Source organism: Apostichopus japonicus, chromosome 20, assembly GCF_037975245.1.
Source record: "Apostichopus japonicus isolate 1M-3 chromosome 20, ASM3797524v1, whole genome shotgun sequence".
Classification (NCBI taxonomy): domain Eukaryota; kingdom Metazoa; phylum Echinodermata; class Holothuroidea; order Aspidochirotida; family Stichopodidae; genus Apostichopus; species Apostichopus japonicus.
This window is the reverse complement of record NC_092580.1, coordinates 14,383,691-14,960,406: the sequence shown is the minus strand read 5'-3', so window position 1 is coordinate 14,960,406 and position 576,716 is coordinate 14,383,691. Positions and strand designations below refer to the sequence as shown.

General features: G+C 37.5%; 18 protein-coding genes, 3 long non-coding RNA genes and 3 pseudogenes across 55 annotated transcripts; 15 read left to right on the top strand and 9 right to left on the bottom strand.

Annotated features, from left to right (window-relative positions):
* The first annotated feature begins 1,258 nt into the window (after nt 1-1,258).
* On the top strand, nt 1,259-41,106 carry LOC139961143 (nuclear protein MDM1-like). Its single transcript, XM_071960063.1, has 15 exons — nt 1,259-1,420; nt 15,613-15,727; nt 16,681-16,876; nt 23,375-23,636; nt 25,272-25,403; nt 27,220-27,393; nt 27,698-27,840; nt 28,315-28,498; nt 29,058-29,227; nt 29,859-30,017; nt 30,280-30,440; nt 31,447-31,644; nt 32,218-32,393; nt 34,552-34,801; nt 35,234-41,106. The coding sequence occupies exons 1-15, from the start codon at nt 1,403-1,405 to the stop codon at nt 35,569-35,571; spliced, it is 2,676 nt and encodes an 891-aa protein (XP_071816164.1). The 5' UTR covers nt 1,259-1,402; the 3' UTR covers nt 35,572-41,106.
* Nucleotides 41,107-53,917: 12,811 nt separating this feature from the next.
* LOC139962255 (U2 spliceosomal RNA) lies at nt 53,918-54,097 on the top strand (annotated as a pseudogene).
* A 2,292-nt stretch (nt 54,098-56,389) lies between these two features.
* Nucleotides 56,390-74,021, bottom strand: LOC139961215 (uncharacterized). Of its 6 annotated transcripts, XM_071960269.1 has the most exons (9): nt 73,858-74,021; nt 72,878-73,064; nt 71,704-71,780; nt 70,637-70,702; nt 63,172-65,417; nt 62,126-62,220; nt 60,987-61,178; nt 59,912-60,062; nt 56,390-58,684 (listed from the first exon to the last, which is right to left on the bottom strand). In XM_071960269.1, exons 5-9 carry the CDS (start codon nt 65,383-65,385, stop codon nt 58,547-58,549), a joined length of 2,790 nt encoding a protein of 929 aa, XP_071816370.1. In that variant the 5' UTR covers nt 65,386-65,417; nt 70,637-70,702; nt 71,704-71,780; nt 72,878-73,064; nt 73,858-74,021; the 3' UTR covers nt 56,390-58,546. The 6 variants fall into 6 exon arrangements, with proteins under 6 accessions (XP_071816370.1, XP_071816369.1, XP_071816372.1 ...); XM_071960268.1 differs by lacking the exons at nt 71,704-71,780; nt 72,878-73,064; nt 73,858-74,021 and having other exon boundaries at nt 70,637-71,064; XM_071960271.1 differs by lacking the exons at nt 70,637-70,702; nt 71,704-71,780; nt 72,878-73,064; nt 73,858-74,021 and adding an exon at nt 68,386-69,398.
* Nucleotides 74,022-74,301: 280 nt separating this feature from the next.
* On the top strand, nt 74,302-99,788 carry LOC139961214 (F-box DNA helicase 1-like). Of its 5 annotated transcripts, none has more exons than XM_071960263.1 (22): nt 74,302-74,441; nt 75,594-77,992; nt 80,113-80,219; nt 80,956-81,079; nt 82,392-82,517; nt 83,980-84,041; nt 84,604-84,717; nt 85,535-85,635; nt 86,005-86,083; nt 86,547-86,636; nt 87,495-87,729; nt 88,900-88,978; nt 89,701-89,787; nt 90,646-90,782; nt 92,084-92,183; nt 93,000-93,127; nt 93,708-93,759; nt 94,997-95,182; nt 95,674-95,793; nt 96,314-96,429; nt 97,118-97,249; nt 97,934-99,788. In XM_071960263.1, the coding sequence occupies exons 2-22, from the start codon at nt 75,620-75,622 to the stop codon at nt 98,087-98,089; spliced, it is 4,704 nt and encodes a 1,567-aa protein (XP_071816364.1). In that variant the 5' UTR covers nt 74,302-74,441; nt 75,594-75,619; the 3' UTR covers nt 98,090-99,788. The 5 variants fall into 5 exon arrangements, with proteins under 5 accessions (XP_071816364.1, XP_071816367.1, XP_071816365.1 ...); XM_071960266.1 differs by lacking the exon at nt 83,980-84,041 and adding an exon at nt 83,046-83,107; XM_071960264.1 differs by lacking the exon at nt 83,980-84,041 and adding an exon at nt 82,650-82,711.
* A 4,282-nt stretch (nt 99,789-104,070) lies between these two features.
* On the top strand, nt 104,071-237,088 carry LOC139962107 (neural cell adhesion molecule L1-like). Of its 11 annotated transcripts, none has more exons than XM_071961993.1 (26): nt 104,071-104,394; nt 140,953-141,020; nt 172,796-172,899; nt 173,706-173,756; nt 179,612-179,744; nt 180,377-180,549; nt 181,534-181,824; nt 183,015-183,117; nt 184,324-184,514; nt 185,090-185,227; nt 186,836-186,976; nt 187,674-187,804; nt 188,610-188,796; nt 194,610-194,894; nt 195,653-196,044; nt 196,583-196,808; nt 204,602-204,717; nt 209,313-209,342; nt 222,186-222,369; nt 226,193-226,312; nt 227,705-227,884; nt 229,298-229,423; nt 230,736-230,903; nt 231,883-232,008; nt 232,858-232,939; nt 233,195-237,088. In XM_071961993.1, exons 3-26 carry the CDS (start codon nt 172,836-172,838, stop codon nt 233,397-233,399), a joined length of 3,843 nt encoding a protein of 1,280 aa, XP_071818094.1. In that variant the 5' UTR covers nt 104,071-104,394; nt 140,953-141,020; nt 172,796-172,835; the 3' UTR covers nt 233,400-237,088. The 11 variants fall into 11 exon arrangements, with proteins under 11 accessions (XP_071818094.1, XP_071818095.1, XP_071818100.1 ...); XM_071961994.1 differs by having other exon boundaries at nt 104,071-104,426; XM_071961999.1 differs by lacking the exon at nt 173,706-173,756 and adding an exon at nt 175,225-175,254 and having other exon boundaries at nt 104,072-104,394.
* Nucleotides 237,089-240,938: 3,850 nt separating this feature from the next.
* Nucleotides 240,939-249,883, top strand: LOC139961666 (uncharacterized). Of its 8 annotated transcripts, XR_011790956.1 has the most exons (6): nt 240,983-241,144; nt 243,319-243,460; nt 244,310-244,390; nt 245,031-245,151; nt 246,503-246,645; nt 247,594-249,883. XR_011790956.1 is itself a non-coding variant. In XM_071961046.1 (5 exons), the coding sequence occupies exons 3-5, from the start codon at nt 244,343-244,345 to the stop codon at nt 247,822-247,824; spliced, it is 432 nt and encodes a 143-aa protein (XP_071817147.1). In that variant the 5' UTR covers nt 240,939-241,080; nt 243,319-243,460; nt 244,310-244,342; the 3' UTR covers nt 247,825-249,883. The 8 variants fall into 8 exon arrangements, 7 of the variants coding, with proteins under 7 accessions (XP_071817147.1, XP_071817149.1, XP_071817150.1 ...); XM_071961046.1 differs by lacking the exon at nt 246,503-246,645 and having other exon boundaries at nt 240,939-241,080; nt 245,031-245,183; XM_071961048.1 differs by lacking the exon at nt 246,503-246,645 and having other exon boundaries at nt 240,972-241,144; nt 243,319-243,464; nt 245,031-245,183.
* Nucleotides 249,884-256,811: 6,928 nt separating this feature from the next.
* LOC139961920 (uncharacterized) lies at nt 256,812-262,723 on the bottom strand. The gene is made up of 5 exons (XR_011791083.1): nt 262,482-262,723; nt 261,024-261,267; nt 258,354-258,522; nt 257,596-257,724; nt 256,812-257,182 (listed from the first exon to the last, which is right to left on the bottom strand). It is a non-coding gene; the product is annotated as an uncharacterized lncRNA (long non-coding RNA).
* A 2,742-nt stretch (nt 262,724-265,465) lies between these two features.
* Nucleotides 265,466-270,613, top strand: LOC139961628 (crystal protein-like). The gene is made up of 4 exons (XM_071960962.1): nt 265,466-266,004; nt 267,338-267,530; nt 268,269-268,417; nt 268,752-270,613. Exons 1-4 carry the CDS (start codon nt 265,705-265,707, stop codon nt 269,793-269,795), a joined length of 1,686 nt encoding a protein of 561 aa, XP_071817063.1. The 5' UTR covers nt 265,466-265,704; the 3' UTR covers nt 269,796-270,613.
* Nucleotides 270,614-271,236: 623 nt separating this feature from the next.
* LOC139961663 (uncharacterized) lies at nt 271,237-273,710 on the top strand. The gene has a single exon (XM_071961039.1). The coding sequence runs from the start codon at nt 273,222-273,224 to the stop codon at nt 273,675-273,677; it is 456 nt and encodes a 151-aa protein (XP_071817140.1). The 5' UTR covers nt 271,237-273,221; the 3' UTR covers nt 273,678-273,710.
* A 213-nt stretch (nt 273,711-273,923) lies between these two features.
* On the bottom strand, nt 273,924-307,433 carry LOC139960798 (protein arginine N-methyltransferase 6-like). The gene is made up of 14 exons (XM_071959362.1): nt 306,747-307,433; nt 306,514-306,570; nt 305,585-305,650; nt 304,303-304,370; nt 302,508-302,549; nt 301,743-301,843; nt 300,712-300,759; nt 296,150-296,218; nt 294,408-294,481; nt 289,239-289,321; nt 283,137-283,246; nt 280,274-280,401; nt 278,102-278,212; nt 273,924-277,217 (listed from the first exon to the last, which is right to left on the bottom strand). Exons 1-14 carry the CDS (start codon nt 306,824-306,826, stop codon nt 277,133-277,135), a joined length of 1,122 nt encoding a protein of 373 aa, XP_071815463.1. The 5' UTR covers nt 306,827-307,433; the 3' UTR covers nt 273,924-277,132.
* On the top strand, nt 278,163-318,269 carry LOC139960797 (contactin-5-like). Of its 3 annotated transcripts, none has more exons than XM_071959360.1 (11): nt 278,163-278,301; nt 309,481-309,573; nt 309,953-310,246; nt 310,347-310,445; nt 310,991-311,203; nt 311,932-312,031; nt 312,532-312,710; nt 313,074-313,261; nt 313,960-314,053; nt 315,023-315,055; nt 317,043-318,269. In XM_071959360.1, the coding sequence occupies exons 2-11, from the start codon at nt 309,495-309,497 to the stop codon at nt 317,135-317,137; spliced, it is 1,374 nt and encodes a 457-aa protein (XP_071815461.1). In that variant the 5' UTR covers nt 278,163-278,301; nt 309,481-309,494; the 3' UTR covers nt 317,138-318,269. The 3 variants fall into 3 exon arrangements, with proteins under 3 accessions (XP_071815461.1, XP_071815462.1, XP_071815460.1); XM_071959359.1 differs by having other exon boundaries at nt 278,166-278,301; nt 315,014-315,055; XM_071959361.1 differs by lacking the exon at nt 315,023-315,055.
* Nucleotides 286,024-289,208, bottom strand: LOC139960804 (uncharacterized). The gene is made up of 2 exons (XR_011790596.1): nt 287,477-289,208; nt 286,024-287,027 (listed from the first exon to the last, which is right to left on the bottom strand). It is a non-coding gene; the product is annotated as an uncharacterized lncRNA (long non-coding RNA).
* Nucleotides 318,270-318,279: 10 nt separating the features above from the next.
* Nucleotides 318,280-321,765, top strand: LOC139960802 (uncharacterized). Its single transcript, XM_071959368.1, has 3 exons — nt 318,280-319,030; nt 319,512-319,568; nt 321,132-321,765. The coding sequence occupies exons 1-3, from the start codon at nt 318,676-318,678 to the stop codon at nt 321,515-321,517; spliced, it is 798 nt and encodes a 265-aa protein (XP_071815469.1). The 5' UTR covers nt 318,280-318,675; the 3' UTR covers nt 321,518-321,765.
* Nucleotides 321,766-322,225: 460 nt separating this feature from the next.
* On the bottom strand, nt 322,226-336,954 carry LOC139960801 (uncharacterized). 3 transcript variants are annotated; one of them, XM_071959365.1, is made up of 6 exons: nt 336,794-336,954; nt 335,136-335,326; nt 334,347-334,497; nt 332,846-332,980; nt 331,797-331,994; nt 322,226-330,745 (listed from the first exon to the last, which is right to left on the bottom strand). In XM_071959365.1, the coding sequence occupies exons 1-6, from the start codon at nt 336,828-336,830 to the stop codon at nt 330,612-330,614; spliced, it is 846 nt and encodes a 281-aa protein (XP_071815466.1). In that variant the 5' UTR covers nt 336,831-336,954; the 3' UTR covers nt 322,226-330,611. The 3 variants fall into 3 exon arrangements, with proteins under 3 accessions (XP_071815466.1, XP_071815465.1, XP_071815468.1); XM_071959364.1 differs by lacking the exon at nt 336,794-336,954 and adding an exon at nt 336,572-336,750; XM_071959367.1 differs by lacking the exon at nt 336,794-336,954 and adding an exon at nt 336,061-336,216.
* A 1,050-nt stretch (nt 336,955-338,004) lies between these two features.
* Nucleotides 338,005-345,490, top strand: LOC139960803 (large ribosomal subunit protein mL42-like). Its single transcript, XM_071959369.1, has 6 exons — nt 338,005-338,169; nt 340,096-340,162; nt 340,386-340,470; nt 341,442-341,474; nt 342,302-342,426; nt 343,889-345,490. The coding sequence occupies exons 1-6, from the start codon at nt 338,121-338,123 to the stop codon at nt 343,947-343,949; spliced, it is 420 nt and encodes a 139-aa protein (XP_071815470.1). The 5' UTR covers nt 338,005-338,120; the 3' UTR covers nt 343,950-345,490.
* A 14-nt stretch (nt 345,491-345,504) lies between these two features.
* On the bottom strand, nt 345,505-357,372 carry LOC139960800 (protein FAM50A-like). Its single transcript, XM_071959363.1, has 13 exons — nt 357,155-357,372; nt 355,910-355,997; nt 355,038-355,125; nt 353,459-353,622; nt 351,852-351,922; nt 351,258-351,324; nt 350,301-350,362; nt 349,815-349,891; nt 348,784-348,838; nt 348,519-348,567; nt 347,934-348,004; nt 347,337-347,447; nt 345,505-346,322 (listed from the first exon to the last, which is right to left on the bottom strand). Exons 1-13 carry the CDS (start codon nt 357,263-357,265, stop codon nt 346,314-346,316), a joined length of 1,023 nt encoding a protein of 340 aa, XP_071815464.1. The 5' UTR covers nt 357,266-357,372; the 3' UTR covers nt 345,505-346,313.
* LOC139962272 (U2 spliceosomal RNA) lies at nt 347,065-347,137 on the bottom strand (annotated as a pseudogene).
* Nucleotides 357,373-362,772: 5,400 nt separating the features above from the next.
* On the top strand, nt 362,773-428,816 carry LOC139961040 (uncharacterized). Of its 2 annotated transcripts, none has more exons than XM_071959866.1 (19): nt 362,773-362,809; nt 406,555-408,439; nt 420,022-420,253; nt 420,856-421,004; nt 421,390-421,546; nt 421,682-421,769; nt 421,920-421,970; nt 422,439-422,497; nt 422,746-422,817; nt 423,116-423,184; nt 423,412-423,492; nt 423,904-423,986; nt 424,310-424,403; nt 425,027-425,176; nt 425,707-425,800; nt 426,042-426,130; nt 426,773-426,952; nt 427,218-427,288; nt 428,028-428,816. In XM_071959866.1, exons 1-19 carry the CDS (start codon nt 362,788-362,790, stop codon nt 428,065-428,067), a joined length of 3,666 nt encoding a protein of 1,221 aa, XP_071815967.1. In that variant the 5' UTR covers nt 362,773-362,787; the 3' UTR covers nt 428,068-428,816. The 2 variants fall into 2 exon arrangements, with proteins under 2 accessions (XP_071815967.1, XP_071815968.1); XM_071959867.1 differs by lacking the exon at nt 362,773-362,809 and adding an exon at nt 365,469-366,573.
* Nucleotides 428,817-428,957: 141 nt separating this feature from the next.
* LOC139961041 (uncharacterized) lies at nt 428,958-438,892 on the top strand. Its single transcript, XM_071959869.1, has 14 exons — nt 428,958-435,403; nt 435,534-435,608; nt 435,692-435,796; nt 435,927-436,001; nt 436,085-436,189; nt 436,320-436,394; nt 436,886-436,960; nt 437,068-437,142; nt 437,250-437,324; nt 437,438-437,512; nt 437,626-437,700; nt 437,814-437,888; nt 438,002-438,076; nt 438,190-438,892. Exons 1-14 carry the CDS (start codon nt 435,304-435,306, stop codon nt 438,276-438,278), a joined length of 1,149 nt encoding a protein of 382 aa, XP_071815970.1. The 5' UTR covers nt 428,958-435,303; the 3' UTR covers nt 438,279-438,892.
* Nucleotides 438,893-439,253: 361 nt separating this feature from the next.
* On the top strand, nt 439,254-446,487 carry LOC139961042 (uncharacterized). Of its 2 annotated transcripts, XM_071959870.1 has the most exons (9): nt 439,254-439,362; nt 439,475-439,549; nt 439,663-439,737; nt 439,851-439,925; nt 440,039-440,113; nt 442,649-442,843; nt 443,809-443,925; nt 444,589-444,680; nt 445,320-446,487. In XM_071959870.1, the coding sequence occupies exons 1-9, from the start codon at nt 439,269-439,271 to the stop codon at nt 445,371-445,373; spliced, it is 852 nt and encodes a 283-aa protein (XP_071815971.1). In that variant the 5' UTR covers nt 439,254-439,268; the 3' UTR covers nt 445,374-446,487. The 2 variants fall into 2 exon arrangements, with proteins under 2 accessions (XP_071815971.1, XP_071815972.1); XM_071959871.1 differs by lacking the exons at nt 439,475-439,549; nt 439,663-439,737.
* A 1,753-nt stretch (nt 446,488-448,240) lies between these two features.
* Nucleotides 448,241-483,305, top strand: LOC139961630 (uncharacterized). 3 transcript variants are annotated; one of them, XM_071960964.1, is made up of 26 exons: nt 448,241-448,551; nt 450,474-450,705; nt 451,667-451,731; nt 452,496-452,606; nt 453,291-453,524; nt 454,077-454,223; nt 454,785-455,018; nt 455,790-455,909; nt 459,214-459,447; nt 459,997-460,110; nt 460,654-460,761; nt 461,072-461,320; nt 462,870-462,986; nt 463,442-463,567; nt 463,831-463,950; nt 464,923-465,036; nt 466,128-466,244; nt 470,315-470,437; nt 470,932-471,042; nt 472,023-472,142; nt 473,101-473,241; nt 474,391-474,516; nt 474,890-474,994; nt 476,523-476,633; nt 478,504-478,611; nt 479,742-483,305. In XM_071960964.1, the coding sequence occupies exons 1-26, from the start codon at nt 448,314-448,316 to the stop codon at nt 479,840-479,842; spliced, it is 3,726 nt and encodes a 1,241-aa protein (XP_071817065.1). In that variant the 5' UTR covers nt 448,241-448,313; the 3' UTR covers nt 479,843-483,305. The 3 variants fall into 3 exon arrangements, with proteins under 3 accessions (XP_071817065.1, XP_071817064.1, XP_071817066.1); XM_071960963.1 differs by having other exon boundaries at nt 448,242-448,551; nt 455,787-455,909; XM_071960965.1 differs by having other exon boundaries at nt 448,245-448,551; nt 454,098-454,223; nt 455,787-455,909.
* A 2,673-nt stretch (nt 483,306-485,978) lies between these two features.
* On the bottom strand, nt 485,979-518,251 carry LOC139961632 (3-sulfolactaldehyde dehydrogenase-like). The gene is made up of 11 exons (XM_071960969.1): nt 518,095-518,251; nt 510,978-511,290; nt 509,134-509,217; nt 507,014-507,184; nt 505,487-505,603; nt 502,890-503,033; nt 500,229-500,372; nt 498,816-498,971; nt 494,475-494,644; nt 488,839-491,300; nt 485,979-486,271 (listed from the first exon to the last, which is right to left on the bottom strand). The coding sequence occupies exons 2-10, from the start codon at nt 511,239-511,241 to the stop codon at nt 491,039-491,041; spliced, it is 1,512 nt and encodes a 503-aa protein (XP_071817070.1). The 5' UTR covers nt 511,242-511,290; nt 518,095-518,251; the 3' UTR covers nt 485,979-486,271; nt 488,839-491,038.
* A 21,628-nt stretch (nt 518,252-539,879) lies between these two features.
* LOC139961337 (tyrosine-protein kinase Fer-like) lies at nt 539,880-560,673 on the bottom strand (annotated as a pseudogene).
* Nucleotides 543,512-548,971, top strand: LOC139961636 (uncharacterized). Its single transcript, XR_011790949.1, has 2 exons — nt 543,512-545,197; nt 545,790-548,971. It is a non-coding gene; the product is annotated as an uncharacterized lncRNA (long non-coding RNA).
* Nucleotides 560,674-576,716: the final 16,043 nt, after the last annotated feature.

The following is a 576,716-nucleotide window of genomic DNA, read 5'->3' as shown; positions in this document are numbered from 1 at the left end:
ACATTGTGGTTTCCATTTTGTTTTGACTATGTTTTCATTTGGGTTTTACATGAGCTCTAAATATATCAACTTAAAATGTGTGGGTGTCACTTATCAAAACAAGCAACAATGCTTGGCCCTTTCACAACTGAATTTATGCTGTTTTGCATATAATTATCGGGGCTAAAAAGAAATATGCCATCAATTGCTTTATGTGGAAAATTTGCAGTTAATAATCATGTTCACAGATATAAAATCTTTGGGAAGGAAATTGTAATGAAGTTAAAACAGCACAATCAATTGGGGTGATACATTTGGCAATGACATATATTAGGGAAAAAATGGTCGTCATAGGTATTAAACGAACAAAGGAGAGGAAAGCGAAAAGGGACGCTAAACGCCAATAGGTGAAGCGTGGGTCCGTCAAAGTCATTGGTCTCCAGGAAAATATAGACCGAATTAACCATAGTACTTTCAATATGCATCGAACTGAAATAATAGAGGGCGTCCTATAAAATACTCGTCTTGACCACAAAGCTATATTCGCTTCGTTTAAACCGATACCCGGTTCCTTATTATAGGAAACAGAAAGGCTCTCCGACAAACGGAAGCTGAGGTAGTCATATTTTCAACTTTCGTAATGAAACAATTACCACGAGATTATTACATTCCGTCCAAACAAAAATTAATTGGGGTAATATGGGACGTGGTGGCCTTTTAAGTGGTCATCTCTTCATTGTTAGTAATTTTAGGAGCTGGTTACGTTTTTTCATGCAGAATTCTAAAAAGGAGAAGATCCTCCTTGGAGGTATTATTATGGCCAACTGGGGCAAATATTAAAAAAAAAAAACTTACTCCTTTCAGGGGAATGGACATTTATTGCTCAAACTATAAGGGCTTCTTTCTGTACGTGGTTCAGTCCTAAGATTAGGCCAGTGAATGCATAGACTCGTAATGATTGGGTTACCCGAGGTTCCAAGAAGAAGACTGAGTTCATATTTCCAACCCCATCATTATTCTCCACTTATACAGAAGTTCTTTTCAAACCTTTCACTGTTCTACTACATGAAAGTATCCTCCAATTCCCTCATTTGAAGGTCACAACTCATACTCCCACGCACTTCCATTCACTCGTTTTCGAGTGGAAATTGCAATACAGAACAGCAGTTTCAAACAATTTATCAATGGGATGTCAATCATTTAAATACCAGTGTATATTACCGTTAATTACGCATGCGCGCTGCTTAGGACGCCCGTTACTCTACACACTACACACACTCGATCCGATAAACATCAAAACACAAAAGTGAGGATGAAGGATCTGAGTCTTTGAATCTATAAATTAAGAAGTGATTGCAAAATCAGCGGTGAATTAGAATCAAAGTAATCTAGTATGTTGGAAGGATCTCCATGAGAGGCGAAGATGCCCGGTAAAGCGAAGGTCAGTTTCTCTAAGGTTGTAAAAACGGTTCTTTTTGTGACGTTATCCGCAGTTGATGAGGTCGAGTTGGCTCGAACTGTTACTTCGTGTTACACTACAGCCAGTCCCATAACGCAGACAGCTCAACTTCACGTACGTGAATGCTGATCTGAAGTTTGAATAGCCTAACCTAGTACTATGTTAGTCTGTGCACAATGTACATTGACACATGTTATTTTAAGACCTTGTTGTCGGTGTTACAGATGCTACATAGCTAAGCTTTGACGTTCTTAATCTTAGCAGAGGTTAGCACTAGTCCATGGTCCCAGGGTAATTTAATGACACCTATTCTTGGCCTCTAGCCAATAACTACCTTTAGTACCCAAAGGCATTTACAAGTTCCTAACAGTAGCCAGCTAGGCCTGACGTTAGGCCTAGGCTAAGTTAGGCTAGGGCCTGGGAGTAGGTCCTTCGTTAGGCTTAGATTAAGTACCAACCTAGTAGGCCTAATGTAACTTTGTAAGGCATAAAGTATGGCCTATGCCTACAGGTGAATGTGGCTGCAGTGCTACGCTATACCCAGGCTAGACAAATACCAAATATGCCTAGCCTAATTAGGCTTTGTAACTTTTTCTGCTATCTTCAGTCTCAATTCTCATTACAGTAAGTCCACTGTAAATTTAACTAGGCTGGTGGGCCTTGTCAATATTTGGCAACTGTAGCTTGATAGATCTCATAAAATGAAGGAAACAAATTCTGCAACTTGCTTGATGTATTTTGGCTTCAGACTTGAAACCTTTATACAACTAGGCCTAGCGTAACTTTAATCATGCTTGTAAGTTAGTGTCCCATGGTTAGATTTTTATGAGCGAAATTTCTGGAAATGTTGTAGGCCTAAGCAATATCTTTATTGTGGTTTATATAGGTGGCATTTTATGCAAACCCACTTGGTGATACTTAAAATGACCTCAGCATAGCGCCTTGTGACAAGTTAACATTCTTAAACAAGGCTGACTTTTTCATTAATGTCTGGTGCTCTGGTTAATAAAGTGAAAGCATACTGAACACTATTTTGTCTTACTTGTAATTGCTACAAGTCATACATGCACAACCAGAACTACACTTTAAAGTAACACTGAGCTTAATCATGTCAGATAACTTAGGCCTCAATCTATAGTAGGAATATCCGTTCAGCTTGTGTGCAAAACCTTTCAGCATGTAGAATTTTTTTTGGCTTAAGCTGTGAATGATTAGTTATGGTAATTGTCCCGATTTCAATACATCCGTAAATAGCCTAGCATCTAGACTAGAGCTACGTAGTAGACTGTCATATGTGAAGATCAATGTAAGTTTAATACACATATCACACTTTGACAACTTACCGGTTTCATCAGCAGAATATTGTGTCTGAATAACAAAACAGTGTGGAGATGGTTTGTAGCACTGGTTAGCTAAATGGAGTCATCGTGGTGCATTCCATTATAAACATGCCAAACCGATGTAATATATCTAGAAGGCCAGTTTTGGCATCAAAATGTAATTATGAATAATCGCACAATCATAATGCTCAGTATAACTCTTTTGTAAAAGTTTGGCCCATGTCTAGAGATCAAACGATTGCAATATCTAAATGTGTTATGTTATACCCATCATCAATACATGTATGACATCACAAAGACATGCAAAATGTATTTATCCACATAAAATGAATACAGTTTAAAAAAAATTATATCTTGTCTATGGAACTTTGCTATCAAGATGGGAGTTGAAACAGTGTGATTCTTTAAACTTGCTCTACAATACATCCCATTTTTTTCACATAATTGTACATACTAGAGTTCATTAGCCCTATAAAGATAAGGAAGAAGCTAAATGTAGTAGCTTAATATCGTACATGTTTATTTTGATTTGGGATGATTGCTCACTTTCTGTGGGCTGGTATGTTATGATAAATGCACACCTGTCGGTTTCTGTTTGTGAATATGATACCAGGAAATTCCCTTGCAGAGCTGGTTGTTGTTCTTTGGCTTTTCTATATAATGAGTGTACGGATGAAAGGAAGATGAAATCGCAATATTTACAACTGCCCGCACTATTATCGTTTACGTTTAAATTCGCACCTGGCAATTATGATTGTGAGAACCTCAGAGTATTCTTGGAGGATCATAACAGTCATTTGAGGGAAGCAGGAGTGAAAAGTAAAAATCTAAAATGCAAAAAAACTTCTGATGTTCCAAGTATTAAATCTAGATGTAATAGTGTGTATGGTCAGAGGTCATATGAAGTCAGAGGAGGTTAAAAGATGAAAATCTTGTAAATATTCATGGTTTGGTAACAAGCATTACCAGCAAAATGTGGAGTTGCATCTCACTGCTTTTGTGCAGTGGATCAAGAGGCCTGTTTTGGTCTGTAGCTGTGGTCAAAATGTGAAATTAATACTATTTCAGTCTTTCAAAAATAAGGCAAATTTACAGTATATCAACAAACAGACCCCCACCCCTCCCTCCCCCCCCCTATGATGATCTCCTGATAAATACTCTGTACGTCTTTGACCATTTGGCAATTCTGTTGTGCAATGACGTACAGTCCCTGATAGTCTTACAATTGCAGCTATGAACACTTTGATTACACAGCTGTGTCTTTTTCCAAGTGGGGACATTACAATCATTCCATACAGCATGATGCATAATAAACTCCAAGTTTATCATTTTATTATGTATGTACAGAATGCAATCTATTATACAGTATAATAAGCAGGCCACGTTATTTGGTATAGAAAGTACTTACTTCTTTCTGTTACTGTCCTAGAGATTGCCATTTGCCAAACCAAAAAGACCTGGCAATATTTAGACTGCCAGAATACAATTAAGAACCTCAACACATGGTAAGTCAGTTAAAAATTGTCAACATAAAGCCCTGTAACAAGTATATACTGCTTACTATCAGCAATATTATTGGACTTAACTGACAAGTTATGTAGTACATTTCAGGCAAAATGTCAGGGACAACTTAATCTTAGTCACTGGATTTTTCTTTATCAAGTGGCTAAACTTGTGAAATTCTAGGCCCGACAGCATCGTTTATTTGATCCCAAACATGCAGAACTATTAAGAGGCAGTTATACTCCTGGGCAATGTAATCTCTCCAAAGACTGCTGCTGGTAGGTCCAATGCTTTCCTTTCTCAAGAGGATGGAGTATCAGATCATACTTCAGGACAGGTCTACAAGGCCTGGTGCCTGTGAAAATCATTATGGAAGCAATGTAATCTCTCCAAAGACTGCTGCTGGTAGGTCCAATGCTTTCCTTTCTCAAGAGGATGGAGTATCAGATCATACTTCAGGACAGGTCTCCAAGGCCTGGTGCCTGTGAAAATCATTATGGAAGCAATGTAATCTCTCCAAAGACTGCTGCTGGTAGGTCCAATGCTTTCCTTTCTCAAGAGGATGGAGTATCAGAGCATACTTCAGGACCTCCAAGGCCTGGTGCCTTTGAAATCCTTATAGATTTACCCAAAGAGTATTTGACTTCAACCAACTGTCTGGTCAAGGTCATGTTTTTGACTTGGAAATAACTGGAGTTGTCATTTTTGTATCCTAAGACATGCTGTCGAATCTCCAACCCCTCTCCTTCTACTTCCAACCCATTTGATATAAAAGATGGGGAATTAGACCCATTTACAGAAGGTTGTCCCAAGCTACTATATATGTTACTATTTGTTGTGGACAGGCTCTAGCATTCCCTTCATATTCCTGTTTCCTTCATGTAGAACCTGTTCAATTTTTGCCTCCTTCCTTTCAAACTTTACCATCAACCCTTTCACATCAAGCAATTTGTTTCTGCTCACATGTCATGTACATTTCTGTCCCCCCCCCAGCCCCCATTTTGTTTACACACTTAACTTTGAAACTGTACCATTACAAACTCTGCATGAACATCCTGTGTATTTGTTATTTCGTACATAGATGTTGTTCACCAAAAAGAAATAAGTGGAAGCTTAACATATATACCTAATCAAAGCCTGTGGTAAGAGCAAAAGCTCAAGTTTTGTTTAAGTTAAAAAGCATAGGTTGCGCCACAACACATTTTAAACAGAGATCAGATCAAATATCGGTCTGGATACTTGTTTTCCGAACAAAGAGCCATGAATTTAAATTTGAACATGTGCGTGTGCTACACTCACTGTTACTTCTACACAGTAAAAGTAAACGTTGTCAAGGGACAGAGTTTCACAGAGAGCTTTGTGGTGGCTTAGTATGGAAATGCCCGAGGATTTACAGATAAGTGGGTATATGGACTTTACAGTAGGGCGATCAATTCATTGGAAATGATCAGTTGATTATTTACCGACAGGTTCCTGAAACTGGAATGAAATGTGTGCATACCTTTACACCTTAACAGAAATCACTGGGTATAGGGCTTATTCATTGCATAATTGACGCTTCACGTTACGGTGCTCTTGAAAGCAATATGTACATATTTGAAGGTGATTTGGAGATTTTATCTCACTATCTGTTCGTGTATATTGCACAATTATGCACACTAATGAAACCCCTGAGGTCAGTTCTAGAGCTTGTGTGAAAAGGAGTCAAAGTAGTGTATCATATCGACTGTTCTGTGCCTCTCAATAGTAATGTGCACAGGTTAGACACATTTTGTGATACCTAATACTTATTCCTGCTCTTTTGGAATTTGACAGTATTTGGAAGCACGTAATATCTTTGATCGTTGTAAAAGGTATATAAGGAATACTTATAATAATACTAATAATACAAATACAGATGGACTGTACACGTCTTTAATTCTGAGTGGGATCAGCCCTGCTTGCTACAAGTATTGTACACCATAAGCAACTCTCTACTTGATAAAAATGCATGCCTGTTACTGGTGTTGTTGTTCAACAGTTGACAGTGTAAAATCCCTTTGTGTACACTGTACACTAAGGGACTACAAACCATATATCAATTGATATAAAACCAAGGAGGTTCTACAAGGACCTTGTAGAACCTCCTTGCTCTAATAGAGTCCAAATGTTTTCAGAGTCGTAAGAGCTGTGAGCAGTAGATTTCCAAACAGGTACAGTGTATGATGTAGTGCACTCTCTTCTGGTGTCATATTATGGCCTTCCATGTTTGCAAGTGATACAGTATGTACAGTATGTACTGTATACCTGATCCATTGCAAAGTCTTTTAAAACAAGTTGAAATGGTTGTGCTTAAAAAGGATGACTATAGGCACAAACATATGCAGATCATTGAAACACTGCTTTAAGTCTAGGTTGTATCTCTATAACAGTTTAAATTTTTTGAGAAATGACCCTTGAAACAGCTGAAGTTAATCAGTTAAAGTGACTGGACCATGTAGTCTAGTACATACATGCTTTATATAAATCAGTGGTTCCTTTAGTACAGTAGATGCAACACAAAAGTCAATCGGAAAACATTGTCAGACCTTCTGGCCTCAAATGGCGCATGAATGTGTTACAACTTTTTCAAGTACAAATGGTGTTGAAATGTCACCCAATGGTGATCTGTTGCTTACATGAAGTTAATAGAACCTGTTTTAATTGAGTTCTTAGAATTTATAAAACAATGGCTTAACATTATAAAGGCCAAACTTTGCTACGAAATTAGCCAACCAATTGGAGTATTCCAGAGATAAAGCATACTGTATTTTAAAGGTGAATATTTTGAAAACTGGAAAAAAGCTATAGAAGCACTCAGTCCTAGCACTAAATAATGTTCTTTGTTCTTGAACTATAACATGCATCAAGGTTACAGTTTTGCTGTAAGTCTTTCTCAAATGTTGTTTCAAAGATGGGTGACTGGGTGACTACAGCTGTCGTTAGTAGAATTTGTCCATTTATCCACAGGTATCACAAAGTGATTCTTTAGTAATCAAATATGAGCTGAGACTCCAAGATGTCATTTTCACTGGCAATTTTTATCAATCATGATGCAGATTAATGTAGGTTGGTTCATTTGAAACACTTGAACCAATCTGGGTAGAGTACGGAGGACCTCTCGGCTGTCAGGCAACATGTACATATTAAATAAAAAAATATGACTAAATCACATACGCGCTGTCATCATCGACAGGTAACCAGAGCCGCGAGCAAAATATCTCTTGAGATTGTGGTAAAGAAATAATTTATGGAGACTGATAAATGACAATTTTTTCTTCTTCTCTTGATCATTATAGTTATAGGGTATACCTGCACTTTTCTTTTCCTGTCTGCCTTTGTTTACTTAAAAAATACCCCATGAATATTTGATTCATTCTGTTCATAATAGAAAGTCTGTTGTGTGACATGAACAACCTGTTCTACAGGAAAGAGAATTGCTGAGTTAGACTCCTCATGATGCAGTTCATGGCATTGTTTGCCTAGGTTGTGTTTAATCAAAGCAGCTCTGTTAAGTTGATGTGGTAAATAAATTCTATTTAATTCTATTTAATACTCATATCCATTAATAATGCAAAAATAGAAAAAAAAATAATGTAGAATAAGTTAAAAATGTCATATTTGACCCTTTGCATATACACACTGTCTTGTGATTATGAGCTCACTATTTTGAGAAAATGTATCCAAATTAGGTGACAAATTTCTGAACATGAAAGTCATCATTTAATGTACAATTGGCTGGATGATACAATTTACTTCGCTCCTCGCTTACCTGTCTCCTCACAACCTTAGCACCTCATTCTACCGTGCCTATAAAGTCCTGGTAAATAAATAACACTGTGCGCCCTCTATGACCGGACCCCCCTTCCGGTCCCTCCTCCTTTTTCATTCTACCATTCCAAGTGCCTACACGCATATTTTTCTTGTGGATAGTTTCCTTGGAAAATTGTCTTGGTTTTCTTCGACGATCGCCGGAAGTTTTTTAGCTTCGGATCTTTAGAAGTTTGACAGTCCTTTCCTGACCGATAAGTATCCTTTTTATCAAAAAGGGAGGGTTTTGGGGACTGTTTTCGTAGTGCGTTTCCTCCTCGGGTTGGTTTGCGGCGGGGTTAGCAGTTCCGCGAAACTGCCTAGGTTCCCGCCCTATTCCTCCCCACGCTATAGCGTGTTGTTGTTTCCTCCTCAAATGGTTGACTGTCATACATGTCTGAGCTTTGGTGAAATTGGCAACCAAATGCAGAATGCTGAAATTGAAAGCATGAGTTAGTACGCTGACATGTACAAAAATCAATATCATTGTCTCTCCAATTGTTACTTAAAAATAAGGAAAGGTTTTTATCCATGTTCTATTTCAGTTCTTAAACTTACGTTGCACATTAAAATTCATCATTTCATTCATCATTTACGTCTATAGAAATCACAAGTTACTATGTAAGTCAGATGAAGAACTATCAGCATAGGTTATATAATACCGTTTTGACTACAAACAGATTTTATGCTATGTACAGTATTAACAACAATTCAATAAACAGCTGTAGCTTTATTTGGGTCATGGCACCTTGACTATTCAGTAACAGTTTAATTGGCTCTGGTACCATAGTTTTAGGCAATTCACTGACATGTTACCATGTCAACAGCATACTGTGAAGTGTTAACTGTGCACATGAAAATGCAAAAGAAAAGTGTAACACTCTTCTAAGTAGCAGTTTTGTATGTGTAGTGCTTTGTAGTTGACATGAATTGGCATTGCTGGGGGGGGGGTGAAGGGGGGAGGTCCCAAATGAAATTTGTTACTCTCAAAAGAAAAACTCTGGTTTTTTCTACCTATAATATACTTGTAAGCCTTATCCCACAACTATGCTGTTTTGAAACTGATATGCCCTGCTATTGAAAACCACAAAGCTGATGTAAGAAGAAAAACCATGTTGGTTAACCACCTGCAGCCATATTATGTTAAAAACCACCACGCTGATATAACATGAAAACCACAGCTTCACCCACTTAGGAGCTGATGAAGGTTATATAGTGATGAGCGCCTCACCCCCACCAAGGGCCTTATGGTGGATCCCTTTACGCCATGCTAACATGGCTTCATGCTCTAGCTGGTTCCTCTAGTGGAAGCCTACATTACTAGCATTCTCTGTCACCCCCCCCCCCCCTTAAAAGTTGCTCTCATTTTGTTGTATTCCCTTCCCTACACCACAATGCCAGACCTGCATTACTAGCATTCGCTGTCACCCCCCCCCCCCCCTTAAAAGTTGCTCTCATTTTGTTGTATTCCCTTCCCTACACCACAATGCCAGACCTGCATTACTAGCATTCGCTGTCACCCCCCCCCCCCCCTTAAAAGTTGCTCTCATTTTGTTGTATCCCCTTCTCTACACCACAATGCCAGACCTGCATTACTAGCATTCGCTGTCACCCCCCCCCCCCCTTAAAAGTTGCTCTCATTTTGTTGTATCCCCTTCTCTACACCACAATGCCAGACCTGCATTACTAGCATTCGCTGTCACCCCCCCCCCCCCTTAAAAGTTGCTCTCATTTTGTTGTATCCCCTTCCCTACACCACAATGCCAGACCTGCATTACTAGCATTCTCTGTCCCACCCCCCCCCCAATGCTGCGCTCATTTTGTTGTCCCCCCCCATTCCAACACCACCAACCTCCAAATATATGCCTGGGCAGCCGCTGTTGACATAAGGTGTGGTTTATAGTCAAGTTGGTTACTGTACATGTATGCTAACACATTTTTGCCTCGTAGTGTACATAGAGCTTCATGTCATATTTGAAGCAGGACAGATTTAAGAATGTTCACTGGATTGGTGCCTTCAGGTGGTAACATAATCTGCATTATACACTCACAATTTAGATGTATTCCATACATATATATTTAACCTATGAGTGCATGCAGATATATATCGATATATATGCAGTACATATCAACAAGTGATTTATGCTGCATTTTAGTACAGTTGTTGTTTGTACTGTGTTGTGCATACTGCACACTGTGGCTTTGTGTCCTTATTTCACTCTGGAAGAGATGGTCAAATGAACCTATGCACAAATTTTGAAAAGGAAATGCAAGCCAACATTGATGCCAACTAGAGATATTGTTGAGATTAACCTTGAATTTGATAGACTCAGTGTATAACATATAGTAGACTTGATTAGACTGGACAGAAAATAGCAATAAATGTCTGTACTTTAGCCTGGGTAAGCTTACATGTTCAGTATGCTGACCAGTATGGTATGTCATCAGATAGGCCATTGTTGAGCTTGGTTAAATCATGGTGGTCTGTTTTTACCTCCATGGTTAAATTGGGAGTCATTCTGTGCATACCGAAAAGGGCTGAAAACAAGGGATAATGTTTGACCTTAAATGTTTTCTTTATGCTTCAATGTACCACCGGTGTTGTTCATGGATGAAATATATGTCATTTAATGACTGCAAATGGTGTTGATAAGTGTTAAAACTAATGTAAACGGTGTACGTAAAAACTAGTAAAAACAGTAAATTTTGAAAGCATCTTTGAAGAGAACGGTTGTCACTATAAGAACTAGACCACACCTAGATGTGAGTTTATTAATGAATATATGCAACACTAAACAGTGACAGTGTCACCTGTGTAACAAATGCATACTACTCGTAGTTTTTAGATTCCAAATTGGAGTTAAAAGGTTGAATTGAGAGCCACCCGACGTGAAGTCGTAATCCATAAACCCTTGCAGGCTTCATCCGAATTAGAGGTCGTAAGAATAACTGCCTCATGGCCTGTATTTATTTGGCTCCATGGTCAAGTCAGCATGGTAATGCTTTGGTATTCAGTATACAGGCATACTGTACACTACACTAATCCTGTTAGATAGTAGGCTGTACTAGTAGAGATACCAGTTGTTTTCATCTCGATTTAATTATTCCTCTTATATGACTGTTGTCAGGTCATAGGACTAACTGTCAGAGCCTAGGTCTTAGTATAATAATGGGAGCCTAGTCAGAGACCTAGTTGGAATAAAGTTATGCTATTAGGCCTAGTCAAAAGAGAGATTCTGAAGATGATCTGTGGTGAAGATCATCGAAGGTCTGTGATACCAAGTGTGGCCATAGGCTAGGTTTGCACAATTATTACTGTTGTCACTAGTCTGCTAGTCACAAGCCGTATATTAATTGTAGATCTTTATAAGCAAATTGGTACAGCACATACATGGTACAGTCTGTTTGCAAGCCTCAGAAGAGAATATATGTTTCCTTGTTCAAAGAGAAAATCGTTAGCTGGCAGGAAATTAGCCTGACTAGTTTTTTTTACCACATGTGGCAACTCCAGAAAATTTTACAAATTTTCACTGAGAGGCTTTTCGTATAGCTACAATCCCTATAGAGTCTACCTTGAAACTATCTGGCTTTGGCTATTGATTGTGTTGATGTTTCAAATGACAAATTTGTGCCATTATTCTTGGAGCTTCTTAGGCCATGTTCACACTGGAGAATGAACAGAGGATCAGATCCATATATTGGATCCTCTGCTCAAGATCAACTTCCAACAGTGTCCACACGCTGGGTAGTTAGGATGGAACAGATGTACCATTTGCAAAGTAAAGAAGCCCAATTCTTGTGACAAAAAAGCGTTGCTAGGAATCACGCTTGTTTGACTGTTCTCAGCTGTGTTTTGGACCCTATCATCATCACGGACAGTGGAGTGCTGTAGTACTCAAATATTACCAGTTAAAAGGCTAGGGAGATGGGAAAGGCTTAGTAGAGATGAGACGTGAAGTATTTACTTCACGTCTCACTTACCTGTCTCCCCACAACCTTAGCACTCTGGTTCTACCATGCCTAGAATGACAATGTGCGCCCTCAATGTCCAGACCACTCCGGTCAATGCCCTTCCTTCTCATTCTACCACCCAAAAATAGTGCCACGGCGACGTCCCTTTTGTGTGTGGAATCGTTCGGAACTGTGTGTTTTGAAGGGGAGGTTGTATCCATTGTGGGCATCGCCATATAGGTGCATCAGTTATTACACAGTTGACATACAGTAGCAGTGATAGTAAAGGTCTATAATTTGGGAAGGGCAATGTTAAATAATTACAAACATCCAGACATTTTCACATTTCTTTTATCCAATTGCTGATGGTACAGAAGGTTAGGCTGCTGGGATTCAATGTCTTTTTCATCTTGTCTTGCACTGTATTCCACATATAGATCTGCCAATGTTCCTGTAATATAAACTTGTTATGCATGTATCTGTATATGTAAACATTACAGGTAAAGTATTGTATCACTTGGAATGCTGTTTATATTGTTTAAAACTGCACTCAGTCTGTAGAGTTGGCTGGTTACATCGATTGATCTTCTTCAGGTCAGCAAATGTTAGTAATTAGGGATTTTTGATGATAATTGCAGATTTCAAGTCAAAGAGTGCAAATGTAAAGATAGAATAATGTGCTGAGTGGGTGGGATGAAAAGTTATTTTAAGACTACAACAGGCTGTCATTCATTCTGCAGAGTCCAGACTGTATTCATAGTCACCTATATATACAGTGTACAGCAGTACCCAACATTAAAGATCACCAGGGTGCATGGCAACTGTTTTAGGACAAGTTAGCAATAATTGCCTTGGAATTTCATTTGATGAGTAGACTGGAATCCATGAGCTTCTCCAAATTGTGAAAGATGAAAAAAAATATGATCAGCTGTGTTAGCTACATGCATGCAACAGTTAATTTGAATGAGCATACTGGTTGCATGAGTCCCCAAGAAAGGTTTTCTAATTTAAGCTCCCCCTGAGCCTCTCCATTACCCTTTGCCTCCTGCACTGGCTACTGGAATATTTTAACTCGTTCCACTGCTTAATCAGAACAGATCATGGAAGTCTCCTTTGTGATTGGCTTGCAGTGGAATAAATTTCAAAGCCCAATTACAGAACAGATCTGTTTATATACTCATGGTGAACTTTACAGGGAGTCCAGAACAGTATCCTGTAAGGTACTCTATGCTTGCCTCTGTTCTAAGTTTCCCATTTATTTATAACCCTCTGCGTGGGATGCCAGAATGAAGGGTGAGGAGGAGGGGGGGGGGCATTTACTAAGCAGAGTATTTAAAAAAAAAAAATAGCTGAAAACCTTTCTTCCTTGTTCTTTTGCAGAAAAGGGGATGGTTGGGGCATTTCATGAATTAATTTTGAATTAATATGTAGTCTCGTACATACACAGCCAGCTCTTATAATGTTTGCCACAACCTATTTTGTGGTTGTAAAGTTCTTGTAAAAAGAAAAAACTATGGGATATAAGTTTTTATGGCACAAATTGTATGGCAGTCACAGCTGAGTACTAATCCTTAGCCTAAGTACACAAGGTACTATATATAGTTCCCTGGCTTTAAAATAACCAGCAATAACCCTAGACACAACCATAGCTGTGGAGTGCCAGACAAGTTTACATTCTGAGCAGTTAGATCTCCTGGCTAATTTCCAACTTAAAAAGTACATATTTTTTAATGCCTATCGGATACAGGAGATACGGTACATGTTGCATACAGTACAGCACTGTGTCAGTTCATACAGTACATCTATATATGTGTCAGTGACCATCATTTTTCTTGCACTGCTTTGTCCATTGCCATATCAGTTATGAAAGTTAGTAATATATATAACACAGTACATCAATATGATCATATTGAAGGTCAGACCACACAACAATGGTGAAACTGGTTTCTTTTTCAACTTTAGCTCTTTGCTAGAGCCTATTCATCATTGCAATGTTTTGCCTCTATCAATTTTCAAGTTATCAAGAAGAATATTTTCTAGTGCAGCTGAAATATCAAACAAAAGATTGTCAATTTTTCCTCCCTATTGTACAGTAGTAGTAGTAGTGGTAGTAGTGGAAGTAGTAGTAGTACTAGTAGTAGTAGAAGAGTGAGTGTAGCAAAGACTGAGGTATAGTTAGTGTCACCTATTGTATGGTGTTGCTAAATTTACGTGTGAAACATTCACCAGCAACATTGAAATCTCAACTTTTTCCACTTTTAAATTGGCCTTGCATTTGAAGTTTCGTAATGAATGCCCCTTGTAGGATGAAAAACAAATGTTTGACAAATTTTTTTGGTCGTAAAGTATGGTAATAAAATATTGCTAAAACTCACACAGTTCTTCTGCGTGAAATGTGCGTGCTCCAGGCCTGTATGTGTTTGAGAAATGTGTCAAACTCAGAAAGTATATTTGGGAATCACGCCTCTCTTTAATCATTTGTACAGGTGAGCAAGCACTAGTTAAATCCCTTATCACCACTTACTGTACCTTCAGGATCAGGGGAACAACCACATAAACATTTTTTTGGGGGGGCAGGGGGTAGGTGGTTGGTACATTTTAAACAGTTGAAAATTCTTCAACAAGGAGGTGCAAATATATAGCACCATGCATAATTTTGCATCTTACATGCATCCTTCATTTCAACCCTGGTATCCACATGCCTTATACTATCAAAATTCATCCCCCTAAATATATGAAAAAAATATATGAAAAAATAAAAAAAATCACCACAGTGCAGTCGACTCTGCTGTACAAATCATTTCTGCAAGGAACATAGAATAATGCTTGAAACATATACCTATTTCTGTCCATGCAAACTTCACTTCGGCAGGAAGTTTCATCAAATCTCTGTCGTCTTTTTCTTACGTTTTACGTGGGAGGTAAATTCTGTAAGGTATCAAAGTTTCCAGTTTGTTTACTAGCTTCATACAGAATATTTGTCTCATTCAATTTACGTCACAAGCCATCCTTAGTAAAGCAACAAATTCAAGTTTACATTTCTCAGGTCATTTCCCAGAATTTGCATTTAGTTCTTTAAACTTGAAGTTGAAAGTAAGAGACATGGATAGTGGATAAATTGTAGAACATACATTTTAATTTGAAAGACTGACATTAAAAGCTCACATTTATTATGACGGTATCGGAAATTTGTCTTGGTTTGTTTTAGCATCGTAACATGTTACATCTCAGTCACGATTTGCACCGACATATAAGTAGGGAAAAAATGTGTATGGATATATATATGTACATTTCAACTACAGTAAAGAGACAGGTACAGTACGGTGGCCTTGACCACTGTAATGTTAAGCATTTGCCATAATGTTAGAACAAAGTGATATGTTAAGGTTATTAATTAACAATGGCTACCCTTTTGGTTGGCCTAGAGACCGTCAACCAGCTCATTGTGTATGGTTCTCTCTGAAGTAGTGTTGTATTACATAGAAAGTGCATGGTCGATGGATTTCACTTTTAACAATACTTGTTTTATTTTGATTTCATTTCCTTCTTCAGCCTGCATCTGAATATAAGAAGCGGTTTCGGTGGCATGAGTCATATCGGTCAACCTCTTTCAAACCATCCTCAGATCAGACAATGCCATCAGCTGGGCTGCCATCATCCACAATAGGTATGTACATACAGTTAACGTTAATATATAACAGTTTAAATTCATGGAGTTACGGTATGGTCACGTATCGTCGAAGCCGTTCACACAGTAAATATTTTTTTGAAGTGTTACCACGCAAAGCTGGCATCGTCATCGTCTGTACACATCCAAGCTGAAACTGCCCTTTTCTTGTGAAGCATACTTGATTTGCCCTAAATTTGGATTTTTTTTTCGTTCAGCAATTAGCTCTCTCTATAGAAGCAGTTTTGGTGGACTCTGCTTAGATAAAAATACGAATTTGAAGTATTAAAAACTGGAGAAACAGATGTTGTTTTTTACATGACATAGATCTATAGTCATTGGAAGTTAAAAGTCCACACAATCCTCTTTTGTAAAATAATGTATACATGTGATTCCCTACCCTGCTTACAAAGACATTTGTATAGTTTGCTCAAAACAACGATGCCACAATGAAAAAGCTCTGAGATGTTATCATTCCCCAAGTGAAATGATTGGTTGTAGAGCTATCAAAATTCAGTACACCAACTTCAGTAAGAAATACATACATATGCTTCTAATTACCACCAATGTGATTCTTTTATCATCTTCATCAACTTTGTCTCCGTCTACTTGTTTGTTGTCAACTCTGTCGTTGTGATTCTTTGCTGTCGTTGAGAGGATAGGAAGACCCTTTGGAATAGATTACACATAAAAATAATGACTGTAATTCTTTGTTTACCTGTCTCCTGACAACCCTAGCAACCACGGTAAATTTGAGCACTCTGCACCCATTTGGCATTTCCACGATATCCTTTCCTTTAGCTGTATGTATGCTTATTGATCTGTTGGCAATCTCAAATCATACTAGAGCTGTAAAAATCAATCGTAGAACTTTGTATGACGTATACTGTAGATCTTAGTCTGTTCAAATTTGTTTGTAGAAATTAGGTATAACTTTTCTTTTTGATGGGCAGGTCAAGTGAAAAAAGAAGTGATAGAACCTCCCCTCCAGCATCGGCGCAAACCTTTGGACAACACCGTGAAGAGGACGTATACCACAAGTCAGTTCTACAACCCGACACTGTCTTCTTCAGAGGATGGCAGTATTCCGCAACGCAAACCACCAACTAAGAAACATACGAAAAGACATCGTAACAGTCCGAAACAAAGGTATGGGTATAACTTCAAGTTGTTGTCATGTGCATCCATCCTACCATCCATCAAAGCGTATCAGTATGGCGAAGGCAGATGGTGGTGTTTACAATCTCACAAAGATCAGTTGAAAGTTGAATGAACTCACGTGTGACAGAAACCTTTGGAGAATGTTGCCAGATATCATGTAATTGACATGTGACTCTCCCAATATGAACACAAGAATCCTTTTATTTTTTTGTGGGTTCAAAGTTCAGTTGAGGTCAACAGAGTTCAACAGTGCAAAAAGAAAATGGCATAGAAATTACTACCTGGGGAGATCCATAATTTGGATCCCCAGTGTCTGTTTTTAGGACAGAAAACCCCACCCCCATCTTCCTCTTCCTCTCTCTTTAATCAGTAGGGGTAAAGCCTGAGAAAAAAATCTTGGGAGACTGGCCTTCCTTTCATTTCCAGAAGTACATAATTGCTATTATGTGACTTGATTCTGTGTCTAGCCTCCTTGGTAAAACTTGTATAACATGCTAGCAGTGTACTACATAGATGGTGAGCTATGTGAATGTTGGTGTGCCATATCTGTTAACAGTCAGTAGACACTGGTAGGGGTCATCTCTCTGTGTTAACTTTCACAATCAGATGCTTTATAGAGAAACATGGCTGCTACTTGTAAATTATGACTCATTGTTATCGATCTAGCTGACCAGAAACTGTCCAGCTCGGTAATTATCTGTCTTGATTACATTCCTATGGAAAGACGGCCTTCTCTCCCAATCATTATACCGACATTGGAGAAGTATAGCATTATTTTCCAAGTCTCTGTTATTTTCCTTCTTTCTTTGGTAACTGTCAATGATTTTCAGTATGCCAGCCTCATCATGTGTGTACAGTCATCCTTTAAAATTACTCGGATTTAGTTCTTGTGGATTCTTCTTGTTCTTAAGGCTGTTGTCGTCATGTCGAAGAAGAAGTCATCAAAATTTGTGAACTGCTTTTACTTCCCTTGACTTTGACCCTGCCCCGGTGTTTCATAGCATGTTCAAAGGGCTTTGATACTTGTAATATGCCAGTGTGACATAACATAACAGAGCATAGCTCTTGCATAGTTTCTATTGACTTGGGTCTAATGCTACACACTCAAGAAGGTAGTCAGTCGTTTCCACACTGGCAGAGTAGTATTGCTAATGTCAGTTTTGTATAATGGTTTGAAGAACAATTAGGTTTTGACTTGGAATACACTTACTTTAAATATAGCTGAGCTTAAAACTACAGAATGATACATCGTATTCAGATGAGAAACGATTCCCAATCCAAACAAAACATAGCAGGTTATATCCTGGCATGAATCCTTTTTAAAATAAACATGAAATAATACATGACAGTTGAAGAAAATGGAGAGGGTACAGTAAAGCCATACCGAGAAATAACAACGTTAAATTTTCCAAGATAGCAAAATAGACGAAAGATTTTACCAGTGAGGTTACTAAATGCAATTTTATCATTCTTGTCTAGCAACTTGAGAAACAGACTATAATTTGTAAGGTAAAATTGTTGTTAAATAACAGTTTTATTTTGCTATTTTAAGCAGCTTTGCAGCTTGCATTATTTTTTTTAAAATATGGATAACTATGTCCCTACTAACCACCACATTCACAAATTGTCAGTGCACAGTGTTTTGTACAAATGTGGTTACAATGTACATTAATGGGTTGCACTTATTTGTCTTCCTAACAGGAGTTACTGTAGAGCTACAAGTATTACTATATATACAAGCTGATAATTGATGGCATATGGGCGAAATTGTGAACCTGTCCCAGTTTTTAACGTCCCACTAACCACCACCTTCACAAGTTGTTGATGCTATGCTTTGTGTATCAATGGAAAATGGGCTAAATTGTGAACTTGTCCCAGTTTTTAACGTCCCACTAACCACCACCTTCACAAGTTTTTGATGCTATGCTTTGTGTATCAATGGCAAATGGCCTAACATGTTACAAAACCTATGAGTGGTTTCCTATTTACTGTAGTTCTTTTGCCAATCGCCCATGGAGTGGCTGGCAGCATCACTAACTAAGCCCTTGTTGTATCATGCTGTATAGTATTTCAACCTTATTATAAGGTCTATCTATCTCTAGAGGCTAATTTCATATTCTTCATAGATCTGCGGTACATACTTTTGAGGAATTATGCAAGTGCACGTATATATCTATGTAGTATGCATTTCAGGAAACAATATTGTACCATGACATAAAATAGGCATATTAATATACTTCAGGTACACTTGTGGATCATTAACTGCATGTAAAAGCAGCAAATTACTTATTGTTTACAACCAGGTATACACAATAGTGTTGACTCTATTTATAGAGTGCACTTGGTTAATTGATACAATTGCAATCGTTCTTAAATATTGCCATAAAAAGTCTTAATTATTAGATTGGAAATTAGATTGCATTAATACACAAACTGATCCCGATTTTTGCCATGTTTGTTCGCGATTGATATAAAATGAGACTGAAGTGTATTTGGGTTAAGGTTTACCATTGGTTAATCCACTACCTTTTGTAAAGACACTGCATAACCTTCTCTACATGTACTTACAAGATGTACACGAATAAATTATTATCATATCTTGTGTTCTATGATTAATAGCTTCCTCCATACTTTATCTTAAGTTCACAGAACAAATCGCAGAACCTATCAGATATCTACATATTCTTCCCATTACTGTACATTATGACTTTTAATTTGCTAATTGTTTTGAAATCATTTACTCCATACATGGTCCACGGACATCAGTGTCAACTTCCAGATTAATTATAGAGGAGTCTTCATTTACTTTAATATTGAAAGAAAATTTTGCCTCACAAAAGTGGAGAGTACGACATTCAAATGCGACATTGAAATGTTTTTCATGAACATTTCTAACTGTTAAAGTTCCAATTCACTCTCAAAAGGACTTTGTTACCCTCATCAGTTAATTAACAGTGTGTGACTGGTATGCCACACCTTACTTTTTCATTTCTTGTTTCACTTAAAATAGTGGCTGACAGTGCTGTTTAGTCGTTATTTTGTCGCTATTTTCTTTGTGTGAATCATTTACACATTGAATGGTGTGTGCTATATTTAGCTGTTATTATTCTCCTATTGGTTCCCACTATTAATCAAGATGCCAAAACGTGTCTTCATGCCCGCATGCATGTATTGCCCCTTGCAGTGCTACTGTATACTGTAGGCCTAATACATATATAGTGTTCTGTGTTTGTACATGGATTTACTGTAGTACTACTCTGCTACCCTATACCCTCTATGATCATGTACACAGACACTTACACTTGCCAGAAAAAGGAATTTGTTTGCAGTTTGATTTGGGTGTCAAAACATGTTGATACAATATATATACCTCTCCATTGAATGATGACAAAAGCTGCTTATTGCTAACTACACATATAACCTAGATGTTGCAGATCATCTGCATGGTGTCAATCACAAAAGGTGGTAGGATTGAAAGTCATCACAAAAGTTGAACAAAGTGACTATATATATATATATATATATATATAGTAATGCCATCCTAGTTCCCGGGATGCATGAATATGGAATTAAACAAATCACGCAAACCCCCCTTAATGTGCTCCCCCCCATTAATGTGCTTAATTAAAGTGCTAATGTCACTTTTATACATTACTGTATAATGGAATGGTATTCATCAATGTCACTGACAAATTCCTTAGGTTGGTTTTAAGTCATTTACTAATGTTTTAACTCGTTGGAAAGCTGAATGTGTCCCATTCTATCCACGACCATACAGTAGTTTGCCATGTCAATGTTGCAATTTGTGTGATTGCCCTTTTGTGTTGCAGTTCAACGAAACTCTCTGTGAAGGATCCTAGAAGCCAAACCTTCAGCAAATGTTGTCCTTTTCATCCCTGTAGTGATTGTTCGATGTTCTGCAAAAAATTAGGACTATAAAATTAACAGGCCGATACCTGTTGCAGTTTAAATGCTTAATTTCTCATGAAATACTGAAACTGGCATTCTGATGTACTAACCTATGTACAGTATAGATTTGCATTTTGGGAGCAGTCTCATCCTTTTTTGTGAATAGCATCTTTCATGGCATTTTGCATATATGTGATACTGGGACAAAGTAGTCCTTGTGTTATGAAATAAAAAAAAATTATACATGTATGTACTAATGTTTGTCAATAAATATGACAACAAAAACAAACATGTGATCAGTTTTGTCCCATCTACCTGTATACAGAAAGAACGCTTTCTTTTGCTGGTATCGGGAGTCCCCTCCCCTTCCTTATTCAGATCACAGTCCTACAGTTTATCATTCATTCTAGTTTCAACCCACAAAAGTTGTAGGAATACATAGTTTAATACCATAGCCTGCCTGTACTGTATTACATATAAACTGTACTATGTATGTATGCAGTCTCTAAAGTATTGTACATTGTACTGAGAAGTCCAATACCATTACGAGTTGCTCTGTAAATTACTGCACAGCTTTGTGCCTAGACTTTTCAAGCTTGTTGCCTGTAAGGAAATGTGTGAGAGATTTCAAGATAATTGTTAATAACATCCTGCTATATGATCATGTGTGTGTTAATAAGTGATAGCTTAGAGAAACAGGTTATCATATTAAGTGTCTCAGATACCATAAACAAACGGAAAAGAAATATAAAAAATTTATGATCAATAACTGTTATTTTTCGTTAAGAAAGTTTGCTGTTATGAAAGTTTCATTATTGTGATCGTCATTCATAAGCAAAGGAAATTCTTGCACCAAAAATATATTTTTGGGCCAACAGTTTGTACGGTATGTTGTAAATTAACTATAGATGACGTATCATATTATCGAGAACGGTTAAAAAAAAAAAATTGCATTCTCTGCATGATCATGATTCATTTGATGAATTAATCGCAAAAATTGTCAGAGTACATTGAGTGGTGTACCATACAAATTTATCGTAAATAAGGGAATCCAATCAGTTTAGTAGTAACTCGGTAACCACTTTAAAAGCTCAATATATGTACATATACAGTATATATACTTCATTCAGTGTAAAGGTTATTTTTCCCATTTGATAGTTGGCTGAGACAACCGGTTTCAGTAGTTTAAATAATAACATGTGTATTTAATTTAAGGGTGTCCACGTGTGTACTTTGGTCGGAGAGCATCCCATCTGGAGTTATTGAAATAACAAAATCGAGCAGTGATAAAATGATTGATCCCGTGAGCCATTCATAGAAAGATGAAAGAGAGAAAATACCCAGGGTATAAAATCAGCCTGACATTTAAAGCAACTACAAGTTATATTGGTCGATCTATTGCTTTGGATTCTTGCTTTTGTTTAATTTTTTTTTTTAAAGAAGATAACTGTCCCTTCTACCTCTCCACTCCTCCACCTTCTCCTTTCATGTCCATCATCCCTGTTAGAAATCCCTGTCCCCCCCTCCCCCAGTTCTCTTAAAAGTATTTGCCCTACCACTCGGGGCAAAACCATTGCCTCTGCAATTTGTTTGTAGCAATTATCATTGACTGCAACATAGGTGTGAGATGATTGAAGAGGGAGGGGGTAGGGGGTGGGGGCGGAGGGAGGGAGGGAGCATCGGCCAGAAGTCAGACCAATGCTCAGTGATGCATTGTTGTTATTGACAATGACTAACTTGAAACTTTAATCAAAACGATGTTCAAGGCAAGAAAGCTTAAAATGATGAAACAGTGGCAACTCCTATTTATAATATATCGATTCCATAGGTTTTCTAGGAAGCAAGAGAAAATATGAATTCAGACTGATTAACTGTTGCGATACCTTCAAATCATAAATAACTATGTGAAAGAGTACATTTTAGTGTACATTAACCTCTGTGCATTGCTTAAATTCAGACTTTTCTTATCAATTAAGTGGGCACAGTATTATGTATACATGTGATTATGTGTGCATTTGTATCACAAACAATATTTTATCTCATGGAACAAATCTGTAGCGCTCTCCTTATCATACTGTGTGGTTTTGTCTGTTTTCGCTACAGTGCACAGCCTAGATTGGTTACAGCTTGGTGCCTGCACTCTTTCAGATCATATGTAGTGCATGTCTAACCCTGCAGTGTGAGGTGGATAGCCACAAAATTAAACCATGGAAAGTTTTACAACTACTGTATATAGTCTCCAGCAACCGCCCCTAAATTGGGTTTGGGTAGAAGCCAAGATGCTTTGGAGTAAATGATATCCCATGGCTATGTTGCTGATTGAGTAATATCAAGAAACTCTATTATCATTGCAAATGAAGCCATGTATGTATACCCTAGATTTTTCCCAGGGTACTTTATTATAATGACACAACTAACTAAGATTTACTTCAGTGCGCTGTGTGGTCATTGTGGTTTGGTTGTGTAATTATGGGTAGCTGCCATTGGGATATTAGAGGGAGAAGTTAAAAAAAAAAACGATTGAAACTTAACTATTCCTTATCCTTTCTGTTGTTGGTTTTATCACCTCCCTTTCAGGTCACCTCCACAGAATCATGACAGGCCCAACTCATCACCACCAGAGGCACAACTTGCTGCTACTAGGATTTTGTCCAAGAACGACCAAAATAAGAATAAGATGTCTGGTGCCAAGGACGACAAACATAAGACTTATCTCAAATTAACAAACGGACATCATTCGTCAGGGGCAGCCAACGGTGGTTCTTCGGGAGGCAGTAAGTCTAAAGATGGCCATCGTAGCTCGAACGATTCTGGAAAATCTAGCAAGAAACCGCATGATGTGAGTACAAAGATGAAGAGATTGTGATTCTTTGTCACATTTGATTGCATCTTATGTAATATTTTAAGGACAATTTAGTGCCTCGTCATTACACTGTGTAGTCTACCTCTTCTGACTAATGTGTTGGAAAGTTGATGGCATCCCTCAAAAGAGCCAACAAACTCCATTCCCTTACCCCTCCCTCCCCCTCCCCCCTCCCCACCCAATACTCAAACAGAAAACGCCAAGGTCGAAAGAAGACCCCACCCGTTAAGACTGCAGTTACAAGCCATGGTGAGAGAATTGTGTTTTTACTGATGCATTTTTGATTGGGAACCTGATGTAGGTGCAACAAGACAGTCTATATCACAGTCTAAGCACTATGTAGAAAGTTTACAGCAAATATTCTCTCTTTCTCTCTTTCACTGTTTTGAGCCTTGGATCTTCTTAAGTATATGAAGATATAAAAAATAAAAAAATGGCATATATTCTTCATGGAATGGTTATGAATTTGTGACAGAATTGTCAGGAACACTGTCCAATATTTTTTCAGTTCAATATATATGCCTAAGCAATCCACGGTGCAATTTTGGCAGCAGTTGGGGTTCCGCCTTGATTTCTGTTTATCGTAACCTGTTTTAATTAAACCTATTGAATCCCTCACTGCCTAAGTGCCTGTGGTGGTGATGCATGGCTTGTTACCATAGTTATATGATTTTGTCGTATTCCCAGGCACAATCCTTTTGTGTTTGCTTTTGGTTTTGTCCAAGAATTTATATCAGATAAGGAGTTTCAGTTTTGCATGTTTTTTGTTATGGCAGGGCCAGAAGTAGTGTTATGTAAACTTCAATGCATTGTTTTTGTAGTTAAATGAAGAGAATGAGACCACAGTCCTGAAGGCAGACCACGATACTTGTCTATATTTAGTTCAATTGGCATCACGATGTACATAGTGACATTGTACTGTAGCAATCACACATGTTGTATACATATCCATCAATAAACAGTCATGTACATGTCTTAGGCCTATAATTTTGAGAGGCCAGTCTGTCGGTCATTCAAACTAGTTTACTTTCGCCATAAGTTGTATGTAATTTAGAAAGTCAATCAATGTTTCCAGGGGCAGAGGAGTGCCAGCAGGGTATCATATAGATGGTCAGAGATTTAAAATTGTGCAAGGGAGGCAAACATCTTTTCTTTTGTTTTTGGTGGTGACTTTTGTTTTATTCTATTCTTGAGTTTCATTATATCACTATCACAGAATGTATATAGTCCATTCATTCGATTTCACATTTAATTAGAAGCATATCTAAGTTCATAACTACATAATTAATTAATATCAAAGGAAATGAAATGAAACCTTGTAAGCTTGCAAACTCAATTCTATGATGAATGTATTTTCTGTGTCACTAACTGTCATATGTTTAGACCTTTCCTCTTGTAAGTCAAAGTGGCTGAGAGGGTTTTCCACTCTCACTAATGACTGTTATCCTTCATCAACATTCAGAAGTGTAATACCTTTGCAATGATCAAGTTATCTGGTATTTGACTTCACGACACATTTTCCTCGGTTTGCTCTATCAGTCAGGTGATTGCATATATTTACAATTTTAATTTAAAAGGCTTTTTGGTTCGTCAATCAATTTGTTTACACAGGTCGATGCAGCATTGCAGTACCAAGCAGGTATACGAGCCCGCCCTCTAGGCCCGAGATACTTATCAGAATATCAACGTCAATTTGCCTGGAAGCAAGCCAATAAGGAGTCACCAATGCTTGCTGCTGATGAGGTAGGTAAAATCACTATATAGCGAGATGATAACTCCAGTTTACATTGCTCCTTGCTCACCTGTCTCCTCACAACCTCAGCACACTCCTTCTGCAGTGTCTAGTGATCCGGTAACCTTTCAATACCGTGTGCTCTCTGCAGCCGGACCCAAAAGATCAAAAGCTGATCATAATGAGAAAAGTTAATAGGCACAATAAATAACGTTCTAAAAAATGAAGTAAATTTGGTGGTAACTAGGCCATTAGGTCCAGCTTGCAAGCTTCATAGTTTGTTCAATTGATGTGCTCATAAAACATCACATATTTTAAATATTGACATTAAATAACTATTTTAGCATTTTAAATATATTAATTATATTGCCTAATAGTCAGCATATTGAATTACATTGTTGTGTGCTAGCATTTAAATAATATATTATTCCATTTGGAAATTATAAAAAACTACAGCAAAGGTATTCCAGTGTTCACAGTTGGTAGTCAGCCTGTACGAACATTTATACTCTTCTAGCAGAATTTCTGTTAGTCTCTGATTTAAATGTTAGAGACTATTTCTTATTCGGAAGTTTAGTAGTGTATGCAAGTCCTCAATCTTCTGCTCTCTTGGGTCCAACCTTTTTTTCTTGTTTTGTGGCAGAATTGAAAAAATTTGTAATTGGGAATGACAAAATCCTCTTTTTGTCTGTTTAATATCAAAGTAGTTTGGTCAATACCGGAATTTCATGTTAATCTTCCTAATAACTTTCCACATAACAGTGAACGCCCTAACTGTTTTGTCCATGTCTAGAATGAGGAGCACGATAGACACACCTATTGTATCACTGTAGGAATTCCTTATAAATCTGTGAAAGATTGCTAGCATTGCCTGTATGTACATGCTAGGGTAATCCATTCCCAGTGTGTCCAAAGGTCATATCATCCTCCTGTTATGATAGTAGGTAATAGTTTGTGGTAATTTAGTCTTTTTAATCCATAATTTTACAACAACTTCCTTTAGCTCCATGCTTTCTGCAGGTAGGTGTGTATTATAACCTTGTTTTGATAAGTGGCATAATATTCTCTCTATGGCTGTGCCTCTGCTAGGTTAGACGTTGTGGTTTGAAAAGCAAACATGTCATAACATGAGTAACTAACAGGTCTGTGAATTTACTGGTTGTTTTTTCCTGGCAATTTTAAAAGGGTACATTTTGTTTGTCAAACTTTCCAAGATAAATGACCAGTAGGCATTAGTCAGAAATTTTCCTGCTTTTGATTTTTTTTCTTATTCAATACATTAAGTTAACATATCCATGTTAGGAAGCTGTTGCAGTCAAAGCACAGTTACCCCATCCAATAAAGCCAGGAACCCAGTCTGCCTTCATCCCAAATAGATGTTTTGAAGGAATGCCAAATTAAACAACATAATGTTTGTTTCAGGATATGTCAAATCATAATAATTTGGTATCTTACTTTTAGAAACAAGTTTCATTGGGTAACTTCAACTTTATGTTGTGTTTCAATTGAGCAAGAGGATCTACCAATTACTTTGTCTTGCATTTATAATGACCGACACATTACACGGTGACCCCATCCCCCTCCCTCCCCCCTCTGATTGAGTACTGAAACCATTCAAGTCTCTGAAACAGTGAGGCACGCAAAGGTGCAGGGATAACCTCTTCTTCGTGACCATCTTGCTTCATGATCACTACACTTGATTTGGTTACAGTATAACAATGTTCTACAGTGTGATGTCTACACCCACCAGATCGCAATATTTAGATTACAAGGCTGTGTAACAGACGTTGTCAATTTTTGTTCTTCTTTCTATTTCCCCGTCCGTAGCTCGTTCACAAATCCAGCACCAACCTCGCACCTTTTGACCCATCCAAGATCCCCAAGAAGACAGAGTACAACACTCAGTTTAAGGCTTACTATCCCCCAGCCCCTTCTCTCCAACAACAGCTGCAGGAAAATGTGGACAGAGAGATGAAAGCAAAATACAAAGTCAAAACTAAAGTAAGTCTGAAATACCAAAGACTTTTGGGAGACCTCAGAGAGGTGCTATGGCAGATCTGTAATGAGGCTGTATTCAGGCTAGTCTTTAACAATAACTGCCTGATCTAGTACTCGCCCTCATTGACTTGTACTCATACTTTGAGTCTACTTACTTTTACTCACACTAGAGGAACTTCTCCTTGTACTCGTGTTCATGCTCTGGTGCTAATTTCGTAGTAATATATGTCAGTTTTTACATCAACTCATTCATTTTGCCACTGTGTTCATGCAAATAGTATTTTCTTTTCCATGCCATTTTCTACAGAGCAAAAAGAACAAGAAAGTCCATCTAAGTCCAGAACTACTGAAAACAGCCGGCATGCCTTCTGTTGTCGTCCATGAAGATGCTAAATTACTTGAAGCTGCACAGAATCCACAGAAACCATTTTTTCCCCATGCAGCAGTTAGGTAAGAAGAGAGAATTTGTTTGTACTTTTATTTTACCTTGCGGAGAAGGGAACGAGACAGAGGGGGGGGGGTCGGTGTGTCGCGAATAAAGTGGTTAAATGATGCTTGTCAGTCTCGTCAAGCACCATTCACCACTATACTGCATACAGGGTTTTTCTGTTGATTCAATAGCAAACTGGGGCTATGGTAGTTACAAATAGTAACAAATATTTTCACTCTGTCAGCAATTATTAATGTTTTCAGACCAGTACTTTTTGAACTCTTTAAGCTGCAGTCAACTGGTTGTAACTCAATAGATCTCTAAGTTTAGATCGAGCGGTAATATCCATTTATTTGTGAACATTACATGACCTTATCAGAACGAACCAAAGTTACAACACGACATGCCACATTAATTTAGTCCTATTAGCATGATAGCATGATAGCATGATTTTCAATTTTGATTTTTTTTTGTGATCATTTCATTAATATTAGGAAGTGGAGGTCCGAATATCATTCCAACTTTAAGCCTCCGTCGCTCTTCAGCTACGAGGATGGAGTTTGGAAAGGTGCCAACCCTCCTCACATACAGCCTCAAGATAGTAGCTCCGAGCCTGACAGACAGAATAAACTTAGACATGCCAAATCAGAGGGGGATATACCAAGCTGGTTTGCTGAAGTAAGTCAGAGATTCATTCAATGAAAAGTGTTTAATTACAACTTTTTTTTTTTAAATTTAAATTGTTTTGTCCTTGAGTTGAATCTTGGAATCTTACAATGAAATGTAAAATCTGTGCCAAAAGTGAATGCTACAAATATACCTTTAAATAGTGTTTGTGGAGGGAAATCAATGAGGACCGTGAATCCAGAGTACACATAGATATGTGTTCATATTGCTAGTATAACCAGCACAGAATTAAACAAATCTAATACCTGCTATCAAGTAGCACAATGCAAGACAAAGTGGCAGTTGTTATTGCTAATTGTTATGGCCATTAAGTGTTATGGCCATTAAGTGTTATGGCCAATTATCGGTTAATTGGTCCTTTGTAGGAGAAAAGAAACATGTTGTAGCATTTGTATTGAACATTGCACTAGTACCATAACCGGATCTGTTTATTAGTAGAATATAACAGTTATGTAATCTCTTTCAGTGATGCCCAGTCGAGTACTTTCAGGGTACGGGCTGCTTCTGTTGATTACATAAATCACACACGTTGCCTTTGCTCTTCTTCCAGGTATTAGAACTCAGGAATCGTGCTCAGGAGTACCAGAAGAGGGCCCATGGGACGCATTTCTCAAGGGAACGCCTGGTCCAACTGTTAACAGGAGCTAAGGCTACAGGGGAGTCTAGCACAGCAGTCAGTAGCAGTTCATTAACTACCTCACTCTCTGATATACATGAGGGGTAAGTTCCTGGTTGTACATGGAACATCAGTAGCAGTTCATTAACTACCTCACTCTCTGATATGCATGAGTGGTGAGTGCCTGATTGTACATTGAACATCAGTAGCAGTTCATTAACTACCTCACTCTCTGATATGCATGAGGGGTGAGTGCCTGATTGTACATGGAACATCAGTAGCAGTTCATTAACTACGTAAACAATAAAGGCATGAGTGATAGTACAGGTTATTAAGTGTTACCGGTGCTGTGGCCGAGTGGATGAAGGCGTGGCATTTGAAGCAATGAGGCTTAGCAATAGGGAGGTTCTGGGTTTGATACCCGGCCGGGTCATAGTAAGGTGGGTTCTTCATCCAAGAGCAATCTACAGTTTTCACATGTGAAATGACTTTCTAAATTGAAAAGATTTCAAATTAGAGTTAAACATGTTGAATTCGAAGCCACCTGACATGTTAGTTGTAATCCATAAGCCCTTGTGGGTTTTGACCACATTTGTGGTCGCTGAAGCGTCGTAACAATAACGGCTGATTATTTCTATTATTGTTACTATTTGGTAGGAGGTGGATGGGAGAAGGCAGGGGTATGTCCCCTTAATTTTTCAAATAGTGATGCACTCTTTTTTTTTAATTCAACAGAGCTCAACAGATTACCAAAACTATAAATGAAAAAGTGCCTGAGAGTAATAAGCAGCAAAGTGAGGAGAGAAGCAGGAAAGAGCCTTCTCCTGTGAGGAGAAAGTTAGCATGGGGAGAGAATGAGAAGAAAGAAGAAGTGTCACGTGACAGGAGCTCAAGGTATGTCACTAAAACTCTGATCACCGGATCTGCACTCAAAGAAAAGTAGTGTCGTATAGACAAAAAAGTCACATTCTTACATATAATTGTTTGAAAACAAACATAGACATTGAAAGATAACCTGCACTCATTATTCTATCCCTGTGAAAAAGTATTGCATGTCCAGACTAAAATTGTCTCTAATCTTATCATTTAAGAACTTACTAAAATATCTGAGTTTTACCTCATTTACATCCCTCACCTTGGATTTTTCATTGTGTAGCTATGGAAGTATTCCAACACCAGATGGTTACAGAGGCTCTGTTTCGGATACCTCCGAAGATGCCAGCGTCTTGTCGGAGGAAGGGAGATTACCGACACCTAGATTGGAGACAGGAGGTCAGAGACAGCGACATCATCTCGACAAGACCACTCCCGCATCAGGTGGGTGTAGAGGAACAAAAACTTGTCTGACTTTGGCTGGGTTGAACTACATATTCAACAAAATATGATGATTGATACTAAACTCTGGATTTACTTCTTGCCGGAGACAGAAGGAATCAATGCGATGGTGATGGCATGTGTTCCATGGGTGTGTGGGTGTGTCTATGTATGTGACACTTGCTTGTAGACATGGTAACTGAAAAATTTAACGGTGGATTTACTTCATACTTGTTATGTGCATTTGTCTTATTGAGTACAAGAAGCCTATTGTTTCTGTTAAGTTCCATGGTCGTTTGGGGTCGTTTGGGGTCAACAGAGGTCAAAGTCTGAAAAATTCATGAATACGATAACTCAAAAAGAACATCTTTGTTGAACTTGATACATGGTATGCAGATTCAGCTTGTTGAGTACAAGAACCCTATTGGAATTTGTGGAGGTCAACATTTAAGTGAAAAGTCTGAAAATCCTGTTAGCACAAAAAGAAGTACATCTTTCTTAAACTTCATACTTAGTATATAGATCCAGCGTGGTGAGTGCAAGAATCCTATTTAAACTTTTAGAGGTCAATGCTCACATTAGGTCAACAGGCATCAATGTTGTATTAATGTCAGACAAAAGTAAATTTCAGTAAAGGATTGGGCATGATAAAAAATGTTGACAATATGTGGGTTTAAGAGAGAGATGTATTATGGTATTGTAAATATTGCATGTTTTGGTTATAAGTTGTTTATGCAAGTTGATAAGAACTGTTGATGCGAAGAGTGGATGAACAAAGAGAGATTAATGAAGATCTGAGGGAGAACAAATAGAAAAAAATTAAATGGAAGAAAGATGCAACCAACTCTGCACAATTTGTGGGCTTTTTATCCCCTACACTGTTGTGTAAAATTGATTTTTTTTTTTTAATGTTTATTTTTATATTATAATGAAGTGTATTTTTAAGAGATAGAAAAAAAAAAGTAAAAGTGACTTGACAATGAAGAATCAATTTTCTCTTTTCTCTTAGGTGGTGCAATTTTAACTTCACCACCAAGGAGGAAAGATGTTCGACCCAGACCAAGGACTGCACCCAGTGGAGCGATGTCATCTCACCGTACCAATGCAGCACTCAGACCCCAGACAAGGCCCTCAGCTGAGGTGGTAAATGGGTCTGGCATGTCAACCTCACTAGGGCTGGAAAGAAATGGTATCAAAAATCGTCAAGGTGAGTTGAGAGGCCTCCAGGCTGATTGGAATCGATGGTGGAAGGAGCTGCAAATAACAGGTGAAGCTGTTTTATGCTAGACAAGATATTGTCACTACTGCAGCAGGGGTCATTGGAAATGCAGCAATTGAATAAATTGATTTGTAACGGCCTTTATACACTCTTACCAGAGGTGTAGTAATAGGGACTTTAAGAAGGTTCATTGGCCCTGGGACCCCAATTTCTTGGGGCCCCCAAGGGTTGGTTCTGACACTTTGGGCCAACGGATCACAAGTAAGATGATCAGTGAGAGCGTTGTGGGTTAATTTATATTTATGACTCTGTGTCAAGTTTAGTTTAGATAATCGATGATTGAAGTATCGCAGTTCTCACTCTTGAGGTTGGGGGGTGGGGTCCGTTAAACCCAAGCTATGCCACCAGCACTTACCAATTACTAACACTTGATCAGTTGCCCTGTGGCATTGATTGTTGTAAATCTGTAGAGACTTTCCTGGAAAGTATTCTTCAATGCGAACAAAAAATTGTGACACCATGGTCCATTTCGGTCATTTTGTGTTTTTCGTATTTTTCTAGAGAGAGCAAAAGCCATTTTACCGGGAGGAATCTCAGGAGCATTTGACTATGACAGTGATGAGGATGATGACGATGATAATGATAACAGCCTTAGCAGTAAAGAGGAGGGTGTGTCACCGGACCGAACTTTGACCCCACCCAGAACCCCTCCTAAGGATCCAACAGAGGTTAACAAGGTGAGTCTCTGTGCTTGTGATTTGGATATGTTGTATGGTGGACAGTTTACTCGTAAGCACTAATCCCATTCTGTGACTGAAGTCCAATTGATGATGCAATCCAAAGAGCTATAAATGTTTCTGGATTTCTCTAGACTAGATCGCTGATGAATACCAATGGATTGGAATACTAGATTACTAGCTGGAAATATAAATACAACTGGTTACATACTCATGATGCGTATGAAACCCATCGTAAGTGAATTGTGATGATAGAGTTCATTTTCATTTTGCTTGTTATGTTATGTGTTAAAAAGGCACAATTCTATACTAGGGAAAACACCTTGTACATGTCCGTACACATCATTGCACCAGTGACATGTCTATGATCTGGTAGGGGAAGTTTACTATACATCATGGTAGCAGTGCAAAGAACATGTCTGTCTGCTTTTGTGACAAATTTGTGCAGAACAAAACAGACAAAGGAAGCCCAGCTACAGCTACTTAGTGTTGTTGAGCTGTCTCTTCTGTGATGTTACAAGTTATATATGTATATATATTCACCACAACTATTATAATGAAACATTCTCATTGCATTGAATGTCCAAGCTCAACTCCGTTTAGGACGACTGTAGTCACCCATTTCATGTTCAACTTCATGATAGATTAATAGATAGGGGCATTGGTAGACTAAGACTTCCTCAACTGAAGACTAACCGGCACCGCAATTCATTTATCCCTCGTGCAATAAAACTTTACAACAGCAATTTGAGTCGTTAGGCGGTTTCCTAGTCCTTGGATGGGTAGGCTCTCTGTCTTTAACTATTTAACTTGATCTTACCTTCCTTAGTTATTAATTGTAAATATGAATATAGTTATATATATATTTTTGTATTTCTTATAATGTGCGAGTATCAAAATTCCGATTTTATGGAGCAATAAAGTTTTACTTACTTACTTACTAACTTATCTATATGGTCTACATTGTTGGATTTTAAAGGTACTTCTAGTGGATCTCTGATCACATCATCTGTAATACTCTTGCCTGTTATGCTGTCAATGCGTATGAAACCTCACAGTACATGAGGGAAGAAGGCAATCTTTGCAATGTAGATGTAAAACATATTGCAACCCACTATGATATCAGTATTAAACCACATGTAACTAACAATGTCGACAATTTCAATATATTTGAAGTTTTGTTGTTGTTAGCATTTCAAATGAAACTTGACCAGTTAGCTATATTCTCTTACTGCATTGATACAGTGTTTTATTTAATATAGAACAGTATTGAAATGATATCAGAATGACACACTTATAGTGTGTCCATACTTATAGTGTGTCCATACTTATAGTGTGTCCATACGTGTAGTGTGTCCATACTTGTAGTGTGTCCATACTTGTGTTGTGTTCATACCTGTAGTGTGTCCATACCTGTAGTGTGTTCATACCTGTAGTGTGTCCATACTTATAGTGTGTCCATACATGTAGTGTGTTCATACCTGTAGTGTGTTCATACCTGTAGTGTGTTCATACTTGTAGTGTGTTCATACCTGTAGTGTGTCCATACTTATAGTGTGTCCATACGTGTAGTGTGTCCATACTTATAGTGTGTCCATACGTGTAGTGTGTCCATACTTGTAGTGTGTCCATACTTGTGTTGTGTTCATACCTGTAGTGTGTCCATACTTATAGTGTGTCCATACTTGTAGTGTGTCCATACCTGTAGTGTGTCCATACCCATAGTGTGTCCTTCCTTGTAGTGTGTCCATACTATTTGTGTGGCGATATTATAAACAAAATTACCACTTTGCATACTCACTCTTGTGGATTTTTACTCGCAGTCATTCTCGAGGCATTTTAATCTTGTAAAATCTTGTATAGATACAAGTGCAAACTTACACAGTTGTACTCAGGGCCCAGCACTAGTACTTGTACTCAGACCAAATGGAGCTCCACTTGTACTCTGGCTGTTGTACTCATATGACAAGTCTGCAGAACCTACCTATATAGTTGCTTTAATAATAAAACAGTTTAGTTTCTCGCTAAGAAACTGAGAGCTTCTATTCCCAACAGTTGGTATTTCACTTGTAACTTATGTATAACCCGTGAGCTGCTTAGTCGAGTTTGCTGTGAGCAGAGCGTTTGATCGTAATCTCAACCTTTCATTATCTTCCAGGGCGCACAGATACAGTCTTCTCCGGCAGCAGGGAGGAAGACCAATGACCCTGACCCACTGAGTCCTGACCATCGTCCAGTGCCGACATTCCAGAGACATTCCAATCATTATTTTGAAACCAGCCCTGCTATGCCAGTCATGCCAACAAAGGTGGAACCACCAAAGACCTTGGCAGGGCCTAGAGGTCCACCACCTGCAGCTGATGACAAGATGAACCCAAAGAATGGGAAAACCTACAGCCTTAAAGATGGTACGTCTGCGTGTGTATCTAAGACAGATTGGGTTTGAGGCGAAAATCAGAATAAGAAGTTAAATTTGTGTCTGTACAATATTTTGTCCATGATTTTGTGGTATTGCTATAGAACCCATACATCCACATTGGCACACATACACACACATATTACTAATACTGTTGTACATGTCTCCTTTTCTTGAAATTGAATTATTTGTATCTCAAAACGTGCAATTTCCATTACCCCTGAGGATATATGAATCAAACTAAAGTCACTTTATTTGGTTGCATTGAAACATAGTAGGACTTTGAAGAGAGATCGTTACTTTTGAGGTGGAACCAAAGCTGCTTGTGTGGTGGTTGTATTGTGATATAGTAATTATGCTTGCAAAGGGAAGAGACAGGTTGTAAGAAATACCATCATATCTCTGCACCCTGTCCTTTACACAGGTCCTTTGAACCGTCCAAGCTCTGGTAACATGTATGGCAGACCACAGACCGCTTATCCTCAGACCAGGGAACATGCCGCCGAAGTTGCATCTCACCGGGTCGACGCAGAGGACAGACCGAATTCGTTCATCTTCGGCGACCTCCCCGACAAGACTCCGCGTAAGCAGAACGGTCGGAGCTCACAGACGTGGAGTCCTCAGAAGCACCACGAAGACAGAGACAGTGACGAGCTCTCCCTGTCGACGCTCTCCTCGCATTCGAGCGTCTCGCTGGCTTCGGAGGTGTTAGAGAGAGCAAAGAAGAGACGGGATGACTTTTGGGGGAAGAAGATGCGATGAAGTAGAACCACGGTGGTGTAGATCTCAGTGAGTGGTGTTAGGATGGAGAGGTACGGAGGTTTACTCGTGGTTCCATCACCTGATATATATCTGATCTGAGAGTACTAAACAGATTACGATTCTCTAGAGTAAATAGCAACCGTCTCCTCCAGTGATGTCAGTTCGATAACGATTTACATTGTGATATTATTATTTCTTCTTGAAAGGCATTTTGCAGGAGGTCTTTCTTGACCATCTTTAAATGTACAAGTGATATAGATTGTGACCGTTGGAGTCATATCAAGTCATAAGTCATATCTGATCCCTGCGTGACAAGATCCTTGTTGGTTAACATCTGTTAATCCATGCATTGTCAGAGCCGAGTGGATCCTGTTTGGATCACTCGTATCAGTTACATCGTGATCAGAACATCACAAGATCCCCCCCCCCCCCTATGGATCTTGGTTGATTCCTAGAAAACCTATGGTGGGATAATGTTTTAGTCAAAAGTTCAATTTTTTTATTTGGAAATTCACTCCTTTTTCAAGCATTTTAATTATAATGTAATACTTGCTGATTTGATAGATTTTGAGATTGTTATTGGTGACGATGTGCAATTTGACAAAAGTAGTCAAAGTTGTTAGAATTATCAGTAATGAGTGGGTTTTTACCCATCGAGAAACTCTTCTGGCATTTCCCTCAAGCAGGGAAATGGTCAGGATAAGAGGAGTAAACAGCAGTCGGGACGTGAGGCTTGGCATTAACAAAGGACAAGTTTTCCTGGACGAAGTGAATCCTAATGCCATAAGTATAAATATGTAACATTTATGAGTAAACTACGTTTGCATAAAAGGTGTCTTAACTTGAGACATTTTAAGAATTTACATAAAAATTTAAACGAAAAAAACAAAAACAATAAAGATGTAATCTTCACGGTATAGCCGATACTTAAAGGGGTAGAGTTTTACAAATTTTTAAAAATTAGAAGTACAGATTTTTAATGTGTAGAAGATTGTCATCAGTACTTTTCATACTTTTTAAAACAAAGAACATTTTCATTGTTCTAAAGACTTAATTTCTATTGAAAGTGTTTATTCACCACGTGCATTTCTGTATTGAGCAGGATGCCGTTAAGGTGGGAGCTGGGTCGGGCTTATGTGAGAAAGCCCCCTTTCTTCAGATGATTGATGTAGTTTCTTCTAAATATGTGTGGCATTCTCATTTTTTGTCTATATATTTATAGATTGCCAGCACAATAGAATGGACATTTGATGGCATATGTCCCGGTTGCTCACTCGAGCCATTTTGCCTTTTTAATCGTCCTCATATTTGATTTTTTTTCGATTCTTTAAAAGATGAGGGGGGGGGCATGTTTGAGCTAGATTCTTGTCCTACTATGCTGTTATGTATGGTTATTACTTTTTTTTAGATTGTGACAGTTTGAACTTTTTTAGAATTTGCTCATAGAAGTTTGCAAAAAAACAAAACCTGCCCATTTTACATCTTTTTTTTTATGATCATTATTATTATTATTATTATATTGTGGTGCAACTTTCTTTTTACAAATGTGTACATAATTGTCAATGCAATTGAAGGTAATATTGATATAATGATAGGTATTGGTATTGTAGCTTTCAAAGTAGAGTCATTCCCAAGTTTGTTGCCAAACTTACTTTTTTTTTTTTTTTTAGACGTGTAGATAATTTTACAACCTACTTAGCTAGCTATGTTTAATTTCCCATTTTTAAAATGTTTTCGTTTCGTGACAATGTACTTTGTCCCTTGTTGATTTCATCAAAGTAGAAAGAAAAAATACATGGGTTGAGAAAAAGGATGGGTTGGAGAACTAGGGGGCATGGAGTACACTGGTATTGGGAGTGATTTGTGTCGGTGCACGATAATGTCACATGTAGACTTTATTTACATTGACAGTGTCTGGAGGTTTTAAGTGTATCCAATGGGTGTGACTCATTTTGGTTTGTCTATAGTGTGATGATTTAGTGAAGAACTATAACGATATAGCTATATATGTTTGGTTGAATCTTACATGTAGAGTTTAAAACTCTTGGGCCAAAACAGATTCATGTTTTCTGAATCAGTTAGTTGTCTCTCATGCCAGCCTAACAGAGAAGGTATTTCAAAGAAAAATATCAGCCAGGCAGATAACTTTTGTTTTCCATAAACGTAGAAGCCTAGATGATCGAAATTGGTGAGTTGGTGACATGAAATGCAGATGTTAGGGATGAAACACATCACCTAATATTCTCTCAGTTTTACACATGTCATATCCTATAAAGATGCTGTTTCTTCAACTGGCTGGAGTGATAGACGGTGTTGTGTTAACCGCACTTGGGGATACACAGTCCAAAGTGGGTTTGCCTCATGTTTTTTCGCATAATGTGTGTGGATGGGTTTTCATGAGTCTAATGCTATGATGAACCCCCCTTGTAGTTGTTGAATCGTAACCATTGGAGCCCAAAATTGGGATATACAAAAATTGTCTCAGCTTAACGTTAATGCTGCAATGCCTAGTCTACCTGTCACAAAGTGCTACCGTTTTCTCCGACATTTGTAGGCCTAGCAGTGTTTGCCTAGAGCAAGTTTTGACTCTATGCATTGTGAAAGTGAAAGGGACTAATCTACAAGTAGAAAAATCTCACTGATAGGCAATATTCAGACACGATTCATTAAATATGCGTGGACACAACGTATCATTCGCTGCGACCTTACCTAGGGTCGCGCAAAAACCTAGACGTTTACATGTATGACAGTACTCGATAGAACAATTCCACAATTATAAACTGAAGTTACCAAACATAAATTCTTTTGCAATGAATAACCAATCCCCCTCACCCTTCCCCCTCCCCCACCCACCCATACTGATCTTTTATTATCACAAAGCCCAAATCAGTAAGGTCATGTGGTTTCATTGTCAGGCTGCTTTTATTTTCAATTATTTCTTCTTTTTTTTTCTTATTATTATTTCTTAGTCCACTTTTAAGGCATGAACTAGTTTGGCAATTTGTATCATATTTTTAGTGTGTAGTAGCAACAACCATTCCACAATTTTTTTTAATTTTGGTCCTCTTTTTCTAGTAGTTCAAAAATTACAATGTACTATAGTTATGTATATTTTGTACATTTGATGAATTTTGTATATACAAGACTTTGTCCAGGCCCAGCGTGAGGTCAAAAAAGTGGTAAAAGTTTCAATTTTTCAGCAGTTTGTAAATTTGGTAGATTTTAATGACCACTTTCAAAATATTTCAGAATAACAAACAAACAGTAATTTTCCCAGTTGGCCTAGATTTAATGAGGCATTTGTAGTCTTGTTTTTTGTAGAATTTCAGTGTTTTCTAAACAATTTGTAAGACGCCTTGTGGCACTGGTTTAATGCCATACGGTTGATTAGTTCAAACAGAGAGGGCGAGAGAGGGAAATGGAATGTCTTTTATTTTCAGTGAAGTTCCAGTAATCCTTTCTTTGCCCCTCCTCGATCCCCTTTTGGTATCCTCAACCTCTCATTTCTTGATATATCATCGGATACTACTACAAAATATAGAACCGAATGTAATCAATTATTATGATCACCTCCCCTGTTTATCAATCAGATCTCTCGTGTTTTCCTCCTTTTAATTCTCGTGCATGATTCTCTGGGATTCGATACTCGTGCGTGAGATTATTCCTCTGATCGTTACTTCAACAGGTATTTTGACACATTTTGAATAATTTTCATCTTTTTTTAAAACTTTTTTCTTCATTACTGTCAGAACTGAAGGAAAAAATCAGAGGGGTTCATTTCTTTTTAAGGGTCAGTCAAAGAATTACATACAGCACACCAAATAAGAACCTCTTCTGTAATCCAGGAGGGGGTGGGGGGTCGGGATGGGGGTGGGGGATCTGGTGGTGAAACAAATATGAAATAAAACTGTATGTCATGATGTCAGTTATATTTAATAGTTGGCAACATTGTAAGTTGGCCGACTGCTGCCACGAAGGGAATACAACATTGTAGAAGTTATATTGGATATTAATGGAAATGAAAAAGCATTGCTCAAAAGTCATTACTTGTGGAGCATGAATTAATTTGTTAGTAGCTGTGATAATGTTATGTTTTATATAAGGAGGACAGTTTCTCAGGTCCTCACTGGTATAGCTCTAAAAATAAATCGAAATGATTTTCTAGTTCAAGCTGATATTTATGCAAAGGTTATTTCTTCTGAATGTATGAACAGATGTTTAATTTGAATCTATGACAGGGAAAGGCTTCTGCTTACAGTAATCTTGAGCAGGGTTTATGTGAGGTTGCCAGCTGTAAACCTTTTGAAGCCAACAACAATGGTCTTTATGATGACCTGTGAGCCCTCTATTCACAGAAGTATATAACACGATGTGAATGCTTTGCTTTCGTGAATCGAAACCGTTTTGTATGAAGTATAGAGTCAATGCCCTTGTGTTAGTATCCTGCAGACACATAGAAAGATATTGCAGAACTGCATTAACGATCCCACAATGTACTTAACATACACATATGTATTAAGCAGCCGCGGTCGAAGGCGAGGCGCCATTCTTGTCGGTCAATAATGGTACGTCTGAAACAAACCATGTGGGTCCTTGGATAAGAGACGTGTGGCTACTGACCTTATTAAAGTTTTCTTGCTATGTATATGAATGTTCATTTCCATTTTTTTCATTTCCTATAATTAATACATATATATGTTTAACTATGCTCAATCAAAGTGTGCAGTGTTAACCAAACATAAATAATTAAAACGGCTTCTCTGCATGCTTGAACAATATTCACATAATTTGCCTGTAGAATTAAGTCTTGAGTTGTTTTTGTCTCTTAATCACTGAGATTGTAAATGCCTTGCACAAGGCAGAGGTAATGTTGTAAAAGGGGTATGTTTGGAAGGTCAAGTGTGGGAACTGTAATCTGCAGTGTACTACCACAGGGAAGAATTTGACAAGGAAGTCAAGGACAGAGGTTACCGTATAGAGGAAGGGCATAAAGCCATATTTGTGTGACTGAAATATGACTTAATATTAAAACCCCTGAGAATTAAATTTGAAGCAGGGTAGTAGGAATATTGATGTTAATGTAATGTTTAAAGTTTGAAAACACGCATTTGCATGAAATTGGTCTGTTGGTTAACATTTAATGAAGGTAACGGGTGTGGGGGGAGGGTGGGGTTGTTCCAATAAAGGGGAGGTGGAGGGGGGTCTTCATGTTAGCACAGATGCTTTCATGCTCTTGTTGGTTGGCAGATGCCATCTGTAGGCATTTTTTTTTTTTCATATTAAGTGAGGTTTATCACTAATGGATTGCCTAAGCACAAGTATTAGTACACTTAATTAATAAGGAACAGTACAGGAATTAGAATAAGATGAGATGAGAAGTTAAAAGAACTGCCTATGGAATAAGTGTAAAATTAATACTTTACTACACTCAAAGGGTAAGACTGGTAAATTTTCTGATGTCATGGTGATGTGATGAATGCAAATTTAGAACAGAACGTTTCTCGATGATAAAACAATATGGATTGTGGAAATGAATTTTATATTTGCCATGTTATCATTTGTGTGATTTTTTGAAGGTGTCAATGGTTTACTGGTTTCTTCGATTTATTGGTTTTCATTATGATAGTGGTGAAGTGCAAAGCTGGCCGCAAACTACCAGACTGAACAGGACCCTAATACAAGCCCACTGCCTGTGACCTTGTTATCTTGTGTGTCAATACCGGTGGTCTAACCTGTACACTGAGAGATCGATGAGCACACACACGACAACTAGTTTATGTTTATGAGCAGTACTCCTTTCAGTCACATGCACATTTACTTCATAGGGATTGGTTACATTTGTTGAAACTGGATAATTTGTAGTTGTTACCCAGTGTGTGCACTCCACTGCCAGCTAAAATCCTGCCTGAGTCTTAGTCTTAGGCACACACACTAAAGGACTGTACTCTATTTCCCACAATACAACAGTTGAGTCAAGTTGTGTTCATTCAAACATTGTAGAGCCGAGCTTGTACATTGACAGTCATGAAAATATTTGAGGTATGAATCTCTAAACTAGATGCTCCAGATAGCAATTAAAAGGTATGCTATATATGAACTGCCAACTCAGTGTAGGTCTCAATTAGTGGATGGTACCCACCATGGCATAGCTGATAACTAAAGGTACCCACCATGTCATAACTGATAACTAACCGGTGGATGGTACCCACCATGTAATAGCTGATATTATTTGTTGGATGGTACCCACCATGCCATAGCTGATAACTAACTGTTTGATGGTACCCACCATAATATAGCTGATAACTAAGTGGTTGATGGTACCCACCAAGTCAAACTGATAACTAACTGGTGGATGATCCCCACCATGTCATAGCTGATAACTAACTGGTGGATGGTACCCACCATGGTAAACTGATAACTAAAGGTACCCACCATGTCATAACTGATAACTAACCGGTGGATGGTACCCACCATGTAATAGCTGATATTATTTGTTGGATGGTACCCACCATGCCATAGCTGATAACTAACTGTTTGATGGTACCCACCATATTATAGCTGATAACTAAGTGGTTGATGGTACCCACCAAGTCAAACTGATAACTAACTGGTGGATGATCCCCACCATGTCATAGCTGATAACTAACTGGTGGATGGTACCCACCATGGCATAACTGATAACTAAAGGTACCCACCATGTCATAGCTGATAACTAATTGGTTGATGGTACCCACCAAGTCAAACTGATAACTAACTGGTGGATGATACCCACCATGTCATAGCTGATAACTAACTGGTGGATGGTACCCACCATGGCATAACTGATAACTAAAGGTACCCACCATGTCATAGCTGATAACTAATTGGTTGATGGTACCCACCAAGTCAAACTGATAACTAACTGGTGGATGATCCCCACCATTTCATAGCTGATAACTAACTGGTGGATGGTACCTACCATGTCATAGCTGATAAATAACTGGTTGATGGGTCCCACCATGTCATAGCTGATAAAAAAATTCTGTACCACTAGACCATGAGGTGGGACACTGAAATTGGAAGCTTTTCAAATACTTAAAGATCCAGTTGTTTTTCAAAACTTTCTCTTCCCTGAACCTTGTCAGGGAGAGGGGAGACCTCTCCGCTGAACCTTGTCAGGGAGAGGGGTAGTGGCCAACTCGCTTGGGAATCTTGTTGGGGGAGGGGACCGTGCATCCCACTTTGGCCACTTGGTGACCTTGTCAGGCAGCTCACATAGGCCACTTCGGATTGCCAGCGAACTCCTTTTACAGAATTCACTGACCCACCCAAGGATTGAACCGTGCTGATCAGTAAGTAGCAACACACAGAACTACCAATGACAGCAGTTTGGTTCCCAAGGAAATAAACTTCGTTTCTTACCTTTACACTTCTGCTTGTCCCAAAGAACAAAAAAGTAAAAGGCTCTGGTGGGGTCTTGAACTCATGACAGTGTGTTTGTTCTGTCTCTCTCAGTCCAGAGCACTAACCACTGCACCACAGCAACTGTTGAGAAATAATTCTCGTTTCTAATATTTAAGGTTCATAATGGAAGGAAAGAGGTATAAGAATAGTAAAAGGAAAACTGCCTTAACTGGGGTTCAAACCCTAGACAAGGAGTTAGTCTTTCTCTCCAGGTACAGGCACTACCCACTGTGCCACTGTAACTGTTGAGAAATATAGCTCATTTCTAATATTTGAACTTCAGAATGGAAGGAAAGAGGTATAAGAATAGTAAAAGGAAAACTGCCTTAACTGGGGTTTGAACCCTAGACATTGAGTTTGTCTTGCACTCCAGGTACAGGCACTACCCATTGCGCCACAGCAACTGTTGAGAAATAATACTCGTTTTCTAATATTTCTACTTCAGAATGGAAGGAGGAAATGGCAAAAGATCAAAATGCGTCGAGCGCCCTCTCCTAACACTTCTTTTGCTCAGTTTGCAACTTCAAAGGAACCCCCCCCCCCCAAAAAAAAAAAGGAATCATATAGACAAAAAGCCTTTCCCGGTCAAATAATTACACGAAATTGGTGTATAACATAGACAATAGTGTCTTCTACTTCACGTCTAATTTTAATGTACTTTGTCTTGTACTTTGGGACCACGTATCTCCCGAACGGAAGCAGATATGGACCTAGGAGTTGCAGATTTGGGCTCCTGAGCATCGATTACTCCCTGTTACGTCTTTTGGGCTAAATCGATTTGGGGTCAATTTTTGGCAATTTTTATTTGCGCCAAAAATAGGTTTTTTGTCTGAAAAGTTAAAAAAGTACCTCTTTTTGGTACCCAATTCCAAAATAAACTTCAGATTCGTAATCAGCGTGTCGCGAACTACCAGAAAAGATACACATTTATCGATTTTGCGACAACAATTTTTTTCACCTCAAACTTGAAAAAGTAAGACCGAAAAACTTTTACGACGAACAAAGGTTTAAAATCTTTTGTTGCCCCTAAAAGTTTTCTATTGTTCCTCTGAAGTTGCAAACTGAGCGAAAGAAGTGTCATCATCAGAGTGCGCTCGACGCATCTTTCCCGGTCAGATAATTACACGAAATTGGTGTATAACAAAGACAAGGGTGTCTTCTACTTCACGTCTAATTTTAATGTCGATGGGTGTTTCAGAGAGGGCAAGAGAGGGGGCTGAAAAGAGGGGGTTTTCCAAATTTTGCACTTATAAAGAACACGTATTTCTATCTTGTACTTTAGGACCACGTATCTCCCGAACGGAAGCAGATATGGACCTAGGAGTTGCAGATTTGGACTCCTGAGCATCGATTACTCCCTGTTACGTCTTTTGGGCTAAATCGATTTGGGGTCAATTTTTGGCAATTTTTATTTGCGCCAAAAATAGGTTTTTTGTCTGAAAAGTTAAAAAAGTACCTCTTTTTGGTACCCAATTCCAAAATAAACTTCAGATTCGTAATCAGCGTGTCGCGAACTACCAGAAAAGATACACATTTATCGATTTTGCGACAACAACTTTTTTCACCTCAAACTTGAAAAAGTAAGACCGAAAAACTTTTACGACGAACAAAGGTTTACAATCTTTTGTTGCCCCTAAAAGTTTTCTATTGTTCCTCTGAAGTTGCAAACTGAGCGAAAGAAGTGTCATCATCAGAGTGCGCTCGACGCATCTTTCCCGGTCAGATAATTACACGAAATTGGTGTATAACAAAGACAAGGGTGTCTTCTACTTCACGTCTAATTTTAATGTCGATGGGTGTTTCAGAGAGGGCAAGAGAGGGGGCTGAAAAGAGGGGGTTTTCCAAATTTTGCACTTATAAAGAACACGTATTTCTATCTTGTACTTTAGGACCACGTATCTCCCGAACGGAAGCAGATATGGACCTAGGAGTTGCAGATTTGGACTCCTGAGCATCGATTACTCCCTGTTACGTCTTTTGGGCTAAATCGATTTGGGGTCAATTTTTGGCAATTTTTATTTGCGCCAAAAATAGGTTTTTTGTCTGAAAAGTTAAAAAAGTACCTCTTTTTGGTACCCAATTCCAAAATAAACTTCAGATTCGTAATCAGCGTGTCGCGAACTACCAGAAAAGATACACATTTATCGATTTTGCGACAACAATTTTTTTCACCTCAAACTTGAAAAAGTAAGACCGAAAAACTTTTACGACGAACAAAGGTTTAAAATCTTTTGTTGCCCCTAAAAGTTTTCTATTGTTCCTCTGAAGTTGCAAACTGAGCGAAAGAAGTGTCATCATCAGAGTGGGCTCGACGCATCTTTCCCGGTCAGATAATTACACGAAATTGGTGTATAACAAAGACAAGGGTGTCTTCTACTTCACGTCTAATTTTAATGTCGATGGGTGTTTCAGAGAGGGCAAGAGAGGGGCTGAAAGGAGGGGGTTTTCCAAATTTTGCACTTATAAAGAACACGTATTTCTATCTTGTACTTTAGGACCACGTATCTCCCGAACGGAAGCAGATATGGACCTAGGAGTTGCAGATTTGGACTCCTGAGCATCGATTACTCCCTGTTACGTCTTTTGGGCTAAATCGATTTTGGGTCAACTTTTGGCAATTTTTATTTGCGCCAAAAATAGGTTTTTTGTCTGAAAAGTTAAAAAAGTACCTCTTTTTGGTACCCAATTCCAAAATAAACTTCAGATTCGTAATCAGCGTGTCGCGAACTACCAGAAAAGATACACATTTATCGATTTTGCGACAACAATTTTTTTCACATCAAACTTGAAAAAGTAAGACCGAAAAACTTTTACGACGAACAAAGGTTTAAAATCTTTTGTTGCCCCTAAAAGTTTTCTATTGTTCCTCTGAAGTTGCAAACTGAGCGAAAGAAGTGTCATCATCAGAGTGCGCTCGACGCATCTTTCCCGGTCAGATAATTACACGAAATTGGTGTATAACAAAGACAAGGGTGTCTTCTAATTCACGTCTAATTTTAATGTCGATGGGTGTTTCAGAGAGGGCAAGAGAGGGGGCTGAAAAGAGGGGGTTTTCCAAATTTTGCACTTATAAAGAACACGTATTTCTATCTTGTACTTTAGGACCACGTATCTCCCGAACGGAAGCAGATATGGACCTAGGAGTTGCAGATTTGGGCTCCTGAGCATCGATTACTCCCTGTTACGTTTTTTGGGCTAAATCGATTTGGGGTCAATTTTTGGCAATTTTTATTTGCGCCAAAAATAGGTTTTTTGTCTGAAAAGTTAAAAAAGTACCTCTTTTTGGTACCCAATTCCAAAATAAACTTCAGATTCGTAATCAGCGTGTCGCGAACTACCAGAAAAGATACACATTTATCGATTTTGCGACAACAATTTTTTTCACCTCAAACTTGAAAAAGTAAGACCGAAAAACTTTTACGACGAACAAAGGTTTAAAATCTTTTGTTGCCCCTAAAAGTTTTCTATTGTTCCTCTGAAGTTGCAAACTGAGCGAAAGAAGTGTCATCATCAGAGTGCGCTCGACGCATCTTTCCCGGTCAGATAATTACACGAAATTGGTGTATAACAAAGACAAGGGTGTCTTCTACTTCACGTCTAATTTTAATGTCGATGGGTGTTTCAGAGAGGGCAAGAGAGGGGGCTGAAAAGAGGGGGTTTTCCAAATTTTGCACTTATAAAGAACACGTATTTCTATCTTGTACTTTAGGACCACGTATCTCCCGAACGGAAGCAGATATGGACCTAGGAGTTGCAGATTTGGACTCCTGAGCATCGATTACTCCCTGTTACGTCTTTTGGGCTAAATCGATTTGGGGTCAATTTTTGGCAATTTTTATTTGCGCCAAAAATAGGTTTTTTGTCTGAAAAGTTAAAAAAGTACCTCTTTTTGGTACCCAATTCCAAAATAAACTTCAGATTCGTAATCAGCGTGTCGCGAACTACCAGAAAAGATACACATTTATCGATTTTGCGACAACAATTTTTTTCACCTCAAACTTGAAAAAGTAAGACCGAAAAACTTTTACGACGAACAAAGGTTTAAAATCTTTTGTTGCCCCTAAAAGTTTTCTATTGTTCCTCTGAAGTTGCAAACTGAGCGAAAGAAGTGTCATCATCAGAGTGCGCTCGACGCATCTTTCCCGGTCAGATAATTACACGAAATTGGTGTATAACAAAGACAAGGGTGTCTTCTACTTCACGTCTAATTTTAATGTCGATGGGTGTTTCAGAGAGGGCAAGAGAGGGGGCTGAAAAGAGGGGGTTTTCCAAATTTTGCACTTATAAAGAACACGTATTTCTATCTTGTACTTTAGGACCACGTATCTCCCGAACGGAAGCAGATATGGACCTAGGAGTTGCAGATTTGGACTCCTGAGCATCGATTACTCCCTGTTACGTCTTTTGGGCTAAATCGATTTGGGGTCAATTTTTGGCAATTTTTATTTGCGCCAAAAATAGGTTTTTTGTCTGAAAAGTTAAAAAAGTACCTCTTTTTGGTACCCAATTCCAAAATAAACTTCAGATTCGTAATCAGCGTGTCGCGAACTACCAGAAAAGATACACATTTATCGATTTTGCGACAACAATTTTTTTCACCTCAAACTTGAAAAAGTAAGACCGAAAAACTTTTACGACGAACAAAGGTTTACAATCTTTTGTTGCCCCTAAAAGTTTTCTATTGTTCCTCTGAAGTTGCAAACTGAGCGAAAGAAGTGTCATCATCAGAGTGCGCTCGACGCATCTTTCCCGGTCAGATAATTACACGAAATTGGTGTATAACAAAGACAAGGGTGTCTTCTACTTCACGTCTAATTTTAATGTCGATGGGTGTTTCAGAGAGGGCAAGAGAGGGGGCTGAAAAGAGGGGGTTTTCCAAATTTTGCACTTATAAAGAACACGTATTTCTATCTTGTACTTTAGGACCACGTATCTCCCGAACGAAAGCAGATATGGACCTAGGAGTTGCAGATTTGGGCTCCTGAGCATCGATTACTCCCTGTTACGTCTTTTGAGCTAAATCGATTTGGGGTCAATTTTTGGCAATTTTTATTTGCGCCAAAAATAGGTTTTTTGTCTGAAAAGTTAAAAAAGTACCTCTTTTTGGTACCCAATTCCAAAATAAACTTCAGATTCGTAATCAGCGTGTCGCGAACTACCAGAAAAGATACACATTTATCGATTTTGCGACAACAATTTTTTTCACCTCAAACTTGAAAAAGTAAGACCGAAAAACTTTTACGACGAACAAAGGTTTAAAATCTTTTGTTGCCCCTAAAAGTTTTCTATTGTTCCTCTGAAGTTGCAAACTGAGCGAAAGAAGTGTCATCATCAGAGTGCGCTCGACGCATCTTTCCCGGTCAGATAATTACACGAAATTGGTGTATAACAAAGACAAGGGTGTCTTCTACTTCACGTCTAATTTTAATGTCGATGGGTGTTTCAGAGAGGGCAAGAGAGGGGGCTGAAAAGAGGGGGTTTTCCAAATTTTGCACTTATAAAGAACACGTATTTCTATCTTGTACTTTAGGACCACGTATCTCCCGAACGGAAGCAGATATGGACCTAGGAGTTGCAGATTTGGACTCCTGAGCATCGATTACTCCCTGTTACGTCTTTTGGGCTAAATCGATTTGGGGTCAATTTTTGGCAATTTTTATTTGCGCCAAAAATAGGTTTTTTGTCTGAAAAGTTAAAAAAGTACCTCTTTTTGGTACCCAATTCCAAAATAAACTTCAGATTCGTAATCAGCGTGTCGCGAACTACCAGAAAAGATACACATTTATCGATTTTGCGACAACAATTTTTTTCACCTCAAACTTGAAAAAGTAAGACCGAAAAACTTTTACGACGAACAAAGGTTTAAAATCTTTTGTTGCCCCTAAAAGTTTTCTATTGTTCCTCTGAAGTTGCAAACTGAGCGAAAGAAGTGTCATCATCAGAGTGCGCTCGACGCATCTTTCCCGGTCAGATAATTACACGAAATTGGTGTATAACAAAGACAAGGGTGTCTTCTACTTCACGTCTAATTTTAATGTCGATGGGTGTTTCAGAGAGGGCAAGAGAGGGGGCTGAAAAGAGGGGGTTTTCCAAATTTTGCACTTATAAAGAACACGTATTTCTATCTTGTACTTTAGGACCACGTATCTCCCGAACGGAAGCAGATATGGACCTAGGAGTTGCAGATTTGGACTCCTGAGCATCGATTACTCCCTGTTACGTCTTTTGGGCTAAATCGATTTGGGGTCAATTTTTGGCAATTTTTATTTGCGCCAAAAATAGGTTTTTTGTCTGAAAAGTTAAAAAAGTACCTCTTTTTGGTACCCAATTCCAAAATAAACTTCAGATTCGTAATCAGCGTGTCGCGAACTACCAGAAAAGATACACATTTATCGATTTTGCGACAACAATTTTTTTCACCTCAAACTTGAAAAAGTAAGACCGAAAAACTTTTACGACGAACAAAGGTTTACAATCTTTTGTTGCCCCTAAAAGTTTTCTATTGTTCCTCTGAAGTTGCAAACTGAGCGAAAGAAGTGTCATCATCAGAGTGCGCTCGACGCATCTTTCCCGGTCAGATAATTACACGAAATTGGTGTATAACAAAGACAAGGGTGTCTTCTACTTCACGTCTAATTTTAATGTCGATGGGTGTTTCAGAGAGGGCAAGAGAGGGGGCTGAAAAGAGGGGGTTTTCCAAATTTTGCACTTATAAAGAACACGTATTTCTATCTTGTACTTTAGGACCACGTATCTCCCGAACGAAAGCAGATATGGACCTAGGAGTTGCAGATTTGGGCTCCTGAGCATCGATTACTCCCTGTTACGTCTTTTGAGCTAAATCGATTTGGGGTCAATTTTTGGCAATTTTTATTTGCGCCAAAAATAGGTTTTTTGTCTGAAAAGTTAAAAAAGTACCTCTTTTTGGTACCCAAATCCAAAATAAACTTCAGATTCGTAATCAGCGTGTCGCGAACTACCAGAAAAGATACACATTTATCGATTTTGCGACAACAATTTTTTTCACCTCAAACTTGAAAAAGTAAGACCGAAAAACTTTTACGACGAACAAAGGTTTAAAATCTTTTGTTGCCCCTAAAAGTTTTCTATTGTTCCTCTGAAGTTGCAAACTGAGCGAAAGAAGTGTCATCATCAGAGTGCGCTCGACGCATCTTTCCCGGTCAGATAATTACACGAAATTGGTGTATAACAAAGACAAGGGTGTCTTCTACTTCACGTCTAATTTTAATGTCGATGGGTGTTTCAGAGAGGGCAAGAGAGGGGCTGAAAAGAGGGGGTTTTCCAAATTTTGCACTTATAAAGAACACGTATTTCTATCTTGTACTTTAGGACCACGTATCTCCCGAACGGAAGCAGATATGGACCTAGGAGTTGCAGATTTGGACTCCTGAGCATCGATTACTCCCTGTTACGTCTTTTGGGCTAAATCGATTTGGGGTCAATTTTTGGCAATTTTTATTTGCGCCAAAAATAGGTTTTTTGTCTGAAAAGTTAAAAAAGTACCTCTTTTTGGTACCCAATTCCAAAATAAACTTCAGATTCGTAATCAGCGTGTCGCGAACTACCAGAAAAGATACACATTTATCGATTTTGCGACAACAATTTTTTTCACCTCAAACTTGAAAAAGTAAGACCGAAAAACTTTTACGACGAACAAAGGTTTAAAATCTTTTGTTGCCCCTAAAAGTTTTCTATTGTTCCTCTGAAGTTGCAAACTGAGCGAAAGAAGTGTCATCATCAGAGTGGGCTCGACGCATCTTTCCCGGTCAGATAATTACACGAAATTGGTGTATAACAAAGACAAGGGTGTCTTCTACTTCACGTCTAATTTTAATGTCGATGGGTGTTTCAGAGAGGGCAAGAGAGGGGCTGAAAGGAGGGGGTTTTCCAAATTTTGCACTTATAAAGAACACGTATTTCTATCTTGTACTTTAGGACCACGTATCTCCCGAACGGAAGCAGATATGGACCTAGGAGTTGCAGATTTGGACTCCTGAGCATCGATTACTCCCTGTTACGTCTTTTGGGCTAAATCGATTTTGGGTCAACTTTTGGCAATTTTTATTTGCGCCAAAAATAGGTTTTTTGTCTGAAAAGTTAAAAAAGTACCTCTTTTTGGTACCCAATTCCAAAATAAACTTCAGATTCGTAATCAGCGTGTCGCGAACTACCAGAAAAGATACACATTTATCGATTTTGCGACAACAATTTTTTTCACCTCAAACTTGAAAAAGTAAGACCGAAAAACTTTTACGACGAACAAAGGTTTAAAATCTTTTGTTGCCCCTAAAAGTTTTCTATTGTTCCTCTGAAGTTGCAAACTGAGCGAAAGAAGTGTCATCATCAGAGTGCGCTCGACGCATCTTTCCCGGTCAGATAATTACACGAAATTGGTGTATAACAAAGACAAGGGTGTCTTCTACTTCACGTCTAATTTTAATGTCGATGGGTGTTTCAGAGAGGGCAAGAGAGGGGGCTGAAAAGAGGGGGTTTTCCAAATTTTGCACTTATAAAGAACACGTATTTCTATCTTGTACTTTAGGACCACGTATCTCCCGAACGGAAGCAGATATGGACCTAGGAGTTGCAGATTTGGGCTCCTGAGCATCGATTACTCCCTGTTACGTTTTTTGGGCTAAATCGATTTGGGGTCAATTTTTGGCAATTTTTATTTGCGCCAAAAATAGGTTTTTTGTCTGAAAAGTTAAAAAAGTACCTCTTTTTGGTACCCAATTCCAAAATAAACTTCAGATTCGTAATCAGCGTGTCGCGAACTACCAGAAAAGATACACATTTATCGATTTTGCGACAACAATTTTTTTCACCTCAAACTTGAAAAAGTAAGACCGAAAAACTTTTACGACGAACAAAGGTTTAAAATCTTTTGTTGCCCCTAAAAGTTTTCTATTGTTCCTCTGAAGTTGCAAACTGAGCGAAAGAAGTGTCATCATCAGAGTGGGCTCGACGCATCTTTCCCGGTCAGATAATTACACGAAATTGGTGTATAACAAAGACAAGGGTGTCTTCTACTTCACGTCTAATTTTAATGTCGATGGGTGTTTCAGAGAGGGCAAGAGAGGGGCTGAAAGGAGGGGGTTTTCCAAATTTTGCACTTATAAAGAACACGTATTTCTATCTTGTACTTAAGGACCACGTATCTCCCGAACGGAAGCAGATATGGACCTAGGAGTTGCAGATTTGGACTCCTGAGCATCGATTACTCCCTGTTACGTCTTTTGGGCTAAATCGATTTGGGGTCAATTTTTGGCAATTTTTATTTGCGCCAAAAATAGGTTTTTTGTCTGAAAAGTTAAAAAAGTACCTCTTTTTGGTACCCAATTCCAAAATAAACTTCAGATTCGTAATCAGCGTGTCGCGAACTACCAGAAAAGATACACATTTATCGATTTTGCGACAACAATTTTTTTCACCTCAAACTTGAAAAAGTAAGACCGAAAAACTTTTACGACGAACAAAGGTTTAAAATCTTTTGTTGCCCCTAAAAGTTTTCTATTGTTCCTCTGAAGTTGCAAACTGAGCGAAAGAAGTGTCATCATCAGAGTGCGCTCGACGCATCTTTCCCGGTCAGATAATTACACGAAATTGGTGTATAACAAAGACAAGGGTGTCTTCTACTTCACGTCTAATTTTAATGTCGATGGGTGTTTCAGAGAGGGCAAGAGAGGGGCTGAAAAGAGGGGGTTTTCCAAATTTTGCACTTATAAAGAACACGTATTTCTATCTTGTACTTTAGGACCACGTATCTCCCGAACGGAAGCAGATATGGACCTAGGAGTTGCAGATTTGGGCTCCTGAGCATCGATTACTCCCTGTTACGTCTTTTGGGCTAAATCGATTTTGGGTCAACTTTTGGCAATTTTTATTTGCGCCAAAAATAGGTTTTTTGTCTGAAAAGTTAAAAAAGTACCTCTTTTGGTACCCAATTCCAAAATAAACTTCAGATTCGTAATCAGCGTGTCGCGAACTACCATAAAAGATACATATTTATCGCCTTTGCGACAACAAGTTTTTTCACCTCAAAAAAAGTACGACCGAAAAACTTTTACGACGAACAAAGGTTTAAAACCTTTTGTTGTCCCTAAAAGTTTTTCTGATTTCTATGTTCCTCTGAAAAGTTGCAAACTGAGCGAAAGAAAAGGGCGCTCGGCGCATCTTGCCAGTGATACGTGATTTCAAAGCAGTCAAATCAAACCTTTGTTTGACATCTTGAGTTTTATCTTGACATTTATCAATAAATGGGTCAAATTTTGGCAAAAATTTTGGCAAAAACTGCTTACGGTTTCTTTTAGGTGAAAAAACTTTTTGTCGCAAAGGCGATAAATGTGTATCTTTTCTGGTAGTTCGCGACACGCTGATTACGTGACACCTATTTCTAATGTTAACATCTGTTAACGTTAGTTATGCATTTGTTGTTCATGCTTTTGTTAGACTAGTTCAGGTAATTTTCAAACCAGTTTTATCTGCCAAAATGGTAGCTAGATTGGATTTTTTTATTTGATGTATATTTATTTATGCTAGTTATCATTCTAAAGATAAAAGTTGAATATATTGTCCATGAATTTCCTTGTTCAATGAATTATTAGTCAATTATTTCACGTAAGGGCGTGGCTTAAACTTTAGCACAGCGATAATAAGTTGTTGTTCTATGCAACGCTCGAAACTAAACGTTAAATCGGTATGACTTTCGGCCTTTTGGCTAAGATCGCTACTCGGCCTTTTGTCAAAGATCATGTGTAGTATCTGTTCCTTTTCGAGGGGAATGGTGATGCACACCTGACGATGATCACACAGTCCCGATGCAAGGAGTCTGGGGTTAGAAGCGCATCAGTCGTTCAGTTCTTTGGTTTACATGCCCAGGTTCTTTCCTAGGCGACTTTTTCTTAAAAAGTATCTGTTCTTTTCAGCATAATATCTGAATCGCGACTCATGGAGTCGCTTGTATGACTTATTTTTGCACATGGGCTATGGAATAGAAGCTTGCTCCGTCCTAGCCACGGGTTGGTCCGGTCTTGCACTACCCCCGGGATTCGGCCCACTCCCTCCGGGGAACAAAAATCAATGTAAAAATATGCTATCAATAGCCCTTTGAAATAGATTTGAAGATGAAGGTATTTTGTAAAATAATTGAATTGTCAAGGACTATTCGCGCAAAATATTGCTAACACTACATTTGGTTCAGACAATTGGGACCTAGATATGGACGGTTGGGGCTTAAAATTGGACAGTCGGGACCTAGAAGTTCCCAATCGGTACTTGAAAGTGTCCAATTGCGACCTGTAAGTGGACAATCGGGAACTAATGAAATGGAGTCGGGAACTGACAAAACAAAACTAGAGCACCAATGGTGCAGAGCTCATACCGAGCTCAAAAATGTAGGGCCCACAAAAATTTATGGTCCACCAAATTTCAGGCCATTTTTCAGATTCCACCAATTTTGGGCCCATGAGGTCAAACATTTTAGGTACAAAGACAAATTTATACCCCTAGCTCAAAACGGCGATAACCCCCCCCCCCCCCCCCACACTCAGTTAGTAGAATCCTGGCCACACCACTGGCTATAATTCCTATTTTCCCCCTTTAAATCCTATTTTACCCACTCTCAAACAATACCACTGACCTACCCTATTAAACTTTCTCCCCTCCACCTGAGCAGACATTACTTCATAAGCACACCTTCCCAAAATTTTGGCTGGCTGCTTACATACCTCAGGCTCAAAGACTTCTAAGAATCGGCAAGTGCTGATTGGCTATAGGGCTCTCATGCTTACAGTTCAATAGTTAATAACAACTCCCAATCCTGCTTTAATTCAACTAACAGCCTCTGTAGAGCTTAACCACAAATGTGAACAAACACTACAGAGACTTGGAGACAAATTAAAGGAGCTTTGGCAAAAGGTGAAGGCTCAGATTTTTTTAAACAATGGAGATTAATTGTAATTAACTTTTGACCAAAAATTATTAGGCATCAACTTATTCATACACAATCCAACAATCATCAGTTCAACTTTGAATGTGATCCATCAAAATCTTGAGGAGATTGAGATATTTGAAAATATTACAAAGAATGACCCCCGATGACCCCCTAAATGACATTTGACCTCAATTTTCTGAACACCCCTCGTAACCCTCATCCCGAGGAACGTTGTGACCAAGATTCATTATAACTGGCCATACACTGTACGAACGGAAGCAACTTGAAAATATAGGGCCGCGGCCTTTGACCCCAAATTTCGGACCATCTCTGATGGCCCTATACCCAATGGTCTTTGTGTCCAAGTTTCATGAAATTCCATTGTGCGAGTGGGAGTGGTTTTTCTAATTGTTGACGGATAGAGTGATAGAATGATAGACGCCGCACTGTAACAATAGCTCACACCAGCATGCTGGTATGAGCTAAAGAGAGACTTTCCCCAGGGGTGGGGGATCGAAATTGATATTGTTTGATACACCGGTACTACTTCGACAACTTGGTGCCATGTTGGTGAAAATGGGGGTTGAATTTTGGGAGTGGGAACCCCCTCCCCAAAGAAAATCTTGGGGGGCTTCTTCAAACTTTTTTTCCCTGGTGCTTTACATCATATTGATGACATCATATCAATTTCAGTACATTTGCATATTCGTTAAATTAATGAAAATTCATTAACCTACACTTAATTACTATATATGGGGAAATACCGACTTTTATACTATTGGCCTTTACCATGGTTACGATTTCTCCCATCTACTCATGGCACCACGGCTAGTATGTCTGCTTTCCAAAATAAAATAATCTCAGATTGGTAATCAGCGCCCCAAGGAGTACCACATGAGGTGTAATTTGATTGTTTTTGGAGACACCCCCGTTGGGGACCTTGCCCCCTCCTTAGGTTTTTGCCCCTCACGCCACCACGCAACACCAATTAAAAAACAAACCAGGTCCATACCGGATTCCATTTGGAAGATACAGGGTCCCAAAGGCCCAGTAGAAATACATGCTCTTAAGCCATGCCTCCCCTCCCCCCTGTCGCCTCTGAAAGACCCATTGACATCACAAAGCAATTTAAAGATAAAGAAGGGGGAGGCAGAGATCAAAAAATATAAATCAGTACTAGATTCTGAACTTCCAGTTAAACTCAGCTGCCAAACAAAAAGAATTCCTTCACCTGGTTTCCTTAGATTTACAGCAATGGGGGATTGGGTAACTTGTGGAAGGGCAGGTGTATCAAACTTCAACAAGGTTAAAGGGCCAAACCCCCAGTCACATCTTGAGTCATTTTGTACATATGTTTTGTTGGTTGGTAGGTTATCATGCTGGCACTTAAAAATAAAAAAATAAAAACAAGCACAATAATCATACCAATTCGAGATTTGTAATGTATTAATGCAAAAGCAAAACTCATTGAAATGGATGGAATTTAGATAAACAGTGATGCAATTTTGGATGGAGGCCAAATATTGGCCATTTGCTACATGCAAAAGTCCTGGTGAAATCTTTTACATGTCTTTTATAGTCATTTGCTGTCAGTGTTCACACAATGTGCCCTATTTTCCTATTTATAGATAAGTGAAAAACATGAATAAAGGTGAAACAAGAAGAAATGTGACTTGAAGATACTATTTTCTTAATTAGAATAGAAATGAGATCGAATGTAATAGAAATAGAGAGGATATAGAATGAAATAGAAATAGAATGAAATAGATATAGAAAGGATATAGAATGAAATAGAAATGATACTGATTACTAATGATATAGTAATTTACTGTCAGTGTTAACACATTGTGCCCTATTTTCCTATTTATAGCTTAGTGAAAAACATGAATAAAGGTGAAACATGAAGAAAAGTGACTTGAAGATACTATTTTCTTAATTAGAATAGAAATGAATAGAATGTAATTGAAATAGAAAGGATATAGAATGAAATAGAAATAGAATGAAATAGATTTAGAAATATAATGAAATAGAAATGATATAGAAATAGGAAGGATATAGTATGAGATAAAAATGACATAGAAATAGATTCCTGATATCTATTGTAAATAAACATTAAACAAGGAGTATATATAGGAGATGATATCACAAACAACTCACTGGCAAGATATAAAATGCTGCCTCTTCATTCAGCATTTTTAGGTCAAAACAGCCATATACAATAGTGAATTTGTAGTTAACATTTCAACAACAGTCAAATTGTAGAATGTACTCACAGACCTCCTTAGAAAACAGTATACCGAGTTAAGGCATCCTCCATCCTTCCCTTCCCTTCAAATCCGTACATTTCTCAAGTATTCTCTCTCACCGCCAAAAAAACACTCATCAGTTGTAATCTAAACTTAATATATAACAGAATTTCTAGTAAATTTTATGTCCTACCAACAGTTAATCGTATAATCTAAACTTAATATGTACTGAAACTTACTTCAAAGTTATACCACAATTAAAGCATCCTTCCTGTCCTTCAATCTAATTCAAATACCATACATATCTCTAGTACTCTTTCTCACCACAGTAAATAACTATGTCTGTTGTAATGCCTTTCAGTTGAAAAATATTTTTTTAATGAAAAACACCTAGTTGAATTTCTAGTAAGCATCATGTCCTACTAACAGTTAATCGTAGAATCTTAGAAACTTAATGATTACCCAAATTTACTTCAAAGTTATACCACAATTAAAGCATCCTTTCTGTCCTTCCATCTAATTCAAATACCTATCTCTAGTATTCTTTCTTACCACAGTCATAGCTTCGTCAGTTGTGATGCCTTTCAGATAAGCAAGTTTTCATTAGTTGGCATTTTACAGAACAAATATCCCGAGAAACCAGCCAAAGAATTTCTAGTTAATATTATGTTCTTACAACAGGTAATCATAGAACCTTTATTTTACCTTTACTTTATAGAACCTTAACTTTTCCTCAGTTATACCAATTGAAGCATCCTAAACTTAATATATAACAGAATTTCTAGTAAAATTTGTGTCCTACCAACAGTTTATCATGTCATCTAAACTTAATATATACCTAAACTTACTTCAAAGTTATACCACAATTAAAGCATCCTTCCTGTCCTTTCCATCTAATTCAAATACCATACATATCTCTAGTATTCTTTCTCACCACAGTAAATAACTGTGTCTGTTGTAATGCCTTTCAGTTGAACATTTTTTTACCTCCGAAAAACACATAGTTGAATTTCTAGTAAGCATTATGTCCTACCAACAGTTAGTCCTAGAATCTAAACTAAATATATACCCACATGAACATCAAAGTTAAAGCACAGTAATAACTTTGTCTGTTGTGATGCCTTTCAGTTGAGCAAGTTTTCAGTAGTTGGCATTTACGGTACAAATATCCTGTGAAACCAGCCAGTGAATTTCTAGTTAACATTATGTCCTAACAACAGGTAGTAATAGAACATTTACTTTACCTTTACTTTAGAACCTTTACCTTTACATAGAACCTTAACTTTTCCTCAGTTATAACAATTAAAGCATCCTTCCTGTCCTTCCATCTAAGTCATATACCGTACATTTCTCGAGTATTCTTTCTCACTGCCGTCAGAACTTTGTTGATTGTGATGCCTTTCAGTCGAGCAATTTTCTCAGCAACAAAGACTGCCATGGCTGGATGGGACCACCGGATCTCTCTTGGACACTAGAATAAAGCAAGCAGTCATATCAGAAACACATTACACAGTCCACCAATATCACATGCACTACAGAACATGTGTTTTATACATGTGTATTACATCAAAGCACTGACTTGCCAACACAACAGCAATTAGCGACGGTGGTGCCACAGAAAAAATAATTACAAACATCATAATATAGCTGTTCAATCTGACTAATCACACGCAGGAATTGGTAATGATGCTACGTCATGGAATAAACATGCATTGCCACTTTCAGATTTCAGAATGTTTGTCAAACAATTTCTAAGAAAAAAAAAAATCTCTGCACTCATCTAAATATAAGTTCGTTCTGTGTCATGATAAAGGAAACATTAATGTGACTTTACTGCTGAGATGTGTTCATGTACAGCATCTTATGACAACCTAGCAGAGTTAGAAAATGACACTATGGTAGGTAACAAGAATATGGCAATAGCACCAACTGCACAGTGCACTCTCCTCCACCTGGCTTCACCAAGCAACCTACATCAGATATTTACGGAATCCTTCAGCTAAACGTTTTCAAATCTACTTTATATGTGTATTCACATAAGTATCTACCACTGCTCAAACAAGTACAATTTCATAACATTTAGATAGTATAAACAACTTTATTTCATTTTATGTCCTCCATTATGATGTGATGTCACCTGCCACCCTAAACTATCGTCTGAAGACAGCTCATGATGTTACACAAACAAAACTGATGTTTAGCAGCTTTTGTACATATAGGACTCATAGTATTGTGTAACAGGAATGATAGGACTCATAGTATTTTGTAACAGGAATGATAGGACTCATAGTATTTTGTAACAGGAATGATAGGACTCATAGTATTTTGTAACAGGAATGATAGGACTCATAGTATTTTGTAACAGGAATGATAGGACTCATAGTATTTTGTAACAGGAATGATAGGACTCATAGTATTTTGTAACAGGAATGATAGGACTCATAGTATTTTGTAACAGGAATGATAGGACTCATAGTATTTTGTAACAGGAATGATAGGACTCATAGTATTTTGTAACAGGAATGATAGGACTCATAGTATTGTGTAACAGGAATGATAGGACTCATAGTATTGTGTAACAGGAATGATAGAACTCATAGTATTTTGTAAGAGAGAGAGAGACTACTAGCCTTCAAAGCTGCTACACAACATTTGAACACTGTATTTGACAGATGGAACATATCCTAGAGGATCTTACCTGTCGAGGTAAGAAGTATGGAGCATCGGTCTCTAATAGCAGTTTATCCAGTGGTATGGCCTGGGCGGTACGATGAGTTTCCAATGCACTTGGGAAAGTTACCAGGTTCGTGATGCCAATGAAAGAATTTGGGAAAGCCTTCATAAATGTTCTGAAAATGAGACAAAATTTGGTAAGCCAATACTCTGTTCTCAGCCCCTCAGAATACCTGGTCTAAAAATGAAAAAGTCTGCTGTAGAATTCAACTCGCAAAAAGGGCAGGAATAATTTTTTGGGGAGACTTGCAGAATTTTTTTAATTCTTCTGCTTTTAATGACTTAATCCTTACTCTTTGGTTGTCATCAAAACCCAAAGTCAGGTGCAATCCAGTTTTTGTATTGGTTTTGTTATGTTTCAGATTTCATACAATACTCAAATATTGTCAGAATGCAGCTATTTTGAGTTACTAGTTTCAAATATTAGCTTCAAAAGTTAATGTTGACTTCTTATTCAAATTAGCTATAGTTGCCTGGGTTGGAGGGGGATGGCAGGTGTTTCCCCCTTCACTTTCTTTTCTCCCAATTGAATTTTAATGGTACCGACATATAAATGGAACCAGATTAGTAGTTACAAAGCTTCTTTTCAGTGTAAGATCTGAACAGTCGATACAATTGACAATTTGACTTTCTGTTCATAAATCAGTGTACATAAAAATCAGTTGACAAAACCAACCTCTTAAATGTTTTTTTCACCGCATTTGTTAAACTTCATTACAATCCAGACATGTTTTTGTTTTAAGTATGTGAATATACCTCTGTGCTCACATAAGGATGTCTAGAGAAATCCAGATATATAAGTTGAGTTAAATTGCATAGTCAAGTTTGACTCCAAAACATCCTGGACGTTTTGTCAGTTTGATTATTAGCAATTTCTGAATGTTGAAAAGAAACAGGCTGAGAGAAACAACTCTTGAAAGGAACATCTCTATTCAAATGATCAAAGAAAAAAAATTCATATTAAGATAATTTGTAGACAATATGAAATTTGTCACCTCTTTCTGGAAAAGATAGTTTTGATGACTTTCGTGTGGACTTACCTGGCATCTTCAGGAGGTCCTGTGAAGCAGTGACGATGTATTTTGTAATCTTTCGGCACCATGCTGACCATTATATCCAGAGTATCAGACTCAGCCTCCCGACTGTGAATCACCAGTGGCTTCTGTAGCTGAAGAGCAAGAGCTAACTGACGTCTAAAGACCATGTGCTGGAGAACATGATCCGAACTATTTCTGGTGAAGAGTCAAATCAAAAGGTAACTTATGAGTAATTAGGTTAAATGAGGTTATGAAGATGTCGTAACTTATGCTGGACACTTTTAAGAATCAAAATTAATTGATTTAATTGATAAATTAATTTGAAAGTTCTTACAAAAGTTAAGAGAAGAACAAAGAAAGAGAGACCTGCAATTACACTGAAGTTTGTATCAGCCATAACCTGCAGCATACCAACAGCCTTGAGTTACCTTCAGCACATATATTGTAAGAAGCTTGACAGACAGAAGTCAAACCCTAACTCTCATCTCACAAACTGACTTTTCAAAAGCTTATGTGGTTATTGATCAAATAGAACCAGTCTCAAAGCTCTGTTGCATGAGACAAATGAACACAGTAGCTTTACAGTAATCCCGCCACCAGCCTCTTTTCTTTGCACAACAAAGTTCTTCATAATACTTAAAGTAACTCTTTCCAATACTGCCTGGACCATTGCAAATTACAAAGATCTGATTGAGCTTTTGACATTGTTACAATATGGTCTCCTTGCAACAACAACAAGAAAAGAAGCTTTTTTTATCATGAAATAGAACCATTAACAATTGTTTTACAAATGAAGTCGGTTCTACCTGGCTAATTTCTGATAATGGATTGTTGGTCGAGCTGAAAACCAAGTATGTTACCAACAAACTCACCCTACCCTTGAGAGATTTTGCCAGGTACTTCCACATAGGTCATACAGTTTTACAATTTACACTACCAGTTAACAGAATTCAAGCTCACTTCCCATTACATTTGGCTATAAGTCGGTTGTCATGCCCTGATTTTGTTATGATGTTATATCAAGTTGACATCTTACAAGCCAGAGCAAGGCACACCTACTTAGAGATGCCTCCAGCTGCTACCTATAGCAGTGATCTGTAAAGTGTTTGATGGACAGGGATTGACTACATTGAAATGAGTACCTGTTAGAATAATCGAGGCCAATTTCTCCAAAGGCCACAGCTTTGTTGTGCATCATCCCCTTTAAGATGTGAGTTTCTACATTACCATCATAGTTCTAGATGATGAGACAATGAAAAGGAGAGAATATGAATATCACAAAAAAAAAATCAAAAGGAACAGTAAATTAAAATATTCCCCTAAAATATGTCTACAGTTCTAACCGAAGGTATATCAATTCTTTACATTAATAGGTGTGCGCATTGAAGCCCAAACTTTTGTACAGGAACTGAGTGTTGCATTCTGGCAGTCTAGTGATTCCCATAATACACCATGCATTGTCAAGTAGTTTCATTAAGTGGCAAGTGCCAGCAGCAACATTTGCATTGCTCAAAACATTGTACACAATGGAAGATACCATTCAAAGAAATACACACAAAGACAGGAGTGTCTATGAACGTGAAATCCTGATAAACTTCAATAAATTCATCAACAATCTGTGTAGCATGTGACATGCATGACAAGTCCTTGATTTACAACTTTCTTTGGGATAATTACCTAAGTTTAAAACAGGAGATGAAGATGGCTCTACTCAAATGTTGCCCAAATTTGTGATTTTTAAGGAATTGTTACCCTTTACATGATGAGGAAGACACCCAAATTCAAAGTTTCTATGGGATAGTTACAGTTACTTGAGGAAGATTTCACTCAAATGCTGCCTAAATGTTCCATGGGATAGTTACTGTTCCTAAGTAACACATAATGAGAATAATAATCACTTGTGCTGCTCAAATTTTCCATGGGATAGGTACTTAAGTAACACGTAATGAGAATAATAATCACATGCTGCCCAAATTTTCCATGGGATAGTTACTTAAGTAACATGTAATGAGAATAATAATCACATGCTGCCCAAATTCTCCATGGGATAGTTACTTAAGTAACATGTAATGAGAATAATAATCACATAATGCCCAAATTTTCCATGGGATAGTTACTTAAGTAACATGTAATGAGAATGATAATCACATGCTGCCCAAATTCAGAATTGTTTTAACCAGATAGTTACCTTTACATGATGAGGATGACACCCAAATGCTGCCCAAATCTTGTCTTCCTTCAAAAGATTTTGCCAGAGTTCATTGGTTGGATGGAAGGATTCAGGCGTACAGAAGATAGCCACACAGCCACCGTAATTGTCGGGGAAGCCTCTCATCCGTCCAAACTTCTCGAAGGTGCCATTACAACCCAGACGCTGGTACAGGAAGTCAATGTGGCAGTGAGTGTCGACATACTCTACGTTGCTCCACGGATACACCACGTCTGCTTCTAGTGTCTCAGATGAAGATGCAGGAACACCAAACTGCTGATGGAATGACTTGGGCGTGGAAGTCATCATGACTTCCTCCTGCAGGGTCAGACGCCGACGGGGCTGAATCCTGGCAACGAGCTGAGCCCTGGGTGTATTTGCCCAGCTACTACCAGGGGTTACCGCATTGTTCCTAGAAGTCTCCCACTGAGTGCTCCCTCTCAGACAGTCAGAAAACGAAGCTGGATTGCTCCGTTTTGCGGTCGATATAGCTGGTGGTGCAGAAGACTGAACTGCCCTCAACATAGCCGGACCTCCTCTCCAAGACCTCTGCCATGGAAGGCTATCCTTCTCATCAATGACCTGGTCTTTTGAATTCCGAGGACTGCCTCTGTCATCGTTTAGAGACGACTTTGGACATTTTTCTGTTGTTGGTGAGTAAAGGCTTACTGACGATTCTTGGTTCATCAAACTAATATAAGAGTTTGACTCTCCCTTCTTTCCTGTCACATCTTCCTCTTTCAGGGATCTGGAGAAGTCACATTTTCTATCTTTCATCTGCGTGATCTTCCCTGGTACGTATACCTTCCTCCTTGAGGGCGGCTGGGAGGGAGTCTCTGGGAGAGTGGTATTGTTCTGTCTTCTCTCTCCTGTGACTTCCTCCACTCCTTCGGCATCTGAAAGAGATTGATGTTGCCAGGCAGTGACATCTATTGGTGATCTTTCACTTATTGAAAAATTTAGCACTTTGGAGGAATTAGAATGACAATACCCAGGTGTAGTGGCAATGGTTTTACATTCACTATTGTCTGTACGAGGTGCCTGAGCATTAGAGAGTTCACCAGGAGAGGCACTACAGGAGGGAGGTAATTGCATACCAGGGGGTACTGGAACTGCTACTGGTACTGGAACTGGTTGTGCATACGGATAGAATACAGGTGGCTGAATCCAGCATGGGGGGCAAGGACTATAAGGCCCTATGGGTCTGAACGGAAACAGTCCCCAAGGGTGCATGAATACCGGCTGATCCTGGAGAGATCCTGTTGGTGGGCTGCAAATACTTTGCTTGAGTTGATTGTTCAGTGATTGCACAGGTTCTAACTCTCCTACATTAGTCGTCAGACTCTCTACTACTTTCTTCCAATTCTCCTTTTCTTCTTCCGATTCTTCAGTGGAATCTGTGTCTCCTTCTTGTATCTTTCCTACGCCATCTAATGGCCTTGGAATTTGCATCTTATCAGCCACTTGTTTCTTTAGAGCCATGTGGATTCTGATCTCCTGTGCTCTTGGGTTTATTTTCCCTTGCTCACAATCATTCTCGACCTCACTCGCTTTCTCTTGGCAACCTACGGTGGTGTTCTCTCTCCCTGTAGATTCTCCTCCCTTTGAGGGATCCTGATTGGTTGAACTCATCCCTGCTTTCTTTGACAGAGTTCTCTCTTTGCGATCACTGGAACCAGAGTTGGTAGATTTCTCATTTCTCTCAATGCTGTCCTGAATGTTTAAGTCCCCATCTTCACCTTCCATTCTGGTTCTCTTCAACTGGTTAGCGGTATCCTCTTCCAAGCCACCTTCCATCTCCTCTCTGCTTCTCTTGGAAGAGCTGCTGTCCTCGTCAGACTCGGAAGCCCTTTCCCCATCACCTTCATCATCGCGTGATCTCAGGGCATCTCGATTAAGTTCGACCCTGCCGTCAGTACTGGTTTTGTCTTTCAGGGATTCATCTTGTAAAGCTCCAAATATATCTGAGAAACTCTTTGCATTTTCTTTTTGAACATTTGCTCCTTTACACAATCCATCTGTCTGGTCATCTGACGACCAATCAACCAACGGCGGAGGAACTGTTGATAACTTCTGGACTCTTGGACCCCATCGTCTGTTACGGCTCTCGGGATGCAGCCTGATGTTAATTCTTCTCTTTGGTCCCGGTCTTGGAGTGTCAACATGAACAACGGTGTTTGGATAATCTGCCATCGTAGATGCTTATTTGCCACTCAATGCCTGGACTGATGGGGGAAAAAAGGGGAAAAACTATTATTATTACACAATGAATAAAAGGTATTTCCAAAATGTACTGTATACATCCTTTGCGTAGCTAGTTAAACATTTTCTAAATAAGATCACTACTGTATGATAAATTAACACACAAGTGACGAAGATGTTGATATTTCACAGTAGGCAGGACTTGTCCTAGCCAAATTCTCTGCAATTTTTCTTTTCATGAAAATTTTCAACATTTCAGAATTACATGAATGCTTCTGAAATCAGCATTTAAATACCCCAAAAGGAAACTCCTTGCATGTTATGACAGTCTGAGCCCAAATATATTGAGCTTTAATGGATAAGTAGCAATTACACTTTTCCCAGCAAGATGTTTTGAAACAGCTCAAGATATAGATATTGTTTATTTGTACTTAGTTTCCTGCAAGCAATTTTGATATTGCTTAAATTTCTGCTATGTCCTATTTAATTTAACTGATGGATGATAAATCACCCTGTAGTGATTTTTACCTAATCTATATTTATGGAGTCAACTTTTAAAGGTACTATTTGTGATACAGAAAGTAGTCCAATAAAAACCTGCATTTCAGTCATCTGTTTTGGTATAATAATTTCAAAGGCTGGAACAAGGGTATTAAAAACAACTACATTTTAAGGATGAAGTTAACAGGAACATATCTTCTATCACTAAGTTTTCTTTTTCTTCACTATTTAAAATCCCTGAGGTAGACCAAGTGAATGGAAGTAGACCTGATCCATCCTGCTGCATGATACATTCTAATCTGTACAACACTTGCAGTAAAGACAAAAGTATGCTTTCTGAGGCATTAAACACCCACTTCTATCCCCATCCAGATCATTAAAAGTGCTTTCTGAGGGATTTAACAACCACTTCTATCCCCATCCTGATCATTAAAAGTGATTTCTGAGGGATTAAACACCCACTCCTATCCCCATCCAGATCAATAAAAGTTCTTTCTGAGGCATTAAACACCCATTTCTATCCCAATCCAGATCATTATAAGTGCTTTCTGAGGGATTAAACACCCACTTCTATCCCCATCCAGATCATTTTAAGTGCTTTCTGAGGGATTAAACACCCACTTCTATCCCCATCCAGATCACTAAAAGTGCTTTTCTGAGGGATTAAACAACCACTTCTATCCCCATCCAGATCATATAAGTATGCTTTCTGTGGCATTAAACTGCCACTGCTATCTCCATCAAGTTCATTAAGTATGCTTTCTGATGCATTAAACAGCATTTAACAAACTTAAACTTGCTTGAAGTTTGCCAAGGTACTGCCTTTCATCATACTGTGACATGTTCACCACAAATTTTTGTGTAGCAGTTGGAATTTTTTTTAGAGTGGAGGTCAATATGTTTGGTTGGCTGGGGGACTCTTACACCCTTGTGGAGAACATTGGTTATCTTTCCGTGTCCATTAGAACAGATGAAGCAATATATCCCTCATTTAATATTTCTATTCCTTTCCCCATATTTGGATAGTATTTTTGGACAGTAGGCCAATAATACTTGTAATTTCTATAAGGCATGAAAATGTCAACTGCATTCCACTCAATGCAGATAATAAGCATCTTTTTTTTGGCTGTTGTGGCAGGGATAGCCGATGGGCCTAGGCTCAAGAGGTGTAATTCATCAGAATCTGATGCAATTTTGACCAAACTTAATTCAATGTTTTTGGTTACTAAGGTCAAGCCTAACTATGTTTATTTCCTTTGCACTATTCATCCCCTACGCTCTTGTTATTAAGGCTGGCCTACGGTAGCAGGGTAGGTTTGGCGAACCAGAATTGACGTCACCGAACTTTGCCACGAATCAATGCCACCCTTTTTTGCTGCACATGGTGGGTTAGATCTTTACTATACATGCAGATATTGTTGTAATTTTACATAATCAGTAATTTTGAAGTAGTTTGAATAATGCCAACATTTAACCATTTGCTAAAAGATCAGCCAAAAGTATTATGTGGTTAGATTCTTGTCATATCGGGATATGTATTTCCTTCCATATGTCTTAAAAATGGGAGTATTTATCTTTACTTTACAGAAAAGAGAGTGATTGCACATGCAGTGTCATTTCTCCTATCAACAAACGTGAGCATCAGTATAACTAAACCTAGTAGTTTATTTTATAGCATGCCACAAAGACACCTTCATGCATGAAAATTTAATGTTTTGTAATTTATTTCCATTCACTTTTTGGAGAAATATGGGGTTGGATTTGAGGTGGTACAGTCTACACAATAATCACAAATAAGAGTTGAAGTGTCTCTTAGTCTTGGTTTACTGAAATCTTGTTTGCATTGTTTAAGGCTTTTGACCACCAGTCAGAATGGTTTGCAGTTTAAATTATGGTATATGCACTGATTAAGGCACTAAGTAAGGGAAATGACGATCTTGCTGTTAATTTTATTCTCAGTGGTTTAGTTCCAACTTGAACAGCTATGTGATTTCATCAATGGCATGACCAAACTCTGCCATAAATAGAAAGAATAATACTTGTCAGTCTTGTGTAAAACTGCTTGAAGGCAGAAAAACGTGCAGTTTACACAAATTACAGTATAATTGGGGTTTAAATAGTGTAAATAATTTACGAAAATGACTCAATATATACAAAACTGATCATTCCCTATTTCACTGTGGCAATTTCGGCCAATTCCGTTACACTTTGAAAATTTTGAAGATTTGATTATAATGTGACTAAGATACGGACAAAGTTCATGATCAGGAGAATTTGACTAAAACGAATATTGTGGTCTTGAGTTAACTAACGAAAGTTAGACTAGGCGTACAGTAGGCTACCAAAAGTTAACATTAGGCCTACCGTGCACAAACGGGTAGGGTCATAGCCCTATCCTAACGTTAGCACACAGCCTAACTTGGATTTAGCATACAGTAATATACATAAAGCAAACCCTTAGCTCGACTAGCAACAACATTTAGTATTTACAATGGGGCCACCGCTATGCAAAAGTTTATGCCTACATACTGCACATACAATCGACGAACAAATTTAACGTTTTCGTCCCTCAGTCTGGTGTGAGTTCTTCGTTCGAGGTAGCTTGTGTGTTCGAACTGCACTGACTGCCGCTAACTGCGTAATGTGGCACATCGAGTACTTTCTATAGTACGCATTATCCAAATAATAAACGCCCTCATTCCGGAGACTCGACATTCTTGTTACTTTCGACTTGCAAACAAGAATAGCTGTGCGCTACCTTTAGATGAAATTCGAGAGAACGTCTAAGAAAAGGGCAGCCATTTGGGTCATTTTGTTTGAAAGTTGATAAATGCTACACTTTACTTTTTCCATTTGAAAATACCCTTATCATTACATATATGTAATGACTTTAGCAGAGCTCCCAACTGACCCGCAATTCGGGGGTTAGACCCGCATTCTAACACCCAAACCCACTGACCCGCACAAGCGTCCGAAAAACCCGCATTGTAGTTGTCAAGTATACATAAAAAAAATTGCATCAAGTTTTGACTAAGCTACCATCATTTCTTTAGCATTTAGCATAAAAGAGTATAAAACCACCTTTATAGCATCATTTGAACCTCAAATTAGCCTATATTTCTTTTCATTGGGGCGAGCAGCGAATATTTTCATGCCATGCAACACACAAAAAAAATGCATATTTCTCAGAAAATTTTGGGTGAAAAAAGCCTTTCTAAGTGCCACCATTTTACATGTAGGCATCACCAGGATTGAAAACAAAATCAAAAGGGGAAAATAACACAAAATTCTGTATAAAAAGTTGACATAAAACCCACCACATAAAATATTAACTGTTGAAATATGTGGAGTATTTGAACAAGTAAGGGTCTTGGTTATGCATTACATAGATACATTGCATAATAGAGTCAACAGCTTTTCAGCATGTGAAAGAGCCATTTTGTACTGAATTACTTTTTACTGCACAGCACACAAATTAAGTAGCTGATGAAGGCAAATCATGAAAGTTGTTGTCTTCAGATTAATGACAGGGGAGGGGTAAGGGGGAGGGGTAAAGGGGAGGGGCAGTCAATGAAACATAATAATTAAGTAGACTAGTATATGATAGAGGATCGAGTAGGAAAAAAGAAGCTGAGGAAATAATTTTTCAGACAAGTGTAAACAAAAAATAGACATATATGTATAACTAGTGCCAGTTAGAGAAAGGGGCGGCTGACTTCACTGGAATGCTGTCCCAGCCCTGACATTACCACTGGCAATACCAATCAAATGGGGAAAATCCCTTCCCAGTGGCTGGACTGATTCCTGAAAAGTAAACATTGCTTTCGGAGTTTGACTAACAAGCCCTCTAGCCACCAGGTTCCTAAACTGTCTTCAGATATCACTTCATTGTTGGTTGTATAAACTGTGCTGTTTACTTCTGTATTACTTAGTTAAATGAGAAGTGGACTAGGGATTATGAAGACTTTAACTGGGATTATCCATAGGCTTATTGTTACAGCTTTACCACACCTCTCAATACTGGAGGTCTAGTTTATGATAATATGGAAATATGTTTCTTTAATAAGTCCACATTGTTGGTCTACCTAAAGTTGCTTTAAATAATAACATTTAAAATAGATATTTAGTAAAGAAAATAAAAATTTATATTCAGTAGCAGAAGGACATTTTCATTGGCTGATCTATCATATATCACAGAAATGGTTGACAAAACATGTAAAAAAAAAAAATCAGCAATCAGTTTTCCATGACCTACACTCTCACCTAACAGGAATGTATGCCATTTTTACATTTTTTTAATGTTTTAATATTATGTTTTAATAGAAGAACTATGATTACTACTTAATCCTAATTTTTGGTACCAAAATGCTTACAAAGATTAATTTAATTAAGATATATATATTTCTTAATGAAATGATATCTTAATGAAATGAAATTTGTTTCAAACAAATCTGAAACCAAATTTGTTTTAGTTGCATGCATTTAAAGGTTTTGGAGCTATGTCCACTTTTGTTCAGAATTGCCCCAATGTAAACCCTGTTAATCCCACAATGTAACATGTTTCTCACAAAATTCACACCAGTTACATAATCAATATTGTTCACAGTTTGTTGCTCTTATTCCACTACAAATTAAATCATAGAGTAAAAGGACAATGAGAAAATAATAGATGCTACGTAGGGATAATAAAATACAATAATTCATCCTAATTATGTATTAATCTGTAGATCATAAAGCTTACTGAAGAAAATATTAGAAAACTTCCATGGAAGTACTCTGCTGTCACCGTGGAACAGGGTCTATTGCACTGTAATGAAAAAATTCCATACATTATTATTTTGAGTACACATGAAGACATATTCACCAACAAAGTCTTAAGGAGAATAAGCTTGACTCTAATATTTACTTGTAAATGAATTTAATATTTCGGAAACCTTTCAGACAACCTTGTCAAACATCAGTTCTCCAATTCTTTATCTAGAGTGTGTTCAAGTGTAAAGTAGAGTTAACTACTCCTGAATAATTCAAATTATCTTTCCAAAGCATTTCTATGACAATAAACAGTACAATATTGTTGTAAACTGTAGTAGTAAAATACTTCCAATTATTAATCCAGAGATCCCTTATGACACAGTGAATGATATCTGATTAAACTGCTAGATGTTTAAGTCAACACATAATTTCACCTCAACAAGCAGTACTACATGTGTCTCTATGCCACATTGCCATTGTAGCCTTTAACTAATAAATCGTAAATAGGTCATACACTCTCCCGGCCCCCAGAGCCAGAGTTCATTTTTTTGTGGGGGGGGGTGCACAAATAATAGCTGAAGACCTTTGGAGGACAGTCATCAGATGCAAATTGCTATCACTTTCACTGCAATCGTGTGAACTAGGCACACACACTGTAAGCATGTTATTAAAATGATAACACACTCACAGCACCGATGTAAAATGGGAAACACAGCATCACATGCATTGAAACAATCGAAAAGCCATCTACAGTCATCTCTTGTTGAGATTTTGACAAGGCATTCATATTTGAACTTGCTTGACCTACATAAAAACATTTACGGTTTGAAAACTTGGTATTGGAAATCTATCAATATTATTGAGATTTGTCAATGGTACCCTACAGAAGAGTTTTAAAAGTGCTCAGTACTTACCTTTGTTTGTGTAAGGGGGCTAAAGGACTTTTAATGCAGTATGCAGAGGGTGGCTGTCATGCTTTAAGGATCTTCCTTTTGTAACATATCTTTTAGTACTCACTGAAATTTTGCCAAGATACTTTTTCAGGTTTTCATTTACCATCAAACTCTTCTTCGCTCTGGTTACAGCAATGTAAATTAAATTCTTCTCATCCTCTGGTAGATTGATATCTTCAGCTGACATAAAACAAAAATGAAAATAATTCCAATTAACTTTTGTTTTTTATTTGTTTAGGAAATACTGGAAAACTACAAAATAACAAAGAACTCTTGTTTTTCAATCTGAAAATAAAATTGATCATAACCTGCATCTTTGCAGTCTAAAGAAAAGAATATTATTAAAATAGTCAACATCATATTAATATTGATCATAATTGATAGCAGCAAACATAAAAACTGTTTATAGTTCACTTGGAAGCTAATACTCAAGAACATTAATGGTCAATGTTAAATCTATGATTTCAAAGAGAAACACATCATTTAAATAATATATAATTAAACATCATAAAACTGTGCTACGTAGTCCCCCTAGAATACACACACAAAGTTAACAGTATCTGTTTAAGGACAACAGACATATATAAATGATACTTCAAAGGACAAGAAAAATAATGATAAAGAGAAGGGGGAAAAACTTAATACTTATAATATCTCCTCCTTCAACTGGTACAACATTTAGAGAGAAGCTTAAGTCAGTTGCTAATTGCACAGTGTAAAACTCCAGTGCCTTGGCTTTGTGTGCTGTGGGTAAGACAATAGCTGTAAAGAAAGTACACTGTAAGGAAATTTAGGACACATCCAACACTAATCTTGATCCATTTCTCTTAAGATGTACTGCATGATCATTTTCAAAGTTTGACCTCTGCTGACCTTTGATCACCACCAAAAACAATAGGGATCTTGTTCTGTTGATCCAGATATGAGACAGTATTCTCGGCTGGATTCAAAAGGACATGGCATTTGTTTTGCCCTGTAGTGTCCAAATTCTATGGCAGGCCAGCTATGACAAAAGGGCATGGCTCTACATATACACCTTCATTTCAAGCTCCTCAAGCTCTAGTTCCGTTTTGCAATCCATTGAATAACATTGACACAAGCTATCAATTGGAGGCCTTATGAGAGGTTTGCCTCAATCAAGAACTTTGTTCAGAATAATCCACTTTGAAAACGTTGAACCAAGCTAACTTGACACTGTCTGTTTCAAGTTTTGTGACTCTCCTGATCTTTAACCCTACAACGATATTAAAGAAATATGGCTTTGGAAATATTCTTACTCGCAGACTGGAGATTTGACCACTGTTTCTTTCTTGAATTTCTCGATAACTTCTGGAAGACGATGATTGTAGACTCTCACGATTTGTATCAATCCTTGAAGTTCCACATCGTCTGCATTACGAGCATAGACTTCCAGATTCGAGAAGGACTGCATCTTTCTGAAGAAGTCATTCCCGATGCTACGGGCTGATAGGAACGAGACAAATCCTTCCATTCAATGTTCTCTATGTACATATGGTTACTTCATGATTTTAAGGGGAGTTTAGGAAGAAGATCAAGTGCAGTCATTTTATATAAATCTATTCATCTGAAGATATGGACATAAATTGCTTTGTAGCAATACCTTCTACAGAGGTTGTATTGTCTCTGTAGTGATCGCGGTAATGTTGCTGTACAGTGGAGTACCTCTTAAAAATTTGAGGATGTATTTGTCTTTCAGACAGGACATTATAACAGCCTAAATATAATCTTTAGAATGACATAGGCCTACATGCTACAAATATTGTTTTGTCTATACTTATACCCATAGAATATGTTGCAAATGGATGATGTGTTTGAAAATTTGTACAATTCTAGATAAATTAAATACTGAAATTTTCTAGGCTTAAGGCTAACCTAAGTAAGAACAAGGGCAAGGCTGTTCAATCATACCAGGCTAGGCCTAAGTTTAGCTAAGCCTATTTTTCTAATATTGAATTGTTAGAGTAAGCCCAGGACATCATGACAGTCATCCCATGCTATTCTGTCAAGTAGATATATCGTTACGGATACAGTTTTAAGGAAAATGAGGTGGAGATAATATATGTCTTTAGGCCTTAGTCATATCGCATTCGAAAGGACAGCCGCAGCCGGTTTAGGGGCCTAGGCTAGCCTAACTATGTACAAGTTCAGTGCATAACAATACAGCAGCTGAGCAGACGACACTAGTAAAGTTATTATTCCTATGTAATTGCCTATACTATCGCTTCCTAAGAATGACCTGTGAAACTGCAGTCCACTGCCAACTTTGTACGACTTTGGCACACAAATGGGGCACACGATATCACCATTTCGAGTGATTTATGTCAACTTTATTACTTTAGTTATGCCAAGACGTAGTTTTTGTATTACGCTCCGGTACTTTCTTGCCGTCAGAGCCGTATATCTAAATATACGGCTCTGCTTGCCGTACAAGCAAAGCGCCACCAGTTATATGAGTGACTTCTGTGAAGTTCTGTCGCATGACGTCATTCTCCCTACTTCAATTTCTATGAGTACAATACAAATGTTACAATTGATGTGTCATATGATCAAACGGACGTTAAAACTTTGCATATAATATGAACGTTCTGTAGTGCCATATCGATCCTTTCAAACGCCATGTTTGCTATAAGTATCCTTATTTAATATTACTTCACTGTACCTATGTACTAGGGTGTAATGTATTAACTGTATGCACCCTAATTTCGCAAAACTATCTCCGTAACTCACTCACTGTGATCTCCGTGTGACGCTGTTTATGTTTTGCTCCAATATTGTCTCACATTTCCATCTCTGAATCTCAATGAAACTCGCTGAAATCTGGTATGAGCACCCATTTGTATATATAGTAAGCAATTAGTTATTTCATATTGATCGGATTTATTTCCGTGTTGCTTTGTGGATAGCCAACCTGTTAATCAAGTGCATGAGTCTTCAAAGATGAAGTTAGCACTAGTATACTGGGAGAAGACGATATCGTGAGCCAATTAATAACTAACGTTAGGCCTAAGAAAAAGTGTGTTAGTTCAGTTCCTTTCAGTTTCCCTTCAGTACAAAGTTTGATGTACTGTTATTGTTAACATAACCTTAATAGAAAAATCTTAACATAACCATTGTGTGATCATTAGTTTCACAATCACAGTACACAATTATAGTACCAACAAATAGTGTACAGGTAGGGATCAGTTTTGTTTGTGTTTATAATTGAATACATAATGAGGTTTAGTTATAACATTAATTTAATTATGCCCTTGGGTGCATCGGTTTATCTTTATGCCAGGTATACCTGGTATTTCATTCATACCCATACTGACAGTGACAGTATTGAAATTTGTCATCAACGAACATACCGAAAATACCAGGTATATCGGAAACAAACCTTGAATACTTGGTAAAAATAATATCAAGAACCAAATCCCCAGTACAGCCATAAATGGTACTTTTGACGTCACTTCTCTTTACACTAACATCCCTCATGCTGCACATCTTGCTTGTACTGTACCAGACAAAAGGTCAATGAAGGGACACACTGATATGTTTCTTGCGCTTTCACCTTCAAAAATGGTTTAAGCCTAATCGGCTAATCACAAGCACGGATGGGTTACATTTTCACAGGATAATTTGGAACAGTCCACTTACAAATGGTTGGGGGGGTACAGTATATAGCACAGCACTTGTTGGAGCTTTTGAAACACATGCTTTGGTACGCAAGGAAAAGGCTTGGATAGCATGTGTGTGTACATTAATAACAAAACATATATGCATATTAGTCTAGCATGGCAAGTAATCTGTAGTTTCTGTTAGCCATGCAATGTGGTCTAACTAAGAGAAACCAGCGCTGGTAAAACATGCTTGATGTAGGTCTAAGACACACAAGTAAAAGACTCTTGTTTGCATGCCCAACAATATGCAATTCTTCATACTATTGAACTTTTAATGAACTAGATGAGTAACTTTGCTAATTATGCTTCACAGATTATCATCACGATGCCAGAATCAGGATGACTGAGGATAATTCCCGAAAAGACCAGTTTAAAAGAGACATTGATTCTTCGGACCCATCTTCCAAGAGACGTAAGATATGGATGGGTCCTCGGGAATGTCTTCATTATTCAAATACGCCAGAAGGCGCTGCATCTCTCACCAATCCACAGTTATTTCAAAGGTCAACAACTCGTGAGAAAAATGTTAATATAAGTTCAGCTCAAAGAGGGCGCTCTCAGGGCTCATGCTTCCTTCCAGAGGCAAGGCCAGAACTTAAACATGGTGGCCCATCAACTGTCACAAAATCAGTCAGTAATCCTAAGAGACAGTACATCTCACCCAGCAAAGGTACAAAAGCTCAACCTATACAAGCGAGTGTTTACAATGCAAGTGGTTTTGCTCAAATTGGAAGTCCCAAACGGAAGTCGATGGAATTTCCAACAAGTAAAATGAAACATTTTCAGTCCAGCTCTCAAATGCTGTCGAACAGACCAACAACAACCAACAATTTTAAAAAGAGAACTGATGAGACAAAGCCATCACCAGTTAAAAGAAGTGATGGAAAATCTTCCAGTTCATCCAAAGTCAGTAACCTTCAGATGGCATCAAACTGTCCGCCCACTACTGGAGATTCCTTACAAAGGAATGTTAAACCAATGGTTAACACCTCAAAAAGGTCACCATGGCGTGGAGTTCACACACATTCCAAAAGCAGGAGCGAGTATGAGCCTCATACAGGTCAAAGGTATTCTACTCCAAATAAAATCTCTCAAGGAACCTCCACTGTAATACCTAATCAGTCACCAGAGAAGCTTACTGTTTTCCAAAGGTCTCAGGGTGTGTCTCCCAATAAAGGAAATCTAAGCAATACACAAGATCTCTCTAGCCATGAAACACCGAAGAAAGCAGTCGCATCACGATCCATTTGTACCCTTGGTTCCCCACAGAAAGCAAGTGAGACAAGTAAACTGTCACAGTTTCAGAAATACGTACCGCCAAGTTCATCCCCTTCAAAGAGTACACCACAGTTTCAGAAGTATGCACCTCCAAGTTCATCTCCTTCAAGGACGCCCTCTCCTCCGAAAAGTAAACTTCCAAAGTTTCAGAAGTATGTACCTCAAAGTTCATCTCCTTCAAAAACGCCCTCTCCTTCGAATAGTAAACTTCCAAAGTTTCAGAAGTATGTACCTCCAAGTTCATCTCCTTCAAAGACGCCCTCTCCTTCGAATAGTAAACTTCCAAAGTTTCAGAAGTATGTACCACCGAGTTCACCTCCTTCAAAGACACCCTCTCCTCTGAAACAGACATCGTTGACAAAGTATTTTGTAAAATCTCCCCCTAAAGATGTTGGAAACTCTGGAGGTTGTCAACCTGAGGAAGATTCTCAACGGAAGTCAGTGAAGAAAAATTTGAACGAAACATGGAATCTGAACCTGAAGAACCCCAAGTCAGTTACTGATCAAAGGAGGACAGATTTTAGTCACAGACCAGGGACCTCTCTTACACCAGCAGGAGAGAGTATTACTGGTTCCTCAACAGATTCAGGAGACAAACAAGAGGTGATCTGCAAATCTAAGGATGATTTAACGAGTAGTCTTGAGGCTTTTGAAAATGACTCCATTGAAGATATCTTCGATGAATACGATATTTCAGATGATGGAACTCTGATTTCTTCACAGCCGTCTCAAGAAAAGACCAAAGAATTAGAGGATGCATTCGATAACGATTCTCTAGATGAATGGATGGAAGATTATGACATAGATGAAGATGGTAAACTGACTGCGTCTCAGTCATCCGGGAGAAGAAAAGCATATTTGCCGGAGGAACCCGGCGAAGATGATGATGACTCAAAGCTCTCTTCTTGTAGTGAGGAGAGTTTGTCCCTTTTGGATTGCCTCGGTGAAGGTGACGACGACACTTATCAATTTGGTGCTGATCGAAAGCTGATCAATCAACCCGTAGTGAAGAAAGGAAATGGAAAGTGCAAAAAGATCTGTCCTTCAAGCAGTGAATTGTCAGGAAATACTTCAATGGTGACAAGTTGGTGTGAAACTAACAGAGATGGAAACATGGCGGGTAATCAGAAGTCATCTAATGATGATGAATACTTTGATGATGTGTTAGATGGAGATGAAATCCCTGATGAGATTTTGTATGAAGTGGAAGAATTGGGGCCTGATGCTGCAACCCCACTGAAGGCCCGAACATTTGGGTTGGTGAGCGACGGACAGGATGATGAAGAAGAAGAAGATGATGATAATCGTGATTACTTTGCCAATTTGCCTCTAGAAATATTGGAAAACATCTTCTGTAGAATTTCAGTCCTCGATCTGCTGCAAAGCTGCTCTTTGGTTTGTCATCGCTGGTGGAACGTCATTGCTAATGATTCGGTGAGTGATATTGAACATGATCAGATAGAAAGAGCTAGAGACTAAATATGAAAAGTGTACAACTAATCGGTGGGTAATGTTGTACATCAGACAGTCAAGTGTACATGTTGTTAAAGTGAAATCTATATACTTTTATGTTTCTCTTTTGGAAAGTACCAGACTCTCTGAAAAGAACTTTTGCCCAAAGAATTTTCAAAATATTACAAACTTAAAGCAGCATTTTGCGTTGGGTCGCCTTTTTACACCTTTTTAACATGTGCATCGATTTTTTTAGATGTTTCAATCATAAAACAGCAAACTAAGATACCATCCAAGTTTCACCCTTCCAAGAGCGTTAATTAGCGAGTAATTAACGATTTATGTCGATAACGAGTAAAAGTGTCCTCGACAAAGTTTTCATATCTCCAAATCCACTAGTTCGAATTCCACCAATCAGTGAATAGTATGTTTATTCATGAGCATTTTGCATTTGGTTGCCGTTTTCTACTTTTTGACATGTCCATCAAGTTTTTTTACATACATCAAACAGCAAATTAAGATATTAGCCAAGTTTTTCCCTGCCAAAAACGTTAATTGGCGAGTATTCCACATAAAAAATTAATCGCATTCAGTTCCCAAACCCACTAGTTTGAATTCAACCAATCAGAGATGCAGGTTTAGTTATGAGCCGTTGCTAAAAATAGATTCAAGACTTTGCGTTGGTACAACCAGTGAGTTGTTATGCAACTCTCTGGTACAACTGCCATATAGACTGTACACAAATCAAGCATGGTGTTATATTACGTATCTGTCAATGACGTTCGTAGTGTTTAAATATTCATATTATGGGCGAGGTTTATTGGGTTCCCAACGAAAAATATCTTGGAGAACAACAAAGTTGAAAGTTGCAATTTTTTCAACTTTTATGCCACCATTTGAAGTAAAATATAAATAGATAAGCTAGTTATGTATGTCGTTATGGCATAGTAGAGTCAGTGAGGTTGAGAAAAATCATAGAAAAGGACGCAAAATGCTGCTTTAACATTGAAGCTACTCATTCTTCTATGAGATTCACAGGGAATGTTAGGCCTACTGCTCAAATAAAACCACCTCATTTGAACGATAATAAATATTGGTTTCCACACAGGCACAAACATGGCTGTTTATTAAACCCCAAAAACCTTTTTTGTAATATTCTAAAATTTGGAAGACCCACATCAGAATGGATTCATTTAGTTTGCACCAATTTAATAGTTTTTGATAGATAATCCAACCTCAGCATACAGATGTTGTTTTTATGTCGTTGTCTCTCAGTAAACTTCACTTCAGTGTGCAAAAAGTGTACAGGATGCTTGAGGTGATTTGTAATGAATGTAACAGCTTCTACATCTAGCAGTGTTGTAATCGAGTCCCTTATTTTTGAGTCTTGGTCGGAGTCTTTTGAATACTAGCTACATTTCACATATCAAGTCGTGTCCAGTATTCTGCTTAGCACATTGCGAGTCAGCGTCAAGCTTCTTTTGTCCGTTCAAGTCACATTGAGTCCTTGATTACTTAGGTCGAGTCACCACGAGTCCCTGTTGATATCTAAGTTAATATCTAAGTTGAGTCAATTTAAGTCCCTAATTATAACAAGTCTCTCAAATGCAACTGCATACATTATGTAACTGGACCTACAGATATTGTTTCTTTTCAGTCTCATGTTTGTTTGTATGCTTAATGGTTCATATACTTGTTATGAAAAGTCACTCAAGATAGTCGAGTCACCAAAGCTAGAGACTTGAATCGAGTTGAGTCACAGTGAATTGAGACTCGAGTTGAGTACAGTTTTTTCGCCTGTACCAGTGCAACCAGAGACTAGAATCAATTCTAATCTTTTGCAAACAAAGAATCAAGTCTAGAGGCCCTTAAATCGGGACTCAAGTCTGACTCGAGTTGAGGCACTGGCTCGAGGCGTTACAACACCTAGATGATCGGATAAGTTCTCTGATGGAGTCTGACGGTAGAAATGTTTGTAAACTAAAGTCATAACGTATATGTGAGATTCATGCAGATGTAAAGTAACTATTTCTAGTTATCTGTTAATACATACTAAGGCACTCACAATGTTCTTCTGATTCGTGCAATTTTCTTATTTTCAGTTTATCACTTGGAAGAAGGCTTACAGGAGATGTAAGGGGAATGCAAGGGCGTGGTCCTCACCGCTAAAAGACTCATCAGAGGAGTCAGGTCTGTTGGATGTTATCAGGTAAATGACGCTGAATCTGCATGCAATACAGTATGAACCAAATATTCATGACAAACTTGTACTCCAAGCTAAAAGCTGCAGTATACACAATGAATATCTTAGTCCTTTTAAGTTTAATTAATGGAAGGAAACATTTCATTACCAAATCAGTTCCATGATGGAAGGCACATTACTGGGTTTTAAATGTGGTCACCGTGTGGTGCTATTATAATGGCAATTACAGTTACTGAACACCACATAGCCATATTGTATGTATGTAAAGTGTGATGGCCAGTTGTTGCCGATAGTACTGGTAATGTGAAAGTGGACACTGGTATTCCTTACTTTGGGTATTAGAACCCTTTACAGGAGATATGTCAATATATCCAATCATACCTTGTTATTCTCCACTTCAGTGCAATGTTGAGCTAACAGGTAGCAGATGCCACAAGTTCATTGATGTTATTATCTCTTCAATCCATGTCGGCTCACATGTTGGCCTAATTATTTTTTTTTCTGCTTTATTTGCTTAATAATTGCTGTCTTATGTCATGACTTATAAATTTATGTTTTCAATTCTGTTTTGTCATCTATTCATGTTCAATTGTTAGTCAGCTTAGCTCTTCATTACATGCTAATCAAACCAGTAGTCAGCTATTAACAGCATCATTGGTGTTCTCAAGTCAACAAACTTGTGAAACATTTGTGGAAAAGCTATAAAATATTTCCCTAATATATATTTCAACCTACATTTCAGATATTTGTCGACAATAAACAGACTGCCAGGGGAATCAACTATTGCAGACTTAGAGAAACATTCCAATTACAGTTTTGCCAAAGATTTAATCGCTGAAAACTTGCCAGATTTGATGAAAGATGAGGTAACAATTCCAAGGAATTTTTCAGCTTAAATCTGCTATCAGGTTTTGACAATAAGAATAACGCTAAGAAGAATATGAATATGTTAATATGAACAAAGTGCAAGATAACATATCACTCTTTAACAATTTGATACCAGTTCAGTACTGACCTTTAAACCAGTCTAAAAAAAAAACACAAATATGTTATATAATATATATATAGGGAATTTACTGTCTTGGATCGGGAATTGGCTTGGTAATAGGGAACAGAGGGTGGTAATTAAAGGCTGTGCTTCTTCTTGGCAGAACGTTACTAGTGGGGTTCCACAAGGGTCTGTATTAGGTCCCTTGTTGTTTGTTGCCTATATAAATGACATTGACGGAGATATTTTTTGTAAAGCTAAGAAGTTTGCTGATGACACCAAATTGTATTCTGAGGTCTCTTCCAAAAGCGATTCCAAGAAATTTCAAGCGGATTTGGATAAGATTTTTTCCTGGTCTCAGGGGTGGCAAATGCTTTTTAATATTGTTAAATGTAAGGTAATGCACATTTGTAGTAGTAACCAAAAGTTTACATACAATCTTAATGGTGTGGAGTTACAGGAAGTCTCTGTTGAAAGAGACCTAGGTATCTACATTGACTCATCTCTGCAACCTTCTAAACATTGTGTTGAAGCTGCTAAAAGAGGTAATAGGGTTTTAGGTATGATCAAGAGGAACTTCAGTTTTCTGAAAGAGGACATCGTAGTTAGGCTTGGTTAGGCCTCATCTGGAGTATGCTGTGCAGGCTTGGAACCCTTACTTTGCTAAGGATAAGGAAGTACTTGAAAAGGTCCAGAGGAGGGCTACTAGGATGATTAGTTCCTTAAAGAGGGTTCCTTATTATAGGCGGTTACAACTGTTAAATCTCACCACACTGGAGCTTAGGAGATTAGGTGGGGACTTGATCCAGGTTTTCAAGATTGTGTATGGTTTTGACAATTTATCCTTTACCAACTATTTCTTGTTTGCTAACAGAAGTCGTACTAGAGGTCATTGTCTTAAACTCCAAAAGTCGCATAGTAGGATTAATATTCGGCATAACTTTTTTTCTAATAGGGTTGTGAATGAGTGGAATGGTTTGCCTGAGAAAGTTGTACTTGCAAGTAGTGTCAATGGGTTTAAGAATGCTTTGGACAAGCACTTTAAGCATTGTAATCGGGTCTGAGTGTTTGTGTCTTCAGTTTTTTTCCCTCTCTCTATAGGATCTTTGATGGAGACTTAAGTGTCCCTCCTGATCCTTTTTTCTACTAAACTAAACTAACTATATATATTCATATCTTTCATTTATTAGCATCCTCATCCTTGGTCAGTTGTGGCAGCTCTTGTCATTCTTGCTGAAATGGTCAAAGATGTCAGAGAAATCCTGGATTGCTTACTCCATCCTGGCTCAACAAACTCAACAATGACTGTGACAGAGGTACTCTACTGTATATCAACATTACTGCTATCACTACAGAGACAACACAACCTCTGTAGAAGGTATGTCATTATAAAGTATGTTAAATAATGTCCTGCCTGAAAGAAAAATACATCCTCAAATATGACAGAGGTACTCTACTGTATAACAACATTACTGCTATCACTGCAGAGACAACACAACCTCTGTAGAAGGTATATCATTATAAAGTATGTTAAATAATGTCCTGCCTGAAAGAAAAATACATCCTCAAATATGACAGAGGTACTCTACTGTATAACAACATTACTGCTATCACTGCAGAGACAACACAACCTCTGTAGAAGGTATATCATTATAAAGTATGTTAAATAATGTCCTGCCTGAAAGAAAAATACATCCTCAAATATGACAGAGGTACTCTACTGTATAACAACATTACTGCTATCACTGCAGAGACAACACAACCTCTGTAGAAGGTATATCATTATAAAGTATGTTAAATAATGTCCTGCCTGAAAGAAAAATACATCCTCAAATATGACAGAGGTACTCTACTGTATATCAACATTACTGCTATCACTGCAGAGACAACACAACCTCTGTAGAAGGTATGTCATTATAAAGTATGTTAAATAATGTCCTGCCTGAAAGAAAAATACATCCTCAAATATGACAGAGGTACTCTACTGTATAACAACATTACTGCTATCACTGCAGAGACAACACAACCTCTGTAGAAGGTATATCATTATAAAGTATGTTAAATAATGTCCTGCCTGAAAGAAAAATACATCCTCAAATATGACAGAGGTACTCTACTGTATAACAACATTACTGCTATCACTGCAGAGACAACACAACCTCTGTAGAAGGTATATCATTATAAAGTATGTTAAATAATGTCCTGCCTGAAAGAAAAATACATCCTCAAATATGACAGAGGTACTCTACTGTATAACAACATTACTGCTATCACTGCAGAGACAACACAACCTCTGTAGAAGGTATGTCATTATAAAGTATGTTAAATAATGTCCTGCCTGAAAGAAAAATACATCCTCAAATATGACAGAGGTACTCTACTGTACAGCAACATTACTGCTATCACTGCAGAGACAACACAACCTCTGTAGAAGGTATGTCATTATAAAGATTCTAAAGTCTGTTAAATAATGTCCTGCTTGATAGAAAAATACATCCTCAAATATGACAAGAGGTACTCCACTGTATGGCAACATTACTGCTATCACTGCAGAGACAACACAACCTCTGTAGAAGGTATGTCATTCTAAAGTCTGTTAAATAATGTCCTGCTTGAAAGAAAACTACATCAACAACTATGACAGAGATACCCTTTTGTATAGCAACATTACTGCTATCACTGCAGAGTCAACACAACCTCTGTAGAAGGTATGTCATTATAAAGTATGTTAAATAATGTCCTGCCTGAAAGAAAAATACATCCTCAAATATGACAGAGGTACTCTACTGTACAGCAACATTACTGCTATCACTGCAGAGACAACACAACCTCTGTAGAAGGTATGTCATTATAAAGTCTGTTAAATAATGTCCTGCTTGAAAGAAAAATACATCCTCAAATATGACAGAGGTACTCTACTGTATTGCAACATTACTGCTATCACTGTAGAGTCAACACAACCTCTGTAGAAGGTATGTCATTCTAAAGTCTGTTAAATAATTTCCTGCCTGAAAGAAAAATACATCCTCAAATATGACAGAGGTACTCTACTGTACAGCAACATTACTGCTATCACTGCAGAGACAACACAACCTCTGAAGAACTTGTTGAAAAGAATATATGAAAGATGGATATGAAAGACCACCAGGAAATGATTTCATTAAAAGTGGATGATAATCAATTTTCTTTATACATTCTTAGAGCTACAGCTTCATTAGCAAATTTTTAATTTCTAATGGACAGTGTCTTTGTTCTTTCTTTTTCACGACTTTTATTTGTGATCCACTTAATACTGAGAATGAATACTGCTTGTGGTTGCAAGGGAGTGTTTGGTATTATCTAATTATCTATTGCAGGGAGACATGTCAACAACCTATTTTGATTTTATCCTTATTCCTTTAGGTTACATTTCCGTGTTTTTTACGCTTTATTCCTGTTTGAAAACGATGTCAGACCTTCCTCTGTTCAAGTCATAGACAGCACACCAGATGTTCAGTGGAAGAAGGCCTTAGCAGGGTATGTCAGCTCAAACAATTGCTCTTTTAATATGTATGTTTTATTCTTGAGGCTGGGGGAGGGGGTGGGGGAGGGAAAAAAGAAGGAAGGAAGGAACAAAGGTGAATACATTTTGTCAATGTTAACCATGAAAATTGTTCAGTTCATTAATACATTGTGAATTAATATTTGATTGTATTATGGAGGATATGAAACCTTTTCAATTTACTGGTAATAAAAATTATTATTCTACACCTCTAGTTGGTCTGATTGAGTAAACCTGCTCCCTGGACTATATAGTGAAAATATCAGTATTGTTAATAATATCTACTAGAAATATCCTGACCTGAAATGAATTTGCAGATCTGCATGCAGATTTTATCAGTTCTTAATAAACCAGTTTTAACCTTCAAGAACACTATTTCTACCCAGTCTATAAAATGAAATTCAGTCACCGAAGCAATTCCATGTTTGGTGATGCATTAATGGAACATGGCATGTGGTCGATGTGTGATACTGTTACAACAGGTTTACTAATTCATTCTTGTTGATGTTTTCTGCAGTAGTATTTTCTTCAGTATGTTTGCTAATATCGATAAATCCATGATCATCATCTCTGTTTTATTTCCAAACCAAACCAAAATTAACACTTCCATTCAGATCAGTATAGTTCTCAGTGCGATCAGTACAATAGCCTTTATCTCTGAGATTATAACTTCCATACCTCTACACATCTGCTCAATCCTTCCACTCTCTACCCCCCCCCCCCCCTCTTCCCAGCTCCTCTGCACTCCCCACAACCACTTTTAGTTACCTCAAGTGTTCTGTATCTTCTCAGGAAATCAAAGTTTCCTCTTACTCAAGAGCAGCTTCGTATTGTTAACCATCGAATAGGTATCAACCGGCGTGATGAAGTGGTGAAGGTGATCGCCTTTGCAGGTAATGAAAATCCTTTGTCAATTATGATAAATGTTAACATATTACTCATTGTTTTGTCTAGTCATACTATATGTGCATTAAATATGTCATTGTGTTCTTGTAGTTGTAAACAGGGAAAAAATTCTTCTTTGCATGATTACTTGAAGTGTAAACAAGAATTCAAAAGTCTGCTAAAATTTAAGCACCTTTAATACAATGTATTAGTAACGTTAGACTGCAGCAAGAATTCCCCCAAGAAATGTTCCATATCCCAACTAAGCCATCCATAAAATCTTAGTAAACCTCTTTAAGATTTGCGGGTAAAGATGACCTGTGTGGGTACCGTAACAGACATGTAACTACTTTTCCATGGATATATATATATTGTAGGCACTGGGAAGACCACTACTCTCATCAAATTTGCAGAGGCCAACCGATATCTTCATTTGTTGTATGTGGCTTTCAACAAGTAAGTACTGGTGGTCAAAGTTAGTGTACCATCTATTTGCTATATGTTTAGGGGAAGACAGTGGCCTCCATTGATTGATGCCACCTTTTTCATAATGGGATGAGGGGGGGTGGGTGGTCACACCCGGGAATCAAGTATTGCTAGACATCGCAAGTACTATCCAAGTAACGGTGTATGAGAAAACATTGGTGAACTGTAAGAAATGAATGAATGCATGCATCTGTCTACTATGTACCTTATTATGATACCCTTGTCAGGAATATTTTGAACCATGTTCAGTTCTTCAGTACTAAAAACCATCATTAAAAGATTTAAAACCACTCAGCAGTCCACTGGCAAATGTCAACCAGAACACCCTGTACTGCCATAGCACCTCCACTTGACTCAAATTGCCCATCAAATGTGATTGACCCATTTACAAAGCCAAAGCATTTTCTCTTCTTGCTGTTTGTTTTAATTTTAGGACAGTACAGGTGGAGGCATCCAGAACATTTCCGGGAAACACAGAATGTCGAACAACTCATTCACTCGCCTTTGAGAAGGTTAAGAATAGGTAATATTTAACTAGTGTCATGTACAACTGTGCACAAATTTAACATGTACAAATGTAACTGTGTCATGTCCAAATTGAAAGCAACATTTTGCAATGGGTTTGGTAATTGTCATATGCTGTTCAGAACTAAAGTGCATAAATCAATGCACCTTTTAGCTTCATGTCTCAAGTTTTGTGTCTAATTATGAACATAAACCTCAAAATTTAAACATTTTTTTGCCCTCCCAATTTGCTTTGGTATGAGACTAGTGCTGGGACGACAAAGTTTCTTGGCAGCAACATTTGTCATGATTGACTAGCATTGGTAATTATTAGGTAGTTTACATTCACTTGATGAAAGGTCTAGTTGGGTGTCTATGGGCCTTGGAATTCAAAGGTTCTTACTTGGGGACCTATCTTTGGACCTTCATCATCTTGGTGGACCTCCAGTGGGGGTTGTTGTGGCTTTGTGAAGGTGTCTATGGGGAGGAGGTATGCCCATCCCCTTTTGGAAAGTTTTATTTGATTTTGGCTGCTTAGTTGCAAAATGGGGCTCAATTTTTAAGACTTTTGAAGTAATTTACTTTTCAATATATTTCCACGTTTCTTTGCACAATATCACCAAAATTGTCTTTCTCCCGATTTTTGACTGACCCTAACAAGGGTTGCGACTCCCACTTTGAATACCAGGGCCATAGAGTATAGGGTTGGTTAAATTTATAGAAGTTATCAACCTGAGGAAATATGCAGTTAGTAGGTATTGTAACTAATAATAGTAAATATCAAATTAATATCCATGTAAGTGTCACAGTCATCCATCCAACTCAAAAGTCTCTCAATTTTTGTCTGCTTTTCATATCTTGTAATTGATTCTTCCAGGTATGGTCATAAGTTGACCTTTGACCTGAAACCATACACTATCAAGGATCTTCTTCCAGAGAGACCTAAGGGTGAGAGGTCAAAGCTGCAATGGGCGTTGTACGCGAGACTCGTCGGCAACACCATCAAGAGTTATGTGTCATCAGCAGACAACATCATTACAACAAGACACGTACCAGAGACATATACTACTGCAGGCTCCCCTAGAGCAGTGTTGACACATCACGATAGAATGGTATGGTTTCCTCATCAGTTATGTAGAAAAGCGGGTTAATTCAGAGTGTTTAGTTTAGTGACAGACTTCATTTTTAATATTTTAGAGGAAGTATATTTAGGTAGAGTGGAATGACCTTCGGTTCATTTGTCTATTCCCCCAAAATAGGGAGATTAGGGACAAAATTGGGAGAGTGAAATCCAAGTGAAATAAGATAAAAATATGAAAAATAATGTTTAACCTTATTACAAAGTTTGTTATGAATAGGTATCTTATACTTTTACAACTTTTATACTTCACTATTCCAAAAATATATAGGTTACATATAGGTAACATATAGGTTACCTAAAAGATTGTGTACTAAAGGTAACACTAGAACCGAATGGCACTCCCTCCCCCCTCCCCCCCCCAAAGAAAAACTGATTTTCTCCACATTCTTAACACAGGTAAAAACATGACAAGCTGCCCTTATGTCACAGATTTAGAGCAGATGCTATGATGCAGAGGGCAACTTAAAATATAATTTGTAGTTTAGAGAGTCTCTGGGTCAAATGTCAACTCATTTTTTACAGATATAGAACATATCAGGATTCATTTATGCCAAGTCTAGGGTTTAGAAATTGCACATCTATGGATTTAAATGTCTTAATTGTTACAGACACTTGACCAGATAGTTGAGAGTTTAACATATAAAGCTCTTTCTGAAATTAGTAGCTAAGAGGGTCCCTGGATTAAATGTGAATCCTTTTACGTAAGGAAGTAAGTATATTGTGTATAAACATATATGATGTTTCATTTGATCCTGATTGGATCAAATGACACCTTATGGGGGATGTGTAGGGGAGGGGGGGAGTTATGCTAGAGATTGGTATATTAACATTGGTAAAAAGGTCCTATTGTATGCAGTGGCTTAATTGTTTCCAGCGGCTAAATTATACATCTGCAGTATAATTTCTCTGATATAACGTCAAATATGCTTGAAGATACAATATAACATTTGCTATCATTCATTGCATGAGATTGCAGATGCTTGAAGTTTTGAGAAGGTTGTGTTCCATTGGTAATATAAACATATTCAATGAGTACAACCATATCCACATGAGGAACATTATTAATATGCACAATTAAACAAATGTTTCATTTGTTAGTTCAATCATTTTACCATTTTTTTAATCAAAATTCTGTTTACAGGCGATTCTGAAGGACGCAGAGTATCTTTGGGGGAGGATGATTGATGAAGATGACAGAGAAGCCCAGATTACTCATGATGGTAAGTGATCTACATCCGCTGCTCAGATTGAAAGTCTTGAGTGTTATTAGAGTGTGTAAGACTTGGAACTATCAAATGGTTATCATAATACAGAGAAATGTTTTGGGGGCATTGTGGTTTGTCTCCTATAAAATGCTATGGTTCCTGTTTACAGGAACCATAAGAGACAACACAGGACTTGGAACTATCAAATGGTCAACATAATACAGTGAAATGAGTTTTGAGTGCTCCGTAGTTTTGTCTCTTATAAAATGCTATGGTTCCTGCTTACAAAACCTGCTACAGGAATCTTTGTACTTGGATAGCAATTTGCCCATTTTGGATAGCAATTTGGGAAGGCGATAACAGATAATTGATTCCCTGATAATAGCTTAAAGCAATATCATGGCAGCAGTATGACAGTTGGTAACATTCTCTGCAATCAGAATTATAAAATATAAATATCAACTAAGCTCGAGCTAACAACATGTTCATGGCATGTTTACAAAGGACTAGTTTTGTTTTGCCTACAAGACACAGGCTGGTAGTCATTTGTGTTGAAGCTACTTACTAAATAATTGCACAAGTTGCTTTTATAGGCATTTGAATAAAATCTTTTGGGACTTTCAACATTTTAATGAAGATATGAAATGTAGCCAGCTGCTGAATAGTTTAACTTTGATGGTCAATGTGCTGCCATCTATTAGTAACTGTCTCTCTATCTTTTGTCTTCGTCTGGACAGGTTACTTAAAAGTTTATCAGTTAAGTAAACCGATCATCTCTGATGTACAGTGTCTGCTGATCGATGAAGCCCAGGATCTCACTCCTGGTAAGAAAAGATCTCAAATGAAAAGAGTTTTAAAGATGTAATATTTACCAGTAAATGAAAACATGACAAGATATTTCTGGAAAAACAATCCAGAATTTTGAGCTGTTAAATGGGCATCATTAATTATTCATGTTAAATGACAGTTTTTGCTGCGATGATGTCACAGCCAGGAATTTCTTTGCCTTACATGTTTGCTTTCACATTATCTTGTATTGAAAAATCCTCTATTTGATGGGGAGTCTATTCTTTTTCTATATTTCATCAAAACATTCTTAATTGTATTCTGGAATCTCTGTCAGATGGCCAGTGTAACATATCATAGGTTAATTTATTATGATTGTTGTTGTATGGAATATTCTTTTGTAGTTACTATTTTTGTATATTTATATACATATTATAAATTATGGTTTAGGTTCCAATTGCAAAACACAATTTCCTATCTTGTTGAGTTAAATGAATAATACCAGTGCAGACAGACAGAGACAGTATGGCCGCTTAATTTGTCAAAACCCAGTCTACAGAGGTTGAAGGTCATAAGACTTTAGTCTTAGCTACCTCCTGGTTTCTTGTTGCCTGCAGTTACTGTGATGTGAGGGGGGGGGGAAGGGGAGGGCAAAGATCACAGGGAATATACAACCGCCCAGGCTTTGAGTCAAATTGTGCCCTTGGAAACATGAGATAAAGATTTGTGTGTTTTCTCATTTTCGTAGTATGCTTTAATCACATGCAAATGAAGACTTAGAAAGGCAGCAATTTAAGTAACATAATTGCTCCCTGGGTGTCGGCCTGCCTCTCAATGATTTCAAAACCTTTTAGTACCCTTTGTGTGAATTTTCCAATTTATCATTCTCCACTCAGCTCAGCAGGATGTTCTTCTAAACCAGCCAATTCCAAAGATATTGGTAGGAGACCCACATCAACAGATCTACAGCTTTAGAGGAGCAAGGAATGCCATGGATAACATCCAAGCTGACACAGTTTATCATCTTACACAGGTATGAGCCATTGATGATAAGATACCTCATCATAGCCAGTATGGCCTTTGTATTCATGCTGGTTACAGTGGAACCACTCTCAATATGTGAATAGTACAAAGGTTCAGAAATTTAACCTGTACTTTTCCTTTATTGTTTGGTTCTTACTTTTTCTGAGCATGATTTGTCAGACTTGTGGGAAGTTTAAATAAACTTTGTTTCTTTTTCTGTAAGACTTTTTTGTATACTTTGAAGTTATACCCAAATTCATGATAAGTTAAAGTTGCGGATTGTGTATGTGTCTGGTAAAATATCCTGCCATGCACACTATTCTTAAAAAGATAGCTTTAGTATTGTCACATCAAGTGTGTAAAACCATTTTAGGTTATAATGCTACTTTTCAAAGTTAGAATAAAAACACCTAGTTTAGCTTACTTTCAACATAAGAGAGCATTGTGGCCAACTGTGTTGTTGTTATTATTATTAGGCAATAACCTTGTGATGTGGTCAGTTTCAATGTGATTAAGTGTGTTGTAGTTATAAGGCAATAATCTTGTGATGTGGTCACGTGTGTTGCGATCAAGTGTGTAATGGTCAAGTGGTTGTTAGGCAATGGTCTTGGATCTAAGGATTGCAGGTTCAAGTCCTGTCAGATCCAGTCCATAAGCTATTGAGGTTATTGTCGTTCTTCATGCAGATGTATAAATGAGAACCAGTGTAGTAAATTGTATCAAATATAGTGTGTATCCAGGATTGTGACTACACTCTATAGGATATCCCCAGGCATGTGTAGATGTGGTGAACTTTACAACATTGTGCATGACTGTTTGAATTAAATTAAATCAAATACGCCCTGATGATACAATATGGCATTTGCTGTTATTCATTGCATGAGATATAAAAACAGATGCTTGAAGTTTTGAAAAGAGTGCACTTTACAACATTGTGCATGACTGTTTGAATTGTGCACACTTTGGCGTGTGGGTGTGACCAGTGTCTGACAAGTAGCCAGTGACCAGAGGGTGCCAAATGGTTAATTGTGCGAGAGGACCTTTATTGTGATGTACAAGACTGTAAACTTTCAGTTCTTCAAGTTGTAGATATGTGGAATAAAGTTGTTGTCATCCAATTGGCTAGCCTAATTACCTCCTAAAGAGCATCGTGTTTGTGCAAGAATAAGTCATTCATATTGCTTTTTTTCTGAGCCTTGCCTTAGTCATTTCAGAGAATCTGATTGGTTGCAAGTTGAATTTGTTTAATATGCAGTATTTGCAACAAACCTGAATCAGCTTTTGAAAGTACCTGTAATCTGGTTTCTTCAGTCCTTCAGATTTGGTTCGGAGATAGCTTACATGGCCAACTGCATATTGGATGTATTCAAACACATGACAGAGCAGACCATAGTTGGTACAGAGGAAGATGGTAAGGAGATCAAGGTTCTACATTACATTTATTCTAAACATTGCTCATGAGATCTAACAAGTGCAGAGTACTAACATGATGCTATTGTTTAATTCGCAGATACAGGTTTAGGTGGTTTTTGAGTAGCTTCCATCAATTACAGAGAACATTGTTAAGAGTCCCAATGCACAGTTAACGTACCTTAAGTATATGTTTGTGAGGAGGAACATTGCCATCAGTTGCATATTTGTAAAATGAAATTCTCATAAATAACCATTATAGAGGGTTGATATATTGCAATGCATATTTCTCTTATGTAAGTTGTACAGAAAGTATGAATTCATAAATGTGCAGCACATATCATATGAAGGACACTATAAAGACATATATTTGCAACAATGCTTGTGACCTTTCATGCTAGTGAACTTCCATGCGAGTGACCTTGTGACCTTCCATGCTAGTGACCTCCCACGCTAGTGACCTTGTGACCTTCCATGCTAGTAACCTTCTATGCTAGTGACCTTGTGACCTTCCATGCAAGTGACCTTGTGACCTATGCTAGTGACCTTTTATGGTAGTGACCTCCCATGCTAGTGACCTCCCATACTAGTGACCTTGTGACCTTCCATGCTAGTGACCTTCCATGCTAGTGACCTTGTGACCTTCCATGCTAGTGACCTTGCAATGCTGAATTTACATACCACTTTAGAATTGCTTTTCTTATTTAAAACTTTTATTAATCCTCATGTTCAGTAAAGATGTCTGTTTTTGCAAAGGTATATTCTTAACATCTATCAGTGATCACTGATACTTTCCTTCCTTCTTGTTTCTATCTAGGTTCTCTGTGCGGGCAGCAGGTCGGCCAGAAGGCCATCGTTTGTAGAGGAAACACAACAATCTTCAAGGAGGCTGTCCGGCTCACCACCATGGAAAATCATTCCCATCGTAGACTTGCCTTTACAGGAGTAAGTATATCCATGAGTCTTGTCTGTTGTTTAGTTCTTTATGCTACTTTCCTGCCTGTTCTCCAAAATATACAATCAGTAGATATTGTGAAGATTTAGGTGTATTTATGCCTAGTATTTTCCAACTTTGTGAATTTGGTATTTTTTGTAAGCCAGCCGTGCACTGCCCACTATTTTAGAGATAAGCTAATTGCATTGTTTTAACAGAGACACCATGTTAGTTACTAGATTGAATCTGCTGGGTAGTGAAATAAGGCCATTTTTTTTCATAGTTTTGAGTAATACTAACAAAACAATACAGTGATTCTTATGAAAGCTTAAAAAAGCTTTTGACTTTATAGTCTTTTTACAAATTTGGGTTAAGGCTTCTTCTATGGGCATTATGCAATAACTTGAAAAAAACACAACAGCCTATATGCCACTGTTTCTCAGGGCTGTCCATGGCAGTCATGTCCACCAGAAGCTGCTGCAAATATTGATAATTAATACACATGTAATTTTCTCATCTCCATTTTGCCTCTAATATTTTCACCCTCTTGACAAACCTTCCTTTTGATTTCCTGCTTTTCATCTCCTACAGGGTTTCAACTTTGATAAATTAATGGATCTCTACAAGCTGAGCACTGGCTCCAGTAAGTAATAGACAACTTATGGAATTCAGTTCTCTATTTGATGATCTCACTTTGAGAGGCATGATATGAAAGAAAAGCTTTATCCTGTTTCAAAGTAAACTAAAACTATATCATACAGGTTACAGTAAAACTGTGTCCTACAGGTTATAGTAACACTGTTTTCTACAGGTTATAGTAAAACTGTTTCCTACAGGTTATAGTAAAACTGTTTCCTACAGGTTATAGTAAACACTGTTTCCTACAGGTTATGGTAAAACTGTTCCCTACAGGTTACAGTAAAACTGTGTCCTACAGGTTATAGTAACACTGTTTCCTACAGGTTATGGTAAAACTGTTCCCTACAGGTTATAGTAAAACTGTTTCTACAGGTTATGGTAAAACTGTTCCCTACAGGTTATAGTAAAACTGTTTCTACAGGTTATAGTAAAACTGTTTCCTACAGGTTATAGTTAAACTGTTTCCTACAGGTTATGGTAAAACTGTTCCCTACAGGTTATAGTAAAACTGTTTCCAACAGGTTATAGTAAAACTGTTTCCTACAGGTTATAGTAAAACTGTTTTCTACAGGTTATAGTGAAACTGTTTCCTACAGGTTATAGTAAAACTGTTTCCTACAGGTTATAGTAAAACTGTTTCCTACAGGTTATAGTAAAACTGTTTCCTACAGGTTATAGTAAAACTGTTTCCTACAGGTTATAGTGAAACTGTTTCCTGCAGGTTATATTAATGATATATGCCACACGTTATAGTTTAGCTATATGTATCCTACAAGTTATAATAAAACTTGATCGTACAGGTTATATAAATAATATATCTTACAGGTTTTGGTAAACCTGTATCCTACAGGTTATAGTAAAATTATATGAATCCTACAGGTTATAGTCAAATTTTATCTTACAGGTTATAGTAAAACTTTATGTATCCCATATATATAGTAAATCTATATGTATCCTACAGGTTATAATAACACTATATCCTACAGATTATGGTAAAACTCTATCCTACAGGTTAGAGAAAAAAATATATCTATAACTGTAACTATTTCCTGTTTTGTCAGGAGACAGGCAATTTAATAAACTTTTCTTGCTACCAAGCAATTAATGTCCATATCTTCAGATGAATATATTTATATAAAATGACTCGCCTTGATCTTCTTGCTAAATATCCCTTAAAATTATGAAGTAACCATATGTACATAAAGAACATGAATGGATTGGTTTTGTCTCGCTCCTTTCAGCCTGTAGCATCCGGAATGACTTCTACAGAAAGATGCAGTCCTTCTCAAATCTGGAAGTCTATGCTCGTAATGCAGACGATGTGGAACTTCAAGGATTGATACAAATCGTGAGAGTCTTCAATCATCGTCTTCCAGAACTTATCGAGAAAATCAAGAAAGAAACAGTGGAGAATCTCCAGTCTGCGAGTAAGAATATTTCCAAAGCCATATTTCTTTAATATCGTTGTAGGGTTAAAGATCAGGAGAGTCATAAAACTTGAAACAGACAGTGTCAAGTTAGCTTGGTTCAACGTTTTCAAAGTGGATTATCCTGAACAAAGTTCTTGATTGAGGCAAACCTCTCATAAGGCCTCCAATTGATGGCTTGTGTCAATGTTATTCAATTGATTGCAAAACGGAACTAGAGCAATGTAGAGCCATGCCCTTTTGTCATAGCTGGCCTGCCATAGAATTCGGACACTACAGGGCAAAACAAATGCCATGCCCTTTTGAATCCAACCAAGAATACTGTCTCATATCTGGATCAACAGAACGAGATCCCTGTTGTTTTTGGTGGTGATCAAAGGTCAGCAGAGGTCAAACTGTGAAAATGTTACAAGCAGTATATCTTAAGAGAAATGGAACAAGATTAGTGTTGGATGTGTCCTAAATTTCCTTACATTATACTTTCTTTACAGCTATTGTCTTAACCACAGCACACAAAGCCAAGGGACTGGAGTTTGATACTGTGCAATTAGCAACTGACTTTAGCATCTTCTCTCTAAATGTTGTACCAGTTGAAGGAGGAGATGTTATAAGTATGAACTTTGCTTTTTTTCCCTTTTCTTTCTCACTATTTTTCTTGTCCTTAAAAGTGTCATTTAAAATATGTGTGTTGTCCTTAAACAGATACTGTTTACCGTGTGTGTGCTTTCTTTGGGGATGTGGGGGGTGGATAATTTTAGCAAAGTTTTATGATGTTGAATTATATATTATTTAAAACAATGTTTCACTCTCTGAAATCATAGATTTAACATTGACCTTTCTTGTTCTTGAGTATTTGCTTCCAGGTGAACTATAAATGGTTGTTATGTTTGCGGCTCAAAATTATGATCAATTTTATTCTGATGATAACTATTTTAGTTCAATTATTCTTCTGGCCATTCTGCAAAGATGTTGATTGGGATTGATGTTTATTTTCACATTGAATAAAACAAATATTTTCTTTGTTATTTTAGTAATTTTCCAATATTTGGTTTGTTCCACTTCAAAAAAGTTCATAAACAACTGAAAAACAAAGGCTAATTGTAATTAATTTTTATTTTTGTTTTATTGCAGCTGAAGATATCAATCTACCAGAGGATGAAAAGAATTTAATTTACGTTGCTGTAACCAGAGCGAAGAAGAGTTTGATGCTAAATGAAAACCTGAAAAAGTGTCTTGGCAAAATTTCAGTGAGTACTAAAAGATATGTTACAGAAGGAAGATCCTTAAAACATGACAGCCACCCTCTGCATACTGCATTAAAAGTCCTTTATCCTCCCCCTCCCCCCCCCCCCCCTTACACAAGCAAAGGTCATAAAATTCTACCATTAATTGGTTACTCGCTGAAAGGCAAAGCATTCAGGTTTGTGTGTGTGTGTTTGCATGTGTGTGATACCAGTCTGAAAGCATGATATCTCACGTAGGGTACCATTGACATCTCATAATCTCGTAACATATCTCATATTATATATCTCGTAATATATAGATAGATATCTGATACCGAGTTTTCAAACCCTATATTTTTTTATGTAAGAGCAAGTTCAAATCTGAATGCCTTGTCAAAATTTTAAGAAGGGGTGACCCTTACGGGGCTCATACTTAAAATGTTATTGCATAAATCAACATGGACATTACTTGAGGCCACCTCCCAACATCAGTCTGGGGGAAAATGTATTGCATTCGGCAGCGGAAGAAAATAGACCACTGTTACGAGTGTACACCCCCCCCCCACCACCAATCACCATTTATTTTTCAATCCCTCACAAAGTATTTATTAGCACAACCTTGCCTTTAGAGCCACTACTTATAAAGTCCTTATTTATAGTCTAAATGTGCCCCAGAAAGCACCATTTCATGTGTATTATTATTTTTTTACAGGAACACTTTAAGTTTCCTTTGTCAACAAAGCTTTTCCTCGATTCAGAGAGTAACGGCCAGTGCTTAGACTGTGGCCAGGCAATTGCATCACAACAGAGGGTTGCTATGGCAAAAGTGTGGTCTGTCAAGATTGTGAGTAAATTGGACAATAATATTCATGTTTCTTTTTTTTCCCCTTGAGAATGTTCTAGTGCATGTACATCCAACATTTTGGATGTAAATTTGATATTATTAGTCAACATGGAAAATCAAGCTTTCCAATATAACTAATAACTATAGACAAAATACTGAAACATAAAACTTGTTTGACGACCAAGCAAAGAGGAAGTGATGTATTCGGTTTCTTAAGTGTTGCAAGAAAATGTGAATAAACTCATATGCAACTTTTGGAAGAACAATCTGGAGGAACCTACTTTGACTAATTATCTTGGACTTTGGCTTACTGGATGCACCCCTATGAGAGGTTCATATAAACTGTTTATTTATCTTCCCCCTCCCCCTCCCCCATGTCACCCTTTCCTCTCCAGGAGGGTACTAATCAGTCTGCATAATGGCAGCTGTTAGTTGTAGACTTTTATCTTGTTTTATTTTTCTTGCTTTGTTTTTCCCAATAGTGTTCAGACACTTCATCATACCCCCCCCCCTCATCGTTGCCCCATCTTCCCTCCCAACATCTTCCCTTTCCATTTTTCTGTCCCCATATTTCCTCTCCCACCCCCACCCCCTGCCTACCCTCCTGTTATAACGTTGCCTAACTCTCCCTCTTTCTCTGTCATTAATTCTATTCAATTCTGTTGGTTTGTTTTCTTCTATCAGGGCAAGGTGGGCTCCTCTCTCTTCCACCAGCACCCCACTAGTGATGGAGGATTTATCTGCAGTAGCTGTGCCCACCACCACCTTCCAGGCTTCCAGAAAATATTCCTTGGAGACAAACAAGCACCTAGGGTAGCCCAAATTGAAGAACTCTTTTGAATTTAATAATTTAACATAAGAGCTTTACCATTGAATCAATGGGTAATATATTCAAGAGACTAAACTAAATTGTAGTATGTGTTATCAAAGCAATAAACACTTTTTTATTTCTTTATTTTTTCTTTCTTAAATGAATCATCTTTTTGGTCAGTTTTCTTCCTATCTCACTGCTCATTAGAATCAATAATAGTAGTTGCAAGTGATTTATGCAAGAATTCATCAAAATTAATGAAATATATTGACATTTTTTTGATATCTTTTATAACAAATGTTCAGTGCCCGCATTATTATTCAATAGGCCTTAGAGACAAGTGACTGATTGATCTAAAAATATTAATGTTATTCAAGAGACTAAACTAAATTGTAGTATGTGTTATCAAAGCAATAAACACTTTTTTATTTCTTTATTTTTTCTTTCTTAAATGAATCATCTTTTTGGTCATTTTTCTTCCTATCTCACTGCTCATTAGAATCAATAATAGTAGTTGCAAGTGATTTATGCTAGAATTCATCAAAATTAATGAAATATATTGACATTATTTTTACATCTTTTATAACAATGTTCAGTGCCCGCATTATTATTCAATAGGCCTTAGAGACAAGTGACTGATTGATTTAAGAAATTTTATGTTATTCTTTATGAATGTTTTCTGTGAATATATTAACCCACCTTTTTAAACGACATTTTAGGCTTTATTTTGAACTGAATGTTTAAATGACAATCTCTACTTTGAGGGCTCTTATTGGTTATATTTGTTGCACAATCATACTGCGAATCCAGCTACTTGTTCCCATTTGCCATAGAATGGACTTGTGCCATGAAAGTTATGTATTCTTATTGCATTGAAAGTTATAAAAATGATAGCACCACTAAGCATCTGATGACTGTCTTCCAAAGGTTAAAAACATTATTATTCATTTTTTTCATTATTTGTGTGCTTCCTCCCCCCCCTCCTCCCGCCCCCCTTAAAAAAAAATGAATAATAATGTTTTAAAGATAATGTTTTACAAGGTTGTCAGAAAGGTTTCTGAAATATCATGTACAAGTAAATATTAATGTGTGCTCAAAATAATGTTGTATGGAAATTTGTCATTACAGTGCAATAGAACCTGTTCTGACAGCAGACTACTTCCATGGAAGTTTTATGAATATTTTTTCATAAATTTTTATTATATTCAGATTAATACATAGTTATGATCTATTACTGTAATTTATTATTGTTACGTATCTGCTAAGATATGGTCCATCTATTATTTACTCATTAATATTTTACTCTATGATTTCATTTGTATTGGAACGAGAGCAACAAACTGTGAACAGTATTGGTATTCCTTGCCTAGAGTGAATTTGTGTGAAAAACCTTTGTATTGCAAACATAAGATAAGCTATTTTAATAAATTCTTCATTCTTAAAGATGACATTGTCATCCATGTAGATATTTTGATATTTAATATTCAAAAGGTAACTTTATCTTTCCAAGTGCATGCATAAATCACATAACCTATAAGTAAATAGTTTCCAGAAGAATGCATTAAAATGAAAAAAGAAGAAAAAAAACATTGAATGCTATATTTGACAGATTTCATTAACATGGTAGTTGCTATTGACTGGGTCAGAAGTCGACAGTGTAGTGGAGCTGGGCCTTTGCGGTGATGCACAATAGAGAATGTTTCATCAAAAGGCACAGCGTGGAATTAATAAATGATTAGTAGCTCAAACAAGCATATGGTTCTTCTTGTTAAAGCGGGATCCACTTGAATTCACTGGATTGATGTCGGATATGGTATGGAAAAAGTAAAGTCCATTCAGTAGTATAATAGAATTCTGCCCTTAAATTTTCAAAGGTGCAGCCACCCCTTTCCCCTCCCCCTAATTGTTCCTACGCAACTAAGACTGCATGTATCCTCTTTTCAAAATGATGATATAAAATAATGTGCTGTGTGGTTGCTGTGATTACTTTTATTGTGAATACACAATAAAATTACGAGATATACGAACAAGCTTCTGTACCCTAAGACTGAAACAGAACTTGTTTTCCATCCGTTAAAACAAGGCTGCTTGCAAATTTGTGATAAGTACTTTTCCAGTTTATTCCCTACCCCCTTCCCTTAATCCTCTCTTTGTCCCTCCACTGTTTAACTCCTACCTCTCCTCTTCGCCTGTTGGCTTCCAATTTTGTCTATTGGAATTTGGCATTTTTTCCACGGAGGTGTTAATGGAAATCTAACGGTGTAACTTTAAGCGACTCCGCGGACAAATGAAATGCTACCCATGCACTTCCGTTGCCTGGACCATAGAACTCGGCAATGTTCTCATTGCGTTCACAGTCTGTAATGCTCTTTCAGCTTCTTTCGTCTGGTCATATGCTCATGTATCTCGTAGATGATATGTTGCATGCCACAGCATCTTATTCAAACATACTATTGGAGTTTGACTCAATAATTTCATCTCTATATTTCATCTCCATGCAATACACATATTACCCTATCGTTTACTACTATTCTCAAGACTATAGCTGATCACATCAATACACATGAGAATGTGGGTGGCAGCAGCCTTACAATACACTGCTAGTCCCCAGAGTATCTGCCATCATTCTAAGTTTTACTCTTGGACAATTCCGGGTGGCTGGGTGCATTAAGGTGTTTGCGTTCAGGGGAGTGGATGACACCAAATGCATCCCCTATGCACATGTAAACAATTGTAGAAAAACCTAAAAAAATATACCCTTATTAATTGCAAGTTATATATCAACCTTTATTCATCACTCTATCTTAGTAATTATTATAACAACATTTTATAACAGACCGTGACCCTCGCCTAATAGAGAGACGGATGTGAGTTCTCAAATTTCGAATATCAGAAAATATTGTATGCTCTGGTCATTTGAATGGTGTATGACAGCTACCGTAGGAAAAATATCGTAGGCTCTGTCCATTAAAGTGGTGTATGTCAGCTACCGTAGGGAAAGTATTGTAGACTATGGCCATTATAATGGTGTTTGACAGCTACCGTAGGAAAATTATTGTAGGCTCTATCCATGAAAATGGTGTACGACAGCTACCGTAGGAAAATATTGTAGGCTCTGTCCATTAAAATGGTGTATGGCAGCTACCGTAGGAAAACTATTGTAGGCTCTGTCCATTAAAATGGTGTATGACAGCTACCGTAGGAAAACTATTGTAGGCTCTGTCCATTAAAATGGTGTATGACAGCTACCGTAGGCAAAAATATATACGTTGTACTTTCTCTGTACGGTTATATACACCAACTTTATTTTACATCGCCTGCTCAGTAACAACTAAACAGACTCTTCATTTTCCTTTTCTTATTACAGGAATCATTCAAGACGAGACTAGATCACCTTAAAATTGTGTTTCATGTCTGTGGTCTGGTTTCTCTGTTGGTCATTCCTCTTTCTATATTGGGGAGGTGTGGCAATACATCGGTTAGACAAACAGCCAGATGATTAACAAATCTTTGGCCATTGCTGTATTATTATATATGCATTTACAAAGGTCCTCCCTTTGCGATGTATAGCAAACGATTTTAAACTTTACACGTAACGCCATAAAGTAAAACTATAGAGCCAAGCGTGTCGTTTGTTTTACTAAAGGCAGGCGAACGCGATTCATCCTTTAACTATAAGATAGTGATATGCTGCCCTCTTATTAGAAAGTTTTTGTCCCCACTGATTTGGGATTATCGTTACTTTAACAACTTCCGAAGTACTTTATGGTGAACGAAACAATTTTTGTATTGATAACGGATGGACCTATAACCAACCACTTGTTTGTCTTTAAGGTCATTGGTATTAGGCCAAAAGTTTAGGATACTAAAAGTTGCTAAATGTTAGGACAAACCACCTAATTATTTTCAGACATCAAGAAATGTTAAACTAGACTATTCATTGCTCAGCGAGGAAATAAGAGCATGAGCGATCATTATCATATATTTGTATAATTGAAATCGTATTGAGATGGAAAATGAAAAACTGTGAACAACTTCCAGCCTCCACCGGGATTCGAACCCGGGCCTCCCGGTTTATATGCGGACACCTTAACCACTATAGGCTCTAAACGCTGATTGTATGTCTAGAGGTTCGAAACCGGTAAGGAAGGTCGTAATTCCACTGTAGGCGTTTATCACCTGTATCGAACAATACTATATAGTTCTGTTTTTTGTGACATATTTTGCCTTACTCTAGAGATCAAACATGATGCTAACCAACTCGAAATCATTTGTGATTCCTAAAGCCGGATCTCGAAAGAGATACTTTCAACACTCTTTATGTTAATGAAATGGAGGTAATATATATATATATATATATATATATATATATATATATATATATATATATATATATATATATATATATATATATATATATATATATATATAAAACGAAGATTCAGATGTTCACTCCCTGTCGCAATATTCCTAGTCTTTGCTTGTTAATCCGCTTCCTGCAAAATCATGGTTTATTAGGTACTATTTTCATCAATGCCATTTACAGTCTCATTGTGCTACATTTTGTACTTGCCAAGTATTACTGACGAAGGTCCCAGGGGGACCGAAAACCCTAATATATTTTCAAACAACAATATTCCTTATTTGTCCATTATGAGTCATAATCTCATATCTTATTACTCTGGTTTTGTCTAATAATAATAATAATCATCATCATAACCATAATCATAATCATAATCATAATATTATATAGTATCCTCAATTGTGCGCCCTTGTGTTAGTGACTATTCCCAAGTAAGAACTTGAAATATAAGAATTTAATGATCACATGAGGTAAATAATTTTGCTATATGTCGAGGTTTGGTGGTGGGGGGGGGGGGTGGGAGGGGTTAGACGGCCGGGATGTTTAATATAGAATGGCCTATACTGACAAGTGGTAAAACGAAAAAACAAGGCTTCAAACTCCAAGAGTAAGTCCTATACATTAATATCCTATATCCATATAGGCCGAGTGGGATGAAGGGAGGGTACATACGCAAACTATGATCAAAATTTTTCAGCGGGTTGCCTGATTTTTACTTAAATCTTTTGGAGCTGCAACAGACGGTTATTTGTTAATATAAGTGCCATAGTTAAAACCAACATTCTCGTACATTCTGAGCATCATTTCGTGGGCTAAATAATGTCTGCAGACCTGCATTCTGAGAATATACCATACGGTACTTCTTTGCAGATATGTAGGCAGGAAAGTAGCCTATCATTATTTATTGTAGAATATATCTTAACTTCTATCTACATCTGCAGAGTGTGGAAATTCGTCAACGCAACAGGCCGAGTGCAGAGTACCGTATTAGACTTAATTGTTATTCTGAACTTAGATTAACTTTAAATACTTAAAAATGTCGTGAAACAATTATTGTAAGTTTATTCGAATACTATGATGGCCCATTAGTGCCATTACTAAAAGTATATACAAAATATATATCTTGAAAAAACAGTTGATTCAATATATATCTCGAAAAAACAGTTGGTTCAAAATATGCTTTAGTAATGGCACGAATGGGCCACCGTAGAATACTGTGCCATAGCATTTAACTATATCTTCAAATAGAAACTCGAATTTAAGATAAAAAACAACTTATATTAAATCTCAGTTACAGCGCATTGGAGATATTATCTATATCATATTCTCTTTAAATAACCTTTTGGATACATCTGCCTTAAATTAAAGATAACTATCATGCATTCCTTAAAATGAATCCAACATCTTAAAACTAACTTTAATACATCTTTGAATTGGTAATGCAAACCAAACCCATTTTGCCGCCGATACCGATAACAAGGTTGAACACAAATGTGCGAGTAACGGTTACCAGTTATAGCTAATAAGGTCTGTACTATTATTGAAATGGGGAGGAAGAAATCAATTTACGCATCGTTCTCCACAACAGGTACACATAATAAACAATCGTGAATTTAATATTACACTTCTGACAATAGATGTGAACTATTATATTCGCAGCAAAGGATTTCATCGTACACGTAACAATTTTAATATACATTTTTATGTAAACTCGACCCTACTGTACCCTATCATTGCCATATAACGGTTACATCTTCTCTGCTGTCTGCTAGCCATAGGTACGGTACAAACTTTTTTAACAAAACGATCATATACACACAGTATAGTATATAACTAGCATTACTCTGCGTAATTTCAGCCGAAGTTAAGGGGCCAAACTTATGCAGGAGGCTAAATTGTTGGGAGTTGGACATCAGGTTCAGAGCCCTAGTAGATGGGAAGACGTTCACGAATTACTGGAATAAACTTGAGGTGATTGTCGCTTTCATTTGTGTAGGCCTGGCGTAAGTATGAAATATGTGCAATTGTGATTTCAGGCCTAAGTTAGGCATAACGCCCATATAACGTAAGTTTGCCCTAACGTTAGTTTACCTAACGGTGAATTTAAAGTCTGCGACTGAGTCTTAGCATAGACTAGTAAGTAGTACTAGTTATATCAATTTCACGAACATAAATTGACCTAATAATGCTATGTTTGAAGCCTTAGGATTATGCCTGTGCATTAGTTGAAAAGGTCTCCACCAAGCTATGAAAAGGTATGATGACAAAGGCCAAAGTTGAATTAGCCTAGGGCCTAGGCCATACTCCCATAGGCCATACTGGAATGTACTTTGACCATACGCCAAAGAAATATGCCAAGGTGAATGTGGTTTTGTTCTGTATTTGTACGCCACACTATCTAAGCGGAGCGCCACCATCGGTTGGCACGGAGCGTACAAAAAAAATTTTGGTCAATTATGCCTCCCAGATCGCAGGAAATGGCACTTCCCGGACCATATAACTTACATCTGTAATTACGGTATATTTGGAGGTTTCGTGTAATGAAAACTTGGGTGGAATCATCATGCGTAATGGGGATAGTAATATATTAGTACCACCCTGGAACACATCACATGACCCTCCATGCATGGTACGCGCGTATTTACTGTGTGAAAGTTTCTCCAGATTCATTAAACTCGATGGTCTGAACCATCTTGCGTCACTTGCACTGTTGCGGCTGAATTTTCCTCCACGCTTACGCGATAAGCCACGCCAACTGTCGTACTTTTCCCTGGGGCAGTGATGTACGCCGTACGCCAAATTTATTGGCGTACATTTCCATACGCCAAAGATCTTTGTGTGAAAGGTCGTACTTTCCAGTATGGCCCATAGGCCTATATCATTTTATGCCACTGACTTTAAAGGCCTAATGTAAGGCCTTACCTAACCAGTTACTCACTAACTGTTAGTAATGTTACTAGACTGTCAGTCTGACGCTAGCCGCTCATCGATCCATTTCAGCTTTATGACAATTAAACATACGCCCTAATGCCTGCTATTGCTAGGCCTTACCTCAAGAAAAAGAATAGGTCCTACTCCTAGTCCTAGGCTAGGCCCAGGCTTTAGAGTAGGGCCTTAACTTAAGGTAGACTCCAACTAGTCTGCTCCTACTACTAGTACTAGTTGGAGTATACTAGGTCCTACATTTGACTTGCTGACCAACAGAACTAGTATAGACTCTTATTAATTTAATCTATATCTATTTTATCGACTTGTCTATTGAGAGTGACAGCTCTTTTCTACACCTATAATTTGTGTTCAAATGCACTGTATCAGATGTTCCCCAATTTCTGACATAAACTCCGTTCCAGTGGAAATAGAAACAAATCCAGCCCCTACGTCTGTCTTTAACGTATAGGCTAGTGGCTAATACCATTGTGTGAGAATGTCTTCATAAAGATAAAATTACTTAATAAGATTAGAGCCTATGTTATCTTTTCCCACTATCTAACTTTCTAACTTACAGTTCAAGTGGAACATGAGAATGATGGAGTGGGCCGGGTGCCGGGGGGAGGGGGGGGGGTTACAGATTGGGTCATTTAAAGTACATCAAGAAATCGTCTGAATTAGAACTCAAGCATGCAAATGTGGTCACAGTATTCATTTAATAACAGGGTTATGATATAATGATAATTCAGAAAAAACTTCCCCATGTTTTAAATTACTTTAAAACTATGCAAGTGCCTCTTGAACTGAACCACAGGTGGTTTGCTGAATTCACTGGTATCACATGCCAGTGCTCACACAAGTACTGTGAAATTTCCAATAGACTTTCACAATGTGTTTTTGGAAATGAATGCATATGTGAAAGAAAGATGTGGTGTGTGGCTGAATGTGCAGTTGGATGTTCGGCTAGTGCTCAGACCTTGGGAAGTACGGCTATCCTTCACAGCTGATATAGCGTGAATGAAATTCACGTTTAATACTTACTTGACTTTTGCCATGCTGCAAATGTGATTTGGCTTCCTTGTCATCTGCTACCAATGGTAGTAAAGTGTTTGTCTGTTAACACAGAACTTGTAAATTGTGCATCAGATGAAACCAGACAATATCCTGAATAGATATTGTTAAAGGTCTCAAATGTTAATGATTATTCTGGAATATGTATTATATAACTTAGCTTGTGCTTAGCACAGCAGACTAGACTTGGGAAGTTTTGGAAGACATTTGGTATCATTTAGTATATGAGCTCATGTAAGATTCCTTGTTTCTCTTCACACAAGTTGTATATGAGCAGCAGTTGTTTTGTCAAATTTAAGATTTTGAATGGGATCAGATTTATTAAATAACATCTTTAGGAGATTAACAGTGGTATGGTGCACTTTTTGGAATTAATAACAGCAAGAGAGGCAATTTGAAATATTGGGAGTGGCTGACCCACATGGGTTAGAGGCACTACTCGACTCCCAGAAGGTGGATGCTATTCCAACCTAAGAGTATATAGGCTTTACTTGCCCATACCTAGCACATTAAATTGCCATATATGTAGGTGGAAATATTTCTCAAATTCTATCAACATTCCAACTGCTTGCTCCCACTGTTTACACAGAAGGACAGCAGCTTTCTTAGTGTTAATACCTGGTTTTGTAGTTCTTATAAATGATCTTTTCATAACATTGAAACCAGACTTGGCAATTCAGTGTTCTCCTTGGGGCAGTGGTTGAAGCAAACAATTGTCAAAACAGTAGAAGAAAACCCTTCTGTTCACAACCTAGTAAGTGGTATTATCAAAATATATTAGCAGGGTAGAGTCTGTCTCAGTTGAACAAAGAATCCTTTCTATTGCTGCTCTTATTTATATATTTGTGCCCCTTGTGGTTTTCTCCCTTGCTTTGTTATGTATCTGAAAATATTTATGAAGGCTAGATCATGTGCTTTTTTCAATACTCTATATAATACTACATAGGCTATATGAATCATCATGGACCTTTGACATTTAGGTGTACTTTACCAATCAAGATCCAAACTTGTATAGCAAAGATATTGTCAATAATAGGAAAAAGATCAACTTCTCAAACAGAGTCACGTTTTGTAGGTCCCACTGGTGGTATTTTAGATTTACTGTTGTTCACTAGGCATGTTTGTGATCATAGTTTCATAGTTACTTCTCTGGATAATTTTCTTGTGGAGGTGAACTCAAAATGCTACTTTAATTTTGAAGGCAATATCAATGTCTCAGAAAGTGTGGAAGCCTTTGTGTTACTTTTACTGGGAACATTGCCCGATAAAATCTATGTGAAGATAGTGCCAATGTACAGGTTATCATGGCTAAAACAAAGGGGTAGAAACTGGGTTACAAGTAACTAAGTGTTCTTGTTTTGCTTTGATATTCCTTAGGTACAGTATTTTGATTTCTTAACCTCTTTACTGTATTTAATGACTTAAGCAGTTGAATATGCATGATGGAAATGATAGTGAAAATGAAACAAAAACTGGTTACAGGATACATTTATGTTTCATTTTCAGTTTCATTTTAGAAAAAGGCAAATAAATGTTGAAAGAAAGGTCAAATAAAAACAAATGGGTACATAAGTTTACCTACTCTGCTCCTTATCTGTGAAAATAGTTACCAGATCATATTAGAATATGGAATAAACTTTCTTCATTTAAGAGTTACCTGAAGACTCATTTCTTCACTTTCACTTTTGATTGTGATTGACTTGTTTTGTTAAGCACCTACAGTAGTGCTGCTACCTCTTGTTATTGATGTGGGGCAATATAAGTCCACTGTATTATTATTACTATCATTGTTATCATTATTGTATTGTTCAGATAACAATACAGAAGATTTCACTCTACATCTAGGGAGCTGTTATTAAAACCAGTCTATCAAAGCTATTAAGTATGTTTATCAAGAGTATTGTATTTGATGTAACTTTACCTGGACAGAGAATGCAGTAGTGATGGGGCGTGGGAGGGGGAGGAGGGAGAGCATCAGGCCATTATTTGCCTTCAGTAAACTATAAAGAAGATCACAGTTTTAAGTTGAATTATAAAATTTACTTTATCAATTGTAATGTATTTAATTTCACCAGCTGACCAAAGCTTGAACCTACCGTACTCTGTTTTTCACTTAAAGTTAAGCTAGAACAATGAACAAGTAACAATGATAATTGAAAAGGTCTGACCAATTTATTGATCAGCCAGATTGGTATGACAGCATTGTTAATATTTCTAATTTCTAACCCAAAAGGAACTGTGTTTCAAATGCAGATTAATGTAACTTGAACAGTTAAGGTACTGCAGTTTAATGTGTAATTAATTGTAATAATGTCAAGACATGGGGAACAGTGTTCAGGTTAGATACAAAACTACTATAGTACTTATAGTCTAATCAAGATAATTATGTTGTTAAACCTCGATGACACACTGTAGATGACCTTTGTAGACAATAAACTAATCAAGCCAGAAAGAAATAGAGCGTGAAGACTGATTAAACCAATTGTAGAATCTGTGTCGCCAGAGCTAGTACAGTACTTACAACTTGCATTCATCAAATTTCAGAACTTGCTGACATTTCTTTAATAGTTTACTTTGTTGGAGAAAAATCTTTGTTGGTACTAGACTAAGTTTTGTTGAAAAAGGGGATGTTTGGGATGTGGAGGGGATACCCAACTGTAGCTGTTCTAGATATAACACGTTGACAGGGACCGTACGAAAGAAAGCTTAAAGGTGCAGACTGAACTATGTGTAAGTGAAAAAATGTCCATCCAATCTTTAATACTTGGTTAAGTCAGAAAACTGGAGCAATGTTTTGACAACATACAGTTCAGTTTGACAGATTAACACATATTCTCTTTCCAGAACATTTTTGGATACATTCAATCGACGTTCATTGCTTTGGAGAGACAGTGACATTGCAATAACAACTTCATAGTATCAACACTTTGTGGATTTCATCCACATCAGATTGAAAGAAAGTTTTCCCAGTAAGTCAAATACTGGGCAATTGGAAGGACTTGGTCAAACTTCTCTGGTGCAGTTATTTGGCCCCAAATTCCTATCCCTTAGGATTTGTAATGCAAATTTAGGACTTGTGTGTTTACAATCTTATATTTATTTTTATATATTTTTATGTGATGCCAGTGTACTAAGGAGTTATTAGTTTATCACTTTATTTATAGTATCTATAGGCTTGTGTCCCTTTAATTTAGAATTTGCTTAATAAATTATGCTAATATATTAAACCACACAGTATCATGAACCTTTCACTTATATTTTACTCAGCTCAGCTGACTAGTGTAGAGAAGTGGCAGTACACACACGCAGATGCTGTATCTTACAACGTCTGTGTATACCGTTATATTGGATAGGATATATTGCATAGGACAAGGTACCATCACGTTTTAGGTGAAATCAATTAACTTTTGATTAATTGGGGATTGTAGAAAAAAAAGTGCCGGCTGATTAATCCTTGACAAGTTCTGTATGAAGGAATTAAATTGTTATAGTATAGTGGTGACTAATACTATGTGACTTAATAGGCTTGATCATGCTAATTAACTTGATCTTAATGCATGCCGGCCCCAGTGTCAGTGAGTTGTATCTGGTGAGTAGGGTGGTCCACCAGTCAAAGTATTCAGTTTGGGTGAAGGGTATAAGGTCACTACTGCATGTAGTTCTTATCGATTTGTGGTTGCTTTTTATATTCACAATATGTGTGTTATGAAATTTCATGAGTGATGTGGCACATAAGAAGGGCCTTGCATTGTGCATTATGCACCAAGTGTCATGGGATAACTTTGCATTCCACTATTACACTTCTAAGGGGTGTTGTAGTACTCAGGAACAAGGTGGAACTAAATGAAGAAAGACAAAGAACTTGACAATTTCCTCTGGCTAGAGCATGTAGGGTTATATTTTCATAAATTAGTATCGTCTTGTATTGTGTTCAGTGTATCATAATCAAACCAATATCACCTTTGATCAAACACAGAGGCATAAAATACTTCCACCATCAGAGATTTATAGTTCCCTAGAACATTTTAGTCAAGATCCCTGGTATTCAAACTCATCATGGGCCCCTTTCGTAGGCCACAATATATGCCATGGGGGTCACCAAGCAACAATGTTTGAATACTGGGCATCTAGATTAATCTTCCTTTAATCTCATCATGGAATATTTCTGATGCTTGGAACTGTCAGTAAATTGCAAATAGAATATATTAGCAAGTTTATCAGCCCCAAATTTAGGGCATAATAAATGAAGTTCTATTAAGTCCATAATCATATGGATTGAACTTGATGCATTAATAACATATTGAGATAAGGTTTTGATGCTCATTCAAATTTCAAATTGCAGTCACTGATTCCAATGGTTGAATAAAAGTGGCCTTAAGTTATCTTTGTAGCTACAGCACCCACTAAAAGCCATTCACAAACTTTTGTACAACCTACTCTATTAGAATTTCACAAGGCAGGGAATAATGCAGTGCTCCAAGTTTGTATAGCACTTTTGAAGGCTCTGAAAGTTCCTTTACAAAAGACTATGGTACCTGTGTACAAAACCTGCCATATATGCACTTGCTTTTATAGCAATTTGCCCATCTTGCATAGCATTTTGCAATGCGATACCGAATAAATTATTCCGTACAAGGAAAATTTCCTGTTTTCTAACATTTAGCCTCATATGATGATAAGAAGGTAATAATAATGACGAGGTATCACTGGTTGTCACTATAAATTAAGAAGACATTGTAAGCTACTCTGAGTCAGTGAAGAATCTTGTCAAGTGTTGCCATAGTGATAAAATTAAGAGATTGTACATCAAGTGGCAAATCCATTATTGGTGAGAAAATATAGACAGATCGAAGCTTAAAAATATTGATTATTAATACGGTAGTATTTTGTTATTACCATTGTAGGGCTGTCTTAGTGGAAGACCATTTGTACTAACAGAATATTGCAATGCCTTGCAGTGATTGAATGTTTAGCATATAATTGATCGTGGTAGCAATGGAAAGAAGTCTTATATGTGCTGCATAATTCTGAAAAGCCTGTGAACAGGATGAAACACTATGAGTACACATTTTGTAGAAATTAGTCAACCAACAACAAAAAACAAAGAAATAACATCTTTTGCAAACATATAAACACAACAAAGACAACATATTTGGACATTTGAAGACATGTTAACTACATTATATTATCAACATTTAATAATTTAATAGTAATACGGCTTTGAGTATAGCATTTTTTCTATGTCGCCGTGTTGGACGAATCTAACCGTAATTGTAATTACCGACTTTGCGTCATAGTCATTGCGGACTTTGCAACCTTGCAAGATCGGTAAAGGTGAAACCAAAGTTTTCTTTTTTGGGAACCAAAAACAATGTGCAAGCAGTGGTCTTCTCTTTGTTAGGTTACACATGGCCTGGCCTTAGTATTTGCACTATTTGAAAGATTGGAGCTTCCAGTAAAGGAGATTGACAGGAAAACATAAAAGAAAAGGTATCTCAAAATTTGAAACATGAAAGAAAAGAATAACAGCCAAGTGATTATGCATGCAAATTTGTATCAACCACCCTAACTTTGCCATGTAATTGAGCTGTGCGAAATTTACGAAGAAAATTATACTGGAAGATGCTGACCAAATGCCTACTGTCTTTCTACAGTATTATGATGCCTTGCAGTTGAAACGTGCACCAGTGTGGAAAATATTCATATATGTGAGGAGGAGGCGGGCCACTAGGAAATTTCCCATTTGTGGAAAGAACTTGTGTTGTCTGTAGATCTATGAATCACACAGTCAATATCATATACTTAAAGCAGCATTTTGCATTTGGGCGCCGTTTTCTACTTTTTTGACATGTCCATCAAGTTTTTTACATATATCAATCACAAAACAGCAAACTAAGATATTAGCCAAGTTTTTCCCTGCCAACAATGTTAATTGGCGAGTAATTAAGGATTTTTGCAGATAATGAGAAAAGTGTCCACGACAAATTCCCCAGTTAAAATTAATCGCATACAGTTTCCGCAAACCCACTAGTTTGAATTCAACCAATCAGAGATGCAGGTTTAGTTATGAGCCGTTGCTAAAAATAGATTCAAGACTTTGCGTTGGTACAACCAGGGGTTGTTATGGAACTCCCTGGTACAACTGCCATATAGACTGTACACAAATCAAGCATGGTGTTGTATTACGTAGGCCTATTGGTCAATGACGTTCGTAGTGTTTAAATATTCATATTATGGGCGAGGTTTATTTGGATCCCAATGGAAAATATTTGGAGAAAAACAAAGTTGAAAGTTGCAAATTTTTCGACTTTTATGCCACCATTTGAATTTTGAAGTAAGATTTAAATAGATAAGCTAGTTATGTATGTCGTTATGGCATAGTGGAGTCAGTGATGTTGAGAAAAATCATAGAAAAGGATGCAAAATGCTGCTTTAAAATACTCTCAGTGAACAAAGAAAAAGTGAATATTTTAAATTTAAAAAAGATTGATGGCCAAGGTGGTGCTATTCATCTGTCAGTGAAAGGAGCCAAGCTGGATAAATAGAAGTGTATGTAAATCTTAAAGGGAAAATTATTCATGATGTCTATTTGATAAGGTGTTGAAAGTTTGCAGTCTGATCTCTGTTCAATACTGTGCTTTGTCTCCCACAGTTGCTGTACTCTGTTTAGTACCCCTACTGAAATCTTCATCAAACCGCCCACGATAGGAAATATGCTTTATTATACCCTTAGTACATGGTCTCTGCAAACAGCTTTGGATTAATGCATTTTCTTGTGCCGCCACAGACACCCCTTGTAGTACTGCCTCTCCTTAACTCTTTGTAGGGAATGATAGCTCATTATAATTTTTTATCAACATGACTGATTTGTAACATCTGCCATGTAAGGCTAAAGAGGCCATTTGAGCTAAAAGGGAAACTGTAAAAAGGAGACAAGAGGCAGTACTGTGTAATATTTTGGAGTGTTAGCTCAGTGGTTAACACCGGTGCCTTTCAATCATAAGGTCCCCGGTTCGAGTCACTCCCAGATTAATGTATGTCTCTCAACTACAGAGTTGTTGACAATTAACAATTCATAATCATGGACGTTAAATATGAATGTGAGAGACTGGCTTCGGTCAGCTTGCGGCTTTGATAAGCCAATTAGGCTTCTTCGCGAGTTCCTGCTTGCAGGAGGATCTAATATACATACATACATACATTGAGAGAGATAGACCACTAAATTATCAAGTGCACCATCAGTTTACATTTGAAGAAAGGAAATTTTAACTCAGTTTAGTAGTGTGTAATGTCATATTTTTGTCCCTTTTGTGCAGCTGGTAAGGTGAAATAACTTCTGTATACACTGGAAGTAAGTCAGTTACATATGAAATTGTTCATTTGTTCAGTAAATTCAATGTTAAATTCATCAAAGTGTGCCATGAGTGAACTAGTTTTAATGAAAGAGTTTCACTCACTTCATAATGTAATGAATTTCTTTCCTCTCGTACCCATAAATGCATACATGCCCACTTTAAATACCATAGTAATATTCGTGTGCGTTTTGTTATGATATACTGTACTTCATTAAACACTGTAAGCCAGCATATCAACCTGAATGTGGAGCCCATTATCTTCCTGACAACCATTCAAAAGAAGTACCAGTAAAAATCTTTCAATTAAATGATAATTTTCATTGTATTCAAATCTTACTATGTTTAAACATATCATTTGCATATGACTGTATAATTAACTCGGGTTTGTTTTAGTCATCTAGTAGTAAATGTTAATTACGTGTGTGTGTGATTAATTTGGATGCAAAGTAAAGCTTAATATAGCAATGATACTGTACATCTGTGAGAGAACATTTAGTAGCTTCTAGTGGAAGGCTGGTAGTACAAGTGTTCAGTATGAGTACTTTACAATGTATGTAGTGGTAGATAGATAAGTGGACTTAAAAAGAAAAATGCTCCAAATACAGACATGTACGAATGTCACAAATCCATTAGAACCAGTAGAAGTACATGTAACTATGTTAGATCACTAGTACATGTAAACATTACTCTGACTGGTGTGATGCACTCAGATTAAGGTTGTGCTTAACTTATAAACCTGCAACCTGCTGCTAAAATTTGACAGCAGTCAATTTACAAAAGGTTTTCTTTTATACAGAGCAGAAAACATTTTAGATTTACTTCACTCCTCTCTTACCACTCCACAATTGCACTTTCCTATCTACCTAACTACACATTTGGAAACGTTTTAGCACTGCACCCTCGCTCCCAGGGCCACGCCCACTAATTCCTCCTTCCGGATCTACCACCAGGAATTGTAGACTACACGTAATTTTTCGCGAAATTTACGTTTGTGATTTTACGACCATTTTTCACGATTTTGGAATCATCCTTGGATAATTCAGTTACTGAGACCTTCTTTTGTTGCTGTACCAAGAAGAACTCATAAGTATCCTTTTATTTACGTAAAATTTATGATTGCAGGTTTCTCTCCGTCCATGTGTTATGTTATGTTATAGGTTCACAGCAGTCAATTTACCAAAGGTTTTCTTTATACAGAGCAGAAAACATTTCAGTTCTCAAGCAAGCAGTTGGTTTTAGAGTAATCTCTATGTTTGTAGTTGAATTGCACCTGGGACCTGACATTATACTTGCAGTCCATTTTGTTGTAATAGAGCAAAAAATGAGCTTTTGCCAATGACAGTTGGCTGTGATTTCTTTTCCAGATGTTTTCACTATTAAAATTATAGCCTTTTGAGTGAGTTATCATCAACCTGGGATTTGAATCACTCAACTGTAAAGTGTGCTGGAGAACTGATAAAGGTCTCTTATAGGAGTCAGTGAAAACCCCCCTTGGTCTTGGTTGATCTTTTACCCTTTGACACTGTACACTTCCTTTCTCACTGAACCATGCTACCATATAAACCCTTTGCCACATCCTACTAATACCTACCTGTATGTGACACTTGAACTACTTTACTATTGATACTGGCTAGAGTTAGAGGACAAGGGGGGGGGGGGGGATTTTACTGTTGGGTAAAGGATTGGGCTGATTGGCACATGACCATATAGTGGAAATGGTATGAAATGTCGGAGATGTGAAGTGGATGGGTGTGGGAGGGGATAGGGGCCATAAACTAGAGTGCAAAATGTTTTAATGATCAAATTGAAAGTTTGTAAGTGAGGATGGGTTTGGAATTTACTCCAATCAGTTTGTGTTCTAGATAGGAATACTTCCAATAGAATAGTAAACTGAGAGTTGTGGCCTTGCTTTTAGGTTTGTGATAAGCAACCAAGCATAGAGAAAATGTTATTACTTATGAACTATTCTCCAACAGTTATTGCAATGTTTGCCCAGTTTCCAGTTGTTTGATTCAAGAAATGGAAAGTGCATGACCAATGTAACAATGTATCTTTTTGGATCATAAACTGTCATGTAATTCAATTTTTTAATGCCTTTAGGTAGACTTTGTGTTACAGGACTCGTAAGTTGAGAGAACTTTACAAATCTTGAAACATATGCATTGTACAAAGGAGACTGTAAATTGTGAGTAATGACAAACACTGTCAGTTGCATTCACTGGGCCGACAGTATTAAACCTTGGATCTCGTTCACATTTGATTACATCTGCCATATATTTCAACCTCACTCAGGCATACCGTAGTGTGTACCACAGTCAGTGGTACGTTAATTCATCTGGCTAATTTATCGCGTTCCTCTCGACTCGTTAATGTTTGAGGGATCGCTAGTTCTGTAGCTCTGGCCGTTATGAAATTCTGGGTAGCAACAAATTTATTTACAGTACGGATTGTTGGAATTGAATGATGCTTGTGTACATGTATCTGTTTGCTCCCCTTGGAACTTGCCATGGCAACGGTAAAAGATCCCATCATGCAAACCCTTTGCATCATCTAATTTATGACGGCAGCATGAATCACTTGCAGCAGCGGGGGTGTCGCAAGCAGGCAAAAATTCTTATTCATTACAAGTGATGAATCGGTTTGCAAGCAGCACTTGACGCCAGTATTCTGTTAATACTAAAGTAAAGAAACATTTTTAGTTTACAAAGTTATTAATAATGGATGCAAGGCACACTATTTATGTAGCACTAGCATTAACTGTACATACTGAACTAAAGTGTATCAACTATGTTACCTATAGATTTCTTGAAAAAAATTGTCATAATCCCTTTTGAGTGAATAATCGGCAAAAAATTATGATGATGAGATGTAAGGTGTGTCAAATAGGTTTTTATGCTTTGTATGTCTATTTGCTTTTTTGTCCAATTCTGTGAACTTCCTTACCTAGAAAAACATTCGCATGTAATGAGCATAATAGTGAACTTATAATTGTGGATATGTTCAGTATTTAAATAATGATGCAGATAATTAAAAAAGAAATTTTCCATTAAGAAGTTTTCACTGAAATTAAACACAATTTGAATAAAGGGCAAGCAATTTGTTTTGTATTACATAAAGATTATAGGGTACCTTGATTTAATCCTCTTTTCTCTCATCTGTCACAGTTAATGAACTTATGCACTTTTCCTTCTACTAACACGTTAACTACATTAGTAAATTGGTAACATTTAGTACTGTGCCAACCAATTGACTTTCCCGTGACCCATGTATGGGTCACTGCTCAAATTCTTTTCTGAATTGTTATAGGAGGTTTTTATGCTTTGTATGTCTATTTGCTTTTTTTGTCAAATTCAGTGAACTTTCTTAGTGTGCTGCTAGTACTGTGTAGAGCTGCTAGTACTGTGCTGAATATAAAAGTTTGAACAATTTTTGCTTTCAGAGTATGCATATAATGTGCAGTAAATATTAACTTGATAAACCTAAGTCAATAGTGATTTCTTTTTATAAAATAGATAAAACGTTTCTCACTAAGTTTGATGTAGAACAGAAATCTACGGTCCAATGACTTGGTATTGACGTAAATCCTCAGACTAGTCTTCCATTGAAAATTGTATTGTTTTCAATTTCAAACTTAGCATGATAGTTATCTGGATTGTCCTTTTAGTCACAAAGATGCTGATCTTGCCAACAATAGGTTTATTCATGCTACATGTGATATATCAATAACTTTTATCTGTACAAGTTACACACTGCAATACCGTTATTAGTTTGGGAGAGATAACCCTTCACACATTGAAGATTCAAAGTCAATTAAGAGTGACTGGATTGACCTAGTTTAATACACTTACTTTTATTTGATTAGTTATCCTCCCAGGAGGGTGGTATAGCCAGGTCTGGGGAATCCTCACAGTATAGTATCATAGTCAGCTCTCCCCTCCTGGCTTTTGCAATTTTTGTTGTTGTAATTATGGTAAATGCTTCCGAGCTGTTAATTATTTGCTTTGCTTCTTCTACAACTCAAATTTGCTGTATTTGAATAGCTAGTATATTTTCCTAATATTTGGTTTTCTAACCTGCAGGAGCTGTGCTTCACATGATCAGGCTTGTCCCCTCTGACACACATTTTCATAACACAGTACATCAGCTCCTCAGAATTGATGCAGACTTCAACGGAAAACATGTCGCTTTTTTGGGTTCAAATAGAAAGCAAGGACAAATGGAGTGAATTCATTTCTACATGTCCCTTTAGTTGTGAAAGAACTAGAAATATTATCAATTGACTTGGAATGAGGAAATATCATCTAAATTTTCCTTGAGCATTACATATACTTCACGTTTCATGAAGCGCCTGTTGGGTGTCAACACTCAAGCTCCACACATGGCTAATCTTTTAAGCAGGTCTGCTCTTCTCCCTGCCCCCTCCCCCCTCCCCCTCCCCTCTCCTCATTACCCACCATAAAAGGTTTAAGAAGAGATGAGCAACATTGGGCAGTAACAAGTAATAGTCATGTTGCATGACATATATTAGCTGAAAATGCAAAGAAATATAGCTAGTGTGTGAGAAGCTTTGCAAAGTTTTACCTCGATTAGTATGTGCTAGACAGTGGACCACAGGTGGATGGATTCATATGATACCACTTCCATCATGTAACAGATGGACAGTGCGCTTGTATAAATGTATCACTTTTAATTTTCCCGTAAAGTATTAATATATAATTGCATTTCTGATATGGGAGTATGCACATCCCTAACTTATAACAGCTATGAATCATATTACAATAATATCAGTCTGGCTCATGAGATCAATTTCATGCCCACCCTTGTGCTAGACTATATCTTACTGATAACCATGCTCCCATGCTATGGATATATGTCAACATCATATGCTGAGGCAAACTCAGAGAAATCGACCCTTGATTAGATTTTAATGGCTCACATTGGTCCTGCTGAGTTTCCCCTATTTAAACTGTGCTCTATGTTCAATGGTTGATAGTGAATATAATATGAATGGAGTAACTGGTTATTAGTAGTGATTCACCGAAGAACTATGTAATGAATTCTCATTCCAATGATCTCTCATTATGAATGAATGAAGGACTCTCACTGAACGCTCATTAAGATGAACTCTCATTATAATGAACCCTTTTTACAGTGTGTGTACACATATTCAGTATTAACTTTCATCTATCCAGTCTATTAACATTTTGTCAACAATTTTACCACAGCTATATTGTCATGAACACAGGATTCTGCATCTCAGACACAAGATTTTAGCTGGGAAACGTCTTCAAATTGCTTACGTTTTTCTGGGGACACAACTCTTTTTCAGTGAAAACATTTTCCAAAACCAAGTACTCAAGCAAAAGAACTCAAAATTATTAAAAGCCCAGAGGTGATTGTTTGAAAACAATTAAAAGACTTTAAAAAAATCAGTTGGAAGTTAAATTCTTCCATACAGAGTTAAAATCATTTTTAATGCAGATACCTGAAACAGGGTCAAATTTAGTCATAAAATGACTGGTTCAAAAGTACAGCATATGCTTTTCCCGTCTGGAGACTTACTTTCTGTGGATGTTTGGTAAAGTACTTGACTACATTACAGCCATAATTCCCCTGTCATGATTACAATGTGGAAGTCATTATGAGTTTTCTTTCTGCACAATGTATCACTTCATAGCGTTTCCATTGGGCACAGGCCCATGTGTGTCAGCACGGGAATTCTGACTGCATTGTAGCGACAAAACTTGGATGTTTTAATATACATTTTTACTTTCTCTCTCAAGTTTGTCAATAAGTGAATTTTCAGAAGTAGTTCCTCTGTCAGAAACAATATTTAGTTTTCTTGAACAATCAGACACTGTTAATAACCAGAACTACAGTTCGAGCTGGAAGCTGAATGTCATTTCCTTTTAGTCTATATTCTTTGACATATATCTGCTTCAGTGTTTGACATTATCCAGAGAACTTTCATCACAGACAGGGCTCATGATATCGTTAAGGCCTCAAAGTGATGATTGTTATCACTGGCAAACAAGACAGAAAACAAAATAAACATACTGAAGATCCTCATAGTTCAGTTCAAGCTATTCCAAATTTTGCTTTGGCACTATGCATGAAGTTGACAAGTACATTCTTTGCTTACTTAAACATAACTCTCTCCCAAATTAAAATCAGGTAGACACTAGACAGCCCCCACAAGAAACCGCAAAGTTTGCATTATGTCTGATTGTAATATTTATCGAAGGAAACTTAAGATTCACTATTCTTCATAGTTCGGTTGAGCTATTTCAAATTTTGCATTGGCACTAGATGCATTAAGTTGACACACACATCCTAATGCTTACTTAAAACTTAAACATAAATCTTTCCCAAATTTAAAACAAATAGACAGCCTCCACAAGAAACATCCAAGTTTGCATTATGTCTGATTGTAATATCAAAGAGCTCATCAAAGGAAAGTTTAAGATTCACTATGGCCCAAATTTGCTCATGCTGAGATGCGTTTTGTCATCAAGAGTTATTCCTCTGTAGTCATCGTTTGCGGTAAGATGCGATGTCTGACAACAGATTCATCCATGTACAGTACAGTAGGTATAGACCTGTAGTCAACGACATACAGTAAGCATCACCATGCTCATCTTATAAATTGATGCAGGATGTTGCAAGGCAGTAAGAGGAGGAGGAGGAGGCCAGGAATGGATATGAGAGACGGGATGTAACTTCATCCGCTTGAATTATGGCGACTCCTCCATTCGTTGATGATGCAGGCAACTTGATTAGATGCAAAAGGGAGTCCCTTGATCATATACTAAAGAGTGTTTTGTAATAACAAAGTGACGAGTGATTTGTCCCAAATTTAGCAGCATGCAACAGCTCTGAGAATCATTAGAAAGTCAGAAATCACGATATTGATGAATTATTAAAAGCAAACTTCAGGGAGACCAGAGTAGAGATGCATGAAATGAATTTGGAAATTGAATTGTAGTCTGTATACACATAAGCAGGCGCACACTGGATAATTTGAATTCTCGTTGGGGATTTGTAATATCGGCTGAATCTGAGACACGCTCCAAGGAAAACTTTGTAGCTCTCTTTGAAGCTGAAGTTTGTGTCACATAATCTAGCTGTGAAAGCTATGTCCTATTTGCACATAATTGGATGTCATTCAATCAAACTATTTTGTCTTTGAAAATGTTCAGCTGATCTTAACATGTGAGTTATCAGCCATATACTGTACGTGGTCTTTTCGGTAACAAATCAGTTGCAAACCAAAAAGTGTTGGCAAACTCCAAGCAAAATGAGCACTTATTCAGATCCCATTCTTGCCACAGTTTTCTTTGCTCTCCTCGAATTTGTAACTTTCCAGTCAGTTTTCTATCGTTCATTTGTTCAGATATTCATAGTACGAACCAATCATTAAGCAGCTGCTGATTACCATAAATATTAATATTTGTAAATACAGGGATGTAAGTCTTCCGGATTTTTACGGAAATCCGGTTTTTTTTTTTAATTCCAATAAGTCTTCCGTATTTTTACGGAAATCCGTTTTTTTTTAAAATTCCAATAAAGTTCCACAAAATTGTTCGAATATCAAAGACACAACGCGGCAAAAATGCCTGGCCCGTTAATTGTAGCAAGCTAACTTCAATTTTCACTCATCGATCACTCAAAATACCATTTCCAGTTTCGCATCATCGCATTGCACTGTACAACATTGTGCCATGTGAATATAGTTGCGTACGTGCGAACTTCAAATCGCTATAGCTCATTTCTGTCGTTGAAAAACCTTGCCTAATTCATGTTGATTGGACTGCTAATTAATATCTTCGTAACTGCTGGTGCTCGACATAAGTTTTGGAATTAACGCTTGTGATATTTGTGAGCGGCGGAAATCTACGGGATACGCATATGAAAGTCGATATTTGTGATCGCATTCGAATGTGAGACTGTTTTTTATTCCGTAGTTCGCTGCGACGTATTCGTAACTTTGAGCTAGCCTAACATAACGATAGTGTGTAAGTAGTAAGAACTAGGGGTAAGATGTGTTAGCGCTAATACTTCTGAGCTAGCCTAACATAACGATAGTGTGTAAGTAGTCAGAGCTAGGAGTCGGATGTGTTAGGACGGCATTCACCTGGGGTCTCCGAATATTTTTTCCGGTTTTTCTTTTGGGCTGCACTTACATCCCTGTAAATACCAAAATGACATGCTATTTCCTCTTGCCCAAAAAAAGGTAACAAAATGCTATGAGCCCTTGTCAGTTTCATTGACTGCATGTAATTTATCATGGGAAAGTTTTAAATTTAGTTCACTTTAATAATAGGAAATAATAAATACCGTCACTATTAAAGGTGATTTACATTGTCATGAAAGGTAAATATTTCCTTGTGTGACCCCACTATGCTAATATTTTGCTTCTTTGGATATGTTATGGATTGATTGTTCTTGTTAAAAAATCAATGAATACAGCTCCAACAAATTTCACTCTTTCTTTAAAGATGTAATCCCATTCACAGAAGTTAAACTGCCTTTGTGATTGTCAAGGTCAGAACAACTGTGGGAACCTTTGCTGTTTGGGCTTCTCTGCTGACAGACCCCAGAGGACTTATCTAAACAAACCTTTAGTAACCTTAGGGCAAATCTTGTAATCTTGCCTTCACCTTATGCTCAGGACAACACTAACTGGTAGTCACTCAACTTGTCAGCTCCTCTTCTTAATATAACACAGTGCATGGGGAGGATTAATAGCCCTGCACTCCACTATGCTAATGGTATACTAGAGAGGAGAACTTCTTGATAATTGTACTATGCAATAAATTGCTCCCTGGTATATAAATAGTATCTTGGTTTCCACAGGGAATTGTTGCAACCCCCAGGTTTGATATTTCAAATCTTTCACTGAATTCAGAAATGGGACAGATTTTTCATGTATAGCTTACACTGCATGAACAATACAAACAAAAGAAATTGTAACTTTCTTAAAGGAAATATATATGGTAAACATGTTTTCATAAAACCCTTGAAGAAAAGAAGGAGGGGTTGGGGACAGACATAAAATGACTGCCTTACTACATTACAGTAAATGGGTAGTTGAATACACCCAAGTTGTTTTAGGCCTAGTACAGAGACATGTCTATATCAAATACATAGACATTAAGACATGTGTTCTGGTCCGTGATGTAGACGTTCGACCCATACCAATTACTATACGTATCTAGGCAGTGCTGCCTAATCAATACCATCTAAGATATGTGTGACTATGACATACTGTACGGTTGCCTCCTCGTATAGTATGTCATCTGCATAATCACCGGACCCCTCAATGAGTGATGTGTTCTGTGTCAGATGAAAGTTAATCATGCAGCACATGGCAAAAGGAGCTTAGTTATGAAAGAAGTACTGATGTTCATTCCATTTGATATCATCAAACAAACCTAGGTCACTCTTTATATTTCAATGAATTATGACCATAATTACATAACGTATTGTTGCACTGTATTAACAGTAATTTGCAAAGCCCACAATGTAAACGTCCAAGCCGTGTGTATGCCTTTAATCGAGTGGTACACTCCAAGCGAAATCATCCTCTCGGAAGAATTGTGCGAGGCATGTTCATAGATTATCACACAGTTTTGAAGGTGATGTTCTTCATGACATAATCCCAAGGTGATAAGGTGCATTCTTCATGATATCTACCTAGAGGAGTTGTTTTTCAAGACACCTTTGTTTTATTCAGTTTATTAACAAGTTAAGGTAAGTACAGTACATACTGTACAATAATTTAACTTTCACCCTGTGGAATGCTGGGACTCTAGTACTCTACTGTACATCGTAGAAGTTGTTTGTGATACCTTGCACTGGAAATGATTGGAAAAAGAAGCCAACTTGTACTAGTCATCATTAACCTCGCTATGTGATATGGGTCATGAAGAGCTCACACAAACAGCTAAAATATTTTTTATTTCATTTGAAAACTAAGGTTTTTAGTGATAAACCAGATATAATAGTAAGTCCATTCTAAAGATGACTTCATACATATTGACAAAATGGCAGCCCCTTGGTTGACAAAAGTTTTGAACCTAGATGTCCATCTGAACTGTTTATATCTATTTGAGGTAAATATTAGCACTTGATGAGTGTAATTTTGTCTCCTTTCAGTACCTAATCTTTCAAACTTATGTGAGATATCAAGATATTGGTCAATGGTAGCTTTATTTCTTACCTGTAGCTTCCTTTAATAAAGATGATTTTCTGTGGTTTCCTTCTTCTTTTGAACAAGGTTCAGAGTTCAGCAGCATAACTGAGATGTTTATTAGGTCATTGGCATCATGGCTTAAACTCCACAAATATTGAACTATAAGGAGGTTGTAAATAAGGAGGTTCCAATGAACAATTAAAGTTGTAACGATCAGGAGAATCCAACCTGATAAATTGGATCTTTCTAATTGTTTGTCCAGAATTTTTTAACCTTATGAAGTTTAATCCCAACTGTTTTTGTCATCATGTACATTTTGAAGCTGTCATTAAAGGAAGTAATCGACTCTCTTTCAAGGAAAGAGAAAACGGAAGTAGTTGGATGGTAATAGGAAAGAATCCAAGTTCTACTGTTTGTAGATTTTGAAGTTTATTGGGCTATTTGAGTGAAATCTTATAGATGACAATTTCCTTTGTATTTGTAATGCTATCATAAAAATTCAACAGGTTACATTAGTTCATTTCATCTATCTTTTGTTGCCCTTTTCGTAGGTCAGGAGAAGTATCTAAGATCAGTTACACAAACAACCTTGTCTGTGTCTGTTGCCTGTCTTTTGTATGAATAATGTTAAAAAATAGTTGGGGAGATTGCAAGCACATATATGTCAACACTTCTGGAAGAAAATGGAAAGTGGAACATTGTAGAGTGTGAGTGAAGTAATGAAAATTATAGTGCAGTCAAAAGCAGATACAGATTATTTGACAGTAAAATGGTGTGTGTATGTATCAGACTTGTCATACAATAGCATGGGTATGATGAGTACATGTAGAATTCCCCTCAATATGAGTGCTAGTATGAGTAGAAGGCTGCAACCAAGAGTACACTATAGGGAATTTTGCTTCCTGACCTTGAAAAATAGCTCCACAACAATTTAAAACCAGGTGTGAAAAGGATGGTTGGAAATATTTACTTCGCTCCTCGCTTACCTGTCTCCAAGACGATAATGCGTAATCGGCTTCAGAATGGTAGATTCCGAAAGAGGAGGTCAGTGACCTTGGATAGGGTCATTGGGGGGAGGGAGGGGGAGAGCGCAGTGTAAGATGGTTACCAGTTAATAAGCCTGGGTAGATAGGTGTGCGTAGGTAAAGGAGACAGGTGGGTATCTTTTGTAACGCGCCGTCCTCGGTGGTGAGCGCAAGGAAGAGTGGAAATGCGGGAACACAGGAATGAGGCTGTCGACAGGAGATATTAAAGTTTACCCGTTTATTTACGATCTATATACATGTCAAGATGGTGCACAGTGGTCGTGCATTACAGAGGCAATTATTAAATACGAAACCAGGTTTTAACACATGCTTAGAAGTCGATGAAGTTAAATACAACACAGTACATTACTAATGGCGGGTCTCGACACGGAGGGCAGAACGATAGACTTCGGCGCTGAAGATTGGGCTATGGTGAACGGCGGCGCAGTTGGCGGATTGATGAACTGCGGCGCAGTCGGCGGATTGGTGAACTGCGGCGCGGATTGGTGATCGGCGACGCAGTTGGCGGATTGGTGAACTGCGGCGCAGTCGGCGGATTGGTGATCGGCGGCGCAGTTGGCGGATTGGTGATCAGCGGCGCAGTTGGCGGATTGGTGATTGGCGGCGCAGTTGGCGGATTGGTGATCAGCGGCGCAGTTGGCGGATTGGTGATTGGCGGCGCAGTTGGCGGATTGGTGATCAGCGGCGCAGTTGGCGGATTGGTGAACTGCGGCGCAGTCGGCGGATTGGTGAACTGCGGCGCGGATTGGTGATCGGCGGCGCAGTTGGCGGATTGGTGAACTGCGGCGCGGATTGGTGATCGGCGGCGCAGTTGGCGGATTGGTGAACTGCGGCGCGGATTGGTGATCGGCGACGCAGTTGGCGGATTGGTGAACTGCGGCGCAGTCGGCGGATTGGTGATCGGCGGCGCAGTTGGCGGATTGGTGATCGGCGGCGCAGTTGGCGGATTGGTGATCAGCGGCGCAGTCGGCGGATTGGTGATCGGCGGCGCAGTTGGCGGATTGGTGATCGGCGGCGCAGTTGGCGGATTGGTGATCAGCGGCGCAGTCGGCGGATTGGTGAACTGCGGCGCGGATTGGTGATCGGCGACGCAGTTGGCGGATTGGTGAACTGCGGCGCAGTCGGCGGATTGGTGAACTGCGGCGCGGATTGGTGATCGGCGGCGCAGTTGGCGGATTGGTGAACGGCGGCGCGGATTGGTGATCGGCGGCGCAGTTGGCGGATTGGTGATCGGCGGCGCAGTTGACGGATTGGTGAACTGCGGCGCAGATGAACCGAAGTGTTGAACCTGGTCTTCTGGGTTATTTTACTTGTCGTCCGATCCGACTTCCTGGGCTGTTCCACCACTGTTTTTGCCAATAGATGACTCGTTCGTCTCCTAATTCATGGTCACAATCGTTCTACCCCTCCTATTCCGAGCCGGGAACCGCCCCTCGTCCGAACCCGCAGTTGCTTTTAAACAGAAACTACTTCCTATACCTATAACGTGTGAACCTACACTTAAACCTATTAGAAACATAAACCACGCCCAGTCTACAACCATCAACCAATAAAACACGATTAAATACGACATGCGTGCTGGTCAAGATTTACCCAGACCTAACATTTTTGGCCCCCCGGAGCGTAAACTAGACGTCCTACTCAGTGACCTCCAAAATCGGTCAACAAGAGACAGAGTGTTCCCCTTAACAGTTGTTCATAAATCAAGCAAGTGGCACCCCTTATAAGATTTTATCTAACAAACAATTCCCGTAAAGCGTCTAATAATGCAAAGAATCAACCCAAGTTAAAACATTTGATTGGAGAAAATACTTGTTAACGCTAACGACAAACAATGAGCTTTGACGTGTCGTTACATCTCTCCCACCCAAGAATGAAATGCGTCCCGCATTTAACTTAGCTCTTTTAAAAGAAAATAATGAAACATAGCACACACATACCGTTCGATCGCAGTACTTAGCAACTTGGAAAAGAGTAGTAAGTATGAATAATATGAAGCGTCCATTCTATAACAGATGTTCTCTCAACTAAACAAACATAAGGAAAAATCAATGTGTCCAGTATAACAAACACAAGGAAAAATCAAAGTGTCCAGTATAACAAACACAATGAAAAATCAAAGTGTCCAGTATAAAGTTGGAAAAATATTTACAACATGCGTATATAATGAAGCTTAATGTTCAAATCACGTAACAAAAGCACCAACGTTGGAATGAAGTTCACTCCCGTCTTGCAAATCATATACGGTAACGTGTGGTTTCCAAAGGCAATCATAATACATAGAACAAAATCAGCAAGTACATGTAAAATCGTCCAACAGAAATAAAAACAAGGTCCGAACGAAGCTTCGTCGCTTTGGCGGAATCTGACTTGCGGCGCACTGTCTCGCGGCGCGTCTCTCGCGGCTCACCGTCTCCAGTGCGACGTTCTCCGTAGTCTCTTAGGTTAGTGTGTTGTTCCTCTCCCCTGTCTGGCTGCTCTTCTTACTCCGTTTCTTCAAACTTATGTACCGTCACATTTACTCGCCCGTCGTTATACACTTCGGTGACGATTTTTTCTCGAAGGAAACCAGGGTTTGACTGTTTGTTGGTACAACACTCACACAGGCGTGTCGCTACCACCTTTCGAAAGTCCGATTCTTGTATGTTATTTTCCCCATTTTCCTGGCCTCGTACCGGGGTGACATATGGTGTGGGAGGCACCTCCGTTAACGACAGGTTTGCCTCAGTCTCGTTTGCCGCTAGAAGCGCAGTCTCCTCTGTTGGCGATCCCAAGATCTGTTCAAGTGTGGGCCAGCCTTCAGCTTTATTTTTGGTTTTCGGCGGGGATCGCAGTCCCTGTACTTTTGGAGGCGATCTCATCCCGCTTGATCCAGGTTCCGTTAACGGGCGCTTTTCCTCCGTTGTGGTGAACGACCTCGTCTTTGCCTCCCCATGGCGGCTACTCTTGTGTCTGATAACATCACTCCTTTTGTTAGAGGAATAATCGCAAGAAGAACATTTATGCCTTTTGTCATTAGCCGCATGCTTTTCTGTAAAATGTCTTTCTAAGTCAGAAACTTGTTGGTAGCGTTTCCTGCAGACTTTGCATTTAAATTCTTGGTCGTACATTTTCGACATGGCAGGCGTTGGTATAGTCTTAACAGTTTCGATTGGCAAGATTTTTCAATGCACTATACAGCACATACAGTAAGATAAATAATATTAAGTCTAACTTCTCTCCGGCGATTTGCAAATTAAGGGTTTGAAATAATCAAGCTACTCCTGCGAAAGCAAGTGAACAAGTGTGAAAACAACTGTGTCTTCAGACAAAACAATTCACTAACTGGTAGTACCTAAAACAGTGATTTATGCCAGACAGGTAGCCTACGAGGAGGGGGGATTCCGGTAGTCAAAACTCCGTCTGGGCTTGACATAAGAAGTCTTTGTTCCAGGTTTAGTTCAGCCTTGCTAGCGCTAGCCGTGGTACCTCGGTGGTGGTCTGGTGACTTGCTGACAGATATCAATTAAAAGTAGGGGCGGATGAAGGGCAAAGTTTTCTGGCCAACCTTTCGTTTTTCGTCACAAACAAGGTATTTGTAAACATTCACATCTATATCTACAGCCTTCACACCCAACGATGACCTCCAACGCTGCGGACTTTTTCCAATCGTTTACGGGGATGTTTATATTTCTGGCTGGTGCGTAACTTAAAAGGGACAGTCTATCTAGTTTTAGCTGTTTTCCTCCAGTGCCGAGAGGTGCGTGGTACAGCTACACAATCAACTATTTGAGTTCTTCCAGGGACTGAACAATCTGCTGTGACTCTATTTGAACTGAATTTTCTTTCTGTTTAGCAGGGCGTAAAAGCCAAAGAGGGGGGTCGTCGCCTTGGTAACTGCATAAACGGTTATGGTGCACAACTTGTGGCTTTCTCTTAGGTCCCATCAGTACCCTATAGACCACGTCCGTTATCTTGTCAATAACTCGCCCGGGTCCAACCCAACGTTTCTGTAATTTAGGTGAAATGCCCTTTTTCTTTTTTGTGTTTAAAAGCCACACAATATCTCCGACGGCGAACTCATGCGCGTTAGCTCCTCGGTCGTGAAACTTTTTTTGTTTATTGCTCGCTACTTTTAGGCGCTCTCTGGTAAATTCATGCACACTTCGGAGAGTTTCTTCTAGTTGTGCTACATATTTCGGCAACGATTGGTTTGGAGCATCTGGGTCCATGGGGGGTTTAGGCAGTTGCGATGTGAGAGGTAGATCTACTGCTCGTCCAAACATCAATTCCGCCGGTGGGAAACCTGTGCTCTCATGTTCGGCGGAGCGATATGCCATTAACATATAAGGCAGCCACGAATCCCAATCTTTCTGATTTTCTGATACTACTAGAGAAAGCATGTCCTCGAGTGTCCGATTGAACCTCTCCACCATTCCATCAGATTGGGGGTGGAAAGGCGTTGTCCTAGTCTTTTTTATGTCCAGCAAGCGGCACATACACTGAAACAGTTCGGACTCGAACTGTCGGCCCTGATCAGTGTGTAACTCTTCTGGGATTCCATAGCGACATATAAACTCCTCCACGAGAGTTCGAGCAACGGTCTGCGCCTCCATGTCAGCTATCGCATACGCTTCCGTCCACTTTGTAAAATAATCAGCGACAACCAGTATGTAGCGATTACCTCTAGTTGAAATTGGTAGTGGGCCCATGATATCCATGGCGCATCTTTGCAATGGATGGCCTGCGCCGTATTGCTTCATCCTTGCATTCAACTTTTTCTTGGGTCCTTTTCTAGCCGCACACTGGTCACAGCTTCTACACCAATTTCGAACGTGGTTTCGATATCCGCTCCAGTAGAACTTTCCGCGAATACGACTCAATGTCTTCTTCGCCATTAGGTGTCCAGATAGCCTATGGTTATGTGCGCCTCTTAAAATGTCCTCACGTATCCTTTCCGGTACCAGTAGTTGCAGTAGAGCAGATTTTCCAGTGTCAGATTCAAATTTTCGGTAAAGTACCCCTCGCTTCAGAACAAGTCGTTCCCACTGACTCCAGTAGTTCTTTAGAGCGGTGCTTCCCGTTGTTATTTGGGCCCAATCAGGTCTAGAATGTTGTACTTCCTTCCACATTAGAACAGGTCCTATATCCTCGTCATTGATCTGCCATTCACGTAATTCCTGGTGCGTCCATTTGTGAAACCAGGCTCCTAGCGTATCTGAGAAATTATTCCCGGTATTTACGTCGTGCTTATCTTTACCAGACCTGTTCTTACCATCAACAATGGTGAACACATGACCAGTGGTGTTCCTTAAATCATCCCATCCCCGTCCCGAATCTTTTGTTTCCGCCCTTTCGCACTCCCTGCATGGGGCACACCTCCGTCTAGATAGTGCGTCTGCGTTGCCGTGCAGTCGTCCGGGTCGGTGCTGTATTTGGAAATTATAGGTGGAAAGGGTTTCTAGCCATCTAGCCAGTTGCCCCTCGGGGTTTCGAAAGTTGGTCAACCACCTCAAAGCGGCATGGTCAGTACGGACAACGAATTTGGTTCCATACAGGTAGTGGTGAAAATGTTTCACGGATGAAACCACTGCCAGTAACTCTTTGCGCGTAACGCAGTATTTTCGTTCTGTCTTCGATAGAGCCTTACTAAAGTAGGCGACAACGTTTTCCTGGGTCGACCCTTGTTTTCGCTGGGAAAGCACTGCCCCTAAACCAAAATCGCTAGCGTCGGTGTCCAAGATGAACAATCCATCAGGTTCTGGGTAGGCTAAGACCGGTGCAGTCGTTAGTATCTGCTTTAGCGTTCTAAACGCATTTTCACAATCTTCATTCCAATTAAACCTATTGCCTTTTTCTGTTAGGCGAAACAGGGGAGTACAAAACTGTGAAAATCCTTTCACAAAACGACGATAATAGGAGCATAAGCCGACAAAACTTCGAACTTCGGTGACGGAGCAGGGAGTAGGCCACTCTACCACAGATTTAATTTTCTCGGGGTCTGGGGCAATACCGTGGCCAGACACAATGTGACCGAGGTAGTTAACTTCACGCTGGAATAGATTACACTTCTCGGGATTAAGCTTTAGTCTTGCCTCTCTCAGTCTCCCAAATACTTCGGTGAGCCTTTCCATTGTTTTGTCGAACGAATTCCCATAGACAATGACATCATCGAGATAGAGAAGACAGGTTTGCCATTGCAGACCTTTCAGGACCCTTTCCATAAGCCGTTCAAAGGTAGCAGGGGCGTTACACAAGCCAAATGGCAATACCTTGAACTGAAACAGGCCACCATGAGTCACGAAAGCTGTCTTCGGGCGATCCTTATGTTCCACCTCAACCTGCCAGTAGCCACTTGCCAGATCGAGGGTTGAAAACCATTGCGACCCAGCAAGTGCGTCTAGAGTGTCATCTATGCGGGGCAAAGGGTAAGAATCTTTCTCGGTTATGTCATTAAGCTTTCGGTAATCCACGCAGAACCTAGTTGACCCGTCCTTCTTCCGGACCAGTACAACTGGCGATGCCCATGGGCTTGATGAAGGTTCAATGATGTCTTGACAAAGCATTCTTTCTACCTCTTTCTCGGCCTCTTCCTTGCGGTGTATCGGGAGGCGACGCGGGGCCTGTCGAATTGGCCTAGAAGTTCCGGTGTCGATTGTATGTTGGACCAAGTCAGTGCGCCCAAGGTCCCCTTTACATCGAGCAAAGACGTCTGCATTATCGGCCAGAAGTTTCTTCACCATAATCGTCTCCGCGTCACCAAGGTAGGCAGAGCTCTTCTCTGCTAGCTTCTGCAAATGTTCGTCCAGAGTCGCACTTTTCTCCTTGCATTCTCCAACGCTTCTCTCCCTGGTCGTACGATGGGCAACTGTTGTTTCTTCAATGCCTATTTCTTCTGCAGAAAGACATTCACCCACAGTAGTGCCTTCGTAAATTGTTAGGGGTCTGCTCGTCAGATTCATTAGTCGTAAAGGTATGGTCTCCCTATTGGGGTCCACAATGGCCCTAGCGATCATCACGGGGTGCTTTTCGAGAAACTTCTTGCTACACTCCACAACAGCAGATTCTCCTTGCATTTTCCAGTCTGGGACTCGGGCCATCGCCATCCCTTCGCTCGAGGCAGGAACAACCACCGTCCTGGCTAGCACAACTCTGCACCTATCAAGCTTTTCCTCAACGGTACTCTGTTGCAGTCTACCAATGGTCATCTCCCCCTTTCCAGCGGCTATCGTGCAATCGAATCTCTGTAAGAAGTCGTACCCAAGAAGTGCATCAGCATCTATATCTGCCACCCAAATATCATGCATCGCTTCTAGTTTCCCCACTTTTACCAGAAATCTACCACGCCCCATACTGTGCAGTGGTCTACCGTCCGCTACCGCCAAATTCTCTGCAACGTCGTCAAGGACCTTATCCCTCTTCGCGCACAGTCGCTCAAAGAACTTCGTTTGCATAACAGTGAACTCAGCCCCGGTGTCGACTAAGAAATCCACATCGACCCCTTCCAGCTGTCCCTTCACGTACAAACCACGGGTACCAACGGACCGGACTCTGTTCCTAAAAAGTGGTATTGCGGGCTCACCTTGCGGAAAAGTCGGACTCCGCCCTACGAATCCGACTTCTGCTCGTTTTCCGTCTTCTTTACGCCATCCGGTCGGCTCTCATATTTCTTAGGCATAGGGCAATTCCTACTGAAGTGGCCTATTTCTCCACAGTTCCAACACTTGATCGATTTTGACCTATCAAATCTGTCGACATTTCTGCTCTTTGTCTGGTCCTTCTGTAAGAGGGCGGTTAAATGTGCAGTCAAATCAGAGAATCCCTTCGACAGCGCAGCTGCTAGGATAGTACTTTGTTCGTCTGTCTCGGTTCGCAATGGCTCCTTGTGCTCTACCACCGTTCTCAGCGCAAGTTTCCTCTGATTCCCCTTCTTTTGTTCGGCGAGCGCGAATGCCTCAAGTTCGACGGCGATGCTAACAGCTTCTTCTAGATTTCTGGGTCGAGCTTGATAGATCCGCCATCTACTGTCGCTGTCCCCAATTGCGTCAACGAAAAATTCCTTCGCCAGGGTGTTTTTCATATCAGTCGAAGCGTTCGGGTAAGCTCTTGCAAGAAGGCGCTGAACATCATGAGCCAATTCCGGGATGCTTTCACCTGGCTTCCTCGCCCTGTTTCTTAGTAGTGCCCTGAACAGTTCAGTCTGATTAGCTCTACCGAAACGCTGTTCAAGGGAGTTGACCACTGCCTGGTAATCGCGCCGCTTTTCTTCTTCCAAGTCAGCTAGAATGGATTGAGCTGGCCCCCTCAAACTTGCGGCAAGCTGAAGCGCTTTCATTCTTTTGTTCCAATCATTCAGCTCTGCAATTAGTTCGAACTGAACGATGTAGTCTTCCCAAGGGATGGAACCATCAAACGGTGGTGCCTGTACCCTTTCTCTTCTACTGTGACCTGAAAATGCATCATTCATAGGGAATTCGTCTCTCTGAAAACCCTCTCTCGTGAAACCGTCGTCTGTAAGTCGTCGATCTGTCAGTGAAGTTCCCCAATTCGGTCGATGGATGGGATCGGCCCTCGGCCTACCATCATCCCTCCACATGGTCCGGGGGCTTCTCCACTCTCGCCCTTGGGCAGTAAAGTCAGCTGGAGTTTGGATACTGAACCTATCTGGTTGACGAGTGGAGGGTTGTCTGACGGATTGCCGCATCATGTCTTGCACCTCTCTTCTCACTTGTGCGGTGGTGGGCTCTTCAGTCAGTAAATTTCGACTCGTCATCTCGTCGTGCTGTTCATATCTATTTCGGTCACGGCTTCCCTCTGCTGCATGAGTCACCGGTCTCTCTTCCAGTAACAGGTCGAACTCAGCCACCTCAGATCGGTGAATATCGGGGAGCGACCATGCACGCTGCTCATTCGTCATATCCTCTGCAAACGGGTTGGTGTCCGACATCTTCCTTCACTCTAACCAAAACGAACGCACTGGAATCCCACCGCTGCCACCAATGTAACGCGCCGTCCTCGGTGGTGAGCGCAAGGAAGAGTGGAAATGCGGGAACACAGGAATGAGGCTGTCGACAGGAGATATTAAAGTTTACCCGTTTATTTACGATCTATATACATGTCAAGATGGTGCACAGTGGTCGTGCATTACAGAGGCAATTATTAAATACGAAACCAGGTTTTAACACATGCTTAGAAGTCGATGAAGTTAAATACAACACAGTACATTACTAATGGCGGGTCTCGACACGGAGGGCAGAACGATAGACTTCGGCGCTGAAGATTGGGCTATGGTGAACGGCGGCGCAGTTGGCGGATTGATGAACTGCGGCGCAGTCGGCGGATTGGTGAACTGCGGCGCGGATTGGTGATCGGCGACGCAGTTGGCGGATTGGTGAACTGCGGCGCAGTCGGCGGATTGGTGATCGGCGGCGCAGTTGGCGGATTGGTGATCAGCGGCGCAGTTGGCGGATTGGTGATTGGCGGCGCAGTTGGCGGATTGGTGATCAGCGGCGCAGTTGGCGGATTGGTGATTGGCGGCGCAGTTGGCGGATTGGTGATCAGCGGCGCAGTTGGCGGATTGGTGAACTGCGGCGCAGTCGGCGGATTGGTGAACTGCGGCGCGGATTGGTGATCGGCGGCGCAGTTGGCGGATTGGTGAACTGCGGCACGGATTGGTGATCGGCGGCGCAGTTGGCGGATTGGTGAACTGCGGCGCGGATTGGTGATCGGCGACGCAGTTGGCGGATTGGTGAACTGCGGCGCAGTCGGCGGATTGGTGATCGGCGGCGCAGTTGGCGGATTGGTGATCGGCGGCGCAGTTGGCGGATTGGTGATCAGCGGCGCAGTCGGCGGATTGGTGATCGGCGGCGCAGTTGGCGGATTGGTGATCGGCGGCGCAGTTGGCGGATTGGTGATCAGCGGCGCAGTCGGCGGATTGGTGAACTGCGGTGCGGATTGGTGATCGGCGACGCAGTTGGCGGATTGGTGAACTGCGGCGCAGTCGGCGGATTGGTGAACTGCGGCGCGGATTGGTGATCGGCGGCGCAGTTGGCGGATTGGTGAACGGCGGCGCGGATTGGTGATCGGCGGCGCAGTTGGCGGATTGGTGATCGGCGGCGCAGTTGACGGATTGGTGAACTGCGGCGCAGATGAACCGAAGTGTTGAACCTGGTCTTCTGGGTTATTTTACTTGTCGTCCGATCCGACTTCCTGGGCTGTTCCACCACTGTTTTTGCCAATAGATGACTCGTTCGTCTCCTAATTCATGGTCACAATCGTTCTACCCCTCCTATTCCGAGCCGGGAACCGCCCCTCGTCCGAACCCGCAGTTGCTTTTAAACAGAAACTACTTCCTATACCTATAACGTGTGAACCTACACTTAAACCTATTAGAAACATAAACCACGCCCAGTCTACAACCATCAACCAATAAAACACGATTAAATACGACATGCGTGCTGGTCAAGATTTACCCAGACCTAACATTTTTGGCCCCCCGGAGCGTAAACTAGACGTCCTACTCAGTGACCTCCAAAATCGGTCAACAAGAGACAGAGTGTTCCCCTTAACAGTTGTTCATAAATCAAGCAAGTGGCACCCCTTATAAGATTTTATCTAACAAACAATTCCCGTAAAGCGTCTAATAATGCAAAGAATCAACCCAAGTTAAAACATTTGATTGGAGAAAATACTTGTTAACGCTAACGACAAACAATGAGCTTTGACGTGTCGTTACACTTTGTTTGTAAATACCCAAACCAATAAGTTTTGGGGGTGTTGCTTAACTTCCTGTACTACTATGGAAAGTGCATCAAGTATAAGTACACAAAGCTGAGTACAAGGTCTGCAGGTAACTATGCCAGAGTAAGAGTATCGGGACTCACTACAAGTCTTGTATGAAACTATATGAATTGTATGTGTACAATTGAAATATCATTAACAATCACTGCAGAAAAAAATGAGTTGTCCTCTCAATATTAGCTTTAACAAATCATGCTCAGCTTTAACAAAGTATCATGCTCAGCTGTTTAAGTGAAACAGCTGGAAAATTAAAATCTGATGGGTCAAAAATGGTAATTTCTGGATTTAATATTGAATTTCTTGAATCTTCCTCACAAGCAATCAAATATATATGAGTCATGTAGTAAAGTGATTGTCCTCATTTCTTGGCATCATTTCTCAACTTTCTCCATAATGGCAATGAGTCTGTGGTTTTATTACCATGGCAACCACACAGAGATCATTCCTACTGTAAGTATGGGTGAAGATATTGTACATACATAATGTAGACCTACATCATCTGTTGAGCACTTAAACATTCTCTATGCCTCATTGATCCTCTTAAGTGTGGGAGGCTGATAGCGCTGTCTTTAGTTCATAAAGAAGGTTACTATGTCGTAATCCTGAGGGAGTAGGCATGTTTGGAATCAGATCCTGCATAGCCATGTCACTCAATAAACACAACTCCCTCTCTGCCTCACTCACTCTCTCTCTCTCAGATATGTTAGCATTTTACAGAAGTCAACATTTAAAAGTTTAATGGTATTGGGGTCCAAAAGAGGGTCATTTCAATATGCATGGATGATCTGCAATTTGGTATTACAGTACTAGACATTTTAAGTGTAAAATATCACTGTACAGTTCAACAGTGACAGAGTACCTTTTTAAATTATGAGTTTGTGAACAATGGGAAGTAAGTGAACATTGTAATGAACCAGTGCAGCTAAGGGAAGGAAGAAGATCGTTTATATAGCAAAATGTGAAAGATTCCTTGAAATGATTATCAAAGAATGGCAAACAGCACAGCAATGGTAGAAGATGGATAGTTTCATCTGGAATTTCTGCCACTCACTACTCCCCATGCAAGTGCAGGATGACAAGAACATTACCCATGTGGGCAGTGAATTATGATATTGACTGAACCTCTGAACTAGATCTCTTTGCAACATAAAATATGCACGATCATCTACTTATTGCATGCATGTGAAAGTCACAATTGATAACATTTGATGGTATTATAGAGTCATGGGGTGGGGGGTACCTACATCTTGTTTTGATAAATATCAACTGAGAGTTTTCATTTTGTAATGTCAATAGTTTGGACATTCCTGTGGATATGACCTTTGACCTGTTACCATAGATACAAATTTGTGAGCTATGTATATATAGGAATTAATGAGACAGCATGTTCCGCAGTTTCTTAATGTAAACTCCATGTCTCTAGTCCACATCATTTTTTTTGAAAGACTAAGAAAGAAAGTTCTAATCGTCCTGATGTGAAGAGAGTTTCACACACACATTTTCCCCATGTTTGATATCTAAATAGGGCATATATAGTCAAGCTAGATAAGCAGGTAGTTCAAGGAATGCCCACTTCATAGATTGCATCACACATTCTTATCTGTATAGTAATGTTTACTTTGGTTTGATATTTGAACTTTGATGTCTAATTAAGGGATAGAGGTTGTTATACATGTGCTATGCAGTAGTCGCATCAGATCATCCAATCATGCAGAATGATGTATAGGATGTTTAATCTTCTTAAACTAAAAGTTATCAATTTTTATCATTTAAATAGAACCAAGCTGTCAAGTTCTGAGATCTTGATTGACAACGGTGTAATTAACATTTCAAACCATCCTTGTGTATAGCTTTTCAATGTGACTTTTGGCCAAAATAAAATGCCTCTTCCCACTAAAAATACTTATTATTATTTCAATTATGATGAAGAGATTTCTTCCATTGTCATGATCTTGATAAGTTGTGTACTTTAGTCTTACTTCAGACGGTGAAGAAATCGAGTCAATTTTCGAAAATTTGAAAGAAATATTTGGCAATTTAGTATAAATAGTAATTTGGAAGTATTAAGAGTATAGAATCCCTTTCAATCTGTTGGGATCATTAATGACTAACTTCTGAAGATTGTCATGATGAATGATGATGTCATATTTATTAATTGGAAATTCTGTTTTGAAGTGAGAGACTTAAAGTGTTACAAAAACTTTGAACAATAAATTATTCCCTGGATTATACTTCTATAACCTTTGCTCTAGTCCAGGTGCAAATGACCACCATTACTACGTTTGAGAAATTTACCATCTATCATATAACTCACAGATAATGAATGGGAAAATTTGAGCCCTGAGGAGCCCTGTAAATATGGACACGCTCACCCTCTGTTTCAATATCTGTTTTATAATTACTGTCAGTTTAGGGTTGTGATTTACTGTAGTATCTTCTTAAGAGGGGTTATTTAACTCCATGTTTACAGATACAAAACTCCCCCCCCCCCATATATTAAACCAATAAAAATTGTTTAGGTTTATTAAAGAAAACATGGAAAGTAAATTTATGATGATTGAACTAATTAGCATTTATTTATTTATAACTTCTGACCCTGCAGCTAAACAGCCAGCCAGTCTTGCAGTTGTTTTTATAGGAATACATGCTGTCTGCCATCTTTGACTATGGGTACGCAGATAATTTAACGAGGTGGTCGAAAACAAAGTTTGTAATTTAATCAGGAAATTAGGGGAAAAATAGAAAGAATTTTGGCGATCCAACTAAAACAAGAGTGACATAAAAAGTCACAAACATAACCTCTGTAATAATATGAAAACGCTGCAGAACACCGGGCATGAAGTATTTTACAAATCTTATCGAAAAACTAAGTGGATTTTCTCCATGTTCCTAATGCATAAAATGTGGGGCCCATTTCTGATTGCTAGTTTATGGAACAAATTAGCAATTAAAAAATTTGCTGGGAGATAAGCTCATAACATTGGGAGACATTGAGGTCACCTTAAAAATCGGAGACTTCTAGCAAAACTGCCAACTGGGAAAGTTGGTAGGTCTTAAAATGTGTGTCATTCAGTTTATTTATGGGCAAGATATCAAGTGACTGTATTTCATAAACTTGTCTTTTCCTGATGGGTGTTCCTCTGTTGAACAGCTTAAAGGTATGCTGCATTGACCCCAAATATGCTAGATTTTCAAAATATGGTCCCCTTTGATCAAAATTCTTATACTGTTTTCATTAACACCTTGGAGGAAATTTACCTCACTGGGACATTCAGTCATCTTGTGTGTTCATTTAGAATGTATGACAACAATTTAGAGGGTAAACACCTCCAGGAAAGTACTGTTTGAAAACTTTTAGCAATTATAGCATGCTATAATTTTGGGCCTATACAGACTACCTTTAAGTACCTTAAGGTACTCATTCCATGTCATCACACATCCTGTCATCTCCATCCTCCTACAGGCTGTCTGCACAGATGAGCACTCTGAGCAGCTGTTCTGGACATTTCTTTCCCATAAGGAACAAAAGGTCAAGTCATGTCAGATTTGGCAGTAAAAAGCTGAAACATATACAGCCACCAATTGCTATTAAACAGAGGAGTACTGTAATTTGCATAATTTTGGATTCATAATAACTCCCAAGAACATGTTGTCATCCAGCTACTTCAGATCCTTGTTCATGCACATTTTGGGATGCAAGTGGGATCTGATCTGATCCGTAGGCAATCATTAGTTTGAATGCTCACATACTAAGGATCAGATCCAACAATGTTGATCTCCCTTTCGGGGAGGATCCTGATCCCACAAGGGCCATCGAGATTGTAGTGTGAATGCTTTTGGGCAAGTCGATTACTTCAGGGTTAAGATGTTGTTTGGGTTCGTGCATCTCCCATAACTTTTGTTTCTTAGTTGCTATGGTGTGCATCCAGTAATTTAATTACTGTAACATTGTTTGCAAACAGATTCTATTTGTTTGGTATAGCACAGAGCCTACTGTGTGCCTTCATATGCAATTTAAGGTCAGGTTATTATGTATAACTGAAAGTAGTCCCAATTTATTTTGGATTCCCTGCTTACTCTTGATCCATATAATTCATTTTCATTGATATAGTTTTCACCTGAATTAACTTTCCATCGATGACGAGACCAGTTATTATTCACAGATTTTATCACTCCCATGTAATCACAAACACCAACTTTAGTCATCATAATCCGCAGACATTTTCCCCCTCGAGTTGGTCAGTGTTTGAACTCGTGTAATGCAACACCATTGGACCAATTTGATTCGTTAATAGCACAAGCTTGTTTTAAAATTTAACTGTACCCATTGACTAGAACTGTTGTGCAAGTGTCAACAAGTACTTTTAGCTAGAGAATACAAATGAGTCAGATATAATTGTGCAAGTACTTTGTACCATGAGCAAACAGCTATCAAACCGCAGGACCTTTGGTTACATTCTGCTTATCCCACACAATAGATTCTCACTATCAACGTGTGTGCCCTCCCATTGAGAGAATATTGTACTGTAGATAGCATTCAAGTTGTGGGCTAGGAACTTAAACAGCACAGGCTTCATCATCTATTGGGTAAGAGAAAATCAATGCTCTGAAATACAAGTGTTTTTCTTGGGATGCATGAGTAAGTCTGCCGCATGCAATTAACTAGTGCCCTTGGGAAGTTCATATCAACTAGACGACAGGAGACTGAGTGTGTTGTATGTACAAGTTACAATACAGGTGCTTGTACTACGGTGAATGAAACCAATTCCTGTACTTTCTGTGTGTTGATTACATTTCTTTCTGGAGTCTGTGGACCCAAATTTTGTATCCTTTCATTGTAAGTTAAGACTTTTATTCAAAACCCAGACGACTATCCTGTGTGCTTGTAAAGCAGAGTCACGCTTTTGAAGCAGAGTCAATGGAAATTGCTATGGTCTTGTGGTTTTGTTAAGTTTTGAAATTTGTACTGTAACATTGTTCGTCAGCATTTAAGTGTTTCTACTGTTGGCTGCATGGAAATAATACAACAGGAGTGTTTTCCCGCTCATTCTAGTGACATTGGGTAATTTTTGGAAACTGAAATATACCCTGTCTGTTTGACTTGAGTTAACAAATCAGAAAATTGACAAAGTTTTTCTTTTCATTCAATTTGCAGAATCTGTTATTGCAGTATCCACAACTGAAGAATTTCTAAAGAACAGCATTTTAAGTATTGACCAAACGGTAAGTAAATCAGAGAAGAATATCAACAACAATGTGTGATACTTTTACACCGTAGTCATGTTAGATGTAATATAGATAAATGTAGGCTATGAATTAGGCACAATGTAGTGAACTAGGCATTGTCGTGCCATGTCCAGGCAGGAAAGAAGAATGGTTGGGTAGTGTGGTAACCCTGAGTGGTTTCTCTACTGGGCAGAAAAAACAATATTTAAGTAAAAAACGAGGCCAGGTCTAGTTTATTCGGTGCGTAGTATAATAGTGTTAAGATAATCTATAAAATATGAAATATGATCTCTTCGACATTTAGGTTTACTATATCAGCCGTTTGGTTTGAGTTACCACAGGCAGGTTAAAGGGAGGGATGGGGGGCGGGGTGGTCATGAAAGATTAGAAAAGGATGGAAGTAAGGTAATATGGCACTTTGGGATAAATGCACCGGTCACCTCATAGACATTTCTCAATAGATGAACAATGCTGTTCATTTTCCACTAGATAATTGATTTACATGATTAAGAGACAGCTCGTTCCAGATCCAAAAATATGACAGCTATTTAATAACGACTTGGGTCACATACTGTAAAGTAGTCTCTACCATGAATGTCTATGTCAATCCTTTGCCGAAATTGAAGCGGAGCAAGTTGTATAGTGCTAGTCTCATTGTCACTCACAGAAGACATATAGTCTGCTGCTGATTAGAAAATTCTCTTCACAGAAATTTGAATCCGGCAAGGAACCATGCCTGTGTAAAACAGTGATTTGTTACTGTGGCCTTTTTTACTGCAGTGTTCATCTAATCAGTGAAAGTAGTTTCCTGGAGGGAAAAAGAAGAAAGTAGTTTCCTATAATTCCATAAGGCAAGGTACCTTCTTCTAGCTTCTAGTAGAGGACGTTTGCTGCATTCTGCCACAGGCCTAAGTAATACATTGATGTAGAGGCCCCTCCTTATCTAAATCTAGTCACTGACAAATGTGTTATTGTGGAAATTAAGCCTCATAAAATGGAAATCCTTGTACAGTTTAGCCCAGGGAATAACTTATTATTTAAATTTTGCATAGCAGTCTTGAAAGCTCTGGAACCTGATCTATTAATATACTCAAGTTCCTATGTACAAAATCTGTCATACATTTTTGCACTTGCACAGCAATTTTGCTCACTTTGCATAGTATTTTGGGGATGTGATACAGATGAACTGTTGATTCTTAAAGGCTAACCCCCCACCCCCCCCCCCCCTCCATGCAGTATACTGTAGATCTTAGTCCTGATATTTGCTTTGCTCAATGCTCCCTCATATTCTGGTCACATAGTCTAGGTTATTTTCAAGTACACTGTTGTCATTGTTATACCTTATGTTTTGCTAATAAAATGGAATACAAGTAATGTCACAGAAACTGAGCTGTGTATACAGATGGACCCCAGGCATGAATAGATTTACTGTAGCTGGCTTGGCAATATCAAAGTACACAGTTTCTTTGGGATGAAGTCCAAGTGAAAGGATTCTTTGAAATCTTACACTACAATTCATCTTCAACCTGCTCTGTATCCAACACTGCTATCTAAACTATCAGGCTATCTCTGCTCACCAAGGACCTTTACATAAACAAACTTGGCTGATTAAACCGCCATCTAGTCACATCCTTCTTGGCGCTTAATTAAAGTTAAGGGGCAGCCCAGAGTAAACACATATCCCAATAATGCCAACTCTACAAGTAAAAGGATTGATATGATTGTTAGAATGGTTATGAAATGAGTTTCTGCCCACAAAGTAAGGTATGGAATATCTTTTCCTTGAACAGAAATGAGAAACTTGCACTTTGTCAGCTTAAATTACTTGTAAAGTGACATTTATAGTGGTAAGCATGGAACGGTGACCTGTTTTTAGACCTAATTTTAGAATCATATACCTCACTGGTAGAGTACAGTGCAAGGACATATTTTCCCTAGAACTTTGAATGTTAATATAATGCTGCAATTATGCTACAGACGTGTTCTAAAAATTCATTAACCAACACAATGTGTGAAAGCATGCACACAAACTGTTTATTTTTTAGTTCCTTCAGATCTTTATTTGGAAGTTAAACAACTTGTATCTAAAGGGTTTAATACAATGTTTTTGCAATTTTGCTTTTGCAAAACAAGCAAATAAAACATCATGCATATTTACTCTGCACCTCTCTTAACTGTCTCGACTATACTATTACACTTTCCCATCTACTTAGCCAATCAACTGGTAACGATTTAAGCACTGCACCCCCTCCCCCCTCTGGGTCAATACCCAGCACCTCTTCCTATCAGTTTTAATACTGTAACATCTGTAGACAGATCTATCTCTTGTGCTATTTATCATGATGATCATACAGCAAAACATATCAGGTGTGTGATAGTGTAATATTCCAGTTATTAGTATCTAAACCACTGCTTGATACTAAAACTTTTGACATAGAAATGCACTTTTTGTGGTGTCATCATAGAGAGGAATGGAGTTACTAATTTATTATATTTTGTTCTTTACTGTTTAAAGTGACTGGTGGTCATTAAACCATAAACAGCCAACTGGCATGCTGATTTAATGGCCACGCTTGCTCAGTGAAGCCAAGCTGACTTTCTACAGACATCTTCAATTTACCCCTCCCACAGTATCTTTTACTCCAGTGATAAATGAGAAAGGTCAAGCAAGATAAGGTAGACAGTTTGATGTATAACCAAGCAACCCAGTCAAGCTAGTATTGTTATGATGAACTTCCTACCTTATTTTATTATGAATAAATAAATATATGTTGTCTCACATGTATTAGATTTCAAAGCTTGGTTGTGGTGTGGGCTGTAGCATTGCTGCCAAAAGCAGATTTTGTTGTTGTTGAAAAAGCAGTAATCATTTCCATATTAGGGTGAATATTAGGGGAAATATTGAAATCTTATGAAAACTGTGGCTACGATGTGTATGTTAATAGCCAGATATGTATGGCAAACTGTATTTGACAAGCAGAAAGTTGATGGTTGAATTCCATATCCAAAATTAGCTTTGACAGGGGAAAATGGAAAATTTAAATAAATAGAATATGTTGTTTCATGTATAATACCAGCCAGATATCTTGTAACCAGCAATGTTTATTCCTTTCCATTTGCAGTTCTTGAATTTTGACAGATCATTGGTTTTATGTGGGTCACAAAAAGTTAGAAATTTTGGAAAAGTAAAATAAGAAAGAGAAGAAGCCATTCATATCAAGTCTTGCTTTTGGTGGATATGAAAATTTAAATACTGTACTTTGTAATGGCCAATGGGTACAATGGACTCCATTATAATATTGAAAGCTATTTGATGTGAAATGCTCGCACATTGATGTGGTGACGGTTCTGTACTTTAAACCAGACAGATTTACAGTCAGTTTATATCCTTCTTTAAGGCAGCAAAGAGTTTTATCTCTCCATGCAACTGCATTTTCCCATGGTGCTTCACCCCATAGGTCATACCAGGTTAAAGGGTGTGGGAATTGTGGTTAAGTTCCTTTGTGTATCCTCCAATACAGGACTAGGACTGGCTGTTAATGCAGTTGTGAAGAAGGAGCAGAAAGGCATTAACTCAAGGTATATTTATTGTACACTATGATAACTTGCTGTAATAGTGTGATATATCTGAATGCCACCCAAAACAAAAAGATCAAGATGAGTAAAAACTAATGTTGGTATTTTTTTTCTGTGAGTAATCTTTATTGTTGAGTACTACAATAGTATGCTAACTCTTAAATGCTTTGTACATTTCAGCCCTTCCTGAGATGTGTTTTAATCATCATTGTTTCCTTAAGGTAGTGTATCAAGTGGGTTTTTTATTCCTAATTATTTTTCAGACTGTTCTTCTGTTACGTACAGTTCCTTTTAAATTTTATCGATTCATCATGGAATGTTTTTTTAAATTTACCATTGTTATTGAATGTGCCACAAATTTGATGGCATCATAGGTTTCATTACCATAAGTGCTTGCTAGTTGTGACTACAAATTTGTATTATAATGTTACGTTGTGGTTAAATATCACAGAAAGGTATTCATAGGTGTAGCCGTAAATGCCTATCGAGCAATGTTTAAAGTAGGGTGTTACATTGCCGAATAATAAGTTGAAGTACATTTACGTAATACTGAGTCGATAAATTTATTGATAGATGTCAGGAGTTTTGATTTGATTGCTTGTCATTTAAGACAATAACTTGAACCATGTATGTATTCAGTTTTGAAGACAGTGATATTCCTTCAATCTATTCCATATAGGGAATAACATATCAAGTAATAAGTATTGCAATTTGCTAGATGCAACTATGACCAAATTGTTACACAAATCCAAACACTTATACCAGTGTTTGTACACGATGCCAGTGTTTTCAGTATGTTATGTAGAAAAATTTTGAGATGTCAAGATTGCTATGCAAAATGTTAACACTAAATTATTCACTGACATATATGATCGTACTTTCAGTGATGTGACTTCAATGTTTGGCATACATGTAATGTCACTAAATAACAATTTGTATTGCAGATAAAGGTTTGTACCTAACTGCACAATTTATATGTTACCTCTGTACTGTCCAAAGTGCAATTAACACACTGAACTTTGTTTCCAAATTTAGTAAATTTCTGTCCATCCTTTAAGCTTTAGTTCTAAGATATCAATGCACCTGTCATTAGGAAACTAAACACAGTCCAAGCACAATGTAGGAAACAAATAAATATTGCTTTGATTGTCAATCATTTGAAACCATAATGGGTCTTTACGAGGATTTGTACTGTATCTTCTCTGTGCTCCAGAAGAAAATAGGATATTTGACTAAAGAGCCAAAAACTACATCCAGTTTTAAAAGTCATGAATGTGGTTTTGACGATTTTTAATGTCTACTGTAACCCCCCTCTCCGTCTTTCCCCCTCGCCGATGTGATGTTTAGTTATTAAAAGGCAGCCACCCTCAAACCATTATCTCTGACTGAGAGAATTGAACCCTTAATCATATGTTAACCAGTTTGGGTCGTCAGAAGTCAGAAGGCTACCTTGAATGTACTTTCGAGATAACTTTAGCAAGTTTCATGACTATAGAATTTTGGGGGCAATGCTGAAGATCTCTGAAATTTGTGCTTGACAAGCTACACTACTTTTATTTTTTACCAAAAGAGAAAGATGCATAATCCATGGTGCGTCCCCATGGATATGTTTCCCTCGTCTCAATCTTTCGTTGTATCGAGGAAACTGACAGATTCTGTCTTTATATAAAGTTACATGATACTCTAGTCACATTATGCTAGTCTCGCTTGTCACTCTTCAGTTTGTAGTCACCGATCCAAAGTATTATCAGATAACATCACAGTGTGTTTATCAATGGCTCCATCTCAATCCTCATGGTATCCCTCCATGCACTCTCAATCAACTAAGTGTGAAAGCAATATTGCATATATACCCAGTACAGTGCGATACATATCATTCTTTCTTTGTTTGTATCAAAGATCATATCAGTACCAATGTGCACTGTCACATTTTGCATACATGATACTTTTTCAATACTGCATTCATGTATTATGTGCTTCAACAGTCAAATTGAATGCCTACTTGAACTCTATAGCTTAACAACAAAATAACCTTGGATGTCGCCATTATGTATTTTTTTATTTGGTTATAGTCGCAGGCAATATTGCTGGTATACATATATTTTTATGTACCAGTTTGCAGTATCCACACCTAGAGATCTATAGCTACAGTATGTACTGTAGACTATCAGAGTGTGGTGTTATGGATCAAGTTCATTTCTGTAGTACTAATTGCCCTTGCCAGAAGTGGGATTCAATTATAGTGCCCTATAGAATTGATTAGAAGGCCATTTTATTGATCAAGTAAAGCGGGAAGCTGTCTAGAACCATTGGTTTTCTAAGTTCCTAGGACTGTCTCAGCTCTGCTATGTGGAATAACAGAAAACATTGTTGTTTTCAAATGGATATTTATAGAAGGGAGGTGTTGTTTCACATGTTTACGAAAAGAGAGGATGAAATGAAGATGAGGGGAAGGGAGGAGAAAGGGGATTGGGGACAAGGGTATGTGAATGAGGGACAAGCATGGGATTAAGTTAATCATGGATTTAGGCAAAATTGTGTCCTAAAGTGATTAAAGCTTTTATTTTTCCTACCAATTACTGTTTGTTATATGCTCACTGTCTGGTTTGAATTTGCTACTGTCATAGCATAATTACTGCCATACGTAACACTATATTTAATGGTTTATGCTGGCAAATTTTTGTCATATTATGCTCCGCTTCATTCTGTTCTTTTGAGTGAGCAAGAAATTTAAATTTGCTGGTAGATCACAGTGTTATTTATGAACTGTGCAATCAACTATCTCAAAGCTCCCTATGCTCAAGTGCAGTTTTTGCAGCAATTTCAACCCATCAGTGAGTTTGATAAGGACATATATAGTTGGAAATTTGTGGTAATCAATAAAATGGCACAAGCTGGAGTTTTTCAGTAGGAAGCAAAATATGACATATTTATCACCGTGAGCCATCTTGTTTACTTCTACAGGCATGCAGATTGTGTGTTAAATAAAGGCAAAGTAAACTGCTGTAGGCAATTCATATAGAATGCATTGCATCATAGTGGGTGTGGATGTTGTATGGGCTGTAAAATTCTCTGTTTTTGCAGTTTCGATCACTAAACAAGCAAATGATTACAAACATCCGTTTTGTTAACTAAATTTGGTATATATATCAGGCTTAAAGTAAATTTAAATGTTCAGGCTTAATTATAGTAAGATGAAATATAAATTAAATCCATCAACTCTTCTAATGCACATATTAAAAGTGTGCAAGTCACTTGAATGTGTTTAAAAATCATGGAAGGAGTTATAATTGCAAAGGTTTTGTTTTATAATGGTTACATCTAACAATTATTCCTGCATGATGTTCCGAAACCTACAAGTAGGAATCACTCAATTATCAATAGTCTGTATAAACACATTCCATTGCTGCCCAAAATCATGGCATGTTTTCTATGGGTATAATGTCTACTTTTCATTCAAATTTTGACTGAATTCAAACTTTTGATAATCAAAGTTGAGTTGCAACCTGACATCAATTATGTTAAGTAGTTATGCTACACTGAACAGCCATGTATAGTATACAGCACACTGAGCACAGCCATTCTACAAGTGGTTAAAATAGTTGTTTACAGTCAAGTACAATACTGTCTCGCAGGTGCAGAAATAGCTGTTCCTTTCCTTTCTATTGTTGCCAGTATTAGTCTGACACGAACCCAGTCCCTCACACAACAGTAATTGTACCATCGGAATTGACACCTCCTCTTCATCAACCTTTTGTTGATGGTGTTTGTTATCTGAGCTTACTGTCAAAGTTCATACCTAAAGTGGATACTACAGTCTGGGCTACCTGATGCCTTGGGGCTTCCGCACTTTATGTCCACATTCTTCTGTATTGTAAATCTCAATCCATTAAAATTTTTACTTTGCTTCTGAAAGGATTTGCCTTCAGCTTGTCCTATTGTGATATAACAATGAGTTCAAAGGTCACACTGCTCTGGGTCTATTGGGCTCGGTCATATTTTGAACATATGGGCTAAATAAATAAGGTACAAACTATAAATGTGATTGTCTGACTGGATTCTATATGATTGGGGATTTGGAGGCCCATTACTGGGCACAGACCATTTCATGAATTTGACAGGTGTAAGTGTCTATCTATTCCACATGGAAGCCTCTAATTTAGAAACAGACTGTTATAAATTTGGAAACCATATAGGCCCCTAAACTATGAGTGGGTTTAAGGGGATCTATATGTGATCAAAGGAAAGTTGCAATTTCTGTCCAGGAATCCAGTGAAACATAATCTTGCAATAAATTAGTTTTTAGAGGTTCGTTTAGTAGTTGTCCAAGTTTGCTACAGTCTTGTGTACCTGAGAATGAACTATAGCAGTAAGCATTATCCATGGATTCTATATATAGAGTGTTGAAGATGCTGTATACCAAAATTTACATGTTCCTATCTTTGTGGTCTGGAATGTTAACAAAACCAACAGCTTCAAATTTAACAACATTCATGGTGACTTGGAAAGTCATCAGTAATTAGTGCATTACCCCCATATTTAAGCATGTTGCAACAACCAAAATAAAGAACTTTTTCTTCTGGTGTGCTTTTGCAATTCGATCTGGATTCTAAGAAAATTATGAAGTGACTCAGTGAGTCAAGATCCTCCAGCTTATTCTCTACTTTGTAGCATTATGCATATTGTCTGGGAGCAATGCAGGTGGCCTTGATTCACCTGTTATTATCCTTATACAAATAAGCAAATTTTTCAACATATGGTCTTTTCTGAGAGCAATTTTTGACTATTTACAAGTAGTGATAATTTGTTTGTACAGTTGAATTATTGCTTGTGGTTTTCTCTTACAGGCCCTGTATCATCTTACACTTGGATGAGGGCAGATGTCATGTGGTGTTATAAGCCTTTTTCCACTATATACATTATAAATGTTTTTGCCAAGTTTTTGTATACCCTTTTGAAAAAACAAAAAATGGAAGTACTGGGTAATTTAATAATTTTGTGTCACAAAAAATAACATCTGATGACAAAAATGAAAGATAACAATTTGGTTATTATATACTATCTCTTACCTCAAATTATACAGACAATATGGCATCTTGTCATTGGAAACGAGAGGTTTAAGAAACTGAATTTTATTTTAGAAACGAAAGTATTACAAACAATGCTGTGTGATGCTTTAAACTGCTGCAAAATGCTTAAAGCACTGTAAATGGTACTCTCATGTTTCACAATGTTGTTACGAGAGTGCTTATAGCACAATGACAGGCTCCAGTTCTGCTTAATAGGAGTCTGTTTTCCTAATTGTTTGCATTGATTCAGATGGCTGGACTTCAAAGTGGCTTATGATCCATCTCTGTGACCTTTTACGCAGTTAATGATTGTATATGAAACTGAGTTAATATATCAAATGTTAACCTCAAGTAGTGGAGTTTAATAGACACACTTCATATCCCAAAAGCCCAACTATAACAAGTTCTCTTTATATTGCATGTTTGCTATGGTTACAGGTTCACGATGACAATTATATGAGGAGTTTGGTGTACTGTAGACCTATGAGAGGTTTGCAGACATTATTAATATTTCTTAATTAACATAATTAATAAGTTAGACAATGGAGATAAAGATGCATATGTATAGCATTTTTGGTACAATGGAAGTTCCATGATACTTTGAAAGAGGCAAATACTGCACACTGGGAATAATTTATCTGGTGTCACCTCACAAAATGCTATGCAAAATTATGCTCAATACAAATGCAAATATACATGCAGTTTTTTTGTACAGAGGAGGAAGTTCAATACTATTTTATAAGAGGCAAAGTTCAGTTGCTATTCAAATTTGAACACTAAATTATATTTCATGAGCACTACAATTAATTGCCAAATGTATAAACATCACATTATTTACTCTGCTTCCTCACTTGACCTCATGGCACTTGTACAAAGATTTGGAAGGTTTTGAATGCACAGAACTAGACACACAATGTGGGTGGTAGAATAAGGAGACAGGTTGACTGGTGGTGACCAGTCACTGTGGTGACCAGTCATGGTGAGCTATAGGGGGGGTCAGTTTCAGAAGGTTTAACACCAGTTCACTCTACTGTAGACCTCATAGATCAAGAGTGCAGTAGTTGTAAGGGGACTGGTAAGTTCCTCTTTCTTAGTTTCAGGAAAAGTGGTCTTATTATTGAACAGATGGGATCAGGAAATAACTTTCCAATTCAAAAACAAAAATTAAAGTATCCGTGATCCACTGTGTTTCTTCACATGGTGTTGTTGTGTCTGCTAATATTTGCAGTAGCTAATGTCAAGCATGGAATGAAAACAGCCCCCTAATTAGTTGCATGAAAGAAGGACTACATTACTCAGACATATTTTAAGAGTATTGAACTAAAAGGATGTAAAGTAAAAGAAAAACTGTCCATCTTGTAGTTCCTGTTCTAGACACCATTTAGACATGATCATCCGTAAACAATCCGTCTAAAGATTTCCTTGTTCATGTAGAGAGAGATTCTGTCTACTGAATAGGTAATAAGGAGCTGCAACCAAAGAGCAGGTCTGTTCGTTAACATAATGAAATAGTTCCAGCTGATAAAAGACCTGCGTGTTTGGAACGTCTGCTAATGAGCAGGTGTATGAAGCCTGAGGCTATCACATGACACCTTAAAATGCTGTCATTAGTGTGCATGTAATCTATGTTTTGAACTCATTGGAATGTTATATTTCTATGCATTCTGCTTATCAAAATATTTCTTTTAAGGTTAAGTTATTAAAGGAGCAGATCCAGTGCACATCATGGAGGTAAATGTGAAATCCTGAAAGGATTGAATTGGCTCGAGGTCATGGGGGTTGTTTTTGTGGCATTGGAGAATAGAATTGGTACTGTAAGGAGACCATTTTAGGTGAATTTGGGGGTGACAAAAAAATGTCTAGAAGATAGATGCCTCTTGTCAAGTAATTGTAGTTCTTAAACAGCTTTGTACAGCTAATCTAGTCCTTCATGCAAGTAGTCTGTCTTCTGTCTTTCAGAGGTTGTTTTAATATCAAACAATAGAAGAAATAGGTGAGATAGGATAAAACTGGCAAGTTCTGGAAAAAAAACGAAGAAGAAAAGAAACAATGATGACATCTATGCCCTATGTTTCCCACTAATATCTTCATTGGATGAATATTCATTTTCAGTGGACCAATCCCACTGCTGTATCTTACATATGTATGTTAATGACTCTGTGTCAAGTTTCTGTTGAACAAACTGGAAATGAAATGATTGGTGGCAGATATTCTTTTGAAGGAAAGCAAATGTCTACCCCTAGGAGGTGGTAGGTCATATCTATTATGTGAATATCATAGACTAACTTTCACTTTCTTCAAAGATGTTTAGACAATGAACCAGGATTTTAATATATGATGTTAGAGCCCCTTTCCTTACATTGTTATGTCTTGAATTGTTTTGGTTATCTTTTGTATCAGGAATGTCAAAGGTTAAAAACACAGCACTGCATGGTTTAAGTTTTTGCATTGTCTACAAGCTGTAGGCACATTTCCAGTTGGGTTGCTTTTTGGCGTTTGTGAAATTTCTATGAGTCCTTCGTCTTTTTGAAAATCTTATCATATTAAAGGCTTATTTATTGCTCACAGACAACTTGTAAAATTTACAATCCTAATCCTTGACTACCTGAACGTGACTACAAGGGAACAATTGATTCTGCTGGTATATCCTTTTGTGCACGTAGGTACCTTTGTATGATTATATCTGTACGCTATGATCATCCACAAAATTACCTAGACTATACCAGCATCAGAGGGTGTAATATCATTGTACCTCATTGTACCAGTAGTCTCAATTTTATATTAGATGTGTCAAAGCGTTACAGGAGAGTATTTACAAGAGCACCTACCTATATATAAATGTTTTTAACTAGTTAGAAGCCTGGACTTAAGGATGTCCATTCTTTATAGAAGAGCATGGAGAAATTAATTTTGTCCAATATGTAATCAAAATAAATTAAAACTGTTAGCAAACTGCTTATCCACTAGAGAGCCTGTGTAAGAGAATGTGTAAAAGTAAGTTGGCCTGACGTTTCGATCCTAGCAGGATCTTATTCAAAGGCTAAATGACAAGTAACAGTAACAGAAGGGACAAAAACACACACAGAATACAGACAAACAGACATTTTCAGTGTTGTGCTGATTTTGCAAACAGGGATGTAGCAAGATAGACTTTTTAGAAGAGTGGGGGGGGGGGGGGTTGGGGAAGAGAGAAGGGTACTACAATATAAAAAAAAACTTCTAAAGGCAAGGAACAATACTGCTTTTTTTTGGTGGGTGGGGGGGCAGATATATCTTTGGGAGGTATGCCTTCTGCTCCTGTAGTCAGGCCACTGATTGCTAAGAAGTCACCAGATGGTGGTTAAATTATTTAGAGGGATGTTGCCATAGACATCCATCCCTTCATTCCCCCTTAAAAAAATTGAACTTTATGCACCGTTTTATTTGTCACTTTTGAAGATTTATAATTTCATTTGAATGTTAACGTTTAAGTTATAGGTAACATTACTTGTTTGATAAACATTTCTGATCATTTACAATAGTTGGTTCGAAGAGGTTCTGTGCTAGACAATAACAATCAATAAATCTTCCTGAACATTATTGACATAAATCATGGCTGGCCTCAAGGTTTCTGAGGGTACATGTATCTCCTCGCAGATAATGTCATTGGTGTCTCGACAGTTTTTCTCTCAATATTTCTGACCTTATAGAAAAAAAGTTCTTTCCACACATTGTAGCAATATGCCAACTGCTTTCATCATATTTCGAAGATTTCTTTAAAGATGAAATGGATGATTTTAAAACTGCTAATGGAAAGCATTACTATCCCATAACCTTCCCCCTCCCCTGCCCCCCTCCCCTGCCCCCCTCCCTCACACACACACACATTCACACTAATAGAACAAAGAAAAAAGCAACAAAACATATATGAACAAAAATAGAAACAAAAAAACAGTACTTATTGCTCGCATATATCTGTCTTTATCCAACTTTTTACAAGTCCTTTAACTTTCCAGTTTCTACCCTCTACCACTTCTGCACAATTTTGTGTGTCTTTATTGACCTAAAATGATTTACAAACAACTTTTGAGTCACGTCTGGCTGGACTATAGCTGATTGCTCTCATCGCTGAATAAAAAACATCATTAAATCTTGATGAGTCACTTGTTCAGACATGAATATTTAAAGCCGATAAGCAAAATTCATTTGTAAATCATCCTACACATTGCCACCTGAAAAAGTTTCACCCATCAAAATTTAATTCCCCAGATTGTAAATTAAATCAAACTAGAATTGTGTGTCTATGTTAATGAGGTAAAATGTAATTAAAGATGATAATGAGAGAGCTTCAGTTGAGAAGCATCCAGGCCCTTTGCTGTGGTAGAAATCAGTGGATTGATTATTTGATTCCTTCCAGGTATAAAGTAAAAGAAGAGAATGAAATAACCTTCAAGCACCATTAAAATCCACATTGCAGATGCCTGTCTTGCATAATTGCAAGGGAAAGGAGTCAACTTTTTGGAAGGGATGGATTATTAATAATTAAATGGCAGAAAAGAATGATATGAACCATGAATGGCTTATTTGTTTGATTTTTAATTCAGTTTATATTAATTTGGTGTATTTAGAATGTTAGTTGAATTTCTGATGTCAGTTTACACACACTTGCTATATACGGTCTAGAGAGCTTTGAATTGTGAACTGTGTTAAAACAGCAACATTAACTTCATCCCACTCATCCCTATTACAGGCATGATTCAGACATGGTGTGTTGACTAAGGGTTGGTGTATTCTGTGTAATTTAATGAATCAACAGTTTGATCCCTTCAAATGTACATACTTTGCACAACAGTGTCAATTTGTTACAGCCAGACCACAAACTTGTTAATCTTTAAACAGGCCTTCAAACAGTTAAATTAACTTCCTACAGGAAGTGTTCAGACCTCAAATATTTCAATTTGACAAATACCAACTGTATAAATTTTGGTGTTTTAACCAGATAACTACTGTAGATTGTTGCTGTTGCTCACTACCAAAAATGAAAACATGAAATTTGTGGTCCTTTATAAAACCCCAAAAAATTCTAGCCTATTATTGAGAATACATGCTTTTAAGTTAAGTCATAGCTTTGGTTTATTTGTCAAAGCTGATGATAAAACTTTGATCTGTAAGCTCTGTGTTACTTCATACACACATTTTATTCATTGGTTTGTCCTTATAACTCAATGAATTTTCATGAAAGGTTCAATGTTGCGATACTGTTCACATCTCCTCACTTGTATCCCCACAACTGCTCTATACTCATAGATACTGATATCAAAGAGCTTCCGTATATATTTCTTGTTCAAAGTTGTTTACTATATATTTCTATTCTATATTTTTACAACTAACTATTTAAGAATATTATGATCCTATGACCTTCTCCTTTTCATTTGAAAAAAACAATCGCTAGTATTGACTGTGAAGGATCTTAGTAAAGAGCCTATACAAAACAATAAGTTCTGCTAATGGAATTTGTATTGGTTTTGCAAAGTAAACCATGCTTAACAGCATAGTGTTTGATATATTGAAGTGAGCCTCCGCCATATACTGTGTACTGCGTACCCTTGAAATTGTATGTTACTATTCAACGTTCACGGATGAGAGCCCTCGGCAGAATAATCAATAGATGAGTGTGGAGTAGACAATGTCTGTCTAGTAAAAGAGACTTGTTTGTTTTTTTCCCTCGCAATACATTTTATGTTATCAAATGTGCAGTATTTCACATGGTTGTGTAATGATAATGTATACAGTAATCTTGCATGATTCAGAAATGCTTGTTAATGTCAATATCTTATAGAAGTGCACAGTAGTTTTCTTTCACTAGTATCATTACCAAATGGTACTAGTTGGGTCTAAAGAAGCTACTAGCTGTAATAAAAGAAAGAAAGAACGAAACAAAACAAAACAAAACAAAACATATAAAACAATATCAAATAAAATACAACAAATGGACCTTAAATTGACTATTTTTGTAGGCGGTAGAGGATATTGTGATTGTTATAACAGATATGGAGAAGAAAAATAAATCTGGAGTATAATACATGTAGTCTTGATGGTACTCATCATTTTATCCACTAACATATTCATGCAATGCTTTCTATTGATGGAAAAGACTAACATATTTTTGGTTTGTGTATAAAACTGCTTTAAGTCTACATGTGCAACTTTTGTAATATTAGCAATTCGACCATTTTGAAAATTGATATCATATGAGTTATACCCTGTCTTCCAAAACTATAAATTTTCTGCTCATTCAGTAATAACAGATCCTATGCTCATCTCAAAAAAGATCCCGGATAAATACCCCCATCAGATGGGACATAACAGTATTAAAAGAGAAACAAACAGTAAAGCTTGGAGTCTAATAATCCTTTTCTTCTGAACCATGGATCATAAGGTCATGTAACTCCCTGTCAGGACAAACACATCTATTTAAACACTGTACTGTAGTGTCTGTCCACACAGTTTTAGGTGAAAAACAATGCACAGAATCATTTTACATCTATTTATATGTTGAAGGAATTACAGAGCGATTGATGTTAAGCATGCTGATTCTCATGCTTGTCAATGTTAGACATTCATCACTTCTAAAAAATTGTAAAAACAGAATAACTATGTGAGCACAGTGCTGCTTTCTTCTCTATTTACAAATAAGTCCCAGACTTAACCTTTTTGTTTAATGTTCTATACACTCTTTTTGAAGTCAATGTGACACATAGCTCTCTCTCCCTACTCACAAAATCAAACACGAAAAAAACAACCTCTGACTAAGCCAGCCACGCAGGGAATAAATTATGAAAATATTCCCGCAGACCAGTGCGTGCTTGCATAGCCCTGCCAACTTTTACTTGCTCATTGCAGTTGCTAGCAATACTGTCAGTGGACAGAAACTGTTGGATAATAATGCACAATATGTGGATTGGGACTAATTAGTACTCACCGTAAGGCTCCACCAGACAAGTCATTCAACAACATTTTTGTGGATTTTTACTTGGATTTCTAAATCCTTTCTGTTGGAAAAAGGTAGGTGTTTATTCATAAAAGATATGAGTGTTTTTTTAAAACAGAAATGTCATTGAAATAGGCAGCCACGGCAATGAGAGTATCTATATGATTAAGAACTGTGATGTTGGATATCTTGTGCTGGAATTGGGAGTGGTTATATTCCATGCATCTGTGTGCAGCATGCACTGACTGCTGCAAGATGTGGATGGAACAGCACAGGTGTTCAATTGACAGGGAAAACTATTTTGGTGATGAGTATAAATGTTATCATAGAGTAGAACATGTTTGTTGACAAGATCATGCCAATGGAATGTTTGTATGTGTGTCATTGGTAAATGTGGGCCATGTTTTGTCATAATGATTAAAGGCATCTAGTTTTAGATGACTACATCCTTGCACCATCATCAGCATCATCACTTTATCTTGTTGCTCATATTGGAAAGACACCAAAAACCTGGAATTGACAAAATAAATAAGCAAAAATTAAAGTTTTTTGTAAACATGGAAAATACAATGCATGAATATAATAGGAAGTACAGGAATGGATAAATATTAACGTACGTTCCTAAACGATATTTCTAAATAGTTTCCAGATCTTTCTGTAGGTCTAGTCTAAGTACTTGTTTTCCGAAATAGGATTTGAAACAAAATATGTGACATCATGTGATATTATATAAACATATCATATGAAGTAATAATGAGCTTTACAAACTGAGAATTCCTTTATTTTATTGGTAGTATTTGCTATATAGTACATTTTATGCAATAGGAAATGCTGCTGTATAATCAGTTGTTAATTGAAAACTGCCAAAAAAATGAAGACATCCTAAGCCATGTGTTTGAACTTCCATGATCAGAAAGTTAATTCAATTATTTGAATTTTGAAAACTTGCTGCAGCTAATCAGAAATTTGATGTTGGTGATACTGTTACAAAATGATTTAGGGATTTTACATGAATCAGAAAGACAATAAAAAGTGTCTTGGGTCTAGTTTCATTGCTCCCTACGGAGACAAATGTGGTATGCTATAAATGTATTATTTGAGACAGATGGTAAAAATCTGACAGAATCTATCCAAATCGAGATAATTGGCGCTGAAATCTTTCATAATGTCTCCTGTACAAGCTATATAGAGGAAACTGTACAGAGAAGAGATCAGTATCTGAAATTTGAATGATAAATCCTTATGTTTGAGAAGTTAATAACTATAAATGATAACCATAAGTTCAAAAAGCAGATAATAATAAATATTTACAAAAGGGTAAGGGTCTTAAGCACTGTACCATACACTGTGTGATGCTTTTACCTTGTTCACCTTCCTTCTGTGTTCCCCCTGTTTAAAGTATCCTACTGTCATAGTAACTACCCTGAACAGCCTAGGCAAAATCAAATTAATTGTTTAATATTGTATTAGGGATGGCTGTAATTCTAAACTGCTGAACCATATCTAAACAAAAACAAAAATAACAACAAAATATATATATATTACAAAAATTCATGTCTGAATTACTTAAAAGCCACACCTAATCAAAGCCATGCATTAAACTGGATGAGTGTCATTTCCATATAACTGTTACATTATCAAGTTACTTTATACACTTTTAGAAGAGGTGGTCACTGTCAAATGCTGCTATTTAAATACATAAATAAAAGATAATTTGTTTGATATTATGCAAGAAAGCTAGCTACTGAATATTGATTCTGTTTTCAGTATTCTTACTTACTCTGTGAAAGGAAGAGAGCTGATTGATATTTTCAGATGCAGGATGACTCATCTTATTCCTTGATCCTGAGTACTTCACTGATGTTCTCTTGATGCTTTGATTACTATACAGTCATATTACATTGAACTTGTGAAATATCTGATACTGAGTAGTGTGTACTAGATCTTGGAAGGAAAAATACAGTTACTGGAAACATGTTTGAATATATCGATCACATTAGCTTGTTTCACAATGTTTGCAATAAAACGAAGAAATAAGACATTACCCTCATATGTTAAAGAAAGAAATAATAAAGTTATAACATAATTTGTGGAACACTAAATCAAGGTGTAGGGCTGTCATGTCAAATGTTTAAAAATGAAAAACAAACAAACAAGAGACAACGAACAAACATATATTACTATGAACATTAAAATTTGTGGAACACTATATTTTCTGCATGGTATGTAACAGATTACATACAAATGCCTATCCAATTTCTTGAAGATGATTTATGTACATATGGGGAGTCATGATCAAAATGATGCAAGCTTACAACCAAATGCAAGGATGCCCCATTCATGTAGCTTTAATACATCAGATCCATGATTTGATCCGGTATAAATGAGCTAGCTGGATGGAGAATGTTGTGTTTGTAGGATTTGTAGAAAGAAAAAAATGGTTAGAAATCTTACAAAACTGGGATGATTTTCAAAGAAAGTTAGTTAGACTAAACTGACTACTGTTAAGGTTCATCCGTTAGCAGTCTATTGTTGGATTCCCCGTCAAATAAAATATCATAACGAGGTGAATATTTTGAGATGAGTATTTCATGTAAGGTGTATGACTGCTTGAATTTTAGCAATTTTTGGTTTCCAATTAAAAAATTGCCATATGAGTTTTGGTCCTTTGTTTACATCCTCTGACAGTTTTCAAGATTTGATGAATCACTCTAAAACATTACTTGATAAGCATCATTTATATGTTAGCATTTTCTTCACACTTTTGGGAATTCAACTTAAAAGTTTATGAAGCCTGTCAATAATGTTTGTATGGGATTACAGAGATGCCAGATGAATTATTGTCAGACTCCTAACATGTTGTTAGCCTTAGTTATTACTTCATAGCCTTTTAATCAACCCTGCATGTTTCATATTATATATCAAAGCTATACTTTTTCCAGCGAAGGTACAGTACCATCACTTCAGTGCAGACCTATAGTAAGTATACTCTTGCACAGATGGCTTGATGACTCTGTTTATTACAGTCCAGGCAGGAATGTTTATACTTTATCTAAACATTTCTGTCCCAGCATGGAATTTCTAGTTTACTTGATCATTGCTTTTCAGTTCGCCTGAATTTTAAATTTACTGTTGGAACTGATGCAGATGTGAAAGATCGAGTTTGATCTACTGTAGCTGGTTGTATATGTCTAATACTGGTTGTCTTAATTCATGTAGTCGTGGGAGGGACTTGAGCCTGGTGGGGGTGGATGACGTACTGAAAACAAATAACAACCTTCTTTTATCATAATGCACACATGTGTGGGGGTGATCTACTTGTGATAAAGCCTGGTTATATATGGCTTATAAAATCACACCTTTATTGGTCCTTAGTTACTTTGTTTAATAGTCATTTTAGAACTTACTAATATATTAATTTAAAATTATTTTGTGCTTGACCTTGGTGTAGTAGTTCTTAAGGCCCTGAAATCCGTCTCTTATAAAATGCATGGTTCTTGTGTAAGATAAACCTGCTGTACGTCATTGGACTTGACAGTGGACATTGGACATGACAGTGTTTCCTAATAGATTCTGTTCAATTGGTTTCTTGTCTGGGCTCTGAAGTTAACAGATTAAAAGCTACTGTAATAAGTGATGTGTATGTGTTTGAGTGAAAGAATTAATCTACAAGATTTTCGAAGTGTCGTCTTTTAACAATGCTATTTTGAAAAAAAAAGTTGGGTCCATACTTTTCTTGTGTTATAGGATTTTACAGAGCACTACGAAAAACACCATACAGGCTTATTTAAATGTACATGCACACTGCTTTGCTTGGGTTGGCTAATTAAAACGGTTTTATTGTAAAATGTGCTGCAGTGCATTTGTGTACTATTTTGAAAATAACCATATACCTGTACAATAGATTCTTCCACTGAACATTAACCTCATTTTCCACTAAAATCCTGGGGAATACACAGACAGGTGCTTGCTTTAACACAGGGACTTACTATGTAGTTCATGGTTTGCTTCAGGGAAGTTGTGTCCCAGATTTGGCTATAAAATTGTCATAATTACATTGTTGCTGGCATTAGCTATCTATAATCCAAATTTAAAACCATCAGATTGCCTGAGGAAATGGTCAAGTTTGGAACCTGACACCAAACTTTGTCTACAGTTTTGTGTTTAGTTTCTCACTATACAGTGGCTGGATTCATTGCATGAGGATGATAGACTTGATTGTGGGCTTCACAAATGGCAGGAAATAATACTGGTAATAATAATATTTACCATGTGTATTAACTAGATGGTCAAATTTGAGCTTTGTTGCTTTTGCCTCATATCTAGTTTATATATTCATTTTATTTCCTGCCTAAACTAAACAGACCTTGAAATTCAGCCTTTTTACTGGCTAAATGCCAGTGAAATTTTGCCAATAGCCAGTAGAGGGAAAAAAAGGGCACTGAAGTTTTTTGGGGCGTAGTGTTGCTTTTAGAATGTACAAATGAGAATTGATATTAGTCAATAGATTTTTTAATCACTGGCATAGTTTAGCAATGAGGTGGCTAAAATTGTGAAATTCTAGGTTTGCATTATAGTTAAGATATGTTTCATAAGTTACAAATGATAAAATAATACTATACAATAGTAGATATTGGTTATATCACAATGAGTTTGTGAATTTGATATCGTTTTCTAAGAAAGATACACTCATGATTAGAGCCTTGTACTTTTATTAAGTTCATAGTGATGGAGTGCTGAAAGTTTTGACATGAGTGGCTTGACATGAGTGGGTTGACGTTTATAACTGATTATGAAATTTTTCTTGTGATAATGTAACTTGCCATGATAGGTGCATATCAGCAGGAAGCAAGATCATACTAGGTTTAAAGAGTCAGTTATAATCTTTATCCTCCTCTTCTTCACTGACCCCCTTCCCTCCCCTCCCCTCCCCTGCCCCTCTCTCTCCCAAATCCTCCACCTTTTCCAACATTGCAGTCTCCATTTCCCTCTAGTAACAACAAGAATAAAAAGACTGAAAAAATATCTTCTATCTTACATTATGTGAAACTCATTATTATGCAGCCTTTAGTTGGACTGAGTTCTATCATTACTGCAGTGTACAGCTGGGTGTGACAATCCTTTGAAGCATCCTACACTGCAAATATCCACATCATAGGCATCTAATATGTCATGGGAAATAGAACCCTGGCACTTGTGATGGATGAGGTTGTTATTGGCAAGTCCAAAGGTTGGGGCAATGGGGCTTGCGCCAATAGTGTATATATACAGCATTAAAGCTGGTCTGTAAAAAGAAAGCCTTATTGACATTTCGGAAGTGAAAGAAATACAACCATCATTGTTCTTGGCCTAACCTTTGTTTACCTATGGTGCCATTATGGAATAAGTGGGCATGGGAATTGGTCAAATAGGACCAAAGTTGAATAATATTACAATGTCTGGGTTTGACCCTTGATATTGCATTGAAATCCAACTTGTAAAATACATAATTGTTATTATTCAGAATAATTTTAAAAGACAAGATCGAAAGAAGAATCGGAGCCTCAGGAAAAATACCAAAAAACACACTGATGATGCACATGACCATATATATATGTGCCTATGTACACACATACATGTGCAAAGGTAGCAAGCCAAGACAAACAAACAAACAATGAATGAAGGTTCTTTTTTATTAAATAACATTGATGTATTCTTGTTTGCTTTCAAAAGATGATGATAATACTCAAAATAAAAAGAAAAGGAACGAAAAAATGGTGAAAAGCGAACTACTTGCCATGCAGAAACGACTGGAATATTGGCTTGTTTTATATTCACAGCTATTTCTCCATGTTGTTTAGAATGTCTTTATCTCTGTGATTAATTATTACATGTTATACATGTTCTGCATGCAGTCCTTATCTTTCATCATCTTCTTTTTTTTTTTTGTGTCTGTGAAACTATTCAAGGATTCCTGAAGCAAAGAGAGATTTAAGATCCCCTTAGTCCTACTATCATGTAACTTCCATGCCCTTTGACATTCCACATACCCTTGGGTAAGATGACACAGAGTTTTTTCATCAAATGTGTCAGAGGAAATGACAAACTGGAAAACATTCAACAATAGAACTGTTAGCTTGAGCTGACAGGTATATATGTATAGATGTCAGACATAGATAGATGTACCATACATGCTTCTCACATCCTAGTGGATTGAGTATGCTACAAAATACCAGAGACATGAATATGGTCTGAAATATTTAAAAAGAAAAGTATTGTCAAAGGTGAAATAGTCCTTTTAGATGACAGTTGATCAATTTTAAAAGTCTTTATCATATCATTATGTGCCATCTACATTGGATCTCGATTGCAACGTTCATCATACACTCCTATATAGCATATTCCTTTTTTTCCCTTTTTGTTTCTTTCACTTTGCATATTACAATTCCTTTTTCTTATTGACGAATAACAATGTAAGAAAAAAGTATGGAGAATTTGAATAAAAAGCAAAGCTTGTACAAAACAGATCCACCAAAAGAAAAAAGAAAAGAAAATAGGAGAAAAAAGAGGAGAGGGAGAAAGAATGAAAAGGAGAAGAAAAGAAAAGCATGTCACATGTACAGGGTAGACATAATCTTAACTAACGAAGATAAGAGTGCTTGAACATATGCACTGTGTTAAAGTTCAACATTGGATTTTACAGCAAGGGCTGGCTCAGGAGCTTAAGGAGCAGGTGAGGTCATTGAAAACGCCTCCCAAGTAGTAGGGGAGTCTCAGAGTCCTACCTCAGCAAAAATTGAAGAAAAGATGAGGTAAACATTTGTCACTTTAATTCACCAAACTCTGAGCAGAAGTAATAATATTGGGAATATACTTTGGGTTTAGGAAGTTTAAAACTGGAGCATTTAATTTGTGGGACACAATTTGTTTGTCATTAGTTGAGGCAGATAATTAGGAATAATAATTATTGACATGATTAATGCATTGTCGCATTGCTGCCTTGCTTACAACCAATAATCATGAATAACAATGATAATAGTAATTGCTGTTGTTTTTTCTGGGACAAATTAGTATGACAAGCTTTGCACATCCCACAATTCAGGCTGGTCTTGGATTCCCAATACCTTATTTACCTTGAAAGGAAGTCAATATTCGACTGGCAACAAACCGTACTGTGTGCAGAATGTGCACGCATGCACTGCAACGTGTACTAGAACTAGTTATAGGTCTACATGGGCATCAAGGTAATAAATAAACATGACAGTCCAATACATTTATCTTACGACAAAAGTTTATATTGTATCAACATTTGTTTTGTATGGCATTATATTGCAGTGTATGGTATCGCATGTGGTGCGAAATAGTTTCATGTATTATAATGACATACACAATAGAAAAGAAAAAAGAAAGAAAGAAGGATGGAAGGAAAGAAAGGAGAGGGGCCATCATAACCCTTTAGGCATACATCTGTTTCTGTTCCGTGGAGGAATGAAATTTAGCTTGTTTCGAAATCACCAGAAACTAATTATGTTGCCCAGTTTCATTGATTGGGTACTGAAAGATATTAAGTAAACGGTAGCCTTAAGAACTGTGAAGTCACATAATAAGGTTCTCAGTTTGACAAGTCTTCGACCATATGATGGAGTGATGTAAGCTTGCAGTTCCACAGCAGTTGTTTTCTGATTGAATATTGTCTTTGGATTTGACTAAGAGCGATTGCTACTTAGTCTCATGGTTTACAGCTGTTGCTGCTTGGGTGGAGACAGATTCTGTTTATTTGCTAATGCTTTCGATGGATGCAAGGCCAATGTTTAAGGATTTTTTTTTATTTGGTTGTTACTTGGACAACCAGGTCTAATTACTTTTGGTTGTCTGAACAACAAATTTTGGTGGTCTGAATTTGATGTTAGCAACTAGTCTTCTGTCTGACAACAACCAAAGCTGATGTTGGTTTTCCGAACAGAAATTCTAAGTCTTGTCGGACGACCAGGCTACCATTACATATATTTGCCTGGAAGGTATTAGACCAATCCATATCATGATGCAATGCAATACATGCCATTACACTGGAAATCATACTTACTCAAAAAAAATTGGTTGAAAGTCAACCAATAAATTCAGGGATTTATCTCTGTTAAACTTTGAAGTTGATCACTGAGTTGATAATGTGGTAATTTGGGTTGCAGTGCAAGAATGTAATCAGTTAATTGTTTCAGGCTAGGTAGATTGGAGTGAGTGCCTACATGGAGATTTTGGCGATGGAGATGGTCCTCTATTGACTGTGCTGATTGGATAATATTCAGCATGTGTGTTTGAGTGTGATTACATGTAAGGAGATCTTTGTATTGTGTTGCCTGTTGCTCATTTTGGACCATAACTTTGCCTTAAAACCAAAGGTTGCAGAGTTGGTCTCTTGCTCTTATACTATCAATAAGTATATGCTTAGACCAAAGCCTTGGTCCACATCTGAAAACGCACTTGAAAGGGGGGGGGGGAGGGGGGATCTGGTACTGCAAGGGTGATAAGCTTGGTAGAGTGAATGATCACATTCTCAGGATCAGACCTTCAATTGGGATCTCTTTCTTGGGATGATCCTGACCCTGTTAGGGCAATCAAGATGGTAGAAGGAACACTCTGGAGATCATGCGACCCAAGATCTTCCGAGACATACCCTTGTCATTTACGCGCATATACTCAGACCAGTGCGAGTCTAAAGGCAGGCTCACAGTACAGTAGCACTATAACAAGCTGTTTATTTGTAAGCAATCATCATGACCTTTGCACGATTGTATAATGCTCTTTCGTGTCATATTAATCCACCACCCTTGTAGAAGCATCCGTGGTTAGCTTCATCACCTCCCGAGAGAAAACAATATTCTGATTCCCCTGTTACTCTCAAATGTGCACAAGGCCTAATCTTTCTACTTCTTGTAGAATAATGATTTAAATGAACCTCTTTCTTATACTTCATGCCCCCCTCCTTTACATCCCTCCTTCACATCCCCTCCCCCTTCACCCTATTTCAAACAAAGGACTTGCTGTTAGTGTCATGGTAACGGTTTGGATTCTGAATGCTCCTTTTACAGTCATCAATCTATCATTCTTTGTCATAACAATGAATGATAACTGCTCCACACAGTCTATTTGTTGTTCTAAGGTTCCAAGTCAGAAGCCTGCTCTTTGTTTGAAGTTCATGTTTGGCTGCTGATAAAGCCCCTTGCAGATTTGAATGTGATATTGAATGCTTCTGTGAAGATCACCTTTCATAGTTTTGTGAGTATTGAATGATATGCTATCTATATACTGCTTTTCAGCTTCACCATAAATTGATACCATCTGTGTTTACCTAAATGTCCTGGTCATAGCACAAGTGATACAGGGTTAGCAGTGATGTTTACCAATGACTCATGTGTAAGGGATATAGTCTTCTATATGTTGCTATAAGCCTATTGGTTTATTGACTTTTTTTCAAACTGACACATCCAGATAAGCCCAAAACATCCATGGTATTTTAAAGGAAGACTAATATCCTCTCGGAATATTTCCTTTCTGTACTATCACATCGCAGTAGCTCTGTTATTCAACGAGACATACTGTATGTTAGATGCATATGTGCATACATGTGTGTATGTGTAGGAATTATGAATTGTTACGTACTGTTAATAATTTTGCTAGGAAGGTAAGCTAATCATTAATTTTAGCTCTATGTAAATATAAGGAATGAGATTTCAGTATCATATAGTCTGTTTACAACTTTGCCAGATAGTACTTGCAGGCAAATAAGGAAATACATTTATAAGTAAATAGGAGGTAAATATCAGAGCTCATAGACTCCTAAACCAGGTAAGTTTGTAGATTCTATACATAAGGGAATAATTTACTGTCTCTCATGGAATGCTGTGGTTTCCATGTAATAAAAAAATACTGCTATACATATTTGCACTTGTATAGCACTTTCCCCACTTTGCACAGCGTTTCGTGATGCGATTCCGGATAAGTTATTACATGTACATATGTGCCATATAGTGGCTTAACATTTTAAGCAGACCATTTAAGGTAGCATACAGTGGAGGATATTCCAATGTTGATTGGTTGCTGCAAATTTTCTGCAGCTTTAGATCAGAAGTGCAAAACCACATCCTCATAGTATTTTGTATATGACAAAGATACAAGTTTTTCAGATTTGGTGGTATTTCATGAATGCATCTGACAACAGCAGAGGGAGTGATGTCATCACTAAAATTCAGTTGAAAATGCCGTTGTTTTGTCTTAAATTATTAAACCAACTCTTTCGCAGAGACAAGTATTACATAGCCTACAATATAGTCGCATATTCATGAACTTCTAAATACAGAGAACCTTGCCAGCTAAGCAAACATGTATTCCGAATGTATAACAAGATGGAATATAGAAAGAAATTGTTGCTTTTGAAGAACATTTGCCATGATGACATCACAAACCAGCCAGTAGCCAAAATAGGTTCCATGCAATCATCCATATTTTGAAGACTTGAGTCACTAAGGAAACTATATTGTGATGGGGTTTTTTCAACTAACAGTGTGGAATATTTTTCACTCCCATGGACGTGTTACATATTCTGCAACCAGAATATCCCTTTAAGAGAATTTGAGCACTGCTTGTCCGGTAAGAGTTGAGGATTTGAATACAATCCTTGTACTGTCATCAATAGCACATTGTTATAATTATAATATCTTAATGATCTTGGCATTTATGTTTATATCTCAGTGTACACACACAAGAGCACACTCAAGTTGATAACCATACTTCCAATCCTAAGACATCAAGAGAAGTTCAGGGTCACTTGGACAGTATAGTAAAGAACTTTACTTTACAAAATGCAGGCATCTACAGAAGATGCATGTGGCAAATACCATTGGCAATACCTAACTGAGACATTACTAACAGTATGATGGAATTTTTCATCCATACTTTATTGCCTTCAAGGATACTAATCTCAAAGAATCATTCACCCATTTCTCATAAAATAATAATATAAAAAAAAAATAATAAGTACAAAGTAATGAAAAAAACAATCCTCCCTCTGTATGAACAGAGTATAATTTTGTCCAAGTATATATACGGTCTAACCAAGTGTGATATCAAGGATCTGTATGGATACTTTCAAAAGCCACGGTTGCTTAACCATGCTTTTCTGTTTATCCACGATGCATTTTCTTATCTAAATGTCCATGAAGTTTCCAAGGGGAAATATCAATCAAGGATGTCGTGGAAGCCAAAACAAGAATACTGTTAAAGAGATGATAACGGTTTCATAGTCAGTATTCTGCTGCAGACATTTTTTTTTCTTCTGAAAATGATAATGATATAGAAGAGATGTCCATGACATTTTAAAGTAAAGTCTGTCTTCACATTGTGTATGGACTTCAAGTTTAAAATGCATCTTGAAAGAGAAGAAACAGAAAATTCTGTTGTCTCTGGCAGATCTTGGATTGATTGTTTTGAAGTGAAATTTTGTAAACGTATATTAAACTGCAGGATTTGTCAATGTTTGTCAGAGAGTCAGATTTGCCTCTGATATTAGTCTGTAATGTTAAATTAGTTTGTGTGTAGTTGTTGTATTGGTGTGTAAAGGAAGAGAACACACCGAACTGTGAGTGCGGTAACTTTGGTAAATGCTGCGGTTAGAAAACCACACTGTGATCACCAAGTCTCATAATTAATGGTCCATGGTTTAAATACATAGCAGTATGTTGATAAGTTGTAGTTGCATGATTGCTTGCGATGCAACCATGAAGGCCATACATTATCTGTCACTATGTGGTTTCGTGGTGGTATGGTTTGGCAGAGATGGTGGAGGTGAAAAACATTAATTGGGCGAAATTTGACCAAATCAATAACAAAGAGTGGGAGGACACCATTGTTTCGGTTTGCATTTTTCAACCCCTCGATCTCTGGGACCGGGCCAAAATTTGTGGGGAAAAGTGCCTCATCATGATTATGTGATTATTCAGTATAAAGTACCAAAGACATATAATTTGTAGAGTGAGAGATCGGTTATGTGGTGTTTATAATGGAATCCGTAATGGGGCTTTAATGAAACATTGTCGGAAGAATAGATGTAAATATTGTTAAAAGTTCTCCCATAAATATTGTCTGTTCGGCAGAAATGTTGAGGTCTAGTATCAGATTTTGATAAAATTCAATTTACCGACGATATCAGGGATGATTATGAGCTCCACAGTAATATAGTAGTTATACTTCACACGGTACTGAGAATATTACACTTTACTGCTGTTTTCACTCACACCCTCGAAAGAGCACTCACCATCGTTTGCTCTCAGTAATAGACATGATCTGCAGGCTGGACATTAGTTGGAGAAGAGATCGAAGGCCTCCCTATCCACCAGTGAGCTAACCTCATTTGGTATCCCCTTGAGAATTCTTGTTTCCTAATATTCTGTTTAAAGGGCCTCCATCTCTCTGACAACAGCTTAAAGGTGTGCATTGAAATTACATCAAGGTTCCTGGATATAATAAGAAATGTAAACATTTCAAAACCAAGACTGTGCATTAAAATCATTTGACTATGCATGTAGGCTCTTATAATTAGAAGGGTGCTGCCACTCTGTTGTAAAATTTATGACAGCAATGACACGCAAATGGCGGCACACAAATCAAAGATATCTAGATGAATAAACAGATGCAGGAATCAACTTTGTTATGATTGATGAGACAGAAGTAAATGCCTCTTAGAGAGGTAGCTTTGTGCGACACAGTTATAGATCTGTGTTCTACGCTCATGTACCGTACCAATAACATTGTGGATGTATGGCACTGACTGTATTTCCCCAAATTCTACATGCGCCCACAGATTTGTGTATATACTTCACTATTTCATGTTCAAAATTTACCGGGCTACTTCTACACAGCATGGAATTATAGTTGTAAGCCCAGAATGGGAACTTTCAAGAAGAGGATGTGGGGGTGTTCATGTTGAAATTGGTCAGTTGGGATGCAGCATCGTCAATAACTTTTGTAGGCTAGAGTGATTAGAGTGTATATATGTTGATTGTTCGTGGAGACAGGTAAGTGATATTTTTCTGTTCAGAATACAGAACAGCTCAACTATGGAGTTAACATTGTTACCAAGTTTGTCTACACCAGTTGTTTACTTTATAGTACTTAACTCTGTGTGTGACCCAACGGAATCCTCATATCAACCAACCTAAACCTAGTCCACTGTGTTCCTCTTAAGTGATTTACCAATTACAGAGATTGCTACCTTGATGAAACCCCTGATTTCTGGAATGCATGTCTTTGCTTCAGACATCATTAAATATCCTGAAGTGACCGGGAAGGAGGTCAGTCTTGACACATTGCTAAATTGTTACCAAGTCATGATGTCATTGGAGATATGATTAATAAGTTGGTGCAACAGTGAAGTGCATTCCATATGAATTCCCTGACCAGTTTGTTTTGGGTTCCCCTTAGTCCAGATTTAATGTCTCATAATTTTCTTCCCTATACTTTGTTATTTTGGTGGCCATTTTGTCTCACCATATTCTAGTCACTGCTTCTGATCTTTCTATGATCGAAATCGAATTCCCAAATATTCATTCCAGTGCTTCTATGAAGCGTGATCATAAAATGCATGCAGAAACTGAGAATCAAAGATTTATCCTGTAATAAATATATAAATATTCCAATTTGCTGTAGGATGTATAAAACCTCACAGTGTTGTCAACTTTCGCATATATAGTTGAAATGGTACAGCAGCAAATTGAAGGAAGTGTGATAGCATGAGAGTGACTAAAGTGAATTATTACAGTATGTACTGAAATTCTTTGACAGCAGGAATAGGTCATAAGGTGAATAATTTGATTTGATGATTTATTGTAGCCTAGAGAATTATCCCAGTGTGGGAGAGGTGTCAGGTGTAGCCATGGCAAAGCTGGGTGAACCAAAATTTAAGTAGCTGTACAATGTTTGATAAAAGTAGGCTTGAAATTGTAGTATGTTACTAGTGGTACTACCGTTTATTGATCTGAAGCTTGTTTGTGCAGGTGTGGGGCAGGGGTGTGATATGTATGTTTGTGACTGTCTGACTGTCTGTGATCAAGTCTGCCTGCCTTGGAAATAATCAAGTACTGTTTGCCATTACCTTATGTTGAGTGTTGGTTTATTGCACCGCATTTTTGATGAGATTAAGTTACATTGTTTGTTCCATCATTCTCTGTCAACATATCCAAGGGATCTGATAATGGAGCTGTAGAGCTGTAAATCCCCCAAAAATTATAGTGAAAGAATTGTAACAAGATCTGAATATTTGAGAATGAGATACTCTGGGTAATTTGATGTGTCTTTAAAGTGTGATCTGATGATGTTAAGCAGAGTGATCTGTCAACTTTTGTCAGATGTATACCCCTCTGTTTGATCATACAGATCCAGTGAAAGTGTCACGTAGCAATGAAATGTGTTGAGTATATAAATAATTAATATATTCTGATCTTATATGGTTGCCTGTTTTATGAACAGCACAGCATTGCCCTGTTTCTGCAGATCAATGAGTCAACATTTTCAAATTCTAGATGCATATTTATAACCTTGTTTGCATGATTGGACATGGTGAACACATAATGCAACCAAGGATAAGTGGTCTGCTGCATGCCTACAAGAACTGTAAAGGTAGCTCTGCAGTATTTTGGCTCTATAAATTTCACAGTATTTGATCCAGAATGGGCATTGTATGCCATGGTATCGAAAAAAAGTTCCGAGACCCCATTTTTCAGAGGAATTAGAAATCTATGTAAAGTTGTGCTGATATTAGGGAGCAAGTGATAGCTTGTTTTATGTAATTACAATTGCAGTGTAGAGCCAATAAGCTGCGGGAGGCTAAATAATTATTGGAATGGTTTATCAAGGATTCTGGTGATCTGTGTAATTTGATTCCAAGACATTCTTTGATGTATACCGCTGGTACATTATTAACAAACATAATACAAAACAAAATATACTGTAACCTTTAAAAAAGTACAGGAGATGTTTATCATATATATTCAAATGTGGTGGATCATACAGTACTACCAGCAAGTCTGTAATATGATATGTAATATATGATATCAGGAGTATAGTTATTAATGTCAGAGAGCTAACACTACAATCTGCACAAAATGTTTCCCAATTGATGATTACTTAATGTGTTTGCCAAGCACATCACTCTTCCTTGCAATAGAAGCATTAATACCCATATGTGTCTATAAATGCATTTATCTGGTCATATTAAACCCTTCCAGGCCTGTGAAACCCAAAGACCCTGTGGAATATTTATCCCGCACCCCGATCAGAAGCTGCTGCTGCTGTTGTATAAGGCTGCTTTATAATACGGATCATAAAAAAAGGAGACATGGTCGGTGCTTTGCATTCGTTACCAAATATTTTAGGTGTCAAGTTTACCCTAAGGAGTGACTAACTTATTCTAATATTTTTGTTGGTATCTCAACGAGTCCAGCTGGGAGGATGGCGATGATTATTACATCAACCTTGTGTATATGATGTGTAGGGTAGAATGTGGGCAAAAACTCTGCTCTGCTTTGAAGGGAACTCCTGTTGTGAAAAGTCCTCCAGCAATGCAACAATCATATCTGAGGACAAAAGTAGTTATTACAAAGTAATGGGGGGGGGGGGGAAAGCTTTGGGTGTATGTGGTGACCTCATACCACAAAGGTACAAGTAGTAAATAACTTCCATGCTGAGCATAGGTAGGCATGGAGAGTCCTCATGCTGGAAGAATTCTGGTCAAATAAGGTGCACCACATTGTAACTGATAAAAGTTGAAACAGGAATTCTTGCATGATTTAAGTGTGCTTATATATTTAAAGAGTTAACTTTTACAGTAATAGTGAAGTATGGCTCACACTGGGTATTGTTCATCTGTTATTTAGCATAGCAAAATGCTGTACAAAATGATTAAATTGCTATTCAAAAAATAAATGTATTAATATATATTATCAGCTTATTACAAATGTATGCAGTAAACCCAGATCATAAGTATTTTGGGTAGTATCTAAAGATTTAAACAAAAATCATGAACCACTCTCGACAGATATTAAAAACCTGTCAGGAAGACTGCCTTTAAATTATAAAAGATCACACTCTCAATTATTCATTTTGTATTTGTTTTTGTTTACTTTCAATAGGTTGTTTTCGGTCGAGAAGAGAACAGTTTCATCGCTGAATATGAAGACCGAACTGTCGACAGGAGTGTTACTCTTGTTGTCGTGTGTGTTGTTGTCACATGCATGTAAGTTTAATGTTCCAACCACCGTTCAGTTAACATGCTTTACGTCAGGAAATTAATGATCAATGCTAATAGTAGTCCTAGTACTACGTTAAACAGCTGCTGTTACAATTCTTGTCACAAAATGTTTCATGTTACGTGCGTGAAATATAAAGCAAAAGTACCATGCGATAAAATGTTTAATGTTCAATAAACATTTTATCACTTCATATATATATTTAGCCGCAATGCACAATAAAAACAAAAAACTCTTTCGCAACAACATAAATGCTCTGTTTGGTAACGTTCCTTTTGATTAAAGTATCAAAATTTCCTGTTTTGTCAGATTTATATGGTCTCATGTTAGTGTCCATGTCTGTCCATGTTAGTCATGTTTCATGTGATACAGCTGCTGTTAGAACAACATATCACTTTCTTTTCTAAGAAATTTAAAAAAAAATGAAAGCAGCTACCATCATTTATATATCTGTCTAGAAGTGTTTCATGTTTAACATTAATGATCATGCAAAGCCATTTTGAAGCTAGAAAAGGAGAGCCCCCCCCCCCAAAAAAAATCATGCATTATTAAATGCAAAGCCTGTATACATTATATCCAAATGCAAGGATGTCTTACGCTACATCGCGCACATTGTGTGTTGTGATGGTAATTATTTCTACTTTTATGTTAATTAGTGACTCTTTCTTGAATGATGGAAGAAACAAAATCATGTGGGTAAATGGTAACAATGTTCTATTTACATGATCAGTACAGTATAGGGTTAGCAATCAAAATATCTTTCTCTTTTTCCTTGTGTGAAAACTTTCAAAAGCTTTTAATGTAGATTTACTCATGGAGTTGGCAAGGAAGCACAAAGTGACATGTGAGTTGGCAAGATTCATGACTGAGACATAGGTGTTCTCTAGTTTTGCTGGATGTGTTTCACTCGCAATATTTACCTTTTTTTCTTGAGTTCCTTTTTTTTTTGCATTCAACAAGTTCAATGGAAAGAATGAGATTGTTTCTTTCCCCCTCAAGCACACTGTCCGACAAGTTTATCAAGTGGTTTGCTGTGAATCTCGTTGGATGGTCAAGTTTTTGTACTGTTAATTTTTGCCATCACTCACTGCGAAACAAAAAAAAAGAAAAGAAAAATAGAAGGAACGATTTGTAGTTATTTACTTAAAGGATATGTTTTTTAAGTTGTGTTTGTATGTTGTGTCTATTAGGTACTATTCAGTTTTGTCTGCATATCTCTTTTCAGTTTTTTTGATGAAAATTGTGATATTTGGATATATGTGTTCTTTTCATTCAAAATTGTCATCCACCATCAATATTGGTCCTTCCTAGTATAGATGTGCTAGAATGCTCCTGCTTATTATGTTTTTTTTCTCCAGAATTCCTTTGCAGATCATTTAAACTATACCTACAGTGACTTTGTCACATCCCCTGATTTCTGTTTTGCAGGTTTAAAGTGCCAAGTGGCTGACAGTATCAAAGGTCATACAGATTGACAAAGCTCAAAATCCAGGAAAGAAAAAAAAAAGGGAAAAGAGAGAAGACCTGTTCTGTTGATCTGCCTTGTTGAATATTCATGATCAGCATCGATTCCCAGTGATGTTAAAATTCTCAATATATAGATCTAGTTGGTGGCTGAATCAGGATAGATTTTCTCTTGTTAATAAGCATCAGGCTAATAATGATAGAAACATTAGTCATGGCAGGATTTTGTTAGTTCAACATAATGTGACCTTTCATAAGAGATAGCACTTCAAATTTAAAAGAAGGAAAACACTTTAGGAAAATCAGTTCTCATGTTGGTAAATGTTCCTGTTTTGAAATTCTGTCATCAAGTACAGTTGGAAATTGTGAAGTTGCAATAAGTGAATCTGATGCCTTATTCCAACACAAAGCCAGTATAAAAAAAAATATATAAAAAAAACAAAAACAAAAACAAACAAATACGCTTTAGGGTTTAACTCATGCATTTGCATGATTTCAGAAGGGAATATGCTAATGTTCAGTCATATTATTATTTAGCTGCATGGTTAGATGAAACAACATCATGATGATAACAATTGGGATGGACATATACTTACACATCATTTTGCTTTCTCAGCTTGTACTGACCTTTTTAGTATTGTACCTGAGTGTTTCAATCAACATTTAAGTTTAAAAACCCATACTCGGCGATGTTCTGTAAATGAGCCATTGTGATGCGGTTTGCCCTTCACCATGCAGGAATGTAACGCATTCTTTTAACATGTGTTAATTTATTTTTTTTTGCCTTCATGTGATATATATTCTTAAAACCCATTTTTTTGATATGGACTTCTTGCCCCTCCATACAGCTGGTGATGATACCCCTTCCCAAGATAAAGGTATATATGCAATGCGGTTTGGTTTAATTCCTGTTTTTTTTATTTGATTTTGGTTACTTATATTTATTTAACATCTCTGCATCATGGTCCATTATTTCCTATCTTACAGTAGTTCTCCTTTCATAGTACCTCTATTCCTCACCACCACTCAGTAGCACCCTCGACTATACACAGTCGACTGGTATGCGGGTAGCTATATTCCCCATTGACTGTTGTAAAGGTACATCCTAACATACACACACATTTTTCATACTAGCAATATAGCTATAACATCCATATTTATGGGTCTCTGTATCACTCAAATAATATAAACAACAGTGGCTGCTGTATAGGGCCATAAACTATAACAGAAGAAAATTGTAAGTTAGCACACAAAATTCAAAACAATCCAGAAGCATTTTTGTTGTTAATCAGGCTTAATAAGGCTGAGCGGTTTGCATTGTTCTTGATAAATCTTTAAGGCACTTTGGATGATACTAAAGCCCATCATGCAGGGATACATATGAAGGAATTTCAGAAGTCTAAACGTATGTTAAATTTTGAAGAAAAAATATTATTTGGCATCTTTAATACTCATTGTTGTATATATGGAAAATAAATATGGAAAAAAATATGGAAATGTTGGGTCAAGAATTTGTTTGCAGTCTATCCATTGAATATTCATCCAATATCCATTGAATATCCATTGAATCAGTGATAACTCATATTTGAAGCACATTATGTGAAAAATAACTTTGTCAGTTGAGCATTTTACTCACCAAGTTTGATCAAATTTGAAATCCAAATGCAGAAAACTGCAGGTGTCAACAGTTTTACAACAAGAGAGCAGATCAAGGTTAGGTTGTCAAAGTTTCTTTAAGTAAATTAAAACTTAAATTTGATTTTGTATAGCCTGTATTAGGTTGTACATTGTTAAGGAATGATTTGATTCCCTGTAGCCCCATCCCCACCCACCCTAAGAAAGTAAAGTAAAATTGGGTGCAGAATTAAAAACAATTTCTTCTATACCTGCCCCTATTCATCTAATGTATTCAAACAACACACTTCACACATAGAGTTCAATCATTTAATTAACCATTCTTATGTACTACATTATACCATCACTGTGACTGTCATCACAATATCAATTGTCAAGGAAAGAGGAATTTACTAAATCTATGTTAATGAAACTGGATATCTCTTAAATATGATTTATGGTGAGATTAAAAATTGATGATCAAGTGTTGACATAACAATGATGCAAGTAAGACACTGATATAGCTGAATTTAGTAATTAGTTTTCATGCAGAGTCGGTCAAGGCATCATTGTTTGGTCATATCTTAGTATAAATTATGTAATGTATGAAACATCAACCTGTATCGGAAGTGAGCTACAGTGACCAGATGAGTGGATTAACCTGCACGGGTCAAGTTTCTGTCACAAAATGAAGGACTCAAAAAAATTTTGCCTGTTAAAGTCATACACTGGCAAACAATGATGTGACCCTCCGAAAGAAAAGGTCCAATAAATCACAGAAAAAAGAGAAAACACAGAAAAATAGAGATAGAAACCATGCAACCCCCCCAAAAAATTGGAAACATATCAAACATATACATAGAACATTCATCTTTACATTGAAAGTTGTGATATAAGTGTCTTATTTTGTGGAATTAAAGATTGAAGATACTAAAATCAGATATTTTTGAGGGCCCATCTTTAGGACGTTCTTTTGTTTCTTTATCATCTTCTTTTTGTTTCTCTTTGCATGATCAATGCTTGACATGTTCCCTGACTTTGATTGTATGCATGGCTGTTGCTCATCGACTCATCGTATTTCATGTTTGCTCCTTTCTTTTCTTTCTCCCCCCCCCCCATCTATTAACACCGTTTCATATGCAACGTTATTAACATTGAAAATATTGTATTAATTGTCAGGTAAAGTATTACACATTGAACATTATTCTGCTCAATAACTGTAAGAGCCTATATTTATAGTAGATCCTCGATCGAATCAACTAAGCCTTTTGGTGATGACACACTTTGGGAGTTGTAAGTGACGTGTGCAAATACTGTAGATGTGATCTGAAATCAAAGAAAATGCTGTGTATGTATTATACACAGCAGTACTCTACTGAGGACTGAGGACACTTGTTGATCCCAGTGTCTGTTCGGCTTCTGAGAGTGTCTTTTACAGTGACACTTCAAATTTTATTCAGAGCTCCTATGCCGGTGTCTACCCACATTAAAATCTACAAGGTCGATCAATATTCAAGTCTGTATCAAAATGTTAAACATAACTAGCATTTCAATTTCTATTGAAGTAGATGCTTGGTGTTTGATCCGGATCTATTGTAAACAGGCCCTAATTTATTTATTCTTGTTCACTGTCTTGAGATGAATCAATACACCATGTTGGTGAATCAATATACCATTTGTTTCTATGGAGTATGGTAGTCATGGGGTGACTGAATCCAATTGCAACCAGGGTACAAAATGATTCTTCTATGTAACTTTGCTGTAATTTGTCCATTGGTATAAAACATTTATCAATTCATAGTGTATTAAGCCTTTTTTTGTGCTTGTGATACCACTTTGCGCCAAAAACATTGATTGGATCATCCTATAAAACATTTCAATAAAATAACACCAAAGAAAGTTAAGAACACATAAGGTTTAATTGCATATTATGTGGCAGTGCAGACAGTGATTAGTTCAGCTTATATGTTTGCAGTTTGAAGATGAGCACAGTACCACATAAATTTTTATATCAATCTTGTGAAATGGGGAGGCGGGAGGGGGGGCAGGTAGTGGGAGGGGGGGGACAGTAGTGGGGGAAGGAATGCTGAATCCCTAATTGTTTTTAATATACCACTATCTATCTTTCTATTTTTCCCTTCTGCTGGTGGATGGTCTTTTGATCGTTAAGTTCTATATAATAATGATTAATATTAACTCGGTGTTTGGGATTATTGTCGTTCGTACTGGTATCTTGTCTGTCTAGTATTGTTCTGTGGTACTGCTAATGATTATACATATTGATTTCATTAGTTGATTGTATCCATATACTTCCTACACTAAGTTTGTTATGTAAGATTACGTATAACCTCCATAGATATCACAATGCTTTCCCAAGAACAGTGTATGTGTATTATCAACTGTCAGCCCATTTAGGGGTGGTGTTAGGTAAAGGAATATTAGAAACTAGGGAAGGGGAAGGTACTGAAGGAGGGGGGGGGGAGGTGACTTGACAGAGGTTCAGATGCATGGCTTACATCAAGTCTTAAAACTGTAGTGACAATAAGCATGATATGTTCAGAGAGATAGAGAGAGAAGTGTCACTTTGGGACCAATTATGAAAACAGGTATATTTTTATTTTCTGTTTTGGTATTTTACATTTTCTGATAAACAAGCATTGTATAACACTCTTTAAATTGCCAGTGTCAGGCTTTTTATAATACAGAAGTAACTCATGGATAATTAAGTTTGAAAACCAGTGAAATCTGTTTTTGTTGTTGTTGAAATATCTGACGCATGTATGAGGAAAGTTCACATAAGTGCATGAGCCCCCCTCCCACGCCCCACCTCATATGTGCTGCTCCCACTCTCCCCTAAAACAAAACAACCGAAGAACAACAATAGCTTATGAGAGTGGCAAGGAATTTGGCTGAATAAGGTATGTGTGGCTGGCAAAACAGGTATAGGGCATGAATTTGAGCGATTGCTTTTTATCATTTTGCAACACATTCAAAGACTAACAGAAATTGCTTTTGTGTGTAGTGATTTGCCAATTGATTCTGATGAGGAGAAGGTAAAGGAGTGGTGGAAGTTAGGGTTAGTGGTAATTAAAATTCAGGCAATTGAAAAGTATTTAACTATAAGCCATTTTAGGAGATCAACTTTTCTCCAAAAGAAATTTCCTTGTGATAGTTAACTGCTACTGATATACATACAGAACTGTGTTGGACAGCATATTATTAAAAGAGGGCGCTATGTATGAATAAACTTAAAACATGTAGAATAATGGTTTTTGGAGTGCAAAAAGAATTAGCATTGTGTGTAAGGTTGTGTGGCAGCTCACTGATGGTAGCACGGAAAAGATACGTATGAAAAGGAAAATTACCTTGTTAACAATTTAATGATTGTTTCTAGTATGCCCCCTAGTTTTGTTAACTGTATAGTTACCCACCCCACTTCAACAAGGCAAAGTATCCTAAACTAGCTATATTCTTTTCTATCTATAAAGAATGGTTAGTGGTATATTAATATGAACTGCACAAGTAAAAACAAAATATTGCAGATGATACTAGCAATAATTGTATTTCATTACAGTTCTGTGTTTAATTTCTTGTTTTTACAAATAACTCCTGATTTTACAGATGAGTCTCCGCCTTCTAAGATAGATGTTGAACGTCAAGGTTTTCCATATGACTACGGTGACTTCGGGGTGGTCATGGATATGCGGAGCAGCATGGAGTTGCGGTGTACCGCCGTAGGGAATCCAGCACCTACGTAAATATCATCATGCACCTGGCACATTCTTTCCTTAATGACTTACGAGATTAATTAAAACCATAATTAATGATTAGTAATGAAGTAAAACATAGCTAACATTTCCTGATTGATTCATTTCGGGGACATTTACTACTTGAGATGTGTTGTACCCCTCATAATGTGCCAAATTTTGTGGAGCTTTGAAAATGATGTTTCCTGTTTGTTGGTATGCAATATTCTGCTAAGAATCTGAAACTGATTCTCAGCAGAAGCAGAAAAAAAAAAATTCAAAGGGTGAAAGTGAGATTTTAAAATGTGTGATAGATCGTTTTGAATTATGACAGAACAGTTGTAGTGAATAAACAAGTGAGCTTCTGGGACTTTTTCGTTTGCTGGTATTGTAAGGTGGTACTACAATTTTTTTTTGTACAAGTTTGGCTGTGCAAGATGAAATATTTTTTTTTTTCCATTAGCCATGAGTTGGTTGGAAATATAATTGTCAACAATTTTAAACTGAGGTCTACAGAAGTGTTATTGACAGTAATATTCGGCTATCATGTTGCAGGTTATATTAGCTGATAGGTTTGATAGGATGACTGGATATGGTAATTCTCGACGTGGCATATTGTTATGTTGTTCTATCCAACCAGGTATCGCTGGGAATTCGATGGTACTGCCTTGCCTGATGATCCAAGAATATCGGTGGTAGATGGAGTCCTCACAATCCAAACACCTCAAATATCAGATGAAGGAGATTACCAATGTTTTGCAACGAACAAACATGGAACTGCCTTGTCATCAAAGTATCAAGCAATATATGCTTGTAAGTATCACACTTGCAAGCAAAATATACTGCCCTTTGATTCCCCGAATACTAAAAGCTTTAGGATGATGATGACGTTTATGTTAGCATGTATACATGTGACACCTCTGAAAAGTTACTTCAACTTATTTTGTTGGGAGGTAGATCCATTTTGGTGGCAAAGTATCAAAACCTTGTAAATACAAAACAATCAAAAATTGCAACTGGGTTGAACTTTCCCTTGGGATGTAGATGAGGACTAGAAACCTATCAACTTTTCTGGAGGCCAAATTTCATTTGAGGTCATACAGGTCAGGGCAAACAATCTTGTGGTTGCTTTAAAAGTAAAGCTTGTGTTGAATTTTATCATTACAATAAATATGTTCATTTGAGTCAATATAAGAGTACTATTAATATATAATAGATATAAAATAAATGGTAGTTATCTCTCACTGAAATTGGAGAAGAGGTCTAAAAACCTGTTAAGAATTCTAAAAACCTTGTCAACATGAAAACACTAACAGAGCTGCTTGGTTGAATATTGGTAGGTACATCCCCCACTGAGTACAAGAAGGGTATTTGAAGTTGGTGAAGTTCTGAAAATCTTTAAACAATAACAATAAATGAAATAGTAAACTTTAGTCATGTAAGGCTGATCCCCTTGGTGAGTTAAGGAACCAGTGTGAAATTGGTGATGGTCAAAGGTCATCGGAGGTCATCACAACACAATTTGAAGTCTTGAAACCATTGTAAACATGATAGTAACAAAAGTAAAACTTGAGGGAACTTTTAGCAACATCTGCAGATCTGCATTGGTGCAAAAACTTGCTCACCACTGAAAGTCAATAATGGTCGACAAGTAATTGAAACTCTTTGGTGTGGTGTTAAATGATCCCATACGATAAAGATTAGCAAGGAATCACAAGACTTAGCTGTTGGATGTCTGCCTTCCTTGTTTGTGCTCATCCAAAGTTTGTGATGTTATTATCACTTTGATTTCTCCAGATCAAGATAATTATGAAGAAGTTGGTACACTAAGACAAGAAGTCACTGAAGGTGAAGAGGGAGCCATTGAGTGTGGTGCCCCTGACGGTGCACCCAAACCTCGTATCTACTGGTCAAACGCCCAGACCAACAAAGAGGTAGCCTTGGACGATCGTATCAGTATGTCTAAAGACGGAGACCTTCACTTTGCCAATGTTGTTGCAGATGATGAAACGGGTTACTATTGCTTCGCCGCCAATGACCTCCTTGGAAACTACATGAGATCACCATTACATGTACTTCGTGTTTCAGGTAAGTCACAATGGTGATGGAGTATGGAGTTGGGAAGGGGGGGGAGGGGGTGGGGGATGGGATTGCGAACAGGGAATCGTTAGATCGGAACTGTCAGAAAAACTATGCCCTGCACAGGCAGGTACTTGTAAATTTGGGGAGTGGGGTGGCGTGAGTGGGTCAGATGTTCACAGCAAAATCTGACAAAGCCATTAAACGTGCCTTATTCAGATTCATAAGTAAGTTCTTTGAGTTTTTCCTAGATTTTTTGCCAAAAACTCAAAATTGTGATTGATCCAACTTAGACACATCAACCTCCTATATTGTGCCATCAAGTTATTATTCATCATGTGCAAAAAGAGCAAATTTTATGCCGCCAAATTTTCGCTGCATTGTTTGAAATTTCAAACTTGACCTGATCTACATCGTCATTAAGTGTAAAATGAGTCAATTGAGGTCAACATAAATCACTATCTGGAAAAAACAAACATTTGTAAACAACAGAAAAACAGCCCTACTAGGTTAAAAACAGTTGTCTTATCAAGCAACTGATTTGATTTGATAACTGATTTGTTGTTTATCACTCCTTACAGTACTAGAGTTATGCATGGGAGATTTTGGGAGATAGGGTGAGGGAGAGGATCAGACTGGGCTTTAGGGCCAGACAATTGTCACTAATATTGCTGTTAACCTCTTTACTTTCATAGAAATCAATACATCAAAGAGTATTTGGCAATCACTGATAATTATATGTTGTTGACCACTGGTTGTCCAGGTTACTGTATTTCTGTTATCATTCATTGGGTGGGTGGGTGATTTTAGCATCAAATTTAAGGTTGCTTAGAACTATCACAGGTATTTATGGTTACTCAACAAGTTTCTTCCTTTCCTACCAAACGCAATACAGGGAACCCAAGAAAAGGGGATGTTTTGTGTATATGATACCTTGACTTATGACTATAGGGTAACTCAATTTATCCAGCTTGCGTGCTCTTTATGCTGGGTGTATAGATGCCTTTCAACAAATTTTCTCTTTGTGAAAGTCAATGCTCCTTTGAGATCACCAAAGTTCAAATTCACTACAGCCTTTCATTATGGTAGCTTTTTTCTACACTAGTGCTCTAGTTGCAAACTTGTAAGCATTTTGAAGGAGAACAAATTATTTACCTCTTTTACTTAATTTGCCAATTTTCTTGAACTTGGTTTTTCAGACGGAACAGGTGACAACATTGCTGCCACCATTGTTGAACTGCCGACCAAGGCCAAAGGCTTACGTGAGCAGCCCTTTAAGATCAAATGCGTGGCCGCTGGTTTGTAAGTGTCTTATTGAATGCTTGTTTTCTGTCACACATAGATATTACATGTAAGTGTACCCTACCTATCATCTACAGAAGCCATTGCACACTACATCTACCATATTTTTTTCAGTGATAGCAGAGCACTGACTCTTTCTGATGTATCATTGATGTATAATGTCTGTATGTATGTATATTAGATTCTCCTGCAAGCAGGAACTCGCGAAGAAGCCTCATAGGCTTATCAAAGCCGCAAGCTGACCGAAGTCAGTCTCTTACATTCATATTTAACGTCCATAATTATGAATTGTTAATTGTCAACAACTCTGTAACTGGACGACATACATTAATCTGGGAGTGACTCGAACCGGGGACCTTATGATTGAAAGGCACCGGCGTTAACCACTGAGCTAACACTCCACTGTATAATGTTTAGAAGCGCTGGGCTGCTGGTAATTCCAGACCTATTCTCTCTCTCATGCATTGGATGTCTGGCCTTCAAGTTAATTATTGGTCCGAATATGACTTTGGTCATTAACAGTATTATATTTTGCAAGGGGTTTTCACTACTTATTCCTTCTACTTCATCTTCTCTCTGGACTCCAAAGTTGTAAGGTTGGCCTCCTCACACATGTGCTCAATGAAATATTGAATGTGACTTTCTAATATCTAATACCTCCTGAACGTCTGTCAGGTTATCACTCCTTACGTTCTCCACAAACTGATAACAAATTTGATGAAACCAAACAAAATATGCATCTTATTGCATTTTTTCCTGCACCATCAGAACTCAACTTACAGCAAAAAAGAAAAGAAAAAAGAAACACTTCACTCTGTGGGATTATTTATGATACGACAACCACCTTCTGGATCTCTTCCTCCCCTTTCCCCTCCCCCACCCCCTCCCTACATCCCCTTCTTTCCAACTAGTTGATGTGTTTGGGTGGTACTGCATGACCAGATTATAGCACCAGGTCTATATAGGAGTCTCAACTAGATGCTCATAGGCTTGAAAGTTGATGATGGTATTATGTCCTCTAGTGGGTTGGGCACATATGGCAAAACTGCATAAGTAGTTTGTCCGGAAGGTAATCCATTAATCCCCCCATAAAGGTAGATCACTTAATGAATGTATTCCTTGATACATAATTGTCTCACTGCCTTAAGCCCAGGAGCTGTGAACGCAAAATGCTAAAGTGACAAGTATGTTAACTTTGCTTTCCAGTCCTACTCCAATAATTTCCTGGTACAGAGACGGCGTTTTGATAGTTGGAGATTCTGATATACAACTGGAGGATCACAACCATGTATTGTCATTTAAATCATTAAGTTTCGGAGATGCTGGAGAGTATGTATGTAGTGCTGACAATGGAGAATCTAGCCCAGCTACACAGACCGTCCACCTCACAGTAGATTGTAAGTTTTATTGTATGCAGTAATTACGTACCATTATCAGTATCTCTATTTGGCACTAGTGCCACAACCCCACAGGATTGATGGGGCCAAGGAGCCTTGGGGCCCTGGGCCTAAAAGAAACACTGCACACAACATTTTGTCTTCAAAAGTGATAGGTTCATTAGATTAATTAAACTATCCTCACTCAAAGGGGGGGGGGGGCATGGTTTGCAACTAAAAACCTTCCCCCAGCAAATGCCAATCAAATCCTTGCCCCTCTCCCAGGCACACAACAAGTGCCCTTTGTAATCCTGATCTAGCATCAAGTGAAGTCAGTAAATACTTTGAAATGCAAGGGATAACTCTGCATCTTTTGAAATATTTGATGGGAGGGGAGGGAGGTGGAGGCTGGTAGGTCGTCTTATTCTTTCATTTGTACAGTCACAGAATTTGTAACATGCCTGAATGGATTTCAAGTTCTCCAAGAAACTGTTAAATTTGTATGAGGAAATGATCAATCGGACTCTTTTAACCACGTGAGGAAATTTTGTCAGTGTTATTTGAAAATGTAATTTGATTCTGTTTTTCTCGAACAGCTGCTCCATACTTTGCTGCAAAACCCAAAGATGTGATCCTTGCTCCTGCACAGTCAGGAGAAATTCAGTGTAGTGAGGGCGGTGTGCCAACGCCAACAAAGAAGTGGTTACAGAATGGCCAAGAGATCCGTCAAAATGGTAAGTCACAAAATGCTTTGATCTCTGTTTTCGCTCCCTTTCAGATGGTTTTTCCTAATCCAGATGTTTCCGGATATTTATTGGGAACCGATAACATAGGCTGCAGTAAAACCAACTTCCTATCAGGCACAAAGGCAGATGCCAGAGAACCCAGGCAAATATCTTAGGAACAAAAATAATGCTTTGGGATTGACAGTAAAATAAACTGAATTGAAAAACTGTCAGACCAAATATGAACTGGTTTGAGTGGTTTTGAGTGGGGCAGTGCAGCAGATTGCAGGCATGAGACTCTTCCGCGGAAACGCGGATTTCCGATTTTTTTTCTTCTCATTTTCGCGTTTTTTCTCGTAATTCGCGTTTTTCATTATTTTTTATTATTTTTTTTATTTAATTTTTTTTTATTTAATTTTTTTTTATTTAATTTTTTTTTTTTTTTTTTTTGCCGAACATGCTGGACTGTGAAGGGAAGGGACACCGAATTTGACCAGTGGTGGAATCACGTAGCACAAAGCAAGCAAAAAAGCCTTTTTTGGTTCAAAAAAGCTAATGGATAAATTATTCAAGCAGAAATTCCTCACTTTTTTGGCGAGTTACGTGATGTGATAGATTCCATCTAGAGTCCACCATTTTGCATCTATAAGCCCTCCTTACCTGACAAAAAATTTCTAAAGGGGAGGGGGACACCCCCTCCCCTTAAACCCCTCCCCCAGGACGGCTCTCGATAAATTTCAGATTTTTTTCCCCCGGCTCAGTCTCATCCCTGAGATTAAGAGGAAAAGATTACACCATATTTATTTGATGACTGTTAATTGTAGTGCCTGGCTCTTCTTTGACAGCTGCCGTCATAGGGCTGTACTGAATATGTAGCCACATCACGAATAACTTAAGTGCAAAGGACAATATAGTTAGACACTCCTATGTATGCCCCTATTATGTGTTAGGCTACTGTATGTTGCGATAAAGAAAAGTCTTCACACTTAAAGGGAGCTTCAAAGACAGTAAATGATGTGGTAAATTTGTTTGATTTATAACTTTATGCATATAAGGGTCTTCTCCAAAGGCATATATTTGATAGAATACAGATAGAAAGGACACATTAAAACGAGAGTGATGGAAAAAAAGTTAATTTGACCAATGATCACTGGATAAAGATACCCTGAACAAAGGAGATGAAACAACTCAGGAGATGAAAGGGGTGTGGAGATTGTGGGGTTGTGGAGTAGGGGGTGTGGAGTGGGCGTGTGGAGTGGGGGTGTGGAAAGGGGTGTGGAGAACTGTGCAGAAAGGTGTAAAACTGTGGGTTCACTTGGTAAATAGGTGAATGGGGAGAATGAAAGGGAGGATTAGGATGGAAATGATCAGTGATTGTTGAGGATGGACAGGACTTGTGGAGAGGAGAGAAAAAGTAGAGGAAGGGTATGGGTGGGGCATTGGGATGTCTAGTCATTCCCTTCTTGGATAGTGAGACCATGGGTTTGAATGGTGCCAATGCATTCACATAGACACAGGATTTTTGCAATAGATGAGCAGGCTGTTGTTGTTGTTTTTGTTTTTATCACACATTGAATTAATCTCTGGCATCGTTATCTTCTTTGTTACCTTTTATAGAGAATTCAATCTATGAGGTCAGTGCAGATGGCAACTCTATCAGTATCACTGACCCAAGGGAAGGAGACAGTACTGTGTTTCAATGTGTTCTGGAAAATGAGCATGGCCAGAGAGTCGGGAGCTACACAATTACAATCCTAGGTGAGATACTTAAAATTAATATTTTTGCCAAAGAAGTCACTTTATGAACTCTATATGCCTATACTGAGGACCGCAATCATATCCACGATTGCATAATTTATCAAACAAAGAAAGAATGTAGATTAAAATGGATTTAACACCAGTTACAACGAGATTGTCATGATTAGGTAATGGGGTGGAGGAGGGGGGGGGGGGGAGGTGGATAAGGAGCTGTGCATGGGGACAATGCTTTTATACAAAGTTTTCTTCCAAATCATTTCAAGAACAGGGCTGGGGCTTGTTGGGGGAGTGAGGGAAATGAAAGGGAGGTTAAATGTTCTAGTAGTTGGGAGGAAGGGCTGTATTAGCTGCTTTCACATTCCAGATGTATGCAAACATTTGTATATCAAAAAGAATGGTACACCACTTGTGATGCATAGTTTGCAATGTGCCACGGATGATTGTAAGTATACATTCAGGGTTTAATTTAAATTAAAGCAAAGCGATGTCTCCTCTCATTTGTGTTTCATTGTCCAACAAATGGTTACTGTATCTCTACAATAGCTTGATGTGTGACTGACGTTGACGGTCTTGTTACTTATGTATTTATTTTTGTGTTAATCTTTGTATTTATTTGTATTACTTGACCAAAAAATGGTAACTGTATCTCTACAGTGGCATGGTGTGTGAACTAATGGTCTTGCAACTTTATTTACAGCTATCCCAGCAAAGATTTCCAAGAGCCCGGCAGCCACGGCTGTAGTATCGGAGGAGGATGATCTCAATTTGCAGTGTGAGGCATTCGGGTCACCAACTCCGATAATAGAGTGGCGTAAAATGGGTGCAAAGGTATAGAACTATTGCACGATGAGATACATAAATACTGGCTGTTTCCTATATAACATCCTACAGCGCTTTCATGAAATTTGCCAGGTCATATGAAACATGAAGAATGTAATGTTTGTTATTATTATTTGAGATGTTTTAATTAGGGTTGCTGATGTTGTTCCATAAAAAATCTTAGGTACCTCAACTTGTGAATTTTGTTTGATATTTTGATCTGTCTGTCTTAAATCAGTCTAAAAAGAAGATTTGGTACTTTTGACTTTCAAGATTTGAAAAATCTGTCTGTAACCATGTCCATCAAGTGAACACACGAGAGAAATTGAGAAAATATGAGGCGTTTATTGCGGATTTGTACCCAGAGTGAGATTTACAGGGTGTTGCAGTTAACACACAATTAACCTTTCTCTTGTTTTGTTCAAATAGGGGACCCATTTGTTGTACAGACACTGTTATATGTGGCAGGAAAAAATGGATGTGGGTAAGGGGGGAGGGGGAGTGGGGAAGACTAGGATAGTGGGGAAATTCCAAGTAGAGTGACTAATTGATGGCTGAAGAATATGGAATTTAAAATAAGAAAATAGAATGGCCTAAATAAATTGAGGAGGTAAGAGTAGGGGGCATAAGGTGGAGATGGTGCATTTTTCAAGCCCTGTGTTTAGTGTCATCAAAGAGATGAAGGAGACGATGAAGCATATAAAAAATAATTTATTTTATTAAATTACTAAAAGTTGTGTGGAAAAAGGTTTTTTTTTCCTTTGATCTTTTTGTGTATTTTTAGATTATAACTTGTTTGTTTTTTGCTCATTAGCTTGTGGACGATGGATCCCGCATACTGGTCACATCGGAGGAGTTAGTAGATGCCAACAAGGATTACAGAGGCACCCGAAGTAATCTAACTGTCACTAATCTCTCCTACGAGGATGGGGGTACCTTTGAATGCCATGCTATGAATAATATGGGCAACGACTCTGCAGGTTCTGTGATCAGTGTCAGGTGTAAGTTCAAAATATATAATTTTCATTTCATCTTATATATTTTTCCTTCAAACCTTTCCCCCTTTTTTTTCCATGAATAGAATGCTACCCATTTACCTTTGATTATTGAGGTGTCATTCCTAGCTAGTTTATTCAGAATTGTTTCTAGTATTAGTCATTAGAGCAGCTATTAGTGTTTGGTCACTAACGTTTTGCCAGGTCTACTGTAACGTACCCCTGTGGAATGTTATCGCGCATTTTAGTAGTGCAACTGAAGAAAATTAGACACTATTGTCTAGAATTTTCTCATTAGATCACTCCAACTCAAAAACTTGACATTTTTAAATTGTATTGGATTTTTTTTCAAAATCAACACCAAAAGCTGCTTTGACAATGCTCATGGTTAGCCTTCTCTCTATGCAATGGTGGCAGTTGCTTATCACTTGAAGCGGCCAACACTCTAGAGTATGGCATGGACACACTGAATACAGAATGACCTACTCCCGCAACCCACCCTTCGCCTCCAAAAAGTAGATCTTCCCAGACAGTAGTTTGAAATTTGTATTCATCAGTTAAATGTTTGAATTCCTTGTTTTTATCTTCATTTCGGTGACCACATGAAACTCCATGCAACAAGATCCCACATTCACATTATAAAGGTGGTTTGGAAGTGTCAGATACTTAACTTGTTTTTTGCATTCCTTGCTGGAGGGAATAAGGAATATATGCGATGGTGTGTGTGTGTGTGTGACAACTTACATTGGTAACTCCTTACCTTCTGGACAATATACTTATGCATTTGGGATACTTACTGGTAAACCTGGTAACTCCAAAAATTAAAGGTGGATTAACTTCATACTTGGTATGTGGCCCTGTCTTATTGAGTACAAGAAGCCTATTGTTTTGTGTGAAATTCAGTGCAATACAGCTCTGCTACTTGATTGAAACAAAACAAAAGGAAGAAAACAGAAATATAATTATATGGAGGAGAGTAGACACTTTTAGCAAAGAAAAGGGTGGTGAGATGGGGAAGGTATGTAGGGACACAAATGTTGTAGGCATAATATCTAACTAATATTTCTCATTTTTGGGGGGTTCTCAATATTACAGACTGGAGTGCTTAGAAATGGACTGAGTTTAAAGTTTAACAATGGGGTGGTGTGTGGGACAATTTTCCTGCAAACTATTTTCTCTCTTGCTACTTTTATTTTTGAGTTGGTTTTGTTTCCTACCTGTGGTTCTCTTAAAGCTTCTGTCACTGACTGTTGTTAGAACACTTCTCTTGCTAATATCCTTTGTTTACTTACGAATTGACTCCATTCTTAGTAGTCGCTTCCAAATATTTTGCTAGTGTATCCCTCACTCCTTATCCTTGTCCCCTTATCCTCACCCAGATCCTCTGTATCAATGTTTGTTACTGGTGCAATCAATTACAAGTGTTCTTGCTGAAATATTTTTAATTTTAGACAAGACAAAAGTAGAATAGCTGCTATTAACTCTTTAGCACTTGTCATGTTTAGATGAAGCATGTCACACCCAACACTCCTTATGGTAAACTTCAGAGATAGCAAAAACAGGAGAAGAAAAAGGCCATTGTAATTCCAGGCTCAGTATTGAAGATAGTATTAATGAACAAACCAGGAATGACACAAGGAATCTTCAAACTAGGTTTAATTCTTTGATTTTCATCTGCCTGGCTTCCTACTCCACAGGTTTGATTCCATCATGGCAAGATTATCCATGTATCGAAAAAAAGGTGTATATAGACAAAATCCACTATTGCCAGGCAAATCCATGTTCCTTTTTTTTCTCTTGTGCATATCAATTTTCATTTTCTCTCCATCAACATCGATAAAATCATCTCAAGTTTCTACCAATGACGTCAATTTTTATCTCTAGATAAAGGTAACCCTTTTTTCTTCTTCTGAGATTATTTTTCTTTTTTTGCCAAAAAGTCAGATATCTTTGTTTTTCTCTTCCTTGCGGGATTTATCCATGGTGTTGGCTCATCTCATCACATTTAACAGATCTCACACTCATCAAACCATTTATCCTCAGCTCCTAACAAATTTCTCAATCTCAAATGAGGATCATTCCCCCTTCCTCTCTATCCACTTGCTTTCTGTGAGATCAGATAACAGATTGGACACCCCACTCATGACCTACTACAGAGGAAAAAAGCTCTTAGAACTTATTAAAGATTACCCCTGTACAATGGAAACAGGAAACAATTTATATGTAAAGCAAAATGTAATATTTCACAAATGAATGAATATGTTAATGGATATGAAAGCCGCAAAAAACAAACCATGCCGTATGGAATCACTTTCATTGACAATGAGTTCCAAACTGGTTACAAAAATACAACAAAAAAATTATTGCTAAAGAACTGTTCAAAAGATTGATCCCATTTGCCAAGTTTGTATCATTACATAAAAAATGCAGAGTGTTTGAAAGTGTGTATATGATCAAAATAAGATCCAAAAATAAGATCGGAAAGAAAAAGGAAAGCACAAAAAATGACATATAGCTCCAACCAATTTGAAAGTGCTGTGAATTGTTGCAAAGTCTTGGCTCCATCAATCATGCCCAACCCAACTTTTTTTCTAGAATATTAGTCCCCTCCCCTCTATTTTTAATTTGGCCTGGAGAAATAAAACATTTGTGGTATAATTGATATCTGTAAGGTTCTTTCATTACCATGTTTGTGGAATTGCATGTTTCATTGACTTGATTTTATTTTTATCCTTATGACTGAAACAGCTTTTATTAGTATTTATTTGTTTGGCACAAAAAAGAGGCTCAAAAAGGGTAAACCTTTCCCAATTTTTTTTTTGTAGATTTAGCATTTGTTTTAAGTATGTTGAGGTCTTCTAAATTTAAAAGCTAATATTTGTTTGTTAAATAGCGGCATGATGTGTTCAGTTTTAATTCCAGCAAATTTAAACTTGCCAAAGAAAAACATGAAAAAAAAATTGATATTATTGGGCACTGCATTTAAATGTTGCTAAGACTAACATGCTAACACAGACCAAAGCATGTCGTCTTAAGTAATAAAAAAGATAGCATGTTTTGTTTTGTTACTAACTGATTGTTTTTTTTTCTTGTTTGTTTCAAGTTTGATCTGCAAACCTGATATGTTTAGTCAGATGACTATCTGCATACGACAAGGACATATATTTTGTTCTCGCTATCCCTGGCAATTTTACCCAACCTTCAAAGTTATTCTATTTGTGAGATTGAAATTGACCAAACTATTAAGACAGATGACATTGGGGATTGAGGAGACTATTTGGTTATGTTTCCTATAATTAGACTTGTGATGTGTCCATGTAGAGATTACATACAACTTCAAAGTCATGAAACTAGTCATAATTAGTAATAATATGAATGTCTGCCATCCACAGTATGACTTCTTACTGCTACTGTATCACTAAAAACTTTATACCATGGGAGCATGAAATGTCTGTTATTGGCAAATTCGTTTGAGTTTTACTTTTAGTAATCTTCTGTTGTGCTTTGAAGGTCAGAACGTCATGATCATCCTAGCGATTAAAATCAAATGTGGAAAAGGGTTCAAGTTTTTTTTATGCCTGATCATAAAATTAACTTATTCAAATGTGACTAACATCTTCCCTTTGGATGGACTGGGAAGGGCGGGGGGGAGGTGTGTAGGAGGGGAGGGATGGGGTGAGATGGGGTGGGGAGAAGTGAACAACAAGGTGTGTGTTGTTTAAAGTTGTAAGATAGCCATAATTATTAAACAAACCTAATATTATGTAGCAAATGGTTGAAGTGGTCACTGTTAATAGGGGAACAAAGTATGCCAACAGTTTTTCATTTATTGCTGAAGACAAAAGTAGTCTTTGTGATCATGATGTTGTGTTTATATGGTTCCCCTTCTAAACACAATAATCTCATTAAAGGCAGTTTCTTTCAAGGTCATATACAAAAATCGAACAGGATAAGTACATAAATAAAGCCCACTGAAGCTGATTAATGGTCGAACTTTTCAATTTCCGAAAACCTTGTCTTAAACAAATTGTGAAGATTGGATGGAACTTCATACTTGATAACCTAACGCATTTCTGCGAGAACAGCTCTGTCAACTCTGAGCAAAGCATGAGTATCTTCTCAGAAGATGACAAAGAATCACCAAAGCCTGCTGGGTTTCTGCTCTCAAGAGTTTTGATTTTGCAAAAGCTCAGAAAGAAGGTAGTTTATCCTGAGTCAAGTCAATATGAAAGCATAGAAAGAGAAATTTGTAAAGGAGCTGGGGGGAGGGGGGGGGGGTAGTGGAGGTGTGTGGGATGCATCTTGTTCAATTATACATATGACCAAAAAGAAGAATTCTGCAGTGAAATGTGCTCATGAAAAGCAAGCTGTTGTTCTATTTTTATTTTCTATTTATTTATTTTTATTTATTTTTAATATTTCCCCCCCCCCCTCTTTCTATTTGATATTATGGAATTTAAGTATTTCAAAAATGCAAATGTATCACTAATGGCACAGTATTTAAATCTCAAGTATTTTGCTTAATGAAATATTTATAATCATCAATTTCTCCATGACTCAGTCTGGTGCAATTTATATGGTCTACTAACGATAACCTGATCCATTTTCATGGTTTAAACTAAATCGCAGAATTGAGTTCAAACGAAAAGGAGAGAAACGAAAACACACACACATTGACGCAAACACTAATATAATAAATTTTAACAGCTGTGTGTACTTAAGATCTCCCAAAAATTCCATCACAACATGGCGGTCAGTATCAATTTTTAAAACCTTTTTGAGAAACCCTAATAAAAATAATATCAATAACAATAATATGGTTGTCATTGTCAGGTGAGTTAAGATTGGGACTAATTTGGTTATTGTCTGAAGTGATTGGTAACAGTGAAATTTTATGTAAACATGGATGACCCCCAATTTTTTTTTCATCTCTTGTTGGGTTGCTAATATTTATGAATCTTTACCTATACGTAGATTTATGGCAGTATTGTCTGTGTACCTTCTCACTCATACTATTCTATCAGTGCCGGGTGTCACTCACACTTTGTAAACGTATGGAGTGTATTCGTACTCTTTGTACATCTGGGGTGGGCAACCTGCAGGCCACATGCGGCCCACCAGTGATTTTTTTTCCGGCCTGTGAGATGTCTACGTATCTGCGCACTTAACTGCGGGGGGTTTGCCCGAGCATGCCGCTTGAAATTTATGCAAATTTAGTGATTTTGGGGAATGAGTAGAAGAAATTATTCCTCTTTGAAATTCATGGATGACTGCAAAGTCACTGATAGTTCTTGCCATACTTTAGATGATCACTGGTAATAATCATATCATGGTTTTTGTTGCTATAATAAGAGATATGTAAACACTCTGCATGATATGTTCTTATCTCTATATAGTTTACCACCTAAGGACTAATACACAAATCCCCCCCACAAAAGGTGTTAATGTTGCTTGTGTTTATATAAGTATTGTAGTAAAAGTATTGTAGCCCTGCTATACAGCCTGTTGTAAGATGATTTTAATTCAATTGTTTTGCTAACACATATTATAGTCTTAAAGGCCACTTTGCTTTTCCATTTAAGCATCACAAGTACCGATTGTAAAGGGTGCATATTATTTGCCGTAGTAATTAAAATATTTGATACGATGGATGGAAAGCTCATTACGTTGTAAACTTCTTCTTAGCGACTAAATACTTAATCCTGTTTGTGCTTCACTATGGTATTACAGCCCTTCAGATGTTCAGCATTGACTATCCCTTGAACTAACTTCTGTCATAAACAATGCACTGATTTTTTAAATCTCTCTGCCTTCTCCAGTGCCAACCACAGTATCAATGGAACCAGATACACTTGATGTTGTCAAGGGAAGCGCAGCAGATTTCACATGTAATGTAATTAAGGATGACAGAGCCACTGTAACTATCGATTGGTTCTTCGATGATAGCAAAATAAATCCTGGCCAACCGGGCAGTGAGTATTCACTCCAAGGTGAAAACACCCTCAGGGTGCGGTCTGCAAAAGCATCGCATTCAGGGACCTTTAAATGCACGGCAAAGACATGGTATGACGAGGACTCTGGTACTGCTGAACTGATTGTACAAGGTAGGTCACTGTCATGGTTGTAATGTGATTCATTTGTTTTACAAAAGAGGTTCAGTCACAGCCTACTTGAGAAAGTAGATTAGCGTGTCAAGCTGCGGAATGAATTATTTCGAAAATTAAACTTTTTAACACTCCTCATCCATACGATGTTGTTCATTTTGGGTGTTTTTGGGAGGGGAGGGAGGAGGGGGGAGTGACTGTTTCAGTTGACTTATTTATAAAACAATTATTGTAATTATAGGGATCCTTTCAAAGTATTAATTTTATGCCGTTTTGGTACACATCGGTTCGTAAATGTTTATACTGGAATACATATTATGCCTTCAGTGTATTGCTTATACTGTTTATGATGAGGCTGTCTTATCTATGATAAAACCTTAAGAGGGGTATTTGGTTATTTCTTTTGTCATGATTTAACAGACTAAACAGACAAGCCTCAAACTTACATTATAATTGCCATCTGCCCATATACAGCACTGCCCTATATTTTCCTACCTAGTAGATGGAGAATCGACTGGACAACCCCATTTATAGGGTTACAGAAAGAAGCCAAGGCAAATTATTATGTTTTAGTTTCACCCTTAAATGTATAAACAAATTTCTCATAATTTCTGTTAATAAATGAATCAAGATATATAGTGCTCAGTGATCAGAGATTTGAATCATTCTCATTTGTTTGTATGAAGGAAAAGATTCTGTGGGTTTAGCTTCACCCAACTAACTGTTATAATATCATTACTTACTTTGGTCCTTTACAGCTGAGCCAGATGCTCCAGACAACCTTGTCCTGGATATTGCAGGACTTGAGGCCACCCTCTCGTGGGATGAACCACGTAGTAATAATGCAGAAATTATGACCTACGAAATCCATCATAGAACCCAGTATGACACCTTTCCCACGCACTCTGACATGGCTCCGTGGCAATTAATCAGAACTGTTTCTGCTGCCTCAACTACCGAGACATTTACGCTAAGGAATTACTTGACTTACTCTTTTCGTGTGACTGCCACCAATAGCATCGGTACCTCTGCCCGAAGTGAGGAGAAGCAGGGCGAAATGACACCTCCTGCACCCCCAGATGAGGATTCAACACCGGGCAATATCACAAGCAAAGGAACTAGCCCAGGAGTACTCACCGTCAGTTGGGACGTAAGTGATTAAATATGACATGCAGCATTTGTAAAGCCAGGTGTGTGTTGAAAACTTTCCTTAAACTACGTAAGTTTGAGAAGAAAGTTTTCAAACAAGTTACGAGTTCCAAAATATTAGAAAAAAATATCCTTTCTGTTCTTTTGTTACCATTAGTGGAGGAAATAGATTGGGTTGAAAGGTGGGAGATGTGGGAGGGGGGAAGGGGTGGGGGGGTGGCAGTCTGTGGCATAGAAGGGATGGGGTAACAGTGTTGCATCCGTGCACTTGCTGTGTCAGTGCTCTCCTCTGAATTCTGACCATAAAATGACTATATACTCGCAGTCCTTTCAATATAAAGCATGTTTGGGGTTGTTTACACATAGTAGACTGTGAGTCAAACCCCTCATGCAGATTTTGATTGCAACAGTACTATTCAAGTCTAATTTGGGTACGTGTGTTCGGTGAAAATGTTTCATGTTTGCAACGAGGCGTCTAAATGTTTTAAGGTTCTAGTGACATAGGTTTACTGATACTGTTCTTTGTTTTGTATGATCAGACGGTGCACCCATACTACCATAATGGACCTGACTTTGAGTATGTGGTACGTTATAGAACCGAGGGAGAGACAGAGTGGAAGGAGGCAGTCATTTCAGACTGGAGGACCAGTTCATTTGACATCAGTGCTGGAGAGTATGAGAACATCGAATACAGTGTTTCAGTCAGAAACCAAGAGGATGATGGACCGGCACCAGTGCAACAAGGAGGAACTACTGGAGAAGGACGTAAGTTTGTTTCTATTATCACAGTGGTAGTAGCACTTGTTCTTATATAAATAAAGGCAACACAAGGGTGATAAGACAATGTTGGGTCCAAATTGACGTGTCCTTCTCCAAAAAGCATACTCTGAAGGTGACCAACAACTATTTTATTTCCCTCAAAATTGAAATGATTTTATTGAAACCCTCCTGAAAGATCAGCACTCTCTAACAAGTAATGTTGGAAGAATAGCCTTTCCTTTAATACATTTTAGAAGAGCGCCCTCTCCATTACTGGGGATATCTGGATGCGATATATGTGAGAGTCTATACTAATTCATGTAATGAATGGAGACACACATTCAACCATTATCTTTAGCTTTATGCAAGATAGAGATCTTTTTGATAAATAAATGCTCCAAACAGAAAAGAAAAACCTTGCTTCATTAGGGAGACACCCTTGTATAAATATAAAAATTGTGTCATTTTGTATGCGTGATGTGGTAGTGCTACTATGATCTGAAACATTGGACATATTTCTTGTTCTTTACATACTTTCAAGGTTCATTGCTCTAACAGTGTTGACATTGCAAACTGTTCTGCCATGTGAAGATCTTAACTATTTAAGATATAGAATTTTCAAAACCCATCTCCTTTACAGAAAACAACCATTTTAATAAATACACAAAAGCATGATAAATGGAGCACAAGTGGCTTGATCATGTCATGTTGCCTCGTGATCTGTGATATTTCCCAAATGGAGTAAGATCTACTGTTCGTCGCAGTTATTTCTACCGTATAGACTGATAATGATGGCCGGGTTTCTGTCGCCTTTAATAAAAGTAACTAGTAAAGTTGCGCCGATTATCTTTTGCGATATCGGTATCGGTCCATATTCGCAATATGGGCGTTATCCGTGTTGGTAAACTTTATAGTCTCATTGCCAATCACACTTACTTATTCATTTATAACACGTGGATTCCCCTGACTAAATCATTCCAATAATTGCATATCTTTTAAAAAACTGGAAAGAGTATCATGGATGCAGTTTGTTGGAACATCAATGACTGTGTGTATATTGAAGAAAAATGAAGCCTTAGCATCATTACTAATATCAAGCAAGTATTCAAAAGTGTAATATATTCAAAGTGCAAGTACAATGCAAACAGAGACTTAAGATCAGTGTTAGCTATTTTAATTCTTGCTGTTATGAAAGACATCACAGTTTTGTCCTTGAAACCTGATTTATTTGGAATATATTCTTAACTCTCTGTATTTACAGTAGGTTTTATTGTAGTTAGAGTTTCATCAAAATGGGACTTTTGGTAGAAACATTATCTTCCTCTGTGAATTAATGAGTTAAATTATGATAAGAAAAACAAAAAAGTTATCAGCTGAATTGCCATGATGATGTCATTCACTTTGCTGTTGCCAGATGCATTCACAAAAATACCACCAAATTTGAAAAACTTTTGAAAAACATTCTTTGTCCTTAAAAAGTGCAAGAAGAATGTGGTCTTGACCTAAAGATGTAGAAAAGATCCAGCAGTTTTATTAATGGAAAATTTCCACCAAAATAACAAACTTTTATAATTACTTCTATCATCATCGGAGTGTTTTAGTTTTACAGTTCAGACTAATTTCAGCATGTTGATGATAAACATATCAGCAACTGCTCTGGTTCATTCAGTAAAATGAGATATTGTACTTTCAGACAGTTATTTGCAGAGTCAATTGAAAGCACACTGTGTTTCTGTGGAAGGTTTACTTAAAAGACGAATGGAATCCAGTGAAGTTATTAAAATAGATTTTTTTTATGGAACACAATGTTTCGGTGAGCCTAACCAGTATTGACAGCAAGTAAATATCTGAGCTTGCGTCACCGACATCAGCTGCTTCCAATAATGACAGTTCTAGGGGGAAAAGATTGCAGAACCCTCAAGTAGAGTAGATGGGATAGGGTGCCACTTTCCTTTTTTTAAGGAGGGAATGGGTAACCTGTTGGGAGGGGCTGGGATGGGGACAGGGAATAGACCATGTTAAATAGCATTTTAATTATATATCCCTATGAAAATTAATGTTTTCATCCGAAGCTATCATTTCATTTACTGGTCGTGAGATCTCATCAGAGCTGCAAGTCTTCAAGGGGCAAAATTAGTTGTGACATATTTGCTGGTATGCCTCATGAAGTCTCAAGTAAGCAGATATTGGTAGGTTGCCAAATGACGACAATGTTTTAGTTAAAAGAAGTTTGTTGAATCCGTTTAGGTGAGGCAACATGACACACAGAAAAGCTGCAGCGAGGCTGAATCAATAACCAACAATAGAGGTTATATTGGCAGACCAGCAATGCCTATTGTGTAAAACTGCACAGCATTCAGAATAGATTATATGTCCTTCACAGCCTGGCTGCTGGAATGCTGCAGCCCCCTCAGCTACTTCATTGTTGTCACAGTGCTTAAAATACAAAATCCTGTGATAAATTCATTTCACTAGCTTAAGGTAATGAAATTTCATGATCATCAAGGTAGAAAGAAGAGAGCCAGAAAACGAAACTTCTCCGATTTGAAGTTTTCATACACAATATGCTTTCATTTTCAGTTAAAATGGAATTGTGTTTGGGCAACACAAGTTTTAGTTGAAAAATGATTGATTAATTTATATTTATAGCTTAATTTAAGGCTCATGTTTGTAAAATGATCTACTGTGCCGTTGCAGTTGAATTGGGAGCTGTGCTGAGTGTCTTTGTACCTACATACTTAGTTGTATGCAGTAAAGGCTGATTGACAAGCACAGCGAAATCCTTGTTGTTTGTATCATTACTGTCTCATTGACTTTGATCAAGGCAGCGGCCAGAATGTACTAGACATACCTGCAGATCCTCAGGATTGTACGTGACCTTGAGGACAGATAATCCAATCCACAATGGATAGTTTAATTTGGTTTAATAATAAATTAACTTAGCATTGAAATAATCTAGTCAGCTATGCGTTGATATGGGAAAGCATATAGTGAGCGTACATGTACAGCATGTTGGTTAGGAACAGAGTTTATTTAATGCTGCAAGGCCATGAGGTCAGGTTTAATACTTCCATGGTCAGATGATGTCCAAGTAAGAGTTTGCAAAAAATTAATGAGACCTAAAGGGTTCTTGCTACAATAGCAGTAAAAAACCATTACTTTTCTACAATACTGTTGCTGTATTACTCATGATCCATGAACAGTAAACTTATATCATAGTCACTACCCCCCTGGTCTTTGCATTCACCCTCTTATCCAATTCTTTGTTGGATCATGAGTATATTATCATGTATACTCAGACAATAAATATCCTAATATTGTATTATTCTTACATTGTATTTGAAGAAAATGCTACACATGGTTACTGTATTGTGTAAATTTTGTTAAATATCAGCCTGCCTGCAGGTGTAGGGAGGCACATACACACCTTTGAAAGTTGAAACATATATGGAAGAAACAAAATTTCAAAACAACTTTACTAGAAATTGCCTCCCTTGGGAAGGACAAAAAAACCAATTACAAATATGTCAATAGGTCATTGTTTGACTAGAAGCATGATAATCTATTGATATGAAATCTAATCCCACATTCCTTACAGCTAGGGGACACAAAAACCCAACCATCATCTTTAGCTTATAGGACAGAGATCTTTGTGAAGAATAGCAACTTCTCCGAATAGCTAAAAGAAAAGATCTTGTTCTTGACCCACAAGCAATCATGTATGTATTTTAGATCCTCCTGCAAAGCAGGAACTCGCAAAGAAGCCATCATTGGTGTATCAAAGCCGTAAGCTGACCAAAGTCGGTCTCTTAGATTCATATTTTAAAGTCTATGATTTTGAATTGTCAATTGTCAACAACTCTGTAACTGGACGACATACATTAATCTTGGAGTGACTGAAAACTTGGCAACGGTGTTAACCACTGAGCTAATACTCCTTTAAGTTGGAAAGTTGGTTGTGCATATTAAATATATCAGTCTGACAATAAGAAAAACATACTAAAGCACCAAGCTCTTTTATTGAATTGACTGGCTGGCCATGCAACATCAAATTTAATAGAGAACTTAACAATGTTGATATTTCTGAAAACGTGTACAATACATTTACCAGCAAGGCATAGATGTGCTATGACAAAGAGGATATCTGGCAGTGGCTAGTAGACCTAATTCTTTTGTCTTTAACTTGCTATTTTAATTAGCACTCTTGAAATCAGCTGTTGGAATTTTGTGGACAACTTCTGTGAACCTACTGTTCCAAGTATTTATATATACTCAAAATAAGAGTATAATTGATTACACCTACATTTTGTCATCAAAACGAATATTAATGAGCGAGTAGAAGCAAATTAGATTTTCAACAATTTGTTGCCTGGACAGGTTTAATATTAATTCTTATCAGATGATAACAGATATAGTCCTTGTTACCATAAAATAACAAACCATTTGAAGTGAAATTTAATTTTAAAGAGCCACTTACGGCAGAATGTTTTCTTGATTTACTATGGTAAAAGAAAATTTGAGTGCTAGTAACATATCTTTTTAGAGATATTCTGATATGTCACCTTAAATTATGCTTAATCCTTGTAATGTACCTTTATGGGCTAAATTGATGATGACCATTGATGCCTCAGTGCAGGCCTTTATGTTAATCCAAATTGTTTTATAAATTCTGATATCAGAACCAAAGTAGGCTACCTTTACTACCTTCTTTTAACTTCATTTAAACATCAGAGCAGTCTTTAACCAAGTTTAACATCATTTGTCCTCGGACAAATTTGCAGCACTTTGTACATTTGAGGCAATAAAACACTTGTGTTTTCCCATTGAGGAGTTTTGGTTGCATCTGAGCTGAAAGTGACCTAATGGTCTTTGTATTAAGCTAAATAGTCCAGGCACTGTAATTAATGAACCTTTTAACTGGTCATTTCTCAAATTCTCAATAAGTGTTATAGAAACAAGACCTGGACTGATGGTATCATTTGAGATTAGTCTGTAACTTATCAAATTAATTTTGTTACTAAACTCATCCTTTAAAAAATGAAGAAAATTCACTCAAAAAGGCTACTTTTAACATATCTGCACAGATGACAGATTTTCTACCTGGAAAATAGGATTGACTCTCTTGGTCGTCAGCTTATACTACACTTTAAGAATAATTAGATACCAACCTCAAAAATCAAATAAATGAAAGTAGCCTTCAGTTAAGTTTGCCCTAATATCCTCTATAAGAAGATTTAACCATCAAGAATAAAGGATCGACCATCTAAAACCATGTTGAAAGCCTTTGGCTACAGAATTTTCAAGGTAGAAAAAAAAGGTCACATTTCTTCCAGAGACTTAATTTTAATCCTCTGGGCATTTGTCCGGCATGATATGACCTCAGTTCTTACTTAATTTTTTTTTTAGATTTGCACAAAAGAGAATTGGTTGCCATGGATCTTGCATGAATATAGTTAGAAACGTTAAACCAGAGGCTATGCTTTGTATGTGATATTGATATTAACTGCAAGGTACATATTGCTTATGCACTGAAGATAGAGTTGTTCCTGTGATTGTTGGCAATAAATGTGGAAAATGATTGGATTGAAAAAAGAGGATATTCCATTCAAAGGTTGGAATTTAAACTACAGAAATTAAGTTGACCTGTGGTGTGACCACTATATGGGACAAGCTATTAAAGTGCACATAGAGATGATCGTATAAGGGTACATGAGTATGCATAACCCAAATGGTACCTAATTTCAAATGTTGGTTTCTCTCTTCTTTCTTCTCTCCATCCTTGTCTACTAATCCTCTTACATCTATCTCTTTGTGTTCACCATACTCATACCTGTCTGTATTCAGTGCGTGTTTTTGTCCCTTCTGTTACTGTTACTTGTCATTTAGTCTCTGAAGAAGATCCTGCTAGGATCGAAACGTCAGGCCAACTTACTTTTACACAAACTTACAATTCATATACACATAGCCTAGTTGTAGGAGTTTCTCCCTTTAATCCCTACCCACGTGTAGCACACTTTGTTGGATTTGTTTTGTGTGATATAATGGCTCGATGATAGATAATCATCTGTCATTTAGCAAGATTGGTCAGAGGAAACTGAGTAGTCCCTTTATAAAATCTTCCTTGGTTTAAAAGAGAGAAGACGCTAGCTAGTCAAATCAGATTTTTTATACTTCATGAAATCAATTAGCACCACCTGCTACAGTTATTTGTAACCATGGTTACCTCCACATGCAACTGTGATAGCTAATCATACTTGACCTTGAAATAGGAGGCCCAGTGTTGAGTAATAACACAGAGAATGATTCATGTAGTAATGAAGGAAAATCACAAACTTAGAGGAGTTTATTATAGAACTTATGAAAGTTTTGTGTACCACATATTTTTCTATAATGTTTTATACTTAAATTATTACTTCATTTGCAAGCCTCTAGTATTTACTCCTAGTTTGATCATGCCTACAGTGTGATTTTGTTAAATTACTCTTTTTTTTAGAGGTCCTATAGACACTCTGATGTAAGCAAAATGACATGTTTTGAGTTGCTGTCTTAGTTATCTCCCTATACCCTCATTTGGTTTCTCTGTACATACTATACTATACTAAATCCCTGCTAGCCCTCCTTGCTCTGACCATATGTCTCTTACATCGCTCCCTCCCACAGTTCCCTCTCCCATGCCACCACCTCCTCCTCCTCCTCCTCCCAACCTTCCTCCCAACCCTCTCCTCATTTCTTCTCTATTTTTCACACAATTTCCCGGCTGAGTTATATATCCCCAAGTTATTTTACACACTTTACCAGACAACACACATTTCATATATATCTATATATATTTGGTATATATCCAGATTGGTATAAATCGTGTACACTGTACAACTAATACAAGGAAATCAAACAGAATTAAGAACTCTTCCCTTTTCAATTGTATGTGGTTTTTTTTGGTTATCTGGTTATAGGCCTACTACATCTTTGTTTGACACAGGTAGTAATTAAGCTCGTTGAGGTGGACATTCTATTTTGTATGTCACAAAGAAAGTAGAACAAACAATCTAATTTACTGTTCCAAATTTTCTGACCAACTGCACGCATGACTGATTATCTATCACACACAGTATTGATCTGGAGTACTGCCACCGTGTATATACAATAGTCTACTACATAGGCTAGCTACCATTATATAAAAAAAATCTTTAATAAAACCATATGTGTGCTGCAGTAGTAGTGCTGCTGCTATATGGTGTTTATCAGCCAAACATTGCCCTGGGCGTGAAGAGAGACACACACACACAAAAGTCTATTAGCCTTTTCCATGCAATTGGCTACAGTACTACTGCTGGAGACTGCTGTCACTTGGGTTTGGATGTCTTCATTACATTCATCATCCCAGCAATGGTTGAGCTATAAACTTGCACAGAGGAGGACAGTTGAGGATAATAATCACAGGGCAATATGCTTTTAAAGGTCGTAGGTCGGTAGATCTGCAACATATGCTGGTGCATACCTTGCATTCTCCAGGAGATAAACTTTGTGCTGGTAGTAGAAGAAGAAGACTGTTGATAAAGTGCTGCCAAAGAGAAAGTACATGTTATCAGAAAGTGACCAGTCTTTAACAGGAGGCTCAAGCATTGCATTGGCTCAGCAGTAGCAAGTGTGTGTTCTCGTGTCAGGGGGATTTTCAGTCAAAAAACGGGCTGATTTCATTCATTTTTGTGGATTTAAATTTTACCAACTATTCCAAATGGAAAGGAAACCTTTCATGATGAGAACTCTTACCCTGATTATCTTTTCTCTGTTAATATCAGGCCCCAGCGCTTTTCCATCCAACGTCCAGCTGGTGGCCATCTCATCCAACGAGATCAATGTGACCTGGGACGCGGTGCCCGAAGAGGATGTCAATGGTGCAGTCAAGTCGTACAATGTAAGTGATACCTTTGGAATTTTACAGCTGGTTAGACGAAACCTAAGCATTTAATTCTCACAGTAGGGACTCATTATAAACATTGCAGTGTGTGTTATTTGGAGTGGATTGATGATTATGGAAGATGTCTCTGTCATTTCATTTTCTCATAATTCGTGACAAATTTGTCATTCCCAGTCATTTTGATACTGAGCAAGGTTTGTGTGAGTGTTAGTTTTGTCTACTGTGTGATGGTTTTTGTTCATGTGGGGTTGGTGGAGTGGGAGGGCCTTTAACTAGTTATACCTGTATGTAATTATACCTGTATGTAATTACTATATATATATATATTGAACATTTAATTTGTACTTATATCTATGTATGTATTCATACACATATATATATATATATATTTTGTTTTTTCTTTTCTTTTCTTTTCTTTCTTCAGGGAGTCTTCCACATTGTTAAGCTTTTAAGCTTTATGGAAGACTTCCTCCACTTTGTACTTTTGTGGCAAACAAATAAATAAATAATTAAATAATTAAACTAGAGAGCTCTTACTTACAGTATCTGCTTAGAATTTTGCTAACATTAGCAATCTTTTGTCCCCCCCACCCATCTTCCCTCTCCTCTGTGCCCAACTTATTTTGTATTTATTGCTTATTTTGATATATTTTCTCTCCAAAGGATTGAAATTTTTTTTTATTCTGTTCAAACAATTTTGTTTTACCCTTTGAGAGGTCATATCATTTATGACCCATGTATGTAATTTTTTCAGTCAGGTAATACCATTTCTTCAATCATAGTTCCATTTATAAAATCATACCTACAGTAATTTAGTGCTACCCATCCCTTGCAGGAAAATAACTGTTTCTGAAACATTTGATTAAAGTTTTGAAAGTAAGTGCAAGCATATTTTTCACGCAAGACGATATAGTTTGTACTATAATACCGCAACTCCCTAAAAGATAATTTATAAAAAGAAATATTAAAAAAAAATGAATATCACAAAAAATAATAAACGATAGGTCTGCACTATAAAACATAATTATTTCTTTGTTATTTCGAAATCAGTTTATAATTTCGCTGTTTATAAGTCAGTTGTTCATTCTGATTTGCCAGTATACATCATCATATTTAGTTAGTTATGATATTAGATGATATCAGAAGACTTTAAAGTATCCCTTTTGAAGTACCAAAGGTGAGGTTTTCTGCTAGCTTTCTTCCCAAGGTGTTTAGCTATTAAGTGAAGTTACACCTTCTGTAGAAGCATTGTAATTAACCAAGCAACTGGATCACACCTGCTACACGTTAGCAGTGAGTGAGCCATCGTGAATTCAAGGACGTTTCTACCAGCACGTATGATGACTAATGAGGAAAGAGATAAAGCTTGGAATCGGATAGTAGGTATCGCATACTGTAATTGAGGGAAATACAAAAAACCATGTAATCTGTTTACAATAGCATCTTGTAGTGAATGTGAATTGTCCTTCATAATCCCAGTACAAAAAAATTTGTTAACATATTTATTGCGATTACGCTTAAAATTTTAACAGTCATTTTACATGGAAATGAAAGTTACAATATCTGTGGACATTTGAATCTCCCTTAACTTCTGGTCATGAATATAATTTAGTTGATACAAATTGTACAGCAAATTTAGGAAATGTAATTGATTAAAATTATTCTCTTATTAATGATCTTTACAGAAAAGCCAGTTTGTTATATTTTTTTGGATCAAAAAGTGTTTCCATACTGTGAACAATTCTGGACCATGTCGGTAACCTTTTTGGTTTTCAAAATGTAAAATTGATGGTTAAAATATGTCCTGGCAGGCTTGGCTACACAGTTTAAAACAGGAAGTTGTTTAATTTTTTTTTATAAAAAAACCCATTTGGTACATAGATTATGATATGAGTGAGATATACCTCTGCCTATATGATAACAAATGTTGCATATGATGCTATTTAATGATTGTGAGGAATTATTAAAGAAATATTTATGACCCTTATTTGTAACAATGTTAACTGAACAAAATGCCAGAAATGCAATATCAATTAAATTATTCATTAAGGAAAGAGGTAGGGAAACAACTTTAGGTAGTATGTAAATTAAAGTTATATTTATAATCAGATTTTAAAGGATGACTCAATGCACAACATTAATTTTAATTTATGTTGTAGTTCATTAATACAACACTGCTTTCAGTACAGGTTGTACTTCTATACAACTGTTAATTTTAAGAAATAAACATTTGAAGTTCATCAAAGTATAAAAGTGGCTTTTTTTGGGCAACAATGAACATGTTGACAATGGATTAATTATACATTTGTCACGCAACGAACAATAAGAATATTGAAATAACTTTGCAATGTATTTAATACTGACCCACAGTCATAATATAGGAAGCATAATGACTGACAATTTGTAATTAGTTCGTCAGGTTTTGTGTTAATATGTTGTGTCTCACAGTGTCTGTTAGTGTAGAGTTCATTTGAGGTTTTGTGATGTGTGTAATTTTTTTTTTTTCCATTTTTTTTTTTTTAATAATGTCTAATACTGAAGTATATCGCTTACTTCAATAGTGGATTTTAAATTTGGTTGACAGGTGACCTATTTATGCCAAATAGAAAAGTAAGACTTGTTATTCAACGACCCAGATCTACCGAACCCACCAGAAAAAAATAAAAGAAAAAGGAAGGTGCACTTGCAATTTCCACAAGATTGCAAAATTAAAGAGGAAAACCTGTCTTGGATATGCATGATTTTGTTGACCCAATTGAAAGTTTGATATTTTTAATCACATTTGCAGGATATTGCTTGTTGGTGTGTTTGCTTGCTTCATCTTATTCTCCATCTGCAATCATACATTCTAGTTACAGAAATCAAATGATATAGAAAGGTGCGAACTATGAAAAATTATAGCCTACAAAAGGTCAGTGTGCTAAGTAATGAATTTAAACTTAGGTTGGCAGGGGAAGAGTTCTGTGAACTTTTATGATTTATTCTCATTAAAGTAGCTGTGTTTGAATCTCATTTCTGAAGAATAAAAATATACTTCTCCACTTTTCTCTTGAAAAGCAAGTTGCACAAAATACTTTGAAAATGCTATGAAGTGTTATGACATTGTATGTTAGACAGCAAAATCTAGACCCACCTAAATCTTGTATACAGTACATTAGTTTTGCTTCCCATATGGGACTAATAACTATGAAGAAATATAACAAGGGAGAACTCCCTGATAAAATCCCCTACTTCATTACCTTCAGAGATTTGTGCTGGTAGGCAGATACATGAATGAAGTAAACATGTAAATTGAGAATGGCCTGATACTGGGGGAATTCACTGTATTGAAAGTTGCATGTAAACTAAAATGCTGTCTTTTTCAGGAGTGTAGTTGTGTGTGTGTTATGTTATAATGTATTAACATGTATGTTTATTCTGACTCCTAAAGACCAGTTACAGTATAGTTGATACTAAGACAGCTATGCAGTGTGATTACATTGTTAGTAGCTCTCATCCATCAAATATGGGAACACAAAACATACATCTTGTCATTAATGTCCCAATAATTGATTTTATATCTATGTTTGTTTGTTGCTTGCAGTGATATGGCCTGTCAGTACACTATCATATGAGATGATACCCACAGTAGACCCATCTAGGCCCATAGCCAGGAATAATTAGTTGGAAGGGTTACCAATAATTTAAGGAGGGACACCAACATTTTAACTAGGGCCACATTACCTGGTTTAGGGCCTGATTACCAGCCTTCAGTGTGTCTCATTTTAAGATTCCTAACAGAGCCGTAGATGTATACGTTAGCTCAAATATGTCACACTATGTGTGAAGGGAATGTGCATGCAGGGTACTGTACTGAAGTTTTCCTAGAAGTTTCAGCTTGATATTATTCAAAAGAATTCTCAGTGATTTCAGAGACTGCAGCTTATGAAGTTTGTGGACCCCTCTGTTGATTTAGGGGGTGTCTGGAGACCCCCTTTATCTAGAATTTGTGTACATGTGGATTTCACAAATTTTAATATGTCCACTAAATGTTAAAGGACCAATCTCTTTGGTAGCTCTAGTGATATTTATCTGATCATATCATTTTTCGGATAAATTTTTTCATGATTTGGGCCTGACAATAATTAATTTGTTTTTAGATGTCTCTGCGTGTGTTTACATAAATTTGTGCTAAAAAGCCTTGTTTTTGTCAGCCCAAATGTTCATTACAGTATTTCACCCCAGCTCTTTGCATGAGACAATATCTTGTAACTGAGTACTGGCATTTAACTTGCTTTTTCACCTTTTCAGTGCTGCAACTACAGTATATTCAGTTCATGGAATGTGGTAGATGTTTGTTTTTTTTGCCATTGAAATGAACAAAAATACTACAAGAAGGAAGCATATTGCCTACCATGGTGAATGTATTAGAAGAAGCCAGCCTAAGCACCATGATCGAATGATATTATTGCCTACAGTATGGCTTTTATATTCAACCTGCAAGTTCCCATTGCAATGAATGTTTCCTATAAATGCTTTGTTTGTGTACGCTTGCTCTAACTTCAATGTCTCTCACTTTTTCTCCCTTTCACTCTTTTTATCACAATTTGTAGGAGTTGCATCAGTTTCCTTTTCCTATCAAGGTACCGATGGAATTAGTGCTATGCACAAAGGGTTTCTTGTTCTTCTGTTTTCTTTCATAGACCTTAAATAACATCAAAATATCTGTCTTAGATTTCCTTTCATATGTGTGTCACACAAGTTGTAATAAAGTATAAAGTAGAACATAACTAAAACGAAACAGGTCACCTACAAAGTGATGTTGAAAGTACTGTACATCAGATAAAAGACCAACGATTTTAAATCTTTCTCTTTATTCTGAGATGAAAGTCGTCCTGAGTAACTGATTCGCCAGCTAGAAGTGTTTAATCTGGGAGCATGTAGCCTGTAATATGTAGGGACAAATTTCTCATGCATATTATTTAGTGTAAGAATAGCTTAAGAGCTTAGTCTCTGAAGAAATAAGTAAATAAACCTGAAGTGAGTAATGTTTGGCAGTTACCTTTGTCCCAACATGGCTGATTTGTTGTAATTTAAGCGAAACCTCCAAGAAGTTCTAGTTTAATGACAAATTATCAAGCACGATTTGTGTGACACCATTTTGAATGTAATCTGAAAATGGCAGATGTTTCTACCTATAGATTGCTGTGAATAATTCTGTAGTGTTTGCACTCTATCAACCAATCATTTTTGAATGTTCGAAGCACCCTAGTTTTATGATTTTGTAGAAGTTCTACAAATCGATATTTTTGATTGGTTAAATAATGTGGACCTTTCCCCCCATTTTTTTCCTGTTTCATTTTCCAATTTATGACCCGTAGTAAAAGTAGTCTGTTTCTGGAACCATGGTAGTCATTTGATTGTCATTACTATTTTACTCATTTTTTATTTCCATTCAGTTTCCAGGGGGTTTATGAAGTGAAATTTTAGTCATTGTGTTTTTTAGTCATTTTTTTTTTGCTCTTAGCAAGAGTTAACTGAGTTGTATGCAAACTGGGAGAAGTTAGTTAAGGGAAACATTGGATGTATAGAACATTTTGAATTTCTTGAAGTTTGAGCATTTCTTAATAGTACTTACTTTAGTTCAGTTCAAGATTAGTTTTAGTTATAGTGTGGTAGGTGATTAGCTTAAATATGTTACATGTCAAATATTCTGATATCATATCCTGTATCTGTTATTCAGCCAAGTGGTGGTTGATCTCTATCCTTTTCAGTAGACTGAATTTTTCTTTTTGACTTATACAGTATTTTACGATGCTACCAAAATTTTCAGCATACAGAAATTACAAAAGGCTTAACATAGCAAGCACATGCCATGCTGTGGGCCCATACTATGGGAGTTTAGATCTCTGATGTTGAAGGTTATTACCTCTGGGAATCAAAGATTTATATTCATGTGTTTTGGTGGCAAACATATTTTCATGAGTCAAATTGTGTAAACCCTCGAGTCCTTGTATTGTAAATGTCATGCTGGAACAGGAAACTACATAAATTACCGAAAAAGTTAAGATTTGAATGTCACAGTATGAGTTCCTTCTAATGATATTTAGAAGACATCGTTGTGATGTTTTGTCAATTTGCTGAATGAAATTAAGGAATGAATTGAAAGGCAGTTTAAACAAGAGTAGTTCTTGATGGATGTGTACACTTGGATAGCCTCCAATCACCATGCTATAGTACTGTAGGTCTATTAATAGCAAAGCAAACACAGCACTATGTCTGGGCTGTGACCGTGTTTTTCAGAACAATTTACCGTTATAGGGCTCACTCTGTCAACGGATAATCTTGTGTCGCAGTCGGACGTAATAACTCCAGCTGCAGCATGGCCTAGTTTTTTTGGGGGATGAGTAAATAAGTCACCTTTTTGAATATACCGTTACCATGAGAACATTTTTTGGAAAGAGCGATTTTAATTTAATTCAATCGAATCTCTCTCCAGCAAACTGTAGAAAATTTTAAATGAATTATCAGTTTAATCGAAATTGGACACGTTCTTCCTTTTTTTTAATATAATTTTTTTTATTTGTTTCGTTATTGTTTCATCATTTCTTTCAATGCCGAACTTAATACACGGAGGTGTTCACAGCAGATGTTTTACAGATGAGATTGGGCCGCTGCTACAGAAGTGTGATTGGCAGGCTTGATTGTGAATGGTTAGGCCACTGATAATAGGATAATAATAAGGTGTTAAACCATTTGGGATATATTGTGAGATGTGTGTACTGTGGGACAATGTATACTGACCTTCATGGTATATATTTAGGCTGCTGGAGGTACTAGGATAACTTTATTTCCCAGAATGGTTCCAAAGTTAATAACCATTAATTTGATTAATGAGCAGATTAATGAGCCGATTATTAGTATAGATAATTATTATGACAAGATAAGGAACTTATAACCACATAAATGTTCTTGCTTAAAGCTAATAAAATTAAATCCAGTAACAAATATGGTACAAAATGAACACCTTTGCCCAGTATTTAGAGAACTATGTACATGCCAAAGTGTTTCAGGTAATAGCTACACTGTCTGATGCAAATCTAGATATAGTTCAGTAACTTGATTTGAACGATTAGTTTCACCAAAATAGTACAGATATGGTTTCAGTACCACAGTGTGTCATAAACATAAACAGACCCCTTTAAAATTGAGACGGGGGAGGGGCAGGGGAAGCTGACTGATTTTCAAATTAATCAGCCAAGATTGGTAATGGTTGCTTAATCGTTATGAACTACCCGCCAATCAGTTTTCAATTTACAACATTGGTTTCAGACCGGGGAAAACTACCTAAATCTAGAATTCATACCCATAATTAATACAGTTTCAAAAATATTAGGATGATTGGAAGATTAATTGCATGCATTTTCTTTTGACTATATTAAGATCTGGGGGGGGAGACATTTCAAATTTGTTATGAACATGAAATACTAGTTACAATCACTTTCATGATGCCTGAAGGGGCATACAGGGATTACTTTCACAGTTTGAAGGCTGTTTAATAGGCATTCTCCTATAAAATACTACAGTTCCTGTGTACAGAATTTGCTATACATTTTCCACATTTATAGCAATTTTACATATCATTTTGCTCTGCCAGACCAGATAAATTATTCCCCTGGGAACACACAGTAGACAATTTCAATGTTCCTTTGTGGAATGGCTTAATTTTAATCTTCAGACGGCTATCATAAACATCTAGCTATATTAGTGTCATCTCATTTTAACTAGTATTGATTTTTGTACCAATTGTAATGAGTAGAAACAGGATGTTACATTTTAATTTCCAAACCAGAAGCTGACAGCTTTTGCTTTGTATGTTTATATATCATCTCTTTGGGATAGATATGATCACATACTGTAGATCACAGTCTCTCCGAGAAGCTTAGAAAAATTCAAATGAGGAAAGAAGGTAAAGCCCTAAATTATGGAAATGTTTGGAAGGAATTGTGACTAACTTTTACGAGGCAGATCGGTGGTCGTTTGCGATAGCCCCAAATACATAGTGTTAGTCCTTACACACATCATACAGTTGACCGTAGTATAGTGATGGGGATGGCAATGTATCAGACAACTCAGTGTTTATCTTGACTGTCTAATTCTCTTCCCTGTGCCATTTATCTTCCTCTGCCTGATTTACTAGCTGGTATTCCAAGAGCTGAGGATGTCTCTCATCTGGCATGGTATTAAGCTTATTAGGATTATTGAGGACAGTGTAAAAGCACTGTGCTGCTGTTCCTGGTGTGTTTTCTTAGATACCTGCTGAACCTACTGAAAGAAAAATACCTTAGCTTCCATCATTTTAGCAAGCAGTAACTTAAAGGAATATGGTATTAAATACAGATAATTTTCACAAGTCCACATATATATCATTTGAATAATGTGATGTTCCTTTTTGCAAAGAAGACAAACAAATATTTCAAAAAATCGTCTTAGGCCACAAACCTGTGTTCAGTGTCCTTGAAATGAAGTTGTAAAAATAAAGGAATAACATAACAGAAAATTAGGCTGTCACTCCCATTTACATCATCAGTGTGCATAATTAGTTAATGTTTATTCATAAATAAAATTAGAATTGAGAAAAGACTTGTAAAATTGTCAATCTTTGATGGATTTTGATGGGAGTTGCAGCTGTTTTCATGATTTCTAATGCCTAGTAATGTGAATAGACCAATGTTTGTTGACCTGCAATTGAAGCTTAGCGTCCTCAAAACTATAGAATTTACTAATACAGAACTATTTTGATTCATCGAATTTCAAAAGAAGTTTTAAGAACTTGCTGTGTATAAAGTGGACACAAATCTGTGGCCAATTGATTGACCCGTCCACTTTGTTTAAATGGATTTAAGATAATCTTCGGAAGTTTTGCAGTTCAGTGTATTAGCAGTTATCACTTAAGAAAGTTAGCATGAGACATTACAACAAATCAAGGGCTAATCAAATTGCAGAGAATGTAACAATTGTTTGGAAGACAACAAAAATTGTCTACGTTGCTACTGTAGGTGAATTGTCATCCCAATGTCATCTTTCAGTTAAATTCCAGGTGTGGTATCTTGCAGGAAGCTAATTAAGTAACCCCCCACCCCCCCCCCCCCAAAAAAAAAAACCTTCCATAATGACTAAATGAAAATACAAGGAACATACACACTAATGTAAGATGATTGTGATGAGAAGAAAAAGCTCTCATTACATAGACAAAAATCAGCAATTGCATTTCTGGAAACTAATTACATGCAAGGTTTGCAATATTTAGGAGCAATGGTTGACATGGAAACAGTTAACAGCCTAGTCACCTGGAAGTGAAAAAACATCATATCTAATTAGTTACGATTGTCCTTGATTTTAGGGAATTGACCAGAAATAATTCATAAGATGTCAGATATTATGCACGATTTCTCACATAAGCATTGTATTTTATATAGTGAACACAAGATATACTTTATGAAATGTTTTGCTTGTAAGTCACAGCTGAATAACATATTTTGTGAAAGTTAACTCTACCTTTAGAAAGATGTACAAGGGCTAAAACAGTTTGCATATACTGTAAGTTCTATAATACGGTGAATAACTGGTAGAGGTTAGCTCACCCTGCTGGAGCAAGAAGAAAATATTTCATAAACTTTGTATGCAGATCATTATGTGGCTGTACAGTATGTGTCACATCAGTCAGCTGATTGTACAGTTAATCAGTATGCTGAATGTATGGTCATTTTAGTAATAAACTAATGTTTAGCCAGTTGCTTGAAGAAGCTATTTAAAAGTAAAATTAAAGCTAGGCTAAGTTTAATCACTGATTTCAAAATAAGTTTAAACAAAAGGAGGCACACTTTTAAGAATGAAGACTGTACAGAATGAAAAAAAACAATTCTGTACTCTACGCTTTTATTATCAGAGGGACTGTTTTAATCCTATCCTGGGATCTTTCTTTGCGTATTATACTGTAGCTGACTTCTACGCAACCGATAGGCATTCCACAAGAATTGATGGTAACAGACTGGGGAAACGTTGGCCCTTGTACTTCTTTTAACGCCGATGTTTATATGCCGTTGTAAACGCCAGTCATCCTCCATTTGGCTGGTCTTAAGCATATGAGTTGACGTGTGAAGGAGTGACATAGGCATTCATTTGAGAAGGTCATAAAAACAGCGATGGAAGGGAGTCGGGATAATTTGATACCTCATTCACTCTAGGATAAAAACGGTGGCAATCTCCTCTCCATAACTCGTCAACAAGAGAGAGAGAGAGGAAAAACAAAAAAGAGAAAATGGAAGCAGAAACTTACTGGTTAATGAAGGAGTGAAATAGATAAATAGAAAAAGGTAAAACAGAAAAGAAAAAAAAAAGATGGATTTGTTGACGAAGCAAGGATAATGTCAAATGGCTGGCTGATATATTTCACGAGTTTAGATGAAGACTTGGTTTCCTGTTTATCAAATTACTAACAGCTGTTTTGGGTGTAGCTTGGAGGTACCGAGAGATATAACACCAGCTTGAAATTACCCTAGCTGTAAATACTGTAGATAGATGGACGTATAAATGATGAAGGCAGATAAATACCGATTGTCTGAGAGGCAGGGGAGGATAAGAGAGACAGGAGGATGGAATCAAGAAAGCACTTTGCCCTGTGATGTGTATTTGTGTTGTAAAAGTCTATAAGAGTGAGAATATGGGCAAGGGTGTCAGCTAGGGAGAGATTGCTAATTTATACTTAAAATGGATTTCATGATATACAGTATGTCATTCAACCATCTTTTCAGCTTGCTTTGTTTGCCAAGGTTGGATTATTTTCAATCTCTGTAGAAAAAGACAGCTCGAGAGGAGAGGCGTAATACATGTGAATTCCTTCTAGGAAATTTTAAAGTTGCAATAATTGGTTGAGAGTGTAGGTTATGTTCTTAGGTCACTATTTCTAGCCTTATTTGCAGCAATTTCTGGTATAATCATCTCAGCGTTCTTGACATTTATGGCAATAATTCAGGCATCTTTTGGGATTGAATAATTTAGTTGTTTTTGGTATAGTTAATTCTTAGTTTTATCGTAATATGATCATCCTGACTTGATTTCATACGCTGTCCGCATCTTCTTGATGGGACGAAAAAACAAAGTTAGCAGTACTTTATGTGGAGCATTTAATATGCCTTAATTGTTCAAGTGTGATCTGATGGTAAAAATATCAGTGCTGTACTCTAAATTACATCAATAGTTTCTCTCAATCTGACTGGGTCATTATCGGACATGGTGGACTATTACCTCTTCTGTTGCTTACATTATATGTGTCAAAGTTACCTTTAATGTAATGATGCCATACCCCCTACCCTAATATCCCACCTTCCGACCACTCCACCACATACAACGTTTGCTGCGAAGAAATTAGTTGGCGGACGTGATGCTCAAAATATGTAACTAAAGAAATTTTCTTGTTAGCATATAAACTTGGATGAAATATGGCCTTCAATTATATACTTTCAGTTAGGCAGTGGAGACTTCATTTAAGTAACTCATACACATAGATTTATTGTATGTGGTGTTCTTGCTGTATTTTTCATTAATGCTACTGTACAGCTCAGATCTCATTACTTATATTGCCCGTGTTGAGATCGTTACAACGAGCTATCTTCCAAAGGTTGTTTTCCTTGATACCTTTTAACGGATGAGGTTCTGTTGATCCAGTGCATCGATATTTTTTGCCGCTGGGTAGCTGCAAAGAAAAATTAGGTTATCACATTATTGTGCATCCCATAAGCATAGGAGTTAAAGTAACATATAAAGGAGTAATATGTGCATTGTATTCAGTTTCAAAGTGTGAAATTCATAAAAAAGAGTTCACAATATTGTTGTTATTAGCAGCTATATATAAAACTGCGTAGACCTGTATAAATGCGTTTAATACCGTTTATCATTAGTTAGTGTAGGTAATTAAGTTATGACATGTGTGAAATATGTGTCATGACTTTATCTAAGAGTACATGATATGATACTGTACATATTTCTGGTTCGGTCGAGTGGAAACAAGAAAGAGAACCGCCTTGCAGTGGGGAGAGTTCTCAGAGTAGGTTATTGCGCAAACGGCTCAGGGGTATCAGGAAAAGACCAATTTTATCCTCTTAGGTTATTAATTGCCGAGTGCTTTCTTTCTCTGACAGACGGACGACGCTTTTAAGAGTGTGACAAATTGAACAAACTAGGTGTACATGCCTGACGTTTATTATATAGTCAACTTAATGCTTGCTCTGATTTGAGACTTACTGTGTTTACAAGGTCTTTCATGCATTGATCTCTATTGTCCTAAAGTGTAGTAAATTCACTTATACCAAGATAGAAGAGATGTTGCCCTGTGTTGACAAAAACTAACCTTTGCTCCCAAACAAGAGCAATAATATCAATGTTTATTTTGTTTATCAAGTGGGAGCTAACCAAGAGTGAAGCTCAACAGAGGTTTTGGTCCTTCAATGGGTACATAATGTGGCCGTTATATTTACGACGCTTAAGCGACCATAAATGTGAGAGGAACCAGCAAGGGTTTATGGATTACAACTTGCACGTCGGGTGGCTTCCAATTCAACACTTTTAAGAGGAATCTTTTAATTGGGAATCTTTTCAAGTTAGAAAGTCATTTCAGATGGATAAATTGTAGATTGCTCTTGGATGAAAAACCCACCTTACTATGACCCGGCCAGGGATCGAACCTCGCGATTGCTAAGTCTCATTGTTTCATATACCACCACCTTTATTCATTCGGCTGCAGCACCACATTTAGACAAGAATTAAGTGACACAGTTTACAAATAACGATAAAAAGCAATTAAGAAAGATAACTCGCCAAGACTCAGATCCTTCTTAAAATTGGTTTCCCTGTCCATAGCTTATCATAATGTAACTCATTACACTAGTATAATCATTACCACTGTCACTGAGCATACAGAGTATTACCCAAAAGGTAAACATTGTTTGGTAAAACTAAGACACACATTTCTAGATTTTTGTCACCATGCAGTCGTGGAAGAAAACTGGTGTGAAGTGTAAATGCATAATTCCATATGACAGTGAGAATTTTGTCCTATTTCATATTATTATTAAGTACATGACAAAAATTAAATTACCAAATATCACTCTTCCTTTATCATGTGAATGAAATTTGATTAAATGATGTGCGTTGTCACAAAATTTTATAGTATCAGGCAGGATGATTTAGCAATTTGATCGAAATTATGAAAATTGTGCCAGAAAGGTGCTCAATACGATACTCAGCATTCTCTTCAGTGTTTCCATGGCTGCAATCTATTTGTGGCTTTAAGATTCATGTCACAATTGTGTGGAGGGAAGGTACATGCATATACTGATATCCACTTCTGATGTACCAAGTACTCTAAAACATTCAATGTCTCTTAACCTGAATTAAGAAAAGGTAATAGTGCAAAAGGCAGATAAAATATAAAGGGAATAACCCTGCACGTTATACTTTCTGTTTGTACAGAGCTTTATATACAATGAAAATGGGTCATAGCCTTCACACCAGGTCAAGCCTTCCCTTTGTACTGAATAGTGTGAATTAATTCCGCTACTCAAACATTGTAAATTGTGCTAGAAAATGAATCTGGTTCCCAAGGGTACACATGACTTGCATTGGTGATTCTTACACATGAGGCAATTGCCACACGTTGCGTTCTCATTGGAAGGAAATTTAAAGACAGTTTCAATACATAGTTTATTATTTTGTTATGTGATACTTTGATCCCATGATGGTGTGGTGTTGTAGCATTACTAATTCAGTTTCATATCCTCTAGTGGAGTAAATGACACAAATATTATATATTATTGTGCATTTCTCTTTGTACATGTGATTATTACTGTATGCCCAATATGACAAAGTGTAAGATAGGTGAAAAATGTGGAATTGATTAAAATACTTTCAGCCTAATCATATACAGGTATTGAAACCTTTGAGTTGACAATGGTATTTGAAATACACAACTTTCAAATTGAAAATACCACTGATGGAGGGAAAAGAGTCAAAGATTTTGAGCATGATTATACATACAGTAGGCCTATATTGGCCAAAATGGCAGCCTCCTACATTCTCATGATATAGCTGTAATTGTAAAGCCTTAAGTACATCTTCCTCTCTCCTGTCAATGTCATGATGATTCGATGTGTGTGCTGTACAGGTTTAGTATATATATCGATATCTGAGTTGTGTCAAGGTGATTGAAAGGGAAAGGGTTTGAGTCTGAGGTGGCATGATTACATCTAGGCCTGCCCATATCAGACAAAATGGCAGCCACCTACATCCTCATGACAAAGATAGATCTGTAATACTGTATACTAAATCTGTAATAATATGTACTGTAATACTACTGATACTGTAAGTACTGTAATAGTAAATCTCCCTCTGTCCTGATCACTGTTATGATGTTGATGTGTGTAAGTAAGTTTATCTGTTATATACTGAGTTGTGTTTAATAAGGTGAACTTGGCAGTCTGATCCAGAAAAGAAATATGGAAGGCAGAATTATGATGTCCCAAGAAAAAGACACTTTTGTTTGATTGTGGAAATAGAAGGTTTCTGTATACTACTGTTGCATCATAGGAAACTGAACTTTGATATGCCTGTAGGTTGTACAAGCTAAATTTTAAAGTGTTGATATCACTTCTCACGTGGAAGAAGTACATGATCATAGTCACCTGACATACTTGTCCATTAATGTTTCAACATAATTAGCAGTTCAGGCAAATACCATTGACATCTATTAAAATAATCACCACAATTTCTTGATCGATATTCAGATACCAAATTTGCTAGTCTTTTAATTGTTCATTGTTGATGAAAAATATGGTATCCATGACGATCCGTAACGGCCTGAAAATTATTAATTTCTTTTTTCTTTTCCGTTTTTGTCCAAGCACAGCTGTCTATCCCATTAGTCATGGTTTAGTTGACATTGCGATGAAAACTGAAAAAAGATGAAAAAGATCATCAAGTTTACATCGATAGTGTAATCATGACAGTGTTTATTATATTTCGTTTGACCAGGGAGCTGCTAGCAGCTCCCTGGTTTGACAAATCTTTGGGGTTTAATGAATGCACAGTGAAGAATTACAAAGTTAATGGTTTTTGCTGTAGGTTAGCTACACAGCTGTAGATAATAAGATTATCAGATAATGTACTGCATGAGTTTAGAAGCTGGTGATTTTTAAAACATCTGTGGTTTCTTTGGAACTAGGAAAAATCGAGTTCAGTATGTGGTCAGATATTAAGTCGGTCCGGATCAAGTTTGTGAAAATTGGAAAATAATTTACTGTCATTTGTGAAGGAGCAGCGAATCGTGTAGTGAACAAGTCTGTAGTGCCCTTGACAGTTTCTTGAAAAAGGAGGGGAAAAAATATCTACATAAAAGAAAGCTGAACTTAAAAGTGTTCTAATTTATGGTAGCCTCCTGATATTATTATAGACCCCACTTGGCACAAGTACTGTATGACGGCATACATGGTAGGCATTGGATATGTATAATACTGTATGTGTATACCTAGACAGCTAAAATTGATACATGTATCTTCATATATCCACAAATACATTTTCGTGAGAGAAAAAAAACAGCTAAATTCTGTTAAAAGTATACCCAGAGGGTTCAATTTTCAACTTTTGTAAATATTCAAACTTTTGATAGACACGTGTACAGTATCACGTTGTGAACGTTACTACTCATTTCATAAAGGCATGTTTAGCTGTTATACGTTGCCTAGAGAGATGTCATTAAAGCCACATGCCCCCTGTGTTATGTAGAAGGATAAAAGGTTGCAGTTGCTGTTTTTACAGTTAGGAAGAGGCCGGCTTGTGGGATGATGGATAAAACTGGAGACAGATTATCTTCAATTATGTAGAGTATGATGATGTCCCGGTGGAAACATTGACATTAGGACGGTATGCTCGCATTCGTAGGCGACGTCGTCGAAGAGTGTCAACCAATGTCGCGACCGTCGGTATAACCTTTTCACGAATAAATCTGCTGGGGGAGTATCTTATTGAACTAATACTAGTCAATCTTACTACTCTATGAAGTGTTGATGGCCCTCGATTTAGCATACCAGGGTGTATTAATCCTGCCGTCCCAGACCGATCCTCGTAACAAAGGAATGTATCATAGTTCACTGTGGAAGTTAGGCGATACTGTCAAACGACATTGATACATTGAGAAATAATCAGGCTTCATCATGTAACACTTTGAACCGCATCAAATACAGATGACAGAAATATTGGGAAGTTGGGATATAATTTATCTGGTGTCGTTTAACAAAGTGTGGAACAAAGCTGGCAAAATGACTGCAAAATTAGTATGTATGTGATTGTGTAGAGCAGCTTTTTCCACTTTGAACCATAGAATTTTGAAATTTTGTTGGTGCACGTATGGCATCAGTTTCCGTGACCTGAAAAAGTTGCTTCCCAAACTCGCAGATATAGCCACAGAAACTTTGCACATTTAATTGTTATCTGAGAAGGAAGCAAAGTTCTATACACAGAAGATTTCTGTGGGTTTTAGCAGCATTTTGAAGTAAAGAGCCATTGCAAAGCATGCATGATCAGGGATTTCTTGAATTAGTGATTATCAGCTATTTTTGCATAATTGCAGAATAGTCACTTCATTCCTACATATTTGCCATTATGTCAGTTAAAGTGGTAGCTAGCAAATACAGTAGCTCCTGTTTTCCTCCGTGGAATTGGGTAAAAAAAGTGGACATTACGAGTATATTTAGGTTACTTTTGTGTAATGAACATGGTGATATGGGCGGTCACAGTGATTTTAGGGTAAATCGTTTGCACCATGAGGTCAACAGAAAATGAAATTTCTTTCTTTCGATTGCGACAGCTTTTCTCGATTCAACGCACCTGGTCAGAGTGCATTTAGAATAAGAAACATTGAATCTGCTATCGGAAGTTTGTTTTCCGAAATTCTCAGCAAGAGAGTCTCTATTGAGACTTAAAATATCTGGATTTTGTGAAGACATAGTTAATGTATTATTTGGATATTTTGAAGTGTTTAATCCAATTTCGGAGAAAGGATATTATGGCCGCACTGCATTTAGTGTAATTTAACAATTTTACATTGCACTGTTTCTTAACTTATTAAACCATCTTGTTGTTATCCCGTTAGAAGAAATAAAAAAAAAACTAACATTTTTTTGTTTCCACGGGTCGGTAATTGCAACAGCATTCACCCTCAAAAGCGCACCAGGTCATCGCACATCACTTTTGTCAGATCATGAGATATTCATTCTTCAAAATTGAGTTTTTTGAAACTGACCACTGTAAATATATTTATGCCAATTAATTGGCATTTGCAATTGGAATGTTTTCAGTATTACTGTATGTGTTATAAAAATAGTGAAAACCTGAAGACATTTATAGCGGTATCTATTTCTAAATTTCTCTCGTAGATATATTACACCATGTCGAATGCACAAGGCAGCGAAGAGGTCATGAAGTGTTCTCCAGATGAGACATCGTGCGTTCTCGGCGACCTCCAGGCCTTCACAACATACGAGATCGCCGTCGCCTTAGAGAACGGCTTTGCAGAGGGCCCAAGGTCCCAAGCACAGACGGTAACAACGGAAGAAGGAGGTAAAACAACTATTCTTGTCTTGTTATGAGTATTTATGTGATTATTTTGATGAAAAGAATGCAAAGTAGTAGGTTAGCCAGGGGGGGGGAGGGGCGGGGGGAGGGGCGGGGGGAGGTTGGGGAATAGACTCAATCGGAGTGGTGTTTGTCCCCATCTATCCGACATGGCATTCCAGAAAAGTTCAGCCAAACAGAAGACAAACTGAAAGGTAGGATTTGTATAACCCTGCTTGTGTGTTATGTTGTATTTAATTCTACAAGCTTTGTAAAGCATCAGGACAGCATGGTAGTAAATTATTCTGGACTTATTAACTCTAAAATAGCCTGGTTGGTGTATTGTCAATTTTATTGTGTAAATTTGTGTGGTGCACAAAGAAACCTTTGTGGCAATCACTCAGCACTTTCTCAGTAACGGTGTATTATTTAGCCAATTTATCGGGCAACATGGTCTACGTACCCATTCCAAGTTTGTGATGATTATTATGTGATGATCGTTATAACAACCTGGTTTTGAAGCCTCTCTTTGTTTGCATGGTGACTCCATCATCATCTTGGCAACCCTCCAGTGGCATGGGATGTTGTGGCTTGGGGAAGGTGGTTTAGTTGGAGGAAGTATCCCCTCCCCTTTGAGGTACTCTTCAATAAGGATGCTCAGTTGCAAAAAAAGGTCATATTTTTACTACTTTTGTAGTAATTGACAATCAATATATCATTTTGTCAGTTTTTGATTCCTTGGCGTTAGCCGTAGGAATCTATGCGGTCATGACTGCGTGTGTATGTGTGTGTGTGTATGTCTGTGTGTGTGTGACGCCAAGCTTGAAATTAGGTTTTCTCAGCAATCCCAAGGTAGATTGATCTCATTCTTGGTACATAGGTTACCCATCATGAGTAGACGATCCCTATTTATTTTGGTGCTAATATCATGAATATTAATGAGTGGGCGGGGCTTAGAGTGATTTTCAACAAATGTCAATATCTTCGCAACCGTAAGTTCAATTTTCATGGAACTTGGTTTGGTGGTACAAGAGGAAAGTCCTCTATATGAATATGGTGACAGTTTGTCCAATCTCTTTATTATTGATGAGGGGCGGGGCTAAGTGTTGTTTTTCGCAAAAAAGCTTGAAATTAGGTTTTCTCAGCAATCCCAAGGTAGATTGATCTCATTCTTGGTACATAGGTTACCCATCATGAGTAGACAATCCCTATTTATTTTGGTGCTAATATCATGAATATTAATGAGTGGGCGGGGCTTAGAGTGATTTTCAACAAATGTCAATATCTTCGCAACGTAAGTTCAATTTTCATGGAACTTGGTTTGGTGGTACAAGAGGAAAGTCCTCTATATGAATATGGTGACAGTTTGTCCAGTCTCATTATTATTCATGAGGGGCGGGGCTAAGTGTTGTTTTTCGCAAAAAAGCTTGAAATTAGGTTTTCTCAGCAATCCCAAGGTGGATTGATCTCATTCTTGGTACATAGGTTACCCATCATGAGTAGACGATCCCTATATATTTTGGTGCTAATATCATGAATATTAATGAGTGGGCAGGGCTTAGAGTGATTTTCAACAAATCTTCAGTATGACCCGGCCAGGAGTCGAACCCCTAACCTTCCAGCTGCAAGTCGGAATTCTACCCCAATATTATTAATGAGGGGGCATGAATATTAATGAGTGGTAGAGCTTAAAGCAAATTCTTTAAAATATCAATTTGTTCATCAAACTTGAGCTGATAGCAAGGAACAACATTTGTGTTGATGCTACATTAATATTCATAAAAGGTCGGAACCAAGTGTACACAATGAACCTACAGTAATATTTAGATGCCAAGGAATCTCAAAACCTCTTGCTTTTCTTGTTCTTCAAAGAATATCAGCAATTTCTTTCTTCTTTCTTCTGAATATTTTTTCTTCCCCTCTTTTGTGACAACCCTCAAATGGTAATTTAGGACCTCTACGGGTATAACAGGCAGTCTGTTTGATATATAACTTGAACCCATTTTAAGGATAGAATTTGATATATAACTTGAACCCATTTTAAGGATAGAAAAATGTACATATTGGCCTACTTGTCTGTTTTCAAACCAGTGAAGTGTAAAGAAACTCTCCTGGGATATTCCATGAATGTGCCCCCCCTTTCTTGTGATCAACATTTCATTCCAAAAGTTCTTATTTTCCCCGCTGTTGTCCTGGGAGTATTGAGTAGGACCACAACATTTTGTTTGTATAATCTGTAATAACAACTAAAAATCCATTGTGATAAAATCCATATAACTGTATTTTCCTGTTAAATTATTTCTCAGTTTACTTAACTACAAATCATATAGTGAGGTACTGTTAAAAAATAAGCAAAAAAGAGATGATTCATGTTATAACTTTTGTCCTAACTTATTGATTTTCTCTGTCTGTACAAATTCACACACTATTACAATTAAACTACTGTAGTCCAACAGCTACACAGCTGTTACATATGTTGATACGGCTGTGCTGTGTTGCATCTCAGGGGAAGAAAATTTTTTTTTTTGGAAGGGTAAAATTTGGGCATGTTATCATGAACTCACCTTATCTTTTGTTACTGACATTATTACGAGCTCTGAAAAATGGATTGCTGCAGTCGGTGTCTTCACTGCCAAGTGCCGGCAAGTTGTGAAATGGTTAATAGTTTTGGCCTGACAGTTTAGTTTCTGTTATTATGATGCATAATTCATAATTTAATGATGTAACTTGAAAGTCACATTTTGTTTTTGTGTTGGTATATTCCCAAAAGATCCACATAGTATTTTAAAAGCCTAATGACTCAGTACAAACAGGATCTAGATTCTGGTAATTGACAAATGGTTGAAACCAAACTCACTCACTTCAAGTAAAGTAACTTTGATAAGTTTCAGATACACAAAAAATTATCAACCGGAATATTATCTGAAGTTAGAAATATCCTTTTAATGACTCTTTATGATAGGGTTTTCAGCTCTAAACTACAATATACTTCTTACTAACTACTAGCTTACATGTCATCACACTCATGTCCATTTCAGAACAGTTAATAATAACGTGTTGAGAATTGTTTCCCAGCTATAAAGCTATTTTCTTTATCAAAATCTGTTGTAAATGTAGCATAGAACTGATAGTGATTTTGTGTGCATACTATTAATTGCTAAAATTGTCCTTTATGATGAACTAAATATTATCGCTAACGTCCGAGCGTGAGTCATGACCTTGGTCCCAAACAGACATTTATATCTGGGGGAGGGGAGGGGCTTGCCAACAAAAAAAATCCCCATTTTGCATCATTGTACAAAACAAAACCTCTCCTTAGACCCCTCCTTCGAACTACTAAACATATTATTCTCTCCCTCCCCCTCCCAGAACAAAAGGTGGTTGGGCCCCTGGTCCTTTTTATCTTAAAAGTCAAATATCTAATTTTGATCACAGCAATTGAACCAATTCTTTACTGCCACTCTGAAGGCATTTGCACTAAAGTAACTGAGATATCACCACTGTTCTCTATTAAATTTAATTTCTCTTTAAATATCCGGCAATACAGTAGTTTGGAGGGTCACAATTTAGAGAATCTTTCTTTACCAAATGTTTATGAAATGTTAGTGTGCCAAAATGTATGGAGACTTCCTTCATTTTAAATAAAGTGAACAATAAACTAGTGAATTTGATTTTGTATAGTTGTTGAATAAAATATGATTGTGTCAAAATGTTATCCTTTCTGGAAGTTATGTATTTAAGTTTGAAGTTGCCTTATGAAATGTATGAATAGTCCCAGTAGGTGTATTGAGATTATCATATAAAGCATTCTTCTCTTTTACATTTTCAGTGCCATCTGAGGTAAAGATAGAAAAGGTGGTGAGTACTAGCTATCGTCTGGAGGTTACCTGGGACAAACCTGCCCTAGTCAATGGAATCCATATTGGTTACCATCTAGCCATCGCAGCATGTGAGTACTTGCAAAGAGAGAAAAGAATGGAAAATAGGATGGCCTGAATGTCATCAAGTAAATTAAAAATGCCTTTGTTGCCTGCTTAATTGTCATGTGGTACTTATCGATGGTCCTCTTGTTTGAAATGACAATTTTAATATGTTTATAGTGAGATTTGTAACCTCATTGATAATGACCAACATGATAGAACCAAGATATCTATCCTCCCAAATATCAGCCAGACTATGATTGCAAGAGTTCAAAGCCTACTAAAGCAGTTCATCCTGATAAACCTCAAAGATATTCCATGAATTTAAGTGCAAAATCACGCATGTTGTACCATAGTATCAAAGTCGTGTTTACATTAGATCTCGAGCAGGGCCTTGGACCCTAAGCGTGGGGTCCGATCTGTACTGTAAATGCATATCAGAGTCCACAGTTGAACACTGTTTTAGACTATGATAGAGAAAGGATCTTACCCCACTCTCAGTGATCACTTTGTAACCTAAAAACAAATTGGGGTTGACCTAGGATCAGTGGTGAACTTTAATTTCCATTGTTGTTCGTTATGCGCATAATTTGACACAATAATGTTATATATTAAAAGAGTGCTGCACCTCATATGGCCTACAGTTTCATGCCTTTTCCCCCAAAAATAAACAAACCTCAACTTCCAAGTTAGCGATCCTGATGGGGGGGGGGAGGGGGGCAGGGGTGTGATAATGAGCACAGGGTCTAATGTAAACATGCGGAGGTTCAAAATCCATTCTGTCATATTTTAAATGCTGAACAGCAAGCCTTGGGCTGGAACCTAGATGTACATTTGACCCAAGTTAAGTCTATCTGCTCCAAGTACAGGCACATATTTAAATTCATTTGTATGTGCAGTGCAGCTGTGATTGGCATCGGAGGGTTTGCTCTGAAGGTCCTTGTGTTTGGTGGGTGGGTAACTTGCTTGCCATCATGCTTATTAAAACTCCATAACACTATAGGTATATTAGTGAAGACTTATTATTTACTCCAAGGAAGGAGGCATCTTTTCACATCTTACACGAGTGATTGTTTTTTCATTTTCATTGGGGAGGGGGGGGTGTTGTTGATTCCACCAACAATTTTTCGAATTATGAAATGGTTTCATTGATTTTCTTGATTTTGAAGAAATCCTGTGATGAGTAATTCAAAATTAAAGAAAACTTTGCCATACTTTGGATAGATGCAGATTTTCATGTGTTCAAGGTAAAGGTAGTGCACACAAGTGTTACACCCCCCCCCCTCAATCCTCCCCTCCCAATCTGAATTGAATATACTAGTTGTCTTTTGAATAAACTTTCTTATCTGTTGACTCTTTTGAAATTGTTTGCTGAATGGTTTTCTTTCATTTCATTTGCTTTGGATATCTTATTAATTAAGATGATGATGATGACACTATCAGTGTCTGGCACAACGAGACCTTTGAGAATCCAGATATACTGAGTTCTAGAATGGAAGATGTCGAACCAGACACCAAGTATGAAGTGTTTATTACCGCCTATACTAGAGTTGGAGACAGCGCTCCAGCCAAGAGAGACACCACAACAGCAGCTGCAGGGAGTAAGATATATGCTTTGAAGTTTTTATAAAATGCTCATTTTAACCCGGCCTTGTATGTCACCAATTTTAACCACTTGCCGAATGATGATTGTGTGCAATGGTGTTTGCATCGGGTGTCCAGGTGCCCGCCGGACGTTGATATTACCCGATTCTGAAATTACAACCCAGTTGAGGGATTTTGCTTTCATTGCCTTAGTTGATAAAGTGACTTCCATTACGTTAACATTTCTCAAGCTGCTCTAACTGCATAGACAATGAGCCTTACAAGTTAAGTAGATATAGTCAAGGAAGAAAAAAGACAAAAATTATTTGTACCCATCAAGAGTAGATCGATGCTGGTGTATTTTTCCTATACAACTGAAGTACATTAATGTTGGCTAAAAATAGCTACATATTGCAAGCTTTGAATTTTAAGGCATTGAAGACTCGCCCCAAACCGCGTGCCGCGCTCTGAAAAAGTTAACTTTCCGTTGCTTGCAAGAGAATTTTTCTGCTTATCTCTACAAAATGCAGACAGTAATGAAACATGATACCTTATTATCTTTAGCTGTACCTGAGATGTCCATCGCTTTAATTAATGAGCTGTGTAGATGTTTCAATGAAGAAGGAAATGTAATGTAATGGTAATTTCCATCCTTACAAAAGTGTGTACAAGTTGTGCCAGATATGGTATTTGCGTTTGGTTCATACTTTATAAGGTTTTGAAATAAAAGTAATACTCTGTTTCAGTCATGATGTAAAATCAGTTTTGTTAGTAAATGGCTTTCACCATTCAAGGAAGCACAGCATTGCTCAGTTCAAGAATGTTAATAGGGAAATTTTTTTATAGCAGCAGGGCAAATATTTAATTATTGTCCGAGACATCCAGAGTTCTGTTTTGGCAACCAAAATCAACTTTAGTTGTGCACATCAAATTCAGATTACATTGTAACTAATTATCCTCAATTAGATGAAATGATAACTTGGTATCACTTTGGAGTCCCTGAAAATATACAATAGTGGTAGGTTGTATGTAATACCTAAATGGGAGTTTTACTTGCCCAAATCTGTTTTTTTTTTGGGTACATATTAGTCATTCTAAAGTTGGTATTTTGTTCCCTCTTTTCGGAAAACAAAATTTGCTCTTTGGACTCCAAAAAGTAAAAAAATATGTCTTGAAAACTCTGCCTCCTTGAGTAGAATCAGTGTTAGGTTGTCTGTGTTCCGTTACTTTGCAATCTGGATGATGCAGTTTCTGCCTTGCTGTAAAAACATGTCATGTTCTCTTCAAATTGAATTTTAAGTATATCTAGGAACAGTTTATTTTTCTTTATGTATTTTACTGTAAAGTGGATCTAATATTATTAAAGTGGTAAAATCTGCCAGGAGGTTGCCATTCAACAGCCATTCCTTCTTTTTTTTTCAATCTAATAGAGCCTCAAATGCCTGGTCAGCCAACCTTGAACTTAGCCGGTAAGGAATTTCTCAACATTACATGGGGAAAGATTGCTGACGATGTAGCTAAACCAGATGAAGTCAGGGCCTGCTATAAGCCAGAAGGTTTGTTTACTGCTCCATCATGTTTGTAATTATGACATTGCTTTAGAGGGGTGTTTAATGTGGAAGACAGTACAACACTTTACCTTAACATGAAAAATATTGCACACATCTCAAATGTCTTTGTTTCTATAAACTTGAGATATGGTTGATTTAATGTAACCTATTTCTGACTGGCCAGGAAGTGAATCATGGTAGGTGGTCTGTGATGTTATCACCTTAAGTGTTCTTTAAAAAAAAAAGCTTTTTGCTTTTTTTCCCTTTTTTAATCTTCTTGTTGATTTATTCTCCAAATGTGATACATTTGGAATAATTGCTTGGCTGTCAATGTACTCTGTACTTAGAATTTACAAGAACAGATAAAAAATTACCAATCAACGAAATCCCATGTTGGTTTAAAATCATTTGCACAAAAGGTTTCAATCTATGATCAATGCATGAAAAAAAAATTTGATGTTCTTCAGACAATTATTGTCCCCCTCCATGTAGGGAAATTAAAACTGGGCGCTGGTCAGAATGTTGTCTCCGGGACTTCAAGTGGTCTCAAAGATGACTTAATTTCTTTTGTGACATGCTGGAGGATTTTAGGGAATTTAATTTTTTGGCAATAAGTTCTCAAAAGTAATTTGCAGTTGTTAAATGGGTAAAAAGCCATGTACCTTTCATTCATAATTTTTGATAATAATGATAATAAAGTTGGTGACAGAACCGATTTGGTAGCTCTGAGTTTAGGTAAGGGAAATGTTAATGGCTTCATATGGTTCACCTGAGTGACTCGATTGAACAGAGACCCACCATTAACCCTCTGAAATCTTTATCAATAATTGGAACATCATGGCAAAAAGGCTTTTATAGTGTGCAATCCTTATCAGTGACTTAAACCTGGTCGTTGCCAATAAATAGTCGAGTCTTACAAATATGCATATGACATGGTGGAGGGAACCGGAACTTTCTGATGGTCAGTTAGTGAATTACTAACCCTTTGTTGCAACTTTGCTCGGTTGCATCTAGAGCAGTTAGGAAAGTGAGTGAAAATGTTGAGGTAAGGAATTGTAAAGCTTTTGTACTTTCTGGGTATAAGAACCTGTCAAATTTGTTGAAAATTTAATAATATTAATATTAATTATTGTCATGTTGCAATTTAGCTATGCTACAGTCATGAGTAAGTGTATCATACAATATAAAGAACAACAGCCTGGTCAACTTAATGGTCAAAACAAAGGTTGTATCATTTTATTAATAAAACACAGTTTGTAATTTGTAATATGTAATTTATATGAAGAACTATCTCCGATAATTCTCATTCAATTCACAGGGGACGATGACGAATGCCAACTAACACCTTTCGTTGATGTCCTTGACGATGATCATATTTTTGTAAAAGACTTGGATGAAAGCACAAAGTATGTGGTATTTTTGGAATTTAAGAACAAGGAAGGCATTGCAAAGGGTGGCACCGATAAGTTTGAGACAACCGGGGCAGGTAAGTTTATCCTCAGTCATCCTGCTGAGGTTGTAGTTTTATTTTTTAAGTATAAGCAGGTTAAATGTGACAAAATGACTGTAATCTTGCAGAATGGAGATCAGAGCTTGAGAATTCATACCAGACAGTGCCCTTGTCTGACTTTAATAGGCTTCAAGGGGATTTTACTAGTATCAGGAAAGGAAAAGGAGGGGGTGGGGAGCAAAGGAGGGGGTGGGAAGCATATGGGAAACCATGATAGTCAGCTTGAAAGTGCTGTTAATGCAATCAGAGTAAGGTGTTGAACCTTTGATCTTCGTTGTCCCTCTTTCGGCATTTTGTTTCATAAAGAGATACTCTGGTAGCAGAAAAATATTGTAGTTGAACTACCATTTTTAGTATCACGTTCCTAACTGAAGACATGGTTGAATGCTCAATTTTTTGCTATAGGAGATCACAGTGGGTAGTCTGTAATGTCGTAATGGTATTTGTTCTTCAAAAGCTTTACTTTTCCAATATAATATGATCATTGATTTATCCCTCGAACCCCGATACATTCAGAATGTTTGCTTAGCTGTCAAGCTTCTCAGTATTCAGAATTTCAGCAACATGCAACTAGTTTGTAGATATGTTCTTTTCCTCTGTGAATAAGTGAGTTAAATATTATAAAGGAAAAACAAAACATTTTCAGCAGAATCGCCATGATGACATGTTTCTTGACGGTGATCAAAATTGATCATTTTTCTTTTTGTCCCTCCACTGTTTATCTCCTACCTCTCCTCTTCCCCTGTTGGTTTCTTTGTTTCTTCTCTCCATCCCTTATCTACTTATCCCCTTACATCTATCTCTTTGTGTTCACCATGCTCATTAACCTGTCTGTATTCTGTGTGTGTTATTGTCCCTTCTGTTACTGTTACTTGTCATTTAGCCTTTGAAGAAGATCCTGCTAGGATCAAAACGTCAGGCCAACTTACTTTTACACATCTTTCTTTTTCCACAGGTTTGGTTACTGGTGGAGCGGCCCTGGCTCCTTGGTTGATCGCCATCATCTGCATCATCATCCTGTTACTTCTAATCATCTTGATTGTATGTATACTGAAATCTCAAAAGGGAGGCAAATATAATGGTGAGTACTAAACACCATCTAAACGACTGTCAAGGAACTAGCGAATGCATTGCGCCGCCGCCTTGAATAGAATGGTCTTTACATAAATTATACAATTGGGTGTATTTTCTGTGGTTTTAGAAATAATAGAAGGTTTTGATTATGTCCAACTGAAATTTTAAAAAGATATATATATAGCTTGCAAGCTTGAAAGAGAAAATACGACTGAGAGCAGATTGGGTGTTTGTATCAGAACTTATTAAACGTGAAGGACTGTGCCAAAATCACTGGATTTTCCAACTTTCTCCCCATATTTCTAAGAGAGTGCTCCCTCAGGAATATTCTCTCGCTCGAAAAAACCCAAGAAAATGTCAAAATCAGACCTAAAAGTTGAGAATTCTACCCCTCATATATATCTTGTAAACAAGATGGAAGAAACAAATGGCAATTTTCTTTATCCAGGTACTTTTGCAACGATTTGTGACGGTAGTACCATAGTTATATGTGGCCAGTGTTACAATATGTTCAGAACTTACTGACAGGCTTCAGTGCAAACCATCAATACCACTATAAGCTGAAAGCAATGTTACCAAATGCAATTAGTCTAGAAATGTGTTTGCATTCAGAACAGAAGGCTATCTCAAGAATTCTTCTCAGAGTTTCTTGCTGTTCAGTGGACCATAGTAGCCAATCAGATGTTGGAAGTTAACATGCTATGCAAAAATCATGAATATTCGCACCCTTCAAATTTACTTTTATACCGAAAAAGGATGTGCTAATCTGCAATGAATATTCATACCCTTCTAAGTTACTTTTTGCCCAAAAAGGATCTGCTAATCTGCAATTTTCCTTTCCTCGTTCTTCCATCAGTATCTGACAAGGAGAAACAGTTAAAAGACGAGAACGCTCCACTCAAGAACAACGATGGCTTCGCTGAATTTAACCAGGACTCGTAAGTACAAAACAGATGGTCCCTTGTAATTTTAATTAACAACACAGCGAAACATTTCTACATGTATTATGCATTTTTTAAGACAGAACCGTAGGGCTTGGAACTTGTGATGCTGATTGCATTCTGTGTAAAACTCTGCCGTTGATGTAGTAATATGACTATGTACAAATTCATTGACTGTATCTGCTTAAAAAAAAAGTTAGAAAAAAGGAAGTATTCTAAACATTGTCCTCTCTTTTTAACCATTTTGAAAAGCAGTGAGTTCCCAGATGATGTTGATGGGTCTCAAGATAGCCTGAACAGCCATCCGGAAGGGAGCGAGGGCGACAGCTTGAAGGAGTACGCCGACGACGAAGATCCTAGCAAGTTTAACGAAGAAGGTAGCTTCATCGAAGAATACCACGACCCTAAGACACGGTCGACGGATCAAAGGGAGGGCGGGACTTCAACCTTCGTGTAGGACTTTATTGTTGTTATTAGCTATTGGTTGTAATCTTTATCAAAAAAAAAAAAGTGCATTTGGCAAAAACAAGTATATTATACCACAGGAGGGTTTGCCATGTATGTATGTACAGAGCCATAGGATTGAAGTAACTGCAAGAGAGATAGAGACAGCACAAATATGTTGAGAGCAGCGTACGAGATGGCTGTAATTTTGAGGAAGGTGTTGGGAACCACCGTAGCTATCTGGGTGTGCCGCATACCATACTGTGTGTATTCTTCACCGTCTTCACCCACACTATACTGCCATTTCGAAAAGGTTTGTACCTGTCAGCAACAGCCTTGATGTGTTTTATGCCAATGCCATCTGTTGCCACTATAAGTTTCCAGTTTTTAAAATATTCTCATGTCACATCAATATCATTATATGTAATTCTTACTATGATAATGTGTGTATGTGTGTGTGTAAACTTTGTGATGCTCATGTTCCATGTTGCAACGTTGTACAGGAGGTCACTGGTTACCTTACAGCCAAGTAAGGTTTTAGAAGCTGCCATGTTTCTTCATAGTGCCCTGTCACTGTTATTGTTGGGGAAGGTGCAAAGGATCAGTACTAGAGGATACAGTGACATACAAGAGAGATACTCTGGATGTAGAGGGTGCGTCATCCTCCTTCCCTCCACCTCTAATCCCCCCCCCACCCTTCCTCCCTCAGGGAGGTAGAGGATGCCAGTCTTTCTCTGTGTGAACATGTTTAGCCCAAGTTTCACTGTAGTACCAACCAGTACTGTACAAATCCTAGTATTCATTGTTCTATAAATAACTGGAATTCATTCAGATTGCATATAAAACAGTTTTCACTTTCAAGATATGGACCTCGTACAGCAGAGGACGCACATAATCAATCCATAGATATAATCTCCTCCTGTGTCATAGTAATAGCTAGTATGCTGTGGTTAATAGGACACCCTTTAAGTTTGATGCAAACTAGTAACATATGAATGACCCTGGTGTCAAGCGTTACCACAAAAGTTTGATACTTTTAATGTTGTTTTCATGTCTAAAGTTCATGTATAGTTTTATGGTACTTTTTTTAAAATTTTAACTATTATCTTACCTTTTCATCTAATTCTTTTTTTCAAGGCTTGCTTTTAAATAGCTGATGGCTTTAGCATTAGCATTAAACTTTTATTCTTAACTTTACAATACTGAAATGAAATAGACAGAGCCGAAAGAAAAAGTCTGCTTTTTGGAAGTTTAACATGAATACGTCCTTCTTTTAGTTCCAATAGCTTCTATTCATCTCAAAGTTTGATATGCCTATGTAAACTTTTAGCTCTAAGCCTATAAATGCAGAGTGGTGTGTCATTACTATGAGGTGAATAATAGAGGGAGGTATTCATGAATGACATCAACAGCATTCTCGTGCGATAGTACCTTTTCTCATTTTTTTTTTCATTAAATGGTTAGTACTATTATAGGTAAAAAGAAATAAGATTGTTGTTGCACATGCAGTGGTTAAATGCTATGGTCAGAGTTGATTTGCTGAAGCAGTTACAGAGAGGTAGAAAAGGAAGACACAACAGATTGCAGATTTGATTAATAGAGGCCTGGGAATGCTAGCTATTTTCTTCAATCCCAATAAATTACAGGTAATCAGTGCTTGTGACTCTTTCCACAGCTTTCCATCAAAGTGAAATGCTTATAAATACCAACAGAGATATTGTTCCCTGTTGAAAGGAAAATGTTTTGGAAGAAAAGAAAAAATTACCGCAATTGTTTTCCAGTGTGTACACACTTGAAGTCTTTATGACAGTTGAATAAGTAGGTGTATTGCAGTGTGTGTTTTAAAAACTGATCATATTAAAACCGATCATGAGATGAATCCCTAGTTAAGCTATCCTGATGAAGGCTCAGCAACAAGAAATAATGTAGTTGGATTCCCCATCCTTGACATTGTGTACTGTAACAGTATTGTTGCTGTATTATACCCAAGTATTTTATTGAAAGTTATAGAACAGTCCTTTTTCTTTCCCCCTTGCTGAAAGCATATATGCCAAAATCCACCTCACACATAGTACAGCTTTACTTGAGATATTGAGTTATCCTTTCTATCCTTGAAAGCATATATAGTTTGTGTATACATATGATGAATCAAGCTTTAGCGATGTACTAAATATAGCTGGGATTGTATGCTAACTTCCTGTCCTTTGCACTTCCAAAGTATGCTGTGTATGTGCACTTTAGTACACCCAGTACAGCAGTAGTATAATAGCCATTGAGTGGAAATAAGCCTCACTTCCTTTCTTGCCTTCAAAGCATTGCATTACATTAGATAATTCAGGAATTTTCCTCTTTTAAGATCAGTCTTAACATTAATGTATTCATGACCATGTTCATGATTTTAAAGCACATGCCTCACCATGATATGAACCTTTCATAGGTTTCCCTAACAAGAAATCAGTTTTATCATGTTTTATTGAGCTTGTTAAATGTTAACATATTTCCATGGGTTAAATACTGATAATGTATGCCTCTGTGCATTAGACATTTGATAAGACTGGAAAGTCTTGTAGAGTTGCTCTATATCAGTTGTTGAAATCATTGCATGTTTATATCTTTCCTGTTGTTGTGGATAGCTCCTGTTATGTGTTTTCCAATTGAAGTTAAAGTGTTAAGTTTTCCAAACTGAATGAAGGTTGACTTGGTGCTGAGTTGGTAAAACATGTTAATTTTTTTTTGATTACTTGGTTTTTGGACCCATTTTATTGTCTCCATTATTGCCTGTTGCTATGTATTATATCCAATTTGTTGGCAAATTTAGTAATCAATTATTACCATGATGCAATATAATTTCCGTTTTAATGATGTAAACTTTTTATTGGTTTTATATGGTGTATTATCATCTGCGCTTAAAATTGTAATCACAATCAAAAATTTAGTCATATTAATCTTTAAAGAAGAAAAATTGTGTAAAAAATGTATGTCATTGATGAACAGGAAAAATGGAACTTTCAGGTGTGGGTTTGCAGCATGTTCAATAGCTGCAGCAGAAGATGTTACTTTACTTGCTGAAATATAAGAACGGGTCAGATTTTGTTCGGACTCGGCCATGACAATACTAAAACATTGGAAGATTATGAAATTACCGCAAACAACATCCTGTAATTTTGTAAACTTTTGAGAAGGACAGCATGTTTATATGCATTTTATAAGATCAAACCAAATGCCATTTGCTCACTGGAAGAAGAAGAAGAGGAAATAGTTTTCTTTGGGAATGTAATGAACTTATTATAATTGAAGTCCCAATTATTTTTTATTTTTTTATAAGATGTTTGACAAATTTCCTTGCATATTGATGTTGTACAAAGTAGCATAAATTGATGATAATGCAATGTTAGTGTAAGGGGTAGACTTGGAGGCTGGTTTGGGGTTGCTTGATTGAAAATCAGTAGTTGACTGTAGTTGCCATACAACTGCATTTTTTTTTCTCTTTTTTTCTTAAATATTTCTTCCTACCACTTCGTTCTATGTCACTTCTCATGACATTGTGTCTAGGCGACGATCATAGAGTACTGTTAGTGCAAAGTAATTTAGCTATTGCAATTTGTGAATTTTCATGCCAGAGTTTTAACAACTGACCTGTCAGTTTTAGTGTTAAGTGGATATGTTGCCTGTGAATAAATTTAAATATAAGGCCAACTTCAATTATTATTGTGTAATCTTTTACTTGTGTCTTGGGTGAAGGGTGGAAATGAGTGGATTGAAATTCCAGAAAACATGAAAATGGGTTGAAGGAGGGTTTTATTTGTTTGGTTGGGGTGGGAGGAGAGCTAGTAATTCCTCAGGATTAAATATAATTTTTGTAATAAGTTAACTTCTGGTGGGTTAGTTTATATCTTTATGATATGAATGTAGGTCATTAAAACAGTGTAGATTGATCATTTGCATAGATAAATATTTTACTTGGTTGTATAGTCTGCAACAGTCTGACAATATCAGAAGCCTAATTAGTGTTATAGCCTAGTGCATCTTTGCTCTCATCCGTCCAAATCTCAAGGTTCTATGTCTGTTTCGATAGTAAAACTTCTGAGATGAATGATGTGCAAAAATTGAGACAAGTTATACAAATTTTGAGACAAAGTGGACGTTGAATGATGTATTGGATCAAACAACTTTGAGATAAAAACTTGTGAGATAAAATGGCCAAATTTCCAGACACAAGGTCAAAATTTTGGGACACATTAAAGTTTCCAGACAAACCGCCAAAATTTGAAATTCAACAGCAACTTCTAAAGATGATAGGTCAAAATTTTGACATAAACCCTTGCAATTTTGTGAAAAAATGTCAATATTTAAACTATTGACTGACTTTTAATGTTATTTCTGACAAACCATCAACCGTCAAATAAATATGATTGGAGGCGGTCGGTGCTACACCCTCACTACCACCCACCCCCCCAACCCCCCCACTATATAGATTGCCTTGAATTTTGAATGGTATATAATAATATGATAAACCAAACTTTTATAGAGGGTTTTAGAAAAACAAAACCAACGGTATCGAGTACATAATTTTTCTAATGATGGCATTTAGAAGACACCATAGATACGAAAGTGTGGCTTGTTAGCGATGACTGGAAGCAAATGTTACCGAAATAACAGCTTTCTAAACTTATTGTTATAGCTGTCTATTGACCTTGAACAGAGGAGCCTACCGTGAATAGGTACGAGACATTGAACAGTCAAAATATCAAAGTGAGAGTTTGATGTAATGATGGTAGTATCAAATATGCCATGGATACGTCTAGAATCACAGGTCAGTGGCATAGTGGACCCCGAAGGTCTGAGGGCCTCAAGACCACCGTGAACACTTAGGCAAGGCGTACCAACATTTTGTTTTTCGGATTGTGGCGTCAGTATTTAATGAAGGTGGGCATAGGGGGAAGGGGGATACGGTGCCTTAAAGGCATTGAAGACTCGCCCCAACTGAGTGCCACCTTGGAACAAATTTAAATTTCCGTTGCTTGAGAATGAAGTTGTTTCTTGTCACTACAAAATGCAGATAGTAATGAAATGTGATACCTTGTTATCTTTTATCTGGACCTGAGATGTCCATCGCTGTTATGTACACTGTGTTGTGGGTATTGACTGTTGCTGCAAGTATTGACTGTACACTAGTGTCTAATAACCGATGGTAGCAGTCTGTGTGTGTATTATCTGGGATCGATGGTGGTGTCTAACACTTCTGTTACACCTCATTCGAAACTAGGTCAAATTACCCCATCAGACGTTTCTTTCTGCGCGAGTCTTCACTCCCTTTAAGGTGCAGAGGGTGTTAATCCTTACCAACCTTTGTTGATTATTATGACTTTCATTTCTTCTACTGTACACCAGGGAGCTTTCATTTAAGAGGCCGCTCCCCTGTCAACCAACCGCTCCCCTGTCACCCCATTCTTGTGACATGTTACATTATGTGATTGCGCACATAAATAAACAACTTAACCCAGTAGCGGAGCTAGGGGTATTGGTCAGAGGGGGCGAGAATGGTCTGTATGGGCGCTTTCGACTTTATATAAGCGGAGCGCCACCACAGGTTGGCGTGGAGCGTACAGAAATTTGTTGAGTAAAGATACTCCCTATATCGCCGGAAATGACCCTTTCCGGGCCTTGCTAATTTGCAGATAAACGAAGAATTAAAAGGTGTCATCGCCAACAAAATGTGACAAATGTCAATAGGTAGATGAGAGCGCCATAAAAAAGTCAATAATCGCGAAAAAGTAAAAAAGTGGTAAATAGCTGAAAAGGGCGCCAGCAATCCATTTGAGTCCGTTAGGGGGGGGGCATCCGCCCCTGACTGTATGGACGCTCCGCCACTGTTGGGAGCGCAGTGTAGGAAGGGGAGGGGGGAGAGGGACGGTATTTTTTAACGGTTTGGGTGAGCGTCTGCAATGATTCGTAATGACATGTTATCGCAAGCGTTCAACATGCTCAAATAAAATGAATGAATTGAGGAGGAATTCATGTCACTTTTCAACCATTTTTTGAATTAAATTGAGCGAATTGATCGCTAGTAATCTTGAAATTGATTTTATCACGGTCATTGTCATGTTTCTCATATGTACCTTTCTCATAGAAAAGAATTCTGTACGTAATGTTATCAGAAATACTTTTAAAATGACACTAAAGAGACTAAAAAATTTTCGAATTTGTTAATAATAATGTCTTTTAAGAGACACCGTAGATACTTAGCTCGGTTGGGTTTACTGCAAAAGTGACAAATGGAGACCAATATCCGCACTTAGTGGACCTAATGTTATAGTCGTGCATTGACCTTGAACAGAGAGGCCTACCGTGAAAACGTACGGAAAATTCATCCTTTTATATCTCAGCGAGACAATTCCACTGGATACAGAAATACGACTCAACAGTCCTTAGATGTGGTCATTATAACAATCACAATAAAAGATATGCATGAAAAGCAGATTAAAGATATGATGGAAACTCAAACGCGGACCAAAAAAACGATGTCCCTACGGATGCCGTCTAGTAACATTTACATAATTTGTGTGTAGTAGGTTCTGTAGCTCTTTTGTGGAAAAACTTTGTAATATGCTTAAAGTTGAGAGTTCACCCATGCTTTAGATTAATGAGGGACATAGATCATCACGTTTTATGAGGAGGGAGACTATTTTTAAACATCTGGGTAATAGGTACTGTAACTCTTTTCTTGGAGAAAGCTTGGAATATAGGCCTATATGCATGCATTAGATAAATGATCATCACGCTTTACTAACGAGGATATCTCATATATTAGGTGTAAGAGAAGCGGTGATTGTGAGGAAGGGTAGGGTAGAATGGGGAGGGGGGGGGGTAAATGATGTTACCAGGGGGACCTAATAATTTGTCCTAGATGAGATTTGAAAAAATTCAAGTAAATATCATTACTGCCTGCTCTCGCTGATTTCTTTTAACCATAAGAGCGGAGTGTGTGAGGTGAAGAAGGGTAGGGCAGGATGGGGAGGGATAAATGACGATGTAACCAGGGGGGCTGATAATTCGTTCAATAAGAAATTTGAAAAAATATATATGTAAGTTAATATCATTACTGCCTGCTTTCACTGATTTCTTTCAACCCTAAGTTACGCTTATCGAAAGATTAGGCCGATAATACAATGCTTTAACAAAGAGATGCTTCTAATTTATTACTTTAAACTGTGTAACTTTCACTAATCTATTTGGAAAAAATATGCTTTTAAGTTGAAAGACTCAGTAAGGATCAATTAAGTAGAACAAAGATCGTTGCGTGCTGCGTGTAACGATGAAGTTTCCTGCATTGGGATGGAAGGGTATCAGGGAGTGTAGGATTGAGTGGGAAGTTAAATGACGGTGTAACTAATAAATTTAAACAAATCTTAGTGATAAAATCATTATTGCTTGCTCTTTGCTGATTTAACATTAGAATAAGTTTCTCTAATCATTAGATATTCCTTTAAAAAACGAGGTTCGGTTGGGGAGGGGGGGGGGGGGGGATACTCGACGGATTGACGGGGAAGAATGATTGGGAGGCTTTACCACTCTCAACCCCAGTCCCTCTATATCGAAACTAATCGTTTTGTCATAACGATGTACGTCGAGTGAGTATCGTGCACGAGTCCCTTGGCAAATGAACGTACAATACACACATGATCAAGTTCAAGGTTGGTGAGCAATCGACTGCGTCCTGTTTACACGTTATCAACTGACCTTAGTTTAAGCATGGAGGTAAAGTACGATACGCGATGGAACGTCTGTGAACGTCTACAATACGTTCGATTGCTAAGACATCCTTTATAACATCATACAATACATAGTGGGTATAGTAAATAGCGTAGTGCTGAAACATGTAGGCCTCTCTCAGCCAACGTTGTTGTAAGCGAATTGACTTCCGTTTACCTGTGTATCATACAACTGGTGACTCCTTTTACTGTGCAAACTAACCTATCGAGTCCTTAGTATGTTAACTGTATTTTTCTTCGCTGGGAAGCAATATTATGTAACCTTGCATGTGAAACGTATAAGATAGATCATATCTCAGTTTCATACATGGACAACTATTGGCTGTGTCAATTGGATAATCTTAATAGGTAATGTTTGTTTCAGCTATATCTACTTATCTTCTCGGAAGCCATCTTCTTGTAAGCCCACATGTTGTTGCCACATGTTGACATCCTATATTTCTACAACATCTTCAACATTTCCAGTTTCTGTGTCCATGTTTTATGATCAGGATATTGTAAATCCAAGATATTTATTTATAGAACGGCTATAGAGGCGAATTAGGACATTATTAATGGGGGACATGCTGACTTCAAAGATTTGTGTGTGTGCATGAATTTACTTTTTCTTCCAACTTGATGAATATCAGCCATGCCAGACTCTGGTATTAAAGAGCAGATTGACTCTTTGAAAAGTTTCTACCATTATGTTGTGACTAGTGCTAAACATCATTCAGGCAATACAGGCACTTTGTATTAGGATTTGTGAATAGCCGCAATCGAGTTGCACAGAAGAAGTGTTCAATGCTAAATACCTTCGTAATCTAAGACCCCTTTAAGTGCTGACTCAGTGGGGGGGGGGGGGGGCAAAATCTGACACATCATTTGCAGGAACTTTGGTGTCAAATTTCCTAGGTCTAACCCCCTGATCCCCTCACACGCCCATCTTTTTCAAGGCATCCCCTGATAAATCACCATTCACCAGCACTTAATTCACAATGGTGTTGAGCTGGGTTTTTTCTGGAGAAACTTGCAAGCGATCTTAACATTTTAATCACAGCTTTGAATTGCGGTTGTTGCCTTTCCTTATTCATTACTTGATTGAATTGATTTAGTCTCCCAAAAAGTATATAAATTAGTCCAATTAGAGACTTAATGTGGTAGAGTAATAAAGTATATACAGCCTCTGAAATTGGTAGTCATTGACCTTCGATCCACCAGTTGAAAAACACCTGTTAGTGTATATATAGGTCTTTATCATTCACTGAGCATTTTACTAAGGTGGCTGAATCTTGAAAAAACGCAGAATCTTGAAAATCAGTTTTCCATTTCCGATTTTTGTTGAAGATCATCCTTTTCTAACCAAATATAAACAAAACCTGTAAAAGTGTCATAGGCCTTTTCACTTTCATGTTGATGTTTGTTTTAATTGCATGGCCTTACTTCTGAATTCTTAAGACAAGGAACGGTCTGCTACAATCATCCTATGCAACCAGGGGCAAATCCATGAATTTAACAAAGATGAAGAAAACAACAAAAATCATTGACAGGGACTTGTACATACTTTGGCATTTTTAGGATAAAAATTAGGTTTATAATGGGTCTAGCTACCAGCAAGGTTGTGCTAATAACTACATCCATAATTAAATGCATGCAAACATTGCACTGCAGCAGGATAATTGTTATTTGGGTCCAACTTTATTGCATGGAAGAAGGTCAACTATGTTAAATGTTGACCTGAACGAGGGTATCTGTATATTCAATGTTTGCATTAGGACACAAGATTGCGGGATAAGTGCAATTGCAGGATTCCTGCAATTTATCTAGAGGTCCCGAAAAAAATATCTTCTCTTGGGGAATATCTGCAACAATTCCTGGTTATTTCTTCAACTTGCAGCATTACTATACCTACAAACCTTGCCCATAACATGCCGGATATTATTAAGTTTTGTTGATTTTTGTAAGAAGTAATACGATTGGTGAAATCTTTCCAATAAGAAACCACTGGCTTTGTTAGTGCGGCACTGCTTAGTTTGTATTGGTTAGCAATTTTTCGACCATGTGTACTACACTGTATGTGCAATAAATCTCGCAACGGCATATGTACATACAACAAACTACTTAACAACACAAAATAACCCCCCCCCCCCTCTGTTTTTTTTGTATGCCTTGTTCTTGCAGATCCGGAAAGTGGACAGAGATAATATAAAATGTAAGACAACTAGGATCTAAGATGATGGATGAAGACGGAAGATGGATTAAGACGCTGGATGATGACGCTGCTGGACGACGCCCGAAGAAGAAGGACAGGACCCCTGGATGGGTGGGTCGGTTATACAATGTGTTTGATTTGTTTTAACTGTTTTTGGTGCCTTGCTGAAAGCAAAGGAACCTATGTATTCAGGTTGGCGTGTGTGAGTGGATGGGTGGGTGTGCCTGTTTTTGTGAGTGAGTGAGCAAAATTAAGTATGTTGCAAACTCCTCCTAGACCCAAAGTTCTGTGAAGTTCAAGCTTGGTGGGTGGGTGCCTGACCATGTTAACTCATGCCTGCGTGATTGATTTACGTCAAAGAGGTCGAAGGTCAAGAAATCTAAAAATTGGTTTGTAGCCATTTTCTGCATGCCAACTTGTTGGACAAAGGCATTAAACCACATTATATGTAGAAAATGAAGAGACAAAGTTTAAAACAAGACAGTTTTAGCTGTTTAGGCTTATTGTTAACAGTCAATTGAGTTAAAGTTAAAATTGTTCTAAACTGTGCAAAAGAGTGTGTCATGAACTTCTCCTAGACTGTAAGTCCAATCAGGTTCAAACTTGGTGGGTAGGTGCCTGACCATGTACTGTAATCTTGATCTTGGGTGATTGGTATAAATGTCAAAGGTGAAAGGTCAAATACCCAGAAACTGTGGCTGTTCTGCTTGTCAGTATGTTGGAAAAAGTCATTAAACCACAAAATATCTAGACTATAATGGGGAAAATTGTAAATTAGAACTTATTCAGTTGTTAAGGGTCAAGGTCAAAGTTCATTGTACATCCATTCCATCATAGAAGAGATGAGATGCCGTGGATTGCCATCTTGTCTTAATTATGTTTTAATTGTAATATATGCTTAGATCCCATTACAAGGGAGTTTATTAGGCAAGTTTCATTCGTTTCTGTTTTTCTCACCAGGAAAGATATGATTGATAAAGATACCTTCAAGGTATGCAAGGAATTAAGATGACTAATGAAGCAATCCATGAAAGAATGAAGGTGAGATGACAAAACTATTAATTAATGGATCATGCAACTGTCAATTTGAGTATAGTTTCATTAGTTTAATGTAAGTTTAATTGCTTTGTTCAAGGGCTGTCCTAACATTGTTGGTGTTTAATATCATTAGATGCAAGGTTATATTGCGACTAACATGCAACATCATGTAACCTGTTGAAAATTTCAAGTTTTATTGCTTTAATAGTGTTTAATAGAATGTTGAGTGAAACTACCCACTGCTGTAGGTGATGAAACATTTGGTGTTTAATCCGCAAGCTCCAGCTCATTCATTGGGGCTTAAATTTCAACTCCTACCCAGATCCCAACGAAGAGGGTAAGTGACGTCTGCTCCTGTAATGCGACAATAGCATAAGAGACGGTGGTATGAACAGACCTTATGGGGGAAAAGTTAACACGTCATTTAATGAAAGTGAAAATATTCCCCAACTTGGTGGGGTGGAAGTCATTTCCCCTGTGGGTTGTATAACTAAAGAGAATTCTGTAAGCAATGATTATTAATGCATCTTTGCGTGATTGATTACTTATCCATCTTTGCGTGATTGATTACTAATCCATCTTTGCGTGATTGATCATTAATCCATATATGCATGATTGATTATTAATCCATCTTTCTGCTTAGACGTTGAAGGGCAGCGTAGTAAAATCAGAGGATTCCGTGAAGAGACTGGTAGCAGAGATCAAGATGCTAGGTCAAAGGGTCGTTCAATCTCATAAAGCCGTACAGAAGGAGGAAGAGCCAGGTACATTTTCAAGTTTCTTCCATTTGGGTTTGGTACGTTGAGAGTACAAGATGGATATGACGCTCGAATTGTATAAAATTAATTGTAGCAGTATCCTGGAGACAATGGGTTGTAGGACTATTGTTGGCGAGCGGGTCACAGATACGGTCATGTGCAAAGAAAGTTGGAATGAATTTCAAAACTAACCAATGAGTCTGTCTTGCATACAAAGATTTACTTCGCTGCTAAATAAACCCAAGCGCGTTTAGCAGGAGTGTCAAGCATAAATCAGGGACGTTTAAATTTGATGAAATATCACTTAGTGATATTAAGTGTTACCGAAGGCGAGGGAGTAAATCAGAGTCGAGGAGAGTCTAATTTTCTGACGTTAAAGAATACATCAAGTTTATTTCCTTTTTTTGGGGGGGAATATTGTAAGGATAACAAGCTTGTTCCCTTTTTCCCAGAACTGAATAAGTATTCACGCAAAGCAAATTGCTCTTTTTACCCATCATCAAAGTAGCTGTGCAGTAACTAGTGTATTGGAAACAATATTATACTTTATGCAACTGTGCATTATTTTTTTGGGGGGGGGGGTCCCTTAAATTGTGTGTGCATTGTGTCACGTTTGTTTTGACAAATATGGCTTTGTTCTGTGCAGTGATAATTTTTTCCTAATAAGTATAAATATATTTAGAGGAAACTCTTGAAACGGGTATATCAATATTAACGTTGCGTCAGGTCAGATCTTTCTGGAAACCCTACACGTAAAGAAACTAGGAGAGATTTGGTCTGGGAGGATGGGAGAGGGGGGGGGGGGTTTCGGTGGGATATTTAGGGACATTGCAGTTATTGTGTGTTGTTCTCCATCTCAATTAAAGACCTCTAATTTATTTGTAAATAAACACCCAGTTACTTAGTACTTTGCTATTTTGGATGCAGCCAGGGGTGGGACCTAGATTGCCCATCTCTTAGATTTTGTCTGTAACCCCACCAAAACACAAATCCAGTACCACTAAACCCAATCCCAACTCTGTTGCTCCATTTACCCGAGAGAATATTGCTATGAAATTGACTGACTTGCTATACAAGTGCAAAGATTTTGGGCATTTTTTTTTCCATTAACAGAAACTCTAGTATTATCATCAATATAATGATAAACAAAATGGAGAAATTTTCAGCACATGTATTCAAAATAGTAAGCACTTACTTATAGACTCCACTCCACCCTCCACTTTAATATTCTGGCTTTGCTTTCTGAATATGGGCAGGTTTGAGATGTAGTACATTTCTCCATCCATCTTATTGTCAGATAATGAAATGAGAATAAGAATTAATAAAATTGTAAAAGAAATGTTTCCTTACTCGACAGCATCACTTCATATCCGTCACTTGTTCAGTATCTACCTTAATGGCAAATGTAGTCCACCAGAACAAGGTTAATTTGAGATTTTACACTCATACACTGCTGATCCAGTTTCAAGCTATTCACCGTTAAAATATGCTAAACCTCAGGTATGTTCCTTTAAAGGCTAACTTGATGATGTTATCAGCTCTTCTAGTACGGGCTTTATGTTAATGTTAACCCATTGCTTTACATAAATTCTAATAACTCACTCAACCAAAGCATGTTCCTTTAACTTGATATTAAAACAACAACACCCTTGCATCCATTGAATTTAAATTAAACACCATCTGTTTTAAAAATTGACAAATTTGTACTACCACTGTAAATATGTCATTTGAGACAGGTAAAACTCTGTTGGTGATTTTGTGTTGGATCTTAGGAACTGAGCAATGTTCCTAAGCAATGTTCCTTAGTATTAGACTAAATAGTCTTGTCACTCTAAACCAATGAACCTTGGCAAATTAAAGGGTCGTTCCCTCAAAAATTAAAAGTGGCATAAAAAATCCAGCCTGGCCTGATAGCACTGTTTTTCAACTGTTCACAACAAATTAACTGAGGTTTGTTTCTAAAGTCTTTTTTTTTTATGAAGTTTACCTTCATGTCTTACCATTGTAATATAGCTTGTAAATCTATTGCAACTCAAATACTTTTGGCCTTCATGTTGTAATATATTCCTCTTTTTTTTTATTTTTCATTATTTTTTACATTTTATAATAAAATTCTGTAACTACTGTAGTTGATACAACAATACTAGACATTTTACTAGTAGATGGGTTATAAATGAATTTTTTGTTGTTGACATTTCTGACATTACATAAGTTATGGAAATCATTAAATATTCTTACATCTCTGTCTGTGGCTCTGACCCCCTCCCACCAAGAAAGTGTTACTCCCCCACCCCCTCCCATAACCCAAAGAAATCTGTGTTCGCCCTTAAATTTATTGGCTATCGTCGACTCATTCGAGTCTTCAAATGTAACATGCAGATTACTTTGGTCTACATGGCCTGTGTATTCCTATCTAGTAATTTTCTTGCATACTCTTTTTTTGGACAGAACCAACTACGGTGTCCACCATGGAACTGCTTCCCGAGAGACCTCCAGAAGACTTTAAATTTGGAAGAGACTTGGGAAGATGACGAAACATCAGACAGAGACAATGAATTGGAATCCCAAGCCCCTGTAGCCGATAGTCTCATTATGGACATGAAAGCCTCCATCTCATCTCTGAGTAAAGTACGGTCTGAAGGCAGAAGAAGACAGAAAAGTTTGTTCCATTTCTGGTAGCGACGTGCCGAAAGCTTCATCAATCCAAAGAGACAAGCAGATGGAAGTTTCCTTCAGAGGGATTAGAAATTGGACTAAGTTGAAGAAGAATCAGAAAGTGATTCAATTCAGCTTCCAGATAGGCCTGCCGGTCTCGAACAGATCACAAACTATTTGAGCCACCGATGTTGCAGCTTCTTAAAAGATATATATGACAGCTTTTCTACTTTTTTTTTTTGTATGACCATGTGTGTAAATATTGAAGCATTAAGGATATGCAGTTTTTTTACCTTGATATAGCAATAGATCAAATGGAGAATACTGTTATGAAAGCTGTACTTAAAACACTTGAAAAACTGCTTTCCACAATTTTAAGGAACATTTTGGCAGATTTTTTTCTGGAGAAATCTATCTATATTTCATGCATAGTCTTGAATACTTCTGCAATACCATAAGACCATCTCTAACCTGCACCAAAAAATACCTGTGTTTTTTCTGTCTTGCTTGTTTTCAAAAGTACTCTGCTCAAGGGTATCGTGTTGAAAATGTTCTCAGATTTACAGATGGAAATTATAAAAGGTTTTTCGTTAACAATGGTTATGTGATGGTGCTAAAAGATAATCTAATGCATAAAGAGTTCGTAAATTCAGAAGAGAGGAATTTATAAGTATCCTAGGCCAGGAATCTTCGATTGATTCCTAGCCAAAATGCAAAAGGGAATCTAGGCGTGTATGCCACTGTATGGTATATGCAGGTAAACGTATGTGTATGTGATGACTCACCAAGCATATTTTGCATGAATTTCATGAAAATTAGGATGTAAATTTACGGCACTGAATTCTTTGGCTGCTCAAGTCATTGAGCGGAGTCAAAGGTCCGTTGAGGTCATCAGCGGCCAAAATACAAAAACCTCGTAGTCGAGTTTAGTGAACATCTGCAGCATCGGTAAAATGTCATAGTTAGGTGTTAGGTCCCCCTCACTGAGCATTACACTTTGAGCAGTTCTGTTAATAGGTCAAATGTAAATTGGAGCCATCAGCTGCTAAAAGCCTGAAATCCTTGTCGACATAACTTCAAAATCAAAGCTGCGATCATCCTCATGCTCAGAAATGTACAAGAACTGAATGTTCTATGAAGAGGTCAAAGGTCACTTAGGGTCAAATTCTGACCACCTTGATAACTCCAAAAGTTAAGGTCGGATGAATCGCACACCTGGTATGATGGTGCCTCCACTGTGAGTTCTCCATTGCAATCATTTCCTTTTCATGAACATAATGTGGTCAACATCAGTTTTAGTTTTTGAAGTGGCTCAAATTACAGATAGGTCTGAAGTAACCTTGAACAATGCATAAACAGTCAATCAGGTATTATATCCGCTTCAGAAGTGATAATCATGTGTTGGATGATCTTAAAACACACCTCAAGTGATCCCTGGCAGTTGTCACTAGTTGAGTCTCAAGGGGGTCAACAGACTTTCTGAAAAGTTGCCTTCTTCTGTGTAGTCTATATATACTAGATGGCTTTGCTATTAAAAATATTTTAGTGTATTGAAGGGGTAATGTCCGTTTGCTCCTACATATTCAACAACTTTGGGTCTATATTTCACATAAAAGGAAGACTGGATTTTAAACCATTTTTGGCCATGAAGCTTATGTACTGTAAAACGTTATCAGTGACTGAATAGGTTGATGTCCAAAGAGTGAGTTTGTACACCTTGTTGTGGTCTAGGGAGCTTGAATTGTCTGATCATTTCTGGTTCTCACCTAATTCTTGAACCAATGTTAACTCACTTGACTCTACATCAGTCAGATAGTCAAGTGGGATTTTGTGCAAATTATATGGCAAGAAAATCACAATTCTTTGCCCCTTGTCTAGAGAATGCTAAAACTCCTCTCTTTGGGGGGTTTGATATAGATGCAATATTTTGTTGGCACTAAGTGGACATAGTTTATTTTCAAGTTTTGGTTATTTTATTTTACTTGTAAGCTGCAAAAGAAAATGTGAAAAATCGGTGGTGAGTTTTTTTTTACTTGTGCTTTCACTGGAAGAATAAAAAAGAAGAGCATGAGTTGAAATTGAACCAGGGACCTTGTGTTGCTTATTTTTTTGTGTCCATCACCAGACCATTAGGTGAGATGTTGTAAAAAATACCAACCAGGTATTTTTTAAATATATTCCCGTCCACTGAACCTTGTCAGGAATAGAGGATACCTCTCCACTGAACCTTGTCAGGGAGAGGGGTAGTAGCCAATTCGCTTCACCCACTGGGGAACCTTGTCAGATAGGGGGGGGGGGCCGCACAGCTTGCATGCCGCTTGGGAACCTTGTCAGGTGGGAGGGGTGGCGGCGAACTCCTTTTACAGAATTCACTCACTCACCCACCGGGGGCTTGAACCATGCTGCTCAGTATCATCGCAGACGGAACAACCCATTACACCATTTTGGTTCCCAATGAAATAGTCTTCGTTTCTTACCTTTATACTTCCACCTGCTCCAAAGAACAGAAAATTAAAATGAAAAGGCTCTGGTTGGGTCTTGAACTCATGACAGTGTGTTTGTCTGCCTCTCCCAGTCCAGAGCACTAACCACTGCGCCACATCAACTGTTGAGAAATAATGCTCGTTTCTAATATTTAAGGTTCATAATGGAAGGAAAGAGGTATAAGAATAGTAAAAGGAAAACTGCCTTAACTGGGGTTCGAACCCTAGACAAGGAGTTAGTCTTTCTCTTCAGGTACAGGCACTACCCACTGTGCCACTGTAACTGTTGAGAAATATAGCTCATTTCTAATATTTGAACTTCAGAATGGAAGGAAAGAGGTATAAGAATAGTAAAAGGAAAACTGCCTTAACTGGGGTTTGAACCCTAGACATTGAGTTTGTCTTGCACTCCAGGTACAGGCACTACCCACTGCGCCACAGCAACGGTTGAGAAATAATATTCGTTTCTAATATTTCTACTTCAGAATGGAAGGAGGAAATGGCAAAAGATCAAAATGCGTCGAGCGCCCTCTCTATACACTTCTTTTGCTCAGTTTGCAACTTCAAAGGAACAATAGACAAAAAAAAAGGAATCATATAGACAAAAAGCCTTTCCCGGTCAGATAATTACACGAAATTGGTGTATAACATAGACAATGGTGTCTTCTACTTCACGTCTAATTTTAATGTCGATGGGTGTTTCAGAGAGGACAAGAGAGGGGCTGAAAAGAGGGGGTTTTTCCAAGTTGTGCACTTATAAAGAACACGTATTTCTAGCGGGTCCTTTGGGACCACGTATCTCCCGAACGGAAGCAGATATGGACCTGGGAGTTGCAGATTTGGGCTCCTGAGCATCGATTACTCCCTGATACGTCTTTTGGGCGAAATCGATTTTGGGTCAATTTTTGGCAATTTTTATTTGCGCCAAAAATAGGTTTTTTGTCTGAAAAGTTAAAAAAGTACCTCTTTTTGGTATCCAATTCCAAAATAAACTTCAGATTCGTAATCAGCGTGTCGCGAACTACCAGAAAAGATACACATTTATCGACTTTGCGACAACAAGTTTTTTCACCTCAAACTTGAAAAAGTAAGGCCGAAAAACTTTTACGACGAACAAAGGTTTAAAATCTTTTGTTGCCCCTAAAAGTTTTCTATTGTTCCTCTGAAGTTGCAAACTGAGCGAAAGAAGTGTCATAAGAGTGCGCTCGACGCATCTTTCCCGGTCAGATAATTACACGAAATTGGTGTATAACAAAGACAAGGGTGTCTTCTACTCCACGTCTAATTTTAATGTCGATGGGTGTTTCTGAGAGGACAAGAGAGGGGGCTGAAAAGAGGGGTTTTTTTCCAAGTTGTGCACTTATAAAGAACACGTATTTCTAGCGGGTCCTTTGGGACCACGTATCTCCCGAACGGAAGCAGATATGGACCTGGGAGTTGCAGATTTGGGCTCCTGAGCATCGATTACTCCCTGATACGTCTTTTGGGCGAAATCGATTTTGGGTCAATTTTTGGCAATTTTTATTTGCGCCAAAAATAGGTTTTTTGTCTGAAAAGTTAAAAAAGTACCTCTTTTTGGTATCCAATTCCAAAATAAACTTCAGATTCGTAATCAGCGTGTCGCGAACTACCAGAAAAGATACACATTTATCGACTTTGCGACAACAAGTTTTTTCACCTCAAACTTGAAAAAGTAAGGCCGAAAAACTTTTACGACGAACAAAGGTTTAAAATCTTTTGTTGCCCCTAAAAGTTTTCTATTGTTCCTCTGAAGTTGCAAACTGAGCGAAAGAAGTGTCATAAGAGTGCGCTCGACGCATCTTTCCCGGTCAGATAATTACACGAAATTGGTGTATAACAAAGACAAGGGTGTCTTCTACTCCACGTCTAATTTTAATGTCGATGGGTGTTTCTGAGAGGACAAGAGAGGGGGCTGAAAAGAGGGGTTTTTTTCCAAGTTGTGCACTTATAAAGAACACGTATTTCTAGCGGGTCCTTTGGGACCACGTATCTCCCGAACGGAAGCAGATATGGACCTGGGAGTTGCAGATTTGGGCTCCTGAGCATCGATTACTCCCTGATACGTCTTTTGGGCGAAATCGATTTTGGGTCAATTTTTGGCAATTTTTATTTGCGCCAAAAATAGGTTTTTTGTCTGAAAAGTTAAAAAAGTACCTCTTTTTGGTATCCAATTCCAAAATAAACTTCAGATTCGTAATCAGCGTGTCGCGAACTACCAGAAAAGATACACATTTATCGACTTTGCGACAACAAGTTTTTTCACCTCAAACTTGAAAAAGTAAGGCCGAAAAACTTTTACGACGAACAAAGGTTTAAAATCTTTTGTTGCCCCTAAAAGTTTTCTATTGTTCCTCTGAAGTTGCAAACTGAGCGAAAGAAGTGTCATAAGAGTGCGCTCGACGCATCTTTCCCGGTCAGATAATTACACGAAATTGGTGTATAACAAAGACAAGGGTGTCTTCTACTCCACGTCTAATTTTAATGTCGATGGGTGTTTCTGAGAGGACAAGAGAGGGGGCTGAAAAGGGGTTTTTTCCAAGTTGTGCACTTATAAAGAACACGTATTTCTAGCGGGTCCTTTGGGACCACGTATCTCCCGAACGGAGGCAGATATGCACCTGGGAGTTGCAGATTTGGGCTCCTGAGCATCGATTACTCCCTGATACGTCTTTTGGGCGAAATCGATTTTGGGTCAATTTTTGGCAAATTTTATTTGCGCCAAAAATAGGTTTTTTGTCTGAAAAGTTAAAAAAGTACCTCTTTTTGGTACCCAATTCCAAAATAAACTTCAGATTCGTAATCAGCATGTCGCGAACTACCAGAAAAGATACACATTTATCGACTTTGCGACAACAAGTTTTTTCACCTCAAACTTGAAAAAGTAAGACCGAAAAACTTTTACGACGAACAAAGGTTTAAAATCTTTTGTTGCCCCTAAAAGTTTTCTATTGTTCCTCAGAAGTTGCAAACTGAGCGAAAGAAGTGTCATAAGAGTGCGCTCGACGCATCTTTCCCGGTCAGATAATTACACGAAATTGGTGTATAACAAAGACAAGGGTGTCTTCTACTCCACGTCTAATTTTAATGTCGATGGGTGTTTCAGAGAGGACAAGAGAGGGGGCTGAAAAGAGGGGGTTTTCCAAATTAATCACATATTAAATGTAATAGGCAGTGCTTCACAATAATGAGAAAGAAATAACCCTAATGTTAGCATATTTATAAGGCTTTTTTTCAGGCCTACAATTTGATAGAACTCCACTGGTGCTAAAACCTGGGACACAGTAGACTTTTGTATACGATGGGTCTGGGTTCCTCTCATAGAAATAGCCTGACTGCCGCAAATGCGATTTTCGTCCTATATTTAAGAACTGTGGATAAATATAATAAAATGAGAACGTATAGTGATGGTTTAATTTACATCGACTTATATGAATACTGCTCCTCCATGCTCGTATGTTAATCTTAGAAAGCTCATACTTCTCACAGTACGATGAAAAGTGTAGTATAGTGTAGCAGGTTGTAAGGCCCAGTTTATTCTTACTTAAGAGACATATAATTAGAAACATCGAAATACTTTTCCTTCCAAAATTTTTATTTTCTCAAAATATTTCCCCAAATTGACCAAATCTTCAAGTAATTCAACTGAAATTGGAAACACCGCAGGACGTGAAGCTAGCTCAAATTGCCAACACACAGTGTGAGTTGTTAACGTTTGTTTTTGTTTGCACCCAGTCCGTTTTGCTGACCACAATTTACCAGTCTCCTGTATAGATTGTTTCACATGATTGTATGTGTTAATACTTCAGCGGAGAAGTCATGCCTAACAGTGTCAATAGATATGATTCTCGTCTTTTATAGTTTATCATTTGCACAATGCTGGATCAAACTGCGACAAAGTTCAATACAGGGAATTTGAAATGCAGCGTTTGGTCAAGACAAGTTGGTGGGAATATCTTGTCCCCACCACTGAAAAAAAGTTGGTGGGGACGCGTCCCGCTGTCCCTACCAGGATCTGCACCCGTGGTCCTTATCAGTGAAGTAATTGGTTGATGCCCACAAGGGAGTGCTGCAAATAAGAGATGGATCCCTCCTATCCTCTCTGGTTCTCACTAAAGTCTTCGACAAATTCAACTCACTTCCTCTACGTTAGATAATTAAATGGAATTTTAAGCAAAGTATATGGCCGGGGAATAGGGATCAATTCTTCACGCTCTCTGGTTCAATGCTACAGTGTTGTGTATCGAAGTGGTTATAAGTAAGTTATTGCCTGCTCCTATTCAGCAAAGCAGTTTATTACGAATGCAGACACATTTGTTAGGCAAAGTTTGATGTTATATTATCTGATTGTTTAGAAGTTTGTAAATCTCCGGAGTTCATATCATAATTCTAAATTCAACACAAAGGACTGATTTTAGGAATGCTTCTCCAACTGATGAAAACTCCTGTGAACATAGGCGTAGGAGCCTCATTTGAGTTGGGGGGCTGTAACGTCTTGCCCGAAAAATATAACCAAAATGTTTTGCGCGTTCCGCGCGCGTTCCACACGTTAATGTGCATATCATATATTTCATCAGTTATTACATCACATGCCAATAACATAAAATCATTTTCCGTCTTATTACCCTTCCAAATTGGTTATAATTATTGAGGAAGTCCTTAAAACAATAATGATAATAATATAAGTTAAACCATAGAAATACACATTGCAAATTTTTCTTTTTTTTTCAGTAGGTGCCAGTGTCGGAGCTAGAGGTATTGGTCAGGGAGGAGAGAATGGTCTGTAGGGGCGCTTTCGACACTATCTAAGCGAAGCGCCACCACAGGTTGGCGCGGAGCGTACAGAGTTCTTTTGAGTAAAGATACTCCCTAGATTGCCGGAAATGACCCTTTCCAGGCCTTGCTAATTTGCAGATATACGAAGAATAAATAGGTGTCATCGCCATTTGTCAGAAAATTGCACCAACAAAATGTGACAAATGTCAATAGGTATTTCAGAGTGCAATTAAAAAGTCAATAATCGCGAATAAGTAGAAAGTGGTAAGAAGCAGAAAAGGGCGCCAGCAGTCCATTTGAGTCCGCCAGGGGAGCATCCGCCCCCTCTCACTGTATGGACTCTTGCTACTGGTAGGTGCCCGAAAAATTCTCAGCATATTGCCGAATATTCACCTCCAAAAAATTGAAAAACACATTGCAAATTATTATTCTTTCAGTAGGTGCTCGAAAAAGTCTCAGCATATTGACGAATTTTCACCCACCAAAATTTGAAAAACACACTGCAAATTACTCTTCTTCCAGTATAGGTGCCCGAAAAATTCTCAGCATATTGCCGGAATTTTCAGCACAAAAACGCCTATGCCTGTGAAATAAGGTAAAGAGTAACAAGATTCATTAATGTCCTATTCTTCAGGTTGTCATCTTGATGTATTTTGGGTTTATAAGGATCTAAGTCATGACATAATTTTCTACTGAAAGTTGGAGAAGAAAAGGGTGAGGGGTGGGCTGTGTTGTATTATGCATTACAAAACACATTACATAATGTTTCAATAGGCTTAAAGAGTGTAGTATAGACCTACTGTAGTGTTTTAGTTACAAGGCGGTTCAAAGGGCAAAACGATTATTGAGAAATGTCATCTAGCTTTCATATCGACTGCAATATCATCCTGTCTTGTCAAAACAATATTTTTTTGCAAACTAGTCTGTCAGATTATTCAAAACATCCTGATATATATACGATATGTGGGGATGTTTAGCCAGGTAAACTTCCAGTCCATTTTTAAGGACCAGACAACTTCTCAAATCGCTCTTTTTATTTTCTTCTACTCACTAGAAATGAGCGAGAGACAGAGAAGAAATAAATACGAAAAGAAAAGGAATTTCAGGAATGCCTGTTTATTTTTCCACTTCTTTTGGGACACGATATTGCAACATTTATTAAGCAAAAGTGCAAAGAACCACATGTGTGAATCGCATAAAAAAAAACAGGCAGTTGCCATGGAGACAATGAGCACACAATAGAAACCAGTGGTTCCTGCAATTATTGAACGTGCATTGAAAATTGTACAGAGCTTCGTCTACTGTGATAGAATTAGGAACGCTTCACCCCTTCTGCAAAAAACGTGACGAGACGTCGCAATGTCGGAGCGTCCCCTCCCATGTTGTACCTCGGTAGAGGTTACTCACGACAACGATAACAAAATAAAGAGAGGGAGAAAACTTTTCCCTGGAACGTAATGCTGATAAATTTCGGAGTTAATTTCACTATTTAACAACAACCCAATAAACTTATATAATGGAAGCCAACAAAAAAAAAAGAAAAAAAAGATCTGGACAAAAAAAACCTGGACATTTTTATACCGTTGACCACTGCCCTGACTACTCCCCTTCGCCGTGGACACTCGAGAGAGAGAGAGAAGCTTCTCGCATCGCGTAGTAGGCATATACTTGACTTAAATGTAGCTGTTATAATGCGTCTATAATCATAGTACTTGCAAAGAGAAAAAAAAAATATTTAAAAAATCGTAATAACGAGAGTGGAGGAAGGATTATTGTGATCAGTACTTGGGATATATGCTGGCCGCCTCTCCTTCTCACAGCGTCGGACAGTTGAACTCTAATAGTACTGCTTACTAACGTTTACAACCAACTTTCCACACAAACAAACTTTTGAAAAGAAATTTGACTCGTCATTTTAAAAGTAGCGATTCTTCCTCTAGCTCTCCGCATTTTTGTCCTTCTCCATCTTTGACAAGAATGATGGCGTTCGGAACTTCTTCTTCTTCTTGGTCGGCGTGAGGGACGAGTCCTTCGAGGGGGAACCTTCCATGCTCGGGGTGGGGGAGTGTGCCCTGTCATCGTTGTCTTTCTTCTCCCCCGTTGATCTGAAAGAGTTGTGAAGAGAGAGAGAGGATGGAAAACTGCGATCGTACAAGAGTGAGGCATTGACGAGATCATAATTAAATTCTACCATGACTGTATCAAACCTAACAGAAATGCACCTATTTATGCAAGTGATGTATCGAGTGGGCCATAGTATGGTCTCTCATGGCTTTAGAACTTACAAACATACATACACACACACACACATACACACTATAGCCAACTTATTTTAAGTTTTAAGAGGGTTGTGCTGGGTTAAGAGGGAGGAAGCTGGAGAATACAGGACTAAAATAAATTGTAAGATCACAATCCACAGCTAGGTTATGTAGACGTGTCTTGAACAGGAGGAATGACAACGATCTTCCATCTCTCTCTCTCCACCAGCCGTAAGTGGTAAGCTCTGGCAGACTATTACCTCTGTGAATCGTCACAGTCTTGGTTGTAATTTTCTGTGTTCTGTTCTTCTCTCCATCCTCACTCTCCTCCTTGGTTTCTTTAATTTCAGTCTCCTTGGCTTGCACGATCAGCTCAATCTCCTTCACATCTGTAGCGAGGAAGAGGACAGAAAAGTAGATCTATGAGTGAGAGATGATGATGATGTAATCCATCGACTGAGAGTGTATCAACACCACCCTCCAGAGGTGTGACGACAGACCATTCTATTTCAGCCTACGAGCAGGGCATAAGCTAGGGTGATGGTGTAAGTAGGTAGCAGTGGTGGTGGTGGGGGGGGGTGGGGGTTGGGATGATAGCAGAGTTTAACAGAATAGGAGTGGTAGGAGCAGGAATTTAATGTGGTGGGATGGGGAGGGGGGTAGCATGATTTAAGCCAAAAATGGAACTGCTGAGGAGTTCCAATGTTCAAATCTGTGTTGCGGAGGAGGAAACGTACCGAGATGGGTTTTCTCACTCTCCTTGAAGAGTGAAACAGACAGACTTATACTGACAACATCTAAAGAAGGGTGCAAATCTGTCTTTCATGGCAATTCCCTTTCCTTGGGAGGGGTAGGGGAAGGGAAAGGGGACAAGAGCTGAAAGGTCATAGACCAAAGCCGTGTCAGTGAGCCCTCATATCAGACCAATATGCCCACCCCCTGGACCCTCCCACCCACCAAAAAAAAAACCCAGATAAAAAAAATTATCTACCAGACTTGTAAAATGAGATGAACAAACCTTGACCAGTTTTGTCCGCAATTTATATTTTGTAATCAAGTATTTCTCACTCTGACATCGACGTGAATGGATTGGGAGCGTAAGCAGTGTACAGTACAGCCTCGTCTTGGTACTCCCTCTGGATAATTCCTTTCGACTTGGCATGGACTTGAGCGTTTAGGTCGATTGGCTGGGGAGGGCAAAATCAAGGAAAACGAGGTGTGAGCTGTTAATTCATATTTATAAAAACCTCTGTTGTGTTTCTCTCGTCCCTCTTTTGACCAAGACAAGAATCAGCAGAGGATGAAACCATTCATCACAGTTTTCATGTCAGTTTAATTTTCTCTGTGTAATATAATATAATTCATACTTCTGTGTTATATGTGTTTAATACAAAATTAACTCATACTTCTGCCATTTGTAAAATATATATAAAGGCGGCCATCATGGCATGAAAACATGACATAAAATATTGCAGATATATATACTGTCAAATATACATCTCTCTCTCAAGATGGAAAGCAGAAATGTGATAGTGTTATTTATGATATAATGTACATGCAGGGGTTCATCATAATAATAATTATATGGATAAATGCATTATAGGTTTAATAATTCCTATCAACTTTACATTTGCATATATGTTCAAGCTTCACTGAGATGATAGCAAAGAGCGATAAAAAGTAAGACTCGTAACACTTGACAGGAGGAACTGGTCAAGTGGTTAAGGCAGTGGACTTGTGATCTAAGGATTACAGGTTCGAGCCCTGGCCAGATCATTACGTTGTGTCCTTGGGCAAGGCGCTTTATCTCCATTGCCTCTCTTCACCCAGGTGTAAAATGGGGACCTGCGAGGTAACTTGTAAATATAGTTGCGTGCGCCGGTTTGTGGCTGCACCCTATGGGAAGTCCCCCGGGGGACACGTGGTTGTGGTGCACTGTGGTGCCCCAGGAGAGATTGATTGAATTGTGCACACTTTGGTGTGTGGGTGTGACAAGTTACCAATGACTAGGGGTTAAGTTGTAAAGTCGTGTGAGGAGGCTTTAGCCTCATACAAGACTGTAAACCTTCAACTTTAACTTTAACCTTAACAGGTAATTTGTCAACAACAGGTTGGAAGAAAGACAGGACCCAGTGACAAAAGCTTGTAACGGTTTATCCAAACCCAGGAAGTGTGTAAATCATTGACTGTCACAAACGCCCATTTTGATAATTACGACCAATTTTAACTAAAGGCAACTGTACTGCTATCTCTTTGTTTCATAAGTCTTCTTGTTTGTTCGCTCTTCTCTCAACAGTTCAAAGAAGCTCGTCTCATTTAATAACAATGGCTTTTAAGAGTCCAAGGAAGTAGAGGAACAGAATGCCACAAAATGTGACAACTTAACATGGTCCTGGAGTGAATGCTGATTGGTCGAATCATCCGGAAGATGAGAGCATTGTTACCATTGTACATTAAGCAGGACATGCAGAACAACACTGACCACAAATCTTGATATGGCGTGACATCTCATTTTAGCCCCCTCTGACGGCCAACGTTCTCCCATCCTCCACCCCGTCCCAACCCAAGTGAAAACTTCAATGGGAAGGGGAAATATTACCAGAATTTGTCCCAAAAAAATGTTATTATTCAAAAATGTTGAATCTTGTATTCATATTATATAACAACAAGTTTGAAAATATAAAGTAAATGTGAGTGCTAGCATGCCAAAAAAAGAAAAAGGAATACATAAAAACTTGAAATGTGAGCAAGCGCAGGCAAAGCAGTTAATGTGCAGATAAATAAAAGGAGGAAGAATACAGAACCAAAACCAAAAAGAAACCTTAATAGAGAAATGAACAAAAGCACTTCAAGTATTGAGAGTTGGGCTGCTTGAATGAAGTGCTTGAATGCAGGAAAATTTTTATTGACAATGCACATTTATTGTTTTTTTTTTAAACTCCTATTTTTTCTGCTTAAATAGGCAGCACCACGTACGTAAAGGCATTATTGTTTTATAACCATTTCCACAGCTGTTTGTCTGGACTGGAAAGTGATAACGAAAAACGGTCAAACCGCTTTTCTTTTTGAGGGACAAATTAAACGTTCTTTTTCAACCGCTGTTTTTTTCTTTTCATTTCATGGAGCGGGCTTTGCTATTGCAGGTGGCTTTCTGCTGTGACTCAGAGCCTAGTTTGACTCGGGGAAAAAGCAAACAAAAGTTTGTACAGAAGCGGAATCTTCGGAGATGGAGAGAGTTGAGGAGAGTGTAATGACTACATATTGATACAGAAGTAGACTACACTAATGGCAAAATCAAGTTCCATGTAGGCTAGGAGATACAATCATTACCAAGACAATAAATCTTCCAAATTGATTACATTGTTTGGAAACAGTTTGAAAATTTCAGATAACTATTCTCAGAGGAGAGGGTCATATCAAAGATTAACTCAATCCATACCATTTACTTTGTGTTTGGAGTTGACTTATCTTGTCCCTTTTCATCCCTCGACCCCCTCCCACCCCATTCCCGGCTCTTTAAAAATCAGCTTAAAAAAGGAAAACTCTGTAACTTTCACAGGTCTCCAAAATATTCTGGAACGGGGGAGAATGATCAAGCTGTAACATAACCCAGAGAACATTTGGCCTCACACTGCTAAGTTTAACGAGCAATCCGACCACGTTGGACCATGTCCAGCTAATTCTTTACCTGTATCTCGCATGCTGCTACACAGTTGAGGGCTAGGAAGTATGCCTCCTCTATGGACCCACCACAGCAGACGATACCATGGTTACGCAAGAATAGGATCTTGTTTTTGGGTCCAAGGGCCCTGATGATTTGATCCTTCTGTTCCTCCTCGACCACGATCCCCGTGTAGTCATAAGTACAAGATCTCACCGCAAATCAAGGCTTCTTGACTGATCAGCAAAAGGCCACACTTCATAGTTGAGACCTGTCAAGATTCAAAGCAAAAAATTCAAAATCCTCCATAATCAATGACATCTTTGCTTTTAACGATTTGCTTTTTTACGACGAGGAGAAACAATAATTTCCGGTTAGGGTTAGGGTAAGGGTTAGGATTGAGGTTTAGGGTTATGTTTAGGGTTAGGGTTACCCCTACTACATGCGCAGTTGCTTTATTTACTTTACTGCGCTTGAATTTGCCTTTGTCGTAAGAATAGTTTATAAATAATTGTTACGACTCGTCGTAAGAATAGCCACGGCCTTTTATTTATTCGCGATTATTGACTCCTTTTATTGCGTTCTCATCTACCTATTGACATTTGTCACATTTTGTTTGTGTAATTTGGCGATGACACATATTTATTCTTCGTTTATCTGCAAATTAGCAAGGCCCTGAAAGGGTAATTTCTGGCGATCTAGGGAGTATCTTTACTCAAAAAATTTCTGTATGCTACGCGCCAACCTGTGGTGGCGCTCAGCTTAAATTGTGTCGAAAGCGCCCCTACAGACCTTTCTCTGCCACTGATTATAAAGGTGGATACTCACAGCAGCGGCTGCCAAAGTGTGCACGTGTAACAATGCATTTAGTATCTGGTCTGGAATTATTATTATCATCATACTTTTGCTTTGGCAGACTTTAACTTTGAACACTGAAGTTCCTCTTGATCATACCTAAACCCCTATTACCTCTTTTCGCAGCTTTGAGACAATGTTTAGAAGGTTGCAGAGATGAGTCAATACATGTAGATACCTAGGCCTAGGTCTCTTTCAACAAAGACCTCCTGTAACTCCTCACCATTAAGATTGTAGGTATACTTTTGGTTACTTCTACCAATATGCATCACTTGCATTTATCAATATTAAAAAGTATTTGCCATCCCTGAGACCATCAAAAAACGTTGTCCAAATGCATTTGAAATTTGTCAATCTCAGAATCGCTATTGAAAGAGACCTCAGAAGAATAGTTTGGTGTCATCAGCAAGCTTCTTACTGCAAGCAAGCATGCATTGTTAATGTTAGGCTACATCACATTTATGCGAGTCTGTATTGTCTACAAATGCAGCTGCAGCCTAGTGTTAATATTCTGGCTGACATTGGTTCGTTTAGTTATACGCAGTGTACGTTGTCGTCCTAGCCTATCGTTACACTAAACTAGCCAATAAACTCAAATACTGAAATAGCACATGCATTAATACTACTTACTATTTGGCCTATAAACGTCCGGAATTTTAATGGTAAAAGTGCACATCCTTGATTTTCAGTAAGATGCTTAGGCTATGCAATACTTGGTGTCCTGGTCACAGCAGAAGTCGATTTTCTGTTCCGATACGATCTCACTAAATAGTAGTAGTAGTACCGTGCCATCTTTTCAACAGGCCTTCGTACGTGTAGTATGTGCGCGTGCGCGTGACGTTCACCGTACGTGCAAATGTCTGGGGTAGCACCCCTCCCCCTCCCCACACCTCGTGGCACTATATTCAGTATTGACACTCCTGATCATGAGATCTTTCTTATCATCGCCGCATACTGAAGGGCGGTCAATAAGATGTATAGTACTGGTTGGCCCAAGGGGAATCATGAGCAAGTTCGGAGACCCTTTCCCGTGACCCCCCCCCCGCACTGCTTGTCAGACCTGGCGATCGCGACAAAATATACGTCGACATTTACTGACATATTCCATGAGTTACAGTAATCAGCTATTACTGTAATGAGCTATGAAATATATAATAATTCTTGCTAAGTCTTGGTGCGTCCTATGGCGAAACGCACAGATTTGACATATATGACGGTTCTATGAAGTCTGAGGTATCCAGATGGGTGAAACTGAAGAGAGGACGCGGTGTCGGGGATGATTCAGGTTTTCACCTTATCATGTGAACGATAAGATGGAAATGTTCGCAACATCCTATAGAAAAAAACCTTCTAGCCTGAAAACAATGTGACTGTGGGGTGGGGGCAGGTCACAGTGACAAGGAAACCTCTAAAGAGCCCCTTTTCTTAAAAAGAACAGCACCTTTTGATAAATCAGTAAACTTTTCAATTTCTGTAGTTTAGAAACCTCCCCCGTTAGGCATACATCCATGGGTTATGTGGATGGTGTACCTCCCCCCCCCCCCAAACTTTTTTTGTCAACACAACCAAAAACGTAAAGCACATATTTGCACAATCCCAGTGTAGACCTTATGAAATACCTAATTTATAGCCCAAATATGCCTCAGAATGCAGCAATTTATGTCTGTTTAATGGGAAGGGGCCAATCCCCATTACAAGGGCGTTGACTTGATGGACCTCTGAGCCACAACCCGTTCTTATTCAAATCACTGATCAATGCTGCACACTTGAAAAATTTGATAACTTATCAAGCGATAAGTTGTGCTATTTTCGTTAACGCACATACTTTAAATGGCTTAATTTTATATGCATCTTAAAATCTAATCTAAATACATGCAAAATACAATACAATATTATAACCTGCAGATAATATTAGAAAGCTGATCGTTACAGCACAAACCAAAGACAAATGAAATGCCCTCTATGATCTCTCTTGAGAAATACGAAATATATTAACGACAATGGAGGAAGCCATACTGCTGTCAAGACAAGGTATCGTATTACTTGTCAATCGCAACGTATAAGCACTATACACTACACTTTATGCCATGATTACTACTACTATACTACCTATAGAATTATTTATTTTTGGACATACTTATATTAGTTTGGACATTTTTGATACATATGGTATTCCATATTAGACCACTAACTTAAAGTGCTTCTCAAATTACTTTTATGGTCAGGTTGACGTCCGACTGACTGTATGAGCCTGCCGCATATTTCACCGGTTACACAGAAATTTGTCTACATTGAAGCTTAAAAAAATTCACAATGACATAACACAACTGCTTTTAAGTTCCGATAATTTGTTCAAATTACAATATCAATTTGAGAAATACAATAACATTATTTTATTGTTGTAGATCACACTCATCAAACGAAAGCGACCCATTTCATAAAAAATAAAAAAAACTTCGCCCATAAAGGGAGCAAATTTAGCCTATTACAAAATCAGCCGCAAAATTCAAAAAAGTTAGCCTATACCTGGTTTGGGAATTTACGAGAAACATAATTTGCAGTATAATGGGTAAAGACAGTCTGTATAGATGTATCCTACCCATTAGTATTCGTTCCCTTCCAAAGGAACACGTGATACACATTTCACGTACCATCGTCATAATTACACGGTCACATTCTCGATGAAAGGGGACTGGGGCTGTGCATTTACCATAGTCCAAATTCGTGACCACTGATGCAAATGTTTTCCTTATAATTAAAGTTAGTCAATAAGATGTCTCTTCATTTACGACCCCCCCCCCCTCCTCCCACCGCCCTACCAACAAAAATAATTGTTAATTACAACTGCCGTGCAGCAAGTATCATAATTATCGAAACGTTGGTAAATCCGATCCAGTTTCACTTGTGGTCGTTCATGACAAAGAAAGTGGAAAGTGAACTGACAGCTTGATACAAATATGCTAGAAAGTCAAATAATGGTCACATATGGTAAGACTTCAATAAGCATTTTGCTGCCATTCTCAAATTAGTTTTCCCCCATTCGGACATTTAATTGTCTAATTTAACGGGGGGGGGGGGGTGGCTTTGGGCCGAGTTGCCCCAAATGTGTGCTCCCCCTCCTCTCCCACCCCCATCCAAATAGTCAGAATTTTTCTGCAAAATATGTTTTACTTCCCTCCCCTGGAAAATCTTTGTGCCCCTAAAGTAATTTCAAGCTACCCCCCTCTGTCTGGATGAAATATGTAAAGCTCGTGACAAATTAGGGAACATTCCAATGTATACCCTTGGAACTATTAAAGGGAATAGGGGAGGGGGTGAAGAGAAAGGGGGTGAAGAGAAAAAGGGTGACCACACTTTGAAGGGCAGTGGGACATGCAACTTTGATGTGAGGAAACTAACCACAAAATCATCTCTAATCGTCCAGAAAAAACGGGTTATCTTAATGTGCGTTCTGTGTCCAGATTCTAGTATTTGATTTCTTTCTCAAAAACAAAGAGTAACAAAAAGGTGCGTTTATATTACAGATTCCTTAATTTCTCAACAAAATGTCGTAGTTGAAATAACCAAAAGGAAACTTTTTTCTATACGAAAATTCGAAAACCAACAAATCAGAGGTTGAACTGATTGAAATTCAACTGATCCGTTTGTTCTTGCTGCTAATCATTAAGATTAGATGAAACTGAGATAAATAAATCCTAAATGCAAATAACCTTTGACCCCTTTGCTTGTCCTCATCTGACAAAGATAAATTGTTCGTATAACGATAAATAATCGACTGTACTGGCATGAATATAACTAGACGTACAAGGTATACCGTGTTACAAATTATCGACAATCTGGTATTAAAGGAACAATGATGTCCCGTTTTCTCTGTTTGACGATCCTCGTCCTGTACTGTAATACGCCCTCTCTCGCGATCCTTCCCTTCGACCCAGATTTGAAAGTGCCGACAACATTCGGTGTAGTTCAAGGAACGGATCTTGAGGAGTCTTATGGTTTCTTGGGGATACCTTTCGGTAAACCACCAACAGGTGCATTGCGATATACCGAACCCCAACCACCGGAGCCATGGACCGACATTTTACCTGTAGAAAAATATCCCCCGGGATGCATACAAAAGTGTGCGGAACCGCCGGATGCCTGTCCTACGGAGGTATGTATCTATGTTGGCACAATCAGGCTGGGTTATAGCTCAGAATGTATACCTTTTTTACACAAGTTACAACATTGTCTTTAAAATTAAATATTTACTTTCGTAGCTCTCATCACACACCATAGTACCAAAATATATCACTGGACACAAGCGGCACCCCCAGCAGCCCTTCTTTTTCTAAAACAAAACGTCAGTCGGCCTGCCCTTATATTTCAGCCAAAGCTCATTGCCAAATTTGCATCGGTAGTAACGGTTATGAACAGGTTAGGGCTATACAACGGGCACTAAGAAATCTAGCCTATATGAAACTACATTGTTTGCGTTTGAAAGTATGGGAGGGACACATTCACAATTACACTTGGGGTAACCCCTCATACCAGCACCAGCAATCCCGACTTAATATGGCACAATAGCATTTTGCATTGCATACCACAGCATAGCAAGCCATTAACTAATATACATCGTCCGCTATATAACTTCTATTGTGTGCATGTTTGGTCTGAAACGAGACAATTCCCCAAATGTGTATAGTACATCGGTCACTGATTTTATTGGGGGTTGAGGTCGCATTATGTGGGGAGTAACTACTCACCCTCTGATAGAGTTACACCGCTGACAGTATACCGGCATTCAGTAGTTAGTAGATAACATAGCCTATATATACATCGCGACCTGCTTGCGTCCAGTTCGAAAGCCTACAGTTGACGCTGGTATAGGCTTTGACTAGACGCCTTTCCCACCCCATGCTCATCCTATCCCCACCCCCTCAGCTCATAATGTAAACCTTATACCATATCCCGCACCCCCTGCCCTGCATTATACCACTCCGGCTACCCCTCTCAGTAGCGCACGCTAACAACGCTTGCTAGTCGACTTACTGAAATCCATTTGATGAACGTTATAATAAACAGTGTCATGTTACTTACGGTTATAGGCGTAGGAGCCCAATTTGATCTGGGGAGGGGGACTGTTACGACTTGCCCGAAAAATAAACCAACATTTTCGCCCCCCCCCCCCCCCCGCCACCTACACCTGTGCCTTCACTTAATTTTCTTTTAATGACTAGCATTCAAAAACTCTGATTCAGTTTAGTTGTCATCGTTAATTTATTAGATGATGGAAAAGACCTCTGGCTTACTGATCCAGTGCTCTATGCCAGCATAACTATCCAGCCATGAGTTTGGGAGCAATCCCTAGCTAGCAATTTCTTTGCTGGTCACTGGTTCGAATCTCGTTCTAGCCATAAACTTCTTTGCTCTTTTACAGTGTCTTATAAAAAAAATCACAGTCAGCTTTCTGTTATTTCATTTACGTATATAATTAATTTTATTAGATAAGCGAAGATTGTCTTTATTTGAACGTTTGGACACCTAAGCGCAATCTCTCCTCTGATGGCCTTCATCCAGTGTTCATGTTTATGCACGGTGGTAACTTCCGAGACGGAGCAGGCGGTGTGCCTCTCTATGACGGCAGGTACTTGGCTGAGTACGCAGACACCGTGATAGTGACGATTAACTATCGTCTAGGTAAGTATATCGTAGTTACCGCCACTCAGCAACGATTAACGGTAAATGTAAACAGTTAAACGATGAGTAAAGGATTAACCGCTATGGACAAGCAGAAGAAACGTAAACTAAATCAGTACTGATTAGATGTACAGAAAGTAATCGACAAATCAAAGGCTTAACCAATGCGAGGGTTTATGTGGTGTTCTTATAGGTTAAGGTTCTTGGTCAATTGAAACTCACCCCATCCCTACCCCTGCCCAACAAAAACGAAGTTGAATAACTATTCCCGAATTATTGTGCCCGTGATATATATCATGATACCAATCGATCGTGTAAGATGGTTGCCACCTCCAACTATTACCCTGATGGACGTTCCTGGTTACCCGGAGATATACAAGTCAGTTAAATATACCGGTACATAGAACGGTAAATGGCTGCGCGCAAAGGTAACTTAGTTATTTTGAATGAGATGGGTTATCAATCTCGGTTAACCGTGTTTCATGATAGTATACATTGATAGTAAACATAGAGAAGGCTACTGGGACCAATTTACATAAGCACACAATAAAATCACATACGAGAGATCATGGCGAGAAATGGGTTATAGACCTAACACCGGTATTTCTCGAACTCGTCCCGACTGCACGCCATTGTTAGCTGTAGTGTTTAAAACCAAGAACCGATTTTTTATACAATCCAGTAGTTCTGCAACACTAATAAAATGTTTCTTATAGTTTTATCTTCATTTTTCTACAGAGGTTTTTGGCTGGTTATACCTAGGGAATGTTACTGATCCCGATTCTGGTGATGACTACCCTCTGGCTAATTTAGGCCTAAAGGATCAACGTCTGGCGATGAAATTCATATATGAGAATATCGAACAGTTTGGTGGAGATCCAAATCGGGTGAGAATACTAAAGATGAAAAGACCAGCCTTGGTGGAATGGTTTGACTTAGTTAATTGTATTATCGCAGTGGGCACATAAAGGAAGCCTAACTATGAAAATGGCACCATTCCGATTATTTTAGCGATATTAGAAGCGTATAAGAACTTCAACGTGGTTCCCCTATTATTATTATTATTATAATATTATTATTATTATTTTCTTCTTCTCTGTTTGGTAGTGTTCATAATCAACAGTATTTGGTTGCCAAGGCTCAAAGCACAGACATATGCATGGCTTTATCAGACATAATGAATATTTCTGTTCCATTCAATATTTCATTTTCATCTCACAGATTACAATATCAGGGCAGAGTGCAGGAGCTCAGTCTGTAGGTTTTCATCTGATGTCACCTGAAAGCGATCCTTATTTCCAGCAAGCTATAATGTTTAGCAACCCGTTTGCATTGCCTTACAAAACCCCTCCAGACGCCTTTGAAATGGCCGACATCTTCGCCAGTGAGCTGGGTTGTCCGCCCCGTAACCTGTCCTGCTTCCGATCACGATCCGCGACAGAAACCCTGGATGCCTCCCGCGAAACGACGACGCAAGTTATTAACCCTAGGGAGATCCTGCAGTTCTTTGAGCAATGGAACCCCACTGTCGGCGAGGGGGAGTTCCCGGAAGAAATCCTCGAGGCGTACGCCATGGGTCACTTCCAAAGAAAACCAATCATGCTTGGGACGCTCATAGAAGAGGGCGTGCTTTTCATTTACTCTATTTTCGGCGAACCGATGACGCAAGCCCAGTACCGTGCGGTGTTGCGGGTAGCGGCTAGAGATTTCACACGGGATGCACTCCAGCAGTACCCGCCGGAGCTGCAGGGTGATCAAAGGGAAATACTCAGTAAAGTTACAACTGATTACATCTTCATGTGTCCAACGATGAATGTCAGCCGAATTTTCAACGAATTGGGTCACAATGAAGTCTTTCATTTTCTCCTCGATGCGGTCTGGTCTTTCGAAGAGGGATGGACTGACGGTTTCAGCATGTGCTACGGACGATCCTGCCACGGGGGTGATTTGCCGTATATTTTCCGTACGGCGCCCCTCGGAGGATATTCTTTCACCGATGAGGAAACCAACTTGATCAATGATATGTCCTCATATCTCGGAAATTTCTTTCACAACGCCAATCCAAATGTACCAAAGTCAGAAGAAATGAGAGCCAAGCAACCGCCGCATATTCCATATTGGCCAAAGTTTAACGAAAAACCAGAGAGTTCGTACTCTCTTTTGTACTCTCTCTGTGGTACCTCTGTATACTCCAACTACGGAAGTGACCTTTGCCCTCTCATGGATAGTTTTGGTTACTACAAGAGATCCCCGCTGAACTTTTAAGGCCATATATTACCACGGTATTAACTTAAGCGTGGTGAAGTTGACATTTCTTCACCTTTCCCGCTCATCCTTCCCAGCCAAAATCCCTTAGGACGTCCTTTGTATTAATGAGAAAGGATGAACTGACCACAAAAGCCTGCTTAAATAAAGTCGGAGTCTATGATTTTCTTGAACGAAAAGTGAAGAAAAAAGATGATAAATTGATTATTAGCGTTATAGAAACTAACTATTGTGTAACATTGTGATCAGGGGTGAATTGGCATACCGGTTCAGACCCGGTGCGACGCCGGGTCCTTTGCACTGCCAGATGAAAGTTGCCGAATGCCAGTTTTCTCCCTTGGTCTCGAAAGATGCTAGTTTTGTCCGACGAGCCAATTGCGCCGCCTGTTTCAAGGCCCCAGCGCCGACCGGTTGAGTCACTGAGCCGGTGGTAGTTCATGCCGCCATGTCTGTCTCTGATTCTTATTTCATATAGACAAGGCAATAGATACCGATCTTTTCATATTCCATGCTGAATTATATATGTAAAGTCTCCGGCCATAGCGGGAGCTATGAGATAATAATCCCTTTAAGAGAAAATGTGCACCATTAAAACCCTTGTCAAAATCTATGGAGCAATGCTTCAAGTATATTAACAACGAGGATTTCTACTACCCATGATTCATTGCGATGATCGTAAACACATTCAAACTGAAAAATCTAAACTCTTACATCAGGATAACATCATCGTAGCTGTAAGTCAAGAAAAAACGTGTCTACCGCCCCCGCTCTTCCTCTCTGTTAGGTTGTACTGATGGACAGGGGTGGGGAGGGAAAGGGAGGGAAGGAGGGAGGGGAAAGCTACATGTAATTAAATGATACTCAGTGTTCACATTAATATGACGTACGAATACAAATTGGTATCTATTATATTTTATGTGAGTAAAAGTAAACCCGACATTATATAGGCTTGGTCTCAACACGACACTGTATCTTCAGTTCATAAGAGAACCAAAGAATCAGTCCCGTGCACTGATAGACTCAGTTCTTTGCTTCAATCCATGAGTGGCTATACAGTTTATAACGCGGTGCATATATGCCTATATAGGCTGACGAAGGGCTTAATCGGGACATGACTTGATTTCTATCCCATAGTCCATGAAGGTGTATCCGTACTTTGTCTACAGGGAAACTGGTTTGTCCCACAAATGTTAAACGAAGACTAGAAATTGAATTTTTCATGGCAGTTTAGTAAGAAGATAAGTAAGACCATAAATATGAAGGCACCCGAGTCAGGACGGTAAAGTGTCTCTTCCCATCAGTGCCCCCCCCCCCCCACCCGCCCACCCTCTACCTTGACCTTGTTAAACAAATATGAACAAACAACCCGATAAAGCGAACTACGCGAGCAATAGCCGGCTGCTGAGTTGGCAGATCGGATTGTGACCGGTTCAGCTAAAAAAGATCAATTAAGGGCAGCGTGGAATAAGCTTATATACTATTGGAAAGCTTTCCTGTTGCCGTGTTTCAATTTAGACATACGAGTAAACGAACTGGTTTTAGGTTTACCTTGCACGCGCCGCTCGTCTCATCTGCAAACGTCAATTTATCGTGGTTAATTGCATATTGCAAGTGAGTGACAACGCAAGTCAATAGACATGCACTTAACAGGCAAATGATAATTTTACCGAGCCAACGTGCATATGTAGCCACTTAACGATATTTCTAGACCAGGAGACAATAGGTGGTATTTCTCGAGGAACGATCACAAAATTTAATCAAACATTAGGCGGAATCATAACAATTAACTGAATAACAGCTGAAAAGATTCAAGTAGCAAAATGATGGACTCGAAGACAATGAAACTTGTGAGACTAACAATGACCAGTTGTTAAATAAATTCATTTCGGTTACGATACAGTTAAAGCTAGGACTACGGTATAGTGTACATGTCATTTCCGATCAAAATCTCTGGTAAACAATGATATACATTTTGACACCAATTTGAGGCATCGTAAGGGAATTTCAAGCTCATACTTAAAACGTAATGAGGTTATTTGATGGGCAAGCTAGCCAAGTTGTCGTGTCCATTTGGCCGTAGGTCCCCTATTGCGTGCGTGGTGTCGCAGTTTTATCTACAGAGCTAGCCATGTATCGGACGGATTCAGGCAAGCAAACACACACAATCAATCTAACATCACAGGATATCGAGCAAGCTGACATAATTTCCCGCGTTTGTTTTTTCATGTTATTTCAAGGAATACAGAACAAGAAAGAACCGACGCAATACAATAGCTAACAGTTACGGTGCGTAAACCAAGTAGCACGGTCGCTAGGAGACAAATTCCTTTACATTGTTTCTGCAAACATTAGTTTCCCGAGATTCATTGTTCAACCGTTAGCCCGCGTGTTTACATTCTCAGTTCTAACCTGTTGTATTGTTTAGTCATGACTTCACATTACTCAGAGAGCGCAGAAAGCGACAGTACGATGACTTATTACGTGATGACCTATTTCATCATCAAAAACATAAACCATCCGTTCTTCCGGCATCATTTTCCGTAACTGATGTTAACAATCACGGAAATCCGTTTTGAAAGTGAAAAAATTAACGACAGTTATACTTCGTGTGTGATAACAACCATGAATCATGACCGGGGATAAAGAAACTGGATAATCGTTTGTATCATCTTAAGGCTATCATTAATCACTCCTTTTGTTTCATTTCCAGGATAACAAATAGGTTTTATTCGTGTTTCTATTATGCGAAGGGAATTTCTCCGAGTTCATCACTTTACATACCATTTTACGGAACCAGCTATTAGTTCGAAAAAAGAAAAAAAAAAAAAAAAACATTCAGGCTTCAGTGATATATACTTATCCGTATCTTGCTTTCACGTTCACAGAAAATTTCCATGATATAAAGTTTATGCATAAATTTTCTGTGGCCAAGGGTTATCGCTTGTTATGATCAAGTTTACTTTGAATGTTTCCATGACAATCCATTCCTTACTCGCCTGTTCTTCTTTGCGTCAAACTTGTTAATTTATAAACCATTTTGAGCGGGAAAATCCTCAATGTCTATCAAGTGAGTTAATTCAAACCTTACGTCTCAGTGAAGGATCCTTCCGATTTTTATGACGATCAACATATTGGCCAAGTTTTCCCTTTTTCTTGCAACACTAATGCGGTACTCGTGATTACATCATCTGTTTACAAACGTTGTTGTGTCAATGTGACGTGACACAGACACACACCATATTTAATACAGTGAATCTTTCAAAGTGATTTTTCTAGAAATTATATTATTACATATACAACATTTTTTTACAAACTTATAAGGCTTAATTCAAACGATCTATACTGCGATAAAGAAGACCAAAAATATATATATATATTCAAGTAAAGACAGAACACAGTTGACTCTATGGAGATCATCCCGGCATAATGGGAGGAACTTTTAAAGGTAGAAATTACGCGGAGGGATTTGACGATGAGACCGTGGTCTACCCTCACATCGCTTTCGCAAATTCATATGAAAAGGCTCGACTCGATCTAGTTCTGGAAAAACTAGAAACCCGACAGAAACGATCAAAACAGGTGATAGAAAAATTCCAGAGTCAACTGCAACGGGATTTAATGAACTTAGAGACGGATAGAGCAGTCCACTCGTCGAAAAGAATTAACGTTGGATTATGTGAACTAGAGAAACAGAAAGAACTGGTGAAGACATTATCACAGAGAGGAAAATATAAGGTCGCCTTGAAGAAAGAGAAAGAGAGATTGAAGGAAAAACTCGAAGAGACGAAAGAGAAGGAACGGAAACTACAGAGACAATTAAATCGGGCCCACGATGAACTTCTCGGGGTGATGGCGAAGACCGAGAGTATAGACTGGGAATAATGATATCCAAGTTTATAAAATTGTATGGACAATGTGTAGTGGAGGGGAGGGGTAAGGGGGTGGGGATGAGGATGGGTGGGAATATAACATATTGTATGGACAATGTGTAGCAGAGGGGGAGGGGTAAAGGGGTGGGGATGAGGATGGGTGGGTGGGAAAATAACATATGACAGCAACAAATGTCATAAAAGTAAGCCCAATGATGAAGTGAGAAAAGTGTGATGGCAGAAATTGGAAGATTTTGTGCACAGCAGGGGGTTTGTAGAAAAGCAAGGACACATGACAGGGTAGATGGGGGGGGGGTGAGGAATAAGGTGTAGGGTTGGTTGAAGAAGAACAAAACACAAATGTCACACCAACCTCATCATGAATTGACAATGATACTGGTACTTTAGGATGAGTTTAGGCATAATGGTATTTTGGGGGAGAGAGAATAAGGACAAAGGTCAAATTCTGAAAAGAAATACTGTAGGTTAGAGGCCCAACAAAGTTAGAACAAAACAGCAATGATGATACTATAAAGCAAGAGCAAAGTTCTTGTCAGTATAACCTGAGAACAATGACAGACTACTCTATACTTTAGACAGGGTTGGGAGTGGGCATAACGATGTTAGCCAATGTGAAGAGGGGAAATGTGGAAGGGGGAAGGGGAAAGGTGCAGGTAAACCTGTGATGAAGACATATTGAACTGAATATTAGAAATACAAACAAAAACTGTCTTTGTCATGTTAAATGTATTGACTTAGTGACATATACATGCCTAGAGCTAGAAAGGGTTTGTGACAATTTCATGAAACCAGACAAACTTATGAATAACAGTAAATATAGTTTGGGGAGGCCTTGCAAGGGGCCTAAGCCCTCCAAATATCTGTCAGCCCCCCCCCCAATTTATTGTAGAAAATAGGTCATGCCTGTCCCCCTAGAAAAGAATTAAGCCCCCCCCCCTCCAAATAAAGGTCTAGCTATGTGTTTTGATACAATGTTTACTTCTCTTTTGCAGGAAAGAAAGTATGGAAGTTAATTTCAAGTCACTAAAAGCCTTGAAGATTGTGGTAGGATATAAATGTATACAACCAACAACTGAAAAACAAATACATTTGGAAACAAATTTTATTCCTCTCTGATATTTTTACTGCTTACCAGGCAAAGACTATTTAAATGTATCATTGTATTTTAACCCACAACTATTAAACATGAAAACTAATAATACTGGAATCATTGCAACAGTGGTTTTTTCAATGTCCACCTTTCCATTCTGTCCTACAGTTTGATGATAAATTGATAAATCATAGCATCCATAAAAACTCATTGCACCCAGTAGTACTAAAGGTAGCCACAGGAACAAGTGATGTTATCTTAAAACCCCATCAACAAGATTCCTAGAATCTAATACTGCTATTAATAGTAATCTGAGCATCTTCCTGGCAGTATTGCTAGTGAATGTATAACAGCAAACAATGATATTTTCATCCGCTACTCCCTAAAGGTAGCCATAGCATTAAATGATGCTATCATCAATGGTCACAGCATCAAGAGGTGATTCCTTGAATCTAATACTGCTATTAATGGTAATCTGAGCATCTTCCTGGCAGTATTGCTATTGAATGTATAACAGCAAACAATGATATTTTTATCCGCTGCTCCTTAAGGTAGCCATAGCATTCAAAGATGCTATCATCAATGGTCACAGCATCAAGAGGTGATTCCTTGAATCTAATACTGCTATTAATGGTAATCTGAGCATCTTCCTGGCAGTATTGCTAGTGAATGTATAACAGCAAACAATGATATTTTCATCCGCTGCTCCCTAAAGGTAGCCATAGCATTAAATGATGCTATCATCAATGGTCACAGAATCAAGAGGTGATTCCTTGAATCCGATTCTGCTATAGCTATAGGTAATCAGAGCATCTTCAATACAATATTGATCATGATATATAGCAGCAAGAGATCATATTTTCATCCAGTATGGATAATGGTTGCCATAGCATCAAACGATGCTATCATCAAAACATCACAGCATCAAGAGGAGATTCCCTCAATCGATTACTACTATAAATGGTAGTCTGATCATCGTTTATCAAGTACTGCCAATGATGACAAGCAAGACATGTTATTTTGATCCAGTATTGATAATGGTACCCATAGCAACCAGTGTTGTTATCTTAAAACTAGCATAGCATCATTCAATACTGCTATAAATGGTCATTTGAGCATCTTCCATCCAGTTTTGCTACTGACAGCTAAACGTTATAGTTTTATACACTGCTACTAAAGGTAGTCATAGCAATGAAAGATGCTATCATCAAACCATTGCAGCATCGAGAGGTATTCCTTGAACCCAATATTGGTAATAACAGCATCTTCCACACAGTACTGCTGGTAATAAAGTGTCACAGCAAGAGAGCTGCTATTTTGCTCCAGTGGGAGCAAACCAGCATTGTGGCAAGAGGTGAATCACTGAACCTATTGATACTGTTGTGAGTGGTAATCAGAGCATCTTCCATCCAGTGTTGTTAATGATAAAGTGTCCCAAGCAAGTAAAGTAAAATTTCGATCCAGTACTGATATTGGGAGCCATAGCAACAAGAATTGCAATCATCAATCCTACATGGTGTCATCACATCAGCATTGTGGTAAGTCCCTGAATCCAGTACTGTTGAGATCAGAGTGGTAATCAGAGCATCTTCCATCCAGTGTTGTTAATGATAAAGTGTCCCAAGCAAGTAAAGTAAAATTTCGATCCAGTACTGCTATTGGTAACCATAGCAACAAGAATTGCAATCATCAATCCTACACTGGTAATGGTGTCGTCACATCAGCATTGTGGTAAGTCCCTGAATCCAGTACTGTTGAGATCAGAGTGGTAATCAGAGCATCTTCCATCCAGTGTTGTTAATGATAAAGTGTCCCTAGCAAGTAAAGTAAAATTTCGATCCAGTACTGCTATTGGTAGCCATAGCAACAAGAATTGCAATCATCAATCCTACATGGTGTCATCACATCAGCATGGCGGTTAGTCCTTGAATCCAGTACTGTTGTAATCAGAGTGGTAATCAGAGCATCTTCCATCCAGTGTTGTTAATGATTGCTAATGATGCCAGTATTGCTAATGATAAAGTGTCCCAAGCAAGAAAATTTATTTTGATCCAGTACTGTTAATGGTAGCCATAGCAACAAGAGTTGCAATGATCCTGAATCCCATACTACTAATGGTCATCATGGTGGTATCATCATCATCATCATCTCAGATACCTCTGTAGAGGCGATCAAATGACTCCTAGTCATTCAGCTTCTCCGGGTGACTGTTTCCTTTAACTAATCTGTCATGATGAGTTATATCACGCAGATATTAATAGATGTTACACTCAGGTTCATCAATTGAAAAGAGAAGGACCACATACCTCCTTGTCATATCCTCATGTTTCATCCACCGTCTTGTCTTCACATCTCGTTCACGACATGCCATCATTTAATTTGTATTTGCTTGTAGTCTGAGGTTCTCCATCCACTGAAAACATGAGTTCAACATCCAAAAACCTTTAAAAAAAAATAAAAAATTAAATTTCATCAGCGAAATATTTAGTTATTGGTAATAAAACCGTGATTATCAATCGTCATCCAAAGCCACCCACCAATATACAGTAGTGATCTTGACTAAAGGGTGACCACTGACATGATATCAAAAATAAAGGAAACATTCAGGAGTCCAGAACAAGGTCGGGCCCTCTGGACGAATGTATCCCTGGGGCCATCTTTTAGTACTGTTCATATTTTTCCCTAGTATATTATGAAAATAAGGATGCACTGCTTATCATCCAATATTCTCCTGGGGCTCCTTACTGACAACGACCCGGGGGATGGAAGCATGGAAGCACAGTGACTCACCTCTAATCAGGGCTGCACCCATCACTGACATCACAAGTTGACATGGGCCCCTAAATATGAACCATGTTTCAAAACTTGTGGGTGAGGGAACCCTAAAATCTACTTATTTCATGATTTATATATGCATATATTTAATTTTAATACCTTTAAATGTATACAATTAAAGTTCATATGAAGCTGAAAAAGATCATCACATGATATTGTACTTGTTTACACAGTGGAAACAGTGTATCGGTCTGTAGGCCAGGACTGTGAGTAGTATCTGTTCTTTTCTGACACACAGTACATACTAGACCGTTCACCGGCTGACATCTTGTGTACAAAGTAAAAAATCTACTCTCTTTACAAAGAGACTTTGAAATAACATTGTCATCATCATCACATGATTACAGTCTCCATGGCACTGGGATTTGATACAAAGTTTATATAGGAACAAACCAGTTTTCACTCACCAGAGGCAATCTAGAATCACCACATTTAGGTCTATGAAACTGAGGTTGTTCTAGTTTAAACTTGTTTCATAGTCGAGGCTTTACCTTGGATTTTTGGAGTTAGGTGAAAGTGTTATAGTTCCCTCTATTTGAGAGCCTTGCTGCACAGAGGCGGTATCTCCTAAGTACATGACACTCTGCTTCCAGTGAGTTGGCCTGTCAGGTAAAAGAACAGAAAGTTTGTCATACTTCTTTCAAGTCTCTTCTTTCAAGCTTCAAATCTCTTGTTTCAAGCTTCACAACGGGTAAGTTGTCATATATATAAAGTTTACATTCTTTGGTAGAGTTCATCTTAAAGTATCAATAAATTAACAATACTCAATTAGACAGCTACATTGCTGGTAAATAAATAATTCAAATTGTCAATTGAATGATGACACTATAAAAAAGGAATGGGGGCGAGGGGAAGGGAATATAATTCGATTGTAACAGCCCATAGGTTGGTTGGAGATATATATATCTCAGTCTGACCCATTAATTAATTAATTATACTTAAAGTGGCATAAAATTAATTAATATTCAATAAAATTCCTTTTATTTATAGAATCAGGTGGTGCAGTAAAAATAGCATGGCGAGCATATAGATTACATTAATTAACAGATCTAATTCATATCACAATAATGGAAAACATAACATGTATAATTATGACTTTGGTCATTGAAATGAAAGGAAATCATTGGAAGGAAGTTTAAGAGGCAATTATGCAAATTCTGGCTGACTATAAAGAAACCAAAATGGGAAAAAAAACATGGGGAGGGAGGGGTGTGGGGGAGGAGGTTGTTGGATGAGCAACAAAAGAAGAAGAAGATGAAAAATGTCTTTCAAGGAATGAGAAATAGCCTATATGTGAGTGTTGGAATTTAATATGAAAGAAAAGATAAAACCAGAATATAGGTTTGCATATCAGATATTTGATTACACAGTTTTGTCATTTGTATCAATGACTAGAAGACAAAAAGAAGAAGATTGATCTGCCTCTCTGATACTGTCGACTGTTTCATCATGTTTAAACCATTTAACAATCTTATTTCTTTCACTTACCATTTACCATATCATTTGTTTAATCTTAACAAGAACTGTTTTTTGATGGACGCCTATTTATAAATATTCTATATTTATACTGGTTTAAATTAAATCGAAATCGAAATCGCAAAGCTGAAACGAACATCTTAAACTAATAACCTACATTTGTATGAGGAATAGGTATCATTTAAAAAATTCAACTAAATCATTATAAATTAAATTTCCCTTTTTCTATCATACACTGATATGTTTCTGGACCTTTCTCCCTGAGAATTTTTTACCTGGAATAGTTTAAGAGAGTTTCAATGTAAATTTGGGAACCTCTAGTAGTCAGCAAGTAAATATTTGATGGATGACAAAGCTAGTAGGTGGAGGGGGGTGGGGGAGGGGGTTTGGGGAATACAAATGAGCTTTACATGACACCAATATTGCATAAATGTCATGTAAACTATTCAATTCAATTCAAATCGTTCATTTGCTTTATAGTAATACATGACAAAATGGTAAGAAACTGGTTATAATTACGCAAAATTATGATGGGCACTAGCAAAAATGAAGAATGTTTATCAAAGCTAGTGACCGTAAGAAAAAAAAAGGCTAAGAAAAAGAAGAGAACAAATCAAAACACAACCTGAACAAGTATAAAATATTGAAGTCACAGAAGGGGGAAACCTCGCTAGAAAACATTACAGGTCATACTGACTAATTAAGTGTGGTTTAGTTTTTGTTGAAAAGAACAGAGACTTTTACGCTATTGTTTAACAGGATTGATAGTTTAAAGCAGCGAGGTTTGTTTCATTATTTACAACTTTACAAACCTATCTAACTAACGCCAGCCATCTCATTGAAACATTTCCCTGTATTGTGCTTTAATATCCTAGTGCATTAAACTTCATTATGTTGCATTTATTAAGAATAGCATGAAATTATAAATTCTCTCTTTCTCAGTCCCCACTTAGCATTAGACAACAATTTCAGCTGAGATCTTTAAGGTAGATCATATTATGATGTAGGCTACATTCAGATATTTGTTCCCCTACAGTAACAGAACTCGTTGTAGCAAATTTTATTTTTTACAAAACCTAGCAAGCTAAGTTTAAATGCATTTTGTGTTCATGTCATTATCTGACAAGAAAAAATTCAATTGCCAATCCTGTAAGGTAGTATACTTCATTAAACTGAACACCACTCACTGGCAATTTGGTGCGGTAGACAACTCCACCAGCTCTTTGCCTTGATCCGTGGAATTAAATTTGACTGAGAACCAGGAGACGAACCCGCACAACTGATCCGAACCAAAACAGTCAAAAGAGAAGGTTCCCTGGGATCAACAAGAAATGAGGGATTAATGTAATTAATCATGAGATAAAAAAAAGAGGATAAAGAAAGTGATTAACACAATGAAATACATTGATTACATCAATAAATGTAGTAGGCTGTAAAATATGTTGTAGATGTTGAGATAACCAAAAAAGGGAGGATTTTATCAGATAATGGTTATAGACTGAATGACATCAAAGCTTTACAAATATTATGCTTCTTTTAAATTTCTGTTCATTTCTTCTGGATATGTCCTATAATATTGTATCCGGATATTTCCTGTCGAATGACTGTTAATACATCCCACTATCAGTGGGCTTTGCTTCTGATGATGTGTCCCACTATAACAAAGGGTCAGCTTTTGGTTTTGTGGTTCTCCGGTAAAATGTGCCAATAATTGGCTGTTTTTCCCTTGGTAAAAAACCGCATAACATATATGTACTTCCCGCTATTACCCTCTGTTAATACATCCTAATAAAGGGCTGTGGCTTCCTTGTGTCCCTGTTGTAACATCCTCTTATCTCGCTGTGCTTTTGATGTGTGCTAAACGAATGTATTTTATTTCCGTTGATACCATTTATGCTGTTTCTGCAGGACTGTTAAAATATTCCCCCTCTATAAAGATATTGCCATCTTTTCCATCTGTTGATATATCCCAATATGTCCCAATAAATGGCTAGCATTTCAGTTGATTATGTCCCACTATTAAAGTAGGCCAGCACAGTTTTGTACAGTCTGTGCTTTGCACTATCATAGTATCAAACAGTCAGTCAGTTGGGTAGTTGACTGAACGCTGCGACAGCCTGTTTATGGCTTATAAGGTTCTGAAAGCTATTAGTCAACATTTGGATACACCATGAATAAATTGAAAGGGCGGGTGAGTATGGGATGGGGGGGGGGTGGAATATGAAATTATTTCTGCGCTTAATTTCTCTAGCCTTCAAATTATATTGCTCTGTATACATTGATGGTTCTCCCAGATAGTCAGAAAGTAACCATCAATTGAAATCAAAAAACAATTTATTGAATACAAACAGGTAGCAAAACAATGCACTACGAATAACGCTTCAAATTAAGACCGAATTTCCCACAGAAGTGATGACATAAAACAGACAAACTATCATAAGAAATGAGAAATCACTAAAGATAATCTCTAACAGACCTATAAATGAAACAAAAAGTTATAATTCATCCTCCTCATTTATAGAGTGGTAGAAATAGACAAATAATCACATCTCAACCAAATTAAAGGTGAAAGATGGATGTAAAGCCAAAAAAAAAGCAACATTTGCTGAGTATTATGATCTAGTTTCTTCCTTGAACCGAATCATAATGTTAGGAAAAGATGTTAACAATCAACTACCTCAAGAATGTAAATATAATGCTACACTGAATACTAAAATACAGTACTAGACATAATACTATCAGAGCCATGTGCAGTCCCAAGTGTGACCATTAGAACTAAGAGTGTGCCCAATGCCCTGAGTTTCCTATACAATTACCTACTTAAGTGTTCTTAAATGTCATTCTTATGCCCAACCCCAGTATTTGTCATCACTTGTATTTGTTTATCACGGTCACAACTCATGGGAGTGTTACTGACTGTACAAAAGATATCATCAATACTCTCATATCCACACTACAGTCTTGTGTAAGTATTAAACCACTGTACTTCCTTCATGATAGTATTAATCAATAGCATCTATACTGTCATATCCATACCACTGTCTTGTGTGAGTATTAAACTACTGTACTTTCTTCATGATAGTATTAAATCAATAGCATCTATACTGTCATGTCCATACTACTGTCTTGTGTGAGTATTAAACTACTGTACTTTCTTCATGATAGTATTAAATCAATAGCATCTATACTGTCATGTCCATACTACTGTCTTGTGTAAGTATTAAACTACTGTATTGAATTCTCTCATGATAGTACTAACCAACACAATAGAACACAATAGGGTAATAAATTAGTTAAACATCTGGGGTTTCACTCTCATCTGATTGGTTTCACATCCATTATTTCACTTTGTACTATTAACTCCATTCAAAGTAATAAATGATCATTGTTCAATTGAACTGAAGCAGACCACTACACGAAACAAATTGACATTGAAGTGAAAACCAAAATGAACAATTTTCGTTGCAAAGATGGAGATGCATGCAAATACAGATCCCAACTTAAAGGCATAAAAGACTCCCCCAAAACTGCGTGCGGCCATCTGAAAAAGTTAACTTTCTGTTGCTTGCAAGTGACGTTTTGCTGGTGTCGCTACAAAATGCAGACAGTAATGAAACGTGATACCTTGTTATATTTAGCTGGACGTGGGATGTCCATCGCTGTTTCCTTTATTGGTGGTGTCTAACACTTCTGTTACACCTCATTCGAAACTAGGTCAGATTACCGGCATTAGGAGTTCTTTTTGCGCTAGTCTTCACACCCTTTAAACTACAGGCTTACCCAAAGCGTGTATGCTGTGATTTACATAGCATTGACCCCTTTGAACACAACAGGGTCATAAATCAGTTAAAACTTGTCAGGGTTTACCCTCTAGGATTTGTTTCACATCCATTATTTCACTTTGTAAATTATTAAACTTTAAATTATGAAAGTGATAACCTAACACGAACGAACAATTCTGGTTGCAAGGTTGGAGCTTAATACCCAAAGCTTAGATGGTAATAAATTTCTGTAGAATGGTTTCTTAATCGATAAAATTTACTGCCTCACCGATAGTTGCTGAAGATCTTTGTCCGTTACGTTCATCAGGTCCAGATCTATACATTTACACTCCTTGGCAATCAGATCAGCATCGGGAACAAGTTCAACGTGAATACGACCTGAAAATTAAGCCAAGGTTGTGAAATGTGTTTGAAATTCAACTTAAGAGTATTAATAAGAGCAGATGAAGTACATTATTTAAGTAAATCAATGCCACCTAACGCTCTATAGATTAAACCACCCAGAAATGTTTGCTGTCACATCTGTAAATATATCAGTTGTTGTTTGGTTAAATATTGTTATTGTAATTGGTAGAATAAAGGCAAATATTCATGATTTTAAAATACCGCTGTCTGGGTTAATATAAAACATCTTATTTTTCTGTGTACAAAATAGTCTGATTTCCATGAATCCAACTATTTACTAAAAAAACTTCAGTTAAACGTTGGTTAAATATTGTTACTTAAATTGGTAGAGTTAAGGCAAATGTTCATGATTTAATATGCAGTGCATTTAATTTATATGTCTATAAAATGGTTTGACAATGAATCCAAAGTTACACACTTTTATTCCTTTTGAGTTTCACATTTCGTTTAATAAACTCCAGTGTAAATCAATTTTGGAAAGATGTTCAAATTTCTGGTGGATTTAATCAAAAGGCCCATAAGTGGGACATGCATTGGGTGGTTTTTGTCATTCCTAATATTGTTCATCATTCTGACAAATTCACTCCTACCAGCTGCAATTGCAATTTCTCTCAATGGCTGGTAGTCTGTATTCAATATCTGCGACATAAACTGACTCACGCACAAAGAAACGTCTCATGGCGGTAATCTGACCTAGTTTCGAATGAGGTGTAACAGAAGTGTTAGACACCACCATTGATCCCAGAAAATACACACACGGCTTGCTACTGTCGGTAATTAGACACTAGTGTACAGTCAATACATACAGCTACGGTCAATACCCACAACACAGTGTACATAGCAGCAATGGACATCTCTGGTCTAGATATAAGATAACAAGGTATCACATTTCATTACTGTCTGCATTTTGTAGCGACACGAAAAAAACTTCACTTGCAAGCAACGGAAAGTTAACTTTTTCAGAGCGCGGCAATGCCTTTAAGAAACTTTATCACCCTATTCTCATCTCTCGATGATATGCAGTGGTACCAGACAGGTACAGCATAGATAATATGAGGTAGAATGAGAAAGTTGAAAACATTTTCCTTTGGCACCTAAACTAGAAACAGTATAATACACTTTGCTTAATATCTTCGATATATGACAATTGATTCTCAGTAAGGTTGTCTTCAATGCATACCCATGAGTAGTCATTTTTCGATGTTCTCTCATCCTCTGATCCATGTATTTTAACGCTTTATGATTTAGATGTCAACTTTAGGCTGTCGTGCTATATGTCAGTGTTGGCAAAACACATTTCCTTCGATTTTGGGGGGGGGGATTAAGTAATAAGTTCTTTCGAGCGCATGTTGAAACTATATCAGTAACAGATTGTTGATAATTCAAATGATCATTGACAAATAAACTCTTGGATATTTTGCATGATAATGCAGTGTCATCAGCATATTTACCGACTGAAAGATAAGCTTTTGATTTAATTCCGTCCGTGTGTAACGTAAACAATAGATCAGACAATGGACCCCCACCAGCCCTCCCCCCCCCCCGAACTTTCTCCAATTTAACTTGTCGTGACCATTCCGTTAAGAAATGAGCTAGACAATGTCATGGCCATGACTCAGTATTAAATCCAGTATAAATCTTTAATTAAAGAGGCCATGACACGAAAAATCCAACTTATCAAGAGTAACTTCCCCTGAATCTATGAGAAAATCTTTGTTCAAAACTATCCTCATCACCTTGAAAACCTCAAGGACTAATTAGAAATTAACGTTTTAATATTCGCATCCGAAAATAGATATCTGAAAATGCGATTTCAAAACAAGACAATGATGACGTCATGTTAGGAACACAAGTGCCAAGCCCAGGCACGTACCGGATGCGCAACAATCATACTGTCACACATACACGCACATTTACACTGAGAGGACAACCAGTGTATTACGCTATATCGTTAGAATTTTCAAGTTTGTTTTACAACATGTTGTTAAATATCCGAGAGAAATGCCGGTCCGTTGTGTTGTTGGGTGCTGCACAAAACATAACACATGCAATTAGCCTTCATCGATGGCCGAAGGACGAAAAAAACACGGCGATTATGACCAAGTTAGTGCACAACACCAGCGCCGATTTCACTGGGCCTAGCCAGTATGCAGCTCCGTATGAAGCGAAAACTTCACGGAAGCATACTACGATCCCTCCTTTTTTATGAAATAAAACAAATTGACTTTAACGGTTCGACATAAAAGAGTCGTTCTTCTGTCACGAAACTACTCTGTCTAAAACTACTCTGAAGACCAGATCGGGGAACAGGAAACCTCCAATGGGGCAAGTGGCGATCCTTTGAAGGTAGCGCAGCCGAGCACTAGTAGTACTAGTATTAGCGTTACTACACTGAAGTCGCAATAGACGAAGAGATTTTACTGTATCATCTAAATTAACACCCCTTCATTGCTCTATTGTATACTAATAAGCTATGAGGTTAGCTTCAGAAGCGATGCGTTACATCTTCTTGTGAAAAATTCAGTGCCCCAATTTATTTCTGGAATATGCTGTATAAGTTAGTTATAGCAATAAATTTGTATTCCTATTCCAGGAAAACCATTTTTTATGTTAGGGAAGGAGTGAGGGTAATGAGGATGGGTCAAAATAGGTAGGTAAAAAGATTTTATTCCAAAGGGTGTTTAAATCTCAAAGCGATTTATTTTAAAGTCACAGAGCCAAAAATTCGCACAACGTAGTTCAAGTCTTAAATCATTGAACAAAGTTTATTCAATATCAGTTCTAGACAGTCATTCTGGACAATCTGAACAAGCCTGTGACTAAACTAACATTAACAACAATCATTGTATTATATGACATAAAAGTAAAACTGTACTTTCCATAGACATTATCATTCTTAAATTACACTAATGTAATTTGTGACATCAAAGGAGGTTTAAAGAAAGACAACTTACATGAATATTTTTGCTTTAAGCCTACAAAGCAGTTGCATGTCCATCGCTATCAACCAAGAAACACTGCACGACGCAACTCACATGCAAAAATGTTACCCACGCACGACGACACGTACAACACTGACGGGCAACGTGAAACACAGCATCACACGCATTAAAACAATCGAAGACCATTAAGAGGGTGTAGTGCTGAGTTTCTGAAGAAAGATTGTAAAACAAACCAACTGCTGCTGAAGAAACAAAGTCTAAACATTCAAGAGCTCTGCTGCCTCCATTGGTCTTTTATATGACTTTTCTGTCAAATATCATTGGTGATATGGATATTTTGGCTTCCAGATTAAAGGTACGAAGCAAACATGTCTGGGAGGTAAATGCTCCTAAAAAGGTCAATGCCCGTTCCCTTATGCATATATTATATGACATCACGGTCACGCCAATACTTGTGTCCAAATGCTTCAAAACATGCCTTTTCTTTCATTGTTGATGTTGGGTCTGGAAAATAACCATTTCATCCTAAATTAAAAGTCTTGAATTTCAATATATCAACACTGATGAAACCCTGACGGATTGATAATCCAACACAATCGTAGTTTAGAAAAGGTGTTTCTGGAGGAATTTCTCAACCAAGGCTTCCTATGCAATGAGTTTTCTCCTGGCAACTTGAATCCAGTGTAATGACCATTGGCTGGAAACTTCTGATCCTTTGGACTGCACATAATGGTAGCACAACCCTGACATGTCTTGCTAGGAATCCCCAGTACCATTGAACCTGTTGACCTTAGGCTATGTATCTGTACTGCCTGGGGAAAAAAATTATGAAAGTTCAAAATGTATTAATGTTGGCCCATGATGTCCACAATAACAAGCAGGCATACAATGTACAGTTATGGTTACATTTGTTGTGAATTTACACCTTCCATGTATCATGAAACATTCTTTTGTTTCAGAAAATTGATTTCCAAAACTCCAGGCCAAAGTACTAGCCTAGTAATAATGAGTATGAAATTTCACATATGCCTACCTAGCATGGCTGCATAATGCAACTTACATCCCCGAGCCAAACTTTCAGTATGCAACCAACCCTACTACTACTATAAAGTATATGTAATAGCCAACACACTGTACATATGGGTTGTAAGTTACCGTAACACAACGCACAATACGGTTTAGGGGGTTCCGCGAATTCCAACAACACATGCACAAAATGGACTGGATTTTGTTTTTAAATGCTTCGTTAATAAATTCTTACCACGTTGTATGTTCCTTGCAATCGTTTTGAACGGGTTTCTTCTTCGATATGTTGTGGAGCTTCAATTTCGGCTCGTTTAACAGGCTCGAACTGATACGGTTCTAACACCTCAGGTCCACCCTCAACGTTCGGTTCAATATAGGCATGATCATCGCCTTCACTCTCTGCTTCGAATATGAGAAAGGGCACTCTGATTATAGCCCAACTTCACTGACTTTATGAAGAACCACTATCACTTTGAACTTCGGTTGCCGCAATTGGTTCTGGATCCGCCATTTCACAGGAAATTTTGATTTGATATCGCACTTGTGATCGGTGTTTTGTTTAGTAACTACTAGTGGTATGTGTACTTGTCTAATGTGTACGTGAATGGTATGTTTGGAGGATCGTAAACAGCGACAACAAACGTGTTCATAACATGACGTCATACGAATCGGAAAATTTTCGAGCAAACAAAGTTTCAAACGCCGAAGAGGGTAAATTCATTCTCAATTTTCGACTTGAAAAAAAAAGTTTTAAACTGGCAGATTGGTTGATACATGTTCTAGAGAACATTCTTTGATGGATCCCAAATATATACGACTTTGAAATTTTCGTGTCTTGGCCACTTTAACAGATTCGAGTAGGACCGTGTTGAAAGCACTTGAGAAATCCAGGAATAGCACCTTTGACATAGTGGTTTGCTTTCTTTTCAGTTGTCACACAACTTCATGGATATTGTAAAAGCATAGCGTCAACATACAATACAACTTTCCTGTAAAACAAATTGACTTTTATTCCCAAATAGATCAATACTATCCATTAACTGTGCAGGTTGAATCATAACAGCTAAATTGCTTTAACAGGGTTTTTGTTAAGAAATGAAGTAGGTGGGTCAAGTTGAAAAGTAGGCGGGACTGTCTGTACGCGGACATGGGGGAGGGGTCTAAGGGGAGGGGTCCCCCCTCCCCTTTGCTGGAAAATTGCAATTTAAAAAGTCTCTAGATGCAAAATGGTGCAATATACAGTTGTTTGGTCAATGATATTGCCCCCTCCCAATCACCCCTTTCTTCTGTCCTATTTTTCTTTTTTTCTCCTGAATTTTTTTATTAACACTCGGGTCATGGAGCCTAGGGAGGTAGCTATGCCACTGAACCGAACTTAGCAAGGGTGTGACGCACTTGCTGCATTAAATGAAGTGCGATCATAACAAAATGATAATAGGTCTACGGTACCTACAAAGTGAGTAGGATTTTACTGCCGAAAAATACCCAACTAGGTCTGTGATAGAACCTTCTGTTTTTTATTCAGCTTTTATCTCTGTTGAGCAACAATTTGTATGTCAAGAGAAGCCCTTCGCCTACCTCTACTCTCACCCACCCCTCGGCCTGCTGTGACAGTTTCAATCACACCTGACCTGGTTGTGGGTATTTATTCCTCTCGATTTTTTTCGTCATTTTTTTTTTTTTAATTTAATTTAATGTTTTATTTTTTTATTTTTTTACTGAGCGTCGCAAAGTAGCCGGGTCATGTACGTGCAGTAAGCAGGTCATTTGACCCGGGTCCCGGCTACTAACGAAAACCCTGTTTAACCATGTAAACCCAATGAAGATAGTTCACACTTAGTGACGTAAGAATTGGTTGAAATGGTATAGAATATGCATTCTACTTTTGTGTAGGTACCTAAACTTGCTTGATTTAAATTCAATTTCAAAAACAATTGATGGTTCATGGCCATGCAACTTATGATTTGATTTTGTAATTTTATAATTGCAATACTCACTGGAAAGAGACTTCTTGGAATGAGGGACCAGACAGGACATGTCAACTCCATAAAGATTTGACGTTCGCGTCCAATAATCCACCCTGTCAAGAAAATTAAAATTAAACATTTACGATTAATAGGTATAAATCCATGAACAATGACCCTTGACACTGAATGGATTCTTCAGCAATTTGGGTGGAGACTTTGCCTACACCAGATAAGCCATTATGATGATTTTGATTAATAATGTTAAAATATATAGAGAATTTTCACATTATAGTCTGTTTAAGCTTTAAAGACAAAACATGTTGTTGCATCAACCATCCAGGAGAAACATTGCAGAAAGATTTCAAAGACAACGTTAACATGAGGTCAGTGTAAAGTAGAGGTCTCATAGAGCCCTAAATCACCCTTTTTCATTCAAACCTTGTAAACCTAACAGTCCACAACCTATGGGTTGTAACCCAGTAGTGAGCTACAAAATTGTTTAGTTGGGTTGCAGGATACTTCCAGAGAATAAGAAAATAAATTGTCTACAGTTTTCCGAGACGTACATAGTCCAAGAAGCTAGCTTTCATGCATTCTGATCAATGATTATGAGAGGTGGAGGTCTGATGGGTCATGGTTCAGTCCTCATGGAAGCTCCTGGGTCGTGGGCCTAAAAGTTTGGCAGACTGCTGCTGTAACCCATGAATTAAACTCGGAATTAATCAGAGATAACTCTCAGACCCGTGAAAATAGACAAAATATTCAAAGCATGAATGATATATAATAAGATCAATGAAAACTAGAATTTTCTGTTAACACTTGTCTCATATATACTGTTGACCACTTGACAATGGTGCCTATATATATATATGTATATATGTATGTATTTTAGATCCTCCTGCAAGCAGGAACTCGCGAAGAAGCCTCATTGGCTTATCAAAGCCGCAAGCTGACCGAAGTCAGTCTCTTAGATTCATATTTAACGTCCATGATTATGAATTGTTAATTGTCAACATCTCTGTAACTGGACGACATACATTAATCTGGGAGTGACTCGAACCGGGGACCTTATGATTCAGAGGCATAAATATATGTATTATAAATGAACACACTTAATGCATGCAGAAGGAAGTAAGAGGATCGTAGATCACTTGACAACACTCCTCAAATCCAAACTAACTATAATATTAACCCTAATGAACAAACTGATCGAAATATATGAATGACACTTTCAAAACTACAAAGGAATCCTTTATTGACTAGCCTTCCTCCTCCTTGGAGATAAGTTTAACTTTGGTAGGTAAATGATTGAACTAAAAACGAATTGTTTGAAAAGTAATATTAAACATGTTAGTGTCAAAAGCAGGAAGGTGATAGATAGGAAACACAAGTTGAGTGCTCTCTCCAGATATAACTCCCCTCTAAACATGTACTCAACGAGTACTTAACGTTTTCATATTCAAGCAGGGGGGGGGTGGGGGGGGCTAAGTTAGCTATTGTGGCAATTTATGAAATTTTGATCGTCAAATAATACTGACAATCTTATGGTTCGGTTTATACAAACCTGCTAAACATCTTGACACTTTCATATAGCACTTTGCTCATTTTGTATATAGCATTTTAAGATGCGAATATACCAGATAAATTATTATCTGTCGTCAAATTGTGGGATTGGTAGGCATATCACCGCTGAGGCTCACAATCTCTAAGCTCCTCACACAAATCACACAGTATAAACAATACTTTCAAGTGATGTGTTACCCTGGCAAACATTAACAACTTACGAGCCTTTTCGATGAAAACCACTGAAAAGTCAAACCTACAGTGAAACATATCACAGCATTTTGCGATCAGTTTGATGATAAGTGGGTACTAAGAACTAAACTATAACTTGCTACGTTTCTACCTATTTATGATCAAGTTTTGTGTAACAAGATTTCTGAGACGAAAATTTCATCCAAAATCCATATGTGGTGGCTGTGGTTGCAGCACCACGTTCAAAAATTTTATTAAAAACTTATGAGAGATGTCAATGCTAATTTAAATATAAAATGTGTGAGAGCTCAAGACAGCATTTTAGCAGTAGCAGACACCCACAGAGTAACTAATTAGAACACCAAGACTAGAGACGAAGCAATGAGGCTTAGCAATCGGGAGGTTCAGGGTTCGATCCCCAGCCCAGTCATAGTAAGGTGGGTTTCCATCCAAGAGCAATCTACGGTTTTCCCATCTGAAATGACTTTCTCAATTAGAAAGATTCCAAATTTGAGTTACATTGTTGAATTGGAAGCCAACGGACGTGAAAGTTGTGACCCATTAGCCTTTGCAGGCTTATCCCACGTTCGTGGTTGCTTAAGCGTCATAAAACTAACTGTCTGATTATTATGATTGATTATTATTATTAACTTCAAAATCCTTTGTTGCTTCTACATCTCGAGCATCTTCCTGTTCAAAGGTAAACACTCATCTGGTAAGCCAAAGGTCGCAAAGATCCGTGTTATCACAACTGAAACCACCGTGTATTGAACGAACGGTTGATGAGCACACAGGACTGTTTTCTGTGCTACTTTACATTCAATTGTAAAAGAGAAAGGAGCCATGTACAAGTAAAACCTACCCACTAGCAAGCAGACAGCTCCCTCATGAATAATCACAAAACTAAATTCATCCAAAATGGTTTACTGAAGGATTATACGTAAACCAGCTATTTCAAGTCTGCTTCAGCCAATTCTACCAAGCTTAATAACCAATCTTGCTTAAAGCTTGGATTGCAAGTACTCAAAGTAACATGAATTTAGTAGCTTCATTCATCAATCAAAGATGATACAAAGAGTTGTAAATGACTTAATTTATTTGATCCTACAAATATTTTCCCATTTTTTAGATAATTTTCCAAGTTAGTATAATAATCACATGAGAAACTTCCAAATCAGAAATGTTCAACATTCTGTTATTTGGAATGTAAACTTGAAAAAAGAAAAAAAAGCATCTCCCCCCACCCCCCCCCCCCAAAAATGAAATAGGGGTGTATTACTTGCATTAGTTGTTTAAGGTAGTGGTTGCTGAGTTACTTTGCAACAGTTTGGATGCAGATCAAAAACAATTAAAGATTAACAAGATGATATGACTGAGACACATAAATAAATTTGAAACTCCTCAACATCTTTACTCGTGTATCACATTTGACCCTCTTGCATAGCAGTTTGCAATTTCGATACTGGATTAATCATTTCCCTGTTTATTTTGTATTTAAAGGTATGCCGTATTGGCCCCAAATATGCTCGATATTCAAATATGGTCACCTTTGGTCAAATTTCTTAAAACTGTTTCGATTACAACCTTGGAGGAAATTTTCCTCACTGGGACATTCAGTCATCTTGTGTGTTCCTTAGAAATGTCTGAGAACGATTTGGCGAGTAAAGACCTCAAGGAAAGTACTTTTTGAAAGACTTCTAGCAATTATAGCGTGCTATAATTTGGGGCCTATACTGACTACCTTTACATTTGGAAGTTGGTTCCATGTCTGTATGTTGCTGGAATATGATGTATGTTGGACTCCTAACAGTTTATGTACAAAACTGTAGTATTTAAAGCACAAATCTTCAGCTTGACTGCTACATCAAGCTAGTAAAATCTAGTGCATCTCTCACTTTAACAGACTTCATAAAGCAGCGGGTGATACCGAGAAATAAAAAGTTGGAAGGGTATCAACTTCAGATGAAATCCTTTGGTTCAGTAAAGCCAAGTAAACTGTGATCATAAACTGAATCTAGTTTCAGGTTTGAAAACCTTCATGACAAACCCTCAATTATCCATGACCTAATTTTCTTTTCAAAGAGAAAGTTCATTACATGTGAAACTGATGGTTGTGTGACATAATGACAACCAAACTATCATCTCCTTAATCAGTTTATTGTTTAACTTTTCTATAGAAAAAAAAGGTGTCAGAACTCAACGGGACAACAACAAATTTGCAGCCTGCAATTATAATACCCCCAAATTTATGTAACCTTATTCCCTGTCCACAACAGATTAAGACCAGTACTGATGTTTTTTAACTAGACCCATCTGAAATATAGAGAGTAATGACAGAATGATGGATCAATGATTTTTTCCAAACTAAAAAAACAAAAGTTTCAGAAATTGAATATTGAATTAATATACAGCCAGCCATCCAAGTTAAGTAATATACATTCAGATTTTGGTATAATATGAATTTCTTTGAGGGGATCATGTAAAGAAGAGTCAGGTTCCCCCACCTGCCCCCACCCCCCCCCCCACTGTGACAAACAGAGGAAAGAAATCCCTCCTTCAATGTTCAGGTTAAAACTGTTTCCAGCCAATATCAAACCAATTAGCTCTTTTACATACATTGACCATCATAAAAATATAATGATTTGGCTAGTAGCAATAACACAAATTGAAAGTAGATTAATCTACCTAAATTTAATTGAATTTAACAGTGTGAACAATGGGCTATCAATCTATTTGTTCAGATTAGGCTTCTCCCAACTGATGTGGAGACTTTCTTTGAATAAAATCTACTTTCACCTTGTGTTATAACTACTAGCCATATGTTACCATTATTCGTATATTATTAGTTTGTAACCAGGACGACGAAAGTAGTAACTTTCAAAACATGTTGTTGTTCTGCAGTGTTGTTATTAATAGATGTATTCATTAAAGTCTGTGGTGTTCTCTATTTTTTATACTAGATTTTTGTGCTACGAGACCATTTCATAATGATATTTATAAAGAAATCAGTGGTTAACGCCAGTGCCTTCCAATCATAAAGTCCCTGGTTTGAGTCACTCCAAGATCAATGTATGTCGTCCAGTTACAGAGTTGTTGACAATTGACAGTTCATAATCATGGATGTTAAATATGAATCTAAGAGACTGACTTCGGTCAGCATGCGGCTTTGATAAGCCAATGATGGCTTCTTCGCGAGTTCCTGCTTGCAGGAGGATCTAAAATACATACAATGCATACATGAAAACTGTACATATGTTGTTTTGAGGCAAACCCTTTCCTTAAAATGATTTTGTTGTGATATGCAGCATCTCTCTCTTGCAGAAATAAATCTCCATCTTTTTTTACATATACGGCAGGGTGAAGGTTGAAAGCCGCATACAGCAACTGCCTTATACAACTTACATTTTAAAAATCACTTTAACAGGATTAACAAGAATGTCTTACCTCTCTTTATGAATGAATTCATTAGTAAAAGGAGCCAAGTAAATGTGTGCTGACGACGGCAAGATGCTACCACCCTAGAAAAGAAGAAACAAACAAGACGCCATATTCATATCGTTAAGAACAAGATGTATTGAGAATGAAAGTCAACGGTTACAACTTACAACACTAGAGTCTCATCTTGATATCCAACTCTATATAACATAGCATATTGATATCCAGTGCTATGGTCTAGTGGATACAGGCGGTGGCATAAGAAGCATGAAACCTAGCAATCTCTGAGGTTGTGGGTTCGAGCCCTGGCCGGCTAAAAGTAAGATGAGTCTTTGCATCCAAGAGAAATCCACTGTTTTCCCATCTGAAATGGTCTTTCAAATTGTAAAAATCCAAAATGAACTAAAAGCTGTCAAGTAATAAGTCATTCGGCATTCTTCCACATGCACATGTGGCATATTACATAACTGTTGTATTACATAACATCCTGTCACATGACAAAGTGTCATACGTAATTGCCTTCCAGTCACACATTATAATACTCGACTGATTTAACACACACTCTACGAGCTGTTGTTGTTGCAAATTTGTTATTCCAAATGCAGCAGCTATGTAGTCTGTAATACAAACCCTGACCTTGAACCAATGTTTTGAACTTTGTTTATAATTATTGCAAGAAAATGCAATATAAGCGAAACGAAATGTGTCATTCAATAATGATTGTAGGTCAATACTGAAAGCGGAAAATTTTAGTTTGGGTAGGTACAGTATCAGTGATTTTGGTGTTTATGGTAGAACCGACTTCTAGAAACAACGGGCAAGAATGAGTACTTAATATGTCACATTGTGGTCTGACCTGATGGGCAATGATGGTTGCATCTTAATTGAAAGCTCTGCTCCTTGAAAGTAAAGGGAATGATTAGACTAGTTTCTCCACTGGGAGTCTTTAAGGTTCCTTTAAATATTAGGTTCATGTAAATTCATTTTTATTCTTTCAAGCACATATATGCAGACCACATCAAAAAGAGAATATTGAGAAGGGATAAAACTCATTGACAAGTTTAATGCTGTGTAGTTTGTACTGGTTTGTAACATGTGATTCTTATCAAGCCATGTTATATATCAACCGAATTTGATAGCAAGTTCTCATTGTACCTGAAAGAATTTGTGGTTGCAATCATTTGATGGAATTCAATTCAAATTTTTTTGGGGAAGGGAGCAGAGAAATTCGTGGCTAGAACAACTGGATTCGAACCAGTAGCCTCTGGGTTACAATCTGGTCCAACTCAGATACCGTTCTTGCCTCAAACTTCTTTGCTTTTTGCCATCGTTAACACACTATCCAGTCAGTTTTTCCTGTTGTTCGTTTACTGACACGAGTTAATGTGAATGCATCTCAATCCAGTCTCAATCCAATGCAGGAAAATATGTGTCCCACATATTCAATAAACTGTGATCTTTAATATTGCAGAACTTTGCAGGATTCCATCGTTACTAGTATTGTTTTGAAGGACTAAAAAACAAAATTATTGCCTTTCAGGGACTTGTTCACCTCTGTTAACTGTTTGAGTATATTAGAATGGCCACAAATTCAACGCAAAGAGCAGTGCTATTAAACTCATTGCCAGGATATATTTTTCATTAAAGTATGAAAACACGTTGAAAGAGCAAATTTGAAAGTATCAAAAGTTTCCCAGTTTCACTTCACAGTTAGTGGATTCTTGACTGGGGAGAAATCGTCAATTACCTACCTCTTTGAGCCAGTTATCTCTTGCATGGATCACAGATTTCAGCATTGACTCGTACAGGAGGAAGTGACCCTGAATTGAAAAAAACATATTTGTTATGTTCAAAAAATGATAAAAAAAACACAGAATGAAAACATTTCATGGTTCCTTGCTGCTGCTCATTGATTTGATTATTAACAGGGAACACTCCAAGTATGTAATGATGAAGGATTCCCTTTTAAAAGTTATGTGTACAAACTGTTGTTACCAAAATAATACTAGCCAGGGCCCTGCATGAACCATTTGTAGCACACATCATAATGTGTCTGCTATCTACAAATATCACTAATCCAATTCTGAAGATCAAACATATGATTTCCACAGAAGTAACTGCAATTTGATATATAATCCCTCACCCGGTAACTCATCATTAGTCATGACATGAGCAGGGTGGGAATTTTACGGTACACCGGTATGCTAGCGTACTGGAATGAAAATATGGCTTACCAAAATAAGAAAATCAATTGGGCCTAGTACTACACACTCTTGTAATGAGCCTACCAAAAATTCTGACCGTAAGTGACTGCATCGGACTGTAGTAGGCTTATCTGCAATCTGCTTCTAAGTTACGGAGGATTAATTTGTCGTGCAGCTAGCAAAAAGCACCAACGAACAGGCTGCACACAGCTGGCTGCTAGCTCAGCGATCGTGCCTGGACCGTCACATACCTACGACTAACTGTGTATGCATCGCAAATTATTCCAACTTCACACATGAACTACACAATTGCCGACGGCAATTGCGTAGTTCATACTGTACATGTGCTCAGAATTTTCCCAGGTACCCTGCCAAACAACTGTGCGCTCATCCCCTATCTAACACCTGTTTATTAACATTTTTGGCACGTTTCCAAGAAACATTTCATGGAGTATTCCCCATGATACACGAGGCACAGTTCATACACGCAGCACAAGATATCAAGCTATGGCCATCTTTATGAAAGTAAACCTGCCACACGGCATGATTAACTAATGCTTAAAATTATTTCTATGTTCTTGTAGAAAACGTCAAGTTCGCAAAATTAGTTGTTTTTGTAGTTATGTGAGATCCGTAACAGACGAGGTGGTTAGGCTATTTGCTATACACTTAACTATGGTAGGACATTATTTTTTCCGTATTTTTGGAAAATCTAAAAAATACTTTCTTTCCCCCCTCCCCCCCCCCTGCTTAACACCAGATGTGGTCTTACGGTTTATTCATAATATGGTGTACTCGAGCCTTGTTTACATAACATTAGTTGCATGTAGCACGATATGCCAGTTTTGCGTGAATTTTTTGAAAGTGTTTTGCTGGATCTTACGTAAAATTTGAAAGGACCGAACTTACTTTTCGTACACAATTGGTAATTTCTCTACTGATTTTCAGAGTTTTTTTTACGATCTCCAGTCGATTCATTTCCTTTGATCATGTATTTGAATAACTAATACCAAGTCGAGTATTCGACACGGTATTGTCTGGTGGGAGAGTTCAACGTGATGGACAGGGATTGTAATTATTTCGATCGAACATGCATTGACTGGATTATCTGCGCCACCGCTGTCGGCTCGATATAAAGTACACTTGTGCCGCGAATCAGGAAGTTGTCACAAAAGGATAACAGAGTTCAGGTCATTGTGCTGTGCTTACCGATTCATGAATTGTGCTTACCAACTGAGAAATCTTGGCTCATGTTGGTAAGCACATTTCATCAAAAAATGAAAAAATGCTTACCAACTTTTTTTGCCAAATTCCCACCCTGGACATGAGCACCAAAACAATTAGGTGCACCTACTCACTAAACATGGTAATGTATCAATGATTGCCTTGTGAAGTTATTAATCATACAAACTTGTAACCTAAATAGTGCATAGCCCAACCTCCTAATAAATACACACATTATCAATTGCAACACACATCGCCATGTGTGGGCTACCTATCAGTAACACACTCACCTTTGATGAAACTGTGACTTATGATTGTAAAGTTATTGCAAATTGAAGAATTTGACGTTTGACCCTGTGACCTCATTAATATTCATTATATGGGCACCAAAATTAATAGAGTTTATCTAATTATTATGGCCCACCCACACACCAAGTATAACATTGATCAATCATTCCCTTGTTGAGTTATCGTGCATACAAACGAAATTCTCACACTCATATGGAATCCTTGCTGAACTCGGCACAAAACACCCCGTCATGCAGCAAATATCGCTACAAAATAAGCACATTTCGCGCTAACTCTTTTCATAACTTTCTCAGTATAGCACTCAGAAAACTCATTCTTATGTCATTTTGAATTATATAATGTCCTCTTCACAATGATGTGTCATTATTAATTACAGGTGTAAACTAAGCCCCGTACTTTTTAATCTGAAAAAGTAAAAACCACTGGGGAAAGCAGTGAAACTTTTCAAAATGTCCCTATCTCTCAATGCTTACATTGTGCTTCCTGGAAGTGTGATTGTGTAACTAATTTCTTTTCTATGCCAAAGAAAAGTTTGTTGACTCCTCTCTCTAGTGAAATTTGACTTGATTGGTCAATATTAAGGCTCGCCCTTTTTCACCAGAAAATCAAGAGCATCTTAAGAAATTTGTGAAGTCCTCCTTTACGAGGCGAATCTGAACAAAGCACAGTGTGCAGTGCTCTCACAGCAATTTCGGAGAGTGAAAACTGCAACCCTTCCTGTGCGTGCAACAGCATTTAATTCTCCGACAAAGGGCCGTTTATAGAGCAAAAGTTTCCCTATGTATACATAAACACACACACACACGCACGACATGTCAACAAAAGTTCCTTTGCTTCCAGCAAGGAACCAAAAATGGCTAAGAATGAAACTGAAAATACCTTAAAAAAAATGAACATAATAAAAAAGAAAGCAGTTGGTACAAAAATGCTGGCAATTTGGAAACAAAAAGTCTAGAGCTAATTATATTTTTCTTCTTTCATAGATTTGTGAGCTGAAGAAGTACTTTACACCATAAAGGCTCACTGTAGATTGTCTAATTATTTCACCCCAAATCTTAATGTACTGATGAAAGTAAAAAGAGATAAAAAAATGGACAAATGTCTTTGTGAATCTATTACCGATAAACTCACAATAGGGATTTGCACAATCAAAGCTATAGGGCTAACTTGAGTATATATTTGGTTTTTCTTTCGTCAGGCTATCATCCATTATGCTAGAGTGAATGCTAATACAACAGCAAGAGCACTAATTACGCTAGAGTGAATGCTAATACAACAGCAAGAGAACTAAAAGCAGAACTGCTCAATATATCTTTTTAAACTTGTTTTGTTGCAACAGTTTACAACAACTTCGTGTATGAAATTGAACAAAGTTAATGCTTTTATCTTTTCAACTTCAGATGTGTTTATCTTGGAAAACAAAAGAGCTTTTCAAAATATTTCAATAGATTTTGAATGAGTTTATCACAGACAACAGATGTAATGAATGTTAGGCAAATTGGCTAGGCATCCGTAGCACTTTAAGGTTAACAATGACGTGTACAAATTACAGAAACAAATTAAATTACTTTCGAGGAATATGACTGGATAACTATATGGTGTGAGCAGTTTGAAATTAAACGTTTTCAAAGGTTGATGAAAATCACATAGTATTCCATTACTGCTAGCATGCATTTATCACCTTCTTGGACCTCACAATTTATGGCTTTTAATTTTTAATTAATTTTAATTTTACCAGAACTTAATATACCATGTGTTACTGATTCATCTTTAACAGTAACATTGTTTGATTTCTTAAAAAGTGTTAGTTTTTCAAGTTGAATTTGATCATGATTGAGATTTTAATTCTTTACCAGCCGAGATATTTGTATGCACATTTGCATATTGACAAGAAACATGAGAACATATCTTCAAGTTGTAACGAGTGTTACCAGGATACTGTTACTGTTTAAAGCAGCATTTTGCGTTGTGTCGCCGTTTCCCACTTTTTTGACAAGTCCATCAAGTTTCTTACATATATCAATCACAAAACAGAAAACTAAGATATTAGCCAAGTTTTTTCCCTGCCAAAAGCATAAATTGGCGAGTAATTAGGGGCATTCGCAGATAATGAGAAAAGTGTCCACCGACAAATTACACATTTAATAATAATCGCATACAGTTCCCCCAACCCACTAGTTTGAATTCAACCAATCAGACATGCAGGTTAAATTATGAGCCGTTGCTAAAATTTGGATCCCAACGGAAAATATCTTCGAGAAAAACAAGTTGAAATGTGTAAATTTTTCGACTTTTATGCCACCATTTGAAGTAAGATTTGAATAGATAAGCTAGTTATGTATGTCATTATGGTATCGCGCAATCAGTTGAGGTTGAGAAAAACCATAGAAAAGGACGCAAAATGCTGCTTTAAGCGTATGGAAGAATACTTGATAACATTTAACTTTTTGAAGTCGATGCTCATGAAGAATGTATGCCCGTCATCATGATTCACAAGATCGTCTAAGTAGTTCTAGTTTACCCACATTTCTCAAGAAATGTGGCGCCCAATTTTGGATTCAGTCGTAAGTACTTACCATCCACTCGCTGACAATGACATCAACTTTTTCAGGTAACGTGATATCCTATCGAAAACAAAAGTCAAAACTACAGTATGAAAGGTTTCCGGAAAGGAAATGGGGCGGTATTAAAGAACTTAGCATGCATAGAACTTAGCATGCATAGAACACTTAGCATGCATGCGGATGTGTGACCTGATTAACTCACAGACAGCATTGCAAGGGTCATACCTGTACCGCGTAAGATTTGTCACAAAGGGTTCAACATTTTTGAGTAGTTTAATGAGAACTTTATTTCAGAATACATAAAAAAATATGTCTTCTGCCTTGCACGCATTTATTTTCGTTATAAATTTACACTTGTGGATTTTTTTAAGCCAACTTATACTACCCCTATCAACATAATGCTTTAGCTACATGGAATTTAAAGACAAGTTAACTACTTAATATTATCAACATAAACTAATTTAATTGTACCATGTACAACTTTACTTTTCCTTTGATAATTTCATCCTACCTGTTGAATGTTTTTCTTCTGACACTGACAAATAGTGCAGAACCTAAGATTTTAGTAAAAACAACCTTTTTAAGAAATGATGGTCTGCCGTCGCAGGCGAAAGGATGTATACCAACGAAGTCTTTGGCTTTGAGTACAGCATTTCTGTATGTTGCCGTGTTGGACGAATCGTAATAGTGCTTATCGACTTTGCGATCTGCTACAAAGTCATTGCCAACTTTGCAATCCACGGTCCCCCTCACAATTTTGCAAAGGTCAGTTAAAGTGACTCCATAGTTTTCCCTTTCAGGAAACCAAAGAGGAAGAACTTGATAGGGAAGGGTTAATGAAAGACTTATATTTTTGTCCATCTAGAGGAATTACTTATATAATTTGTTCTGCAGATATAAATTGAACCAACATTTCTGGTCCTTTTGCTGACTGGAATTGAGGGCAAAGTTTTAATCAGTTCATTTGAGTCTCTTAATCATGATATACTGTATAACTTAACGTTATTTTACTATTACTTGGCTGATAAGTAACTTGTAGGTACCTCTACTCTTCCTCGGATAACTTTAATTCTGTCCGCCATCTTGTTTGCTCTGATGACTTCATTTGCCTTTTCGGCCACAGAGCTTGCTTCAACAGCACAGACTGGGTGAGACAAAGAAAAAGTAGCAGTATAATCCAGGGATATGGTAGCATTCCTTATTATGTTCAGATGTGGTAAATGAAGTAGGTTGGGTTGGCCACTGACTTCCCTTCAAAATGGAGGATAGGTCCAGAGATTGTAGAGTGCCAGGCCGACCCTCCCCCACCCCCTCGACAATTATGTCACTAGACCCCCTTCTTCTACTCTTCATATTTCTTGAAGTGTATTACAAATGCTCTTTACCATATATTCCCCGGCCCCCCCATCTTTTCCCGGGCCCTTAATTGATCCTGGGCTATAGGGCAGTAGCCTCCATGACCCCTGGCCCCATCTAGTCAGACAACTACATGTCATCTCAAGGAGATGACATGGGCCACTAGTCATGAAGCATATGTGTCAAAGCTTGTGGGAAACCATGCAGGTTACATATTTCACAATGTTAGTTTTGCTAAATGTACAGAATAAGTACAATTGAAGCTGAGGAAGATTATATTAAAGTGTTTAGAAAACCAAGTGGGTGATCATGCCAGATGGAGGACTGTGCATTGTGCGTATTGATGGACTGTCCGGCCTAATGCCGGACGTCTGGCATTAGGATTCCATCTACATGATTTAGTTATCACTAAGAGGGAATATTTCACCAATATCAATTTCTATAATCTTTACCTTTCTTGGCACCAGCTTGAACACAGAAACAGCTTAGGATACCTGCAATCAGCAAAAAAGGAGGATTTTCGTTAAAATACTCATGTATTGCAAATGAAAAAAAACCAGCTTCATATAATATTAGATTAAATTTGACCCTGAAACCATCAAACAGAATCCAAAACAAAAGGAAAGAACAACCACACCTACCCTGTAAAACTTCAATCATGCACACACATACACACGCACAAAAACAATCTGGTTTCACCACCCCCGCAAGTCAGTTAAAGTTACTTTCAGCTCAGAAAAGGTAAATTAAAAAACTTTTATTCGGTAAAATCACTTTGTAGGGGAAAAATAGGACTTTTTATTACTTTGTTAGTTCTGCTTTATTTATTGTTTTACACAGGTAATTGAAGATATTAAAGCACGCTAGGGCATTTGTTGATAAACCCTAGCCTATACATGCTATGAGGGGAAGCCAAAGGGAATTTAGGGTAAATTAATTGTTAGGTTTGTGTTAAATATCCTTATATCCTTTACACCTACTGGGACCTACTAGGGTGGGGCAGGGGCAAATGAGGTGAGTGGGTGGGCCATGTATGGGAGTGGAGGGACTGCGGCCCTCCTAGTTAGTATTTTATACGTATATTCACAGTGCCTCAATATTCTTTGTTTAAACATTGGGGCACTGATATAGGGGCTAACCATGAGACTGATAGGCCTACATAGACATAATAAATATGATTATGAAACCCTAGTTTCACATTACACTGCTACACTGTTCAAGCAGGTTAAATTTAAGGAGCTCTCTACGTTTATTGTTATTCAAACAACACTCGTGAAAACCAAAACAAACTCACGGTAATTGTGCATATATGTGACGAGCGCAGTTAAACTAAACCTTGTGTTCTTTTTGAACGCAGAGCAAATTTTGGCGCCTTGGAAAACTGGGGCAAAAGTTAGGCAAGCTAGGTGACATCAGTACTCTTCTTATCTCCCACTCTGGCAGCTCACCATCACAGTTAAGAAAATGATCTTTCTCCCTGCTGACGACAAGTTCAAATTTACAGCTATATCTACTTGGCTCTATTGTGTGGAATCAATGAAGTGTATATAAATTGTGAAGCTTAATTGTGCAATTTTAATAGACCTTGATGCTTTCTAGTGGAATGTACACACAGGCCAAACCGAAATGTGAAATCGTGCAGATAAATGGCGGATAAAGCTAGCTAGGCCAGACGCGCTGGAAAATTGTTCACACAGTGTATCTAAATTGTTTTAACCCACAGCTTAGCCATATATGGTTGGGTTGGACATGTGCCCCATTAGCGTAGGGCAGGAAATATGCTATGGCCATTCCTACAATAAGTGCATAGAATCCTAAGGTTGCACGCTACAGACTAAAGTAATTATATGATCATTTCAGTAAAATACTGAAATAGCGCATTATTGTCCAGAGCTCACATTATCGTAGGCCTACTTTCATTTAGGAAGTGGAATCTCAGGTGGGCACTCTCCCCCCTCCCTCCCCCCCAGACTACCACCCTACATCATATCATGGCAACGAGGGATATCCAACTGGGGGCTTGATACCTGGTTAAATAGGTTTGCAAGGTTCTGTGGCATCTGCCTGATGCCCCCAGATAAGAAATGGCTACAGAATTGAGATGGGCATCAACTGAGGGCCAGTTGGTTGGGTGCCAGGCCTGTAACCCAGAGGTCACTGGTTCTGAGACAAATCCCATTCTAGGCATAAATTTCTTTGCTCTTTTTCCAATAAGAACTCCTAATGAGAAGTTGTTACATATCTCACCAGTGCCTGCTCCAATGTCTGCTACGACTTTCCCAGAAATTGCACCAAAACTTTTAAGAATGGCAAGTCTGTGAATAAAAATGTAGTGATAAAGCTTTATATTAAAGTAAACAACCGGGCCAGGTTTTACTGATAAGTCTTCTTTTTTTTTTCTCCCTCAATAATTTGAAACACAAAAGGGTTACAAAAATTGTTTCCAATCATCACTACAAATAAAACTTGTATTTGATTTATCAAGGGAGGAATTCTTGAAAACAATATTGTGCTCTCCATCATTTCTATAGATTAGTTAGAATAGTTGTAGTCTATTTATCTTGCAGTCATTATCATATTTCATATCATTTGTTTGGGTAGAGACTAATCTGGGAAAAGCTAACCCTGTATTTCTGTGTAATGATTATGGCTTACTAGCACCAGAAATACCTCCAAGACGGCAGGCATTTCAGTGTACATTATTTTATTTATTTGTTTTGCCACAAAAGTACAAAGTGGAGGGAAGTCTCCCATAAAGCTTACAAGCTTCACAATGTGGAAGACTCCCTTAAGAAAAAAAAGAAAAAAAAATATATATATGTATAAATACACATAAATATAAATACAAATTGAATGTTCAATATATATATATATACTGTAAATTAAATATTCAATGTATATTCAAATTACATGCCACGAAAGTGTCCATTAGCTATAGGTTGCATCTAAAAACCCGCCGTTTGTACTGAACGGCAGGTTTTTCCAGTTGGTTTAGCTGAGTGATCAGTCCCATCTTTTCACACCTCAGTTGAGCTGCCTATTCGCCTATTATGCAACTCTTCACACAGCTAGTAGCCAAATCACTATCAAGTCAAGGAAGACATGGCAAGGTGTGAACTAATCAACTCTTCTAAACTAATCAGTCTGTTTGCAGAAGAGATAAAGTTTCATTTAGTTGAGGTCAAGAGAGCTGAAAAATGCAACATATGGCTAATGGACTAATTCTTGTCATGTGTTGTTCAATATATATAACATTAAATCCTCTATCATTCATCCAGCATAATTCATGACTCATAATTAATGACTATACACATTCATTGGGCTACCAGGTTAAAAGAAAAAGCAAGTCATACTATTCATCTGTAGCATGCTGAATTTGGGATTAGTGTCCTCCCTATATTTACTGAGTGGCATAAATTAGCAACGATGGTCACTATTCACCTGGCAGTCTCATTACAGTCTTGACTCTTACAGTATATGCACTGAACTTCATAGACGAATAGGTAAATGGGAACACCTTTTGCAATACCTGTATGTATTGGTTCTCGAAACATCTTTGATCATATCCATATGAATACTGAGATCTTCATAACTCCTGAATATGAGAAATAAACCAACAGTATGTTCACTATTGAAAATCATGATTAAGAATGTAGGGCTAGGCCCAGGTAGCTAGGGTGGCCACCGACATGGCATCAAAATGGCCAGGCACATCCAGAAGAACTGAGAGCCAGGTCAGGCCCTAGGAAACATTATGTCTACTGGGCCCTGTTTTGTACTAGCTTTTCCTTTGTCCTGAAGGGTGTTTTGAAATAGGAATACATTGCAATTCATCTCATCTTTTTCCCAGACCACCTCCACTTCACCCAAGCTCTGAAATTGACCCCTTCGCAGCCCAGGGCTGTATCCCCTTCCCCGCCCTTCCCCTTCTTCCGCATCAGAGTGGTACACATCAACACCTCAAGGAATGACATGACACGATGGGCTGCTAACCATGAACCATGTTTCACAGCTTCTGAGAGGCTTAGTTTACATTTATACAGGTCTATAAAATGAACAGAAAATGAATAAGTACAGTTTCAATACATTTAATTTAAACTGGAAAATTGGAAATGTAATGAAATTGTATTTGGTTTGCACAGTGCATAGGTAATGTGTATACATATACATTCACATAGAAAGCCAGTGCAGTACACCCTCAAGTAGAGTTTAAAATTGTGCAATGGTACGATACTGTCATTGTTGAACATAGGTTGTTTAGGATTGCTTTAAACTGACTTTCGAAGTCTAGGAAATGCAGGATATACGTATGACCGGCAAAAGGTCATGGAGAATGAGGACGATACACTGAACTGTCAGACTGTCCAACCTAAATTGTGGATATCTGGCCACCCTAGTAGGCCTATTGCTGACAATCACAAGAAATTGTAATGAAACTGAGCCTAGCCGATGTCTCACCTAAAATACTGTCTGTCATTCAAGTCATCTTCTTCTGAATTTGAGCATATCTTCTGTCTGAAGAGGAGAAAGTAAAACAAACTTAATAGAAACTAATGCATGTCAAGGGAAGTTCCCTTACAGCTACGGTTGTAATAATTTATAGACACATCTATGATCTAACATTATTTATCGTTACTAGTCATATTATCGTTAGTCATACATTTCGCTTTTGTTTCTTATAGGAAACTCACCTCTTAGAGTTAGAGACTTGACTTTCTCGACCATCTACAGCAATGTTCGGAATAAGTTTCTGTGAATCATTATGGCTCATGATGACAAAAATGCCGTACCATCAAAAATAAATTCCTCGTGAAAAAAATTGAATAAGGCTTCTGTGCAACAGTTAACTAAGCTGAGGCTAAGCACGTATCCTAGCGCAAGCTGCTATTGTGAATGCTATCTATCTAGTGATTCTGGTCGAACGTTACATAGCCTAGGCATAGTTATGAATATGACTGCAGTTACACAACATTGTGTAATGTGGTGATTTCGTTTGAATATATTGTTTGAAATTGGTGAAGATCTTGCTTTTTTGTAATTTAAATGAAACTGACGAGACAGGGGTCTATTCGCTTTCAATTAATCTCCCTGCAACTTCTGAACGACTAACCTAGGTTCATAGTGTAGCGCAACTACTTCGTATACTAAAACCAATACGGTGGTACCGATCTATAAAAGAACTTATCGCTTCTGCAGGTCAATGAATCTGACGTTAATGAAAACCTTAGTGAAAGTTAGCCATATGGTTAGAAGACGGTGAATCGGGTTTGTAGGATTCTCTTCTCGGCCCTTTGGCTAAGATCATATGAAGCAGTACGTTCCCCTTCTAGTGGAATCGTGATACACACCTGACGATAATCACAGTCCAGTGGCGCAGGAAGCGTAATTTTTTTTCCTAGGAGGGTTAGGGGTAATTATCATATATAGGCGTATCCAAACCATCGCGCTTGCGTGTTACTCGTATAAAGTTTATAGCTAGTAGTAGTAGTCGTACATACAGTGTGTGCGACGCGATTCACGTTTTGCACACATATATACGTATATGCGTTCGTGCAACAATGGAGACCTGTTCGACTGACAAGCCTTGCGCCAATCTTCAGCTGGAATCTCGCCCTAGATGTAAAGTTACTCGATACAATTGCATTTACTAAAGTAATTCTCTCACCCAGATTTTAGACACAATGTACGGATTTCATCTGTCGTCATCATTGTGCGCGACTGACATTAATTTAATGATTTGGTTAATGTTAATCGGCTAGCCTACATTACATGTATTTCTAGCTTCACGGTAAACTTTAATGTTACGGTAAAGTGTAACATGTACATGGTACTAATATAGTAGGCCTACATACAAACTTAAGCCTGCTTTTATGAACTATCAGTCATTCGGTACTTTATCTGCTTTGCATCATTGTTTAATTGTACTAATGAAAAATAATTATGTGATGATATTGAGGGTGACGAAGTGACGATTTGATCGCGCTTTAATTTGTATTTCTTTCACTTATTTTCTTCAATTCTCACTTGGTAATCCTTGGCCAAAAAGGCAAACTGCATTGTAAAACTGTACAGCGGAGATCTATTGCGTTGTACAACGTACATACTGCCCACGTACACCCGGCCCAAACATGTGTATTACAGCGAGCAATGAGTAACGAGTGTCTATGGGTAACACGCATGCGCTAGGGTTTGGATACGCCTATATATGATAATTACCCCTAACCCTCCTAGGAAAAAAAATTACGCGCGCAGGAAGGTACTTTTTAGTGGGGGGGGGGGTGTGGCTGTGAACTGACACTGAAATTATTTCCTCGATTCTGATTGGCTGATCAAAACCGGAACGGTAGTCTGCGTTTATCAATGAATGTATGTGACACTGTTACAGTGTTAGTGTTGATCCTCATGGGCCGCATCATGTCAAAAATACGTGTGTAGGGATACAGGCCAAGTTAAAGTCTGTAGGCCTAAGTGTGCCTATACATGTAGATAAAATGTTAGGCTTTCCAGTTATCGAGAGCTACTGTAAGGACGGTAGGGCCTATATTAGTGAATTTGAGATCTCGAACTATTACGAATACGTATATACGGTTAATGCAGGCCTACTAGGTCACCATGAACAAGAACTTCTAATGGTGCCGGTAAACATCTGTGTTTCCGTACGAATAGGTTTTACCGTTATAAGGCTTTATACAACACCTAATTATATTCCGGCCATTTGATTGGTCAATTGCTCGTCGATTGCATGCAAAATCCGCTCTATTGCACGCTACGAAAAAGAACCATGTGGTATACTTTTTTGATAGCACTTTTTTCAATGGTAAGAGAGCAGAGAACCTGTCTGTACAAAACCATCTGTTGCATGAGTGCATTTTACATCCAATTATATCCAAATTTGAAGGTGTTGTATAAAACAAATAATGAATGGTTTCCATTCGTGCAATAGTGCAAATATTTCATTCGTTGAAAGATGTAATTTGTGGAACATTCCATCTTTCAACTCTTGCTTACTAATGGCCACAAACTCATGTATAATACCAGACTCTGACGCTGTACTGTTGAGTTAATGAATGTAGACGGTAACATGGTCAATGGACTGAGATATATAATGTTAGTTATGCCAAATTTGTGGATGTACTAAAATAGTGGAAATAAAGTCGAAAATTCTTAATATTGAAAAAATATATTCCAGCTGGTTGCAAATAAAATTGCTGAAATTTAAATTTCATAAAAGAAAATACTGTTCTTTTAGCTATTAAGTACGCGACAAACTGCCATAGGACAAAACAGCAAGGGTGAAATGACTAGGAAAATATCAGGCATTCATGACTAACAATTATATATAGCCTCAATATTTAGACACAAATCATTAAACATTTGTTTTCATCTCATTTCTCCTTCTGTCTTATTGTTCTGTGTTATTTTCAGAGTATACATCCAACATGGCGATTAATCAGCGGCGTTCCTTGGCGGTGAAATTCATTTGCATGACAATCATCGCCGCAGCATCATCTAACAAGGGTTAGTTTTGTCGGGGTATTTTTTTTCAGTCTACCGGAAGTGACGAAGTCATACAGTTTCTTCCGTATTCGGAACTTTAAATGTTAAATATAGCTTTCCATAAACAGCTGAGGATTACACGACTTGATTTGTCTTCTATTGGGCACGAACGATGAAGAGAGGAGGGGCAGGAGATTCGTATAGGCATATGTAATCTTCTGTATATGGCTAATACATTCAGGGATATGTAATCTTATGTATATGGCTAATACATTCAGGGATATGTAATCTTATGTATATGGCTAATAAATTCATGTTACCTTGTAACCCGTTGATTTAAACAGTATTCCTTCAGAGATGATATTAACCTCCGATACATTGTTTCTTCGATACGTAATAGGTGCAGAGGACAGTTTCCTGTACCTTACAGTCGAACCAACAGATCAAACTATCCTCATAAATTTAGCGAGAGAAGTAAACTTTCCCTGCACCGTGGAAGGTTCACCTACCCCGGAGATAACCTGGATGCACAATGGACAAAATATTACAAATGATGGGCAATATCAAATCCACGAGAATGGGGCTTTAACAATACGAGAACTTAATAAACAGAATGATGGAGATACTTTTATCTGCATCGTTGGCAATGATTTCGGGAAGATAATCAGCAATAATGCCACACTCAGCATAGCCTGTAAGTATTAGTTATGATTAAATGGATAATTAAACTGAACTTCTCCTTCTCCTTTAACTGCCTCCTACTTCTGATTTTCTATTTTGTGTTTGTTTAACAGATATTGATGAATTGTCCATCACGAGTCAACTTATTATTGTTGAAGAGCAGGAGTCTTCAGGTGTTTGCTTGGATTGTCATCCACCCGATGCCCATCCAGGTTAGTTAGATATTTAGGATAAACTAAACTTCATACGTTCTTTGTTTATCCTTAGTTCCTTTCTTTTGGGGGGGGGGGGGAATTACACTTTATCATTTCTCAAGTCCAAATCTATAAGATAATTGAAATTTTAAAGTAACGAAGTTGCCAGATTGCGACAGACATATACCGTCTTCGAAAATCAACGAATAAATAAAGTACCCTAAAATGAAATGGAAGGAAGAACAAACTTTCATCTTGATAACTAATACAGGCTGATTTAACCTCCCACATCATCACGGTTGTATTGATTATATGAAAGACTGGTTTACACGTTACATTAGTCCTGGTAGCTTCGTCATTGTCTATGACGTCATATATATATTAGTCGCGGCGTAGCGTATATACGACTTATACATCTTAAATATATATGATTTTAAAGGATAGATGTGTCTCACAAAGAAGAAATGACAAGTTGGGAGACGCCGAACTACAAAAGGACTCGTTTACCTGTAGGAACGTTTAATTTTCTGTTTTATTTACCAAATGTTGCTTAAATTGAATAGGAATCAGTGCCATCTGGACTGTGGGAACAATGGGAAACGTACCTCAAGATGAACGGAGAGTTATAATGGGAGATGGAAGACTTTGTTTTGCCTATTTGGAGAAAAGCGATGCTGGCGAATATCAGTGTTCAGTGGCAAGTAGTTTCGACAATGAAGGTGCTCTGTTTCTAACTTACAAGCGAAATCCAATACGAAGCAGGCTAAGTGTAACAGGTAAGGATATCATCAGGCTGGAACGGTCTAGATATGTTTGACATAAGAAAAAATCTAACTAAGGAGACACAGAAACAACCATCACCATTGGTCAATATGTGATAGAGAGATAACTGTGATGATTCCCCGAACAGCTAAGAAATATTCTATACCATTTGAGGGTGATATATCAAAGGTTTAATGTTCTTTGACTCATAAGGAGGAAGACTTGTTCAAGTCTAAAATATGACATCATCCAGCCACTTGCGTTGCATTTTATTTATGTTTGGATTCGTTTATGAAAATGTTTATTTTCTCTAATGGAGATGAGTTTTGGAAAGGCTGAATCGAAAACGTTTTAACTCCGAGCATGACATAATGATGCCAAATTGAAGTTTTTAATGTCAACACTGGTAAAATTCAGTCCAGTGTGAAAATGTCCACAACAACAAAAAAACCGGGGGGGGGGGGAAGTAAAATGTTTCAGATTTTTGCTCATGGCACAATGATATCACGGATTTACAAAATGACAGTCCCCAGACAAAACAAAGCAAATACTTAATTTAACTGTTTGATCTTAAAAGGTGTTAGCCCTACGTAATGGTACACCGGGTAACGGTGTATTAACACTCTCGATGCTTGCATCAGTTCATACTGCTAACGGTTTTAATTGTTTGAGGGTGTGACTTAAATATACAACTGTTCACAGCTTTGTCATTTTCAACGCTTACGTCGTTCTCCGACCACAGATGGAAATACACCTCAAAGTCTTTCGAAAGTTGATTTACCTCAAAGTATCACGGTAAAAAGAGGGCAAATTGCAACAATGGAGTGCTTCTTTTTTGGGAGGTAAGAAATGCATTTACACGTTTGATTACAAGCACCCGTAAGATAAACACGTATGTATACGGAACATTAGCGATATCATCTTAAAAGTGTAACTTTTGTAAGAAGTGTAGTCCGACGACATGCAAAAGTAGTGGCAAGTTTCCATTAAAAAACCTATTCTGGTTCTCTTTGTAAATGTAATGTGTCACTGAAGTCGGATAATTACGTGAAATTTTTCATATTTTCTCAATAATGAACGTATGGGACTATAGGCCTATGCGATCTTATTCCGAATCTCTTCAATGAGATATATTTGTAAAGGAGATTACGGAGATATCAAAGCAGAGATAATAATATCTTGTTTGGCTAAATACACGTAATCAAGCCTACATAATAGTTACCTCTAGAAATGTATTCGTTTTGTCTGACTTCTTTTTTTATGATCATCTCCTATAAATCGAAGCAAATGGTTATGGTTATAGGGTTATGCGTACTATAACTTATGAGTATTTGTGTTTCAGACCTGCGCCTAGTCTAAGCTGGACGAAAACAGGTGCAGAATTACCAACGAAGGTCATAGGTCAAACGGGAGAACGTTTGATTATTCCAGACGCTCAACCTGAAGATAGCGGAGAGTACACTTGTACTGGAAAGAAAGACGGCAACACCGACACCGCAAATACCCTTCTGACAGTTATTTGTAAGTTACAGTCATGAATGGATCAACCTGCAGAGGGTAGAATGCGTTTATGTATACGTCTTATATGTGCTGATTTCGAGGTTCCTGCTTTTCGAACATGCGTGTTAGGTTCGACCAACACACAGATATATACTAACATGGGCCTAATATAATATATACCATACATTAGAATGAATGAATGAATAAAGCATTCTTAAGAACTAGTATCATTTGTCCCCGTTTCATTCCTTTTCTTAGGATTCTAGAATAAAGGTCAAATAATAAGCATGCACTTATACATGCGTCAGCGTCACAAATACTTAGGCCACAACGTAGACAATTATGTGTGTTCATAAAATAGTCAGCTTTATGTCTTCTAAACAGCGCCACCTATCCTGACAACTGAATTGGACTCAGATACAACAGTTCGGAAACTGTCCGATGTTAATTTACGATGCGAGACAAACGACCAAAGTGATTCCTACGTGTGGTTCTACAACGCTGAACCAATAATACCAACCGATCACCTGCAACAACAGGGTGAAAACGCCCTCTTGATAAAAAGGGTCATGGTATGTCGAGTATTCCTTTAAGATAGATTGTCTATAGATAATTCTGTCTGCGTTCTATATCCAAATTAGATTAGGATTAATGTCCAAAAGAATGAGCTGTTGCAGTTGTACACTCTTATTGATAAAGTATCACAATCAACGAAATGTACATTCGTCAAAATAGATCAACCGTGATTGGGGAGGGGTGGGGGGGGGAGAGAAATTGTCTACAAACACCAACATGTGGGTACTTCTTGGCATGTTTGGAGTTAAAATTAATCGTTTTTGATGATCGGATATTCAAGAGTATAAATTAGACTACTGCTTTTGAAGCCAAACCGTTCAGGTTGACTTAAGGCGTTTGAGGAATTCGTTGGTAAATTGGGATGAATTATGCGACAAGAGCAACCACAATGATTTGAACCATGATAGTCCAAACCATCAGCTATCATATGGTGTTTAGAACATGTCAGTTGGCAACTTATACATGCTCCCAAAAATATCACATTTGACGAATGTATTCAGAAAAAGTTCACACATCTTCAGGTATGTCATTGCACCTGTGATGTCATTAACTTGAAATTTTAATAACTAATATGTAAACGTCTAATGTTGACTATTTATCCTTTTAGAAAAATTACATTGATCTGAGAAAGTTCTTATATTCTTTTCTAATCCTTGTCTAAATAAAAAAAAAACTACTTTGTTCTTTTTTTCAGCCGAGCGATGATGGTATTTACCAATGTCAGGTTACCAACCAACATGGGTCCACTCTCTCAACCACCCAATTAAAGGTTAAAGAAACCTTACCTGGTAAATACTCTTTGTGTACCTAATATGCTAAACACAGAACCTCAAACCAACATTGGATGGAATCGATTCACCCCACCCCACCCCACCCCACAAGCCCCAAGTAAAACTTTTAGCCAATTTATACCTACCTATATAGTCTTTATTAATAGTATATTATCCTTTTGTGAGTTGCAACCATGCATCGCGTTCGTAAGTTAAAGGAAATCGATGCTACCTCCAGATTTGCTATAGAAAGTATTTTAAAGATAAAGAAACTTCACCGGAGATAGAACATGCATGGACACGGGTGGGGTGGGGGTGGGGGAGCAGATACTGCATGACGTCACTCTAACCAACATTAACAGGTTGAGTAAAACTTATACTCAAAAGTCGATAAAGACAAAGATTTACTTTTCGTTTTGGGCCAAACCTATAGAATAGTCGGACTAGGGATTATATGAATTTGACTCATGAGTTCACAAATGCCTTAATTAATTCAGAGCCACGTGTTTCCTCAATAAGATACATAGCTAGTGACAATATACTCTGGAACGCAATGTTATACTTGCTTTACTAAAACTAGTTAAAGGACGGGGAGGACAAAAAGCATTCTAAGGATGGGGACTGGGACGGGAGTGGGGATGAGAGTGGGAGGGGAACACAAATTCTTGTAAAATGTATAGCTGAGCTCATGCAATGAGGGTATATGTCCTATTGTATATTAATAATTCATAGACAAAAATCACCTTCCCATCACCATGCACTCCGCACCGCAAATCCCAAATTTTGGATCTTCCTCCGGTATATGGCCTTATATAATTTAGCAAATATATCATAAATTGTTCAATCATGCGTCCAGTGGTGTTTTCCTTATTGTATGGTTAATGTGGTATAATACGATAACTATGCTAACATGAAACAGACACATATTAATTTGAAATCGTATATGCGTATCGTCTTTTAAATTTCCTTCTCTCGCAGAAAAAGAAGAGAAAGTAGAGAAATCAGAACCAGAACCTTCCGGTAAGAATGTTAAATAACCGCCAAGTGTTGAATAACATGTATAGTTTTACAATATAAAACCAACGACTTTCAGCACGAGCAATTCATCTTCCATGCATGCATCATATATAACACCATCCATTTAAGTAGAGGCATATGCATGAAGAAAGTTTCAAGCAAATCAAAACTGCAGTATAAAATGTTTCCCTAAAGGTAAAGAGGGGGAGTATTGAAGAACTTAGTATGCATAGATTCCGGATGCGTAACCTGCTCAAATCACTCTGGCTTCGGCTTTGAGTACAACGTTTCTGTATGCTGCCGTGTTGGACGAATGAAACCGGCTTTGCGATCCGCGTAGCAGTCATTGCCGACTTTGCAATGAGCGGCCCCCCTCATTATTATGCAAGATCGGTAAAATTGACGCCATAGTTTCCCTTTCAGGAAGCGAAAAATCATACATCTTAGAGCAAATTACATCCGTTTCCTTTCATGAATTTTCAGAAAGTTTACCTCCCCCCTCCCCCCTTTCCCACCCCAATTCCAAAATCAGATTAAATATAACAAAAGTAATGTCGACAGGCCGTTCATTTTGACAGTTAATACATCACCTCAATATCATGCTCATTGCACAAAAGAGGGTACCAAAAAGTTAAGTACGGTGGTCTACGGAAACATATGTTCTATGAAATGTACCATAGGTATACATCGTTGTTTACTGTATTCCCGTCACAAATACATGCTCCTGCTGCATAATACATTAGGAATGGCTATCCAAAGGAAAAGTCACCCAAGATAGAGCATGGGCACGAAAACCGAACGACTCAACTGATTCACCCTCAACCCCAGTCCCCTCCCTCTCACCGAGACTGTGACAGTGTGACGTAACTGCCATTCACCCTGATCCCCAATCTCTCCCCTCGCATCGAGACTGTGACTGTGTGATCATCGTCAGATGTGTATCGCGATACCGTTGGAAAGTGAATCGTTACTATGCATGATGTTTAGCCAAAATGCCGATAAATTTCATCAAGCATTTTACTGCTGCTCAAATTGTAATGAACCCACACTGAAATATTTCTATATACTCTATTTTAACAATCCTAAATGTCTGAGAATTAATGGACCAGACACTTCAGTGAACTACTTTCGAAAGCTTTTAACAGTTTTCATATAATGTGCTAATATACCACTACAATATGATATACAGAGCAAATGACAAGTAGACTACGCAGCGTTATACTTGCTTTACTAAAACTATAGTTGATGGACAGGGAGGACAAAGATGATTCTAGGGGGGGGGGTGGGAGTGGGACGGGAGTGGGAAGAGAGTGGGAGGGGTACACACATTCTTGTAAAATATCCTATTGTATGTTAATAATTCATATTAAGACAAAACTCACCTTCCCACCACTACCACCACTCCGCACCCAAAATCCCAAATTTTTGATCTTCCATCGGTGTGGGGGGGGGGAGTGGGAGTAGGATGGGAGTGGGAAGAGAGTGGGAGGGGTACACAAATTCTTGTTAAATATGCTATTGTACGTTAATAATTCATATTAAGACAAAACTCACCTTCCCACCACTACTACCACTCCGAACCCCAAATCCCCAATTTTGGATCTTCCATCGGTGTGGGGGGGGGGGAGTGGGAGTAGGATGGGAGTGGGAAGAGAGTGGGAGGGGTACACAAATTCTTGTTAAATATGCTATTGTATGTTAATAATTCAGATTAAGACAAAACTCACCTTCCCACCACTACTACCACTCCGAACCCCAAATCCCCAATTTTGGATCTTCCAACAGTGGGGCCTTATACTAATTGTAGCCAATATATCACAAAATAAGCTATCCAAATTAAAAATGACACAATAAAAAATGAGTCCAAAGTACATGCATGGGATCTCTCCAAGACAGTTGTTTGGTTGCATTGACATGTACACTATATGTTTCTTGCATTTTGATTTTGATTATTTGATAAATTACATTCATTTGTATAAATATTCCATAGGCGATCTCAACTCATCGGAGGCTAGACGCGCCGCTGTATCTCTCCTAGTGGCATCCATAATAACGGCATTGATTCACCGTCTGGTCCAAGCTTAACCCTGCAGACAGAACCCGACACGTATCAAATGAGGAGGAGGGAAAGACGAGGAAATGAGGAGGGAATGAGGAGGAAGGAGGGAAGGAGGGATGGAGCTTGTTAATTATCATTGTTAATACATATATTAGATACCACCTCTCTCGGTATAAGCATCCGACCAGGGAGGCCCCGAATGATGATACGTTGAAGGAGACGCAAACCCAACCAGCATTGGTCTATGTGCTAGAGATAACTATCATAAGCCATTTCCCCAAATAGCTGATAAGATTTTATACCTTTCACCCTACTTTCCGTAATCTCTTGCACACGTAATGTTGGTGTCCAGTTCTACCAATGGCTTCCTTAAGTTTATAACTATTCCTTAATTAGTTCACTGTAAAAATAAGCGCGTAGGCAGTATGGTTTAGTTATTCGATTCGACATAAGTGAGTACATACTAAGCAGCATCAACATGAAATGTTATTCGTGTTTGCTATATTTAGGCCTATGGTCGTAAGGGAGCGAGGCTGCACATTATAAACACATGTGTACTTGCTTATATTGATCCGCTGTAGATACGCTGTTAGCAAATGCATTACAATGAAATAAAATAAAGTTTGAAATATTTATATTTATGCACAATTTACGATTAATTGGGTTATAAGACTAAATTTAATCTATTGTATATATTAAATTTTTAATTTCCATACGTGAGACAGGGAAGGGGTATGTGGTGATGGGTATGGAGGATGGGCAGAGGATATACACACATAAAAGGCAGTCCATAGCTTAAGACCTGCGATAGTTGACTGACTCGGAGAACGGTTCGTAAATTTTCAAATGTTGTGAACTGAAGTTTACTCCTTAATTAAGTACTTACCTCATTTGGGAAGCTATTCAAAGATAACATCTACGAATGACGTTTCTTATTTTGTTGTCCCGTCATCGCCTTCTATAGGCTAGGGAAGAAATATGTTAAACTATTAAAATACATGTGCATTTAGTATGACTTAAAGTAGTATAGGCTTATGCATGACGCGATGTCAACAAGGAAGAGGCAAAGGGTGTAGTAATGTGTTTCATAAGTACTTAATGGAAAGTAAGTCAAACCCACGCCTCTCTGTCTATATAAAGCGACTGTAATAACACATGTAACTTAGACGGTGGGGCGAGCCGTTCTGGACGGTTGTCTCGTTGTCATCACTTTGGGACTACATGTAAATGATCTTAAAATTAGATATATTATTTTAAAAACATAATTTTGTGTTTCCCACACTGGGAATTGGGGCGTTATTTAGAAATTTAGTGAAAATGGCAAATATATTTCTGTTAAAATTACCCGATTGTAGAAACGAAAATATCCAATCAGATGGCAAGTTTCATTGACACTGGTTGTTAAGATTTGTCATTGACGCGATTGGTCCGATAATTTGCCTGTACATCAAAATTATGCCGATCGACGAATCAGAGTCGCTGTATTAGCGTGCTTCGGTACGGCTATTTTACGTCTCAGCTGGTACACACAGACGCTTCGCTTGCCGCAAAACATGACATAAACATGGATTGCAATGCGGGAAAGTCGCTGAATTCGTCCAAAAACAGGTGTTTTGCTCACTGGGCTGATGTTTTAGAAGATATTAAACCTTTTACAACAGCAAGGTGGACCACATTCTTGAAAAGTGTGGACATTTGGAAGGATTTGGTCGGAAATCAAGCCGATATAGCAACAGCTTTTTTGCGAGAGCATAGGAGTACGTGTGTGTGGTTCCCGTGTGTGTTAAGCTTGCCAATTCCAGAATTTGGTGGATGTCATAACACTTGTTATCGGTATTTTACCGACTCATCGAAGCAGAAGAGAGGAAAAATAAGCAAAGAGAAGCAACTAATAGCTGCCAAATCAAGTCATACATCAGGTAGGTTCTTTATTTTTGTCATATAAACATGGACATTTACGGAGAATTTTCACTCACTCACTCACTGCTCACACTTAGGCTAGGGTGAAATGCACTGGCTGTATGGTGTGTTCAACTGTGTTGGATTGGTGGTGCATGCTAGCCTATGGCAATGCTAATGTCATTAAATTAAAAAAAAAATACTGTCATAATGACCCAATATAAATTAGCAGATCAATATATCCCACTTCTTTATGTGTTTTGGTGTAAAATATTGTTAGGTTAGATCCTTATATTGGGTCATAAAAATCATGTTGCATAAATTATATAAAGCCAATGCATGATCATGCATGGCAGAGCTATGCCCAATTTTTCAGATGTTTTGGTGTAAATATTTTTATTATTTTCATTGCTACATTGAAATATCCATCATCTTCCTGTACACAGAATACAAAACGAAAATTCACACATATTTTTCTTTCTTTCTTTTGTGCCTTTACAGAATTGGAGCCTTCAACTTCAAGTATTGATACTGGTGATGAAGCAACACGTCCACCACCAGTGTTCGATTTTTCCGGTATCGCATCGCAAAATGCGATCCAAAACGACAAACTTGCGAGACGTTTCCAAATCAGCATCGCACATTGTGCCGATTTGTGCGATACAAATTCCTAGTCAGATTTGGGAGCAAACACTCAAACCTTAACTTACGAACTGTCGATCACAATGTAGAAGTTATAATTTATTGAGTTTATACTCAATGTACAACTTATTCACTTGACCGTGTAGCGAAAAAAAACCTGAAAAAATAATATCCTGCCATAGTTAAGTGTAAAGCAAATAGCCTAACCACCTCGGCGGTAACGGATCTCACGTAACTAAAAGGTTCCCTGGCAACGTGCCAAAAAAATGTTAACAAACAGGTGTTACACAGGGGATGAGCTCACAGTTGTTGGGAAGGTACCTGTGCAAATTCGCAGCACATGTACCGTGGTACAGTAGTTGGGTATAGGGTTAAACACTGCAGTTGCAAAAATGTACGCATAGTGCACGCTATTCATTGTTAGGCAGTCTAGAAACGGGGCTTTGCTGAACGTTGTTTGTTTCATAATATCGGAAGTTTTGTAAGTTGCACTGTTTAAAGATTGAGAGACAGATTAAATCTCTTTTCATTTTATAACATAATATAGCTACTTTAACTTGTCATTTAAAAATTTTCATCAGTTTCGTGACAATTTAAATAAAAAAAGTTGTCAGTATTTTGCATCCTCAACTGCGAATTTTTTCATCGCCAGACATCGCAAAAAATGACAATTTTCGGGGGGCTTTCGCCCCCAGGATCCCCACGAGGGGTTCTACCCCATGACCCCACCATAGCCCTAAGACGGGCCCCTGGACACCACGCCTTTATGCTCGCACGTTACGCGTGCTAGGCAGGCGAACATCGGCGGGAAATCGGCAGTGTGTTCGCGGGAAATTGAACAAGGTTTTCCAACACTGCTGAACTGTGCAGTTACTGTATGCATCATCATGTTCAAGGTTTTCACGGAGGCCTTTGAGGAAATGAATGGTTAGTACAGTGTATATATGCTGCACTAATGCTGTGTGTAGGCCAAGGTTCACGAAGGTTATTGGTTATATTCGCGCGCCGTAGACGTGTTTTTAGATGTTACGGAGAGTCAGGTTTCCATGGATATTAATCGAAAATGAATCTGAGTTTAACTGACGCTAAAGAAATGGATCGTCTTGGGCATATTAACAAATCATTGCAAGTATAAATAAGTACAGGTAGCTCTGCTGTTAAAAAGAAAAGTTCAATATCGGTTTGCTGTTATCGGCAATTAGGCAAAATTTCACCGATACCGATATGCTGCCGATATTGCAAATATCGGCCGATACCGATATTGAAAACGATTATCGTAGCAACACTAGTATAAATAATAATAATAAACAAACATTTTCTAGTTAATACATTGATCGCCAACATTTGGTCCGTTTTGTGGTAATTTCAAAACTGCTATTCAATATTGGGGAACTGCTATGCAACAAAAATATTGTATAGCAATTGTCGAAATTGGTTGCTATGCAATTTTTTGGCCATAAGTCGAACACTGTCCACCACAAGCCCCGAGGGTGTTACGATCTAGCTCAGCTCTTGCGGGTGTAACGAAGGAGCCATCTGTCCCTTCCCACATCCTGCCAAAGATTTGCATCTTCTGTTGCCGCTATGAAAAATCATATACAGACTCTCAGAGGAGAAAAAGAAAAGAACAGTTGTTGCTTTGTGAACAGCCTGATGGAGGCAAGCTAGCAGCAGCTGCTAAAGACAAGAAGGACGACCGCATACTTCTCCAAATTCGTGATCGTGACCGTGTGGCAATCGAATTGCGTTATCATAGAAGTTTCGTTTCAACACTTCATGGAGTGCACGTCCTTATTAGATGCCAATTCCAATATCATTACTTATTAAAAAACAATATGGGTCATTGTATGATGTCAAATCCCTGAAGAAACAGTGTAATACCATATTTCACTTGCATGACACGCAGTCCTTTTTAAAGGACTTCTTGTTTTTACTGTTTTGTTTTTAGGCGGGATTTACTCAAAAGTGCCCCATTTCTGGGAGTGGGAACTGTTGGGATATTGAAAGGACACACAATACCTACATTTTAAGCCACATTTCATGTAGTCCCCAGGAGATGACTGCAAGAATTAATTTACAAAGCTGTTTTGGCCACATGCCCCATAGTCTAACTGTCATCGTCCTGTGATACAGCTCCCTGCATGTAGTTAACTGTACAACAAGACTATGATTATCTTTGCACGTCTTTTTAAGTGGCGGTTAGTGATTTCATTAAGAGGATTGTACAGTGCCTTAACCCGATTTTGGTAACTATGGCAACATTTTATGAATAATAGGCAAATAAACGCTCAAAAGCTGTCAATAAACCACCCGACTATCACAATTTAGCACAAAAATGGTAAGGATATCTCCTGTCGGAAGGTGCATTAATTCCATGAGCAAAATAATTACACACTTTGTACGGCATAGGCCTAAATCCGTCATAAACAAGAACATTTCTCATGGACATTTCCTAGAGAGAGTGTGCATAATTATTGGATGAATTAATACGTTTCACTGTGCACTTTCTCAACCCCCGAAGACTCGCGGCACCCTAGCTCAATGCTCAAAGTCACTTAGAATCCCGTTCAATGTAAATAAACGACTGTGTCGCGAAACTGAATACCACAAGCTTAGTGGCTTCATTTTAAGATCATGTGGTTATATGCTAAACATGTTAGTATTTCGTTCATAATGTATTGCAAAGCATTTTCTCCATTCTTGTGAAGTCGTGTTAAAAGGAGCTGGCCTTGCTACAAGACTATCAACCAAAAGAACAGCTATATAACACAAAATTGAAAATTTGTTATTGTAATTTTAGGCCTACATCTTTCTTGACATTTTTAGGGTCAAGATTTGCATGTAAGGCGCAATGAATTAATAAACACTTTCAAATGCACTTAAAGATATTAGTCTTCTGCGTCGGCTACTTTTTGTTCAAGTGTCTCTTAAATGTCATGAATATGATTTTCTACTTATATATTTCCTACTAAGCCAATTGACAAAACGTATATTATAGACCTCTGAGAAAAAATGTCTAAACTGGAAAAACGAATAGAGAAAAACATAAACGAAATGAGATATATGGGAATCGGATTGAACATGGTAGAGATGAGTGAATGCGACACATACGTCAATTTAATGCAGATCTTCAAAAAATATTGTATGAGAAAAGGTCTTTAAGCAGGTTAATGTGTTAAGTATATATAGCCAAACTCATGTATCCTATAACTTTGGCTCATGCTATTTGTGCTCGCATTGTTCTGCGCAAACTCTATCAACTTATTTGTCTTGTCTAACATTATGCCATGACTTATAACCATGCATAATTGCAATGGCTGTTAATGATCATGATAGCCACCCTACCATCCTCCTCCCATACCCATTCCCCCCTTTCTTCCCCTGCCTCTCCTCTTTAATTCCTACATATAAAGTTATAGGCTAGGCTATCGTATAGTGAAGTCGGTTTAAAAAGACGGTAGGACAAAGCTTCTCCAGACTCTGAGCAATCGAGCAACGGTTATGACATTTAAAAGGATGACTTTACGCACAAATATTTGATTTTGAAAATTATGTTGCAGACCATGTAAATCTATTGATATAATCCAGGTTGAATTTCTATAAAACATATTATATTTTGAGAAATGACCCTTTAAAAAGCTGTGATTAATCAATGTGACTGGACTGTATATTTTAGTACACAAACCAGCTCCTCATAGGTTATATATCCTCTCCCCCACCCATCCCCCAGCCCCCCCCCTAAAAAAGGACACACAAGGGCAAAACATGACATTTATGGCCTCAATTTGACATGTTTATAACAGTTCTGTATAATATGCAAATTTGCCAAAGACAAACGGTATTGATTATTATCCAGCGATGCATTTTTATACAGTTAAAAGAATGTGTTTTGACTGAGTCATTAAAATATGTAAAACAATGTATAAACGTTAACATTATACCAGCAATGGGGGAGTTGATGACGTCATCAGTTTAGTCTATAGCTATATAGAAAGTGAGCATATTTAAAAGTGAATATATGTTCAAAACCGGCGTAGTTATGAATAATCGCTTGTACTTAAAATTTTCTTTTTTTTTGCCCTTTGCATTCTAACATATCAAGACTTATAAATTCCGCCTGAACTCTTCCTTTTAAAGGAGAAGCAAAGGTAACAAGATAGGGTTGCCAGTTACATCGACCTCTTCCCTCATTGCAAAATAGTTCCATCATTTTGAGAGGATTTCATGGTACGTCATGCAGAATGTTGTTTTATAATACGTAATAATGAGAGATAAAATCTCTTAACTTCGCTTTGCTTTATATTCTTCTCTCTCTTTTTTTCTGGTGAAAGTAAACATTTTCTTGCTACAGACATGATGTTCTGAGCATTATACTATAATAAGTAAGAACATTGTATCCACCCGAACGGTATAAACTTGTTCTAAACTATATTTCGAAATACGTGTGCAGCATCACATCCCAAAGATCTTATCAAACAAGAGCTTTACCATTTACATAATACTTTTGTTTTTGCACGAAAGCTTTTATTTGAGAGGCATCTTTGCAAAAACATGATTACAACTGCTCAACGCGCCTTCACAATGATTTTCAGAACGTATATAATATTGGTTTGAAAACAGTGCATTGATTCACTCAACATTTTGACTGAACAATTTGTTCGAAAAAGATATGTAAGTTTTTTGCACAAAAATAACCCAATTCCTCCTACATCTTTCAATCTGAGAGAGTAGAAAAACTGTTAGCAAACTGCTTATCTAATGCAAAAAACCTGTGCAGATAAATATGTAAAAGTTAGAGAATATCTCTAAAAATCTTTCAATTTGCACAATATCCGGAAGAAACATATGTGACAATCGATCCAGAACAGTGAAAAAGATCCTAATGTATAGTTTCTTTCCTTTCAGGCTCTAGGCTATATAGAGAATTTTAACCGAAGGTTTATGGTTTTGCATGAATGTATTCACTAAGTATCCTTTTGTGTCTTAATGGACTTGTCATCTAGCATCCATATTAAGCTATTATAACACAAAGAGAGACAGAAATAGACGTGGAGGGAGAGTTGGAGAGAGCGAGAGTAAGAGGGAGAGAAAGGCGTATAGGCTTTGTCGATTTCCTTATGATCTGCTTCACAATATGGTTTCTAAATTAAGCACGATTTTACGACAGCATCATACATATGAATGTGTACAAAATCGATAGAAGCCTTTCAAGATGAAGATAAAACATATTCCATTGAAAATGTAGTTTGCTAATTATGCGCTTTATAACGAAACCATTATTGTTTTTTTTTGCGATATAAAAAGGGACATTACCTATTCAATTTAAATCAGTGTAGAGTACCTCTGCTCTATGCAATGGATGAGAAAAGGAGTATATACGCTATACATCTATATACGTCGAAAAGTCAAGTTTACGCGATTATTCGTATTTTTGTATTTATATTTTTCATTTCAAATGACTATATAGAGATGTCCATGTTTCGGTTATGCGATTTAATTATATTGATTTCAAAGCACGAGTTTGTTTATATGGTGTGTATTTACAATACGAACTCATCAATAAATCACAAATGATGTCCATTTATTCGATTGGTTACTGCTGAGCTTTTGCAGTTGTTGGCTACATTGAAATTTAAAGTTTCGTCTTAGTATATCTATCGCATCTAATTTAGAAATTCAGTATACGTTCTCTTAACAATTTGCCAACATGAATGCGACTGATAACCGTTCCATGGACATTGATTGTGTTAGAGTCAGTTTACTGATTTCTACAAATTATTCTTTGGTATTTTCGCCTTTCGTTCGAATCGCATTCATCACGCTATTTGTACTGATTGGATTTACTGCTGTCGTAGGGAATCTTTTTATCTTACTGGTATTTTGCACCAGTCGTGAAATCCACAAATCCTCTTTCAATATTCTGATATTCAATCGCGCAGTTGTGGATATTTTGATTGGATGTTACGCCGTTCCAATCTTCATACTTCAAATGGTGACAGTGGCGCCAATCCGTACAATATTTACCATTAACTATTATTGTACCTTTGTTTTACACTATATGAATATTTTAATTACTATCCAGTTGACTTTGGACCGTTTTCGGTTGGTGAATGAACCCATAAAATATTCAATACATAAATACAGGAAGAAGACTTTGCTATATTCGATTATTACGTGGTTGCTAAGCATCATTCTAGTACTATCCGATTTTGTACTGTACAATACTGCAAAGTTTTATTCTACGCGTTGCGCTGAACATCTTCTTGGCACAGTAATCGGTTTTGTCACAATAATAGTCAATTGTGTCTTGCCGTTCATTACTCTAGTTATATCAAACTTGGTAGTGTTTGTTAAACTCAAACGCAAATTGGATAAGTTCAAACGAAATCGTAACTCCCGCAATCATACAGGGGATACCACCACCTGTGTACCCACGGAAGACGACGAGCAGACTACATCCAGTTTGGCGGGAAACGTTATGCATGGAAGTTTAAAAGATTGTGAGGTCATAAACTTGCCAAATGGGCCTACTACAAGCAATAACATATTTGACGGGAAACGTTCTACAGGTCGGGAAAATACAAGCAAATTAAGTAATAATGTTAGAGCAATTTCAGTTTCAACTACTTTGAATCATCTAAGTAAAAACAATGCCTTTGTAAATTCACAGGATCCGAGTAGAAGCCACATTCAAACAGACAGTAAGCCTAAGTCGATTGCTAGTTGGCAAGGAAATTCTTTTCAAAGCACCGAAAATCCGAGGATTCGAGCGAGAAAACTAGCAAAAGCAGGGAGACAACTTTTCCTGATTGTTGTGATATTTGTGATTTGTTGGCTGCCATTTTGGATTGTATTAGTAATCGCAGATCTCCGAGGATACAATTATAATGGGTTAGAAGGAATTTTATATGCAGTTGAAGCCCTTTTGTTTGCAAAAGCATCGATAAATCCTTTTCTGTACATACTAACTAATAAACGCATTAGACGCCACGCGAAGCTCTTGCTCTGTTCGAGTTTCTTTCGAAGACGCGATAATACGACAGGTAATAAAACGACTGATTAGTTGAGACCCTGAGAATGGATGTAGCAGTTTCGATGGAGGAAGGCTGACTTCTTTCGTAGCTCCGGTTTGATTTACCTACCGATAAACCCTATCAGTGACAGACCTGGGGAATATCCAATTAAATTAGGACTGTTGTATTTCGACTTCAAGAAGCAAACATAAGCTTTAAAGGTAGTTTATTTGGTAGCCAAGAAACCGATAAACCAAGTTTACCAACCGTTATACCCAGTTATTTCAACCATCCAAGTCTAGTCGTTGATAAACATGGATTATCATATAATAAACCGTGTTTATCCCTCATCGCCCTGGTTTATCACTCGATAAAAACCGGGTTTATCACTCGACAAAACAGGTTTAAACTGATAACTCTTGATATTAGACACATAGAGCCAGTTAATTTGTAAACCCGGTTTACCACTGACAAACTCGGATTTTTGACCGATAAGTACCAACTAATTTTGATAAACCAGGTTTTTGGTTGTGATAAACCGGGTTTTCTAGAGTGATAAACTGGGTTTATTGAGTGATACATCAGGTTCATCGAGTGATAAATAGAGTTTATCGAGTGAAGCGGTAGAATTTGAGATATTTCCTTGTTTTTACTTTGTTTATTACTGTTTGAGAAATTTTGGTCTAACACCCCCCCCCCCCTTCCCTACCCAGCTGAACTATTCAAGTTTCAATCTTCATATTTCCCATAGTGGGGAGCATTGAATAAAGCAAAAAAAAAAGTACTCTCAAAATGATTCTTTTACTGGAAGATCACAGCTTAATTCAGAGTGGGTAATCGGTATCACAAATTGTTACCCATTTACTCAACCTACCCCAGAGCAGAAAGCAAATTCACAGATAAGACGATGTGAAAATAAACCAACACAAAACAAAAACAAAACTAAAAATACATGTGATAATCGTGCAGACATATTTATTGACTATAGTGTAGCCTTAGCATAGTTCAAAGGCACAAACATTACCTTGTTATTAATATGGACATTTTGGACAAAAGTATCATACCATCATCCTGCTTGAATGATTGCCCTCACTACCCTCCCCCTCCCCCCCCCCCCCGGCCCAATACATACATTTTATTGCAACGACCATATAAGTCCTGTATGACTAAGGCAACCATCTGAAAGCTCAAGTTGAGGAGTATTGCTGGTACTACGCCTCGGAATTAAATTACATCATCAAACCACAGATAAAGGTTACTTAAGAACAGTCAACTCAGTACTCTGTTTTTGTTACTCTCTTTTGATCAATTTGTCCAAATCTATGGCATTATCTGAATCTGTAGGCTATTTTAATTATCATGAAGTGACATTCCAAAGTCACACAAGAAAGACGACAAGAAGATTTGTGCATGAATGAATGAATGCCCACATGTAAATAATGTAAGTTAATTGTGCTTTGTTATTTTTACTTGGGGAAAAAAATACAGGAGCAAAACTGCTTATGTACAGTAAAAAAGTATTTATAGGCAAGTGTATGAAGTCAGAGGGCCTGATGTTGATAGCAGGACCTTCTTCAGAGGCAGACAGGAAAAGAAAGGAACAGGTTAAAAAAAAAAATCAGAAGAAAAATTTACCCGTAAGGCTTGACATAATCTTGATGAGGTCAAAACAAACCTTGTCATGCTTATAATGGCAACCACAACTGCCTACTGCATACACCATAATGGTGAGAGAATTAATGAAGTTCTATGGAATCCATTTTTTCGCCACAGCCTCAATAAAATATGAGGCATGATGGCAAGGTACAATTTTACTCTTGATTAATTAGTTATCTGCCACTCTAGGTTGCAAAGACTGGCCAGTTGTCTATTCAATTAAAAGATTAAAACTTGTTTCTCTTGCACATAATAGGGATTAAAATTTCTTAAAACATAATAGCAACTCTTCTAAACTTTAAAAATAACTTTTACTGTCTTTCAAATGTCTAAACATTAACAACATCTAGACTATCTGTTATTTCACAATCTTCCACTAAACTGCAGATTGAAACGACTGGCCAATCATCTGTTCAAACCAAAGGCTAAATAAGTGCTCCTTATAAAGTGAAGGGATTTAAAGGTCTTTAAAACAATACCTCAAAGCAACACTTCTTCTAGAATATAAAATAACTTTGAAAATTATCAACATTATGATATCCTGTAAAAAGAGTTTTCACTTGTAAAAATGGCTAAAGAAACCAAACTTGTGATATTACTTGATACTTCATAATTGTAAGTCTTTGATAAATACATCAATACAAGAAAAACTCTAATCATGAAGTGAAACATGAAATGATTTCACTTGCCAGTTCTTATGTCCATGAAGTAAATAAATAAAAACAGACAGTAATAGGACTGGAATATATATACTGCAATCAAACGTTATTTCAAAATCCACTGTTTCTATTTGTTATCAAGCCCTGTCCATCATCAATTGCGATTTCTCCATTACGGGACTAATTTTAAGAAATATAAGTTAGATGCAGAACCAATACTGCCATTGATAAATACGGCTAATGAAGTATCTTTGTCTTGCTGCTTTTTATATTCAAGTTTTTAGAGTTTTTAAAATGTGTCTCTACATAATTACTTAGAGAATATCAAACTGGTTTCCTATGCAATAAGGTCACTTTTATTAATGTTGAACAGTGGACCTCAAATTTACAGGATGGCTCACAAACTGTCTTACACCATAGTTACTCTCCTAGTATGTCCCATCCACACCACAAGTTGTCCTCCAAATTCACAAAAAGATTCAAAAACCATCTGCACGATACTTACATCCTACGTGCTAACTAATCATGTTGCACAGTAAATGAATACCATGTCCCATCAGAGACAAGAATAATAGGTATAACACTCTGTTGATTTTTCAAAAGTGGACAGCTTTTGAGAAGAATATTTTGGCCTCTTATTGCTATTCCACAGAATATCCGGGGATACTAATTATTGCATGACAAAAATTACGAGAATTTCAGTTTTGTTTCTTAATTGAATGTGCAAGCTTAATGAGTTGCATGTTATGATTTTACGGATATGTGAAAATAATAAAGGATTTTAACTTATAACATGTGCTTTTTTCTTAAATTTTTGTCTCATATCTTGGTATATAATTTATGAGTTGTAAATCCACTTTTTATGAGTTATGGTAAAATTATTAATATTTATGAAAAGGAATGAAGCCTCAATGATAAGAATAACAAGAACAATTTGAAACCCCCAAAATTTAAAAATGTTGTTAATAACTTGCACCAAATTTGTTCGTATAAATATCTAGCCCAGAAGTTTAATACATAGAATTATTGTTAAGTTCCCCTAAATCCACCTAAATGAACACATGAATATCTTGTAACCCTTCAAAATCTTTATTCCCTGTATATTATCACCTACAAAAATGTAGATGTAAAATTTGGTCCTGTGTCCATTCTAAACCAGATGTACAGTTGAGAAAATAAAGCACAAACTTCTCTAACCCCCCCCCCCCATCCCCATGTGACATCCATAATAATAAAATAAAATTTCCTTAAAAACATGTGGACTAATAATGAAAGAAATGAATGATTCAACCCCACAAAGCACTTTAACTGAACTGTCCATATTATTTTTATCTTACAGACTTGGCACAATCCATATTTGTAGTTTATAATTTGCTGTAAACTGTGTACTGGTTGCTTCCACAGAGACACAAAATGAATTTGTTCTAGTAAACATGGCTTTGTGCTGGAACAACTTTTGAAATTTGTTTCAATATTACCGAACCAAAAACCCTGCTTCTTGTTCTTCTCACCTGAAAGTTAATACTGTTAATTATTAAACCTGTTTTCTGTTTTTGCATTTACACTTGTACTCGTTACCTTGTACTCACAATGCAGGTGTACTCATCGGCATACGACAAACGCCCTCATCGTCAAGGAGATTTGTAACAGAGATAATCTTTGAGTAAATCTGGTAGAGGCAGTGAACAAACTGAACTATTGGCATCTTTTCCAAGACTGGTACGTATGGAATGTCTGCATAAACTGGAAAGTTTTTCTGTATTTACTGGAAGATAAAAGGGAAAAAATTCATTTCTTTTTAAGAGAGAGAAAGGTCATAACACAACAGTGAGTTATGTGGTTAAAATGGTGTCTGGTTTACACCATTAAAGTTGAAGGACCAAAAAAATTCTCTCATGGGAGCAATTTCTATAACATTGTTCACATATATGACAAACTTTAACAGTTTGCGTTACACAGTAATATTCTACTACACCTTCTCATTTTAGGTCGTACTCAAAACAGCTTGGGTTGTGAATTCCAACAAATAGCTTTCTTGATACAAAATGGCCACTGGAGGCCTACCATATCATATACTCCTCGACATGTTTCAAATGATCGTCTTAAACAGTAACCAATACATAAGTTGTTACAGATTGTATTACAATGTATAACAACTTATGACCATTTACCACCCACAAAGGCGCTGATATGATGATAGATAGCAGGTTTGAAGTTTGAAGCAAGGAAAGGTTTTCCATGCTATTGTATGGAACAACTTCACAGCTGCATTCACACTGGTTTGTGTTATCCCTAAGAAGTCTATTTACTACATTATTCTTAATCCTGTCTGGAGATTTGAATAGCCTTCCTTCCAGTAGATGTTTATTTAAGGATAACATAATAAGCACAAGATAATTTGTATTTGCTATTGCTCTTAACCATCAACATTCACAATACGATATGTCTCGTGATATGCTGTTTCGGCCGTAAGAGGCTTCAGCAAGCCAGGGGCAAAAGCCCCTGACTGGAAACAATGAGATTCCAAGGTTTGAGGACTGTTCTTTGGAGAGTATGAAAATGTGAACTTTGAGGGCCTGACAAAGAAGAGAAGCAATTTCAAAAGTAGCATTTTCAAGGGAGGCAATGAGTGGTGGCTGGCTTCATAGAATGGTCTGGTGCTGGATGAAAGGACTCGGAGGCTAGATGGATGTTAAGGGGGAGACGTTTCAATGGTGGTGTGGCTGGAAAATGTTGGATGGCTTCTGAGATGAATTGTGTGTCTTAACGATCGTTTTAAAGTTACTTTTATAGTTATACTGTGTGCTATCACTTACTCATAAATTCTTGTAAAACCTGAGCTGTGACTTGATTGGCTGTTGCTAGGTCAATTGCCTTCTCTCCATTTCTATCCCTGAGATGTGGATTAGCTCCATAAGTGAGAAGTATTTCAACTATCTCTTTATTATCATTACTAGCAGCAGCATGAAGAGGTGTTTGGAGATCCCTCGGCCGAGGGGTATTCGGGTTAGCACCTGCAATGCAAAGAAAACGGTGTTCCATTATCAAACTCTACTTGTTTACCTTTGATTGTTCAGATAGTAACAAAAAACATGATCAAGGCTAGGCTAGGCTATTGCTCAGAAATAAACAACAGGTATACCAAACTGTTCCAGACAGATCTTGTTTTCAGGGTAAATGAATGTACCAAGAGATGATGTGTTCATCCATAAACAGATCAGTTAATTTGGATCATATGAATTATTCAAATTAATGATTCAAGAAAATAAGTCAAATATGATGTATGATGTAGAAAGACCTCAATGACTTCTTGGTGTTGTGGAATCATTTAGCACACTTCACAGGTCTTTCTCTGACATCACAATGTACAGAACAATATAACTTCACTCATTAAATTAGGGCTGTAATGTTTTTAATTGCAACTTCTCTATTATTTGAAATACAATTCTGCACAAAGCATTTTATAAGTTTATTGTATTAACATCACAACAGATGGTTATTTTCTTGAGAAGTCTTTTGTTGTCCAAAACAAATAGAATATTTCAGATTATTATTTAAAAGTACTCCAAAGTTTTATTCCAGTAATATCAACATACAATAGAAGTTTGAAATGCTTCTAGACAAACCTATTGCTCTTGTGGTAACCTCAGAGGGTTTGATTTTATTTGATCTGGCAATACATGTTTCAGACAGACAGTTGAAAAAAGCATTAAATATCGGGTTCTGTTGTAGTAATGTGAGCTCTACTGGGCCAAGCAGTGAAGTATGTGAAGTACAGTAACTTATATCTAAACAAGAATGAACATCTTCTTCTTTTGAGTCATCACATTCTAGAAACATGATTCTCTTTTTTTTTTTAAATTACCTATTTCAAGGAGATGCTGACTACAGTCTGACTGGTTGGCCATTATTGCGGCATGAAGACAAGTCCCATAGTAAGAATCCATTTGAGTTAGAGAACATTTGGCTTCTGTTAATAATTTAGTGCACTCTAGGTTACCTGTGGAGAAAATGTGAAAATAATTATCTACGAGACGAAAGAAAACATTCCGGTTACACTGCCAGGAACTCGAGTATCATTATGTAGACCTGTACATAATATTGTGATTAGGCTATGGTAAAGGCTCACTAAACCCTCGCTTGCGTCAGAGAAGAATCATATGGAACACATTGTACTTGTTAACAAGAGTGTAACACAACTAAATCAACTGGAAACAATAATATCGTTGCTGCACAATGCAAGTAGCTCCTAATACTTAAACAAATCTACCAATATTAGTCTGCTGTTTTCCTGACATACATCAAGCTGTAAGAAAGTATCCAGGTGAAAGGTTTGGATATTTCTATCCAATTGCCACAAAAATTCTCTTTCATCACTTTTTTATATTTTTTAAACAGACTTGTATTGAGTCTTTGCACATATTTTAGCATAGTTGCTGTGTACACACCCTCCTGGATTTCTACTCTTACTTGAATTCTGGACATTTTGAAATCTGACTGTGATACTGATGACTATGTGCTTGTACTCACACTTAGAGTTATGTACTGGTACTCATAACAAGAGGGAATTCTTCTTGTACTGGTACTCATGATGATGTAACCCTACTGCTAAAAAATGTAAACTTGTTCTTTAACTCTGACAACCTATGTAGGTTATGTCCCTATCTGTTGTGTCAAAGTATACCAATGATTATAGACTGGATTCCAACTTCTAGAGTATAATGTTTACAAGGCTTTTGAGACAGGAGAGTATGACAATATATAAAATAACCTCTCCACTAGAAATTTATGCAGCCTTCTTTGTTCATTTCCTCAGAGCTTGCATGACATTAACTTGTCAAATTTCATGGTCTTCATACATGTGTACAGCTGCCAGTTAATATATGGTTGAATGTACACAATGATATGTCACATCGTACCCATAATCATACATTTTCGGACAGAGGCCCGTTTACAATTCAGTGTTGACAAATTGTCTCCGCCTACAAACCATCTGGTAACGCTGATGTAACTTGTAATTTGCTTTCATCTGTCTTCATCAACTGACAGAGGAGAATCAAAAACCTTTTCCATGTATCCATAATGACTGAAGTTATTTTGACCCTTGAGCTCAACCCAATTAACAATTCAACTGAGAAAATAGCTATGGAGTTTATGAGAAATACTTGAAAGCAATTATCAATCAACAAACAGTTATGTCTCTTTGGTTTGTATAGATTTTATCAAAGCTCAAACACAACATGCCCAAAAATTTCCTGCACTTCCTTTAAGCTGCTGTTTTCACATGAAAATCAAAACATTTAATGTTTACCTTTGAAGTGGCTTAAACCTATCATAATGAACAATAAAAACAGAGAGTACCAAACCTTTTATGACTGCATAATGGAGAGGGGTGATGGTGGAGTCCTCTGATTTGACCCTAGCACCTGATTCTAGAAGGAGTTGCACACAGTCAACAGACCCTGAACTTGCAGCAAAGTGAAGGGGTGTCGTCCAAAAACAACTTGTTGCATTTACCTACATTAAGTACATGAGGAAATGGAATGACGGCATGGTCTATATTTTCAACGACAATAAAACAGATTTGCCATTGTAGCTGCAGTAATGTTAAACATAATTTATTATATATCCATAAATGTACTGCCTCAGTAAGTTCTTTTAAATATACAATATTATTAATGTAGAAAGAAAATACCCTGGTCATCTGAAAATCATTAGTCACAAAATGAAATATTGCAAAATATGCCTTCACAAAATATTTCTTGTTTTATTTCAGTATTTCTAAGTTGATGGAGGGTGATATCAATGTATCTGTATTTTTAGACAATGAAATGATTAACAATGAAATCTGAATTTGATGTCAACAATTTGTCATTTGTTGGATGACTTTCAAAGCTGGTTTTGAACTGGAACAGAAATTTGGTTGTTTTGGACAATATGAAGACCTTTAAAACTCTGTCCTGCTTGCGGTAAATAACCATCAATTTTTGTGGAGCCAAGGTTTCTTTTGACTGCTCAAAGCAAAGGGAAGGCACAGACTAGTTCTTAGAGAAGAAGCAGAAGGAGCAGAAGTAACCAATTGACAGTTGAAGTAATCAGTTTATAGTTTGTACAATGTCTCCCTCAACTTAGACTTCTCATTCATATAATCTCACATTTGCTCCGGCCTTGATCAGATTCTTTGCACAGTATGTATGACCACCAGCGCAAGCTTCGTGAAGAGGCGTGTACCCATCGCAGGACCTGACATCAACCGAAGCACCATTCTTAATCAGGCTGTGTAGAACCAGCAACTGACCCTGGGCGGCAGCAAAATGAAGCTGAGTCAATGAGCTTGTGTCCCGTCCTGCAAAGCATACAATAGATGGGTATGATATAACAAAGTATGTAACCCTGTTAGGCTTTCTAAAAGGGAAAGTAACTCTTTCTCATGCTGGTTTCACAAACAATTATTTAACAAAAACATCAAAATATTACAATGACCACAGTACTTTCATAAGAAATTAGAAATCTATAACATCCAGCAAAAAATTAAAATAAAGTACTTAAATTACCAACAGAAAGTTACTTTACAAAGCAACTGTGGTATGCCAAGACATAATTTAACCATTTTTAAGAAACAACAATGTCTGAAAGACACTAATGCAGTCTCTGCTTTGTACTGATGATGGTACTAGATACTTTGGTCAGAATACACTGCACATCTATTCAATAATCTTCACAGAGAATGTTGGCACGCGAGAGTAAACCAGTTGCAGTTGTCATAATTTGCAAAATGAATGTCATCTTACAAATAGGCATGGATACAGCTTTCAGCTTAAAAGGGATTTGACGATGATTATTACTAACTTTTAAATGACATCATACTGTCTGATGGCCTACTGTATATCATGAATTATGTGAGTAGCGAGATTTTCTTTCCTAGCTATTAGTCTACCTTGTAGATCCTGGTAAGTTTGAAAGATTAGGCCTTCTGACATAGCTACACTTCCCTCTCCCATGAAGGTTTTTCAATGACAAACAGTAACTTTAAAACAGTATGAAAGAATTAGTTTATCGCTCAAGAATGAATATACTCACCATTCACCATTGCAATTGGTTGAGCAGAAGCTATAATTACACAAAACCTACAATTGTTTAAATATGATCCAATTCCTTTGATCTATCCTAGTGTAGACAGTTCTTTAGTCCAGGCATCATGTGGAATAAAATTAGGCTGCTTTTACAAATTTGCTCCTGAAGCCTATGACAAAGTTGTTTTGCAAATATTCTGAATATTCATTATCCTACAGACCTTGCTATTATTCCTTTAGCAAAGAAATTTAGACTTCAACACTTCTTTCACTTTGAACTTCCATTCTTTATCTACTTACTAGAGGCTTTTGTGCACACACAACAAAAACAACCCTTTGTCCCACGAATATGCATGTCTGCAGGCAAATCTTGGAATGACCTTGAAATATGTTTGTTTACATCGAGCAGCTGACAGGTGTGTACAACAGTAAACCATTGCGTACCTACTTCTTCTTGCTAGTTGATGTACCAAAGTATTTACACTTGCTGGGTTAGAGTTACATTCCACTTAACTTACCTCTTGTATGATGCCGATCTGGATGCGAAAAGTTGGTCATCATGATTTATGAACACGTTTATTTGTAACATTTGTGTGGAAAGAAGAGACACTACAACACGCCTACTAACTTTACAACGGCTTATATATTGGCCTAAGCCAAAACAAGCCGCAGCTTCTTACTTAGGGTCGACCACCAAACTGTACAAAAGGTAACGTTTTAGTAAAAGAATGGCAACTTACTTCTTTCGTTCGCCGGTAATTGCTTGGCTTGGGCCATTTACATTTGGACAAAGAAACAAACTAACAAAGCAATGGGAATAAACTAGGTACGCTTGAACGCGGACAGTGAGATAAACTTACTCTTTCGTGTAAGTATACGGACGTAGATTACGAACATTGCAAAAAACTGGAACTGTAAAAGTTTGGAACGCCAAAAGACGCCCATATGTTTGCTCTGTCACAAAACTAAAGTGCTCTCAACCAAAGCATGTGCCTCATTTTTTTGATGTTTTTCCTTATTCAGTTAATGTTTTTATCCTCAAACAGAATGATGATAACAGCGCAAACACACAACAGGGTCAGTTCAGTGGGTGTTGCCATTTTAATGACATTCCCGAAAAAAGGTTAGCAGTTTCATACTGCGGGAAGATGTAGACCACCCATGGCACCTACATGTAGTTGGCATGTAGATATACGCCTATCCAATACTATGGGCATTCCCTATTCAGTCCTTTGCTATTGTAATTTCCTCCATCTAGCCGAGTCGAGTTATGCAAATTCCGTATACTGAGGACCATCTGATTTGTAATCAACTCTTCTATAAAAACAAAAAGGAAGGGGGGGGGGGTGCTCAATCAGACCACATGCACCCGACGATGTAATAACTTTGTGTTATATATTACTATACAGTAACTTAGCACACCATTAATAGTGATTGTGACCATCAGGGCTCGAAATAAGCCAAGGTCAGTGAGGCCACTGGCCTCAGTGCCCTTGGAGTTGGCCTTGGTGCCCTATTCACTGGCCCTGGTAACTGGCCTTGGTGCCCTGGTCAATATGCTCATATGCACAACAGTAAATAACCTGTCCTGAGGCCAAACTGGCCTGCACTAGAAATTACGAAATTCGAGCCCTGGTGACCATGCTGTGACATGTAGTTCCCTCTTACTGAAAGATAAATTTGCTGTTTGTTCTAATTTTGCATTGAAATAATGCACCTAGTGGTATATGCTGTCGCCAGTATGTTCCCATATTTTTTCATCAAGGAAATTTCAAATATGCATGTCATTTTCTTCCTCGGTGAATCTCTGCGTTTAATGTTCATTAAGCATACATTAGAATACCCGCCCCGCCCCCTTCGAAAAATTGAATTATTTCAGAGTTCGATATGATATAGCTTAATCATAGAAAGTGGATGTATTGAACAGCGATTATTCAGTGTGGGTCTTACACAAGGCAGAGTTGGGTATGGAAGTATATATACTTCCGTGGGTCCCCGCACAAAAATCCCATTATTTTGTTTCTCATTGCATGGTACAGTACAGTACCTTGGCATGTACGAGGCAAAATGATTTCTCGATCGTTTCTGTTTTGTCTCTTTAGGAACTCCAATCAAGGTAAATTTGAAAGCACTACGTCGGTCAATATCTTTGTTTTTAAAACTTCTTCAATCTTGGTTGCAGCATAAATAAAGTATGGGGACTATCGAGGCCAGAGTAATTACAGTGAAACGATTCTCGTGTAATTAGACCTAGCCGGGTACCGTTGTTTTCCGCACACGTTACTTTCCGCTGAAACAAAACGGTGTTTTCCGCAAACAAATTTGTCAGCGGAAAACAACTTTTTTTTTCAGCGGAAAGTAACGTTTTTTTTTTTTTGAGGGACAGAATGACTTACTGAATTGGCACATGGAATGATTTAGGAAGGTGGAGAAGATAGGATTTAACTGTAACAGGATAAATCGGCCATGATTTTAGATGTAATTCGTAAGAAAGGTGGTGCAAAATGCGTGTTCGACTATTAAAACAGCCCTTACTTATACAGCCATTTCCAGCAAAAATCAAAGATACCGCCTTTTACAATTTTTTTTTTAAACTATCATTACGCGGACCGCAGTTTTAATACTTTATTAGATAGTCAATCCTTCATAACGCGGGTGTCCCTTTGCCCTTTTATCGGCCGACCACCACATACTTCTTTAATAATCCCTAATTACACACCCCAAGCCTCCTCTGTATTATAAGCAGCTTAACTTTTCTGACATGAACTCAGTCTATCCAACCTTTATCGACGTTCTTTGATACTTTCTCATGTTATTTTAATCATCCTGCCTGAATTTGGTATCCTAAAATATGCGGAAAATATAGTATACAGGAAGGTGAAAAAAAAGGTGTTTTCCGCAGAGAATTTTTTCAGCGGAAAGTAACGTATGCGGAAAACAACTGAAACCGACCTAGCCTATTCACGGATACATGTAGGCCTAGACCAAAATCACCTTCATATGTTTGTTATACCAAACCTCAAGTGTAATCAGATACAGGTTCTCCCAACGCATGATTGGCATAGGGTATAGTTTTTGGTTGTAGCTATTACCAAACTGTTGTGTGAATAAGCATGGCGCGCTTGCAATTGCATGTTGAGAATGAGAATAAATTTGAGGTTATAGAGTGCTGAGAAATTTCATGCCATTGAAAATGGCATGAAATGTTGGCTTGTTGTCAGCCCTAGTAATTCAGCCTAACCTGCCCAAAGTTAGACATACCCTACACCATATCGTTTCCAACTCAATAGCCTATACAATCACAATAAAACTTCTTTAAAAATCTTCTTTAAAGAAAGAAAAAAGACACCACACAGGAGCTTCTATTGTCAATAGTGTCAACCAGTTAGGCTATAACACCCATAACATTATAGGCTGTTTCCTGCACCATCTATATGCTACATTAGGAGTGCATGTGAGGCAGTTACAGGGGTTAAGTGAAATCTTGCAATTTCATCATTATGCCTATCTTAAATTGTCAAGTTTCTACTGTCAATCTCTTGATACAGAGGATATGGCCCACACAATTACCTGATGACTGTTTAACCTATGCTTAAGGGGAATTTAAAAAAAAAAATGCTTTGAAAAAAAAAAAAAATGAACTGCTCACTGATATCAGTACTAGCCTAGTTGATGTTTGTTGACAAGGTACACTACTAAAGTGTTTCTGGCTAAATCTGCCAAATAAATCAATCATATGTTCTTAAATGAAGAGATGCCATATATATAAGCATTTGTGCATGGTTTCTGCCAAGCCTAAAGTTGTAAAAATGTAAGCTAGGTCATTTGTGCATGTGTTCAGTGTGGTGTAGGAAGAAAATGAATTTTCAGATGTTTTAAATATGCAGTTACAGTACGTTAGTAGATATAAAGTTCAGAGTTACTTTTATCATGCTTCAAGGTGGGGGTTTGGGGAGGTGAGGACAATATATTATATGATCAAACTTTTTGGAGAAACTGTAGCTTCTTGTTTTTCATTAATCTTAAATTTTCTTCCTTCTAGCTCCAATTTCTGCAGCATGGAAGATATCTTTAGGTAGGATCACATCAAGGACTTTGTCATCTCACAGGTAAAATACTTTACAGTGTATTGGCATGATTGTATTGGGTACGATACAAGTACAGTAAGGCAGGTCATTGACCTTTCATATTACTAGAAAATAAGAAACAATGATGACTTTTTGTCCAATCCAGTTAATGCCCGTACAGTATAAAGATTTACAAAGTTTAAGTTGAGAAAAGTAAAAGAATTTATTTTAACAATTTTCCTATCAATTTTGTTACTTTCAACAGCTCTCCAAAAGTGTGTGAAACATCTGATAAGCAGTCTATAGTGTGTTACCATCCCACTAATCCATTTGCATATGAAAACACAAAGGTGGGTAATTATATTTTGTAAATTATGTTATGTCATTTCTATTCAGTGTCTACAGTAGCAGGTTTGAATATTTTGCCTGCCAAAATTTACCAAAAATTGAGATTTCTAGGTATGCATTATTGTATGGGATATTCAGGTATTTCACTTCTTTTAAACATTCTTACAAGTCTGCTAGAAATTTGCTGTAAAAGATTACCCAAAACCACAAAACAAGATATAAAGTGGGTATGATAACTATGTAGTATAGTCACTCTTCATTTGTCCTTAAGAAAATATAAATCTTTACCCTGGGGACTCTTGTTGCCTATCGTAGTTCCGGCTCCCTATTTGACCTCAAGCTCTGAGGCTGTAACACCCTAACTTCTATCTTGTCTGGCCTGAGCAAGACAGATAAACCAAACCCAAGTTATTCCTACACCTTGTATTAAATAGATATAGTTCCATATACAAAGCACCAAAGTTTTAAGGAAATGACAGGGGCTGTATTTCTTTGTGAATGCTTGATATGACAATGCCTTGAAAAGTTTAAAACTGAGAAAGCTATGTTCCTTTGGTTCCCTTTCTTATGTTGTTACTGTGGAAATAAAGCGAAAGTTTATTCAGGTAATACTGCAAGATGAATGCTTTGTTTGCAACAAACATCTCTATCAAAGAATCTAAAACATGTACTAAATAAGAACTTCAAGCCATTAAAACTAAAAGAAAAGGATGCTTACAGCTCTGCAAAGTTGTTTATGTTTAATATGAGTTGAGTGATCAACCATCTCCCAGATGGTGCCAAGACATTTTATCCCAATTTGAGTTGGACCTTTTCACCATAATTGTAACTGTCATGCTGGTGTATGGTGTTGGGTTATGCTTCCTTTATAGCCCAAAAGTTGACAAATGTTTTCAGACATTACCAGTATTTTGATTGCTCTTTTCTCTGTATATTATATCTTTCTTTTCATTTTGGTTTTGCTCTTTGTCAGCCTATACCTAGACCAGATCCGTCAAAACCCAAGGTAAGTAGAACTATTCAAATGTAGGATTTTCAAAGGATGCCCAGCATTCAATAACATTAGACCTGGGATTATTCAGGTGCAAATAAATGCCACAGTCTCACTTATCTAACATGATAGAAAGCTTAGAACCGACCTGCCCTATTCCCAAAGATATCAGGGGAGCTGCCTATTCCTACAATGAGTGTCTTCAGAATTTGAAATCGTCATGTTTCTAAATTTTCCATATTTTTATGGAATGGCAGTTACTGTTGATGGTACAGTAAACAATTCCAATATTTGTTTATGTTGTATTGTACGGGTGACCATGCTAATGTCCAACTTTACATTGAGATAAGTTCATGACAACAACTTGAAGGAGAACAACACAAGAAAGTAAACAAGCAACAAAGACTGAAGCAATCACTCATTGTTTAATATAATACATATATGAACCATATCAACTACAGTAAGATAAAAAGTGGGAAATTGTAGACATAGAATTATGAAAAAGCCACTATCAAAAGAAAGTCAACATTTTTTACAGAAAGGAAGCCAGTCATGTATGCACTAAGATTTGTGACACAGTATGTTTAGATTTTATTTAAGTATAAAGGCATGCATGTAAAGAAATCTCAAAAGCCCTAATATCTCTTTAGTAGAAAGAGACTAAATATTACAAGTTATTGAGTGAAATTGGAATCAGCTCATCATCAACAATTCAGCCTAGTTGGTCAGTGAATGGTTGATACAAGTTGATTTTGATATGGCTTTCAGACTCTTGTCTACTGTACCATGCTACTGAGGTGAAAAAGAATTGTGACCAATCTTTGTTTCTCTTCGTGAATCAGGATGCTGTCGACGGGGTGCTGCGGGTGAAATTTCTTTCAGAAAAGTGGAAGAAAGAGAGAGAAGGACCAAGCCCAGAGGAATTGGGTAAAATGTTTTACACCACCAAGCACAGATGGTACCCCATGTAAGTGTACAATACAGCAGACTGTCTTGTTAGTTTTCCTTCAGAATAAATTCAAAGAGTGTCAAAGTCCATAGCAAATTACAAAATGGAATACACAAAATTGTTCCTCAGGTTCAAATCATTTTACCTTGTTGACAAAAGGCAGGATTTTATATCAATGATTATTGAGACTGTTTCCTCATATCATTGTAATGCTCCAGAATACCTTGGTACTACTTGGCATCTCCAAGTTCTGCTCAGCAAAGGAAAACCCACTCCCCCCACCTCCCTCCTCCTTAAACCAAAATAATGCTTATTACTTTAGAATTTGCCAAGGAAATTACAACCCCAGCAGCGATGCTGTTTGCAGCAGAAAACCATCTTAGGTGTCTGGAAGGAATGTTACAGTGGTACTTTAACTATCGTTTTGCTTTGTGTGGTGTTGCATTATAGCATATTATTGACTCTTATTATGTACTAGCAACAATGTGTTCAGTCAAGAAGCATGTATCAGGGTAAACATAGGGAACATGAAGGACATTAGCTCTACAATTAGTTGTGGTGATGTTGTTGTTCCGGGCATGTTGTATTGGTTGCTTAGCAACTCTATATCACCTGTTTTGAAGTGAATTTGGAGCAAAAACTGGGAGTTTACATCAATTCTGGAACCTTTACTGAAGATCACTTATTAGTGAGCATTTCTCTCAAGTATAGTTTAAGGTGACTTGATGTCCCCGATTTCCAGAGACATTCCCCAGATTTCGTACACTGTCCCCAGATTCCATGTACCGTCCCTGGCTTAAAAGTGTCCCCAGAAATATCCTAGGATTGTATATACTGGCCTGAGAGGGATATCTTTTCGAATTTGTAAAAAGGCCATGATTCAAAAATAGTTTCAAGTATACCTGTTTGGCCTCCGGTTCATAGAGACAGCTTGACCTAAGCTGTGAATGCTTACAACTACAAATGTAAAGTTCATTCAGCCCACACAAATAAAAGGCAACCAGGAATAGTTTAATGGAATAGTTTCATAGCCTGTAATCCACATGAATGTTGTCATGGATTTCCAGCTACCGCAAAGTGTTTTGGCATTGGATTTGGATTGTATCTATGGACAATATACTTGTTTCTTATGAGGTGCTGTAAAACTTGTGTATTTAACCATCATCCTTTACACTGAGAACCACCACAACACTGAGACAAATAGCATCCCTCCCTTTCAATACACATTGTAGGTACAAACCCATGATGTGGACATGGGGGTCAGGGTGTGTGCAACATGAATATAGTGTCCCCATATTTCTAGAAGAATGGTCACCGCACTGTATAGCTTTAATATTGCTGGTCAAGTTGGTGGTCAAAGTTGTGTGACTCTTAATTATTCCGACACTCATCCTGCAAAACAAAATCTTTGACATTTAACCTTTTTGTTTCTAAAGTTGATGTCTTTTCGTCTTTCATTTTTCCATTTCTCGAACAACAGTGGAATAAGACGACGGATGTCCCATAGACTGTGGCCAAAATCAGACAGACCATACTTGTGATAGACTGAGTGGAAGCTGTTTGTAGACTGAACCAGTCTAACCAGAAGCAAGAACATGAAGAAAGATGAGGAATCTTGGAGATAGATCTCAGTCTTAAACTTATGGAGAGCCGTTTGCCAGTTTCTACTCACCCCTCACTTCCATTCTTGGAGACGTCTGGTCCGTCCGTTGAATACCAGTGTGTTTCCTATTACATACACTTTATATATTGTAGAAGAAGATGACTTCGTTGAGTAATTTCAGAGTGATGAAACAGTCGATCAGAAAATGCGGACCAGTAAAAGTAGAAATTTGTAAACTTTTACAAATATGCCCTATTTTGAAAATCTTTGTTGCAGTAAAACAAAAGCCCAATTTCTCCAGAAATCCATACTGCCACATGCTGTTGTGTCAAATGATACAGATGTGTGTATAATTTAACACTGTATGCAAGACACTTTGGCTTGTAACCAGTACCCCCAGCATTGAAATGGATAATGGGGATCACCTTCAAACAAAGAGCTGGACAGCTCAAGTAGAAGGACAAAGAGTTCTGCCTTTTGTAACCAAATTTTTAATTTCCCTGGCTCCTTTTCATTCCATGATTCCGTTGTTATTAAATATTCAGATCTAATGTTGCACTGAAGAAGATATGACTATTTATGATAAGAAGACTGGTTTTGTCTCACAGAAGGTTAACATTTCACAATTTTAGCCAATTGCTAAAAAAATTTAAGTGCTTATTAAAAAAAGCTGCTGGTTTGAATTAAGTTCCCACTGTCATGTTCCTGAATTAAAACACACATCAGTTATTCTACATGCTTATGACAGCAGTTGAATAATATTTGCTGATATTCAACAGTAGTGCAGGGCCTTGTGTCTTGGAACTGGCGTGATTTACTGACTGACGATTCTAACCAGACTTATCATTTTGTTAATGTCTACCAGTAGAAAAGGGACATCATCTCTTAATTTCTGTTTGCAGAAAGCAAACATGAATCCATTGACAGTAAGTAAGTAAATAATCCTGAATTTCAAGGCCTGTTGTATGATGTCTAATTTGACGTAAACCTGCATTGATGACACAGCACAGACAGATCAATTATTATTAAACCCAGATGGACTAGGTTAGCATAGAGATAGGTCTTGTAACTTTTCAGAGGGAAAGTCACATGAGATAGTAAGATGATATTAACATATCTATGTAGTAGTGATTAAAATGGTACCAAAAATCAATAAAATCAACTGCTTTTAATTGCTGAACAAGTCTGCAAATGCTTATGGATGATTATATAAGTTGTATTGTAATTAAATGACAGAAGTTAACGTACCATTTTAGCACTGTGAACAAAAGAAAGCTACTTAATAGACAATTTTGACCGTCAGTGTTTTCAATAACCAAACCAGTTTTGGAAAGATTGAAATTAATTCTGCTTCATCTTAATTGTTATTGAAACAGTTTTATGTAATCATAAAGTTGCATAGAATTTTATTTATGTGAGTGTATTAAGCAAAGAGTTTGAATTGTAGGGTTTTTACAGAGACATGAAAAGGAAACTAAACAGAAAAGTTCAACTGTTATTTCTCACTGATTTGATTGAAGCTCTATTGTCAAAAATATTAATGTTTACAAACACTTTTACTCAAAATTTGTTAAAACAGAAGCCCAATTAATCCATCAACCATAATCCCTGCACTTGGTTCATATCTTGGATATTTAAAATATTTACCCACTTACTTTGTAAATCAAAAATCATTCCAAAATGTTACTCTTAACCAAGATAAACCATCAAAAGTATTTAAACTTCTGTTTAGAGCCGTTGGCCTTATCAATATTCAAAAATTGAATATACTATAAATATGTAAGGAGTCTTGCCAAAAAAATAAGAACATTTGTACATCAAATATTAGCAGGAAAAACAAGGAAGAAGTGAGTTATCTTGCAAAGCTTTAACTATCACCACCACTGCCTGGATATTGAACAATAATACATCAATAATTATTCGTAATTATTCTTCTATAATACCCCTCCACCCCCCCCCCCCCTTGTGTTGGCATCGGGTAAAAAGTTGTTAATATAACCAGCTATGCTGAATGTTTGAGTCCTGCATGAGTTTCTGTTCTCATTAATGGCCACATGTACATTTAGTCCTTTCCAAGTTTTCCCTTCAAGGCCTGCATCAGTCATTCTTAAACTTTCAATATGTTTCTGTCCACTGACCGTAATGTCCATTGACTACCAGAACATTTTGAAATATGACTAGAGAAGATGACTAGGAAAGATGGCCGATAAATGTTGATGCAGTCATTCATTTAATGTGTTCTAAGTTTTTGGTTCAAATTCCTGATAACAAATAGGAGAGACTTCAATGTCCCAGTTCTGCATCACTTGATCTGTAAGAAGAACAAAGAATTATGGGAAATAAAATATAAGTACAAATATAATAAAGTATCATAAAACTGAGAAGGTAACCTTTGTGAAAGCTTTGTCCCAAAGTTGGGTAGTGTAATGAAACCTCTTTGACTGAGCTGACTTCTATGCCAAAACTCATAAAGAGCCCAACTCATGAATACTGTTATGAGAGCTTCAAAGTCTGATAACTCCACCCCCCCCCCCCCCCCCCCAACATAATGTTCATTGACTTCCAGAACATCTTGAAACATGACTAGACAACAGTCATTATCAGTATACAGTCATACTGTATTTAAAAATTGCACAACGTGATGACTCATACTTTGTGTGACTTGACTATTAAAGGTTACCTACATTACAGCTATTGAGCTCAGTGTAATATTGTACTCAACCTACAGGCTGCAATGCTAACAGATATAGGATTTATGTGATTGACCTTCTACCATCACTAAAAAATATTAAAATACATGGGAAAACTAATATACCAGAAATGTCTACATATGAAGCATCCATCTGTTAAAACATCCAATCAATAGTACAGTAGGCAATATACAAAATTCATAATCTACTTTTTTCTGAACCAGGTGGTTGACTGGCTGGTAAGGTACTTTTTAAGAAAAAGTCACCCAGGAAAGAACCTGGGCACGAAAACCAAACTACCAAACGACTGATCCGCTCTCAGCCCCAGTCCCCTTGCATCGGGACTGTGACTGTGTGATCATCGTCAGGTGTGCATCACCATTCCCGAAGGGAACAGATACTACACATGATCTTAGCCAAAAGGCCGAGAAGCTGGTAAGGTGGGACTGAATCACATTCTAAGGTTTACTCTAATCAAAACTCATTCAGGTCCCAGTATGATGACATTATAGCAAATATTTTGAGGGAGATTTCAACTCCCTCAAAATTAATTCATGACCTAAATTTGATTTAGGTCAAAGGCATACCTGCTGGTTAGATCGATTGATAAAGCAATGCAAAAACTTCTAACTTACTGTATATTTATCCCATTTCTTCTCTGGGTCGTATGGTTCCCATCGACTTGCCGGGAAAATATGTTTATTTCTCTCATACCAATTCCTCAGGACCACTTTACCCGCATGAGACTATCACAGAAGAGGGTAAAAAAAAGATATGTTAAGCGGAACCATATGTAGAAAAACAGTACTTGACGTATGCGCCTTCAATGGCTTATCAAATGAAAAGCACTTTCCCCAATGAACTTGTCTTGGTAAATTGACAGGCAAATAAATGACAACAGATTAGTCTGCAAATGGCTTTGAACTGAGCAAAGTGCACAGTGATACACAAGAAATTGAAGGAAATATCCGTGCTAACCTACTTTGTGAATTATAAGGTTACAGCAAGATAAATAGTTACCACAGTGACAATTGGAATGCCAAGCGGATCGGCAACAAGGCATTTCATTAAGAGAAATTGATTCCAAGCATTAATTCCTCATACAAAACTATGCAACATGGACCCTTCGTCCAAACTTAACAAGACCTTTCACATCTTATTCAAAAACTATGTCACCAGTGTTTTTAAATACTTTTTAACAAGATGTTCAATATTTGTGTTTAAAATCTCACCTCATCTTTCTCTTTGGTGGCATCTTGGACTAACCTAATGTCATCGTGAACATCAAAGTTAAACAAAGGACCTGAAAGAGGCAAAATAATATATATATATTAACAATGAAACCATTTTTCCTTTCTTAATGAGCAAATGACAAAGAAGTTGTTACCTTAAACTTGAGGAAAGGATCACAGACATTAAAACGGAATCAGGTTTGGTTAAATTTGAACACACAAAGATTACTGATCATATATTTCAAGATCCCCCCTTTTCCACTTTTTTTTGACAATTTAACCCTCTTAAGTATATACTGGGAGATATGTGAGGGCATCAAATTTATCAATGACACATATAGGTTGGGCACTGTGCTAAAATCATGGCATTCAAGAAATGGGGGTGGAGGAGCGGGGGGGGGGGTGGGAAGGAGTGAGGTCATAGGTAACCATCCCTGATATCTCATATTTCATATTAAGGGCACTACTAATTAACTTACTCATTGAATATTCATAGATGTTTGAAAAGTAATCCAGAGTCTGTAGGAAAATAATTTTCCTAATTTTGAGAAATATCAAAATAAAAACAAAAACTGTCATACTCACCACTCTTGCCTCTGGCTTTAGTGACGATGAAGTCATAGAAACTGTAATGCTAAAAGGAAAGAGAGGTAGAAAAAAACTCCAATTTTTACTCTTAGTTAATATGTATCTTCATCTAGCAATCTTGTTTGATGAAGTTTGAGTCAAACCCTCCAAGGTCTGTGGTTTAAAACCAACACTGTCTTTTGCAAATACCATATTTTATCAAACATTGCAAATACAGTTTTTAAGGTATTTTTCAGTGATCCAAAAATTCTTTATTACTTACATGTGGAATGATAAGGTCTTCCTTGATGTACATCATCTGTTCAACAGTAACAGCTCTGTAAAAGAAACGTGAAATAAACTGTCAATAAAATAAAGCAAAGTGTTTAAAGTCACATTTTAAAAACGAAACAAATGTAAAATACTCATATCCTTGTTCTGAATAGAATTAACTACACTGCTATACCTTTAGTTTTGTTATACCATCAAGTTGAAAACCTGAACAATAAGAACTGATGATTTTTTTCATTTTAGTAGAGTCCAGTTATCTTCCAATAAGCTAATTCTAGTCCTATTCTGCACAAAATAATATAACAAAAATACAAGCTGCATTCTGAATCAGGTTGCAACTTTGTGTTGCACTGATCATGTCATGAAGGAATCACAAAAATTACTAATAATACTAATAATATTTAGGATTTACAAAGCACAGACATATCCAACGATAACAGTGCTCAAGGCGCATCACAATATGACCCTGCTGGTCAACGATAACCTGTCAAACATAGAGACAATCCCTCCACATGGCGGCAGATAAACAGCGCCCAAGTGACAGTTTATCTCACAGGCCCCCCTTTACACACCTGAGTGAAGAGAGGCAATGGAGATTGCCGAAGGACACAACGTAATGATCTGGCCAGGACTCGAACCCGCAAGCCTTGGATCACAAGTCCACTGCCTTGACCACCAAGCTCTCACAATTAACTAGACACCCCTCATTTTCAATAATGGATGTATAAGGTACCAATCATTTGGAGGTTCCTGCTTGGCTAAGTTTATGAACCATTAAATCCTCCAGAGGAACATTTCGTGTCCAAACAAATTTCATGTCTTGTTCTCTTGGCATTTGCTATGAAGTTCGGTATTTAATTTTCTGTGGAATACACACAACTAGAGATGTTGATTTTAGTTTAGTCATTGACAGCTAATCAGTCTACACTATCTCTATCATTTATTTCTTACTGAAAAATGACCTAATTATATTACCTATGTAGCATGTAAATGTAGCGCTCGTTAATGATATCAATAACTTACTTTAGCTCATGGAAATCTCTTCGTAGACTCTCAAGACATTTCATGAGAAATCTCTGCATTGTGTCTCCCTTCTTCATCTGAAAAGTAATTGAAGTTAAATAAATAGTTCATGTATGAGGTTAACTTGTCTGCAACTGACACCAATCCCCCAGGTATAAATCAATGGTGGTGGGGGGGGTGGGGGAGTGTTTACAAATTCCCCTTATTGGAAGCTCACACGAAAGATGTAAAGTATTAATTGACACTTTCTTGCCTTTCTAATCTGCGACCTAATTTATAACCTAAATATGTCTCAGAACACACCATTCACATCTCAAATGTTAACTTTTCAATTTTTTCTGGGAGAACGACCCCACCACATAGGGAAATGGCGTCACTGACTTCACAGGCACACCTCTCCATTTCAAAATCCACTCCTCCCCCTTCCCCCTTCCTCCCCCTCCCTTCTACTTCTGAATCCATATCCCTTTCTTTGCTGCTGGTTACCTTAACACTTCTTCTGTGACCTGATCCATCCCAGTAACTGTATGTGATCTCAATTTCCTGAGCTGCCAAAAAAATGTAAAAAGGGGGAATTTTCATTTTTCATTAAAGCATGTCTTGGCATTGAGCTGGATTTATGTTTGATCCTATAGAAATACTGACATATCCCATAGCAATAACTTACCATAATGACTGGTCATTTAAAAAGAAATGATAGAAAAGTCATAAGGCCTTGAAAATTTCCAAGCATATTGATATGTGATTGATACTGGTATGAACATTTTTCAGAATCAATTGGAAACCCTGCTATCTCACTTAATAATTTCATTTGGTGACAAAATTCAGGTGATGCCTTAGTTGGATCAATTGTAATTAATAACTTGTTTTAGAAAGCAGTTCACGGAAGGTTTTGTCAAACTGTTAGAACAATATATATCAACTTGAAATGCTGTTTAAAGTAATTTTGGACTGCCAAAACAGATTTTTAGATAATTTTGTGAAACTCTAAACTGAACAAAAGAGTAAGAATAGATAGCCACTGCATTGCACAGTGATTCAACAAGTGAAGAGCAGTATTTAAAATGATAACCTCGGGGAAAACTGAAAGTATTGAGAGGTTTTGTCACCGAAAACACTAAGCCAATGTTCGATCTGTCGTTTTAAACTGCATGAAAGTACAACCTTTAGCAGAAATAATTTTTCACATTTTCAAACTTTTACATTATCATCAGGACTACTTAATAGGGGGAGTATTACTAGTCCAAACATGATACCAGCCAGCCTTGACTACGTCTGAGCCACCCAGACGACCAGTGACATTTTACTGAAGTAATACGGTTACTGGGAGTTTAAAGGGCTAGAAACTACAGACAAAATGGGTGGTGAAAGTGTAGTGCCCTCTCAAATTCTTCTTCACCATTCACAATAATTTTGAGCCTGTTTCAAATTTGTGGCACACACCTTTCAAGGTCTCTTGCTTTGCGATCCATTCTTTTCTTAATTGTTCTCGCTGTCTATTCTCCTCTTCCTAGCAAAGAAATATAAGAAACAGATTATTTTATCTTGAGCATGGATCACGGACCAATGTAGAAGAATTGGTACATTGTACAATATAAAAGTCTTACGAAGAATGACCAGAAAGTCTAGAGGCTTTGCGTTTCTTTGTTGTGAACTTTTACACACAGCTAGCACTCAAAAAGGGGCATCTACATACCTACAAACAACTATGAGATTCACCAACTCTGTAGCTGTTGAGCTAGCTTGTTTACTATGTTTTCTTATTATGGCCACTAGTGACCTTCCATGACCTTTGGCCTTTACCAAATCGAAATGCAGCAAAGAACATGACAAGGCCATTTTCACAGTAAAGTTAGTACAACATTCATGTAAACCATGGTGAAGCCAAGGCCTCAAACACGCTTTTACGATCCTTCAGTGAGGAATCATAAGGCACATGACAATTTACTCTCGTACAATGCAAACTGTAACCAAAAAATTGTTCGCTTTGATCGTGCACTTAGTTATAAATAGTAGCTTTCGTCCCGTATGACCAACCTCACGATCTCTGTCTGGCAGAAAACTAGTATCCACATCTGGGTTCTTACCAATCCGCCTCTTTTTGACACCTACATAAATGAAGGGGAAAGATATAAGATTTAACTCGCAGTAAAATAACATTACAGCTAATTGTTACCATCACAAATATTTGATTAAAAATACTTTGCACTTACTATACAAATGTTCTAGGTGTTTTACAACTTTGTGTTTTACAAAACCAACATTTTATTGAATTTATTTGAGTTACCTTCTCCATGAAAAAAATATTTGTCTTTTGTTTAACAGGAAAGTATTGACCAAAGTTTGGCAACACTTGGTTGCTTGCTAGTTTTGGTTATTTATTTAGTACATCTTTGATCAGTCATTCTGCTTAAGTTTAAATGAGTAAATCTTCAGAATTCATCCCATACCTTACAAATGTGATTACGATATTTGATTCTATATAATCTTGTTTTTTACTGAAACAAACCTTAAATGAAACCATTAAAGAGTTTCAAAAGAGGAACCAAGAAAATGATTTTTTTTCCCATATCACATAAACTTAAGGGGAATTCCTAGATTTGGAAATCCAATGAAGGCTACTGTACTTGTTACTTCCTATTAAGGTTAAGTTGCATATGGGCAACTCTGCATGAAAGTGGACATAGCACCAAAGAATTTATATGCATGCAACTAAAACAAAGTTGGCATCAAATGAACACTGAAAGTCTATATTTTTAAGATTTAATTTCAGAGGGCTTGTTAGTCAAACTCTATAAGCAAAGTTCACTTTCGGGAATCAGTCCAGCCACCGGGAAGAGGTTTTCTTCTTTAATTTATTGCTAGGTACCCTTGGGAGAGTGGTATTGCCCGGGCTGGGACAGCCTGCCAGTGAATTCAGCTTCACCTTCCTCTGACTGGCAATACTTTTACTTTTGTCTATTTCTGTTTACAATTTGAGTCTGAAAATTCATTTGCTTATCTTCTTCATTCCTTCTCTATCTTCTGTCATATACTAGTCTACTTTATTATTATTATTTTATGGTAACCAGCAGGAGCTGAGCTTGATCAGGCTTGCCCCTCCCACCCCCACCCCACCCCCACCTGCAGCTTGGCAATAGTCTGAAGACAACAACTTTAAAGTTTTGCCTTCATCAGCTACTTTGTGTGCTTGTGTTGTCATAAACCTTTTAAAAGTTACTGCAAGAAAAGTATGAAAATGAATGAAATAAAAGAAAGGGAAATGATATGAGGCAAAAAAAATGTAAAAATAAAGAATGACACTTTCCCCAAATTCATGAAAGAACATGAAACAATTTGCATTTCTTGGAGAGTATTTTTCAAACGATCAATTCTCCAATAATTGCAAACGAATTTGTATATACTGTACTCAATTCATGGTCGCCCCATGCTACAAAAACACATAGCAACAGTGTGTCAATTTCTGTGGAACTAGATAGTACTGATATGACAGAACCCTATTAATTTTGTCCACATCAATTGATATCATTTTCAAACTTTATCCCAGAAAAAGTCTTTCCAAGTGAGAATAAGGAATAAAAACCAGAGAAAATATTTTGACAATTTTAAGCCTGCCTGCCTCTCTCTCTCCTCCCTTGATTTACCTTTCTCTTTTTCATTACTGTCTTCAGGAGTCTCCTCATCAATTTTAACCTCCTTGTCATCATCATGTTCCTCTTCTTCATCTTCTTCGTCGTCCTGAAACTCGAAGGACAAGACGGAAGACTTTTGCTTTCTTTTCTTCTTCTTGCTCTTCCGACTTTCTTTACTGCAGAATGGGAAACAAAGATCAATTTAATTGTCCTCTGTGGAAAGAAAATCTGTGGTGCATGGCATACATTCATGCTGTAATTTTGAAGACATTTATCAAAAGTTTAAGCCCAGCGTTTGCTAGAAAATAACAAACTCTGTTTCAGAAACAATTTCTTTTCATGACATTGGGCTTATTTTCCTAAACTGTAAAATAAAACTATCTAGAGGCTGGAATTTAAAATCTTAAAATATTTAGAAGTTGATGAATGAACCTATCGCACTCCCAACATGAATAGAAGATTCACTTGTTTTATCATCAGGGAAATATTGCTTTGTTCTGTGCAAACATTACTCTCCTCTCCCATAATCTTTCAACTTTAGCTTAGAGTTTAACATACAGTTAGGCTTTTCTACTGTATATGTGGTACAACTTGTTTCTATTTGTTGGTTAGAAAGTCTTGGTGATCTTTTAAAGCTTAAATTTATAGTTTTTAGCTGTTGTCATAATGCAACCAATTAATCTGTTACAGTTCCCGTTTTGAGCTGTAACATTGCCGTGACACAACCAGCAAAGGAAAAGACTGCTCAACATCACGTTCAAAATGTCACTTTCATTCAGATATATGGTGGGTGGTCAGTAGGCTGTAACATTTACATCATACCAATCATCTTTACCCCCAACATGGAAATTAATTAACCTTAGATTTAACCTCCCAAGATTTTTGCAAAGATACCAACTCACGTACCAATGACTATATCCACATTCAACTGAAAACATTGGTGACGACACCTTGGTCGAATGTTGTGGTGATGTCATGTGATGTGACTGCTTTGATGAGTCAACTAGTTTATCATACAAAAGATTGATAGTGCTGACTCCCAGCTTTTTGTAAAGCTCTCATCCAGATTTTAATTTTGTCAGACCCAGAGTATGTATGTGAAAGCATCAGCATACATACCATTGCAATGGATACTCATTCTTCTGGGGCTGCATTCTCTTACACATGGTCATCAATGTTTTCACACCCAATAATACATCGTGGGGTGTATTCACAAAGAAAGCAACAGTGTTTGGGTATGGGTATTGGGTTTCAGAAACTCGGGGGGGGGGGGGACTAGAACAGCTGGGTTCCTTGTACATGCTGGGGTGCCTACGACCCCTCTCCAGGTCATAGGATGACACAAAATAACTGAAGTTATGGTACATGGAATGAAATCAACGGTCACAGATTTCCCAGAACCATAACCCTGGCAGCCACAATTAAATGAAAATTGCACATAAGAAACTTATCATTAGCAATAGAAAGAGGAAGTAGTATACTGTAGGAATGTCTGCATTAAGGAAACTAAAAACATGTAGAATTTACAAAGTAAGGTACTGTAGTATATATATATATATATATCAGTTGGGCTGAAGTTATTTTGACTCACTGTTCCTTCGCAAGTCGAGCTAGTTTTTGCTCTCTTTCTTTTATCAAGTCTTCACGCTTTGCTTTCATCTGGTCAAGGGTTACAAGACCTGTTGAAAAGAAACGTATGTGTTTTAGTCATTGTAGGTTGTTACTATGACATCTTGTGGTTTGTAAAATGACATTTACTGAAAGGTAGAAAACAACTTCCAACAGAGTGTGTATAACTTTGACTCATGATAAGTTCTTCCTCCCAACCTCTGTAAGCTTCCAGCCACCAAAAAACACCACATGTCTTCCATTGAAAATTAAAAGTTATTTCCGTTCCACTTTTCAGGTTACAATTTTTGTTGACTAGGTCAAGCCACAATTTTGTTTTGCAAATAACTTGAATAAATATTGAAAAGTGCAATTTAGCGGAGAGGAGACAGGTAGGAGAGTTCAACAGTAAACAAATAGACTGACAGACAGACAGCACTGAAGAATTTCTCCTGATTACAGAGGACCTATATAACATGTCAACATCAACAGAATGGATGTCATGGAAGTACAACCAGGGTGACTCTTTGACAGAGGCTGTATTAACAGTAGCAGCCACAATCAAGACACCATAGTTTAAATGCACAGCCTCTCAGGCTGACCTATGGTGGGTCTTGTCAATATGGATTTTTTTCCCTGAAAATTTCCATATCGACAAAACCCATCAAATTGCTCTTTCAGTTCCGTCGGGAAATTGTCATCATTATTGTTCATATGACTTGAGGTATTTGTAGAGATTGCAAAAGTAGATTAAAAATTGGAAGATATGTGCAACCTCAAGAAATCATCATGATTCATGTTTAACATGTATCGCTCATATTAAAGAACATCACCATGAGCACATCAATACTGTACCTATGGTACTGGACTTGAGTTGCTGCTCCACAGCATCGTAATGTGAAGAAAACTTTGCCCCAATGTGTTGGATAGCAGCAACATTGTCCTGTGGAAAGCAGAGAAAAATAGACTTTAGGGAATGAATACTAATAATGCATTAAAGTATCATTCAAGGATCCAATATAATATAAGATTTCAGATCAAAGATATAAACAAATCTAAGTGGCTCTATCAAACCAAAAACGTAATCTATACCTTCTATATCATTATGATGGAAATTTCACAAAAGAAGGAATATCTGGCAGGGATGTATCAATATGTAATGGATAAAGCCGTTAAATGTTTATGACACCCCATCTGACGCTGCATCCGCCCTCCCACCCCCCTCCTGCCAACATACAAAGGTTTGAAAACAATGAAAGGAATTGTCACTATTTTGTACTGACATTTCTTATTGTCTGAATCATTTTTTCTTGAAAGTACTGTAGGTGCTACTGCAGGTAACATCTTACAACATTGACTAAAAGGGTAACAATATGCCTTTTGGCCCCAAAGTAAGCTATAAATTCAAATAACGTTTGCTCATACTCCAACTTCATCAGACATTTCACTGTCACTCGGAAAGTTTTCTCCTATGTGACTGTTGTCTTAATTAAGACCCCTCAGTGTATGGAATAACTTAAGAGAGTGAGAACCAACAGGATAGTATTAGTACTTTTGAAACCTTTTAAAAAGTGTTCCACATTCTTCCTTTGCGGCATGAACACATGTTTTGGCCACTGCATTCTTTGTGGGATAAATCATGGGGTATAGTAATTATGAGAAAGTAACTTGGTTGCATTATGTTTGTTACCTCCTCTTGTTGCACTAGAATGGACAACAAAACACAATGATCAGAACCTCCATAACAGAGTTCTTTGTGACCATAACATTAAGATACTTCAGCAATTTCACTCTCTTTAAGTATTTGATTTCTTGTTTATGAACAAAACTTTAATTTCTTCCTTTTTTTGCAATACAGCTAATTCCTGTGGAAAGGAAGAACCACAACACAACATAGCGATTATAGGGAACCTTTCAAAAGTAGAGAAGACGATGTAGGCCGTCATGATATGCATATGTTTGTGTACACGTTTATAAATTATGTAATGGATACTAATACTATCTACTGCTTTAATCTAGGAATCGCGCAAATGGTGCCTGTACAAAAGTGTACTAACGAGTTGTGTATATGTTCAAAAGTCATAGCTTGCGTAAGCGTACCTGTTCAATTTTCTGTTTCATTTTTTCCAATTGCTCTTTCTGTAGTTCCCTTCTCTTTATCAGCTGCCGAACTCGACCAGCTTCACTGGCAGCACCTTTGTACTCCGCCATATTGATTCAAACGGTGTAATGCTTGCAAATAAAATATTTGTGAGGACTCTTTTGTGTCATTAAAATCTTCCCACATATTTTGTGAAGGACTTATCCAGCCTGCTCTCATTTATGGCTGGCGCCACCATTTAAACCTTTCCACTTTTCTTGCCTTAGATTTTTCATTATAGTTCTTTCCTGTTGCAGCCATCTTGTTTCATTATTGTTATATATTCGCATATTCTGTACTTATGTACCTCATTGGAGGTGACTCAGAGTTGTAATAAACTTGTAAATTGCATTGCAATCATGGCTGAGAAAGGAGAGGGGAATCGAGGAAAGGAAGAGGGTCGTAATTGAGAAGGGAAAGGGAGAAGAGGCGAAGGGAAGGGAAGGGAAGGGAAGGGAAGGGAAGGGAAGGGAAGGGAAGGGAAGGGAAGGGAAGGGAAGGGAAGGGAAGGGAAGGGAAGGGAAGGGAAGGGAAGGGAAGGGAAGGGAAGGGAAGGGAAGGGAAGAGAAGGGAAGGGAAGGGAAGGGGGGAGGGGGTAGGAATATTGATGAGAATTCTAGTCAATCATAATGGTCACTATGTGGAGTGTTATGGAGTGTTAGCTCATTGGTTAACGCCGGTGCATTTCACTCATAAGGTCCCGAGTTCGAGTCACTCCAAGATTAATTTATGTCGTCCAGTTACAGAGTGTTGACAATTGACAATTCATAATCATGGACGTTAAATATGAATCTAAGAGACTGACTTTGGTCAGCTTGCGGCTTTGATAAGCCAATGATGGCTTATTCGGGAGTTCCTTTTTTTTTACAAAATAGGGAAATTCCTACGGTGTTTTAGTTCCGGACTTACACCAGTTTCCAGAGGCCACTCTCCGAGTTTTCGATATTTTAATGTATGAATCTAAAAATTACATAAATATGTATCAACCAAGTTCAATAGATGACTTTCGTATGCACGGTACCTTTGCGTGAATTAAAAATGTGGAAGAGAGACTAGGGGATGATCCAGAGGTGTGAGATGTAGACATCACCCGCCCACCCCCCCCCCCCCCACACAACCCCCGTTTTCAACCTCATGCTAAACTTAAAAAAAATAATTGTTAGCACAAATCTGAGTGTTTAATTATAGATTTAATTTATATGCTTTAAATATGCCACAGAATGCATCACTGCAGGTCCAAAATTTTAACTTGTTTGTCTGGGAGATAATGCACTCGAAGACTCCATTGCACAGGACTCGGCTTCAGCGACCTCAGTCTCTGGACCACACCCAATTAATCAAAATCATCAATCCGCCCACGGAGACGTCTTTCACGCTGTGTTCTTTACTAGGGGATCACCCCCCCCACCCCCACCAGTCCCCTCTCTCTCTCTCCTCACTGCATCTACCTGTACTCACGGCATTGCTCAATCATTCAACGAATGAATCCATTGGCATTAGCAATCAATGAACCGTTTTTGTGTGTGTGTGAATGTAGACCTCGCTTAAATTGTTCATGTTTCATCTCATGAACCTAATAATTTTATGGAGTACGCATTTTTTTAATACGAGATGCCGATACAAAACTGAATATTCAGTGTATACCTTATGACGAAATATTTTTCTAAAAAAAATAATAATAAAATCGAACGCAGTTATACCTTTCTGTGAATCATACCCATACAATTATGCTTCTTATGATTACTTCCTGAATTCAAACTGTCGGAAATGAAGCAAGTACGGATTATCATGAATTATACACATCACGAATTACTAAATTAAGGTACGGTTACTATGAATTACTGAAAATCAATGATAACACAGAATATTTATACAAGTCATGCATGTAATTAACCGTTCATTACGTTATTATAAGGTAAATCAACAAAGCTTTCATTTTCTCTCACGGTTCATTAGTGGTTCATTCTCAAAATCATGATTGCTGAACCTGGAAAGGTGATAACCAGCTTATTACGTACAAAGTATCATCCCACGGGTGTTCACCCCCTATTTCACCATCCCTCCCCCTCTCCCCCTCCCCACCAAAAAGAAGAAGAAAGAAACGAAAATAGTTATCAGCACAACCTTGCAAATATATAAACCTAATTCAGGCGCGTATCCAGGATTTTCTAACCCGGGGGGCGCGAATTACTAACTAAGCGGAGCGCCACCATCAGTTGGCGCGGAGCGTACAAGAAAATTTCTGGTTTTGATACCCCCCAGATCACCGGAAATGGCACTTCTCGGGCTTGAAAATGAGCAACCAGATGTACACTTTTGCCTGAGAACCAAGTATTTCCCAAAAGTTTTTTTCCATCCATAACCTTTTTGAAGATTGTCACCAGTCACACATCATGTTCGACCTCACTGCATGTCCTATGGATCATTGCTTTTGTAGGTGATTCTACGTCACGGCCCACAATATCCGAAAGCCCCACTTTTCAAGGTTTTAAGCCCATTATTTGTTGAGAATTTGAAAATTCACATTTCTCGTGAATAAAATCACTTCAAAACATACCCATAATGTTGCAAAAAATTCAATCTATGGATAACCAATATAGAAAAACCTCCTTGAACCCCTAACAGACAGGTCAAAATTGCACGAGTATACTCGGAGGAAAGTATGATGAATAATGTTGGTGAGGAAATTTTCGAAAATTCCGACACAGTTAATTTATCGGTGTAGAAATATTGCAACCTCTTATAATGGCTATTATAAAACTTGATTGAAGGAACAAAAAAATAGCAGATATTTCCGATATCAGGTATCTCGAAACCGAACACTACACACATAGGCGTAGGTCCCGTAGGAGGCTGGGGATGCAGCCCCCCCCCCCGCAACCCAATTTTTTCCAATTTTTTCGGACACCTACTGAAAGAAAAATAAATAGCAATGAACAGCTTAAAAATTATCTCCGTGGTAATTAAAATAAAGTTCTAAGCTTGGCCGAGAATACTACTGTAAAAGAGAGTTTTGACATAAATGGATCTGTATGCTTTTTCTCCATCTATATAAGATATTTGGTTGTTTACATTAGCATCCTGCGGTATACTGTGCAACTTTCACGGACCGTAAGGTAGACGATGCCATGCAATATAATGACCGATGTTTGCTTATATGATATTGGCATCGATATGTTGAACGCGCGCTCCGCGCGCGAAAAATTTTGGCTTTTTTTTCGGGCAAGTCATTACAGCCCCCAAATCCAATTGGGCTCCTACGCCTTTGACTACACACATAGACAGTTTTTGAGGCTGTTCATCGTGGAAAATGCATTTCAATGCTCACTGATATGATGTTATATCTGCTCTTTGCATTACAAATTCGAACAGGCGTGTAGCGAGTAATTGCCTGTAGGCAAACTATCTAAGCGAAGCGCCACCATGAGTTGGCGCGAAGCGTACAAGAAAAATTTTGGCCGAAAATGCCTCCCAGATCGCTGGAAATGACACTTCCCAGGCCTTGTAAGTTGCATCTAAGCATTGTCTATTTTGAAATTACTAGCGATGTCATAAAGAAAATTTGCTCGGGGGGGGGGGGTCGGTCGCCCCCTTCCCGAAATGTTCCCCGACGACTCGGTCGCGTTCAAGACCAGCCACAGTTGGTTCCATATAGCACAATTCTACAATTGTTTAAGGCGTCCATACACACACACACACGCGTTATGATAGACCATATATAGTATTTATATAGATACATTAGTGAGAGAGGAAAAATTGAAACGTTTAAAATTGAGTTGTCGATGTAAGGGGTAGGGTTGGGCGCACACCCCCTCCGTAATCCTCGATCTGTCACTGGCTACCCTGTGTATATAATAGGGATTAGCGCTTTAACTATGACTGTTCCTCTTTCTCTTCCCGAGGTCTTGGCTATCTTCTACTCCCTCCTTTTCCCTTTTTCTCTCTTTTTTCTTTTTCTTTTCCCTTCCTTCCTTCCTCTCCTCCTTTTCTTTTTTTCCCCGTTCCTTTTCCCTTTTTCTTCTCTTTTTTTCTCTCCTCTTTTCCTTACCCGGGGGGCGCGCGCCCCCAACGCCCCCCCCCCTGGATACGCACCTGTAATTCATAGCCTAAATGATCTTTGAGAGCACCATTTCACGTACACGCGTCATCATGTTTTTCCTTGTGGAAAACCCACAAAACTGCCTACATTGTAATAAGTATCAACGACCTAACGTCCAGACCCCTTCCTCTTAAAAAAAAAATCCTGCATGGAGTAAAGTCGGCTGCAACAATCTGCAGGATAACCCCTTCCATTGAAAAAAAAAAAACGTTTTGGATCCGCACTTTGCAGCATTCCCGCATGTGGCCCGTCTGCTGCCATCACTATCGGGCATCAGAACTTATAACATGTGAAGCTATAGCTTTTCCACTGTCGTCCGTAAGTTTCGATGCCATTCAGAATTTAAGACGATGCATAACGCATGGGCAAAAGTGCAATCAAGTCCTGCTGCTTTTGGAAAGAAGAAACATCAAGACTCTATGTCGAGGAAGTAATCAACGAATTATAAAAAAAGACTTGTTGTTTGAGAAAGTCGTAGAGAAAAACACCATGACGAATACTAAGTCCGTATATGGTGCTAACGATTTTGTTTTCTTCTCAATTGCCTATCCGTTCACATTTCCTCGCCAGAAAAGTGCTTTGATCGTTACATTATCTATACATCTCATCAGTAAACGAAGCCAACAATAATAATATGGTATAGTGATTAGCTTATGTTTTGTAATTGTTATTTCTTCATACTAATTATCTAAGGAAATATTCGTTATTTCTTTCTTTATGTGTTATCATAATTTCACATATAGGGAGAAACTGATAAATAATCTTATCGTCGGAATCTGAGTTGATTTCCTGTCCATTACAGTAATGTTGGCTGCGGCCGCCATATTTACAGACCGTTATGGTTGATCCGCGCACTGAGTCATCCCCCACCCCCTCACATAAGATCCCCCTCCCAAATAATATCCCCCAAGCCTGTGTGGCTGGCTATGGGCCGGGGAGGGGGAGCTTTGCTGAACTTTCCCTTTGTCACGCATTACAATACATTCAATAAGACACTTTCACTGTTAATATTGTAATAGGAGATGAAAGCTAAGGCATCTTCAGAATAGGTTAGTAGATCATTACCAACAATTAACCCTCATTAAATCACAATATTTACAGGAAAATCTTTTCTCTTTGAAAATGATTAACAAGACTTTCATTGAAAGCATATACCGGTTGAGAGTAATTTCTGTTTGAATATGGTTTCAAGTGTCTATTTGAGTTGTGCTTTCCTACAGCATGCAACAAAACTACGAAATCTCTCGGGAATAAATTTGATCATTAATTTGACTTCGTCTGTATTAATTGATTTATTGTCAGGATAAAGTTGACACAGATGTAAGAGGTAAGGTTATTTCTTTCCTTTCAAGTTTTTACATTCTAAGGTGCATTCACTGAGCCTTCAACACAAAAATTGTCATCATAATTCATATGGGGAGTTCTGTCAGATTCTTTATCACTGTCGCAAAAACAAAAATCGAATGACGAAAGGAACCTTGCAGTTATCCTGAAATGCCGTGGAAATACCGCAAAGGTTTGTTTGGGTAAACTTGACGTTAATCTTGAATACATTTTGGTATTAATGATGGTCAGTATAAGCTCCGTTCTAAGTTTCTTTTGTTGCTAACAATTGATCAGTTTTAGCGTAGCCTTTTTCAATTTCCTTTCTTTGTTACTTTCATTGATGTGACAGGCCAATATAATTTTTAGCTTACATGAGGTACTAGCATTTAAACTAAGAATTATGCAGCCATCAATAAAGTAATGCAGATTAACTTTCTACCCTTGATGGTAAACTGCATATCACTAACCCGTACTCACGTTTAATTAGTTGAACATTATACATTCGTTCTCGTATATGCTGTACTTGTAGCCTACTCGTAATTCTTGTCTTCCACGTAGTTATCTCGAAATGGGTTTCCTCCATGTTGACGGAAGACACACACACACATGCGATACACATACCTTTCCCAGGAACACGTATATGGCAAGCCATGTGGGACAAACACCGCATAATATATCCGCGCATTAATTTGAATATATATACGCGTATTAATTCGAATATATACGCGTATATATTATTAGCCAATCATAAGGCTTAAATATGTCCGCGTATTAATTCGAAAATCAACACGTATCAATTCGAATACATGTGAGGATTAATTCGAATATATACACATATAACTTCGAATATATACACGTACTAATTCGAATATAAACACGTATCAAATCATGACTGTTGTCTAGATCAAGTACCATTGGCCTGAGTGTTCGTAAATAGAAAATAACTTTGCAATCTCTCATTTATTGCACTGGCGAGGCTACAATGTGGTAACTCCCGAAACTCGTTTGTAAAAAGACATGCCAGTTATTGTCTGATTTAATACGCGTATATATTCGTATATACTAGGATATATTACGAGGTGTTTGTCCCATATGGCTTGCCATACACTCGAGACAGGAAAGGGATTCGTATAATGATTTGACGGGTGTTGTGACTCGTTACCGTATAACTTCTTCCTTGTAACCTATTGCGTCGCGGATCGCGCAGAAGAAAATCCCACGGACGGTGAATCAATGTCACTGAACTCAACATGATGATTTTTATGAGCAGACCGTTCGGTTTGGACGTGGATTTTCTAGTAACGAACAACGTGAAACTAATATTGAAGAGAAAATAATTCCACAGAGTTATAGTTGAAAGCCCCATCTCAAATCTTGCCCACAAATCATTGAATTTACTTAATATTTTGAATGGCTAAACCATCAACTACTTCAGGAATTTGGAGAAAAGTGGGGAGTCTGTGGTGTCATCTGGGTAAATGCTCTGCAACAGCTTTATTTAGGCTATTATAATCTTTTTGTAAATGTTTACCCTTGAAAATTATACAATTGAATGTTTGCTTAGTCGTCATATTGCTCTGAACTTAGAAGTTCATTTAAATGTACCTTTTTCTGGAGTAATATTTATCCTCTGCCATGAAAACAACGCAATTTTCAGAAGAAGTGCCATGATGACATAATCCATTCTGCTGTTGTTAGATACATTTAGGCCTACGAAATATCCCAAAATTTGAAGAAAAGTCATATCTTTGCGATACAAAATGCTACGAGGATGTGGTATCTGCCCAAAGATACAGAAACTTTTGGCAATTTTGCTAAGCAATAAATTTAAGCTACCAGAAAGAACTTTTTACAGGGCAAACCAGAGAGCATGAAATGAATAACATAAACGCAAAGATTTGGACATTGCACCGTGTATGTCAAAACTCAACGTGACTGAAGTGTAAAATGTACATATTGTAATATTCACTATACAAGATATACGTAACTAAACATTTGAACTGATCAAAAATTGTAATAAAGAAAGACGGGAGTGGACTTTATCATCTTTCAATGGCGCGTAGGTGACGAAAGAAGGGATAAACCAAAATAGCTAATATAGGTCTAGTAGAAGCAAACATAAAATTTACTAACGTACTCCTTGGTCCGTATGTAAGTTAACTATATAATCATGGAAGAATTTCCGTTAGTTCTAGATGAAGGGTAATACCAAGGGCGTAGGAACCGGGGGGGGGGGCTGGGGGGGGGGCGCCAGCCCCCCAGTGAAAAATGTGGAGGGGCGGAAGTATCATTCCGCCCCCCCCACTTCGCAAGTCAGAAAACCCCTTTTTCATTTCCAAATGAGAAAAAAAATCTCATTTGGAGCACCAAATTGCATCTAAGGCCAGGTGAAAATACAAAATTAAGTTTACAAAATGGAGTGGGTGTTGAAGTGTGCTATATTGCACCAAATTGCATCTGAGGCCACCTGGAAATGCAAAAAAAATCCAAAGGGGAGGGGGACACCCCCTCCCCTTAGACCCCTCCCCAAGGCCGGCCATCAGTCTTCAGCCCCCCCACTCAAAAGTACCTTCCTACGTCACTGGGTAATACATGGGTGTATATTGTAGATATCAGTACTATTTGTACGCATGTAGTAGGCTACATTTCCTTATAATGGTGGGTTTCGACCTGATTATGTCCGGCATGTATAACTATTATATGCCCAATGCTACAATGCTTTCGAGCAGCTCCCAAACCGATATCAGCAATGTAATTTTTACAGAGTTGGCGTCCAGTGACACTACCCACCGTACCACAACAGAAATTTCTGTGAACCCTAGACTACGAACGTACGGTACACTGAATAACCAGGAAGTGTGCACTCCCACCGTACCGATCACAGAACTGAGAATACATGTATACAATACATTTCTGTGCCACCGAGTATCATCGAACAGTTAGGTAATCATACCTAGGCTACGTGAGCTAACCAGGGAGCACGGCGAAAACTACTGCTACAGTGTAAAGAATTCGTTCGTTTTGTAGAAACGTGGAACCCTGTTTAGGGCATACTAATTACTGAAACTTGCCGAGTCTCATGCAAATGTCCCCGTTGATTGGATATTGGTGACAACTTTGTCATAGCAGCCTATGATCATGACAACTGTGTGTTATTTCAGCTGATTGGGATTATACAGTAGCAGACTTGACAATAAGTCGTTGTAACACGATCGTGCCATACGATACCCTATGACAGCAGGCATGTAGCTGGGGGAAACTATTTCGTACTCGGTGGTATGTTTGTAGTTCTGGCGGATTTTAGAATGTGACACGTTTACAGGGTTAATTTCGTGATAAGTTATTTTTGTAGCCTAAACCAAGGTCAAGAAATATAGGTTGTAGCTAGCTTGCATCGTGAAAACAAAGTCACTTTATCCTCTCCATATCCTATGTCTGCACAGTTGGACACAGTCAGTATAGTTGAGCCACTGTAGCTAAATGTGCGTCAGCAGGCTAGGTTTAACTTTTAAGTTTGCAAAACTGACCAAGACATCGCCTCAGCTGTTTACCATTCCAAAATGCATGTCTAACACACAGATTACTACTGTTTAATTGCAAGAACTTGTTAATGATGACAGTTGTGTAAATCTACACTGCCAGATCAACAACTAATATTGTGGCTGTTAGTATTCTGCATGGTAAGATTAAGCAGCTGTAAATACAACCTAACTGAACAACAAAAGTATGCCACTCTCCTGCTAGTTTGGCATTGATGATCTGACGTTAAAGGAGCTCTTTGAAATACACTGAACTTTAAGGAAGAAACAGCTTTGCCCAGTAGTCAAAACCATTTGAAAGCAATGGCATGATAAGAGAACGATGGAAAGTAATCAATGACACATAGACTCTTATGAACAGTCTTCAAAAGGAATCATCGTCAACACTAATGGTCAACAATGAATGATCAAGCAGGTACGTATTAATGCAATTAATTTGATGATGCTACTGTAGATCTTAATTGGTGTTCATGCAAACCTTCCCAAAGATTAAATCTCCAATAATGTATCTAACATTCCGAATCAATCGCCTGTGTCCAAAGTACATGTAAGAAGTTAAACATAATTTAGAGAAGAGGCAGTGGCGTCACCAGACTTTTCAGTCTGGGGGGGCACAGGGGGGGCACCAGCATTTGATGGGGGGGGCACTTAGGTGGATACGGATCACCGTCCTGGGGGAGGGGGTGCCCCCTCCAGGCGCGGCGGAACGGGAAAATTATTTGGGGGGCTAATGTGTAGAGACTATCTAAGCGCAGCGCCACCATCGGTTGGCGCGGAGCGTACAAGAAAATTTTGGGTTTTTCAAACCCCCAGATGGCCGGAAACGGCACTTCCCGAGTGTTTTATGCTGCGAATACCTAGCCCTAAAATATGGGTCTCAAGCCTGCAATTTCTCAGATTGCACGTAAAAGTCTGTAAAAACATTGTAATTTGTATATTCGATGGTGTTTTAAGAGAGTACAGTAGCTATTACTCTTAGTGTACTCGCAAAGACGTTTTTGAGTGGAGTAAGGGGATGTTGGAGAACTGGCTGAAATGAAGCAAGTCATTGGCCTAAGACGAATTTGTGTTGCGCTTACCGGTACTCACACTCACTGCTTACACTTTTCACGGGGCGTGAAGACGCGGTTGGGTGACAATGTGGTCTATAGCCAGGGGACGGGCCGAGGGTCCCCCCAGCATTTACTAAAATTGTTACACCTATATAGTATATGTGTGCATCGGACAGATCGACAAGTATGCATTGAAAAATGGGCAGATGCACGTTTCGGAGCCTTGGTAAATATTGGGGGGGGGGCTTATCATGCATTTGCCCCCTCAACTTTTTCATTGGGGGCCCCCTCCCCTTTGGAAAATTTTCGCATACGGAGGATGGGCTAGATGCAAAATACTGCCACATTTGATGCTAAATTCGATCTGAAGATATCTCCAGAAATTGCTATTTTTGAGCTAATGATTTTAACAAGGCGCAGAATTTTGCAGAGGATATGAACCACATGCTGTCGATATTATGCCTAACCCTATATCAATAAAACCTACATTTGTTGAATTAATGTGTGCATGAACCCCGACTCCTTTCTTGTCCTTCTCGTTTTCGCCCATTATCTATTAAGATGTAACAGGTTCCAGCATCGTTATTGGCTCCTATCAGGGATCTCACCATGCAATCCAAAGTTTGATCACACATCGAGTATGGCTCAGTATGCAGGTGTGAACATTCGCCATTTGTTCCTACAAGCATCTGACCTCAAATGACCTCTGCACCCCCTACACAACAGGGTTAATATATGGGTCCACAAATATAGGCAAGTATGGTGCCTGCGGACCCTCACATTCTCACATTTCGTCAGCTCCTAACCTGTCAACCTCAGACCAAGGCAACATATTGCAGTACCCTCCCTTCTCACAGTCATGTAGCTCGCGAAGCGGACGTGTATATCCGCTGGTATGGCGTGAGCACTGACACATTCAATGTAAAGATCGACACCTGTTGTGATGGCGCGGGTTACGACTTCGATACCCGACGTTCAAGGATAAACTTTTTCATTTTTTCGCAGCTCATTTGAAGAAAATACGAATTACTGTGCTTCTTTGTCCTTATGAAAAACCAACTCAGATGATGGGAGTTGAATATAACAAAATATATATATATTTTTTTACCAACCCAAATCTCAGATGGGGGGGCACTCGGGGGGGCACTAGGTTTTCCAGGGGGGGCACGTGCCCCCTGGCCCCCCCTTGGCGACGCCACTGAGAAGAGGACAATGTTGACAGTGGCGGAGCTAGGGGTATTGGTCGGGGGGCGGGGAGAATGGTCTGTAGGGGCGCTTTTGACACTATCTAAGCGGAGCGCCACCACAGGTTGGCGTGGAACGTACAGAAATGTTTTGAGTAAAGATACTCTCTAGATCGCCGGAAATGCCCCTTTCCGGGCCTTGCTAATTTGCAGATAAACGAAGAATATATTGGTGTCATCGCCATTTGTGACAACTCGGAAGAGATGAAACAAGAATAGGCCTATATGGTATCCCGTTACACACGTTCGGATTGTCAACTAACAAATAACCTACTGCACTGATCAACACACTGATCATGGAGTGGCGTATAACGTACACTGCATGCCGACTTAAGGTTTGGTGGTTATAACTATTTCAGCCACTGCGTGTGGCGTATCGTCTAAAAATAGATCGAAAACCCCGTACAGTTCTTGGAAATAGTTTTGTACAACGAAAGTGCCGATAAATTAAAGACCGCCGTTAGAGCATTAAATTGTCAAAAAATTACACCAACAAAACGTGACAAATGTCAATAGGTACTGTAGATGGGAGCGCAATAAAAGAGTCAATAATCGCGAATAAGTAAAAAGTGGTAAAAAGCTGAAAAGGGCGCCAGCAGTCCATTTGAGTCCGTCGGGGGGGCATACGCCCCCCTGACTATATGGACTCTCCGCTACTGAATGTTGACTTTGAGGTAAGGTGTATAATGCTCCACAGTAAGATATATGGAAAACTGACTTTCTCCCAGAATGATAGGAATCTGAATATCATTTCAGTATATATTCTTGTTGCTCATGTGCAGTATATTAACATTGTTACAAAACAGTCAATACATGTATATATACAACTCAATACCAGTTATCATAGACTATTGACAGGTGACAGCTCACGTGACGGTGACATGTATCAAAATGGAGGAGTTGACACGACAAGATCACATGGGCTGCTAGCCGTGAAACATGTTTCAAAGCTTGGTGGGAAGCGCCGTGTGTTACATTCAATCTCATAAACTAATACTGTAAACTGTACACACCTGATGAACGTTCTTTCTTAATGACGTCTTAATGACGTAATGCGGACAAATAAGCAAAACAAGCTACTTGAAGTTAGCAGTCCAATTTCCGCAGCAAATACACTCTCGCATGTACATACGCAGGTGATTGCCTATGATATATTACGTACACATCGCGCACGTACGTATGTATGCCTACTATGCCCAGTTGGTACGTACATATCATTGCACATCATCCACTCTAACACTCAAACCACAGTTCATTAACCGTTCTTCGAAAATCACTGATTTTTTTATATTATTTGTGGAATCATGGGTGAACAAGTCTTGTGTACACTTCTCAAAAGGGAAGAGGGGGGATACCTCCTACCTGTAGATCCTTTCCCCTGGCCATGCAACATTTGCAAAGATGAATGTGAAAATTTGGGTCACCAAGCAATATACAGTAGTTTGAAGTGCTCTAATGGTGATCGTAATGGACTGGATTAAAACTTTTTATACAGGTGCTCTACAATAACTAGTTACACTACAACCAGGCAGTCAGGCACTAGATTGCGTGGCCAAGGGCATGGGCGGCGATCATGGGGGGGACATGTCCCCCCCAATATTTTAGGGGGGGATATAGTATCTAATATCCCCCCCAATATTTGGTGGCATAGTTTTTTTGTGGCTATAAATAGAAAATAATGTGTGAGATTATTTTCTATTTATAGCCACAAAAAAAACTATTCCTGGGGACAGCGGGACCCACCAACTTTTTCAGTGGTGGGGACATGATATACCGTGTCCCCACCAATTTGTCTGACCAAACGCTGCATTGCAAATTCCCCTGTATTAAACTTTGGCGCAGATTGATCCAGCATTGTGCAAAAGACATGCAGCAGTTCTCATTTTATTACATTTATCCACAGTTGTTAAATATTGGAAGGAAATTGCATTTGCGGCAGTCTATAACTGTTTTCTGGGAGAGGACCCCAGACCCATCTTATACAAAAGTCTACTTGGATTATTTGTCCCCTGATTTTTTTTTCTGCAAATGCCCATGTATTTCCCCCAACTTAAATTTCTAAGCCATGAGATCTAAAATTTAAGGAGGTTTGGGAGCATCATTGGGTCTGGGAAGTGTTATTTCCGGCGATCTGGGAGGTATATTTGCCAAAAAAAATTGTGTACGCTACGCGTGAACCCATGTCGCGCTCCGCTTAGATAGTATGCACCCAAGCAAATGTCCCCCCCAATATTTGAAACAAATCACCGCCCCTGGCAAAGGGTTATACTGTACGTGTATGATATATATTATAAGTATATAGCTTCCAGTTCGTCTTGCTCAGTCATCAGGTATATTAAGGGTAAGTTCCCATTTTTAAAGCAAATTTTACCTGAACCTTAAATGTCTTGCTAGATCTGCAGAGGTACAGTATGTCAGATAATGATGTAAATAGTGGTGAGACAAATAGTGCCCATGCACAAAGCATCTTTAAAAAGACGGTTGTCACAGTATACCATCTGCCGATCTCTCAGAGGTACAGTACATGTATGCAAATAGTGCCACTGGTAGCTTGGCTTTGCCTGTTATGCATCAGTAAATTAATTACATTCTGTTTCCAACTAAAGTTGCCCTGTTATGTCACATTGAATGTATGGCAATGAGCACTGTCTACCAACTGGTCAGATTGCAAATAAGAAGGAAGGGGGGAAGGAAGGGAGGGAGAGGGAGTGATGGGAGGTACAGTAGGAGAGAGTGAGGAGAATATGTTTACAGTCATTGGTTTTAGAATTGTGCATGTGACATACATATTTACCTTGTTAACCATAGTACATACAGTACCTGCAGTTACTATTGTCAGTTCACAATTGTAATAATGATGGACTTGATGGCAAGAAGTTACCAGGGGGTTTGTATCTAGTCTTGACTGTGCTATACACTTAATCTGACCTAGTTTCGAATGAGGCGTAACAGAATTGTTAGACACCACCATCGATCCCAGAAAATACACACACAGAATTGCTACCGTCTGTAATTAGACACTAGTGTACAGTCAGTACATACAGCTGCGGTCAATACCCACAGCACAGTGTTCAAACGATACAGTGATGGACATCTCAAGATGGGGTATCAAATACTGTTTTGTGGGGTTTCAAGATTGCTGAATATATATATGGAGTATCAAATATTGTATAGTGGGTTTCAAGATTGCTGAGTATATATGGAGTATCAAATACTGTATTGTGGGGTTCAAGATTGCTTAATATGGAGTATCAAATACTGTATAGTGGGGTTTCAAGATCGTTTAATATGGAGTATCAAATTTATACTGTATAGTCTGTAAAGTGAGGTTTCAAGATTGCTGAAATATGGAATATCAAATACTTAATAGTGGAGTTTCAAGATTTCTGAATATATATGGAGTATCAAATACTGTATAGTAGGGTTTCAAGATGTTGGACATCATACTTATGAGTCTGCATTCAGTTGACAAAAAAAGTTGCTGTGACTTGTCAACTCCTGTGATATCTGTCACGCAGATGACAAAGCAGTCCTGTTATGTTATGCATGAGTAATTAATAAAGTGTATACAGTTGTAGTACAGTTGAAAAGTGTAGTACAGTTGGAAAAGATACAGTTCGCATACAGTATACATGTATTGTATACAACAAGTGTAAGATTTCTTCTTTGGTCTCTTCTAACATATATATTACGTTCACATCTCAAATGTACGTATACATCCTACACAACAGCTTCATACTAAAACATTTGAACAGCTTTTCAGACAACTTTATTCTTTTGGATAATTTCTACGACCAACAAAATCAAAACTTTGGTGAAACAATATTTCATTTTCAAAAAAAAAAGGAAACAAATTCAAACAGCTGACTTGATAATTAATTGGATACAAAAGGTTCTCTCTCTGTGTTTAGTATGTATACATCTATGTACATAGTATAGATACTGTGTGTAGTAGTATACTGTACATTACACTTGCACAATTAAGTAGCACAATCAACTAGTAGCTGAACAAAAGTTGTACTGAAATAACAAAGGAAGAGACTTGTTAGTAGGCAAACTGAAAGCAAAACAAAAAAAGCATTCTCATGCTCGTTATTAATTTACCGACAATTTACTTCTTACTATGCAACTACTGTCTGTTTTTACTGTGCACATGTACAGTACAGTATATAGAGTACTAGAAATGCTGGAACTGAATTCCCTATAACTGGCATTTAATTGCATAGACCTAGAGTCTATGTCTTTCTGAAAATTCTGAGAGACGCAAAGAGGGAGCATTCCATGATCAATTTCCGTCACACGTACGGGACATTCTGTGGCAGAATATTCTAGAATTACTCTATGAATATTCATTGACTACAGAAAACTAAGTTAATATGAAGGAGAAAAAAATACTTCTACTTTACACCTAGGAAACATCAGTGATTTCCTAGTTATGTTTCTCTCTTAATAAGCAGCCTGTTGATGAGCTTCACATACGGATAATCGGATCTCAAAGGACCTTCCGATCAAAATTGTCCAAAATTGACCCCTGTGCGACCTTTGTGTGCAAAGTTATCAGAGGTCAAGTTTTAAAACAAAAAATATGTACAGTCAGGATGGTCGTACAGACTTGTCATGTTGCTTTTTGGATGCAGCGTGTCAAACTACATCGTGAGGTCAAAGGTCAAATCTTGAAAAATATGCTCATTTTAGGAGATACGCGGCAAAACAATTAAAGTTTTCAGTATCTAGCAAATGAAAATTTGTCTGCTTACATTTCTTGAAAAATTCTGACTTTAGAAAAAAAAAAGTTTTGATACACAAGTATCCATTTGTGGACGCTCCATAACAATAATTTAAGCAAACACGAAAGCTTCAGAAGGATGAATAATTAACTGTTAATTTAAAAGAATTCACGTCATGGATGGGACATTGTTAGTTTCACGGACGTGCAAGTCATTGCCTTTAGTGTTTTTTGTGTGTGTGTAATAATGTATTTTGTGAACAAGTTTTGAAACCTGTTTCCTTAATATTAATGAGCAATTGTTCTAGAAGTGGATTTGAAGCAATAATCGAAACTGTTTGCTGTGAAAATTTACCTATGAAGCATATTCAAGAACAGTATGAAATGTCACCACCATGTTCAATGTATTTAAATATATACTTGAGTGTGCCGTCAGTCACTTTCACGTGTTTCATCTTAGAACATCAAGTGTACTTGAGCAATCTTGACAGAAGCACAGAAGTTTCAGTTTATTACGATAGTTGCTAATGGGCTGGCGAAGATCCAATGAAACAGACTTGCCTACAGTATAAGATATCTGAAGCTTACAAAATATGATTGGCCAATGAAAAAATTGTGTTTCACCAATAAATATGTTGGTTGGTTTTCGAACAATTTTTTATGTAATTCTAAAATTCTAATTGTAGAATGGTCTCCATCTGCAAGTCGATTTGAGTTAGAGGATGTAGTTGTTCAATGAGGGATATTTAAATTTAGCTTCAATGTGTAGACTGGTCTCAACTTTTGGCCCAGCTATAAATCTCATACAGGTCTCCGAAATTACTGCATGTTAATGCAGACACAGTTGACCTCTGGGGGCCTATTTTGCCCAAAGTGGGTTATTTAGGTCTTGGAAAAGTGAGAGGAGAAACTGACAGAATAAAGTTATTTACTGTACAATAGAAACCAGGACATGACCTAGACATGACCTGCTGACACAGGCCTGGCACCTGTTAAACATCACAAATTGACCGGGGGTTGGGGGTGGGAGGGAGAGACATTCCCCACCATTTTAATACTGTAATAGGCTCATATTTAAATAGGTCCATGAATTTCTTCATTGATTTTGCACGAAATAGAGGAAGTAAAGTAACTTGGATCATATAGAGCTTTCTATTTCTAAGATCAGAACCTTGTCTGTAGTATTTGCCCATTAAATTAAATTTCTACTGTACCTCTGAATAAATTAGATTGTTCTTGACGTAGGATGTTTGCAATTTGCATTTCAAAATGAGGGATTGTCTAGAATGGGTATAAATGATTAATATATCATACAGTACAGTAGGCTCTGTAGCATAACCTATGTAGTGCAATCTGGCCACAGAAAATTAGTTCTGACTGACTGGTCAAAAATTCCTTTTGTTTTCACACCAATTTATGACATACTGTTCTTTGATTTATAGGCCACAACTTTATAAATGTATTGGTGGATCTAAATGATCTTGTTAACGGTGGAGACTGTAAGCTAACCAATTATATACTCTATGGAATACGCCATAAATGGATAAATCACTAAATTGGTGCAGAAGTTTATAGAAAATGGTGTTAAGTGCATATATTGTTTGAAATTTTATTTTTAAATTAATGACAGGTCTGCAGTAACCAAAACTCATCCAGAAAGCCCCAGCTTTGCTAACAAAATTTAAAAAAGGTCTATGTTGCTTAAACTTGAAAACCAAAACAAAAAAACCAAAAAAAAATATATGTTTAATTAATTCTAAGTTAAAACCTTAAATGGTTGACTAGCTTTTAGAGTGAAGAAAGATATAGGCTTGAGATCATGTCTTCAACCAACAGTGTTGAAGCCATCTAGGCCATGATCTCAACTTTGTCAAATTGTGTATAGAACTGTGTAACCTGATGTTGCAGATGAGACGGTAAAACATAACGGTCTGACATTTTAGACCAGTGTTAAACTTACTCTAGAAGGAAGAATAGAAACATGACGTAAACTTGCCGGGAAACAAAGTTCATTTCATCGAGACTGAGGGGTGCAATCATTTCAATTATTTAATCAGTTAATACATGACTAATTAAGAAATATAATCAAATACTTGTAACTTGTACCCACATGATCTATTCTAAGGCCCAGTTTACATTAGACAGTATTGAACCCCAGCACTCTGTGTTAAATTTAAAGGGGTGTCAGACCCTGTATGTGAATCCTGCGAAAGACAAGGATCGAGGGAGGATCAGTTAAATACATAATGTATACGCAGCTCAGGGTTGATCCCAGATCAGCCGTATCCATTTTTACATCCGTTGTATTTTTTTAGGCGAGTAATTATAAAATGCAATAGGCATTAATAGCCCACATCACACGACTTATGGTTTTGTGCAATTTCTTGTCATAAAGAAACCTCACCTTGCTGTGTGAGCACAGGGTCTGATACCGGGCACCTGTAGGGTCTGATGTAAATGGCAGGGTATGGTAGGTTTAAACTTAATTTAATGCTGAGCACAGGGCCTGATTGGTAATGTAAATCGGCCTGGCTTAACTAGCGACTTTGAACAGCATTCCAGAGATATGTACACTCCATGTATGTACATTAAGCTGGTCTTACAAAGTCTTAAACTTGTATACAAAATCTTCCAGATTTTCTGAAGCTCCTATTTGTCAGGAACAAAACAACTTATAAGGAAGTAAAATGACCTGTGAATTTGTTTTGGTGGTACTGTGGTTCTCTCATTTACTTATTGACTTGTGGTAACTTTGTGCCACATTCAGAGCTAAGAGCACTGTGCATATAAACTGTATACATAGTGTTATGTACAGTGTTGCAACCGCTATACCCAGTAATAAGTACAGAACTTAAAATGTACATGTATGTTAGTATAGCCCATACAGTCAATAGCAATAAATATATACAAGTTTGACATATGATGACTTTACATTTCTGTGAAATCTTCTATGTCAACAAATAATATGCTTATCATGCACAACTACTTTCTGTTTAATAATTTTACATAAATATTGGTGTAGCATCTATAGCACTTATATAAAGTTTGAGCTTGAAATGTCTATAGACATATATAGGAACAGCTATGAAGACCTATTGGTATGAAATCAGTTCATGATATATTTATATTAATATGAAACAGGAAAAAGTGACACATAAAGAAACTAAATATCAGAATAATTTCCTCTTTCTAATCTTAATCTTCTTTGAAACTATTGTGGCAAATTGTAGTTCCATTCGAAACTGGTGGCAAAATCTTGACAGAACTTGCATATTTTGAGTGAAGGGAAAACTACTTCATTAGAAATGGAGTGGAAAATCTACACAATTTACTTGAAAGATATATGCAAAGATTGGTCATTCATGTTCAAATTACAACATGCATACTGTATTAAATGTCCCCCATTATTCACTGCTCTCTAACCTGTCTCCTGTATGTAGGCAATTTGATCAGCCTAGTGTACAACAGTTAGTAACATTTTACACTATGCACCCCCACCCCCCCCCCCCCATGTTCCATCCAGCTGACATCTTCAGGCCATTGTCCCCTTGCTTTAAAATCTATCATTCTGAAGAGTAGAACAAGATTGAATTTATTTGTCTGAGGCTGATCTCTTTTTATCTAATTGCATGTTCCTCAGCATTGATTTATTGGTAGATTAGTTGGGAATATTTGTTGGAAGGTACTTTTGGAAATTTTTGATCCATTTTCAGTGCCGCTAAAATTGTGCCCTTCCCTATCAAGTTTGTTTATGGTACTAGTAATAATTGTAAGGACTTGACCCACTACTGACTGTATGTGCTACTGAGTCTAATTTAAATTAAAAAAAAATCACTTTTACTGCCAGAGTAGCACTGAATGGGAGAATTGTTGCCTTTTCAAGTTCACGTGCATGAGTAACCAGTGCCACAGCGGAAAGTTTGCAGTTTGGTATTAATGGCATATATTTGCTATAACACTACAGTATGTCATACTGTTGATAGTCCATATGCAATATATTTTACCTGCATTATTAACCAGGATGTTTCTGTTCAGTAAGTATATTATACAGTACACTACATGGTGCAAGACTATTTGTCATATTTGCCAACACTGTTTGGTTTGAATTTTTCAATGAATCGATAGGTAGTGAATTTCATGAAGTACTTAAAGTCAAATACTCAGCAGTTTGACAAACTGTGTACGCCCTGCAGATGTGGATAATACTTCAAATTTTTTATAAAATAATACATGAGACTGAAGTACGTATGTTAATAAATAATTCTCACGTCATCAGTTTACAGTACAAATGTATGCATGTATCGAAGGGATACATATGGGCGGCCGTAGTTGATCACCTTTTTTTTTTAATACGAATAGTGGAAATTTTGAGCATTCCTTAGGCCAAAATCACAATTTTGTAGCATTTTGTATGATGGTATTTTGGGATTGCATCTGGCAACAGTAGCTTGTGTTTGATCTATGTCATCAGTTCAGCTGAATATGCTTTTTCCTTTTTCTTTATGATATTCCACTCACATTTACACAGCGGATATTTTTTTGCCCCAACAAACAAGTTGCATTTTGATGAATTACTAGTAATAGAGAACATCTGCACTCTAAGCAAACATTCCATCTGTATCACATTTGATCGATTAATCAGGATGAAGCTTATAATATGAGAGTAATTTAGCATTTAGAGAGGGTGCATCTTGATGACATCAAATACCAGCTTTTTTTATGCACTTCCTGGAAGAATCAAGGGTGTATAGCCAGTCAAAATTAGATTGCATTCAATCAACCATATCGGAAATTAAGAATAAGATCAATTCAGATGTAGTTATTCAAACTGACAGTTTGGATTATATTTATATTCCATAAGTGTCACATTGTATATTATGGGAAAATCCCTTTGAAAACTAACACGGTCCATGAAAATGTGACATAATGAAATGTACTGTACTTCACCAAATTTAAACTTGCCAAACTACTGTACTAAATATAGGCCTACTGTTACAAAGTATTTATATTTGGTCTTACTGTACTTGTTGCCTTCTGACTATTATTAATATAACCTTATCCTATAATGCCACATATATATATATATCATAGTTATGGCTATAAATCTGTACCATACCTGTTTCTTATGCTGAAACATATTGTCCTCTTCATTCTACCTTTATTATCTATGATGCTCTGTAGGAATTCTCACCTTCTTGGGAATCCTCTTGTTGTTGTTTAAATTGTTTGCTTCTGTATTTATGAAACTTCCAAACATTTTCTTCACAGTTGACAGCATAAATCCATAGCTTTTCAGACCGTAATCAATTTAGAATCTACTGGAAAATATATAACATGGTTCTTAGAAATGTTCAAGTTCATTCCATTCCCTTACCTATTAATCTCATAGATCATTCAAACAATGTACTCTCATGTCTAATTTGTGACTTATACACTGCACCCTAGTGGCCCCTACTACATCTGGGTGATGGCAGTATAAACACAGAAGTTATAGGGTGTAAGAAAGGTCTGAGATTTGTAAATATGTAATACAGAACTTGTAAAGTGGAGCACACTGTTTCTACATGTACTGTATCTATCATCGTAAGTTGTTCTGTTCTTGACATGTATGCAATATATAAACTGAATACCTATTGTCAGTTTCAGATGATGTGGGCAATGACCCCAGAGTGGGTTAAATGGGGGGGGGGGAGGGGTGGGTTGCAGTTTGAAGTCTTAACAATTGGAAGCTACTGTACTGTAGGCAGGTCACAGTTTGCATGCATGAAAGACATCGTGAATTCATAAATAAACACACCAATATGTTTTGGGGTATTTAGTAGTATTTAGTGATTGATTTTGCATTGCACAATGCCCTGTGATGCCTATACTGCGATGCCAGGAATGGATTCAGGGGAGAATGGAGTGTGGGTGTGTACACCCCACACTAAAAAATAACAAGTAGTCCTTACTAAAACCTTGCCTGTAGAGCTTAACTTATAAGACCTAATTTATAGCCGCAAATATATCTTAAAATGCACCATTTCACATCTAGAATTTTTTGCCCCTATTTGAGAACCTGCAAATTAACCCACTACATTGGAGAGGTTTTCATTTTTCAATGACCTAATGCCCACACTCCCCCCCCCCCCCTCCCAACCTTTTGTTTTTAATTTAGTCCATCCCTGAGTATTCACCATCAACTGCTTCTATTCTCCTTTGAAATTTTGAAAGGATTGAATAAACTTGGCAAAGTATGTGACTTTAAATGTGAAGGGATTCAGGGCTCAGAGTGCACAGTAGCATTGTTACTCAGTCTACTGTACCACATGCACAATATCACATGCACAGTATGAACAGTACACATCAGTATGGAATTATCATTTAACCAATGGGTGTTCTCTTGCTCAGTTGGAAACTGACATTTCCTGTGTACTGCCCTCGTTGTTATAGCTACACTAGCCCATCTTACATTGTATTAGGGTCTCTTTCTAACACCTACAGTAAATGCCATTCATATGTATTAGAAGAAATTTTTTTTGCTTCTATACAACACTGTGTATTCATGAGATTACTGAACAGTTAATATATGCATTCACCACTGACCCAATACTGAGCTCTTTTGAACTCATTAAGAAGGTAGTTACTGTACAGTAGAATATATAGGGAGCACTTGATCTTCAGCCAACATGAACACCACAGCTGTATTATATCCTGTTTAAAATGAAAACTCATGATGACTTGTTTTCACTTAGCTTCCAGTTAAGAGGATCGTATATCGCTGATCACTACGAAATTGATGCCAATTGGGACACTAGCTTGCAAGTCAAATGACATGATGGAGTGGGAATTGGTTTGTTAGAGAAGAAAGGAGGGATGGGATGGGATGGGGGGGGTGGAGGGGATTGATTGAACAGATCTTGACTGGTTGTAATTCCAATGCTCCCGATTAGTGGGCTGTATGTTGAGCAGGGTTATGACCAGAGTTTGAGTATTTCAACTAATTTGCATAGATGGCACATCATCTTCTGTTCCCCTTCCACTTGCTGTAATGTGCCCTCAAATACCACACATTACCGATAGCAACCATCTGCTATCTGCCTTCACTGTATATCTGCCGTCATAATCATTTCAATCAATTGTGCAAAATTTCATTATTAAGCTCAAAACAAGGGCCTGAAAAAGTGCCAGAATCTCCAGCCTTATTTGCACCTGCAAAGAAGATAAAGATCTAGTTTATATGCTTTAATGAAAACACTTTACAGAACGATTTCACAAATCGCTCCGTTTTTTTGTCATTTCTGTATGTATTTTCGTCTCATGTTGAGAAGAATTCATTGGTCATTTGGTGCCCATTTGGAGGCTGATTAATTGCCATCATACAGTATCTAGCCATTTCAATGAAAATACAAGGCATTATTTTTAACTTGACCTATACAGTTGCTTTGCCCCTCTGGATCCATAATCCTAGCCCTTGTCTGTTTGGAAGCAAATACTGATGATTTGTGTTCCCAGTGTTCTGACATGGATATGCAACTGTTTACATGGATATTTAACTGTTCTCCAAAACTTCACAGAACTTTACAACCAACAAGATTCCAATGGATGTAAGATCACACTGGGAGTTTAAAGTGTAAACCTTTCAGAATGCTAGATTTGGAAGGGAGGGGAAGTGGGCTTTTCACCCTGAAATAGGTCAGTGGGGACGCATTGCTAAAAATGGTAGCAACTTTTGTACCGGTAGGCTAGTATAGTATAATAATATAATAATTATGTGTGTATCGACCAATTCACTGTACTTAGACCCTAATTATAAAACAAATGAATGGCCTTTAAAATCTGAATTAATTTCAAGTGTTGAGTATGACACAAAACACTTTGCTAACTTTACCCAAATTTATATTTAAATCATATGATATAACATTAACTTCATCAGCAACTATATGTCATATGATTCAGCATTTTAAAATGATTTTGTCTGTCAAAATATTTAAATATGTTACCCATTTCCATTTGAACAATGACTTTCATTTATCTGCACTGACTGCTTTTTAAGAGTCCCTCAGTAAATTAAAGTATCGTTCAAGGGTAGGGTACGGCATTAGTGCTCGTTTGTAATTGAAATTTTGTTAACTCCAAAGAACAATTGTAACTAGTGTTGATTATAAAACTAGGACTACCATCCAGTAGGTCGTTTTGATAGTAAAGTTGTCTTTTGAAATGGTTCTTTTGTGGACATGTATATCCATATCACATACACAGCAATTAGATATGCAAATTTATATAGCTGGCATAATAACTGACAATACTGTACTGTATTACGGTAACATTGATTTAAATCATCTCGTACCTGTCTCCTTAACATGACACCCACACCAGTCTCCCCTGGTCTTAAATCTTACCTGTCTCTTGTACACATTGCATGCACTCTAGAGTGACATGGCGACCTTTTTAGCAATTCCTGTAAGCCCTCTGTGACCGGCTAGTTCCGGTCGCAGCCCTACCTTCTCATTCTACCAAGTGCCTAGACATGTTTTCAGAGACTACATTTCTCCTTCGGATCTGCGTGAACATGGTACCTTGCAGACCTGTTATTGTGTTTACACCGAGTGTTCCTAGCTGGTATAGAATTAAGTGAGTTAAAACTGAGAACTGTGACTCTTTCTGTGTCACATGATACAACACACAGATGGTTCAAATCCTCAACAAAATGTGAAACAAATGTCATTTAGCCTTTTTGATATACTCGACAAGACTATACACCTTTAAATTTCATGTCTCATTTACCAGAGTGGTTTTCCTAGAGCCGGAATTCCGTGGATGTTTAGTGACGTATTATTTAGTTTCATTAGCTTAGCCATTAACAGCAAATATTCTTTTGGTGAATTCACATCAAAGTGCTGCGTCAGTTGCACACTTGTCTAACACATGATGTTATCTCATGGTAGTCATTCGGGTATTGTAGTCCGTGCAATTAAAGTACTTCCTTCTATTACCTATTTTTAATCACTCGAATAGGAAACAGCTTTCGTTGCAGTCATGAGGGCTTCATTTCTAGTGTGCATTTAGCTATACCCCATCGCTGCTGAGATAGTGGGGCGATTTAAGTTGCTTTCCAATTAGTTTATTGACTGACCGGGTTCAATTAGATTTCAAGTTAGATTTTAGCGATTAATCGCTGTGTCTGTGAATACTGGAAAAGATAGTTTATAGAGCACATTGCTTTGGGATTGTAGTATTATGTCCCAGCTTTCATTTTAGAAGTAGAAAGTCCATAATCCTTAAGAAAGCATGATTATTTGTTTTTCAAATTACAACAAATTTTGTGGGAGTTTTGGATAAGAATTTTAGTCACCCCTGTAATACTTTAACTTTACATAAGAAAGAGATTATATCAATGGAAACAGCATTGCCGGGGTCAACACCAAGAGTGGGGTCTATTGTAAATTAGGCTACAACTGGGTATTTATGAGTAATGTATGTTGGAAGCACAGAAGGAAGATTGGCAAAGTACAGAGAATTACCACATAAGTTACTCAAGGGAAAGAACCCAAAAAGGGTATGAAATGTGATTTTCTTTGATAGCCGAGAAATACGAAACGGGGCTTTCAAAGATCACCGATAAGCTGCGATAAAACGAAACAATAACAAAAGCAGTTCACCACTTGAGTCTTCCCACTAGACACAGAAGGATATGCTGGGTGCGAGGTCAAATAACCGGATATCTTGGGTCACCTTTGATGTGGCACATTTACACTACAGAGGTTAATCCCGATGACGTGGAGATGAGATCCTGGTCTCAGCCAGCATCTGAGGATTTACTTCACTCCTCTCTTACCTGTCTCCTACAACATTAACGCACATTTCCTAGTCTACCTAGATGCCACTGGTATAATTTTAGCACTGCGCCCCCGGTGACCTCTCCCACAGGTCACCGCGCACTCTCTCTTCCTTCCGAATTTACCATTCCGAAGGAAAACGCATGCTTTTACAAGCTCCGTTTTCACTTACACCAAACTGACGTTTTCTTGCTGGAATTCTGCTACTTACGACGGACGAAGGTTCTTAACAGAGTTTACAACAGGATTCTTCAAGTTTCTGCTAACTATCCTTTTGTTTTCGGCAGTTTTTCTGCCTCTATTAACAATTACAACACGCGTTTTCCTTTGGAATGGTAAATTCGGAAGGAAGAGAGAGTGCGCGGTGACCTGTGGGAGAGGTCAACGGGGGCGCAGTGCTAAAATTATGTAAGTGGCATTTAGGTAGACTAGGAAATGTGCGTTAGTGTTGTAGGAGACAGGTAAGTATCGTTGTTCGTAAATACCCAAACCATTGAGTTTTGGGGTATCTGATCCGGATCTGAATTGCATTTACAGTACAGTCTTGATCTCGACGACGTGGAGATCAGATCCGATAAAGCACCCTACGGTAGCTAGGTTTAGTGCTAACACTAATATTGTTATCAACAATGACGCTATGATTGTCGTCACTATGTACAATTAAATGTGGAATTATGTGAGTCATATAAACAGTCTCAATGTTTGTATTAATATATCCAGGATGTCATGCTTAGGGGGAAGGTTGCACGTTGCTGACTGTAGGCCTTTAAATGAGGTCTGTACTAAGCTGTGTGCACTAATTGGTTGGATTCATGATGAGAAAGTAGGATGTATTATAACTGACTTGCAGATTTGCTTTCATTTCCTGCCAGATTCAATTAAACATAGCAATACCTTTATGTACAGTATCAAGGCCAATGTACTGCACAGTCAGCAAAGTGTGTACTTCAGTACAGATAACTGTTAATATTATAATTAAATGTCCAAATCCCCAAATGGGAAGTTGATAAAGGTCTTTCATTTGACGGATTCACAATTCCCTTTTTATACTGTACTAAAAGGTAGTCTGTATAGGCCCCAATTTATAGCAAGCTATAATTGCTAGTTTTTAAATTGTACTTTCATGGAGGTCTTTATTCGCCAAATTGTTCTCAGACATTTGTAAGGAACACACAAGATGACTGAATGTCCCAGTGAGGAAAATTTCCTCGAAGGTTGTAATCAAAACAGTTTAAGAATTTTGACCAAAGGTGACCATATTTGAATATCTAGCATATTTGGGGCCAATACAGCATACCTTTAAGTTGTGTGTAACAAAATACTCAGTGTGATGTACGATGTTTCAACAGGCTGATAAGTCGTTAAGCAGTTTCGAAGCCCCATGCATTTATAACTGTACTTCACGTGAAGACTCACACACAAAGAAATGTCTCATGCTGGTAATCTGACCAAGTTTCGAATGTATACATGTAACAGAAGTGTGAGACACCACCATCGATCCCAGAGAATACGCACACTGCTTGATACCATCAGTAATTAGACACTAGTGTGCAGTCAATACATACAGCTACGGTCCATACCCACAAAACAGTGGACATATAGCAGCGTGGACATCTCAGGTCTAGATAAAAGATAACAATGTATCACGTTTCACTACTGTCTGCATTTTTTAGCGACAAGAAGAAAACATCATTTGCAAGCAACGGAAAGTTAACTTTTTCAGAGCGCGGCACACGGTTTGGGGTGAGTCTTCAATTCCTTTAAAGCCGCATCATGCCTAACACATTGTAAACACACACAACCAGCATAACAGCATAGGTGGACTAAATAGTCTCTTTCAATTATGGCAGGTTAGTACGATCACAGTTGTTATTGTGATGTGGTCCATCTTTTTCAAAGGAATTAGCCATTTTGCTAGAAATTAAGTGCATTTCAGTTTTGTTTGTGAACAAGTAAACAGCCATCTTTGACTCTTTAATTTGCCCATTCTCATTAGAATGCAAATTGGTATAAACACTTCAGCATTGATGAGCTATTGTGACTCTGTTGACCCCATAGGCGTAGGAGCCTAATTTGATTTGGGGAGGGCTGTAACCACTTGCCCGAAAAATATAACCAAAATTTTTCGCGCGCTACGCGCGTTCAACATGTTAATGTGCTATCATATAGGCATTCATCGTTTATTACATCACATGCCGATAATCGATGAATGCATATGACATTAACAATAAGATGTTGAATGCGAAAAATTTTGGTTATATTTTCCGTGTTATTACCCTTCCATTTTGGTTATAATTATTGGGGAAGTCGTTACAATAATAGCGATAATAATAATATCAGTTTAACCATTGAAAAACACATTGCAAATTATTCTTCTTTCAGTAGGTGCCTGAAAAATTCTCAGCATATTGCCCGAATTTTCACCAAAAAAATTGAAAAACACATAGCAAATTATTCTTCTTTCAGTAGGTGCCCGAAAAATTCTCAGCATATTGCCCGAATTTTCACCAAAAATTTGGGTTGGGGGGGCTGCAGCCCCCCCAGCCCCCGTCTCCTACGCCTATGGTTGACCCACTTTTTGAGTCAAGGCCAGCTAGCTTTTCCCAGTTAGTATACCCTTTGTGTGATGTACTACAACAGTGATTCTTTGATGGATTTAAGTTTGTCTTCAAAAATAACATCACTAGCATCGGCTTCTGGTCCTCCGATTTCTTGGCGAATTGCTTTCTCACACACTGTTGGAGTGCTGCTTACGTGTGTCCTCTGACCTTTGTTAACACAGTTTTCTTGTATTTTGTCTGCTGGTCCACTGAGACTATTGTGTATTGCTTTGGATAGGTCCTGTACAGTACACAGTTGTGCAATAAGCGAGTATGAACCGGTTTGTACCTTCTTCAGTTGATTTAAAGAAATCCCGGTTGCTTATATGTTAGTCTCCTCAGTTAGGTACGATAGTTACAATAGTTTGGTGAAAGTAACTTCAAAATATTTGGTCAAATGCAAATTTGACCCCAGTTAGAAATATACCAGTTGTCAACAGTCACTTGCATTGCCATCCTCTGATTTCTTGTTTCTTCTAATTTTTAGTTCCTTGCTAGAAGCAGTCAGGTTGGTGTGGGACCATCTGGGCCTCAAAAAATTGTAGTCCCCTGTTTGGGCTGGGTGGGCCCAAATTTTATTTCCACCTCAAATGCATGTTGGGACAAATACCTATTGGCCCACTTTTGTGGGGGCCATTATTTTTTTGACCATTTGGTCACATAATTTCTTTTTATTGCAATGACTCTGCAACTGTAAGTTGGATTGTAGCCAAATTTGGTATATAATTGTTGGTCAATAGGTGGTACATAATAATATGTGGTACATAAATAGTTTGGGACCATAGGGGCCCAAAAATCTCCAGGCCCATTTATTGTGCTGGGTGGGTGCAAATTTTATTAGCTCAACCCACTCATGTGGGTAGAGCTTATATGTGATACTGTAACTGGGAAAATGTCCGTCTCGTTTCTAAGAAAACCTACTTGTAGAATTGGCTGATTTTTGTGAAGTTTGCAGTGAAGGTGCCACATTGGGATGACAACACAGCTTGGTTCATGAATACTGTAGATGACTAAATAAGGAAGTGGTAATTGTTTGCAAATTTCATCATTTTTCAGTGTCTTAGCATTCCTTTTTAGAGTTCTCACTTCTTTGATAATTTGGCTGTAGGATATGGTAGTGAGCTTTCCCTGGCGGGATTTTAAGCTCAATCAGGGTGCGGAATTCATAAGCCATTGCATATCAGAAGGCAGATCCTTCCTATGCCAATTAAGTACTTACTCATGTGTGTGCCAATTGCATTGAAGGTATATCAGCCCTTATCCTCAATTGATATTTGATGCCCGTTTATCTCTGTCTAAGCAGTGGAAGTGGTCTAAACTTGGTGACCATGAGTAATTTGCTAGAACTACTTCAGAATTTGCAAGTCAGTGTAACCTGATTCCCTTGTGTTGTTGAGTTACCAGTGGCTACCACATTGGCCATGGAGCTGTATGAATAATCTAGTTTATTACAACACTGTTATAGCAGGAGTCGTAACAACTCCCTGGTTATAGAGACTCATGGTAGCCCTCCACTGAAATGGTTTTCTTTTCGAAGTTGATGGGTTGAGCCACTGTTTTTTCTGTTTTTTTTTGAAGTTTCACCTTTAATGCATTTTGGCCCTAAATTTTAAATTTGCAATACCTCCACAACCTTAAATCAGATTATATCCAAACTTGGAATACAGTTGTTGGTTAATAAACATTAAAACTTTATGATATTGGGTGATGACATACAAGTCTTTAATATTCCACTAAGCAGGAACCGTAGTGCCCGGTGGGCTTTTGTTTTTTTCCATTGATTTTCAATTGCTTCTTCAGAGGACTTCAAATCTGCAAGTTTAACTTTAAAACTGACTTTATATGAGACTAAAGTGTCCCCTCATTCATTTCTCTCATTGGTAGTCTGCTATGCCTTTGTGTGTCTTTATTGTCTTAATTTTCGTAGCTGCAAACTCTTCTGAAATTTTATATGAAATATTTGAAACTACTGTATTAGACTTGATAATTACTGCTCTTCTGGTTTTCAGGTAATATTTGATAACGCCATAAATCTGTTTTCCCCTAAAAGCAGCCCCCATAGGATTTACTGTATCTTCAAATAAAGGTAGTCAGTGTAGGCCCCAAATTATAGCATGCTATAGTTGCTAGAAGTTTTCACAAAGTACTTTCGTGGAGGTCTTTACTCTCCAAATTGTTCTCAGACATTTTTAAGTAACACACAAGATGACTGAATGACCCAGTGAGGAAAACTTCCTCGAAGATTGTAATGAAAACTGGTTAAGAATTTTGACCACAGGTGACCATATTTGAATATCTAGCATATTCTGGGCCAATACAGCATACCTTTAATTTGCTATCTCATTGTGTTAGAACTTCATCAAATTTGGGTAATTCCTTTTGAATGCCAGTTTGGTTTTACATTTATTTGTAATTGTCAGAGAAGTTTTGAAAAGAAAGTGCTGATCTCGGTTGTAAGCCTAGTTAGAATCCGAGAATTTGTAATTAGAATGTAAATTGGTTGAGTAAGTTGGTTGAGCATTAGATTAGCTTAGCATGATTCTCTCTTACCTGTCTCCTCTCAAGCACTTTCCCATCTACCTAACTGACCAAAATCAGAAGGTTTCTTTGACCACCACAGCCGTCCAGACCTGCTGGTCATCACTCTCTTCCTCTTCAGCATGTATGTTTTGAAGTAAAACACCTACAGTACATATTTGTTTTAGGATGTTTTTATAGGGGCCGATTTAGTTGTTATTTATCATATCAAAGGACTACTGAGAATGAAACTAATTTAGCACAAATACATATTAGATGTCGATAGTACAATAACTTTTAGTATATTAGGCGTTGCAATAATTTGTATGGGCTATAAAACAGATTAATAAATCATGCATTTAGTACAGAAAATTGTTTTAGTCTCCAGGCATTAGAAAAACAGTTGAAAATGAAAGTAAGGGGGTGTTGTGTGAGGTAGACCGTAGTTAAGACGACAATTTCACTGGGTGTTGAGAGGTACGCTGTAGTACGGGGAAGAATTTCCTGTGAGTCGAGTAAATTTTTTGGACAATTGCCATATCCTGCTACAATACAGTAAGTACAAGAGTCACTTCTTGATGGTACATTGTGGATAGCTACTCAAGTCTAGAGTTCACCTGGTATGAGGAAGCAGTGACTTGTATAAATATGTACAAGTGAGCTGTTCATTCCCTACTCAACAAATTTGGAACTATTAAAAACTGTGACGAAGAATTATAGTCATGTACATGTACATATGCGGATTACGTCAACTTTGAACCTTGGCCGTTTCAATCGTCCTGAGGTAATTAACAGGTTCGTTTGGCTGCACGGAGAGAACAAGCTTTACATGGAAATGTATTCTTTGTATTGCAATGTGTTTTGCTTCAGCAGTGTCTTGTTTTAGTTTTTCCATGTGTAATGGACTTTTTGAAGGTTTCATATGTAATTCATTTTGTATCCTACTTAATTATCCTAAGAGTAGCCTGTTTTATCTGTATGTTAATTTGTTTACTCTAAGGTATTATTTTGAAGGTAATTAGCTTGCTAAAAATATGGTTTGAATATATATATCTGAATCTATATATTTATATATCTATATATTCTATATATAAATCTATATATTTGAATATATATTTATTTAAACATTGGCTTTCAGGATAGGAATATGTACAGTACACTGTAAAGGGGGGGGGGGGGGGGGGATATCATGTCAGAATGCATTTGTGTTCTACTATTGTACAATGCTAGAAATTCTCCAAAACATAACAAAAGCAGCGATATTAGTTCATTTACGTTGCTCCCTCTTACCTGTCTCCACTACATCTGCACTTATCTATCTAAGCTACATGACAGGAAACTTTTAGCACTGGGCCTTTATTAGAATTCGCAGAAACTCCATGTTAAAAGGACATTTTACATTGTTTGATTTTGGCTTTACTTTGGGGTTTCGTTTAAATGCTGTAAATCGTGTGAATTACAAAACGGTAGAAGGCTTAGGTGACATGCTATCTGTTTTGCTGTGATTGGCTGGCAAATATTACAGCTTTCAATGAAGAGGGTGTTGCCTGACCTGTCAGCATGGTAAATCCTCTAGAACTGGCAGTTTGGTTGCTAGTACAAAGTCAGCGAGACACTAGTAGACAGGTACATAAATGATCTCCCTGAATGTCAAGTAATCCCTGTAATCATTTTTATTGAGAATTGTGATATTCTTGTTTTGTTTTTACTGGAACCAAGCGAGCTTCAGTATTGTGAAGCTGTGGTGTTCCGTTACATAATTAGCCACTCTGCACTCCATTAAAGGAATAACAAAGGCAGGGATCAAAGACAATTTATCTTATTCAGTAACCTAACAATCTCTAATATTAGATTTTTAAGTTAATCGCTTCCTGTTTGACTGAATATGCTCGCTTTGAAAATCGGCTCCGAAGCCCTTTCCACAATACACAGTAAGCCACCATTGATTACGTAATGTGCTTGAAATTCCATATTGATGTTGTCAGAGAGGAGCAACTCTCGGAACAAAGTCATTTTCCGTGTGGTACAAAGCCATTTTCCGTGTGGCAGACTACCGGTGGAAAATATTCAGCTGTTGTTGCTAGGGCTAGAACTTTAGAAGGCCTTGTTATTTACTATAAGCCCAATGGAGTTTATAATATTCACAAGGCACCTGAAGGTCATAGTTCTGAAAAAAAATCAAGAGTTCTGTTTTCTTATGATGTTCATTAAAAATGTATTGCGCTGTCCAGCTCCAATGCGAAGAATGTTCACATGTAGGCAACTCTAACGTTTACAATCGGACAGTTCTGCGAAGCCTAAGCTTCTCGGTACCACATTCTGCTCTGACATCGATCATGCCAAGTTTCATCTTTCGGTGTTCCGAATACTTTTCAAGCTTCCTTTTACTGTAAAGTTGATCCCTGGATTTTATTTCAGCGATTTCGAAGAACAGTTTATGAACTGTGGTTTGAATGTGAGAGTGTATTATGTGCAACGCTATGTACGTATACCAACTGGGCATGGTAGGCTGTATACTTTTGGGGTGCACGTAATATATAATAGGCAATCAACTGTGCGTGTACATGCCAGAGTGTATTTGCTGCGGAAATTGGAGCGCTAACTTCAAGTCGCTCGTTTTACCTATTTGCCTGCATTACGTCAATCACCAATTTGATGCGTTCGAAACAAACGATGCTTTTGGTGAGAAACTGGTGAATGTGAAAACCAGATTTCTACAAGAAGAAAACGTCGATTAGGGACAATTTTCACATAGTTAGAAATAAAAAATAAAAAATATGAGGACAATGTATCAAAATATTCCACCAGACAATTCCTTTAAGGGGGAAACCTAGAATCAGTGTTGAAACAGAAAGCATTACAAGTACTTTCAACATGTTGGCTTCAAACATAACAAATACCGTGACAAACCCCACTTCCATTACACAAGATGACAATCCAAAAGAAACCATTTTTTAAGTATATATTCAGTGATGTGTGAAGAAACATAAAAGTACAATATCTGCCATGTATGGACTAAGATGTTTTCTTAGCTGTTTTGGTGTAGTTGGTTATCAGTCACGAACATTATGCCATAGGACAGTGATGTCGGTTGGAGTTGGGTATTTCTGCAGTATTAAATACATCCGTCCGTATTGCTGTCAGTTTGACCGCCTATAGTAACCTTTCACCTTTCACCGTCAATCGCCATTTGACCTATAGAGGTAAGATATGTGGAGGATAATGTGTGCATGCATAACTGCATATATACATAGACATACATACTGTACAGTGTACACATGTTTATGTCTGTGGTAGTGCATGGGTACAGTCAGAAACATAGGTCTACATAAGTTCCTTGTTTAAGTAAGAAGGCTATTTCACTTTACGACAGAATGACAAGTAGGTCAAAATCAATATTTGCATTTAGTAGTCAAAACAAGTTTGCAGTATATGGTTAATGTTCCTGGGTGTACATTCTATCTATTTCTTGTCTGATTTGCAATTAACAATAATTACAGGTTCATATATTCCCTGCAGGTACAAAGTTTGTGGATTCTGGATTCACAGAAAACATCCTATCAGGGGCGTAGCCAGTATGTAGCACTGTAGGCCCAGGCCTACACTTTTTTTGGCCAAGTTATCTTTTTTTTTAAAAACACTCATAATTCAAATCCGTATTGCTTGCTGGATGAGTTTAAGAGTCTAGACAGGAAAAACTATTGAAATGAACGTAGCAAGAATATGGCTAAATTAGGTGACCTACTCTTCTGACATCTAGGCTTTCATTTCTATCGCGTGTCGTTTCATTCAACACTCTGCCCGCCGAAAAAGACTAGGATCCGATCTTGTCAGGTTTTTAAAAATCTAGATTAGAATCGGTTTACGCAGATAATATTTCAGTGAGAAACATTCCACAGTCAAATAAGCCTATCGTTGATTAACAGACTTTATAGAGCTGCAGCTCTTTGTTGCCTGTTGTTGTCACGATCGGCGTTCCAAGTTCCAAAACAGCCTCTTTGATACCAGCTTCTCTTGGGTACATTCACGATGAAATTGTGAGTACTAACACTCACTAGGGTTGAGCCTACATTTCACTATTATTAGACTTTGCAATTGACGTTGATGCTGTGCTGAAGAAATTTGCATCATATGGCAATCGTCGGATAGCTCTCGCCTTCTCTTATTAGGCTAACTTTAACATTTACTAGCTACAGTTGTATCAAAGACAATTACTGGCTATAGTTGTATAAAAGACATTTCTGGCCTATCTTTGTATCTACAAGTATCAGAAGTTGAAAAGTAAGACTGCACGTGTACCTTGCTAATTTTAAATACATTATGTAGTATTGAATTACATACTATTATAAATCGTTTTTGGGGGGTTTCAAAGTGATATTGAATGAGGTGTCTCAAGTTAGCAAGAGGCCAGGGAACCAGAATGAACACTCGGGAAGGGCCATTTCTGGCCATCTGGGGGGTTTGTAAACTTTTCTTGTACGCTCCGCGCCAACCGATGGTGGCACACCGCTCAGATACAACTTTGAAAATCCTGGCTATGCCCCTGCCTATGACCCTTTTCCAAATCCCATCCTGCTATACCCACTTCTATCCCTGTCACAGCGGTGTCTATAGCCTCCTTCAAATCCGAGAATGCAAAGGGGTGTCAGGAACTTCTTTTTCCAATGGGGAGGTATCGAAGCTGACCCACGACACATCCACAGTTGAGAACGGTTTCGTTATCATGACTTGTGTGAAAAGGTCACAATGATTGTTTGCAAATCGTCACTTAAATTCCTATAAAGTGCGCGCCCACCTTAAACTCAACCCCCGTATGTGTTTGTGCAGAAGTGACGAGGGAGAGAGAGCAGAGATCTCGGGTCACATGATTTCCGGATGCATGAGCGTTCATACTACAATCTTGATGACCCTGGCAGGGTCATACATCCTTCCTGATAGCGGGATCATGATTGTGGGTTGTGGGGTCTGATCCTAAGTGGGTGACCAGTCACACTGTGACCCTGAACAAGGCTAATAGTGTCAATTCCAAAGCAAACCCCTAGGATGTATAGTGTTAAAGGTGTTACAATTCAGTTATAGGGAAGTTAAAGGGATTTCTGGTTTTTTTTTTGGTAAATCACCCAGAATAGCATCATACACACGATGTACCATGGGAACTCCACGTTTGACCTCCAGTTTCATATTAAGACAAGTATTCCTCATGAGTCATGCATAACAGTGACCCCTTTTATACGCTTCACATGTCTTCATGAATTAAAACTCTTGGAAATTTGGTGAGGTGCTATACACATGTGGTTATAATAGTTCTGTTACCTACAGGATGGCCTGTGTCCTGCTAGCTTTCATAGGAACAGATACTGGGTTTATACGAAACAGGATCCATTCACTGACTAATATATATATATATATATATATATATATATATATTTTTATATATATATATATATATATATATTTTTATATATATATATATTTTTATATATATATATATATACATACATATACATATATATATATATCAGGCCTCGACAATTTTTTTTAAAACTACTCGCCAACTGGCGACCGAGTCTAAAATTCTACTCGCCAAAACATTAAATTTACTCAACATTTTTTCTCGCAAAGTGTTTGTGTGATATAAGCCTAGGTAGTATGGCCTAACTTAGGATATCGCGGTGTAGTGTTACTGTTAGTTGTTTACAGCAAAAACGATCTATTTAAATTGTGCTTCGTCAAAAGTGTTCAGTAAAACATGATATTCATGCGTTACCCCTGTTTGAGTTTTCGTTACGCATTTATTTAAGTTTGTAGTTTTCCAGTTTGGTTACAACTATCGTGCATCATTTAGTCGATTAGTATCAAATTAGTTTCAAGCTGGTGAACAGAGCTGTTCCTTAGGACCTACTTGGAACAGTGCACTTGATAATTCTACTGTGATGTGTAACATTAGGCAATAGGCCTTTGTTGATTGGCAGTAAGCCTATCGTATAAAGGCAGTGAGCGAATGAGCCACTCGCCAAAATGTTGAGCGTAATGCATTTTTTGCTCGCCAGTCGCAAATTCTAGTCGCCATTGGCGAGTTGGCGACCGTATTTGTCGAGGCCTGATATATATACATTTTTATATAATATGTATATATATTGGCGTATTGAAGATTATCACCACAGTCAATAGAACAAAAGTCTATTACTCTTTTGTCAAATTATTTCACTCCCAAGTCCTCTTTAACCTATAGTCCTCTACTCTATAGTGTAACTTTGTCCAACTTGTCTGTCTTTCTGATAGTGTGTTGAACTCCTTTTCAATTAACTATTTATCTATATTGTTGTTTTTGCTGGCAGATGTAGAATTCAAAATTTGAAATTTGCCTCTCCCCCCCCCCAACTTACTTGTCTCCTTACCTACTCAGTACTCTGGCTTGTAATATACCCTGCCAATAGTGAACTGGTAATCTGTGTTGGCACTGTACACCCTCTAAGACCAGACGCACCAGGTCAATGACCTTAATTCTCATTCTCATTCTATCACCAGCTGATGTTTCATTAACAGTTCGATACATTATGTGTCAGTGAGTCTAAGTGAAAGGTTGTTACCCATCAGAACGTGTTCAATTTCTATTTTGGATTTACTTAGCTCCTTTCAATACAGGTCTATGTAATGTGGAACTTACATCTTGTGCAAATCACTGGCTTCTGAGAAAGACAATGTCAGCTCTACTCTCATTGTGGTGTGATGCCTATATTAACTAGTTCTAACATGGCCAAAACTTTTGCTGGCAAAATATATGTTGTGGAAATCACTACTTCTTTCGTTGCCATAAACAGTACAATATGTACTAGACCTAAACAAGGAACTAGTGACAAAACAAACAGATATAATTATTTTGATAACTCATGCATAGGCAAACAGTCAACTCCTTATGCATAATAGTTACATGGGGGAAGGTTTTACAAAATGATTCACTCTGCTGCCTAATACTACCTTTAAGGAAACTACTATTGATCTCTCCCTAGTAACTAGTGTGCAAATCTACATATGGAGTATAGTAGATACAGCACTGCTTGTCTGTGTATCACCAGGTAAATCCCAAAGCCTTTACGCAGTCTTAAAGCAGCATTTTGCGTTTGGTAGCCGTTTTCTACTTTTTTGACATGTGCATTAAGTTTTTTACATATATCAATCACAAAACAGCAAACTAAGATATTAGGTAAGTGTTTCCTTGCCAACAACGTTAATTGGCGAGTAATTTAGGATATTTGCAGATAATGTGAAAAGTGTCCACGACAAAGTCCACACTTAAAATTAACCGCATACAGTTGCCTCAAACCCACTAGTTTGAATTCAACCAATCAGAGATGCAGGTTTAGTTATGAGCCGTTGCTAAAAATAGATTCAAGACTTTGCGTTGGTACAACCAGGGAGTTGTTATAGAACTCCCTGGTACAACTGCCATATAGACTGTACACAAATCAAGCATGGTGTTATATTACGTATTGGTCAATGACGTTCGTAGTGTTTAAATATTCATACTATGGGCGAGGTTTATTGGGATCCCAACGGAAAATATCTTGGAGAAAGACAAAGTTGCAAATTGCAAATTTTTCGACTTTTATGCCACCATTTGAAGTAAGCTTTAAATAGGTAAGCTAGTTATGTATGTCGTTATGGCATAGTGGAGTCAGTGAGGTTGAGAAAAATCATAGAAAAGGACGCAAAATGCTGCTTTAAGTTAGGTGGAACCTGTATAGCAAAAGGAATGGAAAAATTGTCCATGAGTACCCTGTTTTAACTGCTGTTCTACAATTCATAATTCAATGAATGGTTTTTTATTATGATTTTTCAAATAGAGAAATAAGAGATTATGAGAACTGAGTTAATAATAATAATCAATAGTTATTCTTACGAAGCTTAAGCGACCACAAATGTGGGAGAAACCCGCAAGGGCTTATACAACTTTCACTTTGGGTGGCTTCCACTTCAACATTTTAACACAAATTTTGAACCTTTTCAAGCTAGAAAGTCATTTCAGATGGAAAAAAAAGTAGATTGCTCTTGGATGAAAAACCCACCTTACTATGGCCCGGCCAGGTATCGAATCCCAACCTCCCGGTTGCTAAGCCTCATTGCTTCAGATGCCACGGCCTTTATCCACTCCACCACAGCACCGGTTTCTCTCTCAGTGGGATAAATCATTGCAGGACATAATCACAATGCTGTGTGCTAATCAGGATATTAAGCACTGGTCATAATGGCTGTATTCATAGTTTGAGACCTTATTAGGAAGCCTGGATCATTTATGTATAGAGTTGTTGTTTGCTTCCATCTGAAAAGAACTTCCATCTTCCTTTGCATTATGTTCATATTGCTAATTGAGAATTAAACATGAATGTTATGTATGTATATATGCCAGCTGTTGTAATTTTGAGTCATATTAGTGTCCTATGCACATGTTACAAGGGGAAGGGGGATTGTGGGTACATCCCATCCTTTCAACCCCCAATGGAAAAAAAAAAATGATTAGTAGATTATTAATTATTAGAACAACCTTGAATGTATACCAAAGTTTAAAGCTAATTAAATGCCATAGAATGCCATCTTTTCACATCTAAAATTTTCATTGTTTCTCTTTTAGCGGCCCAGATCCCCCTACATTTGGGGTGAACTTCAACAACTTCAGAGACACACCCCTCCTTTTAAAATCCTGTATTAGCCAACCCTCCACCCCATGTTCGATATATATTGGTTCCTTTATTCAGTGTGTCTGTACTAGGAGAATGTTTTCTGCCACCAATAGGTAAATGCTGCCACCAATAGGTAAATACTGCCACCAATAGGTAAATGCTGCCACCAATCAGTAAATGTTGCTACCAATAGGTAAATGCTGCCACCAATATTCCTGATGAGAGTTAATCATGTTTGTGCTGTGAATTTGGCATACTGTACATGCGTGTAATTGTCTGTATGTTTGCTTTTAGCTGCTTTACCTCCAAAAGAACAGAGTGCCACCACTGTTTTTTATTAGTTCATAGCCATTGTTGAGTATCGCTTCATGGCTAATACCGTGGAAGCATTACCCTGATACAGACTGATACATTTGTACAGCACTGGAGTAAGATAACGACCCTATTGTTTGCCAAGTAGCAAGGCATGTCTGCGATTCTGCATGCCTGTGTAAAGGTCATATATGTACGCCATTACATAACCAGGAAATGGCTAAACTGTGTAAAACAGTTTATGCATGAAGGCCTGATATATATTGTTGCACTGATTTACATTGTAGTAAAACATTTTGCATGTAGAATTCTCAATAGAATTTGTCGCTATTTTACCTCATAAAAAGCAGTATGATGGAAGACTAGTGCAATGTCAAAATAATGAAAGGGTTAAAAGATCCAATTTCCTCTTTTCACTGCATAATTGGTAACTAATATAATGAACAATTGTTACTGCATTGTTCAGTCATGTGTGAGGAATTGCAATCATATTAACAATTACAATCTACATCATTTTTAATAACATCAAGTTTTAATATTTTTTGTACTGTTCCCCCCGTCCCCCACCCCCCCCCCCCCCCGTCCCTCACCCGACTTCTTAAGGTCATTTTCCTTTTCCGTATTGAAACTGTTAAATATCATCAATCCAAATGGAAGGAGCTGCTTTCAGGTCAAACATGAACCATACATGAAGTTTCAAAATTCCTATCCTCCGAGATTGTGAAGTTACACACAATAACAAGGAATGTGATTATTGCGAATTAAGAGTTGTAGCCAACTTTTGGGGGCAAAACCATTTTGTGAGCTTACATCGGTAAATATATAATGGTCACCAGTGTTTACATCATAAATCTGCTAGAAATGCTGCAAACGTTTTACTACCATCTTCAAAGCAGTTTTCCTTACTGAGACTTATTCTCCCCTCCCCCAAGATCACCCCCTCCCCAAGATCACCCTCCCCTCCCCCAAGATCACCCTCCCCCTCCCCAAGATCATGTATTGGAGTAATGTGGAGGGTCACGAGAGCCAGGAAGGCATTTTGCTGCATGCATCTCAGTATCAGCTCACTGTTTGAAAACCTGTGGCTTTAAAAACACATATATACTGTACAGTAGAACCTTGATTATCCATTCTGGTGTGGAACGAATGCAGTTCGGGTAATTGAAAGGTCGGGTAATAGAATTTTCATTGATTAATTAATTATCAAAAGTAAGATACCAATTTAATGTAATAGCATGCCTTCTAAATGATTGTGTATATTATTTTCCATGTTTATGAATTGATTATTTGAAAATTTGCATACAGAAATGAAAAACTCAAACAACGTTTGTATTGCATTTCGGGAGGTTGGGTGAGGGGGAATCCCTATTGCAATTGTGACAAGGAAGAATTTTGGCTTTGGCTTTTACTACGATACTAGTTTGTAGTTTCACTTAAAATAATTGCCATGCTAAACTTGAATTTCAAATTTCGATACAATGATATCTCTATGTAGATAACAAGTGAAGGGAATGTCTTGGGAAGGCATTCATTGTCCATTTCTCATGAATTTATTGCTAGGCACTCAGTATATATATGTATATATTAAGTTAACTAAACCTTCTTACAGTAAAAATTTGTCATCTCTGATCATTCCCTTTAAGACTGATTTTACTGCACAGCAAGGCGAAGGTTTAATTTGTGGATCACTGGATTTAAATCAAGGACAAAGTACTATAATAGACAGCATTGTCTGTATCCTCATTGCACATGCTAATGCATATATTTCAATCCACATTCTTGGGTTGTATTGTCTGCCACTTTTACCATTTTTGGATGTCCAATTATTATCAGATTTCTTGGCTGGGACACGTTGGAAAGAGACATTCGCTTGTACCTCTAAGTTTCAAGTCAGCATTGATTGCAATCTTGTGGCTTCCATGAGGTATATATCCCCCCACCCCCCCTCCCCAAAGTGCTGTGGGGAATGTAAGAGATGGAAAAATAGAAAAGGTTTCTTGTGAGTTTTTAATACAATTTTTTCTCTGCCTGGTTCCTTATTTAATCCAGCAAAACCTGTCCCAATTTCCAACCTTTCCTTCACAAACATAATCATTATCCCTGATCGTGATTGTCAGGGGTGCAGAATGGGGCATAAACTGCTACTGACTTAGCGATCCACCCCAGGGACAATGTCACCATTTGGAGCATTTGGCACCTCAGATAAAACAGTAACCTGTAACAGTAACAGTGGCCTCTCAATCTTGCCACGCCTTCATTGTTGCACTGGTCTTGATTGAGCAGGTTGACCAGTAGCCAGTTGACCAGTAGGTAGTATATTTCTCCTGGTCTGATGACTGGTACCGTGTAATCCATGACCAAAAAACAAAACAATATCCCTACTACTGAATGGTATCATCCATCTCCCAAGTAGGTTGTCTACTGAAAGTGTATTTGTAAATTCGGGGTTAAATTTCCACGTGGAATCTGAGCGACGTTTTAAACTGATTAAACGAACCTTTTGAATTGACCGAATGGCTTGAATTATATACCAGCAAATCTTTTCCAACTGAAATCCAGTGGTATTAGCTTTTAGGATTAAGACTTCTAAGTGCTTAGATAGTGTGATAAATGAAGATAGGTTTGTCTCTGAACGTTCAGAGTTATCTGCCTGCATTCAGTCAGGTGCTTCTAAATTCATTCATTATGGTTAAAGAACAGATTTGACCCCAACATTGTGTTCTATTTATCTCTCTTCTGACCAGTGTAATACGTAACTGTAGGTAATATCTGTAAAGTTAATGATCACACATTGGTTTGTTCAGTGGTTTTTAACTAAAATCATAGTTAAGTTTTAAAAGTTTTAGTTAAAGGGGAATTCAAGAATTAAGGGGGCATGTAAAGTATTCATGCATGGTTTCTTGGAACCAGATTTACAAAAAGACTGAATCTATGTCCAACAAGCTATGTGCTACTTCTCGAGAAAAAAATTCCAGGGGCTCCTGAAAATTTGTATTTACTAGTTGTACCAATTTCCAACCACCAATCCATCCATCCTCCCTCCCACCCCACCCACCCTCCCTCCCTTCCTCCCTCCCTCCTGATACTCAATGACAGCCCAATGAAAACATATTAAAACTAATACCTCCCAACCCACACCCTGCCCTTAGCCCTTAAAAAAAATCATAATAATCGTTCTCCATTGTGGATTCTGGCACTGGAACTTTGTTGGTCAATCATTCCCAGTGTACTTGCCTGAAACCAGCTTTTTTGAGTTCACATCTCTCATGTGGTATATTTTGAGAATTTATTTCATTCCTCGCTTACCTGTCTCCCCACAGTGTGAGAAACAGTTCAATGTACCGTATTGAAGGACCTTTCTAGTGGAAGTTTTTTTTATAGCACATTTAAACCTTTTCACTTCACTTTTAGTGTACCACTGATAAATGTGGCAAATATGTTGTTTATCTGATGTGTGTATGAGTGTACCAGTAATGCTTTCGGTGATCGTGCAGGTTCTAGCTATTTACTTCGTTCCCCACTTACCTGTCTCCCCACAGCCTATGCACCACATTCTACCGTGTCTAGAATGCCCTGGTAATCTTTTAACACTGTACACCCTCACTGGGCTTTTGGTGATCGTGCAGGTTCTAGCTAATTGGCTTATAATCCAAAGAGCATGATCCTGGTTTGGATACCTACAATTTACTTTGCTTCTCTCTTACCTGTCTCCCACTCCACATCTGCACATTCCCGATCTACCTAACTACACATTTAACTAACATTAACTAACTACACATTAGCACTGTGCCCTCGTTCCGAATCTACCATTCATGAAGAACGCTATGCGTTTTCGTCAGCAAAATTTGCTTTAACGTTTTGGATCGTTTTTTAAGATTTTCGTGATTGGATTTGGGAGACTCCATATAATTATGAAACAATGTACATGTATAGGAAAATTCTTGACATGTTAGATTAACAAGTGTACAAAAGGTCTATATGAATTTATGCATAATATGTACAGAAAGCAGAAGAAACTGAAAATTCTCGACATGTAAGATTAACAAGTGTACATAAGGGTCTCAGATAAATATGAATGTATGCATAATATGTACAGAAGGCAGAAGAAAACTGCTTTTCTATATCAATTGAGTGTACCATGCCTACTGTAAAAGTTCGCAACTTTTGCGACTTATTTGCTAAAAGATGTCAGTGCTTCGAAATCTACTGGCTAAATCCTGAGTTCTCTCTGACATTTGCCTGAACTACAACACTCCACAGTTACCGTACATACAAGCTTTTGAGAGCAGCCCTACAACATATTGTTGGGGGTGGGGGGGGGCAATGCTGAAGGCCTTTAAGGCTCGGAGTACAGAACATCAGTGTCCAATTCCAGCCTGTTAGAATCCGAGTACCTATGCGAGTACTTTTTCGAGTACTTACATGATTTGATAAGAATACAAGAACTTTATGCCTCATATCTGCTCCCTGATAGCCATTGGAAATGATAAAATAGTTGAATGCGATGAAATTGTTGTTTGGATCTTGTTATTTTTGTAGAAAGTTCCTATACAGTATTTGAATAATGCAAAGTGACAATAAAGAAACCCTGTGTACGCATCTACCAACTTCTCGACATGTTGACAGGGTTTCATAAACCACTGAGTGATAATACAGGCATCATGCTACTAATTGTCTCGCTCTAATTGTCTCGTTAGCAACAAACATTTCTCACGTAGTCTTCGTAACGTACGTGGTATACACTAAGATACATATGTATGATGTTGCTGCTGTAGAGACGCATGAAGACAAATTCTGCGGTTTCTAGTTGTAACCTTGCTAGAACCAAGTATCGAGTATGGAGTACCAAGTACTTTAAATCGAGTACGAGTACTTTAGCATCTGAGTCCGCGTACTGAATGTTGAGTAACACTAATTAAGAATCCGAGGACTTTTCATCATGTGCGAAATACAGAGTACTTGCAAGAACTAGTTCTTAAAGTACCAAGTATTTTCGGGTATTTCAACATTGATATTATATATAATTATTTAGCTTTGTATCATATGTACAAAATTATTATTTACATCAGTTATATTGACATGTGTGCAATTGAAATTGCTAGTAATAAGCTGGTAATACAGTGCTTATGTTAGGTACGGAAATCATTTTCTGAAGATTAATATAATAATAATAATAATAATGCTGTTCTTATAAAGTGCAACACTCCACAAAGTCTCAATGAGATTGTTTACCATGTTTCAACATTTTTAATTTCTGCTGGTAGAAAGTTGCCAGTGCCAGTGCTCCTCCCCCTACCAACAAAGAGGAAAAAAGGCCTGTAGACAGCAATATGTATATTAGAAGACACTATAAAATAATTTCTGAATTAAAACACTTTGTTTCAATTTTCCAGTTTTTTGAGCGGCTGTTCTGAATCCTGCCAAGTATTACATCAAAATGAGATTGCAATTCGTCAAATGAACACACCATCGTCAATTTTTTTTTTAAATCTAGTGAATATTTCAATATAATTTTTGATTATCAATATCAGTACCTGAAAGAATTAATCTCTTGCCATTGACCAATTGGAAAACATAATCATTAATATTTATATATATAAATATATTTATATATATATATTTATATATAATATAGTATACCTATACGGTTGTCTGATGATTGCCGCACACTGCAGGCCTGATACTCGAGTAAAAACATGCTGTAAGTTACCGTATAGGTAGGCTATATTATGTACTTGCTCTACTTTAAGTATTGAGCACTTTTGCAACAGGAAGTGAATCTTATTTATATATATATATATATATATATCAGTATATAGATATATATATCAGTATATGATATAGTATGATATGATTTATGGTAAGGTATGATAGCTAGTATGATATCACAAGATTGTGACAAATTTAACAAAAGAAGGAAGAAGAAAGGTGTAGGGAAACAAATCACCAACATCGAGTCTGGGCACAGAAACCAAACAACTCAATCGACTCTCAACCCCAGTCTCCTTACATCAAGACTGTAACGGTATGATAATGACAATGTCACGCCACACATCAAGACTGTAACGGTATGAATTGATATTGCTGCAGTACAAGAACTATCTATACAACATAATCCAAGCCAGGAGGCAGCTGAGAATTGATGTGTGTATAACAACTCCCTGGGTGTAACAGGACCACAGTCATCGCTTCTTCCCCCCAGAAGTTAAGACCTAACTTAAACCACGCAACTGTGTATCATTGTCCTCTACTCATTTCACACTAGATCTTTTTATAATTCATCAGTCGAAGAATAGATTGAGTTATTCTGTGCTTTCCTTTCGAAAATCAATGCAGCCTTTCTCTACACCCCTCCCTCTTCCCCCTTTATCAGAAGAAAAGATCTTTTGATATTTGAAGGTCTTTCGAATAAATAGATAGTAATTTAAGCTGAATAGCAGCTGATCATTTATGTCCCCCCTAGCTTCTCCTTTTAAGGGGAAGACAGACCATGGACACAGACTAACCTTTTTATTCAGACAATTAAACCATGCTTCAGAACTCAAGGCCAATGAAGGCAATTTTGTCTGAGCTTGTGTGCTAAAACTTTACCACACAGATTACGTAACAGCATGCTCCAATCCATCTCAGGTTAACAGCTACATGTAGGAACTGAAAAACAAGACCCTGGGAATCTGTAAGCTAATCCCTCTGCACAGAGGTAAATCATTAACATCAAGGATATCAAGCATGGAGATCTGGAGGGAGTAATGCCAGACTAAAATATTCCTCCCTGGCTGCTGAAGTTATTTTTTTTTTTGTCCCTTCTCTCTTTGGCTACTCTGGTCTCAAAGTAAACTTTAGGTAGATGTAATTTGCATGATGCACAAGTTCTATAATATACCATGACATTGCAGAAAATAGAACCAGCCTTGTCACCAAATTTTTAGTCAGTTAACTTACAGTGATAATGTTAGTAGTTTTAGTTAAGTAAAGATGATCCCATGATTTTGGTGGTATTTAAAGTGATTCTGTGTGTTTCTGAAAAAGGAAATACATAAAAACTGTTCATTTCCAAAAATGGAACTTCCTTTTAAGGTGCTCATCTTTCACCAAGCTAAGTTTGCCTAAAAAACATTTTCATTAATTTACATATTAATGATAAAAAATATCAAAAAATGTATCCCCTGAAGACAGATGTCATTCATATACTCTATAATGTCGTGCCCCTTAATTTAAACAAGCCAGTGAGAGAATACATTGTTATGCATATTCAGTACCAACTACGCTCTCTTTTCTCAAAGAACATTATAATCTCTCATGTGTTCCAACTTCCAAGCTGCTATGTATGTTTGCATTTGTGTTACACATTATTTATACATTTTGCATAGCAATTTGTAATTTGATATGCCATAATGCCCTGTCATTGTCAGGCAGAACAGGCATGAATCCAGAAGAAGGGCCAGGTTGGGGGGGGGGGGTTGCACATCCCCCTTTTCAAATGCACACAAAAGCTTAAAACATATTTTAGCAAAACGTTTTTGTGAGATTTACAGTAGTTATATTATTTACAGCCTAATTATGCCTCAGAATGTACTATTTCACATATAATTTTCAATTTTTTTCTGGGGGGTGGGGTGGAACCCCAGACCCTCTTCATGGGAGTTGGCTTCATTATGGCCTCAGGGGGATCCCCTACCATTTAAAACCTGCTTCCACCCCTGAGGAAGCAGTAGAATGAGGTATTACATATATCATAGGTCAGACTGATAGGGTTGTCGGTAAGACTTGGTGTGTATGCAGGCTGAATAATATGGTCATATTCTAACAGAATAGTAAACCCATGATATTCATATCAATGTTGTAGTTTTCTGTTAATAGAGATTAGTTTTGCTTACATATGCAATTGATATTTTTAGCATAATCTAATTTAAAACTTGCCGGTTGTCAGTGACAACACTGTTTACATTCACTTACAAAAATGTGAAAAGAACAAACCCTTGTGGCACCGTGACATCAAAAACAGACAAAAAAATAAAATGGCAACCCTGATGTGACTTTTTTAGGTATGTGGGAGAGTTTATTCATCACACGGCATGTCTAGCATATAATCCTATTATGATCATGGTTACAGGGTTGCTTTCTCAGGCTCCTATAAAAAGGTCATCAGGATCACATTAAAATTGCTAGTTCAGTTAATCAGAAGTATTGACATGTGAGGTTTTGGCCCTCTATTTTTTTCTTAGACATTTGCCAAGCATCCACTTAGACATTTTAATTCATGACGGGATGTAAATTCTTCTTGGTTTGGCCGAATTGGCTAATGTTCAAGCTTACGTAGAACAGTGTGCAATATTTGACTAATTGTAGCATTTATTTGGGGTCAACACTGATAAAACTTAAACAGGCTCCTATCTTTCTCAGACATTATGTCAAAGTTTCAAAATACACAAAAATGAGTTCTCAGCTTCCTACCTTCGAGGTATACTTCAGTTGCATACTGTACGGCCCCCTTCAGAACAGAGAGACAACATATGTACTACCACACAAGCTACAACCTGGTGAATCACAATTCCTGTGACATAGTATGAATATTCATCAGGCATTAATCTGCATAGTGAGGGCAGTGCTTGCAGCATCCTCATTCAGCCTTACTGATGTATCGTTAGTGTTTCAAGTATGTGCAGGGGTATTGAGAGCCAGGGTTGTGTACCACACAAGCTACAACCTGGTGAATCACAATTCCTGTGACATTATAGTATGAATATTCATCAGGCATTAATCTGCATAATGAGAGCAGTGCTTGCAGCATCCTCTTCAGCCTTACTGATGTTTCGTTAGTCTTTCAAGTATGTGTAGGGGTATTGAGAGCCAGGGTTGTGTACCACACAAGCTACAACCTGGTGAATTACAATTCCTGTGACATTGTCATATGAATATTCATCAGGCATTAATCTGCATAATGAGAGCAGTGCTTGCAGCATCCTCTTCAGCCTTACTGATGTATCATTAGTGTTTCAAGTATGTGTAGGGGTATTGAGAGCCAGGGTTGTGTACCACACAAGCTACAACCTGGTGACATTGTCGTATGAATATTCATCAGGCATTAATCTGCATAATGAGGGCAGTGCTTGCTGCATCCTCATTCAGCCTTACTGATGTATCGTTAGTGTTTCATGTTTGTGCAGGGGTATTGAGAGCCAGGGTTGTCCCTGGGGAAAAATATATCACCCAGGTCTCCTTTTCGTCAGTAAACTATGAGAATGAGAATATATTATCGCTTCCCATTTTTCTCTTTGCCCCCATAGTTGACCCTTTGGCTATAGTCCTACTGACCCCGCCTGGGTCATCAGGCCTGGGTATGTGATAATTCTCAAGTAAGATTCACATGCCAGCAGTGTGTCTCATTCTTCCCTCCTTTATACTTCTTTCTGGAGCCTCAAGTTTGTTTCACTTTTTTTTGCCTTCAGGAAAATCTCGACCTCAGCGCCCACCAGTCCCGCAGAAAAAGCCAGCGAAACCTCCCAAACCGACATCAAAGCCAGTTAAAGCTGAAGGGAATGAAAGTGTGACTACAGAAGAAAGCAAGGACACTGAGAGGCAGCCAAATCACAGCAACAGTCAATCTGAATCCTCAAATGGACCTCCACCCAGGGCCTCAAGAAAACCCAAGGTACCACCAGCAAAGCCGAGTGGTAATGCCAGTGACACCAACAATGGCACTCCAGAAGTTGTGAATTCAAGCAAACCAGAGGGTGGTGAGGACAGAATTGATGGGGATTTGAGTCAGGGAGCACAAACTGAAAATCAAAATAAAGAGAGAGCAAAGATCCAGACATCAAGTTCTACCAAGCTACCCCCAAGATCGAAACATCCCCCCAAGACAGAGCTCACTAAAGATAACAATTCTTTGAAGAAAGTCAATTCACTGTCAAATAGTTCTGAGCCGAGTTCAGCCACCGTGTCTAGAAGCTCATCGTCTTGCTCGAGCAGTGGGGAAAAACCCTTTACCCTGCCAAAACCACCCCGGAAGAAAGTCCAGGTGAAAGAGAACGAACTTGCCAATAACACATCTGAAATACAAAATGGTGAGCCTTTAGTAATTGCAACTACATCACCGAGTGAAGAGCAGTGTCTCAGCTCGGATCAAGCGGTGCCTGGTGGGAGTAGCCCCGGACAATCTTCAAAAATAGCAAAAGAGGAGGAATCAAAGGAAAACCAGAACGAGGACCAAAATTTATTAGGAAGTAATATAGTTAACGACAAGAAAGTTGCTCTCAAACCCAAACCGAGCAGACCTCCCCCTCCATTGAAAAGGCCATCTCAACTTAAGAAATCCAAAAGTGAAGACATTCCAAACAAAGAGGACCAAGTACCTAAAGTCAAACCCAAACCTTCCATTATCAAACCAAAGAGTGTGAAATCTCCCAAGTTGACCCAGGGAGGAGGACATTCTGCAATAAAAGAAGATGTTTTAACGAAACAAAAGGACTCAAATCTTGAGCAGAGTCAACCAGTAGGAGGAGGCAAAGAGGAAAAGATCAAAGTTGGTGGAGTCAAAAACTCTGGTCATTCAAATACTGCATCTCAACCTCTCCCTCCTCCCAGAAAGAAAAGACTTTCAATGATAGGGATGGAGAGTCAAGATATCGCAAGTTTAGATGAACAAGCGAAAGAGGTTGCAACGGATGAAATTGATGAAACAGAGAAAGGCACGCCCAAACACCCTGATCCTGGGCCGGGTATCTCTAGGAGCGCTAAAAGGGCATCAAACGGCACCATGTTTGCCGTTATTGGCGAGTCAAGATCTCAAAATGTTGTCGAAGCCGATGGGTCTGACAAAACTCTCAATGTAAGTCCCAGTAATGAAAGTAAACAGGACAGTGTAGCAAGCAAGGGTGATATCAAACCAAGGAGGGTGGCTCCTGCAAAACCTCCTCCTCCTAGCCCACAGGCTCTGTTAAAGCAAAAATCCATGAAGGAATCACCCAACACACCCAGCCCACCCCATACACCTTCCAAACGGCCCAACATGCGACCCCCACCAGTTCCACTGGCAAAGCCGAAAGATGTGCCGAAGAAAGATAGCAATAAAACACGTCCAAAGAGACCATCAGGGCCGCCGGTTGCTAGAAGAGCCGCGAAAGAAGAAGTGTCAAAGGTAAAAGAAACTGAAGAAGATAAACAAGAGAACGACTCGGGTGCCGTAGGTGAAGTAGAGGGCGATGACACGAAAGAGCTCTCATCCCCCCCTCCTCGAGAGGACGGTCAAGATGCAGATGTTTTTGGCCAGGAACTGTCTTCCAACTCTGCCGAAGATGTTGTCTCCGGAGAAAGCAAGGAGGAACCATCAAGGTAAGTGAATAAGACCCGGTGCTGATGTGATTTGTAGTTGCCGAGGAAAAGTTGAAAGGTTAATGTTAGGTATCTATATATATGTTATTATCTAAAGATGAGTGGCCACTCATGGTCTACATGTACAGGAACAGTGCAGGGGCAATTTTTCACGTGACAGATGAATGATGAAAAATTGCTAAGGGTCTGGTTGAAATTTACATCTAATTTCTATACAGTGGCAATTTTTGAGATAATGATAAATTTAGGGAATTTCCCATAGCTGAAGTTGATTGCTTTACAAAACTTGCTGGATATTTTCTGGATCTGTGGAGCAAAACCTTATCCCCATGTAGCCTTTCCAATAGAGTTAGGAATTATTCAAAAAAGTGTTTTTCATGCATCTGACAACATGTGAATGTCATCATGAATGATGTCATCATGGTGCTTCAACTGGAAATTATTTTGCTTTTCCGTAAAATATTGCACTCACTTATTCAAAGAGGAAAATAGTCTCTCTAAAAGAATTTGCATACATATCTACAGAGAATATTGACAGCTAAAAGCTAATGTTGCAGATGTATCACATTGCAAGGATAAATCAGCAAGATGATTACAATAGGAAAGTAAAACTTTTGAAGACCAACTACCGTGATGGCATAATAGATCATCTTACTGTGAGCCACTCCCTGCAAGAAAATGGGTAGGGGAGGGGGGTATTAGCTAGTCTAAACAAGTTACATTCAATCAACAACATCTCAAGTAAGGAACAAGATATGACTGTGGGATGGATGTTCAAGTAATAGCTGTGCAGTTATGTGGTCTGCCACCAGAATATCCTCAGTCTGTATCATAAGTGAAGCAAATTGTCATGATGTCACAGTTGCACACTGACAAAAAGTTTGGTTTCGCTTTATTTTGTGCACTTTATTGCTTTGACCTGGGACTGGATAGGGTTACCTAAGGGGGATGTGAATGACCACGTATGACTACACTATATTCATACTGAGATGTATCCCAATTTTGTAAATCATGACAAATTTGTCCATGTGCATCTATGACATCCAACCTGTTTGCTTCAAGTTCATTTTTGGATGCATGGAGCATATCAATTTTCAAAAGTTATGATCTCAAATGTTATGTAGGAATGAAATGCAAATTTGTGGACGATCTAGCTGTATAATATTTCTTAAGTGGATTGGCAAGTGGCTCATGTAGTCCCAGAATCAAAATTTCAAAAGTCGCTCCAAAATGTTTTGCATAGATCTCTCTGAAAGCTTAAATCCTAGTTGTAGTTATATTGCACAGATTGATTTAATTTGTGTGTTGGTTGTATTTGGCAACGGCAGGCTGGCAATTTCATTGCAATGCCATAAGGACTTAAAAATTTGGCTTTCATATTTTACCATTTACGAATTTTTAGTTTTCTCTGCCACATTCACTGCCACAGAAAATGAAGTACATATCTTGGGTGCATTTTAATACTAGGTCTTTTGGCTTTAACTGTCAAGTTTGCAGGCTGAACACTAAGAAATAGAAGTAATGCAGAACATTTTAGTAGATCTTTATAATGGTTTTTATTATTTTTAGTTCTGTTATAGCTAGAACAATATTGAAGTTATGCTTACATATATATATATAACTGAAACTGAACTGAATGTAATTAGTAAGAAAAACGCTTGTTCCAGTGATGGGAGAATTAAATCTACCCACTTTCTTAAAATCTTTTCCTGATTTAGGAAAGAGCTCATCAGAAGCTACATGGTCTATGTTTCCTTCTTGCTAAACGGGCAGTTGATATACAAGGAGAAATTATATTTCTAAAAATGAGGAAAGTTAGGGTTTTCATGTGAATTATTAAAAACCCTAAGTTTTTAATAGTAACTTTGCTAATTATAAGAGAAGTACTTTAAAAAAAAAAAGTACTTTAAAAAAAAATCAAATGTATTCCTTAATTCAATACTACTAAGTACAATTTTAATATTTTAATATAATATTTTCCTTAGATAATTTTATTCGACTTGTTGAATGTTTGTTCTAACTGTGACAAACAGTGCAGACCCTACGATTTTGGTAACATAGCAACCTTTCTGAGAAATGATGGTCTAGCCTTCGCTGGTCAAAGGATTTGTACCGCCGAAGTTTTTGGCTTCCAGTATAGCATTTCTGTGTATAGCCGTGTCGGACGAATTTAACCGTAACAGTAATTACTGACTTTGCGATCCGCATTTTATTCATTGCAGACTTTTGCAATCTGAGGTCCCCCTCACAACTTTGCAAGGTCGGTAAGAGCGACTCCATAGTTTTCCCCTCCGGGAAACCTAAAAGTCAGTGAATTAATAGTAAGAAAACCCCTAACTCAATGCTTTAATTCACTAAATTGAGTTTATACCAGTACCCTACGTATTCCCAAGTGTGCTGCTGGCATGAAAAAATTAGGTTGCAATTGCTATCTCAAAAAGACAATTTTCTTCCAGGTTTGAGGAGTAGAAAAAGAATTAAACTGAAAGAATACACTGAATCGTAGCTAACAGACCTGTATGTAATCAACATCATATACCAATTTCTTTCTGTTCCTGCCCAAAGGAAAGTACAGCTTAATTTCACCTACCCTTCTGTTGTTTGACCATAGATATATTTTGTCAATCCATTTCAAATTTTTAGACACATAAATCTGAGATGAATTAGCTTCCAAAGTACCATGTTGCTCTATCCAATGGTGGATGAGGTGTGTGGAATATAAATGGGGTTGGGGGGGCGGGGGTTGGGAGGGGATGAATTGAGATGAAATGCTCAGATGTCAGTTATATAATAACTTACCTAGAGTTCTTGTCCAAAAGTTTATAGACTCCTACTTTCAGTGCCTTGTGATTTACTTCAATCTTCCTCTTACTACAAGACTCTGGTATTGAAATTACTTCCTTAAGTTTGTAATGCTATTGCTAGATGAAGTGTGTGAGCAAGACCTCATTAAGACAGCCATATTCAATTCCCTGTGGTGCATATGGTTGCTGTTTAGCGTTTTATATAGCAGATACCCCAGGATACATGTTATGGACCCTACTACTACATGTATCAGCTAACACGAGCAGCACATAATTAAGTGTGCAGCCGTTGTGCATTTAAAGTTTAAAGTAAGTCAAAACATATGCAGGCATTCTTTTTTCCTTTGTTCCAAAAGGACGTTTTTTTATCTGGCTGAAAAGTCCAGTAATATATAAGTGTATAAGTGTATATGCTCAAGACTGCTCAACTTTCAGTTCAGAGAAACAAAATATATATTTTTTTTTGTTTCTTCCATGGGATTTGTCACTCACTTTTGTAACAAAAGTATAAAATTGAATGTACTGTAACTTTTTTATTACTAGCCTTGGGCACTGGATTTATGGCGCATTACTAAGTGATCTATTTACATTGCATTACCTCATTACCTATAAGAACATTATATATATAACATTTAATTATCTTTGAGGCCGGCAAGTGAAGCAATATAGTAGAAGGTTATCTTTTACTTGGCCACACTGGTGACTGCATGCAAACATAATTAAATGCTGCCACTAATTTTTGAAGCCAAACATCTCCTAGCTACTAAATAGCATGTTGTGCCTATATTGTTCAAAATGTAGGCTAGTACAGTAGCTTCCATGGTTACAAGGTCATTAATCTAATGAAGCTTGTAAAGCAAGTACATAAATGCATCATGCCATGGAGTCAAGGATATATTGGTCATTGCTTTCAAGCTTTCTCTCGTACGGAGGAAGGAAATGGCTGTCAAGAGACTGTGAAAGGAAGCCCGGTTGCAAGGTGCCTGTTGATGAAACTCAAAGATAATAACAGCAGGGGATACAGACCATCACCATGATATACTTCATGTAGTTATATATAGAGCAGGATATCAGGGTGGAACTCCACTTGCAATTAGTTATAAGACACACACTCCTAGACATAGGCGTAGGAGGCGGGGGGCTGGGGGGCTGCAGCCCCCCAACACCCCAAAAAATTTGTGAAAATTTGGGCAACTGCTGAGAATTTTTCGGGCACCTACTGAAAGTAAAATAATTTGCAATGTGTTTTACAATGGTTAAACTGATATTATTATGATTATCATCATTATTTAAAAACTTCCCCAATAATTCTAACCAATATGGAAGGGTTATAATACGGAAAATGATTGTATGCTATTGGCATGCGATGTAATAACCGATGCATGCCTATACGATATGCACATTAAGATGTTGAAGCGCGAAAAATTTTGGTTATATTTTTCGGGCAAGTCGTTACAGCCCCCCTAAATCAAATTGGGCCCCTAGGCCTATACTCCTAGAGGAGGTATTAAACATGGCAGGACAGAATCAAACAGAGAGTAAGTCTGTATGTAATTTCAGTCAGTGCAATATTTAAGAATGTATGGGCAAGACTGTATGCACTTTAAAGTACTATCGACAGTCTATCCAAATCTGCACCATATTGAGTACATTTGTTTGTGTGTGATATTATCTCTTCAAGATTCAATTGAAAGTGTTCGAAAAGCTCTTGTCATTTCCAAGATATACACATTTGGAATGTTTTGATAAATCTGGGAAACTCATTAAATATGTGCAAAGTCTGCATAATTAGCTAATGTTTATTCATAAATAAAACCAGAATTAAGAAAAGACTTTCAATCTCTGATGGATTTTGATGGGAGTTACGGATTATTTTCATAATTTCTAATGCCCATTAGAGTGATAAGGACAATGTCGTTCATAAGTGTCCATAGACCTTTAAAATCCAAAGCAAATAATCCATACCATACCTAAAAAAAAAAATTGTCACATGCAAAATATTTATGAGTGGTTACTGAAAGGAAGCTTGATTGAATATTTGTATTTTTATTACTCATGAAATCTACCGCAATACCTATTATTCAGGGTTATATGATTTCATCCAGTTTGGAAAATTTGCTACCGAGAAAATTGTCCGATATTAGTATTTACAATAACATGCAAAGTAGTTGGAACTTGGAAATGTTGAACTTTTTGTTGTAAAAAAAAATTCTGTGCAATGCCGAGAACTGAGTCAAATGCTTTAATCAATCGCTCATTGAAAGTCACTAGATGGAAGAATGGGGGGGGGGAGGTGGGAGAATGTGGGGAGTGGAAATTGGGGGAGGAGGTGTGTCTGGTCAGATCAGATGTGATTTTGAAATGTACTTGGAAGGTGTGGGAAGACAGAAACTCAACCAGAATTTGCTGACAGAAATCAGATGTATGGAAAGCCCAGCAAGGATCAAGTAAGATTTCAGGAGAGGTTAAATTACCTCTCCTGATAATTTCCTCCATGCCATCACCACCTTGGTACCAGTTTCCTCCCCATTGTCTATTTAGTAACCTGTTTATGTGATCAAATATTTCCTGTGTGATGTTGATGTTTATGACCAATTATAGTGACTGAAAATGTTTAAAAGAGTCAGAATACATTGTCCTTGATATTTCACCCTGGTATGTCATCCATACTAGAATTTGGCCTTAGAAAGAGCTCCCCTGGTGGCCACATGAGAGAGATATATATATATAGAGAGAGAGGGAGATGTGGAGAGAGGAGAAAAAAAACCTCTCCTAGTCATTGACAAAATCAAATCATCTGGAAAGAATGTGTAGTTAATTGGTCATCAAGGACATGTTATTTTTTTATGAAGGATGTGGAGTGGTATGATAAAATGTTTCTTTCACAAAGCCAGTGTCTTGTTTTCTCGTCTTTCTTTACCTTTAAAATGTTCTTTTTGGCTTATTAAAAGAATTGTCTGGTAGGCCTTAGAAGTTACCTTAAAAAACTATAAATAATTTTCCAAATTTAAAAAAAAAATATGAGAACGCTATATGTTGCGTTTGACAGAGGAACGATTTTTTAATCGTTTAGGATGGATATTTCAAATATGATTTGATCAGTAACGAACGTGACGTCATCTTCAAGTTTCATCTTTCGATGTTCCAAATAAATTTTAAATTGTATTTGGTAATCCAGGATAAAATGCACAAAGCTAAACTTACTATTAGTATTGCAATTACTGTAGATTTTTGTCTAATCCTTCCCTCCCCTGCCCTCTTGCCTGCCCTCTTAATTGCCCGCCCTCTTCCCTAATCCCCTTCCCACAGATGATCCTTTCAGTCTCTTGAACATGTTAGCTTATTTCACACAACTTACATTTCCGCTCCTCAAGACACGATAAACTTGTGTGACGAGACAAGTGTGTGACATGAAGAAGTAAATTGTCGGTAGTGATGCATGTCATAGTTTGTATGTGCAGTCTTTATGGATCAGACCCCGAGCGTGAGTGTTCAGCATTTCATTGGATTGTCAACACCTGTGCATTTACATTAAACCCTGTACTCAGTGTTGAGGTTGTCTTACTAGTAGACGACATGCAAAACCATATTAAGCTGTGTGACACGCAGGTTGACTACTTTCATTTTGTCCGATTTATACTGTAACAAGCAACAATGGGTCAGTTGAAGGTCACGGCTGAACCATGATCAACCCAGAGCTATTTTACAGACTTACGAATCAAACACTTGAGCTGCTCAGTGTCCCGCATCCTCTCCTGGTCCTAGTCTATCGTGGCGTTAAAATTGTTTGGTCATTGGGGGAGGGGGGCATTGACATTTCAACTTTCAACAACAAGGGGGGGGGGGGCGGTTCAACAATGAAGTGGTTGCGGTCTAATGTAAAACGGGGCCATAATTGAGTAGCTTAAATCAGGACTTTCAGGTGACCTAAGTGATAAATCATGTAATAATTATTAGAGGGCAGCATCTGAAAGCATTTTAGTCCATTAGATTAACTCAGGCTTGGATCCAGGATCTTTAAAAAGGAGGAGGTTTGACTCTTGGCTTGTTGAATCTGGTGGTGCCCATGTAGGGCCCAAGGGTACCCTTTCCTCCCTCCAACCCACCCATTCCCCTACCCCCCTTCCCCCAAAGAAAAAATATATGGTCCATTCTGAAGTATATTCAGATTATTAATTTGGCCTACATTCAAATTTATGCTAATAATTACTTTTTTCCTAAGTGGGATTGAAAAGGAGAGGTCACCCCCACCCCAACCCACCTCCCTCTTCTTGCCTGTAACTAGTCAACTTATTTTATTTCATACAATTCCATTCCAAATAATTAAAAGTGGTAAAATTTGCAGCAGTCCAATTGTTTGTATCTGGTGCTCATGTAGGGTAACTTTTCCTCCCTCCAACCCACCCATTCCCCCACCCCACCCCCCCCCCTCCTAAAGAATAAAAAATCTAACTATTTGGTGCATTCTGAGGTAAATTCAGATAATAAATTAGGTCTGCATTCAAATTTATGCTAATAAATAATTTTTCCTGAGTGGGATTGAAAAGGAGAGGTGACCACCACCCACACACCCCTCCCCACCCCCTCCCCACTTCTTGCCTGTAACTAGTCAACTTATTTTATTTCAAACAATTCCATTCCAAATAATTAAAAGTGGTCAAATTTGCAGCAGTCGAATTGTTTGTAGTTTATTTGCTTGTTTTTTCCTAGCATGTGATTAGTAGTAATATGATCAGGTTCTGAGATGTTGACATTGAAAATCATAAAAATTGGCTCATTAATTTGCAAAAAGTGAAAATGTTTGGAAGGTCTTCTTAGTTTTGATCAATTATTATCTCATTTTGTGTTGTAACCACTGAGTTAGGGTTTGTTAAACTTGTTAATTAAAAAAAAAAAAAAAGCAAAGCTGTTTGGAAACTGCATGGTTTCAATAAATTCTTTCACTACATAATCTAACTTCACTAGATAATATTCATTACACAATCTAATTTCAATACATAATACTCACTACATAATCTAAATTCACTAAATAATATTCACCACATAATATTCACTGTATAATCTAAATTCACTACATAATACTCACTACATAATCTCAATTCTCTACATAATATTCACTACATAATCTAAATTCACTACATAATACTTACTACATAATCTAAATTCACTATATAATATTCACTACATACTCTAAATTCACTACATAATACTCACTACATAATCTCAATTCACTACATAATATTCACTACATAATCTCAATTCACTACATGATATTCACTACATAATTTCAATTCATTTTATAATATTCACTACATAATCTTAATTCACTACATAATACTCACTACATAATCTCAATTCACTACATAATATTCACTACATAATCTAATTTCAGTACATAATCATTTACTACATAATCTACCAAAGTGTCAACCTGAATGAAAGCAAATCATTTGTTCTAATTTATTTATAATTTAAGTCACGTTAAAGCCCAGCAGGACCTACAAAGAAGTGAATAAGTTGTGTTTTACACAAATTTGACATGAAATGGACGAATTGCCAAAAATGCAGTAAAAACACCATGTTAAGGTACTGAGCCTTTTGTTTGAAGCATTCAGTCAGAACTGATTCCACCGAGTCCCCTGTTAATTACAGTAAATATTCTACCGATACCTTATTTAGGCCCCTTAATCAGTGTATAATTGTACACTTTTTGATTTCTCTCTTGAATAATTTTGAGACTGTAAATTTTGGCTAACTAGAAAAGGGCACAGAAATCATTTGTTCACTTGCTGCAAATTTGAGTGTGTTCCAGTGTAACTCCCAGAAGACGTTCTATGTAAATATGCATATATATTGTAATTATTACTCTAATTGCTGGTCATTTGAGAAGTTTATCCATCACAGTGTTGAATGTCCTGCTTAACAATGATACGTTCATAATCTCAGTTCGCATATCTTTCTCATGTAAATCAAAAGAGGCGTTGTTAACTTGAACATACATATATCTATCTCCAAGCAGTACTCTTTAATTGTTCAATGTGTCTGTAACACACAGATAAAGTTGCAGCTTTAGTTCCTTATTGATTATGTAATCCGAAGGTTGGGTCAGTTTTATTAGCAGGTATTGACCACAGTGGACAAGACACAGACCAGTATGATTGTGTCTTTGCTTGAACACACAGAAACTCCCCTTTGCCTGTGAACACTCTATAATAAGTTACTCAGTACAAACTGGAATTTATGCATGTGTAAATTCTAAAGGCCTTATGAGCTTGGCTACCCTGGACTTTCTTTCACTGAAATAACCATTGCTAACACTATGGGCTCTGTCTGAGTGTTTGTCCAGTTGTGTAATGTTATGTAATGTTATGTAATCTGTGAATGCATAGTCAGATACCTGATCACAGATAAGGTGGGGTGTGTTAGCAGTGAAGGCTGTGTGATGTGGCAGTATAAGCCACATGTTTCTTGGATCTCATTGAGAGTGGACTCTCCAGCCAGAATGTGCCTGCCTGCTAGTGCGAGAGAGACCCACCCCAAAATGATTGCTTCAGAGATGGTTGTGTGTCAAGATTTTCAAGGTACTTTCAGTGATATCATTTAATTTAATTTTGTTTTGTATTTGTCATCATCCTAGAGTAATATATATCATTATCTATTGCTATTACACTTTTAGCTCTTCCTTCCTTTTGTTTCATTTGTGGTTTACTGGCTGATCTGTGGATCAGGAGATTTCTTCCAACAAAAGAGTGTTAACAGTAGCATACTTTTGGCAAATTTTGATTATCTGGAAATCCTCTTGAGTAGTGGAAAAGAATAGAAGACATTTGAACATGCTTGGTTTTTATGAATATTCATGATAAAATCTATGCATTACATTTAGGAATTTGTTATCATATGTGAAAGAAGTTTTTGTCTCTACCAACTTACTGGGTGGGGAAATGTGGCAAATTATCCATTAATTTTTTGGCCGTTTTTACAGCCACCAAATTAGTTCACATCCCTTATTTAATTAAGTACACACCAAATAAATTCACATCTCAAAACTTAAGTACAAGTAGTACAAAACATTCTAATGTAGTGGGGTGTTTGCCACGGGACAAGTAACTGTTGTTTGCTGTGAATAATTTTATCATACAATCCATATGTGGAAGTAAGACTTGACTTGTGTTTTTTATGGTAAATAGTTCCTACAATTTACCTTTACTTTTTGAAAGAGCAAGTTTCGAATCTCAATTTGTGGTAGTCTCAGCAAGGTTAGTTACCCTGGCATCTTCTCATGAACTCTAAATGAATGTAATTTTAAAATGAAACTAATGGTTTTCGTTGTAATTTGATATGAACCTTGCATTCCATTGATGTATAATTATGATATATTATTGTTTAAACCGTAGTGGATCGGAAGGTCTCAACTTTTCTACTTCATATATGTGACCAATTTATGGCTGACATTTCTGTGGGCTTGCTTTTTTTTTAGTAATACTCAATTTTTGGGGGAATGTTTTGTTGCATCCATTGTGAAACTTTTCTTAGCATCAACTTGTGTTGTCAAAATATTGTTTTTGTCATTTGATTTGATTCAGCCTGGTATGCAATGGATGGTAACACTTTTGCTGAGTTTTGCTTGCAGAGTTTTGCTTGATTGTACAGTAGTATAGCCTTCCTGCCTTAAGCCTTCCCCTGACCTATTCAGACTGCTTTTCTTTTAATGACCATTTTGCCCCGCCATGTGCTCACTGTTTTATGCATCCTTTCTAACCAGTCACTAGTTGGTTAATATTCATGTTCTGGTTGCATGTCAGCTGCTTGCCTTGTGAGACCACACCCTCTGCAGAAGTACAGCCATTATCAAATCTGGTCAAGTGATCTCTCTGGTTAAAACTTTTTTGGGGAACCAGTCCAAATAGGGGAATCATTTCAAACCCCTACAGAGGTACATGGTTGCTGAATCCACATATATGCACACAAGAGCCATGCTGAATCCATATATATGTATGCACACAAGAGCCATGCTGAATCCATATATATATTTATGCACACAACAGCCCTCTGTGCAGTCAACAGGCAGCATCATGCAGCAGCTGTATGCCTGGCCCTTTTGTCTCCCATTCATTGAGTAATCATTTACAAAAGCTAGCAGTTTGTAATCACTTTGATCTATGCCCCCCTGGCCTCCTCATGAATGGGTCTAAGTATTGACCAATAGCAGATGGCCATGTGGTTTTATACTCCAGGACTGCTTATTAACTCTATCCACTCTGCAAACAGATGTTATGTAATACATTGGTATCTCACTAATGTGGTTGGGGCAGACTAAGAAAGAAATGCTCATAAAGCAGTCTGCCATGTTTAAAGTTGGTTTGATTATTACCCATTGGGGGTGGGGCAAGGGAGATTGCTTAAAATGGACAGATTAAACAAGTTGTGCATTTTCTTTTTTAATTAAGGATGCATTCAGTTAATTGTCCATGTAGTTAGTTCTTTTGAGAGCAAGGATTGGGATGGTATGGTATTGTGGCCAGTGATGAGAGATACATTAATAGCTTTGGCATTGATCACTTGCTTTGTAATAAGATACAGGGATTTTCATTCTGCCCATCATACAGCATCAGTTGAGTATATTATGTATATTTAGTTCCTGATTCAATTGTGTAAGAATTCTTTACGAATCTGTAAACAGTGTTTAGCACGAGAAGATACATCTGTGGATCGTTTAAAATCACCTATTTTAGTATCCTTCATTGGAATAACTCTTTTTCCTTTTTCTTTTCCCTTTAGCAACAGGAGTGAGAGCCTGGTGGAGGAACAGGACTACGACTCGGACTTTGACACCGATGAATTTTCAGACGAGGATAGGAGCAGCAGTAGAGCGGAGGAATCCGAAGCAGAGGCAGACGATGCTGCTTTCATGAGCACTCTCTCGAAGGAGAGGAAGAAAGCTTACCAAGTGGCCAAAGAGATCAAAGGTTCAGAGGCGGTCTTCGTTGATGTCTTGAGACTCCTCAATGAGGTGAGTTCTGTTCCATGAGGATGAGGGAAGGAATTGAATTGTATTAAAATAGATAAGGCTGGTTCTGTAAGGTGTTACTGTTGGAGGTGTGATAGCGTCCTCATCCATTCGTTATGGTCTTCGATCGTCGATGAAGGCTGTTTGGATGTACGACAAATGCTGCAAAATCACTGTTCGTACACAGTAATTTATATAAAGAAGAGATTGCTAGAACTTGTATTTTGAGCTTAAATGTTAGAATTTCCTTTGGCAGTTTATTATGGTAGAGAAATTTTGTACAATATTTCTATTTTAGAAGATAAGCCCTTTCTTGCTCTAGGAATGTGCTAGGTCATCTTTGATGACAGCATGGCAAATTTTCTTCTGAAGCAGTCTTTCATCATTTTGTCTTTGAAATTTGATACATTTTGAATATCCTCTTATCAATAATTTCTTTCTAAAAGTAATGTAAGTTGTTAAAGAGAGAATATCATCTTCCTTGGTGGATAAACTATTTTTACTTCATGATTAAAATTGTTGCATTTGTCTATGACCTATTTCTAGCAATAGTTTTAACAGTGAACTTGGAACTTGAATATGTCTTCCTTTTTTTTCAATGGCAGGACTTCAAATCTCACATCGAGTATGCTCAAGTTGATGGCCAACCAGTGATAGAAAAGATGGTTTTGGACCAAATACTAGGCTATCTTCCCCAGCTTCAAATGTTCAATGAAGAGCTTCTCACAGACGTCAAGGCGAGAATAGACAATTGGTGAGTATATAATGTACCTAAATGATTGTCGTAAGTGGGGAAATGCATTTTCTTGCCATTTTCTGAACTAGATGTAACTGAGGATGTTACTGAAATGATTCTTTTTTAGGGAAGCTTGCTCGCTTGCTTGCTAAGTTGTAGCAGATTCCTCAATGTTCATGGCAATCCCTGTAGAGGTTGACATGGAGGTTCGTTACAAAACTTTTAATGGCAGGAGAACATTGGTCTCATGCCGTGAGTCCCCTCCCCCCCTTCGACCCACTGACCGTGTAGGTACCCCAAAGGGTTGATGTTTACTGCCACTCTGGTCTACATACTACATATAGCTGGTATCTATATAACTGCATTAGGGTCTGTATTAATTATTGCTTTCTCTCTCATTTAGGGCTGAGAACCCAAAGGTTGCAGATGTGTTTATCAAGAAGGGTCCATACTTGAAACTTTACACGACCTACATCAAGGACTTTGAGAAGCTCACGGCTGAGTTAGAGGATGCATGCAATCGATATCCAAACTTCAAAGCTGCAGTGAAAGAATTTGAGGTAACTAAGAATCTGAATGCTTTGCTGTTAATTGATCACCTTTTTCATTCTTCTGGTGATGTTACCATATGATTGTACCCATGCACCCTTGTCTAATGAAGCATTCTTCTCTCCCTTACATCCTGTTCCCTACAGGCCGGTCCGAGATGCCAGAGCCTCCAGGTCCGTCATTATATGCTGAAACCAGTCCAGCGGATACCGCAGTACAGACTTCTATTAACAGGTAGGCTTGTAATTTTGTTAATTGAAACTAAGATAATTTGATGGTTTTCTTTGTAAGAAACTGGACAACCTTGTACATAATTAGTGACTCTGTAACTCGCACAGGCATTTATCTTTGGTAACCTCATATTTAACTTTCCTTTAATTTCAGATTATCAAAAGAACCTAGAGGAAGGCTCGGAGGACTATGAAGACACTAAAGGTTAGTGTTAATGAAATTGGTTGATTTCCAGCTTAGGTGTACCTAACACCATTCCTTTAGTATCCCATTGTATGGAATTGCACCCAATATTATAGTGGTTTGGTTATGAGGGATTTTCAATTCATTTGCTTATTTTATAACCCCCCAAAAATATTTAAGTACTTACTACTCATTTGCAGCTTGTCCAAAACAAGTAGTAATTGTGTGAACTTGTATTGCCCTCTTAGCATGGCCTTCAACCTTCTTAGTCATGCGTCAGTTTTACTTGGAAAGTCGTTGAATGGTATTTAAGGTTATTATAAGTTCATCTCCTGTCAGAGCAATCTTGTTGTCAAACTGTTTTCAGATGTTGTATATGAAGTGAAGGCTTGTACGGACATATCATAGGATTTCTTACGATTTTGCATGCAGAAAGTATTAAAACTTAAACCATAGCTTAAAATGTGAACATTTTTTTTAAACTTTCAGTTGCGTTGGGTATTGTCAGTGAAGTAGCCAGTCATGTCAACAATCTAATGAAAACAGGAGTGAGTATACCTTCCAACAGATAATACCATAAGTAAAGACTTGGTGGCATGTTTCATTTGCTATTCCATAATTCCTCAGCAATGTCAGATCTAGCTACCTTGGTAGTTACTTTTGGTAGATGCAAAATGAGGGTTCGTTGATCACTTTGCTTTGACAAATGTTTCTCGTTTCTTAAGGCATCTTCAAACAAGTGCTTTTGTAGCCACCAAAGATTTTGTTTGATCGTAAATTTGCTTATCTCTTCCAGGATGATTTGGAGAAGTTGTTGAACATTCAGCACAGTTTACTTGGTCAACATGACATCGTGAAACCTGGCAGGGTGAGTGAAACCTTTTTTTCCCTAATACCTTTCCTTCGACACAAACCTAACCATCATTAGTTTATATGACAGCTCTTTCTTTGAAGAACAACTTCTCTAAGTAGCTAATTAGTTTGTAATTATCCTAATTTGAAACGCACCATTTTCATAATGCTGGGTAGGGTCAGTCATATTTGTATAACAAAGAGATTTCGCCTCTTTCATTGTATATACTGGTTTAAGCATATATACTGTATATACTGTATATATTTATATATACTGTTTACACTGGTTTATTTATTACTTTTCCTTTCTATAGACTTTTCTCAAAGAAGGAATTCTGAACAAGATATCAAGAAAGGAATTTCAACAGAGGAAATTATTTTTGGTGAGTACCTTCTTGTGACTCTCATAGAGTATTAAAAGATTTTTCGAGCCCTGCCTATATGCCGGGTGCTCAGAGCTTCTGATAACTATTCGGGCTGAAAAGACTGTCAGGCTTCCCAGTGTAAATTTTTTTAATTTTCACTGGTCTAGCGCTGTATAATACAAATGGACATAGCATAAATAGTACACTCGTTTAACATTATTGATATTTGTAATTTTTCCTTCCAGCTAAGTGATGTTCTATTGACAACTGCATCTTTCCCATCCGGACTTAGACTAAAGGCAGAGTTACCTTTGCAGGGCATGCAGGTAAGCCCTAACACATAAATATTCTTGAAATGTTCAAAGCAAGGAATTAACTTCGCTGTTCTTCAGCATTCAATTGAAGAAACTCAAACAATGTGGATTGAGATGCCTCTGTTGGTTTTAAGGTGTATGGACAACATTGTTCTAATCACTATACTGGGCATTAAATATCATGGAATAATTTTCTTAGTTCTAGTTTCATTTATGAATAGCTAACCTTAGCTAATTAATTATGCACATTGCTGATGTCAAAGGAATGACTTGCCTTATTCCTTTGTTTTTACAATCTTTGTTCCAAGGACAATGAACACAGGTACTGAATAGGGGGGCAAATTAGGTGTTTATACGAAGACCTTTTTAAGGGCAAACTGAGATTGTTCTATACTCATATTCTTACAAATTTTGTTTCTTCAGGTAACAGAACCTCAACAGATAAGGGACCATGAAAATGAATTCAACATCATCAGTGTGGAACGGTCATTCACTCTTGCTGCTAGGTAAGTTCCCCGATCTCACTAAGGTCTGAAAGGTCTTAAAACAAAATGCTTTGTGCTCTATTGGTCTTTTAAGGCTCCTTGGCCCTCACCCCTCCTTCACCATTCCCAATTTCCCAGGTAAGCAATTTTGCTAGCAATTAACTGGGCCAAAAAGCCAAAGGGTGAGAATATATTGTTTCCCACACTTCTCTTTGCCCCCTAAATAACCCATATTTATGCCAGTTAATTGGTCATAGCTATTCTCTTATGAATAGTGATTTGTTTCAATATTACATGGGTTGGTTAATATGAGCTATAACCCAGTGATTTTGTATTTTTTCCAGCTCACCAGAGGAGAAGGAAGAATGGATGACAGCGATCAAGAATGCAGTTGAAGCTGTGATGGAGAAGAGAAGCACCTTCCTTCACGATGAAAAGGTTTAAATTTTTAATTTTTCTTCTTAATAAAATCAATGTATCATTTCAGAGGTCAGTGCATCCTCGATTTGGGATGTCGGACCAAGGCAAGAACTCACATGGACAAGAATGGATGTCACAACCAGCAGTTTTAAACATATCTGTCCCTGGGTATTTCAGGCAGTATACTGGTAATGAATGTTTCAAATTTACCATTTACTTCCTGAAATGCTTGGTGTTAGATGTAACCCTCGGCGAACCATTGGAATTGACGCATCAACTTGTCATGCGGTCAACTTGTCAAGTTGTACTTGCCAGCCGCATTCTACATGTAGTTGACACTACGTCAATATTGTCTATGTCAATACATAAATATATATGTCAATATTGTGACATATTTCTATTTTATATCCTCTGAAATCTGTTGTTGCATATATCAATCACAGGCCATTTTATTTGCCTGTCAGCTATGAAGAACCTGTTTTTCAGTAGGGTGACAGTTTGCCTATAATTCCACAACAATTGTTACATCAACACCAGTGTGGCTTCAATATATAAAGTTTACAATGTAAGCCTCACCCAAACATGCAAGGAATCGTTTGAGTGCAGTAATGAATGTTTCATCGTCTTTGTTTTGTCTTCAGTTAACGGATGAGGAGAAGAAGGAAGCTGAGTCTACCTTGGGTAATCAGGCTCCTGTGTGGATTCCAGATGCTAGGGTTACCATGTGTCAGATTTGTACCAGTGAATTCACCATGACATGGAGAAGGCATCATTGTAGAGCCTGTGGAAAGGTTAGTTTCTAGTCTTACTTCAACATAGACCACAGAATGAAGGAAATCAGATATCGAAAGATAAGTTTACATGGATTTCTGTATGAACAAGGTTTATTGACCCTATGGTGTATTAAATTCATCTCCATGAATATCTTTGAAACATCTCGTCTTCTAAACAGATCCACCTAAAGTGTGATCAGCCCTAGCAGTGCACACATATGTGACTGCTTGACGACTAACTGCACCTGGCCTTCAAGGCTGGTTTGAATGATGTGAAAGCCCTGTTAACCAGCTTAACAGGCTTCTTCCTTTACATAAACATATACAACATTGTTTCAACATTCACAAGCTTGTAATAATTAAGTGAAGCAGTTCTTTTAACACTTTGACTTGTCTCTGAAAGATAAACCATTGTTCTGTGTAGAGAGAACTTAATTTTCTCAGTGTTATTTGCCCATTTTGCATTGATGTTTCGATGCAGGATGTATTATTCCCTGACTTTTCTGGTGGCTGCAGTTGATTGCATTATTTTACATCTTTACAAACAGGTTGTCTGTGGGAACTGCTCCAAGGACAAAGTTTACCTGGAATACCTCAAGAAGAATGGAAGAGTCTGCGACGAGTGTAGTGTTACTCTAGGCGGTGAGTATAATCATAATGAGCACTTCTATTCAGCCAATAATTATTGTCCTGCTTTCATTTGACAATATGTACAGTTCTGTACAGATTTTTTTATGTGCTTGTAACTATTGCAAGTAGACTTAATATTAGAAATATATATATTTTAAGCATCCTGCTGTATTTGTTCTCTTAAGAATGTGATTGAACCATCATTCATTGTTCAACTGTGTGAACTAATGTTTCTTTCCTGTTTTGCTTCCAGCTAAAAACCCTGTTTCACCATCTACGAGCATGAAAGTGAAACGGAGGAAGTCCCACGTTACCCCGTCGAAGTCTAAGATTCTCAAAGAGGTAATTAGCAGCCAGCATTCAATAAATCATAGACTACCATAGTTTTCAGTTAAAAATGTGATATTTCTCAAATATCTGAACAACATTTTATGAAGAACTAGTAGGGAATTCTTGAAGGATTTGAACTCTCCAAAAGATTGCTAACTTGCAACTCCAACTCACATCTAAATCACTGTATTCTACTTTCCTCGCTACAGTGTATCTTGCCTAATGATAGCGTCCCTGCAGCCCCAGACAATGAAGTGCTGCGATGACGTCAGTCGCTCATCGTTATCCACTGTTATTATAAAAGGAGGTTCAAAAATTCACTTTTCCTGAATAATTAGATCCTTAATCATAGGATTATCATAAGCTTTTTGTCATATACACAAAAGACTGTTGCCACTAAAAAACTGTTCTTGGGCTGCCAGAATCTGTCCAAGCATGTGTTCCTTTCTTGGTCATGTGGGCCTTAGAATATTGCAGTAATTGCGTACACTACAGTGTGCTTCATTTACAGTGCAGTACATTTGCACAGTATCTGCTATGTTTGCGCAGTGTGCACTTCACTACATAGTGCACTACAGCATGGGCCTCGTGACCTTGTAAATGATATTTTTCAATTCAGTTAAGCTAAATACATTACATTGTTTCCTAAAACAGGTGAGCGCAACCGACGAAGACATCACTATCAAGGGATACCTCCAATACAAGGAGAAGAAGAGTTGGAAGAGGATGTGGTTTGTGGTCAAAGACAAGGTGCTCTATACCTACAAAGCCAGTGAGGATGTTGCCGCAGAAAGTACCTTCCCTCTCATCGGCTTTAATGTCAGCTGTGAGAATGTAAGTAGACTGAGTAATAACTACACTCACATCTCAGAAAAAAATGATATGTGGAATAGAATCCTGTAACTTATTTTACATAGCATAACATTTCCAGATAATGAGCTATATATAATCTCATTTACAAAGTTATATAGGTAGGATTGAGAATTTTTCCAAGCTGTTTTGATTAATGTTCCTTTCCTGCCCAAGGAAGGTGATATAAATACACTTAGTTTTGTCTGTTATTTGAAAGATCCGCTTCTTTTTTTATTCATTCATACAGGGAGAAATCAAATTGACCCAAGCCAAGATATCTAAATTCTTCAAGGCAGATTCACAGACTTCCACTGATGAGTAAGTTTCCATCTTTACATTTTTATACCAAGAGATTTGTATTTTTTGAATGAATCCATTTCTAACTAAAAATAAATTTGACCTGTATTTAAGAATTTCACTAGCTATAATCTTAATAAAGCGCTATATAAATCGAAGTTTTGGTAATTCAGCCATCTAAATAGCCCTTCAAATTTTGATAGGGCAGCCTGAAGTATTCATTGTTTTCCCTACCCTTTCCATGAATGTTAAAATCTGCTTGCATTAATAAAAAATTGTTTGCACATACAAGCAAATTAGCAGAGCAGATAAGCAGTGTTGTAGAAAATATGTTTAAAGGATGTGGAGACTCGGGCAAAAAGAAACGTCTAATGCCGGTAATCTGACCTAGTTTCGAATGAGGTGTAACAGAAGTGTTAGACACCACCATCGACCCCAGAAAATACACACACATAGCCTGCTACCATCTGTAAATAGACACTAGTGTACAGTTAGAACATACAGCTGCGGTCAATACTCACATCACAGTGTACAAACAATACAGCGATGGAATCTCATGTCCAGCTTAAGATAACAAGGTATCGCGTTTTATTACTGTACTGTCTGCGTTTTGTAACAACACGAACAAAATGTCACTTGCAAGCAGCGAAAAGTTAACTTTTCAGATGGCTGCACACGGTTTGGGGCGAGTCTTCAATGCCTTTAAAAATGGAGGAGCATGTCAATTGTTAATGGCTTCTTTTTTGTTGTTTAATTGCAGATGGATGACAGCATTCCAAGAAGCAACTCAGTTGCAATGATCTTGTTTTGTACCAGTTAGAGAGGTGTCATTTTCTCAGTGGCAGAGCAACAGCACACTGGTCACTTTCTAAAAAGTTGAGCTTAAACTTCGCGATTATTGATTTCTTTCAAGTACTTAAGTGTCTTTTGTATCAGGATATGCAATATACATAAATCTATACTTTTTTTTGTATCATTTTCGTCTCCTGGGATTTTATGTTTTGTACGATAGGAGTTTAAAAAGTTGGCTAAAAGGAGAAATTAAAAAAAGATATCAAATTTATCGTGCCTCAATACGACACATCATTATACATCTGCAGTGTTATGTACCGTTCATTTTAAGGGACTGCAATGCAGAGTGATATGGGTTGTTCTACAATAAGGGGGTACAAGATACCTGTATGCCACCATGGAAAGTTTTTAATGGAAAGGTCTGTAGGGAAACCATGCAGAAATGGTACATTTGAAAAATGACAAACCATTATTTGCACTACAAATGGCTTCAGAATCTTCATAAAATCATGGAAAAAACATAGATATATAATTTTTTGGGCGGTGTGAAATTTGTATATTTAGGTTAAGCTATGACAGCAGATGTCGAGGTGCAATGAGTGTGGCTCCCGATCATGGATCCTAAGCCATTCAGATAGAATTTACATTTTGTGATTAGTTAGTTTAATATACGGTAGGAATAACAACAAGCCGGTATTGTTGAAATGTTGATGCACTTGCAGCACATTCTAATAAAATAATAGGGACGAAGCATTAATTTCCTTGTCTTGTTCTCTTCTGTATGATTTAACTGTCTGCTCTATGCTGCATGTAAATTCCAAGTCCTACTAGCCATGGTCCTCTGGATGTCACCCTTTTTCGCCCCAGGTGGCCCAGCATTAAGTGGACGGTCACCCTCCCCGGCTTCAATCGATGTTATCTTAATGTACAGCAGTGATTAGATCGTTAGGAACCTTGCTTCAGTTTTCATAAAATTCTGGAACCGAACAGGGCATGGATTATTGACGGCTTCATTTGCTACTGTAACAGTTAAAGTTCTGTTTATCCCCTACTTAACATCTTTACATAACAAATTAGGGATTATAAATAAGGTCTTCAAACAAGGCATAGATTGTTCGCAGCTGCTTGTGACAAACATATTTTTAGTCGTCTAGTTGCCCTCTAAATCTAGGCCAAGAATTGCTCTCAAATAGTTTTAGGTCAGATTACCCCATGTGTCCCTCCCTTGTCTATACTGGGACTATAAAACCAAACGGCATGTATTGTTCACAGCTTCTGTTCTACTGTGACAAACATGTTTTTAGTTGTCTAGCTACCCTCTAAAAACCAGGCAAATAAACTGCTTTCCAATAGTTTTGGGTCAAATAACCCCTTATGTACCTCACTTGTCTACACATAAAATTCCTTCAAATAATTACTGCTTCCATTACCCAATATTCCACCTTCTGCAAACGAGCGAAAATTAAATAATTAAAAGTAAATAAATGTCAAAAATTTCACATACCTTAGTTTTGTCATATGAGTGCAGTACGTTGTAAAAAAAAATATAACGATGTATCAATAAACTGTATAGTACCAAGCACTGTAGTAAAAATACAAAAATTTGGGCTGGATAGCAAGAATTGATGGAATGATGGTTGTAGTTCCTTACTTTTCATTAATAATTATATTGTTAAGTTACTTCACTTGACGTCAGGGTAGTGGCTGACAGCTCTTCAGTCTTGGGATAATTATGTGGTCTGATCCTGTTAAATACATGAAGGAGGGAAGTTGAGGGTGAAAATGTTGACACGTTGACATCAACGGTTTCCGGTTCCTGACTTGGCTGCAGAATCCTCCGCTCTCATCAAGCCCCAATTTCGTGATGGATTAAGCATGTTAAGGCAATTGGAATATTATTGCTTGAAACTTGTGACATAAGGTCAGGTTTTCATGTTCTCTGAGTACCAGAAAGAAGAGGTTTCTTTGTTAAGATGGTGCCCCGTACTAAACCGAAAGCATCCGCAACACCAATAGGCGTCCCAGACATAGGGTTCTTCTTGGCATATTTGTAATGCAAACTATCATGTAGCTGATAGCTGACGGTGCTAATCCTAAATGTATCATGTGTGAGTGGTGTCTGTTGTTGCTGTCCAAGCACATAACATTCATACATACACTGAAGCTAGCATTCTACATCTGTACACCGATGGTCCTGAAAATCATGATATGAACCTTCCTATCTCTGTCCCAAATGCCTTCTCAAGTACAATGATGCTGTGAAGTTTTTAACTTGTTAGACTAATACATGGGTACCTCTCAGGGTTCAGGTGTAAATCAGTTAGACATCCACATATCATAGTGTACAGCATGGAAATATACTGGTGTTCCATTCTGACCATGCATCATGATTCCACTGTAGACATGGGTGTCCATGGGGGGGGGGTGGACCAGAGGATTCAAGTATTAAAGCAGTATGGTAACTGTTAATTGGTTGTTTACCTATCCCAGTTAACCAGTAGTTTTTGGTCGTTTTATTGGATACATAGATGCGACATAGTGAATAGATGAACCCTATTGATTTTGGTGCCCATCTCATGTATCATAATGAGGTCACAGGTTCAAACGTGAAAATCTCTAAATACTTATAACTCTGCAACCGAAAGTCAGAATATATTCATACTTCGTATTAATGTGTTTCTTGGTAGATAGTGGGGACATGGTAAGGTATGTTCAAGTTGATATTATGCATATTTATTAGGGGGCGGGCTTTAGTTTATTTTCACTAAATAGCTTGTAAACACGTAAATGAACAACAAGAAGTTGGATTGAAGTCCATACTTAATACATATGTGCGCCATACTGAGTAGAAGAATTGTTTTGATTTCGCTGCTCATCTCATGAATAATAATGAGGTCACAGGGTCAAACGTAAAAATCTTCAAATGCTAATAACTCTGCAACAAAAGGTCAGAATTTATTATACATAATATTAATATGTTGGTTTATAGGGGGTACATGTTTATATATGTTCAAGTTGATATTATGCATATTTATTAGGGGGGGGGGCTTAAGTTGATTTTCACTACAATAGCTTGTAAACACGGTAACTGAATAAAGACAAGTTGGATTGAAGTCATACTTGGTACATAAATGCGCCATAGTGAGTAGATGAACCCTATTGATTTTGGTGTTCATGAATATTAATGAGGTCACAGGTTCAATTGTGAAATTCTCCAAATGCTTATAACTCCGCAACAGAAAGTCAGAATTTATTCATACTTGGTGTTAATGTGTTGGTAGTTAGTAGGTACATGGTAATATATGTTCAAGTTGATATTATGCATATTTATTAGGGGGCGGGGGTTAAGTTTATTTTCACTAAAATAGCTTGTAAACACGGTAACTGAACAATGACAAGTTGGATTGAAGTGATACTTGGTACTTATATGTGCCACAGTGAGTAGAAGAGCCCTATTGATTTTGGTGCTCATCTCAGGAATATTAAGGAGGTCACAGGGTCGAATGTAAACATTTTCAGAATTGAATCACACTTTGTGTGAAGGTGTTGATAACGGGTACATGATAATGTATGTTCAATGTGATATTATGCACATTTATTAGGGGCCAGGGCTTGAGTTGAATTATGCTAATAATAGCTTGTAAACGTGGTTAGTTAACACATTTAGTAGGTATTCCATTGTCAATGAAAGAACCTTGCTGATCAATTTAATCAACAATGAGCAAAACTTGGGATTATAATCTCAATTGGCAAGGAATCACAATAAGCCCACTGGCTTTCTGGTTTAGAAAACCAGGGGGAAGTGTTTTTCTTCAGGATTTTGTTTTTCTGCGGACGTTTATTTTGAGTCCGTAAAGAACTTTACGTTATTCTGGGCGACACTCAAACATCCGTCAAGTTTACATTATGGTCAATGTGCCAACAGAACCACCGACCATTCCTAATTTATTAAAGGGAGATATTACGACAACAGGTTAAATGTCACTTGATCTCATTTTAGCAAAGCCTACCCCCCCCCCCTCCCCCCGCTCAAAACAATCTAGGTGGGGCATGAATTGTTCTTCATTTCATCTACAGCAAAAGTTGTGTCCCACAAAGTCGATACGATGAAGCGAATGCCTAATATCGTCGTTTCGTGGTATGATTGTGATGGCCCTATACATAACGCCACATGTTTTGCGGATCTGTAATTTACTTATGTGTCTGTTTGTTTAATTTGTTGGTTGGTTTGGTAAAGTTTGATTTGATTTTTTTCAAGTATATATTTTTTTTATTTTTGCTGTCGAGTATCGTAGCAAACGTGATCGACAAAACGACAGCTTATCTTTCCTTCTAAACTTTCGTAGTTTCTATCGCAGTTTGTCTCGCAGTTTCTATCTCAACTGAGTCGACATATGGGGGTGGGTCTATCGAAGGTAGCATTTAATACCGCTCATATGGTTATACAGTAGGCATTCTGCCTGACTGCCGCTGCCATATCTTGTACACAATATAGTTTAGTTTTCTAAAAAAATATACAATGCACCTTCTGAATGACTAGCTTTGATATAGCTTGCTTTTTCAACAATATATATTATTGTTCAGTTTTCTAGTGAACAGAAAGTAAGTCACGCACCGCTGTGCTTGACGAGGAACAATTTATCAGCACTATAGTGTTATGTATGTTGGGAGTGGGAACCCTATATATATATAGATTTATGAAAGTGTAGCATTGCCTGTTCAGCCATGGTGACGGTTAGACGTGATTATAACGGTGTTGCACGCTTCTGGTTATAGTCCATGCAGTAGATGTTACATATTTCGAACCTGACTGAGTATCGCGATGGAGGAAACAGCTACCGATGGCCGTGTTAACGATAAGTATCAGCTGCCATGAAGAAACGTTACCATCACTTTTTTTCTTCGATAATAATATATAAAGATATATAAAATATATATAAAATTTCTGCTTATTCTTTACTAATCTGAAGTGATTTGGACTAGTAAAGCTAATGACTTATAGTAACGAATAGCATCTGAAAATTTAACTTTAATAAAAAAAAAATAGACAGTTTAGTACATTACCAAGCATCTGTCGAAAGGGGAAAAGCTGTCGGACGGAAATGGTATGTGTATGTATACAGCAATGAGAATGCTATATGATGAAATTTTCGAAAAAGGCAACATGTACAGTAATGATAGTATGACTAACTATTGTTTATGTTTCCATTCAAAGAATTTTGCAAGTGAAACATTACATTTCGAAATTGTTTTCATATTTCAATATGTCACTTTACTTGTATGTCATTGTGGGGTTACTCATTTATTTTTTTTAATTTCTCATCTTCTTTTATCTCTTCCTCTCCTCCTTTGTTTTTCTCTGTATATTCTGAAAATTCCATGAACGTACAAAAAATAAGAATTACGCTTATAATGTCAATCTCAATAGATTTCATAAAAGTCACCTTTATTGGTCCCAAATGTTAGTACCCTACAAATTGCTAGAAATTCCCGAGAGTAGGCTACTCAGATGTTTTGTTTCTCCATATTGTTTCTAGACATAGAGTAAGATCCACTTAGATCTATCAGTAAGGCAGACGGATCTAAGTGTGACCAAAAAAAAAAGAGTTTGTTTAATTCTTAGCATCATTGAACATTGACTCCCAAGCCGTTTTGGGGGCAATACATGGTGACCATTAAAGAAAGTTTCAACTGCACATAGGAACTTTCTTGAAATTGCTTTAAATTAACAATTTGTCATGTCATTTACTTGTTTGTCACTTTGAAGTCACTAATTAACATGTTGTTCTTCTTCTTTTATCTCCACAAAAGTAACCAAGTGACAATTACTTTGTCCAATTGTCGATTGTATATGCAGAAATGAAAATGGTATGTGACAAACTTTTCGAAAAGCCATAAGCACAGTAATGATGGTAAGACGTGAAATCTCCACATATCCTTCACCCTCTCCCTCTCCCGTCCCCCTCCTTTTTTCATTAATGTAGAACAAAAAAGGATCATTTTGTGCGTTTCCATTTGCCTCAAAGTATATTTTCTCCAAGAATTTTGGAAGAGAACATTACATTTCGAAAATTGTTTTCATTTATTTCAATAAATTCTTTCATACTTGTTTGACATCGTGGAGTTTTTGAAATGTTCTTCTTTTATTTCTCCCTCCTCTCTCCCCCACCCTCCCCTTGATTTTCTCAGTCTATTTGAAAGATTCCATGAACATTGTAATTTACTAATTAATATATTTTTCTTTCTTTAAGTTTTTCTCTTCCAAAGGACATTATTCATCTTATTTCATCTTAAATTATCATTGCATTTCGAAATTGTTTTCATATTTGCAATATTTCATGTACTTTTATGTAATTTATTTGTATTGTGAAGTCACTCATTTATTTTTATTTTTCTCTCCTTTTATCATTCCCTCTCCCCCTTTGTTTTTCTCTGTCTTTTCGAAAGATTCCATGAATATTGTGATGTCACTAATGAAATGAACTTGTTTTTCTTTCTTGAATTTTTCTCTCCCTAAGACCATAATTCATCTTTATTATCTCTACAAAAGTAAACACATGACAATAACCTTGTCCAATTGATATATACTGAAATATGTAATCTATTCAAATAGTTGTACTTAAACAATTATTTGTATATCATCGTAAATTTTTGAATTATAACTGTGTATTATAGCGTTATTAGCAGATATAATTGTATTTGGTTTCATTAGAGTAATGGATTCTTTATAACATGTTGTCCTTTATTAAAATGTAACAAATGTTGAATTTCAAATTACAATAGTAATCCAGGTATACGGAAGTTATTTGTTGTAATTTCGTTATTATATTTCGTAACGAAATCGTCTGTTTGCGTTCCGAGATGATTGAAAGTATCAATATCGAACTATTTGATGGGCATGATATATAGTTGCAGAACGAATTATCATTACATGTTGTTAAATCCTATACTCTAATGAAACCAGACATAAAATTTAAAAAAATCCATTACACGTATCATTGTAGATGCATTAATGGATATTACACATGCTACTATATCAATCATATGTACTTGTTTGTTGTCTTCTTAATGTTTCGATTCATTCCTTTAAGTTGGCATGTATATTGTTTTGTATTTCAATGATCTTGTCACAAAAAATATTACGTTCGCAATGTTTACTCACTATTTAATAGCAACTACACCAAGTGTTCGAACATAACTATGTGTCAAATAAGATTTGTTTTAATTCTGTCCATTCAGTAGAAATGTTCAATTTCATTTATTCGGCAGCTCCTGTTCCACCTTCAACTACAACAAGTGTTCCAACACCTGAAGGGCCTACCTCACAACCGAGAACTACAACAGGTACATTTCTGTAATACATTTTGCTATTCACAAACACTTTTGTTGACCAAATGTACATTTCTTAGCGTCAAATAAGATATGTTTGATCTTTTTCATTCACTGTAAATGTTCAATTTCATTTATTCCACAGCTTCTATTCCACCTTCAACTACACTAAGTGTTCCAACAACTGAAGGGCCTACCTCACAACCGAGAACTACAACAGGTACATTTCTGTAATCCATTTTGCTGTTGAGCAAATAAACATTACTAAGTGTCAAATAAGATGTTTTAATTCTGTCCATTCAGTAGAAATGTTCAATTTCATTTATTCGGCAGCTCCTGTTCCACCTTCAACTACAACAAGTGTTCCAACACCTGAAGGGCCTACCTCACAACCGAGAACTACAACAGGTACATTTCTGTAATACATTTTGCTATTCACAAACACTTTTGTTGACCAAATGTACATTTCTTAGCGTCAAATAAGATATGTTTGATCTTTTTCATTCACTGTAAATGTTCAATTTCATTTATTCCACAGCTTCTATTCCACCTTCAACTACACTAAGTGTTCCAACAACTGAAGGGCCTACCTCACAACCGAGAACTACAACAGGTACATTTCTGTAATCCATTTTGCTGTTGAGCAAATAAACATTACAAAGTGTCAAATAAGATGTTTTAATTCTGTCCATTCAGTAGAAATGTTCAATTTCATTTATTCGGCAGCTCCTGTTCCACCTTCAACTACAACAAGTGTTCCAACACCTGAAGGGCCTACCTCACAACCGAGAACTACAACAGGTACATTTCTGTAATACATTTTGCTATTCACAAACACTTTTGTTGACCAAATGTACATTTCTTAGCGTCAAATAAGATATGTTTGATCTTTTTCATTCACTGTAAATGTTCAATTTCATTTATTCCACAGCTTCTATTCCACCTTCAACTACACTAAGTGTTCCAACAACTGAAGGGCCTACCTCACAACCGAGAACTACAACAGGTACATTTCTGTAATCCATTTTGCTGTTGAGCAAATAAACATTACTAAGTGTCAAATAAGATGTTTTAAATCTGTTCATTCACTGTTAATGATCAATTTCATTTTTTCAACAGCTTCTATTCCACCTTCAACTACACCAAGTGTTCCAACAACTGAAGGGCCTACCTCACAACCGAAAACTACAACAGGTACATTTCTGTAATTCATTTTGCTGTTGAGCAAATAAACATTACTAAGTGTCAAATAAGATGGTTTAAATCTGTTCATTCACTGTTAATGATCAATACCATTTTTTCAACAGCTTCTATTCCACCTTCAACTACACCAAGTGTTCCAACAACTGAAGGGCCTACCTCACAATTGAAAACTACAACAGGTACATTTCTGTAATCCATTTTGCTGTTGAGCAAATAAACAGTACTTATAGTGTCAAATAAGATGGTTTAAATCTGTTCATTCACTGTTAATGATCAATCTCATTTTTTCAACAGCTTCTATTCCACCTTCAACTACACCAAGTGTTCCAACAACTGAAGGGCCTACCTCACAACTGAAAACTACAACAGGTACATTTCTGTAATCCATTTTGCTGTTGAGCAAATAAACATTACTAAGTGTCAAATAAGATGTTTTAAATCTGTTCATTCACTGTTAATTATCTTTTATTCAACAGCTTCTATTCCACCTTCAACTACACTAAGTGTTCCAACAACTGAAGGGCCTACCTCACAACAGAAAACTACAACAGGTACATTTCTGTAATCCATTTTGCTGTTGAGCAAATAAACATTACTAAGTGTCAAATAAGATGTTTTAAATCTGTTCATTCACTGTTAATGATCATTTTTTCAACAGCTTCTATTCCACCTTCAACTACACCAAGTGTTCCAACAACTGAAGGGCCTACCTCACAACTGAAAACTACAACAGGTACATTTCTGTAATCCATTTTGCTGTTGAGCAAATAAACATTACTAAGTGTCAAATTAGATGGTTTAAATCTGTTCATTCACTGTTAATGATCAATTTCATTTTTTCAACAGCTTCTCTTCCACCTTCAACTACACCAAGTGTTCCAACAACTGAAGGTCCTTCCTCACAACTGAAAACTACAACAGGTACATTTCTGTAATCCATTTTGCTGTCGAGCAAATAATCATTACTTAGTGTCAAATAAGATGTTTTAAGTCTGTTCATTCACTGTTAATGATCAATTTCATTTTTTCAACAGCTTCTTTTCCACCTTCAACTACACCAAGTGTTCCAACAACTGAAGGGTCTACCTCACAATTGAAAACTACAACAGGTACATTTCTGTAATTCATTTTGCTGTTGAGCAAATAATCATTACTTAGTGTCAAATAAGATGTTTTAAATCTGTTCATTCACTGTTAATGATCAATTTCATTTTTTCAACAGCTTCTATTCCACCTTCAACTACACCAAGTGTTCCAACAACTGAAGGGCCTACCTCACAACTGAAAACTACAACAGGTACATTTCTGTAATTCATTTTGCTGTTGAGCAAATAAACATTACTAAGTGTCAAATAAGATGTTTTAAATCTGTTCATTCACTGTTAATGATCAATTTCATTTTTTCAACAGCTTCTATTCCACCTTCAACTACACCAAGTGTTCCAACAACTGAAGGGCCTACCTCACAACTGAAAACTACAACAGGTACATTTCTGTAATCCTTTTTGCTGTTGAGCAAATAAACATTACTAAGTGTCAAATAAGATGTTTTAAATCTGTTCATTCACTGTTAATGATCAATACCATTTTTTCAACAGCTTCTATTCCACCTTCAACTACACCAAGTGTTCCAACAACTGAAGGGCCTACCTCACAACTGAAAACTACAACAGGTACATTTCTGTAATCCATTTTGCTGTTGAGCAAATAAACATTACTAAGTGTCAAATAAGATGGTTTAAGTCTGTTCATTCACTGTTAATGATCATTTTTTCAACAGCTTCTATTCCACCTTCAACTGCACCAAGTGTTCCAACAACTGAAGGGCCTACCTCACAACTGAAAACTACAACAGGTACATTTCTGTAATCCATTTTGCTGTTGAGCAAATAAACATTACTAAGTGTCAAATAAGATGTTTTAAATCTGTTCATTCACTGTTAATGATCATTTTTTCAACAGCTTCTATTCCACCTTCAACTACACCAAGTGTTCCAACAACTGAAGGGCCTACCTCACAACTGAAAACTACAACAGGTACATTTCTGTAATCCATTTTGCTGTTGAGCAAATAAACATTACTAAGTGTCAAATAAGATGGTTTAAGTCTGTTCATTCACTGTTAATGATCATTTTTTCAACAGCTTCTATTCCACCTTCAACTGCACCAAGTGTTCCAACAACTGAAGGGCCTACCTCACAACTGAAAACTACAACAGGTACATTTCTGTAATCCATTTTGCTGTTGAGCAAATAAACATTACTAAGTGTCAAATAAGATGTTTTAAATCTGTTCATTCACTGTTAATGATCATTTTTTCAACAGCTTCTATTCCACCTTCAACTGCACCAAGTGTTCCAACAACTGAAGGGCCTACCTCACAACCGAGAACTACAACAGGTACATTTCTGTAATCCATTTTGCTGTTGAGCAAATAAACATTACTTAGTGTCAAATAAGATGGTTTAAATCTGTTCATTCACTGTTAATGATCAATCTCATTTTTTCAACAGCTTCTATTCCACCTTCAACTACACCAAGTGTTCCAACAACTGAAGGGCCTACCTCACAACTGAAAACTACAACAGGTACATTTCTGTAATCCATTTTGTTGTTGAACAAATAAACATTACTAAGTGTCAAATAAGATGTTTTAAATCTGTTCATTCACTGTTAATGATCATTTTTTCAACAGCTTCTATTCCACCTTCAACTGCACCAAGTGTTCCAACAACTGAAGGGCCTACCTCACAACTGAAAACTACACCAGGTACATTTCTGTAATCCATTTTGCTGTTGAGCAAATAAACATTACTTAGTGTCAAATAAGATGGTTTAAATCTGTTCATTCACTGTTAATGATCAATTCATTTATTCAACAGCTTCTATTCCACCTTCAACTACACCAAGTGTTCCAACAACAGAAGGGCCTACCTCACAACTGAAAACTACAACAGGTACATTTCTGTAATCCATTTTGCTGTTGAGCAAATAATCATTACTTAGTGTCAAATAAGATGTTTCAAATCTGTTCATTCACTTTTAATGATCAATTTCATTTATTCAACAGCTTCTATTCCACCTTCAACTGCACCAAGTGTTCCAACAACTGAAGGGCCTACCTCACAACTGAAAACTACAACAGGTACATTTCTGTAATTCATTTTGCTGTCGAGCAAATAATCATTACTTAGTGTCAAATAAGATGTTTTAAATCTGTTCATTCACTGTTAATGATCAATTTCATTTTCTCAACAGCTTCTATTCCACCTTCAACTACACCAAGTGTTCCAACAACTGAAGGGCCTACCTCACAACCGAGAACTACAACAGGTACATTTCTGTAATCCATTTTGCTGTTGAGCAAATAAACATTACTTAGTGTCAAATAAGATGTTTTAAATCTGTTCATTCACTGTTAATGATCAATTTCATTTATTCAACAGCTTCTATTCCACCTTCAACTACACTAAGTGTTCCAACAACTGAAGGGCCTACCTCACAACCGAGAACTACAACAGGTACATTTCTGTAATCCATTTTGCTATTGACAAACACTTTTGTTGACCAGATATACATTGCTAATATACATTACTATACAAATAAGATATGTTTGATCTTGTTCATTCAATGGAAATATTCAATTTCATTAATTCCCACCCGGGTACTACAGGTAGTAGAGGCTCCCTTTGTCACTGTAAACTTGTTACATAAATTTAATTAATTAGTTTGTTCAGGTGATTCATTTAATAAAAAATTTAAGTATCAATAGCTTATTTAAATTTTAATTGGAAATTAATAAATTAATCAATTGATAAAGTAATTTAATTAGTCACTAATTAAATAAATACCCTTTTTAATATTAACTGTCTAACGCATGTATGTCATACTCAGTTCATTTATTTACACAAGTTCTTTCTTAGCAGCAACAAGTGGAAGCAATTGGACTGTAAGCTAGATGAAACGAGTCAATATTAACCATATATTATTGTATGCTGTTAATGCTTCATGATTCAAATCTTGAAAAATCTTTCTTATTAGTTGCGTGTGGCACTTTCGTAAATGAGTTATTTAGGTTTATGATTCTATTGCTTAGAGTAATTCTATACGACAAATACGATATTCTTGAGTGTACTGGTGTAATGCGTCAACATCTTCGCTGATATTTGGAAGATACCTTTGTGGAAGCAACTGCTAAACATGGGATATGAGCCGATGCCCAGCGACGTAGCCAGGAATTTGAAAGGGGGGGGGGAGCACTTTTTGCGATTGATATGGATTTTCAAAGTTGTAGGCACGACTATCTGAGCGGATCGCCACCATCGGTTGGCGCGGAGCGTACAAGAAAATTTTTAGTTTTACAAACCCCCCAGATGGCCGGAAACGGCCCTTCCCTAGTGTTCATTCTGGTTCCCTGGCCTCTTGCTAACTTGAGACACCTCATTCAATATCACTTTTAAACCCCAAAAACAAACGATTTAAAATAGTACGTAATTCAATAATACATAATGTATTAAAATTAGCAAGGTACACACGGGCGGCGGATGCACTTTTAATCTGGGGGGGGGGGCACCGACGTCAAAGGGCACTTTGCAGAAATTCGATTGGACTGATGCAGCCTGATATTTAGTACCCTTTATAAATCTTATTGTATTATCTTATTTGCATATACACATCACTCCATCAACGCCCCCCCCTCCCCCCTCCCCCCTCCCGTCTTAGTAGTCTTACTTTTCAACTTCTGATACTTGTAGATACAAAGATAGGCCAGAAATGTCTTTGATACAACCATAGCCAGTATTTGTCTTTGATACAACTGTAGCTAGTAAATGTTTATCGAAAAGGCTGTTTTGGAACTTGGAACGCCGATCGTGACAACAACAGGCAACAAAGTGCTGCAGCTCTATACATATAAAGTCTGTTAATCAACGATAGGCTTATTTGACTGTGGAATGTTCTCAACTGAAATTTTATCTGCGTAAACGGGTTCTTAAGTAGATGTTAAAAAACTGACAAGATCGTATCCTAGTCTTTTTCGGCGGGTAGAGTATTGAATGAAACGGCACGCAATATGAATGACAGCCTAGATGACAGAAGAATAGGTCACCTAATTTAGCCATTATCTTGCTACGTTCATTTCAATAGTTTTTCCTGTCTAGACTCTTAAACTCGTCCAGCAAGCTTATGGATTTGAATTATGGGTGTTTTAATAAAAAAGATAACTTGGCCAAAAAAAGTGTAGGCCCGGGCCTACAGTGCTACATACTGGCTACGCCCCTGATAGTTCTACATTAGGATTAGATCTCTTACTGAAATATCGCTGACCTAATAAGGTGATCAAGAGTACAAGTTTTATGTAGAAAAAGGGCACATTTTTAACCTGAGGAAAAGTGGGGGGGGGGGGCACTTGCCCCCTGTGCCCCCGGTTCCGCCGCCCTTGAAGGTACATGTACAGAGTAGTCTTACTTTTCAACTTCTGATACTTGTAGATACAAAGATAGTCCAGAAATGTCTTTGATACAACTGTAGCTAGTAAATGTTTAAGTGTTTTCTCAACTGAAATATTATCTGCGTAAACGGGTTCTTAACTACATGTTAAAAAACTGACAAGATCGGATCCTATAGTCTTTTTCGGCGGGTAGAGTGTTGAATGAAACTATCGTGCTACATACTGGCTATACGCCCTGATCATATGATATCAGTATCAGCAGATTTTGTTTCCTGTTTAAATTCTTTTACATGTTCTTTTACAACGTTTCTGTATGTTGTCGTGTTGGACGAATCCAACTGTGATATTACTAACTGACTTTGCGATCCGCGTTATAGTTTTTGCCGACTTTGCAATCCGCCCCCCCCCCCCCCCCTCACAAGTTTGCAAGGTCGGTAAGAGTCACTCCACATAGTTATCCCCTTCGGCAAACCAAACATGCTCTGTCAGATATATAAAGCTAGTTGGATGATTCCCCTTTAACGAGCAACCAGAGCTTGGATTACCTTCATGTATGTTTAAATTACCTGGTTATCGTATATATTGATGTTTTCAACCTCTCCTATAGAAATACCAAGTGAGATTCGAAGAAATGTAAGCACCACTGATGGAGTACTGAATGTAACTGCGACAATAATTGACCTGACTTCAGTAACAAACTTACTCGTCCGCCCCGAGAGGCTTGTACCGCTGAATTCAACCGGTGTCTACGTGTTTGGTGTTTTCCAATTCGGCCAACTGCAAGGCGCGGTCATTGTTATAGGTACAGTGAAACGATTTTGTTTGTTCTTTGCATTGCTCATTGTAATGGTTATTTTAATTGACTACTATGGCACAAAAACAACTAAGTACGAAGGTTCACGTGTTTTGTTTCCGGGTCGCACAACTCAACTGTAAACTGATAGAGAGCAAGTTATAGGCATGCAATCCAGTGCATTTTTATAATATTAGTAGTGACAATGTAAGCCTACTAGTCAATGCACAGTGATGTCCAGCCGGAATTGAAAAGGAAATTGAGGTGGTAGACAATTAGTAGGAGAAAGCGTTTCCCCATTGTAAGTTGAAAACCATCTCCATGTTTGGCTTAATAGCTACAATTGTTTTCCATATTTAGAATTTCGTCAAAATGCTTTGTTCTTATATGTATAAGTGATAAGGATAAGTGATTGCAATATTATAGAGAAAATGAAATACACTTTCAGTTTAATTGCCACGATCACATCATTCTTGCAGAATGCATTTACAAAGTATCACCAAACGTAAACGTATTTTCGTGATTCAAAATTTCAGCAACTATTCTAATCAATAAACATCAACCAACAGAAAATCCGTTTAAAAGACATTACCCTAATGGTTGAGAAAAAAGAGTGAAGAACCCCCAAATTAGGGTCCTCCAATTTCAGTTTTGATCATTACGGATATAAGGAGTGAATGTGTAATGTGTAAATGTGTGTGTGTGTGTGTGAATGTGTTAAATGAATGTCATATATGCAGGCTTCAAGTGTGTCGTCATTCTTGCATTATGATTTTCTCACACTAAACTGTTTATGTTTTCGACTCATGATACACATTTAACGTCACGTCGTCATGATCACACGGTCACAATCTTGATGTAACGGGACTAGGGTTGAGAGTGGATAAGTTAAGTCGTTTGGCTTCCTTGCCCAGGCTCCATCTTGAAACAAACTATGTTAATTGTTTTTTTTTTTTTTTTTATAACATTGCCAGTGGAAGACAAGTGTACTCCTAATCCCTGTCAGAATAATGGAAAATGTATTGCAGAAGATTATGGTGTAACTTGCCAATGTGACTTCGGCTATCGAGGAGACTACTGCAGAGAACCAGGTCCGTACTTTAATTCATGCCAATTTGCCCGTCTCTTTGTATAACCATATATAGCCGCCTAATCAAGATACCTTGCGTGCATTGTCCAGAAACCCCTAGTGACGTTTCCCCCTCCTACGTTTCCGTCCGCGGACATACATTTATCAGAAGGGGACTTCGCCCTAAAGAACAAAGAAGTTCTCAACGCAGGAAGCAAATCGTGTAAGCGCGTTTATTGAGGGCATACACCGCACATCTTATAGATGTTTACCATCACAAAGGTGCATGTTGCATTGGACACATGCCCGAGATTGGTTGTGGGTGGGGTGGGGGAGGGTGAGAGTGGGACTGGGGCTGGGTTGGGAGTGGGGTGTGGCAGGACAGGGGTCAGATCAGTGTTCATGGATGTTTGCCCTTTGTGTGGCATGAACTTGATTTGTGTTAGTAGTGAAATTAATGCTGTGACAGTAAAACATCGTTATTGTGTCAATTATTAGGGAGCATGGCTCCCTCCACTATTTCTTTGGGGCAGGGGATTTATTCTTATGAAATATATTCATTTATGACATTCTGAATGTGGAATGTGATCAACTGCTTCAAAGTCCTATCTTTTGTATAATTTACTAAAGTATCAAAGTAAATATAATTTAAATGTAATTATTCGAATGATTAATTGTGTTCCAGCTAATCCATGTACGGACAATGTCCCTGTTCCTTGTAACGGTAATGTTGAATCCTGCTTCTTCAGACCTGGTAGTAATGATACAACATGTATCGTAAGTATATCCTTTTTATGTTTGTTTGTGTGTTTTTCGTCGATCAGTGGTCTATATTTTGCCAATTTGCTGTGTCATGAAATGTTCGTATTGGTCGTGAAATGTCATGTCATTAATGTTCGTATTGTTCCTATTGTTTGTAATAAGGTGTTAAATTAAGCACCCGATACACACAGAGAACACAGTTGCTAATGTTACTGCTACTGTTTTGTACCAGAGTAAAAACTGGATCTTGTTCTAAATCGGTAGCATGTGCTATTTGGGATTACAGTAAGACCTGAGGATATGTGTAATCCCAATAAATCCAGTTTGATGCACTTGTTGGGATTACACATATCCTCAGTTGTTACTGTAAACCTAATTGCACATGCTACCGACTTATAAGATTTGTCAGCACAATCTAGTTTTTAATATGTGGTACAAAACTTGAAGATTTACAGTAGTTACGTACTATAATTTCTGTGCGATGGATCGGCTGAGTTAAGAGATGTTGTGCGATCCGTTTCGATAGTTCTTAATCGCTCTTTGGAAAGCGAATAAATAAGTTATTTCACATATGACTTGAAATGGTAGCAATCTTTCTTGTTTCCTTCCGATTATTTAGAACTTAAAATTGCTCTGTTTAACTTTATGTTTCAGGAAGGTTGGGTAAATGACGTGGAAACCGTACCAACCGACCTAATGACTACTTGAACGACTGGGTTTCTTTATAAATCCATTGAATATTCATTTACTATTTACTCAGCAGAAATATTTTATTCCATGATTAGTCATTTTCAACTATTTTGTAACCATTGCATAACAATAAGTCATTGTTCTAACATGATTTTATCATAGGGAGGATATTACACGGCTTCACACTCAGTACGGTATTCATTAAAACCTTTGTCAGCAGATTTGGGACCAAATCAGATATATGTTAGAAAGTCAAAAGAATGGTCACACATCCTCCAACTTTGCCAAACAGTTTACTTTAACCGCGGGAGCATTTATATTTTTGATCTGTGAGACTTTTAATGTTTGAAATGTGCACACTTTTCAAAGACCAGAAATACTTTCGGAGAGTCAGAGGTACCAGGAACATCGTCCTACTTTTGGAAAACTATTTTAGCAATGTTTGGTATTCTAAAATTTTGGCCCAAATACTGATAACCTTCAGTGATTTAGAAACTGTATATAGAAGTATAGCTCTGGAGTAGATGGTGGTGGTGGTCCAGCCAAATATAGCTGAAAATAGGATTATTTTATTAAATTCGACAAAAGATACTATGTTTTCATATTACAATATAATGTTTCATGTAAAGCATTCGTTTTAGAGTTCTCCAAAGTATTACCTTATGTCTAGAACATTTAACATCTTATTCTGTGTAATCGGACAAAATCTTAATAGAAGCAAATTTTGAATAATTTAGGTACCGTACCCTTAGGCTAAATTCCCCCAAAGAATCTTTAAGTATAACATCCTACAAATCCACCAAGGTGTATACTTTAAAAGCAGCTTTCTGAGTTTGATCGGCAATTTTACCAAAACCACAGTATATAAAATAAGGTTGTAATTGTAAGGTAAAAGATTTTTCTATTGAACATTATAAAAGAACGCGTTTAATCAATTTAAATCATTTAAGATTTTTTTCCCATTTTTGTGATTTTTATTTAAAATACTAATAATCAAAACTTTTGAGAATATTTTGAAAGTGGTTTCACTAACAAAACTATGTTTCTTGTTTGCATTTCCTTTCGTTAATTTCCTTCTGGTAGTATCGTATGTGTTATCCAAGAATTAATAACTATCGTCTCATTATAACAAATAATTCATGTGTAACTTTCTTATTTGTGTTTTTGTTTTATCTCGATGGTTAGTTAGCATTGAAAATTCAGTGGGCCAAAAGGTTTCAACATTGTTTCACATTAATTTCCCCCCACGTGATACCCAGAAACTGATTATCAATGAGCCAACGGGGTTTCTCTGGTAGCCAGATTTTCTTTTTTATTGGGGGGGGTGGGGGCGGGGCACAACAGTTAACTGATATCCGTTCTGGTGATTGTCCTTTTTGAGAAAATTTTGTTGTAGATTATAGGGGGTTTTACATGAAAAATTGTGCTATCATTTCCATTAGCTTTAACTATATTTGTGTATTTTAAGTTTAATTGTTGTCAGTGGATATGACTTTGCTTACGTGTGTAATAGGATGTAAGCCATTTGAAGAGAGATTGAACCACCCTCACCCCCCCCCACCCCCCTCGGTGACGGTGCCTACGGCCTTGCAGTGAGGTAAACATTTTGTGGATCAAGAAGCATGCATTTGCGGTGAATCTGTACCCACCTGTATCAACTGACTTACTCTTTGGGATATTGGGGGTGGGGGGGGGGGCAATGCATGACCTTTTAGTATAAAACAGAAACACTCAAGAAAAATTGAGGGGACAGTTAGAAATTTTCAGAAATTTACACGACCAAACCACAATTGCCGACCAGTTTCAGAAGTGAAATTCTATGTATACTAATTGTTTTGCAAAAACTGTAGGTTTCATTAAGTTTGCTCTTATTTTATATGTCTTAAAACGGAACGCTATTTCTTGTTCTAACCTTTCATGTAAGTGGTGGATCAAATACCGGGTAAGGGCGGGGCAAGGGCTGTTATGATTTCTTTTAATGTTGTGGGGTGTGGATCGGGATGTTGTAGGGGTATGGATCGGGATATTGTGGGGTGTGGATCGGAATGTTGTTGGGTGTGGATCGGGATGATGTGGGGTGTGGGTCACGATGTTGTGGGTGTGGATTGGGATGATGTGGGGTGTGGATCGGAATGTTGTTGGGTGTGGATCTGGATGTTGTGGGGTGTGGATCGGGATGTTGTGGGGTGTGGATTGGGATATTGTGGGGTGTGGATCACGATGTTGTGGGTGTGGATTGGGATGATGTGGGGTGTGGATCAGAATGTTGTTGGGTGTGGATCGGGATGATGTGGGGTGTGGATCACGATGTTGTGGGTGTGGATTGGGATGATGTGGGGTGTGGATCGGAATGTTGTTGGGTGTGGATCGGGATGTTGTGGGGTGTGGATCGGGATGTTGTGGGGCTACACGTTTCAGGTATTCAGCATTAGTGCCTACCATCTTACATTTTGTGCAATGGATTAAACTGTTAATTACATAGCGATCAGGAGGCTACCCAGTGGCTGTAACCACATGCACAATTCGTACCTTCGTTATATATACATCGGTAGCCAATTATGTGTGACTGTTATGCGCGATGCTCAAGTTACAACTCAACACAAAATGCAGTTTTAACTGCCATCCAATTTCTTACCTATAGCAACATCTAGGCTACCTTTTTTTCCGTATAACATACGTGTATAGCTGACGCTATAACATATATATGATTCACGTACAGCGTTTGGACACCATACAAAAAGGATGGTCCATAACTTACCAAATTTCTATGCACCGTTTACTCCTCCATGGGCCAGTGATCACATATTCAATTTTGACAATAACGAGACTGGGTGGTGTTTTAGGTTCAAACCAGATTGATTCTGGCTGAGTCAAAAGATTCTTATGAGTCAGAAGAACTCGAATTTCTTCAACCGTGACGTTAGATTGCTTTATGGAAAATACAACCACAAATACAAAATGGAAGTCGATCGACGAAGTAGTGTTATCATAATTTGGTGTATATTTTGTAAGTTACTGTTCATCACACAAATCAGTGCCTACAGTACCGGTGCTCGGACAGATTCATGTCTTAATCTTGATGTAACTCATTTAGACGGGAACAATTTACCAATTCTTGCCAGTACGGATCCAAGTCCGTTTAGAATTACAATACTAAATAGTGACGGACAGTACAGAATCAATCGCGAAGTAACAGGTAGGTACACTATACATATAAATGTGTATATATAAATGTATATATAAATGTATAAATAAATATATATATATATATATATATATATATATATATATATATATATATATATAATATATACACACATACGTGTGTGTATGTATATTGATATTTAGGCGATATTACACTGTACGTCTAAGTATACAGTGTACTTAGACGTGTTGTATATAGTATACTATATAGTAGGCTAAACTATAAATAGTTACTATTTAAACTATGTACAGTTTAACAGACTTTTCCTTCTGATTGTAGTACATGTTAGTAACTAGTACAGTGTTTCTTGTGAACTCTGTATGTAATATCACAAGAGTTGTAACTTGTCTGGGTTAAATAACCCATGATCTGGCAGCCAGCTTATCAATCAGTGACAATACCAAACTTTGGATTCAATTCTTATTGTATTTAACTGTTATTAGTAGATCTGAACCTGTTATCAAAATGGTAGGCTAGATACATAGGCTGTATACAGTTACTGATGTAGTGGCATTACTTCAAGCAACGATCTTCCTCGATGTAAAAATGTGAGTTGACATACGGTACTGCAATACACTGGGCGATATGTGAAGGGTTTATGCATGTTTCAACTAAATTTCAAATATAACCAGTCTAATTATGAAATTATTTAAAACTTTCCAGCCGGCACCTGGCTCTTTAACCGTTCGCCTATCACCATGGTTACAAGAGCATAATAACTCACTTAAAATGTTAAGTACAAACTACAAAGAAAGTGACGTAATACCTTCAATGGTGCTGCCTGGCTTTGATCCCTCTACCCAACAACAGGCCAAAATAGTACATCATCGTTTATACTTAAGTTTTACATTTAAACCTACCGTCATTGTCAATGTTGGCGTTCAATGAAACGACAACTCCATTAATGTATATGTTACCGGACTCGGATGGAAGTTTCCAGATGGTAACTATGCATCTGAGTAATTTCAGGAGTCTGTAATGATTGGAAAGTGTAAAGAATATGAAACATTGACCTCTTTAATGATAGGAATTTAGTCTTCCCTCTTTTCATGACGAAATGCGGAAGAAGACACGTATTATGATTGACAAGGAGTCACATGTATTAAACAATCATTAGAAAAAAAAAAGTGAAAAGGAAAAGGGGGGGGGGTGATTTACATATCTATGAAAATGGAAAGTCAGTCTTTCTGAATAGACCGTACAAACAAAATAAAGCAAAGACTTAAGGCCTTTAACTTGTGAGTCAGCTGAAACAGAGCCTCAAGCAAAGCCACAGGCTGCCGATAGAAATGATTTGGCTATAATCGCACACTCAAGATCAAAACACGAACTAATCGATTGGGTTAAACTTAAATTGAAACCAAAAGTTATTTTCTCAAATTTCTTTCGTATAGCTTTACACACTTTCATAATAATTGTTATAATTTTCGTATTAGATTCAAAACCATATGTAGCTAGTCTTCATCAGGGAACAATGTTATTTGTTTTACGATAAATCCCGGTTGGAATATAGCACACTATAGCTACATAATTGTTAACTATACCAAAGCTATACAGTTTATCTTTAATCTGTTGAATAGACTATGAAGTATTTATACAAATCTATATAAAAAAATATATATATGTCCAATGTTGATGTGAGGACAAACACTAGTTGCTTGGACTTTTTTCTTGGGGTTATGGAAGAGTGGGGGAGGGGGAGGGCACGTAATTCATAATGGTGCTAACTTCACGTCCCTTTTGAATTTCAGGAAGTCAAATTTGTTCGAACCACCCCCCCTTCCGCCCACCCTCTTCACCCTCTACCCCAGTCCCGCTGCGATTCCTATTTCCAAACAACGAACGAAATCTCTGTATACGCAACTGAGATTTATCGAAGTATTTTATTTCTAATACTATTTTACTTTTTACAGTTGTTATCGAGACTGATCCTGGCAGATCTGTTACTGGATTTATGATTCAAGCAAGGCGCCAGGGTAGTGCATTACCTATAGGAACATGGACTACCATACCTGCCACCGCACAGTTGCTGACTTGCCAGACTAGCGGTGATACGCTAACACACAATAACATCCAACAACCAATAGTATCTAGGTTGGAAATGAAATGGAGTCCAGCTCAAAATTATGGCCAGGTCGAGTTTTGGTAAGAACAAAAAAATCCTATAAAAATTATATAAAGTGCTTGATGACAAAGTAATATTTATATAATTATCAATATCGATATGATATCATCGGTTTCTATAAGGTTAAAGGTCAGTAGTTTTGCTCATGCTAGAAGGTCAGAGAATGGTCAACCTCGTGCTCAAATTTCAAAAGAACCATTTCCCTGCCACTCTATAAAAGTAGTTATCCACACGTAGACACTTAGATGCAGGGGGTAGGAGCCGGGGGCACTGTGGGCACGTGCCCCACCCCCACACTTTTTCCAAACTAGCAAATGTGCCCTACTGGCAAATAAAATGAGCCCCTTTGATGAAGAACTGTCTTTAGGATATCTTAAGCCTTTGTTAATTTTAATATTTTATTTTCATTATTTATTTTAAGTCTGTACATGCTATTTTTAAAATGGCATCCCATATCTTTTTGTAGCACGGTTAACAATAAACAATCTCAATAAATAGTATTGATAGCATACTAACACATCATATATATTTAAGTGATATGGCCGGTGTGTATCGGTTTATAGCATAACGAGTGGTGGTTGTGGAATGAGAAAGTGCCCCTCTGATGTTGTGCCCCCCCCCCACTTAAGCTTCCTACCCCCCACCCCTGCTTAGTTGTATATTACAGTAACCTCAGTGTCATGCATGAACAAAATCAGGACCCAAGGGAAATAGTTTTAAAATTGTCTATAGCAATTTTCATAGCATGCTGAAATTTGCGGCAAATATTAATGACCAAAACTAAGTATTTTAAGATATGGGGCATCAGAGCATTTCACTGTTCACTTATTGGCATTATAATGATTTTGCACCATAAGCATATACCTATACACGGAATGTGCCGCCTCATTACCATGGCAGTATAACTACGTAGAAACAGCTTGCCACAATTATTTTAAAAATCCACCATTGCCACGGTTCTTGAAATTTATTCACATTCAGGGCAACGTTTACTGAAAGCTTCTCTGTGTTCTGGACTAATCAAAGATCACAGCCAATAACCTATGGTAAGTTAAATCTGTAACTGAAAGGAAGAAAGAAAAAAACAGTTTCATTGATAAAGTAATAATAACAACTGTCATAATATAAGCGCTTCTCTCATGAATGTTACATAAAAACACTGTGTCTGGTTATTTTGTCTTAGGTAATCAACCGTGTTTGCATTACTATTTTGTAGGAATATCCTTGTAATTGTAATTGTGCCTCCATTTCCCAAAAGAAGGAATGAAACTAGTTCATAGACATTGCTGATACTTACAATAGTGTAGAAATGAAGAGACGAAGAATAAAGATTTCAAAGTTGTTTGAGAATTCGTTCTGTATGATAGGCTACGATCCATTGATAAGTACGCCATGGATGGGTAATTGATCACATGTTCATATTGCATTAACACTGTATAATATACTTCATTTTGGAACCATTCTAATCACAAAGTAAACAGAGGTACAAGAAAAACAAAAAAGTATAACGAAGATGACAAAAGGGGAGGGAAACGGCGGAAAGGAAAATGTTAAAACAGAGAAAATGAAGGTGTTCACTACTCACCAAAGGTTGTCTATATTTATATATGTTTGAGACAAACTTGACGTTGCGCTGTAAGGTTGCATGACTTTTTTTCCGATAATTTCAAATATTTCAACTATATAGTTTGTTTTGTTTTGTCCTATATTGATAATTTACTCTTCGAAATCTATACTTGCAATGTCAAAAATGCTACTATTTCGAGTAGAAAAAGAGGGTCCATATTTTGTTTCTTCTAACAATCTTCAGATGAACGTGCGGTGGTATATTTTACGAAATCAGAAGACTCCGTAAACGAAGGCGATGGCATAATTCCAGTCGAAATCTGTGTAAATCGAGCCGTCGATCCCGTGGAAGTGTGTAAGTACACATATTCAGTATAATTACTGACAATATTTACTATCTACTTATCTGCTCATTTGTGTTCTTTAATGGGCCGGATTCATGATATTTAAAACAAGGGGGGGGATGGGTGGCCCTGAGGTCATTGACGCCGAAACCAGTGTTTGATTAGACGTGCAATAATACTCACTCAAGAATACTATGGCTACAAATAAGGTCAATGAGTAGGCCTAAAGACCATGGTGGTGCTGATAACTGCTTTTATATATATGGGTTTAAAAAGGAAAGGGGGGTGGGATAATATTGAAGGCTGGATCCACGCCTGCTTTACACATGCTTTAGGTATAATATACTAATTTATACTTGGAGATAAAATGGGATCCTTGCTAGATTGGATGAGAACAGAACAACTCCTCGATTAGAGGGGAACTGATAAAAAGAACCTTAGGAAAAAACCAATTTCCTGGGTGGGGGGGGGGGGTTGGGCGTAGATAAATTGCAATATTTTTAATGATGACTGTTAACAGAGAAGCCCTCACTGAGTTTGGTGTGCCGATAGTTAGCTTATAAGGATGGTGCCGCACATGGCTAAGCAGTGTATAAAGCTGGCTATAATCACGACCAAGTGATTTTATTTATCTGTAAGTTACCATAATTAGTAAATTAAAGTTTTTATGATCTTCGCTCTTTCGCTGAATCTAGCATTAGAATTTACCATGGAAACAGCGACAGAGAGCGACGGTATAATTTTCCCTCGGATGTTCTCGGTTCCGATCACGCCAGTTTTCTTGTGTTCAACATTCAGCGTAACACTAACCGATGACGTCATACCGGAAACAGACGAAACTTTTTTGATTACTATAGCCAGTACCAGCGGGACCACAGTGACAGACAGTCTGAATGGCGCAATCAGAATTACCATAAGAGATAATGACGGTAATTATTATTCTTTTGCATAAACTAATTCTTGTTATTGGCAAACAAAACATTTCACGAAGTAATAATATAAAAGTTCCTTTTGTAGAACAAAAAAACAATGATAATTTTGTTTCAACACTTAGACTGCAGGATCCTTTATGCGTCAGACTTCATGATCAAATGACATGTCATCAAAGGTTATGAAAGAATTTTGTAGATTTGCGAATGAAATACAGTGTTCAACCTCAGAGAATCAACAGGTCAGGTTTTATTATGCGACACTGTCATGACACTCTTTAAATTCACAAATAAAATAATGAATAGGTACTGCTGCTTTAATGTATCGTAAACCTTAATGAAATAATAATGTCATAGATAGCCTATCACACTGAGTCTAGAAATGCATTAAGTAATTGATCAAATCGTCATATAGGTCAACAAAAAGTATTCTTCAATTTAAAATAATTATAATAATAGACGGATCTCTTTTCGAGGATTGAAACCGCACTATAATTGTAAGCTGCCATTTCTAGGTAGAAACCAGTTTTATTTTCATATTATGATATTCAGGAGGAGGAGGAGGAGGAGGAGGAGGAGGCGGACTTGAAAATATAAACATTGGTGTGACTCCTAATTTTCTGACAGCGTCAGAGGAAGACGGGTCTGCGACTTTCTCTGTTTGTATCTCTCAAGTAATCGATAGCGATATCGTAATAGGTAAGCATATGACAGTATATATGATCCCTAGTGGTTACTTGGACATGTAGGATAGCATCTGGCTTAGTGCAATGGTATATAGTTAGATGTAAACACCCATATATTCCACCGTAGAACCTCTTGCGAGGTCGAACAGGGGTAAACTCCTTTCTTTTCTTTTTTTTGACCGTGCTCCATTACATCTTTGTACTGACAGAACACAGACTTAAAACAAAAATTGCTGATTGCCACGTGGACAAGCAGTGGAGCCTAGTTTCCGGCACCAATTAGTCTGCAGCATGGGGCACATATGAAAGTAAATATAAGAGTTTGGATGTGAACGACATAATAGGGTATTATAACATGTCAGAACCGCTTCCATATGCTTTAAGTGGCATATAGTTTATTTTATATGTCTGGTTTTGGTCACCAACGAATAGTAGAACAGAAATGTACCATTCCTTTGTAGCCAGGTGCATGGGCATGAAGAGGCACACGTGTTAACACACTTGTTACGTAACTTCATAGATAGCCTTTAACTACAGTAATTTGCCTGCTCACAAATATCTTCTTTTTTTCCAGAGTTTGACGTCGTACCAATAATAGTTGTTGCCAACGATCCAGTCAGCAACGACCTGACGTTTTCTTCCCCTCTTACCATTCCTCTTGGATCCACATGTTCTCCACTCACCATTGTCATTGTAAATGATGACGTGGTAGAAGCTAACAAAGGTTACGTCATTGATGTGACGTCATCTCAACCTGCTGTAAATATACCACAAAGAAGTTCCATATTCAATCTGTTGGGAGCCGAAGGTTCGTTAAATTCCACCTATTAGTATGATATCAATTATTGTTACAGATCTGCAACTTTCGCAACTTCTAACGGCAGATATGAATAGTGAGGTTTTATCCGACATGTGAATACCGATATACACTTGCATGTCTAGCCCGGTTCTGTGACCAGGATGTCACTATGGGGGAGTGAGGGGGTAGCTTATTTTCTGTCAAGAAGATCGTGATGTTTTAGGGGAAATGTCACAACCTTTAATCTCCCACAATCTCTTCGACATTATGTCTCATAATTTTGAAAAATTCGTCTTGAAAATGTGCCGCCGTTTTCTTGTAAAATTGCAACGATGTAATTTCGAAATTACTAAGGGTTTTCTCTCGAAATGTTGACGTTTCTACTAAAATGTTTATATACTCCATCTTGCAAAAGTGAAGTTTACCGTTAAATTTTTATGTTTTATGTGAAAGTTTGGATGCTTTCTCTCAAATGTTGACGTTCTATCCCTAGACGAAAAAAAAAATATTACATCCGGGTATTAAAAAATGTAACATTTATCATCAAATGTGCAAGGTTTTCTGTCGAAATTTCGACGATTTTACTTCTCAAGATATTGAAGTTGAATGATCCCAGATTATTATGGTTTGGCTCTTCAGTTGGATGATGTAATTTGACATATCGACAATTCACCTCACAATTTATTAATTAAGAAAAAAATTAGAATGAAGAAAGATCACTAGATTGTCGCTACCCCATGTAACTTATCATAATTTTTATTTCTATACGTCATAAAGCAGCCACAGATAGAACTTTAGAAATTAGTTTGGTGATGGACCAACTCACCATTTCTGAAGACGAAAGTTCCATTCAGATTTCAGTTTGTGCATCCAATATAACAGAACAAGACATATCAGTGGGTGAGTTATTCATTTCAATGTATTATATTTCATATCATTATTCGTGCACAAGTCATCTGAGGCCATTACAGTCTCATACTTTCCCATTGAGACCCTTAACTGACCTAATGAATAGCTTGTAAGGACTAATTAGTCTAGTCACTGTAAATGATGAACCCCAAACTGTTTGAAGGATCGTTTCTTTAAAAAAAACATTGATAAATGAATAAACAAAAATGTTAAGGAAATATCAAACCTGAATCGATAGCAGTGTTTTGCAACGGTCAAAAACACCTTAACAAAAATAAAGAAAGATAAAAATTTGATTAAAAAGAAAAAATTCAGCTGCAAAAGTCAAAAACTCAGCCTACCTGGTTTGGAATTAATGTTTTAATGAATTAACGTAATTACCTTCTGTGTCCATATATGAACCCCTACGTAAGAAGCATCTGGCAATAGTTTTTGCAGGACATCCCTTCCTTCCCTCCCTCCCCCACCCCGCCCCAAACTTATACACATATAGACAAACCTACAGATATTATGCAGCTTCCACAGAATGTTCGGTGGTTTCGTAGTTGATGACAATGAGATAATACCATTGACACTGACCTAAGGGGTACGGTGTCTTAAGGAATTGAGATTCTCTAGCCACGGAAATGAAATTAAGTTGCCAAAGATCGCATCATTTCGCATTTCAGCACCCTTATCTATACCACAATTTCTTCAAGGGGGTGGTCACTCCCTCCCCTTATCCCTGCCCGGTCCCCTTTGCCCCTCTCCCTTCACCCCTGCACTGGCCTACATCCCATCACTTTAAGAAATCAAACTATACAAAGGCTCGTAAGTACTTAAATACAATTCAAATGTTCGTTATGCAAATAATGAAATGTGTAAAATTTGATCTCAAAAACTTGGTAATTGTCAACAATAATAAGAAAATTTTGTAGGTCTACTAACGTATTTAAAATTCTTAAAAACTAATGTTTTTTGAAGATGCAAAATTCGCATCATTTCGCACTTTGAGTAGCCATTCTTATATAAAAGTTTCTCAAAGGGGAGAGGGACACAACTCACTTTAGGCCACTCCTCCAGCCCCCTCCTCCCCCCCTCTCCCCTTGTAGACACCGTACCCCTTAGGTCAGTGTCAACGATATTATCTTATTGTCATCAACTACGAAGCCACCGAACATTCATGTATATTTGTGATATCTGGTATATTATGCGACAAGGCTAGAAGTAACAATACATTTCATGGCAGTGATGGCACGCATCTGCTTCCGTAGGCAAGTGCTGATTTCTTCAACTGACTCACAATAATTGTGAAGAAAATCCTTGTTTATAGAAAAAGTACAGGTAAGAGGTTAACATTACTTATACGTCTGTTTATGTCGATATGCCCTCTACCTGGGAATAACAACTTTCTGTCAATATTTTTCGGCTCGAAATTAATCGTCCCGAGAAATAGATATTTCTTTCTCTTAAGCCCCGAGTAATCCAAGCATAACTTTTATACGTTCATTTTCAGCGAAATATCTCATAATTTATAGATTTTCAATCAAGATGCGGCTAATATTTCGACGGAAATCGTCCCATAACTATATCGAAAAGATAATTTACGATCGTTTTCGACAAATTTGAAATACTAACTGTGAAAATAATCGAAAATCGTTTGTTTCCTTAAGACGTCCGTGCCCCGTTGTAAACCGGTCGAAGGTGCGCAACTGAGCATTTAGTGAACCTAATGTTATAAATTCACACTGATGTTGGCTTTGGGCCTTCCATGCATTATGTTGCTAAATTTCTCGGCTTTCGTTCTTCATCATGAAAATATTTACCTTCAATTTGTTGCTTCAGTATAGTGGCTGATAGATTCGTTATTATAACCAATATTGAAATTTGCTCACAAAACGATGCATTCGGCCAGATTTTGAGACGTTTGTAAATTCTACGGAGGCCAATACAAACCATTGTTCTTCACTGAACAACTACGTTAAAATATCAGTGTACGCATTGCTTTTATTACACTTTAATGCAGATTACGGGAAGATTCAGACCTGAATAACACGAATACTGGGAAAGATACTTGCCGCGGGATGGGGAGGGTGGATTGGGGTTCCGACGAATCCCCCCACACCCCCCCCCCCCACGCTCAAACGCCCCCCAAAAACATTTTAAAGATAAAGAAAGATAAACATAAGCAACAAAACAAACAAAAAGTCAGCTGGAAAAGTCACAAAACTCGGTTTGGAATTAAAGAGCAACGTAATTACTGTCTGTGTCCAGATATGAACCCCCACGTAACAATCATTTGGCAATAGTTTTAGCAGGACACCCCACCATCCTGTAACACGCCTGATCGAGCCTTGCGAAGCACGACTCCTGCAGGTTAGCAAAAAAAGAAAATAAACAAAAACAGACCATTTTTTTTATGTTGAAATAATGGTAAGCAGACAAGCAAAATATTCAGAATGGAAGCTACATTAGTTAAATACATACTGGGAGGCCGCTGCTCCAGACCTGACAAATCCACACTCCCGGGAAAAGACCATCAGCTGAAAAAAAAAGGAAAAAAAAAAGGGGGAAAACCTTTCCTGGTGGCTGGGCTGTTTCCCCGGAATAGAACTGTTCTCCCGGAGTTTGACTCACAAGTCTTCGAACCACCGGGTTCCTAAATAAGGAGCCCCTCCCTCTGCCAGAGCTGAAGCCACCTCCCAGTTTAAGAAAACTAGAATATTTAAAGAGGATGTTCAATTATTCTTTGCATATATTTTATTAACCAGGTACTTAAGGAGGAGATTTTGAAGTAGGGGGTCGAGGAGGAGGTTGTTTTTTAATATAATTATAGTTTTCAGCAATTAATTAATCAAGTAGAATGATTGTGTTTGTAGCTTCGTGCAGCTTTTTGGTGGCAATATAACCGGTGTTATTGAGGCAGATTCTAGTGTTTTATTATTAATAATTTTTAGTTTGGAGATTTGAACTGACCTAATTAATGGCTTGTATAAAGACTAATTAGTCTAGACACTGTAAATGATGAACCTCAACTATGTAAAGGATCATTTCTTTAAAAAAAAAACACATTGATAAATGAATAAACAAAAGTGTTAAGGAAATATAAAACCTGGATCTCTAGCAGTGTTTTACAACGGTCAAAAACATGTCAACAAAATATTGTGAATAAAATCATCCTGTAAGAAAACCCAGGCTTCTCCTTTTCGACAATAACAAGAAAACACCCTAGCCTTCATCTACAATACTGGACGTCCTTTGCCCTGCTTAATTTGCATAAAATAATCGGGGCTGTTCATTCTTATTCTCACGGCAGGCTTCTCCATAGAGAGGTTACCGGCTTCTTCAGTGCCAGTCTCAGATGATCTATCCTTTGAATCACCGCTGACTCTAGCTGCTGGAAGTTTATGCAACTCCATCTCCATCTCAGTGGTACAAGATGAACTGGTGGAGGCCGACGAAAATTACGTCATCATGCTAACATCTGCTCAGCCAATGGGAACATTGGTTGATGGAAGTCTCACTTTGACGCTTATTGACTCGCAATTAGGTAATTTGACATTAATTTGGAATTATATTATCCGTTATGCTAACAAGAACCACTGACTGTGTTGAGAAATTCTAAAATATAACATCATCAAAGCACACGTGACTGGATTTTAATATTTTATGCTATATTGATGACATTGTATATTGCCAATAATAAAGATCGGCCCCCCGTCTGCGAGTTTTGAATTTAAAAATATCGAAGCTCGTATTTTGAACTATATGGCTATCATTGGTGTCATTGTCAACATTTAACTTTAACAATGAAAAAAATCGTGTGATATCGCAGTCCGCATCGATACAATTGACACGGTAACTCGCTCCTATCCAACCCACCCATTTTACCCCACCCTCTACATATTTAATAGCCTATTATATGAATACTGATTATTAATAAGTTACCCACTTTCAATAATATATCGACAACAACACACCCAATATTGCTGGACGTTGCTACTATACCCCAGAGTAGTTAGCTGTCGTACTTGCCACTGTGTTATGCATATCAGTAGTTTCTGCCATAACTTTACAATGCATCACACATTTCTCACAGAGGTTTGTAGTTCACAGCCGTGTAGCAATGGTGGTACTTGTATGGAGATCGACGATGGCCAGTTCAGATGTCTCTGTGAATATGGTTACCTAGGAAACACATGTGATCAACTAGGTAAACTATTTCATCCTTCTTCTTTTCTTTTTTTTTCTTCTTTTAAAAAAAAAAATTGTGTTGCTGGTTTTGGTTTTTTCTGTTTGTTTTATATTGTTATCCTTTTTCCTTCTCATTATTCGCTAGCCAGTTTACGCTGTGTGAACAATCAAGATGTATGTTGTAGACTCAATGCAATTTCCAAATATTTGCCGCATTGCAAGTTACTTAGACGCTTGCCAACAGTCGTTTTGTTTCAAGACACAGTTTATAAAGATCGTAACAGAGGAGCTGCATTCCAGCTCCCTGATCGTACAGACTGTCATGCGTAAAACCATTTATGCCAACAACACAAAAGACACGGGAGTTGCAACGAATAAACTTAACCAAAATATATTATATTGATCTGCTAAATTTAAAAAATGACAATTGTTCATGACGGAATTTCCAACCAACCACTTGGAACTACAGTATAACCAATCTAATTAGATTGCACAAAGTAAGTGTGGTGCATGTGACCTGCAACATGCTATGATCCATTTCAATGTTTTCATTTCTTCTCAGAAACATTTTTACCTGTTTCGATAAGCCCTTCTATGGTGACAATAACGGAAGGTGCTGGAAACGTCACGTTAGAAGTATGCCACTCTGGGGTGCAAAACTTTTCGAATGGTAAGACATATTTTATTTTACTCGAAAACTTAAATGTAACGAGGTTCGGAGCACATTTCTTCGTTTGGTCGACAACTCTATCCCAATCGACCAGTTGTTGCCAAAAAATAAGAATTCCGTATACTCCTATGGGAATTCAGCACGGCTGGATTTGACTTGTGGGGGGAGGCGGGGGTGGGGTGATTGTGTGGGGCCTTTCAGCATATTCAATTTATGAAAATACTATATATGCCTAATATAAGAACATGTAAGATTAACTATAAGTTAACGAAATATTTTTTATTTGTTCCTCTTTTTCTTCTTCTTGTAGTGCTCTTGTCGGTGGATCTAGGCACAGCGTCACCTAATGACGTCATCACCGATTTGCCTTTAGGTGAATTCACGGTGTCGACCAATCAGAGCTATCCGTGTGTTTTCTTTCAAATTGAGGCATTGGAGGACGGTATCAATGAAGGAGATGAAATGTTGTCCGTGACCATCTTAGACGTATCTTTGGAAAACAACACCTTGAGATTAGACGAGCGGGAAATAACGACCTTAATTACTATCCAAGATGGAGGTTATTATTAAATTTCGAACTTATAGAAACACCGCAATTGCACTGCAAAATATTGTCATTGAAGCCTCGTAGTACGATACTAAAGTATATAGATTTGTTACGAGTACTTTTTTATCATACTGGTAACCAGTAAATATTTCCGAAATTGATCGCATTTGTGCATCACTCAGAAGTTACTTGTCTTCAAAGTTCGAAGTCATACCCTCTACGCCCTTGTACACCCTCTACACCCTTGAGTTGACACCGTTGGGCTGTACACCCTCTATACCATTGTGTTGTACCCCCCCTACACCCTTGAGGTGTACACCCTATACACCCTTGAGTTGTACACCCTCTACACCCTTGAGGTGTACACCCTGTACACCCTTGAGTTGTACACCCTCTACACCATTGAGTTGTACACTCTCTACACCATTGAGTTGACACCCTTGGGTTGTACCCCCCCTACACCCTTGAGTTGTATACCCTCTACACCCTTGAGTTTTATACCCTCTACACCCTTGAGTTGTACACCCTCTACACCATTGAGTTGTACACTCTCTACACCATTGAGTTGTACACTCTCTACACCCTTGAGGTGTACACCCTGTACACCCTTGAGTTGTATAACCTCTACACCCTTGAGGTGTACACCCTATACACCCTTGAGTTAACACGCTTGGGTTTTTCACCCTCTACACCCTTGAGTTGTTCACCCTCTACACCCTTGAGTTGTACACCCTCTACACCCTTTAGTTGACACCCTTAGGTTGTACACCCTCTACACCCTTGAGTTGTACACCCTCTACACCCTTAAGTTGTACACCCTCTACACCCTTGAGTTTTATACCCTCTACACCATTGAGTTGTACACCCTCTACACCCTTCAGTTGTACACCCTCTACACCCTTGAGTTGACACCCTTGGGTTGTACACCATTGAGTTGTACACCCTCTACACCATTGAGTTGTACACCCTATACACCCTTGAGTTGTACACCCTCTACACCCTTGAGTTGTACACCCTGTACACTCTTGAGTTGTACACCATCTACACCCTTGAGTTGTACACCCTGTACACCCTCGAGTTGTACACCCTGTACACCCTTGAGTTATACACCATCTACACCATTGAATTGTACACCCTCTATACCCATGAGTTGTACACCATATACACTCTTCAGTTGTATAGACTCTACACCCTTGAGTTGTACACCATGTACACCCTCGAGTTGTACACCCTGTACACCCTTGAGTTGTATACCCTCTACACCCTTATGTTGACACCATTGGGTTGTACACCCTATACACCCTTGCCTGCATATTTGCTGATTCTAGTGTAAAATTCAATATATAAATATATATATATATATATATATATATATATATATATATATATATATATATATATATACATATACATATACATATATATATATATATATATATATATCACAGCATATGGTTACTATTACATTGTTTGCTATATATTATTTTACCACATCGAGAGACTCTACGTTCTACCAAACATACCCAACTGATTTAATAAAATGCCTTTCCTTCTGTCTCAGATCCACTCTGTGTGAGACTAACTCCTTGTGAAAATGGAGGACAATGTCAGGATTTAAACGATGGTTCTTTCACTTGCACTTGCCCATCGGAATGGTTCGGACCTACTTGTGAAATCGGTAAGGAAATAACTTGGACCAGGGTGAAGCCAGATTAAGTTCTACGCGAGTTTGTTTCTGAGGAGGAGGAGGAGGAGGAGGAGGAGGAGGAGGAGGAGGAGGAGGAGGGGGAGGAGGAGGAGGGAAGAGGGCAGGGGGCTGTTACATTCAAATCGCTCCGATATCTATAAAAACTAAATAAATATATAGCTCAGGTTTTGATGGATTGTGAAAAGATGTGGTAGTGGGAAGGACGGGCTAAGGGAGGGGGGGCAGAAGTGGGGGAAGTGAAGAAACCCCTCGAAGTACAATAATTTCATGTACTACCGTGAGCCTGTACCACACATTGAAATACATGGATCATGTCCAACAAAATACTTTTGAAAGGAACAAATCGATTCGTGAAACTTTGTATTTTCTATTAGAAAATAATCTATTAAGTTTTTGTGTGTTTTGCTTTTATCTTCATACAATAGCAAACCCTTGTTTGGAGAGCAGCCCGTGTCAAAACAATGGGGTGTGTTCCGCTACCGAGGATGGTACAGATATAGTCCAAAGATGCACTTGCACCGATGCATGGGTTGGCCAGTATTGTGACACAGGTATGGTATTATATAGCCTTTTGTCCTTATTGGGCTACGTCTCATGCATAAACATTAGTAAGATCTGACTTAATTACTGGTATCGTTGAATATGCAATGATAAAATTAATGGCACTCGAGAAAAAAAATAATATAAAGGCTACTTTATGCTTCTGACGGTAAGGATATGTTACTGTTATGTTTCTGACCTATTTTCTGACACAATCCGGTAATATGGTTGTTTATTTTTCATTGTTTGTTTTATTTATTTTTTTGTATTCCAGCCGCCCTTTGCTCTCCAAATCCTTGTCAAAATGGCGGCTCATGTAGTCCAATTCAAGATGGTAGTGACTATGAGTGTATAAATTGTCCATTAACACACATTGGTAAAAACTGCGATATTTGTAAGTATATTCCCTTATTTTTCGATTTGGTTTGGTAGAAGTTTGTGCTATAGTTTGAAACGTAAACTCTCTTAATTTAATTAAATCACGAGTGCTGTATCAATGTCATATGTTTCAACAAGGTCACCTGTTACGCTCACAATTAAGTTGTCAGAAATTGCTAAACATTTTGAAAAGTGTATTCCTGGAGGTTCTCTGTATCAGAGGCTATATGCCATTTCCCACAGATTGAGGATTTTAAAATTATAGTCCAAAATAGGCCTTCCGGGATGCATTGAGGGTGCATGACCGGAAAAATGGAAGGAAACAGTCGAGGGGAGATTTATAACGTGATAAACAGAGGAACTCATTCTAAGCATCATTTTTGACATTTTAATCCAATATTAATATGGTGTTCCCCGGATATTGGTTATTAAAATTTGTCACAGGTTAGTAAAAGCTGAGATGACTCACTTGAAGCAAGCATGTGTGATGTCATAGTTGCACACTGCCAGCAAAATGCTTTGACTTTCTTTTTTCCAGTTTTTTGTTTTGACATTGGATTAGATTGGGTTCCAACTTAACTTAAGGGGATTTGCCTGTCACCAGTATACCAATACCAGTAGTGGATTTCATCCTGAAATGCATCTCAATATTGAAGTAGAAAATTGCAATGACATTTCTGAATAAACAGACGTGACACAACATTTTGTGTATGTGCTCACATCTGTTTGTTTCAAGTTCTAATGTTCTACAATGAACATCTCATCAAAAACGACGTCTAATCTCGAATACTGAGAAATGTGTCCGGTAGGCCGCGCAGAGTGGTCAAGCCTTGAAGACCTACATACTCTATTAGCGCGAAGCCAAATCTTGACGACATCAGGATTGCATGTGACAATGCAACCAATAACGATGTTCCTTTGGCCGCTACATGACTATCATCAAATAAATAAATGTCCATGTTTTTTTTCATTTTTTCTTTCTTTCAAGTTTTGCCTTGCTCATCTTCCCCCTGTCAGAATGGAGGAGTCTGCACGAACGTTGGACAGATTGACGTCGAGTGTAGATGTAGTCCTCAGTTTGTTGGCAGATTTTGCTCTTTCGGTAAGAACAAGGGCGTAGGAACCGGGGGGCTGGGGGGGCGCCAGCCCCCCAGTGAAAAATATGAGGGGGCGGAAGTATCGTTCCGCCCCCCCGCTCCGCAAGTCAGAAAACCCCTTTTTCATTTGCAAATGAGAAAAAATCTCATTTGAAGCACCAAATTGCATCTAAGGCCAGGTGAAAATGCAAAATTCTTTACAAAATGGAGTGGGTGTTGAAGTGGGCTATATTGCACCAAATTGCATCTGAGGCCACCTGGAAATGCAAAAACATTCCGAAGGGGAGGGGGACACCCCCTCCCCTTAGACCCCTCCCCCAGGCCGGCCATCAGTCTTCAGCCCCCCCACTCAAAAGTACCTTCCTACGCCACTGGGTAAGAAACACGTAAACCCGTCATCTAATCGGTTCATCCCTCCGCTAAACTTGTTTGGATTTAGTGAGATGGGGGAGGCGGATTCTGGAGGGTAATAGGTTTTGAGGGTGCTGAGGGGGGGGGGATGCGTGGTTGGGTAGCTGTCTTCATGCATATTCCTTGCACTTACCACCTGACCCTCCTGTTGACTCCCTTCATTACACACACACACACCTATGCTTCCCTACTTCCCCAGACCATGCACCTCCAAACTTTTTGGGATTTTCGTTCCTCTCACAGTCCTCGTCCTACTACTTACCAATTAAGAATAAAGATAGATTAAGCATAAGCATAAGCATAAAAATGATGATTGATGGAATGCAAAATATGATTCTACTGAAATGAGTCTCATATTTATAATCACTTGCGAATTTAACATGACAGGACCAACATTGAGAGTGACAAATATAGAAAGTACACACCCGGATCCACTTCCATCAACAAATCACGTGCCCCTCACTCCACAGAACCTTCTCTACAAAATTCTCACATGAAAGTCGTTGCCGAAAGACAAACAAGCTGCATATACCGTGGAAACCGCAACATAACCCCCCCCCCCCCCCATCCCACTCGTTCTGCCCACTCCAAACTTCTTCGACTTAATTCTATGTCATATTTGAAATAAAATATTTATATTTATCATATTGTACTTTCTACCTTGTAATCTGTACGTTTATTTCAGCCAACCTTTGCTTGGAAAACCCCGAGTTATGTATTAACGGTGCCTGTACTCCCAACGTTGATGGTACACAATTGTGCCAATGCGATGCAGGATTCTCCGGCAGATTCTGCGACATACGTAAGTTTTAAAACTTCTGTCAATATTTTTTCTCTCTCTCGGCGCGAAAGTAGAGATCAGTTTCGAACAAGCAGAGATTTTAGGGAATTTAAAACAAATAGGAGAGTAGCCCTGGGGTCGTTGAAGCCGACTCCAATGTATTGGGCTGTGGCGTCCTAAGATTAAACCTCACCCCACCCCCCCCCCCCCCTTTTACCTCTGCACTGGCATGCAGCCCATAACTTTTAGAAATCAAACCCCAACTTAACAAAGCTTTGTACGTGCATGAATACTCTTCATTTGTTTGTTATTAACTGAATGAGATGTGTAAAATTTGATGTCTAAAAGCTTAATCATTTTCAACTAAATAAAGAAAACTTTCTGCTGACGTTTTTAAATTATTGAATTTTAATTGATATTCTTGGTAAGTTGCAAAAGATCGCACCATTTCGCATTTAAGGAGTCATTCTTAAATACAAGATTCTCAAAGGGGTGAGGGATACCCATCAACTTAGACCCCTCCTCCAGCCCACTGGGACACCCCTCCTGTTAGGTCCATCCCCTAGGCTACCAGTTTACAAATTCACAACGCACTCCAACTAAGAATAAGCTTCTAAGGCCATTTTAATGGGTTTTTCTCGTAAAACATGCTAGCTTGTTTGCACAGTTATCAGTTGCGTAAGTTCCATGGATTAACAAACTCAAAGTGCTATGTTTAGATTATTAGAACGCCTTAATAATGCCACCAAACTGATAAGGGGCTTTTTGGCTGCAAGTTGAAAGTTAGTTCAATCAGTAACTTGTGGTAACTTGGCAAATTTAGAACTTCCCTTTGGGGCTTTCTGTGCAGTATAGAATACATGATCGTTATCAGAAAGGGGAACTCTTTCACTAAAACTTCACATTGCAGAAAGTTGATTTTACTGATTTGGTTTGAAGTTCCTTCCTATGCTGAGGGCTGAGAGAAAAACTAATTAAATTAATGGATTTTACGGTTTAGAAATCGATAGAGTAAATTGCCTTTTTAATGTGAAATTGGAGGCTTGTTGACGGTTTGCTGTCCATATTCACTGATCATAATAAAGTCCATTGATCCAAAATAACCAGTGTTATGTATTTGTTTGCAAAGAAAGGCAGATGTGTTCGTTTTAGGCCGATTCTTTGCCCTCTGATACTTATTGTAATACCTTATAGTCGTTACACATAGTTTCCAATTAAAGAGGGCGCTCGACGCATATTAAAGATATGGATATAGCGCAACTAGTTTAACAACAAACTTTTAGGCGTACTCGTTTCGTATTTTGAAGATACAAAAGTACAATTAAAATATTGTACGTCATTAAGGAAGCAATGAAGGGCCAAACTACATCCATTTCTTGTTAGATTCAGACTTTCAATTGATCTTGAATTCACATTATAAATGTAAATTCACAATATTTCATATGTGTCCAAGGTTCTTCTACTTCTTTTCTCAAACAAAAGAAATATTTTAACTTTAGAGTGACGTCATCTTCATAAACCGTAACATTGTTCTTTAATTCTTCTACATCTGACAACAAAAGATTCCGTTGTGCCTCCGTTATTGTGTGAGTGGAGGTCATATCATAGTAACTGGTTCACCCATTTCCAAATTCCTTAGCTTAATAAGTTCATATTATTTAAAAAGTAACTAAGGTCCTACTCCAGAAGTGAAATGACGAAATCTTGGCATATCTAGGCTATATAGATTAGGTCTATAATTAGATCTGGGAGTAAGATTGTGCTAAGAACCACTACCAGTTTTTGTGAAGGGTTGAAAAGAGGGAGGGTGGAACCCAACTACTCCATGAATCGAACCCTCTGACTGAGCATTCTCTGTATTTACTTATATTTTTTATTATTATTGTTGCAAATTTTCACAAAATCAACCACAGCAGCCGTAAAGTTTTGCTTTTTTCTTAAAAGCTTGTTTAAAAACTTTAGAAACAAATTTGTTATTGTTATTGAGAAAGTAACCCGATTTAAAGACAGAGGATCTATAAATGGTTCACGTCACACTGATCACATTACTGCCGTAAACTTGCATGGAACTTGCAGGTAATACGTATAAGACCAGATAAAAAAATAGTTATAAAAATGACCAAAGCTCAGATGTAAAGAGAGACATATTTTGATGTACATAACGCCCACAAAAGAAATCAAAAGTAGTTACTCACATAACCTTACTTTAGGGATAAGGGGAGGGAGTGATCACCCCCCTTGAAGAAATTTTGGTATAATAAAGGTGCTGAAATGCGAAATGATGCGATCTTTTGAAACGTATACAAACCATTTATTGTCAAGAAATGTCCTTGTCGTCACTAGAGATACAAACATTTCATTAAGTTTGTTGAAAGAGATTAGACTTTTAGTGATCAATAAACGTAATCACACAACGAACATATTATAATCTACGTGGGGGTGGGGGGGGGGGGCTGGGAGGACAGGGTGTCCTGCTAAAATTATTGCCGATGCTTGTTACATGAGGGTTCATATCTGGATACAGAAGGTAGTTAATTACATTGTTCATTAATTCCAAACCAGGTAGAATGAGTTTTGTGACTTTTGCAGCTGCCTTTTTGTTTCTTCGTTCCTTATCTCTTATCTTTCTCTATATATTTTCGTGGGTGTGTGGGGATGGGGGGGGGGTATTCGTCGGAACACCTATCCATCCACCCCCACCCCCTCAACATGTGTACGCTTTCCCAGTCTGCAGAGTATTTGTGTTATTCAGCTTTGAATATTTCCGTAATCTGCATTAAAGTGTAATGAAAGCAATGCGTACACTGATATTTTAACGCAGTTGTTCAGTGAATTAAAACAATGGTTTGTATTGGCCTCCGTAGAATTTACAAACGTCTGGTAATCTCACCAAAGGCATTGTTTTCTGAGCAAATTTCAATATTGATTATAATAACAGAACTTTCAGCTACTATAATGAAGCAAATTGTTAGAGATAACTATTTTCATGATGACAAACAAAAGCCGAGTATTTTAGGAACATAATGCATGGAAGGCCCAAAGTCAACTTCAGTGTTAATTTATAACATTAGGTTCACTAAATGCTCAGTTGCGCACCTTCGACCGGTTTACAACGGGCAAACTGTACTGCACGGAAAATCGAATTTCGATTATTTTCACATATAGTCCCTTCAAATTTGTCGAAAACGATCGTAAAATATCTTTTCGATATATTTATGGAGTTATTTACGTCGAAATATTAGCCGCATCTTGATTGAAAATCTTTAAATTATGTGATTTTTAGCTGAAAATGAAACATATAAAAGGTTTGTTTGGATTACTCGGGGGCTTAAGCGAAAGTAATATCTATATCTCGGGACGATTAATTTCTAGCCGAAAATTATTGACAAAAAGTTGTTATTCCCAGGAAGAGGACATGTAGATATACACAGACGTATAAGTTATGTTAAACTTTATCCTGTTCTTTTTCTAAAAACAAGGATTTTCTTCAGAATTATTGTAAGTCACTGAACGAAATCAGCACTTACCTACGGAAGCAGACGCGCGCCATCGCCGCCATGAAATGTATATAGTTACTACTATAGCCTTCTCGCATAGTATTACAAATATCACAAATATTCAGAGACAAATCTACATACATTATACAGCTTTCACAGAATGTCCGGTCGCTTCGTAGTTGATGACAAGGGGAGGGGGGGGGGGCTGGAGGAGGGGCCTAAAGTGAGGAGTGTTCCTCTTCCCTTTCAGAAACTTTTATATAAGAATGGCTATTTAAATGCGAAATGGTCCCAACTTTTTGCATTAAAGGTCTGCTTTATTGGCTCCAATTATAGCACGCTATAGCTAGGAAAGTTTTGTGATTACGTAAAAGTGTAATGAAAGAAATGCACACACTGATATTTTAACGCAGTTGTTCATTGTTGCTCGCAGTTGTTCATTAGCCTCCGCACGATACATATCGTTACCGTTTGTACAAAAAATCAACTGGACAATAACAGTGGTGAATTTAAAAAAATATATATTTATTTACATATTTATATACATTTAACATAAAATGTCTAAATAGTTGTTTTATTTTCACTACGTTGCAGCTGAAGTTTGCGCGGGAAATCCGTGTCGCAACGGCGGGACGTGTCTAGCACAGTCCCCGTCAGAGATTATCCCTTTTACGTGCAGGTGTGCAACAGGGTTTCTGGGAGATACCTGCGAACTCAGTGAGTATAATGCCTTAAATGATACACACGAATAAATAAACCAATTATGAGAAATCAGTTTTGCCTTAAAAGAATAGTCCTGGTCAAAATTTCAGGTCAAAATTATCTAAGCATTCTAGTGAAATGTGCATTTAATTCATATGTACCGTTTTTGAGATATTGACAGTTGAAGTTATCTGATATTTAACCAAAGTGAACTTGAAGCAAACAGGTGTGATGTCATAGTTGCACGCTGACAAATAATGTAAAACTTTTCTTAGTGGGGAGGGGGGATGACCTATTTTCTAAACAAAAAATCCTGACAATTTTGTTTGTGAGGGGGGGGGGGGGCTGACAGAAATTTGAGGTCCCCCTCGTGGCTACGCCACTGAGTAGACCCCTGTCATAATGATTCTCTTTCACAATACCGTTTCTCCTCATTCGATCGTAAATATACATTATTGTTGTTACTATCTTTCGTATTTTATTTATTATATTTTGGTTTCTCTTCATAGATGACTTATGTACCGTGAATCCTTGTAGCAATGGTGGAACCTGCTCTAACTCTGGAAACGGTTACACGTGTGCCTGTCCTATTGGCTTTGCAGGAGTACGGTGTGAAACGAGTAAGATTCTAGGATACTACATCGAGTTATTTTCGTCGCTAAACATTTGCGATTCATTTTGAGCAGTAAAATGTGGCATGCGTCTTGAGCGCCTTTCAGGGCAATGTCGCAACAACGCTATACCCTTTAATAGCACCAAGGGTATTGGAATATTCGAGGGTGCTCCCTTATATAGTGCTCCCTGTTTTGTAGTCTTCTCGTGTTTTTGTGTTCGTATTTTATATACTGTTTAATTTTCGTTTGGGTTTTCTAGACTTTTTATTCCGTTGATTTCTCTGTCTTTTTATTTTTTTTAGGTTTTGTATAGCGCCTAGAGGCCTTTTGGTATTTGGCGCTTTATTAAGAACTTATTTATTATTATTGTTTTCCATCTTTATCAGGGGATTTATATATTTCATCCAGACGGAGCGGGTAGCTTACTTTTTTAGGGGGGAGCTTTTCCATGGGGGGGGGGGCTTTTCCATGGGGGGAGGGAAGTAGAACATATTTTCCAGGAAAAAAGTCTGACCATTTGGATGGGGGAGGGAGGGGGCCGACAAATATTGGGTGTACGAAGTTAGGCCCAACGCCCCAGTTAAATTAAATGTCCGAGCGGGGAGTTGTTATGGAACCCCCTAGTCCGAGTGAGAAACTACAAAAAAGTGAAATGCCTGTTTAAAGTTGGAGCATTGTGACATATATTTGACTGTTTAGCATATTTGTGGTCAATCCTTTTGGCGATTTAAGTGCAACACAGAAAGAACAAACATCTTCACATTTGCAAGATATAAGCAGCGCTTCAATTTCACATTCTTTGGCATGAACGACCATAAATGAAACTGGATCGGATTTAAGAACGTTTCGATAATTATGCGACTACTTTCTGCACCAGTTGTAACTAACAATTATTAATTCTAGGATAATGTGTTACAACATTTGCATCATTGGTCTGGAATTTGCACTCAGTATATGAGGAATTTGACCAAATTATATTTTTCCAGCCCGAGTGATTGTTAACCGATGTGATCTTGTCGAGCCCTGTTTGAACGGAGGAACCTGCAGAAGGACAGATGAAACCTGTCAGTGTCCACCTGGATGGGACGGGCCTCAATGCGAAATTAGTGAGTATATTAAATAGGTGGTTTCATTAACTACTTTCTGCTCCTCCGATGTATGGTGTGATGTATTACTCTACAGTGTTCGCGAGCCTGGTGGCAAAACAATGATGGGTTATATATCATTGGTAAACAAAAGGTTATTATTATTTTGTTTAAAGAAAAGTCACCCAAGAAAGAAACTGGGCACGAAACACCAAACGACTGGGTAGAGAGGATCTATACAGATTGTCTGTACCCAGGGGGTAGGAGCCGGGGGCACTGGGGGCACATCCCCCACTTTTTTCCAAAATAGCAAATGTGCCCTACTGGCAAATAAAATGTGCCCGTTTGATGAAGAACTGTCTTTGGGATATCTTAAGCCTTTGTTCATTTTAATATTTGATTTTAATTATTTATTTTTAGTTTGTACATGCTTTTTTTTAAATGGCATCCCATATCTCTTTGTAGCACGGTTAACAATAAACAACCTCAATAAATGGTATTGATAGCATATATACTAACACATATATATTTAAGTGATATGGTCAGAGTGTATCGGTTTTATAGCATAACGAGTGTAGGTTGTAGAATGAGAAATTGCCCCTCTGATGTTGTGCCCCCCCCCCCCGCACACACACTTTTTGGAAGCTTCCTACCCCCTGTCAGTACCATTATATTACAAGAGTGGCGTCGCTCTTCCTATAATTTTAATCTTCATGGTTGATTACACTTATCCCACTCTTTACGAAAATTCCAAAGATGCACTAGCAGCTTAGCGTCTTTGTTAATCAAATTTAAGTAGCCTTAATCCAAAACAGCTGTCGTTATAGAAAATTCTTGCATACGCCATCTTGGTTCGAGAAAGCATGGTAGGATGTCGCAGTAAGGGCTCGTGTGATGTTTTTTTCACCAAAGTTACAGCAATTAAACGCGAAATAACTTTGGTGATATTATTAAACGACTTTTTGAAATGTCCTTTCAGGAAGAAGTGTACAGACACCATGTCCTCCCGACGGAGCGAATATGTGCCAAAATGGAGCAGGATGTGTCTTAGAAAACACGGCAATGAAATGCATGTGCACGACTGGATTCACTGGAGTTTTGTGTGAAATCAGAGAAACAGGTAAGGTCGCCATTTTGCATGTATTCACGAAACATACAAACGTACAATCATCTTACCCAGAATGTGAAAACCGTTTCAATCTTCATTTCGTGATTGGTTTTCTATTTCTCATTTTAGTGTCAGCGGCAGTAGAGTTGTCTCAAGACGGGGGTTGGTTGGGTGGGGGGGGGGGGGGGGGTCATAAAAAGGACATGCCACGGTGTAGTAGGCGCTACTTAACATTTTCCATAAGAAATAACAGTTCTTGCGTGCACGTTGTCCATCCATTTGTTTCTCCTTTAGTTGAGTAATATTAAGAAACAAGATGGATCAATAAGATTTTCCAAACTTAAATTTCTAAAATTGACATGTAGTAGAAACATGCCCGTAGATAAAATAGGCTATGTATCGTTTTCCATGGAAATGATCTGTGCGTTGTTTTTTGCGTAATTCGACTTTACACGCCTGTAACACAAACAGCAGTCACATTGAAACTCCGAAATGATGAAGGATAATTTATCAAATTGTGGTTGGTTAATTAGTTACCGATCTTTCACTTATGCGTTTCAATGGCGTAGTGCCTAGATTGTTCAGACGGGGAGGGGGAGGGGTGGGGGGAGTTAGGCCCCGGAGTCTTGAAAAGGTGTCCATTACGATCAAGAGCGGTAGGTTCAAGATAATCAAGATGTGGGAACATTGTGCTAGTGCGTTTATGCTAGGAAAATAATTTACTTTTTTATCTACAACAATTGAAGTATTGAAAACACGAAATGTTACTATTTTCGTTTCTGCATTTCATTGTTACTTATCGTCGGACATTTGGTATGATTTATTCTAATGTTGAAGTGGTAATTAATTGGCTAACGTTGTCTTAATCAAGCTATCCTCACTCAAAAGTGGCGCAAGGACCTCATCAATTGGTTGCTCGTTTCGCATCCCACACTAATCGTTGGCTTCCCATGCCCCCCCCCCCCCCCCCACGTTAACCGATACACCACTGAGGCCTATATCAAACTAGTTTTCTTTGCTATCGTTTTCCTAAGTTTTCCTTGAATACGAAACCCTGGACACTAGTGTCTGTGACATACAATTAACTATACACAGCAGAAACACGGCTATGTGTGCGGCTTCTGGTTTAAAACAATTTCATTTTCATTTTCGAATCCACAGTTCCGGAACTACCGGACCCATGCGCAATTTCCCCATGCGGTCCAGATGGGACATGCTTCGCTACCTCACGGGATACATTTGTTTGCACCTGCAAGCTTAACTTTTTAACAGGAGAAACTTGTGATTGTGAGTAATGTTTCTTTCTTGATTATTTCTTCTCATTGTTCCTGCATTTTAGCCAGACATGAAATCATACCCCCCCCCCCTTCCTGTTTAAAAACAAAAAACAAAGACATGTTGAACAATTCAAGACCTGTTTTCGATTTTATATCTGACCAGAATATGTTATTGAACACAATGCAACGTTGTATAATTGTTTTGAATTAACTTATTGTAATCAAAAACAAATGAAGTGCATGAATTTTGTTGCTAGAACGCCCAGAAGTAGTCAAAAATTTGCTAGATGTCGTAGTGCATTTGTAGTGAGGAGGCATGTAAATATGATAATTTTCAACGACGAAGATGTCACTGTTTTAATCATATATTCCATTTTCTTTAGTATGCAAGATCAATCATTGTCAAAACGGAGGAACTTGCCGAAATCGTGGTGGAAGTCCCGGATGTGTTTGTCCAGAAGGTGTGTCTGGGGTTGACTGTGAAATAGGTAAGACAAATTGGATTATTTTAATCTATAGCTTTTAATGGACAACTTAATTTTCTTGAAAGAAAACGAAATCTCGGCGTGAACGTTCCAAATAAAAACCAGCCATTGGAAAGGGTTGCTTTAAACCAAATACAGCGACTCCATGGAGGAATTTTTTTTTTAGGTTGACGTTAAAATATTTCTTTGTGGAAGTTTAGACCCAAATTAATCTACTTTTAATCTAGAAAGTAATACTGCTCAGTTTGTAGAATATAAGGGCGCTGTTTCAGTTTCCTGGAATATTATTATACGAACGTGTACATATCACACCAAATTTACAGTAACTTACCACCGCTTGAAAGTTAGCTTTAACCATATTCGGAAAGGGACCTTAACTTACCTAATACAGTGCTTGGTTTGGTTTATTTTTAGTTATCATTACTGATTTTCTCTGTCTTTATGTGAATGAGCATAACAGACGGATGGCGTGAAAATAAGAAGGCTGCGTTGAATGCGAATTAAATCAACGTTTTTTAGTTGATTTTGATAAAGATTTAATGCTGTATTTATCCTCTCATACCCAATTGGTCTCGTAAGCCGGACTAGACAAGGCTAATCAGTGGCGTAGGAAGGTACTTTTGAGTGGGGGGGGGGGGCTGAAGACTGATAGCCGGCCTGGGGGAGGGGTCTAAGGGGAGGGGGTGCCCCCTCCCCTTTGGAAGTTTTTTGCATTTCCAGGTGGCCTCAGATGCAATTTGGTGCAATATACTTCAACCCACCCACTCCATTTTGTATATAATTTTGCATTTTCACCTGGCCTTAGATGCAATTTAATTGGTGCTCCAAATGAGATTTTTTTCTCATTTGGAAATGAAAAAGGGGTTTTCTGACTTGCGAAGCGGGGTGGCGGAATGATACTTCCGCCCTCCATATTTTTCACTGGGGGGGGGGGCTGGCGCCCCCCCGGTTCCTACGCCCTTGAGGTTAATTTTATCAAGTGAAATAATTAATCGTCCAATATTTTTAAGTTGGAAATTTTAATGTAGTTTATAACTGTATAACTGCTTGCTATGTCACTATGAAAAGTGTCTGGAGGCAATATGTTGAGAATTTAATCAAGATCTATGATTACCACTAATGAACCTTCATTTGGTGAAAAAAATATCTTATTTTGAGTAAAGAAATGCCAGGCAGGTTTGACCCCCCCCCCCCCCAAAAAAAAAAAAAGGCAACCAAACCGAAAAGCATTGTAGAAATTCTATGGTTAAATGTGGATATTACTCCAAGCGAGCAGGTGGGTTTGGGGTTCAATATGCTAAACTTGCTACTCTTGCTGAATGGTCATGTTATGGAACTTTGCAGGGGCCATGAATCGCCAATCCATCATGTTGTGGGTATAGGATATGCCAGTTGAAAACTTTGCTTTAGTGGGCTAGGACTGGGGCATTTGATTCTTAATTGTGGTGCTCAACCATTTATTTCTGGAAGTAAATCGATGTTTAAGTTTACTTTAATTTTTGACATAAATAATTTTCCTTTTCGTCTCCAGTCGAAGCCTGCAGGAATTTTGTTTGCAACAATGGAGGAGTTTGCATTCTTCTGGGAGACCAAACTGTCTGTGAATGCCAAGATGGCTTCACAGGAACAAACTGTAACGGTGGTAAGTTAATTGATCTCCAAAAGCGTGAAACAAGATCTTGCATTGAAACTGAATATTATGCCTGTAACCCATAATAATTATGCCTGTTATAATTATTGTGCTGTATAATTATTAGGCCATAATTATTATGCATGTAGGCCATAATTTCATTACCGTGGCAGACCTCGTTAAACTTAGCTGAAAAAAAGAAAATAATATTGTACACTGGTCTTTGAAACCCTCAGCTCAATATCTTGTTCCTACATCATGATGTGGTTGATTGAATGTTAACCTAATTTCACCAGCTAAACAGTGGCGGAGCTAGGGGCATTGGTCGGGGAGGGGGGAGGGGTCGAGATTGGTCTGTAGGGGTGCTTTCTACTTTATCTAAGCGGAGCGCCATCACACGTTGGCGCGGAGCGTGCATTAATTTTTTGAGTAAAGATACTCCCTAGATCGCCAGAAATTACCCTTTCCAGGCCTTGCTAATTTGCAGATAAATGAAGAATAAATAGGTGTCATCGCCAACAAAATGTGACAAATGTCAATAGGTAGATGAAAGCACAATAAAAAGTCAATGTTCGCGAATAAGTAAAATGTGGTAAAAAGCTGAAAAGGGCGCCAGCAGTCCATTTGAGTCCGTCAGGGGGGGGGGGGATCCTCCCCCTGACTGTATGGATGCTCCGCCACTGCAGCTAAACACTCGATTCCTCCCTGGAGTGGATCACAGTAGGTGGTCTGTGACGTCATAATGGCAAATGTTTCTGCACAAGCTTTAGTTACCTTGTTTTTGTGCAATATTCTTGTTGATTTTCCTTGACACCTTACATTATGTAATGTTTGGATAAGGTTCTTTGAATCTAGCATTTCATCAAACATCCACTTATTTTTAAGAAATATCATATCACTTTGTCGAGTCTAAATATAAAGGCAAAACAAATCCTTTTTAGCTGAATTGCCGTGATGACATCATTCACTGTGTTGTTGCCAGATGCATTCACAAAATTTGACAAAAAAAAGGGAAAATCCTTGTGATACAAAATGCAATACAGACTCTGTTTTGACTTAAAATTGCCAAAAATTGCCAGCATATTGATCAAGCAATCATCTTATAGTCAAAGCAACATCTCTACAAAACCCCTTTACTTCATCAATGAACGCCCTCGAAACCTTTATTTCAAACAATCAGGAAAACTATTTGTATTTGAGTTGGTATTCTGTTAGCCTCTTTCACAAGATTTAGGATGATATTTCTTAGTCAGAAAGTCAAACTATGGTCACTTAGTATCATCTCAACAAGCAGGGCCTACTTTTTCCTCAAAACATTTGATCCAATTCAGGTATTTTCTCAGTTGAACCCATCATGTTTGGGAGATAAACTGTATGGTCCGTATAGTAACGTTAAGCTGCCATTGAAATGTTAACATCTTTCTCAGCAAGTTTGCTGCAATTCATCATTTAGTTGTAAAAAGTTGAAATGATGACATTCTGAGGCAAGCGTAAATAATCATTAATTTTCAAAATGTTGAACTGCGTGACTAATTCAGTGTTCAATATATCATATTGCTACAAAATGATTATAATGATGACATTTGATAAATAATCATTTTTTAGTACAAAAGTTAGGGTTCCTCACTGATTGGATTTCAGCTATTTGTCATTTTCTTGCCAATTTGTTAATATATTAAATGAACCATTTATCAATTTGTTGAAAATTGTTGCAAGATTAAGATAAAGGTCTTGACATTTTGACGGTACCTTTTCAGGTTCCATACATTTTTACTGATCAAAATGGGACACACATATGACCTTGTATTTAAGTCAACAGCATCTTCAATTGGTAAATTATTGTTTTAACTAATATTTATGTTTTTTCTGTTTTTGCCTAAAGTTGATCCATGTTTTGGTGTCAATTGCCAGAACGGCGGTGCCTGCCAATCAAGTAACCCGGGAACCTGTGTATGTCCTGCTAACTTTGTGGGTGACAACTGCGAAGTTGGTAAGTATTAGTATACACAGCCATAGCTTACTCAATCAAGAGGGGAGGGGGGAGGGGCAGAGGTGGGTAGGCTTAAATTTTAGGGCAAGTATGACGTCACTTTCATTTGAGGGGGCAAACTACAGATTTAGTCAAAATAAATCCTCTGCTAAAACTGTACCACAAAATTCCAATAATGCTCTTTTAATGAAGAGCTGTTCTTTATCCTCAACAAAAGGGGCATTTTCTAAACAGCAAAGGACACTTTTTAATTACCAAAAAATATTGAAAACAGGAGAAGTTTTTGCAAATAGGCACTTCTTATTGTTGAAAACGGGCACTTGACTTCACGATATTAAGGAGGGGCACATTCCGGCCCGGCCCCAGTACAGCTTGTTGAGGGCAGAGGTATGTGGTTAAAAAGAACGAAAGTATAATGTATCCGGTCCTAGCTAGTGGTACTATGACATCACAAATTTTCAAAATGATAGTGACCAGTCTTGACTTATAAAATAAAAAATATCTTCCAAAGAGTAAAAGGTTTTATTTGGCTGTTTAGGATACTTGTGCTTACTAAAGATCACTTAACATAAATCTGATATTCGAGTATAACCTAAAGATGATAGTATGAAGTATTACCTGAATGTGATAGTCGAGTATAACCTAAACATGATAGTCGTGTGTGACCTAAAGATGATAGTTGAGTATAACCTAAAGATGATAGTCGAGTATAACCTAAAGATGATAGTTGAGTATAACCTAAAGATGATAGTTGAGAATAACCTAAAGATGATAGTTGAGAATAACCTTAAGATGATAGTTGAGCATAACCTTAAAATGATTGTCGTGTTTAACCTAAAGATGATAGTCCAGTATAACCTAAAGTAGATAGTCGAATATAACCTCAAGATGATAGTCCAGTATAACCTAAAGATGATTGTCGTGTTTAACCTAAAGATGATAGTTGAGTATAACCTAAATGTGAAAGTTGACTATATAGTTAACCTCTGAAAAAACATCTGAAATCCTGTGCGTGCCTCTGTATGGTCTCACCCAATGGTAGAAGTTAATCACAAAATGGCAATTAACTTTAGGAATTTAACCTTTTCCTCACTACCATTTCTCATAATTGTTTTTCTTTAAATTAACAGAGGTACAACAGCAATCTTCATCTGCCAGGGTAACACAGACTAGAATTTCCTTCCTCCTGTTCTGTTTGATCGTGTCTGTGTTTTTGACATACTGCGAATGAAGGTAGCGACCGTAATGTTACTTGTATATTTGTGCAAATAGAAAGCCATTTGTACACAATTTTAACAACCACACCATCCGTCATGTTACTTGGTGTACACCTTTCGAAATACGGACTTACTCGCGCAACGGTTACTTCATATATTAACAATAATGGTATGTCACAGTCGGATATTAAGAGGAGTGAAAGGAGGAGGGGAGGGAGGGGGGGGGGGGTGGGTAGAGGCAGGCACTCTACAAAATCTTTTTGGTGGAAAGTTACTTACAAAAGAAAACTAAATATTTGATTTTACACCACATCAACTGATAAAGTGAGATTAAAGTATTCAGAAGTTATGTCCCGATGTGAAGTTGATTTCTTCCCAAAACACTGCTAAAAATTTCCAAATTGTAATGGGTTCCATTTCATCAAAACCCTTTTAGCTGCTGGGTAAATAGTTCTAATACTAAGTCAACAAAAAGTCAACAGTTTTGAGCCAAAGTGACTAAGGGCCTTCATCAATAGCCCCTGTTGGGCCCAAATTTCAGCAAGCAAAAATTGCTAGAATTTTTCAAAATTTCCAAGAAGTTCTCATTCAGAGGTGTTAAATAGTCAATTAATGCAAATATTTATACTGTTAACACTTTTTAAGGGTATGCACTGGTGAAAGTTTTGAGCCTAGTATTGGCCAACTAGTCAGGGGCCTCAGCTTGAAGCAAGCTGACGAGGTGAGCATTTAGACATTTTTGTTCATCATTTGCTGGATGAATAGTTAACAAATTAATTAAAAGATTTATCAACTTGTACAAAGTGATTCTCGGTGGTATTGTCTTTAAGGATGATGTTAGGCACAAAATTAATTTTGATATGTTATAGACTGTTAAAAAAATAGCACTGCTATCAGTACTGGGTCTTATATGAATGTAGTATAGCACTTGAGCCTTTAAACATCTGAGGCCCATCAATTAAAGTGGCTGGCTAATAAGTCTATAAGAGACTACAAGGTCAGTTCCTCCAATGCATAACAAAACCCAATAGGAAAACAAGTTCTTCATGGCCTCATATGGGTTACAAATATCGTCAAAGACTAGCTGTGTTGAGCATAATCCAATGGTGCTCCGTTTGTTAACATGAAGTAGACGAGAATTTGTTATGTTAGAATTTCTAAAACAACGGACTATACCACCATTAATGTCATTAGCATTGCGGCTTGCACTGAGGAGCCGACCTCTTCACCAGTGTAGTCTTAAAGGAGCATTCCACTGATAAAGGTGAATATTTGGAAAACCAAAATTTACTAGCACTCAAAATTGTGTTTTGTATTAGACTATAACATATCAAGACCAAAATTCTGCCTAGAGTCATCCTATTAAAGGCATTGAAGACTCGCCACAAACCGCGTGCCGCCACCTGAAAAAGTAAACTTTCCGTTGCTTGCAAGTGAAGTTTTTTCGTGTCGCTACAAAATGCAGACAGTAATGAAACATGATACCGTGTTATCTTTAGCTGGACATGAGATGTCCATCGCTGCTATGTACACTGTGTTGTGGATATTGACCGCAGCTGCATGTATTGACTGTGCACTAGTGTCTAATTACCGACGGTAGCAAGCTGTGTATGTATTTTCTGGGATCGATGGTGGTGTCTAACACTTCTGTTACACCTCATTCGAAACTAGGTCAGATTACCGGCATGAGATGTTTCTTTGTTCGCGAGTCTTCAATGCCTCTAAAGTTGTTCTAAGAGATTTGCTGTGTTTACAAGAAAAGTTTTTTTTTTCTTCTAAAAGTGGGTCTAGTTATGCCCTAATGATACTGGCTACCTTAGCTTGCTGACATAAACAAACCATTCTCCATTCAAACCGTACAAATGCCCAACAGAATTCACGATCATCAAATTTGTTCATTCCCTTTATAAAGTTTTATCCTTCTATGCATTGCTGACCCCTGGTTGGTGTACGCAACATAGTTAAATTTGCATACTTGATTAATAATCAGTTTACTCTGCCCAATCTGCCTGATGTAAGATAAAATTAAACTTGCATTAATTTTGTGCTTTAATAAACAGCTCTTAACAAAACTCTTCTAATCTATGTGGAGGGGATCCATTTTGCCATTCCTCCTAATAAATGGATAATAAAAGATTTACAAGACAAATTAAGTAGATCCAAGTAGACAGAAACAATGGCCTGAATTCCATCTTAATCGCTTGCTAAGTCACTGAGAAATAAACTTTTGAAAGGAATTTTTTGGACTAATTAAGCTTGCATTACATTGCACAAATAATTTGTAATTATCATGCACAATAATTTGTAATTATTATGAAATAGAGAAAAATGCATCACCTCTGTTTTTCATTAATGGGATTATGCTTTCAAAGCTTTAAAAAAAAAATTAAAGAAAAATATCCCGACCTTTTCAAGACCAAAACATGTTAAATTAAGGTTTATTTATCAAGCTACACACCAATGTTATGTACCTACCAATAGAAGGCTGAAAAAATGTCAAAATGCGAAATGGATGATAATATCTATCTTTTAAAGTGCAAATTTAAAAGCAACTTCAAATCACATGAGAATATGAATCAAAAATTTACCTCTAAATACAAATGTTTTCTTTGTACAAAGGAATAGAAAAAACAAGAGAAAGATAGGAAACCTTTTATAGTCATGAAAATAATAATTTTTCAAACAAAGATTTACCTAAATTCTCCAAACTAAACTTCAAAATTTGTGGGCTTTCAAGATCTAGAAAGGTGTTTTTTCATTTTCCCTACTATTTCTGTTTTGCAGACTAAATGGGTAGGAACCATGTACAACCCCAAATCACTATTATTGTCCATATAGGACATCAAATATTACTTGTGTGCAACGAACTTGTCCAAATACTGAGATGAAACTGCCACAATTTATTTCTCAACAACCGAGCAAGCAATGAAATTTGACAAATGTGCTTCATTCGATCCACATGTTCTGTATTATAAATTGATATATCTCAAATTCTGAAACTTTTGGTTATCCATTCTTAAATGACAACAAAGGACTGAAAGGGTTGGCACTGTTCCCAAAGTTTTAACACTGCTTTGCAGTAATCGTATACAAATTGAATTGAACATTCCAGGAGTCAGTAAATGGGTAGAATATTAAAGCCTAATATATGCTTCAGCAAAAATGTATTGGCACCCAATCAAAAACAACAACCCTGGGTACCTTTCAAAGACAAGTTATCCGAGATAGAGGCTGGGCACGTAAACCAAACAATTTGACCACTCTCCCCACCCTGTGTACTGTTTACACATGATCTTTAACACTAGCCAAAAGATTCTGAAGAGACCAAAATCCAATCTCAAGTACTAGAAATATATTTTACATTAAAAAACTATAAAAAGAACTATTAAACACAGCAAAGCTCTCTATAAAGGTATTCACCACTAAGTGATGAAGATATGTTTTTTTATAAATGAATAAATATTTTAATAAAACTTATGCAGTCCTCTTTTGTTGTCAATGTTTATCATCCTGGTGTGCGACTTCTTGGCATGTGAAGATTGGTAAGTAATATATGGCATCAATTTTTTTATATCTTTGCATGTAAAAAGAAGGTGTCAATTTGAGCATAGAAATATGGAAAAGGGGACAATTTCTACTAGGTAACAACCCCCTGCTTGAAATTAAAATCATTGAAATATTTTTCAAAAATACCTACTCCAGCAGCAGACCACAACGAAACATACAAGAAATGTGTATCGAAGCAGATTCCTACCAAATTCTTACCAAACATTTAGTTCAATCATAGAGCCCATTTCTCATGACATTGAAATATTATGAGCATTGTTGTATATCAGTATTTTGTACTCCAAATGGGCACAATTCACCAGTGGTGAGACGTGGCAGTCAAAAGGAGGGTTATAACAGCTGCTCTTCCTCTTTACATGCAAAGTAGACTAGGATAGCTAAATATCTATATATCTATAGCAGGCTTTAATGATCGCAGAGGTGGGAGGGTGGGGGTTACATTCCACGCCTATTTCAACTTTACACAACGAGGCGTTTAGACCTAACATAAGATCTAGGACCATGCAAAGCAGACTAGGATAGCTAAATAGATAGAAGGCTTTAGTGTTCCAAGAGGCGGGGTGGGAGGGGGTTACATTCCACACCTATTTCACCCTCACACAACGATGCATTTAGACATAACATTAGATCTTGGACCATGCAAAGCAGACTAGGATACCTAAATAGATAGTAAGCTTTAGTGTTCCAAGAGGCGGGGTGGGAGGGGGTTACATTCCACACCTATTTCACCCTCACACAACAATGCATTTAGACATAACGTTAGATCTTGGACCATGCAAAGCAGACTAGGAAAGCTAAATAGATAGTGACTTTAGTGTTCCAAGAGGCGGGGTGGGAGGGGGTTACATTCCACACCTATTTCACCCTCACACAACGATGCATTTAGACATAACGTTAGATCTTGGACCATGCAAAGCAGACTAGGAAAGCTAAATAGATAGTGACTTTAGTGTTCCAAGAGGCGGGGTGGGGGAGGGGGTTACATTTCATACCTACTTCAACCTTACACAACGTTGCGTTTAGACCTAACGTTTGATCTATGACCATGCTAAGCAGACTAGGATACCTAAATAGCTTTAGTGTTCCAAGAGGTGGGGTGCGAAAGGGGGTTACATTCCACACCTACTTCATCCTCACACAACGATGCGTTTAGACCTAACGTTTGATCTAGGACCATGCAAAGCAGACTAGGAAAGCTAAATAGATAATAAGATTTAGTGTTGCAAGTGGCGGGGTGGAAGGGGGTTACATTCCACACCTACTTCAACCTCACACAACTATGCGTTTAGACCTAACGTTGATCTATGACCATGCAAAGCAGCTTAGGAAAGCTAAATAGATAGTAGGCTTTAGTGTTCCAAGAGGCGGGGTGGAAGGGGGTTACATTCCACACCTACTTCAACCTCACACAACTATGCGTTTAGACCTAACGTTGATCTAGGACCATGCAAAGCAGCTTAGGAAAGCTAAATAGATAGTAGGCTTTAGTGTTCCAAGAGGTGGGGTGGGAGGGGTTACATTCCACACCTATTTCAACCTCATACAACGATGAGTTTAGACCTAACGTTTGATCTAGGACCATGCAAAGCAGACTAGGATAGCTAAATAGATAGTAGGCTTTAGTGTTCCAAGAGGTGGGGTAGAAGGGGCCTACATTCCACACCTATTTCAACCTCTCACAATGATGCTTTTATACCTATCGTTAAAGCTAGGACCATGCAAAGCAGACTAGGATAGCTAAATAGATATATCTACTGTGAAACTATAGTAGGCTTTAGTGTTCCATGAGGGCAGGTGTAGGAGGGGGTGGGAGGGGGTTACATTCCATACCTACTTCAACTTCACACAACGATGTGTTTAGACCTAACGATAGATCTTGGACCATGCAAAGTAGACTAGGAAAGCTAAATAGATATATTAACTATGAAACTATAGTAGGCTATAGTAGACAAGGATGGCTAAAAAGATATATTAGAGATAGGATCATAGTTAAATATGCCTCAGAAAGCATCACTTGACTTGTAACATTTTTTCTGGTCAGGATTCCTCCACACCCTGTACATGGGAGCCTGCTTCTATGTTGGGGTAACCCCCCCCCCTCCATAAAATACTGGATCAGCCTCCTACAGCTCTTTTGTGCCATTAATGCTAACATTACATATAGGTTCGATATAAGTTTACCTGGTTGGAATATATAGGGACTATCATCAATAATGGCAGAGTTTCAGTATAAAAATAATCAAATGGATATGTGACAGTTCCACAAAAGAAAACTTTCAATAGTGAGTTGATATGTAATTTAAAACGAATAGTTTTCTGTACAAATTTGCAATCAAAATGTTGTGGCAAAACAAAACCAGTGAATAAACCTAAAGTGAAATGCTATAACTTGTGCTGAATGTCCAACTCGAAATTCAAAAAGTCGCCACAGACGCCAAATACTTTGTTTTGTGACAAGTAAACTATTTTGAGATAAAAGATATGAAAGCTTGATCGATTGTGACTAAAATTGTGGAGACAACTTTGCTGTTTTAGGGTTGGTTGGTTACATTGACATAAAGAAAAAAGGGAAAGATCACAAAATGTATTTGATTGCATCATGCAACTTCAATATATATTTTCTGTACAATTCTTTGGCATAAACACATGATTAAGTCCTGCTAGCCAAAAATATAGGACATGAAAAAAATGCACAATTCTTAGGGAAGGTGGTGCATATGTAAGTTCCTAATTAATGACTTTTAATTAATGCTTGACGCAGGTTCTGTATTCCATAGTCTGTACTAAGTGGATCTAGTTTTTGGTAATATCTTATGTCTGCAGCTGTAGAGAGTCACCCCCATTTTGATTTTCTGACACCTTGCCTTAGTTAACACCTGAAAGTAGAAATGTTATTTGTTACTTGTCATTTGATTTAGGAAAAAAGGGTAGGACTAGACTAGAGAATAAAATACACCAATACCAACATAGCATAACTACATGATCATTTTGAGTAGAGAATCCCAGCTCTCAATCCTACTACCCATCCTACTGCACATTGTCTTAGGTTTCTATACCACATTGCAAGAAAATTCTTCAACTACCAACTATCATCTCTCTCCTTTTTTTTTTTTTTTTTTTTTTTTCTTGTTATTCTCAGCTTCAAGTATTAAAAGCAAACCTTATTCTTTATAAGTCAAAGTGGCACAGTGGTTAGTGCTCTGGACTAAGGACTCTGAACAACTTCATGTTCTGAGTTCAAACACCAGGTAGAGAGATCTTTTACTTTTCTGCTCTTTGGATCAGGTAGGAGGTTTATAAGGAAAATCTCCTCCTAAATCATAGAGAACCGAAATAGCACAGTGGTGTGCACTATCACAGTGGGATCCACTGTTCGCCGGTTCAAGCCCTCCACCGACTCTGCAAAAGGAGTTTGGTGGACGGTCCCCGAACCCCCCCCTCAGGTGGCACCGCCACCCGAACCGCTCCTCCCCCTCGGGTGGCAAAGCCACTCGATCCCTCTCCCCCGGGTGTCGGGTGTTGGTTGGCACCGCCACCCGAACCCATCGGTGTCGGGTGGCGCAGCCACACGAGAACCCTCCCTCTCGTTGGGTGGCGCAGCCACACGAGAACCCTCCCTCTCGTTGGGTGGCGCAGCCACCCGAAACCCCCCTCTCGTTGGGTGGCGCAGCCACCCGAAAAACCCCTCTCGTTGGGTGGCGCAGCCACCCGAAAAACCCCTCTCGTTGGGTGGCGCAGCCACCCGAGACCTCCCCCTCTGAAAATATACTTTTTAAAAAAAAATCCAAGTCCAGAAACTGGATCTTTAAATATATCTTATAACCCATGTGAAAAGTCTCCCTGCTTATGGTTCAATGGAAATTTAAAAAAATTAAAGTCTGAAGGTCCCTGGTTCTATTACAACTCAGTCTGCAAAAGGAAAAAACCTTTTGCAGACAAATAGGCAGAAAAAAAAAGAAAAAAAAAGAGAAAAAAAGAAAAAAAAAAGAAAAAAAAAAGACTTGTAACAGCTTTCTCAGCCAGCCTGTTAGAGGATGGAAATGGGCATCAGGGGAGGGAGGGGGGTTGGGGTGAGGCTCAACCAGAGGTTGAGGGGAAGGGTGAATTGAGGGATGAGCTTGTGTGTGGGTGACAGCCACTTCCATCCTCCCTTCCTGCAAAATTGTGGCTCTCCACTTACCTTTCACAACCAAATTAATTCAATGAGGTGCAAGAAATAGGCAGTTTTTTTGTTTGTTTTTTTTTCAAGAAAATTTGTTTCTTTTTGGTAGCTCAAGGGCGTTTTATATTCTCTGGAATTGTATCCAAAATTCATGTTTGACTTAATAGACAAGGCAAACTTTTAGGAAAATTAGCTTCACAATTTGCATCAAAGTATTTTGAAAACAAAATGCGTAAAGTATCAGACAAAATTATCTGAAAATTGCAACGGATGAAAAGGGTCTCTAAAGTTAAGTTTGGAACTGTCTTTCGCAGAGGGCACCAGAGTTGGATGTCAAATTTTCAGCGATTTCTCCCACATCGTATACCTCATTGATTGGCTGTTAAATTGCTCGAAAGGAGTGGACTTACATTTATGAAACATGTCAGAAGCGCCTGGTCATTCTCTTCGTCAATGAAGGTTTTATCTTTCAGAGAATCTCCTCTTGTTTTGGGGAGACGACTAAGGAAACAATACACTCGGCATGTACCAGTAAGCCAGTCTATGATTTTTACTACTTTCCAATGGGAAAAAAAAGCATATTTTGCCTTTTTTGGTATTCTGGATTTTTTGGTATTCAGGCTTCAAACATATTAAAATGTAAGTTTCTCCTTTCCCACAAGCTTACTGACAGAATATAAAGGTGTAACCGAAAGCATGTTTATAATATTCCAATGTTGGAAATTCCACAACGCTGCTGGACGAATATAAAGGAAAATCGGATATTAGTGAACGGCAAGTTCTTCAGCATTTTGGTCTGAGATGACATGGAAAGTGAAAGACCTTGCTAGTTAATTTCTGAGGTCTTTGCGTTTTGGTTTTCATTTTATTTTGGAAGCATTCATTCATTTGACAAAAACTTAACAGTAGACTGGTATTTTGCAATCTCTACTGTGAACAGCATTGCATAATTTGATGTCATTGGAATACATAATACATGCTTCTTTAACACAATCAAACTACATTTACAGGTCATCAGTGTTGGTACCAAAGCTGTAGCTCGTTTTTCAAAGGAACCTACTGTCAGTGAGTCTTAATCTTCAAGTAAACTCCCAGACATTTTGAGGGAGTTTTGAAATTGGAAGTTTTAAACGTTTTAACGGGTGGGGGGGGGGGAACATTTTAAGGGCTTTTGTAAAATGCAAGTTGGGTGTTAGAGCATGGGTGACCATTATTAGACTCTTGAGCATATTTGTAGCCAACACTGATGACCTTTTATCTACACATTTGACCTGACCTGACCTGCAATATATTTCATTCCAGAGAGTTCTAGTGCCAGACATCATCAAAAGCAGAGTGTCTCCACAGACTGACAGGAGGGAGGAGTTTACTAAGACTTCAGCCAATCGCTGATCTTTAACAACACCCCTGGAATAAACTCGAGAGAATGACCGTATTAGGGCGATGACATAATTATAGAAGCGAGAGACAATGAGTACTACCAGTACCAGGATTCACCCTAAACATCACAACCACCAAATGCTTAAAGATCGATAAATTAAACTGAATACGGCACAATTATGACAGCTATTGTTCAGTGAATCACAATATTGTTAGAAAAAAAACTTGTCTATCGGTAGTAGAAAACATAAGGGCTAACGACTTCATATGCAAAGCGATACAGAACATATGATATGGATACGCTACTAAACGATCCAAAGAAAGTTAATTAATTATGGATTTACTGAAGATAATGCAAATGTTTCTGTCTGACACCTGAAGGTTATACATTAACTAAATTATCTCAGTTTTAATACTTGTACGATTTCAAAGGAAGGTTAAATATTTCAGATGGTTTGCGATACCATATTAACGAAACAAAGAATAAAATAGCGAACGGTAAACTGCTTGCTTGGCTTGCACTAATACAATCTACTCTACCATAATTTCATGATTGGTGGCCAATTTACAAGATCAAAAGTTGTTAACTGACTAACGCTCTAATCAATATAAAAAATATGTATAGTTATTAATTATATAAATTTTGCTTTCCTTGCAGCTTGTTGGTAATGCTGATGCATAACTATATTGAGACTAGTATTGAAGAAATTAAAAATATATAAGTACTTTCAAGGGCAGTTTTGTACTGTACTTTGACCTTTGCTTAAACTGGTATTGCTTTTGTAAACCATGTTATTCTCCATATTTAGTGTCCATGCCTCCTTAAAAGGAGAAATGTTATCAAATATTTTCACTTTTTAATTTAAACCTGCCACTTCTCACTCAAAGTTCCTCACCAATCCTTACAGTGATGACTGTAAATTTGTTACCATGTAAATTTAATTTAATAAAATTATACCATGTCTAATTTGAAATTTTTTAGACACAAACCTGCACATTTTTCACCGGTTATTGACCATTCCAGTGGTATTATATCATGAATGTCATCACAATTATTCAATGTCATCACAAATTTTCACATGGAGCAGTCATCGCACAGTTACTCTAAAATTACAGATTTAATCAGTTTTCTTTTAAGCTTTTCAAGAGCAATGTACAAAATGTTTGACTGCAATTTTTGAATTCAATTTATCTCTGGTTCCTTCAAAACTTTTGTTAACAAATTTTCAGTCAGTTTTCTATTGGTTGAGTCCTTTGTCCCTTTGGTTATTTCAGTATGAAAAAAGAGTGACTAAAACATTTAATATCTGAAACAAAGAAATTATTAATTACTAATTATATTTAGTACATGATTTACAAAATCTTATCACTAAATCCCTGGCAGTGAGTTTAACCACACCTATCCCATATAAAAAATGTTTTTCTTCAAGATACCTATGGGAATGCTATGCAACAAAACTTTCTTATTTAAATGGACTACATTAGTGACACAAACATTTCTAAATATGCTATTATAGTCAAAAGAGGCTCAAAACTTCAAGACAAACTTCATAGCCCTTTTTTTCCTTCAAGTTTTTGAAATATTGTTCTGCATGGTTTGAATTATTTCTGACAATCTTTGTGATCAAAAGATTTCCTGATGACATAGACCAAACTAGAGTGTGTTTATTTATGTTACCATTAAGTGATGCCTTTATTTGATCACTGTATAGTCCAAACAAGGTATACCCTTTTTTGCCAAAAATTGTTTTAAACATCTAATGAATGGCCCACCTAAAATCAAACGTTTAATCCTCGCTAGTTACAAACATTTTTCGTGGACTTAATAGGTTTATTTATTCTCATGATCTAGACAAATTTAATTTCCATAGGGAAGCTTTCTCTGAAAGAGGATTTTTTTACGTTTGAAGAAACTATTAAGCAATTTAGTTTTGGAATAATCCTAACCTTATTTAAGTCACTCCACTGTGACATTGAATTAAAATTTATCGGGCAAACGTATAAAGCCATACCAAAAATACATAAATACAGTTGCTAGCATAAGAATTTAGTATCCCCCCCTTTAAGATTCCCCCACTTGATTAATTAATTAATTAATAAATTAAACACCAAAGCAGAGGTATTTGATTTCTGAATATTCCTCTAAACCGTACTTTGATCCTTCCCTACCTAACCCAGACTCTTTTACGCCGCCGAATGCGATGCAGTCAGCCGAGATGGCTGTTTCGTTGATACCGACCATACCCACCTCCAGGCCCTCGGCTACCCTCCAAACCTGGGACATGTCCTGGGAATAGAAGTAACCGGCTAACCCGACTCGAGTAAAGTTGGCAAGACTCAGCACTTCTTCTTCTGAGTTGAATCTGGAGGGAAATTAAAAGTTCAAAGAAAATTACAAAGAAATAGACCACAATTAAATCAGGGAGAAAATTTAGGTGATCAAATTTTGTGGGGCATAGCAGTTTTGAAGACTTGAAACTTGTCAATTGTAAAATACTATGGGTTCCTGTGTACAAAAACTGCGACATATCTGTGCACTAGTATAGCAGTCTGACTACTTTTTGCATGGCATATTGTGATGCGATACTGGATAAATTATTTCCCAAATGAGCCAAAATATTTGGGTTATCAGTTTTATCTATGCCTCTCGGCTGCTATAACTAAAACCTTAGGAGTCCAAGTACACACTACCCAGTAATTAACTTCTCTAAAATCTTAAGGAACTCTCAAGTTTGCCAGTGTCTTGTCTGGTTTGGTGATCAGTCTTTGAATGTGGGTGGAGTTAAATCAAATGGAAAGTCTTGAAAACAATCATTTTCTGTTTCAAGCTAAGCAAGCCAAGGAAGCCTTAGTAGTAATGGCCAAGTTAAAGATCTCTATGACTATGATGAAGCAGTAATTACTGGAGGATTGGAAAAAGGAAGTAATTAACTTCTCTAAAATCTTAAGGAACTCTCAAGTTTGCCAGTGTCTTGTCTGGTTTGGTGATCAGTCTTTGAATGTGGGTGGAGTTAAATCAAATGGAAAGTCTTGAAAACAATCATTTTCTGTTCAAGCTAAGCAAGCCAAGGAAGCCTTAGTAGTAATGGCCAAGTTAAAGATCTCTATGACTATGATGAAGCAGTAATTACTGGAGGATTGGAAAAAGGACTTGATATTTTTAACTCAACTGGCTGTGATATTGGTGTATCATTGAAGGGTTGCTGATGTGGTGTACACCTCTATAAATTTGAAAATCATAGGTCCAGAATATGCCCCTGACAGGGTATTTAGCCAGGAGAAAAACACAAACCACTGCAACAGCATACATATTTACATGCAATGATACTAAACCACAGCTGCATACATATTTACATGCAATGATACCAAACCAGAGCTGCCAACCTTTGGAAACGCTATCCAGTATTTTCAAACCTTAAACCTGTGTTTTCCCTACAAAACCTACATATACGATACAAGTACAAACCTGCAAACAATATTCTTAACAACAGAAAAGTAAATCAATCAATCAAAATTAAAAGGTAACAATAACCTACATAGAACTAGTTAATACATTGTTTATGGCAACCAAAAAGTTAAACATTCTGATAGTTGGTACTTTGATATTACTCACCATTTTGGTGGGTTGGACTAAGCATTTAACCGCCAAAAAATAAAAATTAACTTGCCCCTAACAATGGTTCGTTGTGGTCTCCGGAGAGAATTAATAATATGCCTAGTAGGCCTACAATGCTAATGAAAGTTCATAAGCAATACAATCCTTTCTAAAGTTAACTTGTACGCCATGTCTAACTAAGATCTAAGTGTTAGGCTATTAAATATTACACAATGGGCACCACCAGAAATATTTACAGACAATGTTCAATTTGAAAAGTAGGAACAACAACAAAAAAATTGAAAAGAAGGAAAATAAACAATCCTCCAGCTCAAACCATCATTCTCAGTTACAAATTGCAGTATTAATGTTTGGATCATGTCTCAGTCGTCGCTGATCGGAATATTCCACTATTAAGTAGGGGTGTTTTGTATTTGTGTACAATCTAAACCAGTTGTTTTTTGGTCGACACTTCACATCCCTAGCCTATATTAACCTAGTGAACTAATATTATTGATATTATTATTAATCCCTATCCTATGCCAAACTTTTACCATTGTTAAACTCGACACCAACCTATTATCGAACAGTATAGTCCAAAATAAACCTGAAACTGAATTATGGGATATGATCCAAATGTTTTTTCTTTCAAACTAAACGAAAAGCTCATGCAGTTAGCAATGACCCACCACTGCCATCGCATGCTATAACACATGCAAAGGGCCAACCATTCCAAACAGTCAATTCCCTATGAGGTTGTTCAAAAAAGTCAGCTTACGATTTAAACTTGCTTCACCCTTGTAACACATCTATGATAAACCATTAGCATGGTTACTGGGGTGATTCTGAGGGTCAAATTAGGTCGATTTATGATTGTTCTATTATGCCTTTTCTCTTGAAAACTCTTAGTCTTTAGGAACAAGCTGTACACCCGTATTTTTATCAAGATTTTCCATCCGAAAAATTGGTAAATCCATACTAGTTGGCAGCTCTGCTAAACATGGTCATTATGTTTATCTCATCTTATAAACACCTTGTGCCCTTTTTAAGTTCTACTATTTTACTCGTTTTCACAGTTACTTTTTTTAGCTAATTTCATATCAAATCATATTCCAAACACCTCTTGTGGTTCAGAGGCGGCTGGAGAAATATTCAAACTCAATAATGATCTACAGTATATATATATATATTTATATATAAATTCATAAACTTGCACACAGTTCCAACAATTTTTCAGTTTATCACTCTCTCCCTTACTTAAGCCAGGGTTAAAGGTCGTTGTTATGTAGCACTACTCAGACGGTGTTTGATAATCTGGCATAACTTGTTGGTCCGATTTAATCAGCCAGAAGGAAATAAATAAGAGGTTAGACAGCAAAGTTGTACAGAGGGTTATAGACTTATTGTCTGTGGTGTCAAGAGGGGTATAAAATTATTTCAAGCAGCAGATTTCTGCTAAGTTTCATCAAACCTACAGAATAATACGACTCCATATGAGAATGCAGTCGATCGTTCAAGCATGGTACTCCCATATCTGGTTTTAAGTTTTAAATAATACGATAACACATTGAAGCCATATTTCATTTTTGAAAATTTCCTCACTCGAGATTTACAATAAATTATTTACTATTTCTTTATTTATCTGAAACTTGATAAACAAAGGTTTTCATGAATTTCATTATTTAGGTATTTTACTATCACAATAGCATCAAAAATTGACCAACATCAACAACTCTAAAAGCTGTTTTATAACAAGTAATATGCTCAAAGCATCTCATTGTATTTCATTGATTGTTTACTAATCTATGGAGTATTACACAAATTAGGTTGCAATCGATAACCCTACAAGCTTTGCCCTAAATTTTTTGAATTTTTTTTAGTTCAACATCATCATGCTTTTCATATTTTTATCCTTGAAAGGAATAATAGAGATTATCCTTACTTTATAACTGGAGCAAGAGGGCCAAAAGTTTCCTCTGAGCAGACAACTGCCTCCCTGGGAACATCTCTCACAACTGTTGGTTCAAAGAAGGAACCGCCCAGCTTGTGCCTCTTCCCTCCAGTTAATACTTTAGCTCCGTGTGCTACGGCATCTTCAATGTGTCTTTCAACCTGATATGAGAGAAAAACAGAATAAACATGATCAGGACATGTTACATGTCATAAAGAAACACATTTTTAGAAAATACACAACCAAATAAAGCACAATTTGACATAAAAGTACATTTTGAGATATCCAAAAGTTAAAATCCAAAAGATTCTGAACTTTTCTCCATTAAGTTGTCAACACTAATTTCCAAAACTATGCATATATATATTACTAGAATAGGCTTGTTAGCATGTAAACTAATCATGGTCTAGCCGCAGAAACTATGCATATTTATAACATGAATAGGCTTGTTAGCATGTCAACTAATCATGGTCTAGTCGCTGAAACTATGCATATTTATTACATGAATTGGCTTGTTAGCATGTCAACTAATCATGGTCTAGCCGCTGAAACTATGCATATTTATTACATGAATTGGCTTGTTAGCATGTCAACTAATCATGGTCTAGCCGCTGAAACTATGCATATTTATTACATGAATTGGCTTGTTAGCATGTCAACTAATCATGGTCTAGCCGCTGAAACTATGCATATTTATTACATGAATTGGCTTGTTAGCATGTCAACTAATCATGGTCTAGCCGCTGAAACTATGCATATTTATTACATGAATTGGCTTGTTAGCATGTCAACTAATCATGGTCTAGCCGCTGAAACTATGCATATATATAACATGAATAGGCTTGTTAGCATGTCAACTAATCATGGTCTAGCCGCTGAAACTATGCATATTTATTACATGAATTGGCTTGTTAGCATGTCAACTAATCATGGTCTAGCCGCTGAAACTATGCATATTTATTACATGAATTGGCTTGTTAGCATGTCAACTAATCATGGTCTAGCCGCTGAAACTATGCATATTTATTACATGAATTGGCTTGTTAGCATGTCAACTAATCATGGTCTAGCCGCTGAAACTATGCATATTTATTACATGAATTGGCTTGTTAGCATGTCAACTAATCATGGTCTAGCCGCTGAAACTATGCATATTTATTACATGAATTGGCTTGTTAGCATGTCAACTAATCATGGTCTAGCCGCTGAAACTATGCATATTTACTACATGAATTGGCTTGTTAGCATGTCAACTAATCATGGTCTAGCCGCTGAAACTACGCATATATATAACATGAATAGGCTTGTTAGCATGTCAACTAATCATGGTCTAGCCACCAAAACTGTATATCACAAGTAGTCTTGTTTAGCATGTCAACTAATCATGGATTAGCCGCAGCAACTATGCATATTTATAACATGAATAGGCTTGTTAGCATGTCAACTAATCATGGTCTAGTCGCTGAAACTATGCATATATATTACATGAATAGGCTTGTTAGCATGTCAACTAATCATGGTCTAGCCGCAGAAACTATGCATATATATTACATGAATAGGCTTGCTAGCATGTCAACTAATCATGTTCTATCCACCAAAACTGTATATCACAAGTAGTCTTGTTTAGCATGTCAACTAGTCATGGTCTAGCCGCTGAAACTATGCATATATATTACATGAATAGGCTTGTTAGCATGTCAACTAATCATGGTCTAGCCGCAGAAACTATGCATACATATTACATGAATAGGCTTGCTAGCATGTCAACTAATCATGTTCTAGCCACCAAAACTGTATATCACAAGTAGTCTTGTTTAGCATGTCAACTAATCATGGTCTAGCCGCTGAAACTATGCATATATATTACATGAATAGGCTTGTTAGCATGTCAACTAATCATGGTCTAGCCGCAGAAACTATGCATATTTATTACATGAATTGGCTTGTTAGCATGTCAACTAATCATGGTCTAGCCGCTGAAACTATGCATATTTATTACATGAATTGGCTTGTTAGCATGTCAACTAATCATGGTCTAGTCGCTGAAACTATGCATATTTATTACATGAATAGGCTTGCTAGCATGTCAACTAATCATGTTCTAGCCACCAAAACTGTATATCACAAGTAGTCTTGTTTAGCATGTCAACTAGTCATGGTCTAGCCGCTGAAACTGCATATTTATTACATGAGTAGGCTTGTTAGCATGTCAACTAATCATGGTCTAGCCGCAGAAACTTTGCATATATATAACATGAATAGGCTTGCTAGCATGTCAACTAATCATTGTCTAGCCGCTGACACTATGCATATTTATTACATGAATAGGCTTGTTAGCATGTCAACTAATCATGGTCTAGCCGCTGAAACTATGCATATATATAACATGGGCTTGTTAGCATGTCAACTAATCATGGTCTAGCCGCAGAAACTTTGCAAATATATTACATAAATATGCTTGCTAGCATGTCAACTAATCATGGTCTGGCCGAAGAAACTATGCATATATATTACATGAATAGGGTTGTTAGCATGTCAACTACTCATGGTCTAGCCACCAAAACTGTTTATCACGAGAAGTCTTGTTTAGCATGTCAACTAATCGTGGTCTAGCCGCTGAAACTATGCATATATATAACATGAATAGGCTTGTTAGCATGTCAACTAATCATGGTCTGGCCGCAGAAACTTTGCAAATATATTACATAAATATGCTTGCTAGCATGTCAACTAATCATGGTCTAGCCACCAAAACTGTATATCACGAGAAGTCTTGTTTAGCATGTCAACTAATCATGGTCTAGCAGCTGAAACTGCATATTTATTACATGAGTAGGCTTGTTAGCATGTCAACTTATCATTGTCTAGCCGCTGAAACTATGCATATTTATTACATGAATAGGCTTGTTAGCATGTCAACTAATCATGGTCTAGCCGCAGAAACTTTGCAAATATATTACATAAATATGCTTGTTAGCATGTCAACTAATCATGGTCTACCCGCTGAAACTAAGCATATATACTACACGTATAGGCTTGTTAGCATGTCAACTAATCATGGTCTAGCCGCTGAAACTATGCATATTTATTACATGAATTGGCTTGTTAGCATGTCAACTAATCATGGTCTAGCCGCTGAAACTATGCATATATATTACATAAATATGCTTGCTAGCATGTCAACTAATCATGGTCTAGCCGCTGAAACTATGCATATTTATTACATGAATTGGCTTGTTAGCATGTCAACTAATCATGGTCTAGCCGCTGACACTATGCATATTTATTACATGAATTGGCTTGTTAGCATGTCAACTAATCATGGTCTAGCCGCTGAAACTATGCATATATATAACATGAATTGGCTTGTTAGCATGTCAACTAATCATGGTCTAGCCGCTGAAACTATGCATATTTATTACATGAATTGGCTTGTTAGCATGTCAACTAATCATGGTCTAGCCGCTGAAACTATGCATATTTATTACATGAATAGGCTTGTTAGCATGCCAACAAATCATGGTCTAGCTGATGAAAATATGCATATATATTACATGAATAGGCTTGTAAACATGTCAACTAATCAACTGGTAACACCATCCTCCTCCCAATAAGGGCCTCATAGCCACAGGTTCTATGACCTTGGCAGTGCAAACCTTATGATCAGGGCATTGTCTCATGCCAGCTATTGTTCAAAGTAGTACAAAAGGAAACAATCCTGATTAGGAGGGAAAACAAACAACATTAACAAATGAACATTAAAACCCTATCAATCAAACATTTGAAGTCACATGGATTAGCTGGTCATTAAGAAAACTTTTGTTAAGCTTAAAGTCTTAGTAAACTCATTGTCTCTCCATCTCACTATGAAACACATTCCTGCTTAACTGTAGCTGCATGAAAATATTTGGTACTTTTGTCTATACTAAAACTGGTTAAACTTTTAGCATATAAATCTACCACTGGTTACAGAGAGACAGGTATTAAGTACCAACCATGGTTTGAAGTGGGATACAGAAATATTCAATCTTAGCTGAAAAAAGCAAAAGATCACAATTACAACTTCAGCAAAATTTATTTCCACAGAATTTTGGTGCAAAAGGTTTGGCAAAGAAATGACATGAGTGGTTGACTGGAGCAGAGGTTATTGGTTAATCATTATGTTATCCATTGTTGAAAACTGTTTTATAAACGTACTGCTAACATTGATTGAGGAGAACGTCACACAAGAATGTCATAAATCTGTGCGATTGCATGCTGCAAATATTTATTCTAAAGCCTGCACGTAATTTGATGTAAATTTACTTCCCTTTGATGTTTTTATTTACCTACCTTTTCCACTGCTCTTTCATTGATCATTGGTCCTACGGAGGTTCCTGGACTCATGCCATCACCTGTAACAAGCTTGGAAACTGCTGTCGATAACTTTGCACAGAACTCTTCGTAGATGCCGGACTGAGCAAAGATTCGATTTGGACAGATGCACGTCTGTAAGATGAAATGATGAAAACCATTACCAAGGACAATTTCTCTATGCTGTTACAAAAGGAAATCCCTCCATGCTACATTCTCTGTTGCATAACAAACCTGGCTAACAGTATAGCTGCAGGCTCACAGTAGGTTGATTTTACCGATGTCTTCACTGCTGTCTGAAATTTTCCAGAGAGAAGGGGTCAATTTTTATAGCTGAGAGTAGGTATGAACGAAATTTCATGACACCATAAGATCGTGGTTAATATATGTTACGATGGAAGGCCATATATGGAGGAGGGGGTAGGTTTGCCCCTGCAGTCTACCCATGATCCATATGTACTTGTTTAAAGAAACATCACTAACACCCATGATGGATTATGGCAGAATTGCTCAGCTGGTCTGGTCCTTGACATTCTGGTCAGATCTGTCTTTGCTCACATTTTAATTCCATTTACATTTTATTCTTGAAGTACACTATTTACACCTTGAAATTAATGATGAATCTGACATTTTGTCTCACCTGTCCTGTGCCTCTGAATTTACCTATTTTGAATCTGACATTTAGTCTCACATGTCCTGTGTCTCTAAAGTTACATTTTGTCTCACCTGTCCTGTGCCTCTGAATTTACCTATTTTGAATCTGACATTTAGTCTCACCTGTCCTGTGCCTCTGAATTTACCTGTTTTGAATCTGACATTTAGTCTCACATGTCCTGTGTCTCTGAATTTACTTATTTTGAATCTGACATTTTGTCTCACCTGTCCTGTGCCTCTGAATTTACCTATTTTGAATCTGACATTTAGTCTCACATGTCCTGTGTCTCTAAAGTTACATTTTGTCTCACCTGTCCTGTGTCTCTGAATTTACCTATTTTGAATCTGACATTTTGTCTCACCTGTCCTGTGTCTCTAAATTTACCTATTTTGAATCTGACAATTTGTCTCACCCGTCCTGTGTCTCTGAATTTACTTATTTTGAATCTGACAATTTGTCTCACCTGTCCTGTGGCTCTGGGTTTACTTATTTTGAATCTGACATTTTGTCTCATCTGTCCTGTGTCTCTGTAGTTACATTTTGTCTCACCTGTCCTGTACCTATGAAGTTACTTATTTTGAATCTGACATTTTGTCCCACCTGTCCTGTGTCAATGAAGTTACTTATTTTGAAACTGACATTTTGTCTCACCTGTCCTGTGCCTCTGATGTTACATTTTGTCTCACCTGTCCTGTTTCTCTAAAGTTACATATTTTAAATCTGACATTTTGTCTTACCTGTCCTGTGCCTCTGAATTTACTTCCGATGGCACCAGCCACTGCTGCATCCACATCAGCAGAGTCAAACACTATAAATGGGGCATTCCCTCCTAGCTCCATGGAGGCTTTCTTAACAGTGGAAGCAGACATCTGTAGTAAATGCTGTGAAAAATAACCGGAAAATGATAAGAAAATTAATGAGAATAAATCAAACCGAGCACAAAATATGATACCTGATGACATAAACATAATTCTACATAACATCAGAAACATGTGAAACTGCAAGAAGAAAAGAGAAAGGAATTTGTTGGCACTCGATCCTAAGATGGTTCCCTGCTGTACCGTTCAGACAGTATTTTGTTTTCTCGAAAGGGAAAACTATGGAGTCACTCTTACCGACCATGCAAATCTGTGAAGGGGATTGCCGATTGCAAAGTCCCCAATGACTATATTGTGGATCGCAAAGTCTGTAATAACTATTTCGGTTGTCCTGGGTGATCATAGTGCAGCAGTACACTAGCAGATCCAGGGTAATCATAGTGTAGCAGTACACTAGCAGATCCTGTGTGATCATAGTGCAGCAGTACACTAGCAGATCCTGCGTGATTATAGTGTAGCAGTAGACTAGCAGATCCTGGGTAATCATAGTGTAGCACTATACTAATAGATCCAGGGTAATCATTGTATCAGTACACTAGCAGATCCAGGGTAATCATAGTGCAGCAGTACACTAACAGAACCTGTCTGATTATAGTGCAGCAGTACACTAGCAGATCCTGGGTGATCATTGTGTAGCACTATACTAATAGATCCAGGGTAATCATTGTATCAGTACACTAGCAGATCCAGGGTAATCATAGTGCAGCAGTACACTAACAGGTCCAGGGTAATCATAGTGCAGCAGTACACTAGCAGGTCCTGTGTGATCATAGTGCAGCAGTACACTAACAGATCCTGTGTGATTATAGTGCAGCAGTACACTAGCAGATCCTGGGTGATCATTGTTTAGCACTATACTAGTAGATCCAGGGTAATCATTGTATCAGTACACTAGCAGATCCAGGGTAATCATAGTGCAGCAGTACACTAACAGATCCTGTGTGATCATAGTGCAGCAGTACACGAGCAGATCCTGTGTGATCATAGTGCAGCAGTACACTAACAGATCCTGTGTGATTATAGTGCAGCAGTACACTAGCAGATCCTGGGTGATCATTGTTTAGCACTATACTAGTAGATCCAGGGTAATCATTGTATCAGTACACTAGCAGATCCAGGGTAATCATAGTGCAGCAGTACACTAACAGATCCTGTGTGATCATAGTGCAGCAGTACACGAGCAGATCCTGTGTGATCATAGTGCAGCAGTACACTAACAGATCCTGTGTGATCATAGTGCAGCAGTACACTAACAGATCCTGTGTGATTATAGTGCAGCAGTACACTAGCAGATCCTGGGTGATCATTGTGTAGCACTATACTAATAGATCCAGGGTAATCATTGTGTATCAGTACACTAGCAGATCCTGGGTGATCATAGTGTAGTAGTACACTAGCAGACCCTGTGTGATCATAGTTCAGCAGTACACTAACAGATCCTGTGTGATTATAGTGCAGCAGTACACTAGCAGATCCTGGGTGATCATTGTGTAGCACTATACTAATAGATCCAGGGTAATCATTGTGTATCAGTACACTAGCAGACCCAGGGTGATCATTTGGGAGGGGCCAAACAATCCATTACTCATCTGTGTCCTTGGAGAGCAGAGCAATTTTGGTACAACTAAGGGTGCTTAGATACAAAATGGCACTATTTTTTATTTTGAAGCTTTTGAAGTACGTCAATGTTGAGGAACTTTTCATTTTTTCGGCTGTTTGTGATCAGCCAAATTATTGGTAGGGCGTACGCCCCAGCTGTTCCTGACCCCTTGAGTACAGATGGTGTAAGAATCACAGTAAACAGGTAGCAATGACTTTTAGAATGATATTAAATCACAGGTGATCATAGATACTGCTTGTCCACTAGTCCCCAACTTTCCAAGTGCCTATGCCTGGGAAAACGCTCTTAAAATCCAAACAGTGCTTTGGTTGTGTTTTTGCTTCGTTTATATGGAAAATACAGTTACTTTCAGGTGACTGTTGACTTCAATGATATGAAACTGTTGTGTAAAATTGCAGTAAATGTGAAATGCTCTAGACTGCAATTAATTCATTTTCTTACATAGGATTAGGAAACCGGACGGTTTGTGGCATGATCTTATTTAAAGTATCACTACAAGTAGTCACATGACACCACTGTAGTGAACAGTTTCCAAGGTGTATTAAAGGTATTTGACAGATTACAACCACCTAGTCCAGGTAGGTCAGTGTGCGTTTAAGGCGATTTTGGAGTACTATCTTGCACTATAACTAAATAATGTCGGTATAGTTGGCATATGACTGCATTTGTACAAGCAAAATAAAGCCAAGTAATCTATTTTTCGGGGTACATCCTATATAATGAAATTAAAAGTATGCTACATGGTGTTCAACAGTTCATCTGCAAAGAATTTGTATTTATATTCATACATGAATCACTCACCACTGTAAAACAAGCACTTGATTAATACTGAGAACAACATGTATCATTCAGACACATTATTGTCATAAAGCTATACACCCTACAAACTATTGGCTTACCTTGCCAGTCTGTGTTGACCCTGTGAAGGATATGGCTGACACTAGCGGACTCTCACAGAACACTTTTCCGATAGCCGGTGCGTTCTCCCTTCCACATGTCACTATGTTCAGGACACCAGGTGGTACCCCTGCTTGTTCTGCTAGCTTAAAGGTAAAACAAAATGAACACATATTAATCATCAGTGAGTCCTGCACATCAGTGTGAACAGATATACCCCTGCTTGTTCTGCAAGCTCAAAGGTAAGACAAAATACACACATATGAATCATGGGTGAGTCCCTGCACATCAGTGTGAATAGATATACCCCTGCTTGTTCTGCAAGCTTAAAGGTAAGACAATATACACACATATGAATGATCAGTGAGTCCTGCACACCAGTGTGAATAGCTATGGAAAGAATCTTCCAGAGATTATTCTAAATAAGTTTGAACAATGCAACTTGTGAAGGTTAGGATGATATATAAAATGACAGTTGTCATTGCAATTTTGTGTCAAAAGCTACTTTAATTTTCAAAAGTCAACATTCCAAGAATCATCGCTTAGTAAGGAATACAGAATAAATATAAACTGACTGGTTTTATTTTGGATCAGTCACAATGCAATTGGAAATAGCTCAAACTAGAGGGAGCATGCCAATCAGTAAGGAATACAGAATAAATATAAACTGACTGGTTTTACTTTGGATCAGTCACAATGCAATTGGAAATAGCTCAAACTAGAGGGAGCATGCCAATCAGTAAGGAATACAGAATAAATATAAACTGACTGGTTTTACTTGGTATCAGTTGCAATGCAATTGGAAATAGCTCAAACTAGAGGGAGCATGCCAATCAGTAAGGAATACAGAATAAATATAAACTGACTGGTTTTACTTTGGATCAGTCACAATGCAATTGGAAATAGCTCAAACTAGAGGGTCCATGCCAATCAGTAAGGAATACAGAATAAATATAAACTGACTGGTTTTACTTTGGATCAGTCACAATGCAATTGGAAATAGCTCAAACTAGAGGGAGCATGCCAATCAGTAAGGAATACAGAATAAATATAAAATGACTGGTTTTACTTTGGATCAGTCACAATGCAATTGGAAATAGCTCAAACTAGAGGGTCCATGCCAATCAGTAAGGAATACAGAATAAATATAAACTGACTGGTTTACTTTGGATCAGTCACAATGCAATTGGAAATCGCTCAAACTAGAGGGAGCATGCCACTCAGTAAGGAATACAGAATAAATAAAAACTGACTGGTTTTACTTGGTATCAGTTGCAATGCAACTGGAAATAGCTCAAACTAGAGGGAGCATGCCAATCAGTAAGGAATACAGAATAAATATAAACTGACTGGTTTTACTTGGTATCAGTTGCAATGCAATTGGAAATAGCTCAAACTAGAGGGTGCATGAAACTCAGTAAGGAATACAGAATAAATATAAACTGACTGGTTTTACTTGGTATCAGTCACAGTGCAATTGGAAATAGCTAAAACTCATGGGTGCATGCCATTCAGTAAGGAATACAGAATAAATATAAACTGACTGGTTTTACTTGAATCAGTCTCAATGCAATTGGATATAACTAAAACTAGAGGGTGCATGCCACTCAGTAAGGAATGCAGAATAATACAAACTGACTGGTTTTACTTGAATCAGTCTCGATGCAATTGGAAATAGCTCAAACTAGAGGGAGCATGCCAATCAGTAAGGAATACAGAATAAATATAAACTGACTGGTTTTACTTGGTATCAGTTGCAATGCAATTGGAAATAGCTCAAACTAGAGGGAGCATGCCAATCAGTAAGGAATACAGAATAAATATAAACTGACTGGTTTTACTTGGTATCAGTTGCAATGCAATTGGAAATAGCTAAAACTAGAGGGTGCATGAAACTCAGTAAGGAATACAGAATAAATATAAACTGACTGGTTTTACTTGGTATCAGTCACAGTGCAATTGGAAATAGCTAAAACTCATGGGTGCATGCCACTCATTAAGGAATACAGAATAAATATAAACTGACTGGTTTTACTTGAATCAGTCTCAATGCAATTGGATATAACTAAAACTAGAGGGTGCATGCCACTCAGTAAGGAATGCAGAATAAATATAAAAACTGACTGGTTTTGCTTTGAATCAGTTGCAATGCTTTAGAAATAGCTCAAAAATCATGGGTGCATGCCACTCAGTAAGGAATACAGAATAAATATAAACTGACTGGTTTTACTTTGAATCAGTCGCAATGCAATTGGAAATAGCTATGTACGACCGTTATTCAATTATCTTAGGAAAGCAAGTACTTTATTCAAAATGTAATTTTAGGGGAAGAGTAAAAGATATCTAAATGATAACCTGACGATGAAATGATGTGATGATCACTCCATTGCTGCAAATCATTTTGTGCTTCAAACCTGTGGATTTGTGCAATTAAACTACCATTCATTGAAGACAGTCTAGTGTGGATATGAATCGACCAGAAAGCCGACAGACTGAAAGATTCCTTGCCACATTTAAGTGTGAACGGAAAGCCAAATCATCAAATTAGTATTATCATTATTCAATTTACTGGTGGAGGGTACAGGACATTATAATATACCTCTGCAAGAGCCAAGGCGCTCAGTGGGGTGTCTTCTCCGGGTTTAACGACAGCAGTACACCCAGCAGCAAGGGCAGCTCCAACCTTACGAGTTATCATGGCGTTTGGGAAGTTCCACTGAAATTAAACATAATACAAAAATATAAAACTACTTTATCATGGCTTTTGGGAAGTTCCCCTGAAATGAAACATAATACAAATATATTAAACTATGTTAACATGGCATTTGGGAAGTTCCACTGAAATGAAACATAATGCAAAAATATAAAACTACTTTATCATGGCTTTTGGAAAGTTCCACTGAAATGAAACATAATACAAAAAAAATAAGCTACATTATCACAGCTTTTGGTAAGTTCCACTGGAATGAAACTCTACAAAAATGTAAAGCTACGTTATGATGGCATTTTGGAAGTTTCACTGATATGAAACATAAAGCAAGAACACAAAGCTAATTGTACATTGATACAATGGTGCTTAATGAACAAAAATCTCTTCACATAATGAAAGTACTAAGGAATGCTACACTTATACAATGCCTTATTTCATTGTTTTTCTTGTGCTACTGCTTTTGTATCGTTTATTGCATCTGTCTCTTTCAAACTACCAAGTGACAACATTTTGGCAACTTGTGAAATTTAAAGCAGATTTCATAGATTTTAGTCTGCTTTAATTATTTTGGAGTACATGTTAAGATTTCCAACACAATGCAGTTTCTCATCTAGACTAATCAAGTTTTGATTCAAACAGAATGAAAATAAAAATTATGAAATTGTGAGCAATTCAGAATTTACAATTTAAGAAAATGATAAGTACTAAAGTGAATGGTGTGTCTGGGTGACAATTGGTTTTAGAATCAAACTGTTCTTGTTTATTAAATTAAATGTTTCTTTGGTAAAGATAAAAAGCTTTCTTAAGACAATAATTGCTATGTATCATTGCATTGTGTAGTAATTTGACCCAAACTGTGTGTGGCATTTCCTACATGAGCCTTGGAACTTATTAGGCTAGCCAGAGGTTACTACTGACAGATACCAAAAAAGTTGTTGTTCACTCGAAGTATGGTACGGGCGATAAGGTTTACTGTTTCTATCACATATTGTATACTTTCCCATTAGCCATTTTGGAAGAACCCTGATGCATTCAAGCAGCTGGCTGAGTCATGACTCCAACAGATAGTTCGGTCTAGGCATAGTTAATTATTTAGCTAGTTATTTAGCTAGCTATTTAGTTAGTTAATTAGTTAGCATATATAAGTTAGTCTAGGCTGATCATCATCTCATATAGAAGCAAAAGTCCATGGCTATGTCTGAGTTCAACTGACGATGTACACTCACACACTGTAAGGTAACTACTATAGTAACCAACTAACTTGTGTTTACAGAGTGCCAAGCCATCACCTTATGACTGGGTGAACAGGAAACCAACCCAAGGCAAGAATGACCATGTGACACCCAAGTTTTTACTATTTTAACTGGGGTCCCTATCTTAGGAACTGGTCACAGAGAAGTACGCGACATGTCTTACAGGAGTGATCATAGCCGCTACTCCGATCGGCTGCCTGATGAAGAGCATGCGTTTGTTTCTGGAGGGACTGGGAACTACATCTCCATAATTCCGCTTTGCCTCCTCAGAGAACCACTCTAAGAATGAAGCACCGTAACCTACTTCTCCCTCGGCTTCTGCCAATGTTTTGCCCTGGAAGACAAAAAGGGATAAATATTATTAATGAAAACGTAGCTAGATGAGCATGCATGGTAAAGTTTCCCATTCTCACATATATATACATAAACAGTCCACCCTTTCAATAATAGTAGTTCTATATAAGCTGTGGAGTCTCACAATAGATACCTTGTATGAACTATCTACCTTGCTTCAGAATAAACATGGTCATTTATTGGCCGTACTATACTTCTACAGCAGCTGATTTTATAAGGCTAACTCTAACAATTTGCAAACAAGATACTTCGTTAAACTTGGTTTTAACTTGTCATTAGATGACCAGATACTAATGAGTTACACCATCAGGAAGCAACAAAGCGAAAGAACAATCTGTAACAGTACAACTTTCGGTCATAGGCATTTCCACCATCCTACACTCTATACAGTGATGTATGTTCACTTCCATGTTACAGGGATGAGACTGAGCCGGGGAAAAAAAATCTGAAATTTATTGATCGCCGTCCTGGGGGAGGGGTTTAAGGGGAGGGGGTGTACCCCTCCCCTTTAGAATTTTTTTGTCAGGTAAGGAGGGCTTAAATGCAAAATGGTGGACTCTAGATGGAATCTATCACATCACGTAACTCGCCAAAAAATTGTGGAATTTCTGCTTGTATAATTTATCCATTAGCTCTTTTGAACCAAAAAAAGGCTTTTTTGCTTGCTTTGTGCTACTTGATTCCACCACTGGTCAAATTCGGTGTTCCTTCCCTTCACAGTCCAGCATGTTCGGCCAAAAAAAAAAAAAAAAAATTAAATAAAAAAAATAATAAAAAATAATAAAAAACGCAAATTACGAGAAAAAAACACGAAAATGAAAAAAAAAATAATCTGAAATCCGCGTTTCCGCGGAAGAGTCTCATGCCTGATGTTAGGGAACATAGTACTATAGATATATCAAGACCCGAGTAATAATCAGCCAATACTTCACATACTATCACTCAGAATTGGAAGGTTATGAAGGAAGAACTATCAATAGATGATACTCCACTGTGAAAGACTGGCCAGTCAATTTGGTTTGGTGCGGAAACCATCACGGCCTATATAGTATTAACAGACAAGACTATGTACAGGTTCCAAGACACAAACAGAAGAATTTGGACACATTACAAGGCAATCGCAATTGACAGTATACATTTATTCTGAATATACACATAACTTTATTAGCGGTGAACAGGTTACATGGGGTAGGGAGCATCTTCTAAATAAACATGTTTCCTTTTCCAAACCCAACATAAAATGTTTTTGTGTCCAAATAGAAACAACTTGAAATAGATACCCTCCTTGACTTACTACACTGGAAATAGTGTGCGTTGGTTTAACATGGCAGTGAATGGGCACTGATTTACCTGTACAGAAAGGTCACATACAGGAACAATGCATCACCAGATGCTACCTCTGAACTAGCTTAAATGTCATTTGTGAGAGTTAAATGAATAGTTCTGATAGTGATATATTAATCTGAAACTGTATACAATTATTAAAGTGTGGCAGTCTTAGTTTAGCAATAAAACACAATAAGTTCACTTAAATGACATACAATAGGAGGGAGCAATATGTCTCTATTGAGTACCATGATGCCCCCTCCACTATATAATTTTATTATTTTCCAGTGTTGTTCTAGTAAGCAGTACCACACATTAATTAATCTTACACTAGAGCACTGATAGCTTCCAGTTTCCTGTTGTATTCTGCAAAACAACATTGATCCAATCGATCTATTTAATTGGTCATAAACGTTGATCCATATTGCCATAATGAGTCAAGCTCTTGGCTATACTTTCTATTCAAATTTCTTTAAATCTTTTGCTTTGTCCAAATTAAGCTGTTTTGTTCACAATGCACAACAGGAACGAAGGGCATGGTGCATAAATGAATTTACCGATAATTAAATGAAGTGAGTGAGTTTTTCTTTAAACGTAACTTACATTTTCAGCAGTTAGTAACCTTGCAAGTTCTTCTTGGTTCTCAGTCACCAAGTTAAACCACTTCCGTAAGATCTGGCTTCTCCACTGAAATGGTGAAAAACAAGAAATATATACTCAATATTCAAGTGACTGACAGGAGAATTCATACGAGAATAATCACCTACTTACACAAAAAGTGACAAATACTTTTAATCTTTTTTAAGCATCTATTGCAATTTGTAGAATATATACTTTCATGATTGGATGAGTGATACCATCGGCACCTGCAAGCACACGATATGAATAGCCCCTATTGTTAATCATGCAAGCCTACAAGCCCACACTCAGCTTAAGCAAATTTGAAGCCGCTCCCGCGAAGGGCTATCTTTTCGTGATTTTAGTGGTATACGTTAACTGGGAAGCCGATGTTCGGCAATAGTTTGTTAATACAACCCCAGCATCCAGACCAGTTTGTTCCAACTACTGTTTCTTACTCAATACAGATAACATTGGCTTATGCACATTTTTACAGTGTTTGCCACATCTTATCCAAGGCTTCTAGCCTAGGCCTATACATAAGCTACATACTGTACTCAGCAGTACTGAACAGGCGAGATGATCTTTTGACCTTTCATCCTATAACCTATAGTTTGGACGTAAGATATGTTCCACGTACATGTCAAATCTACATGTCTATGTAGACATGTTCTTGATTCATAAACTATGAGTTTGAATCTTCGATGGTATATTTTCCAAAGACAGAAGTGGCTCTTCTTAACTTTTGTAAGATCATGCAAACTAAGCTCAAAAGTCTATATTTTTGTAAATGAAATGATACAATTAAACGTTATATTGTTCAATAATCACCCTAAAGACAGTTACCATGTTATGTACTGTAGCTCACAGTCTCTGTAGTGCAATAGGTGAAGCAGTGGGAAAGCAGCATGGATAAGACTGTCTCACTGGCTAAAATGCAGTTCTTGCCATGTGTTTCTTTCCCTAAATTGTTTTTCTCGTTTGTTTCTTTCTTTGTTTTTGCTGAAAGGCACATGGTTCAGCAGTCCAATGTAATGTTGCAAATACAGAGGAGCCCTTCCTCATTGCCCACTCACTCTCCCATTGTCAGCAGAGGCAAAATGGTTCAGTTGGGGGAGTTTCCTTTGGCAGACCCAGAGCTACACCACAACACTTCTATATAGAACCCCTGATTTTAGCAGGCCTTGTGTTACTGTATAAAACTAGTATATTGTCTATGCATAAAGCAGGATCTAATGAAGTGGCATACTTTAATTTAAGAGCTAGAAAAAGATCTATAACAACTAGCTTTAAAGCTGCCTCGCATGTGTTCAAGTTACAAAATTTTGTTTAGAACACATGTACATGTTCACTGGGCTTGGGTGACTCCTAAAGTTCTTGAAATGAGTTCTTACAGAGCTCCTAAAAAGTTGGTGACTGAAATGGAATTGCAACTCCTTTGTTATTCAAGGCAATGATCAAAAAACAGAAAGCATATATATGGAAGTAGGCACACAGTTAAAGAGCGTCATAGGCAACATAGAAGAGCGAATGATCGAGATCTATTTGATTGCCTAGTACACAAATTGACATTAGCCTCTAAGAGCACAACAGGGATTTCACATAGGAGATTTTCATCTCATTACTCCCCAAAATGGCCCCAATGTTGTTACTTTGGTTTGGACGATATGAGGGGCAGAAATGCCCCTGCTCCGACGTATTTCTGACGCTGGTTCATGCCCATACCTCAATCAGTCAGGGAATCCCCACCATTGCAACCTCTGAAATCCTATGCATGCCACTGGTCAATTATATATCTACAAGTACAAGGGAATGTAGCATCTACCTACCTTTGCTGTTGTATGTTTCCAGGACTGGAAAGCCTCATAAGCATGTTCAATCGCAGATTCTGCTTCTCTCGCTCCCATGTCAGGGACATCCCCAAGCTCTTCCCCAGTGGATGGATTCTTGACAAGAAACTTTTGGCCATCTTTGCTATCAACCCAAGCACCATTAATGAATGCCTTGTTCCTTAACAGGGACGAGTACTTTCTGTGCCCTAGTCGTTGTTGTAACCTCCATGAGGTACTTAGGATAGTTATTCCAACACTCATCTTTCCTTGAGATAGTTAGACTTCACGATGCAGAGCAACCTTAAAAAGACTGAGGATGAAGAGGGATAACATTTTGAGAAATGTTTCAACAAGGGAAGGTGCTCTGAAAGGTTCCGTTATGTAAAGAGAATTAATAAAAAGTGGCATTGTTAACAACATTTGGTAAAGACTTGACTATTTCCATTCACATCACTGTGTAAACTTGTTCAACCTAAAATTATGAATACCATTTAAGAATTGTAGATACTTCAAAAGTCCAGAAACGCTGCAAAGTGTGTCTTTAAGTAACTGAGACCATAACCAATCTCAATTCAATTCAATTCATAAGACTTTATTTCAATCTCTCGCATTAAGGTATGCAATTATGACAATAGACGTGGGTAAATGTACAAGAGAACAAGAGATTGAGGAGTGCCAACAAGAAGCTCTGCAGAGCTTGTTTACGTTGACACCCCTTTACAAATAAAACATAGAAAGAAAGCTTAAGTATACAGAGAAAACAGAACAAAGTGTTCAGAGTTTTACAACCAGTAATAGTAGTAGGGAGGGAATTCCAAAGTTTTACGCCGACATAACGAATACCAAGTTGTGCAGACCTAAGTCTAAAGTAAGGAACAGTCAATTGATTTGGCGCACGGTTGGGATAAGGATCGTTACGTAACTGAAAATAGTTGCGAAAAGTCGACGGAGCATTATCATGTAACCAATTGAAAATAAAAATACCAACATAGTAACGATTTATATCATAGATACTAAGAGCGTTAAGAGTAGTAAACAGGGGTGCTGTATGCTGGAGGTAATCCGCATTACAAATATAACGAATGGCTCTCTTTTGAAGTAAGTACAGGGGTTGAATTCTAGAGGCATGGGTACTGCCCCAAATAACATTACAATATGTAAGATAGGGAAGTATGAGTGTATTATACAAAGTGATCAATGAATGTGCTTCTGGGAATGATTTGGCGAAGTCTATTAAGAACTCCAGCGCCTTTAGACACTTTCATACAAATATTCTGAATATGATTATTCCAAGAAAGATGATTATCTATATAAACCCCAAGAAATTTAGTAGTCTTAGACAGCATAACATCAACACCGCAAAGTCTGATACTATTAATGTAAGGATTTAAGTGCTTTGAAGGTGTACTAAACACAATAAAGGTAGTTTTCTTAACATTTAGTGACAATTTATTTGCACAAAACCAATCATGAATATATGTAAACTCATTCTGTATAGTATCCAATAGAAAATTAATGTCATTACTGGAAAAGAACAGGTTGGTATCATCAGCATAAGAGATTATATGAAATTTCTGGCTCTATAGAGGTCATTAACATAAATTATAAACAACAATGGACCAAGTATGGACCCTTGAGGAACACCACACTTAATTGGCTTAGAAACAGAATTTATACTATTAATAACAACAAACTGGTGATGATCAGCAAGATAGCTTTTGAACCACTGAAGTACAGTTCCCCGGATTCCATAATGACTAAGTTTTTCAAGTAAAATGTTATGGTCAAGGGTATCAAACGCCTTCGACAGATCCAGAAATATACCAGAAGCATACTGATTATTTTCGAAAGCTTCCATAACTTTACAAGTAAAATGTAAAATAGCATGTGTAGTTGAGCGGCCAGGAAGGAAACCAAATTGATAGTTATACAGTAAATTATGCTTAGCAATAATTATATAACCGTGAGAACATTATTTTTTCGATTACCTTGGAGAAACATGGGAGAACTGAAATGGGTCTATAATTATTCACGGATTCCTTTTCACCGGCCTTAAAGACAGGAACAACTCGAGCTATTTTTAAAGATGTGGGGACAACACCAAGCTCAAAAGAGAGATTACAAAGATATGTGAGTGGAATAAATAATGAATGGGCAACATGTTTTATAGGGTTGTGCGGGATCCCGGTAGTCAAGTGAATACCGGTATCCCGATACCGGTATTGACTAATCCCGATCACAGTGCAATGTGTAACTACTACCGGTATTGGGAAAACAACCGGTTATTACATTCGTTTCGGTATCATTCCCGGGAATCCCGGACATTAATAAAAATATCTACGTGTTACTATTTGAAATAAAGAAAACAAAACACGATTTTTCTGGTTTCTGTGTTCTTAGTTTGAATAATATCTGATCAACTTACGTACTGGCCTAGACTAGGCTATATATTAAATCAACTTTTCACGTAGTAATTTGGACCTAGGCTACAATAAATATCGAACGTTACTTGTTATGGGACCTCAAAGTTATTCTGAAATTTTCGTTATTTATTCTTCCTCCAAACGATGATTGTCAAGGTTCCCATGTACAAAATCTTACCCTTATGCATTTCACCTCATTTTGTTATAATAATTTTAACGATTTTATAAATTTTGAGCCAAAACCGCAGGGAGTATATCCAGTTTAAATCCATCTTCGCACGGGACTGTATATTATTATAGCCTAGGATACGGTACTGGTACACAGCAGTGATTTTGATGCTGTAATGAAATGGATTCGTTTATTAATACGGGGGGTTCCACGATGTCATTTATATTTATCTTTCGCTACTTTTTTAATTTTTAAGAACTTTTGTACGAAAGATTGATATTGCACTTATTCAAAGTATATTTCCTGGAGTAAAGAACAGCCGATAAACGATAAAAATAAATCTGTACTATTCTTATGTATGTAGTTTGTAATCCCGTATTTACGTAGCCCCTATGTTATATTCTAATTGTCTGAAGTTCCAAACACGTGGTGACTTGTTGATAGTTAAAAACTTTTCATTGTGAACTTTTGAACTTGAAGGGGTTGCCCTATTCCAATATCATGGAATAGTGGGGAAATCCCAATTTATGTTTGTGTACGGATTACAAGTTTAATCCACGTGCGAACGTGTTAATCTAATATCGTACGTCGAGTATGAATGAAGGATGGTGTGGGTTGCTTTTTTCCAAGGTTTGTGCTTTTCATTTGGCAGTGTATGTTAAAAAACAAAGGCCCTAATATAGCGTGTTATTTTTTTTATTTTTTTTATAAACGTGCGTGTAAGAGTATGTACATAGCCTAGGCTATGCATATTGAATGTATGACATTGACAGTCTCGTAACTAAGTGCTTTGAACCGTAGATGAAAGTTGAGGAAAATACCGGTTGTAGTTACGATACCGGTATTCATGTTGCAACACTACCGGTTGTGTGAAATCCGACTACCGCACAACGCTAATGTTTTACAATAATAGCAGAAACACCATCAAAACCAGCAGCGGATGGCTTGAGTGATAGAAGTACTTTAAGGACCTCATCTCTTGTTGCAGGAATAATGAATAAAGAGTCTATGACTGGTGCTTGCAGGTACATTTTGTAGTGAGAATTAACATTAGGAATCTTATGTTGAGTGGCTGGACCAATAGTAGTAAAATAATCATTAAAAATGTTTCCAATATCCAATGGATTAGAAAAACTGACCCCCTGATAATTAATCTGTTCAGGAGTGCGATTAGCTTGTCGACCATGTAAAAGGGTATTTATTGACCGCCACATACTTTTCGCATCCTGGTTGTTATTATTAAACATATTGGTGTAGTAAGACTTTTTGGCCAGCCTGATAACAGACGTAAGACGATTATGAAAACGTTTGTAGTCGTTCAAGTTGTTTGCAGTACGGCTACGGAGATATTTTTTATATAGACGATTCTTTGTACGGCAAGAATTAAGGATGGCAGGAGTCATCCAGTCATTCTTGTCACTAATACCCTTCTTTGTACTAGGAACATACGGAAGACAGTTGTTTAAATGCTTACTAAATATTTTATTAAACTGATCAAATGCAACTTTACATCATTGCCATAAAAGACATCTTGCCAAGTTTCGTTTTCAATAGCAGACCGAAATAACCGTATAGTTGCTAGATTAACGTGCCTCCTTAATGTAATTGACGGAATACTAGTTTTAACATTGTCAATGTCAACAATAGTAAAAACAGGGAAATGATCCAAAATGTTGTCACAAATTATGCCCGAGGTACAGTAGATGACAATGATGGACTATTCGTAAAAATTACATCAAGAAGTGTAGCAGAGTGTGACGTTATCCTAGAAGGCAAATTGTGGAGTGGACGAAAAGAGTGAGAGTGTACAAGGTTGATAAACTGATTACCGATGTTTTCCGATGTAATTAAGAGATTACAGTTAAAATCGCCCATTAAGAAACAACTCCTGTCTTCTCGATTCAATGAAATAAATAAAGTAGAGAACATGTCAGGCACAGTTTCGCTAATACCGGAGGGGCAATAAATAACCCCTATGATGATTGGCGAATGAGAAGCCTGTAGTTCTATAAAAGTTGACTCAAATACGCCTTCTACAAATATACTCAAATCTGAACGAGATTTGTATTTAAGAGATGAATTGATATATAGTGCGACCCCTCCACCATGCCCTTGCCTAGAGGCATGTTCCATATTATACCCAGGGATGTTGTAGAGAGTATGTAAAGTATTAGGATTACCAAGCCAGGTCTCGGTTATACCGATAACAGAAAAATTATGCCTAACGGATCTTAGTGATAATAATAAATTATTAAAGTTACTATTCAGAGACCTAGCATTCACATGATACAAGGTAAGTTTCTGATCCCATAAATCGTTGGTAATATCTTGAAAGAAATTATAATCATGATACTTGCAGTTAGTAGCTTGAAAACTTTGAACAGAATTGATATCAGGATCAATAGAACTGAGAGGGGAATTAATGTCGTCGCATGCTTGAAAGTGATTTCGAGTATTTTTACAAATGATACAGGCTATGTCCCCATGCAAACTAACAATAGGATAACTAATACAGTCATTATGCCATTTTATAACCCCGGAGCAATTACAGCAATGACCTATGGAACAACGATCACTAGACGTTAAGCTATGCGCACAAATACAACAGAGGTGACTGAATAAAGTACAATGCTCCATGCAGTGTCAAATGCAAACTATCAAGAAGTAAGAAAAGAAAAAAAAAAGAGAAAGAAAGAAGAACAGAACAAAATAAGAAGAGTGAAAAAAAAAGTATTATAACGTATAATACCTTGAATGTGGATAAGACGGGTGGTTGGACAAACGAAAACACACAAAAGACAAAAGGGAAATCCTTTAAAGTAATCTGTAAAATACCAGTAAAACGTGCAACTACTTGCTACATTTAAGTAACAAACGGCAATGGTATGTACTGTCCCCAAAAATCAAGGTAGCGGCTTCAAATTCAAGATGGCGGCTTCAACTTCACCATTGTGTCCGTACATTACCGAAGTCTTGCCAGGTCCTCTGTGTTAGCAATATGATGTTTATGATCGTTTCCATCAATGACGAATATCTTCCCATCTAGGGTCCAAGACCGGTTAACTCTTTCATGTTTGCGGGCACGGGCGATAGCTCCTGGTTCCTGCGGGTCAAATCCTCATTAATGTATATTCTGGTGCCTTTTAGTGAGGTCCTGGCACGATATATCCTGTCTCTTGTGTTGTATGAGGTCAGTTTGACGATGATAGCCCTGGGTCGGGTGGCGTTTGCTATGTTGTTAGCTCTAGGTCGGGGTGAAATGCGGTGTGAACGGTCGATTTCTCCAGGGGTAAGGGTAACGTTCAGTTTTTCGGTCGCCAGATTAATGACTAACTCGTCAGTCGATTCTCCAGGAGATTCAGGAATCCCCTGTATGCGGAGACAGTTACGCCTTGAATACTGCTCCTGGCGGTCAGCAGAGTCCTGGGTTGCAGTTAAGTCTCGTCTGAGCTGGCATATTTCCTCCCTGGCATCATCAAGTTGTTTTTGCTTTTTAGACAGTTCAAGTTGGAAGGTGTCATGAATTTCTTTACATACCTTCTCTTTCACTGCTTCCGCTATCGCTGGCACTAGTTTGCATATTAGATTGGTGCAAAAGTCATCTGAGTTAATGGCAGCATTCAACTCTTGGCGAATAGAGTCTATAATGTCCACATGAATTAGATCAGTGTTAGGTTGAGGTGTAGGCTCATCGTTAGGCTGGGGTTCGCGAGCCTGCCTTCTAGTTGAGGTCGATTTTGCTGCGTTTGTAGCTTTTTTAGGTGGCATCTTGGACGTTGTTTAGTACTAGCAATGAACTCTCACAGAATAATGATAAAGTAATATACTGAATGAATATTTAACTGAGAAATTTGAAGGATTTCTGAGAGGCGAAAAAATGATGTGATCTTTACATGTTGTGATGGATTAGCAATCTGTCTGATTTGACACAATTTCTTTGGAGTTTGATGTCTGAAATTTTCTTCTTAGCATTATTGATAGGTAATAGAAACGATCTTTATGTTAGAAGATGAATAGCTTGGCTATTGCTTTGCATGTTTTAAACACAGTACAGGCAGTACTATAGAGTACACTCAAATTTACTGTTCATCACTGGCACATTACATTCACCCTAAACAATTCTTTTGGAATAGCCTAGGCCTATTTATGGCCGATAAACAAAAATTAAATTAAAATGAAACAGAACATGTTGAATGTCAGTTTAGTTCCAGCCAACAAACGAATTTTGACAGCGAAAAACGCCAGTCGATAGTGTAACCAGGTTAACTGAGACACCAGTTAGGCCTACACTACAGTAGGCTAGAGCCTGTACCTACATGCGCGTACGAGGCTTGGCTAGGCCTGGATTACCAGGGTCCAACGTTGTCAATGTTAGGCTACATTAAGCTAACGTTACATCAAGTCTCCATGCCATCATGGTTCATGTGTTGTATATTTTACGTATTAGGCTCTAATCTTTGACTGTCTAACTTCTACTAGTCTGTATCATGAATGTGACAAACAACATTGCCAGAAAACTTACCATTCAAATAGACCCATGTAGAACTAGAAGTTTCTTCTCCATTGCGCTTGTGCCCAAACAACACTAGCTGGTGCCGTACATTACTAGCTTTTCGAAGAAGGTTGTTATGTTCACACCAAAGGTCACGTAGGTCACAACAGAAATCAACGGCTGAGGTTAGTTCCAAGCAAGGTGTTTCGACAACAGGGAAGTTGAACTGTGACGTACTTCCGTTTTGCTTTGTACGGCAAGAAAGTACCAGCGCGAAGTACAAACACTAGGCCTATGCGGTATGCCTTTGACATAATTAAAGTGATAAAGTTCACATAAATCACTCCAAATGGTGATATCGTGTGCCGCATTTCGCCAAAAATGTGGCAGTGTACTGCAGCTTCACAGGTAATTATTACGAAGCGATAGCAGAAGCATTTACATAGGAATATAATTACTTTAGTGTCGTCTGCCCATCTAATGATCTAGTGAGTAGTGCTGTATTGTTATTCACTGGACCTTGGAAAGTTGGATGTAGGCTAGTTAGCCTACCGTAGGCCCCTAGGCCTAGACCAGCTATACGGCTTTGGATGCGAAATGACTTAAGCCTAATGACAGCAGTTATCACCACCTCATTTTACTTATCCTCATCCTTCTTTATCCTTTATCCCTAACGATAGATCCACATGCCAGAATAACTGAAGGTGACATTTACATAGCCTACCTTGCCCGGCCTTGGTCTACTGAAGAGCCATACTGGAAAGTACGACCTTTCACACAAAGATCTTTGACGTATGGAAATGTACGCCAATAAATTGGGCGTACGGCGTACATTACTGCCCCAGGGAAAAGTACGACAGTTGGCGTGGCGTATCGTGTAAGCGTGGAGGAAAATTCAGCCGCAACAGTGCAAGTGACGCAACATGGTTCATACCATCGAGTTTAATAAATCTGGAGAAACTTTCACACAGTAAATACGTGCGTACCATGCATGGAGGGTCATGTGATGTGTTCCAGGGTGGTACTAATATATTACTTTCCCCATTACGCATGATGATTTCACCCAAATTTTCATTACACGAAACCTCCAAATATACAATTACAGATGTAAGTTATATGGTCCGGGAAGTGTCATTTCCTGCGATCTGGGAGGCATTATTGACCAAAACTTTTTGTGTACGCTCTGCGCCAACCGATGGTGGTGCTCCGCTTAGATAGTGTGGCATACAAATACAGAACAAAACCACATCCACCTTGGCGTATGGTCACAGTTCTTTCCAGTCTGAAGAGTAAGATTCTAACGTAGGTTCGCCTAGGTCATAACGAAGCCTACAATATTTCAGTCTATTAATATATCTACTAGAATTGTACAAATATTCAAACACATTCTCCATTTGCATCATATTCCCAACAATGTACAAGTTAGTGTGGCAAAAGGGTATAGGGCCTAAGCAGTAAAGCAGGCTAAAGCCTAGCCAGTAATCTGAGTCTTGAGGTAGGCTAGGCCAAAGCCTATAGCCAGGTATGTTCTGGATAGTAACTTTAATTACAGGCAATTTGCATAAATTTACTCAACTATGATTTGAAGGCCTAATGATATTCACTAACCATGTTTGGACAAAGCTTTGTAGGCAATACAACACACTCAAGCCACTACTCGTGATAACATCTCATCTATTGATGACAATATCTGACTGAATGTAGATATGCATCAAACTGTTTGCACTCTCACTTCATAAGGTGGGATCTGTTATCCTGCATAATCTACTACCCACTTTGCAACATTAACATTTAACTGAAAACTGCATGCACAGACTAAATGGAAATATTACACAAAAGTAGGTGTGTGGAAAGAGGGAGTGGGGTGGAAGGTGGAGGGAGGGTTGCTTCTTCACTGCATTTTCCTGGGACAACTATGACACTATCTGAGTGGTGCACTAAAATAATACAAGCAAGAAAATGTTTGCCATATGCTTCTCTGATACCGGAAATGACACTTTCCAGACATTAAAAGTTGCATAAAGCACTCCACTTGTTCATAAGAGGCGAGAAAATGTTTCAAAGTTGGTTCTTATAAGTCAGGAGTATAGTAATTATTACTCTGATCTGGTCACCATAACATGTCTCTCTTGTGAAAAGTACACCTACTCTTTCGGAAAAATGGGTAAATTCAAATTCCGTTTTCAAAGTCGAATGGACAATGTATGTATGACGACTTATATTTGATCTGGCTCTTTGCCTCACTTTTCTCAAGGCTTCACTGCTTCAACACAAGATTACTTTAATTATGTCCCATTGAGATACTTTTCTTGACTCACAGGCAAAATGTTTATCGATCCTTCTATACAGAATCTCATATAATCTTTGATACAGCAATTTTTTTTATTCTTGTATATTCTCCTATAGGCAAATATGGAGAATAGATGTGCAATACAATGTGTCAGTTGTGAGAAGCATGTCCTGTACCTTGCACACCATGTAGCCAGGCAACACCAGGTGAAGGACAAAGGCCAAAGATTGCGGCTTAAGTACTAGTGAGGACAAATGTAAGTAGCAAATGTTTGTGAAAAGTATCATATTCACACAATGTAAGAAGTAAAGTTCTAATATTTTGACAAGTAAAATTACTGCCTTTTTTTGTTAAGGAACTCACATTCTTCTTCCAAATTGAATGACAGCATCTAGCTCTCTCCTTTTCTGCTCAATCAGCATGGAATTGTAGTAGCACCCTGTACTTCTGCCCTTAATCAAAAGTACTTTTATTGCAAGTTACTTTCAGATATAACCCTTCACGGTTCAAAAGGTCTCCTGTTAGAAATAACCCTTCACAGTTCACAAGGTCTCACCTGTTAGATCTAAAGATGCAGTACTTTAAGTGGCTAGACCATGTTTCATATTGTGTGATGTGACTCCAGTCAGTCAGTAACTCTATTCCAGCTAGATCTGAAGATGTTGTAAGTGGCTAGACCATGTTTTGTGTTGTGTGATGTTACTCCAGTCAGTCAGTAACTTTATTCGGCAGTGGATAACTTTGATTTGTCCAGTGGAAAATCCTGGAAAAGTAAAGAAATTTCAGTTTCAACCCTGATAGTTATTGAAATCTTTGATAGCCAATTGTGTTGAGATAATACTAATAGTATGAAATGTTATAAAAAGGTGAAGCTAATATGTATAATCAAACCAGGTTTTGAGACTGAAGACTTTTATTAACTTGGAGATAGTGAGCTTGGTGTCTTGGTAGCACATGCAATAAAAATACTATTTTTATGTCATAATATTTACTCACAATACTTTTGTTAAATTTTGAAAGTAAATATTTTATCAAAATGCCACACTTTTGGACCCATAATGTATTGAATAACCCATCATGTACGTTTCTAAGATATTAACCATGTTTTAATTTATTTGTATCTTCACAGAGGGGCAATCCTATACTGTACAGTAGTTACTCAGATTTTGATGGCGACTAGAGTAAAGAATTTAAAGTGATGACACACTGGAAGGAAAACCTGCAGATAGAAATAGATGGAAGTATGTTGAAATAAAGTATTCAGAGAATGAATTGTGACTTGAATATATATCATATTGCAGTGATTTTTTGATGGACAGGAGAGTTTGCAGCTAATCAATTCATTTTGCTGCCATCTTAAAGTGTTTAAATGATTACCTGCTTAAATATTGATATCGTACAACATGGTGGATACCAAATCAAATTCATCAGTGGCGCTATTATGCCTTGGTTAAATATTTGGTAAAAAGTGTGATGTTTGTTGACATAATTTTCAAATTCATCCTCAAAGCATATAACATTGTTGAACTGATGAATTTCAAATAGACATAAAATAGCAATGAAAAGTGAACTAATTGACATGATTATAGCAAAGTATGGTCTATGAAGGGGTGTGTCTCTTGTCTCAGGACTGATAGATGGGGACCTAGGTAGACTCATAGATGGCTGGAACAGTTAAGGATCAACTTACAAACAGTTCCAGTCTGAGACAGTGAGTATGGTTTATTATAGTGTTGCGCCGATATCACCAATATCGGTTTTGGCCGATATCCGATATTATCATCCCAATATCGGTCCGATACCGATACGATACCGATATTTTTTAACAGTCAAAATAAACTGGACGCAGTAAATGTGAGCCTTAACATCGTAAAGACTTACAAGTTGCTTACAGTGTTAACGTATGCTTGCAAAATTGCATCTTAATTAGGTTACGAACTGTCGATCACAATGTAAAAGTTATAATTTATTGAGTTTATCAATGTACAACTTATTCTCTTGACCGTATAGAGAAAAAAAAACTGAAAATCAGTAGAGAAATGACCAATTGTGTACAGAAAGTAAGGTGGTACACCTTTTCAAATATTACGAAACTCGAGCAAAACACTTTCGAAAAATTCACGCAAAACTGGCATATCGTACTAAATGCAACTAATGTCATGTAAACAAGGCTCTAGTGCATCCATTTATGAATATACCGTAAGACCACATCTGTTGTTAAGCGGGGGGAAAAGGAAGTATTTTCTAGAATTTCCAAAAATACGGAAAAAAATAATATCCTACCATAGTTAAGTGTATAGCAAATAGCCTAACCACCTCGGCGGTTACGGATCTCACGTAACTAAAAAGTTCCCTGGCAAAGTGCCAAAAAATGTTAACAAACAGGTGTTACACAGGGGATGAGCTCACAGTTGTTTGGGAAGGTACCTGGGAAAATTTGCAGCACATGTACCGTGGTAGTTGGGTATAGGGTTAAGCACTGCAGTTGTAAAAATGTACGCATAGTGCACGCTATTCATTGTTAGGCAGTCTAGAAACAGGGCTTTGCTGAACGTTGTTTGTTTCATAATATCGGAAGTTTTGTAAGTTGCACTTTTTAAAGATTGAAAGACAGATTAAATCTCTTTTCATTTTATAACATTACATAGGTACTCTAACTTGTCATTTTAAAATTTATCAGTTTCGTGACAATTTAAATAAAAAAAGTTGTCAGTATTTTGTGTTCGCGGGAAATTGAACAAGGTTTTCCAACACTGCTGAACTGTGCAGTTATACATCATGTTCAAGGTTTTCATGGCCTTTGAGAAAATGAATGGTTAGTACAGTGTAATATGTATATATGCTGCACTAATGATGTGTGTAGGCCAAGGTTCACGAAGGTCATTGGTTATATTCGCGCGCCGTAGACATGTTTTTAGAGGTTACGGAGGGTCAGCTTTCCATGGATATTAATCGAAAATGAATCTGAGTTTAACTGACGCTAAAGAAATGGATCGTCTTAGGCAGATTAACAGATCATTGCAAGTATAAAGAAGTAGCACTGCTGTTAAAAAGAAAAGTTCAATATCGGTTTGCTGTTATCGGCAATTAGGCAAAATTTTACCGATACCGATATGCTGCCGATATTGCAAATATCGGCCGATACCGATATTGAAAACGATTATCGTAGCAACACTAGTTTATTATCCTTGGTCAGATTGTAGGAATGAATATCTCTGATATGGGTAGTCAGTCTGTCATTGTGCAAGCCAAGGATGAACCTTGCCATATCAGAGGCTGTAGAATGTTTGCATTTTGACAACAGTGTCCTGTTCATCAGTAGTTTAATTACCTAGCCTTTTGGCCGTATATTGTATGTCCAGTTAGACTTTGGCAGAAAGCTCATTTGTGGCATGATGAAAGTGGTCCTTCCAGAAATTGGTGAAGTAGAGGGGTTAGAAAGGGATTTTCATGACATCTGTAAAAGGGCAGACTGTGTCCTATGGATACTTGATTTAAGTCTGCTATGAATAGAAATGATGTGTGTTTTGTGAGTCTCGAAAATTCAGGTTATGGAGAAATGACAGACCAAGTTCAGCATTCTCTTATTAATGATAGCCTATATAAATATCAGGTACGCCTAAGCAGTTCTCACTGGTCAGAGGTTGAGCACTGGTGCATGAGTTGATGATAATTTTGTTTTGTAACCTAAAATATCCCCATCATCAACTCTCAGGCTGAATTTACTTATTCATGTTCTTGTTTGATGATTTGTACATCTTTGGTTGTGGCTATGTGCATGCAGGCATTTCTGATTATTTTTTCATACGGACTATATGTGTGAGCTAACATTGGCTATGCTTGTCCAGTCAGGCTGTGAATCGGAATTCCTGTTCATGGGTCAATTATACTATCTTTCACTTGCATCATTTCAGGAAAGCAGGAATTGTTGCTTGCAGTGCTGAACTGTTTTTATCCAAGCTTACAGTGGCTTTTCTTATTGATTAATGTTGAATGTGTTTGTGTAATTTTTTAATTTTTGTGGTTGTAATTTCATGTTTGTCCTGTATTATTTATTTCTGTTCTCTTTCCTTTTTAGCTGTCATTTCCTTGCCCAACATGCTGTTACATTGGAAAAGCACTTTTATATATGGTTCATCATTGTTTATACAACTACAATCATGTTTTACAAATATCTAAGTAAAATCACAACTTCAGTAGCAGTATCTCAAGGCCAGCCAATTTGAAGAAGTTCAGATTTACCATTTAAAAATTCATAAAATATAGTATTTTCCCATGTGACCTAATTAATATGATCTGAGCAACCAATAGTGAGGCATATAGCAGGGCTCTAAGCCAGGTTCACTTGTCCAAAATCAAGTCCAAGTCAACATGTCCTGAGTCCAAGCCATGTCAGAATCAGAGTAAAGGCCGGGACAAGAATATCAGAGTCGAGAATCCAGTTGAAACATAATTTTGATTTTTGTTGATCACACCAACTTGGCTGGCCTGGATGTATTGCCATTGCTAATGTTGTTTGTGATTGTACTTAAATATTTGCAAATATTGGATTGCCATTGTGTTATCGATAAGGCATGATAGGTATGGACAGTTTGTCAACTGCTTGTGACAATTAGGATTCAAAGACATTTTAAAACTCTTGGCATAGTAGTGTTAATGAAGCAGTCTACGAGTCATGTATTACAAGTTTTCCCTGTCATATTGCAGGGAGGGGGCAGAAGAGAGTAAAGGAGGCTATTGGGGAATGGTGGGTACGGGTGTGGAGGAGGGGTAGGGAAAGATTAAACTTTGGAACAGGAGGACTCCCAGAAAAGTTGTCCATAGCTGTTTAAAACTATGAATGCATCATTTTAACCTCAAACCTTGTTTATTTTCAGTGTGATAATCACCATGCAAAGCTCAAAGATCATCATTCAAGGGACTACTGCGAAGAGACCAGCAAGAAAGTTAAAATCCTAGATTAGAGGTGAGAGGTTTGATCAGACATAGTGAAGTCTGCATGTTTTTGTGTGGTTATGTGTGTGTGTATGTCTTATAATGGAATCTTGGGTTATATAGTTAAATGAGCCAATATGCCATGTTATGTTGGATTGTTGGTACTCATACCATAAATTAATTATGAATTAAGTTTTCAATATATACACAACTATAAAGTAGGTAAAATTTCATCAAGCATGGAATGTGCTGCTGTACAACATAAATTGACCTTACCAAAATTTGAAAACTTTATTATAACTCAAACATAAAATGTAAAAACAAATTTTATGGACCAATACAAGATTTCTACATGCCAATAATTGGGTGAATGTTTTGTTACATTTCATAAAGTTGTATTTGTGTTGTGTGGATCATTCCATTCTAATGCCAATTAGTCCAAAAACATATCATGACTGTTACATTTAATAATTGTGGTTTTTTTACCAGATTTTCTTGGTTGATTACTGTAGGTGTTAACATGTACTAGTGAGAAATTATCATATTGGAGAATATTTTACCATTTTGTTAAATTTGCTAAACTAGAATGTTAATTCCTGTATGGCTATAACATTATTTGATTTTTTCCATTTGGATTGAACTCATGTAAATATGATTATTATCATTACTTTATCAACAATGCAGATTTGAACAATTTGCACTTTTTAGTAAAAGTTAATTAATAACAACTTTTGTGGCTAATAGCTCATTTTTGGCAAGGAAGTCACTTCTATTGGTGGTTGATCATATGCAAACTCATCCCTTACTAATTTAATTATGTGATTAATTGTTGGTAAACAATGAAAAGTTCACACTAACTATCATTTCATGCGCAATAATGATCAGTAGTGCAAGCAAGCCATGATATTTCTACTGGTCTAGGTTGTCATTACATATATTTCTTTTATATAGACAAAATGATTCATGCCAAAGATATAAACACAGTAGTTATGATGCTGGAGAAGGAGAAAACACCATACATCAGTGAGTTGTATTGTCTTGAAACAATTGATTGGCTCCTTGTTAATTACTTCCCATACTGGAGGCAACTAAAATTTATGCAATCAAGTTGGTGTCTGGGTGTGTATGTGACAATGAGCTTGTGAACAAAATATCTCTACAAAATGCATACTAGAGTGATACCATACTTGGTTAATAAGTTGGGAAGTTGGTGATCCCTATTGTTTTGGTGCACAACTCATGAATATTAGTGATTGGGCTTGATTTACTGAGGCCTATAACAAATAGCTTTGGCCATGTTAGTTTGCATTTCCAATTTTTAGTGCTAATCTATTGGTATCTCAGTATCTGCCTTCTACTTTAATCTTGTCCCACTAAACATCTATAACATGAGAAGGTGTGATAGGGAGGGGGAGGGGGGGGGGTGGATTGGATAACATGGGAGGGAGGAAGGAAGGTAAGAAAGGGTGGACCATTGCACTTTTCCCCCAAACCTTCAATTTTGTTTCTCTGATTCACTTTATGCAGATACCATAATTTCAGAGCCAAACACATGGCTAAATCTGGGAAATAAGCTATGGACACCCCTCCCCTCAGACCCCTGCCCCTTATTCAGACATCAAGGCTCTATGCAGCTATTTGTGTGATCCAAAGAAAATATCATGCTTTGTGCGCCACTGATGTACTTGTTAAGTGAGAAGATTCAAATTTGGCCACCCCACTTTCCAAACCCACTGCTGATGCTGTCATGAGGTGATCCAAAAAACTTTCATTCATGAAACTACACAAAATCTATTAACATTAATTATTCCTTAACAATTACCTGCAAGAGTCTTATCATGGATAGTACCATATTGACATTTAAGTCTAGCTAGTTTTCCTTGTTGAAAACAATTCTCCTCTCCTTATGACCCTCCCAATTTAGTAGGGCAGCTGAAAGGGCTGTCAGCTGGGGCAGGTCTCACCCAGCATGCCCAGGGCCACTAGGCAAGTGTCCATACAAAGATTACACAAGTGGATAAAATGCTCATTTTCCTGTTGTGATCCTAATGAAGAAAAAGATTGATGAAATCAAAATCAAATTTAAAAAAATTGAACCCCAAAATGACATGTTTGTTGGACAGTATGAATGCATATATTCCATTATATTTCAGTAACTAAACTGATTGAAAAAGAACAATTTTTCCTCTCTGCATGCAAATTATTATTTTTGTTTTGTCTAAGGTTAACTTTTAGCTAGGCTGACTCCTACTGGCTCCTGCTCAACTTGCTCACCACATGGTAGAGCAAAGAAATACCATCATAAATGCATACAATTCAGCCATTACATCTTAAAAATGGAAATAGTGTTATTGAACTAAAATGTCACAAAATATCTTACTTATATGATGAATATTAATTATCCTTCCTGAGTGGATGAGATTGCAAGTCTCAGCTCGACACATGGTCCTTGTCATTGATGGAATGTGTACATGAGTACAGGTGATATTTGATATTAGAAAAGTAGGTTTGAAAAGTTTGGTTTGTCCTATTGCTGTTGTCTATCAGGTGCCTGGATGACTCTGATGAATTAGCTGAGAGTAGTGATCTTAAAGGGGAGCATTGGTTTAATTCCTTTAAGTTGCTGATGTGATTACAAGTCTCAGCTCATCACCTGATTGGTTGTTGGCATTGATGGCATATGTTCATGAGTTGCCAAGGCCTGTGCCATTTAAGTAAATTGTTCATGTGGAATATTGTCCTTATTTACAACTTTTTATATCTAAACAATGAAATTTAAACTTCATTGTTACTTAAATCACATCAAATTTATGCATGTTGATGACCCACATTTGACCTACATCACTTCTCAGCAATAAAGTACCTGTCTGAACATATGATATTCCACTCTAAATTTGCTGAACATGACATTTTGTCACTAATATCTGAGAGTTAATCCTAATATTTGAATATTCATAACAGCATCTGGCAATTTTTAAAAGTACACATTGGATAGATGTGAGGAGGCAAACTGTTAGGTATGTGGGAATTTGAAAGGATTTTTACTTTGGAGGCACACTGGTAGTGTGCAAACTGGTAGTGGGACAAAATGACCTGTTATCTTCTCAAACTGCACAAAATGTTGATGAATGAAAACATAGTATAGAAGCTTCTACTTCTTAAATGCATTTTCATATATTTTGATAATTACTTTCAAGAAAATGTAACAGTAACTTCAGTCCCATACAGAAACTAGAATTTCTTCACACATTTACTGTGCAAAAAATGTTTATATATTCAAAGCTAATTGTTGAGGGCATATTCCAGTTGGTGCATGGCGAGTCACTCTAGAGATCACAATTTTGTTTAGAGGTACTGATCAAGTTAGGTCTATAAACAATTATCTCTACATTTGACAAATTTCACCATGATGTCTTTGTTGGTATTTCAACAAAACTAACAAGTTAGTTTTAAGCAAAGTTCTGCAAAAGTTTATCAGCTGCAAAACCTTACTTTAAACATACAGCCGGCTGTTGGCCAACAGGTACTGATAGAGTGCTGCAATATTTCTGTACCTTTAAAGTAGGGGGCTACCATGGACCATGATATTTTCTAAACCAGCCCCTTACTATTAACCTCAAAATAACAAAATAAATTACTGAATGCAAATGAAAACTCCCATTTTATAAGGGTAAATTTCCACTCCAACCTGTTTTTTATCATTTAACCAATAACTCATTTGATTATAAATGAATTTGGATTCTACACTTGTGCAAAAGGAAATATCATCTGCCATTAGATAATCACTAGTTATGGCTGGTACTTATAGTGGCTATCTTTGGTGTGGAAGCTATAAATAATCAAAAGTTGCTGTGAGCCTTAACTACTGTGGATCATACCTTGCCACTTGGATTTGATTTTAACAAATATTCATTTTCAGAGCAACATGTCTGTGATACAAAATGGAAAAAAAAAATCAAACAAACCATATTAAAGAATTCTTTCTTTAAACTTTCTACCTATTATTAGATTAAACAGTAGTAATTATTTTTTAAGCAGCGACTAATGGGACATCATCCAGTTTTGCTTCTGCTTTTAACTTACTGCTTCAATGTCATTGCATGTGTATTGTTTTTATGATTTTAAATGTTTTGTGATGTTATCTCTCTTTTTTATGTAGTTTCATAATAAGATCACCCTACACCAGGACTGCCTCCATCATGTACAATCAGAGTGTGATAAGGAAGACTTTCAAGTGAGGTTCATCATTGATACCATTGGTAAGATGTAAAAAAAAATCATTTAATGCCTTTTTAGGATATTCTGTATGATAGTGCATCAAATTCAAGTGGGAAATGATACACAGCTTAAACTATAAAACTAGCACTAAAAATTTCAACTTGAACGTTGGTCAAATTGCTTTTACTGACATTGGAGTACAGTATGTTAAAGGTAGTCTGTATTGGCCCTAAATTTTGGCATGCTTAAATTGCTAGAAGTTTTCAAAAAGCACTGACCTTGAGGTCTTTACTTTCCAAACTGTTCTCATATTCTAAATGAACACACAAGATGACTGAATGTCCCAGTGAGGTAAATTGATTTAGTTCCAATATGGAAATTACCGCCATATACTGTTGCTCAATGGAATACTATTATGAATACAAAGCAATTTTTAGCTCATACCAGCATGCTGGTGTGAGCTATTGTTACAGTGCGGCGTCTATCACTCTATCCGTCAACAATTGGTAAAACTGCTCCCACTCGCACAGTGTTTAATGGAATTTCATGAAACTTGGACACAAGGACCATTGGGTATAGGGCCATCAGATATGGTCCGAAATTTGGGGTCAAAGGTCACTTGTGGGCCATAATGGGCCATTTTGTGGAAATACGCAAAATGCTTCTTCTCCTACAGATTCCATGGTACAATGTTGAGGGTTTGTCACGATAGTACTATGGAAGTTTTACCTTCAAGGTGTTCATGAATTTGAGATCAAAGATCAACTAGGGGTCTTTTGTGGCCTGGGCCGCGGCCCTATATTTTCAAATTGCTTCCATTCGTACAGTTTATGGCCAGTTGTAATGAAACTTGGTTACAATGTTCCTCGGGATGAGGGTTACGAGGGGTGTTCGGAAAATTGAGGTCAAATGTCATTTAGGGGGTCATCGGGGTCATTCTTTGTAATATTTTCAAACATCTCAATCTCCTCAAGATTTTGATGGATCATATTCTAAGTTTAACTGATGATTGTTGGATTGTGTATGAATCAGGTGATGCCTCATAATTTTTGGTCAAAAGTTAATTAAGTACAATTAATCCCCATTGTTTAAAAAATCTGAGCCTTCACCTTTTTCCAAAGCTCCTTTAATTTGTCTCCCAGTCTCTGCAGTATTTGTTTACATTTGTGGTTAAGCTCTGCAGAGGCTGTTAGTGGAATTAAAGCAGTATTGGGAGTTGTTATTAACTGTTGAACTGTAAGCATGAGAGCCCTACAGCCAATCAGCACTTGCCGATTCTAGAAGTCTTTGGAGTCTGAGGTTGTAAGCAGCCAGCCAAAATTTTGGGAGGAGTGCTTGTGAAGTTATGTCTGCTCAGGTAGAGGGGAGAAAGTTAATAGGGTAGGTCAGTGGTATTGTTTGAGGGAGTGGGTAAAATAGGATTTAAAGGAGGAAAATAGGAATTATAGCCAGTGGTGTGGCCAGGATTCTGCTAATGGAGGGGGGGGGGTATCCCTCATGGGCCCAAAATTGGTGGAATCTGAAAAATGGCCTGAAATTTGGTGGGCCATAAAGTTTTGTGGGCCCTACATTTTTAAGCTCGAAAAGGTATGAGCTTCTGCACCATTGGTGCTCTAGTTCTTCCTGCCACTGGGATTGGGTTGGGGTGGGGGGATGAGGGGGTCATGCCCAGTGTCTCTCTCATTTTGTTTTGTCCTTTTTGTGAGTGGGGGGATGGGGGGTGTTCATTTAGAAGAGTTGGTCTTGATAACATTACTGTTTCATTATAATGGTTGTACAGATGGAGAGATGGGGGTTAGCAGAAAGAAGGGAGATTATTTAAGAACAAAATCACTTGTAGAACACCAACTGTGTATGGCCTTTTGTGATTGTTCCCAATCCGATTTGGAACGCGGGAAGTGAGGCTGTCCAAGATTGAAGACATTGGACACAACATCAAAGAACTCTTCTATTTTTAGCTCATACCAGCATGCTGGTGTGAGCTATTGTTACAGTGCGGCGTCTATCACTCTATCATTCTATCACTCTATCACTCTATCCGTCAACAATTGGTAAAACCGCTCCCACTCGCACAGTGTTTGATGGAATTTCATGAAACTTGGACACAAGGACCATTGGGTATAGGGCCATCAGATATGGTCCAAAATTTGGGGTCAATGGTCACCTGTGGGCCGTAATGGGCCATTTTGTGGAAATACGCAAAATGCTTCTTCTCCTACAGATTCCATGGTACAATGTTGAGGGTTTGTCACAATAGTCCTATGGTAGTTTTACCTTCAGGGTGTTCATGAATTTGAGATCAAAGATCAACTAGGGGTCTTTTGTGGCCCGGGCCGCGGCCCTATATTTTCAAATTGCTCCTGTTCGTACAGTGTATGGCCAATTATAATGAAACTTGGTCACAATGTTCCTCGGGATGAGAGTTAAGAGGGGTGTTCGGAAAATTGAGGTCAAATGTCATTTAGGGGGTCATCGGGGGTCATTCTTTGTAATATTTTCAAATATCTCAATCTCCTCAAGATTTTGATGGATCATATTCAAAGTTGAACTGATGATTGTTGGATTGTGTATGAATAAGGTGATGCCTAAAAAATTTTGGTCAAAAGTTAATTAATTACAATTAATCCCCATTGTTTAAAAAAATCTGAGCCTTCACTTTTTGCCAAAGCTCCTTTAATTTGTCTCCCAGTTTCTGCAGTGTTTGTTTACATTTGTGGTTAAGCTCTGCAGAGGCTGTTAGTGGAATTAAAGCAGGACTGGGAGTTGTTATTAACTGATGAACTGTAAGCATGAGAGCCCTATAGCCAATCAGCACTTGCCGATTCTTAGAAGTCTTTGAGCCTGAGGTATGTAGGCAGCTTGTGAAGTTATGTCTTGTAGGGAGTGCTTGTTATGTCTGCTAAGGTAGAGGGGAGAAAGTTTAATAGGGTAGGTCATTGGTATTGTTTGAGAGAGTGGGTAAAATAGGATTTAAAGGGGCAAATAGGAATTATAGCCAGTGGTGTGGCCAGGATTCTGCTAACGGAGGGGGAGGGGGGTATCCCTCACGGGCCCAAAATTGGTTTTGTGGGCCCTACATTTTTCAGCTCGAAAAGGTATGAGCTTCTGCACCATTGGTGCTCTAGTCTTTCCCTGTATCAGAAAATCTTTTTCAATCCATTCCTTTTTTGACATCTTGACAGGAAGAGGAGTGTTTGCAACAAAGTACATCAGGCAAGGTGATTTCTAGCTAGAGTATAGAAGAGAAATAATTTCTCCTGAGGAGGCATCAAAAATAGCTAGAACCAAGGAAGATGGCAACACCCTCTTGTACTTTTATGAGAATGGTGGACTATAGAATGGTAAGTTAAAATGTTTGCTTCCCATATTATGGTCTGTAAATGTTTATTTTTCTTTGACTATTCACAACATTAAGGATAACAATTTAAACTTTGAAATGCATAAATATTCACAAAATGGAGGGTTGGAATGTCACACTACTTGCTAATTTGTGAGTAGGATTTTATTATTACCAGGAGAAAATGAAAGGCACTAATATTTTTCATGGCGTAGCCTAAATTCCCTAAGAATATTCGCTGCGTATTTCTACAAATAAAACCTAGTCTACTTTCCAAAGATTTGTCTGATGGAGCGAGATATCACCTTTGAATTACACTGATTTTTCACCAGAAGTGGACTTGAAGCAAATGAGGGTGATGTCAGAGTTATGCACTGACAACAAAGAGTTTTTTTTTACCTTTCACAAACTACTGTATGTTTGCACCTTGGAATGAATAACTTGCAAATCAGGAATCATACTTGATGCTTGGGGTTGACTTTTGTGTGAAAAGAGACAACTTCAAATGTACATCAAAACATATGACTTGAATCAAATTCCTCCAGAATGTTACATTCATTTTCCTATTTAACCTGTCAAAAATTCATTTTGGCTTGTACTATCATATACAATGAGTGATCTGTCTATGTAGCTCTCTATACAGTGTGTCAACTTTTACAGTTGTTCAGTCCTGCTCCTTTGGTTTCATAGTCATTCTGAATTGTTTTTATAATCCACTTAACTTTCAATTTGTTGCCCTCAGTATTGATGCTACAGACACAGCCTGTGTTGCAAAGATGGTAAATGATGAGATTGGCAGGGAGGCCAATTCTGTTATGAAGAAACAAATACTTGCAAATACTTGAAGGAAGAGTCTGTCTCTGTTTGTTTGCCCTAAATGACATAAAACATGGTCAAGAACTTCGGTACGACTATGGGCAAACAGATTTACTGTGGTGAAAGAAGGTAAGAAAGAAATTGCAAGGCATGAGTAAATATTTACTTAATAGTTAAACTTTAATAGGGTATAGAGAAATATGTTTAAGATAAATTCCAGTTTACCCAGTATCTGAAGGAGATCGTTCACTGAATACCACCTGGCTGAGGATTCTGTCCGTTACAAAAATCTTGGACATTCATCCAAACAACATGAATCTTTATTCATTTAAGAGATGCAGGATTTGTACAAAATTGCTATGCCATGGTGATCAGTTTCTTACAGAACAAATCATGAGGGTGGGATGCAGGACATACATGAATGTATGAAGGAGTGAGCCCTTCTGGCTATCTGCTTAGCTGCTTCACTTTACTTTGGCAAATCTGCCTTAAAACATCGAAAAGACCGTTTAGCTCAGAACGATAAGATAACTATTGAGAAATGTACAAGACCCTAGGAATGAATATAAACATCAAGTATGGGGGGGGGGGCACTCTGAGCAAAGATGTGTTCAGCTTTGTGTAAAGAAGGAAGGTGTACTCTGTGTACACTGAAGCAGCTGAAACTATGGTCTTAACAAGACAAAATATGATAGAGGGTTTTAACCTTTCGCAGGGCTTCAAAGATATCTCTAACTTTTTCAACCTCTAACTGTGGTGTTTCCTGAAGAAAGACCACCATTAGAAATCAATCAGCAAGGTAACAGAGAAAAGTATTTTAGTAAAATAAATAGAACTTGACAAGAAATGTTCTTTGATTGTGGGATTCAAATGTTGGAAAAGTCGGGGCAATAACATACCTGAATGATAAACCCTAAACAAGAGCTTACAGTAACCACTTGAAAGTATTCTACAGAATGTAGTTTTGGCTTTCAAAGTGTAATTGATCAAGCATTAGCTTACATACTACATAGGAAAGGCCAACTGGAAATCTTTACCATCCAAACTATTCTCATATATTCTACATGAACACATAAAATGATTGAATGTCCCATTGAGGTAAATTTATCAAGTTTAAAAAAGGAAAGTACCTCCATTTATTTGTTGCTCAATGGAGTACTATTATCAAGACAATCCAATTTTCCATCCTGCCTCCTGTGGGGAGGGGTGGGGGTGAGGGGGGTTGGATCATGCCCAGTGTCTGTCTCATATTTTGTAATATGTATAGTACCAGGGTAATGCAGAGTACTGTTGAAACAGCTTTATGGAACTTTATGAAACTTTCCTTTTTCTGGGGGGCGGGGTTGGGTGAGTTGGTCTTGATAACATTACTGTATCATAATGGTTGTACAGATGGAGGGATGGTGTTGAGCAGAAAGAAGGGAGATTATTTAAGAACAGAATCATTTGCAGAACACAAACTGTGTATGGTATTCTGTGATTGTTCCCAATCCGATATGGTGTGGGGGAGTGAGGCTGTCCAAGGTTGAAGACAGGCCAACTGGAAATCTTTACCATCCAAACTATTCTCATATATTCTACATGAACACATAAAATGATTGAATGTCCCATTGAGGTAAATTTATCAAGTTTAAAAAAGGAAAGTACCTCCATTTATTGTTGCTCAATGGAGTACTATTATCAAGACAATCCAATTTTCCATCCTGCCTCCTGTGGGGAGGGGTGGGGGTGAGGGGGGTTGGATCATGCCCAGTGTCTGTCTCATATTTTGTAATATGTATAGTACCAGGGTAATGCAGAGTACTGTTGAAACAGCTTTATGGAACTTTATGAAACTTTCCTTTTTCTGGGGGGCGGGGTTGGGTGAGTTGGTCTTGATAACATTACTGTATCATAATGGTTGTACAGATGGAGGGATGGTGTTGAGCAGAAAGAAGGGAGATTATTTAAGAACAGAATCATTTGCAGAACACAAACTGTGTATGGTATTCTGTGATTGTTCCCAATCCGATATGGTGTGGGGGAGTGAGGCTGTCCAAGGTTGAAGACATTGAATGCAACATCAAAGAATTCTTTTATTTTCTTTCCCTGTTCAACCCATTTCTTTTTTAAGGTCTTGACAGGAAGGGAAGTGTTTGCAACAAAGGAAATCAGGCAAGGTGATTTCTAGCTAGAATAAAGAGGAGAAATCATTTCTCCTGAGGAGGCATCCAATAGAGCTAGAACCAAGAAAGCTGGCAACACCGCCATGTACTTGTATGAGAATGGTGGAATTATAGAATGGTAAGTTAAAATGTTTGCTTCCCATTTTATGGTCTGTATATGCTTAATTTGTTTTATGACTATTCACAACAACAAAGATAACAATTTAAAATATGCATATTTTTTTTCTATAAATATTCACAACATCCAGGGTTCAAATTTTGACTATATCAATCACTAATTTGTGAGAAGGATGTTATTATTGCCAGGAGAAAATGAAAGGCACTAGTAATTTTTGGGGAGTAACCTAACTTACCCTAGAATTTTAGGTACACATTTCTACAAATAAAAGTCTCCTTTCAGAAGATTTGTCAGATGGAGGGAGAGGGGGGGGGGGAGGACTCAGGGTAGCATGACCAGAGGTTGATATTTAATGTTTTGTGGAATGTGGAAGAGAGGGAGCAACTTTTTTCTAGAGGTAGGGAGTGGAGTGGCTGGCACAAAGCAATCCGCTAAGTTAAGTGCAGAAAATCTAGCCTAAACATTTGTTTAGAAGAAAAAACTTTCTTTTTTTTATGAAAAACAAAACAAATGCATAGCCATGCTTACAAGTTTTACATGTAGTCACCTGTAAGTGGATCGTGGAGCTAAGAATAATAAATTGGGAAGAGGGGAGGACTGGGGAGAGAGGGATGGGTGTTTATAAGGTAGGGACAAGGGAGTGCTGGCACCATATGCCAACCACATTTTGCTTAACACTACACTCAGTCAAATGGGAGAAGCCAGCCTATTCACATGTTGACAAAAGTAAAATTTGCATAGACTTGTGTACAACTTTGGATGTAGTGATCTGGCAGTGGATGCTAGCCTAATTTACTGAGGAAGAGGGAGTGAGCAAGGACTGGGGTGGGCAACAGGGAATTAAAGAAGTATTGATATGGAGTCATTTGATAGTTTTCCATTTTCAAGCTAATTTGAGAGACATTTGATATTGGTGTTTGAAATCTTTTTCATGTTGTTGTTGGTCTTAAATTTGAAATAACTTTTATACTACACAAAGAATCATATATAAGCTATCAGCATAATTAAAGACATCACAGAGAATAACAGTCTAATAAGCAATCATGTGTCCATTGAATAAAAACAACAAATATCAATGATAAAAAGGGGTTATATTCACTAAGAATTGGATGCAAATTCCTCCAGAATGTTACATCCATTTTCCTATCATATGTGTAAAAAATCCTTTTGGCTTTGACTATCTTATGTATTGGAGTGATCTGTCTACGCAGCTCTCTAAACAGTGTTTCAACTTTTACAGTTGTTCAGTCCTGCTCCTTTGGTTTCATAGTCATTCTGAATTGTTTTTATAATCCACTTAAACTTTCAATTTGTTGCCCTCAGTATTGATGCTACAGACACAGCCTGTGTTGCAAAGATGGTAAATGATGAGATTGGCAGGGAGGCCAATTCTGTTATGAAGAAACAAATACTTGAAGGAAGAGTCTGTCTCTGTTTGTTTGCCATAAAAGACATGAAACATGGTCAAGAACTCGGGTACGACTATGGGCAAACAGATTTACTGTGGAGAAAGAAGGTAAGAAAGAAATTGTAAGGCATGATTAAAAAATCACTGGTTTGTTAAAGTTTAATAGGGTATGGAGAAACATCTTAAAGATAAAGTCTTGGTCATGATGTTTTTTCAGATTTTAACTTGTGAAAGTTCATATCAGCATTAAGGAAAAATGAATGGATATTGCAACTGTTTCCACATTATGTAGGGAACAGAGTGGTATGTTGTAACAGAACTGTGTAGACTTGGCAACAAAAACATTGCTGGCACTAAACACATTTCTAATGTAAAAGTAGTGTTTACACGGGTCCAAAAATCAGGAACCGGGTACCCGAGAGCCGTTACCCGTCGGGTATCCGGGTACCCGGGAAAAAAATTGTTTACCCTTGTGTATCACGATTTTCAAGAAATTACATATTAAATGCTATAATAAATTAATTATATTCTCTACTGACAATGTTTTCATGTTCATAAACGTATGTTTAAGGTCAGGTATAAAATCTTCCTCAATAATTTCTATTTGCTTTTTTTCTGTCATAAACTTGTTAATTACTTAATATAATTAATATAATTAGTAGTAATGTTGTTAAAATGGCACTGCCGCCGCTGCTTATGCTTGCTCTCCACGTCTATTGGATCAGACCATAAAATATCCCTTTAGGCTTTAGCTCAGTTGTTACTACTACTATCTATTATGCAGGCCAAGGGTTCGCATTAGCCGCGAGATTACGCGATTCGCGCAATTTGATCGCATTTGGAATACACGATTAGTAAAAAGCCATTTGCGATTATTATATTTTAGTAATCCCGTCTACAATCCATAAACATGTCGTAAAATTCCTTGTCAGCCTTTCCTTCTATGAAATAAACGAATGAATAAATAATAATTTCTTCCACATGGTAGCCTAACACCACACTAAGTCAATGCATGAGAAATCTAGCTAAGCCTAACCATCTGTTTATTCGTTGAAATTGTGGCGCAGTTATAAGATATCCATGGAACACCTTCATTATTGCTGTTACGTTCGACCACAAGGTTGCATAACACCACACTAAGTCAATGGGGTAATCTAGCATAGCCATTTGTTTATTAGCTGAAATTGTGACGCAGTTATAAAATATCCATGGAATACTTCGTTATTGCTGTTATCTTCAACCACATGGTAGCCTAACACCACACTATGTCAATGGGAAATCTGCCTAACCGTAGATTTGCAATTTTTTTTTTTTAAATCATACTTTGCGTAGGACTCGGGTAATAAATTAGAAACCGGGTAGTACCACGTCAGGCGGGTACCTTTGTTACTGCTGTTATCTTTGATCACTTTTGTTAGCCTAACACCACACTAAGTCAATGGGAAATCTGCCTAACCGTAGATTTGCAATTTTTTTTTTAAATCACACTTTGCCTAGGATTCGGGTAATAAATTAGGAACCAGGTAGTATTACGTAGGGCGGGTACCCGGATAACCCGTGCAAACACTATGTAAAAGATAAGTTTAAAAACCCTTTCTGCTAGAATGAGATTTGATTGAGGAAACCTTGGATGTTGTCGTAACCTCATTATTCAATTGCAACTATTTATGTGGTTTGACACATTTCATAACGTTTTTTCTAATTTAACCTTTGTGTTAGTTGATACTAATATCACCTTAATACCTTCCCTGGAGTTCAGTACTTGTCTTACAGTACTGATACTTAGCTATGCATGTGACTATGAAGAAGACAAAAATGTGCTGTGAAAGCCGAGCACAAGACTCCTTTGATGCTTGTAAAACCATAAAAAAAAAAAAGGCATGAAGAAAACTGCTCAAAGCTTCAAGTTTCCTTCGTTATTTCGAAGATAAGAATTTATGGATATTATTAAAAATAAGAAAACTTTTGAACTGTTCTAGACCTACCAGGATTTGGACCCTAAACCAAGACCCAGAGAATTATAAAATTTATAATGTGAAGCAGTGTTAATATCACCGTTCATGGGATTAATAGTAAGATACATAACCGTGAGAATCTGTAAGATAAAATATATACTTAAAGTTTACAGCAAAATAGTTCAATCTACTTGCTTCTGAACTAAACAGTGAGGGTGGTGTCTTAATTTAACAAATTGTAATGGAAGTTGTCAATACTTGGTAAACTATTTACAAGCTAATAGTGGCCAAACATGATGTGGTAGGAATTAGAAAATATGCAATGAAATATAAGCAAGAAATTTTTTGAACAGAACTAAATGAATTTATAACAACCTTCAAGAACATCAGCTTAACCACCAATATGTGCTAGAAATGAAATAATGGTCACTTATGCTCTTTGCTTCATTCCTCAAACTACTATTCTGTAGCACAAAATTTTTAGAACTATTTGTCGTGAATAATCTTTCTCTTCTCAAACAATAAATAAAAGGTGTTACTGTAAGTTAAATGAAAACAAATGAATGTATGATCTTATATTTCTCAAGTTTATTTTCCTTTAATAATGTAGAAATCAAATATTACAAAACGATATAATGCAGTGTATGAAATATTACAAACCTTGGTCCCTGGCACCAAATGTTCCTATTTTCACCCATCACTCCTCGTCTACCCCCTCCCCACCCCACCCACAATCACTATTTACCCATCTTGTAACCTTTTAATATTTACATAAACAGATTAAGAGGGAAGTATTCTAAATCTGTTGCATGATATGGATAAAATTGAAGCAAATAGTAAGTAGCCAACTCTGTAATTTCTTCCTCAAAAGAAAGAACTATTTCACACATTTTTGTAGAAAAATAATTATGAAAAAGTTTACTTTTTATAATAATAACATGGGATTGCAAAATAATATATATCTGGAAGTTAAGATTTCCCTCTACCAGATAAAAACAGAACACTGTTTAAAACATAAAAATGACAAAAATGTACAAAAAAACCCCCAAAAATCTTGCTATTGTTTGAGATCTTGAACATAACATACATCATATTGCATCTTGCTCATATCCAGATGTTTAAAGGAGCATTTTGAGGAAAAGTTCAATTTTTTTTAGGCCCTGTCAAGATACTAAAATCCCATGCAACTGAAGGCCATTAATTTCACTTAGACAACTTTAACCTCAAATAATGTATTCCAAGTGGAACAATTTCAAACATGATCCATGTGATTTCTGTGCTTAAAATATGAAAAGTATCTGAGTGTTAAATATTGACGATTAATGGATTTGTTAACCACTTTAACCACTGTCGGCTTGATTAAATTTACAATTAAACGCATAAAGCTTCTGTAATTGCTCCAAGAAAGTTGTTGTTTTTGGTTGAAAGCAATTTATTCCTTTCCTGTTGTAAGTCCTATTCATATAGGGTAAAATGAATTGGTTTGTTTACAAGGTAAACACCCCCCCCCCACCCCAATACAGAAATCATTGATACAAATATGTAGCTAACCTGTTGCATTATTGTTCAGCATTATTCATGGCCTTAGAACTTATTTGTATACATTTCCTCCAGTTCTGCTTGTGTTAATTCTTGTTAAGAATGAAACTCCATGTCTTCTTATGGCATATATACATTTTTGTTTCACGCGCAGTTTTTATCAAGTTTTTTTGAAACACACTTAGAAGGAAGTGAAAATACAAGGAACTCTTTTTCTGATACAACAAATTTGTTACCATTGAAGAACAGAAAGTAAAACACAAAGTGTGTAATGTAGTCTAAGAGGTAAAAAATACTAACTTTGTAACACAAAAGAAAAAATAACTTTATGAATGTTGGTCCGTCAAATGTAATACAAACTATTCCTGTGTAAATAAAAAAAATAGCTACAATGGCAGAAAAGGAGACAAAAGTCCTCCAAGCAATTCTGGGATACATATAAATATTGCAAAATTATGATGAGATATCAGAAATGAAAAAGTTATCATGTGTGACACATTGATTTTTAATTTTGGGGAGAACATGAATCGCCCATTAACCTTAAATAAATATAAAGAAAATGCATTTCTTTTCCAAATGCTGAAAAAAATAGCCATCTTAATGAGCACTCGATCCAAAACTTTTTTGGATTTAATACAAACCAATGACCTAGTTTTACGAACTCATTGTAATTAGTGACCATTTAGCAGTACATGTAATGATCCAGCAATGAGTTATGTCATAGGCCCATTGAAATTAGTGACCAATTAGCAGTACGTGTAATTATCCAGCAATGAGCTACTTAATAGACCCCATTGTAATGAGTAACCATTTAGCAGTATGTGTTTTCTATTTTCTATTGTTGTTACGTTGCAAGACAATATTACAACTGTATTATTCATTATGAGAATTGAATTCATGTTATTGATCCACTAACCAAGCTCTGCCTGTATGAATTTCAATATGTTGAACAATCAATATGTTTTGTGCACATTGGGACAATCAATATTAACTTTTGCATATGAACCTCATTTTCATCTTTCTTTCTTCAAATTTTTTCAATAGTTTCAAATCAATAATCCAGCTTTTTGCCTGCAAACGGTCCAATAGTGTGATACAAACTTTTCTTGCAAAGCAAATACTGCAAAAGCAAATACCAAAGAAGCAGCTTGTGTCTCCAACATGGCTAAAAACTCATTGGATATATTTCCCTTGATGTTATTGATCAAACTTTTTTGTTGCCAATTAATTTATAAGAAGTATAAGTACGAACAACATCTCACCTTTAAATAAAAGACCTGGTGTCATGATGTCATCCCACGACAAAATAGTTAACGAGAATTACCATTAATGTATATCAGTTGGAATTTAGGTACACTTACTTAGGTACACTTACTTAATCAAAACTGTTTCAAACTGTATAAATGACAATTAACTCTACAGGGTGACAAATATTTGTAAATAGATCATTTCTTAACAAGACCACAATTCTACGATGATTGGATGAGTACTGTCCTGAACAAACTAAACATAGGTAAATGCCATGCTATGTATAATCCATTTTGAATCTGTTATCGATTCCAATCGTTCCAAGAATCCAGTGTTTGATAGGGGAACCATGCAACCCATATAATCCATTCTCTTCTTCACCAGGAAACACCGGCTAACATGAAACATTCTCAATCACATTCTTTAGGGTTCACGTTATCGGCGGCCATATTTCTGGGATGTTTCCTGAGCAAACATTGGCAATAGATTTGTAAAGATGGTGGCTTTTCACCTCTGTACCCTTGAGTTGTATCAGACTGAATCTCACACTATTGGATGTTGAAATAATTGTATTTTTTACAAAGAGATTACATTCTATTTAAATATTTTATGTATCTTCTTCATCGCTGTCTTGATTTCTGAAAAGTTTGGTCTGTCCTCTGGTTCTTTCCTCCAGCAGGCCTGGATCCATTCCCAGACGGCATCTGGACATTCCGGAGGCTGGTTCATCCGATAGCCTGAAATTGAGGAGAAGATAGGCTTATAACCATGGCAACGACAAACTGGCACAGGCATCTAACGGTCGCTATGGTAGTGGTCAATAACGAGACATTTTAGGCATATTTCCAAGAATGTCAGACTTTTTTCTACATCATTTGTATCATTCATATATATATGTAACTAGCAGTAGTGAGTGTATCTAACGTAAATTAAGGTGGCATTTTTCTTGAGGACGAAAATAAGGAAGCAGTTACAGCTTTACAAAAATTAAAAAAATTAACCCCCCCTCCACTCCCCCAAAGAATAATTCATTAACTGTCTGGTACAGCTTTGGAAACCCTCTATTATACCTACTGTGGCTTTCTTGTGTAACTATAGTGACCAACTGAGGACCACCTGGTGTAACTTTTGTTATCTATTATATATCATCTTTTAATTGTAATTTGAATTGTATACAGTGAGTACTATTATTTTCCAGTTCATCTGGCCAATATTCTTATTTTCCTTAAAGGGGGAGGGTAAGGTTAAGGTGACTTCATATTCCTCTCTCATTGTTTTTCAGTACTTACCGCCCTCTATTTTCTCTCTGGCCTCATTGTTATTCATGCCGGAGTACAGAGTGCTACATCTGGAGAATATCTCCCAGAGGAGTACTCCATAACTCCAGACATCAGAGAGCGACGTGTATCTTCCTGAAAGAGGATAGAGCGAGGACAAGCAGAACGGGTTGATTCGTGAGGAGATAGATGATGCAAGTCTCACGTTGAATGGAAGAGTCTAAAACATATTTATATATATATATATATTTTATTATATATGCAATCAATTTAATATGTAATCTGAACAAGATTTGAATGCTAGTACCTCTCTGTTGATGTTTCATGCTACGATGTAAGCTAGGGGCAAATTTTTTACGGATTTTGACTGGTTGTCAATCTGACAACCCGGCCTACTAGTTTGTATGTCAAGAAAATTATAAAAATATCAAAATAAGAATCACTAATATATTCACTGTAGGAGAGATTGATTAGACCATTGATTAGATTAGATTAATCAAAACTGATTGGTTGGAATTAAACAGGACTATAGCTGAGCCTTACGATGTTTTCATTTATATATTTGATTATTGATTCCTAGAGCTACAGTATGATGTGTCAACTGTTTTTAACAAATTATTCTTATTTTTCAAATTGGGGGCCTGGGGAGGGGGGGGGGGATGTGGGGTGAAGAAATACATTATCAATGAATTTGGACAAAACACATTCTAAGATGCCAATCAGGATGCTCATTATGGATTCCAAGGGCTCAGGTAAACTCTTCAATGAAGTGGCAGGGTTTGGGATTGTAAGTGTTTCACATAATAAAACGATTTTCAAAATGTTTCCTTGTGTTTTATTTCAAATTGTGAATGTTCTGATTTTGGCCAAATATGAGAAATAAAATCTTGATGCTTTGGTCAGACAAAATCATTAAATTTTGAAATAAAAAAATGTTTTCAAATGCCAGTCAGGATGCTCATTATGGATTCCAAGAGCTTGGGTATACTCTTCAATGAAGGTAAGTGTCAGTCTATGGAACACTAATAAAATGATTTTCAAATGTGTCTTTGTATTTTCTTTAAATTGAGAACGAATAATCTCATTATTGCTTAATAAGAAGGACACACTCTATACAGTGTAGAAAAAACTAAAAAAAATTGGCCAAAAAAAAAAAAAAAGAGAATTGATAAGGCTATAAGCCATACAAAATCCCAAAAATTTTGACCAAAAAAAAAAAGTTCTCAAATGCCAGTCGGGATGCTCATTATGGATTCCCAGAGCCCAGATATGCTTCTCCCTGAAGTTAAAAGTGGTAGCCTATGGAATTTTTAGCCAATTAAAATGATACTCAAAATGTTTCATTATAAATTCTCTCAAATTGAGAATGAATAATATCACTGTTGCTTTATAAGAAGGACACCCTCTATCTAATGCATATGTGTAGGAAGAACTAAAAAAAGGTCATGATTTTGGCCAAAAAAAAAAAAAACTCCTTAGGCTATATAGCCATACAAAATCATTAAATTTGGACCAAAAAAAAAAGTTCTCAAATGCCAGTCAGGATGCTCATTATAGATAACCAAGGGCCCAGAAATATGCTTCTCTCTGAAGTTAAAAGTGGTAGCCTATGGAATTTTTAGCCTATTAAAATGATTTTCAAAATGTTTCATTATAAATTCTCTCAAATTGAGAATGAATAATATCACTGTTGCTTTATAAGAAGGACACCCTCTATCTAATGCATATGTGTGGAAAGAACTATAAAGGTCATGATTTTGGCCCAAAAAAAAACTCATAAGGCTATAAGCCATACAAAATCATTAAATTTTGGAAACAAAAAAAAAAGTTCTCAAATACCAGTCAGGATGCTCATTATGGATTCCCAGAGCCCAGTTATGCTTCTCTCTGAAGTTAAAAGTGGTAGTTTATGGAATTTTTAGCCTATTAAAATGATTCTCAAAATGTTTCATTATAAATTCTCTCAAATTGAGAATGAATAATATCATTGTTGCTTAATAAGAAGGACACCCTCCATCCAATGCATATGTGTGGAAAGAACTAAAAGGGTCATGATTTTTACCTCCCCCCTCCCAAAAGTAAGGCTTTGGCCATACAAAATCATTAAATTCAGACAAAAAAAAGTTCTCAAATGCCAGTCAGGATGCTCATTATGGATTCCCAGAGCCCAGTTATGCTTGTCTCTGAAGTTAAAAGTGGTAGTTTATGGAATTTTTAGTATATTAAAATGATTCTCAAAATGTTTCATTATAAATTCTCTCAAATTGAGAATGAATAATATCATTGTTGCTTAATCAGAAGGACACCCTCCATCCAATGCATATGTGTGGAAAGAACTAAAAGGGTCATGATTTTTACCTCCCCCCTCCCCAAAGAAGGCTTTGGCCATACAAAATCATTAAATTCAGACAAAAAAAAGTTCTCAAATGCCAGTCAGGATGCTCATTATGGATTCCCAGAGCCCAGATATGCTTCTCTCTGAAGTTAAAAGTGGTAGTTTATGAAATTTTTAGCATATTAAAATGATTCTCAAAATGTTTCATTATAAATTATCTCAAATTGAGAATGAATAATATCATTGTTGCTTAATCAGAAGGACACCCTCCATCCAATGCATATGTGTGGAAAGAACTAAAAGGGTCGTGATTTTTACCTCCCCCTACCCAATGTAAGGCTTTGGCCATACAAACTCAATAAATTCAGACAAAAAAATTCTCAAATGCCAGTCAGGATGCTCATTATGGATTCCCAGAGCCCAGATATGCTTCTCTCTGAAGTTATAAGTGGTAGCATATGGAATTTTTAGCATATTAAAATGATTCTCAAAATGTTTCATTATAAATTCTCTCAAATTGAGAATGAATTATATCATTGTTGCTTTATAAGAAGGACACCCTCTATCCAATGCATATGTGTGGAAAGAATTCAAAAGGTCATGATTTTTTACCCCCCTCTCCCCCTCCCCCAAAAATCAAGGCTTTAGCCATACAAACTCATCAAATTCAGACATAAAAAAAAGTTCTCAAATGCCAGTTGGGATGCTCATTAATGCTCCAAGAGCCCAGATATGCTTCTCTCTAAAGTTAAAAGTGGTAATCTTTGGAATATTTAGCCTATTAAAATGATTTTCAAAATGTTTCATTTATAAATTCTCTCAAATTAAGAATAATATCATTGCTGCTTAATAAGAACGACACCCTCTATCTAATGCACATGTGTGGAAAGAATTAAATAGGTCATGATGTGGGCCATACGGCTGCAACTTAACAAATTTAGTGAATTTGGAGAACGAAAGTTCTCAAATGCCAGTCAGGATGGTTATAATTGATTCCAAGAGCTCAAGTTTACTCTTCTATGAAGTTTAGTGGCAGTCTATGGAATTTATACCATAAAATGATTCTAAAAATGGGTCCTTGTAACTTTTAGTCAAACTAGAGAGAGAATATCATTATTGCTGAATTAAAAAGGGCACCTAATTAGTTCTCAATTGACAGTCAGGATGCTCCCTATGTTTTCATACAGAGCTCAGAAATATGCTTTACTATGCAGTTTCTATGTTTTTTTAGAATTTCTTTCAAGGTGGGAATGGTTCTTATTCCATCAATTTTTGTAAAATTAAATGAAATTAGAAAATCAGAAATTTGCTTTTCTATCCAGATAAAAGTGGTAGTCTGGTAACTCATGAGCATTCTATCTGACATTTGAAAGGGTTTTTTTTTCGACCGAATTTAGGGTTCTATTTATTATCGTTTAGCATTGGGTGTTTATTACTATCTGTTTTAGGCTTTTACAATAATGGTCTTACTGTACTATTGTTTCTCATACTTATTTATATTTATAAACATAGACTATGATTTAATCTTTTGTGCGTTTTGTTAAGTTTTTAAAATTATTTTACTATTTACATACTTCTGAAGTTGTTTTGGACTGTATGCGTTCAGGTTGTATTTTTTTTATTATCGTTTAGTACGAGTGTTTTTTATATTGTTGGGCTTTTACATTTTATGCCTTATTGGTTCTATATATTTAATATTTAGGGTTTTGTTACTATTTGTTTTTAGGTTTTACATTTGCAAAGCGCTTTGAGCAGTGTTGCTGATTATGCGCTTAAAATATTACTTATTATTATTAATATTATTGACTGATGATTTTTTTGTTTTAGCTTTTGGTTAAAATCACAGACTTATTTTAATTCTTTCCAAAATTATGGTTAGGATGGAAGTTGTCCTACTGCATTAAGTTCAAATAATATGCTACATTCTCAATTTGAAAGGAAGTGAAATGAAACATTTTGATAATTATTTTAATATTAGAGGTTTAACAGTCCATAGACTTCAACTATTAGTTTCAGTATAAAGCATATTTCTGAGCTCTGGGAATTTATAATGAGCATCCTGACTGGCATTTGAGAACCTTTGTTGTTTGTCCCAATTTAATGATTTTTGCATGGCTGAAACCTAATGATTTTTTTTTGTGGCAAATAATGCCTTCCTCACAAGCAACAATGATATAATAAATTTCTAATTTGAAAGAAGTTATAACAAAACATTTTAAAAATCATTTTAATATTAGCAGCTCTAAGTTCCATAGACTAACTATTTAACTTGGAATCCATAATGAACATCCTGACTGGCATTTGAGAACTTTCTATTTTTTTTGGTCCATATTTAACAGTTTTGTAGGCTGAAACCTTATAATTTTGTTTTATTTTTTGGCCCAAAAAAATGAACTTTTAAGTTGAGGGTATCCTTCTGAATTAAGCAACAATTATATCAATTCCTAATTTGAAAGAAGTTATAATATAACATTTTAAAAAATCATTTTAATATTTAGAGGCTTTTGGTTCCATAGACTAACACTTTAACATCAGAACTTTCTATTTTTGTTTGTCCAACTTTAACAGTTTTGTTACTCTAAAACCATAAAATTAATTTAATATTATAAGAGGCCTAGCTCTGAGAATCCATAATGAGCATCCTGACTGGCATTTGAGAAATTGTTATTTGGTCCAAATTAAATACGTTTGTAAAATTAAATTTAAATTAACTAAGTTATGATTTTCTTCAGCTAAACCATGACCTTTTAAAGTATTTCCACAATGATGCATAGGATGGTGTGTGTCTTTCTGAATTAAGCAACAATCATATAATACAATCCAAATTTGAAAGAAATTATTATGACAAATTTTGAAAATCATTTTATGCACATTTCTGAGCTTTGAGATGCCATTATGAGTATCCTGACTTCTGTCCAAATTGAATGATTGAATGATTTTTGATAATATTTGAAAACAATCATGACCTTTTAAGGCCTTTCCAAAATTACGCATAGGATGGAGGGTGTCCTTCAGCAAAAAGCAACAATGGCATTTGAAAACTTCTGCCAAATTGAAAGTTTTGTAGGGCCATATATAGCCTATGACTTTTTTTTAAAATTCTTTAGCAAAAATTATGACTGTTTTAATTCTTTCCAAAATTATGCATAGAATGTCTTTTATTCTCAATTATCAGGTCTGGATGCTCTTTATGGATTCCTAGAGCCCTGGTTTACATTTGTTTAGTGGTAGTCCCTAATTATCAAATGATTTCATATAACACAAAATCATTCAATTTAGATTCTCAGCACCAAGAATTTTATGCTTTTCTCTGAAGCTAAAAGTGGCATGTTAAGAGGGTTAAAACTCCATTTTTTTCTGTGGCTAAAATTCTGACCTTTTTTTAATTCTTTCTAATATAATACCTACATTGGAAGTTGTCATTCTGATTTAAGTTATTATTACTTCTGAATTATTACTTCTGACTTATTACGTCCGAGTACTTATTACTTCTGAGTTATTATTACTTCTGAATTAAGTAATATGATCTGTTCCCACATTGATAGAAGTTATAGCCATTTTTTGTAAAATCACTTTAATGTTTAGAGGGTAAAACTTCTAAAGACTACCACCTTTAACTCCATTTTTTTTTCTGCGGCTACAATCGTGACCTATTTTTAATTCTTTCTAATATTATACCTAGATTGGAAGTTGTCATTCTGAATTAAGTTAGATGAATATGATCTGTTCCTACCTTGAAAGAGGTTATAGACATTTTCTTGGGAAAATCACTTTAATGTTTAGAGGGTTAACTTTCAGAGAAAAGAACATTTCTGGGCTCTGGGAATCTATTTTAAAACTTTCATATTTTGTCCAAACTATAATGATATTGTACATGCTTATAAATACCTTATTTTGTTTGCCTTATGATGATTTTTAATTATTTGCCAAAATAATGACCTGTTTCTAAAATGATTTGATTCCAATTATTTATTATGTAACGGGCAATAGCCTTGTGATTCAATTTGTTTTTGGCCACACTCACTTTATCTTTTCATTTTAACTCAATACATGTTTCTGCATTTGAAAACTTTCGTTTTGGTCCAAATTTAATGATTTTGTAAGGCTAAAACCTTATGATTTTTTTCATTTTTGGCCAAAGTCATAACCATTTAATTTTTTTTCCACAATTACGCATAAAGTGGAGGGTTTCCTTCTGTGTTAGGCAACAATGGATACAATCAATTCCAAATTTGAAAGAAGTTATAATCAAACATGTTAAAAATCATTTTAAATATTTAGAGGCTTTAAGTTCCATAGACTTACACTTTTTACTTCAGAGAAAAGCAAATTTCTGGTCTCTGGGAATCCATAATGAGCATCCTGACTGGCATATGAGAACCTTTTTATATTTGTCCCAATTTAATGTTTTGTAATGCTAAAGCTTAATGATTTTTGTTTTACTTTTTACCAAAATCATGACCTTTTAAGTTGTTCCACAAATATATGCATATGATTTAGGGTGTCCTCCTAAATTCAGCACCAATGATATAATTCATTCCCAATGTAACAGAAGTTATGAAAAACATTTGAAAATCATTTTAATAAGCATAAAAATCCAAACATTACCACTTTTAACCTTCAGAGAAAAGTATGTTTCCAAGCTCGGGGAATCGGTAAAGAGCATCCTGACTGGCATTTGAGAACATTTTGTTTGTTCAAGTTAATTGATTTAGTAAGACTATTCATATCGCCTTACGAATTTTTAAATTTTCCACCAAAACGAAATATCATGACCATTTTCATTCTTTCCACAATGATGCGTAAGTGACAAAGGCTGTCCCTCCTAAAGTAAGCAACAATGATATTATACATTCCCAATGTGAAAGAAGTAATTATGAAACATTTTGAAAATCATTTTAATAAGCATAAAAATCCATACACTACCACTTTTAACTTCAGAGAAAGTATATTTCCAAGCTCTGGTTCCGTAATGGGCATCCTGAGTGGCATTGGGGAACTTGTTGAGTGTTTGGCCCCAATTTAGATATCATGAACAGTTTAATTCTTTCCACTGTGATGCATTAGATGGAAGGTGTCCTTCTGAAGGAAGCAATATGATATAAAACATTCCCAATGTGAAAGGAATTTTTAGGAACATTTTGAAAATCATTTTAATAAGCATAAAAATCCATACACTTACCACTTTTAACTTCAGAGAATAGCATATTTTTGAGCTCTGGGGATCCATAATGAGCATCCTGATGGCATTTGAGAACTTTTTTTTTTGTCCAAAATTTAACAGTTTTGTAAGGCCTTGTAAGCCTTACAAGTCTTTTTTTTTTGCGGCCGCAATCATGACCTTTAAGGTTTTCCACAATAATGCATAGGATGGCGGTGTCCTTCTGTATAAAGCAACAATGATACAATACACTCCCAAGAAGTAATTATGAAACATTTTGAAAATCATTTAATAAGCATAAAATTCCATACACTACCACTTTTAACTTCAGAGAAAAGTATGTTTCCAAGCTCTGGTTCCGTAATGGGCATCCTGAGTGGCATTGGAGAACTTGTTGAGTTTTTGGCCCCAATTTAGATATCATGAACAGTTTAATTCTTTCCACGGTGATGCATTAGATGGAAGGTGTCCTTCTGAAGGAAGCAATATGATATAAAACATTCCCAATGTGAAAGGAATTTTTAGAAACATTTTGAAAATCATTTTAATAAGCATAAAAATCCATACACTACCACTTTTAACTTCAGAGAATAGCATATTTTTGAGCTCTGGGAATCCATAATGAGCATCCTGACTGGCATTTGAGAACTTTCTTTTTTGTCCAAAATTTAACAGTTTTGTAAGGCCTTGTAACCCTTACAAGTTTTTTTTTTTTTGCGGCCAAAATCATGACCTTTAAGTTTTTCCACAATAATGCATAAGATGGAGGGTGTCCTTCTGTATAAAGCAACAATGATATAATACATTCCCAATGTGAAAGAAGTTATAATGAAACATTTTGAAAATCATTTCAATAAGCATAAAAATCCATAGACTAAACACATTTTAACTTCAGAAAGAAGCATATTTCTGAGCTCTGGGAAACCATAATGAGCATCCTGACTGGCATTTGAGAACTTTCTTTTTTGTCCAAAATTTAACAGTTTTGTATGGCTATAAACCTTATGATTTTTTTTTTTGGCCAAAATCATGACCTTTTTAGTTCTTTCCACACATATGCATTAGATAGAGGATGTCCTTCTAAATTAAGCAACAATAATATCATACATTCCCAATGTGAAAGAAGTTATAATGAAACATTTTAAAAATCATTTCAATAAGCATAAAAATCCATAGACTAACACATTTTAACTTCAGAGAGAAGCATATTTCTGAGCTCTGTGAATCTATAATGAGCATCCTGACTGGCATTTGAGAACCTTTTTTTTGGTCCAAATTTAATGAATTTGTATGGCTATAAACCTTATGAGTTTAATTTTCTTTGGCCAAAATCATGACCTTTTAAGTTCTTTCTACACATATGCATTAGATAGAGGGTGTCCTTTTGAATTAAGCAACAGTGATATCATACATTCCCAATGTGAAAGAAGTTATGATTAAACATTTTGAAAATCATTTTAATAAGCATAAAAATCCATAGACTAACACATTTTAACTTCAGAGAGAAGCATATTTCTGAGCTCTGGGAATCTATAGTGAGCATCCTGACTGGCATTTGAGAACTTTCTATTTTTGTTTGTCCAAATTTAACAATTTTGTAGTGCTAAAACCTTACAATTTTTTTGCCAAAAATTATGACCTTTTTAAGTTTACCAACAATTATACATTAGATAGAAGGTGTCCTTCTGAATTAAGCAACAATGATATCACCAATTCCTAATTTGAAAGAAGTTATAATAAAACATTTTGAAAATCATTTCAATAAGCATAAAAATACATAGACTAACACATTTTAACTTCAGAGAGATGGATATTTCTGAGCTATGGGAATCTATAATGAGCATTCTGACTGGCATTTGAGAACCTTTTTTTTGTCCAAATTTTAACAATTTTGCTAAAACCTTATAACTTAGTTTAATTTTTTGCCAAAAATCATGACCATTTTAAGTTTTACCACAATGATACATAAGATAGAGGGTGTCCTTCTAAATTAAGAAACAATGATATAATCAATTCCTAATTTAAAAGAAGTTATAACAAAACATTTTAAAAATCATGCTTTAAGTTCCATAGACTAACACATTTCAGAAGAAAAGCATATTTCTGAGCTCTAGGAATCCATAATGAGCATCCTGACTGGCATTTGAGAACTTTATATATCTGTTCGTCAAATTTAACAATTTTGTAAGGCTAAAACCTTATAATTAATTTTTGCCAAAACTATTGACCTTTTAGGTTTTTCCACAATTATGCATCATATAGAGGGTTTCCTTCTAAATTAGGCATCAATTATATAATCAATTCCAAATTTGAAAGAGATGTAATAAAACATTTTAAAAATCATTTAAATATTTAGAGGCTTTAAGTTCCATAAACTAACACATTTCAGAAGAAAAGCATATTTCTGAGCTCTAGGAATCCATAATGAGCATCCTGACTGGCATTTGAGAACTTTCTATTTCTGTTTGTCCAAATTTAACATTTTTTTAAGGCTAAAACCTTATAAATATGTTTTACTTTTTGGGCAAAAATAATGAGGTTCTAAGTTTTTCCACAATAATACATCAGATAGAGGATGTCTTTCTGAATTAAGCAACAATGATATAATCAATTCCTAATTTGAATGAAGTTATTACAAAACATTTCAAAATCATTTTATTATTTAGAGGCTCTAAGTTCCATAGACTAACATTTTAATTTTAGAGAAAAGCATATTTTTGAGCTCTGGGAATCCATATTGAGCATTCTGACTGGCATTTGAGAACTTTCTTTCTTGTTTGTCCCAATTTAACAATTTAAAGTTAGGTATATCTGAGCTTTTGAAATCAATATTTTAGCACTCTGACTTAATATATAGTCCTTTTTTAAAAACCTTCCATATAATTATTGTAAGTCTTTAGTCGTTATGATTTTTTTTCTAGAATCACAAAATTTTTAAATTGTTCCCAAAGTGATGCATAGGATGCTCTGTTGATTATAAAAATGCAAAGGGTTCAATTAAATTCAGTGTTATTCAAAGCTATATCATAATGTGAGGCTTAATATTTCATAGAACCCCACTTTTAACTCAAGAATAAACCAGACCCTAGTTTGGGGGGGAATTCCTAGTTTCTAAACTGTTTAATTTTTGCTAAATTTTAAGGTTTCATAACCTGTCATAATTTTTTCAATTTTCAGCAACAAAGCACAAATTCCTCTTGCTTAATAAAAAACATGCCATCATTTGATGATGACGTTATATTGCCCCTAATGTTAATTATTATGACCAAAAATAAATAAATAAATAAATAAATAAATAAAAATAAAAAATAAAAAAATAGTAATAATAATATTTCACTTATATATAGCGCTTATACCAGCAATAGGTCTCAAAGCGCTTTACAGAAGATATGTTACCCCTGATCAATGATAACCTGTCCCAGAGACAATCCCTCCAGGCGGCTGCAGTTATATACTGCGCCCAATGACAAGTTACCTAGCAGGTACCCATTTAACCCCTAGGTGGAGAGAGGCAATTGAGATAAAGCATCTTGCCCAAGGACACAATGTAATGGACTAGGCAGGAGTCGAACCAGCAATCCTTGGATCACAAGTCTGACGCCTTAGCCAATCGTCCACAACACTCTCTAAGGTTTTGAACACGCAGGTTTTAAAACAGACCCACAGAATATTTCACTTTTATATAGCGCTTATACCAGCAATAGGTCTCAAAGCGCTTTACAGAAGATATGTTATCCCTGGTCAATGATAACCTGTCCCAGAGACAATCCCTCCAGGCAGCTGCAGTTATATACTGCGCCCAATGACAAGTTACCTCACAGGTACCCATTTAACCCCTGGGTGGAGAGAGGCAAGTGAGATAAAGCATCTTGCCCAAGGACACAACGTAATGGACTAGGCAGGAGTCGAACCAGCAATCCTTGGATCACAAGTCCGTCCTCTTAGCCAATCGTCCACAACACTCTCTAAGGTTTTGAACACGCAGGTTTTGAAACAGACCTACAGAATATTTCACTTTTATAAAGCGCTTATACCAGCAATAGGTATCAAAGCACTTTACAGAAGATATGTTACCCCTGGTCAATGATAACCTGTCCCAGAGACAATCCCTCCAGGCGGCTGCAGTTATATACTGCACCCAATGACAAGTTACCTCACAGGTACCCATTTAACCCCTGGGTGGAGAGAGGCAATTGAGATAAAGCATCTTGCCCAAGGACACAAGGTAATGGACTAGGCAGGAGTCGAACCAGCAATCCTTGGATCACAAGTCTGACGCCTTAGCCAATCGTCCACAACACTCTCTAAGGTTTTGAACACGCAGGTTTTAAAACAGACCCACAGAATATTTCACTTTTATATAGCGCTTATACCAGCAATAGGTCTCAAAGCGCTTTACAGAAGATATGTTATCCCTGGTCAATGATAACCTGTCCCAGAGACAATCCCTCCAGGCAGCTGCAGTTATATACTGCGCCCAATGACAAGTTACCTCACAGGTACCCATTTAACCCCTGGGTGGAGAGAGGCAAGTGAGATAAAGCATCTTGCCCAAGGACACAACGTAATGGACTAGGCAGGAGTCGAACCAGCAATCCTTGGATCACAAGTCCGTCCTCTTAGCCAATCGTCCACAACACTCTCTAAGGTTTTGAACACGCAGGTTTTGAAACAGACCTACAGAATATTTCACTTTTATAAAGCGCTTATACCAGCAATAGGTATCAAAGCACTTTACAGAAGATATGTTACCCCTGGTCAATGATAACCTGTCCCAGAGACAATCCCTCCAGGCGGCTGCAGTTATATACTGCACCCAATGACAAGTTACCTCACAGGTACCCATTTAACCCCTGGGTGGAGAGAGGCAATTGAGATAAAGCATCTTGCCCAAGGACACAAGGTAATGGACTAGGCAGGAGTCGAACCAGCAATCCTTGGATCACAAGTCTGACGCCTTAGCCAATCGTCCACAACACTCTCTAAGGTTTTGAACACGCAGGTTTTAAAACAGACCCACAGAATATTTCACTTTTATATAGCGCTTATACCAGCAATAGGTCTCAAAGCGCTTTACAGAAGATATGTTATCCCTGGTCAATGATAACCTGTCCCAGAGACAATCCCTCCAGGCAGCTGCAGTTATATACTGCGCCCAATGACAAGTTACCTCACAGGTACCCATTTAACCCCTGGGTGGAGAGAGGCAAGTGAGATAAAGCATCTTGCCCAAGGACACAACGTAATGGACTAGGCAGGAGTCGAACCAGCAATCCTTGGATCACAAGTCCGTCCTCTTAGCCAATCGTCCACAACACTCTCTAAGGTTTTGAACACGCAGGTTTTGAAACAGACCTACAGAATATTTCACTTTTATAAAGCGCTTATACCAGCAATAGGTATCAAAGCACTTTACAGAAGATATGTTACCCCTGGTCAATGATAACCTGTCCCAGAGACAATCCCTCCAGGCGGCTGCAGTTATATACTGCACCCAATGACAAGTTACCTCACAGGTACCCATTTAACCCCTGGGTGGAGAGAGGCAATTGAGATAAAGCATCTTGCCCAAGGACACAAGGTAATGGACTAGGCAGGAGTCGAACCAGCAATCCTTGGATCACAAGTCCGACGCCTTAGCCAATCGTCCACGACACTCTCTAAGGTTTTGAACACGCAGGTTTTGAAACAGACCCACAGTAACTGCTTTTACCACTTCTTTGCCATACTCAGGCGCGTAGCCAGGAATTTGCCATGGGAGGGGCGAACCTGTAGGCAAACTATCAGAGCCAATTATGGCTCTGCAAACTATCTAAGCGTAGCGCCATCACGAGTGGCATGAAGCGTACAAGAAAACTTTGGCCGAAAATGCCTCCCAGATCGCTGGAAATGGCACTTCCCAGGCCTTGTAAGTTGCATTTAAGCATTTTCTATTTTGAAATTACTAGGGATATCAAAAAAATATACAAAAAAAATATGCTCAAGGGGGGGCGGTCGCCCCCTTGGCCCCCCCTTGGCTACGTGCCTGGACATATGTATACACAACCTTTACCATATTTCATGGCCTCAGGGGCCGTCCATTTGATTGGTATCTGTCTCATGTTGTTGCTGTCGATCTGTTATTCCTCTTCTTCTTCTCTCGACATTCCAAAATCGCTGATCTTCAGAATATTCTTCGTGCCGACCAGACAATTCCTCGCTGCCAGGTCTCTGTCAATGAGGTGAAAGCATGACCATGAGTTTTACAGAGGTATACTGTGGGAGCATGGCAGTGACCATATATCAATCTACTAGATCTGCTGTAATATACAGAGCATTTGGCATCTCACGTTATTGGGCCCCTCCCAAAAATTTCTCCCTACCTTGAGGTTTCATTCCTTAATGTTGCCGCATTTTTGATAATGTTAACATCATTTCAGTTCCACAGAGTGTTTTATTCTAACATTCGTGTAGATGGATAGGAGATCAATGGTGTGAGGTGGGGAGGGGGGGGGGTTGCATGATGGTGGTGAGGTTCTATCTGTTAACAGAAAGTTACTTATCACTACAATTTACTGGCAGCATTCTACAATTACAACCATCAAGAGCAAAATGTCTAATTTTTAAAAGCAGTGGGAATGTCCCATTCTCCTTATTTGGTTAAGGAACGAGAATTGTCTTTAGTATTCAGTTTTGACATTTTCCCTTTGAAAGCAGATATCACACAAAGTTTCAAATAGACAAGAGTCCTGATAGCTTATCTGAGTTCTTCTTGTTTGTTCCTCAACAAATACATACTAGCATACATGCATACCCATGCCTACATCCATAAACCCACACACATGTTTATTAATCCCAGGACAATTTCTAGTTTACCTGTGAATACAACTTTTGCCCTCCAAGTAAGCCATCCCTGATGCTGCGTCTTCACTCATTTTAATCTTCTCGGGGACACTCAAGGTCTTGCTGTCATCTCGAAGCAACTTCAAAAGATCTCCTCCTGCAAAGGTGACAGAGAAGCAAACATCAGTCAGTGAAATCAATCTTTTTATACAATTTACTGATTTCATTTCATAAATCTATTGTTGTTTAGTCTGTTTTGTGTGTATTAATTATGATACAAGCCTAAACGTACGCAAATAAAGTTCCTCTGTTCATGGTACATGTTGCACATCAGTGTAGAGCAAGCCAAAAACTAATAAAAGAGCTTATATATAATTGCAATCTTCTCTGAATGTGTAACCAGAAATACACCGTACAAAACTTCAATTTCTATAAAATGTCACAGTATATTTAGAAAGATATTTATAAGGATATTTATGATATACGGATATATATGGACAATATAAGGATATTTATAATATTTATAAGCCGGTCAAAATAGGTTACATTCAATCAACCAATAAATCTCCAGTTAGGTGCATAGATCTTGAGTTGGGCTATTAAACTAGCAGTGAGGAAACATTTTCCTCTTCGATAAAATTTCACGTTGTTTGCGACCAGAAAATACTTCTCCATACAACTAACCAGAGTGGCAGGGTATCCATATACAATGAGATGTTTACGGTGTACCATATTCCCTAATGAATCAGAGGCAAAATTTGCCCCCCTAATCTAACTAATTTGATAGCTGTCACGGAAAAAAAAAAGGAATGATGTCAAATCCATTTTTTTCTGGTTTTTGACCTTGTACAAGCTCCATGACGATGTAGATTGAATGTCTGTCTGTTGCCACGCCGATAAGTTTGACGATGTTGGGATGGTTGTAATTCTTGAGGATGTAGGCCTCTGAAAGGAACTTCCTTCACGTTGCAGCATCTACTGTGGCCTTGCACGTCTTGACGGCAACAGGTTTATTCTTAAATATCGCTTTGTGGACGTCACCGAAATGTCCCTGCATGTACACAAGAAAAAGGATGCTTATGAAACTAAAAGAACAATGCAGTCAACAAACCCACCCTCTCACCCACCCCACCCCCGTTTTCATTTTTTTAATATTTTATTTCACTTGGGGTGCAATAGAGAAGAGTTACAACCATATGGGATGTAATAAATACAGTTCTAACAAGATATTCATATAAAAATTCACTTTTTTTCTTCTTTTCTTTTCCACCTTAAATAAAGAATGCAGCAGTAGTATAGACAAGGAGATGTCACATGCGAGGTCATGTGATATGTCACATGAGAGCTCACAATATATGTCACATGAGAGGCAACCAGTGGCTTAATCAACCTTAAAACAGTAATTTTTCATTGCCTACAGCTGAAGGGGTATACACTAGAATTCAGCTAACATCTTACGTTAGCCCATGTACCAACAGTAAGAATCTCTCCAAATAACTCAACATTAGTGCACACACATACTGTGTTGATAGGAATAGACTGGAGTAAACAACATGACACATGTTGTGCACACATGGTCATCCCTGTTAGCTTCAAATACAAGTCAATTGGCCAAACAAAAATTACAAGGTTTCAGGGTCACTGGTACAAAGTGGGTAAATGTCAGTGAAATTAACTCATCTACCAATTAACTTTTCATTACCATTAAAGGCAATGAAGACTCGCCCCAAACAGCGTGCTGCCATCTGAAAAAGTTAACTCTCTGTTGCTTGCAAGTGATGTTTTGTTCGTGTCGCTACAAAATGCAGACAGTAATGAAACGTGATACCTTGTTATCTTTAGCTGGACCTGAGATGTCCATCGCTGTATCGTTTGTACACTGTGCTGAGGGCATTGACCGCAGCTGTATGTACTGACTGTACACTAGTGTCTAATTTACTGACGGTAGCAAGCTGTGTGTGTATTTGCTGGGATTGATGGTGGTGTGTAACACTTCTATTACACCTCATTTGACACTAGGTCAGATTACTGGCATTAGACGTTTCTTTTTTTGCGCGAGTCTTCACACCCTTTAAAAGATTGAATCATTGTGTCTTTCATGAAACTCACCTGTCCTAATTTGGTGTCCAGCAGGATGTCCTTGTGTCGAAGGTCGTGCTCGTCCTTGACCTTACTTATTGGATTTCTGATCATCGCGTTGGACGCTTTCGTCACCGGTGTTTGAGTTGACATGTGATGGTTCACCAATTCCTGGATTGACCCAAAACTCCCTCCTTCCAATCGATACTGTTAAAAACCAGAACATTCAGACATTCAAAAAAATTGTGTGGAGGAGAAAAGTCAGGCTTAATGATATATCATATCAAACACACACAGTATGCCATTTCAATTTTGTAATGTGAGGGAGGAAGCTAGGGAAGGGGGACCAAGATGTGTGGAAGGGGGGCCTTTGAGGACCCCTGGCCCCACCACTGCCTACAGAGGATGGTATAGTAACACCAAAATGTGTATTTTACATGGTGTTTTTACATGCTTTTATTTAAAAAATATTATGCTATTATGCTAATATATTACATATAATATATATATATTATATATATATATATATTATACTATTATTAAAAAAAAAGCACTATTGTAATAATAGCTATCAGCAAAAACAAGTCCCAAGATTGATTTGCTGTCATAGATGGGTTAACTCTCTGCAGGTTTAAAAACTCGCAATGGACTGACCGTGCTATCGTCTTGTTTCACGATCGGAAAGTGCCTCTGTTTATCGGCGGACCTGCAGGAGAGCACGTACTGGCCGGAGGCGTCGCTCTTGAATCTGACGATGAAGTCTCCCTCCTGTTTCAGCAGCTCCTCCGTCTCTTGTCTCGGCAGGGCGCCGTGGTACCAGGCTTCAGCCTCCAGGGGCACGTCCTTGTTGGAGCTAGGCTGTAGACACAAACATCTCTGCTGTAAGTTACTCAACACCAACAACATTCTGTTAAATAACAACTTCGGACGACAAAAAATATAACTGAACCTAACAGTATTAGGAGACTGACTTGACACAATGAAGTCAGACCACAGTTGGAGCACGCTTCTCCCATCTCATGTTTGTTCAGCTGGAAGATTTCAATTATCATATGACATGTGCACACTGTCACCTGACTAAGTACACTTGTCACCTGATTGAGTGCACATATCAACTGACTAAGTACACTTGTCACCTGTTTGAGTGCACATATCACCTGAATGAGTGCACTTGTCACCTGATTGAGTGCACTTATCACATGACTGGGTGCACTTGTCACCTGATTGAGTGCACATATGACCTTACTGAGTGCACTTGTCACCTGATTGAGTGCACACATCACCTGACTGAGTGCACTTATCACATGACTGAGTGCACTTGTCACATGACTTCAGTGCATGAGAATGGTCTACCCTTCACCCACTTCAGACCGAAATACTTGCTAACGTCACAGAACCTAAGCAGACTCAGAGATTGAAATAAGCCAAGACAATATGATTAACTCATTTCTCCCATTCTTGGTATTATTTAAATGTACTATGAATTAACCATTGTCCACAATTCTTCAATTATCGGCCAAATGCTTTACACGCTAAAATTGTTCAAAGTACAGTACTTCCCGAAAGGCTTTCATCCTCTCTACATTATACTGAGATGGGTGGGTGGGTGTTCAATTAGATAAATATGTCGCAGTGAGTTTATATGCTTTGTGGGTTGAAACAATATACTTGTGATTTCATTGATGTTTTAGTATGTTTAGGGAAACACTGATGGCTAAATATCAGTATTTAATGCTTTAATATTCACACACGCACTTATAACTTATATTAACTCCCTTCATACCTCTTTAATACTTCAAACCCACACATGTTTACGAGACTGATATTTTCACCGGTACATTAAAACAAAGCGAATCTAAAACATATCAGTACAGAATTGCCAAGGTATAGTCAGTTGGGGTAAAAAAAAACAACCCCTTTTATAGAAGGGGAATATTGAGCCAAAGTTCCAATTTATTTTGGGTGATAGTCCTTTATGTCTAGTTTATTATTATATAATTTCTGGAACTCTATGTCACTTCGCTGCGAATCACGGCTTCATCGAATCAAGCGAATGCTAAAATAGCGAAATTTGAAGTTTGAACCACATATCCGACACTTTCTCCTGCATACCCAGCTTATATGATGTGGAGATTATTCCTGCAGTTACAGCATAGCAGTTAGTGATATTACACTCCCCCATGGTAGAATTACTCCAACTTCATTCACGCTTCATGGGGGGGCCTTGTTTTTTTTTACCCCAAAAAAATGATACGAATGGGGTAAAGAAAACAAGTATTTTCCTGCTCCAATGTATTCCCTATTTTGCCCGAATGGATTAATTCTTCCATAATGTTGATTTTAGAGGTTAGGCAAATAGTTTTCATGTCTGTCATGTGTCAAATGGTTAAATAATTGGGCAGAAGTAACTGAAATTGGCTCAAATCTAATGTTTCAACTATATTACACCACATTTGTGTAGCATCATATACACACTGTACAGTATGAATATGGCTGAGCATGACATATGACACGAGCCACCCATAATTACGAATTAAGACAATTTCACAATTTTTTCCTTTTTCATGTAAAGGTAGTAGCTCATACTTAGATGCAATTAAATGCAAACATGATTTTAAGATATATTCATGAAGAAATAGCTGTTTCCTAGCATTGTTTTTTATTACCCCGGCATTGTTTTTTTTTACCCCGAATTAAGCAAATTTTGGGGGTAAAAAACAACAACATTTTTCACAAAAAACAACACTTTCCATATACAAAAAGTTAGTTTTGTTAGATTATCTATAAGAGAATTCCACTCCACACACTTGAACATTGGAACCGAAACAATACCTCTTACTCATCAATTTTTAGAGCAAACTTTAGGTAATTGTTGTTTTTTTACCCCACTTGACTATATAATAAATTCAGGTTGCAGATAAACCCAGCTTCCTTTAAAAAAAAAATGGTATCAATAAAATCTGAGGTTTAATCTTCCTTCCAATCTGTAATATAGTATTCCCACCTAATAATTCCCAAGAAAATCGAATATGCGACTGAAGCACTGGGAACCTAAATAACTCAGACAAAGTAAAACAAGACGTGAAAGCAACAAGGAAACGGTCAACTTTATCACTAGACACTAGCACCCTCTATAGCTAAATCAACTTTAACACACCTGCTGGCCTTGTTTATCAAACACGAGACACCTTGCAGCTAGCATTACGTACAGGTTAACACAATATTAGCAATACATGTTTTGGAAATGTCATGTCATAAGTGTAGTAATAGTAGAAATCAAGTCAGAAAATCTGCTAGAAATGAACACTTCCTTATCCAAGGATATGTTTCTCTTGAATCTCCCAGAGGAAGGAGTCTTGACTATACAGACAACAATGGAGATTCGTAATTCAGGATGTTTGTAAATGAATAAAGTTTCAACTAGCTTCAATTATGTCTCTAGTTTAAGCAACAGAGGATAGGAGGAAACAGGAGAACTAGCACATCTCCAAGCAGACACAAATTTTCTCTGACATTCAGATCAACTCTTAAGGTGGCATACTCCTATTAGGGTCTATATCAATCCGCAACAAGTGTTCTCCTTCAGGAAAAGTGCCAATTAGGAGCAGGAGAAAATTGGGTAAAATTGAGGCAATTTTAGATCAGTTTATCCCTCCCAGGAGCAGCGGACGAAGATTGTTTACAGCCGAGTAAAGAGGTTTGTTTACAAGTGACGAAAAGTTCCGGCTCTCGTAGCAAAAAATTTTCACGGTCATGGTACGGAAAATTGATGGTGACATGAAAGGCCAACTCTTCAGCTATCCAGTGATGGGTAGCGTTTAGCAAGTGAAAACTTCTATCTAGACTTAGAGAAGGCATTACTTTTGTGATTTAGTGTGTAAGTCAATGGGGCTTTTAATGGGCGTATGCTACCTTAACAGTTAATATACAGACTATAGTAATTTATCATGTCTTATTTATAGAGGTAGGTTAAAGGTCATATGTATTTTCCTCCCAAGTTCATTGCAGACATTTCTAGTCAGTTAATTAGGACATTAAAGTGTCTCATGCCATATGGTGGCCAAAGCAAGAACTTACGTACAAATGATTGGTCATGGATTACCACTTTTCTAGCACATTTTCACATACATATATGGTCATTTTCACAATCAGTGGTGTAACTTTCAATATTGGCACTTATTGCTTTGTAACTCAGTGACCAAATACCAGAACTCTTAGATTTTTTGCCATTTGACCATCCTAAGTGAAGTCTACCTTGGGTAGCTTAACAAACTTTCTCGGTTTCTTCAGGTGGATTTGGTGGCCATAAATATGCTTAAAATATGCTAGTTCAGCCATACACTTTCAACTACACTGTTTTTGTCAGAGCCTTTACTTTTTGGTGGAAGGTATTTTCCAGTTCTTATTTGGTTGATATTATCAACAAGTGTCCAAACTAAAATGCAATTGTGTTCCCCAGGTTTCCTTCCCTTCCCTTCTCCAAGGACCGGTGGCTAGATTTTGTCATTTCGGAGGTGACATTTTCCGGTAACAATTGGTACCTAAGTTTGACTGCAACTAAGTTCTAATTAAGCAGTGTAAATTTTATTAAGTGTGGTTGCATTATTACAATAACTAATGTGTCTAATATCTGGGCCCTAAAATATTTTTCATTTGGAAATTTTAAAAGAATTGTGTAAATTTCAAATTTAATGTTAACTTTTCCGTTAACTTTTCGGTCACCTCCGAAACAAAGCATTCTTCAGCCCAAGATTTATGTAAACAATAGCTATTTTAAACTTATTAAAATATACCACACCCCCTAACGTCATATTTGAGTAAAATTTGTGACAACATGACCAGTCGTTTTAATTTCTGGGAGATTCTTAACTTTCCGTTAACATGCGTCACCTCCGAAACATCTTGTCACCTCCGAAACAGGTTAGTTGGAAATTTTATCTCTACTTATCCAATAAACATCTTCCTTGGCTAAAAATCATATTAAAGTAATTCTGTTGAGGTGTAGCAACCAGTATGATAATATCTTTTAAAAGGTCCTTTATTAATTGGGTCAATCCATGCCAAATCAACAGATTTTTGGGTCGATTCCACGTCGACCCTCTCAGAATCGCCTGAAATTGATATGGTGTCTTGTAGGGCTGTGAGTTTTCGTTTAAAGACCTAAACGTTTAAACAGCCGATTTTTCGTTCGTTTAAACGTTTAAACGTTCGCGAAATCGCGAGAAAACGCCGAGCACGCTTAGCGTGCGAGCATAAAGGCGTGGGGTCCAGGGGACCGCCCTAGGGCCCTGGTGGGGGGAAGACACCGGAAAAGGAAAAGGAAATTTTTGCGTGTCTGGCGATAAAAAAATTCGCAGTTGAGGATGCAAAATACTGACAACTTTTTTAATTTAAATTGTCACGAAGCTGATGAAAAATTTTAAATGACAAGTTAGAGTAGCTATATTATGTTATAAAATGAAAAGAGATTTAATCTGTCTTACAATCTTTAAAAGTTTAACTTACAGAACCTCCGATATTATGAAACAAAAAACGTTTGACAAAGCCCCGTTTCTAGACTGCCTAACAATGAATAGCGCGCACTAAACGTACATCAGTTTACAACTGCAGTACGGTTTAACCCAACTTAAATACTGCGGTAGGATACTGTACATGTGCTCAGAATTTTCCAAACAACTGTGTGCTCATTCCCTGTCTAACACCTGTTTGTTAACATTTTTGGCACGTTTCCAAGAAACGTTTCATGGAGTATTCCCCATGATACACGAGGCACAGTTCATACACGCAGCACAAGATATCAAGCTATGGCCATCTTTATGAAAGTAAACCTTGTAATAAAATATGTTTTAGGCCACACGGCATGATTAACTAAAGCTAAACATTTATTTCCATGTTCTTGTAGAAAACGTCAAGTTCGCAAATACAATTAGTTGTGTTTTTGTAGTTACGTGAGATCCGTAACAGACGAGGTGGTTAGAGGCTATTTGCTATACACTTAACTATGGTAGGACATTATTTTGTTGGTATTTTTGGAAATTCTAGAAAATACTTTCTTTTCCCTCCGCTTAACACCAGATGTGGTCTTACGGTTTATTCATAAATGGGTGCACTAGAGCCTTGTTTACATGACATTAGTTGCATTTAGCACGATATGCCAGTTTTGCGTAAATTTTTCGAAAGTGTTTTGCTGGATCTTTCGTAAAATTTGAAAGGACCGAACTTACTTTTCGTACACAATTGGTAATTTCTCTACTGATTTTCAGAGTTTTTTTTTTACGATCTCCAATCGATACATTTCCTTTGATCATGTATTTGAATAACTATTACCAAGTCGAGTATTCGACCCGGTATTGTCTGGTCGGAGAGTTCAACGTGATGGACAGGGATTGTAATCATTTCAATTGAACATGCATTGACTGGATTATCTGCGCCGCCGCTGTCGGCTCGATATAAAGTACACTTGTGCCGCGAATCAGGAAGTTTTCACAAAAGGATAACAGCGTTCAAGTTTAAGCCATTCATATCGCCGGATACATCGGAGGGGGGGGGGACAAAAGTAGGATTACGTTCGCCGTTTATGATTTGACTAAGTTGTGTTGTTATTTCGCGTAGTAGACAAAATAAACACGGGAATTGATACGCGATTTTTGCCAATAATTTAATTTTCAGTTGATTTCATAGTTTCGTTTAAACGTTTATTAAACGTTTAAACGAAACATCGTTTAAACGTTTATTAAACGTTTAAACGATGTTTCGTTCGTTTACACGTTTAAACGTGTAAACGGCACAGCACTAGTGTCTTGCCACATGTTTCAAAGGATGAAATTGGGCAAAAAAACTTTTGAAAAGTTTTTGGTTGCTAGGATATGGCCACACCTAGCAACCCAATCCAGATTGCATTTTGAGAGCCCTAAATTTATGTCAAGTTTGGAGGCATCTTTTGCATAAAGTATTTTATGTCTGATATTGCAAATATTATGGAAGACATGTGACCAGCTTTCGAATTTAGCTAATTTTGAGGACATTTTACAGTCTCAATTTTTCGTATTAAAATGGCAAAAAAATGAGATAGGGGCCTTTTCTGGCCCTACTTTGAGTGTGCTCTATATTCACAAGCAATGGCATGTTTGAGTTTTAATTTGCATAGGATCCTTGTCCAGTGGTAGTTGTACGGGAAAAGTGCCCAAAAAATGTTGAGCGGGTCGTACCTTTTACGAACAGCGCCCTCAAACCTCAAAGAAATCTCACTTCTGGCCCTAATTGGGGGTCCAATTTGGGGCTGTGGGCAAATTTGAATTTTTCTTTAAATACCATTTTTCAGGAGTGTATTGACTTTATTTTTAAAAACTCAAGTCAAAAAGTTGTGTATTTTGTGTTATCTACTCAAATTCACGACTCGAAAATTGTGAAAATCACGTAGTTCATATGTATGAAAATGCCTGCACAAGCCGATTTGAGTAATTCAAATGACAACAACTTCTTAGCATTAGCATACAGGTGCTTAATAATTAAGAGGGTGGTTCACTAGCATAAGGACTACCAATAAACTGCATTTTCAGGGTCACATGCTCAATGATGCCTGTGAACAGCGTCCTCAAACATCAGATTTTAACAACATTTTGGGCTATTGTGGGCATTTCAAGGTCAAAATTTGGTCACAATTAAAACTTTTATTTTTTGTTTTCAATACTAAACTAGTAAGACATGTATAGTTATGATGCAAAGAATGAGCTTTGGGCAACTTGGATTGGATATTAGCCCTCTGTGAGGAGACATTATTTAGGGTGTTTGACTTGGCCTTATCTTTTTTTTTTAAATATATAGTTTAAAGTTAAAATTAAGAAAAACAATCCTTGATTTCCAATAAATTTTCAGTTAACATGGAAATATCTGTAATAGTTTCAAAAACTTTCTGCCAAATTCTTTTCATTTTTAAGTAACATATAATGATTTAAGCATTTTAAAGTTTACTTGAATCAGAGTACTGTTTTAACACTGTGTAAATATGGTTTCCTAGAGTCATACAGTCACCGAAAAATTAAACCCATAAACATATACAGTATGTTTAAACTCCAAAAAGTTGAAGTTACAAAAATTTGAGCCCTTTAATATACATGTGATGTTAGTAAAAATTTCAATATATATGGTGTTTGAAATTTTGGCCCTGAGTGTATAAAAGTTACACCACTGATTGTGAAAATGACCATATATGTATACAGGGGGATAGGAGCTTGGGGGGAGGACTGGGGGCATGTGCCTCCCAACTATTTTTCAAAATAGCAAATGTGCCCTACTGGCAAATAAAATGTGCCCCTTTGATAAAGAACTGTCTTTTGGATATCTTAAGCCTTTGTTAATTTAAAAAAAAATTTAATTACTATGTGCACCAAAATTGTATTGATAGCATACTAACACATCAAATACAGTACAGTATATTTAAGTGATTTGGCCGGTGTGTATCGGTTTATAGCATAACGAGTGGTGGTTGTGGAATGAGAAAGTGCCCCTCTGATGTTGTGCCCCCCCCCACTTTTTGGAAGCTTCCTACCACCTGCACCCACACATACTTATACATGAATACACAAACACATACACCCACACACACACACACATACAAACACACACACGCCATCACCATCACATAGATTCCTTCGGCCTTTGGCAAGGAATCAATAAATTGTTAAAATATCCTACCTGTAGTGAAGGATTTGTGTAATCTCTTCAATTGGTTTTCCCAAGACTCTGTATCAGATTCCATATCACTTTCACAGTCCTCCTCATATGGATCAACTGGAACAAAAAAAATCATAAATGCTATGAATGATATCTGTTGCAGAATTAGGCATAAACCCAAGAGGTAATTGAATTGCCACTGGTAGTAGGTTTACTTAAGTGTAATCTTTTTTGGCAAACAGGTATTGAAAAATCCCAATCTGCTCTTCTCTAGCTATGGTGGTTAGCACAATATAGCTATCTCTAGGTGATCTTAGCATCATATGACCAATTCTTCAGCATCAATTTAAGATACAGTATGGCACTTTACTGAGTATTTGCTAGTGTGACTACAACTACGACTTGAGCAGAAGGAAAAGAAACAGGTCTATGCAGTCATGCTTGTGTGTATGGATGTATATATGTGTATATGTAAGTGACATGCATGTGATGCCACTTGTAAACATAATAACTTGATACTTAAGGCAAACTTCAGTTGAGCTCATACTAGTTAGGTAGAATACCTTTTGTGAGTACATGGTCCCTATTGCTTTTGGTTGAGGTCAAAGTTCATCTGAGGTAAAAAACTGTTAACCTTTAATCATCGTAATTTGAGACAAACTTCAATTAAATTCATGCTTGTTATGTAGATTATTCATAGTGAGTACATGGTCCCTATTGTTTTTCTCAAAGGTCAAAAGATGTCAAACACTGACAACCTTGTAAAAACCTTATCTTGACAAGACACACTTCAATTGAGCTCATACTTAGTATGTGTATTCTTTAGAGTGTTTTTATGACCCATATTGTTTTATATGGAGGTTAACAGAGGTCAAACATAGAAACCTTGTAAACAATATATATCTTAATGAGGTAAAATTCAATTGAGCTTATACAGTACTTGGTGGGTAGGTTACCCATAGTGAGAAGGTAGGTAGGTTTTCTTCTGTGCCAGATGGCTCATAAGGTTGGTGCTTAAACCTGGTTTCCATGATGCAAGTAAAATCAGAGTGAAACACTCCCCCAATCCGTCAATCCCTTGCTAACTAGCCCCTAGCTGAAGCTAGCGCCCATTTTAGAGATGGGTGGACTGAAGCAAATGGAGTAAAGTGTCTTGCACAAGGATTCAATGTATTGACTATGCCACCTGTGGGACTCAGACTCACAACCTGTGTGTTAAATGCAAAAGGCACTAAGCCACCATGACCCATAGTGAGTGAATTATTTCTATTAGTTTTTTCGGCAGTCAAAGGTCATGTGCGGTCAACAGAGGTCCAGCAATGTGTGGGACTGTGTGCATGCCATAATGCAAAAGTGGACCTTTTCCAGATTGGACTTTGTTTGGGGACCCCTGCATGTGTCACTGGCTTAAGGATAACAATTTTCCTTACCAGGCAACAATGCTTTTTGCCTTGTTGGACAAACTCTCTTTGGGGTTGACCTGGAAGAACATGCTTGGTCAAGATCGCTACTTTCACTATCTTCATCCAGGGTACCTGCAAACCAAAATAAAAGAACCATGTACAATTTAATTAATTGTAAGTATGAAATTAATTCTTTCAACAAGAAATTGATAGGTAGATATTGATGGTTTGGCATATAAGAATTTCAGGTATCCTTTGACTCCATATTCAAGAACATCATATTCACTACAAATATTGTATTCTCATAATTAATTTACAACAGTGTGATTTCTTCTGACTAGTAGCCGTAATGGTAGATTTACATGGACTGTACTGTATGTTCATCAGTCCATGTACAATATTCAGCCCATAGCCATGTACTGTTGGACACCTCACTAAAGTATGTCATTCAACACATGTGTTGTTTAGAATGATTTAGTACTTAAGCACACTTTTATAACTACCCTTTATTTTTTGCAGTGGCATAGTGAGGGGAGCAAGGGAACTTTCCCCAAGGCACAGGGTATAGGGCCCCCTGCCCCTCGGTGCTGATAATGCTCACTATGCCACTAATCGTACTTGGAGTTTTTGCATGCAAGACATAATCAAAATTTGCAATATATTGAAGAAAATACAGCAATTACAACAAAATGAATGTTGTACATATGACACCCAGCATGTAGCCATCCATGCGTATGCATAGTAGGACACTTGTCACTGGTCCATCTTATTCCAGGGGGTTCATAAAGTTATGGATTTACCACCAGAGAGAAGACATGTACTGTACATGAATAAATAGGAGGTGGTGTACATGTGATTTCCTCTATCTCAAACAATATTTTGTGTCACCTTTACATATAAGTAACATTACCATATGAGTAACATATTTAATGAGTAACATATTTAATGAGTAACATTAGGATATTCAAAATTTCCAATACCTCAAAATATTGAAATGTTGAAATTATACAGATCAATGAATGGTAAGTAGGACAATCAGCATACAACCATTCACGCATGAGGGTGAGACACTTGTTACTGGTCCATCTTATTTCGGGAAATTATTAGGTAAAGATGATAAACCTGTCTAGCTCTTATTGAGGCACTACACAACCATTGAATGTTTTGTTACATCTTCCATACACTACTTCATATATAGACAAAAGAATTCCTGCTATATATAGAATGAACATAGACTTGTGTGTGTCATGAACACATGTGGCCTCCACTTCTGAATATATATATATTATAAATAGGAAACATTAGGGGGACATCTTAAATCCATATTCCTTATATGTTAAAGACATACAGTACAGCTAAATGAATACTGTAGTAGGTAGGCCATTCAGCAAGCAGCCATGTACTGTAAGACAAAGTTTGTTACTGGTCCATCTTTTGTCAGGGATTTTATAGTTGAGTATGCAAAATGTTTGCCTAGATCACTGTAGCCTATATGTCCATGACCTTTGAATACATATTCCATATACTACATTCTGTACCCCACAATGCACAATGAACATGGATTTGTGTGTTTGGAAGGGGGGGGGGCTACTAAGTAGGAGAGACCCATTGAAGACGAGTGTACTTGATTTAGGGATTTTCTTGTACACACATTGCTTCAGTGGCGTAGGAAGGTACTTTTGAGTGGGGGGGCTGAAGACTGATGGCCGGCCTGGGGGAGGGGTCTAAGGGGAGGGGGTGTCACTAATTACACTAAATACACTAATTTTCCTATTTTTACATACCAGAGAAAGTTGAGAGTGGAGATCCATCTGGTCCAGAATTTGTCTGTTGCATTCCCCCTCCAATTTCAGTTATTTTATCCCAAGGCATACCGTCCCTTCCAGGTGTCAGCTGATAAAATTCATCGGTTCTCGCAGGATCTGTCCATCTGTCTAAGGTGTAAGACTCATATATTATCCCTCTCTCGTCCATGATAGCTGTGTAGAATATTCAACAATTAATATATAGTCATTCTTCTTTCTTTCAACGCGCTTGTAATATCATACAGTGGCGTAGGAAGGTACTTTTGAGTGGGGGGGACTGAAGACTGATGGCCGGCCTGGGGGAGGGGTCTAAGGGGAGGGGGTGTCCCCCTCCCCTTTGGAATTTTCTTGCATTTCCAGGTGGCCTCAGATGCAATTTGGTGCAATATAGCACCCTTCAACACCCACTCCATTTTGTAAACTTAATTTTGTATTTTCACCTGGCCTAAGATGCAATTTGGTGCTCCAAATGAGATTTTTTTCTCATTTGGAAATGAAAAAGGGGTTTTCTGACTTGCGAACCGGGGGGCGGAATGATACTTCCGCCCCTCCACATTTTTCACTGGCCCCCCCCCTGGTTCCTACGCCCTTGCATTGCTTCCACCGTCTTATGTCAAATTAAACATTTTGTGTCAACTTCAACATAGGCAACATTAGGGGGACATATTCATATATGTTGAAGACATGTACAGCTAAATGAACAGTACAGTTAAGACAAAGTTTGTCATTGGACTAGTGTTCAAACGATTATGCATAACAGAAAATACCGATTACCGATTATTTTTTTCATAATCGTACCGATTCCGATTCCATTTAATTTGAAAATGAGAAAATATCCCGTTTATACGAAATCGGCAATAAAGTTTGTGATAGAAACAATTGTTGTTGTGATTTTCCTTTGTTTCCTTTTGCTTCTTGTAATACAAGGCTCTTAGATATCCTTTTGTATGTACCAAGTAACCTCTGGAGTTTCTCGGAAAGAAAAAAAAAGATGCAATAATCGTACCGATTCTGCTTCCGATTAGGTTATTCGTTTGAACACTACATTGGACCATTTTATTTCAGGGAATGTATAGTTGAGGATGATAAATATTGGGCTAGCTGGCTCTCACTGTAGCCCTTCATGACCTTCGAATACATATTCCATACTACATACCTCACAATGTGCAATGGACATGGATTTGTTTGTGTGGAGGGAGAGGGGGCTCCTAGGTAGGAAAGACCCATTGAAGACATGGGAACATGTTTTAAGGATTGCCATGAACACTATATGTGGCTTTAATGTCTTACAGGCCTATCAAATTAAATATTTTGTGTCAACTTACACATAGTCAACATTAGGGGACATATATTCATATGTTGAAGACGTGCTATTAGCCACTGTGCCCCTTCTTATCTTGAACCCTGGTCCATCTTATTTCAAGGAATTTATAGTTGAGGTTGCTAAACATTTGCCTAGCTCACTGTATCCCTACATGACCTTTGCATAAATATTCCATACTACTTAGCTCACAGTGTCCAATGGGCATATAAGTGGAGGGGGGGGGGGGGGGGGGTACTAAGTAGGATAGACCTGCATTGGAATCATGTGTAACTAGGCTATACCAAAGTTCAAACACAAGCGTTAAAATGCCTCAGAACTCAATTTTTTTATAAGTAAATATTATATGTACTTGCCCAATGTTAAATGAATGGTGGTAATGACATTCAGCACACAACCAAGTCCAGTAACACAAAGTTTGTCACTGGACCTGTATTGGGGTACACTTCAATCCAAACATCACAAAAGACATTTTTTGATGTATGCAGTTGTCAAACTCATTATCAATCACTACATGAAATATCAAACCTTTCTTACCTGTCAAGGTTTTGTGTGTTGTTTCAGGAGATGACTACTGTCACAGGAGCTTGTTTCAGATTCTGTAAAATTTTCACAACTTTCCTCATCTTGTGGAACTGAAAGATATGTGCAAAAGGTCATGAAGAATTTGTAGCTACAGAGTATACAGTTCATAATTATTTAAGAATAAAACAGATCCAACAGTAAGCTAATGGGGTCTTACTTTACCAAGTGCTGTAACGTTAGCTAGGCGTTTTGGACTAGTCACTGACCATAACTGTGTGTTATGGTTTATCAAAGGTGGAAGCTGTTTAACCGATCGTCAGCCAAATACCCAGAATTTGTAGCAAAGTACTGTACCTGTAATATATATTGTCATATTTTCCAAGAGTATTTTTAACTCATAGAGACAGATATTTTGACTATTTATTTCTTCAATGTTGTTTACATTTTAGACTGTTGAACAGTTGCTTAATAAATTGGACAGATCATTAAATGTTTTGTTTAGTGTATTTTCAATAAAAGTACTGTTTTTTGCGTGCTTTGGGCGCTGTTATTAGACCTCCTAATCAAAGGTTTATTCTATACTAATGAGGTTATATTAATTGTTGCGGTTGGATTAACTAAATCCTTTTGTCTCGATGATTTGTGTTTCAAGGGTTTTAAGTTTTGTTCTGCTTGAACCTTTTATTTATTTACCATTTTATTAAATAATTACTATACATAATAATTTATGTTTTATGGTGTTGCTTCATATTTTTTATTTGTGTCGATGGCCACCAATACTAATGAATGGTTGATCGTGATCTGGTAAATAAGTCAAGTTCCTTATCTGACCGAAATTCGGGGAAATATCCACAACTATACTAAAACCTCCACAACACAGTCACTGCTGTTTGCACGATTCTTACCCACTTTTACTAGTTTTAACAATAATTTTTTTTCTTACTTAACTGTGTGTAGCACATCTTCATCATGGACAATATCTTGTGATTATATTTTAAAAATGAATTCAGTGATAAAAGACAACAAATTTTGCCAAAACTTTACACACACAATACGACAGGACAGACTTCTAAGTAACCATGCTGTTACCAGGACATTTGTACCCAAACCGCAGTATCAGCCAGTGAAAACAAACGATAGATACATTCACTAAGTACTATGGTCTAGCTTGATCGCCAGAGCTAAAATACTCTTATTCAGAAGTTTAAACTTCAAGTAATTTCAAATAATTGTGTAGTTGTTATTTGCTACTAAACACTAATCGTATAAGTCAAGAAACCTTTTCTTACTTCGCTAGAGCCATTATCTGTACGTTATCTACAATATTCAAGAGTAGAACAACACATTGACATTTAAACATGATGCAGCTCAGATTTGCGACCCTTATAACGTCTCAGACCAAGATAAAATAGAAAAAATTCAAAGGAAGGCAGCACATTTTGTAACTTGTGATTTCTGTAGGCAATCCAGCATCACTGAGATCTTAAAGACTTTGAAATGGGAACCCCTCATAGAAAGACAGAAAAGGGCCAGACTCATGCTTTTTTATCAAATTATAAATGGCCTTGTTGCAGTCCCAAACGAGAATAATCCCTTCTTGAAACCAGGGAGACGTGACAGCTGTACTCAAATTCCTTGCTTTTCATGATAGTTTCTATCCTAGGACTATTAAAGTCTGGAATACGCAATCCTTGGCCGATAAGGAGAGCCATAGTCTTTGAGGTGCTTAAAACTAGATTACCCACGCATTGGTTGTTAGTGTTACTAGCACTGCTGCCCTGCGTAACAACATCCTCGTTGTGATACCTGAGAGGGGTTTTAACAAGTACTTTTAAACAGAAACAGATATGCACTGTAGATTGGTGTGTGCTCACCGGCAAAAATCTGGTGACTGCCGAAAAGTGACCTTAGCCCGCGCTGCCCCATAGACGTTAACTCGAATTAGGCAAGTCTGATGTAATTCACATATATACCTTAGGTCTAGCCTAATCGTGCATCGTTTTATTGTACATCAACCATGGACTCTAGTGTGGAGGTTTGCGAAAAGTTCCCACTTTCATGCAAAAGAGGTTATAGCGCTTACACAGGTTAAATCTCTGACCAAGGTGGCTAAATCCTGACTAGTCCAAAATCACAATGTTGCACCACGGTGCACACACACAGAAATATTTTCTGAGTTCTCCGTACGCATTGATTTTGCACAGGAATGAAATCTCAAAATAAAATATAGTTCGTTATATAGATACAGTCAACCATCTCCGTGAGGCGTTGCAAATGTTCAAATCCCCCAGTCCCAAGCCCCCCACGGTATGGTACTCATACTTCATGAACACCTATCTGCTACATACGAAATTTGGGTCAGGACTTAGTTTGGGTCAAATCCCTATTTTCCTTGGCGCAGAGGGCCCGAATCACATGTCAGATATGCTAATTTTGTTTTTGACTTATGAAAAAAATGAAACAGCTCCCATTGACTTTGTGTTAGCTCCGTGCGTGGGGTGTTGCAAATGTTCAAAGCCCCCAGTCCCAAGTCCCCACGATATGGTACTCAAACTTCATGAACACCTAGCTGGTACATACAAAATTTGGGTCAGGACTTAGTTTGGGTCAAATCCCTATTTTCCTTGGCGCACGGGGCCCCTAACACATGCCAGATATGCCAGATATTTTGTTTTTATCTACAGATGGATATACCTGTACTAAGCAATAATTTAGCATGACAATGTTGCCTTTTTGGTCATTGGAAAAGAGTACACTTTGGAACACATATCATCAGTCACTAACATAGCAACTTCTTTAACTTTAAGACTCGCGCAAAACGAAACGTTAATCTGACCTAGTTTCGAAAGAGGTGTAACAAAAGTGTTAGACACCATCATCAACCCAGAAAATACGCACACAGCTTGCTACTGTACCTTTGGTAATTAGACACTAGTGTACAGTCAGTACATACAGCTGTGGTCAATACCTACAGCACAGTGTACAAACGATACAGCGATGGACATCTCAGGTCCAGCTAAAGATAACAAGGTATCACTATCATTACTGTGTTCATTTTGTAGCTCAACAAGCAGAAAATTTCACTTGCAAGCAACAGAAAGTTTCCTTTTTTAGAGGGGCGAGTCTTCAATGCCTTTAACTGCCAAAATCTGATGATTAAATCAAAAGATATTTTCATCTCATATCTAGATACTACTAGACTGGATAAGAGGAGCTTAATTA

Excerpts from the sequence above, each read along its gene's own strand:
- LOC139961143 (XM_071960063.1), top strand. Across the intron at positions 16,877-23,374 it reads CGTAACAGTCCGAAACAAAG|GTCACCTCCACAGAATCATG; the intron begins GTATGGGTATAA and ends CCTCCCTTTCAG. Across the intron at positions 29,228-29,858 it reads CTCTCTGATATACATGAGGG|AGCTCAACAGATTACCAAAA; the intron begins GTAAGTTCCTGG and ends TTAATTCAACAG.
- LOC139962107 (XM_071961993.1), top strand. The coding sequence starts at position 172,836 with ATGAAGACCGAACTGTCGACAGGAGTGTTACTCTTGTTGTCGTGTGTG. Across the intron at positions 172,900-173,705 it reads TGTGTTGTTGTCACATGCAT|CTTTTAATGTAGATTTACTC; the intron begins GTAAGTTTAATG and ends AACTTTCAAAAG. Across the intron at positions 188,797-194,609 it reads TTCTGTGATCAGTGTCAGGT|TGCCAACCACAGTATCAATG; the intron begins GTAAGTTCAAAA and ends TGCCTTCTCCAG.
- LOC139960803 (XM_071959369.1), top strand. The coding sequence starts at position 338,121 with ATGATTTCTCGATCGTTTCTGTTTTGTCTCTTTAGGAACTCCAATCAA. Across the intron at positions 341,475-342,301 it reads CAGATCCGTCAAAACCCAAG|GATGCTGTCGACGGGGTGCT; the intron begins GTAAGTAGAACT and ends TTCGTGAATCAG. Across the intron at positions 342,427-343,888 it reads AAGCACAGATGGTACCCCAT|TGGAATAAGACGACGGATGT; the intron begins GTAAGTGTACAA and ends CTCGAACAACAG.
- LOC139960797 (XM_071959359.1), top strand. The coding sequence starts at position 309,495 with ATGGCGATTAATCAGCGGCGTTCCTTGGCGGTGAAATTCATTTGCATG. Across the intron at positions 309,574-309,952 it reads CGCAGCATCATCTAACAAGG|GTGCAGAGGACAGTTTCCTG; the intron begins GTTAGTTTTGTC and ends GATACGTAATAG. Across the intron at positions 310,446-310,990 it reads TCCACCCGATGCCCATCCAG|GAATCAGTGCCATCTGGACT; the intron begins GTTAGTTAGATA and ends TAAATTGAATAG.
- LOC139960798 (XM_071959362.1), bottom strand. The coding sequence starts at position 306,826 with ATGAGCCATAATGATTCACAGAAACTTATTCCGAACATTGCTGTAGAT. Across the intron at positions 300,760-301,742 it reads TTATCCGAGGAAGAGTAGAG|GATATCACGTTACCTGAAAA; the intron begins GTACCTACAAGT and ends TGTTTTCGATAG. Across the intron at positions 280,402-283,136 it reads AAGATCTTCAGCAACTATCG|GGAACCTTCTCTTTTGACTG; the intron begins GTGAGGCAGTAA and ends TGTTGATCCCAG.
- LOC139960801 (XM_071959364.1), bottom strand. The coding sequence starts at position 336,614 with ATGATGACCAACTTTTCGCATCCAGATCGGCATCATACAAGAG. Across the intron at positions 331,995-332,845 it reads TCAGCATCTCCTTGAAATAG|GTGCTAACCCGAATACCCCT; the intron begins GTAATTTAAAAA and ends TTTGCATTGCAG. Across the intron at positions 330,746-331,796 it reads GGTTTTACAAGAATTTATGA|TAAATACAGAAAAACTTTCC; the intron begins GTAAGTGATAGC and ends TTTATCTTCCAG.
- LOC139961628 (XM_071960962.1), top strand. The coding sequence starts at position 265,705 with ATGATGTCCCGTTTTCTCTGTTTGACGATCCTCGTCCTGTACTGTAAT. Across the intron at positions 266,005-267,337 it reads CGGATGCCTGTCCTACGGAG|ATAAGCGAAGATTGTCTTTA; the intron begins GTATGTATCTAT and ends TAATTTTATTAG. Across the intron at positions 268,418-268,751 it reads TTGGTGGAGATCCAAATCGG|ATTACAATATCAGGGCAGAG; the intron begins GTGAGAATACTA and ends TTCATCTCACAG.
- LOC139961630 (XM_071960963.1), top strand. The coding sequence starts at position 448,314 with ATGGAAGTCGATCGACGAAGTAGTGTTATCATAATTTGGTGTATATTT. Across the intron at positions 452,607-453,290 it reads CGTCGATCCCGTGGAAGTGT|CATTAGAATTTACCATGGAA; the intron begins GTAAGTACACAT and ends CGCTGAATCTAG. Across the intron at positions 473,242-474,390 it reads GTGTGAAATCAGAGAAACAG|TTCCGGAACTACCGGACCCA; the intron begins GTAAGGTCGCCA and ends TCGAATCCACAG.
- LOC139961663 (XM_071961039.1), top strand. The coding sequence starts at position 273,222 with ATGGGAGGAACTTTTAAAGGTAGAAATTACGCGGAGGGATTTGACGAT.
- LOC139961040 (XM_071959866.1), top strand. The coding sequence starts at position 362,788 with ATGCCGTGGAAATACCGCAAAG. Across the intron at positions 421,971-422,438 it reads GGACTATGAAGACACTAAAG|TTGCGTTGGGTATTGTCAGT; the intron begins GTTAGTGTTAAT and ends TTAAACTTTCAG. Across the intron at positions 422,818-423,115 it reads ACATCGTGAAACCTGGCAGG|ACTTTTCTCAAAGAAGGAAT; the intron begins GTGAGTGAAACC and ends TCCTTTCTATAG.
- LOC139961666 (XM_071961046.1), top strand. The coding sequence starts at position 244,343 with ATGCAAGGAATTAAGATGACTAATGAAGCAATCCATGAAAGAATGAAG. Across the intron at positions 244,391-245,030 it reads CAATCCATGAAAGAATGAAG|ACGTTGAAGGGCAGCGTAGT; the intron begins GTGAGATGACAA and ends CTTTCTGCTTAG. Across the intron at positions 245,184-247,593 it reads GTTTCTTCCATTTGGGTTTG|AACCAACTACGGTGTCCACC; the intron begins GTACGTTGAGAG and ends TTTTTTGGACAG.
- LOC139961214 (XM_071960263.1), top strand. The coding sequence starts at position 75,620 with ATGACTGAGGATAATTCCCGAAAAGACCAGTTTAAAAGAGACATTGAT. Across the intron at positions 86,084-86,546 it reads TTGTATGTGGCTTTCAACAA|GACAGTACAGGTGGAGGCAT; the intron begins GTAAGTACTGGT and ends TTTTAATTTTAG. Across the intron at positions 96,430-97,117 it reads AGTGTCTTGGCAAAATTTCA|GAACACTTTAAGTTTCCTTT; the intron begins GTGAGTACTAAA and ends ATTTTTTTACAG.
- LOC139961041 (XM_071959869.1), top strand. The coding sequence starts at position 435,304 with ATGTTCAATTTCATTTATTCGGCAGCTCCTGTTCCACCTTCAACTACA. Across the intron at positions 436,395-436,885 it reads ACAACCGAGAACTACAACAG|CTTCTATTCCACCTTCAACT; the intron begins GTACATTTCTGT and ends TTTTTTCAACAG. Across the intron at positions 436,961-437,067 it reads ACAACTGAAAACTACAACAG|CTTCTATTCCACCTTCAACT; the intron begins GTACATTTCTGT and ends TTTATTCAACAG.
- LOC139961215 (XM_071960269.1), bottom strand. The coding sequence starts at position 65,385 with ATGGCAGATTATCCAAACACCGTTGTTCATGTTGACACTCCAAGACCG. Across the intron at positions 62,221-63,171 it reads GTCATCCTCATCATGTAAAG|AACTATGATGGTAATGTAGA; the intron begins GTAACTATCTGG and ends CTCATCATCTAG. Across the intron at positions 60,063-60,986 it reads GGACCTCCTGAAGATGCCAG|AACATTTATGAAGGCTTTCC; the intron begins GTAAGTCCACAC and ends TCTCATTTTCAG.
- LOC139960802 (XM_071959368.1), top strand. The coding sequence starts at position 318,676 with ATGGATTGCAATGCGGGAAAGTCGCTGAATTCGTCCAAAAACAGGTGT. Across the intron at positions 319,031-319,511 it reads CAAATCAAGTCATACATCAG|AATTGGAGCCTTCAACTTCA; the intron begins GTAGGTTCTTTA and ends GTGCCTTTACAG. Across the intron at positions 319,569-321,131 it reads TGAAGCAACACGTCCACCAC|AAGCCCCGAGGGTGTTACGA; the intron begins CAGTGTTCGATT and ends ACTGTCCACCAC.
- LOC139961042 (XM_071959870.1), top strand. The coding sequence starts at position 439,269 with ATGATCATTTTTTCAACAGCTTCTATTCCACCTTCAACTGCACCAAGT. Across the intron at positions 442,844-443,808 it reads AGGCGCGGTCATTGTTATAG|TGGAAGACAAGTGTACTCCT; the intron begins GTACAGTGAAAC and ends TAACATTGCCAG. Across the intron at positions 444,681-445,319 it reads GTAATGATACAACATGTATC|GAAGGTTGGGTAAATGACGT; the intron begins GTAAGTATATCC and ends TTTATGTTTCAG.
- LOC139960800 (XM_071959363.1), bottom strand. The coding sequence starts at position 357,265 with ATGGCGGAGTACAAAGGTGCTGCCAGTGAAGCTGGTCGAGTTCGGCAG. Across the intron at positions 351,923-353,458 it reads CAGTAATGAAAAAGAGAAAG|GTGTCAAAAAGAGGCGGATT; the intron begins GTAAATCAAGGG and ends TCATTTATGTAG. Across the intron at positions 348,839-349,814 it reads AGAGATTTCCATGAGCTAAA|AGCTGTTACTGTTGAACAGA; the intron begins GTAAGTTATTGA and ends TTTCTTTTACAG.
- LOC139961632 (XM_071960969.1), bottom strand. The coding sequence starts at position 511,241 with ATGAGTGTTGGAATAACTATCCTAAGTACCTCATGGAGGTTACAACAA. Across the intron at positions 505,604-507,013 it reads TAGCGGCTATGATCACTCCT|TGGAACTTCCCAAACGCCAT; the intron begins GTAAGACATGTC and ends GTTTAATTTCAG. Across the intron at positions 500,373-502,889 it reads GGTCAACACAGACTGGCAAG|CATTTACTACAGATGTCTGC; the intron begins GTAAGCCAATAG and ends TATTTTTCACAG.